Source organism: Lepisosteus oculatus, chromosome 22 (assembly GCF_040954835.1).
Source record: "Lepisosteus oculatus isolate fLepOcu1 chromosome 22, fLepOcu1.hap2, whole genome shotgun sequence".
In the NCBI taxonomy this organism is placed as follows: Eukaryota; Metazoa; Chordata; class Actinopteri; order Semionotiformes; family Lepisosteidae; genus Lepisosteus; species Lepisosteus oculatus.
In genome coordinates, this window is record NC_090717.1 from 2660715 (window position 1) to 3212046 (window position 551332).

Sequence of the window (551332 nt, forward strand, 5' to 3'; positions counted from 1 at the left end):
TCATGTATGCATTTGTACAATTTTAAACAAGAATGGTTAAGCACAGGAGTCAAACTAATAAAAGGCCATTATGCAGAAGACCGTTCCTGACATTTTAAGAGCTGCTACGAGTGGCAGAATCTCTTTTGGACAATGACCCAAACAGATATTTTTTTTACCCAGCTGCCACATACTGTAGAAATGCAATTGCGTGGTCTTTGAACTTTTCGACATCAAAAAAGCTAGTTGGGGCTGGCAGTGTTATTTTACATTCTATGAAACTCTGAGACAGAAGACTGCTCAGTGTTTGCTTTCCAACAGGTAAAGGTTTATTCCATGTGTTACTTGTTCCTTTGCAGCCTACGCATGCTGATGCAGCTACCAGCATGAAGTTCTTCCCCAAAGTCTGCCGTCTTTCCAAATTTCCCAAAGTAAAGGCATTGTTCTAATTCTGACCAAAATAATGAGTTTCAGGCTATTAGGGTAATTTTGCCTTTTGCTGGCACTGTCCATCAGGGGGTGAAGTGAAAGACTGAAATCAAAGCTATTCATTTGTCTAATTATCTATGTTTATCAATATTAATCTCTTTTGGCAAACTAATGAAAGATGGGCTGTGTATTCAATCTACCATTACCAGAGTGGCTGGACCTCATACAAAATAACATACATCACTCTAGCTTATCAGCAGAACTTCACAGCGGTACTTGTATGAGTGTGGTCTTCTTTAAAACTGTTTTATTTATTATGACAAAGTTTCAAAATATTCTTAAGTTCGGTTATATAGTAAAAAAAAAAGGAGTCAAGCCATGGTGACATTTATGAAGTAGCCTCCTGCTAAAAATAACTATTTACAGTTATATCTATTACAGATTCGGCTTGAATGGGTTCATTTTTCATAGTGTAACCATTCGCCAGCAGGATGGATTGTGCACAGGGCGCAGGGCTGAGGCTAATGAAATTCATCAGTGTGGAGCTAATTGTCTGAGACACGAGCATAGCACAGATCACAGCCAGGCTGGACTGAGCCCAGGTGGGACAGCAAAGGAATCAACTGAGAGCTGAGCAGCCCAAAGACAAACAGGGACCTCGGAGAAGGAGAAGTGGAGGGCAGGGGTGTGGGACTCAGCAGGCAGGGGGGTACACACTGCTTGAAAGCACACAGCAACACCTGGACTGACACCAAACCTGAAAGCATTAGGCACAACATGCAGCTTGCACCTTTAAATAGGTCTGTATAACACAACTAATCTCCAGAATCAAACACAGCCTGAGAGCCAACATCTCGACCTGCAGTTTTGTGATCGGAAGCTCTCCCGGACAGGTCTTTTGAATCACTCCATACAGCTGTGTATCATGACTTTTGGGACCGAGAGCTTACTTGTGGCTTTACTAATTACTCGGCATGTAGAGAATATGAATGTTTCAAATTATTTCACACATAAGCACAAACGCTGCATGTTTAAAATCTTTGTTTGCCTCATGTGAAAATATTACATTTAGGTTTGGACTTCGATCTGTTTTTTCCTACATTTAAGTAAAACAAAAGAAGTTGTGACTACTTTTAAGAAAACAAAAGCACTGCAGTTCAAACTTTGGGATTTTCCTTTGTGCTTTGTGTAATACAATTTTGCGCTGAATTAAAAGTTCCTTTATGGAGGCCATTAACAAATAAGAATTTAATTTGTTAATTATCAAATTGTTTGAGATTTCAACATTTCAACAAGGACAAATAATTACATGTACTACAGTTGCAGGGTATTTTAAATTTTACATCTACTGTATAAGTACAATATTCAAGAGCAGTGTTCTGCACTTTTTTTATTCATGTGTGCATTTATTTATGCTGTAAGTGGTTAATCATGATTCTTCTGAGATAATTATCACTTATGAAAGCGAATGTGCATAATAAACCTTTCTTGCTTTGTCGTCTAGTTTTTCGATGCCTCGTTAATTCCGGAAATATTTGACAAGAGTGATTTAAGACTGTTTTGACTGAAACTGCAGAAGCTCCTTTTTGCAATCAATCAAATAAAACTGAAAGCAGTTATTTTTCTAACTTGACAGGTAACTCAAAGGTACGAAAACAGCTATAAATATACCATTTTATACACCTACTAGACAACACGTACTTGCTCAGGTAACAAGACATAAACATGGTACTGTATGTATGTATATAAAGTGTATATGTATGGCTATGTATTTTATGGAAATCTACACTATTGAGTGAACTCATTTGGTTTTGTTATCCTTTGTATTTACAAGTATAATTTGAAGTTAAAACAAATTATTTAAGGCACAACTGTTCATTTATCACCATTAAGTGCAGTAAACTGAAACTAGAAGTAACGCCACAGAAAACTGTAGGTAGTAAGTGAAATGCAATCTGTAAAGCGAGTACAGATGCCTTGTCAAACTTAAAGGTATTACAGTTGTCAGAGTATTTCAAATGTGAGTGAACACACTGCCTCTTTTTCTTAATGAAGCGTAGGCTGTTATTGTGAATTGCAGCACGGAGTCTCCATACCTACATTGGCAAAGAGGAGCGACAGCCCACTCATAGGCCCTTAAAAACCGAAGACAAAACCTTTTGTAAAAGTGGGTCTGCTTGGTCTGCAACAGCCAAACCATTCTGGGTTAAGGGCCCCTTTCCTTTCTCCTGCTGCGTCTTGTTGCAGAGTTATTTTAATCAAGGTAGAGCTTCTTTGGTTGAAAGTGGTCTTTCTTGTCCTGCTGACTGGAGAGAATCATGTTTTGGGGTGCCCCTCACCTGCCTATCATCTTCGTGGCAGTGTGACTGAGCTGATTTGGGTACAATGGCCCAGGGTGTGGCAGTAATTGTTGGACCCACAAGAGGAATCCAGCCACAGCTCCAAGATGCTCAGATAAACTGAACAGAAACATTAAAGTAAGGAAAGCCTCCCAGTGGCTGTTAAAGATCTTGAAATGAATCTTTTGGTTAATGCTGCTCACATGATCAAATGTTCTGCCACAGTTTTGAGAACTCCATCTCAGAGGAGACAATGCTTCTGTGTAATATATGTGGTTTAGGGCTGGAATTCCTAATCCTTGTCCTTTTGGCTCCAGTGTCTGCTGCATTACATTACAACTTACTTCATTAGACCATGAATTGATTGGATAATTCACTTAATTAAATATCCATCATCATTTTTCATTTCCTTAGTGTTTGCCGGTTTTAAGCAATTTTTGAAAATGTAGCAGTTAACCTGAAATGTACAGCCATTTCAGAGCTGAGAACAATAAAACAGCTCTAAGTAATCTGACTGTAAGTTCATTAAAGGGCTCAATGATGAATTGGGCTGGATCAAATCTCAGCAGACACCAGGGACAGCAGGACCAGGAATCAGCAGCTTTGGTTTAGATGCGGTTTTATTATACAAGACCTTGAGCTCCTTCAAATGAACATGTAGGAACATTATGTTTTTAACCACATTATACTTCATGAACTGTACTTGACAGCACATAGTCAGTAACATGAGGCACAACTGTAAGAACTGAATAAAGCATAACTATTCCATTATCTTACACCTCCACCTTTCAGGACTTTTGGGCACATATACACTACAACATATGCAAAATGAGTAAATAATATACACAGAAGACATACTTGTAACTACCCCTCATGTGAGACAATGGACTAAACCAATATTTAAATAGATCTGGCCATTTAGATAAAAAGCCTTTCAAACCAGGGTATTATTTATAAAGACATTACAGGAGAGCCAACTGGTCTGTATCATTTTCCCCAAAGAAGTAGAAACACACCCATTTAACATACCATGCCATAATTAATTATTTTCCATCTAATAAGTTTCTATAATTTCCCCCTTTAAATGTGGACTTGCAGTGCAGTCTGTTCAGGAGTAATAATTGTCACTACAGTCCATTTGTATCAGCTGGTTGCACCTGTAAGTCATTTGTCAAGTGCCATCACACAGAGCTGGGGGATAATGGAATTCAGCTGGAGGGCCTACTATAGAACAGACAGTGATGCACACAAGTCATGCTTCATTTTTACCCCAGGGTCTATGTTATTAACACAGCTGCAAGGGACTGTCTCAAAAACACATCTGCAACACCAAGACATTGGTCCGATGCATAAAGGAAACACAGCACTCGGGTCTAATGGATGTAGTCACATATAATACACAAGGATATTAAAAAAATGAGGAAAATGTGAACACTATTTTAGATCAGCAGACAATGCAGCACATTATCTAAATGAAAGCTACAGAAAGTTAGTGTTGACATGCCCGAGCCTAAACACAATCTTCTTCAGGCAGTGTTGATGTGCAGTTTTGATTGTCCAATGGTCCACTACACTCATTCTGCACAATCGCAGTGAGCTAGAGGAGGCTGGGTTGTCTCCTGTTGATCAGACAGAGGTGAAAGTCCTGGACTGCCATGGTGACTCTCTGCCTTCCAGGACATAGATGCGCTTTCACAGAGTGTTTTGGTTTCTCTTGACCATTCTGCTGGTTGTTGAAGCAGAACCTTTCACTCTCTAGGCAACGTCTCTCACAGACAGACCTCCAATCATGCTCAAAGCAAGCATGTGATCTTCCTTACTCAAATGGGACATGTCTGTGCTTGCATGAATTAAAACCATGTCTTCTTGAATGGATGTTTATATATATATTCTTCATTAGCTCATTTTGCCAATTATAACTCAACTCACATACTGAGCATTTGGAGTTTTTACAAAATTGCATAACATCAACTAAATATTTTTCAGTCCAAGGATCATCATCATGCAAGCAATCAATAAAACCAGCTGTTCAGTGTTTAATATACTGTATGTGCCCCAAGAACTACTGATGTAAAGACTATTTTCATTGTGGATCAGTATATCAAGCAGATCCTGAAAAAAAGCAAAAGTATTGTTTGCAATCAATGTAACAAACACCAACATCCAATCTATCCATTCAGACAAAAGGGCAAAAGAGGGTAATCAAAGCTCTGAATAGAAAGACCTCTAACCTTTTCATTTTTACTATTATCCACTAAAAGGCTAGATTTCTGTTCAACTAGCAAAGTTCCAAGGTGCAAATTACAAACACTTAAAAATATTCCAGAAGACTTGGAACTGAGGTGGGTCTGAAATCAGCTTGCTGGAAGTGTAGTTTCTAATCACCAGGTTCGAATGACATTTTGTGCTTCTCAAGCAAAACACAAAACTTGAGATGATCCCTGAAGACAGGCACCAATAAGAATTCCCACAGCTACGTCACTGGAACATAATACCTTGCAGCTTCATGTGTATGAAATTAGGTACAATCCAGATGGCACTAATCCATTTAAGAAGTAAATCTATAAGTATATAAAATGTCCTAGCTGATACAGATATTTGGTGAAGATTTTTTTCTTCTAATATATCAATGCAAGTTTGCAGTTCTTCGTAAAGATGAAAGCATTAAATAAATGCTTAAAAAGATCAGATGATTTGATCAGGCTGCATTTTCTGGTGGACATACACTATTCACCATTAAATATAAAATAAAATGGACATATTCTGGTTTAAGGTCTGTTTAATTTACTGTCCTGTCAGATGCTGTGAGCAAAACTATCTGAAGAATTTTATATGGCAAACGATTCCTCAAACGACTGAATGCCTTTAAAGAAATAGAAGAAAGAGAAGCTTGAAAGTTTACACTGAACATAGCAGATGGATCTGAGCTTTTTGGGCTGAACAATAGACAAGAACACAGCCTGCTAGTCCCTTCATTGCTGGAGCCATTCCAGGAAAGCACCATTTCTGACGGCAGAACAGATTTTCAGTGAGGTAAACAGTCATCAGAGCACATAAAAGAGATTAAGTTTTGGGGGGAAAAAAATACAGTAGGTCCTATTAACTACCTATCTACCAAGAAGATCTGAACCCATTACAGGAACAAGTCAGAAGCTCATAGCCCTGTTTGTGCAACTCTCAAAAAGAAACTGAGATTTGAGCACTGTAATTACAGGTTCCATATAATCCCTTTTTACACAGTGTAATAATGCAACCTGCAATCACCTTAGTGATTAAGCTTTCAAACTGAAGGAATCTACTGGTGAAGTAACTCACAAGCAAAAAAAACCTACAGTGCCTGTTTGCAGCACAAAAAAAACATCCTAATGGCAGATGGCTGGCTGATGCCTTATACAATAGGAAGTTTGTATTACACTTTGAAATTCATATTGAATGTGCTTCTACCAATGAAAATGAGTGGGTTTCACTGGAAATAGTTCAGTAAACGACACTGTTACATGCTTAAGAATCAAAGCAAAATGTTTATTTCAGAAGTATAAGGGCTCAGGAAACCAATGCTATTTTTTGTTTTCATGACCTACATTTTAGTCACACTTGATCCCTCTCACCTCCACACAATATTTTATACCATGGAGATTCCTGCTGTTCCTTTTTGGGGTTAAAAAATGAAACTACCATAATTCAAAACCTCATGACTGAATAAGAACAGTATGTATATTGTATTCAGAGAACCTCAACATAAGGTTTGATATTCAACAACTTGAATTTTGAACCCATAGAAGCCCAGTAATGAGGTTTTGACTATGTACTCATACATGGTTAGCATTTAGCTCATGCTAAATGTTCACGAAACTGCTCACTAAGGATATAGTCCACAGGTTTCCATCTCACCTGAAGGATGGCACACGGGGAGGGTCAGTAATCAGGACAACACGCAATTTCAATGTGTCGTCAGTTCCTTCCTGGCAGCACCGGTCTTTTACCTTGACCCCTGGAAACATTTAGCATGCTTTTCTAGCAATAGAAAACCTGTGTTTTTGTTGCCAGTGGATGTCCAGGTTACTTAACTTGTTTGCATTCAGCTTCCAGCTCGGCAGATGTACGGAGGCCTGTTTACCTGTTTGATCGAATCCTCTCCAGTGTATTCTGCGTGGGCAAAATTAGTTTGCCCGGTAACTAAGACATCAGCACGGAGAGAAAGAGTAAACAAACAGGAATGTGGTTTCTCTGTTTATAGCCATCTTTTCAAATTCTTACTGTAGGTTTATGTTTTTGGAATGCAGCGCACCCGCCTGTTTAAACACCTGGAAAACCTTTGAAGGCCTGGCCTCTAGGGATTTCCTGCAAAGCAATTGGGTGCCAAAAAAAAACGCCTGACAGTATGTGGTTTGATCATGAACCCTCTTCTTTGCTTTCCTCGGATGACTGATTTTATACATGCCATCTGGATAATGACCGCATTTTGATATTATTCAGTATCTCAAAAAGCCTCTGGAGTGTTTTACATCTATATAACTTTACAATTACTTAATCACTCACTTTTTCCTATTATATCCAATAACCCTGTAACTCTTCCAAACATGTACTGTATCATTTCTTATCTTTTGCTATTTTTTCCAACACCATTGAGCTTCACTGTGCAACGCAAGCCTGTTAAGACTGGGGAAGGGGGTGAACGATTATGACAGTGGCCCTTACCGCGAAAAACCTTCAGTCTAATTTGAGTTAATCTCGCTTAGAGATGACACATCAACGAACAAATATCTTTCATAAAGTTATGTTCCATTCCATAACTTTTAGAGGGGAATCTGACTTAGAGGCTTTCAGTCATAATCCCACAGATGGTAGCTTTGCACCACTGCCTCAGCCAAGCACTGACACCAAATGTCTGAACCTGCGGTTCTTCCTGTGCAGAGCAGGATTACTAGTGCATGGTTGGTGTTTAAAAATGAGTTATAATTTTGCCATCAGATAGCGTTCTATAATGTTGTGTAACATGTACTGTGATCTGCCTTAGTTTTGTGCTGTTTGCAGGGACACAGTTCCGAGCTTCTGTGCATGCTATTGTTATTCTTGTTCTCCTTGGTAAACTTCCAGATTTTGCTGTAATGTAAAACCTACAGGTCCCAGTAACGTGTACCTCCGAACGTTCCACACAATGTGTTGTCAAAGCTGGAGGAATTTATTACTAATGTTGGTCAGCTGCAAAGTCTGTTCCTTCCAGCTTTGAAAGATGAAAAAAAAAATCATCAATTATCTCTACCAGACTGCCTTGATCTTTTCCCGTTTTCCAGTCAGCTTTATCTCCTGATCGTGTGTTTCCATAGCAACCACAGCCCAGCCACTACCGTCTTTGCGGCCGGAGTCTTGATTTTTTAAAGCTTGCACTTCAGAGTGAGGTCTTCCTGTGACCCATTCGACGGCAGCAAACAGAGTAAAGGGTTAGCAATGGCAGAACAAAGGGAAATAACAAAACATAATATCGCATCTCGTGCCTCTCATGCACTTTTCATGCTTCCATTCTTTTAAACTTCGGCGATACTTGCTGAGGGTACAGTTCCCTAAAGGAAAAGATGAAAAAAGTTTTTACACGACACTGTGAGGACACCAATCTGTACTCCGACAACTGGGGCCAAAGCAATGCGATTGCAAATTGAAACAATGAGGCTCTTACAACTGGATGTCGTATGACATAAACAAGCTTGGAATGTTTATCTGTGGTCCCAGCTTGATGATTACACAACTCTTTTTTGTTTTTGTTTTTCCCTCAGGGATTTACAGCAGCTTTTTGGATCAAAAGATGACAAGGAATAGGAAGAAAGCGTATCAGAGCTGGCAAATGGAGATGGTGACTCCGGTCCAGCTCTACTCAGCTTGACTCGTTCATTATCACACATGCTGTAGGAAAATACTCTTCGTTCTACGGCAGAGGGATTCAAATTGGGATTTCTGGGACCTGATTAATCTGACCCACATCCTCAAGGACATTGATAAAGTCAACACATTGGGCTTCTTCAGAATCAAGAGCAAAACATAAACCAGAGGACACAGCTACAGAGAAGTACATTTAAAACTGAGAACGGGAGGCCCTTCCTCACAAAGAGGGCTGTGGGGGCAAGGAACAAGCTACCCATCTAAGTTTTTGAAGCTGGTACTCCTGATTATTTAAAGAACCAACTGGATAAGATCCCGGGATCAGTTACTAGCAACCAAACAATCTCGATGAGTTGAATCTCCTTCTCTCCTTCGTAACTTTTCTAATGTTCTTGTACAGAATAGTTTAAGCTAGTAAGACTTCTGACTACACATACTATTCCCAAGTATTAAGTTAGGTGTCCATTTATAATTTACAGAACTGGAAACAAGAGTTACTACCCAATTCCCTGGTTTGTCCAATTCCATTTTCTTGAGATGGAATCTTTGTTCTACCACTGCCTGGCACGTTATGCACTGGCAGGGCTCCAGAAACATGAATCATGGGCAAGAGATGGATTTGATAGTGCAAAGAGGGATTCTTCTTATTAGCTTTGGCACAGGACCACAGGGCTCACTGAGGGTTAGACATATACCTTTCTGCCAAACAAGTCACCTTTAAAAGTGAAAAAAATAGCACTCATTGGAAATATAAACAAATGTTAGCAGGAAACAATCTAAACCAAAATGGTATTTTGCTCCAAAGCAGCCCACAAAATGGGATTTCACAATCTTTGGTCTAATTCTTCATTTCGAACACCTAAAGAGGCCTGGGTGATAAATTTTGAATCACTGTGCATTACAAAATGGACTACATGCTGTGTGACTGTAGATGCCAATGAAACATTATGTGACGGACGGCCAAGCCAACAAAACAAAACTGAAACCGGTATAATACCTGTAACTAGACTGAAAAACAGCAGCAAAAATAAAGCTGTTATTCTTTTGACAGTATTACAATGTTCAAGGTTACCTAAAAATCAGTACTAGAACAACAGAAAGGTTATACAGCTAAGTGTTTCTGATTTGAAGTTGAATTTTTAACTTTCATATCCTTATTTAAGGCCACGGTGCCCTGCTTGTGACCAGACTGCCACAGCTCCAGTTTTAGGGCTGTTAAGCCACCAAGTTAGTTAGGTTGCAGGTCTGTTTTCCCCCTGCAGGCTTTTCCACTAGAGTCAACCAACTGCAGTGAGCACACCTCACAGCTCTCAGCCAATCATCCCTCTCCCGGCTACTGCCTGTCACTTCGGAGGTACTACTGTTTGTCCCCATTAATCCATGTGAGTTTTTAATAGAGAATGGTCATAGAGAATTTTTTCCTATTTTAACAATTTTTTTTACCATTACAGTATTTTTCCACGGATTTCTAGGGGTTACATTACTTGACCATTTACTCTGTTATGATCGTGCTTTTGCTGCGCTTTTCTACTTTAATGCACAGTGTCTCAGCTTTTTAAAAGTAATTGAATAATGCAATTTATGGCTCCAAAATCAGATGTGGTATAGTTAAATTAAAAACATTTTCTTAGCAGTGGGACCAGATAATGGTTCTGTTAGCATTTTGAACAAACGTAGCATGCTATTTAAACAGGGGACTGGCCTCACTCCTAGGTTTAATGAAGCCAGGTGTGTAGTGTTAGTGTGGTCGGTATCACTCTTCGATGAATATATATATACACAGTTTGGCTGTGGAAATAGTCTATTTGAATAAATATCAGGACAGTGTGAATCAAGCTGTTACCATCTTCAAACAGAAGAACTCAGAAGCCATGTACTGAATCACAGCTTTTAAATTAAAGACTGTTTTGTGCCAAATTGTTTGTGCTAAGGATGGAAAATGCGTTGATTTTTTAAGAAACCATACATAGAGAGTAATGATCCCAATCCACAAGTAAGTTCAATCACATAAGAAGCCCAAACATAACAAGGGCGCATTCAGACTCAGAGCTCTGAGGAAAAGCTAAACCCTGCCCATCAAGTCAAAAATACTTTCATCTCAGCCCTTCAGTTTCGGCATAACTGCAAAACCTTCCTCGCAAGCACTCAAAACACACACAAAACAACTGGACGGCAGCTATTGGGAACTACTGGGTAAAAACACAGAGAGCAAAACTCCTCAAGGTATTTTGTGCGTTTGCAACCGGCAAACTGAGATACAGCCACTGAATAAGGCAAATAAACATGCTGCTCATTACAAGAAGCTCAAAGCCTGTGCAGGACCACTTATTTCTAAACAAGCTTCGCTTCTGTAAAGACGGAAAACAAAAACCCATTACTATTATTACTATGGTATAACTATTTGCTGTCTTGAACTTCTGAATCACAAAAAGGCTTTGCCTGGCAAATACGCTTTTATCTGAAACAACAGCACCTGCAATCCATCACTGTTGTCAGTTACCTAGCAGGGGTTTGGTAAATATTCCGGGGCTCAGATAAATTATAGCTCTGCGGCAGATAAGCTGTCACTCATTCCACAGGTGATTTAGAGCTTCCTCCCTCACACTGCTGGAATCAGAATGCCAGTAGTGTGAGACACAGACAGTAGGGAGAGCTAGAAAACACCTATGGATCCTGAAAAATACCAAACTTTGGACAGGCTGTGCGTGAGGCGGAGGAGGAGGTGAGGGCCGCAGGTCGGAGAAAGGTTACTTGAATAAGGCAGGAGGAGCAAGAGGGATCGCACTGGGAGGACTGGAAGCTGACCGACACCTCCATGCTTCATCCTGCGGTGAAACTGACTCGGAGAGCTCAGCGGGTCAGAGGGACAAGTGCAGGCTCCTGAGTTAACCTGTGTCCGGGTGTTTGATGCTAAGCAGAGAATAAAAATGCGTGACCCTCTTGGATTCTGATTCTTGACAGAACACCTGGTTATTTCCTTCACCAGCACTGCAAAGGGCACTTTGGCAACTCGCAACAGGAGGAAGAAAATAGGGCTTTAGAAGACTCATGCTGAAAATCGAGGCAATACAGTAAAACCAACGTATTATGTTAATTAGCCAAACTCACAAACTGATAACGCACACCTAGAATGATCATTTTAGAAATGGTTTCTAATAAATTCTCAACAATACCTGCATGGGGTCTATACTGATGTGAGGAGCTGTTCAAACCAAATTCAGTGTAAGGATTCTTACTTTGTGTCATTGTGAGTCTTGGTAAAATAGGCAAATGAAGAGCAGTGCCAAGACCGCAAATTGGCATTTAACTGAAGAGAGATGCCAACATTTGGAAACCTTACTTTGACCAGGGCAAACAAAGCAATTCCTCAATTGTTCTGCGTGTTCATAGTTTGTGAAGAGAAGTCAGCATCCTCTCCAAAATATGAAAAAAATGAGCAAGCTGTCTGCCTTTCACACACACACGAGCAATGGTCTGCTCTGTTTTGATTGGCAAAATGAATTACCCAAATGGGACTCTTTTGCACAATAATTATTCCTCAGCCTAAATATACATTTTTGTTTGTTTCCTTTTGGCTTTCAGTAAAGATCAACTTACATTTTCCTAACGTCACACAAAGCTGAACAATGATTTTATTTTCCTGTTAGGTACCCTCACTGCACATTTGCCAATGCAAAGACAATAGAATGACACAATTACACTGAATGGCATTCAGATGTGTTTTCTTAGCCTCCCACCATTTGGGAGAGCAACTACTATGCATGATACAATCTCAACAATAAAAGGATTGTTGTAATGTGATACACAGATACACATCAAACTGAAATGGTGTTTTTTTTTTTGTAGTTGAACAGTTTGCTCTCGCTTTTCCACAATACTGTACTCATTTTCACTGAAAATAATATCAAAACACCTTCCAACATTTAGGTTTGTCTCATGTGTCAGTTGTGTATAACAGCCAACACATAAATATTTCCTTTCTCTTTAAGTCCTCAGGAATGAAGTTATTCAAAAAATTGTTTAATTTGTGGGTACTTACAGCTATTAACAGAATTACAGGAAACACACAGATTCGTGCTAAGATTATCAGAAATAATTCTGGGAAACTGATGACCTGTCTGGTGATCAAAACTGACTAATAAGTTGCTACTTTTCATTTAAATGCAAAGAACAAAAAAAAAAAGGTATTTCGAATTAATATGAGCATCTCATTAATACATAAGCTATATTTCTTGTAGAATTCTCATTATAATGTAACTAATAATACACATTGTGCAAAGGTGTTACGACATTAGAAGTTACTACTATTTGTAGTAATTTAGCTGTACTAAAGGCTTAATTTCTTTTCTTTTATAATAGATATTGAGTGGAACACACCTCATTGCTTTCTGCCTTTTAAACATGTGCTTAAACATTGTTACAGTGTGCCATTGCTTTAAAGGGCTTCTGTAACCAGACATTACTCTTACATTACCAGTTGATTACTCTGGGCCAACACAAGAATATAAAAACTCAATGCCAATATGTTAAAATTCAGGGTAAAACATGAAAAAGAAATATGAAAACGTGAATTTGAAAACAATTAGGAAACAAAAAAAAGCGTAGTGTTTGATGCCTGTTCTTTAAAGAACTGGTGTTTGTAATGAAATTTTCCAATGCATTAGGTGCCCTTGCAATTGAAACAGCCAGGAAGCAGCTGCAAACATGTTCTGTATTTTTTACTTTCTCTGCGCCTTTCCTGACAGGGGCACATTACTGAAATAGCCAAAATCCTGTAAAAACAGACTTTTTCCTCACATTTCCTGCTTGATAAATAAATGTTAGTCTAACGGTTTCATTGAGCCGACTGACTTAGCCTACTTGTCAATGAAAGGACACTCAACTCAAACAACAGCTGGACAAAGACTCACCACATGCATTTCATACCCTCTAGAATCGGATATTGGATGTAGATTCAGTGAGAAACATTTTTTCCCTTCTTCATAATGAACATCTTTTGGGGGTAAAAAATCTTCACATAACTTCAGCCCTGCACGAAGTGGTAACGATTATTTATATTTGTGAGCCAACAATGCAAATCATTCAGATAAAACTGTTGTGAAAATGGTTTTCAGCTAGTGAGGCATCTAATCTTTTTTGACAATAACAGTCTGTTCAGAATCTGCTCTTGGAAGCCTCATATGTTCTGAAGGCTTGGTTTGGATGCTGTAAGCTTTTTTTTAATGCAGATCGTTACTCATTCACACTTGTACAAAACCATAGAAAATGTGGAAGCACAGTGTTACGTTGCATGCTAGCCTTCAAGCCTAACCATAGAAGCTGCTGCATCCAAAAAATCTTGCAGCTCAAGTAACATGACATCATTATGCTGTTTTATCTGAGACAAGGCCCATGTGCCTAGTAAATGCAACCATATAATTTAAACATCAAATAATGTGCATTTTCTGTCATGTCTCAGATCCTGTAATCTAACCAAAGTGTAGAAAACCATGGAGAACAGAAGGTTAGAAATGATGTAAACTCCAAGCCAAAGGGATCTTTAATTGTGTTCCATCTTCTGGACAAAAAGCACATATGGGAAAAACAATGAATCATTTCTGTGCTTTGTGTTAACTGTTGCTAGCTCAGGGAAAAGAAGAAAAGACACAGCTCTTAACGTCTAGGGTGCCCACCCTGGTTTTTGCAGTTCACATTTGAGCTCAGGTCTCGGACTACTTTCTGAGTAAACATCCTTATACAGTACATATATAAGGGGTTAACATAAAAACAAAAACCTAGAGCTATCCTCACAGCTGTAACAGTCACCCATCCAGCATTAATAAGAATAATGTACTCCTGTTTCAAAAGGAGAACACTTATCGGACTAAATTGTTGGCATTACGTCCCACCCAATTAGCAGATAAAATTATACATAACACCTCAAATTAAAGTAGTATATCACAACAATAAGGAAAAAAATAAAATTACTCAGCTCAAAAAATAGATGAGAATATCAAGTGCAAAGTCTCTATTAAAAAAGAAACATAATATAGTTTGAGGTACAACCTTAGGCATTTTAAATAAATTAATTGGTGTTAACCAACAACTATCAAACACAAGAAGATACAGCTTTATCGGCAGCTCAAAGCTACATCACCCTGCAACTCTCAAGTGACACCCAAATGAAGCTCAGCAGGTGTGAGCCTGGTCAGTACCTGGATGGGAGACTCCTGGGAAAGCTAATGTTGCTGCTAGAAGAGGTGTTAGTGGGACCAGTTGGGGGCCCTCACCCTGCAGCTTGTGTGAGCCCTAATATCCCAGCATAGTGACGGGGACACTATACTGTAAAAAAGGCGCCGTCTTTTGGATGAGACCTAAAACCTCAGTCCTGACTCTGTGGTCCTTAAAAATCCCAGGGCATTTCTTAAAAAAAAGGAATGTAACCCTGATGTTCAGGCTAGATTTCTCACTGGCCTTTACCATTCACAGCCTCCTAATAATCCCCATCTCTGAACTGGCTTCATCACTCTACTCTCCTCCCCACTGAGAGCTGGTGTGTGGGGAGCAGAGTGACACATCATCCAGGTGGGGCTACACACTGGTGGCGGTGAAGGGGACCCCCATTACCTTTAAAGCGCTATACAAGTGTAAGGAATTATTAATAATAATAATAATAATAATAATAATAATAATAATAATAATAACGAAAAACATTCTATTTTGGACTAAGAAGCCGACAGAGAGAAGTCACTCTCCATATCAACCACAATCCCCTATGGTTTTAATATGGTTGCTTCCCTCCATGTTTAACACTGCCCCAGAAATACCTGCTGTATCTATCCACCTGTCTCCTCAAGCCAATTAAACAGCTTAAATATAGAATGTACCAGGACACTGTAACTCTCTCGCCCATTAATAAACAAATAAAAGGCCTTTTCATTTAATTCACCAGATTAGACTCAAATTATTTTGACTATTCTCATTGACTTTGATAAATGATGTTTTTTTGTATAAACATGTACAGTAACTTCATATATCAGGATGCCTGTTACAGTATTGCAGCTATATTCTTCTTAAGATATCATATTTTTCTATAAGGGAGGTAACTTGCATAAATTCCTATTATTGTTTACACAAAAACTAACCGGATGATATATTTTCAATATAGTAAAACAGACAGTAATTAATAGTTCATACATGCACAAATTATAAAAAGTGCATAGTGTTTAATTGACTTTTAAACAAAGAACACAGAGGACTTTGTAGACTTTACTAAACATGATAATTAAAAGTGTTTTTGATACAAAGATAAATGCAAAATTCTGTCTGGGTGGTCTGTTGAATTTATTGTTGCTAAATTAAAAACCCTAAAGGGATTTTAAATATATAACCGTCAAGACAGCACTCATAGAGTGTGTTTTATTGTCATATTCCCAACACTCATTAAACAAATCTTTCAACTTAGAAAGTTGTGTTACTTTTAAAATGATAGTGCTTTAAAAGTAAGTTAACAGGAAGTTTTTGTTTAATTAAACCTTGGGATTATAATTACTGGCACTGCAATACACCTCTATTGAGTGCATGTTAAGAAAAAAAGAAGTTATGTATTTAGAATATACACTCCCATGTGAGGAGAGAAGAGTCCTGTGAAGGTACCATGTAAGCAGATATTTTGCTAAAGACTTTAGAGTGTCTGTATGAAGTTTTATGCTCACTAGGGACTGTACACAGGGGTAATCGATGGTGACAGTGACCCAAATATAGAGTCTGACATCATACACTACACTTTCACTGTATTCTTAGCGAGATGATTCATCAAAAACAGCAGAATTTCAAGTATTGTTACATTTAACGTGCTCAGATTCAAGCAAGAGAGTCTTGTATAAACAGTCATTTAATTTAAGACACCCATACTGTTATTGTTATGCTTGAATATGTGAAAGCGTTTGGAGAACACCATGCTTTGTAGACATCAAAAGAGCTTTTTTAAGGCAGAGTACACACAAAACTATGAATCATTTACTTAAAGGTTGCCCTTTAATCAAAGTTAAAGGATAATTCTAATTTATTTTTATATTAATTGTATGTATTACTATTCATGCTTTTAAGAAGTGATTAAAATAATGAACTGCAGTCTAAGTCTCTGTGCTTTTAAAGCAATATTTTCTGACATAATTAAAATTAAAATTCAGGCTGCTGTTTCTTCCACCTAGGATTTTAGTTTGATCTTAACCGCCACACAATGACATTTTAATGCCCTCTGTGTCGTGGAGTGTGTGACAGTAATTATATTGTTAGAAGTCAATTGACTAAAGTTTAAAAGTTTTAGTTTGACTAAAATACCTACAATGGCCATATAACAGCTATAAGACACACATGCAATATGAAATGCATTTGCCCAAGAAAAACGACAGCAGAATTACACAAGACAAGCAATGGAATAGAAAAATTGTTTCCTTTTATTATAAAGGTGTCATATATATGTTGTAAATTATACATACTGTATATATGCTATATTTATTGTGGTGCAGCTGTTGGCAAGACAAGATAACGTTTTCGACATGTAATCTGTCTTGACTTCATTACTTTCATATTGCCTGCACAGAAAGGAGCCAGAGGGCAGAACATTAATTCTTTGTTTGACGAGAAGCTTGGTAGAGAGCCAAGGATGAATTTCTCACACTTTGCGTGCTGATGCACACCTCTGGGCTGGGCTGGAAAAGATAAATTACAGGCTAGCTGCTACACCTTTTTAAGGTGTTATTTACAGCCTTACAAATCACAACCTATAGGGCACAAGTTGAAAAACAAATTGCTGTGCAATAACCACTTTGCTATTGTCACTCAGGCTTTTTTTTCTTCCTCTGGATGAAGAAAGTTTGGGTATTATTTGACACAACAGGCCCAGGACACCCAGCCTCCTAGTTCATACATTCAATCTACAATTCAAGGCTGGAAATGTATGTGAGCCCAGTACTACTCAATAGACATTTTCCAAACCTTTAAAGTAGCAATGTCACTACAGCTTGGATAGGGAGTTATTATCATACCTTTTCTGTGCTATAGGTATCCAGCCCCCATCATACCCTACTATGTCCTGAAACCCTGGGTTTAAAATTCCTGAAAAATATCCTGAAAATTGCAATTGTTCTGTCATATCTAACTGCATTGAAAGGCACAGCTGTGAAAAGCTGTGACTAGACTGTAATTTGAACTAGAAAGAAGCAAACAATTCACCACTTTCTTTCATTTACTCACCTGTGATCTGTTTTTGAATTTCTTTGTTGGGCAAATTTAACACATTTTGCCGTTTACTCAACTAACCGTAAGCAAAATGCTCACCTGTCTACTGGGCTTTAATATTGAATTTGTACAAATAACATTGGTTTTAATACACTGCTCTACAAATATAGTTCTTTTGTACAGTTCAGGTAAAGGTAGCACGCCATATCTGCTGCTGTAAAATAATACGTTTGCATTTTATAGCATTGTTCACCCCAAAGGACCCCACGGTGTTTCACATTTAAGAAGAGACACACTTCATCCCCCACCGAAGTGCAGCCAAATCTGTTTGAGGCACAGCACCAGGCTGCACCAGCACTGCACAGCAGATCACTTAGAGTTGGAAAGTAATGCAATTAATAATTGGAATTAATCATTGGGAAGCCAGATTTAGAAACCTTGTGTAGAATTTAGCCCACGACATGGGTTCATATCTGAACTCTTACAAAATGTTCCATGAAATCCATAAGATGTTTAGAATCTAATGTGAAGGATAGCACCTTCTACAGTACTGTGTTGCCTGTCACCATACTAAGAGATTAGCTGGGAAATTCTGTTTCTTGTAACAGAAATGAAGAGCAGTGCCACCTACTGGTCGACCAACACCTCTTATAGCAGCACCCAGATTTCCCTTGAGGATTCCGAGTGCCAACTTTGCTTAGCTTCTGAGATTTGAGTAGAAAAGGACACAGGTAATAATGCTGCAAAAACACTCTAGCATTCAATGGAAAAAAGCACACTTTATGTTAAACCTAAAATATAAAAAATATGAAAAATGAAAGCTGTTCTTTTTGCAAGTGACAAAATGTGAACAATTAAAATTGTATTTTAAAAGGCACAGAGGAAAACTCACACATCCAGGTTTTGAACATGAATGTGAAAAGCAATTTGACCTCAATTGATTCAACATTATGTTACAATGTTATGAACGAAAATAACCTTCCTTCAGATTTTTTTGTAAGGAGAGTAGATGAGGAGTGTCATGAAATGAACTTACCCCAAAGCTGAGAGAGGAAGACAGGGGCAGGCAGTGGAATGTGCGTGCAGACAGGTTTTTCAAGACGCTAAGGTTTTGCCTTTTTTTTTTTACTTCAAATGTGTCAAAGGGTTTTTTTCCACCTGACAAAAGTTAAACAGTGCCTTCTCAATAGAAAACTATTATGACAGTTTTCTATGAAATTGAACAACAACACAGGTTTCTCAGGTATATTGTCAAATAAGCAGCTGAATTCACAATCCACATCTATGCATTAAAACCTAAAGACCACTGGATTAAATTGGCCATTTTCATCTCTTGGTCTGTGTGCTATATTTTTATATACTCACTGACCTAAAACTTTAGGCACACCCTCCAGCCACAGTGATGTGTTGGGAATCCATAAGTATTAAGAAAGTCTGAAAAAGGGAGTGGCAGGTATTTCACAAGATCTTAAAACATCTGTAGCCCCATCACATCCCATTTCTACGGCAGTACCAATAGCTGTGTCAGCATGCAGAGGCTGCAAAGAAAAGGTAAAGGTTTATTCCATTGTGAAAGGAAAAGAGACACAATGTTTCGGCTGCAGAGCCTTCTTCAGGTGCCGCCTGAAGATGATGGAAGTCGGTCTCGCTCTCTTTAAATTATGACTTGGCTGCCACTGAGTCTACTCAAGTATCCAAAATATTTAAAGGCTCTGACAAAGTCAACTCAGAGGACTTCAGAATCAACGGTGGAACCCCCCAAAGGAACAGAACCTTTTTAGTCTTGAACAGAGAAGACTACGAGGGAACCTGATATAAGTGTTCAAAATCCTCAAAGTCAACCCAGAGGAATTCTTCCAAAATGGACAGTGAAACACAAACCAGAGCACACAAGTGGAAACTATGTGGAAGTACATTGAAAACTGAGACCAGGAGGCACTTCTGTACCCATATGGTTATGGGAATACGGAACAAGATTCCCAGACATGTTGTTGAAGCCGACACCCTGGCTTCTTCCAAGAAATGGCTGGATAAGATCCTGGGATCAATGAGCTACTAACTGCCGAACATGCTGTGTGGGCTGAATGGTCTCTTCTCATTTGTAACAGTTCTTATGTTCTTGTTGGTCTGGATGAGAGCTCCGGTGGCAGTTGCATGCACACAATGCAAGAAGCTGTCCGGTCAAAATAATTACAAAGCAGACCATGAAAAAATGCACTATTCATTATTCATCTTGTGGCACTACTGGTCCGACTGGCACAAGCTGTGGTGATCAAGACCAGAGAGTTTTGCTCTTTTTGGTCCAGCAGCTCCCCAGGGAACACAGCAGGCCAGCAGTCCGTGGACGAGGGCTGACACTCAGAAAGCCAGAGGATTCGTTCTGCTGCTGCCTGGGGAAATTTAATAAACACATCTAGCCTTCATGGGGAAACCGAGTCGGATTGGAGCCCTGTGCTCTGCTGGCTTGCTGGGGCTGGCCACGTCAGTAAAAAAAAGTCTGAAATTCGTCACCACAAAAAATGTTGGTAAGCCACCATATCCTATTTAATTACCAGAGGAAGGTAAAGATGTTTTTTTAGGTCCATTTAAATCTGTAACATGCTTGATAGCTGTAGTACCCTGGAACCCGATACTGTCTGACAGACAGACTGGCTGTAGCTGCTGCTGGACTCCCTACAATGGCTATGGAAAGGCTGTACTAAAGGCTGCGGATGTTGCCTCTCTTGGTGTGAGACAGTCTGCACTGCACAAAACATCCTCTATGTCTTGACCAGTTGTGGTCCACAGAATAAGAGTGTACAGAAAAATGATGACTATCCTTGGGAAAACAATTTCATGACGGCTGCTAATCATCATCTGCCACGATAGAGGCTTTCATATCTGTTACGACTTTCGGGGCTTGTTTGAGGTCAATTCTTTTATTTTATGAACTCCTAGATGTGGTTACACCAGTATGGTGTAGTGTTTCATAGAATGCAAACAATATCACTTATGAGGAAGGGATGTAATTTTTACAAGTTATCTGCTCACGTCACCTGGACTGTTTCCAAGGTATCTACATCTTCCTTGTAACACGGTGACTGGAATTGCAAGCAATATTCTTAATGAGGTCTCAAATAGTGCATTGTGCATTTTTAACCTAACATCCCTAATGGTATATATCTGAATATATTGCTAGCGCTTCTTGAAGCATAGTGTCTTCCAACTTCCATCTACAGTTTATGGTTTTTGTTTGCTGTGTATATCACTTTGAACTCATCAACACCTGCCTGTTGTTTTTTCAGTCTTGCATTTTGTCTAAAATTCCTAAGTAGCTTTTATAGATTTTATTAATCCCCCTTTTTTTGGTGTAATCTGTGAACGTGGCTAGTTTACTAAATATACCAAAATCTAATTCAGTGGATGTAATGCAATGTAAATACATGCAATGTAAATTAAGAAGAGCAGTGGTCCAGATACAGATACATGTTGCACTCCACCAATTTCCCTGATCATTCAGCTCATTGATATCTCCTCTCTGGTACTTTTATCATTTATCAGTCCAAAGACATACATTACCTTGAATGCCTACTGCCTGCAATTTTAGGATTAATCTTTAATGCAAAAGTTTATCAAAAGCCTCCAGAGTCAAAATGTATATAATATACTCTGTTTGTATCCATTACTTCTGTTGTTTGTTTTAAGAGCTCCATCTGGAGAATGTATTAGTATTTATGAGTACAGCAGGATTTTGGTGGAATAGCTAACATCTTGTCCTATGTTTTGCGAGTCAGATCCCCCTCGAAACCCATCAGATTAACATTTCTGACCCTCAGCACTTTCACAACATCTTCCTTCATGGCCTCACAGCTGCAGGAGCCAGTCCCAAACCCCTGTATTAACACTTCCTTGTTCCATTTCCAATTTTAATATCCCTCAGCCAGTCCATCTGGGGAGTGGTTGAACCACCTGCAGAAAGAATCAGGCAGGATTGCAAGAACAGGGGTTTATGTCGTGAGTGGTTTTTATTTCTCTGATTAACCAAAGGCAAGGTTTTCCAGCCAACACCACAGCTGACAGCCCTAAATTCTTAGAAGGTATTCAAGTCTTTTGTGTTTTAGACAAAAAAAAATACGGAACATTCTATACAAAGAAGATTGTATAAAGTTAAGACATACACAATCAAAATTGAGCTATTAACTCAAGTACTTTATCATTAATAAAAGAGGAATGTTTTATTGCTTTTGTCTTGTTTTTGTTAATTAATGTGGCAGCAACAGGCCCGTGCTGATGTTTGTTGGTATAAAGCTGATTTAGGCTTGACATGTAATCATGCATGTTCTGCAGCAAGAAAACTTTACATTTTACTCTGGCACTTTTCTGCATTCTTCTAATGGTTGCAGGGTTCACTGTTGGGTAACCCATCAGAGTTCCACTGTGCTATACACACAGTCCAGGCCATTGGCCAGATTTGTAATATTGGCCTGTACAGAAACAGTGGTAAATGGTAGCCTTGGCATGTGGTGTATAATGTTTAGTAATGAACGAAACCTCACATTCCTGGTGCTCTATCTCTGCCATCATTTTGACTTTCACGATGACAGTTGCTTAATAGAAGCAACACTGTTGTTACAGTGACTGCATGATTGGCAGACACAGAACATTAGAAATCTAGACCGGGGGAGCCCAGCTCTACTCCTCAAGAGTTCAGAAGGATTTTAAAATCTCCAGCTTCTTGAGAATAAGGAAATGCTTCAGCCTGTCCAATTAAGGAAATAATGAGTTCAGTTAGGTAATTAAGTGCTCAGGTGTAAGGAAAACCACAAACTTTCTTGCCCTCCAGGACTGGAAATCTGCCCCCCTGATCTAAAACCATATGCTCACAGGGGACTTAGTCCTAAAGAGCTCACATATAATCTTTACAGTGAGCTAATAGGAGAATACTTTCCATATCAGAGAAGTAAAATGACTCAGATATATAGGCACTGCAGTACTAATTTTAGAGGAACTCATCTGCAGAATTTGAACGTCAAATGAATTACATACTTTATAATGTGTTCATATAATTACACTGAAGCTGGGGGCAGGCTCTGGAGTTACATAAACACCATTTTACAAACTAAAACATTAATTTTAAAAGGGTAGACTCTTTAGCGTTTCAATAAGTAGAAAAGTACTTTTTTTGCTCAGAACCCTCCTCTTACTCAGTTTGTATATTTGGATAAATATTCAAAGTTCTTTACCTTATAATTAGGCACAGTTGTTAATGGGGTTTAGGAGAATTTTCGTGTCATGTCATACTGCAATTAGGGATTATTGTCTTGCATAAATTTGGAGGTGACTCCGTAGGGAGGAAGGGGAATAACAGAGGCTTTGAAAGGCAGCCAATGTGTGTCAGTCTTTTGGGTTGTGGTTAAAAACCAGAACAGCAGGACTTGTTCAGGCCAAATTAAAGCCACCATGGTCACGTTCTATATAAATGACTCCACGAAACATAGTTTTACAGAAATTACAGTTTGCACAACTGAAAGAGACGAATATAAAGGTAATAAATCCATTCTGTAGATGTAGAAAAATAACTACTCACACATTCATACATATAAATAGGAGCCTGTATATTCTCTAAGTATATATTATATATGTATGAAATATATATCCCACTCAGACACACTGGGAAGCTGGTTTCTCAGAGCAAACACACCAATACTGTATATACACAGAACACAGGCCAACCCTTCTTCCAGCAATTTAAGCTAACTGAACCATGAGCACGACAGCCTGATTTACAAGCAGTCCTTTTAATTGTGAAAACCTGAAAGATTCATTGGGAATTAGCAAGCCATCTTCTCAGTGATGGAGGAAAGATCTGCCACAGCCAGGCCATAAATCAGACAGCTCCCTCCAACACACACTCACACAGCAGGCCGCCATTCCCTGTCCCATTGATCTCAGATTTATCACAACCTGCTCTGACAGCTGGCACAACCCTGTTGCACAGTGAAACACTGCCATTTAGCAACAAGTATGTTACAGAGAAGCACCGCTGCACATAAATTAAAACAAGTTTCAGCTTCCATAAATATCAGGCCGAAAGAATACTGTACTCAGGAATACATCACATTCAACAGGAGCTCCTTATCAAAGATGAATATTCTGCGCCTTGCAAAGAAATTCTTTAAAATGCTTCTTATCAGCTTCTTGAAAATGTAAGTTACAAATTGTGCATAACAGCCCAGCAGTTCATGCCACTGAGTATTATGTACACCATCGCTGTGTAAATGTACTTATAAGATCTGGTAATAAATTTCCCAGCCAAAACAGCAACTGGTTTCCACAGTTTCATGCACGTAAGATCACAGCATGAAGTGAGATTATTGACAAGAACAATGTCTTTAATGAGGTCATTGCACCACGGGATTATGGGGATCAGGCGTTCGAGACCTTCTGTTGTGTCAGGAGCCAAGACTTTAGTCAATGACGAATTAGATGGCCAGCACTACATGGATGATAACTTTACAAAAGACAATAAATATATCCAACCTCTATATTTCTTAATTAAATTGTTTCTTGTGGAATTTACAGGTGCCAAAGTAGAATATATGTATCAGTTCACAAAACAGAAGCTAATTAAGTTTCTTGAGTAAATATGAAAGTAAGACCAACTCATCTGTTTCCTAGTTAATGCTGTAAATAGACCATATTTTAATAATACAATTTTATTTGTTAGTGCTCTTCAAGCAACATAAAGCTCAGTATAACAGCCCATTCAATACACAACAGAAACATCTGTTGAAAGTGAAAGAAAGTCAGTATAGCATATTGACCTAGTGAAACATACAGTAGAACAAACATAAATGTTAAGCCTTTGAGAGAGTTTTGCAAGTATAAACAGTTGTAGTCTCTAATAGATCTGGACAGTGAGTTCTACAGTGGAACCTGGACTTCAGCAGAGTAAGAAGGCTCTAATCAGCAGATATCGGGAGCTCGACTGTATACAGTACGTGCAGTAAGCCATCAAGACAAGCTTGAGTTATACCATTCAGTGCTTTATAAAATGAGCAAAGAATCTTAAAGTCCAGTGTAGAGGGAGCCACTGCAATTAGCAGAGTGCTTTTAGCCATCACACAAGAGTGTGAACATGTGAAGAGTCTATATTTTAAGCTATCCTATTAGACAACTGTTCTCAATACTACACGGCTTGCAATGCACCTGCTTTTACTGAGTCATAAATAGTAACTTTCGTAACTTCTAAAATAATTAACAAACTTCAGAACAAATCTAAAAGCTAATCGACGATGAATGATCGACGTGAAGAAAGTCTATAAAAATCTAAATGTACAAACGATAATGTTGCACACATCCGGAACAAGAGGTCACTCTTCAAATACCACAAACTGAGAAGACAAGTCCTTTTGTCTTTTATTAAATTCTGCATCTTGCCTACTAGATAGGTGTGTCTGTATGCATGCTCTCTCTCCGGTTCCTTCAGCTTCATTCTCACATGTCATTGATTTGAATAGTTCACAGGCTGCCGTGTTTGTTTTTCAGATGGGAGAGCCTCTTGCCCCAGCTGTGCAGATCTGAGCCGTCGTGCACACGTCGGATCCATTTCATAAAGGAGGGAAGGTCCGCCCAGTAATCTCCACATGCGCGGAGATCTGTGCAGCTGCCTGGCCCGCCGCTGTGTGCGCGGAATTCTTGTGTGCACAGCTGGCACAGGCAGCACACCTGCAGACTCTGTGGTCCCCCATCGCTATAGCCATCCTGAAGCTGAGGCCTTATTGAGGCTGGACCTGAGTGCTTTTCAAAGGGTTTTCATTTTCAAAATATTTATTTGAGCGCTGGAGTCCAGAGCGCTGTCTATTCATGGTCAGAGGGCCAGATTATCAGGACGTTTAAGATCCTGCACGCGTAGGCCTTGTTTATTTAATAGACTCATCAATCAAAAGGCGCCCCTCACCTCTCATCCTTTCATTCGCGCTTCTAAGAGGTACCTGGCTCACAGGTGGAGCAAACGCAGCAATAAAAACTTCCCCCGTCACGACATGCTCAAGAGGTGGGTTTCCCACACAAGCTTCCTTTTTCTTAACTCTTTCCCAAAGGATGCTACCTGTAAAGGGGCTCTTCGTGAAATCTGTTAGCTCAGATCTGGCAGCGTTATTAGAATATCACACTCAAGTCTAAAAAGGTGCCAAGAATCTTCAAATTAAAAGCTCTGAAAGATTTCAAAGGGCAGCAAAACATGTTAAAACTAAGACCCCGACAAGTACTGATTACGTGTTCAGCTTAGCCACCCTCAGGAGATAAAAAAACCTTGTGCTATTTTTACCAGTGTCTTCTATCCTCATACAGGAAACTATCAATGGGTTTGGAAGGAGAAGAGTCATTTGCACAGGCATGCAATCAGATTCTCAGCCCTTGTGAAGCGCGTTTGTTGTTTATAACAGTTTCCATTTCTTTCTGAGGCCCAGTGGGCAAATGTCATGATGCAGGAACGCAGGTACTGGCTTAGACAGACACCACTGTTCTGGCACTGATCTGAGTGTGACAAGTATTGTGACTTGATTGACTGGCTGCTGGGGGACCCAGGAGAAGCTCAGCAAATCTGAAAAGAGGACAAGACTGAAGAGTCATGGTTTGCAGACTGCTGTCACTGTATGCAAGTGTAGAAAAAGAAATAGTGTCAAATCTCTTTACATATTACAAGTTCACCACAAATCTCTTAAATCTCACCCCTTCTAAAATATTGTTTATTATTACACAGAATGGGTCCAGTAGTTATGGATTTATGAACACAAAAAGATCATAAACAGTTACAAAATGTTACGTGACAGTTTTAAGTGATCAAAAACTGCTCATGACCACTTGAATAAGAGTTCATGAATCAAATTATGACACAATCATGAATGGTGAAGAAAGCGTGATCACAAGACTGTGCTCACCAGAGAACCAAAACAGCACAAGATGCTCATTTTTAACTTCAGTAGTGCACAGAAATTTTTGTTTAATGCCCATGCATAGTGAACATGCAATACAGATCAGATGTTTGCTATTACTGCCAATGATCAGACCGTGTGAACAGCTGAACAGTGTTACTGATCTGTTCGAAAGCTGCATTTCAGGTCAGGTTTTATAGCGAACAGCTGATCAGTGTTACACGACAGCGCAGAGGCATTAAGCGCTGATTTTCATTTCTGCAAAAGCATAACTCTGAATTAACAAATTAATGTCTTTCAGTTTAGGAGAAGTTTTAAAATCCCACTCCCTCTCAGTGTCCTGCTGAACATGAAGTGACATTGTCCCCTAAATCATGAACCTTTAGAAAACTTCAAATACAAACATCACAGAGTGTATTGTTCTGTTTTTCAATTTGCCGTAAATAAAAATGCATAAGGATATTGTCAAGATTGTCCTGTGACCAACAAGCCTCTATGTTAAGTTAAAATGAAAAACACAAGTGCTCGTTAACCAAGAAAAATTCAGTTTCAAAGCAGTGAAACAAGATTTATAACCTAAAGCCCTCTTTTTCCATTTGCAGCGAATATATTTAGACTTCCATAAGTTCTTTCCATTTTGTCACTCTATCAGAGTTTCTTGAATAAAGTTTCCTTTAAAGTTTAAATAAATAATCTTTTCGGTCATTATAAACCATCTAAGTCATGTCGTCCAACCATGGGCTGCTACGCTTTGTGATTTCTGTATGAGAAATTAATTTTGTAATCAGCAAAAGCAGGGGAACGTTTATTATACAGCAGTCTGACTTTGTGAGCTTGAGCTGTTTTTATTTCGAAAAAAGAAATGGGTGGAATAAAAGGACTCCGGGTCACTGCAATCACACAGTGGTTCAGTCAGCAGCCCCTCTGTGAACACTGCAAAAGGCCAATGAGAAGATTGCTACCTTCTTGCACACACTCAGTTTTCACACTGTGTCTCTTGTCCTTTGTTCTAATGCTGGTATAGTGAAAAACAAAGGTCTTCAGCCTATTGTTGAATGTACTATAGCTACACGTGCGTTTCAAATCGTGACTCTGCTCATCGAAACATACACTCTACATTTGCATCTCACATCCCTTAAGGCCACAACAAAACCAATATTGCTACTGCAGAACAAACCCAAACAAACAAGACCTTTGCTACTGTGCATGTGGTTACATTTCTGAAAAGATGGTAAATTACATCAAAATCCGGAGAGCTAAAATGCATATTTAGTTCTCATTTTTTGTCATGCAGTGCAAACTCTGGCATCCACTAACTGCTCCCTAGAAACCAGTGCTTCAACAGCGTGAGACTGCCGTTTTGCTTGACATCAATTTGGAATTAAGTGACAAACACCTGAAAAAAATGAATGCTCACATCACTGTTCCTTAAAGTGAAGGGGTCGCCTCTCACAAATCGCCTTTTGCTTCTAAATACTACATATTCGTCACAGTCTTCATTTCCCAGCTGCACTGGGAAGGTCAGGGCTGGGCGAGTGGAGAACGAAGATAGAAGGCTGAAGCCACAGGAACTTTATTACAGGAGTTAGGCAGCAGTCCAAAAATGAAATGATCATGAATTATTTGTAAGATAATGAAAGTTATGAATTATTCATGGCTCTGAAGCCACACAGCCGGTCTGTGATCCTAAGGATAACACTACCTTTTTGGTTGGCTAAGCCGCTCAGCTTAGAACAAGAGACAGAGAAAGCAGATGGGGGTGGAGAGAGAGGGGTCTTATGTTTCTCTCGGTGTCCTGACTAAGATTAGTAGCTGGGCCAGGCTGAAGCCTAATTGCTCGGCTCAGATTTTGGGTGGGCTGAATTAAACTCTCCCAGAGGTCTCATTACAGGTAAAGGGCAGACAGGCCTGGAGCCACTGGCCATGCCTCTGCTCCCTCAGAGAGAATGTTTCCCCTTTAACAAGCAAGCACAATATTCCATTCTCAGGGCATTCCGCCTCAGCCTGTGTGTTCAGTGTACGCATTCCGGTACACAGGATTATTATTGCAGGGAATATATAGGGCCATTTATTTGACCAGATTTGAATGACATTGGTTCTGGTTGAGCGAGCGTCGCACAAACTCCCCAGCCAGGGGGCCAGTGAAAACAGAAGCAGTGAATAAATCAGCAGGAGAGGGGCTTCGTTTTGGCCAGATTGTTGTTCTTTCTTTAATGCAGTACCCGACTTTCACGGAGGGGCTTCTGGAAAAATAAATTGATTTCTAATCCTGATAAGCCCGTATATGCCTGAGGTGTCACTACATCCTGCATGGTTCAGGCTGGACAGTGACTGCAGGCTGCTACCCCCATGGTAGAGGTTATGTCCAAGCCTTGGTGTTCTCAAGGATCCTATAAGAATAATGCTACTCTGTAACACGTTCCAGTGAAGCCTTCATTCCACTAGGTTTTTCATCGAATTTAAGTCAAAGGTGCGCAAATTAAAGACTGAGGTCAAGTTTTTCCAAGGACAGAATGTCAACAAACTGAATCTGGAAACCGTTTCCTTAAAATGCTGGGACCAAAAGTCCATGGCTTAATTGGCACTTCATTAAAGAAGTAAGAAGAAGTAAAAATGCCAGTGTTTAGGTTAATAAACCATTCACAGCATTCTGTTCATCATCTGAGGGAGAACATCTTACGAGCCACGTTCATGGTTAACATCCAAACATGATTAGACCATCAAGTGCCATGATCCATGATAACAGCCTTAAGAATTGAGTGGCAGTGTATCAGACCTTCAGCAAATATATAGATTAATAATTTACTAATATTGAACAGTAACAGCAGATGTTACTCTGTTCTCAATTTTATAGTCTTGCAGTATGGATAAGGACATTTTGAATACACAATAATCATTTCCATTATATATTTATGAAAACATTTGTAATGAAAATGCTGGTGATATATAAACACAAGGCACATTTTATGGCAAAAAGAAAAAGGTTAAACATTCAACTCTGAGGTTTTAGGTGGTCAATAACTTGTTTTGAAATAACAGCATCACAGGTATATTATAAATAATTAATTAATTTTCAATACAAAGGATCTCAAAGTCAAAAACTCCATACACTGCGGCAGTGCAGTACCTACCTGGGTAACACACAGCTGTCATTATACACAGGCAGCTCCGCTGTACAACAGTTCAAATAGAGAAATTAGCAAATGCCTCACCGACTGAATGAAGAAGAAACCTTTCTTTAGGAAGTCCAGGTTGTACAAACCCAAAGTGAAATAAACCAGGACAGCAGTATTAACACAAACGTACTCTTATGAAGAGTGCTATGGGATTTGTAATGACCAGATAGTAGGGAACTCAGTTTGACATCTCATTTGAAGGACGTCACTTCCTAAACCACAGAGCCCCTAATCACCATATCAGGGTATTCCATCCCGCCATTTTTTAACTGCTTTGTCCACTTCAGGGTCACAGAGGAGTCTGTCCAGGCAAGCAACAGGCTCAAGGCAGGGTACCCCATGGATGGGACACCAATCCATCGCAGGGCACACACAGACACAAACACACACACACTCACGCCAGGGCCAATGTTCCCAGAAGCCAATTAGCCTACAAGTTTATCTTTGGACTGGGAGAGAAAACCAGTGCTATCAGGGAATTATTTTTTGGATATTCTGGTCCAGAGGGAAGAGCACCACCAGCTGGTCCACCAGCACCACTGACAGCGGCATCCTAGTTTTCCTGAAGCAGAGAAGAAATGCATTACCCAAACAGACCGGCCGAAAATGCAGCCATAGAGGGAAAACATCATTCAAAACGCACTCTGGCAGTTACCCAGACCCATTGGTGGCTGCAGCAGACAAACTGTGCTGTGACAGAACTGGTAGCCTGCTGTTCCCAGAGAGGACAGAGGGGGTTGGGAGGGGAAACTCACAGGGTAACTGATCCCTACGGAGAAGTGTCAGCATCCATAGGAGCTAGCCCTCGCCACCCCCAGGGAACTGGGAATGCGAACCCCGAACCCAGGCAGATGTCAGTCAGCAGCTGGGGTCCGAGGTGGGGACTGACATCTCCCTCACGCTGTTTTCCAGAGACAGGCCCTTCCTGTCAACAGCTTGTTTCTTGTTTCTCCACCAAGTCCAGAAACCGTCAGCTCGCTACGTTCCTCCCTCCTGGGAAAGCCCAGGTCTGCATCTGTAGGAGAAATCAAAGGTCCTGTACACAAGCTCCAGGGGGGTCTCCCAGCATTCCTAACACTCCTGCCTGCTCTGCAAGGACCTGGGGGTAGAGAGTTCTTGCCAAAATGTGCCTCTTAGGAAAGTTTGAAAAACAAAACGCTGTTTCCATTTCTTGCAAAAATAGTGAATGGGCCAAAAACAATAAAACTCCTTTTTGGAACAATTACTACAGGGCTTACTTTTTTATGACACTCTTGTCATAAAAATAACTTGAGGGCTACATCTCTCTGTTGGTATGCCACTGTCAAGGAGTAGTAGAGACACAGGTGGATTAGTGAAATGATCCAATTACGCAAATTATAATTAAGCTACTCACTAATAATGAACCAAAACTGAATTAGTTGCAAGATATTAAAGTTGTGTAGCTATTAAGCTAACAGAAATGGCAAAAACAATGCTGCTGTAAATAACACAGAAATTGTGACATATTTACACAAAGGGATATGTGCTTTATCTATGTTAATTGCTTGGTCCCGTCTGTCAACAGATAATATATCACAACAAGAAAAGATATAACCTCAAGGTCTAACTACATGGTAAAGCTCCTGGAAAGTAGGAAATATTCTGATGTTTCAGAAGAGGCCAGTCCTGTGCCTTTTTTTCCCCCATTCATACTCATTTGAAATGCATAAATTTTCAGAGATATTTGCCTATCCCACCCCCACCCCCCCTACACACACAGACACACAATCAAAACTAATGAAATTCTAATTAAAACTAAAAATTCTGTACAGGCTCTTTCTGTGCATAAACAAAAATCTTCAAAGGAATGGGAAGTCATGTCTGCAGTCAAAACAGTGAACGGTTACAGTTACAAGGCATTTTCTTTCTCCTGGTGGCGAGGGAGGGCTCAAGGCCGACTCTTCCAGCCCCAAACAAATGAGACAAGCACATCAGCATTGACGTTTACCCGAAAACAACACTATTCATAGCCAGCCCGCACTCCCCGCCCCTCGACTTCTCAAGCCATGCAGGCTGTAATTAGCGCACCTTGGCTCTGACAGCTGAGTGCATCTGCGGTGCTCTGCTACAGTCGTGTCTCTAAAAAGATGCGTATCCATTGGCAGGATCTCTAGAGGGGAAGAGGGCACGATACTACTGTTCTCTTTCCAGTGCACCTGGGCCAGGGAAAATGACAGAGAACCCCCAATAGACACGGGAACTCAGCACACAATATGCCTGCACTGTCCGTTCAACTCACCAGCTCACTGTTACTCACAGCATTTCATAGACATTTCACTGCCAGCAACTACTGCTGCACGCTGTATTGATGGGCATTTAAGAAATAAACTTTGATTGATTGATATAGATTTCTACTCACAAAGCCCTCTAAAGGGATGTAGTTCTGGTTAGCATTCCGGCATTTATGTACTTGACATGAATATATAATAGCTGAAAATCGGAAATGCAAACTCGATATTCTCATTAAGTTTCCTAATGATTAAACTGAAGAGAAATCTCCCGAAGCTCTGAATCCCAAGTTCTACGCAGACCACCTGAACAACAGGTAAGAAAGAAGAGTCTCTCTGTCACCTGGAAATGAGACTGAACGTGTTTCTTTTCTCTTTCCTTCCAGGCAGGCCAACAGGAGACAAAGAAGAAACCTGATTTGTGCACTTTAAGCAGCAACAACATTCTTCCCCACATCTTCGTGTTTGTCTTCTTCTCTCACTCAATCCCATTTTCTATGAGTTGCTGTCCTTGATGTTGGCTTAGGTGCACACGAATTAAAGGGTTTAAACAGAGATTTTAGATGGAGGCCCGGAGTCACATACCAGCAACCAGACCCTTGTTTGTTCGTTAAATCCCAATGTAAACTACTTGCCAGCTTCCCAGCAGACTTCAAGTGAATCTATGTGAGCCTGGTCAATGCAGTGTGGCTGCCTTCTAGCTCATCTGATTCACCTTGATGCATTCACACTGTAGGGGGTTATTGATGTCAAAAACCAGGGGAGAGGATAATCTCAAAAATCAATATTTTTCCAGCCTAAAGACGCTCTGGAAAACACATCTTAGCTGAACTTACCTAAAAAAAAACTAGAAAACTGCTAGCCAGCACAATGCAACAGAGTATGGGGCATTCCAAGTGGGACAAACATCCTTTCACAGGATCCAGCGTCATGACAGGTCCTTCACATCGACTTGCTCAGTTCCATTACCAGCTGGGCTTCTTATTGCTGCAGACCTTGGTCCACCCTGCCAATCATAAACTGGACTCCCATCCGTTAGGGTGCAAAAAAAACCCTGACAGACAGAAATCTGGTATTATGATTTGACATTTCAAATCGGTTAAAACTCAAGATTGATTCTAGGGTTGTTTATGATTGTCTCTACTTCAAACTAAACATTATTGCTTTTGTAAATTCCCCTAACACCCTCTAATGACAGAAAGGAGGAGGTTGTTGTTTTTTTAAGAAAAGGGGCTTGTCTGAGCTGGGCCCAGTGAACAGAGCCCTGTGAGAATCTAATTGTTGTTCCTTAAATAGGATGTGGTGGGTTAATGGCCAAGAGAAAAATGGTTTAAAATGGACTCATCTACTTCACACCATGGACATCCTTACCAAGCTTCATAGTTACACTTGGGACATGACTGAACAACTGGCACCACCTTGTTCTTTTGTGAATAAGTGGGAAACGCTGAGTGATTCTTTCTCATTACTCAATATCGTTTCACCTCTATACAAGTAGGTATATATTGAGGTAAATAAAGCAGTTTGTCTCAGTTTGTCCCCCACATGGGGAGAAGCTGGGCACAGGACAAATTGCCTTCTTGACAGGACCAGGACTGATGAATTCCATGGTCCAGGCTTTTTGGGTCTGGTCTCACTGTTGGCTGGCTTCTCTCCTGTCAGGCAACCACAAAAACCAGGCGGTCCAAAACTCATCAACAAAAGCAGAGATGTTGAAAAATATGTATGCTGCATGTTCGTCACTGAGTGTGCCGATGTCTGACTGAAGTGCCCTAGAAAAAAATACTTGTGGGCCATCACACTATGATCTGCCTCTCAAATAGTTTTACACCGTTCTGAAAGATAAAAAAAGCAAAAGTTCTACAAACTCCGTGTTCATGAGGAAGAGAGGAGAGGCCAGCTCCAACTGGAATTTCACTCATCCTGAACTTCTGCTGTCTAAGCACTACCTAATTTGCATCAGTAAACAGCCCAACTGGACTGATCAAAGTCGCATGGCAAGGAGGTGAGAGAGAGGAATTCCGCGTTGTGTAGGTGTGTCGGCACAGCTCTCAGTGTGTGTGTGCGCTTCCTTGAGATTGCCACCCAGGGAGATGTCAGGCAAATATTTTTAAGCAGTTAAAGAGGAAACGGGTGCAGAAAGTCATCACCAGCCAGGGCTCTGTATACCACCGATAATGATCCTATAATGATGGAGACACCTGATATCACATTAGAACATGGATTCCCTTGGATGTCACAGGCATGGCAAGACAAGGTAAACACAGCCTTGAACTGAAGAGCTCAGAGCAAACAGCTGAAAGTGTATTTGAGAGCATGTGTGTTTTATGTCTGCTTTATATACAAAGAGACAGAAGGTGTGGGGAGAGGACTCAGTTACAGCCTGCTTTAGTGCAAACAGGCATGAACAATCTCACAGCTAGGTCTCCGATGCCAATATGATCCCAGTCCACATGCTCAGAAATGAACCAAATGAAACAATATTTTTGAAAGCCAGCAGGGCTATAATGTATGTAAATAAATGTTTGGTCTTACCACTGCCACAGAGGCACTCCCATATTGTGACAGGATTTTCCATCCATTTTCTAAACATTTTATGCAATTCAGGGTACAGGGCAGCTGAAGCCTATCCAGGCCAGCAACGGGGCTCAAGATGGGGTACACCCTGGATTGGATGCCAGTCCATCGCAGAAGTGGAGATGATGATTTACTGAAAATCCATATTTTTGTTAGCCCATCCTCAGGCTCTTAAACATAAACAGAGCGGTAGCAATTTCAGATTTAGATTTTTTTTTTTTATTCGTCAGAGGTGGAACTTTTAAATACCTACACCTCACCCCTTCCCAGTCACTAACAATCAGTCCACCTTTTTTTCCTTCCCAAGACTTGCACCAAGCAGCAGCACAACTCATCCCAACGGCTCGGTCTTATTGCTGGAAGGAAATATTCCGTTGTTAGGAAAATGTGGAAGAATAACACTGTAGATGACTGACAGCGCCGTCAGGGATGGGCTGTGCTGATCAGTGTCCCCCTCCCCCTCTGGCTCCGGCTCCCACCAAGATCGGTGCGCTTACAAAGCTTCTCCACATAGAGGAGCTACAGCTTCTTCTAAACCCTACAGCCCGCGCTCTCGGCGCGCACACTGTCCGTCAGTCACCCGTGCCGAGGCGCTCGCTCCTGCTGGTCTGCTCGACTCTACCCCACTTGCAATGTTTAAGAACAGGGCGCTGTTTCCTACGACGTGTTTTTAAAACAAAAATCCCACCAAATCTGCATACAGAGCTTTTGCACACACAAAAAAAAAAACAATGAGAAGAAACACACCCTTTTCATTTAAAATAATGGCATATATGCATTTAATGAATTACTAATATTTTTAGACAAACGTCATTATTCTCTCGTGTCAATATCGTGGCTGTGTGTATTATTGTAATGATTTCATGGAAGTTACAGAGCTTTTAATGAAGTGAACTGTTCTGGCTTCCCAGACACCAGCTTCTCCCCCTTCCCCTTCCATTAAAAAAAACAATCGATTAATCTCAAACATCATAGCAAATACAAAGACTAGACATTTTAATGAGAACCTCCAAACCAGCATTCCGTCTTCTTCTGCTGCTGAGACTTAGTTTGGGGGATTACTCCGAGCTTCCGTGTCATAATTTCATCTGCCTCTTTTTTTTTTCCAAGAAAGTAATGAAAGTATTAACCGATTTATTTGACTTTTCAATGTTTTGTGTGTCACCCATGTTTCTCTTTCTTTGCTTCATACAAAGATCTGTACCGAAATGATCGCTAGAAAATGCCTAATTCAAGCACAAAAGCGTTCAATTGTCCCCCTTGTAAAGGCGTTTGTAATCGGACGTTTGCACCACTCTGCATCCCAGCACTGCGCTGTACTTGGCTTGGTATCGTTTTAGGTCTCAGTGTTTTCCTTTAGAATTTGTATTAGTTGTTAGTTGTATTAGTTGTTGTATTAGTTCTGTGCGACAATTATTATTATTAATAATAATACACATTACATATTACATGGTTTTCCTTGCTTCATTTTATTCGGCAAGTGAAAAGCAAGTTGTCTTCTAAATATATATTTTTAAATTGATTTAAATCTTCGTGCTTTTTATTTTTGTCACAGCTGATATCAAAGCGCATTTATATAATAAATCACGCCGTGGCCTTTCCTAGTAGCTCTGCCCAGAACTTTTACGACGCCAATTTGTTACTCGCGGTGCTCTCCTACTTTTTCATATTCTGTACAATTATGTTATGAATCTCTGACGGACAAAAAGGCAGCACTTCAGTCATAAAAGCAAATGATCTGGGAAAGATGTACTGCCTGTTGATACTTGCTACAGATAAATTATTAGTGTCTCTTTGTGCCAGATCTGACAAATATGACACATTGCCTTTAAAAACACAGTTAAGATAAATGAGCTGGAACATTTTTACCAAACTCTTTTTTTACTGAATACAATACATTTCAGTATATTTTAAGCCACGTGGGTGGTTATTAAAGCGTGTTTGATCACGGACAGTATCACAAATAAGGTATTTTTTTATCATCAATGTATTTTACCAAAACCAACTGCCTGGCTGTCGTTGTAAAATTAAACTTCTTGCGAGCAATGAAAGTGTAATATGAGCCTTCATCTAACACCGCATGTCGATAGTTTGAGAAAGATACCAGAGCAAACACAGCACTTCACATCAAAACACGTGGACGCGTTCAATTTTCAAAATAGACGTTCGGCGTTTAGCTTGATTCGATTGGGTGCTAGCTGTTTAATGGACAAAGATTCGTAATGAGCAGTTTTCTGAAAGAGCCTAGTGAATCAGAGGGTGTTCCATAGTGCGGTCAGGTGAGAAAGTTCCTCCTGTTTTCTGAGCAAAGTGCCCATTTCTAGAGGGTTTCTGGGAACGACCTGCCCAGCTCTGCTGTTGAAGCCGATTCCTTGGGATCGTGCAAATAACTGCATGAAATCCCGTGATCAATTAGGTAGTTACTACATCCAAGCAAGCAAGATGGGATATTTTCACCTTTCTTGTTCTGGTGCCCATAACATTCTTGTGGTCCTCATTTAGATTTTAAATGGCGGAACCAGGCGCTTCCCTGAGTGAACTCGCATGCATTTTTTGCATTACATTTGCATGACATTTTTCTTGTCGATGTCATGTCAGATGTTTTCTTCGGGATTTTCGGTTCTTGTTTCTTTATTAGATTATTCTTATTTTGATCTGAAACCCTTACTATTCCTTACTGTCAAGAACAGCAATAGACGACGCAAATTAATCATGCAAATCTGGAAATGACTGCCCGAATAACATTGATGCTCACTGTTTCTGGAGGAAAGTACTGTCTTTTCCACAGTTTTAGAACAGTATTATACGGGCATTTTGCACAGCTTGCCTAAGGGGAAAGTCTTCTTCACCCATTGAGGGTTTTAGCGTGCATATAAATATGTTATAACATGTTACAGATAAGAGGGTGGGAAACGAAACACAGACTTCAATATACTAATAAAGTATTGCTCAAAGCTTATAAATTAACCATGTTATTAGAGTCATTCATCTTTTTTAAATCACAATAATTTATATTGGTTGCTTAGGATACTGGTTTCAAAGTGTCACTGTTTGATTGCTTTGTTTTACAAAGAATCCTTTCCCTGCAACATGAAGAGCTGCACACATCATATATATATATAGATATCATCTCTTTTTAACCACACCTGCATTAGTGCCTATGTATAGAGCACACAACTTTCCATTATCTTACAAGACAGGTTTTAAGAGCAGTTGACAAGAGGACACAAGCACAGCAATCAGGCTTCAGAGAAGAGCTGTCAAGAGCAGATCAAATCTGCACCCACAGTGGCTGCCACTGCTGTTGACCGCCGAAGAAACTGAGACAGTGGAATAGTTTGAATATCTAAGTGTGACACTGATAGTCAGCTCTGATACAGGAGGAGCTCAACACTCCCATTAAGAAAACAAATACTGTACAGAGATTGCCCCAGAGCCAAAGGACACTACTCTTCACATACAGTGGGCACAGAGACATTGAACAATAGACACTTCACAGAGAGGCTGGTAAACCTTCTTTATATCTACATATTATTTCCTATTTCCTACTGTATGAGAGGTAGTAGTTGAATATAATTTTAATTGGAATACACCATTTTTTTCTCCTCGATTACAGATATGGGGAAGATAAAGTTTTATCCAACTTGGAAAAAAATCTGAGTGCATATTTCCTGTATGCATTTGTGTTTTTGTAGAACATAAAAAGTCACAAATGAGAAAAGGTAGTTAGGGCCAATCTAATAAAGTTTTAGTTTTACTTGGTTCATTTTGCATTTCTCCTTCAAACAATCTGTTAAACCCTCAGATATGGTGTCAGAAATGATTCACTTTGTAATAAAAAATGAGAAGTTTGGTGAAAACTATAGGGTATATAGGCATTAGAACTGCAAACATGTAATGATCAAATCCATGGCACAAACTGAAGAAAAGCTCGGGCTGCAGATCTGACACTTCCACTTAGTTTTTATTGTGAGACAATGAAATCAAGTAAACCTTTCCTGTGAGTAAATATAAATTAATTTCAAGTCTATAACAAGAAACTCATACTGCTTCTGTTTTTACCACCACAGTACCTGCCAATTTAGATTTAGATGGGCAATTTAGAGAGCTGTTAAGGTTTATATTAGATTCAATTTATTTTTATATAGCGCCTTTCAAAACAAGGTTGCCCCAGGGCACTTAAAGCTGTTTGACAATATTTCATGGCAATACAGAAAGAGAAAAAGGCAGAAGACAAGGAGGAGAGGAACCAAAAACTCCTCTGTAAGGAGAAAACAAACCTCCAGGGGTCCAAGGTCAACTGGCTGCCCAACCCCTTTGAGCATGCTAACATTAGACAATAAAAAGTACTTAATGTGGAGTATTAAGTCTTCCCTCATGTCCTTTTGTGTGCCAGTACTCCATGCATATCTCTGCAGACCAGCAAATCCTCCTAGAGTTTATAAAGTTATTTTTCTTAATGCGAGGAGAGTAAGATATTTCCATTAATGTACAATAATAATTAATTCATTTTCATTCCAAAGGACCCCAGAAAGCTTGACGTACAGTAGATGAGATGTCCCACACGTTCACTACTGAAGTATAGAACCCCCCTGGGTGACGTGCAGCAGACACTCTTTGCCAGCAAACCCCACTATACCACCGATTAGCAGGACATTAGAGAGACAAACTCCTTTGCCTGCCAGCTGAATGAAGGGGGATTTTTAGGGGGCCCAGGTCATGCAAGCCCATAGTGGAATTTAACCAGGACACTGGGGTTAACAAACTTACTCAAGTGCCATGAGATCTTAAATGACCAAGAAGTCAGGACCTCACTTGATCTGGGTAATGTATCATTTTTCTGTCCATTTAAAGCTTTGGGTAAAATGTTTTCTACATTCATGACTTTTTGCTAATGGATGCACAAGGAAGTGTTGGACATTAGTGAAACAATAATACTGTTTTTAGGAGGTAGTCAAAGGACCTGGGTTATGCACCGTAATAACCCTCTAATCCCCAGTCTTCAGCAGGGGAGGTTTGAATGTATCCCTGTGTCAGAGGTGAGAGAGTGTCAAATTTGCCCCAAGTGAACAGAAGTCAACATCACCTAAGCTACGCGTCATATAATCTACGCACTGGGCCGTCAGTCAGTTGAACTCCAGGGCTAAATGGCCATTTGTGACCATCCTGGACCAAAGCTTGTTTGCAGTACGAGACAGGAACGTTTATGGCAGTGTGCTAACCTGCCTCCAGTCAGCTAAATGGTCCCCCATTTTTCACTGCCACTAAGCTCTGAAGGAACACCACAAAACAATCACGGAAACAAAGCAAACAAACTGAAATAATCAAGGTATGGAAGCATTGTCACCATGTCACTGGATCCTGTATCACTTCATGGATAACCCCAGTCATCGACTGACAGACATCGTGAAATCTGATCTTTGACCTGAATCAAAGTGTAAGACAGTAAGAGCAACAGATCTTTTCATCAAAAGAGATATAAATCAGCTCGTGGTCCTGGAAGACTGTCCCCGGGCATGTCCGAATAACTTTTTAAATTTAAATAATTTTTTATTACCGAGAAAAACTTAAAAATGCGTGGTTTTGCTCTGCGGCATGTCAGTCAGTCTCTGGACTTCAGCCAGCTTCAGGGGGGGAAAGAGAGAATTCCACAGCCTCATATTGGTCCCATTCTGTGCATTGTTTCCAGTACCATGTGACTTCCTGATCCTCATCGGAATTGCAGGGAAGAGGAGAAGAGGAAAATGCAATATTTCCCTTCCTTTTGCAATCCATAGGCCAAAACAAAAAGCCATATTGTAGCTAATTTTCCTGTCTCTTCTACAAGACTGTTCCAATGGGACGGGTGGAGGTGACATTCCTCTGTATAGGATATCTGTGCCTCAGATCCCTCAAGATACTGTCTTGGAGCCGAGTGGGGCTCAACCAACCTACAAGTTATCAATTTCCTGCACTCAGCATGTGGACACTGAGTCTGCTGTCCCATTACAGAGTAAACTAAGGAACACTCTAGTATTGCATGTCTAGGGGATTGTGGAAGTCATCTAGTTACCTACACTGGAGAAGGCCAGTCCCCTAGAAAACCCCCTGGAATAAAGAAAGGAGAAACTTTCCACAGGAGGAGAAAAACATTAGAAAAAAGCATTTAAATACCTAGATAACTCTAAAAAAATCCAAATGCAGAGGATTTAAACTAAGGGTAGAGTGTAAAATGGTAATACTTTACTTGAGTAAAGCTAAAAAACACTACCATAAATGCCTCATAAACACTACCCAACAAAATGCATAAAAACCATATACTGTAGCACAATATAATTTAACATACTTCTCTCTACCTGTAGTGCTGCTCTGAAAGTATGTCTTATGAAGCCTCACAAACACTTAAAAGCCTGTAGTGTCATTTCCCCAGATTATTGTTATTGTTATATTGTGTTGTGTGGAGTTCATGAGCAACCTTCATGCTATGATGGGATTTGTTTTTTTCTTCATTCAAGGAAAGCTATGTATAAACCAGCACTTACTGTCACACCAAGAATACAATAAGAGGTTTTCCCCTTGGCACAAGTGTGCTGCCCAGCCACATGTGGCTTCAGGTTCATAAATCAGCAGGAATATTCAGAATGGGGAAAAACACACAAGCCGCAGTAGCTGTAAAAAGGGAGCTGGAGATGAGCAGTTTGTGTCAGTGGCTTCGGCCAGAAACAACATGAGGACTTCTCATTCTGAAACACATGCAGGGGGCAAGGGAGGGGGCTGGGGAGGGGCTCCTTCCACATTAAAGCCTTTCTGCGCTCATAGCCGCGCTCAAGAAGAACGAAAGTAGTGAAAGATTTATAGCAGGAGAAGGCCTCACCCTCCCATGTAATAGAGGGCTTCAGATGCATTAGAATACAAAGGCTGGAGGTCTGCTTCAATAGGGAAAAGCCTTAATTAATTTGGGAGATCGCTAGGCCCCAAGTCCACATCATCAGCTCTTTGTAGCTGGAATGTGAGCTATTTCCCAGCAGCCCAATGAGCAGGAGGAAGAGCCAAGGTGATGATGTCTGAGTAGCTTCTGCTCAGATAGGAAAAGGGATACTTTTCTAAAGCTAAAAGCTTCCCATTTTTACAAACAAAAGGGAGTAAGAACAGGATAGGTTTTTAAAAAAGGCCTGCTCTCAAGACTCTATGGCATTAGAGACTTCATAGATCGCATGAGGCCTCCTGAATTCACTTAATGAATCTTGTTTATTTGCACTCAGATTTAAGCAAGGTTAGGCACTCAATCTGAGGCACTCACCTGAGACCACCGATTATCATATGTTAAATGGCGAGGAGTCATACAAATGTCATAAGACCAGACGAATATATTCAGAAACCATACTTTAAGTTGCAATTTCCAGCACGTCTGCTGCATCCAGGAACACGCAGCTAAAATGATCACTGAGATGCATATTAGATGACCGGCAAAGAAAATGACAATGCTTAATTCACTCATTGAGGAAGTATATGCCACCTCAACATGATGGCAACTGAGGATTATTTTAAAAAATCCAACACAGTTGGAAAGAAAAAAGAAACTGGTTGGTTATTACCACACTCTTGTTCCAAGAGCCGTTCCCATTGATGATTTTTTCCCCAATCAAAAAGAGTTACACAACACACCATAGCACTCCTTTAAATGAGTAATGCTGTTTAACCACCACCTATTTCTCTGCTTATTAAAAGGCTTTGTTTTCAAAGTGGAGGGCATTCGTTAAGACCTTGCCTCGAAATCATCAAATACAAATTCAGAATTCGGTCTCCTAGCTATATAATGATTTGTGGAGTGAGGATCACACTTTAGAATCCTCTCACTGGGAAATACAGTGAGTAGATACATGCTAAACTGTCATTTTAATTTAAAAAACCTCTACAGGTTTCTATATTGCTGCAGTCGGATACTGATATTTTAAATACAGAAGTCCATGGTTGCACTGCAGAATGAAGTGCAGAATGATCCTCACTTTGATTCATGAATTGTTCAGCATAACAGAAATGTATGCATATATTGAGCACTCAGTCCATTTTCTTGGTCATTGGCTATTTAGTGGAAATTGTATCTGTTGCACAAGCAGATCATTTAATAATTCATCCAATAAGAACAATATGCATTCAATTGTTCAGCATTTTAGAACATGAAAAAGCTGATGATGAGAACAGAGCATCTGGAATGAACATTGTTCTAACTTGGCACACAGAATAGAATTCCAAGTTCAAACAACCTTTAAGTTATCAAGAACAGAAAAATTCTTTATTCATAGCATATTACTCAATGTTCAGCTTCACTGCCACTGTTATAAAATGTTGCATTTTTCAGCCACTCCCACCATATTAACTCACTTTGAAGACAAACAGTTCCAGTTGGATCATTTTCACCAAATGGAGCAATGTAAAATTAAATAAGGTATTCAAAAATAATAAACAACAAAAACAAAACAAAAACGGAGTTCTATTATTGAAAGTCATATCACTAGGCTTGATTTTAGCCAGCGCTCACGTGTTTTTAAAACCTACCCAGTCAGATCAGATCAGACTGCTGTTTTTCCAAACCTATCACCAAGAGGTGTGGAAACTGCATTGCCGTTCCACTGTTTATAACAGGAATTCACAACACGCTTCACAGTCACATCAACAGTGTCCTAAGGGCATGTTTCTCAATCCCCAGTCCACAGACCAGCAGCGGTCCCTGACCAGTGCTCCTTATAAACTTCACTAACATTTCCAACTGGACCTTATTCTTGCTATGGGCTGCTTTCCAGTCTAGGTAGTCCTTAGAGGTGAAGGACCTTAGATATCTGGTCCTGTGTACAAAAAGGTTGAAAGGACAATGCCTGAGGGGGTTATAGTATACAATACATAGTGCAATGACCTACATGAAGTGTACCTTATGGGGTATAAGACAATATAATCCACTACCTTCAGCAAGAACTGTACTTGATGCATTAGAGTCTTGCTGCTTCTCAAAGATCAGTGAAGGATTTCCCAAAGTGCATCTACTGCCAAACTAGGTTAATCTAGAATTCTATCAAATGAGCCAAAAAGCATCCCTTCATTTGATGTTTCTGGATATTTTTTCCTCGCCAGGCAAGGGCAGTTACCTTGTGCATGACCCGAGATGCTAATGGAATGAAAACAGGAGAACATAATTGTAGCCTCCAAAGTTTTCCCATTCCTCCATCCAGGAGGCTTCTGAGGAAGCTGCTTCTTCCTGGAAAGGTTGGGACAACATGGAGCTCACTGCAGAAGCACCGAGCACAACTATATACCCTTTATGGGACATTTCCCATATAACTTTCTTGAAACAGTTTCTTATGACAAGCCATTTCTATATCATTTTAAGTGATATGTTTTAAGTCCTCAATGTTTTTCAGTCATTATTAATTTTCCCTCAATTCGGAATTCAGCAGATGGTTGTAGACCTGTTTTGTAATTTACCCTTTTGGCCCTACAAACCCAGCATCACAAAGTAGAATCAAGCAAACACATGACCCCCTTCTAAAGAGGGTGGGAAGGATCGGATCACTGCTCTTTGAATCCTTCTGGAATTCTCAGCCAGCTTCCTGGACTTCACTCCAACTGCTTCAGTCTAACTTGGTTTAAATCTCTCTTCGGTTGCCAGAGAGCGGTTTTCTTTCTTAAAGCAATACCGTTTCTTAAAAACCCTTGTCAGTTTCTTGTCTCAAATGCTAACAGGCCCTGCTGGCAGGCTGTGGGCTAACTCTCAATGGTATTGTCACCCAATGCTTTATCCTTTAATCAGTACCAGGAATGTAGTTTGATAACTGACACTTTACATTTTAATGTGATTAATTTACAATATAAAACTCTATAACCCCCATATTACTGCTAAAATACATTTTTTTACATGCACTCATGCTTGTGTATATAATTATAGAGGTGCATGTTCTCTGAAGAGAGCAAATATGCTGACACATATTTTCTTTGGCATATAGCATGTATCAAATAGAACTATTATAGTTAAAATACAATTGGATAAATTATTATAGAACGTTTTATTAATAGACTACACAAGCAATTACTGTAAAATAAAATATTGTAATATAAAGACAGAGGATCCACAAATAATACATTTATAAACTAAAAAAAGTCAAATATGCTATTCGTGGTAGAAGACAACTGTCCTCAAATTTCCATTCCAAAGGTTTCCTCACAGAAGTTTACAAAAGTATGTACTCTATAGTGCATTAGATAATGGTATAAATGTTATTACATATTTTCTTGAGTGTTTAACATAGTTAAACAAAGTTTAACATACAATGAAAAGAAGAAGAAGAAGAAGAAGAAGAATTTCAAGTGATACGTTTTCTTATTTCGATTTTTTAGATCAGTTTTAAGATGAAATATTGAACACTGAATTCTAGCAAGAAAGATATTTTTTAAGAATACAAAACAAAAGGACAATGTCATCATATGCCTTTTTCTATCAGCCAAGACACACAATTTTAACGCTCGTTGGCTCCCTAGAACTGTTATTTTTCCAGCAAGAATGCACACGTACAGTACATCGTCTCTCTTTCAACGAAAACTGAGTGTCCACTCCGCCGCCGAGGATCAAAGATCATTGCTGTCCAGCGAGCCGCACAGGTTTTGAAAATGGGGGCCGTATAACCACAATAAAACAAAAATAAGTACAAATTCTACACTCTAACCTTCTTTTTTGTTGTCTTCGCTTTACATAAAAGTACAGGGCTGTGAACTGCGTGAATCTGGCAAGAGTTTTCTGTTGGATCAAATTAATAATGTGCACTGGCTTCTAGAATATTCTTATCTTTGGTGCACTGAAGGGCTCTAACAGACGTACTGTAGCAGTAAGTGGAGGAAGATAAAAGGAAAAGGCAAAAACGTACGACAGTAATGAAGAATTTGCAAACTAATGGAAATATCGTTTTTATTATTGTTTGGTAACACACACATGTAATAAAATGTCTGCATTTGCCGCCGCTGCCATTCTGATAAGGCATAATAATTGAACTTGATCAGACGTGGGAAGGTGTTCTGCAGTACACAGTACTGAGATATTATTATTTCTAAATTTTGTAGTAGTAACTTTATTAGGCTACATTTATCTTGGAATCCAGCGCGCATGTAGAACTGCGCTCCAGTGTACTGTGGCTTGGCTGAAAGTGTCTCATGCTTGTGCGTGATAAGTGAGACATGTTTTGTGTTTTGGACCGAAGTTCTTTTGGTGACACGTGTGGACTCAGATTTAATGCCAGAAAGCATTCTTTTGTGTTTTCCGCTACTATTGTGTTTTTGTGAACATGTCCAAACTGACAAAATGACCAACAATAAAATTTGAACATTACAGTATGACAGGAAAACTAGGTTTTTCAAGCCAAAAAGGAAGTGTGTTTACTCTAAAGTTCCCCAACTCCATCCTTTTTCATGTTTTCTGTTATTGTCAATGATTTCAATGGCTCCCTTGCAAACTAAACACGTAACGATATTGGATATTCTGAATAGTCTATTCAAACTTCACAGGTTCAGAAGTGCAAAATTAAATATATGTTTGTATTTGAAAACCAAACAACAGAGATTCGTATGCTGGCTTTTTCTCAAATAACACATTTTGAAAGGCTTAGCCCCGAGCTGAACTTGATTAATGAGAACTTTACAAAAATATGCATAGTGTATTCTAAATCGATTGATATCTTATCAGTTAAGTGCAAAACCGTATTGACCACTTCTCCCGATTGCTTAAATGCTTAAATTGTCGTTAATTTACACAGAATCAGAATTACCCAGGACTAAAACGGTAAATGTCCCATCATTGTCTTCAGAGTTTATTAGCTTTAGGATTAGCAACCCACAACTACAGTCATATTCCACTGCTGTATCCGTAATCGAATTTAGACTTTTAATTCGTAGACCTCTGCAAAACCGTTCAGACTGCGCCATTATTTTAAACCGAACCTGATAATTACTCCCTCCAGCTGTATCTTCAGAAAGAGCTTTTCAATACACCTGCTAAACTGTTATGTGTCACAAAGATTTAAAAGGGATGTGAGGTTTATCATGCTTGTTTAATTTTCTGATCGGTTATATCGGAAAAATGACTTTTTATTTAGTTATTATATTTTTACGGCGACTTGGGTTTCCAGATGGATAAAACACTAGGAATCTCTATTAGCCACGAAATACTAATGAAATTCATTGTGACGCGCTTTTGTCCTTACTGTTTAAAACCTACTGCTGTTAAATGTGGAGCTAGCCAGGAAATAGATCTAATCATGCGAAAATACGAAGCAGATCTGACTATTTTCTTCCACTAAAATTATTTACAAATTACACGTATTTTAGTGACATTCCGTTATACGGGAAATAATTCATACATACAGTAATAGGGTTAACAGGGACATTTATCAGCTGTTGAGTGTCTAGATTAGCTAGGAAACACTGAGAAAGTAAGTGTGGGTGAATGTTTCTTGCTTTTTAATTATTTAAGAAATATGGGCTCTGCAAATATTTATTGTACATTTTGATCAAATTTCCGCTTATGGACTATTGAAGAGATGCTTTTAAAACTGTTTTACTGCATGCAACTACGTAACTCCATCTATGTCAAAATATATCACTGTTATTAAATCGTTCTAAATCTAATTTAGAAATCTTACTCTCAAAAATTATATTTCACCGTGCCAATTTTTTCATCGTTTCGAACAAATTCAAATGAAATGTATAATTAACTACGATAATAAATATTGTCAATGTTGTTATTCGGCACTCATTATTGAGGATTCGTGTAAGAAATCGATGCATTATTGTCTAAATTTAGACAATTTGCCAGAATCTCCGGGAAAATACGGCAAAACATTCAGAAGAGCATCTCTCGGGCTGGTGCCGTTGCAAGGATATCAGAGGCTTTTGTAACTTCAGGATCATTTGAATTAACAGCGAATGAAAATCAAGAAATATCCATCCGCGTTGCACAGAATTCTTACATTTTGACAACTATCTTCAAAAGATTATCTAAAAAAAATGTTTTAGGGGGAGGGATACGGATGCTTTATTCAATTAACCTTGTTTTATATTATTACTCGTTTAAAAACACACAATAAAATAAATGTTTTAGTAAAAAAAAAATAATAAAGAATAAAATAATTCTAAAACTCGAACAAAGCACAGAAATAACATTTTAAATAGAGCATACTGCTTTATCCGGTATTACCGGGCATCTATTCTCGAGTCACTTTGCAGAATAATATTTTACAAACGTTTGTCCACCCCAATACGCAATAATTCAAGAACAAAATCTAAGTTTGTCGGTGTTAGGATTTTACAGTGCGGATATTGAGAATAGCGAGAGTGAGAAGGAACTGTATTGGAAAACACGCTGTTAAGACCATACATACATGTTAATATATTTATTAAAATTTGTATTCGAAAAATAATCATTCATTACTAAAAATAAACTACGTAAAGACTTTATATCATCAACAAAGGTAATTTATGATTAGTAAAAAATTACTTAATTAAATGGCCTTCAAAAAGAGTAGAAATGATGGCTTTCAATCAATAAAATTACATATAAAGAACCGTTCTTAACGAATTTGCGTCTTAAAAAAAGGCTTTATTGAAATCCGATAGTTGTCCATAGCAAAGATGAGTGATTTCCATTCATCAATTTTACATCACTGAAACCACAATTAAGAAGTTAACTAGGGTGATGCGAGGTACAATGTCCACAGGCTATAGAGTAAGATACGCATATTTCTGTTACCGTTAAATTAAATTCTATGGCTGTGATTTTGTTGTTATACTCAGCGTCTACACTGCTCTGTAACGTGAAAAGAAGAAGCTCTTGACATTTTCTACGTAGCCAAAGATACACTTAACACTTAATCCCCCAACCGTCTCACCGAGACACGTCACGCACGTTTTCGCAGGACACTCGGAATAATGATAGTGGGAGATTTAGCGATCAGAATGCTCACAGACACGAGATCTGCGCCGTGGATTTTCAAACGGGTGGGTAGCAGCAATGTTATTGCTGAAATGAGACTCCACGCTTCCTGTCTCCAGACAGCAATTACTGCTAGATAGATCGTGTCTGCAACTTTGCATTTTTTTTAAAGAAAAGTTGATAAAGGTCCCTCGTTTCTCCCCCAATTTACATGTTTTTTTCCCTTTGTTTCTTTTTTTGTATAAGCATAAAGTGACGTAAATCCTCGACGGACCATGATAATTCAAAATCTCATCACTACTTAAATACAGAACCGGGGAAAACGTCGAAACCGACCAAAACTGTGGAGTCACGTTATCCGTCCTCAGCGGACGCGGGACTCTAAACGCCATGGAAAAAAATAATATCTCAAATAAATAAGCGAATAAATAACAATATGTCTTTCCCTGACCCCCCGGGTATTCAGCTGCAAAATAACAAAGAGAACGAAATTAAAACCTTTTCATCTTTAAGTAGGATTTTTTAATATATAATATATTATAATATATATTATATATTATAAATTTCAAATTTAAATATAACTTTCAGAGGAAAATAATGGCTAATAACATAACTTCAGAATGCACGGTATGAACAAAATCGCAACGAAATAAATGTCTTTCATGGGGGGAAATGACAGCACGAGAACTATAAAGATATTTGTCTTTGTTAGAAGTTTGTTTGCTACCAGGTTAATTATATTTGTTTATGGCAAAAATCCCTTCTATAACAGCACGGTGTTTGTGAGCTCGGAACGACAGCTGGCGCGAAAGCAGGACACCTTGGACAGCCATTCACTGGCTGAGCTGTCAGCGGTCAACTGCTGACTTCCTCTTTGTCTTTTTCAAGCATTTGGGTAAATATTTATATAGTATAGAATTTAATATCGGCGGTACGCCGCCTGGGTCCCTCAATGCATTTTCAGTCACGCTATATGAAAGTTTAAATTATTGTTACAAGTCCCTTTGACAATGTATGATTTATTATCTGCTAATAGATTTCAGGTCTCAATTAACATTTGACCTATTTTTCCTTGAGATTTGGAAAAGCAAGGAACGATATCTGCGAGAATTCGTGCAACTAATAAAGTAAATGTAAACGGGGCGTAGTTATGGCCTGAGTTACTAATTCTAAACAAGGGGAAAAGAGGGGGTTAACATTTTCGCAATTTACACCAAATGACAATTGTCACGTCTACAAAGACGAGTTTGCGAGGGGTATCAATTTCAATCAAAGCTACAAAACACAATCTAATCACATTGCCCCCATGTATCAGGGTTTTAAGTGTGTACTTTGTGCCACATCTCTGTGTGAAGCTCTAAATATTGATAAGTGCCTTCTCATTCGGACCGTACGCAATTAAATACTAATACACAAAATACTGAAAAAAATAATTGCAATTGTTCTTATCCATCGGTCCACGACTTCCTCATAGGGGTTGGACCAATACAGGTTCACAGGAAACAATATGTACACGATACATAGTATAAATATTACAATTTCTGATTGAAAACTAAAACCGAAACGGTATAAACCGCTGGATTTCATGGATACAGCGATTTCTGGAAGCCTGGATACAATATATCATCACGAGACAATGTTCAGACACCAGTGTTTTTCATTACCAGAGTGGAAATAGCTTACACATGGCAAGATCAGGTATGAAGACACATTATACCTTAAGGTATTGAATGCTTATTGGAGGCTGGCAGGGGCTGAAGCAGCACAAGGTTGGTTAAACCGATGTCATACCATAAAACGTATGCTAATAGCCATACAGAGACACTGGCTCCTACTTCCAGCATAAAACATTTAGCCAGCAAAGGCAGTTCAAATGTTTGCGCTTGTGTTTGGGGTGGCGGAGAATTGGGATGGGCTGATGGGATGGGTGATAACGGTACGAGAGAGACCATACACACATGCCGTCGTGTTATATTAGTGGATACAAGCGCCGATGCGTCAGTATATCGACGTCTGTCCTACCCAGTCCCCCGCCGGATCATTTTCAGTCGATGTCTCTTAGCTCCGTTTCCGTCTGGCGGAGAAGACAGAACTCGCCTTTCTACCAGTGATTCGACTGATCTTCACAGGAACAGCACTTACATATTTTATGATGTTCATCACATTGTTACACCTAGAATAATATCACAATCCGATAACGACTTTAATTCTGTATTCATATGAATGGCATTTTAACCTGGACCCATCAGTGCGTAAATGCGCGCAAGTAGGAGACGTAACTACATGTACACAACTTTTATTAACAAACTATTATTGCGATTATAAAATGTAATAATAATAATAATAATAATAATAATAATAATAATAATAATGACAGCGTGACATAACCAGAGTGGTAGCAAACAATTTTTATTATTTTCTTAAGTATGGTTACTTCATAAATACCCAGACTTGTATTATGGGAAGTTATTGCGGAGGCTGCTGAAATACACGGTGGAAATGTGATCTTATTATCGAATGGTCACAACCACTGTTTCAATTTCAGTGAGGCAGTAGGTGTCTACTGAGACCATCATGATACGGAAAGAAAACAGGTTGTCTTTCAAGCGAAGGAGGATTCTTGCTTTAAATGAACTGAGCAGCTCTATGTAAAAGAAGCCCTTCAAAAGGAGTTGTAATGGGGAGGAAAAACGGACCAATTTCCTGCAAGACCACCAACTCTTTTTGGTAAAGATGGTGAAAGACGTAACAAAGAGCTCCAAAGGCTTTTTTGTCTTTTGTAAATCCAAACGTTCGAGAGAATGCAGGCTGTAGGTTACCAAGAAAGAAGGAGAAAGAGACTCACAGTCGTCTTTGAAACGGTTCCTTTCAGATTCTTTTGTTAAATTAATCAGCAAAGTAGAAGATTAAAAAAAACTAAAAACACAAATGCACCAGAAGTACAGGAAGTGTTATTTTCCTGTATTCGGTACTGTACTAGTTGCTTTCCACTTTCTTCACATTATTGATTTGTATTCTTAGGAATCTTATGTATATATTCATTTAAATGATTAACAGTACCCATTTTAAACCTTTTGAGCTTCTCCCCAATGCGTATTATAAAACAAATAACAAGGGTTTGGGTAAAAAAGGAACAACTACAAGTCGAGTTTTAAAATACGACTTTTCCCATTTCCAATAATTGGAACCCCACGACCTGAATTTTAACAGAGCAGCTTTCTGGTCCGTTAAAATATTTTTGCTGTGTCTCCTTTATGTTTGCAGGTAGTCTCAATGTAATTGTTGGTTTGACACTATTTGCAGTTTCATTAACATCGTTATTATTGCAGGCTACAAAGCTACGAATTCAAAAGAAGACAGCCAGTTGTGATACTTTCATTTTTTACGTTATCTTTGTTTAACCGATGTGACCCACAAGGAAACGTCTTTGTACACATTTTAAGTAAAACTGAACATAAAATCGTTACTAAGTTCCGTACAATGTCTGGACACACAGAGCAATTAAATTTATCTCGGACACACTGGAAAAAAACAGAATACAAAACTTCAAATGAATCCAGTCGGCATGAAGGGATCTTTGGTTGATCCCAGTGCCATTATTCAAATTATGCACAATTCAGCGTGGTACAGAGGGAGAACATTTTAATATGTCAATATTCATAATTAAACCTGGAGGCCGTGTAGTCTTCTTCACAAGAATCCTGATTCTGATTTGCAAATGTGACCGCTATTGGGCAATACTGGGCAATATCTGTGCAAACTTCAGTATTTCACGATCAGTAAGTGTCGATATCACTGTGGTTATGATGTTAAATACATAGAGACAGAAAACAAAATAAATTCGCATATACAGTATATATATCGATTCCAATATGGGATGGAGAGTAAGTTGATATCACGAAAGTTTCATATCATTGAATATACGGTTACAGAAAGTTTATTTCTAAATGAAATACATCGGTACATTTTTAACTATTTGCGGATACAAAATATCTGTCAAAACGTTTGAAATAATAATAAGGGACTCTACCCACACAAAGGATTTAGCTTTCAAAGGAATATTAACATTATTTTGGGTAAATTTCATATTCTAAAGAAAACTAACAATGATATAGACGGGGCAGACTATCAACTGCTTGTTAAACCCCGGGTTACACTGTGACTCCATTTTATATGGCTCACCCTACCCCAACCCACCATCATCACCACGCCCACCAAAAAAAGAGTCTCGGCCGATATCTTATGCTGTCGCTAGCCTTGGGGACATTGATAAGGGACAACTAGAGCTATCCAGTTCTCACCTAATTTCTTATTTCTTCTAATTTCTGTTTGACGTCTTCGTGCCGAGCTTGGGATCAATTGGCGTAAGATGTCCCGGAGTCTTGTATTATCTTAATATTGGAGTCCAGTGGGAAATTCAGGAGGTCATAAATCGCACTAGAGTAAGGTATCTTGAAATTGCAAGACTGCACGGCACACTATACTGTAGCTATATAGAGCACATTACGAAACGTCTGACTGAAAGAACACTTTGGGTACTGTAATGACGTGTGCCGCACCTGTTAGATAAAGTGCCTGTCTGTCGCAGAAAGCCACACTAATATGTCGCTCAGAAGATGCAAATGGCTAATGTGATCTCCTTAAAGTTATTGTTCAGGACAGCTGAAAATCACACCGCTCGCAAACAAAGTCAGTGGTATTCAGAAGTAACCTGTTGCTTTGTCGCATCATAATTCCTGTCTAAAATTAAATTGCATCACATACTCCAAACTGTGAACATAAATCACATATGCGTTCTGACGTAGTCTCTTCTGCCAAAGTAGATGCGCTTACTGTGCATCTGGGGACTTCAGCGTAAACTTAAAATCCAGTTTTAAATGTATTGATAACACGTTTAATTTTCTATTATTAATAACACAAAACGTAGCATATTAACACAGAAACCAACATCAGCTTACGGATTTCAGGTACAACCAAAGCCACAACATTTATGTATCCCGATATTACTAATTAATATATTATTTAACTAATCAACTAGCCGTCTCTTGAACTCGAAAGCAAAGTACAACTCGAAAAAAGGCAGGTTAAGTCGGGTTTAGGATCCTTGTGACATGTGTTGAGTTGAACAAAATTAAATAAATAAGATGGGTGCGTTATATATTTGTTCAACCACATCTTATTCTGCATGTTTGAGTTTTCAGCACGTTTGCAGCCTTTAAATATTTTGACTCAGTAAGGCCTGAAAGGCAGAGTATTAATCTTTCGAACCTAAAGACAGCAAGACGCTGAGTAAATAATATATATGAACCGTGCGGTGCTCTCTATCCATTTCAAAACGAAGATCTGTCAGGTGGTATTTAACAGGAAAAACGCAATTATGATCCTCAAACATACTTGTTTGATGTTTAACTAAAACGTGTCCCAAACTGTGAATAGATTTTTTAGTTTTCATTTAGTATATCAGATTTGTTTTTTTAAGACAAGAGTATTCAACTACATTCTTTACTCTGTCTACCATTATCGATCATGTCGTACTTGTTTTATTAGAAACTTCGTCATACATTGTAAATATTTTATTAGAAACCATCGCCACTGCCTGTTTACCGCCAGCATTATAGTAATTTGCTTAAAACCCCCACTTAAATAGCGCATTTTCTTTAGCATATATTTTCTTTATATTATTCTTTAAAATAAATTCTATATTTTAATAATACAAGTGAATTCAGTCCAACATAAACATCCATTCAAAATTAATAGCTTTGATCACGCGGCAATCAACTGTCAAATAACATGTTTATGTTAATAAGGATGAATTATGATTATTAAGCATTTTAACTCCTAACACTTTTTAATAGCAAATGCCTACATTTTCTCTCCTTAATTAAATCACATTACGTTTCTAGTTTTGTTGTCTTTGCGTTTGAATTTTATTGATATTTTCAAAGACCACGTTATAACTCACTTTAGTTAAGACGCGGTGGATACAAGGGATGCAACGATCCGATTGAGTATTTTATGATTTCCGAAGGTCAGAAAAAAGGGCAGCATTCGGCTCGTTGGCAGGGGAAAAGAAACGGTTTTACATTTAGAGGCATTACGGTACGGAGTCGGGCGGCGAGTACACCTGGCTCATCAGCGCGCGGCGCCAGCGGGAGTCAAAACAGGAAGCGCCGGCCGGGATGGTTGTCTGTCCCAGCGCCTTGCATTATATCAAGCTCTTTTAAACGCGTTCACCAACACCGATATATTTTAAAGCAGAGTTAATAAAACGACATTTCTTTTGATTTTCTACCTACAGTGTCATGGTATTGTTTTCAAGTAGAGCATAACGATTTTGGCAACGCAACTGAAATACTCGCTTGATATAGCCTGCATCGTTAAAATTGAGAATCTTTTTTTTTTCATAAGCTTGAGAAAAAAAAGACTTCGCATTGCTCTCCGGCCTTGTATGCGAAGCCTGTTCAAGCTAGACGCCCAGAGAAAAATGAGGAAGCAGACTATCCAGACTGGGTACCACGAATTCTGAGGGACGAGATGATTTTCACGTTGAGCAGCGCATTCCTTATGGTAAAAACTACTAAACCAAAAATATTAAATAAACAAACAAGCAAATAGACTAGTGACAGACAAATGCTAGCACTACGAAGACTATTGATTGATGTGGGAATATCACTTTGCTGAGTTAATCCGACTAGACCGATCATTCCAACTGCTTCATTCACTTTTCCGAGTCTTAGCTTCAAGAGACAATAATAATAAAACAATTCCTAGCTATAGAAAGGGGACCGTATAAATCGTATTTGTCTCACAGTTTTATATCAAGTGTAGTCTTTGTAAATGCGTTTAAACACTACCTCGCTCCACCACCTTTCCTACACTGCAGGTATATGGCCTGTTCTTGAGAAGAAGGGGATAGGATACTTATGTACAAAAGAAACAAATACCAAAAAGCACAAGACACTGTTTTTACAAGCCTAGGCCAACAAGAAAAGCCTGTATCTTACGCATATGGGCACTTTCAATCTTGGGAAGACGTTTCTGTGTACATTTGGAAAAACAACAGAGCTACTCCAACCTGTATTCCATGCGGAGACTTGTTAAGAGAAATGCTTCACCGAGTGTGTACAGAGCAAGCAAGTATCTGTTTGTATACTGCAGGGGATAGTGTTAAAATCAACACAATTTGGCTAAGGAACAACATTCCTGTTTGCGAGTCTCACTGAAGAAAACGAGGATTTGATTTACTTTTCAACTGGGTTTTGAGACAAAAAAATATATATATGCAAAAGCTAGACCGAAAAAATAAAGTATGCTTACAATCAGGAGAAAAAACTAGCAAGCACGTGAATGTGTTCTGTTTAGGACAGAGTGCAAGAAATTGAATATATTTCAGCGCCAAGCGTTCAGGGTGAACTTTTTTTTATAGTTGAATATGGTTAATTTAAACTCACACTGGCCTATATTACATTGGGAAGCCACAGACTAATGTCTGCCAAGGCCTTTCTGTGGCGATGGCTCGGCTCTGGCTCCGCACTGCGCACATCAGTCGACCTCTGAGCGCATTCCTAAACCGACTCTTCCCTTTTTATCAGCTCCTGATTTTTATCTGTTATCACCTTAGTATTTACAAAGGACTCTTCCGACATGGAAATGATGAAGTGTGTTGGTATCATGGGCAACATCACACAGGTTAGAAAAGACAAGGCGAAAATATAAGCCTGTACATGAGCGATTTTAATTTACCTTGGTTGAAAGGAAAAACAGAATTTGAAGATTTAAAGTAATAGTTACTGGCTAACACACCCCTTTCAAAAGGGGGTAAGTTTCGAAAAACTACATGGGCCATAAGGAAGCTTGACTGTTCATTCAAAATTATAATGTAACTGAAATGACTGTGAAAACTTATACCATTCCTATTTAAAATACAAAACAGTTGACTATACTACACAGGTCTAATACAGCACGTATCTAAACCTCGCGTTGTTAAATGTATCGTATAAAAAACACACTGAAAATTGGGGACATGCATATCGTCCATACACCCCTAAAAAGGTCTTATGCTGTCGAGAGGCTTGGTGTTGAACGTCCCTGCTTCTGTAGACATTCGATTGCTTTATAAGGTGGATAATCAAGGCTGTTCAGATGTTTTATACCTTCGTTTGCATCTACGCCTAATAATTGATTTTTATTGTTAAGCGATATCCCCAATGCAATCCTATCGTTTGTCTATCCAGCGTGCGAATACAAATAAACACTTAAAACAAATAGTTTTTTTAAGTAGAAAGTAAATCCGAATTATCACTAACTAGGTTATCTCATTAGCGGATATCCAACTGGCTGTGTGTGTTATCATAGCGCTTAAGTGTAAATTAGATTCTATCTAAACATCCAGGAGCTCCACAAAACATAACTTTTGTTACTATTAATTATTTATGAACCTTGATAATCCGATAAGTAGTCAGCATTTTAGAACGGCAATATTATATCTCGGAGACGTTCAAGAAAACTACACCTCCTGTCTTACGTGGGGACGCGTTTGCTATTTGTTGATTCTGCAACACACATTCTGACCTTAGTTTATCGATTATAAATCATCACCACTCAGATTTCAGCCTTGGGACAAACAAATAAATTGTGTTTATTTAAATAGATCAATTGCATGAAAGTTAAAAAATAAAGTCTAAAAATGAAACTCCTTTAGCCTTTCACAAAAAAAACTACCAACTCGTTTGCAAAAATAGAAAGGTGAACCAATTTTAAATAAGGTCAACACTTATTTCACATGTTATAATTTCCACTCGCAGGTCATGTGCAGGGGATAGAAACGCCATACTTCAGAACCTGGAATCACAAACAAAATAATACGATTTTTTTTTCGCATAATACATTCATTTAGACACGCTGGCGATAAGTGCTACAGGCCCTCACCGTGAATTTAGGTTGCCATCGATATTGATTAGCCATTAGGAGTCAAATTGTTTGTCTCTAATGATTTCATGCGTTTCCTTTGACTTGAAAGAGCAGACGTCGATGTGCGCCTTAAACGCAATTAATAATGATAAAAATTAAAGGAATATCCACTCATTTTTATTGTCTACCAACTCATCTAAGTTTACTTACCCGAGTTACTTTTTGTTGCTTCGAATTACACATTACGTCTATCCTGTTCTAAGAAATAAGGAGCAAAATTCAACACAGATCGATAACCTCTAATAACATGAACTACTCCTGTTTAATCGGTAACATAAAATATTAACCTTCCTTAAATTCGTCGAATGTATCCAGCCAGGCAGCATTTCAACTAAAAACTGAAAAGATAATACATAACGAATAATTAAAAAAAAACCGTTCACGGTACCACGGCAATAAATCTGATTTGCTGTTTTTACTGTATTAATGAAGCCGGACATCCTCAGTGACGTTCAGGGTTTTTTCGCAGTGAATTCAAATTTGGTGCTGTGATTGACAAGGTCCTATTCAAATAAAACATCCCGTGGAAAGCATGCACACTTTTTTTTCTAGCTCTGCACGGGAGGCGTGGAGCTCTCACATTTGACATACTCTCTGCAGTAGCTTCTCTCCTTAAGGCAGACTAGCAAACTCTTATGACATCATCCAGCCACTGAATGGGGGGAGTTCGCGTTTAAAGGAACAACTTTTGTGGATAAATCACTATTAAAAATACAGCGAGACGCATCTCAAGCCAGCGTTATGTTTCAGAATATCGATTTAGTAGACCAGATGAGCACTTTGTCGTGCTGACAAATACTTTTAAGCTTGTCCGCGGGAATAATTTGTTGTTTTGAAAACAGTTGAGTACACTGTAAAGCCCCAAAGGGCCGCTTCAGCGAAGTCTGTAGCGTTGTCTTCTTATCCTAGTTTTTAATGTACATTTATGTATCTTTCCTGTTCGGATATTTGTTGGTTGGGGATAGCGCTGTAAGTGGTCAGGGAGAGACTGCTTTTTTCGACTGAAGTTTTCGCCTATGGACGACTGCAGTCCTCTCTCTCCAAAGGCAAACGCTTTCAGTATTGCCTCTCTGATTTCAGCGGCAGAACAAGCAGGAAACACAGCATTTGAAGAGCTCGGCACTGGCCTGGACAAGCATTACCAGCATAGCAGCTATAGATCCCTTAAAATGCATTACAGTACTGTCACCAGGGAAATGGAAGGTATGATTAAGATCTTGACAGCAGACATTTGTTTACTGCAGAATAACTATGTTAGTTCTATAGTCATAGTACCTTTGTAGCATGCAACTGTGAAATACTATTGCTGAGATGTCTTGCAAGTAACTAGGCATTAATGAATTTTACTGGAGTCTGTGCACATTTTGAAGTTCTTCCAAAAGGTAACAGCATGCTGTTTTAAAGTGAAATCTAATCGAAAAATGCATTCTCAAATGCAGAGTAATTGGGGGAAGACGGGATAAAAGATAGATGAATGATGTACAGTATATATCTGTGGTGCTATGGTAAAATATGAGCATAGTGACTTCCAAAGGTTCAATAAATACTTCAATTATGGGGAACCTTTTTTTACCCTTTCTTAGTTTGTGCTGTGCTGTACGGGCTTCTGCTTTCGTTATCACAACGCTACAAATGCAGGTGATAATATAGGGGATACTATCCCATAGGAGTAACGATGCAAACTATCGAAATGAGGGGAGAAGGGGGCGGGGGTATAGGGGCACGGGGGCGTATTGTATGGACAGCAAAAATGTATAGATAATGTAAAATTAGGTAACTCGCGACAGACGCATTGTCAATTGCACTCCATTTAACCAGGCGCTGAGTTGTTAATACACGTTCGGAAACTGAATGGCGAATTCGATCACCTTCATACATTATAGGTGATCATTAGTTCATGTACAATAGGTGTTTATTTACCTTGTCAAAGGGCACTCCGTAGTGCCAGTAAGCAGTCCTATTGTCCGAGAGGGTCGTTGTGGGCGATGCCCTTTATCCGAGAGTAAATGGGTGCCGGAAAGCCCATTAAAAGGGGCGCACTTCTCTGTCAATCAACTTCGTCCCAAGGCGAGGAAAGGCACATTACCTGCAGTTCCTTATCTAAATAGAAATAAGAACCGGTTTTATCGTGAAGGGGAGGCCCTATGCAAAGATAAGAGGGAAGTCTGGATTGCGGTGTTGCACAGAGCAGTAGCGCAGCGTACAGACCGATTGGGACACTTCTCAGAAATCTGTTCAAGGGAGCGCCTGTGTGGGAAAGCTACGAAATTAAGAGCTCTCGCTCTTCTTCTTTAAATAATAAATCTCGACACAGATATAAGTATTCTTCTATTTAAAAAAAAACGGACTCTGCAAATTGTATTACTTGCCCTTCGGATGTAAGTTCAATGTTTCGTTGACAAAGAACTCTGCGCAGGCTAGGTGGTCTTGTAAATCTTCAAGCCAACAGATCATTTTGAGAGAAAAAAAACTGTAAACCGGAGGAGACACTACAGCGGAGATGAATGGAAAGACCTTTTAGACTTACGGAAAGGATATTTTTAAGTGATCGGTTTGGGTCTTTACAGTTTGTTTTAGAGCTGGTCGTTCTTTAAAACAAGAAACGAGCTTTCCTCCGTTCGTATTTTACCTAACAAGAGCGTACCTACAGAGACGGAAAAGTGAGACCGGGTTTTGGAATGATTTCAGCAATTTCCAGTCCGTGGCTGACCCAGCTCTCCCATTTTTGCGATGTTGCAGCATTCACAACCAGCAGCCTCAGCAGTCTTAATGCGCCCGGGAGTTACCACCTCTCGCCTTCCCCAGGGGACCCGTACAGCCAGCATGAACCCCACTACGAGCCCTGCTCGGCCGCCCAGCACAGCTACAACTACACGGGGTCGAATCCGGCCCAGGCCCAGCAGAACGACAGCGGAACTTCCAACTGCTCCTCGTCATCCTCAAACTCCACTCCGAACAGCAAGCCTCCGGTGAAGAAGAACCCCAAAGTGGCCAACATTAACGTGCAACTGGAGATGAAGGCTCTCTGGGATGAATTTAACCAACTTGGAACAGAGATGATCGTAACCAAAGCTGGAAGGCAAGTAAATTAATTCATATCTAATTTGATCATATCTGATAGTTTTACAGAGGTGGTGTAATTCGGATTACACTGTCATGCCTGTAGCACAGAACAAAATAAAGGTTTCTGTCTGTTGGGGATTATGAAAGACAAGCCTTGTCTTCATATTTTCTGGTCTTTTAAGGTCCGATCAATTCCTCGTAGATGAGAAAATAGAGTTAAAAAATATTACAAGGACAAAATAACTTTCTCCCTACTCAACAAAAACACACACATGCAAACCACTGCATTTTAATTGTCAGTGAATTTCTTAACATTATATTTATGACGGAGAATATTTCTAATTTCGAATACGTATTGCTTTTTACACGCCACTGGAAGGTAATGTTTCCCACATAATCACATTTAAAATAAAATAATTCAATGACTTCCTGAAAAAGCATTTTAAAATGCATTCCTGCTGGTCGTCACAGACTCCTATATATAAATATTTTGCTTAAATTTACCGAAGCTATATAAGACTGTGACATTATCTATTTCGTATTTTATATAGAATGGCTGATGCGTTTAATATGCATGTAGAATAGGGTTTACACATAAAAATGTTTAAACGATGAAACTGAAGGTGAAGAAAATTAGAAGGCAACAAATCCACTTTATTATTAAAGAGGTGCAAATCCGTTAATATTAACGTATAATCTATACGAGACTCTTAATATTATAAATAAAAAGATGTTATAATGCAAAACGTAAACCATTAAAGATACGAAGACTTACACTGATTATAATAAGGTTTGCTGAAAGTGTCGGTGTGTTATAGAACGTACCCTATATCGGCCAATTCCAGTCAAAACATTTTTCCTTAGTATAATCCAGACGAGCTTTGCATAAACATTTATTGCAGCGATGATACAATGGAGTTAAATAAAATTATAAGTGGCTGTAAGTACACACTTTTCATTAATAAACACATAAACACGGAGCTTTAATTACAAATATCATCTGCAAATGTATGTCTGGATTTCGCCCGAAATGCCTTTTAAGAAAAATGTCTTTATTGGAGAATTGTCTAAGGTGGGTTGCTATAATGTATGGTTCTACAGTGGTTTAAAATTGTTAACTAAGGTACTGTCTTCAGGTACTGCCTTGTAAATGGCAGTTAAATATTCTGCTTGAAACAACTATTAAACTCCACTATTCCGACAAGTTCAAGCGATATTACAGTTTATTGAGCTCCACCTGCACTTCGGTAATTTACAACACCACGATTATATGCAACGAGTGCAATTAATTTTATTAGAAAATGTTAAAAGACGCAAAAAAGAGAACAGAATTAACTTCAAGATTAGTTACGATCACTTTCTAGTGTTTTTTTTTCCAGATCAGCTACTGTTGGCCTAAAGCCTAAAACTTTTCAAACATATTCATCAAAATATTTATTGTGATTGTCTCTGTAAAGAGTAGGGACACATCCCATTTACGTAAAACACTACATATAATTTCTATCTATGTAAGTGCACGCTTTAGATATCATTGGGAATATATTTCAAGTTGAATCGTTTAAAACGCATAGGCCTACAAATAAAACATCAACTTGCTTTACTTTTAAAATATCTTTTAAGATTATTTCAGCCGTTTTCAAAACCCAGGTGAAGTGTTTAGTAAGGGATCCATATATATGTCTGTGTGTTTACACATATACCAGTAATTAATCTGTCTCCTTCTCATCCCAAAATAAAGGCTGTACGTGTAACACAGCCTACACATTTTTTATGATCCTTCTGTGGTCTTTTCATGTCATAAGACGTTATCCTTAGAAAATCCTTTAGACAAGAGAGGATGCAGCACGAGTCCCGCAGATTGTAAAAACAGATACAATTCTTCATGGCTTTGCTCGGGGTATGACCTGCTGTTCCGATTGCTAATTCCCTCAATTTCTCCAGCACAAGGGAGAGAGACCCACTTGTTCGCTGTTCCTGTTAAACGCGCTCTTGAGATTTAAATGCAAAAGTAAATAAATGTATTGATTACTCGATTGATTGGTGATCCACGTCTCTTTTCCACAGCGTGGGTCATTTCTAACTCCGTAACAAGGTCATATCATGAACAGTAAATGCACAGGCCTCTTTTTTTCTTTTCTTTCTGCTTGAGTGAAGACTTGCAAGCTATGGCCGAGACTAGGAAAATCTTGCGCACTTTATTTCCTCTCCAGTTTAAAATGTGAAATTACCCTTTTGGTTATGGAAGTGGAAGATGGGGACGCTTAGAATCCAAACCGATTCCTATACAAATAAAATATAATTAACACAAAAATCGTTTTTTTCCAAGTAATGCGAATTTCAACGTATTTGATGACTTCTCGGAAGTCAGTGGAGATCGTAAAAAGTAGTGCAGGATCGTGTAACCCTGTGAATTGAATTTACTATTTAAAATATTTGTGTAAACATGAGATGGACACCATTATAAAATTGTTGCTGTGTCCCGTCTGTTTTTTTTTAGGGCAGCGCAGCTAATACAATATTTGTATTCGTACAGTATGCATTTCAACATCTGGTGGTACGGACAGACTTTGGTAATTTTCCAAATACATTTACCCTTGCCTCAACGTTGGTGATTATTGTAAATTAAGTGGACCTAGACGTGTTACTCATAAACCATTTGAAACCCTTTAATTTGAAGAAAATACTTCAGTTCTCATTTTGAATTTCATAACTAGTTACAACTTAGTTCTTAAGATTCCCGGGGCTAATAAATAAACCTGACAAATGCTTTGGCATCATGACCTATAACGCTCAGAGAAGACGGTGTTCTGCGCGATTCTGTGCTAAAATCAACACCCACTGACAATTGCAGGTTTTGTTTCTTATCCCAAAGCGCTGGCTTGCCGCTTTAACTCCACCTCGCGTTAACAAGGACAGGCTAACTGCTATCGATTATCGGTTTCTAACGCACAGCGGTGTCGTTCCTCTTTAAACAATCGACAATACTGTTTATTAAGTCTTTATCAGGAGCTACATCCTTCATGCCCCGGTCATGAATTGTGAACAGCCCCAGCTCCTAAAATGTAGGCCCCACCATCTTTGCAGCCAATTATAAACCTTGGGTAAAAACTGTTCCCCCGATTCATGCAAAGTCTTCTGAAAGGCACACGGACTGCTTTAAATCGATACTTTTTCATTTCTTTGCGCCTATTTTGATCTGTAAAATTTCCATTTTATTTGAGAGAACCATACTTTCTACAACCTCCTACTAGATGTACATTATTGCTAGCTACAGAACTGTAGAATAGACAAAAGAGGTCGGTTTGAATTATTTTTTAATAAGAACTTTTTTAATAGAGTTATATATGTGTGTGTGTATTGGACGTGTGGAGTGGGCGTACGAATCCTGAAATATAGGCGTGCTGTGCATTTATCAGCGAGTGAGGCGTTTTTATTCCTTAAGATAAACATTCCCCACCTGACGCGTAAACACGCTGAACAAACACAGCCGGGAGATTCTGGCTGAATCTTCGGATTCTGGCTGCAATAAAGACTGAATACAGTGATTATGTGTCGCGAGTCTCAATGAGTTTAACTAGGTTACTAGTTCTCCTCCGTTCGTCTTCTCCATCTCCCTCTCTCTCGTCTGTTCACACTGTGCTCACTTCATCTGGCTCACAAAATGAATACTTTCTCGTGCAATGTTCACCTTTCCCAAAGAAAAGCGCACAGTGCTGTGTTTTAAACATATTCACTCATCGCCCTCCTCTCTGGAGCAGTGCAGGCCATCACAGAAGTAAGGGAACGCGTTCACTCGCCTTCACTGCCAAAAGATCTCCAGATTTAAGTTCGGGAATGAAATCGTATAAGCATCAAAGACACCAAAACGATTGGCAAGAAAAATACAAAATAAAAATCATTCAGGCAATGATTTGTCATTATAATTTACTGTCTGGAAATGCTCAGACAATTTTAAAATGAGGCTCGAGATTGTACATGCTATGTTATGCAATCTAAATTACTTCTATTTGCATGTTACGTTTTTATGTCCTTCTTAGGTTTGAGATGCTCATATATCGTACAGAGAAAAACGATTCTGACAGTGTCCGTTTTTATCATTGCTATAAATCCGTTATATCTGGATTTCAATAAATTATAATGTGTATCTAACCGTGCACAACTGAAGTAGCCTTAAAGAATTAAATACAAGTCTCTACTCCACGTATTTCCTTGTTCGGAAATGACTTGCCTTTCGGGTAACTTCTGACCTATTATTATCACCAGTATTAGCAGCAGAGGGCCCGAGATATAAAAATGTGACTGACAGCTGTCAGACTGGGACTCGGTGCCCCGTTAGCCTTGGCCAGTTGCTTCTCGCCGAGTTCCACCTGCCTCTCTCTCCGTCCCTCTTGGATGTCACTACGGAGCTCATTTGTCATTTGCGAGACACTGAAGAATACAGACTCCAGACTAAAGGCAATTTAACTGCTACTTTAGCCTCACCTAGCCACAGCTTTTGAACTGAATGGCGAGTAATGTTAATTGAGCACCAGCTTCAGGATCACTTTACCAGATGCAGTGGGGTTCACTTTCTACAACCGCAGCTGAACTTTTCTCAAAACGTACGAGCCATGAGAATCATTCAAACTCCAACATATCATTGGATTTGCAAAATAAATCAGGCGCACAGAATGTGTTTTTGCCTTTATCGAGACGGTGATTTAGCTGCTGTACACTAAAGTAAGCTTCCACGTGCACTTTGGAAACCACTGTATCAAAGTGTCTTTTCACCTTTTAAAGGGAAAATAGTTTAATGCAACTACTGAGTTAATGACCGCTAATTAATTACTTACTGCGAAAATTAAGTGATTTGCTGGCTGCCTGCTACAGTGTGCATAAAAGATAGCAAGATCTCGCGAAACACTTTTAGAAAAGCTTACCTTTTATAAGGACAAGGCTCCGTTTCTTCGGTGCGCAGTTCTGTAACGGTTTCAAGGGCGTGCATCTCCACGCCAAACCCCTCAGTGCGTTTAAGGCTGAGAAAAAGAAAAGCAAATCACTTTAGCCATTAAAGAAATTTTGCGAATATATAGTCGATAACTTCAGACTTTCGCATGAATTCCAATAGAAATAATAAAGTATATTTTATTTTTAGAAAATATAGCACTTTATGATTTCTTTAAAAAATAGATCTTTTTATTTTATATTATTTACGTATTAAGATATTGATTTTTGATGTGATAAAGGGAAGGCTATAAGACAATATGATTTTAGCATTTAACTGCCTAGTGCAACTTTAAAAACATACATTATCTAAAGGTCTGCTTTGTTTAGTGTTATCGTTTTAAGTAAATGGTTGTTAATACTTTACTGGATTGGAGCACAGAACAACATTAAATTACGTGTTGTGATACAGAATCTACCATGCTTTTAAACTGCGTGGTGTTGTTTACAATACCTTTATTATTTATATCCCACTTGAATCAATGAATTAACAGCGGAACTGTCAACTGAGCTCAATTAAAATGGAATTATGCAAATCCTGACAAATTATCACGACGAATTTGGTTTAATTATTTCTCCTAAATAATGTATATATCTTAAACCTGTAATATTGTAACAAGTCGTTCTGTGTATGCCTCCTCTCGTTTATCAGAGCAATGTGTTTAGTTATGATCTGGTAGTTCCATATTTCACTGTTGTGTGATTTCCTGAAAATGTTACTCACTATCAGTTAGTTTTACATCTAAATACAGTAAATAAAAAGTGGTTTATTGCTCCGCGTATCATTGAGTGACAAAGAAACGATGGACAATACCACACATGAAATATAATGAAATTGAGGACCTTATCACTTCACTTTTTATGGAGCAGCGATGATGATGGTACTAATAGTAATTATTATATATAATTAATATATGGCTTTTGGCAGATAGCACTGTAAAAACCAGCAAATAAAATTAATCAGTGTGTTTTTCTTTAATCTTTTAGGAGAATGTTTCCTACGTTTCAAGTTAAAATTTTTGGAATGGATCCTATGGGAGACTACATGCTCTTAATGGATTTCTTACCAGTAGACGATAAACGATACAGGTAAGCTAAGCTGAAAGCAAACACACGATAAATACGCAGAAGGACGAGCAAATACTCGCATGGAAAATTTGAAAGAGGGCTCTCCTTTTGTGATCAATTTAGCACTGCCCTTTCTGCACTTACAATGTAATTCTGCTGTACTACTGCAATCGCCATCATCACGGTCGTCTTCGTTTCCGTGTTGATTAAAAAGCTCGAAATAGGAAAATAAGTCGGGTATTTTGAAAGGCGTGCCAATAGACACATCTGAGAAAAACACGCAACAAAAATAAAGTTTGAACCAGTTTAAAAGCGTGCGCTTCCGTAACCAATGAAGTAGGTGTGCAGATGCTTTTCTTTTCTACAGCGTTACGCACAAGCTCATGGTGTTTTGTGTGTCTTTTTCTGTATTTTTCTAAGGTATGCCTTCCACAGCTCCTCTTGGCTGGTAGCGGGAAAGGCCGATCCAGCCACGCCGGGCAGAGTTCATTACCACCCCGACTCCCCCGCCAAAGGGGCCCAGTGGATGAAACAGATCGTGTCGTTCGACAAACTCAAACTGACTAACAATCTCCTGGACGACAATGGGCACGTAAGTGTCTTCTGACGTCTCTCCATAACCCACCGGAAATGACTCCCAGAGCACCTTGAGGTGGCGCTCGCGAGGAGACGACACCAGAGAAAGAGGAGCGATTGATCGGCTTACTATCGTGACCATACATCGCTAATCGTTCTGCTGACCAGTATCGAGCAGGGAATGCTGTCTGCGCGCAGCCCGATTACAGAGAATGTCCACCGATGCGTGTCGTAAACACCACGCCAAGACATCCCACATAGAAAACTGGCCTGCTTGCTGCCAGAAAAGGGATGTCTCTTGACCCACAGTTAGACCCCGCTACTGTATAAACGGTGCACGGGTATTGTGGACAACAGTGCATTGTCTTCAGTAAATGGGATGCAAATTCCCTTTGAACCAATTTTAATTGCTAGTGCATTTTGGGAATGGAGTGTTTAATAGTGTAAGCAAGGAACCTGTGGTTTCACAAATCAAAAAGAGATTCACTTGGAACTAGTGTTAAGATACCCATTATACAAGGCACAATTTAATAAGACACAAGGATACGACTAAGTCTGCGTGTCTAAGGGCCACCCTAGACCCCTCGAAAAACGGAATAAGTCAATATCGCATTTATTAACAGTTAAAAACTAGACGCCATGAACACTCCGTCAAACCAAAAATCAAAAACATCCTATAAAAGCTGTATAAAGAAACATGTTCTGTCTGTTTCATTCAATTTCATCCTACAAACTCCAGACCTTTCAGTAAGATGCACTGAATGGTGGGGAAGAAGAAATTGCTCACAGAAAAAAGACAGGCCTACGGAAACATGTAACTTTATTTTGATTGATGGGTTCAGGCGATAATTAAAAAGCTCTCTTTATCTATCTTCAGTGCGTTCACTTACTATTAAGTTATCCACTACTGGGCAAATACTAAGCTTTTTTTTTTATTTCCTTCTGCTTTAGATCATCTTGAACTCCATGCACAGATATCAGCCACGGTTCCATGTGGTCTACGTGGATCCGAGGAAAGACAGCGAAAAATATGCTGAAGAAAATTACAAGACATTTGTATTCGAGGAAACTCGGTTTACAGCCGTCACTGCTTATCAGAATCACAGGGTACGTACCGGGGCCTGTTACCAGCAGGAACCTCAACATTATAAAAAAAAAAGGTTTAGATGTATGGAGACCTGTCAAAAACGCTGGATAATCATTTGTACGACGAAATTATATAACTTGTCAGGTCTTAAAATTTAAACTCTTAAATATTCTATTCACAGACAAGATAGAAACCAGAAATCAACTGCACGTTTGTTTAAGTGCTAAATAAGTTAATTCTAACTTGAACAAGCCAAATTTACGAACGAAATATATTTTTGAAAGTTTAAACTGGCTGGGCGGCAGGTTTTGTTACGGCTACATTCTGTCGCTGAGTCATTTTCCGGATTTTGCTTTTGCACGGAATCTAGGCTTCACACGGACTTCAGATGAAATAGGAAAGACAATCAGACAAAGTCATTTCTCGGATTCTTCCTCGTCATAATAGCCATCCTTTTAAAAATCATCAAATAACAGCAGGGCATGATCGCACTATCGCTCAACGGAAACAATTAAAAGATGAGGAAATACCTGTTTTAAATTCTGACCAGTAGATCTGCACTCTCCCACTCACATTTCCTTTCAATCGTCTTCGGGACAAAAGCTTTTCTGGTGTTGTTTTTAACATAGGAAGAATAAAACTGAATTACGGGGGCTCATAATCATTATGGAGGGAGATTCTTTTGTTCCCTTTTTAAATAAAAATCAATTTTACTGCTGAGACATCCTATATGGTTGTACTGGAAAAAAACAGAACTTCTTTGTAGAGCTAAAGGCTTATTTTTTGCTATCAAACCACGCAGCAATATACCTTGAGCCTGCCCCCCACACATTTTTTTCTGTATCGATCTCTACGCCTTAACTTACAACCAAGACTTTTTATTTATTCCGAAAGCGGCGTGAGCATTCACATCAACACTATTGATGGCGCCAGACAGCAACCTGGGCACCTGAAATAACTTAAACCGCTCCTCTGCACTGAGGCTGCTCCGATTGCAACGCAATCAGATTGCTACTGTTTATACGGCCACACAGAGCAGCTTTCATAAAATTAAACTACAAAGTAACTGGGAGCCGACTATGTTTACTAGCGAACACTACTGTTATCAATAGAGTCCAGCGTTAAGCAAAAATAAAGAATGATCAAAATGTTAACAATTGTTTTCCAATATGAAACACGTTACTACACAATTAAGGTGTGTCTAAAAAAAGGGGCGAGACAATTATCTCACCAGGCTCCTTGAAAACAAGTTACAGGATTCGTCACCTTCCAGAGAATTAAATTGAAACAAAATTTAAAACCTTTAAATAAAAAACAAATGAATGTTTCCCCCTCAAACATAAAAATAATGTTAATTTAAACAGAAAGGGCGAGGTTCCACACACGTCTACGGGTTCTGATTAAAACGATAATAAGAAACATCGGCGGTCAATGATGCAGACTCCAGGAAAATTCACTTAACGGTACTTTTACACCATTTTTCCCTCACAGAAATAAATGTTCTAAGCAATTATCTATTGAGGTTCATGACTACAACAAAACCGACCCCGTGCAGCAATACTGCCTTGTAGCAAAGAGCGAGCATTTCGCAAGATCACCGAAAGGTTGAATTCAGTAAATGAAGCCGAATTCAACCGGTCCCAGAGGAGCGACTGCTGCACACCGTGGTTTCCCCCTGAGCGCTGGCATTTCGCTGACGGCCCTGCACAGCTGCCTTCAGTCTTCCACTTTCTGCCCTTTCTGCCGCTGCGTTCTATCACCCTGACCCCTCGGTCTCAAACTGTCACTGAGGGGCTTAAAGTTTGTTTTTTAACTCATTCCGGAAATTCACGACCACATAACTTTATCCTCGGATGTGCAGAAAAGCACAAAACGCTGTATCTCATCAATTACTGTAAACGGACAGAGACCCACGTCTTATATATAGTACTATCACGTACATATCTTTTATCTCTATTTCCAGAGAGGGAAATACTGATTAGTAAAAGAGGCTTCCTATAGTGAATGTATGCGATCACACAGAATTAAGAAGTTAAATAGCAAGTGTGCTTACGTTTTTTAAGGAAGTTGGGAAAATAAGACGAATTCAGTGGTACAACTGTAGGTAGTTTTACGATAAGCAAGACAAATTTAAATTAAAACAGTCCCGATGGACATTTTACAATTTGCGCCTTAGACTTAGGTCTGCAGTAGGTGAACGAAAGGAAAGGAAATGTTGTTAAACGAATGTTAGACGTGTCGCTCCTTCCTTTCTTTAGTTCGCTTTGTGCATTATTTAAGGTTATTATAAAATAATTATTTTCCCCTTAACATTGACTCTCTGCTTCCTTCCAGATCACGCAGCTGAAAATCGCCAGTAACCCCTTCGCGAAGGGCTTCAGAGACTGTGACCCCGAGGACTGGTGCGTGACCCGCGGAAATCATTCATTTCACACGAACAGCAGAAACTCCACTTTAAGAACAACATAATTCCACTTCAATATTTGAAATGAAACATTCTTTGTTTTCTAAACATACATTATTAAACACAAACACATCCTTATTTTCTGGCCTGTAGACTGTGTTCTGTGTTGTGCACAACACCTTAATTCGGAAAAAAAACAAACCATTTTCCCGAGGAGAAATATTGTGAAAAACACGCGTGAAGTAACATTGCAACAATTATCATGCTTAACCTCGCAGAAAACTAAGTGAATTGAAAAACACACAGGCTGAAAACAGAGTCTCCTTCACTTTAAATAACGTACACATTCAAGCGCCTAACCGTATTCTGCTTTAAGACGGGAGGATTTCTTTAAACAAAGACAGTTCCTTAACTATTGTGGAGACCGTTAAGGTTGAACTTAATTCGCGTGTTTGTTTCTCGGTTGGGCGTATACCTAGTTTGGCAATTCAGGTTCCTCTCTTTCTCGTTTCCCTACGCCAGGCCTAGAAACCACCGGCCGGGATCTCTCCCTATCATGAGCGCTTTCGCCAGGACGAGAAACCCCATGTCGTCTCCTCCTCAGCAGAACGGAACAGAGAAGGGTGAGTGGCTCCCGCGGAGCTTCGTCTAAAATAATACAAATTCTCACAGCTTTGGGATAAAACTACTTGCCCAAACGGGCCACTGCTCTTGTGTGCTCGCCTAAGTGATTGCGTAGCAACGGCCACGTTTCCTGCGCACGGGGATTCAGCCCTGAGGTCGGACAACACAAGATTGCACTTGTGACTTTCCCCGAAACGTGGGGAAAAAAATAGACCAGTAATCTCGAAATAAAATACCACAGTGTTGTTGTTTTTCTAAGAGCACCAGTGTCTGAAACGCAATGATATTGTAGTCGGTGCTCCGTCGAAAACCCTCGGGTGTGAAGCGAACTCTTTCAATTAGTCATGAATTCATTCAGGTCGGTGTTAGGGACGGTGTATCAGATATGTCCGTTTACTCTTGCTGTCCTTCAGTACGCAGTGGTGAGAATACCTGCATGGGTAACCAGGAACTCAACGCTTCGGCCTCCATATTTTATGCGGATGTTGTCCCTAAATGGACAGCTAATATAAAACTAAAAACTGAAAATAAAACTTAAAACGTAAAATAATGTAACGCTTACGGCCGACAGGCACTGTAAGAGCCGGCTTACCAGAGCGGTGATGTCGCCGCCCTTCTCTGTGATAGCAGGACTACAGCTAGTGGGCTGTGGAGAGATCTCTCTTTAGCTCACGGGGCTGGGTCCCTGCTGAGTAACGCGGGAGTCCCAGGTTCGAGCCCCCGACGGTGGGGGGCCGACCTAATGCGGCAAGGGCGCCCGCCTGAACCCCCGTTGCATTACAATATGTATTTTGAAATAATAACATATATTGTGTTTACTACAAATTTCATATTATGTATTCATATTTGGTCTATAGTCATTATACGTTTTCAGGTCTTTAGTTGTGATGAGTTAGGTATGCAGTTTCCACTATCAAGGTACACCTTTTCATACCAGCTTGAGAATAAAAGAGGCAGTAAACCCATCCTCCCGAGTCTCGATTCTGATTTCCTCTCTCCAAACGGCCTGATCTCAAGTCCCGTGTGTGTGTTTTGGTTCAGAGGCAGACGGTAGACGGGAGTACGACCGGGACCCCAGCGGCACCCCCATCCACGCTGACCCGGCCCACCAGCTCATGTCCCGCGTCCTGAGCCCGGCGCTGCCCGTGCCGGGGGGGCTGCACGCCGTGCCCCTGACCGCGGGCCGACCCAGCCCCCCCCACGAACTGCGGCTCGACGGGCACCCGCAGGCCCCCGACACCCTCCACCACCACCCCTACAAGTACCCCAGCACCTACGAACACTACCTGGGAGCCAAGACCAGGCCTTCTCCTTACCCACTGCCCAGCATCAGGGGACACGGCTACCACCATCACATGAACCCAGCCACCGCCAACATGTACTCTGCTGCCAGCGCGCCTGCCAACTACGACTACGGTCCCAGATAACCCCCTGGCAACGATGGTCTGGCAGGCAGGAACTTGGGGAGAAACGGCGAAATGCGCCGATCGCCTGCACGGTTTCTGCAAACGGCAGTGTTACGACACCTGGGAGTGACCCTCTTGCGAATGGAATCACCTGAAAAAAAAAAAACTCCGAAATTGTTCAAGGAAAGGTGGTTTAAGAAATAGTGTCGTGTGTCGTCTAGGGTGGCACAGGACACCAGCGGATCATGTGACAACCCCCTCCACCCCTGCCCCACAGAGGGCTACCCATAAGGCCTTTTGAACCCATATCCCACAAGCATTCTTCAGCAGCACATCTGCACTGCTGGGTGTGGTGCAGACAGTAAGTGAGGTAAAGCAGAGAACAAGAGGAGTCTAATAAAAAGGATGATAGATAGCCACAGACTGGAATTGATGCACTTTTTTTCGCTTTAAAAACAAGCCATATGTTATACTCTTGAGCCCATCAAGCCTTTTAGGCCGAGGAGAGATCCGCGAGTTCAGCTCTTTGAAGATAACGCGGTTGTCTTCACTGTTGGTGTTGGCGAGAAAAAACGACGGGGTTTTATTTTGACAGTTCAGAATAACACAGGCAGCACCCAGGGAACCTCCTCGCGTAGCACGGACCAGCAGCGTCTCTTTGAAAAGGCAGACGGGAGATTTGTGCTCTGTGACACGAAGATGCTAAAAATTTTTTTACTGTAAACCCATAAAAATCGTTATCGCTGTTCTCTTTTAAACAAAGCCCTTAGACTGTCCAGAAAGCACGGAAACACAAGGTCCCATTGGAGACATTGTTAAACCGTTTAACAATAGATTTAACCTCTTCTTATAGGGGTTAAAAAAGTATTACATGGAAAATAATGTGAGGAAAAGGAATTGTATCCAATCCAAAGCCTATGTCAAGACACATGAGATTCAGTGTTTTTTTTCACAGCTTAGTTTGAACGCCAAGGACCACACATTGCGGTGTTTTTGCATTGCATCCAGAATATTCCGAGTGACCACAACATTTGGCAAATCTTTGTTGTCCATGAACAGAGTAATGAGAGCAAAGACAAGTGGACTTGCATAATATATATATATGACAATGCACACATGGAATATATATATGTGTGTGTGTGTGCGCGTGCTTGTGTGCATTGTCATGTGATCTCACTGGAAAATGGAAAATTAAATTCCTTTTTACAGTGTACAGTATCATGCTAAATATATACCAGACCATATTCTATTCTCACAGTATACACACAGAATATACATTAATATAAACAGTGCCAAAGCATTGGTGTCGTTCTTGGAAATGAAGTCTGTATATTTATTGGTCAATGTTTTCCTATGAGGCAGAGTGATTTAAAAAAATCAAAACCATATTTTATGGATATCTGCAAACATGTAGATAATTGTAGATATGTGTAGATATATTTGTGTAGATAGTTCTTATTACTGTTTACATAAAATGAATTTGTTTGAACATGACTTTTATAAATGTTTTGAAAACATTACTGTCTTCTGTGATTAATTTAGATTTATGTCTTTTGCTATGAAGGTTGTAAAGACAAACATTAAACTCCTTTACAGTCTTATGCTTTATACATCGGCTAAGTCCACGACAGCAAGCCCAGTTAGGCAAATACGTTTTAAACTTCAATAATCCCTTTTCACCTCCCTAAAACCACATCTCTGCTAAAAATCCCTAAGTCCTGCTCGCACAACACACATAAAAACTGCATTCCTTTTCCCAGAGAGAAACACTTCTCATCAGAGGATTTCAGATTTAATGTAGAGATGTGTAAAGCGTGAAATTACTCACAGTGCTTACATTATGAGACTGATGTTATGTGCAGTTCAGACTGAGACGTACTGGGAAAGCTAAACCAACAGGTCCCTCTAGTTTAAAGTTCTCTTCCTCCTAGAGAAAAGATTCTCCGCATTCATTCACAAAGCAGAGCCGACTTTCCCTTGAACTTGCACAATGTCGTCATTCCGTGTAGAAGACTGGAATGCCGTCCTGTCAAAGACACTATATATATATATGCACTCACAAATCACCCTTACGATGATCAATCATATTTCGGATCGGAAATCCACTGTATTTTTTTTCTTACTGTTCGGGAGCAGCTGGTGTCGGAATCCTGCAGGGGAAGGGACAGAAGCTGGGTTCGACCTCTGGCTGGTAATGACTTTCTGAAAGGTTAAAGGTTAAACAATGTTTCCCGCAGTTAAGGTGACACCTAATTGATCACATAATTTCTGTATTGGGAGCAAAACACCTTGACATGCGCAGTACCCTGAACGCCACACGTTTTTAGAGAGGACAGACTTTGTTACACGTTTCTGTTTAGAGACCTTCAGTGTGGGTAACTCAAAATTACTACATGTAAAACGTGTTAGATGATAAATTCAACAAACTAACCAGCATACGCGACAAAAACTGTATTTCTTAAAAATGTCAATTAATATACGTGCTAGTGCATTTAAAAATGATGGTATGTTTCTGCGCTGCATCAGTTACTGTATGATGATAAATTAGTTCTTAGTTTTTATTAAATAAAATCCCATTCTAGAAAGGGAGATATGTTTTAAAAACTGGCGATATGCTCTTACACCAAAAAGAACTTATAAATCCGCAACAATTCTCTTTTATTAGGTTGTTGTCATGTAAAAAAGATTTTTGAGTAATATTTTTGAATGTGTTATTTCCCTTAAAATAGTCGTGGCCCAGATTTTTTTAAAAATAAAAAAACGGACCTTTCAAATACAAAAAACATTTTAATAATAATAAAATAATAACAATAATACAAGATTATTACAAACTAAGAGAAAACTTTTAGACCGACTGCGGCTATTAGACATTATTAGACATTATCTTGTAACGCATACAGCCATTGCGTCAGCTGAGCATATCCTAACTAAAACCTTGCAAACGGTACTATTAATGGGACTAAAAATAACGTTTCCATTAAAGAATGTAGGCTAGAGGAAAAAATGACTCGGGTTTCCAACGAAACCAAACCTTGGCCCCGTGTTTTGGTTCAATTCACATCCATTTATAGTTGGATAGTTGGCTCTCTGAGCTACACAAATTGTTAATAATAACGTTCGTAATTTCAAAATAGATAAGATTTTTTTACATTGCTGTTCCTGTCCCTTCTTAAATTGTTGATGTGAGTTTGTATAGTATATTTCTAAACAAACATTATGGCATTGTTATTGTTGTTAAAGGGTTGTATTTTGTTTGCTTAACAAACAAAAAAAAGTCAAACACAGAGACTCCTGGCGAGATTTGGGCAGTATTCTTGGTTACTCTTCAGGACTGGAAGGACCCGAGAAGCCTGTGGATTCAAACCCTATTAGTCCCACAAGATATTCACTCAGCTGTATAATCCGGTCTCCAGGGTCAGCCGTGTACATGAAAATTGTTTTATAATTGGCTCACCCTGTCCAGTAAGGGAATCAAAATTAGTCAAACCCACAACAGAATTCTGATCAGACCATTTCACGATCATTTGAACGCAAAATACTTGGACTGTACATTTTGGAATATGATATTCTGTATCTATTCAGCCTATTGAAAAGCCCCAGCGGGATAAATGAAACGTAATTTCGATTAACTGCCGTTCTCCTGGGTTCATATCGTCTTAAAATATTTTAGTTGGGTTTTTTTTAAGTTGACATATGCCCAAACTAACCGATTTAGTATCTCGGGGACGTGCTGTAACAAAAATAAAAATGTTTTGCACGCACACAAACCCCAGCAGTCCAGACCAGACAGTTAATGATAAATACTTGAGGATGAATCAGAAGGTCTTTTTTCTTTTTTTCTGTCGTCAGTGAAAACATTTCCTCTCTAATGGTGGGGGGGTTGTGATAACGATAATCTCCCGCATCGGGATCGTTCGGGGTTCCTGTGTTGCCCAGGCAGGAAAAGCGAGTCTGGAGGATTCTGCTCCCTTTGCGTGAGCCCACACCAGGCTGGACGGAATGAGCGCCCGGCGGCCAGGAAGACTAAGACATTGAGAGACCCGCGGCTCTTCCGCTGCCCCGAGCCAGCTGTGTTTATCCGCGCCGCGCTTCGCCTTGATGTCGGAGCCAGCGGTCGCCCAACCTGTGCCGCGGCTCATCACTGCCTGCGAGCGGGGGGCAGCAGGTGAGGACGCAGGGTCCACGGCCATCCTTAATTCGACGAGTGATTGTGGGTTTTCGGACAACAAAAAGGAAGAGTCTGTAATACAGCGGATTATTTTTAGGGATGGATGTAACCGAAGTACCACAAATGTATTCACGGATAGCCCTGTGCGTGAGAAGATTGTCCCAGAAACAATAACAGGTTTTCACCTATCAAGGGAGCGACTGGATGACAGACATGGGTTACACATAGAGAAAAAAAACCTCCATCTGGACCAACGCGTTCATTACACCGAGTTGGGTGTGAAATAACCTTAAATAAATAACAGTATTTATTTATATAAGTAATATAATACTAACGAATTACCTACAGAAATTTTGCGTGTTTATTTTATTTGATTTTTTTATTCTTATGCTTTAGGTATGATTATGTATTGTAGTTTCTCACAAAAAAAAGGAGCTGCGTAAATCATATTTGCATTCTGAGTTGCATTCTCATAAAACAGATGGAGCCGAAATTAAAAGATCGTAACAGTTTACCTGCTGCGGGGAGATGCTGTCATTTCCAAACATTAACTTTTTTTTTTATACGGAGGAGTATTGTTTTTAACAAAACAATCTGTTCTTACAAATAAAAGCACAGGAAAAGCGCCCACTATAGGGGAGACAGTGTAGAACACATGCAACGCTGACATACAGATTATTAATACAGTACATACTAATGTGCATGAACTTCGACTTTTATGCTTCGCTTTTTTGCATTTTAACAACTAAGGCGCATTCAAATCCAGGAAAAGTAATATACAAACAGCAGTAGAGCACTGTTTATGAAGGCCTTTACACAGAAACGTGTAGCTTATAATTTAAAGAAGATTTTAAAGCACATTGAAGAAAAAGACATTCAAAGTCTAATGGTCTCTTCCAAGATGACTTACAAAATCCCAAACGGCATACACCTGGGATCCGGCGTTTTGAAAAGATACACTCACCAATATACTGAAACCAGGTAGGGTACAAGCCCAAGGAATGCTCACGGAGGAGGGTTCGTGATTCCTGACCTGTTATTACTCAGTCAAAATCATTAGTTTCTCCACGTTTTAGGAATGTCAGAAATGCTGTGCTGACTGCGGAAAAACAAAACAGTAACATACAAAATGAGGACCTACAGTTTTAGATTGTTGAAAGAAATGGGGAGTGCTGTCAGAAAGCTGCACATGACAAATCAGCAGAGCCTAACAGCGCCTGGCCAGCAATCTCAAAGAAGTCCAATTTTTAATCGGCCTCCGGCAAAAAAAAAAATACTATTTATTTGAGATCCGACTTTCGTACTTAATGATTTTTTTTGCCCACTTAATGATTATTTGCTTTGCAGACACCCTTATCTAGAGCAACCTACAGTGTTTACAAAGCTTGACATTAAGTGCTGATACGAAGGGAAACAAGACACATGACTGCAATCTAGGCACAATCACATGAAATAAAATGACCTGAAAGGCCAGACTGTTTTCCGTATTCATTCTGTGATAATGCGGTGGGCAGTGGCATACCGAATGAATAAGACGTGGTGAATAACCTCCTCCCATGTGCCAACTTCATGTGCCCGAGATTTTCAGACCAATTTTAATCCAGACATTTTGTGATAATACTGTATTTATAGGAAACAATTATAGCTCAACCAACTCCTTTATCTAGAGTGGCTTTCAGTATCCACCTCTGTATCAGGGCATGTTTTCTATTGCGTGATCACATCATTTCTGGTTCACACCTGCACTTGACCAACACTTTACTGTCGTATTCGGTGTTTTTAATTTCTTTCATGTTTTATGCATTTGTCTTCTATATAACTCTGTCAGTCCGTTGTTGGAAGTGAAAATCTATTCTCAACAGACTTATCTGGTAAAGCAAAGGCTTATCATTACATAATTAAAAAAAATGTATGATTACCGTCTGTGCAAAAAAAGCCACTGAAGTGCACAGGTAACTCAATTAGACACAGAAATTGAATAAAGCCTTATAATCTACTGTAATAAGAAATGGCACACACACTTAATAGACGAGCAACATATAATGATTACATTTCAAAAAATGATTTCAGTGCAGAAATATTATTTCAGACTCGTGTTTGTAATTAATATGGATCTGAGGAGCTAAAGCCATTTTGCACTGTCATTCAGTTGGGAAGAAGTAGGTTCAAGGACGGCACCATCCAGGTACTCCCTCTACAACACAGAGGATGGGCTCTGACAGAACAGGGATACACATTACACATTATACGCAATAACAATGTTGAATACAGATAATGTACATTAGGCACATCACCGTGGATGCATGTGTATATTTTAATATCACGTACTGAGAAATCCAAGTGCTGATTTTAAGAAAAGAAACATGAGGATCACAACACTGCTGCTGGAGAGACCACTTGACACTTCACAGCACATTTGTGGCGACAGATCTACTGCAAGCGTTCAGTTCAGTTTACTTTTGAGCACATTCACTGTAACACTGTAAGGTGTTCAGTGCTTAAAATTCTGAAGCTTCAAATTTTGTTTACCCCACCACGTCTGGAAAAACCCGTGTTGTGGTTGTATTTTTCACATCTTGGCTTGCAGTCACAAACACTGCAGCTGCACACAGGGAGAGAAAGAGTGTAGACGGACTCCTCTGACCCACCTACCTGTGAGCCAATCATCTTGTGGGATCTTGTGGCAGCACTCCTATATCGGAGGTTCTGATTGGAGGAGAAGCTTGTCTCCCACTGGCAGCGCTTCATGCCTGCAAGTCCCCCTGTGGCCAGAGGGGTCACTGTGTCACAGAGAGCTAAGGGAGTCCTGGCCTAGCAGTGGTGGCGCCCAGACAATTACGCATTGCCGACGGGGAATCCTAGTCATGGCTAGAGTCTCGATCTCAGGTCTGAATGTTTTGATCACAGCGTTCAACCTGTACTCAGGCAAGTGCCTTCAACATCTGAGGCATTTAGGACGCCCTCATTTTTAGAGACTTTGGTACAGAACAGGCAAGGCAGACAATCGAAAATGGATATGCCTACGTTCTGAGTTCAGGAAAATGACACATTTGAAAACGTCTGAGCTCGTCCGACTATTTTAAAGCTCCAGGTATGAAACAGAAAGGGATTCTAAAAGGCACTACCAGTTATGAGCACGACTGTACTTGGCTCTGTCACCCTTCTGTATGAACTCCTGGCTGCCGCAACAGCAGAACACAAAGCTGGACTATTCTAGCAGGTTAACAGAACTATCAACAGGATGCATCTGAATCACAGAGAGGAATACTTCATTCTTCAAAAATGGAATCAAAACAAGTTCAATACAAATTCTTTACACAGCTGAATGGGGCTTAATGAAGGAGCAGAAACTCAAACCAATTTCCCAAAATCACCCAAGGGTGCAGACCAGTGTATACTGGATCAGCTGCTTAGTACCGTTTTCCACACAGCCTTTATTGCTGGTCTGTACTAAGTTTGAATTTGAAGAGAATTTGTACCTTTATTTTTTTAATGTCACCTTTACATCATATTTCCTACCTCCTAACGTTTCAGTTTTTTTTCTACGGGTCACTGGCTACTCAAGGCTGTTTCCCAATGGATCCGCTTCTCATGAAGTGAGAGAGTTGTGACTGGACCCTGCTGAATCAACCCGTCGCAGAACACAGCATGACAGGGCAGGTTTCCTCTAAGTCAGCAAAGGCAGCAACACAGAGCCGGCCCACAGCAGCTCACACTGGGCCACGAGGAGAAGCGTCTGCTTGCTGTTTCAGATGGGCCTTTCCTTTTATTGACTTCCCACATTATCTATTATTAAGTGATTTATGAGGTTTCCTCCCTGCTCCAGGTCTCAGGTCTATTCAGCAAACATCTGCAGCAATGGAGGCACTTTTGATTTATCAGAGAATAGACGGAAACTCCCCCCCGCGGCTTTTGTTATCTGTTCAAAGTGTGCAGAAGTAGGAAGCTATTATGTATTCTCAAGGTCATAACACAGATCATGGACAAACGTGGGGGTGTCTGGGGTTGTAGTACAAGGTTATGAAATTAACTTTTTCTCTTGTCTCTGATGCTGTGCATTTCCATTATTCTGCACAAGTACAGACCGAGCCTTTGATTAGTCCTCCTTCCTGGAGAATACAACGAGATACTTAAAGCCAGATTATCCCCGGAGACAGATATTTTATGAGGCAGAACGTCTCAGCGGTGTTTGAAGTTATGTCTGCATTTCTGTAAAATACAGAAGAATATAATCCCATTGCTGTTTGCAGCTGCAATCACTTATTAGTGCAGTAGCAACAGTATTCAACAAAAACATAGCTATAATACTTTTCAAGTAATAAATTTACACTTTGAAATCAGTGGCTGTGAAAGTCACAAGGGAATAGTTAAAAGCGGGTTTGTTTTTTCAGATAGATTCATGGAGACTACACACTTCACCTACAGACCATATGGAAAACCTGCAGTTTTTCCGATTTGCATTACGAAGGGATCTTAACCATACCCTGCCACATCCCGGGCTCTACAAGATTCCAAGAATTCTGCTTAGCAATGCCGCCACTCTGAGCAGCTTAATACAGGTTCCTAACTTCCTCCGCAGGTCAATCGTTTTAATTGCGTCTCAATATTAATTCTGAACTAGAATGAAATTTATGGCGAAATTCTATAAGGAAGGAGGTAATACAATTATCTTGGAAGGAAATATACATTTTTTTTAAAGGTACTGTGTTTTAACAAGTGTTTATAGAGCTTTCTCACACATGTACCATGCTTAATGTCCCCTGACTTCCCATGCCTTCTCACTGCCTGTATCATGCTGTACTGCACTGTGCCTGTTTCGAACTGGCACCGTGATGCATCAAACTGGACGGCAAACACTGCAAAATAAGCCATCCCATTCAGCAAGCAGTTCTGTGGATAGCTAGCTCGTACACACACAGCTCGCGACGGACTCTAACACAGCTTCCACAGATCTGCAAACGCCAGTTTGAAATGGACAGGTCCCAGCACAGAGGCAGGGAGAATGAAAGGGGTTAACAGGTACAGTACTTCTGCAGGGGAGACGAGATAACTGACGTGAAAGTACCTGCATAGGCGGTCTCGGAAAAGGAATGTGGCTTTTCCTGCCAAAACTCTGGCAGAGTATTAAGGCTGATGCAAAACAGCAGTATTGCATCCAGAAATAATAATAATAAAATAAAAATAAAATGAAGAGGCACTCAAGTAGGGTGAGCCAGAAGCAGACAGCTCATTGTAGACAGAAATCACCCAGCTAGGTAGGACTGAACACTGAGACCGAAATGTTTTAGGAAAATGGTACCTTCAGCCCAGCCTGAGCGTTCCATGAATGCTGCAACACCTTACAGTTTTGACCACTTACTGTTCTCCCCACACTGCAAAGTTAACACAGCTCCTTCTGCTGTTTCTCCTTCTGCTGCCTAATCCACTGATTCTAATTGTGCAATTAAAGGTGCATTCCGACCACTCAAATGTCATCGCCTTGAACACAGCTCCTTTGTGAGACAAACACATTCTCCATTTTAACACCTCATCCCCCGATGACAGATTCCGTCTCTCATTTTTTAAAAAACAGACACAATCCACCTTAGTATAAAGAGAAAGCCGTGTAGCGGGAAACAACGTCGCTGCGGTTTTGGACCTGAAAACGGGCGAGAGCCCACCCTTTGAGCACATCTGTAGGTAAACATGGATTACACCTCTGAGGTGCGAGGCAATAAGACGTATTTCTTGAGTTTAAGGCGCTGTATTCTGTAGCTACATATCTGTGGCACCGATAATTACCACACAAGATCAAAACCGCTGGCAGGTCCTGTTGGTGGATAAAGCAGAGCATTGTGTACCCTGTAATCTGAAAGGCTTTTTAAAACAAAAACCGACAAATGCCTTCCAATTATATGCTAAAATGCATTAAAAACACAAATGAGTACCGGAACCAACAGCTGTTTGTTGTGTCTCTGTGTATATATAATTTATAAGGCACCACGCCAAGCACCCATGATACGACATCTGTGGAGCTTGTTAGCTCTTTATCATGGCAAATGCTTATTGTATTGAGTGACCGTACACCTGTACACCTGCAGTCCTTTTAGGTCGCTGCTTCAAAAACACGAACCGATCAATGCGAGAAATGCAAACAGACGATAAATCAAGACTCTGTAGCATTCAGGCAGTAAGAGAAGGGAAGACAGATTGTACATGCCCCGAGTGGAACTTAACTGCAACAGTGGAGTTATCCCATGTACAGGTTTGAAAATGTCATAGGATCTTCAATGACTAAGTAGCCAGGACCCAGACTGGGTCATTTGCTGGGACTAAGTTAGCATTAACTGAATAAAACCCAAAATGACCTATATTTTTGTAGTGGAGGAAAAACATAAAACTATGCAATCGAGCCTTTAGTCTAGAAGCAATTTATTATGAAGCAAAACAGCACGTCATGGGAAGATCACACACATGCAGAGATGGTGAAGATAATGCTTCATTTAACACTGTGATGAGTGCGTGGCATGAAACGTCCACTCTGTGCTCAGCTTGCTGGAAGATCAGTCCAGTGTGTGGCAGGGAGATGACTCTGAACGAAGCTCACTTTTAGCTGGTTTGGGGGGGCTGTATGATAAACCCTTGTTGACCGTGAACTAGACGTTACACCCTTGGGAGTGGGCCAAAAAAAATCATCCATTCCAAAATTCAGAAATGTAAAGGAGTAAAAAGGATCTGGAAAGAATATTTCTTTCTGAAAGAACAGCAGTACACTGCGCCATAACGTTTGGCACCGTGCAAAGCTTTAAACATCAGGTTGGCTGAAGAAACTATAATCTATTTATGGCCAGCATGCGTAGGGCTGCTGCTGCAAGTGGTGTTAGTGGACCAGTAGGTGGTGCCAATTCCTCTGGAACAGAAATTTACTGATGGCCCAGTATGAGAACACTGCACTATAGGAGGTACTTCAGATGAGACAGAAAGACCTGAGTACATGTCCATTAAAGATACCAAAATATTGCTTGTAAGTATAGGGCTGTTCCCCAGCCAAATTGTACTTTTCCTTACCACAAAATGGTCTTCCTAAATTTCTGCTTTGACTCAGTTTGAGAAATAAATTCTTTCTTCTCCACCTTCTCTGCTGGTGTGGTGGAATTCCTCCTATATGTCAAGTGGTTTGGCATTCTTTGGGACAAAATGCCCTGCATACATGCAGTTAAGTATTCTTTTATGCTACAGGCAAAAAGCACTTTGCTTGATTCTCCTACCTGAACTTCAGAATTCATGGTCCACTGTTTGAAAAAGGCATGGAGCTCTGGTGGGTGTGGACCACTGTTCTCCTCTGCCGTTTTTTTCTTCCGATGGAAACAGAGCCGACGGTTCTAATCGATCTTGTAAAGAAACTTCTTGTCCTCGCTGTCGGTGCCTATATGAGCAGTGCTTGTTTGATGAGTGTGGTCTGGGTCAGGGGAGAGGCCAATGTTGAATAGAAAAAAAAACAAATCAGACAGTCATCCATTGCGACTTATAGTTTAAATTCAACTCAACTGAAGCACATCTCCATCAAGAGAAAGCAAACAAAATAAATAATTCTTTTTATTTGGCAGTATAATGGATTAAAACATCTTGAACTGTGCGTCAGCCCTTTCAATGAATTGTTACCAGAAATTAAACATGACCTTTACTCTTATTTATGTATAATAAGCTTTTGTTTAGATGTCCTATTTTATTTGCATACAGAGCTTGTACAGAGACATTAACCTTCCAACTTCGTGTTCAATCATGGACCAATACATAAGCAGACAGACGGGATTTCGGCAGATTTCTCTGTTCACTAGGCTTAAAATACTGCATTAAGTCACCATGTCCACTGCCTCTAATTTTAAACTGGAAGACTGTGGCTCACATCCAGGTGAGCCACTTCACTCGGATTGTTCCAGTAAAATAATACAGCCACAGCTGTATAAATGTAAGTTGCTCTGAATAAAAGCGTTAGATAAACAAATGTATAAAGTGCAGGTTAAATGTTCATGAACTGTAAGAAGGTAGAAAATACACTGCCTACAAAACCTGTCTTTTATATATAATTGCTTAGTCAACTGTCTTATGCAGAAGGCAAAATGTACTTCAATACAGGGGCCACAGAAGGCCCACCACATAAAGTGAAATCAATAACAGGATGAGAGCGCTGTGGAGCATTTATCGACAGGTTCATTTATCTGAGCACAGTGAGAAACAAAGATACAGATGTTGGAAAAGTGGTCCATGAGCGTTTTGCCAACTTGCGACACAACGGTGTTTCAGAATCCCACATCCCAGTCCAACAATGCCACACTGGCTCCTGTCCCAGTCCGCCTGTCCAGTCCACTTGCAGAGACCGGGGTGCTCTGCTGCACAGCTCTCAGTCAGTGTTAATTCGAGGTGTATATAGACCAAACACTGATGCGCCGGTCTTTTGACCCAGCGGCCATCAGCCTCTGGCTGGGCTCCCGGTGGTCTGAGAAGGAGACACAGTGCACGCTGTCCATGTGATACTGAAGAACAGCAAGCGGTTTGAGCTTTTTCCACCCGAACACCCGGATGCGGTGATCCCACCCCGCTGAAGCCAAGATCTTCCGGTCCTCCCGGATACAGAGCTGGGATATCCCAGGATTGACCACCTCTACCGAGTCTTGCAGCTGAGGAACCACAAGCACAAAAACCATCAGTGTAGAGCAACAGACTACATGCAGGAGTGACAGTGTGACAAGGCACAGTTCAGCATTTTGTGATAGGGAAAGCATTCTGGATTTTTTTAACATTTGCAAAGCGGGAAGTAAATATACAAGTTTTCCTTAAATTTATGCCGTTAAACTAAAACACTGAAATCAATGCAGCCACATACACAGACACAAACAAAAAACGATTTAACACACTGCATTCCTAAAAGTTTTCTAGATGTAAACACTTGTAGCTATTTGCTTCGTTATATCATCGGTAGAATGGGAAAACATTTAACTTTAAAGGATAAGGGTTAGTTTTATTGTTACACCTACAATTTAGCTGTCCCAATGACAGAGGCCAGCTCCAGTGTCCAGCTCTGCAGGCCAGAATACACCAGATTTTCTTTACATTTATCCAAAGCAAAAGACCTTTGCAAAGTTGCAAAGGCTTTGTGATGATCTGGTCCGACTGAGCTGGTCAGTTAGGCCGTTTAAAGCAAAGGTGAACAGAAGCTTGGCAGCGCTGTCATATGATTAACAACCGGAGCTGTTAGGAAAAGAAATAGCACTTTGGAAAAGTAATTGGTTTTAGAGTACAACAGGACTAAAATACTACTCAAGGTTAATGTTTATGTTGAGAATCCAGATTTGGTATAATTCTCTTCCACAGGACTGCACCAGGGCTACATGTCAAACAGTTAGCAGTTCGAAAAGGAGCAATTCAGAAGAGCCATATTACAGTGGAAGCCAGCATAAATACCTGATGTACACCATTAAACACTCAATCACCAGGTAGAAACCATTAAAATACTGGACTCTGTCAATAAATGTGAATAAACTACAGCACGTTTTAAAGGGTGTGCGTTCAAAAGATACCAGTTACCTGTGTTACAGAAGAAAATGAAACTTTTGTTTCCTTAAGCAATCCTGATGAATTACTTCTTGCGCTGAAAGATCCGGTCAGCACAAGAAGAGACGAATAAATACACAGAGGCAAAAAAACTTGTCTGCTACAAAATTACCGCTCCTTAAGCTTTTGCGGATTCAAGATTTCCCTGGAAGGGTTCCTCATCTGTAAATGTGGATGCAAAGACATGCTTTATTGTGAAAAATCGGCAGTAAGGTCACATGTGTGACCTACCTGCCTCTATCAATTTCTCAAAAAAGGAACCGAAGGATACAAAATAGAGGCTCCAGCACCTCTGTGTTTTTTTTGGTCCTTTCCTTCACATGCTGAAACAAAGCATGTGGATGGCCACTGTTTCAAGACCGAACCATAAAATTAACTCCATAGGATCTGTCTTCAAATGAAAAATAGCCCTTTAGCAGGGAAAGCTGTAAAGTATTTCTCCCCCATTTATTATCATTCCTGTAAAGAAAATCTGATACCTTCAGCGTTTTAAATTAATATCGGGGTGGGGGTGGGGGATGCTTTTGCGATCACACACCGCAGATTCTCAGTAAAAGAGAAGGGACACACAAAAACACATCAGGTCGCCCAACCTGAAAACACAGCTCTTGTGCTCTAAATGTGAAATGCTGCAGCTGGAGTGCATTCAATATCTAAGGAGGAATGCAGACAATTGAATGAAATGAGTCCTATTGTTCCAGCCAGATGACTGAAAGCAGCCGATTGCTTTGCAGCTCTGGAGCTGTGGGCAGGGCAATGTTGAGCAAGCCTAGGTGTGAGGGACTGGTGTACAGCTCACCTGCCCAACACTTTCACTAACGTGGTGCACACAAAACCGCAGGACCTGGGCGAAAAAGGCCAAATTATAAACTGACCACTTCAACTGTGCAATTACCTCAAGTACCCGGAATGCACCACAGAATAAAGCCATCTGGTTTCCATTATGGCCTGAATAACAATAGTTTGAATGTCTTCATTTATTTTGGAGCTTGTTTTTTTGTTTCCCTAGTTTGTGCCGGGGAACACATTTATTTATTTTATTAGCAGGTCAGTCCCGAGAATTAAGTGAAAAATGTTAGTGGCTGTTTATAAAGGAACTGTCAGTGCTTAACCTCGCTCTCTGTGAGCAACAGCTCTGCTGCTGGCGAGGGGTAAGCGATGAGAGTCTGAGAATGCCTTCAATCCTAAAACAAACAGCGCTGTTCCATTAACACTGTCCCCTCCTTCTACGATTGTTAAAACAATACAAAACGTCCAATCCAATCCTTGAGAAGGCAGCTAAATTCACTCTCCCTGCATTAGGTTAGTGTTATACTAATATTCAAATATGCAATCATTTTTAAATATGATTATTTTAATTATTGCACACATTGTTTTCTATCACAATCTCCCAGACACTATGATGATCAATGCTAATCCATCTTTTTTGTGGATGAATATTCATTTTTGTTCCAAAAAATGCAACATCTTTATCCTTGACAATAATGCAAAAACAGCCTCCACTGCTCCCTGAAATTCCCTTGGGTTGTGCCTAATAAAGTCCAATAAAAGTACACATGGTAGTTTTCTTGTCAAAGTCAAAAACATTCACAGAAAACACTCAACCTAATGAGAGCAGACGGAGCTCCAGGTTTTGACTCTACACCTCATGCTATCTAAACCCTCACCAATCACTAAACCCTACGCAAACCATCAGGAACTACAGTGACTCAACCAGAAGGAGCTTCTGCAGCTTTTTTCTGGATTTGCGACACTTTCGCACGAATCCCAATTTCACTGCTTCTATGGGAAGAAAGAAAGAGACAATCCGCTTGAAATGCTCATACAAAATCACACCTATCAGGGGATCATTCTTTCTCTCCCACGCCCCGACATTTTAATTTGGCAATGTTGATTTTCACCAGGTCTGGCTGAAGTCATGTGTCAGCCTTAGAGAGCCTGCTATGCAGGTGGAGGGGGGGTTAACTTTTGGATAGTTTGCATTCTGCAAGTCGAAATACTTCTGATTTCTCAGGGTCTCTAGTAATGTTGTGTTACACCTGTGAAAGCTGTCATCATCTTTCAAACATTGCTCAGAGGCATCCATGCCTGATTTACACTGCTAATCTTTTTTTTTTCCTTTTAGAAAGGGCTAGAGAGCAGAGAATCTGTCAGATCACAGTGCAGATCTCTCCGGCTCTCGACCAAGAGGACCCAAACTTAATCAACACACACATTGGGGTGGCTGTTCTACAGCCCAGCTTGCAGACAAGGGACAATGAACATGTGCCATGAATTCCACACCATGCCCAGACTGTGGTATTCCTCATCTGCCCTTGAAACAGCACGTCAGTAGCCATATTTTAGAGTACATTACATTTATGCCAGTCCGCAAGCTGAAAATCTAACTTTGTTTTGGCAGATTCATTTCCGACCTACCTCAAATTCAAGGGGAAACTTCCCTGATGTTCTCAATATGCCGTGGTAAATGAAAGATCTGTAAAGCGGACCTGAAGGCACTTAGGTAGTCGTAGACGGTAGTTTTTTTCATTCTTTATTACTCCTTCCCACTGTGCACTACTGTTCTCTTCGCTGCAGATGTGGTTTTTGCTTTGTTAACAGTCTCTAAGGTTTTGCTGTTTTTATTACCTCTCCTGAGTCATTCATCAACGGAGACAACAACTGTACTTGCCGAGCTATGGCTGTGCACAAAAATACTTTTGTAAGAAAAATTGAGCTGGCTGTCTGGCCTTCACACTGCAGTGCACCCTAGTTTAATTTAAAAGCCCCTGTTGGTTGCTCTTTTCAAATATTTTTTTAGGAGTTGTAGATTTGTTTTATAAGCACTCAATAAACTAAGACTAAGCTGGGTGTTTCAGAAAATTGGCACTCCGGCTTTATGGGATCACATTTGAAAACTAAATCAGATATCTTTTAAAGCTGTTCGTGGAAAAAAAATGAAAAACTCTAATGCAGATTGCACTCTGCTCTGAATCAAAATGGAAAAATGTTCTTAGTGGAAATAACACTAAAGCAATGTTAAGAGCAGAGTTCAGCTTCCAATATTTAGTACAGATTCTAAGCAAGGAATTTCCGATACAATGTGTTTTATGATACTAATTATAGTTTGGGATACTAGACAAATCTAACATCGGCCAGCACATTTACTTAGCCCAACCCTATGTGAAACTCCGAGGACCAGTGAGGGTATGAGTTGTTCAAACCTCTGAACTTCCCCGGAGTGACACGACGGACACAACCGACAGCTCAGTCTGAGCTGCCTGCATTGTAACCAGCGTGTGATTAATTAGCTTGGACTCTGCAGAAACTCCTCTTCGTGACTAAATATTTTTCCAGCATATCAGAGCGGCAGAGCACAGCTGGCGAAGTGGCATTCCAAGGGGTCACCCGGCCTGACCTGGAGTCTTTGCTGTCCATCAAGCGACCAGGATTTGATGACGGTCTCTGAAGAGCCCGAGACACCTCTTAACTTCCCCTGGTCAAAGTCAAGGCACATGACTGGCTGGGAGTAGGCAGCCAGGTGGCTCAGCTGCTTCCTCTGCGAGAGATCCCACAGGGCGATCGTCCCATCCTCATAGCCGACCAGTAGCTGGGGACTGCAGCCGGAGTCAGGCTTGAGAGAGAGAGAGAGCCAACACAGACGTGAGAGATGATGTTTTAATACAGGGCACATGCTAGGTGCATAGAGAATAAGTTATTTGCTTATCAGGGTCACGGCATGCCAGGGCCTTGTGCTGTGCTTTCAGAGCAATAAATCAGTGACTCCTACTTGCGGCAAATTACAGCGTCTGTCACTTTTCTCCTCATCTGTAACAATCAAACGGAGGCATGCATTTCCACTGGCTTCTCATGTAAATGAGAAACTCATAAAACGACACGTTTGCTCTCGAGATTTTTTTTCAATAAACCTTCACTGCTTTATTGGATGTTTTCACCAGACTGGGAAAAAAAGAAAACCATGAAATCGTTCTCTGTATAGCTGACAGTATTCTATCAGGTGCAGCTTTGATCTGTCGCCTTTGTTACAGCTATCTTTTTAAAAGGTGTGCAAATCGGTTTGTCAGGATAGTGAGTTGTACTCTGCATCTTTGTGTTTGTTCCCTTTTAGGTCCAATCTGCAGGTTTTATTTTGCGGGACGTTTTGCAACCAGTTTAAAAAAATGCAATTCAGTGCATCCCTTTAACTGAATGCAACTTAATTGAAATTCCTAACATTCATTATTTTTTCACAAATCGAGGAAGACGTGAAATTTCTAGGGATGGCCTGCCTATAAATCATATTATGGGATAAATATAAACTAACCAGGTTGCTGGCAGATGAAGAGTGCGTATTTTATTGCAGTGCTATAGGGGATGGCTGGTTGTTAAAATTTACAGTCAAAGAGGTGTATGTTGCTGTAAGCATTCACATGGCCTGACCCTCCGGGAAGCCATTTATCTCAGATGAAATGTGACAGGGGTGGTGTTCAGATCTGCTGAAACTGTTGTTTTAAAGTGTTACACCTAATATGAATGCAAAACAGTTTCAGGCTGAACAGTTTTTTGAGAGTCCGGTCCTGCAGCAAATCCGGATCGTACTTTTACTTTAATGATATCATCACTAACCTGCCCGCAACATGCAGGGCTACAAGGTCTGATCTATTTTCTTCTAATTCTTCTGTAAAATTTGACTTCTTAAGAAATTCCATAATTTTTTCACACTGTCCTCTCTCAATTGCTGTAACATCCAAATCACACAAAACTACAACGGAAAAATTCTTTCCATATGTGTAAGGGCTCTGAAACAAACTTTTGCTTCATTTACGCTAATTTTGTAAAATCTACATCCTCTTTCCCCTTAATGGTCTGAAGTCCCCCCCCCCCAGCATTAGAATAAATTATAGACAGACAGAATCCAGTACTCCTTATACATCACTTACCATTTTTAGAGAATAAAAAACAAATAAAACAACTGCAAATCAGTTCTCTGCCTCCCAGCTAGCTATTAAACATTACCGTCTGTTTCTCTGTGGCCTGCTAGCTGTAGCTAAGTGTAGGAGCCTCTTGATTGACGATGTCATAGGACAAAGGTTACGGAACCCCAGGCAGACACCTAATTCATTATATCCTCCGTTGGTCCTCTACAAGGAGGTGCTTGACTGGATTACATCTCACACTTGAGGAAAAGACTCATCTTGCACACCACTGGCAAGATCGAAGCACTGGAATCAGGCCAGAGCTCGAGATGAGGTCGCGCTACTGCAAGACAATAATCTTGAGTCTCTTCCGCCAGTCTCACAAACACACTGGAACTCTGCCTGATGACTCTGCAGACTAAGCTCCCTATTCATTTGGCTCTCTAGGCAACAGGTGAGGTTCAGATTGCAGGGAACGACCCTGCGGTTTTTACTATTTAAAATACCAATAATGGGTGTCTTTGTACATCATCAGTTTACATGTCCTTTCGATGATCCTGCAGCATGACTGTCCTTTAAATTATATCAAGGTCTTCTGCATTAAACCTGACCTGAAGGGCTACTATTTCACAGCTGGTTCAAAATGAGTGGAATCTGGTCTCAGCAACACACTGGTAAGCTTTACTGCACTCAAGACGTTGAGTGCTAATGTCTACATTACAAATAGAGGGTAAAGACTGTTTTTTTTTAATGAAATTTGCACTGGTTTCAAGGGGATCCACTAAGAATGTGTGGGAGTTATTTATTTCGTTTAAAAGTTTAATAAAAGGTGGATCGCACATAAGGAACAAATCAGAAGCATGAACATTGGCGTGATGATGTCATTGCGTGGTGATGAGCTGAGAGTGATTGATATCTGTATAGAAACGTTTCCTCCCAGCCAGCAGCCTGTGCTCATGTTAAAAGCCTCACACATCATACATCATGCACTCTCACAGCCTTAGTCTCTAGAAAACATATGGATGCAGTTTCCCAAATGCTCTGGCCCACCGTCTGGTCATATTAGCAGATAAAGAGGAAGCAGAAATGAATTGAAACTCATTTCCCATCAAGAGACTGCTTTAGATTTAAATTTATAAAAAACATGGCATTTCCAAAAAAAGCTGGGGTGGTTTTGGGGGGGGTGGTAAGCTTAAAGAAAATTGTTATTTAATATGGCATTTAATTTCCTTCAAAGACTAGTGGCTACTTCTTTAATGCAGCTAATAAATCTGAAAGATACTGCCAGAATAATGACAGAGAAGTCTTGTTCAAAGACTGAAGACAATAGGAGAATAAAACACAGTCTCTCTTTTATTCTAGGCTTAGAAGAAAGGACCACAGTGTCAGAAGGTAATAGGTACTTATTGCCTGAGGTATAGACAGACAATCATATAAATGCTATAATAAGACAACCTGGACTTCAGTTTAGGCCCATTGCATGCTGTTTCAGATTAACCCTTAAATATATAATCACTGCACTTTGCAGCAGTAAGCACCATGACAGGTAAAAAATGAAAGAATATGCTGATCTGAATCTGTTTTTCTGGAACAAAAGAAATTAAACTCTTTGGATAGGAAGGCTGAAACTTAGAATTGTACAGTGGGATAATTCATATTATTTTACTGGACTTCCTTTTAAAACACACAATGTTTTCAAACTTTCACTTCTGAAAGGGGTTCTGTAGGACAAAAGGCTGCTTTTTCTTGTCTCACACTTTGGAAGAGCCCTAAGAAGGACTGATTCTATGAGGCCAAATTATTAAAGTTTTATGACAAGACTGTAAGATCTTATCATAAGATACCATCACCACCCTGAAATTCTATTATTTTACCATTTACCTTTGGCACAAATGTTCTGAAGAATGGCAAATCAATAACAGTTTTGGATTTTTAAAGTGTCAGTGTTGTTATACTTCTGAAATATACTTGTAATAGATACTCTCTGCAATAAAACCAAGAATGACCAAATTCAGAAATGCAGATACTGTACACATTATTGCTGCCAGATTGTGTTTTGGTGATAAATCTACAGTTTCTGCCAGTCAAGCCCTGATTTATCTGCTTCTTGTAAAGGAATAAAATAATATATTCACACAATAATAATAATAATTACCCCCCTTTTGGTGGAAATGTATTGGAAGTGTTTACAAAACAGTACCCACCTCTCGGATTTAGACACCAGCTGTTAACTGATATATAACCGTGAAACTCGCTCCATAATTACAGTGCTGTGATTAACAATAGAAAAATGCCACATAAAAAGGTAGAAAAGAAAGTTTACACATAAATCACACAATTTGTGAATCATCCCTGGATTCATATTTGCTGACTGACAGGGCTATTATACCTGAAACAGTGTTTTCCTTGGGCAGAGCTGTGCCTTACCTGCCACAGCTTCAGACACATCGGCATGCCCAGTTTGGCTTCTGGCTTTAAGCTGCAGACTGGCATCTTACTGGGGAGTTCAATGATCCGCACCTGCAGTGAAAGATCCGTTTTAATCTACACACACTGCCTGAGCCTCCCTACTGTAGCTCAACAGCTGCCTGCAATGCCTCAGACTCAATGCACATCTGTACTAAGCTTTTTATGCATTTGCTGTGGGTTTTTTTTCTCACTACTACATATTTATTGTTCCCCACAACATATTTATTGTTATCATTTATTATGTTTGGAATACTGTGTTGTATTGTATTGTGTTGCCTGCTGCACTGTGTAAGTCCTGAGAGATCAGCGCACAGAAGAATTCCAATTTACATATACATATGGCAATACACTCTCTATTACTGTGCCATTTGAGATCCAACAGCATGAAACGAAAAGACCTGGTTAAAGCAAATATACAACGCAGGACCCCGAACAATACTTGAAACCTTATCCATCCGTTTTCAAACCGTTTCTTCTGCTTCAGGGTCGTGGGGGAGCTGGAATCTGTCCCAGCAAGAAACGAGTGCAAGGCCAGGTTGATGGAATGTTAAATTGTAAACCTATTGATCCCACAAATCCACAGCAGTATGTACACGGTACAATATTTGTTCTTTACAAACAGTTGCAATTACATGACTGCAACTTCCCTCTATGCTTTGTACGGTCAAATAACTGAACGGCTTGTGTGTGGATATTTTTGCCACCGATTGCTAGCAGTTGCACAACAAGCTGACTGACGTGGAGGCAAGACCATACTCTTTAGCAACCTCCTGGGCATGTGCAGTCGTGCCAGTTTCTGAACTAAGATGAATTTTTCTGATCTTCTATTTCCTTTTCGTCCTCTGCTGTCCTCCATCCGATTTCCTTTTGTTGAAGAAACCGTACATGTTGGGAGAAAAAAATAGATACTCGGCCAGCCTTTACGCTGCAACATTTGTAAATGCAGCACCAGCTGCTGAAGGGTGATTCCAAAGTAGAACAAAAAAAATCAGGCGGTTCTGTAGCTGTAAACGAGACTTTGCTGCACAGGTTCTGTAGCGGCTCAGATGTGAGATTTAAGTCTTCAGTTTAATTTCGGTGTATGTAGTCCAGCCCTGGTCTTTGTAAATATTTCACATTGTGTGAAGTCGCAGTACAGTAAACTGCAATCAAGAAAAAACACATGTAAATACTATAAAAAGTTATACCCCATCATTAAAAGAATGTTATGAACGCAGTAATTGCTAGATCTCAGCTGTTAAACCTCTCCAGCGTCACTGAAGCATCTGGGACGTATCTGGAATGTTAAAACCCATCTTGAGCCCCCTGCAGGGAGTCACTGTACACCACGACCAGCTGGACTCCGGACTCTGCTACCTGCTGCTAGTTTATTTTGTGGAATTACACTCATTCTCTGCTTAATTGAATAAAGAGCCTACTTGATAATTATCTCAACTTGATCATCATCTCATTCTCACTGAAAAATAAAATAATCCTGCTCGTAATCAAGTTATGACTTGATTATATTGCAGTGTGGCAAGATTCCTTCAGTCTTTCAACAGCCATAAAGACAAATAAAACACCATTAATTATTTTTTATAACAGTAATAACTACTCTTAATCTTGCATTAGTAAAGCCACAGGTATTCATCTATTGTCTGTAATTAATAGAGCTTAATGACTCCTGTTCTCCAACATACAGTTGACTTTTTACGACTCACATCCCAATACATGTAACCTAGTAAACACATCAGGAGCAATAGGGAATTATTCGTGGTGTTTACATCCCACACTTTCTGTACCTCACCTCCAAGGTTCATACGTCTAAAAACAACCTTCTAGGGCTGTAATTATAAAGATACATCTAATTTAAAACAGAATTCTACATCCTACTTAAAGAAGAATTAATATTTTATTAGTGCTACACATCTGTAATCCATGTTTACTTCAGGTTTCCCAACAAAGAGGGCATTAACAGACACTCTGCCTTAGGTGAAATCTGTTCCTGTGTGGCATACAACTACCCATAAATAAAACACCTACTCAATTAATTAATGTTTTAAAACATAAGAAATTCTGGCAACAATCTGCACTCAGTAAACACTCAACCTGCCCTTGACAGATGAGAAGTAAATTAATGGTGTCACTACTGCCTTAGGCCTTAATGATTCCCAGAAGAGAGCTGTCACCTTTTTATGTAAATATCTCAAGTTCATTACCTTCTACTCCTGACCTTGTGTACTTCACTGTCACTTGTGCACTCTTACTTGTGAAACATACAGAGCATTACTATTATTTTGTTATTATTGCTGCAGCTATGGATACGTCTATTACTGCTGTTGTAATACAGCTTAAATAGCAGAGAGGCAACCCAGTATTACTGAACAGCTGGACACTGGTAATCCACTGCAGTGATCAGGAGCTTGGTTAGCAATGTGAACTGGCCGTGACAGCTCTCTCGTGTGGAGTCCCGATGAACTAACAGAGGTGAACCCCGAAAATCTACACACTGAACCGACACTTGGCGTCATTTAACAGCACGAACCAGACAGACCCGAACCTCTGTCGGCATTCACTTCAAGAAATACTGTTTTGTTCAAATAAAAAGCGGTCATCCTGAAACCCTGGGATGCAGGGAAATGGTTGAATCCCGGGATAAAGCTTGGGGACGGCAGTCCAGGCAGGACCCTGTGCTGCCCTCACCTCGGCCAGCTCTTCTCCGGGAAGCGCCAGCAGCCAGTGTCCAGTCTCCCGGTCCAGCAGGGAGCCCTGGCAGAAGCCCACGTTCCCTGTCTCCAGGGAGTCTGCCATCACGCTCCTCCCCTCGCTCAGGTCCCAGGTACACAGGCGCATGTCACGGCCCTGGCTTTAAGAAACCCCTGTGAGTCCGGGCCTGCTGCGCCTCTCACAGCTGGGCTCCCTGCCCAGTTATAAAGACAAGACACTTTCCCTGCTGGCTAGCTGGAGGCTGAAATCAACGTGAATGTGTCCGAACAACAAACTGCATCCCACTTCTAAAACCAGCAATGAAATATAATGAAAATGAACTTTATTTCATGACATTTGAAAGTTATGTTCATTTACGGCCTGTCATCATAATAATGAAGTTGAATAATACACACATAAAAGTTTGAAAAGTTTGGTAATATATTACCAATGATTAGACCGCTTAGAAATACAGTTATTTAATGTCTATTCATGTAGCCTGTCTGTTGCAAAACATAAATACTGCAAATACTCTTCAAGGAAGAAATGATTGACTTGGTTTGTCTTTGTGATGCAGTATTAATATTTCTTACAGGTTGCCCTTTGTGAATGCTCTCTTTTGCAAGTCAAAACTACTATAAAATGCATTTTTCTAACTAGTCTACAATTAATCTAAAATACATTTATCTCTTATTGAGGGCTAATAAAGTATCAATGCACATTTATTACTGGACCTTATTATGCAATAATACTAAAATGTCTAACAACAGCACAATACCATCTGCCTAAATAATCATTCTCATGAGCATATAGTAATGCTGACAATTGCTCATTGAGCCCAGATCAGACAGTCATCACACACGGCACAGACCGGGTCTGAGAGACCTGCAGCTGTGCTCCTACCTTATCAGGGCATCTGCGGACCTCAGCGTGCTCAACCACAGGACAGAAGCCCCACCGTGGCCATCCAGAGTCCTCTCTGCACGGTGCGTAGTCAGGTTCCAGATGTGAATTGTCCCTTTGGCTGAGCTGCAAAGTGGTGGCTGTTATTTCGTTTCACAGAATGCACATCTTTAAGCATGCACAGTTTAAAACCTAGGAATGTGTGGCATCATAAAAATATATCAGTACACTGAAAATTGCAAGGTGGCAACAAGTAACATATTTCACAGTTATGGTACATCCTGGATGTCTGTATTGACTTTTAATGCCTATCACCTGATCTGGCACCAGTGTATTGGGAATTGCTCCAGAACTGCTGGAGAGGATCTCTTGATGTGTTTGTACAATACAGGGTTATCTGAACAAATAAGCAGCCTCCTCCTTAACACTAGATAACTAGAACACATTTGAAACTGGGACAGACCAATCAAGTTCACGAGACCAACATTTTACTTAAAAATACAAAGGAGAGGAAAGACACAGTGACAAAAGAGCCCTCGTTTTGGGTGAGAGTGCCCAGCGCTATCCATAATGTTCTGGGATTATCCACTTGGATTGCTCACCAACAGACCAAAACACAGCAGGAATCAAGCACGGAAGGGCCTCAGCGTACGTTTGGGGAATGGAGCTCTATTTTTCGTATTTGTGGAAATATTTCAAGTTTCCTTTTCAATCTGCCAGCCAGTTTGTCATTCTTGCTTAAATTTAGATGCATTCTTGCATAGGAACCAAAACCCGTTTCCTTTCAGTTTCAGTTTAGATTGGGAGCTTTCCTGAAGAGGCTTTTTTTAACGAGAATAGGTTTACCTACTGCGATAAAGATGTGTGTCTTCTCCCACGTATATTAGGGTTGACCAATGTCAGTAATTTGGTGGTGAAGGGTTACATAGTACGTTTTGGGCTTTCGAACTCACTTGTACTTTTGGGTCCAGAAATTTGATTTTGAGTTTGTATAGTACACTCTCGTCTATCAAGCTGTTTCACAGTCTTTTCTTAACCGACACACTGTTCACAAAAAAACTAAGAACCCATGTTACCTTCCTCAATGTCCCTATGTGTGATGACTCAGACTAGGGTGAGGACTGAGAAATACTCTATGACTGATTAACACCCAGGTTTTTAGAGGAGTATGTACAGTAATTAGGACAGTCGCGCCTCCCCGCTCTGACTCGGTGCACACGTACCCAGAGAAGAGCAGAGGGGTCACGGCGTCTCGACAGCTGAAGTGCAGGGTGTTGACTGGGGTGCCGGAGCCCCTCAGGACGAACAGAGGGTCCGGGGGCGGCACGGCCATCTCCCCCTGTGGGGAGAAACAGCAGATGAGCTGCCTGTCAGAAAAGACCGTTCTTGCCTTTCCTGGGAAATTAAAAAGTACTGTTAATCACCCATGGCAATGTAATACAAACAACATTTTTCTAACTTCTTCTTTTTTCAGAATAAAAGCAAAACCTGTTGAATCAGTTTTAACGCACTAGAAATACGCAGTGGAGGTACCTTATCAGTCCAATCTCCTGCTTAGTGTGCTGACAGGAGTGTTGTTCTGAGACTTTTGTAAAACCAGCAATTCTGAAAAAATGCCCTGTATCCTAGTGTCTTTAATTTCTTATAAAACAAATGTATTCTGAATAGTTCATGCTGGTATTCTGAATGTCACAAAGCCATAACTAAACAGTTTGGAGTTAATTTGGAGTGAAGGCTCCAATTGAGGTGATATAATTAGTAGAGAACTACAGGGATCTGATATAGGATCACTAGTCTTCCCAATTTCCCAATGATCTGGATTCTAGCAAAGTAATAAAATAGTGGAGTTTATAGATTATACCAAAATAGTAATGAGAAATATCTGTAGAAGATGCAAAGACTCAAACTGACTTAAATAGAATGCATAACTGGCCAGACACATAGTAGATGATATTTTATACAAATAAGAGGATGGAGACTTAGGTGTTCATGTTGACACTTCAGTTGCGTCTTCTAGATAACGAAGGGAAACAATAAAAAAGCAACATGTTAGGACTGAGTTCAAAACACATCTTTTAACTCGCTGCATATGAAAATTATACAATGCACTGGTAACGACCTTCTTTAGACTATTGTGTATGATTCTGTTCACCACATTGCAAAACCGAGAAGTAGTCAAGAGAAGAGCCAACCAGATGCATTCAAGGCTTAATCTCGTACAGTGAGAGGCAGGAACAGAGAAGACTCTGGCCTCAAACGCTCACAATCCACAAAGGCTCTGACAGAAACCCCATGGACTTCTTCAGAGTGAACAGTGAAAACACAGAGGATGCAAATGGAAACCTTGAAGAAGTGCGTTTTAAACTGATAACAGCAGAACAGGAGGCACATATTTACATAAAAGGTTGCTGGGGTCAATATATCCAGCCACAATGTTGAAGCTGACACCCCTGGCGCCTTTCAAGAACCTTGGATCAAATAGTTACTAAAAAACAAACAAGCCAGATGGGCAAAACGCCCCCCTCTTGTCTGCTGTCTGTTCTTGTTCTTTCTTTAATTTAGTGTCTATGTCCAGTTCTCCAATTTCTAATGACCATGTATCTCCCACTACACCTCTCTTTGTGTATCTTATATCCTCAGTTTGTAAAGGGCTATCCCAATAACTGTGTTCTTTTGGTTTTTTTACACCTACTGTAAAGCACTTTCGAGAGGCTACTTTCAAAGGCACGATATAAAATTAAGTGTATTATTCTTAGTAAAAACAAAACTACAATGGACTACAGGATCTGTTGCTGCTCAATGAAATTAAACTAAGTTTATAATAACAAAAAGGTATTTTCAAAAACACAGAGCTCGTGACTAAACATTACTAGCTCGCAATTAGATATCTTTGTCTAAATATATGAACTATAAATATAAATAAAGCCTATGGGCAAGAAGTGCAATTAAAAAAAAAATCAATGACACGTTGATTTTATCCTCATAGGATAGAAACTGTTACCCAATATATCATAAAGCATGTTATGAGACGGCTTAATTACTGTAAACATTACAAACAGACTCAAGATTTTTTTTTTTAGCAGCAGCACTTTTAAAAGAACAGCTCATAAGCTTTAATGTTTGCTGTAGGCAGGGCCTTAAACAAGAAAATAAACCGACCACAAAAGGTTGGTTAAGGCAACTGTGTGTCAATCTTCAATTAAAGCAGATAGATGCCTTGATCCAAATAACTCTGTTCTGATTTCCAGTGAGGGGTCTCCCACCCGAAGAATGTCATCAGAAGCAAAGGAAACTCTTCATCCTGAATTTTGATGGAAGATGGTGGGAACTCTCCACGCACTTCTCCCATAGTGTGATTTACCCACTTGGGCAGACCTGTTTGTTCACTTCACAGACCTGATTTCAATATATAATTATTATTTACCACATCTCCAAACACTGCAGGCTGATTCTGTGTTTAAAGAAAAGATCAGGCGAAGAATCCTCTTTGCTAGACCTATGTTTGCTCTGCGTCATGAAAATAAAAAATAAAAATCTAACAATTAGCTCAGGTCATATCCCCTCCTGTTTTAATGATCCTTCAAACTCCGCTTTTGGTCAGTTACCAAGAGGTTTCCTGCTAAGTGATTTACCCAGTAATTATGAGAGCCTCTGCTTTTTGTTTCTTTCCCACCATTCATTGATGTGATAAGCAGTCAGAGCTGAAACTGGATCCAAAGGCATTTTCAGAGAACTCATTTCATCAGGTTACTGGTTAAATTGTCCATGTTAATCTGTCATCCGAAGACAAGCTTCTGTCCAGCCTTCCTAATTAAGAAAGGACGTCACAGCACCCTTTAGAGAAGATTTTCCCAGTGAGGACAGTCACCCTCAGCTCTGTTCCCTGGTCCCTGGGGTGGGGAGTACACATCACTGCCACAGCGCAAGTACACAGACAGCCCCGCACTGTCCCAAACCTGAGCTAGTCATTACATGGTAATAATGAACTGTGAAAAATTAAACGAGGGGCCTCGTCAGCGGTTCAGCCAATAAAGGCTCTCTCTTCAGGCACAGGTTCGGCCCGGTGGAGGACCCTGGACTATGTCAGCTGACTGCAAACAGGATTCCCCAAGGGGTAGCACTCAACAGGCTCAGTGCCACCAGGATAACCGTTTCGGTGAGCTGGCCAAGAGTCTCAGGGCTCCCTGCAAAGAGTTTCCAGCAACATCCCCGGTGACTGAAGTGAAATTGTGATGTCAGTGAGGGGTGCAACTCTTTTTCAGTCAGGGCAGATAGGTAGGAGGCTCAGAGGAGTCCATCTGCACCTTTCATTAAATTTCAAATTGGGTGAGCATAGAACAAAAAGATAATAAATGATTGAATTGAATGACTGTTTCAGTAGCACAGTCATTGCATACATGCTGTGCATACACATGTACACAATATATACATGTTCTGCAGTTCAGGCTCATAAGCTGCAGCTAAAAACAATAGACAAGACTTGCAATCATGTTTGTGATATTGAGAAGGCAAAAGAATGAAAAGACAGGTAAGAGACATTTTTTCCGTGATTTCTTAATACATACGAGCAACGAAGTAAATCTTAAAAAAATAAAACATTCCTTTCCTATCCCCGAATCTGACAGAGAGCTCTGGCCGGGATAAAAGGTGGATTAACATGCCCGTGCTGCTTTAAAAGTCCTGCTAGCTCGCAGTGAGGAGCTGGTGACACATCTCAAACTGCAGGTTTACTCTCCAAATGTCAATCCAGGCCAGAGCTCAGAGACAAAGCTGGGGCCTGCACCGGCAGGGCTGAGCATTACACACTCCTACACACTGTCTGCGCCCAAGACGACACAAGACAGAACTTCTGAACGGGAGTCGGAAAAATTTCTATGGGTAATGTTTTCTACACAAACTGACTCGGCCCTACTGTTGCTGCCCGGAACCGAATTCATCAAGAGAAATGCACTTTAACCACATTCTCTACTGAAGAAGGACAGCAGAATATAGCTGTCAGTAGCTTTCTGTTTATTTGAATAATAAGGTATGCTAGACAACTGTAACTAATATAGGTCACGGAATTTTTAATTCGCATGCCTTTATTTAAAACAACTAAGATTAAGCTGTAAAATAAATACGTAAAGGAATCCTGTTAATATATTTTATGCCTTATTAGTTTTGAATCTCAGAATGCAAGTACGATGGTCTTTAAGCCCTGTGCTTATAGTCAATTCTGAGATCCAGTTATGCTAGAGAATTGTGTCTCAGCAAGTACTGAATAATGCAAAAGGAAAAACACCTAAGATATTACTACAAGTCTCTCCTCAAACTGACTGTGACTCAGTTCTGATTGCAAATTGTAAATTCAGGTCAACAAATCTTTTTGAGCATCACATCCAAATTATTTTCTTTCAAATATTTTACCAAACTCCTGATAGCAACAGGATACCACCAAACCAAAAGATGATCTCTTGCTGGTTCTACCCGTAGATATGATTAAATTTAGAACACTGCAACAAAATGATGGCCAAATAAAAGATCTACTGTCTTTTTCGTTGGCGAGTTAATCCTGACTGTTGTGCTTTAATACAGAATGCGATTTCTACTGCTTTTCAGACCTTCAGCACCCCTTCCTATAACTCACAGTGTTTCTTCAGCACTGTAAACTGCAAACCAGCTGCTCCCCTGCAAAAAAACAGGAATTACAGATATTGTCAACTTTAATACATATCTACCCAAACGTCCTTTTACAATAGATCTAGTCTCTCTGCCTCCAGTAGAAAATCCTGATAGACTCAGATGTAATGCAGGGTACGTCTTCAGCAGCTTGATGTTTAATAAAGGAAAAACAAAGTCCTTTTATATCTGACTCCTGCTCCAGAACAGCACAAGTCAAATGCAGGACAACGGGTCAGACTCTGCACCGTTAAACTGGACAGTGTCCTATTAATATTTAATAAAACATGCTAGGACACAAAAAAGAAAAAATGATTAACTTCAGGGCTTAAAAACCTTTACTGGAAGGTTTGATTCATATAACGGGAGTCAGAGTTTTAACCTTAAGCCCTCTGTCCCTGTGCTGTCCCTTCCTCTCTGTAACAAGGCAACAAAGATTGAAGGTTCTTCTCCCTGTGTAACAGATAAGACCGCAACAGTAATCTGACTCTAAGTCTTTGGATAAAGGCAGTTTGTCTCTTCTTGGCTCATCTGTCAACACCTCCTTGGTAATTAGGCCTAATTATGAGAGAGAGTTAGCTTCCCCTTCATGTTATTAAATAAGTCCAAGGAACTACAGCCAGGTGTCTTTCAACACGCAGAAGGGCTGGCGACCTTCAGATCAAACGAAGGCACTATCTGTGCCCCTGAGTTCCTTTCTTTTGGGGGTGGCGGTGGGGGGTTTGAGAGGTTGGGGAGACTGACTGGCAATTTTATTGTAGGGTTCAAAGATTGGGAATCTGCTGTCCGCATTCCTCTGCTGCATTTTTTTTTTTGGCCCTGTCCCTTCCTTTGGTGCGGGTGTCATGTGATAGGCAGATACCCACCTGATCGGGCTGCTTCCATATTTCTGTTCAAACTGGCCATTCATAAAAACACTAGGCCACTTATGAAACAAATACAAAAGGCCGTTATGGGAACTATATGCCTTGCTTGACAAATCCTATTATACTAAGTCAAGGTTGAAATAATATCTCCGACAGTTGCGATCCTATATGAAGAGAGCACATAGTGAAGTTTAGTTCCTGATGTTGTGGTTCTTTCTGGCCACTGGCATCTATCAAGCACTCTTCTGACAACCCACAGGAAATAGCTTTCCACACAGCCAATATAACACACTTATAAATAAGTACTATTAAAATACTATTGAAATCATTCAGGTTGTACAGTTTGCTATTCTTACACATATATTTCTCCCCATCCATTTTTTGCAAATTAATAGTTGTGATCTCTTGTGATGCAATTGACGATGTTAGCACGGAAAGCTCAGTCCAACCCTCCCTCCTTTTTCGTGTAATACACTAAATTTAAGAACCGCATAAGAAAAGAAGCCTATCGTTGTGAAGAGCCCTATTGATTCTTTTTTGCATATTTCAATTGGTAACCTCAATGAAAATATAAACTTTGGCTATGCAACATATTTAGAGAATGGCACTCTAGAAACCCAATAAATAGTGAAGTGGTAGAACAATTAAAATATACTTCGGAATGCTTCACAATGAAACTGAGCGAGCTACTATTTATTACTTGAAATAAAACAATAACCAAGCACGAATTATTTCTCATATTTGTATGCACTGCTGACATACAAGAGTACTTTTTTCGGCTTTTCACAAAGCTGTCCCAACGAAGCTTGAAATGCAGCCGAATTTGTGGCTCGGTTGTTAGTCATTTTCACCTTTAGTGAGCTTTTCTGCGGGGTCTGCCAGATCGAAAAGCTGAATTCTCTCAAAAGGAAACAAATGTGCTGAATGGGAACCCAAGTCTATTATAAAGTCCAGTTAAATAAACAAGGTAGGAAGTTCCTACGACGCACGCCCTTTATTGTGAAGAAGAAAATTCGGAATTTTTGCTGGAAAAACAACAGAATGAAAGATAGAGTGCAAAGCCAGACACAAGTGCCCCCACGCCCACTGTCACTCAGACCCTGAGCAGGGGAAGGTGCTGTATTGTTCCCCTCAGTGGCCTGAATGCTGTGCAGAGGAACACAAGATAAGGAGTGAATGGTGGCCTCGTTGGATTTGAAAAACCGATGGGACTTTGTTTCAGGGCCCTGATTTAGGAGGTTACTACTCCTTGTGGTCAACAGCTCTGTCATCCTTATCTGTTCACGTTATCATTAATTACCTTGAACAGGTGTTTCATACACCACTGCCTGTAAAGAGCTGTGCTAGGAGGCAGATGTACCTTTTTTTTTTTTCCTTTTCCAAGTAGTCTTTTCTTGGAAACGTGCTAAATCCCTAAGCTCCATAAAATATTGTTTTTCAGCAGAACTCACCTGCTAAGACATAATTTGTTTTGCTCACTTGGTCTCACCAGTGTTGACAGTCAACACTGCACTTGCTCAATCTATTGTGTCAACATGCACTTTGCAAAAACTCCTTACTTCTAGGGCTTTATGGTACACTAAGCTATACCTGCTCCCATTACCTTACATGACTTAGAATTTCTTATAGTAAAATAGTGAAGGGACTGTACATCCTCTGGGTTAACATTAATGACAATCTGGGGAACCAGCAGATCATGTGCCCAATCTCCTTAATCAATTTCTATGATTAAGAAACGGGATCTTTCATCTCATCCCTCCTTTTTGCTCTGTCAACACTAAGTCAGACAAGGACATGTACTAAGAACATTGTGGGGGCACAGGATATTAGAAAAGATGGTTAACCAAACTATCCCAGTGGCTATCCTACTTACTGTAGGATGTGGTAATCCATTTAGTTAAATGACATATTTTGATTGAATGTCGCATGTGAAAAGCTGACTGGAACTACTACACAATCGAAATAAAAGGCAGACACATTTCATATCACACGTGCTCATCGCCAACATAAGTAAAAAACTTTTTTTTTCCTTCTTAAATATTTTAAACTGTGCCTTTCGTGTCAAAACGGCGTTCATTTCACGATAGAAAGGCTTGCTGACGTAAAGGACGTGATGCTGGATTCAGGAAAACAGGTCGTATGTTCTTTAATCAGCACATCCAATACAATTATTCATGTTGTAGCGTTCTGCACTCTGGTCATGGAATTCCGGGTGTGTGAGCTGACCCTTCCCCTGGATCTGCTTCAAACATGCTCACTTTCGTTCTCTCTACCCCCTAAAAATGAGGGGAGACATATCTCTGTCCTCTTTCTCTAGCTCAGATGCTGTAAATTATCAAGGGCAAAGAGACCCCTGTGAACCCGTTCTACTACACTCACTTGAGGAATAAGGGTAGAGCGGAGTCTTACACTTTACCTGTATATATGTGTAAGTCAATTGTATAAACATCCGAATTCACTACGCACCTGATGAAAAGGCTTCTCAATACGGAGTCTCCCGGGTGACAACACAATGAGGTATGAAGACTCTGTAACAAAGAGGTCATTATTGAACACTCCGTGTAAAAACGCTTTTGAAAACATTAAAAAAACACGACATTGTTCTTAAATTTCAGCTTATTCACATCAGAGTGTCATCTTTTTCTAAAAGAGTTTGAAATTAAGTGTACATTACTTAAGAACTGGAGACAAGAATTTTAATGGCAAAGACTACATTAAAATAAATACTTAATTTTTCACGTGGATTCACATTGAATCCAATTGCTATCAGAGAAACGAAATGAAGCTGCAATTGAATTAAAACCTCATGTCTAAACTAGACTTGAGATTTTCTTTTCCGATAGTGCAAATCGTCATCTTTTTACATTAAAAACCAAATACTATCCGTAGTGCCTAAAGGGAGTCATGAATTTCTAAATTCGAATGTACATTTGGTAAGTATACTGTACATTCTGCTATTATAAAAAAAAACTGGAGAGAAGCTTCTATAATTCCTTTTAATTGCCACATTTCTGTAAGGTTAAGAAAAATCTGTATAAACTGCAACTTTTACTACGCTTACGTTTATAACTGCCTTTTCTTAAGCACGTGTATTACGCTATTTGAGAATCCTGCATAAAGGGTTTCTATCAAATAATGAAAACAGAAATGACGGCTTTCTCGATTTTAATGTAACAAACTCACTGCAAGACATACGTACAATAGTGTTTATTTCACTGGAAGTATAATAAAGAGAAACAGAAGATCGCGACAAACGAAGTCTACCAAACAATTTCACTACTGCGACTCATCCTGTGAACTGCAATCAAATAACATAACTTTGCTTTTTGAAAGTGCTTGAAAACGAGCTTAGCTGTTTTAACGCCAAGCTACTTCACTCTCATTTTCAGCATACACACCTAACTCATGAGTTCAGCAAAATATGCGACAGAGAAGCGGAAGGACCCAAACCAGAGCGTGGAGGCGACCTAATACATGCCTGATTGTCGAGGCGAAGGGAACCGTGCAGAAGAGCCGCGCGTGCTCGATGCGGCGAATTGCCACCTGTTGTCTATAGCCTTTTATTAAACGATACTTTCAAAATGTTTCCTGTCGCCCCCTTGCTTTTAGATTTAACATAATTCGGATACATTATGTTTCAATGACCACAGAATTAATAAAGTAACTGAATAGGGCAATTCAAATCTCTAATGCCTTTAGCGGGTGGATCAATCGGCAATCACATCTGTGAGAAACTGATTTCCTCACATTTTTTCAGGTGAATCCAATATATAAATATATGTTGCCTTTTAAAAATGCATAGACCTAAAAGGTCAACATTTGGCTATCTTAGATTTTTTTTGTATTCATGAAGTAGGCACAGCTGCTGGGCTGTAACCTAGACAGCAGTATTAATTGTACATTTTTGTCTTTGTGTTGTTTAATATTACAGTACAGTGGTCAGGGACACTGGGCTGTAGAAGGTACTGTCTTTCATGTGGGACATTAAGCAAAAGTCCTATTCTGTCTAAATTCTGACTGAAAAGGTCCAAACATTGTATTGGATGCAAGATAAAGTAGTAATTGAACTTAAACTGGCCCTTAAAGAATTTTTGCTAGAAAAGGCAGATATAAAATAGGATGGTAATTAAGAACATGGGGATCCAATACAGATATTTTTAAAACGGGTGTGACAGCAGCAAAAATTAACTTTACAGGAACAAGAATGGATTTCAGTGACACGTTTATAATAGCACCAAACGCAGAAAAGGCAGGTATGAGCAGGGGTTTGGGAAAAGGTAGTAGGTCTTAGAAAAACCCAAACTGTACAAAATGAAAATAAGTTAGACCTTCATAGGCATGTCTTCTCTTTACTGGGGGTCACCTGAGCAGGAAGGAGCAGTGGCTATACTTGTGGATTATAAACTAGTACTTCACATTATTATTATTGCTCTAGCTGTATATGCAAATACTTACTGTATACAAGAAGTCAAGTAGTTAATCACTGTGGGAAGAAGGTAGCAATAATTTTGCTGAACTTTCCTAAAATATTTAAACAAGGTGATTCACCCTTTAGACCTGATATCATGGAGAAAAGCTGGGGTATGCGAAAAGACAAATTCCTAATGCAAGAAATTGTATAGGGCTAATAAAGAATCATTATCATTATCATTATTATCATCTGTTTTTTGTCATGTGTTTATACGTTTACGTTGTGGTTGTTTTTAAAGAAACCCTTTGAAGAACCTCGTATCCGTGTTCATCACTCATTGAAAGGCAAATTACAAGCGTCCTGCTCGTCACAGCTCTGACGGGGAAGAGAGACAACACTAGCACAGTGAAAAAAATTAGTACAATGATTTTTCATTGCTGCTTCTGTTTTGGTTATCCTACTATGATTTCTGCATGAGTTCTTCTTTAAAAAGGCGTTAATTCTCTGGAGATTACCAATGAAAGCTGTTGACAGAATGCTTTTTGCTGCTTATTTGAATCAAAAGCATGCGTATTATCACAGACACAATTTAACCATCAGGTCTTTTGTATATTAATCACATTTATATGTTAAAATTCAAAAAACCTGATATGATGTAGAGAGTTTATAAATAGTGTATGTCTGTAGATACATAAAAAATGTAAAATTAAAAATGTAAAAGTATTGATTTGTGAATTTAGTTTATAATAATAATAACGACAAAAACGTGAGCTGTAATGTTCTTTAACCGACAGTTTTCAGAGGAATTATTAACCTAGCCTTGGGTATTCTGCAGCTGACAGGGTACTAATACATTCTTTTATGCTTTACTCTTAAATAGGATTAGATGGAGCATCCATTTAGTGTAGCAATGTTTGTTAAAGTTTTCTTCAACTACTCATTTCTTTGTAGAAACCCAAGGTACCACAAAGACACAAAGGTGATAAATGAGAGGAAGTCACTTGGTCTATTTTGCTCATTTGGTAGCTGGCAGCCTGTGATGAAAAAAAAACAAAACTTTTGTTTGTCCTAAAGAAGTCTAATTCAGGAAATGAATGCTAGGCAGGTATGAGCTATAAGAGCCTTTTATAGGTATTATACCATACAAACAAACTGCTCTTTATTTTTTATGCTTTTTCAGTCGTATTGGGGAAAAGAAATCCTTAGGCCTTTAATCCACAGAGCACACAGTGTTCCTTTCATTAATGCACTGGAAGAAACCTCTATTTGTCCATTCCTATCATGGCAAAGCAGGTTTCAAGCTCGGCTGGGTTTGAGTTATAAGATTAGGTGAAACCAGAGTGTTTTAAACCCCTTTTGATGCCCTGGATTAGACCAAAACCAGGACTAGCAGTGCCTTTCTCTGGGAAGCTAAATTAAACAGTAAGCAATATAGGCTGTGTGTCAACGCGCAGGTGTTTGGGAAAACACAAAGAGAAAAAAAATGAAATCCGTTGGGCTCTCAGAAAAGCAAAGCTGGGAAAATCTTGGGAGATGTGTATTAGCAGCCGAGTTCAGTAAAGCAGGTATTTTCCTTGCCAGCTTCAAAGGGGAGACTCTCCATTTCAGAATGTGAACAATAACATGAGTCGGTCTCACTGTTGTCCATACGTCGCACCCATTAATCTATATAAATTGAAAGGTGAATGTAACATTTTTCTATACATATTTATTTCTTGCTTGTTGGATACTGAAGCATGGGTAGTTTACTGGGTAGAGCACTTCTTTTGATGAGCTAGGATGCCTTGCAGCAGGGAAGAGTAACTGTTCATGTGCACTCATGCCTGTAGCATCTGGGAACAGTAAGAGGTGGGCACACCACGGTTTCCAATTAAGGCGTAGCAGGCTAACTAATTACAGAAAGTGCAGGTCGAATGATCATGACCCCCGCCAGGGATGCTGTTAAAAAGTAGCTGCTGGCACGGCCCACACCAGCCTGCATTATTAAAAACGGTGCAAAATTGTGAATTATTTGTGGAAAGCACGGCCTTCTCGGTTTACCCTGAGCGGGCAACAAAGGCTGCGAAGGTGACCGAGGGTGTTGCACTCTCCCTGGGAGTGAGACAGCCATTGTTCGCCGTGCCAGGAGGGGAAAGGAAATCCCTGGACTAAGCATGACCCTGAAAACCTTACCTTTTCCCTGCACAGGGCAGACGGCTTGCATTACACCAAGCACATCATGGAATTAGAACAGGTTTTACTTAAGGTACACCACGTGCTCCAGTCTGCATTTCATGAATTGCATTTCAGTCCGCAGAAGCTGGGAGAGCTCCTATTCCTGGGTTTAACATACAGGGCCAATGGATTTATGGAAGTATTTCTGATAAATCAACTAACGGAAATTCCCAAGCTATGGGCGTACTGTATAACAGATCAGAGAAATGAGAGTGAACTTCGGTATTTTGGTCAGTGCAGAGTTATGTTTTTATTTCTAGGAGAAAATATATATATATTTCCATGTTGTATAGTCATGCTTAAATACACTTTCTAGAAACCAATATTGAAAAATCTGATAAACGTTGGTAATTTTGTTTTGCGGAGTTATTTCAATCAACTCCTGAAACAAAAGGTGAAAAAGCCAGTCTTCTGTAAACCCATTGTTGTATCCTAGTCACACAAATCGCATTATTAGGGATACCGGAGGATTTTCCGAGACTTTTGGGCGATTCAAGGCTCATAATTCCTGCATGATTAAGACATGACTCTTGCAAGACAAAACCAGCTACAGTGCACCAAGATCCATCAAATGTACTTAGATAGACCAGAGGTCTTTGTCAATCTCATTGTTGGGTGTAACACTGGTGTGTTGAGGTGACTACATTAATTTAAACAAGACCAAAGTATAAGTCACCAAATGAGCTGAGGCTATTTAGCTCAGTATTCTTGCTTATAAAGTACATTCCTATATTAGTGTATATATAATTTGCCTAACATTCTATAAAGCAGTCTTTGTGGAACATCAAAACCCAGCAGCACAAGCCTGCTGTTCTACACTGTGTCAGCCAGCTCACTGCCTGTTACAGAGCACAATGTAGCCTGCTGGCACTCTCCATCTGGGTGTGTCAGGTGTGCGAGTGACCAGACAGCTCTGCCAGGCCAGCACAGCCTGGAAACAAGGGCCGCACGCTCACAGGCAAGAAACGTTTAGCCTCTGTAAATGTGAACTTGTATGAAGCTCAAACTAGTAGCAGCTGATTAACTACACCATCAGACAGGCACAAGCAAAGCACACTGAACCATCTGCCAGCTGCAGAGCCATCATTGGTCCGGGTTCAAAGCCGTAGTTGTGAAGAGGGGCTGGCCTCCTTCAGTTTTTCCTGCACATTCAGGCACAGTTAGTCAGGCTGCAAACTGCAGTCTTCTGGAACAGCACGAGAATGAGATTTCTTTAATACATTGTGCCAATCCCTGAGAGAGAAAACTACCAGAGCAAAGTAAGAGCTGACCTCAAAAAGAGTAAGAGACACATTCTTCTCTCTCGAATGTCTTTCTGGAGATTGTTCTCGAGTTTGGTGCACTCGATCTGTTTTCAGCCTTTTCCGAGTTGGGAAAAGCTGCTTTAATGGAATACAAGATCAACGCTCACCAGCCAGAAGGCTTGGATGAAAATCTGTCTTGTATCAGAGTGATCCCTCAAGGAACACCTGTTCTGTATGCAGGCTTTCAAAATCTCACCATGTCAAGGTCAGTGAGAAAGAAACATCTTCCCTCCCACATCACCAAACTGGCTTAATTAGAGGGTGTGGATGGTGCTGTATGCATACGAAGGTACATTTAATTGAAAGATGTCTTCGCCCAAAAGGTCAGGAGAGTATAAAACAAGCTACAAGTCAGTCGATATCCTGACTTTCCTCTGGAAAAGGCAATTCTCATTTGCAACTATTATCATGTTCTTATATAAGTCACGAGATTGGTGTATTGGACATTTAAACCTTTAAAAGTGTCCCTCTTTGTAGTGATGAGCCATAGAGTAACCAACCAATTGAGCACTACGTCCAAGCACCTCATGAGTCTTTAAGAGGTAACAAACACTGTGGATCAATGTCCTGAAAATGGTAACTGTTTAAAGAAATGTCCTAAAAGTGAATCGGGAAAACGTGTATTGAATCTCTACTAAGATTTGAAGGACAAGCACCTCGTCTCACAGGATTCACAAAGAGCTGGATATGTCAGCAGCAGATCCAGTTTGGTAAAGCAACTAATTTACCAACTAATTAGAGTCAAAGTGCTACTGACCATGTCAGAGGAAACCACAATTGCAAAGAGCCTGTTTCTCCTTAATAGTAGTTTAAAGTTGACAGGACCAATCTTTTTTTGCAGTGGTGAACAATGAGGCCTGCTACATTAAGTGATCCTTTGATCTGATACTCCTTGTGTTCTTACAGCAGAGAATTAAGCATCTCCTCCCTCATCCTAAAACATAATGCCAGGACATGCTGCAACAACCCTAGACTTCTTAGTCTAAAAGGGAGTGAGCTGTAATATCAACAATGACAATCTTTTGTTTAATTCCCTCTTTTTTTCCCTCTCCTGCGGGAGACAGCCTATTTATTAGCTTGCTAATACCTTATATAAACACGGAGAGACGCACGCATGTTTCAAAATGCCAAAGAAAGGGGGTTAAAAAATGCAAAACTTTAAACCCAGGCAGCTGTTTTTTTTTTATTGATTAAAAACAAACAACTCAAAGTGAAATGTAGGTGTGACTATAGAGCAGGATAGTCCCGGAGGGTCTGCAGGTTTTCATTCCTCTGCTGCTCTTCAAGACCTGACTCTCGGCTAAGCGGGACCAAGGCAAGATTTCCCAAAGCCTTCAGCTGCTGAGAACTCCAAGAGACCTTTAAGACTGGTGCTGCGTGCTTGTGATCCAGAGACTGCCGCAGTGCCTCCCAGCAGCCTGAGCCTCTCCGGCTCACAGTTTAGATGGGACGAGCTCAAAATCCGGCAGAAAGAAACATTACAGGACCACCGAAACCGCTTTCGGTGGGAGTGCATGCTCAGAAACCATCTAAAACGATTGCACCGCATTCTTTCAGCACACAGGATACCAAGCTACCCATCCCGAGACTTCTCAAAAGCACGCGTTTTTGCTCCAGCCCCCCTTCTCCCCCCCCACCACGTGCCTCATAGGGCTCGGGCGGGAATTTGCCTCGCTATTTCCGAGAACCCCTGAAGCGGAGGGACGCGGTGAGACTGGAGACGTCTCAGAGCCAGCGAGCACTGGCGGGCCGTGGGGAAGGGACGGTGGCGGAGCAGTCCAGCAGGAGACGGGACAGGGAGATGGGGCACAGCTCGGGGAAGGGCCAAACCGCAGAGATAAGAAGACCATTCCTGATCCAGGGAATGGGAAGACTGGATGGGAAGATCTGGATCAGACGCTGCCAATCTTATCACAGAGATGCAAACCTCCTTTCTGATTGATGATGTGAATGTTACAAGTTCTACTGGGCACTGTTGACTGGAATAGCCTAAAGCAGCTATTTTTCAATGCCCGAGAATTGCTATGGTAAAACACTAGTTCTGTTTACTATAATACCAGATTTTTTTATTAAAAAAAGGGACCGCAGACTCCATATACAATTATGCCCTTTAATTACACATTGCCTTCTCTCCCACTGTACTATCATTAGTTACAAATCAGAGAACAGGAACTGTTTCTGCAATACCACAATCTAATTGCTATCTGATATACTGCTTATTACATAGTCCTCATGCAACCACAAATCTCATCCACAACAATATAGCTCCCATTTGTTTCCCTGCCACCTTTTTACAGTGGTAGTGTTCATACAGTTTGCATTTAAGTCTTTCTTTTAAAATTATGGCATTTGTACTCCTAAATCAAACAGCATAATGCATATTTTTGCTCCACTGTAAAAATCACAGAAGGGTGAATGGTAGCAGTCCTACATTCATGCACAAGACAATTAAAATTGAATGTCTTTAGATCAGTTTATGTTTTAAGAATTTTACTGATCATTCATTTTAAGCACATCTGAAAATCAATTGTTCTCCGTGCATGTTCAGCCTGACCCCAATATGCAACATCAGAGGGTCATTAAATACAAACTAGTAAAAGAAATAAAATGCTTCAAGACAAAAGAGCATGCAGTGTTGTCAAAAAAGCGTGCTTGAGCCAGTGGTTTAATGTGACTGTTATACATCACAGTAATGCCTGGCTTTTTAAAACCAACTTGTGGTTTCTCCTCTGAAATTGGAGTGTTTAATATAGTCCAAGAATTCCTTTGTCCTGAAGACAAACTGAACATAATGAGAGCAAATGTTATTTTCCTATTTGCTTTCTCCCTATAAACAAACCACAAGCACACTGACATACTGAACTGTAAGCAAACTGCATCTCGTCTACAGAAAATGGCTCCTATCAAAGCAAGATCAGCTGCCACAAAGAGATGGAAAGAGAATGTTAAAGAAAAATAGGTCTGCTGTCAGTTTAGGGTTTTTCAAACTCAACTTCCATTTATATACTGGACGCCAATGGTGCAGGGTTATGCATGAGCAGGCAAAACAGGAAACTGAGCATAAATCACTACTACCGTCAACAGAGCTCCAGGCGATTTTCACATGCCATCAGTCAATTGTGCTAAAGAAGCCCATCAATATGGCAGTGTCTGCTCTAAGTGTCAGAAGAATATTGTCTATTGGTCCTGCCAGTCAATCTGCACACTAATGTTTGGCTGTAAAATGGTGAATAGTGTCAAGGAAGAAGATAAGCCAATGATTTATATCTATCTGTGTCAGACTGATAATACAGAGCTACAGGCAAGAAGAGACTAGCTCCATTTGGCAAGAACCTATGCTTAAAAAAAGATACAAGAAGACACAGCATCAAAAAATGAATGCCCGATTAAGTTAATCAGAGTTTCAACTACAGAGATGTTCTTCATTAATGCTCTCAGGAACATACAGCGGATTATTTCCTTCTTTAGTCTGACAGTAGATAATACACTGTGCAACTCAGATTATCTTGCAACACAGTCCTATTTGCTGGACATTTGCTCATGTTTGGCCTAGTAAGGTCTTAAATTATTTGCAGTAATTCAAATAAAATGTATATATTATTTGCAGTACATGGTTATTAACCTAATCTAAAAGACTGGCCCTTGTGTAAAAAAACTGAATAAGATGTTAATGGTATAAAAAACAAAAGGTTAAACTCTCCCAGAAACAACTGGGTAGTGATTGGACGTGGGCTGGCTCAATGAGTGAATCCCTCACTCTAACTGCTGGTCGAGATGAAAGGGTTTTTCACCTTTCCAGGCTAGGAGAAACAAAAACTAAACAGAATTTTGTGACAAAGTAGGAAAATGCTTCTAATTACAAAAGCAAGATCAACACATCCATGACATGCGCTGTCACACAGGCTGTGTGGGAGTGTTGCTTTTAAAAACACTTGGGAGGAAAAGCTTCCTATTTTTCCAAAGGGCCCCCTGGACAGTCTGATGGTCCTCAGGAGGCCAAGTGGAGTCCTCACAGCCCTGATTACATGATTGCAAGCAGGAGTCCCCAAGTATGGGTACGCGAATGGTTCAGCCACCCCCAAGGATAAGCAGGCTCAAGTCTGCTGTGGCTCACTGCATGACTGTGGCCCCTGTGATGTGCAGAGAACCTGTGAGCTTACAGTGATGTCAGTGAGCGCCACCTCACTACTCCATCTAACTCTTCTGTATGGCTCTGTGGCAGTCTTACTGTGGGAAACAGATGCTGTAATAAATAAGCAAGGATTTCAACAGAAAGTGCTCACCATCCTCATTCTCTTTGCCCTGGTACAGGAACCGCAGTGGTGAGAGGAACTTAACAACTGTCAATTCTAATTTAGCAGGCAGTTAAAAGGAATAAATGAGCTGGATTCCACATTGAGCTCTGGATAAAATAAAGAATGTGCCCTACTGTACCCCAACAATGGAGAGCAGATTTAAATATTAGCATAGCCAAGCTGTTAAGTGCCTTTTCTAGCATTTTTCTTCTAGTTATGACTTTACATCATTCTTCATTCTCCTTTATTTAAAAACAAAAGAAAGTCATTTAATGTCGGAGACAACATCTAATTAACAAATTGAAGCAACGAATATGAAATTCCTGTACAAACATGTTGACAAAGCTAATTACAGGGTGAAGATCTTAAATTGTTGTTGTTTTTTTACGCCTCTTCTGAAATAGACAGGCAGCTATAAACTAAACGAATTACTTGTCAATGTTGGTAATTGGGTTCAACCGCAATGAGGCAATCGGATATCTCATCATTGTAAAGGAGACTTCAAGTGACAGGATTGTGTTTTGCAGCTGGTGGTAGGGGGCAGCACATACATATTTGGGTTACCACAGTGGTTTATTATTATTAACCAGAGGCACAGGGGTCCCTAGAATCTCACTGCCCAGAACGGCATTGTCTAAAATCAACAGCACTCAGTCTCCCACTGTGAACGGAACTTGTACTTCTGCTTTTAATGTGTTAGAATTTGAGATGATGCCACCAGAATAATTGTGATGAATCATCACAGTATCTCCTGACAAAAAGAATCTGGGGACATCCCCATCACATTTTTTTTTATAAAGCAAATGACTTCTTCAACCCTTAATCAGAAAGTCAAGACTCCGTACAGGATACACATGCTGATCAGGATTCACAACTTGACCAGCACGTCTTTAGAAGGTGGGAGAAATCGGTTCACCAGGGGAACTCCACAGCTGCCCCAATCTACAATCAAACCCAGGACAATGGAGCTGTGAGGTAGGAGCACTAAGCACTGCATCATCATGTCACACATCACAACTTCTTTCACATCTAAAAGTGCAAAAAGGATCTTTCATCCTATCATCATTGCTGTAGAGCAGAGACTTGTAACAAAAAGGGGAGTCAATGGGAAATTCCCCCAAAGATGGAAGAACAAACCTGTGTGTGAGAGGTGGTGGCTTTCACTTTGTCCTCCGGTGTGTATCAGTGTCTCTCAGCTCTGCTGATGAGAGGAAAGCTCTTCAGTTCGCTCCATGTGTTCTGAGGCCCTGCTAAACACTGCCAAAGCATGAATCAATGCAATATATTTAACCAGAGCAAAAACGCAGAGTCGTGACAGCACTTCCATCCTGAATTTGCTGCTACAAAGAGGGAGACCTGACAACGTGAGCCTAGGATTCCTCCACCAACGGGCTGGGAAATGAGAAGGATGCTGTGGATTGAAGTCCGGAATAGAAAGGTCCAAAATGAAAGTGGAAGTAAAGAGGAAGCATTCAGCACTTGCAGATAACCTACAGACAAGCCTGGATTTTCCAGCACGCCAGTGCAAAACTATTTTAAATTACTCTTGAAGTTATGACAAGCAGTAATACTCACCGAAACCTTTCAAAGACATTATTATTCAATTCAAGATCGGGGCCTGCTTCATTCTAAGAAAAATCGGAATTGGCTCAAGTCACAGAGGGTGAATACTTCTTTCTGCAACTCCACAGGAGTCAAAATCAGCCCGGCTCATTTTAGCACCATCTCTTCCAAATTTAGATAAAACACAAAGCTTGATGACTCTTCACGTCAGCAGCACCTATTCTCACCCGTACTTTAAAAAATACTTTTGTATAGAAGCCTTTTAATCTTTTCAATAAGCTGTGCACAGATATCTACAGAAGGAGGATTGCACTGATTACCTATGGGGTAGCTTTGTCTCCCCCCCTCCTCTACTGCCTAAAAACAGAGCAGTGGAACCCCAGCAGCTTACAGAGTAGTTCTGTTTTGATAACAGGCTGGTTTACATTCAAGTTTGGGCAGAAATCGAAACCCCTTGTGTGTTTTTTTGTGCAGATCTCTGGACTCCTCCCTGCCCAGCCCCATTCAAATCCCAAGCCAGTCTTGCACACACAAACACATACTCGCAATCTGACAGCTGGTAGAAAGCTCATTGAGACAAATAAAGATACCATAATTACCCTGCATTCATTTCTGAAAGTTAATCCCTGACCATTTTAGCCTTTCTGTTTACAGCGTCATTTTGTAAACGTTTACACAGCGCAGAATCTTTTTTTTGGACACAAACTTGAAGCTGTTTAACCAAGGCATTTTTATCTTAATGCTTCCCATTGTGAGTTGAGTGACTGAGGCTACAATGCAGGGGTGAGTCTGAACAGAGAGTTAGCCTGTCAAACCTCAATAGACAGGATTAAGACACAAAATATTGCCGAAGTCAGTGACATGCTGACACGTCCTTCTAAATACACTTCATTACGGTTTTAATCATTTATACCTTTAAGCGAATCAATACTGCTGGACACAATGACAACCTGCTCTGGGAGATACATCCAATAATGCTGGGTAGGCTTCACTCGCCAGAAGCATTAATCCAGAACGTTTCTAGAGTTATAAAGTCTCTATCCTTAAGCAAACAAAAGCATGACATCTCCTGCCAGTGCAGCTTCTACTGCAGCCTGACAAGGCTGAGCTTTGGAGAGACCCATCAGCGCAAATGGACAAAGGTCACTGGACTTTGACCCTGACCCCTGCACATTTTCTTGGATTCTGCCGAGCCAGGCAGCTGATCTGCTAATGGAGCATCTGGTCTTAAAACAAAGATAACCAAGGCATGAACACAAAACACCTTGCCACGTTTCAGAGTGAACACAGCCCCACGACGGGCAGTTTTTATTTCATTTGGGAATATGTCTTTCTATACATCAAACATCAAAAACAGAATAAATCTGGAAAAGAACAAACATCGTGCCAGAATCAGACTGGTTTTCTGCTTCAGCTGTAATGAGGCTGAGTGCCAGTTGTCATCAGACCTCTCCTGCCCAGTTCGGGTTGTAGGACGAGTCATCATGGGCTGGCACCCTGTCCACAAACCCTGGCCCCCACAGCTCTCTCAGCCATGTCGCTGTAGGGCTGGGGTAGCCACTTCCTTATTTAAACAAGTGAAACTAAAGAGGGCTTTAAGGCAACACCACTGGTACGGGCAGAACAAAGGCATGTTACACTCTCTTCATAATATGTTACATTTTACACTACATTTTCAGTAGTCAGAAAAATAACACAAATCCATTGATCTGAAAAAAGTCAAAACAAATCGAAACTGCAGATTTAGACTTTGTTACAGAGTCAGCCTGGTTAAAGTGTCCCCAATACTGATAAACTGTCGAGATAAAGGCAGAGAAGGTATATAGTTAATGACCTCAGCCAATCATCTTCGGAATAAATTTTGACTCTCCATTACATTGCCTGCACCAGTGTTGTACCTGATTAAATCGAGGGTTTTAGGTCAGGTAACGAAGAATAACCAGACGTCTATCTCAATGCCTGCCCTATCCTTAAAGCCCACTGACTGAAGATTTCTTGGCCCCAGCCCTGCAGTGATCTCCCCCCCCGCCTAAAAAACGAGCTGTTAAACCAGTCCAGAAGGTCAGGGTGCTTCCATCATCACACCGCCCCTGAACAGAGCACACAGGAATCTCCGCACAGGCCACGGAGGGGAATCAATGTCTTACTCCAGACAAAGGTACAAATAAACGTGGTAGCAAGCTCTCCGAAGCTCTTGTCATCTTGCCTGTCAGGATAATTAATCGGCAGGCTCAGATTAGAGTTCGAACCAAAATAAACGTATTTGTCTGCTGCCCCCTCAGCCACATTTCCACTTCTAACTTTCTTCCAAATTTCTAAGCGTTATAGCTGTGGTGAAGGCTTACGCCAGGACGGTTTAAGGAGCTCTGGATGTGATTCAGTGCATCTTACGTTGAAACCTCAGACACAAAATGAAACCACACCACACCCGCTAGACACAGTTTATAACGTTGCGGCTGTGTTGTGTAACGTCTTTAAAGCAGAGTAAGACACCGCCTCAAAAAGCTTTCTACTGCACGTGATAGAACTCTCTTTCTCGAAATAAGACTATGATATACATGTATGTACCTGAGGCTCTATGAAGATGTAAATGGATGTTTCCCGCATATCTAGCGACTAAATGAAATATAAGGCTTGGAATAAATCCCTACATCAGGAATAAAAATACATTTGGAGTTTAAAATCACTCCAAAACGAGTGTTAAAATGTATTTATTCTCAACACGGGAGGAAGCAAAAAGCTAGGAGAGAGCTGACCACTTTCATACCTGTGTATTTAGACATACGGTGTGGAAATACAGACAGCTCCTTGCTCAACACACTTCGCCCAGCAACCCGGGTGAAAACAAGAGACAATGGCACCATCTGCTGGCAAGTTGACAGGCAACATTCCACATTGACCATTTAATTATTTTTCCAAATGCGTATATTGTATATGTGAGTGGTGGTTGGGACAGTGAATACCACTCAAAGATTACTACTGAAAAATAATCATGTCATTGTATTACTGAACATATGAGGTTTATGAAAATGAACAGGAAAATTAATAACTAAAATACTTTAATCTTTGAGAAACCAATGTGTAGATTGACAAGAGGCTAATTTAGCAGAGACGGCACCCTTTACTCCATTTTCAGTGACTGTCTCATACCATCTTGACACAAACACTGAGTATCACTTCCCAAGACAGGAAATACAGAAAAAAATTCCAAAATGTAAAGTGGATCTGTCTTACACTTTTACTAAGCCGTATTAACGCTGGGCTATTACACAATTTACAGGTTTAAAATCAGATTCCCTCGTTTTTTCTGGTGGTGCAATTCTCAGCACTGCTTCTTCTGTCTGCAGAGCTGCAGCTACTGCAGAGATCAAGTCACCTATGACACTGACTGTAGCTCTCCAGTCCCAGAGGGACTCTTTTCCACTAAATCCTAGCTTGTGATGACAAAGCGCATTACATTCATTGAGCTCTGACATTTCATGTTCTAAATTTTCTTGGCATTGGGGTTTGACCCAATTATCTACAATCATCTGTAATGTAAAAGAAAAACCCCTAGGCAAATGTGCAATAAATATCTTCATCTCTCCATTAACTGCACAGAAAAAAAAAAGAAGCAAACAGCAAGGAAAGCATCTACCACGCTTACTCTAACCTCCCCTCTCTTTCTTGCGAGAGGATTCTTGTGTGCTCTGTGGTTCAGGGGTGGTCTTACCCTCAACAACCTGTGACTGTGGCATCAAGCCCCGAGCGCTTGGTGATGTGCAGTTTGGTGATCTCCTCAGCGCAGGTGGGGTGGATGCCCACCGTTGCCATCAGATGAGAGTAGGTGGCACCACACCTGAGACACGGAGACAACAGTGCATCAGGAACTGAGCAAAGCCGAACAAACAGGTCAAGGAACACTACTGCCCACAAGTACACTCGTACATCCCAAAGAGCCACAATATATAACGTGGGTGGCACCCAAGAAAGACTGTAACCCTGCAACGACTGAAAGAGTCCTAGGCTTTTATTTCTTAGGCCTAGCAGACACTCTTGTCAGCTGTCACTTGCATGCAGTCAACACAAAAACCAGATAAAATAATGCAAAAGAAACACAAGAAATCACAGTCTTGCAAAACAGTAAAACAAAAAAAAGACATTAAATGTAGCCATTCTGATGTTTATTTTAGGCTTTTTACACAAAGTATTCTCACATGATGTCGGCTGCTTCTTTCTATGAAAGTGCTGTGGGAGTCTGGAATTAGCTACCCAGCCATGTTGTTGAAGCTGATACCCTGGCTTCTTTCAGGAAATCACCGGATGAGGTCCTTGAATCAAACAGTAACTGGAAACTAAGCAGGCGGGATGGTCTGAATGGCTTCCTTTCATTTGCCACCTTTCTTATGCCCTATGGCTATTCTATTACTTGTGTGTACCTATACTGTATATAATCTCTCAGCCATGCATTTTAGCAAACTTCTTAATCTTTTTAAAACATACTGTACTGCAGCACAAGGGTTGTTCAATGAGTAAGTACTTATGAGTAAGAGAGCTGTAGGAATGGAGGTGCGAGCTTACTGTATTCCCAGAGCAAAGCCCTGTGTGACCTCTCCAGCACTAGGTCCAGTGAAGTGAAGCCCCAATATTCTCTGGTCACCATCTTGCAAGCATACCACCTAAAAGGAGAGTTCAGAGAACAGAAAATAATATTGTGCAGAAATAGTTTGTTGCAGGTGTTTTTTGAAATGGTCAATTTCAAAGCTTACACGTGCTCTATAAAATCAGCATAATACTAGGGAAAACCATCACCTTGATGTAGCACTGACTGGAATCTCTCCCTGCCACTGTGAACTCCAAAGGTTTGTAAAAGGCATGGAATACCTACAAATGGAAACGCAACAAATTAAAAAGAGCCAATATTTCAAATGAACATTGTACTGCAAATACTAAATAAATGACAAATATATGCTAATGACATGTCATTGTCTTGTGTATTCTGCTGAATAAAATATCAGTGACGGGCATGCACTGTTCATTGAAGACTAGCTTTCTTACACTGTGGCATGGCTAAAGAGGAAATTAAAACAAAACTCTTTAGAAGTGTATTTGATTATAGCATTTCTCTGATCAGACTTTTCTCCCTTCAAAAATTCTTTAAGGAAGACCTCCATCGGAAACAGCGAGTGATCGGTAGCTCTCTGCTTTTAGCACTGGACAACGTCGCTGAAATTGAAATACCACATGCTGAAGTTGGAAAATGGCTAACTGCAGCATTGCCTGCCTTTGCTGATCCGTGAGGACGTGTTCACACGTGTCATCTGGACCTTCTGAGCCATTTAGGATACCTGCTGCTCTTAGCTGTCAGAAATCAGTTTCTGATACCGCTTTCCGATAAAAGAACTGCACGTCGTCACTTGCAACCCATTTCAATCAAACCTCCTGTTTAAGCGTCAATCAGCCGGTGAGTCACGGCCCGGCGCTAAATTGTTTTCAGTTTGTTTTCCACAGGTGTTGGAAGCTCCCGCACAAAAGCACCCTGTTGTCAGGAGAGCGAGGGGAGAGCAGCTGCCCATGCTGTCAGCCATTATAGACAGAGGATCACGCCAGTCGGCCGCAGAACAACATAAAACCATAAAACGGAAGTGTGTGCAATGATAGATCGATTTAAAATAGCACGCTAACCAGTCTCGGGATTAGTATTGCTCTTCTGCTAAGCTGAAAAGGAACAATCATAAATGGCAAAATGATAGCTTTCTGTAAACAGGGTTTGCCAATTAAAATGCTGGTGCCCCCCAAGTGGCTTCACTGGTACAGATGCTCGATCAGAGTGCAGATTAAGCTCTACAATCCAGTGTCCCCAGTTCAAGCCTGGGTCATGTCACTAGTTAACTGACCGGGATTCCTTAAACTGCCACGGACAACCAGCTCGCAAGGGGTACGGCTGGGATTAGCGGGCTAGATCTCTCTTCTCAACAACTTCCTCGGAACCGGCAGGACCACTGGGAAATCCAGGAGGAAAATGCCTCTCCTCCGATGTGGACTAACCCTCCGGGGTGACATTGTACAGCTTGTAGCAGGTCAAGGGATGACCAGCTCAGTGGTCAGGTGGGAGGGGCCTGTCTGCACCTCCTCATTCACACGTGGTCACGGTGGGGAGGTGGGATGTAAACATGCAACAGGCTGTTCCAAGCTGGGAGGGTGTATAACAAAAATAAAGGACTTCTACATTTAAAGAAAATGAAAATAACCTTGCACCAGAACAGCCGATTTTGAGTGAAGATCAACTTCAAAATGATGAAAATGAGAAAAAAAAAGGCGGAATATTTTGTTGGCTGTGCACCCGTCTCCTCTCAGTCTCCTGACAGCCTGCACAGATTTACCTCTATGTTATCTTCTCCATGACGTCTGACTGCCTCTTCCTCTGACAGTCCAACACAGCCGTATTCCAAAGGAGTGAACACAGTGGTAGGGACCTGGGAGACCAACAAAACCACAAAGTTGACTGTACAGCTTGTCCACTTAGCCATGGTCCCTGAATGACTGAATGAGTCCCGCTGGCTAATTCAGGTATTTTACAACCCCATATCAGCAATGAAAACTGCCAAAGAAACCGGACTTTAATCAAAAAACAGAATCCGTGCATCACATCTAAAAACACTGAAGTTACTGTATATTAAGCACAGCTAAAAAAAAATGTCAGGATAGTTAAGTAAATAGGAAAACTGCTAAGGTTCTTCTTATTTCCATGAAAAAATAATTGTGTTCGCTGAAGAATCTTGACGATTCGGTTGCATATTTTTCACCACGTTTTTTGATTTGTGGACGAACTCTTTTATGATAAGCTTCAAAGGCTCATACAAGGAGGGTCTGCAGGAAAAAAATCGGACAAGCTTGTGCTGGTGATGAAAAGCATCTAATAAAAAACAGCAAAGCCATCAGCCATCAGAAACTTGGGGGAAAAACTGACTCACATTGTCATAGTTCATCAGCTCGCTCGCCTTGTCAAAGAGCCTCCTGGCCAGCAGTTTCCCTGCCTTAATGGCTGTGGGGGTGAGTTCGGGCCGGTCCTGCAAACACAAGATACAGTTATATCGGGTGTTTAGTGCCTTACTGTTGCATCTCTAACAGGCACCAGGCACAGTATCCTGCTGTTATCATGCAATAAACATCTGCAAAACTTTGTTTTCCATGTGATATGAGGAAAACTCTCAGGATAATTGATTTCATGCAATCCAAAGGAGTAATGTTATAGGAAAGCAGTAAAAAAAAAAACTTTTTTCACGGTGAATAAAAAAAGTGTTTTCAGACAGCTGTTCTTTGTCAATATGAGTAAGCATCTATGTATACATAGTTTAATTTAAAGTCTGCTATTGGCTTGGTTAAAGAGAGGAATGTTAAAGTTTAAGGATATGGTTTCACAAAACTATAGATCAATTCAAGACAAAGGCTTGGTTCCAATTTCGTTTTATTTAAATACATTTTCTCTCTGGCTCTACTATAAAAATATCGCCTAGTAGCTATAATATACATTTAGATATGTATTGTTGATAAGATCTTCTACCCCACCACGTCCCGCCAAAAAACCTTCTATGTATGCACTATGTGATAAATAAGGAGAAACTGTCTACTACATCTACCACAACATAAGGAGTTCATGTTGCATTGCCAGTTTTGCTCTGGTGGGAAAACAAACACCGAAAAGCATTCTTTTCAGTGTTTGTTTTCCATGTCGCAAATGTGTTTTTTATTGAAAACGGCAAGGGAAAAAAACATTGGTAAAACATTCACGCCCCGTTTAAAAGTTCATCTTTAAAAAAAACGCAAATAACAAAATAATGGGTACCAGGTAGAGTAAATACTATGTCTATGCAGGTGAGCATGAACGAGTTTCTGCTTTTTTTCCCCAATGCAGATGTTGACGTTTTTCAATGGCAACCTTCAGTCTCCCTTAAATGAACTTGTAAAAGTTCTCTGATGCATGTGGTCCACAGCTTCATGAACTCCAACACAGATACACTCTGAAACAGTAACAGCCTTTTCATACATGTGTGAATATCAGTGGAAGAAAAAGCTGTGAGGAGTCAAAAGGCAGAACAGGGAACTTGATCTTCACTGAATGACTAAACACTTAAACATTTTTCAAACATTTTATTAGTTCTTCAAAAAAGGCAGATGTCATGGATGTGTCAATGTCCTGCAGACTGATACAATTCTTTGTCCTGTATGATGTACCAGAGCAGCTGTGACCTGGACAGACAGCCAATACCATAAAAAATATAAAAGGCTTTGTTTCTTGTCATATCAACCAGAAGATCACTAGATAAGAATTTGAAAAGTAGTGGAGTAATGGGCTGAAAATGAGTTTTACTGCTTGTCCCGTCCTCTTCAGTATCGTATTTTTGTGGCGGATCATTTGCAGTGTTGAGGTTAGCGACAACAGCTCAGGTGTGGGAAAACTAACTTCTGTTCATCATCCTTCTGGCAGTTCCAATCACAGACTGAATTCCAAGTCTTTCCATCTCCACAAAAAACACAGGCCAGACGTGTGGGAGAAAATGTTCTTCTCTGTTTTTTTTGCAAGTTCATTTTCTTTATTCGGACCTTTCAGAAAGCTAGCCTTGAAGGGACCAGAGGGCTTGGCTACACATCAAGGCAGATGATATTTAATCCCACATGCCTTTTTAGATTCCTAGTTTTCTGAATCACTGCCATTGTTATTTCCAGATAGGTGTTCCTATTGAGACAGATTTATGGCTACACAGAGAAATGTCACGGACAGCTACAGAGAAATACCCCAGAGAAAAGGGTAGGAACTGCGAGGTGAATTTTATATATTGCTCTCAAACCCTCCTTTCCTGCTTTATTAGATATGGAAACCTAATTAGTTCTTTTTTTTATCCCTCTGGAAATACTAAATGGTTTGGATCAATCAAGTGGTATGATTGCAAAGTTTGAAAATGCAGTGACTCCTGTAAGAATGGAAACACAAATCCACTGCACAAGTACTGCCGATACTCCACTTAAAACTGAGAACATTCCAATCTGTCCAGCTGTGATTTTTAACAACTATCAGTTTTTCGGCTGGTTTTCCAGGCTTGTCTTTACATTGCCCTTTACAGTACAAAAAATATTGTATTTCTAATTAGATCTTTTTTAATTCCTCTGGTACAACTTAATGATTTGGATCAACCAAGTGGTATGAGTGCAAAGTTTGAAATTACTATATATATACATGGGCAGTGGAGTCACTAAAAGCCCAAGAAGTACTAGAAAGGTGACATGGTGACAACTAGGTTCCACTATTCACTAGTTCATCTATGGAAGTTCATTTGCAAAGATCCTTAGAGTTCTGGTTCCTATCCCCAGCCCTGAAGCACCCATGTGGTTAATTCCAACCCTGAAGCATAATTTGATTATTTGATTCAACGTGATGCTTATTGAATTCTTTCAAATGGTTTTCTGCAACCCAGTGCTCAGTTCAGAAAACAATATTGGTTCTATGGACATTGTCTCCAAGAACTTTAAGAGGACTACTCTCAGTCTCTCGACTTGCCTATTAAGGTTATCCATGGCAGTCTCAATAACTCCTAGCAGTTATCGCCTGGAAGCAGCTGGGATGAGAACAGGCATTTCTTGCTCCTCAGGGGAGTAAAGAGCCCAGTCAGAAAGGAGTCATGTGTTGTGAACTGGTGCAGGGTTGCATTGATTTCTGAAACCAGATCAGAACTGGTTTTAAACCAGTTTTAAAGGCTTAATCAGTGCGCAGCACCTCTGTGAATGGGCTCAGACAGCTCTTAAGGGTTCGCTGGATACAACTGGGACAAAAAACCAGAAGACTGTGGGCTCCTTCAGAGCCAGGGATGAGACCGATGCTTCAGAAGACCTTAACCGAGACTCACCTCGCTGGCATCCCCAAGGGCGTAGATATGAGGCACGGATGTTGCATCGTTGGCAGATACAATAACTTTCCCAGATTCTCGGTTGACCACCACGCCGATTTTTTCCAGCCCGAGAGCTTTAGTTTCAGGAGCTCTTCCTGCAGGTAGAAAAGACACCCATCAGCAGTGTAAAAACATTTCATTTTCTATTCACATCTAGACACATCAAAGACCCAGGATGTGTCGCACACATGCCTTGAACTCTCCCTGCAAGATGCAATGACCAGAATCTCTAAGATCCCACTTGAATAAGTCATTGCACTAACTGAACAAAATGGAAAATGCATGCAGACTACAGCCATAACGTAAGTGCAGGAAAAGAAAAACATATCATATCAACGAGATCATCACAGATAACAGGTCTGCACAGTAGCTTCCCAAAGTTAGCATGCTCATCATTACAAACTGTTAAGCTACTAATTCCTCAGGGGTTTATTTATATCTATTTTTTTAACTGTACAACTGTTGAAAAATGTCCAGAAGTAGTTATAAACCTTATCTAAGAATTTTAAGCAAACAAACACACTGCATTTGGTCATAAAAAAACACAAAATAAAAAAAAAATCAGCCCATCTTTTAACACTGGTCCAATTATCGCAAACGTGTATGTGAATCATTTTGCCACACATCTGCCATCTGGCCCCTAGTGTCATGTCTGATCGCCTGTAAGAGTCTCTGTGTATACATTTTCATCTGCCTGGACCGCACTTCCTCTGGGACAGCTGACTGATGCTGTCGACACTCTCCGATCTCTCGCTCTGCCTCTCCCATCGTCTGCGGGAGACTCTTTCTTCTGGTTCCCTCAGTAACACAATAAACACTCCCTCACCCCCACCCCCCCTGCTCGCAGGGCCAGGCCGTGTGGATGCTGATGCTATCACGCAGCAAAAAAAAATAAACGCAGAGACCTTTTCCTGGCTGGGCCAAGAAACAACTTCCTCCTTCTCCTGAGCTGGGAGAGCTGGATTGTGCGAGACGAGCAGTTTGCACATGGAGACATTGAGCATTCCTGTAGATTGTGGGGATTTGTGGGGGTGGTCGTGGTGGTGGGGGAATTCAAACACCTCTTGCTTCCTGGAAAAGTTAGGCCAGTGACTGCTCGATACTGCAGACTACAGCATTTCTAATTGTCCTCTTTTTCTGTATTGAAACAGTCCAGACATCAGCCATCTGAGTTGTCCATTATGAGTTGCATTTCTAATTTCCTGTCATTTTAAATGACCGATTTCATCATGACATTTCAGGTTGATCTTTAACTTTTTCCCCCGCACTTGTTTCCCAGCTCTGATTCTTGATGGGAACTGTATTGGTACTGCAGTAACAAATACCTTCGCCTTGTGTGCCTGCAGTGAAAGGGACCCTTTGTTTAAAACCGTATTCTTGCACGAGAAAATTCCAGCAGCAAGATTCCTTCATTTTGTTTTCTACACTTCTGAAGTCCTTGGCTTTGCTGCACCCTGAAGCTCCCACGCACACTGCTTTCCACAGTTTTATATTAACGTATCGGAGACACATCTGGTTCTCCATTTTCAGCAAGAGCAACAGTAACGGCTCGCTGCTGCCTGTTCATTGTAAACACCACAACATTCACTTGTGATGAAAGCATCTGATGTGATGTTCAACCGCAGAATGAAAATAAGATTAAAAAAATCCAGCGTTTTGGAATTGTTACAGAAATTCCTTGAATCGTCCTTGAAGCGCAGTTCTATATATAGCAGTTTTCGGGGTCCTTTTTCTTCCCTTCTCTGTTTATCATGGCTTGGCGGTGACTAGAAATCTCTGTTGTGCGCAGCGAATGAATGACACTCAGTCACAGATAAGGGTGTTCATTTAGAATCCAGCACAGAAATTCCAAACACGCAGGACTGGCCGCCAGACCCCCACAATCAAGGAAGAACAAACGGCTGCCATGGCAGAAAACGCCAAGGGTAGAAAAAGTAATTAGCCACAACCACTGCGTTGGCAACACATTCAATGAGGTTAAATTATCATCCAGGTAAAAAAAAAACAAAAACAAAGGGATACTCTACATTTATTTACAAGGTACTGCCACTATATGATTCTATTAGTGATGACCTTATTAGTATAAGCTCCCGAATGTGTTTTTTTCCTAATTCTTTATTCCTCATTTCCCATATCACCAAACTCTCTCCAGTTGTCAAAGTGCATTAGTATGCAGCTCTCCTTGGGTGTCAGTTTTATACACAGAGTAGGCACTTACAGAGTATATAAAAATCAAGGGTTTAGGGATCACAACTCATAAATTACTGTCTGATGGTTTCCTGCCGCAGGAAAAGGGGCGAGAGAACAGCAATGGGGGGGCTTTTCTGAGCTGCTGTCAGATTGAGTATTCTATTACAATCTGAACACAAATACAATGTAGTGAAATCATCATTTCTACATCATCATCATCATCATCATACATCATCATTGCCACCAGCTGATATTCCTCACTGTGGGTCACCTAGTTGCCGCAGCTGTAAAAAAATGCTTCTCTTTCACTTTAACTACAGTTATATAGTTCTTCACGTCCAAAAAACGATGGTGTAAAAGGCTACAGGTGCTAGCAGTAGCAATTTCACCCTGCAACTCACAACTGGCAACCCACTGAAGCTCAGCAGGTGTGAGCCTGGTCAGTACCTGGATGGGAGACCTCCTGGGAAAGCTAAGGTTGCTGCTGGTAGAGGTGTTAGTGAGGCCAGCAACAAGCCACGTGTCCTTAGGTATTACAGGCAGCTCATCAACAAATGCACTGTTTTTTATAATCATCCAGAAGTGATAAATAAATCAACTATACATATTGCAAAAAGATTCACTTTTGAAAGTATGGTCTGATGATCGTTCAGCTGGTCAGACTGCGGAATGAAGGTGGAGGAAGAAGACAGCTGTGTGCGTGCTCACAGCTCAAGCAGGGAAGGGGGTCCTGCTTTCAATCCAACACCTTATCTAGAGGGATAGCAGGCAGGAAATCCTCAGTGCTGCTCCGTTTCCTAACCTATTATCCAGGACACCTGGTGTGGGTGTGTCCGCGGATTAAAAACAATGACTTACAACACCAATTTTGAATTCCTCTCTCTGACTGGATCTGAAGCTGAAGGGTGGGGCGTCTCAGCCAGCATCCGTGCCAGTAAGCTAGGGGCACGTGTGCCAGTACATGATTCCAGTGTGGCTACTGTTGTTCTAACGCAGACCGACGTCCCTTCTTGTGTTTAACCTCCATCTGCAAAAACTCACAATCCATCTGCACAGAATGTATCGATTGGCTTCTAGTGAAAACGACTCATCTAGTGAAACAACATCTGTAGGAGATGAGAACACTGAGTAACCTCTCACACAACTGTTAGAATTAACATGGGGTCTGTCAGGCCTCTGTAAGGCTGATCCAGTATACAATAAAGCAAATGGTACTTGTGCCTTTAACAGCACCTCAAGCATAAAACCTGACAAAGTGTTCTTGTAGAAGTCCTGCATAAGTATTTATTCCCATAGACATTTTCAGCTATTATCATGAGAGTGTAAGTTCAAACTCAATAGCAGATAGCATGCTTACCCTTAAACACTGGACCTCTCTGTGAAAACAAATAGAACAAGGCTAAGTGCAAGTGCTCATATAATGGCAAACTACTTCTGAAACTTCAATTGTAAGCCTTATTAAGAGTCAAGTACAGGAGACCGCCTAGAGCACAAGGAAACACTATTCCCTATTGGCAGGGTAGAGAACTGGGATGGTCAGTTATCTTTTTCCAGAAACAACCTGTCATTGTCTGGCCAACCCTGACGCAAATACAACACAACGGAGCTCCCAAACAGTTCCCACTGTCTATCCTCTGATGGAATCAGAAAGAAAAACGAGTCAATTCAAAACCTGGCAAAAGCCAATCACAGGTAATAAAAGTGGAGAAGCAAAAAAAAAAAGCACACAGACAAATGTGCGATTTCCGCAAAAGGGGCATCAACCAGGAAACCCAAACTGAAAGAACAAAAGAGGGAATTCAATGACCTCCTTCACAGGGACATCCTGATAAAGAAAGCCTGCAATCCACATGGCCGATATGAAACTTCCTGTGATATTTCCATAATACCACATTTATTACTTTGTTTTGCATTTGATAGTCTCACTCTGTGCTGACACTGCATGTCTTTCTTTCGCTAAGCAATTAAAAACCTCTGTATCGCACAAGACATAACAGAACAGTATGTCTGCCACTATTGGAAAGAACTGTGCCTCTTTCTCTATATTTATATGTGTGTCCACTAATTAAATAGAGAGAAATAACATCTGCTTTAATGGTTGCTGCTCAACAGGGAGTGGTTCTGAAAAATCATGCTACAGATGAGGAGGCTGTGTTCTCAGGCAGGTGTAATGGTCTGGAGATCTCAAACAATTGGACCTGCCGAAGAAGAATGTCAGAATTCACAAATACAAAGTTTGTGAGAGGGCAGGTGCTTTGCTTTAATGGGTCGTGGAACCTGGGAGCTTTTCTTGCAGAATCTGTGCAAGGCCGGCATGCTCACCTATAGCCCACAGCATGGTGTCAAAGGTGTCCCCATCTTCCCTGCCGGTGTCCAGATCCATCCATGTCACCCGGAGGCCTCCTGTCTGCAGCTTCTCCACTTTCTTGGGAACACACTTCCAGATGAACTTGGTACCATAGGACTCCATGTAATCAGTCACCAGGTGGGCCATTTGCTGCAAAAGCACCAAATCAGAATTACTGAACTATTTACAAAATTTGGGATTTGAAATGGCTTTCCTAGTATTCCAGTAGGACGACAACCCTTTGTTTTTAAAATGACAAATCCCTGACAAGTTGTTGTTTTTTTATACTTTTGGTTACTCATGTGAAAATTAAAAATGATCACTAAAAAGCATTTAAAGAACAGTTTCATTGTCTTTCCCAGATAAAAAAAAAAACAAAACAAAACAAGCCGAGCCAAGCCTGTACAGCACCTCTTCCTGTTATTGCCAAGTATGCTGTCAATCTCCCTGTGGTGACTCAGATGAGAAATCCATGTAGCTCTTTCCACTGCATCTACCCCACCACTTACAGCAGACGTCTGAGCGGGACACCTTTAATAAATCACCTGGAAACTAAGCCAGTGCTGCTGCTGCCAAATTACTGTCACTGGGGCTTCTTCATTCACAAATGTCATAGGGCTTTTAATAGCAACGAATTGTCATGTTTAAAATATGCAATAATTGTTTCAGAATGATACATGAAAATAAAAAAGAAAATCCCACACACAGCGAAGGGTTCTGGCTGCAGTGGTTAATCTCTTCCTTTTGTAATGAAAAGACTGCAGGCACGGCACCTAGTCATACTTCCAACTGCCCCAGGCAGGCAGCTACAAGCTCACTCCTGAGCTGTACTGTCTGTAGACACTGCCAACTCTGGGACAGGCAGCACAGCCATGCTTGAAACAAATTGGGGGAATTTAAATCCCTTTTGTTCAAACCAATTATGAGATTTTGTCAGGTCAATGTAGGTAAAAAAAATGTTTATGTTCAAACAGCCTCGTTGAGCATACTTAGCATGTCTCAGACAAGTGTATCTGACTAACATATATTTCTAATTAAGCATGTTTTCCTACTGGTTAATGCTTAACAATTGACAATTCACTTTGCTTTTCATGGTATTGCAGTAGACCTCACAGAGGTTGGAAATACCACCAACACCCCCAAAAAAATAGATACTTCAAGCACTTAGTTCTTTTTCATTCACATGCAGACATGTATTCTGATGACACTAAATGTGTTGAAGACTGTTTCTTAGACTGCTGTTGAAACACCCTGCCAGCAACGTCACCAGATAGCATGGACTCTTGTGTGGGCAACGTGTTCCTACTTTGCTCCTACTTGTTCCATCTTCTGAGCGCTCCACTCAAATAAGTCTCATAGTCCTGGCCATGTAAATTGCAAATGAATACTTTGTTCATTGGTGTGTGTGTGTGCGCTGTAAAGTACAACCATTAGTACTGCTGGACCTAGTGCATGCGAGGTCTCTCGGAGCTCAAGAATGCTCGTGACTCGCCAAGCTCCCTGCACAGACCTTCCACACAGCTGTTCTGGCTCTTCTACAGCTCTGAGCGCTCCAGACAGCCCCGTCTTACACAGCTGTGCAGGCCTGTCCAGTTCCCCACTCTTTGAATGGATAGTTTTAAAAGAAAGCATCAGATGACCAGCTTGTGGAAAAAATGTCATGCTGTAAGCTTTTCACAGTTTCAGAGGCAGTGTTTTTTTTTGTATCTGCACTTCAAGCTATGCCAAGTTTTAATGGGGTTTAGAATGGCTTTATTAAAACCACCCATCGGCCACCATGTACAGTCAACACCTGCTCTAAAAACCAGACCTGCAAATTACAGTGGCTTAATAAACATGCAGAATTCAAAATAATCAGATGATCTGATAAAGTGATGTTAATAAAAGTTCAGCCAAACCTGCTGGAAACCATACCTGGTCGAACCCTCGAAGGGGAATACTGCGCACCATAATGGAGGTGTCCAAGCCGATGCCTGTTAGAAAGCCAGCACACTCCAGGGCAACATCTTCAGGACAGCAAGTTCAGGAATACAAAGTCACACATGGATTACAAGCTTTACAGCTTGGACAAGGGACAAGGGACAACTAAAATGCATTCAAGAACTCTTGGATTAAGCACTTGCATTGCTCCAAGAAGCAGAAGATCATACCACATGCTACAATAAGACAATGCTGCAGAAACCGGGTTTACATCAATTCTTTTCTCAACATTATATATGCTGGGTGGTAAACATATCAATCGACACATGTGAACTCATAAAGTAGTTTACAAATACATCCGGTTCAACTGCATCCTTGAAACACAGTGGGGTGCCTGTGCAATTGATACGGTCTGTATGTTTTCACCAACAGCAAGTGCTGCTGCAGTCAGTGGCTGTCAGGCCTAATCAGCAGCCTGACAGGAGGAGAAGAATCTCTCCCCCACCCCCCTTCCTCAGGGAGATGATCCTTCCTGCTGGAAAATTCTCTAATGGTGGACTGACGGTTTGTCGGAAGGATACAGCTAGCACCAACGACTAACCTGAGAGAAAGGAGAAAGGTCAAAGGTCATGCAAAAATCTATAGAGGGAGGTGATGTTAAAATTGTAAATGCATGAGCAGGACCCGATTGGGCTTTCTGTGCACACATTTGGTCACCACATTACAACGATACAGTTTATAATAAATGCCTGTGCTCTACAATCAGTTCAGAGAAGAGCAAACTGGGTTACAAGCCAGGGTTCAAAGGGATGATCTCCACAGGGAGATGATCTTTCTTGCTGAAAACTCTCTAAACTCCCTGTCCTACATCGAACCTATTTAGCCTAGACCAGAGAAGACAAGATGTCCGCAGGCTTGACTTTGTCAGATCCTTTAAGGATATTTACTATTTGGATCAGGTCTCCTCATTAGGAACCAACACAATTAGGGTGAAACACAAACCAAAGGACACAGGTGAAAACTATCTGGAAGTGCATTTAAAACCAAGAACAGGATGTATGCAGGGTGGAACAAGCTATTCAGCCACAATGCTGAACCTAAAAGCATTGTTTATTTTAAGTAAAATCTGAACCAACAGTTGTTATTCCATGAACAACTCGGTAATCAAGTAAATTATTCCAATAGAAAAAAACAACAACAAATTAGTTTCATACCTCAAATAAAAAAAAATATTTTAGAAAAATGCACTAATTGTAAAACCATCCAAACATAAATCAAAACATTTTAAAAAATCAAATTTGCCAAAAACTATCCTTTAATACCCAACTCATGCACTAGCTCATGAAGTAACTCCTGGTTTATATTTTCACAAAACCACAGACCATCCGAAAAGGTCTACACCAGATCAGCCTGAAAAGGAAATGATTTGCACAGGGTTGGTTTAAACGTTGCAGTGTTCCACTCATTCACACAGTAGGAAGAGCAGAAAGCAGGCAGAGACTGTGTGGGGCCCTGGTGAATCACACCTTTAATCCACTGGTAAGATATAGTGCTGCAAGAATAGGTCATTGTAATGTCACTCTTGACCCCTACAGATACTAAACACTACATCCCTGTCTCAATGCATGCTCCACAGCACCATCTAATTCCAGCATTTACAATGATATAACTCTTCCTTCGGGAGGGAATGACACTGCTCTTCACATTTCAGTTCAACTTGACAGCCAAGTGCCTGGGAGTCATTCACTCATACAAAAGCTGGCACATTTCAGACAAGCATCCCCAACTTGCAACTGTCCACTTAACGTATAGCTGTACTTAACACACATTGTAGGATGGCTTATGGGATTAGGCAGGGAGCTTTGCCGCTATTCCAGAGTTTTATGGCAGAGACACATCCTATGTGATAGCTGGTTTATTTTTCCCCTGGGGACGTCGCAACGATTTGCTCTCATCTTCCATCTGCCATCTCTCTGGCCGAGTTGTAGGCAAAAGGTATGTGCAGGTGAGAATCTGTAATGAGGAAACAGTCCTTCTGAACTGATCCGCCTTTCCAACTTCTTTAGGTCAAAGACACCCCAGAAAACTAAATATGGAAAATTGGTAAAGTTCATTTATTTAAGGGAAAACTGGAAATGAAAAATTAAACTAACAGTGCATTTAACCGGAAAAAACACATCCAATAAAATATTGCATAAAAAAACTAGACTCTACAAGCACACCACAGTAACTGAGGACAGGGTACTTGGTAAGCATTTCTAAAAACTTTAAAGGTACTAACAAAGTCAACACATGGGACTATTTAAAAACCAACAATGAACAAATAACCTCAGAACACATTATTCAATATTATTGCTATTATTTATTTGTCCGATGCTTTTATCAGAAGCAACTGACATTTGTACCCAGTAAAACAGAAGGTATTTTACTGGAGCCATCTGAGCGAAGTACCTGGGTTCAATCGCACCACAGCCCTAACCACTGCTCCACCTTTATTTTCGCAGAGCATCGTGGGGGTGGAGCACAAGCCCTCCAGCCACGTTCTCGAAGCAGATTACCTGGGATCTTTCAAGAAACAGCTGGACGAGAGCTGTGGTTCAAAAAGCTGCTGGCAACCCAGTAAGAAACAAGGGTGTCTTGTCATTTGTAACCCTTCTTTTATTCTGCCAAGAATCAGCTTCTTAATTTTGTGGGACCCTTGGAACCACTATTTTTTTTTTGCCAGTGGGACATCTCTGAGCATCACTCCAGACTCGGCTAACCCAGGCTTTTATTTTGGGTGGTTTCACGTTCCGAACTGGGGAATGTGAACTGGGTTTAGTCATGAGGCAGGTTCTTTGCCTCCTCAATGAACTGCAGGGTTCAGACGCTGGTTGCCAGTGCTTGGCTGAGGGGCCAAAGATGTGAAGCTGCCACCTGGGGGAGTATGACTGAAGGTCTCCAACCCCCATGAAAGTTGCAGCACCCGTTAATTTTGGAGGCTAGACAAATTCCATAACTAGACACTTGTATCAAAAAGACACACGTGTATTTGGCACTCTGCGCTGCTTTGGTCATGAGCTCTATTAACCTTGGGCTGCTATCCGTTATCTCAGGGCCCTGTGATGATAGCACAGAAACAGCTCAGCTCCAGCTGCAGAGGAGTTACTCCAGAAAGGCAGCAGCGTGTCCTTCTGTGTCTGACCCTAATCCGTGCCTCTAGACCTTGGCATTAATGGCGCTTTCTACAGACGCTCACAGGCACAGGGTGAAGAAACACAGAAAAGCTACTGTAGCCCCCGCAGGCTTTATTTTAACTAAAACTCAGGAATGCGATGTGTAAACACTATACTCCCTTAATACACTGTTACAACTTGCACTCACAGCCAAGTGGACAAAAGCCGTGCTGGGAAGAGTAATTTTTTTGTTTGATTCCTTCAGCTGTTCCCTACAAGGCTTTGTGCAGGACTTAATGCAGATTTTTTTATTCACTGCTCATTACAACACTTCCAATAAACTGCCTCTAAGAGATCTGCACGCAATCTGCAGAGACCTATTACAATTTTTAATTGGCTTTGCAAAGATTAATACGTAGGTTGTACATTTACAAAGAGGATTTGTATACATCAAAATTATGTTTAAATTACATGTATCGTTTTAAAAATAAATACGCTTTTTTAATTCTAATTGCAAATGTCAGTTTCAGTGAAAGCAGAATTGTCTGCCCAGTAAACTCCTCAGTTAGTAAAGAGCAATTCTGATCATTGCTCCTTCCTCAGTGAAAGTATTAGCTCCAAGAGCATATTTTGCAAAATTTTTTGATTGACCAAGCTTGTAATTTCCATTTTTTAATCTAAAAATCACTCATGCAATAAAGAGGAACATGTTTAATGAAAACTGACCTCCTCAAAACTAGAAACTAATGTACAGCAATGAAACGTGTACATTTCCTACTTTAATTCTAAACTCTTTCAAAACACTGCCATACTAATAAATTCACTAGACAGTCAAGCTTGCACCCAGGATCCCAAACTGCAGGATCCAGTTGACAGATCTATTATTCTTCAACGATCTCACAAACCCCACATGAGGAAGATGCACACGTTTTCAGACTACACCATCATGTATAGGCTATCATCCCTAAGAGAAGACTGGGCTGTCGAACTGTCTTGACCGGTCTTGCATGAAATTACACAGGCTCAGGTGTGCAGAGTCGCGGGCCTGCCCCAGCGATTACAAATCATTCACTTCTGCCCTCAATAGTCATCAGACGCTGCAGGTGATATTACTAAGACTGCGTGGAAACAGGCTGTCAACTGCTCTCTCAGCTGCTATCTATCCAGTACCATCTGTGGGAATGACAACAACGCAAAAAAGAAAAGAAGGGAGAGGGCATGTCTCAAGATGCTGTACTTCACAGACAAGACTCCAAAACAAACTAGTTTGCATAAAAAAGTCTACAAACCTTATTCGCTTACGATTAGACCCTGTCATTCTGCCATACTCAAAGAAGTTGACATAATGTATTTTTTATCAACCTGCTTTTAAAAAGGAAAAGAAAACTACAGGAGATACACCAGCAGTATTATAAAAACAATTAAAATAGTTTTATCTCATCTCATCTCTTACGGAATGAGTGAACAATTTCATTGGAAAGAGAAGAAAAAGATTAATGGTGAATATATACTGCCACCATGTGGCAAAACATAATCACTACAACCATACACAGATCCCACTTCACACACACTGCTCCAAACAGAACCTCTCACTTGGACAAGACCGAAAACGCGAGAGAAAGTGGAACCTTAAGAATATAATTCAGGGTACACACACAGATGCACATAATCAGCGACATGGGAGGTGGTTTTACTCACGTTTTTCCAGGTGATTCTTTCAGCCAGAAAATGTCATCACTTGAAATTCCATGTTCTAATGCCCCTGGAACCTGACACAGAAAACAAATTAGCTGATGAGATCAGACAAGCGATTTATCTCCAGGCATGATTATTTTTTTTCCTCCCTGTGATTTTTCACACCTATTCAGTGCACCTTAAAAACTGCAATCGACATGTCATGAAGCCAAAAAAGAAAAACACAGAAAATATGTTTCAGAACTGGAATCACTCAGAAGGCATGTGATGTGGTATGCTTTACAAGCATAAACAGCTGAACAGATCTGCATCGAAGAACAGGACCCAGGCAGCTGATTAAGAGATAACACTTATCTCTCCATGCAGATGATCTGGTGCTTGACTTGCACAAAAGAAGATACCATTTTCACCATCATTAAAGAGGGAAAACCTCTTTGCAGCTGACCACGAACAATTAAATAGTTATGAAAGGCCAAAACAAGCACTGCCTCAGGAGGACTACAATATACCATTTCATAATAAGAGGTCTTATTTAAGACATGGTCCAAGTCTCTGCTGATCAGTCTTAATGAATTCTTGCCTACAGATTCTGTTCTTCCAATTCTGCTGAATGTAAATTATGTGGGGAGACTCACATTTGTTGGGTACCTTGGCCGTCCTCCTGTTGCAATCACGATATTCTCAGCTGTAAGGACAGTCTGCAGATACATGGAACAAGAAATAGCATTTAATTTCCCAGTGGGGAAAAAAACTATGCCTCAGTAATTCTCCTGAAGTGGATTAAAAACAGCTCCACGTATATAGTTTTAAAGAAACAAACTTATTTAATCTTTTACTTGTTGTACTTGTTTGATAAAAAGTACTTCACAGCTCAGTTGCTTTTAACAAGCAGACTCATTGATCCGTTTCATCTCACGAAGTCTACTTATCTGATAATTTCTTCTGTCTGTCATGTCATACATTAAATGAAGACAGTAACCTTAACTTGAGCTTTATAAAAACCCAATGAGTAAATCAAGAGAAGAACAACAAAATTGTTTCGGTCACCTTTTCAATTCAACATTTCATTAAACTCAGTATTTATTCTTCAGCTTACCTCCTTACCAGATGCAGAGACTCCTCTAATAGTGTGTTCATCTACAAAGCTTCCTTTCAGGTTCAAATACTTCACTTTTCTGTCAAGGACAGAAAGATAAGATGTAAGACTCTGACAGATTAAGTTGAGTGGCAACAAATCCTTACATAAAAACATAGGGAAGAGCCCAGAAGGCTCAAATCAGCACAAGCCTAAAACTAAACTAGATGTCCCACTGGCCTAAAAACTGAACTTTACCCTATTTATTAATTTAATAGCATAATTCCTTAGTGAATTCTTAAGATAAAAAAAGGTTTCTAAGCTATATATCCTAATAATGTAGTTATTTCATAACTACTTCCTGTAAATACTGCACACATGAACAGAGAGTGTACTCCTGTGATTAAGCACCTGTTTGGCCTGCAGCCATTCAGCCTGAGCAATTCTAGTAAACTGTGATAACCTGTTGGTGCAAAGAGGTTTGCAGTCCCTTAGAGGTAAGAACGATAAAGGATATCGTTATAACTTCACAGGAAGCAGCACAGCAGAAAGAGACATCTTCCTGAATGTGACAAGCATTTGCCAGCAGCTATATCACCCTGCAATTCACAGCTGGCAGCTCACTGAAGCTCAGCAGTGTGAATCTGGTCAGTACCTGGTTGAGAGACTCCAGGGAACAACTAAGGTTGCTGCTGGAAGAGGTGTTAGTGGGGCCGTAGGGGGCGCTCTCCCTGTGATCTCTTTGGGCCCTAATGCCCATCCTTCGGATGAGATGTAAAACCAAGATCCTGACTCTCTGTGGTCATTAAATCAAAAGGCGTAGGGGTGTTACCCTGGCGTCCTGGCAAAATTTTCCATTGGCCTTTGCCGATCATAGCCTCCTAATAATCCCCATCTCTGAACTGGCTTCATCATTCTGCTTTCCTCCCCACTGAGAGCTGGTGTGTGGGGAGCGTACTGGCGCACTATGGCGTCCGTCACATCATCTAGGTGGGGCTGGACACTAGTGGTTGAGCGGAGTCCCCATTAACCATAAAACATTCTGAGTGGAGTGTCCAGAAAAGCACTATACAAATTTAAGTAATTAATATTATTTGGATGCTGTGCAATCCTATACAGCATGTGCTTTGAATGAATGTAAACCTCAGATACCTTCAGATATGTACAAGGTAACAAAATGAGCCATATGGCTTTCTCTGGTTTGGAACCTCTTATGCTCTTATTTTAGAACATTTTCAGCATCATCGGCAGCAATGAAGCTTTCCGCATACTGTGTGTGCAGGGAGAACAAAACTTTTTTTTTTTAAACCCAGCTACTTTTTAGGAATAACTGATCACTCTGTTTTATCTGGAAAGAAATCTCATGTCACTTACTTGTCCTGCAGCTGGACACGGTGTCCCCAGTTCAGAGATCTCACATAGTTCTGTACAGCCTGTGCCATCGCCTGCCTGCACAATCCATGCAAAACATTTAACAGCTAAGAGCAGAGTCAGTGACTAGGCATACTTCAAATAAGATGTAGTAGTAGTAAAAGAACATATCCAATATTATACTTAAACAAGGATAGATAAGTAGGTTTTCAGTTACTTTTTAAAAATAATAAAACAATTCAGTAAAAAATTGTAATATTACAACATTAACAAATATTCTGTGGAAAAAATGCAATATACCATCAAAAATGCAATGCAATAAAAAGCAATAAACTGATTAACCATGCACTGCGGAGGTATTTCCGGGCCACCTCTGACCTGTCTTAGCGTGGAGACACTTACCAGTCATGTGCCACTGGACTCGGGATGCTCCAACCAAACTTCTGGGCATCTTTTACTGCAACACCCAGCAATGCAGACTGGTGCATTAGCTTCTTGGGAATGCATCCCACATTCACACAGGTCCCACCTAGGCCCCATTTGGTCCCTCAAACACAAAATTAATGCACGCATTAGAAAAAAGAAGCACTAAACGAACTTTTCCACCCAAAGTGTTTTTACAGTTTTTTTTGCCATCTGAACCCTCTAGATACGGTGAGGAGGTTGGGACACAGTACATAAGATAAAATTCTCTTACAATGTTTCAGGAGAAACATACACCACTGTCTGCTTCAGCCACCAAGGCGCTATTGTATTGTAATGCACAATTTCTGCCTTCAGAAAACATGATAAATTCACCAGGAAATAATAATCCTACCTTTAGGTGAAGGATTCACATAGTCCAGGACAGCAACATTCTTCCCCAGTTGGGCGGCTAAACGAAAACAATTAATTCAATTGAAACCCCAACTTGAAGGAGCTTCTAAAACAACACTTAAGACACAATTTGTTCAGAAATTGGCAACTAGGTTTATGAGCAAGTGGTCACACCAGTGTTAGTCCTCGACTAATTGGCCTGATTTCATAGATTCAATTAAGGCTTTGAGTGACTTGGCTCCCCAGAATGTAGAAAATATTTTATCAGTTTGCACCTCCTCACATTTCCCCTGTACCCCCCATGCGACCTTCACTTATCTGATTCAGTGTGGTCAGATAACCAGTCTACAGTCTGTGGGTGACTGGGCCTTGTGCTGCCGTACCCCAGATCTCTGAAATACCATCCCCCCAAACATCAAAGACTTCGCTCCCTTGGGTGCTTTTCAGTCTAGCCTAAACATCTTTTGTGACTGTTTCAGCTTCTACATCTGCTTTGTTTTCCTGGCTTTGTCACTGTCTTACGTCAGGTGCTTCTGAAGAACTGTAAAGAACTTGGTGGCTTTTAAAACACATGAAAACTGAGACCAAAACACTACAATTTAACTTTACACTCCTATCAGCTCCCACTAGTTTCGTCTAAGGGCTGATGAAATAAGACGCACCTTCTTTTGAACAGGCCAATCCTCCGGATCCACCACCAATAACAACCAGATCATAGTCATATTTTCCTATTAAAAAAAGAGACCAAAACTAGTATTTGTGATTTTTACCTTATTTGCTACAGCGAGGATAATTGATATATACTAACCGACAGGTTAATCTGATAGATACCGTTATTCAAACACAGATTTTACTATAAAATATGTTTATTTAATTTAAAAAGTATAAAATATTAAAAAATGATTAACGTAACAGGAAAGGCACGAAACAAAAACGAGGTCACGGTAGCGGACCTGAAGTACAGAAACACACATTTCAACAATTCGTGAAACATTAATGAGTTGTGACCTAATTAGATGTAAACTTCAGCTTATATTACTAGTTTTCCACATAGCAAACATGCAAAGCAGTTGTCTATCATAAACACTAACTTACGTGACAAATTCCTAACAAAACTGTACAAAATACACGTCCGTTTAAACCGGTGTCTCCACCTGCAGAGCGCGGCCATATTGTTTACAGAAAAAAAGGCCCCGCTAGACGGGTCCATCTGCGAGCTGTCTGCTAAGTTGCCTGATTATCTGTCTTTTTGTGTTTACGTTTTAGTTCTTTCTTACATTAGTATTTTGAAATTATATAACATGGTAATAATGTAATATAATGATTATTGAAAATGATTTATTGAAAATCGCACACATGAAAATGTCCTTCTAACGAGTCCCTTTATATCAGAGATGTTTCTGTTCTGCATTCAAAGTATTCAGAGTCATTTCAGTGCACATCCACCTTCTACAGATAGTGGAGTCAGGATTTGATGTACATCAATTCACATTTTCTACCACTTCATCCAATTCAGAATCGCAGGGGGGCTGGAGCCTATCCCGGCAAGCAACAGGCACACACCAGTCCATCACAGGGTAGACACACAGACCCAAACACGCACGGTCCAAACACATGTTGTAGGTTAATTATCTTCTGGGACAATTGGCCCAGGTGTGTGTGTGTGTGCATGTTTGAGTCTGTGGATCCACCCTGCATTGTGTTCTGTCCAGGGTGTAACCTGCTCTCCCGCGATCCTGAACTGAAAGTGTCAGTTAGAAAATTGGATGGATGGCCTGAGAACAGGTGGTATTAAGTTTGACTTCAGTCAACTCAGAAAAAGTATGGGTTTGTTCTGTGGTAAAGGAGGTAACCTGTGAAAATGTTAAGGGTCACTGCAGTGAAGAGGAAGGTTAAGTTGGACACAGAAGGGGAAAACTTCAAACCTCTGGTGGGACACTGCAGTTGTACCGTTGAATAAGCTACTTTACTCCCATTGCTCCAGTATAATACCCAGCTGTATAAATGGGTCCAAATGAAATTAACTTTGGATAAAGACATCAGCCAAAAATTACTAATTAAAGCCATTTTAGGTCACCAATGATTTTGTTATCTGGAAGTCTAGTTTTCTGCAAGTGCGTGTAGCTAATTGCTATGTGAAGGTACTGTACTTGTTGTACAACATGCAACAAGGTCCTTTGTTTCACAAAGACAAGTGTTTTCTGTCACTTGCCTAATCTGTGCTGAATATCAGACTAAAAAAAGTGTTAAGAGCATTGTAGTTTCACAACTGCAGGGTCCATCAGATTTAAAGTCTCTTTAAATCAACAGTATACCCCTACTGTGTGTAACAGTGTAGCCAATTCTGTCCATTAATATGAAGTGGATAAAGTAATGACAAAGATGAAAAAAACTGCAAATGTTGGTGACGCACAGTTTAGTGAATAGGTAACCACATCCAGCTTTTTATTGAAAGTTGCTAGAAAATGGGCTTCAGGAATAAAGCCAGACAGCTTGTTTCAAACACCCACTGCCCTGTGTGTAAAACGTGCCTCTCCTCCATTCTCTTCCTGTGATGGCCTTGTGTCCCTGTTTTACTGCCAAGGCTAAAGTAATCCATTGAGCTGGCTTCCTCAACACCTTTCGAGATGTTGCTTATATTGGCTCCCCTATAATCTCCTCGGCTCAAGACTCTGTTCCTCCAACCAAAAAAAGAATTTGTAACTCCAAAATAATCTAAGTCCAGATCTCCAGGGTGTCTAGAAAGGCAATAGTTTTTACACTCATTCTCTTCAGTAATTTTGACTGCGGTGGGGTTTATGCTGGCTGGGGATTTAGGAGGTGTATAGGAACTGGATTGGACAGGGTTTTTTCAAGACATTCGGTGTAATAAATGGAAAATATACTGATGACGAATGGAGCTATTAGAAGGCACCATCACAGAACCTTCACCCTTTTTGCCGTCATGTATTTTTCTTCTTGTTTTGCAACAGGTGGAACATAGCAAAATCTAAAATTGGGAAATCAATGGCTGTTTCTTTATCCCGCCAGGTCACCACAACTCATCACTAAACCCTGACCTTCAATGGCCAGGTTTGTGAAACAGGCATGCAATGTGCTATGTAGTGCAAAATAATAATAGACAAGGAAGAGGTGGTCAGGGAATTCTTTCCAGGCATGGTTTATTGGAAACACACCAAATTCATATACTACAAACCTCTTCGTTTTCCTTATTTTAACAAGCTGGATACTTGCCACAGGCTATTAGTGAAATTAACATAATACATTCTGTTACTGTGGCATTTCTGATCCTACGAAAGCATAACCAACTTATTCCTCTATGAAATCAAAGCATTTTAACATTTTATCAGGTTTTTTTTTTCAGGTTTATAATACAATGTAATACAAGGCAAAAACCCACCACCAGTCTAGACTACACTGATAACGCCGAGAGAGAGAGAGAAAAGAGTAATAGTATATAAAACACATTGTTAAGTTTCGGTTTTCTTTCAATAATCTACCATGAAAATTTTAAGGCACATGATAGTTACAAACACATTTGCTACTAAGTAGTACAGTAACGTTATTGAAAGGGTTTTGATCAGTGATATCTATACAGGTAGGCCTTGCTTAGTCTTCTTCCTGCTGTAGCTTATCTCACAGCAAGATTTGTATCAGTACAGGTTAAAATATATTTAGCAATAACCCCCTGGCCTTTTACATAGGTATATAAAATGAATACAGGCCCTTTGGTAGTGTATAGTAGCAGCCAGGGATAGACAGAGATGGAAATTTCATGAAAGCACACAGTATAAATACTTTAACATGGACTATTTTCTCTTTTTTTTTCTTCAAATTAACATTAGTATTGTTATCGTAGTAATATAAGCTTTTGTAAACATATTGTAAAAATACAAGCTTTAGAAAGTCACATCACATAGAAAATAATACTTCGATGCAGGTACATGCCAGCCTCCATAAAGACGCAGGAATCAGACAGTCCTGAATGTCTCTGCTCTGCTGCCGTCTTCTACAGCACTGATCCATCACAGCCCACACATGAGACTGCCCACTCGGATAAAAGGAGAATGACAACATTCCATTGCTGAAGAAAACAGATCTTTTCCCATTTGACTTGGACTTTAAAATAGCACAGATCTAGTGGAAACCATTGTCAAAGTCTCCGAATCGGAATAAAAGCCAGCATGTCTGTTACAAACGAATGTAAGGTTCGCTTTGAAATCGGCGATAACTGCCTCGCCTCTTTTCTGGTCAATTCCAAAGGCCTTAACAACTTGAGAACTGACAGTCAGAAGAACATTTGATATCTTACAATTTTTTTTTTCATGCTTGCTTTAAAGACTTAAAAAGATGCATTAGCAAACCAGAGCACATTTTAATTAACACAGACGTCAAACATTCTGGAGCAACTCGGCATTATGGCAGTGAGATGAGACGATTCAATAAAATTGACATCTCTAGTCTGTCTATCCCTGCTGCACACATCACGTCTTCTCAGCCATTAGAGTTTTGCTGGTTCCCCCCTCCCCACCCTGAACGATTTTGGCAATCAGGTTATCAATTCAAATGTTTTCTTCTTCTTTAAAAAGAAAACTGTCATTATTTTTACTTGTGGCAATACAAAATATAAATCCGTGATCAGCATGGTTCCATAGGCTAGTTACATACTGTTAGCTAAAGTGACTGATTATATCATACAAAAACATCCACTGTATGTGCTTCCCAAACATTCCGGTATGGATACACAGATCACAATGTATAAAGACCAATTAGAAGTCTGTCTGATGTCTTCTTTGTAATCTTAATGTACATCTATAAAACCAACAAAAAATATAAAATGCTTTAAAAGGTAAGTTCTGAATCTGAGAGCGGGAATTCGTTTCTCTCTCCCAAACTCACTTTTCTCGCCAGTCCCACTCCCCAGTAATGCTCACCACTCACACACAAAACGGACTTCTTTTTCCTTCTGAAGTTCTTATACAAAACCCAAAAGTGATTTCTTAAGAGATGTGCAATACCAGTGAACAACCAGGATTTTGACAATCCCCAATATGCCTTTTTTTTTTAATGCAGCAAGGTTACTGCAGATCTTCTCAGAAGTAATGGCCGAACAAGTTTCAGGAAACTTTTAATCATCTGTAATGTGTGATTCTTTTTTGTTTGCTCCATTTCATTGGGATGTGCAGAACTACACATGCCAAGTCTTCAGAAATAACGCTAAAACATCATGGTGGTCTCTCAGATTTGGACTTCCTGGTTCATTAGGTGTCAGTAGACCCTTCCTTGATTTTGCTCATGGCCAGAGCAGACCTCTTTGGGAATAAAAACCAAGCACGTTTACAAAGCTGGCACATGAAAACAGCAGAAGCATTTACCCAAAACATTTTCCACCACCCCTGCACACTTTCTAGTCCCCAAACTCAAACCACAAATAAATAAATCTTCCCCCTCGTTAATCCGTCAAAAACCAACACTCTGCTCCCCACCTCAGTCCTGAAAACGGTAATAAAAAAAACAGAAAGGGAAAAAAAAGAAAGCCTCAGGAAAAAGAAAACAGAAGTTGAACTCAAATTTAAAAATAGAAGCTATGTTTTTTACAGTTGCGAAACAAAAGTGCTAACAAACTGTGTGTTCCATTTGAGACTACACCAGGCTGCGTTAAAAAATAAGTTGGTTCAACGTGTTTGCTTTTATCGGCTGCCTGAAATGTCTTCCTCTGCCCAACACCACACTTTCATTGTCTTGCTTTGCTCCAGCCTCCTCCTGGATACCTGCTGAATCCATCCACTCAAGAGCTTGTTCCAGGGCCAAGGGTGCTATGTCCAGTGGGAATGTTGATATGAGTGGTAGTAGTTATCTTGTTTTAAATTTCTGTGAAAACTTGTCTGTTGGACGATAAAAGTTCGTTTTTTTAAAAGGTCTGCTGACACGTCAACAATAAAATGACCTCCAAGTCTAATGGCAGTGGTGAAACATGAGATCCTCTTCTAATTGAGATGTTTTTTTTTTATTTTAAGCCTGAAACAAAAAAAAAGGATATTTGTAACAGAGGACATCTCTTGTTACGAAAACTTAATCTGTCAGAACCACAATCTTTTCAAAGAACTGAGGCTCTTATATCACTGACAAGTCTTAAACTGATACACAGTAGTGTACCACTTTATTGAACACAAAAATTGTTGCTCTGCGACTGTTTAAAAAAAAACAGAGGCCAACATTTACTGTCATTGACAAAATTCATCTTTTCAATTCGGGACAATAGGACATGAAGACAAAACTTTCTGTAAAGGATCTTAAAACTGTTGCATGCTTTCATTAGAGTGACAAACAGCCACACATGAAAAACAGCTTTTTGAAATCTGTCAAAAAGTCCACTCACAGACACCAATCCCCACAGAATGAAAAAGCATATTGGGTGCTGATGGATTGTGTGAGAAAGGGCAATACTAAGGTCATGATAGCACACTGACATTAGCTCTCCTTTAACAAGTGAAGCCTTCTGCATTACTTACCCACTTTCCAGCATTACAAAAAAAACTAGGTTGCTTGATTACTTCTAAGATCTTGCTCAACTGCTGCCCTGGTAAAAGCATTCTATCTGATTACAGAGCTTTTGCAATGAGTCATGAAGATCTGACACTTAGATGCTGAAATCTGCAGTGACAATGGGATACAGCGTGACATGCAGGAGTGAAGGAAAAGCACAGAAATGGCTGACAAACGTTCAGTGCTGAACAATTTGGATGCACTTTGGCGATTGGCAGGCTTTCATCCTGGCCCAGCCTGTTGCTGGGCACAGCTGAAAGACCCAGAGCTTGTTTAAGGCAGCTCTGTTCCTCTTCTGCCCCTTGCGAATCAGGAGCTGGGAAGTGAACACTGTTTAACCCGAGCAGTTAGCTACAGCCACAGAAAATGTCCTGCTCTCCAAAAGCAATGCTGGCATGCATCACCAGGCATTGCTTATTGACTGTGACCTTAATTTGTTCATACTAAGCAGTGGTTCTCTTATTTTTGGTTTTTGCCTGCAGGGCTGGCACAATTGCAGATTTCCTTGCATTTTGTAAAGTGTCTGAAAATAGGACTCATCACACTTCGGGAAAATAAGCTGATGGGATCAGAATCAAAAGCCAAGTGTTTGAAAAAGTAAATTACAGTGCAGGAAATCATAGCAATGCAGGTGACTGATGGACAAAGATTCGGGGAAAAAAATAATTTGTAATAATGTAATGTAATGTAATAATTTGACATATTATTACAGAGGATTTGATCTTTAAAATTAGTATTTAATTTAAAAACCAACCCTGCATTAATGCACTTTATGCATGCAGGGTTCAAGTTGTGCTTTAATCAAAATTACATAGAGCAACTTCTATTCTCTATTGAAAACTCCACAAAAGACCTGGAATCAAGGTTAATGGCCACAGACTAACGTGGTTGTTTTCTTGAAGCTCACAGCTCTGGGTTAGTCAGCGTGTAAAGCACACAGTAAGAGCATAAATGAACAGGAGCTAGGGAAAAAAAAATAACCTCTTCTTCTCGGAAGACTGAGGAAAACCTACCATGCATGCAATTAGACCCACGAGTCAACAGGCTGAGGTTTAACGTCACAAGCATCCACCAGATTCACTGAGGGCCTGTTACTCCTGATAAAGTTTTTCCTATTTGTGTCATTCTGCAGCAACAGGGAAAGGGTTAACAGCAAAAACGTGGGTTAAAAGAACAAGGACAAAAAAACATTAAGAGAAGTGTAAGCCAGTGTTAGTCCACACATTTTAAAGCTGTAAAACAAAGAAAAACAGCATGCAAAAAAGGCAGTTCGAACTGAACATTTCCTTAAACACAACGCAATGTGTCTGGGATGCGGTCTCAGGTGCAAGCAGGCTTAGCATCTCACTGGCTCTTGTGCCACTGCCAGTGTGTTTCAGGGGGGCTGAAGGTACTCTACTGCCCTCTTCTGGTCAGACTGGCTGACCTGATTCCTTCTCCACCGCTGCCAGGTCAGTGGTGTACAGACATGAATATACAGTATATCTAGAGCTATGCTCAAAGGCTTTAAACTGGCATAGCACTACGGTATTTAGGCTTCTAAAATGAAGCTAATCGTGGCCTTAGGATGCAAGTTTTGCACCACTCTAGAAGCCTGAATGCAGTCTGGCTACTCCCATAAAACTGAGCAGTGAAATAATGGGGCAGCAAGTTTAGGATAAGAAGGAAGTACAGTGCAGTAGCCATTGCTTGGGCACATATTAACACAAAATGCCAGCCTGGCATGTCAGTACCTGTCCATAGTCTCTGGTGCTCTGCTATATTGGACATTGCCAGGCCACTTGTCAGTGGTGGAAAAGGGAGGAAAACTAGAGAAAATCAGGTCTGTCTTAGGACCTGTAATGCAGGATATATTGCTAGGGCTGCTGTGGACAGAGCTAAGAAAGGGTTTATTCTGATTTAGTAAAACACAAAGATTGTTAATGTTATATACCTTGCCTTAGCTATTACTCTAAATGAAGGCATCCATTTCCATGGCCTTTCATCTCAACTTAATTCAAACCCCATAATCTCAGGCACGCGTAATTTATTCATCACCGATAAAACACCTGAGATATCCTTCCCAGCTGGGACTGTACGTAATTAAGAACAGCATTTATATGCTAGGCTGTTAACAGCTGATATGCACGCAGGCCATCTTCAAAGACGAGAGGCCATTTATATTGGGAAGTTGAGAAGAAAAGGGGGGTGGGGGACTCCTAATCACTCAGTGATTAATGACTTTAAAACTGCAAAGCTTATACACAATTAACTTATGCTTTATATCTGCAGGAGGTAAATTGCTCTGCAATGCCAGGGTGTTGCAAGGGTCTGCAGACTGCAGGATTTAACTAGTTGAGGGTAGTCATTACTCCATCTACTTGTTTTCATCTTCATCAGTCTAGCTCGCCAGCAGCTCAGGCCCTCAAACCCATATGGGTGTGGACAGTGTAACCAGCTTTCTTGATCAGCAGGGCTGGCTCGAGCACATTATCGCTGGGAGACTGAAATCAACAGAAAATGGGCTTCGCGTTTTTTTGGAGAGCTTGAACAAAAGCAAGGGGAAAAGAAACCTTTCGATTTTCCGACCTCCGGGTAAATTTACTTCGTCTGTGAGTTATGTGTTTGTATCTGAAAATGCCCCAAGCTGGAACTCGGTGTGTTGAAGCATCCTCTTTGTGTGTTTGTTTAATGCTCCTGAAAATGTCGTTTTAACAACCTCAGGAATACACTGGGTCTCCCTGTGAGGCCTGTTTTGCTAGACACGAGGTCTTAAAGGGACGTCAGCCTCCAATGTAAAACCCTTAACTTAAACACACTGAGGGTTATAACATTCTTTATATTTCAAATGAAAACCAAGGGAAGAGTAATGTCATGTAACTCTAAAAAAAATGTTGAAAAAAATATTTTTCAATCCTCCAGCGAATTCTGCTGCCATTCTCCGATTGATAAAAGAGGATCCCTCAGCTGCATAATGGACGTTTTTAAGGAGATGAAAATGGCTCTCGCAGTCCGCCCTTCTGGTTACCTTTAAAGGTTCTCGTTCTGTCAAGTCACCCGAGCTGTCGCCTTTCCTGTACTTGCTTTCTTTATCCCGCTGATCGATAGTGGAATACCCATCTGGAGAGGAGGAAAAACAGCCCATAATAATAATACCAAGAGACCTGTGGCTGTACACGTGCCACTTCAAAAGAACATTTTCAATAAATGACTTATTGTGAGGGGGGGGGGGGGGGGGAGATATTATCTCAAAATAACATGATATGAATATTTAAAAATATTTAAAAAGCCTTAGCACTTCCAGAATCCCTTTCCCCAAAACCATTGGGTGTACGAATAAGGCTTAAGTATAACTGATGCTTCATAACTGCAGTTATGAAAGGATTTACAGAACAGAACCAAAATAAATGTTTCTCATCTTTCTACACATTTTTTCTCTATATAACTGAATATAGCAAAATCTTTAACTTGCCAGCTATAGTCTTATGGGATAAGGGTACCACATACTGTATTATACCACTTCCTGCTCTACAGCACCCCACTTTATTGAGGCTCCCCAAGCAGATGAGGCTGTGAGGGGTCCACTGGATGAACACTAAGTCTGCCTGCCCCCCCCCTCCCAGTCAGGTGGAATTCAGGCTAGAACAAACCGTCACCATTCAGAATGTCCTTCCCACGTCTCTGGGCTCAGGCTAATGAACCACATTCCAATTAGTGTCAGCTTTTCTGACAGCTCCCGTTGACTGAGGAATGAGATGGAGGACCCAGGGGAAATGCACAGAGGCCCACCGCAAAGGCACTCTGGACAAGACTCCGTTTCAACCTCAAGAAAAAATCCACACCAAAAAAGCAGAAAGCTGCTATGGCAGACAGCAGCAGCTGTTTGTACAGATCTTCATTTCCAACAGGTGTTATGTATCTTAAAGCTGCGCTTACAGATACCTCTGTGAAAGAACGAACTTATAACTAATTCCACCAGGGAATGCTATTTAAGAAGTCTGACTATTTGTATAAAATGACATTATCATAAAAATCTAGGCTTTCAACCCACAAAACATCGTTTTTAAGAGAGATGTCTTGCTGACAGCATCAATGGGGATTCCAAAAGAATATCGCACAGCGCTGTGTAATCATTTGCTTTCTCTTGTATGACAAATAACATCACTTTAAACAAGCAAAACAAAATCAAGAAGGAATTTGGGGAGCATTTATTTTCTGCTTAAGATCGCTTTGATACACAAGACTCATTCTTGAGTGCTGCATGGTTTTAAAACGGTTGAAATCTAAGCATTTGAGAACGATCTGGGAATTTATCACTCCTTAATTTAAACTGACAGTTTTCAAGTCATGCACATTTGGTCTTACCTGGCCCGAGTTCATCCATAGGTATCATATCACCAGTGGCAGATTTCTTGTTGCCTGTAAAGTATTTACACGCTGTTTTCAATTGACTGCCACACGCGACACTTGAGGTTTTGTTAGATGACCCATTTACCAGATTTGCCCTTTTTCACGCTTGAATCGATTTCTCATTCCATCATGCGCATCTTTATTTTGGTCTCAAAACGGAGTAACATAAAGGAGTCGCCCGACAGGAGCAGGGGGTCTTGATGCCCAGCGTCCCATCAGAGAGCACGAGAGGGAACGAGACCCCCCTCCCCCCCTCTGCTCTGCTGTCATTCTCAGGACCCCCTGTCAATAAGATGTTCGGCTAGTGGGCTGCTCCCCCTCTGTGAAGTCCGAGAGGATAACCCGAGTCCCTGACCCCAGCTTTCAGCGTCACAGGAAGACAGCTCTCTTATCACCACAGAGGCGTACATTTCACAGAGAAGGCAATAACGTGACAGTGGTGCCTGTTGGGATAATACCAGCTGAAGACAGACAACACAGCAGTAATATTTTTTGTGGTTAACTCTGACCAGAGAAACAGAATCTCTGATCTGGAAGAACCTGATTTGGCCACATATTGTTCCTTTAGAATCCACATTAAAAATGTGCGCTTGCCTTAGAGCACAGCTTTTCTAGAGTGATAAATTGGCTTAATTTCTTGGCATCAGATTTGTGCCAGCTCTATTCACCCTTTCCAGCCTGACCTACAAGAGGCTTTGCTTGCTGTCTGCAGTCTACAGTAGGTAGGTTACAAAAGAGCCCTGTTTCCTTTACTTCAAGACAGAAGAAGAAAAAGGCCTTGGCATGGCTACCTGTTTTTTTTTACAAACCTTGAAACAGTAGTTCAATAATTACACTCAACTGTTTCGCCATTCAAGGTCTTTCGGTGTCTCAGCTCCAGGGATGTGAACTACAGACACAGCTTGGGAGAACCTTGGCTCTGCGCTATGGAGGTCAGAGGGAGATAATGGAAGGCTGTACAGCAGCTCCCTCTGCGATTTCCTAGCCAGCTGGGCGCTGGCAGCCTGAATTCCGAACCTGGTACCGTCGATGGAGGAACTGGATGCTTGTTCCAGCGAGGGAGTTACTGACCTTGGTTCTTCTCCATGAGCGGGAGAGTGGTGTCATCGTATCCTGGTTTTCCGGTCTTGGATCCTTTGGGCAGAGCCGCAGCTGTTGGCTACAGGGAGATAGGAGACTTCAGACTCGCAGTAGCAGGTTAAACCCTTTCCCTATGGAAACCGCCAAGCACCCAGTGATTCCTTAGCTTTGTGAACCTCTCTGATGGACAGCACAAGAAGCGTGACTCCCTCATCTGTGTGTGTGTGTGGGAGCCGGCGTGCAATAGTCATCCAAGTGGGGATAAAATCCAAGATCATGCATCAGTATGTGGGGACAAAATCCAAGATCATGCATCAGTATGTGGGGACAAAATCCAAGATCATGCATCAGTATGTGGGGACAAAATCCAAGATCATGCATCAGTATGTGGGGACTCCCCCACTACGTACATTGTCTTTGTAAATAAAGCAGATCATATTGCGAGATGCTTCTTCAATGTGAGAGAAACATTTGTGGTTATTTTGTCACCCTGTTTGGAGTTTGTTGAACCACTGTATCAAACAGCAATATTTTCTGTTCCTTCCACCTGTCCACCTGAGTCCCAGACTGTATCTGGTTGCTCTTCTTAAAACTGATTCCAGAGCGGAAAGATCTTTTCTAGACCAAAATTGGACACAATATACTAGACGAGGCCACACGGAACAGTGAGTCTGTGTAAACAGTGTGCTGATCAGTACCTGGAAGTGAATTTTATTCCAGCCATCCTTGCTCAGCGTGTTCCTCAGCTCCTTGTAGCTCCATACGGTCTGGAGGACATGCGAAGCGGCTTTTGTCTCCCGTGGAGACTGACTGTTTTTTTTTAAAAGAAAACAAAATTAGTACTCCATGTAGACCCGAAGACCTGAGCAACAATCAACTTTTAACTGCAAATTAAAAATTCTTCCACCAGGAGCAGTTTTTAATCCTGTCTCTCAACTGTTTTCCTTCTGTTAATTGAATTTTTCTTTGGAAAACAGACAAAGTTCATTACTTTCTCGGGATTAAAAACAAACCAAGAAAAACCATGTCATAGATTCTGTCATGCAAACAATATTTTAATTATTTGAAAGAGCTGTACATATTTAAAACAGCATATTAAATGAAAGCGCAGAAGCAATTTGATTAAATCTTGGCTAACAGAGGAACTTCTGAACAAACTTAAGTATCTAAAGTCGACTTGCTTCAACAGTCCTTGATGTCACATACTTTAAGGTCTAGTCACATATTTAATTGAAATCATGTGCCATGAACTGAAAAAGAGAACAACACAAAAATTGGTTCCTTCACACTCGTCTTTCCAGGAGATTTATGTATCATAGGTGAAAATTATTTGCAAAAAAAAGCAGATTAATCTTTTATCTGATGCCATAGATCATGGTGTAGCAGCCTGAGCGTATGTCTAATATACAACTACAACATGCCTGTTAAGGTCTGATTATGTTCCACTAGGCTGATTATCTGTTATAGTTTTTTTGGGAGCTTTACCTTGTCCTGTTGATGGCGACCAGCTTCTCTATGGCCTGGGCCTGGATGAGAGAGCGGGCATTCTCTGAGCTGTCGGTCACAATCTCATGGATGGTGTTGAGAATGGCCACTACGGTGTCCTCCTCCAGGTTCTTTGCAGGTCTCTGCTGGCCGCTAGGCAAATTACTGACCAGGTCCCGCATCGCATAGCTCCCTGCATGCCAATACAGAGCAACACGGAACTGGACGTCAGCCAGGGCGCGGACAATTCGGAACCAGACTGGAGGACTCTGGGATTCCCGACTCATTCCGAACTGACTCTTGCAAAACCTCAAACCTTTTTCAGTCATGGCTAAATCTGTGATTCCATCTCTGATTTTCTGCAAGGTCAGTGTCCATGCCATTTCTCAAGGCCTGGACGCAGATCCAATGGTAATCATTCCTGGAATTACTTTTTGCCCCTCCCAAAGATGGGAGCTATGCCTTCCTGTGCTCGGGCTAAATGGGGCTAGGTTTGAAACAAGTGGCTTCAGGCGGCGGGGCCTTGCCGTACCGATCAGATCTTTGTTGCGCCGGTCAATGGACAGGTTTCGGAGAGCGATGGCCACAGCACGGACCACCTTGTCCGAGTCGGACCGTAATAACTCCACCAAGATGGGCAGCCCTTTCTCCTTCCGCACTGTGGCTCGGATGTACGTGGACCACTGCAGAGCCAGGACACAACAGCGGGGCAAAAGAACAGAAGAGTGAAAAAACCTCATACAGTGTTGAAGCCATATGCATTCTGATATAGAACAATTTATCCTTAAAAAGCCTGCTTTGTTCCACCATTTTAATTAAGAGCATTCATATTGGAACTCACCAAGGTAAAGAACGTAGCTTGTCTCAATTAAACACCATTAAAGGATTTTGATTGTTTGTTGGTTAGAAACATTTCACTTGCACATGAAAGCAAGCCCAGAACAGCAGGTGCCCCTGAGAATTCAACCACTGCAATGTGCACCATCCTCCACCGGGTGGCAGCAGCTGGTTTTCAAAAGAGTCCCCCTTCGGCACCCGGGGAAACAAAGGCATTTGCAAAATTCATAAATCCTCCTAAGGACCAAAGATACATTAGCTGCTTCACCCTGAATCAAAGGTTTGATGCATTACCAACCCAAATTTCACGTGTGAGCTTGAGAATTTAGATTAGTTTCAGCTTAGGAAGTGTAATTATGGTAACTGCCTCAGCAGCACAGCCCCCCTGTGGAAAAAGTCATTCTCATATTAGAAGGAAGGTTTTGGATTAAGGAATTGTCAACCATGTAAATTAACTGTATCCGGTACCAAATTCATCAGGCTTTCTTAACGCAGCACTGAAAACCTACACCACTTATCACGCTTGAAAACACAAATACACATTTAATATAAAAAACATTGAAAATTGCATTAGAAACATGTATTAAACATGTATTCGGAAGGATTCAGGGATCACAGGCTGCTTAATATTTCCAGGATGAAGAGCAGGTAGAAAATCAGGGTGATGGTGGATGCTGGCAAGTGTGGCCCAGACTATCAGCCAAGAGCAGCCCCCCGCCTCCCTCCTGAGCCCCACGGCTCCCCGCCACTCACAGTCCACTGGCCTGCGCTCAGATTCTGCAGGGCCCCGGCCGCAGCCTCCAGGGTGTTGTAGTTCTGGCTCTCCGTGAGCAGGGAGAGGTACAGCCTCACCACCTCGGGCTGGTACAGCAGCTCGGACCCTGAGGGGGGACAGAAGGCACGGTGAGCTCCGCTGACACTCAAGAGAGCCGAGCCCGCCTGCCACGTGTGGCCGGCCTGACCCGGGCAAGGACGTGCCAGAGCCATCACGTGCTACAGGGCCTTCAAGGGCGCAGCTGACGATAAGCCTGGGTACAGAAGTCCTGGCGGTTTTTATTGCACAGCGCATCAAGCCCAACAACTTGACATCTCCGCCTCCTCGGTGCAGCTTTTCAAGAGCCTTTCCAGCGAGAAAAAGGCCAAAGACCTCGGGGCTGTGGAGAACAAATTAGCCACGTGCCCTCGAGATCTGCAGTCCCTAACAGGACGAGGAAGCTGAGGTTTGCCGACAGGGCGACCAGTTATGGCCGATCAATCCCAGCCCTGTCGCTCAAACACACCCCACAAGCGCTGCAGAAACAAACAGCCCGATTCCAATAATGCCCCCAACACAAGAGCACAACACCACCATTCATTGTTAGATTAAGATCAAAACAACTGCAAGCGGTAATAAAGATTGAACAGCACCTTTCTGGCTCCCTGCTGTGCTCTCCTTTTTACAGCCACAGCCTACAGAGTTCTAAACAAACACAAGCTTTAAGGGAAAAAAAAAGTTTTTCCTGTTGAAATTAATTGATTTTTTTCCTTGCTGATCACTTTTTTGATAATGCTTTCGGTACACTGTGTATATGTTTAATTTAAAAAGAAACAAAATGCACTCGCTCAGTACAGTGAAAGTAATGAATTTTACACAACAGCCAATAATTTCCTTTTGTTTCCCAGGCAGCCATAATTGCTCTGTCAGCTTTTAACTGTACAGATGGGAGGTTGTATTGAATGGTGATTACACTCGGAGTGACCAGAAACAATACTTACCACCTTAACAGTTGTACTGGGCTAATGTAGAAATCAACCACACAACTTTTGGGAACACAGACAGCTCCTAATAGCAACATATTCATCTTCATGAATGAGAGCCAAAAGGCTTTCAACAGCAGAGGGACAGAGCAGTGGTCAAGTACATTTTTACTGAACCTCTGCGTCCACAACACGGTCCAGGAAACTGGCCTCCGGAGTACCAGGAGGAGTGTTACAATCTCAGAAGCTATATAAGGCTGGCCCTAATTAGTTCCTAACCTACACAGGACACCACCACAAAAAAAACAACGGGTTGTGGTGGACCAGTAGGTGGCGCTCTTTCTTCTGTACCAGAATTTCCGAGCAAGTGAGCTAGTGTCCCGTGCTAATTTGACTGTGTGATTACACTTCACATTGCCTACATTTTAATGCCACTGAAAGAAAAGCAAGAACAATTACAATATAGATGTTGATGAACCACAAAACAACTTGCTTCCCCTCCCCTACCCACCCCCAAAAAACAAACAGGGCTAAGATGTGCAGAAAAGCCAGCAGCCATATCACTCTGCAACTCACAGCTGGCAGCCCACTGAAGCTCAACAGGTGTGAGGCTGGTCAGTACCTGGATGGGAGACCTTCTGGGAAAAACTAAGGTTGCTGCTGGAAGAGGTGTTAGTGGGGCCAGCAGGGGGCGCTCACCCTGCGGTCTGTGTGGGTCCTAATGCCCCAGTATAGTGACGGGGACGCTATACTGTAAAAAGGCGCTGTCCTTCGGATGAGATGTACAACTGAGGTCCTGACTCTCTGTGGTCATTAAAAATCCCAGGGCGTTTCTCAAAAAGAGTAGGGGTGTAACCCTGGCATCTTGGCCAAATTTCCCATTGGCCTTTACCAATCATGACCTCCAAATAATCCCCATCTGTGAATTGACTTCATTACTCTGTTCTCCTCCCCACTGAGAGCTGATGTGTGGTGAGTGTTCTATGGCTGCCGTTGCATCATCCAGGTGGGGCTGCACATTGGTGGTGGTGAAGGAGAACCCATTACCTGTAAAGCACTTTGAGTGGAGTGTCCAGAAAAGCGCTATATAAGTGTAGGCAATTATTATTATTATTATTATGATTAAAAGATGGTCTAATGCAGGTATTGTGAAGAGTGGAGGCAGTTAATGTCCTGTGCTACCAGTGTGTCGCTTACGCATCATCACACTGGCTTGTGCAGCCGCATGGACAAGTAAAGCTGCATACTCAAGAATACATTCTCAGAGAACAACGCAGGTATTGCAGTCTGAGCCACAAAGTGCACAGCTCATACCTGGGAAACTGCCTGCTACCTACAGACATACAGAGCTGAGTGCTGCTGGCAGTGTTGTGCCTCAACATCGCCACCCCACCACACTCTCCTCAGGGAGATGAAATTCAAGGCCATGACCATCACCCTGCTCAGCAACCGGAGCTGAAAAACTGCCTCCTCTTCGCTGGAGGAAAAAGGGAACAGGAGTCATCTCTTTTTCAGGAGAAGTGTGCCTCTTCCCTTATTTCGTCCAGCAAAGTGTTGCATGTAAGCAGTTTTCGGTCCCATTTCCAGAAAGGCAGAAACCGAGCTTGGTGATTTTCACTTCTAAATCTGCAGCTCACACTAGTAATTTAGGAGCACAGGATGTGGGCAAGCCCTGGGCCTGCCTGTCTTGAGCTGCTCAACCTCCTCCCCCTCTCTGCTTCAGAACTAGGTGAGCTACAAACAATGCAGTAGCTGTTTTTTTATTCAAAAAAGGACATCTGTGTAATCATGTAAGTGGAGAACACCTAAAAAATCCTAAGATCTTAGGGATCACAGATGACTGGACAGCTATGAGTCAAATTCTGCTATAAAAAGCAGCAAACAAATAGGAATGTAAAACATTCCTGAAATGTACTTAGTCTCCAATAAGCCAAGAGGCAATGAGAGAGAGCACAGCAGTTAGAAAGTTACCATTCTATGCAGCAAGCAGAATCTTAATAATAACTCATGTGAAAATTAAACCATTCAAAATTGCATCAGCGCAACACTAGTACAAGGAGTTGAGCTTTCAGTAGAAATCCAGATTGTTTTATTAAAACCTAAAAGATGAATAAACACCCACATCCTCTTCTGTAATTCCTAAAGCAGAACTGCCTGCTGATTTGATTTTTGAAACAGCGTTTTGAAACCAAGGACTTGGAGAAGTCCACTACATTTTTTCCCCATGACTAGGATTAAAAACGAAGGAAAATCACTACACTCTACGGCAAAGATCTCTGAAGCATGCTGCGACCTTCATGTGCCTACCAAAGTATACAATGCAAAAGCTAAAACGTGTAGTGTAACTACAGGCTTGGTTTTAGGGGGTTTGAATCACTCGCAAAGTCTTCCTTACTGGCCATAAGCTATCACCTTCTGTGGAGAGTGGACATACACCCCACAAAACCCCAATAAAATAAGAGAGATAAGATCACTTTATTAGCCATATACAATTTCTTGTATTAGGAATTTGTCTTTTCGCATACCCCAGCTTGCTCTCCATGAGACACACAGGCACACAGACAAGGAGAGAGAAGCTTGGGGTAAAAGCGCAGGGTCAGCCATTTATACAGCGCCCCTGGAGCAGTTGGGGTTAAGGGCCTTGCTCAGGGGCCCAGTGTAGGATTCCTCTGCCGGCCGTGGAATTTGAACCTGCAATCTTCCAGCCACAGGCGCGGATCCTGAGCCTCAGAGCCACTGCACCGCCCTGTAAGATCACTTTATTGCCCGTATACAATTTCTTATATTAGGAATTTGTCTATTTGCACACCCCAACTTGCTCTCCATGAGACACACAGACAGGGAGAGAGGCCTGGGGTCAGAGCTTGTCAATATGAGGAAATACAATAACTTTTCAAGGCTAGAGCTAAATTTGAAATAAGGACTGCGAAGGAATCAGTATATTCAAGACGCGTTTAATGCTCATTTCACGAATTGTTTTTGCTTTATCAAAGCTGAGATCAAAAACCCACTCTCTCTCAAATATGGAACTTTTGTTATAAAAATGGGAATTGTTATATGAAAGATCTAAAAACACTGATGCACCCTGAATGCACAAACGCGCCACCTCTAACAGCTCTGTCAATGCATGTAATCCAGATTTCTCTCCGTGACTGGACCCTTTACTGTTCTAATGAGAGGTTCAATTTCAATGCTTCTGACTGGATGATTGCACAATAATGGCTGTAAATAAAATGCTGATAGAAATACATCACAGTCCTAAGGTTCATAAGGCAACAGGAGTTGGATGCCAATAAAATGTGGCTTCGAATGTTCTCATTGTCTTTTTGCATTTCAAGTGTGTGAAAAAGTGTTTTTTTTTCCAGTGCTAATATGGTTGAAACCTTGTGTTGCTAGGATACACACTGTAGACTCAACATTGGCTTTGGACAAGCCAGAACAGAAGGTCTGTTGTATCAACATTTACTCACTTAAAATAATGGCAGTATGGTTAGACATGGTTTTTGTAGCCATTTTTTTAAATGGAAGAAATAGACAAAGATGGATAATATTTGGGGCACAGGACAGAAAGGTCAAACACGTACAGTAGGGTTGGTTTCTTTAAATTGATCTTTCACATGTTTGGTAAATCACTCAGGATTTTGTTGGACGAAAGTGGTTTGCTCTGCTGATTTGAACAAAGTATTCAGATCAATAAATAAACACAGTCCTGATAGAAAAGTCTCGCCTTGTATGGCCTTTAAATGATGATTACAGTGGAAACCTGATGCACAGATGTTCATTTTCCTTTATTAAAAACTCAAGTCCTTCATTATGTATGTTTTCTTTTTTAAGCATAACTAAGTCATATCTTCAGGAACATCATTCTTATTGGTTACTGGATCTTATATAATGGAAACAAAACTTATTGAGTTAAAAAAGTGCATCAGTTGTGACGATGTGTGAATAAGGAATGAAGTGGCCAAAATAAACCAATATAGTCACTGACCTTTAAAGTTCTGGAGTCCTGGCTAAGTCAATACATCGGAGCTAAGATTCGTTTTATTAAGTCACACTTAAATGCCACAGCTAAGTGGCAATCCAGGTGAGATGTGAAAAGCTACGCATTTCTCCTCATTGAATAGTGCCTGCTATTTCCTCATTAAACAGCACTACTCTTGGGTAGGGTATTAAGTAAGCCTGGGGCAAAAATTAGACCCAGAATGTCCCAGAGTTCCTTCCACACTCTTATCAACACCAGCGCTAATTGCCCTCTGCTACAAGCCCTACCTTTGTCATAACATCTTACCTCCAATAACTGCCTTTTTGATAAGTGCTGATGAAATGTTAACACTTGAAATGGGATCAGATTAGGTGACAATTAATTCATTTTCCAGTAAGTGTTAAAAAGAGATGTCAAAGCTACCTAGGAGAATTACAAGGCCCATCAATTAATATTAAAACGTGGGGCGAAAAGGACTCATTATGATTAAATAATTGAAGAGAGGCTTAGATTGATCAGTAACACGATGATTAATTAATCAGGTCTTTAGTGTGTCCCTCACTTCTCCTATATCCAGGGCTGCACGGGCCTTTATTGTGTGAAGCTACAGGCTTCATCAATCATAATAAGCTAACCTGAATTCCTACCCACACTCACTGCCTGGCTAAGGTTTGCCATCTCACCCTGGGCCTCTATAAACAGCCCCACACTCAGTGACAGTGAAAGTGTTGCAAAGATCAAATGCACCTTCCTCTCTCCCCTATTGAAACAGATTTGAAATTAAAAAGCAAGGACTCTTCCCCAAGCTGACGTGAGGTAACGCTCTATTGCTTGGGGGAACACACAATCCTCATCTTTACTCCCCCCAAAGCACCTGCCTTTGAAGAGCAAGAGAAGAAAGGACTTGGCCTGTTACCACCACAGCTACTGGGCATTACAGTTAGGACTTCAGACACCTGCAGCAAAACCTTATTTGATTTCTGTCAACTCCGTCAGGTCTGCCGGTAGAGCCAAGCGCAACTCCCAAGCAGCAGTGCAAAGCCAGAATGCTCTGGCAATCCCCCGTACATGGACACAGGGAATGGTGGACCTGCCAAAAACACTTGAGCGTCTTTTAAAAACCGATTCTCCCCCTGTGCAAGGAGCAGCAGGCGGCTTCTCATCCCCAAAAGACTGACTCAAATCAGATTAGCTGGCGCTGACTGCTGAATTGCTAGTGACGGGAAAGGGGAGCAAGACACAGGGATAACTTCACACACTTAGGCCTGGATTCAATCTTTAACCCCGGTACCATCGTCAATCACCGATTCCAAACTTGGAAACTGATGGTAGGCTTCTGTCATTCAGGAGGAAGAATCGCTGGGAGCGGGAAACGGACAGTTTGCCCTTAACGACAGTGATGGGCAACTATGATGAAGCTTCGATTTGGACCCGGGCCCCAGATTCCTGTCCTCTTTGTCAGCCCTCGAGTCGAGCACATCCGTACCCCCTGAAGGTCTGGATGTGGGCTGATTTACTGTTTATGTAGGAAACCTGCTCATGAACTGTCTTTGAAGTCTCTGCGTGAATCCTGCTCGTCAAGGGAAAAGGACGGGCGAGCGTCGGGGGGGCCACCCCCCCAGGACTGCTTGTAACAGACAGCTGGCATGACGCGGGCACACAATCTGAGGTGGGCATCTATGGGGGGTGGGGGCTTTTGATCAACCAGGCACATAAAGAGCCCCCAGTAACAATTCCTAAGGGGAGGATGGACACAACAAGCTCAGTGCCTTCTTCCCCTCTCATCTGCGCCATTGTTGCTGGAGATCCATGCTGTCAGAGGGGCCAACCGGTTATATTAAAAGCTTTATGCAGCTGTCCGCAGAAGCTGCCCAGTTCCACGCAAGCGGGCCGGCTGAAGGAAAACTTGTTTACTTTCGGAAGACTGCTAATTAGTTCCTGCTGCGGCTTCCCAAGCTCCACGGCTTTTAGCTTGGCGGTGCCGGGCGAGGGCCTGTCACAGCTCCCCGCGAGAAGCCTCCGCCGTTTCCGTCTCGTCTCCAATCGCCGCCATTGTGCTGCTGTCAAACACTTCAAACACTCCCGAAACAAACAGAAATTCTGTGATTCTGGTTTTGTTGCTCTGGGCACGGCAATCCCCCCCTCCTCTCAGAACAACATCGCTGTCAGGTTGTCATGGTAAACCAGATGATCTGTGCCTTAAAAGCTTAACATATCACAACCGCAGTGTTTTTGCATTTCTTCTCCTCTGTTCTATTCATAGCAACATCTGATGCGCCCATGTAAGACAGAAGGCTCTGGGCTAGGAGATTACATGTGTTTATAAGAAGCGGCAGGCAGGTTGTACACCCGCTGATCGACTGTCCAGTCTTGTCGTTTTGCTCACCTTCCAATGTTTGTCATCTCTTTGAAGAGAGGTTTATCTCTGTTGAACAAGAAGATTCAAGAAGCCAGACCCCCCCCACCACCACACACACACGGAGCAAAGGTTCAGCACTGTGCTCTCTGACTCACTCTGCGTGCGTAACGGCATTACTGGATGTGACGGCATGAATAGGAGCCCACAGTAATGAAGAGAATAACTTGAATAAGCTCCCCACCTCAAGCCTTTTCCTTTTCCACTCATCCGGTCAGATGATCACAATTTAGGCAGATGGGTGAGGAAAAAAACCTATTACTCACAAATCTCCCAAGTAAACTGCAAGCAAAACCAAGCATTCACCTTTCCGGGAATTTGCACTGATCTGCTTGTCATATTGTCAAATAAAAACCGACGATGCTGCCATCAAGGCTCATACAGAAGAGACGCTTCGAGCCTGGAGAATAAATGTATGATCTTGGACTCAAATGTCATCCGTTGCCTTATAACATGATGTTAAGTTTTGCTTTATTTAAAAAAAAACACACACACACTGGTTTTTGGGTTACTTCAGTAGGTTATATAATAGTTAGAAACATGATGTTCTAGAGCTGAAGAAATCAGAATATAAAAAAAGCACTGAGATGAGGATAAAAAGTGATGGATTGATAAGGAAGGCTCTGCAGTTTTGCAGGAGAGGCAGTGAGGATCTGAGAGAGACGGAGAGACAAAGGGAGAAGTGTCTGCTCCCATCAGAACAGCCCAGCCCAGCTTGGGCGCTGCTGCCATGGCAACCCTATCCATCCACACCAAGCAAACTGTTTCATGAGGGAGCACATTTCGGCATGGCAGGCCTTTCAGCCTGGCAACAGACAGCAAAAGGAGAGAGGTCTCTCTCCGTGTCGTGTCTTCTTAATTTGCACAGTTCTGGCTTGACATGTTAAAGTGATGATCAGAGGTCTCAATCGTCAGGAGTCTGGCGTTCTTAATTGCACCGGCTCCTCTGCAGTGAGCCAACGTGAGTTCACTATTTCCGAAGCCCCTTGTCTTCTTCATGTATCGTAACGTGCAGATGTTGAAATACCTTTTTTTTGAAGATCTGGGAGGCGAATTTGCATTTCCTTCAGCGCAAGGCACACCGACGGCAGAAACGGTAAAACTTACACAGCCTGACAACGAAGATGAAAGAAACAAAAACCTTGATGTGCCGGCTACCGAAGACACTTAATTTCACTGGTCTGCAAAGATTTCTGCCCTGAAAGCACAGGGTTGTCGCAGGTGACATGAATGAACCTTACAAGGCCTGCTGGGTAAGCAGCGCAAGGCTAACTGGAGAGGACAAGCGCAGTTCAATACAAAACTCACTGCTTTTGCGCCTGACAAGACGCTGAAACGCGGAGACATTCGCGTTTGGAATTCCACGTTTTTTTTTTTTTGTCTGGGGGCACGCAGTGGTGGTGAAGTACAGATCCTGCTGCTGCTCTGTAGATGCGCCTTTGCCAGAAACGTTTTTTTTTCTTTTGAGGCAAAACAAAAGAAAACGCCATTTTACAGCAATCAAACGTTTGATTCGAATAAAACCGAAGATCAAATCCATTCATATCAGCATTTCTCCAGCTGATTCCATTTAGCTGCTCAGATTTTTACCGCTACAAGTTCTTAGCTAAAAGGAATGCGAGCAGGTGCTGCTCATGTTTGAAAATGCCAGTTCAGATTTCTTTTTACTTTAGCAGAATGCCCCCTGGCTCTCTCCTTGTATAGCCCAACCTTTCACTTCCCGGTACACCTCTCTGAACCGGCGCGGCCTCAACCCAACAGCAGGGAGGACCAGTCCAGAGAATGACAATTTGGAAAGTACTCTGGATCTTACCAATCAATTTCTAAAAGCATTTTCTTTCTCTTTAGAGTACAGTTATTAGAAACTCCGCCCCCATAATGACAGCCATTTCTACAACCAACTTTGTTACCAAGGTCACTGAAGGTGACTCAAGGCCTGTGACGAGTTGTGTAGAAACCGAGGAATTCCCAGAAACTCAAACCAGAGAGCCGGTTTCAGAGACAGCACTCATTTGTCTCACCTGCCACTGTTATGCATTTGTAGCTCTGGAATCACAGCCAAATACCAACATACGTCTTGAAAAATCAGAGGGCATCCAATTTGAAAACGATGTGATCTTCAAAAAAAAAAAAGCCTAGGATGATACCTGACCATCTGAAACTCTCTAGCAGATTTTTGCGTTGCTCTGGAAGAGCTCCAAGATGTTCAGAAAAGATTGCACATATCATTAAATTCAGTCATACAAGGGAGGATTTAGAAAATAACGCCATTTATCACAAACAAAAAAAACTTTACTGATTTACAGTACATATAAAATGAACTATACAGTAAATTGCCCAGATCCACTTTGTATGGAATTCTGATGTACAAATATTATATAAACTAGAATCCTTCCCTTATTTGTAGAGCAAACCTCTTGGGTTCAGTGTTCTAATGCACTGATAATAACAAACGATTCACCTAAAATCTTCCACAGCCCTAAAAATAATTCAAATCTAAAGAAGTGTTTATAGCTTAAAACAAGTATATTCAAAAAATAAAACTGTATAAATTGTATAATAAACAATGCAATGGCACAAACATTATAAAAGAGCATTCATATACCAGGCTGTAAGTTCCTTGCACGGATCTGCTTTTAATTGGATTAAAGCTTCGCCAAGAGAAATAAAAACAACCTCTTTCGGCTTCAAATTGAAAAAGAATGTTCCTACCGAGGAATAAAACTCATTTTATTTTTTTATTGGTAGTTTTAAAGCTGCCGTGTAATTATCTACTCAGCCCTATAATTTTCCTCCTTGCAGAAAGGATCCAGCAAAATCCGAGCAGAACGGCAGCCATGTTCCTTGTTATTTAACAATCAGACTCCAAACTTAACCCACGCAAAACATCTGACCGCCAGCAAAGGTAACCAAAGGCATGCCCGCTTTCAAACACAAGCTCTCTGCACCCACCCTCCCCAGCCCTTTATGCAGATGCAGTTCTTCAGAAAGAAAATTATGGTTTTAAAAAAAAAGGAGGAATTTCTGCGTTTAAATGTAAAAAAACAACTCCAAACCATTTTCTTGGTAAAGCTCACAATACTGTCCTTAAGAAAAATCCACTAATAACAAGGAACTGAGGTCACTTTAATAGAGACTGGGTCTGTTGCCATAACCTCTGCCATTAAAGAAAGCCTAACACTCTCGAGTTTTTATTATGAGCTAATGAAGATATAGCAATTGCATTGCACCATGAGAATATCATTCCAATGCAAAGAATTCAAAAACGGCAAACCCTGCTGCTTTGTTTTTCTAACATCGGGTATCTCCGAGAACTGGCCGTGAGCTAACGAAGATAACAGCTCATAAACAGGAAGCTACAATTGGCAGAAGCCCCAGCATGTTTTGGGACTTCAGCTGATAGAGTTGCCCAGCCTTCCTGTTGTAAAAGTGCTGCCGGAATGGGTGGCATCTTAGCAGCTGGCTTGGGTGGCGAGAGCTCAGTCTTGACGTGATTTTTCAGCGCTGGGCTGCTGCCAGCTATAGCGTGTCTGAGGGCCTTCAAGCTGAAAGCACTGGTCTGGGAGCCCTGTACTCCTGTGCCGTGTTCAATCACCAAGGCATGATGGCGGGACACAGCGCTTCTTGGCCTGGTTGCGTTACAAATGTGGGAAAGGAGTTTCAGTAATTATCTATGCTCGTAGATCTAATGGACGTGAAGGAAAGAGATGTCAATAACGGTTATCTTGTGGTTACTGCCCAGCCAGGCACAAAGAGAGGAGGCAGCACGACGGGTCTTTGTGTCTAGGACGAGACTATCTCCATGTTCCACTCATTCTGGGGCAGATTTCCTCCATTATCTCTTTCTCAACCTCGGATACTATCCCGTAACTTTCTACCGCTTTGCAGAGCACAGCCAAGACATCCTTAATCCCATCAGCAGGCAGCGTTTTCTAAGGGAACCAGGCAGCTCCGAGGAAAAAAAGAAGCCAGGCTCTGTGAATTGTAAAATCTCACACTGACCAGTAGTAGACAGTGCCATGAAAACTCTGGCTCGGACAATGACCGGAGCGCTGGGCAAAGGAAGCATGAATTCAGACAGTGAGGAGGAAACGTGAGACGAGACACGCAGGCTTCACACTGACTAGTCACTCCCACGACAGACTGGCGTGGAATAACCCAAAACTAACTGGGACAGTGGAGACATCGCATCAGCAAAGCCATCCATTATCTGGGTGTTACATTCTTGACCGATGAGACGAATCGACTCGCTTCACTGAGGCTTCTCACAGCCAGGCTCGAAGACGTGTTTTTTTGCCAGACCAGGGTAGGAACAAAGCCATTTCGTTCTAGCATGGATAATTCCGAAACTCCAAGCTACCCTCAGAAAATGCCTTTGAACTTAACAGGATTTTTTTTAAAGCATCTTAATAAAGAGATTCCAAATAGAATTGCACAAAAATATGTTCATGATATTTCAACCATGAAAGATACTCCGCATTTCAGTTCCATTAGGAATAAAATAAGTAATGAAAAACCCTAAAGAATGTGTTGTCTTGTCGAAGCCTAGTGAGCTAGAAAGGAGATGACTGACAAAACCGATGGACTAACAATAGCACAGACGCTGCGTACTCATATGAAAAGCCTGAATCCAGATACAGAAAATAGATACCGAATTTGAAAAAATCAACATAAAAGACGTTCCAGCTTTCATATGCTAAAATAGCCAGTTTATTCCCTACAAATGCAAAAATGAAGTATAAATTTCATCCAACCTACCATTTGCACATTAACAAAGCCACAATTTTTTATTTTATCCAATACTCACCTGCTCTCTCGTACTGGAGTTCATACTTAATTCCTGTCCTAACTGACGTATTGTGCATAATGCAGTAAACGGAGGAAACAAATCTCCCAACCCTGATATCGACTACTTCTTCTAAAGGTTCACTTTAAAAGGGCAACTCATACAAGAAAACTCAAAACCAAGGACTGCAATGCATTGTCACCACATCTGGATTGTTTCTGGGTGTCTAACACTTTTGCTGCAGGGGATATAAAAAGCCCCCCCATCATACAGCTGTCAGGTTGGGGTAAAGTAAATAAACAAGTTATGTAGCCGCTCAAGAACGTACCCTTGGGGTACGTATGAACCCACCAGCTCTTTACCTCTGGCCATTAAACAAGTGTTTGAAGCCATTCGGTTGGAGTTATCTGAAGCAACAGAGATGCAAAAGCTTACAGTACGCCTGAAAACACAAAGCAGAAGTGACAACTGGATTTATTATCCTCATGAATCACAGCTGTTTACCAGCCGTACTGAAAAACCCATTTCTTCTCTGATGCTGTGGTGCATTCAGCAGAGCCTGCGTCGCGATTTCAGGGGCGATAACTTGAAAACAGTATTGCAGGGAGACAGCAGCTGCTTCGATTCCAGGTAAATCCTTCTCTGTCCCTGCGTCGCTACAGGGAAGCAGGGGACAGACCCCCTACATTAGAAGGATATTTATTTTGGATTATATCAGATATGTTCAGTTCCAACTAGGCCCCCTTTATGAAAGCCACATCTGGCAAAGGAGGTTTTCCTGGGCAGTAAATACGGCAATACATTTATTTGTATTACAGCTCAACAGCACGGCATTTTACAACTGATTATTAGGAACCAACAGCTGGAAGCTGGACGTTCTTTCCAGGATCTCTGTGGTTTTTTTTCTGTTGAAGAAGGTCAAGCAGGATCGGCCAGCTGATATCACAGCTATGCATTCTTCCTGTGTGAACAGTCTTGTGCCTTAAGGTTCCGTCGAAGTATTCTGTGTCAAATACCAATATCTAGCGCAGAGACCAAGCCTTCAGCAAAAAGTGCTCATCGCCCTCGAATTTTAGGATGGCTTTTCTGTTAATGATTTGAAACCTTGTCCGTAACATGCCTCTCCAGTCTGATGGAGATCGGAATACTCCTCAGGACACCATCCCTGTGACGCTAAGGGAAAAGCAGCTTGCCAGGTTTCAGCATCCAACGAGGAGAATGGAACTGCAGGACAATGAGTTTCCAGAGCTGTCAAGTCAATAAAGTAAGAGCCAAGTCTGTAGTTACTGCCAGCTCAAGGCCGGGCTATGTCACCAGCCAGGTGACTTCAAGACCTCAAGTGCTAAGGGGCCGTTGGAGCTATGATGCCTGTTGAGTTGACCAGGGACCTTGTCTTTTTGCACAAGAGCGTGACTTGTCAGGTTCCTGCTAACTTGCTCCAGGGTCAGAAAGAAAAGCCCCCTTGTGGGGTAGCGCCGTGGGGCTTGGGGTGTGAAGAACTGGCACCGGCAAATGCTTGTTTCTTTGGGGGGAAAAAATAAGACATCGAATCAGGAGGAAAAAGATGCCCTTAATTTCAGACAAGTTCCCTTGGCAACCTGTTTTTTACTCGCATTAGGAAAGGAAAAAAAAAATCAACTTCAAGAAGGAAGAAGACAGCCAAGCTGGAGGCTGAACACTCAGGGTGGCTCCTCAGTCACTTACTGTGTGTGGTACAGTATATGGATCAATTAAGTTGGTACTCTCTCCTAAAAGCTCTTTTTATTTTTTTTATTCCAGGTGTACTAAGCCCTGTGATGGCTGTTAAGACTCCCAGAGGACTAATGTAAATTCTGTCGGAAAAAATAATAGCTTCCATTACAGCATCTTGAATCACAGTTGCCCATCGCAGGAGAGCAGACACAAGAACCGAACAAAGGACTGCATACTGCAGCAAAAGTTTGAAGGACCCTTTTTAACCAAATTGCCAAGACGAGCAAAAAATAAATAAATTGGGCTGCTGGACAGCGCTTTGTGGAAAAAGAGAAAAAAAAAGAATAAAGCAGAACGGAATTTTAGGTAGCAAAACCAATCAGACACTGTCATCAGGGGCCAAGAGAGCACAAACAGTAATGCTCACACCCTTGAAACCTGACAAGCACATCATCTCTATCTAGGCATTTGCTGCAATCACAATATTTACAATATTTACAGAACACTGAATGGCACATCCCTCTGTCACAAAATAACCTGCACTTCTTCTTTTTTTTAATGTGTTACTTTAATGTCTCCCCCTCTCCATTTCTCAAAAGCCTCTCCAATACGCATTTGCACAAAAACTGGAAGCATTTCTGTTCGGATAAAGAAGAGCCCAGACAACTAATCCCCGTGCCTTGTGCTGGGTCAGGGCCGTACAGTATCCATGCTGTAATACTCAAGGAACAGCAGACAAAGGGGGAATAATCCTCCGCTCTTGATCCCATTCTCTTCACAGAGATAGGATTTCTTATTTATCACATTGTGCCCACTGCACCGGTGTCCCGGATGTGTAATGTCACAGCCCGCCTTCGTCTTGCAAAAGATCGTGCAGGAAAACCACGTAAATCTTTCCAATCGCTCGCCTCAATTCCAGCACTTCCAGCACTCTTCTCTCCCCCTGCAGGAAAAGAAACCTGGGGCTTGGGCAAAGAAATCACACTTCAGTAACTGAATGACTCAGCCTCCCTTTCACAGCTCTGCGCTCTTTCAGAGCAATCCCTCCTCAGTACAGTCCAGCAGAAATGATTTTCGAGATGGGCAACCACTGGAACAGACTGGGGACGAGGCTCAAGTCCGCAGAGCTTCTAAACGTTTTTAATTTCTCTCTCAGATCGAAGGAGTTACTAAAAGTAAAGGAAACCCTAAGCAGCAGTCCCACTACACAGCATGTTAATAAAAGGACACGCTCACAATGAGCATGCCGGGGTGCACACTACCAGACAGACACCCTGCTGAGACCTGCTTTTAAAAAGTTTTGGAATTTCCACCATAAATCAATGATAAATTGAGTAATATGGAAAAGACATATTCCAGTACTGCAGGAAAAGAATTCAATTTCTTCTGCAGAACCTGCTCTGGACTGGAACCTCTCTGAAAACGGACTTGACCAACTAAAGAGTACTAAAATGGTTCTGACAGAGGTTGTACCCAGTGAAGAATATACAATGTAAGCCATTTTTGACATTTTAAAATACCTTTAGATTCAGATTTTCTGAAAATAAAATCTTAAGATATACAATTAGTAAAATTACTAGTGCCAGGTACAGTACAGAGCAACAAAGTAGATGTTAATTCCACACTGAAACGTAGAAAGATCAAAATCACGTTTTGTCTGTGGAACCTGAGGAAGGCTGAACAGCTGAAATATACATTTTTTTCTTTCTTTACTTTACAGAATGGAATTAAGATCTTGTTTTTTATGTGTTTTTTTATTTCTTAGTTTTCACCTGTTCCTAATTATACATTGAGAGTAATTGTTAAAGCTGTGGTGCCTGAAATTCTTGTTTCTGTGGTATTCAAAGTACAGGTCGTCCAATGTCCTTCTATAACAGAATTTCAAATACCATTCCCTCTGAGAATGATTCACCAGCTTCCTGAGATGAATTAAACACGTTTATTTTAACTCAGATCAAATCATATACTGAATGATAAAATCTTCAGCATCAGGTGTCCAGAGATACTTTTAAATGTCAGGTTGCAGAAGAGCAACATTTTAATTTAAACAACTTTTTCCTAAAGTATTTGGGCATAGTAGGTAGCTACTGTACCACTAGTGCTACTAGTCTTCCTTCTGCTATTTTCATATTGTTTCTCGTAATCTTTCACAAGAATCACTTAACTTTTTAGATCTGTTTAGCTCCTGATACTGTATCTTAAAGTTTGAAACTGACTTAGTTCCCTTACCCACTGCAAACAATTATAACCTAATAAGAATCCACTTCTGCTTGTTAATGTTGCTAATTACAGAGAAACTACTGATGTTGATTCTCACCATTAGACACTGATGGGTTGCAATACATTTTCATGTGGTTCTCGTAAAAGAGTGCTCCCAAAACTTGCATTCTGCTTCTGAAGTGCACATAAATATTTTTCTGGGCCTGCTTAATAATTGATTTGCATTATTTTATTCTAGTTTAGTATCCAGTAATGAACAAGACTCAAGAGTGCTTTAATATTCTAGTGCATGAGCCACAGTGCATGTCATTGATGAAAATTAAGTACAAAGACAATGATATCTAGATATTATATTTATATACTTACTGGAATAAACCATTGTGTGATGAGGGAAGGGCAGTCAGTGGCTGACAGTCTACTCGCCCATACTGGCGACGCTGGCTTGTAAAACATTTCTCCTGACACACCCTCGTACTCTACCACTCTCAACTACAGTTATTAAACCTCCTTAACCCCTTAAACACCAAGACTCATTTTCCAAAGGTTTTGCATTGCATTTCATCCTGGCCTGTCAGTCTTTTCTGTCTATTTTATAGTTTAACCCACAGCTGTCGGATTTTTGTATCCCGTTCTTTGGAGTCACATGAAAAGCAGGCGAATATGGACGGATTTGCTCAAAACAGCGATGGGATCTGACCCTTCAAGATCTAGCACTCCTTCATACGTGTACACAGCTGGAGAAGCGCGACATGATCTGAACCGATTTGTCCCTCAGACATCAACCCCAGCACCAGAACTTGCTTATTTTAAATCGTCACTGCAGACCCTGCCCTGGATTCTCACGGGTTAAACGATCAGCCCCTGAAGAGGAGGCAGCACTGACAAATCACTGCCAATTCCAGTCTCAGTGACCCATTTACATACAATTACAGCACGCAGCTCTGGAGCACTGTTCTGTAGCCACGTTCTCGGCTTTGATAAACAAGTGAATAATGCGAATAATGCTAAATAATTACAGACCTCATCTTATTATTACGGACCGAGGACGATTTGGGGAGAAAAACAAACTTCATTGATTTTTCTCTACAAGTACAGTCTTACTTAACAGCAAATGTCATGTTCACACTGAGCTCGAATGACAGCAGGCTGCAATTGTTTGTTTGTTTTTTTAAATCCCAGACAAGAGAATAATTAGATTGCACACAGTGGCCCCAACAGCTTTTCAATATTACCAAATGTATTCAGTTAGGCCGGGAATATTTGGATATAATGATCAGAGCAGATACGTGATGTCGAGAAGTGGAGTAAGCTTCTGTTCAGTGGGCTACAGGTTCTCAAAGTCATCTAAAACCTTCCTTACTGGCAAAACACCTTGCATAAATGAAACACCACTAATCGCCATGCAAGATGCAGAATAACGCTCGAGAACTTGAGAGTTTAAAAAAACATTCTTCCTCATGCCCACTTGCAAAACACAATAGCTTTTGCCCGCTCGTACTTATATTTTAACATGTGACTTCCAGAGTTATCTCATTCCCAACAGCAACACAGAAAAAAATATTTTTTGCTTCTTCTGCACTGTTTTAAGATAAGATAAGATCACTTTATTACACAATTTCTTACATTAGTTATTCGTCTTTTTGCATACCCCAGCTTGCTCTCCATGAGACACCAGACAGGGAGAGGAGCTGGGTGTCAGAGCGCAGGGTCAGCCATTATACAGCTCCCCTGCAGCAGTTGGGGTTAAGGGCCTTGCTGAGGAGCCCAATGGAGTAGGATTCCTCTGCCGGCCGCGGGATTTGAACTGGCACAGGCCGGTTCCAGCCACAGAGCCACCGCTCCACCCCAAATAAAATAAATGTCAAATAAATAAGTTTTTTAAAAATGAGAGGTATCTGAACCCTTGGCGAATAAGCATTCATTCGCCAGCCTCTCGCTCTATACAGTGAGATACTGTTTGGTCTGCTACAGATAAACCAAACTTTTCAACAGCAACGACATTTAAATGATTCCCCACAGGAACAAAGTTGAGCCTAAAAGTTCCATAAGCCTAGTCTCAACAGAAACACATTTAGACGCTACCTTTTGTTGGCTCGGTGCGCTTGGGCAAGTCCAGTGTGTCATAGTTTTTGTCGTTCTCTCCATTCTTCCTCCCTAGATAAACACAGAAAGCGAGAGAGCAATCGTAAATGTCACAGCCAGGGGTGGTGGCGATGGTGGTCATGAGGAGGTGGGTGGGGGTGGGGAATGCCAGTGGCACGAACAGAATAATAAAGACATGCTGCATAATGGGGAGAAAAATCAAGAATACTCTATGACAACCTGCAAAGCTGCCTGACTAACGCACAAGCCCACCAGAAAAAAAAGCCCTATTCACTTCAGGAAACGTCTACTGCCAGAACCTCTGTGACAGAAAGCCATAGTTAACGATTCTGAGACTGGAAAAGAAAACTGTGCACGATGATGAATTTCAAACCTCGTCATTCTTCTAACAGCTACCTGTTGTGTCCCACGATCAATCATCCACTTAACTACTGTAGCAGTTTCCCATTCACAGATGAACAGATCTTCAAGAGTATGCTTCTTAAATGAACACTGAGTCCGTCAAAGCTTAACATCAGAACTAGGAAAATGCAACACCAGCCTTAGTGCTAATTGACAGACGTTATCCTGCGATATGACTTGAAAATACTTTTCTGAAGTTGAAAGCGAGCTCAGTCTCCTCAAAGGAGATGAGACTACAGCAAAGTTTAAAACTCTCTTTGCCAAGAAATTCTCCCTTCTGCACCAGAGCAAAGGTACTCTAACAGGCTGTTCCCACTGGGTATCATTCGTTTGCTCAGGAACTATATTGCTGGGAGAACTCTGACAACTTTCGGAATAGAGAAAGAACCGGGGGAAAAAAAACACCACCCCCCTTGACTTTTTCGTCTGAGAAAGGAGGACAGAAACCATTAATAATAAAACAAAGTGTGACTGAAGTGAAGCAGGAGGAAAAAAAAAACTCACCTTGATTAAACCACTCCTCTACAGTAAGCGAAGCAGCAGCAATGCATAGAAACACAAGCAGGGGAGAAGAGAAAAGTAATGATAAAAGGTGTGTGCAGTATTAGAGATGACAGGATTAAACATGTGACCAGTTCTGAACTCAAAACGGGGGAGGCGGAGGGAAAAAGAGAAAGAAAAGTACACCGACTGCAAACAAAAAAAGAAAACAGCCAGGAAAAAAAAGGAAAAAAGTTAAACAAACAACAAACCATGGACATCCTTATGGTATAATGCTCACACAGAAATTTCATTCTCCATCTCACTCAGTGAGATTGCCTCTCATCAAGAGCATGGAGCTGTGTCCCTGTGGTGCCAGCGACAGAGTACCAACAGGACAGGTTGTCAGAAAGTGTCTGCACAATCCAGGCTGCCTACAACCTGGGGCTTTAACCTCTGCCTTATCATGTGTCTGTCATGGAGTATTGCAAACCAAAGGCCCCCCCCATCTTTCTTCCACAGTCTAGGCTACCCATCAGTAAACACCTGTGCTAAATCTGCTCTGTGCAGGAGCCCAAAACCAGCGCCAGTTTTACTAAGGACAGTTGAGGAGGAAGAAAGGTATTCACTGGGTTTCCAGAACCATGCATGGGCATGACTGCACACAAATCCCAGAAATCTAGATTATACGGCAAGAGGCTTTGGCGACTTTCTTTTTACAAGTATGCATCAAGGGGCTTGGATCTAGTTCTTGCAAAACCTTTAAAAGCCGATTGTGATAATACTGCACATTAATCAGTGGGTTCATCTAGTTCCAGCAGGAGGTTGCTACTTTCTCCCTCTCATCCCTTCAGCTAAGCAGAGGCATTGAGCCTTAAATGCAGAGCATTTAATTAGACTGACCTCCTGGCAACTAACGGGCAACATCAGTGCTCCTGTCCTGCAGAGTGAGCCACCCCACAGGTCAAGATTGCAAGGACATGAAATGTGTTTTCCATGCATTCTAGCAGAGTCCTAACTGACACACTGAGCTGCACATGAGAACACCCTGGGTGTCATTCGGATCCAATTCTTAACGAACAAAACAAAAATCCTCCCAATCTCACCAACACAATCAAGACTGTCATTCATCCACAGCACAAGCCCATAAAGATTTACAAAAACACCGAAAAAAATCCAATGATGTTGGTAGAAACCAGAACAGAAACAACACAAGTGTAAAAACGGGAAAGGAACAAAAGGCTTCTTAGGCAGAATGTCCTAGAATTTATGAATGTAAAACATTAATAAAAGCTCAACATGCAGTGCCCATGCAGCATTATTCTAGGGATGATCCTCCAGTTCCAAGGCTTGTTGACAGGTAATACTTTCAAAAAGTAACTCCCCACTAAGGTCATTAAATGATGATGATGAAGCCATCTGGGAATCTGGGAAATTTCAGCTAGTAGAAACAGCACAGCCACTGGAGCCCGACAGTACCACCCTGTGACCGACCTTTGGCTTTTTTGCCCCCGAAGCAGCCAGCGTCGTCCTTCTTCTTCCTCTGGGGACCCCCAGATCCTGGCGCCTGATTGGCTGTCGGCTCCAGGAACTTCTCCGCCCCCGGCACTTCCTTGTGCACGTGGTAGGACAGATTCCGCATGATGCACACACAGTTCTCCACCGACTGCAGGAGGGAAGCACAGACACGAGGCGCGTATTACAGCTGAGGCGCTGGCTGACCGATAGGACCATGTGATCATCCCCGTTTTATCTGAGCGGCCCACAGCCGTACCCACCGCGCGACAAATCGAGTGAACAGCTGCTGTCCAAGTGGGGCGGTTCACATGCTTGAGCGCGCCAGACGCAAAGTTGGGCGATGATGAGAATGGCTGAATCACTGGGGTTTCCCCACCTCATGAATCAGCCCGAAAGTGGAGATCCCTGTATATCCTCATTATGCATATGACAACATATGTTCCCTTCTACCTAAACCCAGACTGAAATAAGTCTTAGGAGATCAAATTGAATTTGAAAAGCAAAGAACAGAAAGAAAACGAAGCAGCGCCAAGTACGATAAAAGTGCAATTTCCCTATCGCCCAAGTAGAAGGAAGTGGGTACCTTATTGTCCATGTCCTTCTTGCCCACAGCAGACTGCAGTGCGTGGAGCAACGCGTCCACCAGGCCCTCGCACTCCCTCAGCCTCCTGCGTGCCTCTGCTCCATCCGAGCTCACGTTCCTGCAACGCATAGCACCCAACTCACGCATCCTGTAATTCCACAGGCAGTCGAAACCTTCACTGGTCTCGGGGCACCAGCGACGACACAGTCGGCTGGGACACACCCCTGTTGTGCTACAAAGACGGCTCAGCTGCTGCGGTTCTAATAATGTCTCGTTTGTGGACAGGCACTGCCGAAACGAACCTGTGACGCCGTTTAAGAAAGCGCAAAAAAAAGCGTCTATTTTGACCGAACCTGGAGATAGTCATACCGTACCAAAAAACGGTGAGAAAAAAGGACATGCAAAAACGAAGCCATCTGTCGCATCCTTTCCCTCTGTGAAGTTTATTTCACGCTCATCACACCGATTAACTGCTGAATGAGTTCATCCGAGAGGGCCAGAAAAACCTCCGCCCTCTGCAAAGGCTGGAGGACAGGTACGGGATGCAGCGTTCTCCATGCTCAGCGGCAGAAAGGTGGAGGATAAATCAAGTCAGCTTTCCATTCTGTTGTCCACGGGCGGCTTCCCATTAATCGCAGGTACAGTCTAGTCATTATACCACTTTGCACTAATTAAAACAAATCAATTCAAGAGAAACGCAGACACTGAGCCATCTGGGCTGCTATTTCTTCCTTGAAAATCTCCACATTCATCTTACGTAAGTATCATTAGTGTATAACCAGTATCAGAAGTTAATGCAGTTCTAATGGAATTTTTAATAAGTGTCTGAACAAATAGACCAGGGTTGGGTCTTTTCTTTTTCTTGATGCGAGTTTCACATTGCAGACCATACCCATCTGTTGGATAGCCTTTTCCATCACATGAGATTGTTGGTCCTGTTTATTACTTTTTATTGTACTAATGCTACAGCAACGAGCACTACAACAGCCCCTCTGTAGGTCCAGTGCAATTACACTAAAGTTTCTTTTAACAAAGCAATGCATTAAAATATAGGGCACTTTGTTAGCACTTGAAAACACCAATCACATTATGCTGAGAACAATCAATAAGCCTTCATCAGTTTCCTGTGGTTCTGTGTTCTCTCTGGACAAACGTTTAATGACAGGATGACAGCAGATTTTGTTGAGTGTCTATTAACCTCTGCATACAAAATACAAACCATATATAGTGAGGAGCAATCTTATGACCTCTTGTAGCTGTTTGAGTGCAACTGTCTTGGTACAGCAGTAGATTCTATACTCTATTCAGATTCTCTCGGACTTCTCCCAGTTTACTAATCTCAAAATTAACTATACCACCCTAGCATAATAGGCTTTCATTCAACGGATATAACTCCATTAACTTCAGCTGTACCATACTGCTAAAAAGGAGAAATTCTCCTTTTAAGTACTGGGAAACTACATAATCTGCAGATGCTTTTCTCATTTAAGACACAGCGACATGCCTGTCTGGCATACACTCTGTTCTAAAGATCTGTCATTTCAGAACACAGCAGAAGGGCAACAGAAACGAAACTCATCCTGAAACTAGGTTCACACCTTCCCCCTTCTCTCAATGACCGACTTACTTTCGTGTGATCTTCTCTATTCTCATGCAGCTTTCGACTTCACACCTCTCTTCACCCCTCTCCACTTCGCACCACCTGAGTGGTCTCAGCGGGTGTTAGCGGGTGAACAGTCCAGCGCTCAGTGAATTCTGCTTCGCGATGGCGGGGAGAGGCGAGGAAAGCAAGAGGAACTAAACTATTTCAACCTGAAATAAAAAACACCTCAGGTTCATGTTTCAATCTACTCCATCCAGGCCTCCTCTCCATCGTTTTGAAGTCCCCCTATCCTGGCACGTTCAGTATGGACGACCAGACATCTTTTTCTTCCAAAACAGGTGTCATCTCTTCCTGCTGGATTCCCAAGTGTCCCCAGGACAGTTGAGAGACGTGCCCTGGCTTGGCTTCGAGGCCTCTGTCCAGTGGAACGGGTCTAGCCGAGCTCCAGCTGATGCCTCCTGGAGCCACCTGAACCACCTCGATCGGCTCCCCCCCCGATCTGGCGACGTAGTGTTTTTCCCAGGCTCTCTGCCTCGTCTCCACCGCCTGCATCCTTAGGCAAGGATCGGGACTCATCCGAGAACAAGCCTTCCCACTTGGCCCACTGCAGGCTGGCACGGCGCCCGCAGCTCTTCTGATGGCACAGCGCTCCTCGTGCTGACGGTGCCCGCACCTGCCTTCGCTCACGAACAAGACCCCGAGCTGCTCGGACTGGTCAAGCGTGTCCTTTACCCAGACAGGGCTCTCCTGGTAAGAACCGGAGCACATGTGCTTCTCTGGCACATCGCCTCTAGCCGCAAAACCACACTGAGGAGGTAAGAACGACGCCAAGTGATACCATCTCCACGCCTGGGCAGAGCCTCAATATCCTGTTCAGGAAAGACCCCTGGCAGAGTCCAACTCCGGCCTTGCATTAATGCGTCTCAAGCCAGACGACTCAATGAAAACCCTGCAACCAACAGCAGGAAAATCAAACGTGGCAACTCTCGGTGCTCTGCTTACAGGAAGAGGAGCTCTGAAACACTGCAATCAAGATGCCACACGACACAGCGGTAACCGACTGCTGCAAGAGTTTTTACATGAAAAGGGCAATTCGTTAACGGTAAAGTGGAAGTTTTAACCTTCAGCGTCTCACTTTGTAAAAACATCCCTTCATATTCCTGTCTTTTACTGACGGACACGATTAACTGCTGGGTTAAGCAGAAAGATGCGATTTTTTCTGCTACTCTTGTTATTGCCGCCTCAACGTCTTAATTTTACAGGTGCTCGCTGCCTGTTCATGCGTGCAGCATGCCGATTCCTATAGCAACACCCAACAACACCGGCCTGCCACTCCATTCTTACCACATCCGATAACGAAGAGCTGCGCTCTTGTGTTGTACCTGCCAATAATGGGGGACTAACTGAGCTCCACAGAGACCCTACGCCTAGAGAGATCACTGCAGGCTGTTTACTGGGGTCACTGTTCTCCTTCTCTCATCTCTTGCAGGATGACCTTCCCACTTCCCTGCTGTTTACAGGCACATGACTTAAGGGGTGTCAGAGAAGGTCACCATACATGCTTTCTTGCATATGCGGTAACTGAACAATACCACGCAAATATTAACAGACAAGGGTTCAAATAAAGATGCACACCTGATTCCAGAATTTGACTGGCGGCAGCACCTCTGTGAATTGCGCAGAGCGCATCAATTATTCAGCACAGGGTGCCACTTCATAGAACAAATGTATTATATACTGTACTGGTGAAGAGGCAAATTGTCCCAACTCTTCAAACCATCTATTCTCTTAATATTGAAGGAGGGGGAAAAAAAGCAATAAAAAAGCAATAAGACAAGTGAACTCAGGTCTGTTTATCACCGATATGGCACTGCTGCTAGGCAGCCTACTAGGCAACAGATGTCACTGGTTACTGTTTCCATAGTGATAGAACCGGCAGTAGGCTCCGAGGCACAGACTGAAGCAACAGAGCCAACGCACACCTCTGGGTATCAGATAACTGGAGAGCAGCTCTGTCTGACCCTGTGGAAGGGTTGTGGTTCATGTGGGACAGCTGGAGAAGGGGACACAGATTACACAAGGCTCATGTGTACCGTGTCTGTAATCTACTTTTGCCTCAATCAGTCCCATCTCAGTCCAACAACTCCCTCTGCTTACTCTCCATTCAACGTATGGCTTTTAATCAGTAACATCACCCTTTCAAATACATTCTATAGCAAATAATTACCGCAAGCTAAAGAGATCTCAAGTAATGTATACTGCCCTAGAGCTCATCATACCAGTATTGATTATTCTAAACTTAACTCATGTATTTTACTTCAGTTAACCTCAGGCTACTAACACTGACCATGTGTGCTGTTTAAGGAAGGCACCTCTTTTCAGGTTATTCAAACAGACTCGGATGTCTGTGGAAAAAGGGGCAACAATTTTAATCTGGAATGCGTTAAAAAAGGCAAAAAAATAAGCAAAGTGACGAGTTCTCTAAGCACTGTGCTGGAGCTCGGCCAATAGACTGCAGTTCTTGGGCTGCAGAAGATTAAAAACAGTAAGGCGGTTGTACAGGAAGCTGCACAGAGCTGTTGCTGGAATAACATGCACATCCCTCAGTGCTGCTTCTGCAGAGCCATACAGTATATTGTGCCTGGGCCTTAATTGAAACCAGGGCGGCTGGAAGGAAGACAGCCGTTAGCTTAGAGCATGTCAGACAACAGCGTTACAAAGACAGGAAAACCTGTTAATGTTCACAATTAACTAAAACCAAACGCCAGAACTCCAGACTAGATGTAAATAGTTTAATATAAATACCATGCGAAATTACGACACCATTTGTTAAGGCTCCTTGCAACTTCCTATTTTGTAGTGTGACCTGGCTATGGTCACAACTTCAATCTGGCCATCCAGAGCTACTTTTCGCCACTGGGAGGTCAACGTTCTAGTCTCAAAATAAAACCTACAAGCACATCCAACTACCTCTCTCCTAAAGTAATCAGACTGTCACTCATCAAATAGTACAGAGTCACAAGTGAGGCCAGAGAGTGAATAGGCTTTAATTTCCTGTGTCCCATCTGCAGGGCATGCTACCAGGGTACAGAAAAGCCTTTATTTTTTCTCCTAAAGTACTAATTCAAGGTCACACAACGCACCGTGGTGAAAACAGAGAATGTGGGTGCCTCAGGTATCGCTGTCAGATTGTTCAGTGTCAAAGGGCATTTCGTATTTCTGTTCAATGGAAGGTGGAGCTCACAAACGCATGAGGAAAACCCGCAAGTGCCTAATCTCTTCAGGGCAACATCAAACGCCACCTACCCCACCCCTACACATCCGCCAAAAATAAAGAGAAATAAACCCACTCAGAAGAGCGATTACACTGCCAAAATGAGACAGGGTTATAAATGCTCCTGCTGTTTAGTGCCAATCAGAACAACAAAAATGAGCGGATCAGCTTAACATCTTACAACAGCCAAAGTTTAGAACCACAGCTGAGGACAGAGAGGTGTGCTTCTGCAGGCAACCAGGGCGTGATCTGTCCGTAGTGAGGTTTTAAAAAAAATGTATATAATTTTATATAAACTGAAAAAACTCTTTGCGATTCCCCTCCCAGCACTCTAAAGACGAGACTTGAGGTAGCGGGGCCGCCCTGAGAAGAAATTACAACATCTGGCTCTGGTTCAAAAAGAAAAACTTATCTCCAATGGGACCGCAAATAATATCTCCAAAAAGGTTTTACTGAGGCACTTTTCATTACTTTGGATGTTCATACAACCGCCCTGGGGAATGGTTAGAGCAATCTGGAGGCAGAGCAGCAGCGTGGCGGAAATGAACTAACCCCTGCAGCCCGAGATCACCTTCACCCAAACAAGCAGTGAAGAAATTCCCGCCTCTGATTCACTGCACTGTTAGTGCTGACGGGAAGGATTATTGAAGAATGTTTCTGAGCCCACCCATCTTGAACCTGCTCTCAAGTAACCAGAAAGCCTCAATGTAAACAGAAGACAGGCAGGTCTTTCACTAGGTTCTTTCTTTCTTAATCCTTCTTTTAAATTGAGGCCGTCTGTCTCAACACTTCAGCACGAGCCTCATCCTGGCGTTTTTTTGGTGCATCTATTTATGTTCTCCCACCTCCATCTTCCTCCCCTTCGTAACTGCTTTCAGCTGCAGAGAATGTGTTGAATCTCACTGCGAACAACGTTATTAAATTACATTCAATATATTAAAGACACCTTCCGCTCCTTAGATTTCACCCAAAAAATCTTACAAGCGAGTGAACCTCAGTGTTAGTGTGTCAGTGTTAGAGAGACAAGAGTACAGGATCTTCCCCGATAGAAGAAGATGTAGTTTATTGTGACTCACAATATCCGGCACCAAGCAGGATCTCTTTTGAAGTAGACTCATCCCTGCTCCGCCCACCATTCCCCCACCAACGCCCCAGACCTCGATGTGCTGAAGAACCGGACCGGCGCGCAGACCGTTCTACCTCAGACAGCCCGATGTGTTCTTGAACACCGTGGTCCACTCGGCGTCGCGGGGCTTGGAGTCTTCGTTGGGCTCCTGCTCCCAGCCTGAGTGAGGGATGATCACCTCGTTGGTCAGCGTCTGGAGGCCGTGATTAATGATGACCATCTTCAGGGGCTCGTAGGAGGACAGGTTCCACAACGTGCCTGCAGTGGGGGTGGGAGAGCAGAGAGCTGATGTCTAACGCTTCACAGGCAGCGTGGCGGCTTTCCCGCCTCTTCCACTGCCCAGGGACACACAACGTAAATCCCAAAAGTTGTGAAAGCATGTTCATTTCCGTATGTCCCCAAATAGTCAACCGGCAGCCATTATCACCCTGCTACTCACAGCTGGCAGCCCAATGAAGCTCAGCAGGTGTGAGCCTGGCCAGTACCTGGATGGGAGACCTCCTGGGAAAAGCTAAGGTTGCTGCTGGAAGAGGTATTAGTATGGCTCACCCTGCAGTCTGTGTGGGTCCTAATGCCCCAGTATAGTGACGGGGAAACTATACTGTAAAAAGGCGCAGTCCTTTGGATAAGATGTAAAACTGAGGTCCTGATTACCAATCAAGGCCTCATAATAATCCCCATCTCTGAACTGGCTTCATCACTCTGCTCTCCTCCCCACTGAGAGCTGGTGTTTGGGGAGAGTACTGGTGCAGTATAGCTGCTGTTATCCAGGTGGGGCTGCACATTGGTGGTGGTGGAGGGGAGTCCCCATTACCTGTAAAGCACTTTGAGTGGAGTGTCCAGAAAAGCGCTACATAAGTGTAGGAAATATTATTATTAAATATGGAAAGTCTGACATGGGAAATGGACAAAGCTCTTTTAATGAAATGTGAAGAAAGGCATTTGTCCTTGTTTTTCAAAATGAAAAAAAATCTGATCCTATAAACGGATATATATTTATACTGTATACGGAGAGAAAGAAACCTTACCCACTACATGAGAAGGATTATTGCTTATTAAGGCCCAAGAGTTCTTTATCCTTTTGGCAGACAGAATGAGCTTTACGAAAATACAAGGGGCAACAGCAATAAAGAAAGAATCAGGAAAGCTTTTTTTCATCATTACAAATGAATGCACTGGATCAAGATCTTTGATTTCTGAAAAACAGGGTTTTACTGCACAAACTGAAAGCACAAAAGCATACAAACAGAGTGAAATAAATTGAAAGATGTTATGTTTCACCAGAAGAGTAGAGACAGTACAACTGTCTGGATTGAATAATGAGATACACCAGAAGCAGAGAATCTTGTTCTCTTTATCACAACAGAAAGCATGAATTGTTACGCTTTTCTGTTTAACTGCGATATTCAACACAGTGGCCATAACTACAGTTCTCAGTCCTATTCTGGCAAATTTTCTATTAGCTTTGCATTAACTTAATTGAAATCACTTACTGCAAAAATTAAGATTTTAAAACAGCTATGCGGAAGGTCAAAATGATCACACATCTTAGGTCAAACACTTAGTGAGCAAAGATTACTTAAAAAGGAACACATACTGTAGTATCTAAGGCCAGACGTCTGCCTACAGAGTACAAAGATGCACATCTAGTGGAGTGAAAGGGATTTAAGGAAGAAGTACGCATGGATGCACAGTATGCTGGAGGGACTGCAGGTCGATTACCTCTCAGTTCAGTGTGATTAAGAATGCCCCATTTGTTTGAATAACAACCAGCAGCAACATGGAGTAAGATTTAATTATACACAGTTACGAGAACAATATAGTGAATGGGGTTTCTATATCTATATATTCAGAGAAATTACATAGGATTGCAATTATCAAGCTTGATTAAACCATTAGCAAGAAAGCTATTCAGAAACAATGTTTCCCTGATCTCATCTAATTGCAAAATGAGGTAACAATGATACCGTATCAGTGTCACAGAAATGATCCCCTTGCATGTTCTTATTTGTAACAGTGTCGTTTTAGATTTAATTAATTTAATCTTCCTTGTACTGCAGAAATCCATGCCCATGTATTCTAACCTGTAATCACAGGCTTTCGCAGTTGGAACTACTGAACAACTCTGATTACAAGATCTGGGCGATTGACTTGTGCCCTCTTCGGTCTTGCTAATTTTCTGAGGGGGTTAATCAAGCTGGTCTTGGCCCAGGAAGAGGCATAGCTGAGCAAAACTCAGAGTGAGTTCTACCGGTCTCGGGTAAAGAAGAAGAAAAAAAAGTCAAACTTTTGGAACCCTAATCACCAGCACTGTTCCAATACTGGATGAGCTTCCAGCTGTGTTGCTTATTTTAAATCTTGTTTGGGATGACATCACTAACCACAGCATGAGGAGACTCAGCTCAGGAAGAGGAGAATGTTGAACGGAAATCTCTTCACTGAGAAGTCTGCCCCATGCAACAAGCTCTAGGAAACCACAAGAAAATCTCTCATTTGTCAATTTCAGGTGATTAAAAATCTTTTTAAGATATGCACCAGAGATGATAACAGGCAGCACAAAACGATGACAGATCTTCCTAACACTTGAAGTCACTTATGCCACAACGCCGCTAAAAATAAAAATCTTTAACAACTGCAGAAATCCACTTTTACAGACTATGATGCATAAAGAAAGTGTTTTAAATGTCTCTTTTATTGTTTTTTAAGTTATTCCTTCTACTTCCTCTCTGATAGCCACCTAATCGATTATGAAGCAAAGAAAAAAGAGCAGTCAGGAAGGCTCTGTGATGAACACAATTGAGTTTGCCTTTCCTCATTGCAACCTGAAACCCTGCTTAATTCAATTTGCTTTCAGCTGCAGATGTGCTTCTGTAACAGCCCATTCACTCACTGTGGGCCATTATTGCTCATCCTTTCCCGTGATCATCCATCAGCCTAAGCAGATTTAGCATTAAGAACGTTAAGTCACTGAACATCAAGGAAGAAAAACTGCAAAGAAGCCAAGAGGAACAGAAACGTTCTGCTGTGTAAGTGCAACTGGACACTTGTCAAATCAGGCAAAAGGTGTCCAGCAAAAAGCCTATCATGTTTGTTGGTGGTGTTCCATCTTCTCTCACACACATTTGCACAAATCACACAGATCGGTGTGGCTGGAAAGCTACAAAAGCAGAGCGAACTACAGAGGAGGCACAGATAGCAAACCCACTGGGCATGTCCACAGGTGCACAGGGACAAAAGCACGACCGGAGATCCAGTATTTGGAGACATTGCCTGCAAAAAGCATAGCGAGTCCAGTGTTAACTGGATTGGCTGGCAACTGAAGCCCGCTACTGCCAAACTCTCTTGTTCAGTGCAGCCCTAGGAAAGCGGCACAGGTGCCCTTTAACTTAGATGCAGCTCTCTCTGATCTATTCACAAGCCTCACGATAGTCCAACGATAAAATAATCTGCCCACCCCTTCCATCCCTCGACTAGCAGCTTCCCAGATTCACTCTAACGCTCCTATGCGTTAATATTTGTACATTATACTGGAGCTTATACTTATGTAAAACAGAAAAGAGTTAGGGGGGTGTAGGTGGTGTAATCCACCGACATTAAATAATGCAGTATGGGGCTATCTATGCTGAATGATTTACAGAGCAACAGCTCTTTCATCTTCAGATTCAGAATGCTAACCTTGTCACTTCTCTTCTTCAGCTGCAGCAGTACAGGATCTTATGCATTCCAAGCGGGTAGAGAACTTCTTGCAGCTCCACGGGAGATCAGAACACAAAGAACTCAAGCCCCTGTTTTAACAGAACACCGAAAATGGTTTCTGCCTCCTCGGGGAGGACATGCCGCAGTTTGGCGTTAACACCGAAAACACAGGTAGGCGGACTGCCGAGGGTAATCAGTCCAACAAACCACCTGAGTAAAACTTCACTGAGCCGCAGGGATTTAAGGAAACGCTGATCGCTCTGCTTCTTCACTTTAGCCTGCAAACTTTTCCTTCCTTCCCCATCAAACGCGATGCTTCCTGTTTTGCAGAGAAATTTAATGTGCTGTGGTTTGGACAGAATAAAGCCTTCAAAGAAAACATATGGCTATTTGAAAATAGCCCACTTTTTTTTAAACATGCAATTATTTTAATTGTAGAAAATCTAGCTCAAATCGGGTCGGTTTGACAGGCTGTGCTGCTGTTCGGAAGGGTTGCTTTTATGGGACTTTTGCACTTAAACCAAATGTCTCGTGCTGGTTTTGGAGAAGGAGAGGCCTATTCCTTGCCCAGCTCATGGAAGGAAGCTATTTTTAGCGACTGACTGAGAGCAGGTTTGCGCTGCAGAGGCAGTAATGTGTACTGCAGCACCCCCACAGCAGCATTACAGAGAATCTCAAGTTTCACGGACACTGCTCTCCAGCACTACAGAGCGCTCGGTTTAGTGCTCATGTCAAAAGTGCTCATGAGTGTAAGTGCACTACGCTGTCACTCAGATTTCTTTTATCCATCTCGCGACTTAGTGGAAACTGCACTTGTGAATGTACACGAGCCAGCATACAAGCAGGCGAGGAACGATGACAGCACAAAAACGCAACTCTCTGCCAAGTACAACTATTCCTCAACTCTCCTGATTAAAGGTTTTTGTCCTACGACAGGCTGCTCATTTTCTCCGATACGTACAGAGTGGTGTCAATGACGGCTTGTAATGGTCAGCGAATTGCTACGCGAAAAGTAGCTGATTCACTTAAGCTTCTCTGCGGCGTGCTGTCAAAGCAAAACAAACATCCTTTCCAACAAATGCATGTCAGTCTAACAAACCCATGGTGCTCTGCGGAGGTGAGCGGAACAAAAAAGTACAAGAGGCCATGCTTTTCACCTGAACTGAGACTAATTAGTTTCTGTTTAAATGCACTGCTCCAAGAACATGCTGTGCATCTCCGCTGGAGTACTTTATCATCAATATTGTAAAACTGCCTTTCGTGTCCGGTTATTTCCCACATTTCTTTAAAAAAATACATTTTTAATATATCTCTAGATTTTTTAAGTATACTATGAAATATTTATGGCTCTCATCTCATGCCTGTTACTCTTGACAAGCCTCTGATAAGCTTCACTACAGCCCATAATCTATTCACAGCATTCCCTCCTGCAGTATTCAACTGTCCATCTGAATTAACGTGCACGCCTCTAACGCAAAAAACGGGAGAAGAACACCAAAGCAACAGCAGACGTTCTTGCTCTGCTGTCAGAAAGCGTGTCTAGCTGACTCCAGCTTGGCAGGTGCTTAAAACACGAACATGAGGGGAGAGCCACGATGTCTTCTGGCCAATATATGAAAGGCCGAGCAGATTCGGCAAACTTTCTAGAAATACAGGTGGGATGGGAGGGAAACTCGGCGAGTTCCCGCAGCAGATCGCCGGTTTCCTGCAGCGGAGGAAGAGAGGATACAAAGGCAGGGCGTTACCTGTGATCAGCTCGCGGACCTCCATGTCGTTGGTCTTCCTCAGCAGGCGGATGAGGGCGGGGATGCCGTCGCTGTTCTTGATGGCCACCTTGTTGTCGTTGTCCTTGCCGTAGGAGATGTTGCGCAGGGCGCCGCAGGCCTTGCGGTGGACCTCGGGCTTGGGGTGGTCCAGCAGCCCCACCAGGATGGGGATGCCCTTCAACTGGCGCACGTCCTTCTTGATCTTGTCGTTCTCGTAGCACAGGTGCTGCAGGTAGGCGGCGGCGTTGGACTTGACCGGGTCGATGGGGTGGCCCAGCATGGCGATGACCTCGGGCAGATCCGGGTCCCTCCAGCGCGGGTCCTTGCGGATGCTGTCGATGGAGGGTGAGCGGCGGCCCATGTGGTCCAGGCTGGCCATGCTGCCCCTCTCCGGCTGGGCGAGGGGCGCCGTGTACACACTGTGGACGTAGGGGTGCCGCTCGTCGATCAGCTCCGCCTCGATGGGGTCCTCGTAGCCGCCCCTGTGGAGAGGAAACGGGCAGACGGGGCGTACCCCCTCATCAGCAGCCCGCGCCAGCGCGTCGCCGAGGGAAACCACCTCTGCCGCGGAGAGAAACGCTACCTTCGGCCTCGAGGGAGGGTTTTTAAAAAAAATTAACACAGAACAAGAGGCGCTGCAACGCCACAGACAGGCTGTGTAGCTGCAAGCGACTGGGAGCTAAAAATAAGGCACATTTTTCTCAACTTTGCCAGGCAGGAAAAGTTAACTTACAGCAAAAAGCTGAATCTCGCACCCGTTTCGGAAAAAAAGGCTGTGTTACAGCGCCTGCTCTTCCCAGCTTAGAGAAGTGAAGCTGCAGTTCACCTCTCCTGAGCTGCAGCACTATATCCATGCATATTTATGGCCCTTTCCCAGGACTGAACAGATTCCCGAGCCCTTTTCTATTTGCATTGCTCTTTCCTTTGCAGAGCCAATCCCACAGGCAGGCTACAGTACCTGCAGGCTCTCTCCTATCCACCTTCTCTCTGTGATCAACAGTGAGCAGCACAGGCAAGGCGAACCAATCCATCTTTATAAAGCACGGTGGCAAAATGTAATACATTCTGCATTACTGGGTTGCCAGCTCGCATACTGATAAGAGTTGCTCCTAGCTAAGAGATCATTAGGATTTGAAGTAGATCTACACATAAGGCAAGGTTATTTTTATTCAAGATGGCCTTTTTTCTTAACCTCTGCAAGCTGCACTGTATTTTTCAACTTCAACTCTCCGAAAGAGTGAATCCCAATGGATGTGTCATTAAGTAAAAAAGAAAAGCTGCCTATAGTAATATCACTGCCTGCCTTACTCGGCCTTCTTCCCAGTCTCTTGTTCTACACACCACAAATAGACTGAACAATTCATATATAAATACTATGTCCCTGTTATTTAAAACTTTGTTTCCATTTCTTCTTTTCTTTCACAGATTTTTGCTCGGGTTAAATACTGTAGCAAGCTACGCAACTATTGCAGAAAAAAAAAAGAACTTCTAAAAACGGCACCAGGAAGATTTATTTTTACTGGACCATGATTTGAAGCCACGTGAACCACAAGCAAAAAGCAATTCTTCCCTTTCTCACAATTAGCAATTAGGATTTTTTTTTAGAGGAGTGGTTTATTCTAGAGTTAGTTGATTTAACAGGTTTTTTTTTTAAATGTGAGCAACAGTCCCATTTTTTAAGGTAGAACTAGCTGTATTTTAACAAGGTGAGCTGGAGCTATGACTCGGTAATGTTCATTGTGAACTCAAACTGAAAGGTATTCTGCTAGTTCACTACGAGGAGTGCAGGGAATCGAGAGTTATCAATGTCTGCCTGAGGCTGTTGATGGAAATCCATCCAACTGGCTCAAATAAACCCACAGCCCACAATCTGTCTAGCTGATCACTGCGTCTTCTGACACAGCCCCTATGTCATCAGCTGTTTGCGTCCCCGAGAAACTAATTGAATCAATTTTAACCAAACAACGAAAACGGAACACTGCGGAACTCAAGGGTGGGCTCAGATCACAACAGGCAATAGGCAGGATATCAAACGAATTGAAGGGATTGGAAAAACATGACTCACCCCTGACAGCACTATGACGGTGCCAGTGATCAAAAGGGCTGTGATTTTCAAAGGACCTTACCTTCAAAAACCAACAACAAAGCCACCATTCGCCAATGACAGGGCTTACATTCCAGATAGACTGGACTGATTCGGCAGCCTACGAAAGGAAACTGCTACACAAACCGAAGGCTGTTGGCTATATGGTACTGTATTCTTGACACACACATTTCCCAAGCCAGGTCCAACCAGTAGAAAATTACAGACCAACACTGACAGTCGGCCTGAACAGCTCCCTCACTTTCACCCTGTATTCTTAAAGCGCTACTTGAAACCACATTCATGAGCTGTGGGACTTCATAATTGGACTTTGGGATGCAGGACGCATTCAGCCTAGGCTGTAGGCCATATGAAGTGCACTTTATTGGATTTCTCTCAGCTTTCTTTCTCGAGATCTGGCAGAAAAGGACAGAGGAGCTAGGAGTGGCTACAAGGAGCAGTGGATCTCCAGACAGCACAGATCCTAACCTGGTCACTGCACAAAGCTGTCCTGCAGTGAGCCTTTCTCAAAAAAGCAAAACTTTGCTGGGCTTCAAAAGACTATATCGCTTTGTTTTCTGAGGTCTAGACTTATCTTCTTCTTACGGCTAATTAAAACTCCACCTGAGTGGGGACTGTGAAATGTAGGTTTCATTGGAAATAATCCGTGAGCCGAAGGCAAATGAGAGATGTGAGCTGGGGACTCCATTGATTTAAAAGAAAAGACAGAAAACGGTGGACGATGGAGAATTTTCTACTAAATCTGGTGACTGAGAAAGTGAAGTGAGTGGAAAACGCTTATCAGCTCCAAAGAAGGGGCAAAGTTTGGTCACCCATCACTCTCCATCATTGACGATACCTTATTTTCCTCATTACAGAATTTCTGTATCTCTTCACAATAAGTGATGGTTAATGATTAATACGTGCAGAATGAGGGAAGTCATATGAAAAGGTCACTAACACATTGCGACTTAAAAGTTCATTTTGCATTAACACCATAGGCATTTCTGTAATTAGATTAAAAATACGGACCCATGGTGAGCTGTGAAGCAATGAAAGCAATGTACAGTTAATAAAATATCATATCATCTTTCAGATGTAACCATTTCTGTGCAAACACTTTCAGGCTCACTGACTGGAATGTCAAGATTTGCATTTAAATTGATAAAGATTTAAAATGCAGCACATGAAGGACTGTCTGCATTCATTTTTATTCATGGGCTATCAGCTCCTATGCCATCTCTCCTAGCATCCGAGAGGGAATGCCTTCTCACCTGTGACCTTTCTCCAGTGTGTCCAGTTTTAATTTTAGCATCCCAGTAAATGAGCTCAAACATTTTTCTGCTGGATGAGGACAGACGTAGGTAGTGGACTTTAATCAGACTTTTTGTCCTTTGCACCATGTCATCGGATAGTTTTATTATACATCAGTGATGTGATGTTTTCCTAGCAGTAATGATTTTGGGGTTCATCTCAGACTTCTAAGTGATCCTCTGTGTAGAATCATGTCACAAAAAAAGTGAAGAAGTCAGACTTTTTTATCATAAATGATTCGCTTTTTGGGACGGTTAGAAGCAGTGATGTTTCACAGAAGTTGTTCCAATGAAAACCTGACCCTGCATGACTTTAAACCTCACCATAATGTCCCACCACTGCCAGGTAACACTATAGCTGTATAACCAATGAGTCTGAGGTTCTGCAATTGTAAAGCTAACTAACTTTAGCATTAAACATGATCCCCTGATCCTTCTCTTACACACTCATTAATGGATTTTATGTTGAGAAAATCAGCAGATTAACAGGTCCAAAGCAGAGAACACCTATAAGAACCCCTAAAGGTGTTCTCAAAAACTATTTAGCACTACTATATTTTGAAGAGGGCAGTAGAGCATCGATGATGAGTCTCTGGACTCATAACTAGTACAGCAGGTGGCGAGTTCGAGTCCGCCCTGCAGATACGTCAGTCGTACTTTGGATGAGGTGCTTTTCCCAAGATGCTCCAGTCCAACCAGCTGTATAAATGGGGACCAGCATGGTGGGGGTTCTGCAATGGACTGGTTTGTTGCCATGAAAACCAGGATAATCTCTGGCCCCCATACACAACTGTGGCACTGGCTTTCATTGAAAAATAATGTGAATAAGCAACACTAGATCAAATTATGCTCTGCATAACACCCCTTTAGCCCTGCGGAGACAGCAGCCTGGAAAGTGCATCATATAGTACAGGGCGCCTGATCTGGAGACACTATCAGCTCTGCTCGGGGTCGAACACACAGAGGCCAACATAAGCAAAGGCCCTTGGTGTCCAAGGGCAGTTTGGCAGGTCTTTGGTGTAACCTGGTATCGGGATGAATCTTGCAGAGATACAGGGTCCCCAGAAGGAAACCACCAGCTACAGAGTGGCTAGAAACCTCATGCTGTCTGCACCAGTTTAAACCCAGTACTTAATTATATTAATGACACCCTGCAAACAGGGAATTCAAAAAACAAAGAAAGATGCATGCCATACAAGGCATGCATGTTCAGTGACAACACCAAAAGGTTCTGTCAAGCATCTTAATTTCTTTTTTCTACTTAATTGAAGGGTTTACAGCTGACTCGATGATAGGCTGTAATTAAAATGATTTAATTCCTGCATCAATTACGGCAGTTTATGTCAATGCCTGTCATTAAAGGAGTGCATGTGAAGGCTGGAGACTGCTTCTGCCTGCTCCTGAGGTTTGTCATTCAGCATGCCAGGTCAGTTCCAGGAAAACACTGACAGACAAGATGAAGTCACACAAGGGAGGGCAGTACACTGTGTATTTTAAACCATCGACAGAAAATGTAGGGAAATGAGGATACTTGCCTCGGATTTAAGAAGTCTGTTGCACTGATCTAACTGCTGATTAAAGGAAAACAACTTAATTCTACATTTCCTGCCCCCAAACAACTGCTAAAAACAGCATGTCAACCATGCAGTCTTTGAACTGGAGAGGAATGCGAAAGATTTGATTAAGAGGACACCGAAATTGTTCCAAATACTGTACAGTTAGGGGATGATCTGATAACAGTCAATTACAACTTTGTAGCTCCTTTGAAACTCGACAAGATACAAACATGAAAGCTGCTGTCTCAGACAACCTATTCACATTGACATTCCACTCAAGTTTGAAAGCTTCTCAGCTCTCTTTTTGGCTTAGTACCAACATTTCTTCCACTTAAAAAAAAAGAAAAATAAGAATCTTTAATAAATCCATCTGTCACATTAGACAGGTCAGGATGAAAAGTTGTTTTTTTTTTTACCCTTACTTCCACCAAACAGTTTCGTCTGCTTCAGTTCCTTAGCCAACTGCCTTTTCTTGGGGGCGCAAGAATGGAAACTGCAGTAGTGTCACTCAAATCGAAACAAAAGAGAAACTCCATACTGCCAACATCTAACAGGTTTTTTTTTTTAAACGGATTTAAATAATACGCAGGGTACGTCACACCAAATGAGATAAGCAATGATTGAGCTTGGCCACAGTTCATTCAGAAGGAGCCTTTCAAGAAATATAGCCAGTATAGCCAGGAAAGTGTCTGGCCACAGAAATGAGGCTTTCAAAAAAAGTTAGCAAATCAACTCGCTGTATTACAATCCTCTCCATATAAAGCAATTCTCCTTAATCATTAGTCAAATGGACAATTAACATTTATCCTTAACATAGAGCTGTATAGTTCAATTTGCTTTCTCTACCATGTTTTAACTATTACGTGTTCATATCACACCAAATTATCCACTGCCTTTCTAATTTTCTTGACCATCAAGTCATAGGGGTGTAACCACGGCATCCTGGACAAATGTCCCCCTGGCCTTTACCCATCATGGCCTCCTAATAATCCCCAACTCTGAACTGGCTTCATTACTCTGCTCTCCTCCCCACTGAGAGCCTGTGTGTGGGGAGCGTTCTGGGACACTATGGCTGCCGAAACATCATCCAGGTGGGGCTGCACACTGGTGGCGGTGGAGGGGATCCCCATTACCTGTATAGAGCTTTGAGTGGAGTGTCCAGAAAAGTGCTACGTAAGTATAAGGACTCATTATTATTGTTGTTATTATTATTATCAAACCTCCTGAACTCACGTGGTTGACATTGCGTTCTGGTGGAAGACGCAGGCCAGTTACTTGGCCCAGCCTTTCCTATCTTTCAGAGAGAAATGGCATCCTTACCGGACTCTGGTCGGGTCCCTGACCGGCTCTCTTCCAGGCCTCCCCCTGTCGGCTCCTCCGAGAGTCCGCCGCCCGGCCGTGGAGTAGTCCGGCTCCAGCTCGTAGGCCTCCTCTTCTTCGGGCCCCAGGCTGCGCCGGTCGTCCTCCAGGCCGTAGGGCTCGGGCTGGAAGCGCTCGGGCTGGGAGCGGTTCAGCTCCGCGTTGTTGCTCCCAATGGAAACCTGGGGCTGAGCCATGTGGCCGTAGTCGTCCTTCCTGATGGGGAGCGTGTAGCTGTTCTCCGGCCGGTAGTTATTGGGGGGCATGTAGGCGTAGCGCGGGCGGTAGTTGACCCCTCTGGAGAGGCTGCCGTAGTTGTCCGACATGTCTGTGTAGCCATCGTGGATACCGTAGTGGCGGTACTGCCCCTCGGGGGTGTCGGTGTAGGAGTCGTTGTAGTTATTGTAGGAGCGGGTGAGGGTGGAGGTGGCCTGGGGGGTGATGTACCGATCGCCGTTCTTCATGTACCTGCGGTCAATGGAGTCCGTGTAGCTGCCCAGCGGAGAGGAGCCGTCCGCTACGGGCAGGCCGTCTGGACCCATGGGGACCTGGCGCACCGTCCGGGTGGTCACGGTTTTCACCATTTTAGTCACCTGAAAAGCGGCAGCAGGGCAGCTTTGTCAGTGTGCGTTCATTACAAGCCTAATGCAACTCTGCGTGCGGGAGCACAACGGGGCGCGGTGCGACGTGCAAGCATTTCCGAGCCCAGGACAGGCCGCTCAGTGCAACACAAGCCAAGCCAACCACAATCAAACGCCAAACGGTCCAACACTCATGACACACGCCGATCCTTAACACACATTTGGAGCTTTCGGTGGTTTTCATCTTCACAGACACTTAGATTGATGGATGAAATGCAAAAAACATCTACACCTATTTTAGGTGCCCCTGTATTTAGGCATTTGCTGGTATATGAGGTACAGATCTGTACGCTTGGAACACCACAGCTGGTCCAGTCTGCACCACAGGGATAAGATTAATTCATCATGACCTATGAAGTCTATTCCTATTGTGCTAAAAGGGCCAGATGTCAAAATTTTGGACAACCAGTCTTCTCCTTTAAGATCCGTAGGCAACAAAACAGCTGAACTATTGGAAATTCTGCTTGAACGCCATTTGATCAGATTCAGCCCTCCACTGGGCTTGCAGTGAAATGAGCTCATTTTGCAAAACAAAGCTGTTAGGAGAAGAACCATGGTAATCAACTTAAATGATCCAGGGAATTGTTCTCATAGCCTGAAGAGACAGATCAATGAGCAATTACTGAAGTCAACCGCAAGAGAAATAGTTAACCACAGAAGCCAGACAATGCCTTTATAACCCTTAGGGAAAAGCTTCTTGCTGGAATATTTGTGTTTTAACACAAATATTGTTAGAATTTCAACGTGCACGTTGGAATGGTGGAGAAAAAAGCAAACTCAAAACCTGTTTTTTTTTCTTCTGGCCATGGTGAAATGATCTCTCTCAGACCTGGCTGACTGGGAGTCAGTGCTCTTAATGGAAAAATCAATGCTTTTAAAAGTAACTGGAGCCTGTCAGACAATCTGAGCTCTGTCTTCATAAGTTCCTGAGAGATAAAGAATCAGATTGGCTATCCAGATATTCCTGCACAATAATTTATTCTTTCACCTGTGTCTTTACATTCCCCATAAAAATTAATGAGGTTTGTAAAAATTAATTATAAATCAAAATGCTCCCCATCTGGCTCTCTCCTCTCAGAAACATTGTCAGTCTGCCACAATGTACTGTACGTCAAACTGCAGTTGATCAGTGAAACAGGGTGCAGTGTACCAATTACATATCTTGTTTTGTAGAATGCAGCTGTTAAAAAATACTCCCCAAGTTATCTGATGTGACTGGGTTATTCTCCTTTCCAAACCAGACAATAAATTAATTGTCTGCTAGTAAATGCTATTAAGTAATTCATCTGCCAACTGATAACTTAATAAAGGAGCACTGAAATTGTTATCCTTAGTATTTTATACTATACCTCATATCATTGATAGCAGTTTCTGGTTTGAACATGCACAATTAGTTCTTTATATCACAATAATGCTGAGGCCAGATGTAAGGTATCTACAGTAATTACTAAATCATATTAAGGTGCTGTATTCCCAAATCACACCAGTGAACCAAGAGATTTTTAGGTTACACCAACTTTAATCAAAAAGTTTAGCTCAGAGGTTAGAATTTACCAAGCATTTCATCCTCTGTGTTAATAGTGGATTAAGTTAAAACAGGCAGAAATGCTTTCTCTTGCATTATAGCTGGACTGTCTTTAAAAACATTAGAGGAAAATATTTCGAAGCATTTTTTCTATTTTCTACATATTAATTTCACATTCAATACATGATATGAAACAAATATTGATAGCTATATATTCCAGGAAATCACACCTTGACCTGCTCCAAGACCGATCATTGCAAAAGTTCTCTTTTCTGATCTGAAAACCCTGAATGGATGCCAGAATTATGCTTCTTAAAAGGCGACTGAGCTAAAAATTAATACCAACCTTTTTACATAATAAGCTGGAAACACTTCTCAGAACTAAAATAAGTCATTGGTTGTATTTTAATAGGATGAAATTGCATCCCCTCAATTCTGCAATCAATTAGCAGATGTGCTTGATCTGATAAAAAAAAGTATTTTGATTTTTGTATGTAGCAATCCAGTAAACATGTTAATACTGTACCATATTATAATTGAGGAACAGATGATTCCTTAACAGTTTTGTACAGTATATTTCAAGAATTACTGTCATAAAAACTGATCCCAACTCTATTGTTTGAATTTGCTTAATCACCCAAAACAAACCAGAAACTTTGCAAATGCGGAATTAAAACTGCCCTTTTCTTTCAGGACATTTCTAAGTATTCTGCAGTAATCGTTTTCAACTAGGGACCTCAAAAATAAAGAAGTATGAAAAAATAAAACTGGCTCACACTGGCAACAAAAAGATCTCAGTACAGCCTCATCTTACTGGAATTAAAAAGAATGAACTGCGCAGAAAACCTTTCCCTAACAGAGTGTCTCCATTCTGGGGAAGGAGGCGCTGTACTTGTTGAGGTTGGGACTGATTCCTGGACTGATTCCTGCTATAATGAAAGGTGGTCACACTCGGAAAGCAAACAGAATTGTTGTGCACCCAAGTGCAAGACTGCTTAACAGGCGTCATGGTCAGACCATACACCATTGTGAGTATTTCATGATGTCTTCAGCGGTTTGTGAGAACCAACACAGAGCAGGCAAGTTAGGTGTAGTTACTGTTAGGCAAAGCGAAACCAGGAGCACTGTGTGTTTACAGGATCTATCTCCAGGGTAGGAGTAGAGGGCTTAGGCTCCACTATCTTCTCGGTCACCGTCATGGGGTGGTATGTGCGACGCGTGATGGTTTTAACAACCTTCGTCACCTACAGGAGGGGATGGAGGATTTCAAGCAATGTGAACACCAGATAATCACAAATGGACTTTAACACAAACACAAATGACTAGAGATGGGCCTGTAGGCATAAATAATGCTTCCGTTTGGATTACTCCTCTATTGTTTTTTTTTCTCTTCTACAATTTAATCTGTTGGTTACAATAAAATTCAAAGGCAGAAACCGTTTTGAGAAACGTGAAGGCCACATGGTTGGAAAAGAGGCTGACTTGAATTTCATTTCTGTAGCATACTGAACCTAGTTACTTCTTGTGCTCATTTTATCCAGGTTGTTGCTGGTCAGGCCAATCTCTTAACTAAAGCATTGCACAACAAGGTCTTATTTTTCAAACAACAAAAGCAACATGTGTCTCATTTTGGCAATCAGACACCACATCATTTCAATTATGACCACCACTGAGCTGAAATGTGTTTAGCTCACTATTAGCTTTTCCTGTTGTCAACTGCAAGATGCAGAGACATGTAGACAGCATATGGTATTGTTCACAGAGCATACAGAAGTACTATATACACGTATAGACATGGAAATATTAGGATAATTATTATTTGCACTTCTTAAAAAAATGAAATTGTTTAATAGATAACATGTTTAGAGATGTTCAATTAAAACAAGTGAGCAATTCCTTAAATCTTTAGTGTTCTTTTCACACTTACATAATCTGTTGGACATTTTCATTTGCTTTAGTGTACCATGCACAGGAAAAATCCAAGAGTAAAACTTTTTTTTTTTTAATCAATCAGTTAAGATGCATCAGCTGAATTTAGAGGCCGTCAGTTTGTGTGTGTGTGGGGCGGGGGGTAGATTCAGTGTGAACTGTGGGGTATGACCTCAGCACAGGATTCAAGCAAAATTTGTAGCCTTCCAAAATGGAATCCACCCAATTTAGAGAAATGCCGTCATGTCAGACATTGTGCTTTCTGTTGTAAAATGAAAGCAGCTTTTAAAAAAAGATTCTTCTGCTAGTACACCATATTACACTACAATATATACAGTATATAACAATCTTCCACAGTTCTTCATCTGATGCAGTTTAGTTCAAGCAGTGTGTCACAAGGCCAGACCAGTGGGTTCCAGTACAAGAAGAGTCTCTGCACTGGGAGTTTAGGCTGCAATGCTTTAAACAAAAGATTGTGGGTGCATGTTTCAAGCGATGAGCTTGTGACGTGAATGAGATTTGCTTAATTTAGTAAACTTTTGACTTACCTTCACATTAGTTGATAAATCCTTATCAAGACAAAATAAAAAATACAGAGAAGTACATTTAGACAACAAAAAAGAGCTTTTTAAAACAGGTAACTGAGAAACAATGGGAAGCAATTTTAGGACCGTATCCAGTTGTGGTGCCATGAGTATTGTCGTTGTTTCAACTTTTAATGGTCTTTGATGGTCTTAATGGTTTCCTTCCATGACAAGAATAAAACAGGGTAGGAAACCAGTTACTCAAAATGAATTACCATCAAAAAGTGAAAGTAATACAAATCCAAACATTATGAGATTTGTGACTTTTGTAAATCACAGAATAAATAAAACTCCCCTATGAGGGGGGACCAGGACAAACACCCCATGGAGAAGAAAATGCTGATAATTATTCTGAAATGAGGGACAAAGCTGCAGAATTAGTTTCTTAATGCTGTGATATTTCAAAAAACAAAGAAAGAAAATTTCACAGAAGCACGAACAGGCCTGAGGTGAGGGTGTACTTGTCTTGAAGGCAGTGAAATATATACTGGTTACAGAGAGACCGATACACATGGCAAAATCAAAATGTGTGCAGTTTCTCTAACCAGTCTTTTAAGCCCAGCCTGTTATCTATGGGATTAGAAGTCTAAGGACGTCTTCCATCGCCCGTGTATGAAAAGGTGCTCTTGTTGTTTCTCTTCGTTAAAGAAGGGTGAGATAAGATGGTGCCAGTTTGGTCCCGGGCACTCAAGATGATGTGTTCTGCTGAGTAACTTTCCACAGCTCTGTCAGAGCACCCAGCAGGTCTTCCAGGGGTATGAGGGCCGGCTCCTGTCAGGGTTTGTCCCCTTACCTACCCCCCCCCCCCCCCCCACACTCCCCCATTTACCTTCGTCTCAGTCCGGCGAGTGGTTCCATCTTCTGAGGTTACCACGGAGACGTGCGAGGTGGGCGTTCCAGGGTCCTCCTCGATCGTCACCGTCTCTTCCACCAGCTCCTGAGGCTCCTGCATCATGGCTAGTGATGTCTGGTTACTGGGGCTCTGCTCCTGCAGGCCAGAGGGCACAGAGAGACAGGGGGGTCACAGGAGGAGAAAGCAGGAAGGACTGGGGTGGGTGGGGTAGAGTCCTCATGTTTTTTTTAAATAAAAGCCTCGGTTCTGTTGGCCACTCTGATTTCTTTTCACACAAAAGCAGGAAAACTAAAGTGCAGAAATGTACAGCACTGCCTGACCCTATTTCAAGGGAACACAACAAGCAGTGAACAACGTCCACAGTGTCTCTATACTGCACAGCTACCAAAGGACTATTACTGTCAAATCAATAACACACTTAGCACATATCTAAGTAACCAGGGCCCATTATTTTGGAATGTTGCAAAACTAAAAGGTCTGCTTAACTCAATTCAGCATTCTCTGCTACCTTTTCTTGTCCATAAATTCAACTCAGACTTTCATTTCAGATATTGAGGGAAATCGTCTTAATCACAGCCTGCTAAACCACAGCATAGAACTGTTGTTTTTTTTAACAAACATGGCTGGTTTCAAAGCTCATTTTAGTTTGTCAATAACCACAGGTTATTTGTAAAAAGGAATAAATATTTAAACCTCAATTCCTCCCCGTGGTGGTAAAGTGAATCATTAAATTCAAAGCAACCATGTAGCACTAAACATTAAGACTGAAGCTAGTGAGAAGGATTACAGATCACACAGCGGAGCCTCTCCTGTAAACTCAAACCTTCATGTAAGACTCGGCTTGCTCTTGTCAGAAGTCAAAAGTTTCACAGTCCTTAAAGTCTGATGCCAAAAACCATCAAGGAACAACAAGCAGCCAAATTCGGCAGCGATAGCTGTAATACAGCAACTGCACTCCTCTAATTGCAAAATTACTGACAGAAAGGAAGACACTAGAAACAACTGTCAATAACAACTAAAATTATATTTTAGCCTACAGTATGATTATAGCCTCACGGTGTCCATTAAGAAAAGTTACGCGCTATGCTGTCATTGTAAGCAAAGGAACAGAGGTTTACCGGGGCTCTTTATCATTTCCTTTGAAAATACTAACAAGGTATAAACCCTCATTAGTACTAATGAAGCTGTCATCTTCATCACTCAGACTTTCATATCACACCAGAGCTACAGGCACCTTCTATCTCTTCAACCCTTTGAAATGATCAGATGACTGTACAGTACGTCCAAACAACCTGAAGAGACTCTGACCACAGCTGGAAACAATACCAGTGTTGTGATGACCAAAGACATTTCAATTTCAATTTCAATTAATCACCGGATACAATACTTGGTGCATAATTAATTTATATGGGCAAACTCTCTCCTGTACATAAAATCTTGGCATTTCTTTCATCAGAGTAATACTGAAGAAAATATGCAATATCTAGAGGCATATTTGCTAAATTTTTAAACTTGGGATATAGCTTGGCACCACCTACTAAATACACATGATTTTTTACAACTAGGCACAAAAGACATAAATGTAAGGTTCATTTATAAGACATCTTTTTCCCCATCCATCTAAGGTAGACAGCCATGGTAAATACTCAAGTTCAGCAAACCTGGCCCTTGCTATTTACAGTAATTGAAGTTCACACCTTAACATGTCGTTAGCGCCTAAGTGGGGTGAAAATTGTAATTGTGACCTTTTCTTTCCCTCTGAAATGATTTTCCGTACAGACACGCTTGGGTACTGCTATTCGTACCAGCTCTGTCGGTTTGAATATGTCACCACTACTGCCTGCTTCATTAAGCACTTCAGGCTGCTGCCAAGCCAAAAAATGTGAAGGCTTAGCTTGGCCAGAGAAATGATGCTTAAGTGAGCCACTTCAAAAAAAGCCACTGTTCCTTCAAAAAGAAATAAACAGGAAGCAAAAAGAGTAGAACTTGCTGCCTCGAAAAAATAAATTAAAAATGCAGAAAGGAGTTAACATAAATCTTTCATCTCAGGTATGGGAAGAAATTAATTGCCTGGCTGTGACCTTTAAGAGCCGGCTAAGAAATCTCTGAGAAAATAGCTCCATAGACCAGACAGGGTGCATTAAAAATACATCCCATATTTAATCTCAGCAACGTCACCTCGCCATTTCCTGCAACCAGTCCTTTTCGGAGAGTGACACCTCACTAAGCTGAGGCCAGACAACATTTGAATTGACAGGCACAGGAAACTGACACCAGTAAGGAAAATGGACACAACTCTGAGACATCTCACAGGGGGGACGGAACAGAAGAGTCTGAGCAAAGAATCTGGACTTAATATACTGTAGTTAAAAAAACTGGACTCTTGTTCACCTGTAAGAACTGCCCAACCTTGACACAAAGACTTTCCTCTGGAGAATGCTGGAACAGGGGGTTATGAAACTACTTGTATGCCTCCCTTTCAAACAAACATTATTACCACAGAAAGCACTTATTTAATGTACAGTATTTGGCCAAACAAAGTCCTATTCTGTAAAAGAAACTTTTCAAATACATTTCTGTAAGCGGGGCAAGATTTTGAAAGCTTGCATACAGAAATGGCAGCGCTTTCTGTGATATGATGAGTCTTCTTATGTTGTTGTTTGAATTGCCCACTGCGGTGAGACTTTGGTTGAAAATCTTTGAATATTCTGTCCAGGGATTTAAGGATTCAGCACTGTTTGCTCAGGGTGCCGCTTCGTCAGTTGCTGCTGATGAAAGTCCGCCCCCCCTTTTCTTGCCTTGTGAAAAGGAAAGATGAGAACAGAAGTAAAGAGTATGTTTGGGAACTTGTAAAGAAATTCAGGAATCTTTGCTCCTCGTCTTTCTTGGATTCGGGGGGTTCAGAAACAGATCTCAACTGCAGGAAATTAGATGGTCTGTCGATGGCTTTTAGCATTTCACCTTTAATATATCCGACACCTCCACCTGACTGCTGGCTGTGCCAAAGAAATGAGGTTCACAAGTCCTTACCAGTCTTCACAGTGCATTGCTAACACTGCAATGTGAAAACTGTCAGCAGAAAACTATTATTTAGTTATTCTTCTCTATTTTTGATTTGAGCGCTCCTGAATTGCCTTAACCCTCATTGCCACTGCAATTTCGAAATGCTTGATTTGAATAGCTGCTGCTGTAAAGGCTGGGGCACAATATAAGCGAGTGCCCTACATGACCCTGATTTTCCACCTGCTAGGAAGAATGAGTGGAAATATTAATATTCTTCAGCAGCACCAACAAGAGGCTTATTTAACTGTTCCCCTCTGGGGATCTCCTGGAGTCTGGACAGTTAAATGTGAGATGTTCAGACAAACCAGCTTATGTAGTTTAGCACAGCTAAAGGCTCTTTTGGTCAATAATTGTTCCTTTCACAAAGACTTAGATAACTGCACTTGGTCCATTAAACACTCACTAAAACTCCAAAAAACAAACCTACCGCCAGTTATAAACAGCAAACCTGTTACAATGTGGACACAGAAAAGCTTTAATTTTAACAATTTATTTGCCTTGATTCTTTTATCCCAAGAGACTTTTATTTGCAGCCAATGACACAGCTGGGTATTTTATTGGAACAAGCCAGGCTCAGAGCCTTGCTCCAGCCTTGTCTCATCTGGGGTTTGAACCCACAACCGCCCAGTTAAAACTGCAGAACCCTGACTGCTGCTTCAGAATGCTGTGGGAAGCAAACAGCCACCCTTGTGCAGCAGGACTGTAATCTGCAGCTGGTCAGGTGGTGAAAGGTTTAACTGAACGCAGCCCTTACATACAATCCCAAAGCAGGGCAGTATGAGTCTATTTAAACTTGGGCTTCTCATGAATTCATCAGTCTTTAACTGATTGTGCCATCTTGGGAGAACCTAACCGCCATCAGATTATTCACACATCACAGGACCTGGGAGGCAGCACTTTTCCCATCAGCATGGCGTCACAAATTGGAGCCATTAATCATTAGTTCTGATTCCACCTACTGGGTGCCTAAGGAATGTAAAGATGCAGAGCTACAAGTGGGAGACGAGACACCCCAGCACAGAACCCCAGCACAGATGCAAACAGGGGACAGGGAACGACACACAGGTGTCAGTCATTGCTGCGTGGGGGTCTTTAAGCTTCAAAGAATTGCGACTAACAGAGCCGCATCCCAGGGATAAACAAACCGATGACGCACTTATTCAAACCAAATGGATGAAACTGTGCAATGATTGGTCCCTCAGAGGCTGAAACGAAAAAAAAAACTGCAGTTAAAACAGGAACAACTGCAGTGCCTAGCAATAATTAAAGACCTCATCATTCCAGGGAACAAGTCACTCATCAAATTATACAGTCATTCAAATCCTGAGAGGCTTCAATGGAGGATGGCACTGTGGAATTAGAATTGTAATCATGTTTAAACTTACTGAAATAAAAATCATCACCCCAGAGATGAAATCCCCCGTCTCACATACTCCCATAAAGTCTAAAACACAATATGGTGTGTAGTACATCTTATTCTACTACCAGATGTTCTAGCGAGAAAAAAGGAGACATAATAGTGCCTCTCGGAGCCTTTAAATTGAATAGCTTTTTGAAGAAACTAAAACTACAATTCAAATCTGAGGAACAAAACTTTTAACAAACCCTACGAAACAGCAAAACAATCTTCAGAAAAGATAGACCCTTCCTTTTTCGTGTTGGGAAAAATTGCAATTATTTTCAACAGTCGGCAATGGTTATTGTTTGTTTAATACTTCATTCAGATGTAGGGTATTTGTCAGTTGAGACAACTTCACACCACACCGCAGTAGGATCACGTGGAGTGAGTGATGACTTGGGCCTGAGATTCATAAGGCTGGAATTGAAAACAGCTGCTGAATCCAGAGAATAAACAATGGATTTGAGCAACAACAATGAAACCAGTTCAAATAACTGATCCACACAAAATGTTCCAAACATTAAGCCATGGACTGCTGATTATACAGCCCTACTGACTGCACTGCAATAACAGCTTCCCTCAACACTTACTGTAGATTACCCTTACTCCAGTGTACAGTTTCACACGTACATATTTAATGTACAGGACGCAGCTAGATTGAAACTTTAAAACAAGGCCATGTTTACTATGCTACTGTGCATCATATCCTTAAACCCTAACCTTGGTATCAGCATTTTGTAGTGTCATGCAGGGAGGGTAACAGGATTTAGTTCAGACTGAGCCAGCAATCACTACAGGTCTCTGCACCTCAATGAGGGAATTAATCCCCGTTCGTGCAGCCTTTTTTCCAGAACTCCCACTCCACACATTTCTGGTTAGACCAGCTTTGGAACCCATACGCATGACACATTCGAGTCACAAGTCCCAGATTGCAGTTAATGCTAGACAAGCGGTTCTGAATAGTTTTTTGTTCTGTGGGCCTAACGGATGCTTATTTAGAAGAGCAGAGCAGGGGAATGACGGAGACAACCGAGAACAACACACAGGCGTTCAATTCACACCCTTCCCAGCACAAAACTGCAGTAAGTCCAGTAACGGTTCCAAGGTTCAGGGCCCTGACAAAGACTGCACTACAGTCAGGTGCGCACCTGGTGCCAACTGACTGGAAAGATGAATGGAACCTTAGGCCTCTCTCCCACCTCTTCTTCCAAAACTGAGGTAAACAACGCTGAGAGAATGAAGGCAGTTCCAGGTGACGGGCCACCTTCCATTATTGGCCCTAGGAGACCCAGAGCCTGTTAAACAGTATATTAAAAAGACAGACCTACTAATGGGAGAGGTGCACTGCAGAGTTTAACGAACCCCAACCTCCCCCCTCAGCTTTGGAGCTGCTTAAGCCTTCTTGATCTCTCCTCTCTCCATGCAAACTGACCTCATCTCAGAAGGACGGATTTTGTTGAGCTTACCAGCACGGCTTTTCCCCCTTTTGATTGTGCAGAGCGAAAACCCTGACTCACACAAAAACAGAAACGGCAGTTCAGAGAGCCATCCTGAGCGCCAAAATCCAGCCCTCTCCACAACTGAGGGACGCCGCAAAAACTAAAAAAAAAACAGCACGGTTTAAAGACAGCTTTGAACTGAGAAAGAAAATACTGGTGCTACACGACCTTCCTCGGAATTAAAACAGTCCTAACTTCAAGTCTGTGATGGAGTGTATTTGTGCCACTACACCTAACGCGTCATTTAGTACGAAGAGCGGCAACTTAATTTTCTGAAGCCAAGCACTTAAATTGTTTTGTTAAGCAGTGACAATTTGAACAGGATGACATTTAGACTCTGGCTTCCCGCTGCAGTCAGGTCTGAAGTGCATGGTACAGTTCTGTAGGTGCTAGCCCACTTACTCTCCCAAAACCTTCACGGTTGTGAATAAAAATAGAAATTGCGCCAAACTGCGGAGCTTTTTTTAAAATTAAATACAGAAGCGAGCAGATGTTCCACAAATCATAAGGTTTATCTGTCTGGCATACATGAGTGCAGATCTCAGTTTTCTTTATCCAAAAATTTCTGGAAAGTGTGGATGGAAACCGTTTTCCCCAACAAGAGTTCTGGCACAATAATTAAATGAGCTGAGCCGATTCGGATTTAAACATGGTCATTTAGTTTCTGATAAAAATAAATGGACACGATCTTCTAGTGACGTGGTAAACAAAGCAAAACCCACCACAAAATTATTGTTTCATTTTCATAACCCCTTGCATTAGAGTACAACTTCTATAAAAGGAAAAATGAAATGAATGTAAAACAGTGTTGCTTTAAAATCCTGCAGCTTTTGAGCTGCACTGATTAGACTGACAGAAGCTCCTGAGTATATACTGTATAATGACAGCCGAACAAGACTTTAATATCAAAACCTATTTAATATAAAAAAAGATTTCCATTGCATTTTGTAAGACTTAAATTCCTCAGATCAAGCTGGGTCAAGAGAAATCAAGTTATTTTGGTTGGTTCAAGAGACGTTGGGTCAAGAGAAATAAAAAAAAGTGAACTCCCTGCGGAGGGGAGAAACAGGAGGAAAAAGGAATTCACTGCCGGTTGGAGATTAGCCACTGCCGAGACACATGAAACAACTCCCTTTCGATTCTATGTTTTTCGGGGACCTTCAAAAAGATTTTGTTTCAGCCCCAGGGAGAAGGAAGTTCAAGTCCAAATCGCACACTGTGGTGCTGCCAGCGGCGCAGTCTGGAAGGATACCCTGCGATGGTTTTGTCAGGTTCTTGTGAGCTCTGTGTAAGGACTCTGCCAGTTCCAGAGGGGTTGAGCAACATGCACTAAACTTCCAGAGACCTCTGTTAGTACATTACTGCAAACAACAACAGTTAAGCCTTCTCTAAAGCCTAGGGATTTCTGATTTCATGAAACTGCCACTTTCGGGAATCTCTGCAGCAATGCCATTCATTTGATCACAAGGAAGTGGATCAGACGTGCCCTTTTTTCCAGACTAAACATCAAATGCCATAACCCTTTCAAATCATATACAGGACTGCAAAAAAAGACAAGGTGCTTCAATAACACACTTTACAGATAGTGTATGAAAGTCATCACATCTAATTAAACTCCAGTGTGATTTCAAGGCTGAGCACATGAAAGTAAGCAAAAAAAAATATACAATGCATGCTTTCTCTAGCTTTTCTCACAGATAAACTTGGACTTTCTGTTACAGAAACCAAAGTAGATTTACAACTAACTTTCAACTCTAAAAAGACATACTGCCTACTGGAAAGATTCTTGCTCAATGACCAGCTACTGCAAGGACTGAACTATCCATCAAGACCTTAGGGTTAAACCTCAGCCAGATTTGTTTTAGGCTTTCTTTGGGGGAAACAAGTGCTTCTGTACATTTCAAGAATGCAACTCTTGTCAATACACAGGGGGACAGCAGACTTCTCAGTTTATTAAACCGCCTGGCGTGACACTGAGCCCCTTATTCAGACTGCTTGACTGCTGCAAAAGTATTTGCATTGCAATGTGTGCTATTTGGACACAAGACATTAGAGGTTACTGGGGCTGAGACTCACAGAGAGGGTCCTCCCATATCAAAGCATCAAGAATGTTGTTAGTGCCTCATAAAAACGGAAAGGCATCACCTTTAGCTTGACCACCATCAATAAAACCGCAGAAACATATAAAATCCGTGCGCCCCATGGTGAGAGTGAATGCAGGGCTTTGTGGTTTGTGGAGCAAGAAACTTCAACTGCAACCGACAACTATTTACTGTTTTACGGCATTCAATCTCATGTGCTATTGAACACTTAAACACCCGCCATGAGAATTCTGGGACATGAAGCCCATGAGCATCAACAGGAAAGCCCAGAGGAACTCAGCAAGGCTGCTTAAATTACTATAGACTTCTCTCCCTGTCTGGAGGAAAGGCATATTTGTCATTAAACCGTGACCCTGAGCATTCAGATTTCACCCTATGAAGCATGAAGTAATCGATCGTGACAATGCTTACTGAAGATAGTAATAGTAATTTACAACCTGAAGATTCTAGACGTTTCTGCAAAAAAAAGTTTAAACAATGCAGTGTAAACACAAGGCTTTGTCTGGAAAAGCCTGTGAGAATCTGTGAAGAGGCTGTTTCACTGCTCAGGTCCCTTCTTAACCAGAAGACGACTACAATTTTTTATTCATCTTTCTCTTCCAGAGAACTAAACCGACCTGTTTCTATTATTGCTAAATGAATACAGAGTTAAACTGACTAATGTATCAATCTGGATTCCAGGCAGCAGTGGCTGACTAGGAAGAAGAAACAACTCTGCATTTTAGTGGGAATTAATATTTGATTAATCTGGAATTACTGCCAAATTGATATTAAGAATTTTAATAATAGATTATTCACACACAAAAAAGCACACTAGACTAATCATTGTATGCTTTGTAAGCATTTTTTAATTAACACTAATACTTATTTACTATGGATGGGAACAAATTAAAAGAGGGACAGGGAACAAATTAAAACCACCAGACAGATACAAAACTAAAAACTTTCTTGAAAAAAAGATTAAATCTACATTATCTCTGCATCCTTAAAAAAAAAACAGTCCTTTCGTCTCTTTTTCAAGAACAAGATTACATTGGACTTCAAGTGACGTGTACAATACAGTCACGTTACTAATATTGAACCTTATCTCCAACAAAGAGCCATGTACATGGCAACACAGATAAGCACCCTGATCCCTATAATGTATTCCGGGCTGCAGGCAAGTCCTGCGTCTCACACGCTGTTCATATTTGCACCTCCCTTGTTCTCCTGCTCTATAGGTGGCACATGTGTGTACATGTGTGTGGGGGTAAATGAAATATGACCAATCACCAAGGGATGTCTGACTCCTTGCAGAGCAGCCTGTTGCTGCTTCTCCAGTTTTTCAAACCTTGCTGTGCAACCTAAAAAGCAACAAAGCCGAGCTCACAGTTACGGAGAAACATGGCTCTAGACAGAAAGAGCAATCCCAGCTAAAATGGACAACTGGCTGCATCCCTTTACAAGAGAACAGCTTAATGTAAGAGCTGTCCAGCAGCCCCCATTTGGACATCAGTCTTCATTAGCACTACAGAGACAAGGACACAGCACTGCCTCTGTGAGGCATAAACAGAGGAAACACATCTGACATCAAAACCAGGCACAGGAGAATGTCCAGGTTCAAAGGCACAGACCGCTGTTCTCTCTACATCCAGAAAAGCACAGTGGGGACATTTTCTTTCCACCTTTATTTTCTACCATCAACCTATTACAGCTTTTAATCCACACAATATCTCTTTGCAACTCAACCCACACTGACCTTAGACTCCCACCTTATTCCACAGCAGTCTTGTTGTACCAGGGGGCGGTTCCCACCACAAGAACATCTGGCACTGCTGACTGCTGCTTTAATCCTCAGCTGAGCCACACAAACTCGCTTTCTGACAGTGGGCGCTACAGCTCCTTAAAAAGATATGGAACTCCTGCTACCCCTCCACACGGCCTTGAAGCTACTGAAGAGCTGAAAGAATAATTGAAGCATACAGAGATACCTAGCACAGGGAAAGAAACTGCTTATGTGTAAGCTTCTGATCAATAAATCTTTTTATCTGGGCTGGCTGAAGTAAATTCATTTAATCATTTCCTCTTTCTCTCAGTGTTTAAATTGCTGGCCTTCTCTCTTCCTGACTGACCAATCTACATTGTCTACATGTATGCTGGGGGACCTAGAGTTTTCATGATCGTGTAATATGCAGCTAATTCCCTATTCTCGTCACGCACAGGAAGGGCATATGTGATGGAAATGCATATACATCTGGATGTATCAACTCCTAAATGATTAAGAAAGCAAAGCAACAGTTTATTCAAGAGAACGAGACAGCTACAGTACTTCCACTACCCTTTCCTTAAAATAGAATATCATGTAAGAGGAGTACAGTGCTGCCAGTTGGTACACTAATTCACTGGCATGAAACAGCAATCAGCTGCAGTGAGTTCTGAAACAGTCCGAAATAGATCCCCTGCCAGGATATCACACAGAAAGGCCGCTCAGATGGGAAGGGAAAGGTTCCCAATTAGCAGCACTAATCAAATCTGTGCACTAATCACAGTTCCTCCCAGACGGTGACGGCCTCCTTCACTCACAGGAACGGAAATGTGCAACTTCTCCGGCAAACACTGAGTAACAAGGTACACCGATGAGATAAACAAGCAAGGCTGGAGTTCTGGCGGACAGAAATCAAATCCAGACAGGTCTAGGGGAAAACTGTGAGGCACGGCAGCAGAAAGACAAGTCCCACAAGATATCTTTAGTCTTTAAAGAGTCCGAAGGGTTGTTTAAAAAAAATGAAAATTAAGTACAAAATAAAACAATACAGCAGTGCTGTCTATCATGCTTTCTGTGCTGGTTTTCTTCATTAATCAGTAAGACTTGGAACAAAAATAACTTTCTGGACTACTGCAGATAATGAAGAAAAACAGTTTTCAAACTTTCACTTGAAGTTTGGGTGTGTGTACGCACAAACTTTTTTCACTTTGTGCCAGAAATTACAAAAATATATCCTAGCTGCCCAAATTTTCAAGTAATTTCCCAGTTATGGGACACTGCAGGAGTTCAAAAATGCAAAAAATGGAATAATGAAGATGGGGGACAAAATTACTGTACCAGCTGCTGCCAAAAATGTACTCCAGTATGACCGCACTTACGTCTAATGGGATGAAAAGCTAGCTAGTGAGTGCTCAGTACCTGAAGCAATACAGTACATAAATACAAACCACACAACAACACAGTTGACTCAATCAAAAACACAACAGGGATTTGAAAATAAACCATTCTAATGTTCAGGCCTGTAAGCCCATTAAGACAAAACAAAGAGGGATTCAGTTAAAAAGTCACTCAACAGATACCTTGGCGACGTTCAAGAGAAGGGTCTGTGAGCAAGAGGTTCAATACCCAGGATACTGCAGTATTCCACCATCTCACTAAGCCTCACCCCGAGTAACCTCCTGAAGCCTTCAGCTGCTACTGTAGAGCACAGGCTAGCGGTCAGTGACTCAGTGACTCAGTGACCACTGATCCCCACCCGTCTGAGAGGTGCTGCTGTTAAAAGACTGATTCTATTTGTGGAATCTGTGATGCACACCTAAATGGTTTTACACCTATGAATCTGGTAAAGGAGTGTGCAAAGGCATCCTTGTTGTATCCCGAAGGAGCTGTTCCTCAAGTTTCTTGTGTAGTCCAGCACAAAGCCCTCTATGAAGGGACAGTCAGGGAACCTTTCTCCTGTAGCTCACAGGCGAAAAACTTTCTCCCTTCTCACAACCTTCACATCCCAACGCCACTGAACAACAGGCTACTGCATGTGGATAATGTGTTGCTGCGTAGTTTTCAACACAGCAATTCCCCATTTTTAGTTGCCATTTAAATAAAAGCATTTCTCTTAAAAGCTTCAGGAATCCTTCAGTCCTGTGAGACCTCTTAAGCTTTTAGTGCAATTACACAAAGCATCTGTTTGCCTCAGGCCCAAGCCTGGAAAACCTACACACTTCTTAACAATCTCCAATCCAACACAGCTCTGCTACCTTTCTAGACACAAAAGAGCTGCTGATGTTTGGATCTGAAATGCTGCATGTTGAATTAATTTTACCAACTGGTAGTTGGTTCCTAACTGCCTCTTGCTATAGTACATTAAGCATTGACACACAGTATAAGATGTTGTTCAACCAAAACAATTTAATCAAAACTATGAGAGTAACTTTGATGAAGAATCTGGAAGCTAACACTTACATCTGCAATGACAGAAAGACTGAAGAATCCACTACCTAAGTCTAGCATTGTACTCATGTAGCAGGAAAATGGAAAAACCGTAGTACAGCAATAGCACAAAATAAGAGTGTTTGCCTTGGAAAAAAATCCCTCCCCACAAAGTTAATTGTACATTCTATAAAACTGCATTTTGTTTCCAAATGTCAAGGTTAACATTTCAGTCTCTACAGACATTCATCAGACATCTCGCAATACATTGGCTCCTTTGTTGAATTTTCATGTCCTGGTTAATATTTTATATCAGACGCCTATTGTGGACTGTAGTTCTAGGACCTCTGAATAAACTGTTCATTGGAGGAGGGGGATGAGCACCGATTCTGTACCAGAGATGATCAGGGCTGGGCCCGAGGGAACTGGCGGGGTAAATTATTTATTCTTTGGTAAAAAAAGACAACCAACAATCAATGAATGTATGGAGGAAACGACACAAAAAGAAACACATTAAAAAAAATTCAAACCGCTGGAATGTCCTAAATACTCATTTCCATTCAGTGAAATGACCCATTCCAGAACACTTATCCTTGAACTGTTGAACACAATCCTATCCAAATCCCTCAGACTGCATTCCTTCTGGCGGAGAAGAGGACTAACCTAGAAACCGCTGACTTTGACCCTGAACTGGTTGTTTACTCATTGCTGGAACTTTCTCGACCGTATAATCTAAGGACAACGGAGAATCCAAACCCTCCCACAATACGAGGGCTGGGAGAGAGCCAGCTGAGCAACAGTGAGCAGGGAAAAAAAATGTGCTGCTTTTTTAAGGAAAAAATAGTAAAAATCAGTCAGACATACTGTACCGTGTGATTTTGTAAGACGGTAGGGGGAAAAAAAATTGAACAATGCCGTTTCGGTTACAAGAAATAGACTATCCCACAAAGTTTCCAGGTTTGAAATGGACAGCTGGCCACAAAAGATCTTAGAACATTCCTTAAAACAATTATTGGAATAAAGACAATCCCAATCCTAACTGATGTTACTTTATAAAGCTACAGATTATAATGTTACATGTCCAAAAGATGAAGCAATTTCTTGCCCTGTTTCACAAAGAAAGCCTGAGTAGCTGCATACAAATGACTTCGGACAACACAATGGAAGGCTGATTTTAATGCGCGTTTAAGTGAAGTCTCGTCAAAGAGTCACACGATGCGTTGCTAGCAGATAAGCCATAAAAAAAAGCAGAAGATTGACAAGTACAAGGAGGAACGGTCAGGCAAATTTCAGCCTCTGATCTTCAGAAACGAAGTTTTCTACCGGCAGTGGCTCAACTGTCATCCACGTGTGCTGCAGACACAGGAGTCACAGCGGAAACAAGATCCTAAAATCAGGTCTTACTCACCACCAGTCCAAGACACCGTCTCAGTCAAACTGCTGAATTTTTTTGCTTAAACTTGCTTTCCATGTTTACGGGGCAATTGCCTTACACTGCAGCTACAAATTCCAGATCATTAGATGAGCTCGGAAAACATGCCCGCATTTGTTTTTAACAAGGCCAACAATTCCTACCATCTTGTCGAGATTAATGAACACCCAAGTGAAATTCCTGTCCCATATGGTGCCAAGGTGCTCCCCCTTTTCAATCGGTGAGGCACGTGTGCCGACATCTGAGCAGTTTTTCAGCACCTGTACTGGATAACATCAAGCTCCGAGCCTTCCAAAGTGAGGACCACCCCTCTCAAAGGTGACCCCCAGTGTAATAACCTGAGAGTTTTGCATCACTTCAGCCTTTCCAGATTTACTGCACAAGCTTAAACGCCTTTCAGAAAGGAAGCCTTTCCATGCAGTTGTGCATCAATTTCTCCACCGCGAGTTCCCAGAGGCCCCCAGAAGGGTAGCACAACCCAACAAATCATTTTCCTCATTTCTCATCCTTTGCCAAGCCTTGTTTTTCTTGTCCCCCCTCTTCCACAATACTTTCACACACCCAAGATTTTTACGCTTGGAAAGCCAGCTCATACCAAAAGAATGCCCTTGAAGTACACAATTTCTTAGCGTGAGGAAGTAGCCCAACCCCTGCAATTCGATAACTGTCCTCTTGCACCCTTTTAATTGTCAAAGTGGTGGGTGGTTCTCCCCTTCGTAAGAACGTTGATCCAGCCGCTGAAATTTGAAATTTATGTCCGCGTTTTTGCCTTGGGTCACCTGCATTTGAGGCAGAGGTTTCTGAGGGAAATCGGTACGGCAAGGCCAACAGAGTTCGGCAGCTGTTCTGTCGCTCTTTCACACAAACAAACAACTGAAGTCTGATGTCAGGATTGCTATCACAGGCATACAGTAGACAAATTCATCTTGGTAAGTGTTTTAAATGCTAACCTGCCACATGTAATCTCTTGCTTGGTGTCATGACAAGGCACGTCTTGCTTGACAGTGCTGTGGAAACCAGCGTGCTCTACAGTCAAGAGCCTACAAAGTTCTGAGGATCAAAATTCAGCTTGAAGTTCAAGGCTATCAAACATAAAACACTTCTCTTTTATTGCACCTTCCCCTGCCTCCTGTAAAGCTGCTTAAAGATACAGTACAATTCCACATCAGTGATATCGGTTTAATTTCAGCCGTGATTAGCCAACCTACTGGGACAAAAGTTGTATAAAATGAAAGGAGACTGAGTAAACAACCCTGATACACCATTGACAAAGACTGACAATGAAATTAATATTCCTGAAGTGGTTAAAATGGCTCTTCATTGGAGTGTAATTTGTCAAACTTACCCTTCATTAGTTCATTTCTGGTCTAATATTATTCAGATTTATGTTTTCTTCTTGAATGATGCAGTATTTTTCCAGTCTGTTCCTTTAATTACAGTTTCTCATTCAGTGCAGTAGGAATGGAAAAAAAAAATCTAACAATATTATGGTCACTTATTTTAGTATCTGTGAAGAGAGAGTACCACAAGTGGGTTCTTGAATATTTATTAGCCAGTGCTTATAATACTTACAAAACAAATGAATCATCAGTTTCTTACTAAATAAATCATTCAGTTTTAATACTTTAGTAAACAGTATTTTCCTGTCTGCTCTGTTGTACTGAATAGCACCTCGTGGCTCTTTTGAACTCTGGAAATTTCAGGGATAAAAAAATAACATTGTAAGCAGATGGGAAGTAAAAAACATGAAGCACTTGGTCTCTGAAATTCAACAACAAAACTGGAAACTACTTTTCCCGATTTCTGGGGAAGACAACTTAGGGTTACATTGAAAACTTGGGGGCATTGGGGTTGCTTTTGAACCTTTCTCAATATACAGTGATTTATCTTACAGATACAGACATTTTATATTAAGATTAAATCATTTCTTCGATTCATGGTGCAATATTTCAGGCCTTTGTTAGGAAACACCAAACCCTCTAGAGCATCCCTAAGAGCTCTCTTGTTAACTTTGTTTTTACACTTAGCAATCAGTCGTTGATACCAGGTCAATTTAATCTGCTGCAGTCCCCCAAACTATACACTATGGGCTACTGTGCTCCTCCCTGTATGCTCCGTCCATTGTGGAACAGCTACTCAGACAAGCAGCTTCAACAGAAGCCTTTCTCTAAAAGCAAGCCTATCAACTTCCACTACTATAAACTAATTTCCTTTTTCTTTCTTAGTCATTTTTAAGTTCCTTGACTTCTGCTTTAGCCTTTAAGCGGGGAACATGGAAAGGTGCAATATAAATGAAATGTATTATTATTACCATGTTTGCCATAACAGGTTCTGCAAGTAAACCCAGGTTTACTTCTTAGATAATGGAATGATGGTGCATGTAGGTAAGATATGTCGTGGATGAGGAGGGCATGCTTCCAATTGCTTTTAGATTTTTAAAGATAGGCCTAATGATAATTCGAACTTTAATGTTTTCCAACACTTATCTGACGAAACAATCAGCAATATTGTGGTTTAATATAGTGAGATCCACACTACTGCTGCCACTGGGTTTAAACCAGGGTTCCTTCTGATTAACAAGGTACCTTAGGTTTCATTTAATTTTTAAATGTACTGCATAGGGGTTATGTGAATGTCTTTCAAGAGATCTTTCAGAAGCAGGAAAATACAGGATGACGACCATTTATTTTCTAATGTCATGCACAGCCAGGCCCCATCAAATTTCCTTAGAAATGACCAAAACTACAAATTGTATGCAAATAAGACCGAGAACTTACTGTAGCCACACAGTATCTTCGGAATCATTCTGAAAGCATCCCAAATTTAACGATCCATGGTCACAACGTATTTCAGATGGCTTCAATGCAACCCCTTCGAAAAATACTAGCTGACCCACTTTAAGCACTTATAGGCCACAAGCTACAGCACAGTATATGGTTTTTATTTTACTGCAGCACTGCTGTAGAAAGATCTGAGGCTGCCCCTCCACACACTCAGCTGCTGGCTCATTAAAACAAACGGCAGCTTAAAATACAAGGAGCGCACCTCCCTGATAAAGTCACTTACAAACCTCTGGCTGGAACACAAGATGGGAAAAAATCTCATTGTGAATTTACAACACTTGCTGCAGAGAGACAGAATATTGCAGTGACAAACAATCAAGAGCTAAACTGAGCACTCTCCATTTAATTAGGGAGTGAGATCATAACAAAATTGGAATTGGCTCGTTTTTTTTTTTATTCTCGGCGCATCTTGAGGCGAGTGATAAGATACAGTACGAAAGAATGCATGAGTTGCTTACAGATTTAATCAGAAAGAGTGCTTGCCTTTGCAAAAATACATCTCTGAACAGCTTTGCTGTCACAAAGACACAAAGATAGAAAACATACGGATAAACTAAATTACTACATCAAAACTTACAGAAATAGTTTCCCACAGCAGGGTTTAAGCTCTGGTTCTGACGTTTGGAAAGCCTCATGGAGTTATAGCCCTACATGACAAAATGCTTCCCTCTGTGCTGGCACTGTTTGACAGACTGGCTGGCTCAGAACTAGTGCAAGGACTGCAGAGACTGAACAGCATCTTCAGCTTCTTTCTCAAAGGGCTACACTGATCTGTGAGACAGGGGAATAAGGGCATGACTTCTCTTTTGGGAGCATTCGCTTGAATTCTGCACTGTGCTGTAAACACACTTTGAAGACCAGAGAGCTTTCTTCCTCCAGTCAAGTGCAGCACCACCTTTAATGTAATACCCCCTGATCTTAGAATCTTCGGATCTACATTTTTACACCCATGATAGAGTGTTTTTATTCACCTGTTGTCAAAGGACCTGGCATGAGAAAATGGTTTTAAATAAAGGCTTGATTTAGTCACTCTTCTTAACTCTCAAGGCAGGCTGTTGTGCGTGCAGAACATGTATATGCATGAATTCAATTACCTTGAGATAAGCAACTCATTCAAATGTAATTCAGCTCAAAAGCAATTTTTCATGGGGCCAATCGACAGAGTCAAAAGGATAAAACAACATTCATGGGGAGAACCAAAGACAGCTGCGTGTTCTAGCTGGACAACCAATGAATAGATCAATCAAACAATATAACTAGTCAATAAAAAGTTGTGGCTTGGCAGAGCTCTCTCATTTTAATTTTCCTAAGCAGCCTTTGCTGCAGCATGGTAGTAGCTCTCACTGTCTCCTTCTGCAACTCATTCTGTTTTCATGAGAATGAATTGCAGAGGGATGTTTTTGAGATTTCAAAGTCTAAAACATTCCCAAAACATAGTTCTCATCACAATCAGACCATCAGTGGATCTGCATTTCTCATTCCCCTCTAAAGTGTATGGGGTTCTACATTAAACTACAGGCTCTGATCTAAGGGACTAGGCACTGTTCTTCATCTTTCTGGCACAGACTGTCAGAAAGGCAGGAGAGCCTTTTCACCATAAGGCCTAATGTTAACAAAACGAAACGGCCAGGAACTGTTCAACAGGAAGAAAAAGTGCGTGTGCACGCCCGTCGTGGAAGTTACAAAGACCTGAGGGCTTTTCTGGTTTGGGAAGAGGAATTGGTGTCATAAATCCGGGTGTCAATTCATAAGCAAAGAGCCTGGATTGCAATGGGACAGCAAGTGAAAATAATTCAGCACATACTGGGATAAATAGAAGGATATCTAACTGGCACTGCAGTGGGGAGATGCAGCCTTAGTGACTTGTTCTCAGGAAAAGTATTAATGCAGACTAAACTCATTCAGCTCGTCCTCGTACAGTAAGTGACCTGCCCTGCAACAGTACTTTCATGTGAGCCCCTGGGACTTTCATTAGCATAAAGAGCAAGAGGACTGTTGGAGAAGCTTAAATGACTCCCCCCCCCCCAACCCCATTACATTTGATGGTACCGAAACCATTTAACACAAAACCTGTGTCCTACAGAATAAGGGCAAATGCCTCTAATGGAGAATAAACGTCCTTCGGCACCAATCAAGGAGACGGCTTGGCTTCATTCAACTGAAAATAGAAGGAAGTGACTGACTAAGGTAAGTGACTGGGAAAAAGTCACGTTGGGGTTGAGAACGAGAAAGGGTGCAAAGAGAAGAGCAAATAAGCAAGCGGTTTCCTGGAAAACCTTTTAAAATGGGAACGCAGAGACTCCCTGGTTTCCCCAGACGACAGAGCGTGCTGGCAACTGTACAGCAAAGACAAAAAAAAAAGACCGCATCAGGCATCCTCCTTTCAGGTGACAAACTTAAACCTCGCGGCTCAAAGACAACGCGAGTCGGAAAAGGGTCGCTGCATCCATAAAGCTAACACGTGGAGAGGGGGAAAGAGCCAACAATATTTTTCTACAAGAAGTGCCATTTTCTAACTCACTCGAATGCTCTGCTTTTTCCTAGCCTCCTTCCCTCCGCTCAGTTGACTGCCCAGAACAAAACGCAGCTCTGTAGTTGTGGGCAACTCTCCCCCTCCTCCACCAGCCAGCATCACCACCCAATTCTCAAGCCATCAACACGACTCCTAATCCTCAGACAGGTCCTGAAAGGAGGTCCCGACCCGTCGAGCGGAAACATGACCTCTCGAGAAACGGGGCGATTACACTGGCTCACATCTGAACACAAATCCTCCCCAGCCCGTCCTGACCCTCGAATCCAAACTGCCACGGAAGCAGCGCATGGAGGCCAAGGACGTTGCTTTTCAATCAAACACTGCCTCCGACACCGGGGTCTGAAGGGAGGCGGAGGCCGACACTGTCACCCTGTTTTTTCAGGATACAGGAACTCCTTTTTAAACGACAACTACATAATGTGCTTAAAAGCCCTTCGAATTTCCCAGGCTTCGCCTCGTAAAGACTTGTGCCTCAGTGCTATCTGCCAAGTGCCAGCACCCCGTTTTCAGACTGCAGTCGCCCACGATGCTTCCCGACATCCTCAATACATGGCGGCAGGTGAACTGTGCTGGGCTCTAGCTGGGCTCTAGCTGGGCTGGCTGGCTTGCAGAATGGGCTGAACTCTTGCGCGGCTTTTTTTTATTAACATCAATTAAACAACAAAATGATTTAAAAAAAAACAGCTTTTAATTGAACGTCATAACCTATTCCTGTCCGATTTGTTCTAAAATTTGACACGGCTCTGACAGCGGACCACAGGAACACATTCCCCCTTCTGCTTCACTACTCCAGTGGGCTGAAACAACTAACATTCCATGAGAACACAGAAGATGAGTAACAGGGCTTAACAATACGAGATAACGGTACAGGACAGCTGCTCTGGAATCTGAATGGTTCCATTGTTTGAACAACAGGACCCTTTGTGGACCACGTAAGGTCTCCAACTTTTTCTTTTTTTGCATCTCCAAGGCGCTTTTTCTAACTTGGCTAACCTTTTCCCACTCTTGATCTTTTTTTTTTTTCTCCTCCAGCAGATAAAACAGCGTTCGAGTACAGTAGACGGTAACGGTTGAAGACCCAGCTTCCGATGTCACTCAGCTTGCCAAGTGCGGCCTTCAGTTACAGAGGTTTTGGGCACGTTTGCTCTGGAAACCAGCCATGAATAATGAGGCCTATTGTCTGCCAGAGGCTGAGGGATTTCCTACCCCGGCACAAACCCCCGGACTTCAGCAACGTGTCCGAGATGTTTTGTTTTCGGTTTAGCGTTCAGAAATAACTTGATGCGGGGAAAAAAAAAAAAAGGATGTCTAGGTATAAACATGCATTGCATATTTCCAATACCGGACTGCTTGGACAGTCAAAAACGTAAAAAAAAGTTAACAGCAGTCAATAAACAGTTTTATATTCTCTCTGCGCTAGTAGCTAATCGCTTGTAAATAGTTCGCTTAGGCTTCATTCTAACCTTTTAAAGAGCTGGACAGCAACGTTAAATCATTAGACTGAAAAGCTAGTCTGAGACAGATGGAGAAATTCTGTAAGCACATAACCCGCCCCCCTCCTCCATGCCACCTTGCTCCATCAGCCCTTTAAAAAGCCCAGGAAAGACAGAAACCCAACTCGAGAAAGCTGACCCGACAATTGTCAGAATCATCCAAGGCCCAAACCACCTCCTACCCACGGCTCTGCACACAAGGACTGACTCAGACTGCAGTGCTTTGTGGAGCAAATCTCAGTGCCACCCTTCCCCAGTAGGCCTCCTAATGGCCCCCCAGCTGTGAATAAGAGGCTGTGGGGGTGGGGGTCTATAGGAACCTACACAATTGTTACAAAGCCCCTGTGCTTTTCTATACCAAGCAGGGCTCTGTGTCAATGATAGCAGGACTAGAGTGAAGAAAACAAGGACAGTTTGGGCTGGATGGGGGAGGGACTGTGTCCCCTTTACTGTCAATAGGTCCTGGACTCCCAATTCCGGCTTGCAACACCATACAAATGCACTTAGAAAAAGACCAGTGGATCGTGATGCTGTTTTTCACTGGGATGCCTCAGTACAGACAGACAGCAGATGATTTTTAGCTGAATTTAGGAAGGACTCTATCTGACCCTCCCCCCTCCTAACCACCTTCTCGCACAAATCTGCTAGAAAAAAAAAAGAACCTCAGTGGCTCAGTCATGCTACCACAGCAAAAGTTATGGTTTCCATGGTATCACAGAGGCAGTCGGAGGGGATAACGAGACCAGCACAGGCCGAACCCTCCCGGGGAGCAGAAGAGGAGTGACTCCACGCTAGAGAAGCTCCCCTCCCCTGAAATGGCGAAGCGTTCTCGCGCGCACAACTTCTGTTACAGATAAAGCACCAAAAAAAAAAGCAGACCACACATCAATACGACTTTCCTTTTTCCCCCCGTGCTGCACTGAGAAAGTAAGGAGAGAGGCTTGTTTCACTGCAGAGGGAATTACAAAAAAAAAGGCCATAGAGCAGTCCGTCGACTCCATCTGCTGTATTTCAGCAAAGGAGGGTCATTAATCATGGGAGAGGAGAGCTCACCACTCTGCCACGCTTGGCACTGAGGTTACCATCGTGGTCTGAGAATGAGTGTGATGTGTGTCGTTAGCGTCTCTCCTTGGAAGACGGCCACAGCTCTGTCGCACCCTCAGAATGTTTTAGAGGCAGCAGCACTCCCAAGAAACATGGCACTATTTCATTTGTGGATTTTCTACGGTGGGGGGGCAAAGAATGAAAAACAGTTACTTGCATGGGGTAAGCAGGCAGGAAAGCTGAAAACCGGCCCGAGTGCAGCCTAATATTCCCGAGCCCTCATCTGTCAGCCAGCTGGACGTCCCACACTAACTGACCGCCCCCCAGGACCTCCCTCACCTCTCCGTCAATGGTGGAGCAGCTCGACTGGAGTTGTCTGTTCGCAAACCAGCAGGGAGAGGAGCTGCAGTGTGTTTACAATTGGACCTACTTCTCAGATATCTGGCCATCTAAAGTATGCCTTTGTTGTTGTGGCCTTTCGGCAGAAAGAAGAAAGTTCTTCTGATCCCCGTGACAGAACAGAGACAAGGGAGAGAGGTGGGAAAAGAGGAGTGCTTAACGTGAGGAAAAAATAAACACTCCTTAACAGGCCAGCTTTTCTAGAAGCACTGGAGAATCTCAGTGGCACGGAGCTGTTGGGATAAAATTACAGCATATCTGCTTTTAATGCGTGAAGGAGAAAGCAGCTCAATCTTTGGGCTTTATCTTGCTGATTTATTGAGCTGCTGAGAATCATAGCCGTGCTTTTAATCCTACACCCACATTAGCATCTAAATTCTTTTTCCCCCCCTTTACACATTCCCAACACACTCAATGTGTCGATTGATCCTTTTCTTGGAAGGGACACTCAGACCTGCCGAACGTGGATGGAAAAAAAAACAACAACAAACAAACCACTTGAAACCTCAGAAAACAGCGATAATACAAGAGCACCCTGTTAATAAGAGCTGCGCCGTTCGATTTACAGTACTGTGGCCTCCTGATGAACATAAAAAAAGGTCTTAAAACTATCCAGCAAAACATTTTATTTCTAAGAGTTTGCATATGCAAAAGAGGCTTAGCCACTAGAGAAGCAGTTAAACTTGATATGTAGCTGTACCCCCCCCAAGTCATTCACTGGAAAGGTCGGTGCTCGAAGCTAAGAATTCAAACTCCTTCATCTCTAGCAGGTTTGTTGCCTGCCATGCTGTCCCAGTGCCAAAGGAGTTATGGGAATTTTTTTTGAAGAGCTGCTTAGTTTCCCAGGAACAGCCTGGCCATCATGCGAAGACTCTGTGGTATGCGTGCTTTCCTGTCCAGAAGAGCACACCCTGAATACTTGAGTGGGACTGGCATCGCCTCCATTTAGGAAAAGAAGGGTTAGGCCCAATCGTCAGATCAGGGACGATGCACACCAGCTGCTGCTGTGAGCCCACCCTGACTCCAGCTCCCATTTCAGGTCTTGGCGCTCACTTGCTCCTATGGGGGGAGGTGGGATTGTTGGGGATGGGGGGGGGGGCACACCCATCTGTCAAAGGTCATTCAGCAAAGGACAGGCGGGAGAGCAGGATTGGCAGGGTGGGACCATCAGAGCCACCGTTTACAGCGGGACAGCTGGACACACAGTGCTTCTGCCGGCCAGCGGGCATCCGCAAGCGCCAAGCCCAGAGCCCACCAGCCGCCAGACGGGAGGATTTAATTGGCGTTATCACTTCCCCGTAAGATGTTAGTGCATGGCATACGTCTTTACACTTCGCATGCACGTTCCCAGCACTTAATAAATAATTCTGTTCCTACGAAGCATGAAGCACAAATAAGAAATCAATTTTTCTTCTTCGGAATAAACAGGCAAAATGATACAACGTTTTTTCTTTGCTAGAAAGAAACGTTTTGAACAATGTGAATAGCAGATTCCAAGCAGGCGGTTGATCTGAATGCTGCAGGACACACAAGGCTGAAATGAGATCATTCGTGGATTTTGAAGTGGTATTAAAGACCTACAGCAGTAAAAGGATACCCAAATATTATTTTGTTTTGCCATGTTCTTCCAAAGGGAAGAAAGGAGCTGCTAGACCTAACATACAGAATAAACACACAGCACCAAAAGAAAACGTTACCTGGCTGAGACATAGATTCTGTCTCCTAATTCTCTGTCACAGGAGACTCCTTACAGTGGCATACTTTAAAACAGTAGCCAAGAAATGTTTGGCCCAAAATACATATCCATACGCTTAATAAGTTTATCTCAGCCTTGATAAAAAATAGACGACTGGCAAACACTTGTTTATAATACTCAGTGTATTCAAGATTATACTGCAAGCAGCACAGGCACACCAGAGACAAAAGTTTATGCAGAAGCGCTTGAGAACTCTGTAACACTCGAATGCAAAATTCACAATTTCCTCCCCCCATGACACACACTTGTTTTGCATTTGTTTTGTACAGCTGCAGTAAGCCATTTTGAGCAGCACCAAAACGTGATACATACTGTAGATTCCACCCGTTCATTTGCAGGAACATTCAAAAATAAATCTGTCCACATTCAATCCGGTGATGGTTTAAGTCATTCGGACTCTTCTGTAATTAAGGAGGCCATATTGTCATTTAATTCCTACATTAAAAATTAAATTTAGCAGAGCCCAAGTGCCACACCCAACAAGCCATGTTTCTGGGCTTGGGCAGGGATAACCACCTCTGTGTTCTGTTAAGCCTTTCATTTTCATTGTAGGCAATTCCAAGACAGCAGTCAATGCAAAACAGCGTTTCTTAAAAGTCCCAGATTTCAAAGCTAAAATGTGACATCCAGAGAGATTGTTTGGACCAATATACTGTAAATAATAAGCTTTTCATAAGATAAATTCTGAACAAGATCATAAACGTTTGCGAATGAGAAGTGGCCATTTGTCTCATTTTTGCCTGTTTGGTAGTAGTAAGTAGTTAATTGATCTCAGCATCTCATCCAGCTGTTTCTTGAAAGAAACCAGGGACTCCATTTCAACGCAGCTGGGTGGCTTAATTAGAACAATCTTGCAACAGAAGTTAAAATGTAAAGTCTTCCACTTTCCACTGCACGATAAATTCTTTATCGAAGTGGAAGCTCTCACTCTTTGGGGGGGCGGTAGCCAGCCACTGACTGAACCCTTCAGTCTCCCCGTTAAAACTGGTAAAACAGGTGCCATTGCGTCTGAAACGCACAACGAGTGCACAAACATACACGCGCCCTGCTGCCCCAGAAGAGGACTCTTCTTCAAGGAGGCCATGGGGTTCTGGAATCCAGGCAAAGAATTCCTGGAATCTTTATCGATAAGGTCAGCACTTCTGCACACAGAGTACCACTAGAATCCATTTTGGGAAGTAAAATAGAAGTGTCACTTTGGGCTTTATATATATATATGGTAGGGAGGGATAATACAGCCACAACTTTTCTCACTATAAACCTGGAATATCTGACCAAAAAACAAAATCTGTAAACTTACGAAAGATCTGCCAGTGAGTAAGGAGCATCTGTCTGCTGAAAGCAAGTTTAAGGATTATCAGACCCCCGAAGCCAAAAATCCAGCCAGCTGCTAGAATGCTTTTGAAATTCAGGGAACGCTCTAATATTTTCAAGCTGCAACTCCCCCGTCAACCTTCCCCATCGAAAAAGATCCAGGGGGTCATTCAGAGTTGACTGCCCCCCCCACCCCCAAATATTTCCCCTTTTGAGGTGGAATGCTGCCAAGCTCCGAGAAGAACATCACATATTTCCAGCTGACAGTTTTAGACGTCTAAGCTACTGCAGTCTGGTGGGGCAGCACGAATGCCGAGAGCCATCCGCCAGCACAGTGGACACCCTTCAGTAGCTTTAAAGCAGACCAAGAACCCACCAAACAAAAAGGTTTAAACGGTGCTTGCAAACAACCGGTGAGCTTACAAGCTCGTTTGGAAAACCTTTAACAGAAGCAATAAATCTTGTGGGCTTGTAAAGAAAACTTCCACAACCAGCATACTGAAGCATTATGCAGTTGTTCCCCTACTTCATTAGGAGTGCTTAAAGACACTCTCCTTATTTTATGCTTAATAAATATTATACATGTATGATATTTATTAATTTAATATTTAAGACCATGTCACTATAAATGCACAGTTTGGGCACACTCATGAAAGCACACGCAGATTTTTGTGTCTTTCACACACTTTTTTGGGTTTGCAAGTATCCTGGAGTTCCAACACCAGCCCTGACCCTTGTGATGATGGCCATCTGGACTGACTTACAGTACGGCGGTGCGTGGCCAGTTTGATCTCCGGCGGATCTTAAACAGTACCAGATAAAGGTGGGTGGCAGGTCAAATGAAAATGGAAAAAAATACAGGTCTCAGCTGGCACAGAGGTCTCTGAAACGAGATCCGCTGCCCATTAAACCCAGTCTAGAGACAGAAAGCCAGGGTGGCTATAACGCACAGAAAAACTTTTGTATACAACTGACAACAGCTGGCTAAAATAATCTACTCCCCTGCATGTCACTCAGGACTCCCTGTCCACCTTGACCAGCGGATCAAACTACTCCGAGACAAAAGCATCAGAACAAGCAAGAGGAAAAACACAGAACAATATAGACAAGTTTATACAGCACTTACCTGTTTGACTTCGGCAGGCATTGATGAAGTCTTTAATTACCCTCCGTGGAAAAAGACAAATGCAATTTCTCCTTTTCAGCAGAAAGTTTCCTCCTCCCCCCCCCCCACCACCAACTCAAACAGACGACTGCAGTGGGCTCAGAGAAAGGCAAGCATCCTTTCCCTCTCCACATTCACACACGCATGGCAAACCCCCCCCTCCTCCTCCTCGAAACAGCCTTGCTCCTTTCCTCCTCAGCCCGTGAGGTGCTGCAGAAACAGGGACGAAAATTTAAAAGACCAGCTTCTTCCCTCCTGCTCCACCAATCCTTTCTTCCGCAAAAGTCCAGCTTCAGCTCGGGTCCCTCCCCCCCCCGCAAAAAAGAAAAAAACCCTCGTCAAACACAGCCAGACAAACAAGAAGGTGATGCCGAGCGATGAGTGGGGGGAATAAGTGAGGAAGCCCTCTGAGCAGGCTGCCAGTGTCCTGCTCTCTCCCAGCCTACTCCACACACTGCTCGCCTGTCCTCCGTTCCACAGCCAGCATCTATGCAAACGAGGTCCCCTCTGGGGGTGGGATCTGACAGACAGAGGCAGCTGGAGCTCGCAGAAAGCATGCACTGGCCACACCCCGCACGGGCAAGCGCTCGCTCTCCGAAGGACGGCGCAGAGTTGTGCTGAAGTTTGCGGGGTGCCCTGCTTGTCTTAAGCCTGCTTTCCAAGCCAGAGTTGCTAAAGCTCTCGGCTTCTGTGTCAGAACAGTTAAGAGTGTTAATCTAATCAGGGCCTTTCCACTTTCCTGTCCACAGCTTCTTTTTTTAATCTACCCACTAGCTTCCTAGATACCACAGAAATTTGATTAAAAAACAACACAATAGGCTACAGAAGCATGTGTGCGTGCGTGCGTGCGTGCCCTTTAATTTCCGATATGCGCGAGACAAATCTGAAGAGAAAAGCAGCCACAGTGTCCTACCTTTACATTTTATTTAAAAAATGCTGCATATCAAAGTACTTTCACCCTGCCTTTCCATCCATTCTGACTGTGAGCACTTACACGCTTCGAGTCATTCCTAAACTTTATTCTGGATGTGACCAAAACCCTGTTCTGCAAAAATACACTGATAAGAAACACATTGAAGTTAATTAACCACAGTCATTGCTGTCAAGATCTTATTGAAGAACAGATGGCATGAAGGTTAATGTTCTGAACCACTCCAGCATACTACAGGCATTGTTTCAGGCACCTTGAACACAGCAGCGATCTGTTAAAACGACATTTTACAGCCTTTCTCCATGATTTAGAAAGAGAACCGATCAGCCCCCAGAACTGCTGCATTTCATTTTAGGAAGGTTTCCTTTTATTGTTGTTTTAGTAAATCTGGTATGTAAAAGCCAGACTACATTCATAAAGTCACACCATAGATTATTTCTGCTTACAATAGCAGCATTTCAGGCTCCTGCTGGAAGTGAGGGCAGAAAGAATATCTAATGAATTTATTATTAATCTTTTTTCTTTTGGCAAAAGTGGATGCTCAGCAAAGGAAAAATTAAAAAGGCAGCTTCAAAAGCCTTTCTGCAGATATGAACATGTAATAAACCCAAAACAGAAATTAATTTGAGGCATCAACAGAAAGAAAATTAAATTTTGCAATGTGGCTGCTTCACAAATGCGGTCGTTTCCAAAGTGCACATTAGTACTGAAAATTTTCGAATGATTTTCACATTAGTCCTCCCTCACAAAAAAAGAACAAAGTTTGCAAACAAGAGGAAGCCATTCAACCCATTTGGTTCCTAGTACCAAGATACTGAAAAACAAGGAACATTGAAAATCTCAAAACTCCAACTTCCTACAGCCTGTTAGAGCAAAGCTGTACACAAGACCCCAGACACAGACCCCTCACCCAGAAAACAGTGGGGTATTATTAGCACATAAACCACTGTACCTCATTACATAGGCACTGTATTTGTTCAGGGCTAGACAGATCAGACATCTCAGTCAAAACGCTCTACATACAGTACTATAAAGAAATTAAAAACAATAACGCCTTTTGATTATTCCATTACTGCGACATATTGCTGTCATCATTTAAAATTCCCAGTAAATGCAGCCTTTCCATGTTCAGTGTTATAATACCACAGACATTCTCACCTTGAAAAGAGGGGTAACTCGTTTGCTAAGGCCTGGTGCAAAGCAGGCAGCTGCCTGTTTCACATTAAGAGCACCTACAGTGTTGCTAATGCACTTAAGCTGCTGTCAACCCAAACAGTCTCTACTGAGCTGGCAGCTACCATATATGGTGAAGACTTCATTCCACTACTTCTAGTACGAACATGTGAGTTTATCCTCAATCTTTAATTTGTTCCGAGTAGGAGGCCTACCATATATTGGATGTTACACTGCCATTCCCCACCTGACAGAACAAATGCAACCAAAATACACTACTAGATTACTGTAAATGACCTATCAAAAGTAACTGATTTGAGGAAATGTTATACAGTACACATTCACACAGACACACAAAGCTTTAATGTATATTTCAAGAAAACAGAAATGCAATGTCAATGTTATCAGTCTTACAGCGTTTTAAAATCAATACTTGTACACAGGAAAAATCAACTGCTATTTCAGGGGAAAACTATCAAGATTCATACAGAAGATTTGTACCTAAATGTGATCATTTCCAGGGATTAAGACTAAAAACATTCTTAGTGCTGTAGTGAGCTGGGGACCTAAATGATTAATTAGCATAACTCACAATTTACTGAGTGGTAGCTGACTGAAGGGAAACTCGTGTCTCTAAAGCAAACTTTAAAATTGCAGAGTCATAAAAATAATCTTGAATCCAAAAGCTACTTCTTAATGAACCCATAATTCTATTGTATAAAAAAGACTGTTGAGTGTGAATTAAAACAATATGCCTAAATAGAATTTTAATTGTAAATAAAATTCTAATGTATTTATAGAGACATTAATCTGTACATAATGAAACAAAGCCAGCCAATGTGAGAAAATCCCTACTGACATTAGAAAAATTACCGCACAGTACATTTTCCATTTAGTACTTAACCTATGGTCAACATCTAACCTTGTTCACTCAGAGTATGAATGTATAGAGGCTCTTTGAAGCACAACCATGTTAAACACATAAATAGTATTCTTGTCATACACAAAAAGCACAAGATGTCTACTCTTGGCAGGGTGGCATAATGAGAACATTATACTGTAGCTCATAAGAACATTCACAAACCAGAGAAGGCCATCTAGCCAGTTGGGTCATTAGTAGTTGATTGATTTAAAAGGGCAAATTGGGAACTTCAAATATTTTTTTTACGGGTAATATATTTCAGGAACCTTCCACACAATTAATGATCAGGACAGGGATGGGATTAAAACGGAGAGTGAAATGGTAATACAAAAAGAGGAATCTGAATTATTGATTGTCATGGATTACATTAGATTGCCTTTAGCCCTCAGGTGGATGGATATTCTACTCTACATCCGTATCGTCCGTACTGACAGCACTCCTGTAAAACCGAGAGACTGAATTTCCACATTGCCTTCCAGCTTTTCTAGTTACAGGACTGTGATTCTACATAGCGCCTTTGTTGCTACTGGTATGCATTTCACCAGGAGACAAATAGCTGCAATGCTTCACTCGACTTTTAAAAGGCCACTTGTTTGAATCCTGCACTAGGTTCACAAACGAATTGTAAAACAAATCCCACTGCTGAGTTCATGTGTTGACGTTTACAACATGCATTTTTTCCCCTCCAGAAATCAAGCTCTAGTAATGTATGGATTTGAAGGTCTGTGCCTCGCTGCACAATATTAATAGCCCTCTTTATAAGGTCTGTCCTTTACTAGGTTTCCGAGGAACACGCCTATCTGCAACCCCAGGGTGTAAATTCCAACACTCCTGTGCTACCCTGAGCACAAACACAAGCACTAATCCCTGCCACAGTCAGACCGTGATTAATGAGACACCAGCACTGTGTCCTTGCTATTCCTTACCTCTGGGTTCAAGGCAGGGCACAGAACTCCACATCTTAATGCTATTTCTGTTCTTTTTTTTAAAAAGCTAAATAACTTTAAGCCTCTACTGAACGTATCGGTGCTCTCTGCCATTCCATCGGCTAATGCAGTTTTCATTTTGCTGGGTTCTGCCAGCTAGATATTGACACTTCACACCTCACTCTTCAGAAGCATCACCTTGAGCTTCAGATTACTGCCATGACAATTCCAAGGCACGGATTCACGGATCGTTATGAGAAGCGCGTCTTTCATCATCCTATTACCTTTCACATCAAGCTGAACCTTGCCACCTTCGGTGTGCAAAAGTCAATGTTTTTGAGGGAGAGGGGAATACTTGCTTGCTGGGACTAAAGAAGAAGTTAGAGGCTCAGACGCAAGAAGAATATGAATGGGAATTATTTGTTTCCCTAAATGATGAATCTCGATGGCCCCCCAATGTAATTACAGATTTATGAGAAGTGAGAAATCTCGCAGTGGCAGGGAAAGGAAGACGGGGGAACTGTGTTCCATTGTTAAACAGGTGATTTATGATGTTTTTGAAAGTCACTGGCCCACCCTGCCCCAAACCCCTCCCCGTCTCACAAAGCAAGCCAGTCTGGGATATCTCCGCAGCCTAGTTAATAGTCCATCTTTGTTTTCATTGTGCCCCAACAGGGCAAAGATGAGAGAGCACCAGTGCCACTGCAACTACCCCCTCTGTGTCTTGTCGCTCCGCCAAGGGAGATCGAGAGACGTTATGGAAAAATCTCGGAATTTCCTAAATGTTTTCCAAAAGGTCACGCCGGTCAAGAGACCCGACACCACCGGCTTAAACTCCAGGAAGTACTGATGCCACAAAAAAAGTCAAACGCAACTTATCATTACAACACATCGACCCTTATGTGATGAAGCATCCCAACTTAAAACGCTTACAATCTTTTTAATGATTCAGCCGTTTTGTTTGAGGATCTACAGTCCTGGGTGGATTAAAGCTGCTGTTTGAACTTCAAGTTGAAACGGAAAAGATCCCTATAATTTCAGGCAGCCTGCCCAGCAAACATGTTCCTGAGGCCCTTTTGTACAACGCTAAGCACTTGACTTTTTGAACCTTCACAGACCTTAGTACGGAATTACGCATTCAAAGCAGGTAAATTCTCCCTTTAGACATATCAGAAATGCTCAGGCATTTTATTACAGTCATCTGACATCCACCGGATAAGTATTTTGCTAATGGATGTGAGCCAGACGATGTTAACAGTAAGAAAAAGATGGAATTTCTATGCTTGAACGTTTCCAGAGATGACACTGAAACAAAACACAGAACAAGAAAGCCAAGCCAAAATAGCCAAAAAATCTTTAGAACACTTGGGGTCAGATTCAGCTGGATCAATTCTGTAGCAGCACGTGGTTGAACAGATACCACGTTTCACGTCTTAGGTGTCCTATAAGCGACACTGTCCCTACTTTAAAAAATAAAGTGGGAGAGATTTTATGCAGATACAAATCAAACTGTCAAGTCAAATGTTCAGAGAGAAAGCTATATATCTTATGATCCTTCAAAAAGGATAACCAAAACGGTCTTTTTAAACATCAGCCACTCAGGCAACCACGCACTGCCAAAAAAGGAGAATAAGTTAAAATAGATTCATCTATTAGTTTTGTGTTCTTTGTACAACTATTACAAATTACATGGAAAAAAATGCACGAGCAAACAGGCCCCCTGGTTACATACAGACCAATGCTATTCTAATCATCTAAGTTATGCAAATAGAGAGAATTTATACCCAAAAAAAAAGGTTCCAACAACAGCTGAGTAAACCTTCATGAAGAGTTTGCTACCTACGAGAGGTCTTTAAATCATCAGGAGAACAATGTGGAATGTGCCAGGGCCTGAGCCATCTGAAACCACACCCTTCTGAAAGCCAAACAAAAACAAGTTTAAAGTTTTTCTAGCAACTATCAAAACACTGTGAATAGACCAGAGGTCTAATCATCTCTCCAAAATCCACCCCAAATATTTGATCTTTGTTCTACCAAGTCAAATGCAAAATTCTCAAGAGCCTCTTACTAACAATGTACTCTAACCGATATGTAATATAATGTTTTCAGCATTAATACAACAACTTGAGTGTGTTTTACTCTATCCAAAGTGTCCACTTTCAGGGCTGCAGTACGTGAAAGGTCTCTGGACGCAGAAGAGTGTTCACAAGTCCTCACCACAACATTTCCACAGCACAGCACGTATTATGGAGTTGATGAATTATTCATACACTGTCTCACTATTTTCCTACATGCTCCTCTGGGCCTGAATTTGCACCACCTTTCCAGCATTTGAGATGGAGGAAACAAAACGCCAACCATTTACTTACCTGGAAATATAAACAAAAAAAAAAGTTACGTGCTGTGGTCAAATCCGATTTAAATCCCAGTCCCTCCCTGTGTGAGACTGGGATTGAAGTGTGGGCGGTACAGGTAAAGATTATGAAAAACACAGTAAAGAGACATTAAGAGTCAAAAATCCCTGGTCTCAGGTCAAAGGAAGGTTGACACAGGCTGAAATGAAAACCACAAGATAAGCCACCGCACATGAAAGCGCACTTAAGAAACATATGGCTGCAGGACAGAGCTCAATCACTCACCCACAGAGGGAGTGATGAAGCATGGCACAGGATAGACATTTCTTCTGCAACGTTGTCTTGCATCATGCTATGAGCAGCAGAGAGATGGAGAATAAGGGACCAACTCATGCATTCCAGTACCACTGCGGGACATTGCAAACGCCTCCCTTTTACCAGTTCTGCATGAGGCGGCTGCAGAAGAGTAAAGGCTAAAGAGAAGCCATTTTTTCTGCCGTTAATTGCCGATCGACGGCACGGGACCAGGGCACTACGGAAAAGTATGGCAGGCTGCTGCCTCACTCTCCCAGAGCCACACAGCTGGCATCAGGAGCCACACTTGACTGCCCCACGCCTTGCAGCAAGGAGCAATTACAAAACAACACTCGTCCCGGAGCAAACGAACTCGCTTTCTGTCTTGTAAAAGCTGCTCCAATTTAATCATGCAAGGTTTGTACGCACGAGATAGAAACAAGGCAGAAGCTGACAAATTGGCTCCGATGACTGCTCAAGTACTGGAACAGACATGGGATGGATTGTTCAGGTGAGATGGCGCATTTTGTCGACGCGTTTGGTGTTTTAACTGCAATGGAACACAACCAGCAATGGAGCCTTGTGCTTTGACTGACGGCTGATGAATGTCACAATGAGGGAACATGCTCTTTGTCCAAGCCAGACAGCAGGCGCTGCTTTTTAAATGCTTAACGAGCAAGGCAGGCAGAAGGGAGGGGGAAAAAAAAGAAATGCAATATGGAATTTCCTTGCAACCATTAAGTAATGAGGAGGAGGCAAGGGCCTTTTTAAGAACTGCTTCTAATATTTTTTAAATAGACTGGTTTGGCATACTAGTCCCACTTGACCCCGAGTATCAATGATAAAGGAAGCTGCTCCTGGTTTAACATTTCCTTTTTCGAAGAGTTCCAAGAGCTCTGGAAATAACTCAAAATACTTCGTGTGGAGAAATATCACAGGGGCTTCTCTGCTTTCAGCTTTCAGAAGCTCATCGGCTGAAGCCCATTTGGCAATGGTGCGATGAGGAACTCTGTGGCAGGACAATAAATGAACAGGCAGTTGTAATGGTGGAGTGCCACTCCAAATGCTTTGCCCGGGCTGTGAATCGTCTGTCCATGCTGCTTGCTTAAGACAAGGTGAAGGGATGAGCGATGAGGCGAAGACGTCAAGGCACGATGCTCGCGGAGCGGGGCGAGAGCGAGCGGGTGGACACGACGCTGGCATGATCTGTCCCCCAGGGCGCGCGGGGGGGGCGGCGCCCCGGGTCGCCGTGGAAACAGCCCTGCCGGGGTCGTGACGGCGCCAAAGCAGACAGGCTGCCAGGGCTGCGGGCAGCGGGGCGGGAGACACCGGCTCTCCTTTTACCTGCATCACCAGCTGCTGCCAGGCCAGAGGCTGGCTGCTGCCCACGGCACAGACGCCCAGCCGCTCGGGGGGCAAGTTGGCGCGCTCCAGCTGCAGGGAGACATTGCGGCGCTCCTCCTCGAGAGCGCGGGTCAGCCTCTCGAAACGGGCCTCCTGCTCTTTCACCGAGGCCAAAATGCTAGCGGCCGACCTCGCGTCGTAGTCGTCCATGTCTGTGCCCGAGAGACGAACGCCTGTCGACTGACCGCCAGAGTGAAAATGTAAAATAAACGAGCGAATAGATTAAAAAAAAAAAGAAAACAGGCATTCAGGTTCTGAGCCCACTGAGATTTTCGACATGACAGAGGAAACACGACACCTCATTGAGGGGTCCTTTAATTGCACTTCAGGGTTGCTCACCAGATTAGTCACACAATTAAATCCTGCACATTTCGCTGAAATATTCCACACTGGAGTGCTATGCTTACTAAGCAGAATTCCCAGCAGTCGAGAAAGCTGTCCTGGCCTCACTGTGTAGCTCTCTGACGTTATGGCTGTGCAAAATGCAACTTTTCTAACCACACAAAATCAATATGCATTACAGAGAATTACCCAAGCAAATAAGGTAGGGACCTTTATACACAGTAATATCTGCTGTGTTAGGTACCCACAATCAATAAAGGTCCAATATAATAGACAGCTGGAACTTCACTCAGTGAATCACATAGTTTATTTCAGGTTTTATAGTAAGAAAACAGCACTGGAAATAGAAAACATACGTCAATAAACTACCAAAAAATTACTTTCCATGCATAGAGGATGCATGGATCATGATACTGTATGTAGGCGTGTGACCTTCATCAGTGTATTACATACACGGTGTTAAACATCCTAATTTTCATGATAGATGCTTGAGGGATCTCCGAGGGAGTTATGATCATCAGGCAAAACGAGATAATCAGCCATTAATTATACAAAAGGTGGGGGGTGTATACACACCTAGTGGATTCGTGCAGAGAAAGGAGTTACAGCAGAGACATCCCTCCTCTCCCTGCAGGCAGAAAGCAGAGGAGGACAGCAGGGTGGCTAGGAAGGATAGAGAGCTGAAAGAGAGGAAGAGGAGAGACATTAGCGAGGGAGGGGCTGGAAAAGCGGCAAGACAGAAATGGGCATGGCGTTTGACAAAAGACAGAAGCAAGGCTTCCAAATTTGACCGCAACGAACAGAGGTTACAGGACCCCTCCCTCCCATTTATCAGTAGGCTAACGGTCTTTCTGGAAGACAGAGACAAACTTGGCAGTCCTGCGATACAGAGAGCACTGTCCCGGATAACATACTGTATGGGAACAATGCCTTCCAGCGTGCTTATGGAGAAATGTTAGAAAATGGTAGCTCCATTTCAGCTCTGCTGCAGTTACATGAAGGTTTTCCAGTATGAATCACAGGTCTGTAAGAAGAGCCCCCCTGTGAATAAACAGTGTGGCAGGTAATAGCCTTTTTCTTTCTTGCTACAGGAAGTGATGGGAGAAATTCTCTTTGAAGATCAGATCACATGCAGATCTGCTTTGATGTTTCTTGCCATTAATAATTGATCTTCAAATATTTCTTTTTCTGTCACTTACTTTGTGATCTTGAATGACACTGCCCACATAACACACAGAGAAGTGTCCAAGAGCTGGGCTATCCCTCTTTTCCAAAAGCTCTGGTAGTGGTACAGTGACATACCGGTACAAATATCAATACATTTTGCAGTATATGCCGAATAAAATCAATCCCATTTTGGCCAAGTTACATGAACACGTTAAACTTTTTCATTACACTTAAGTTTGAGCCAAGTTCTATCTTCATTATATGCACCATTAATACAATTTTATGCGCAATTCTTACAAGAAGCAAAGAATAGCTCATCATATTTGTGCCAGTTTCAAAAACCCAAGGGTATACAATTGGATACCAGTGAAAAAGACAGAATGATTGGAATAATTCCCATTCCCTCAAGAATGCAGCGAGCAGACATGGCTCTAGCTGTGTGAATTCTACCTCTTCACCTCTGAGAGCGTCTCTTCACTATGAAAAAGCTCTGTGAAGCCGAGGTGCAGCTCTCTGCGTTCCAAACTTGAGAATAAAAAAAAACAACAGATTTCTGGTAACTCCCTTTGCAGTTATCATTATGAGTAATTTGCTGGCATGTTCCTAAAATAGAAGCAACTCTATTCTAGGGTAGATTTGAAGAATTCCTTGTCCTCAAGTATGCCTCATTAAAGACGGCATTTAGCAGCTGTTTCCTAATGGCTCGGGACGAGGGCACGCCCCCTGTAACGTCCTGATCAAGGCTGTATTCAGAGTACGGAATGCACACAAGATCAAGAGGCCAAACAGTAATCCTTACAGTAGTACAGTACATTTGCTAAGGATTTCAAACAGCCCCGGAAACCAGGGAAAATAAAAAACATCTTTAAAGTATAAACAACCATCCTTGATACATCAAAGTACATTGTACAATGATTTGTATCTCTTTGTATCTGTTGCAATTTAGAGAAGCAGAGTGCATTACTGATACTATAGGCATAATACAGAAAAAAATCACAGAACTGACATCACAGCCTTAAGGCAAAAAATACTTGGTACTGCAAGCCGTTGAATATGTTTTCTACAGTTCGACTTGTGAAGGCCATATGTAAAAATTTAAGTGAAAAGAGGAAGTGCGATGCAATTATTTACTGGTTTGAAGTTAAGTTTTCCCACAAGGAATGACAGACAGCATTCCTGTCTTTCCTTTAACACTCAGAACAAGGGTATGGCTGTGGTGGTGAGCAAGGAGGATTGAAACTGAACATGCAATTCATCAACTGCCTTGATTTTCCTGTTCATGTCCCTCAGCTGCTGTTTGTCAGCTATAGGATGACTTGTATAAACAGAACACTGGGCGCTATGGGATGCCCGAACACTGGCCTACATGATCCTTAAGGAATCTGATGAAATGGAGCTCAAAAACGACATAACATGCATTTAGAAGAAAAGCAAACTTTTTTGTTCTTCCATTACGATACTCATTACAGTACAATGGGGCTCCAGGTCCAAGTGGCTTGTAGCTATTAATGACAGTTCTTCTGTGGAAAATTTTGTGGATTTGGGTTTGTCCGAAAGTCTAAATTATATTAAAAATATCACTTCAGTACAGGCAGCCAGAATTAAAAATAACCAGGACATTGCAAGGCAAGACCTATACAAGGATGGTAATTTCTTTTAATAACAGATCACTTTCTTAAAATGTATCAATGGTCTATTTAGCAGATTTGGGGATTTCTGCCTTTATCATTCGATTATACGAAAAAGTATCTCCTTCGGATTTTATTTTCTTGAGAGAAATGACCGCAGCTCTTTGTCACTTCATTGTTGGCTGGTTCCATGATGTAAATCAGAACATTGAACAGTTCTCTCCGAAGGAGCACAAATACAAGCTAACAGGCTCTGACTTAGGACCAAATCTGAGGTGTGTTTGGAAGTCCAATATTAGCGATACTCCTGCTGCAAATTGGCTCTTGACAAAACACACTGGAGGCTTCTTTAAAAAAGCTCTCTGCTCAGATCTAAATCAGCAAAGTACTGTATGGTGGGAAAAAAAATTTGCTTAACATTTAGGTGAGAAGAGAGGACGATAGGACTTCCCTTTGCTGATGAACTCAAAATAAGATTAATTAATTTCCCATTTCCCTACTCTGCAGTGGTGACTTAATTCCTTGTCTGAATTAGTTTCACCTGAAAACCCAAAAATCATAAGTCTTATGTGCAGACTAAACCTTGTGCAATTCCTATGATCCTTATATTTTATTCTGATGGATCAACAGCAGTTCCAATTTACAGCTGTGCTAGATGACTCATGTTAGATCCTGCATTTTCAGCCCTGCACAGATTTCCAGCTCACTTAAATAACCTTCCCGGAGAATTCTTCTGTCTCCAATGCCAAATATCCCCAACATTTCAGCATAATCAGACTGATTCAGGCACATGAATGACAAAAAAACACCACATTTCAGACACAAACCCTTTCCGATTGCATTGTAATACATGTTGGAGAAAGTCGCTCCATGCTTTTAACAAAGAAAAAAAAAGACTTCAATGGGAGATAACCGAGATTATAGAGCAAACAATTATAAACTACATTTCCAAGAGATCACAGTCAGGTACCACAGAGAACAGACAAGTGGTTATTGTGATGTTGGAGCTGCACAGAGCAGGCTGTCACTTTTAATAACTGTAGAAAACTGGGGGGTAGCAGCAATGGAGGAGGGGGGCTGGTGAAATGCGTTTTCTTATTTTTTCCGTTTTTGAGAAATTTCAAATTAATAAAAAAAATAGTTCACAGAAAATACCAAGGAGGGTGTACAAGACATCAAAGTCTCAAAACTCTTAACAAAAGCTGTCCGACCATCTTAGCAGAATCGTGAAACAGATTAATACCCTGGGCCCACTTTGAAAATGTCTCTTGTTTCATTATATTAGACCATCGCTGTGGAGTCTGTCTTCTTCCAATTTCAAATTAAAGGGATATTTTTTTATGCCTCGTTCCCAGAAGATATTTTCTGATTTCTTATTTTCTTTCTTCCTTGATGTATCTTTCAATGTTAGAAACACACCACGACAGCATTCTAGGCCTGAGAGTGCTACAGTACTTCAGGGACATCGGTGAGCTCCGGCAATATGGCACAGAGACAAAGAGCTCCAGAACCCTTCTGATCCCAGAATCAGGATCAGCTTTCAGATCCGTTACACTCCTCCAGTGCACAATCCTTTGTGAGGATTCTTATACTGGTCGAGGAAATAAATATTCCGCTAACGTTGATCACTCATGTAGGCGAAGCATGTTTGACGTTTATACTTTGTTAAAGCACTGTCTAGAATATAAGGAAGGCATCACTTTAAATGCAAACATCCCGATACAAAATGTACTTTTTATCATTCAAATGCCCCATGCAGAGGAATTCCAGGGGTGAACGTGTCTGAAATGCATGTAGCAACACCGAGGTACTGTCCATTAACAGCCTTTCTCAGCTTGTTGTTAATAAAATGACAAAATCTCATGTGCTCACGATTCCAAGTGGAAATCCTCAAGAAATACAAATTGTTGCCGTGGGCAAAATGCCCGGCTCATGCACTGCTAAGGAGTGGAGATAAATAAAGAACTGAGATGTGTAAAAATAACCAAATGTGTGTGGCTTCATTATTCAAGGGACTCGAGCCCCTCTCTTCTGGCAGAAATATGCTTTTGTAAAAGTGTCATGCACTGGAAGGCACATTTGTAAAAATAAAATTGCTCTTTACCAGAAATTCAGACTAGAACACATGCAGCTAGAGTCACCTGAAGAAAGTTCCAGTTCCTCTCACTTTCTTTAATTTCATACTTTAGGGGGGAAAAAAGGTGGATCCCGAAATGACAATGTTGTTCTGTGAACTGTTAAAATAACGTGTAAAGTTCCCTAAGGAAATGGACTTGTTATTCAGACATCTTTATTGTTTTTACTGCAGTGGCATGCTCAATAGAAATGAACGTACTTAGCCTCACATGTGCACAGGAACTGCTGTGGATGCCTTACCTTCAGTGGTGATTATTGGTGGAATCTGAAGCAGGCAGGTAGGTTTCCTTTTAAAGCTGACAGGCTTCAGCACTGCGCCGGGGGTGACCTGTTCGACACAGCAGCTGCATAATCAAGACAAGAGACAAAAAAGAATGGTAACGCACAAAACTGAAATATGTGCGGCAATACACTTCCAGCTATGGCTCTCTCTCAGGCAAAACTATCACTGGAAAACAAACAAACTTCAGCAGCCTGTTTGGACAATCTTATTCATCTTTCGGGACTTCCACTTGACAGGCCAGCAGCGAAAGAGCCAAGAACAGCACAAGGAGAGCTCTGTGCTGTAGGGGTCAAGAGTAGCTGACCAATGGACAGGCGAGGCTTCACCATCACAGTCAAAGCCACCGACATGAACTTTAGCCTGTGAACATAGCTAAATGCCCTCAGTCACCCATCCCAGCCGAGAGTACACGGATCATGAAGATGACGAACGAGAGAAGGCTAAGTGGCCCATCTCACTTATGACAGTTTGAAGCTAACTGATCCATGGATCTCATCCAGACGTTTCCTTAAAGAAGCTTCTGTCTAAACCGATACCGGGAGAAGTTCACTCCCCAGCTTCCCACATGTAAACTGATCGTGAGACACCGATGCAAGAAAAGAGCAACAGTATATACAGGAGGGTTAGCTAGCCCATGTTATCAAGACTTGGTCAAAAGTGAGTTTTGAACAGTTTATTAAGCACATTGGTCCCATTGAATGGCCAACAGTGGCCCCTGACAGTTAAGAAGTTTAGACAGCATTTTAAACTGATCTCATTTCAAAAGGTCCCTCCACTACTTCACTAAACAAATCACCTACCCCACTGATCAAAATGAAATGAGATCAAGTGTTTTGAAACGAAGGATTTAAGGTTGACCTACAAGACCTGCTGGATTGGGGGCTCTCCAGGATCAGGGCTTGTCACTGCTGGTATGCAGTCGTACCTCAAACATTTTGGCACAGTTCAAAACAGTCTGCATTGAACGTCATCCGCAAAACTGAAACAAGCTTCTATGGTTCTAAGAGGAATGCATTACTTAGTGTTTCATGCAGTCTTGTCTATTATCTCCAGTGGCATCAATGGTCATTGTGGCGTTAGCGTATTGTGCACTCTGTCATAAAACCTAACATTCAAACTTACAGATGACAGAGCGGAAATATATTGTTTTGCAAGGAGTACTCGGCTCTTTCACTTCAAGGTCACGGTGGGCTTTCAGCACTGTGGATTTCCGTGAACAACATCAAAGGTGAGCTTAGCCCGGGAGCATTAGTTATCAGTCCTGCCTCACTGTACAGTAGCAAGGGCTTCAAACACGGCATACAGATTAACCAACGCACAATTCAGAAGCGCACAAGATCTCAACGTCAACGCATATTTTACATTTCAGACTGTGAAAGGGGCTTTAAGACTAGAGAACATTCTGGAATTAAAAGCACTGAAGGCAGTATTGGTGGAATCCAGATATGAAAAATGACTTTAAAAGGACACCGTGTTTGTTGGTCTTTCAATGCTATCTGCTTTGCTGCTGCTCCTGCAGTGATTAAATGCGATATCTCCACTCCTAGCAGACTGCATACTACAAAATAGGTTAAAATAGAGAACTGAAACAATGAGATACAATTTATAATGAATGTAATAAAATCACCTCAAAGGACTCCTCTCTCAAAATGTCTGTCTTATTTGGACTTATTCCTCCACTGTCACCCAAACCGTAGCCCAATACAAATACAAACAATGCAGACGTTACTCTTTTCCTCTGCCAATTTCAACATCCCTCAGTGATACATGAACTGCACGAAAGTTTGGGGCAAGGTGCTGATCAGAGACTCAAAAGCAAAATCTTAATTAGGAGCTTAAAAGGGGCTGTGGACTCCTTCTCTTTCAAACCTGACACAGAGGTGTTGATGCCTTGTGCCCAGTGAACTCTACTGAGCAGCTGGGAAAGTATTGGGACCTGGCTGGTGGAACGATTATAGCACACAGGCAAAAAGTTGTGTAGGCTCAGCCTGTGACAGTGTAGCATGCACCACTTCTCTCATTATTTATGCTGAACTGCTTGCGAGATTTTAAACGATGCTGAAAGGAGGTGATTTAGCACTGCATCGGGCACAATTTGCTTTGATTGAGCCTATTGGATAGAAACCCATGGCATTACTGAAGGCCTGATGGGTGTTTTCACACACCTCTTAATGCAAATTCACACACTAGTGAATATGATTGGCAGTGTGCATGCTCATCCATTACCTGACTCAGAAATATGCAAATCTCTAACTTTACAAATGCATTCATATTGCAAGGAGCAGGAAGCTAGAGCTGGGAGACAAGGAAGAACAGCTCAGCTCAACTGATCTTGAGGCCGTTGAGGAGTTATCAAGAGTAATTACAGCCTGTCACTACCAACCCTAGTTACACAGGTCTTTGGGGAGCCTTGCGCCTGTTTTTCATTAACAGGGCTTTCCCTGACAAAAGTCACCTTCACAAATCATCTGTACTTCACTCAGCAATCTGGCTGATAAGGTCTTCATACTATCCAGTGAAGGCACACGAGAGAGAGGCCCTAACAAGGCAGCAGGTCACGAAAATACAGCAGCCACTGATTTTCCTTCTCTTACATGTTTTTTTGTAAGGAGTGGTGATAAGAACTAAAAGAATCATGTCAAACTACATTACAAACTTCAAATAAAGGTGATCCTTAACCTGTTCTTGTAAATACTGGTGGTGCCTCAGAAATACAATGAAGGATCCATCTAGTGCCTAGGTAATGTATTCACAGTTCTTCTCTCACTGAAATCAAACCCCAGGCACACAGCACTGAAAGTGCCTTCCTGCAGCACCATGACTTCTGTACAACGGAGCTCCTGATTGAGTGTGCCCTGCTGCAGTCACAGACTGTCATCATTAAACTTCACAAGCCTACCGCGTCAACTGGAGCTCACTTTAGGGCTGCCCCCAAGCACGAAGCCCACTTCCAACCCTCACAGCGACGCCCCCATGTAACTCCCCAAAAGGCCCCTTCGAGCTCCGACATGCAAGGTAAAGGCGTAGTGTGAAGGACACCGGAGCTTGCAAAAAGAAAAAAAAAATTCTCTTTAAGCAGCACAGGAGTAAGGGACGCATGCAGATCATGGATGGCAGGAACAGCCAGATGTACGTCGGGCTCTTGCAGCGGGTTCCCTTAGGAAGCTGAGAGAGAAGCACCTCCATGGACACAGGGCAGAAGATCAGTGGATAAGAGCTGTATCACAATGATGACTTCATTTATTGCTCAGGCGTCAATAAATACACTGCTGGTTATGCCAACCATCCCCTCTACTGCATTCCAGTTCAGGCCTGCTGATAACCATTAGCACCAAGTGGAATCCAGCCCTATTTTCATCTCTTCCTTTAAACTAAATTGGCATTTTATTTTCCTATGCAGGATTTTCCAAAGACATCCAAACCCAACCCCCAGACAGACAGGTCCATGTACAGTGCTACAGCCCGAACAGTACAACGCTTTTCATCTGCCATTTCCACTAGATGAAAGCTAGAAGTTCATTTTGTCGTCCTTAAAAAATTACAAGGTCCTTCTTATAACTTATGTTAATTCACTACCGTTCAAAAGGTACGGTGATTGTCTCTTGAGAAAGTTGAAGAAAAATTTGCTCAATGTGTAAAGGTCACCTATACAATGACTTTGATGGGGTTTCTTTCAAAATCGACATCGACTCCAGAATTAAGCTCTAATGATATCCTGCATTCTAGGACCGAATTTACAGAAGTCCAGAGAATGCCGTTAAGTTGAAGAATCTGTGGAGGAACAAGAAGACAGCCTGTCTCTATAGTTACACAGGAGCAGGGGCGTGGAGAATGGCAGATGAAAGATGAAAGCAATCAGAAATAATAATTGTGCATTGATGGGCAACCGTCATTGTCACGAATCTCAGGAAACCTTAAATCATTTACAGACTGGTGAAAACAGCTCGATGTTACAATACACAGAATAGGCCCGATTTGCCAGTGTTGCCTTTGAATTTTGTCTTTGTATTGTCATGCTTTTGCAAACCTGAACATCACTCAACATCTTCTTCGCCGTAACCTTTACTTTCACAAAAGTTCCTACAAAACCAAAACAGAACATTGACAAATCACATTGATTATTCCTTTTCATGCATGTTCTGGCGTGCAGTAGTTTTTAAAGCAGAATTCAACAAGAACATGAAGTTTTTATTTGGAAGAATACTTGTTGGTTGACTAGATTGTTCTCTGTTGAAAATTCAACAATTAAGCAAAGTAACTTTTTGAAACTCAGAAAAAACTGGTGTCTTTTTTGACAAAACCAAAACTTACACGGTCAAGCTGTTGTGGAATATAGGTTTAAATAATTGAGGCCCGGAGAAATTGTTAGGTGACAAGTAGACTAAATCACCTCTTCAGTGATGCAATGCCCACCTCTCAGAAAGCTTCATCCTTGACTTCAAATTTAAATTACAAAGGACATTTCTGTCTGAATTCCGCTTCAGATACCTCATTGTGTCCTGGCAGATGACACACATTAACATCTCACTAATGCACAGGAAATATTTAAATTTGACAATACAGCAACTGAGAAAAGACTGACAGTGCATTTAACAATACCAAGAAGTCTTAAGTTGCATTGTTGTTCATTGCAGTGAAGGAAAACAGTAAGCAGACTTTGTACTTAATATTCAAGATTTTATCATTTACTTTATTCTTATTCAGAAAAATCACTCAGAGGATGAAATGAAAAGGCCTTGGACAAAAAACTGCTGCAAAAAAGCTTCATATGATTTGTGTAAGGCACAGAAATACACAGGTGTACCTCAAGGATCCATTTAGGGGAAGGGAGGTGAAAATAAGATTACATTATACGCTGCAGCATGTTGGGATGGTTACTGTGACTAAAATCAGCAGAAGAATGGAAGTTCTGACTTGTGTTAAATTGAAATGGCAAACTTGCATATAAAAGGAAACTTTGCTGCATCCACAAGGGAGGATATTGTTAAGCACAGCGCAAGTAAAGTATTTTCAGCCATTAATTGAAATACATTCAGAGAACTAGTGACACCTCTTCACACAAATGGTTGTATTAGTCAAGAACAAACTTCCCAGCCAGGTTGTTGAAGACGATACCCTGGCTTCCTTCAAGAAACAGCTGAAAGAGATCCTCAGATTTATTAGTTACTCATGACTAATGAAGGGCCAAATATCCTTTCTTATTTTACCAACCTTAAATTCTTAAATATGCAAAGCACATTTCATATCTAAAATTAAAAAATGAGAGAAAGAAAGCAGAACGAGATCTTCATGTGCACAACTAAGGGGTAGGATAATGCTTTATGTTCACCAGCTGTGAAACACCTATACTGCTTGCTTGCTCCAGAGCATACAAAAAAGGAAGGAATACCAATCCTCCAGCTACTTCAAGCAACTTGGGTCTGTCCACTGTTGAGTACTTTGCAATACAAAATACACTTTGCTCCAGGTAGGTAGGTAAGGTCCCCTTTTTAGGCCATAAAGGCCCATGGGGGAATGGGCGGCAAGGACATCTGACACTGGAGGTGGAGGTGATATGGTCAGCATCACGCTCCCGATGGCCTATTACCCCCGCAAGGTACTCATTTGGAAAGCACGCTGAATTGAACTGGTTAAGCACAGCGCAAGTAAGTCTGGGAGGAATTAGAGCAAGCTCCATCGCTTGCCCCTACCTGGGATTGAACCCGGGACCTTCCGGTGAGAAGCTAGACACCCTTGTCATCTGAGCAACCACGGCTCCACACTTGGCTCCAAGACATAAAAAATCCGAACTGTAATTACCTACTGCAAATGATTTCCATAAGAATGATCACCAACAAGAGGACTTTGGCCTACTCTTGCTTCTTTCAGGAAAAGCTCGGATGAGATCCTGTGATCAATTAACAGTAACTAAAGGGGCTAGGGTGGCCAACAGGCCTCTCGTTTGCAAACTTTCCTGTGCTCCCAGGAATGACTCAGTTGCTGTTTCGGCAGCATGGCGCAGTATGTAGTGTAACATTTCAGACCAGCACTGCAGCACTGCTGATCTCGAGAGAGATGGGATAAGCACACTGATCGCTGTATTTTTTTTATCCAAGCTCGTTACAGAAGTATTTTTAGAGCACAATGCATATGCAATCACAGGCACATTTTCAGCCTACTGTAGCTGTGCAGTGTTATCTAGTTCACATTACTCCCAACTAATGGAATTCTGATCTCTTTGATCTCCCTGTACAGATAAAGGAATAGCCTCAAAATGGAAGTGTGTTTCATAAGATTTTAGTAGGTGCACTGAAACTCTAGGTTTCAATTAAAGAGGCCGTACTGGAAAGGACGTCCTCATTTTTGCTTGCTGGTGCAGATTTCTCTGGGGTATAAATCGGAATCAATTAATAGTTGACTGGCCATATAGAAGCCAGGCAATGAAAGAGCATGAACTACAGCAAGTATTAAAAAAGGATGGGGCTGTGCATTTTATATCAGCAAACAGTCTTAAATCACCACTGAATCCAATGAATAAAAATACATTTCCAGCTAAAGTTAGTTCCAAAATTATTTAAACAGATTTTCTACATCTACAATCTCAAGGCAGGAATCTGCTTATAAAGTATTTACAAATGCTGCTCCTGCAAGATCAGTGCTACTTTCTACTCTGTAATCTCTGCTGCCAGATTCTGAGCAAGAGAGAGATAGGTGATGGCTGGCTTTTGTAGTATCTCCAGAGAGCCAGGTGTAAGGTGGGTTGGAAAGAGATCACATTCGTTAAAACTGAATATTCTTCAAGGCATTTTGATTCTCTGCGGAAAGTGGAAACTATTCCTCTTTCCTCTGACTCATGGCTCAAAAGTGCAGCAGCAGTGTGACGTTCTGCTTCACAGACAACTACCGTGTTAAAAGATACCAGCCAAAGCTAAAGGAGAGAGTTTCCAGCTACAATTTATAGCAACTGTCAGGTCCACTTAAATTAGACCAAGGGCCACGACACTAAGAGAGCCGTTTGGCACAGTATCCTCAATGTCGACTTTGAAAGATTAAAACCGCAAGCTTTCTCGCCACTAATCAAGATACTAAAAGGGCTACAGAGAAGCAAAATATCACAAAACAGGTGCCAAAGAAAACGTCAGAAAACACCCTGAAAGAAGGTCTAATTGCCGAAGACATTAATTGGCTTTCCATCTGAATTTCAGGCATGTGTGTAGGATGGCCATATGTGTTGCAAGTCAAAGTCATTTGTTTTCAGTGCAGCCCAGCTAATTCAATCCAGACTTGTACACCTATAAACGGACAGAATAAAATCAGAATGAAAGCATGCATGTTGAAGTGATAGGGACTTCATGTCATGAGTGGCTGGCCCATCCCATATTGTCTTTCAAAGCAGAATAGTAGAGCAACATACAGGAGGAGCCATCACCTGCTCCTTTCATAACACCTGGAGAGCAGATGTGCACATCTGTAATCTGGGTTTCATTTCTGAAAATGAACTGGAGGCCAGAGGAGAAAGCTAGGAGAGCACAAAGCAAGTACTGACGCACATCTTTCAGACTGGAAGGCCAGCGAGCACTTCTGATGATACCAACGAGACCAGGGTGGTTGTTATCAGCAGAACCGACAGTGCTGGCAGAAAAGCCCGTCACAGGGTCTTAATGAGCATTGTGGAACCTCACTTACGCCGATGGGCTTTCACAAAAGAAAAAACTACTGAGCCACATCTGCAGTAGAAGAAAGCAGAAGCTCTGTTTGCTGTGCCCTTGACTCAACAGCGTGCTCGACATGACAGAGATCTGAAGCCAGTCTGTTAAGGGCAGTCAAATATCCCCTTCTAAAAGGAATCTGTGACAAGCACTCTTCTCTCTGGAGAACCTGTCTCCCTTGATAATTATTAGTTTTTAATCGTTTTAGAGCTTTGAGAATTTCCTTATGGGATTGGCAGAATTTTTCATCAACATATAAGACGTGTGATGTAAAGTGAGTGACAGGCGTAATAAAACTAAGGGTTCACTCGTTAATAGCTCAGCACTGAGATTAAATAAAGCACATTATCTATTATGAGTTTTGAAATACTTCAGAGGAAGAAGGGTGTTGACCCACAGAATACAACTAGTCTAAAATACTGCTACTACGGCATTTCATCATCATCATGGCCACCTACAGTATTTGCCATACAAAGACCACCTTTTAAAAACAACTTTGCAGGTCTTCAGTTTTCACAGTCCTTCTCCTTCCCTACATAGCTGCCCCGTCAACTGCTATTTAAGGGTTAATGACATTTCAAAGCAATGGATTGCTGTGATCAAGAGACTGGCTGGCTATCAGTTTACAGGTCATTGACTGGCTACTCCCAGACAATCAGCTGTGTCCAGCACCGACAGAAGAAAGCTGCAGGAGCAGCACTGTATGCCCAACAGGTGTAGGTGTGCACTGTGGTCCCTGACGGTCTTAATAAGCACAAACCACTATGGGCCTATTTTAAGCACTTTAATCCATTCAATATCACAATGCACTGTAATCCTGCAACATTTATTACGAGCAAAGAATGTTGGCACTTAGTGCAGTGACTAGACACAAATCATTACTGTCCTTTTTCCATTTTAAGACCCAAAATATGGATATTTGCATAACGGAATAAAATAAAAAATGAAACAACCTGTAGATCACGTGCTTAACTTCTCAAAGTGCCACAGCCTCAGTGTTTTTTTTTCCACAGGACCACTCTGCACTGTTGAAGAAAACTCAGATTAATACTGTCACTTAAGAAATGTTGGCTAATTCAGGAAACCTACATGTCCGTGGAGCAGGGTTTGGGTGAGGTGGGTTCTTGACATTAAAGTAATGAAAATGTAAAGAATGTTCTAGTGCAGCTGTAATTTGTCCTGGAAATGAACTAATCATGTGACTATGAGTGGTGTTATCACGTAGTGAAGATTTTCACTGCAGGATTCCAATCCCTCCCCTTGCTGAAACATTTTACAGAGTTTATATTTTCTGCAAACACGACACCCCATTTAAGAGCCACTTTTGTAGATCAATACCATTTTTAAAAATTGTTTAAACGCCAACATCACAAAAACATCTCAATCAGAATCCACTAAGACACCTGCATTGATTGTATAACTGTATTCAATTACTCTCTGGAACATCCAATCAAAGGTCAATGCAATCATTTCTGAGCTACTGCACAGCAACACCATAATTTCTAACGCTGCTGTTACTGCTAGTTCTGCAAGTTCAATGTTCACACCATGCTGAGTTTCTGCTCCTGTGTCTTTACAAGTGGTTTCATTACCTTTATATACAGTTCAGCACACCAGCGTTACCGAGAAAAGCCAAATGAAGTCGGTCTGACTTTCAAACCCTTGCTGCAAATTAAATTTTCTTTTCTCCTGCTCCCTTTCCAAAGAGGTTAAATGTTTTAAGGATTGAGACCGGGTCAGCCTACAACAGCTCAATTATCACAGCTCTCCAAGCACAGAAGCACAGTGTTTGACTGGAACTTATGAGTCGGATGGCTTCAGTTTGACTTATTTTGTGGTGTAAATATGCAAACAAAAATTCACCTGCCAAGGAGTTAATCTCTTACAGTATTTATTAAGCTTTGCATATTGGATCCCCTTCTAATTCATCAAATGAAGCAATCCAGAGCAAGAGTCTGGAATATCAACAGCCGTCAGGAGAGGAAATAGAGGATGATAACTACTTCCTTTTGCATTTTGTCAAAATAACAGGCACAGCCAGGGTACCTTACTTCTGCAGCCCAGTCTACGACAGAGCTAAAGAAACATCACTGGCTTGATGACGGAGCTCCGCCGAGTACAGACCCCTTGAGCCAAGACACGGCACCTCCCACATCCGGCCTGACTACCGCAGAGAGCCAGACCTGAGCAGGCGGTCTTCCCCGGGGGCAGCTCCCGAGATGAAGTATCGATCGGGGACGTGGATGCAGCTGGCAGAACGTGTCCGGTCCTACTCAGGCCACGGCAAACCCTAAGCCCATCTGGTGAGTGCCGGGGATTAAAAAAAAAACTGTAGTCATATGGCAAACACCACCCAAAACATCTCTGAAAGTCACACCTGCCCCTCTTCCCCTTCACCGGGAGGTAGTGCGCGATGACTTTCCAACACTGTCAAAGGTGCATAGAAACCTCCATACCCCCGCGGTGTCTCAGATCCCAGGGGCTAGCATGACAAGGAAGATAAGAAGCCCAGCCGTGACGCACATCATCAGTGACTCTCCCAGGCTCGATTCCTACAGTCTAATTATTCTGCACAGAAAAGCAGGGCTAGTATTGATTGTATACGATGCCATTCTGCGGTACCTGACGGAGCACAGAAATAAACCTCCTGTAACCTTGTTAAAAAGAACGAGCTACATGATCGAAAAAGATATTAAACCTCTGAAAGATTTCAGGTATTATGCTTTTTATTACTGCTTGAAATGGTGCCGCTCTGTGCCGCCGTGACAGATGCATGCTGTGAAACAATACGATGCTTATTCACCAGTAAATATCCCCACTGCAGCGAAAAGTCAGGGAAAGATCATGTCGAGACTCGGCACCATTTCCCATAACGCTGCAGGCGTGCTATCCTACTTGCAGCAAACACATCTCAGCAGCAGATTAGATTAGCAAATGCCATTTCTAAGCATTCTATAAATGGAGTATTTGAATCAAGCAATGGCAATGGTATTAAGGTAAATAACCTTTATATGAGCGTGTTGGGGGAAAGGGGCTCAAGCTTCTTTAGTGAACCTCTTGAGAACTTCCAATGCAGAGGACCTCAGTACAACCCCCAACACAACTAGCTCAGAACCACTGTGTCCAGCTGTAATGGAAATAGTCAATCTGAAGACAGTTTTCCTTATTAGCTGCAGGACCACTCCTGGACTCCAATGCACTCAAAAATCCCATCCAGAAGCAGAGCAGAGCAGAAACCGGTTAATGGAAAAAGTATCGATCCGCTCTGTAACCCAAAAGATCGAGGCCCACAGCGCTGGCATTTCTGAACTCAATTCCAGCTCTTTAGCCAGGCTATCACTTCAAGATTAAGAACAAAAGAAAATGCATGACAGTGTTCCTCTCAACCAGTCAATCTCCTTCGCTTCTGGGAGCTTTAGGGAACTCCAGGTAAGTCAGATCCATTATGGATATGTTATGGGTCTCCATTATACAGCTGGGAATTCTACAGGGATGATTTGAGTGAAGTGTCTTCCTCTAGGGTACAACAACCTTGGATTGGTACACATGAACTTCCACATTTGGAGAAAAGACCCCATAATCGTGATGATGCATGTTCGAACTGCACAGCAGACACCTGTGGAGAAGAGTGTAGGCTACCTTCTTAAAGGAGTTCCATGTTTCAATAGAAGGGTTCAGCTCAGGATCAGACACCAGAATGGAAAGTCTAAGACCTTCTGAGCAGATGGTCTGTCTTATACTGCAGCTCAGTGCCATGTACCAGCTTCATAGAAAGAGGAGGCCTCTCAAGGTCACTGAAGATCAGAGACCGTGGAAGAGTAGAGGTGTCAACATCAGGGCTTTGGCTAAATCTTCTTCTGGGCTTGTACAATCTACACCTTCCCCACACCCCCCCTTAATTCAAGAGGTGAAGCAGTTTCTCATTCGTCCCCCCAGTCAGCTGGGCAGAGGAGGCTGCAAGTGCTTTGGAATCCTTAAAAATAAAAACTTTAATATGCAACAGATTATTTTCCAGTGTCACAGTACCAATTCAGGACTCAACAGCACAGAATGAGCAGAGAAATGAAAGGGTATCTGCAGTCCCAATTTCTCAGACAGGTTATTAACTCTCGGCAACAAAATAAATTCATGGACGTTGCAGAAAAATGTTACAAATTTCAAATTAAGCACAAAATCATGAACTTTGTGAAAGTACTGGAAGTCACCATCTTGTCACAAACTGGGATTCGTGTTCCCGCGAATTGTGACATTGAGCGGCCCTTCCTGGTCACTAGTCACCGTCATGACTAATGTACTGTGATGTACAAGCAAATAAGTACAGGTTGTATAGCAAACATTCCACCGCAAAAATGTTCCAACATTAACTCTGCAGGCAGATCACAAGTAATTGGCAGCAATTACATCTTGAAATGGGAAATTTTGTTGCCTCGTTCTGAATTACTGAACACAGGCGCTGCGCATACCTGGAAATGTAGTCTATTTTGTGATGTCATTTGGAATTTTTAAAAGTTGCTGTGCACATTTTACTTTTATTGTGGTTCAAAATGAGCTCATCACTGCCGATTCTTTCTAACCCCAAAATATAAAATAAAATAAATATATTCAAATTATATTGCGGTTCCCCTTCAGGAAGTAAAGTGCATGTACATTCAATACATTAACATCTCATTCCTGTTTAAAACCTTCACTTATTACATAGTAAAAAACTACTGAAAGCTTAAAAGCTGGAAGTGAACAATGCAAACATATTACAACCAAGCCCTTCAGCAATCTTCTTTTGCTTTTTAAATTTCACATAAAAAAGGTAATTCACTTTAGTCTAAACTGCTAGAGCAAAATACAGTCTCAACAAAATTAAAGATACATGCAATAAATATTCCCATCATAACAAGCTTTATAAAAGGCCTCCTTACTGAATAACATGTAAAACACTCACCCTTGGGCATCTCCAAAGAAAGTGAAGATTCAGACTGAGAAATATCAGATTACACACGACAGTTCTGTTAGGAAGCACCGCTGAAGTGGAGCTACCTGCTGTCAATTCAATGTTTCCATTTTCCAGAGAGTGAAAATGCCTCAAAGTGTTTACAGCATGTGCAACCAGGGCCTCCTGCGCAAAAATCAATATCTGATGCCCGACGCCAAGTAATGCAAAACGACTCCCGAAGCAGCCAAATCAAGTGAGAAAGACAGTTTTATCGACGCGCTAGAAATACAGCGTTTCACAGGCTGGCCCAACACAATGACGCCTGCAAACACAACAATTGGATGGTAGGAGGACGATCACAGCTGTGGGAAGTGTGCACAAAACTGGGGGTGCAGAACACTTCAGCTTCCGCTCATAAAAGGGCAATCAGGGGTCCCCGCATTTGGTCTTGGGGGCACTGGTCCTGGTGCACCAGCACCTGAAGTGCTGGATGAAGGTAGCAGATTGGTCCCTTTAGCCAAGGATGAGCTGATTCAAGTCATTCTAAGCCCAGCCTGACTGAAAACCTCTACAAACCACAGGAAACTCCACAGGAAAAGAAATAATCATAAACAAATCCACCACCGGGAACACATCCACTACAACCTTCCTAGCCTGGTCTTGGTGACCTCAATGTCTGCACTCTCTTCTTCCAGCCGGACTGCCAGCTGCTAAATTAAACCCTTAATTGCACTAATAATGCAGCTACTTAGACCTCTTCAATTATTCTCGGCTTCTAAAGGAGCTGCAGCTCTCGGGTGACTTCTAAATATTTCTAGGCAAGTTCAAAATCTTGAAAGAAATCATAAAAGTATAATGACTTCCTTATATTTAGGGTTTTATTACATTCAAATCTGAAGTGGAGGAAAGGAAAGCTGACACATGGGTCACAAGGACGTGGCTGTGCATTGGAAGATGATATCTGGGAAGAAGGGGCAGGTAAGTACAATATGAGCTTTCTCTACATCTGCCAAAATACAGCAAAGCCATTCAAATTTATTGCAACATGGAATGCAATGAAGGCTTCAGCATTTCTCATTTTTATTAACACACAGCACAGACCCCCTGTTCCATCTATCCTGTATATACACACTGCAGCACAATTTCATTGTTCCCTGCCAAGTTCTTTTTATGGCTACGTTTTCTCCATATTTGGCTTAATGCAGCTGAAAACGAACTTCCAAGTCTGCTGACGGAACACACAGACCTGATTTAGAAGGACTGCTAATTTTACATTAGCGATGTTGGATTAAGGGGAAAATTCCTGACATAGAATAGAGGGGCCTGGCTTTGTCTCTTATTGCTCTAACAGTCCAAAACTGGCCAGTTAGGGATATTCACCAGAAAACGCCAGCTTTCTTTCTCTCATACCTCACTTCCCTTTACATACAGCAGTCTTACAACTGCAAGACATCCTGCTCATATTCTTCAACAGAAAAGACATGACACATTTCCTCATTTCTCATGCACCAATTTATTTAGTACCGTTTAAAAGAAAAATGGCTGAAAAGTTGACGTCCCGCTCTGATGCCAAATAATTGCAAAAAAAACCCCACTCCTGGATTAAGGGAGGTGGTGGGTCAGCCTGATCCCGAATCCTACGCAATCGTTTGAAAGGAAACCCATTGAAAGTCACAGCCCAACTGCCTCTCCTTATCTCTCAAGTCTCTCAGTGATTCCAATTAACATTCCTTTCCCGTTTAGAACAGTATCTCAGAATAGAGGAGGGGAAAAAAGCCTTCCATTCCTCTCTCTCACACACACACACACCCACACTGATCAGAACCCTCGGTGTTACACAGACCAACGATAACTACCTTTTACAAAGGCAAAAAATGTGTCTGCTTTCTTCGGAACACAATTAACGTAGGAAGTAAAAACCAGGTTGTTGTCAATATAAAAACATGATCATTATTTAGCCTTCAGTTTGCACTCCTGGAATTTGAAAGCGGCCCCCTTGTTCCACTGATCCCCCCTCCATCGCTCTTTAGGCTGCAGAGCATCTGAGTGGGGCCCTGCTGAGGACGGGGCAAGTCTGTAGCCCCCTTGAGTGGACCCCTGCCCAAGACCAGCAGCAGAGCCGGCGATTCCCATAACCTGAGGGCACAGCAGAGGACACAGCGGCAACTGCGGCAGACGGTGCGATCCCGGAGTCACCGGGAACACCAGCACTGATTAAGCAAAGGGCACCGCTGGGTACGGGCTTCACGCGGGGCATCGGGTGGCAGAGGGAGCCAAGTGGAGTGTCGGTAAACACCAGGGAAGTAGCAGTTTTCCCACAGCAATAAACCCTGGGGTGCCGGACCGAGATTGTTTAGTGGTGAAAAGTCCCTTTCAAATCCAGGGACAAAAGGGACAGATTTAAAGAGGTTATTTTAATGGAGCCTAACACTTCACCTCAGGGAAAAAAAGGCAGTTCTTCCAATTCATAAAAAAAAGATGTAAATTTCAAATTGGCAGCTGATGAAATGCCACTGGATTAAAAAAAGGGTGCGCTGTCACTCAGCTCTTAACACCTGCAGCAACACTTTTTTGGGGAAACAAAACCACAAAGCTGCTTAAGCTGCTTCTGATAAGGCTGCAGTACCCAAATCCGGCGATGCTCTCAAAGACCATCAGGGATATGGCATCACACAGCCCACTGAGATGAACACACAAGATTCTTGCCAAAAGGCATGTATTAATAAAATATCAGAGTAACAATGGTGGTAACTACCAACTTCTACTGAAGATTAATAGTATTTTCAAAAAATATAATTCTGATTGTTGCCTGAACCACTCTCCTAACTCTACGGTTGTCTGCAGAAGGTACGTTGATCCATCTCTAAGAATTTAGAAGTGTAGTAAACAGCTTATTATCCATTAATAAAGTAATTCCTAAACTAAAGTATGAAAAACACAGGGGCTAAACTCATTTCCCTTGGGACCCTAAATGAAGCTTATTCACTGAACAGGTCAGACTTTGATTCCAATGTGTTTCAATAACGCATCTCAGACCCAATGCTATCCGTGCAAGGCGGACTCCGTAGCTAAACACGGGACTCCTGAATGTGATTCCAAGAACAAAGAGTTTGAGGTGTTGCCTGAAGAGAAGCAGGGCACTTTAGATTGTGCTACACTTAAAAAAAAAACATCTGAAGGCCCCACTTATAAGGTTTAATGCAATTACACAGACTCCTCTTTCAAAGGAATTAAGGGTCCTATTTACTAAAATCAATACTCTTCTAGGCAGACTAAAGTAGCGGCTTATAGCTTGGGGGAGGGAAAAAATAGCGACACGGGCAGAACTGAAAATCAGATTCCGCTGAAAGCGCCTGCACCACGCAAGGCCGGCGTGCTCGGAGCAGAAACTCCACCACGCATTCAGAAAATGCAGCAAACGACGCCAGACAGCAACGTTATTCAGATCAGCCCCGGGCACCCCCGAGAGAGAACATGTCTTCCCTATATGGCTTCATGCCAGAAGATTAATTTCCACTTTCAAACTATTAAACTGGCTTTTCATATTTTGACTCCCAAGACGGTGCACCAGTGATTAATTAACACACACTTCATCTTAAACAGAAGAGGTTTTAGGGTGACCTTGTTTTGAATTAACACTGGGGGATAGCGGTCCATTTTGCTGCCTGTTTAGCCTGGGTTTCCTTTCCCTCTTGGTGGAAATTTGCAGGAGGAAGGAAAACCAAGCCAGAATCATTTCCTACACATCTGCCAGGTTTAATGAGATGAAGGTGACTGGGCATTGTTAAAACAAAAGAAACTGCAAGACCCCTGATTGGAAAGTAAATCCATGTTTCGTGATCGTGAAGGGTTTTTCATGCTCAGGCCCATGAACAGCAGGTAGGCTGGCGAGGGCCATACAATCTCCGAGTGCTCAATGACCTCCCCAAGGACACAGCTGGGGGCCCTTGAAAATGCTTCACATCCACACCTCCCAGGGAAGCAGAAAGTGATTGAGGGAGACAGGGCAGATAGGAAACAAGCAGAGGTGATTACAAAAACCCAGCCCCCCCCCCCACAAACATGAGCCCCCCTCTCACGGTCTACCCTTATGCCAGGATTGAAAGCAAATATTTATGAAAGCATTTCCATTCCATCTTAAGAACAGATCTCCAGCCAAGAGCTGTTAACCTTCTGTCCCAGCCCACTCATTCTTCGAACTACTAACACCCAGTGAAGCAGCCACTGGAGATCGGTTTTGCACTGCGTGGCTGCTTCTGCTGAATGGATCTGCGAAGCATGCATGGCTCTAGCTCAGCCTGAGGAATGCGTTCAGGCTGGAAACAAACAGTTCTGGTCTAGGTCTTTTGCAATCGGAAAATGCAGAAAGTCCAAGTGATGTGTTCACAAAAACCAAAGAGGTCACATGGTTGACTCCAGAACAGTCAGCTGACCAGATGAGGACAGATTTGATCACCTCTGTCAATTTGCTGGTAATTTTGGTATTTGGTATATCCAAAAGCAATCCAATTTGCAAGAAAACACGGTGTTTGAAAGGCACAGTACAATGCAAATGGCAGAAGTGAAAAAGCATTTACTAATAAGAAATCCATGCATTTTTGTTTTAAAGTGTGGCTATCACAAAGTGCTGTACATACTGTACAGTATATTGAATAATATGACAATAGCCGACTGTAAGAATTAATGTAGCATAACCGATAAATTAAATAAGAGTTTGAGAGAATACTACAATCCTGCAGACAAAGATTAAAAAAACATGAAAGCTCTCACCAGGGCAGAGCACTGCATTGCTATGAGAGCTTGTCAACCTCAGAGCAAAGAGCAACTGCATTACTTATTCCAGCTTTTGTTTTTACAAATGGAAGTTTGCAGAATGGCTGCAATTCATATTTGTCATTCCAACAGAATAACATGTTTCTTCTGACAATTAAGTCTTTGAGCGGGGTTACAAATTGTTTCCGTCACAACAGGCAGATGTGCAGATCTGTGCCTTTTAACCAATGGCTGCAAGCAAGTTCTAAAAGTCACCTTAATGCAACATTTTGTTGTTTGGTAGTTCTGTAACATGCAGTATGAGAGCAATTGGTTTCATGTCAAGAAGAGTTACTTTAATCAATGCCCTTGCAACACACAGCTTTTAGTCTCCAAACCCCAGTGAGTAAGTGCTGCTCAAAGAGTTTTTCCAGGGTTTCAGCAAGGGAATTGCTTCATGCAAATTAAAAGTCTTCATCTCAAAAGAGTCTAACAAGGCTAACATTTCCATGTGATGTGAAAGTAATGTGCCTTTAAATCATTTTGCAGCCCTGGTCAAATACCAGCATCCTACCACCGAATACAACACAGGCCATTACTCCCCTTCGCAAATGATACACATTTACAACTACTGTGATGTAAAGCCCAAATCGCATGGCGCACAGTTACAGCACCAAAGTATTCTGCAAACACAAAGAATGCTTTCAAAGGTATAGAAAAAAAATCAAGTTGTCTTCCTCTGGGTGCCCCTGCAAGTTCTTTAACCGATTTCAGGCCAGTATACTGTAACAAATGAGGCCGTTTATCTGCAAAAAGTTAATTGCACATTTACACAAATTAAGCTCAGATCTCAAAATAAATAAGCCTCAGTAACACCTCCTTTGAGCTCGTTTTCAGGGAAGGGACAAGATAAATTGGTGGGCTACTTCCCCGCTGGTAGCAAAAGTTCAACTGCCACACATCCTAATGCAACTGGACACAGTGGCTAGGAAAAGGAGGAAAAGGATTTGTACACAATCTGCGACTTTGCAAGCAACAGATCAGTTCACAGAGATACTAGAGGCAGGAGAGGCCACAGAAAACGAGCCCCCCACCCTAGAGAAATCAAGTAATGCAATATTAATGCTTCCATCGATGCAAAAAGTGATCAAAGGCTATTAGGTTCAACCCAGATTATAACGCAAGTCAGGTATTGTTAATTGATACAAATGATTGTTCAAATTTCATTTGTTTAGAACACACATTGATTTTTGGGATATGACCAGACAGAGCTCTCTCTCTCGCCGTTTCTGTTGCGTGCACTGCCTCAGTAAATTTAATTACGTCTGCTGTAGTCAGAGCAACATTTCTCTCTGAGGCAAAGCACTATGACAGACCATGTTTATTTTTTATCTGTAGGCTTGGACTTCAGGGCCCATTATCACTGCGAAATATACAATATAGTGGAACAGATATTTTGCACATTAAAACTACTACCCCCACTACCAAATAGCAGAGCTGAAAACTGAAATTGTAAGCAAAACCTTAGCAACGGTGAAAGACTGCTGTACCTTTGGATGAAGGAGAAGACCCATAAAAATCTCAGGCCACTTTAGCATCTATCCAGTCCACTTTCCTTGCTGAGCCTGAAAGACAACAGAAAAAAAAGAAAACCACTTTAAAACATCCCTCTTTTCAAAGAAAGCAATCGAAGACCAATAAAATACCAGATTGATCGGAAACAAAAATAAAGCCTTCAAAGAACAGAGAAGCAGATGAGTTCGTTTTAACAGGGGCTAGAAGATGACACAGACTGAAATGATTTCTATATGAAGTGCTTTAAGACAAATTAAGTTGCAAAACCCCGACACTGAAATTATACACACATCAATCTCAGTTTTCTCTTTGTTTGTAGTTTTTCATTAAAACACAGAGGAGACTTAATTACCAGAGATTATAGCTCAATGTGTGGCAGTAATGAGCTTGCTGCAGTTCATAATCTATGATAATTCTTGGTGTGTACAGAACATATTGCAATTCAATGTCAAAGTAACAAAATGTGACCGTTACATTCTTCACTTGACTTAAACAGGATTGTGCCGTTTTTCTAAACTTTATGCAAAGTGCTACTTGATGTAACATGAAATTGCACTGAGAACAACTGTAACAAACATTAAGAGGCACAGTATGGTTGTTTAACTTTTAACCTTTAAACTAAGTTACTTTTTTTTTTTACTTTACAGCCATGAACACACTCAGAAAAGGATTAAACAACTTACTTTAAAATGTCAACATCAAGTAATGGGGCCTATATAGTACAAAAATAATTGGTAAGGGGGCTCGAAAGGTTTGTTAATAATCCAGACCTACTGTAGGCAGAATAGCCCCATTTCAGAACATATAATAGTGTCAATATTCCAAAGCATTTGAATAATGCCTTACAATAGCTGGAGGCTGTAGAACAAGAGAAGATACTTGACAGGGAGTGCATTACTGGGATATGCCCCGCTGTGGGATATAAAAGCTTAACCCAGTTTCAGGTGAAGTGCGTTCTGAGGGAAGAGTTTCCACTGCACTGCGCAGAGCGCCAGGGCTCCGCTCCCTGGAGGAGCAGGGACACCGCTCTGCCCGACAGCCAAGACAGTCCGGCCACCTTGGTTCTGGTTCCGGCCAGGAGAGGAGCCTGGAATTCCACTTTCTCTCAACCCAGCAGTGGGCAGCCCTCACAACTTCCACGCCCCTGTCATGTGGGGTCCATTACTGCGATCGGACACACAATTCCAGCCTGCCGGACACCCGGACTGGGATCAGCCTCTGGACTCATGACCATGACCAGTAATGGCGTCCTGTGGTCGCACTGCTGCTCTCACAGGGTGATATTTATCAGACGCTGCCTGTATACAGTTCACTCCACGCCTGCATGTCCATATTCCCCATCTCAAGGTCATCATCTTCCCAGCGAGCAGTTTCTCAATATTCCTACTTATTGCAGCTGTTGGGAAAGAAACTCTGCACGTCTCCAAGCCATCTCAGCTTCAGGGCTTATTAAATAAAGAAAGCTAGATATTCTGTAAGAGTGGTCAGCACCAGGCTAATGTGCAAAGCAAGGATGAGTGCAAAATTGCAGCATTTCTTTCTTCATAAAGATAAAATATACGATATGCCTTAGGAATAAGAGTCTTAAGTCAAAGTGCATATGCAAGACAAAACCTGAAAACTGGACATACAGTATGCTGCATTTCTAAATGGAAAACTGCACATTTTGCCACCACACTCATCTGACAACGAAAGGGTTAACAGCCTCTGTGTCATGTTTTCTTTTGTCCTGGGGCTCTTTCGTTTTTCAGAGTTCCTGATCTGATTTTCCAAGCAAACTGGAGCGGAACTCCAAGCCCGACGCCGCATCAAAAGGCAAAGACCTTTAAAGGGGCTTCTATAGACAAGCCAGTTCAATACAGAGAAATGCCAGCCTGCTCTGCGCTCTTGAAACCTGGTTACAGCGGGTGCCGTCTCCAGCCGATGCCGATGAGTTGGGGCTTCTCTCATCTGAAACCGCTGGCTGGCCAAAGGAATGAACTGGCTGTAGGGAGAATGAAGATGTGTTGCACAGAGCACAGATCTCCCCTTGTCTCACACTGTCCCATTCTGTTTACGTACAGTACTGCTCCCTCTCTAACCAAAATTCTGGTCAGGCTTAAACCTTAGAACAATAACCAAAGGGGAAATCATTCTGAAGCAACCCAAAACCGAAATAATCTGGTTTTAAAAGGACATGCGCACTGTCATACATTCTTCCTTCACACGTGGTTGTGCAAACACAGCAACACTACCACGCCTAGTGTCTTTGGAAGGGTAACAATTAACTGTTAACGAGGGTCAATGCCAGGGAAGAACAGTGTAAAGCAGAGATCCACATGGATGTAGGTCAGTCAGGGGTCACCTTCCTTTCACAAAATGTTGGGAACACCGGCAATGAACTATGGTTCTATCCCAACTTGGGAGTGCCAAATTCACAGCCCATTCTTGTGAAAAGACATTTCTAAATTTAAAAAAAAGTACACACTGTAGCAGTCATTTCCTCTCCTGAATGTAAAGCACTTTGGGATCCATCAAAAAAGCACTCTTATAATTAGTGTTAGCGGGAAAAAAAGACAAACTGGGCAAAGCTGGCCTATACTGCACGTGGAGGATAACAAATGAGCTAGAAAATTCAAAAAACAATATTTGAAAGACGCAGTACTCTCTTGTAGTGTTGCGGGGTTCTGAGTACTGTAGGGCAAATCTGATTTCGGGCCTACTGTGGTACTCAGATCCACAATTTCAGCCAGAACAATAGAAGAGAAACAGAATGAACAGTTTCCATTCCCTAAGTAACACAGAGTGCTACACAGTGTGCAAAAACGCTGATTCTCCTCTTTAACAGTTTATAGCTTTAAAAGTAATCTAACTAAAACATCATAACCAGAAAAAAGGTTTTTTACACTGTTTTTCATTCAGCCACTGCCTGTTAAATCTTCACACGGACCAAATTACTACATTTTAGATGATATCATATGCAGCAGATCATTGAACACTGCAGTTACTTTCCCACCAAATATATTTTTGATGAGAAATGCAGTATTGAAATAAATGTAGCATGATAACGCAGGGCAAAGCTGTTAAGATCCAACATCTGACTGCTTTTCAGACCCAAGAAGTGTCGTATTTTTAAAAATAAAGGTGAGAGAAAAACAACATGAGCTGCAGACAGTCTTCACAGATGACAGCGCTTTCATTCCATTAAGAACAACAGTTAAAATACACCCACAGCCCACATGAGAGAGAGTGTTCTTCACTGCACTTAAGCCAGACAAACATCAGGCTTCCCTGAACATAAGAGAGTGCAGCTGATGGGACCAAGGATACAAATCAGTTCAGGAGCAATTGGTTCCAGTTCACAAAGACTGTCCTGAAATCCTTAATTAGGAAGCTCCAAGACAGAGACTAGCCACTGTCACTACAGCATTAGACCAGACTACCACTCTCAGTCATCTCAAGCATGAACCTGGACACTCTTCATACAGGAACATCAACATACGGCAGGCTGGCTCCTGACCTACAAATAAAATAGCTGTTTCTAATTACAAGCAGACAAAAGGACAGACGTGGAGACTGAAGCATGTAACTATTACTGGACAGTGATGAAAAAACACTTTATATGACTGAATAACTGTACAATTCTGTGGCGGCAACTGCTGCAGTACCTGGGTTACTGAATTAGGGACAGATTAGTGGAAAACCAGCTGGACAGAAGGTTCAGACAAAAGCACACACTGGGATTCCTGCCACACCTACCTGTGTGAATGCAGACACCCTCCTTGCACACCTTAAATGTCTCCCACACAAATCACTTTGGTCCATTTAGCTTGGAGCATGCTGTTAGCTACCATTACATGAGAATGACAAATTGCACGTAATAGAGCAGACAGCATTTCGCTGCCACAAAAATGTGCTCATGCTTTGCTCACGTTAGCACGGCATACCAAGCCAGACCCTTAAGCGATATAAATCACACATCGAGTGAGACCGTTGGGAAACATTTAAGAAACATTCACAAGAAGAACGATGCCCTAATCTGTGAACCACCCAGAGAATCCAGGCAGGACTGAAACATCAGGCTACGACACCAGATCCAAGATTGATGGGGAGGTCACCAGGAAGAGAGCAGATTCTGGAGAACTCTGCTGCCATGCTCCCTGATTATGGCTGAAATCAACCAAAGATGAAGAAGGCTGCCCCCCCACCCAATTACATTAAGCAGCCTAGCCCTGTTGTTGAAGGCGATACCCTGGCTTCTTCCAGGAAATGGCTGGATGAGATCCTTGGATCAATTAACTACTAATGACTACTAACGACTCATGAGCTTGTTGGGCAAAAAGGCCTCCTCTCACCTCCCATGTTTTCATGGCACAGTGATTTCCTGAAGAAGCCAGTTGTTCTTTGGGGTGCGTCTTTAATCGAAAGGTGGTCTAGGAGCGATGCACACCAGTGTCACGGTAACAAACAGTCCACATCAGATCAGCTCCGAAACTGAAGCGGTGCCCATTTCCGGTTCAATTCCATTGCATTTTCTGCAGGGACAGCAGAAAGCAAGGTCACCAAAATGAACGAAACATTCATCAAAACGAATATCTCGTGGTCTGTTCTTGACAAGCAGCTATCCATCGCCTTTGTCACTCGCTTTTACCAAGCAAAGAATAATTAAGAACATTGCAAACCAGAGGAAACTTTAACTGGGAAAAACCTGCCGATTGTATTCTGGTACACTGCACAGCCACATGGGTTCACTCGATTCTTAAACAAAAAGCCCACAGGCCTCTGTCAACAAAACTAGCGAAATCTGACAGACCAAATTTTCAGGAGTCTTTCATATGGTTTCAGAAAAAAAACATTATATTCTAAAAGAAAAGAGGAAAAATCCCAAAGCCTGTTTGTTATGAATCCAGGGAAAGCAGCCTAGATAAATGAACAGGTTCTTCTGTTATCAGATGGAATTAACCGAAAAGGTGGGTTGCGCGATTCTCCAGGGGGAACTCCAATTCAATAAAAAATATTACAAAAGCCGGTCACAAACTGCTGTCACAGCCATTGCAAGCTAACAAAGGAGGTGCGACTTGAATTTTTTTGTCTTAAAGGGAGCAGGCTCTGTGTTGTGAGAGCCAGACGCGATGACACCGCAGACACCATCCTCAGTAGTGCTGACCTTTAATACACTGCATTGATTCAGACCAATGGCGACAAATTGCTGTGTATTTTAATGGCCCCATTCCAAAGGAGGCAAACAGGGAATATGTTATTATTCAGTCACTAAACAGGACTGGTGACAGACAATACGACCTTTACCTAATTCCGTAAATGGGGTGAAAAGATGCATGCAATTTAATTGGAGTGGCATTTAAAGACATCCCCTTGCACAAGCTGATAGTTTGGCCATTTCCTCCAGCAAAAGCCGAGACAACTTAGGCATTCAAATTTAATTTACTATATACTTGAAGCCTCTTCATTCCAACTCTATCAATTCTTCCGTATATGAATCGGATATGAATCTTGACTGCTTGTCGAGTCTTGGTTGGGTAACACTGTGGAAACAGCAGTTTCCACAAAAAGAAGATACATTAAAAGTAAAAAAAAGATTCCATTTATTAGTTTGTGCAGAGAAAAAGGAACCCACAAATACCACCAATCAATCCGTTTCAGTTTGTTAGCAGGCAGAACATTTGTTTTTTAAATGTCTGTTTCAAGATGCTGCTGCAAAAAATGGCCAAAACCGAAAGGGAAAAATCAAAAATCTGTTTCATTTACCAGACAAAAAGCCTGGACCCAGATTGACAATAGCGAAACAGACTGTTCTAGTAGGTAGCGCTCTCCAAACTTTTTCAGTGTGCAGGACATTTTAAACGCCTTATGTTTTTCACAGCACACCAAATCAATTTAGAATGATCAGCACCAGTAATGCAAGACATAACATTCAGCTTGAACCGAAACAGACAACAAATTAAATAAGAAATATTTCGGCTACAGTGGGGGCAGGAGAGGGGTGGCGGGCACAATTCCTGTCTTACATGTTGAGAGGGTCTGGTTTTCTTTCCACCTCAGCCCTTAATTATTTAATGGAACTCATTATTTCCTTAATTGGACAGGCTGAAGAAGGCTGCTGAACCCACAAGGACCAGAGTTGGGCTCCCCTGATCGGGAGTCAAGGAAAGATCGGCGAACCTTCAGTGGAGATTCAGCTCACACACTCCCATCTGGACAGGCTTTGTGTTTTTTATTTTCCACTGAATTTCAGATTCGAAGACAGGACACACGATGAGGCAGAGGTTGGGTCTTCGTTGCGAAATAATTCACAAAGATAAGCGCGATCCCTCTGCTCTTGTAGGCAGCCAGTTTCAAAACTGACGGCTCGCGTATGAACAAGTGAGTGGGAGGCTTGCATTTTTCTCCCAGGAAGACTTTGCTCAGAGCTCCGCGCTCTCTTGTAATTTGACGCTGCGGTGAAAATGAAATATGACATCGTAGAAAACACCCCTCCCGGGCCTACCGACGTTTAACCAGGTGTCATGTCTGCTATAACTCCCATACACAAAAAAAGGAAATAATTTAACAGGCAGATCGGGCTGTAAGTCAATGATGGTGAAATCACCAGACCTTCCAGGTCAGTTGTGTTCAGTATTGTGGCACAACCAGCTCCTTAACCATTTCCCTGATTTATAATTGATGCAATTTATATAATTATGCAACTAGCTGTACTAATCACCTTTGCTGGAATATATTTCAAGGTCTTCTAACCACTTCTGTAAACGATGTACCAGCTAAATACACCATAGAACAAGTGTGTGAATTTCAATTCACGCAGTTATAAATGTACTCTATAAAAGGCTTTTCTTTCTCCCCACATAAATGTGGTAATGAGTCCTGCATATTCCCGTTCCAATCCGACCAGGAGATTTGGAATTTCAGCAGAACCGTCTCTTCCCCTCCCCCAACTCTCCACAGACTCAACACCCCTCTGACATCTATTTAAACTATAATCCACAGTCTACAGCAAAAGACAAGCACAGCGAAATACACAACAAGGCTACATTATAGCACCGATGTGAACCGTGAACTACAGTCACAAGGAAATACACATTACTATCAAAACAATGGAACAGAGATTTGGCAGAAGGAATATCCTACAACCATATGGGATTCTGCTGGAGCATATTTTACAAAGCAGACTCTGGCTCTTCACATGTCCTGTCTTTTAATTTCAAATTCAGCGGAATTAAAATAAAAGTTCCGTCCAAATTGAAGAAGACAGGCTGAACACCTCCAATGGGAAAGCGTGCCGATCTTTCCCGGACTTCAGACCAGGGAAGACATGGCTGTCCAGCAGGTTTTATACATCTTCTCAAGAGCAAGAAAAGGCGCTGGCTACTCCAAGTAAGCAAAATAGTTCAATCAGGTAATTAAGGGCTCAGGTGCAAAGAAACCCAGAAATCTTCTGTCCTCCAGGAGTAGAGTTTTGCAATCCCGGTGTAGAGATTTTTGAAACAAGACAGGACAGCTACAGAAGCCACAGTAAGTATCAAGCGAGGGTTTGCAAAGATGAAACTCTGGTTTAGTTCCAGTTGGTCAGAAACTATGGGTTGATTTCTCAAAACTATGGGTGAAAAACATACATGCTTTTATTAAGAAACCAATCACAGTGTGCCCAAGCAGCACAATAAGTTATTAAACATGAATTTCACCTTTTTTTAAAAGATCTCATCGAATATTACAGCTCCACAGGTGACTTTAGTTAGCATACGAATTACATTTTTAATTTGAAACAAACTGCAAAGCTGCAGCACTTTCCCACAGCGCACTCAAACCAGCAAAACTAGTTTGGGGAAGAGTCTGGAACACAACTACCTTTAAATCCTATTGCATGTAAAAAAAAAACACTGCATCCGACAACAAAGGCTTCAAACTGTGGCAACATCATTATACTAAATGCAACCAACATCCGTTTGTCTTGGCATCTAGTGCTGTGAAGATGAATGGCCTGAAACCAACTGGTACAAGGCAAACACATGGCCATTCTTGAACAGACAGACTATTAAAATGCAATTGCTCATCTTGTACACAAAACGTGTATTAAGCTTCCAACACAATCGGGGAGTTACGATTGTCTTCGAGAACCTCCTAGGAAAGCAACAGAAACAGTCTTTATAAAGACAGACCCTACAATATGGAAAAAAACAACAACTCTGAAGTATTTGAATTACCTGTTCTAATAAGTGGACAACACTGTGGTGGACCTAGCAATAACACCGTGTCCATCCGATGAGGGAAAACAGGCTGAAGTCCACCTTCAGAAAAGTCTGATATTTTATGTATTGTAGTTGATAAGGTGGAGAAAGGTAAATGGGATGAGGGGGTTATGTAAATTGTGACGAAATCACCCTAGGAGCTTTTCTGCAAATATAATTGCTACAGTGCCGGAAATAAAGCATTTTCCATGAAAGGCCACACTCCTTCTTTGGAATATGTTTTCCTGTAACCACAGACTTCATACTACAGGCTTTATTATTTAGATTCAAGTACATGAAATGCAGAAATCCACAGGTCTTAATCATTTTTATATGTAATGTATCAAGAGTATCACCTGTCCATGTCGGGCACATACTGTATTCAAAGGCATTGTGCCTCAAGTACAGGACATACTGTACAGTACATAACTGGCAGCTCTATGCGCCAACCTGTTGGGAGTCCCCCGTTATCGACACACAATTCAGTATTACAAGGAAAGACATTCCAAGTGCGTTTAAACAAATACGACTCTTGGGTTTAGGAAAACCCTGCAATGTTTAGAGAATATGGATGGAATGGAATCTGAATGGAATAAATATCAAGCAGGGAATTAAGCACAGTGGAAAGGAAACCCCCTAATTCCTTGCTGAATGGATGTCAGTGGCAGTGGGGCTGCTGGGATTGGACAGCCGTGTTAATGTGCTATTGTTCCTGTTTATTGTGCGCAGCAACGCGCCAACAGTAAGGCCTGCTGTGACTGCACAGTGAGTGATCTCAAGCCAAACACATCTCAAATACAGCGCCTAGCCCTCTTCCAAGGATACTGCTCACACAGCCCAACAGCTTTAAATAAACACAAACCCCAGAACACACACACACGACGGTGACAAACATCTTTTCAGAAACGATCTGGGTTTTCAGCACAGACTGCATATTTGGCAGCGAGCACCTTATTGATCCAAGGATCTCGCCCTGCTGTTTTCTTGCAGACTTCCAGGGAACCTGCTTCTACAATACTGCTTGTTGCACACAGATCTTTTTAAAACGTCCTGTTTTCAGGCTAATTTTATCTCATGTCTGGGCCCTTGCTGATCTTTCAGTATCCCTCTGGGTTGACTTTTTTTTTTACAATATCCTTCCACTCTGAATACCTGTATCACAATAACAAGTCAGGAAAAGCGACAAAAACACAGATGGACCTGTTCCAACAAGCATCTTAAACATCAGTGCAATAAGATTGACCACTGCTGCAGTTTTGAGTTGCAATGGATCTTTCTTTTCAAAGCTAAATCAGTCTATGGGATCTGACCAAATACTAAATGTAAATTTAACAGGTACTACCCCATTTTATGAATCCTTTATTTAAACCTCATGGGTCAATGGAGAATTAATTATGTACTCTAGGAGAAACCTAGAGAGTGCCTATTTATACAGCTGTGTATTTCACTGCAACAATTCAGGTAAAGCATCACACCCAAGAGTACAACTGCAGTGCCTCACCTGGGATTTGAGCTCACAACCAAGATCAAAAATAAGCCTAAACTTCACAAAATAAGCATAACAGGACATTATGAGCTCTGCAAAACCCTACAGGGCTTGCAGTGAAACCAGGTATGTTTTATACTGGCCCCACACACAATTAACACCTCTGTGATTTTCCTGCATTCTTCTAATTTCATTTAGTGCCTTGATGGCATTTAGACGGTAGGGAGCTTAGAAGAAAAAACTGCCCTCTATAGGTAGAACAAAGTTTTCCAAAAAAGAAAAAAAATACATCACTGCAGGTGTTTCACATTAATTAGGGAGCTAAAGTTGCTCATCTTGCAAAAGCTGTCCTCCAGTGCACGTTCATCTCATTACTCTCCTGTCTTACAGCACTTCTGTATTAGCGTTTCTTTTTAAATTAACTGTTGATTTTCTGTTCTGTTTGGCAAGGTCTGGTTTAAGTGATTATCTTGCCAGCCAATCAAAAATCAAATACTTCCTTTGTGTCGGGATGTCAGATCCTCTGGTGATGGAAACCCCAGGGGAAACTACAGTCGGACATAGTCAATACTACCAGTGCGGTAGGACTAATAGCAGTGTTTGCCTTTGAGATCTTGGGGACACCTCTGAGCCGTCTGTCCACAGACATATAGACGTATAAACCTATTTAAAAAAAAAACGCAAACACAAATTCCTTTTCTAATAGATTTGTAGAGCAGCTGAATAAATTGCTCTCCCCCTGCTCCCTGCTTTAATGAGACTTGAAGGCTGTAGAGTTCGTATTGCTTTATCTCTCAGACAGGCTCCCTGTAGAGTGCTTTTTCTAATCAGGGGCTGTGTTCCTGCTTCTCCGAAACACAGAACGCAGCTCCCTGAATGTCTGTGAGGGAAGATGCCTTAGCCTGTCACCAGCGTCAGCATCTCAAACCGGAGTGCCAACTTATGTACCAGCGTTTTCCCAGGTTTGCCTGAAGCACAAATACAAGAGGGTCCAGTTCTTAAAAGGCAAAGCAACATAAGATTAGACCACTAGAAAGTACTAAGCAGCTGACTGAATTGCAAAAAACTGCTCAAGAAACAGATCATTCGGCACAGAATTACAAGCACATTTGCACGAATGAGGGGATGTTTCTATTATACACAACTAAGCAATTAAAATACAAACTCCATATGTGCATTACGCCGTATTGCCACTCAGATACAGGCTTCAAAGACGGAGAAAGCAAAGCAACCAAATTTAATTAGTCCAAACCTTCCTGTACATTTGCTTGCGCGTTTGAGATCTCTACCCCCGACTGCCGATATGGTATTTCTCAGTTATGTAACAGGAGATCTGTATCTCCAACACGCAAGGTTTTCGGCCACAGCACCATGAGAAGCCTCAGACGTTTGGACAATGTGATTCAGGGAAAACCAGGCCAGAACAAAAAGCCATCAAGACTTGATCAAAAAGGGTATGGCATCCCTTGTCTTTTTAAACTGACTTCCTAAAATATTTCGGATATAAATTATATTGGCAAACATAACAAAGGGGAGCAATTAGTGATCTGACAAGATTACAAATTGCATAAAGGAAAAAAAATATTTCAACAACTCAGCATCGTGGGCTGATTTAGAATGCCTTAGTTCCTTGAATCAAACTCCCAACATAACTCATTCTGAATTCCTTGCTTGCAGAGGGGTGAAACTGGATCTAGATTTACAGCCTTGTCCTGTTTGTTCCCTTCTCAAATCCCTGCCAAGACCTTTCCAAAAATAACTCAAAAGTATAATCTGCCTTCTGTTTGTACTTCCATTTTTTTTTTTTTTATGGATCACAACAAAAAGATAATTTCGCTCTGGAAGAGCAAACCTTTCCATATAATTGAAGGATAACAGCAATTACTGCTGCTTTGAAATGTCACCGACTACTCCACAGTTATGCTGCTCCGACCGCAGTCTCAGGAATCACATTCAGTTCAACGCAGTCTTAAGCTTTTATTTCTACTCAACGTCGGGGACATTACATTGCGGCTGCAGCTGTATGGAACTCATTTCGCAATTTCAGAAGCTCCAATAACTTTCTCACCTAAGTGAGAACTCTCGGAGACATGCAGGCTCACATGCTCTGGAGTGCAGCTGTTAAAAAGAGATTTGCTCTGTACTTCACCCTCTGCTGTAAAATAGAGTAAAATCAAATTTCTATAAAACACATAGTAACATTACAGTAGTTAAATTGCTTATAAAAGAGAAAAACGTTTCTGACACTTTATTTTTCCTTAATAAACAGAAGAGTTACAGACTTTATGACTGATTAGGAACCATTCATAACAGCAAAATGTTCAAACGCGAAAATAAATTTGGACACAACTGCAACCACAGCAAACTGGCCATGTGCTTCAGTTCAGTTAAACTTGAAAAAGACAATGTATGACTTACCTCACCTCAGACCATTAAGTGTGAATGAGGAAAGGAAAGTGTTAAACGTTTCAACATTAGAGATGGAAAAAACTGATAATGCAGGGGACAGCTTCGCATAACTCTGAAGGGAATCTATGTAGATGGACACTTCTATTAGCCACTGGAACTCAAAAGCTAAACACTGAATCTCCTTTTTCTTCTGCCTTTCAGAACTGTTACGAGCAGAGAAAAGGAGATCAATAACTGTCTCGAGCCATAGTTCTTTCAACAAGCGAATACAGGTTGCTCACAGTTGTGTGAAGCCAGTGAAAAACACTACTTTGTGCATAAGAGACTACTCCTCAGAAGTGTCTCTGCTGCTTGTAGCAGCGGTCAGAGCCATGAGCACCAGACTTAAGGAAAGACACACTTCCAAAGATTTGTTTCAAGCCCACCTAGTACATCTGTGGGGCACCACAGCCATCAGACTAGGGAGGTACAGTAATAAGATAGATAGATACTTTATTGATCCCGTGAGGGAAATTGCAGTGCAACAGCAGCTTAACACACACAACACAGCCACAGTGTAACGAATAAACAGCAGAGTTGATGGCAAAAGAAAAAACGTTCAAGAAACAGATTGCACAGCACAAGGTCTGTGGAGCACCATAGCCAGTATTTGAAACAATGGCTCCAAAAACGTTAATCTTGACGTCTTTTATAAACAGGAGGAAATCGGATGATCACTAGAGTCCTCGGTAGATTTCAATTAAGAGAGAAGCACACGAGACAGCAGAAACATCTTGGAACAGAAACCCAACACTGTCAAGCTGCCTTTCTCCACCCTCATGCCCATTAGCTGTAGTAACCTGTAGACCACCCCACTGGCCCTGGAATCCTGTCTGAAGTTGTGCAGGAGTAGTTTTTATTTGCCCCTTACACTAGGGCAACAATGTGGAGCAGTAAGTCAGGGTCCTGCACTGGTTGAATTCCCAGGTGTGACACTGCTGTTGTACTCTTGAGCAAGGTACAAGCTCCAGTAAAATACTTAGTTTACTTAGTTCCAGTTAAATACTATATAATTGGATGCAAATGAAAGTTGCTGCCAAATATATAAATGTAACCGCACATCCAGCGAGGACTCAGCTCCGATTTCAACAGCCACCCCACTAACCTATTAATGAACAGTGGTTATGAAGAAAGTAATAAAATTTACACAATACCCAGGTTCTCACCTTCCTTTGCTACCCGAAAATAACTGTGGGCTGACTTGAAGTCCTGGGTTGTATGACAGACAGAGAACAAAACTGTAAAACAAATCATTGTTATTTTGCCTATAAATACACTCTGGCCATTTCCAAATTCAATATTATTGCACTGAAAATCACATCCAAAGGTTAGGCTATGAAAAAAAAAACTGTTCAGCTAGAACAAAAAAGGGGGCAGTTCGTCAGTGCAAAAACCTTTCTGGAAAATATTCTGCCATTTCCTGGCCTCCAGCGCAAGTCTCAATTTCATGGGATAAGCAAATACATTCTTGCAACTGAAATTCCTTGCATTTTGGCTCTTTTGCTAATGAAAATAAAGACAAATGTGCTTGACTAGGAAAACATGTAACCTAAACCCCCTGACCTGCCTCCTCAAATCCGGCCTCTCTGAACACTGACACGCCAAAGTAATTAGTGACCCATCTTAGCTCTGCTTCTCCTTAAGCAGGGACGGTGTCCCTGCAGCTCTGAACCATTGCACAGGCCCGATCTCCAACACCCCACCGTGCAGGACACTTGCCCAAGAAAGGCACTGTAACAAGTAGCACCTGCACACGTGAGAGACCATCGGTATCTTTATCTCTGCATCGGGACAAACAGCTTTCATTTGACTTTTCGGCCTTCATTGGATGAAGGCTGTAACACCTTCACCATCGGTTCTGATGAAAAGACAAAGATACCGGAGGCTTTCAAGGGTGGGGCTGACTTTTTTCCACTTTTTCAGCTTCTGGGCGCCAGTGATAACCTTTCAAGAGGTCACCATTTGCTCACAGAAACCAAAGAAGCACCAGATACCGAGTTCGGAGATTCACAAAGAACCACGCTAGAGGATCCCCATATAACGTGGTCAAGACTGAGAGTTTCAATAAACTGGGAGGCCTCTAAAATATTTATTTATCCCCCCAGGGTTATTTTTCTTGAGCCTGTCAAGGGCATGTGCTGACCCTGTCTAACCAGCTCGCCTGTGATTGAATGAATGACGCAAACCTTCACTCGTCTGCACACTTTAATGGCCAGAGTAAATGACTTAGGAGGCCGGGGACACACCCTCTCGCTGCACTGCTGAGGAGTGACACCAGACAACACAAAACCCCAAGAAGGAGCAGGAGACCAGAACCATTTCGCTCATGGGTGGCCTCAGACCACCCCTTTCACACTCATTATAGGAGGAGTACAGGAAACGTTCACTGCAGGACACTAACTTTTACCAGAATACTCTGACAGAGAGATGGGTAAGGAGTGCTTCTCATTTTTATTTGTTGAAATACAAAACATGTTCCAAAAACGACCATAAGGGAATCGGACAAATCTCAGTCTTATATTTGTCTCTTGCAGCCGTGTTCTTGCATATTCATATTTCCTAAGTGTTCTCCCACCTTTTCTCGAGACAGATCCTCCAAGATTAAACCTGAACAGGCGGTCCCGTGCTTTTCAGACAGTGAGGAAGATTAATTTGGAAGAGAACGCACTGTTATGCGATGCAGGAAAGCGTTACCATGCAGGTGAGGTAAAGGAAAGCAAACCTTCAGCTAAGAGGGTCTTGGACAGAATCAACCAAAAAAACAAGAGAGAATAACCCAAACCAATTTTTGATGCACATACCAAGACAAACACCACCTAGCCAGAACTCAGAAACTAAGAAAGGTCTACAATAGGAAGAGGTCCTTGAAGAAAAGCTAGGCTCCTGCTGCTGGTGGACCAGTAGGTGGCACTCCTTCGTCTGGTCCAGACTGTCCAAATCTATGCCACAATATGGTGACAAGGACTGTGCAGTAGATGAGATACTGCACTGTGCTGTACATTGAATGAGAAGTTAAACTGAGCTCCTGATTACTTGGCCATTCATTTCCTCACGGCACTGCTTGAAGGAGCTGGGGTGTTAAGCCTGGAGTTCTGGTTGAAATCCACTCTGGGCTTGCGCAATTTCCTAAATTCCCTACTTAATTTCATTGCAAAAGAAACTTCAAAATTTTACCATTCCTGGTCATCAGCCCCAAAAGACACCAATAAACCATGTTATACCCATTAAAGCATGCAAGTGTATTTATACCATTGAGGCAGCAGAGTCCCACGTCTGAGAATGCATGAACACATACAAGGCTGCCCGTCTTCAGCATTTCACACAGAGCTGATCAGGCCCATGTGAATAATTGTGCACAAACACCATGAAAACGCAGCCCTTCGCTCTGCCAATAATTAACTTGATACAGGCTCCCCTGCACCTGTTTATTTGGCCAGAGTCAGAGTTTGCTTGCCAACAGTGGCTGTTCTGAGATGGCACTGCTCATTGTGTGTTTTCAGGGGGTAAAAGGGGGGAGGAGGTCTGGTTCAGCAGAACCAGAGTAAGAATTAAATTGGGACAGAGAGCAGGGAAAAGCCAACAAATTAAAACCAGTTAAGCTTTGGTTTAAAACTGGTTACAATGTATTGCATTGAATTATACAAGGCCTGGACTTGTGTCATTGACTGGTAATGGAATATCAATTTTTTTACTGGAAATGTGAAGTACTTGGCTAAAGTTTAGGTGATTTTTCTAAATGGATTTTCAGATTTTACAGGTTTTAGGTGGCTAAGAGGGAAAAGCCTTGAAAAACAGATCATTCAGAAAAACAAGTTGAAACGATCCTCATGAACAGGTCCAACATGGAAGTTGTTTCCAGGGAGAAAAAAAAGTGTCACAAAACAACGTTCCCTGTTGCGTTCACAGGCTCATCACCCCGTCCAGAAGATTTAATCGTTAACTTATTGGACATCTTGAGCGCCGGCTGAGAGAATCCGCTCATTAGCACAACACTGCTTGACTCTGCATCCATGGCAACGAATCAGGACTCATGAAATGGTGAAAAAGTAGTGTCTGCTCTTTGCCAGGAATGGAGCTCACTGGATAAATTTCACAGCCCACAGATGTCCGAATGATCTGGGCACAGAACGAAAAGCTCAGCACACAATAATAGACGGAAACCATGTCGAGCAGAGGGTCTATAAATCATTAGTCTCATTTGATTACAGAATCAAGTGGACTGCAGAAAAATGGACTATATATCAGCGATGTTACAGGCTATAAGAATCAAGATCAACCAGCATGCCACATACTGATTTGTGGCTTTTTGCTTAGAGATAAATGGTGCATTACTGTAGACAGGCAGTACAGGGAATAATAGAGGATGCAGACAAAATATAAATCATATACTGTATATACTACTGGATAATGGATACTTCCGTCCACAATATGAAAGAATACAATCAGATACTAGATCCGCACACCCCAAAAACCCAAAGAAAGCCATAAACAAAAAAAAATGGCAAAACTAAGCCCACTGAAATGCATACCCTGAAGCTATGTTTTTACATTTGGGTTAAAATAGTGAGCTTTGCACACAAGCGCTCTCAGTATCCACAGTGCAGGTGTCTCATGCACAGCAGAAGAACAGGACTTATCCATGGGTCCCAAGCTTCCTGGTTGTTCGCTCCATTCTACCGCTTTGGGGAAAAAAGAGACAAGGCAGAGCACACCGAGTCCCTGTCCTTGGCACCATGGAGTTTCGATTCCCACTCCGGGCACAAGACACGGAAGATCCAGCTGCCAGGGAAGGTCATGCACCAAGGCCACTGCTCGATTTCCACAAAGCAAGGCTTCAACAATGATCTGGTACAACCTCCAGCTGCTCACTGAACTAGATTGCAGCTTCACGTCAGCCCTGATGCGTGTCATGTCCTACAAAGAGCAGACACCAGTGCCTGACCTCAATACTTTTTAATCCACAGCACCGCAAGGCATGGGGAGCCGGCTGGACGATCGCAAACCCTAATTCTGGCTATAAAGGCTGCCGATGGAGCAACGATGCTTGTGAAAGGGAGAACACAATCGAAAAGTGAAGATGAGGGGGTCAAATGCATTTCAGCACACAGACAGCAGCATTGGCCCAAACAAATGTGCTGCAGTACAATGTCCCAAGACAGAGGGGAAATACAAGCATGGAGGTTAGAGAGGGAGATGGCTATGGATTAGTGTTTGAAGCAGGGCGCCTTGAAGCTTCTGCATCCAATGAACATGCTTCTTTACTTCACCACTTATTAAAATTAGCCCCTTTTTTGCAGATGTCCAAGTTGTGAATTGTGCCATCTCGAGTAGCAATTTAATTTTCCATCGTATGATGTCAGGCATGAAATATTTCATGTCACGCCTTCAGCATGTTGATGTACTTGCAGTCGGCAAAGTAAAGCTAGTTGCCAGGCTGAAATCCTAATGGAAGCCCATAGCGCTTGTAACTTCCTGACCTGGAGTCCTTGTTTCAATCCGACCAGCGTGTCAGCAACTCAATGGAGACTGAAAGTTTACAAAAAAACAAATTGCTTGGTTTTATACAGTGAGCACATGTTAAATCGGACCTACAGTAAAAAAAAGTGGTGAAGCACCTTACCTAAAGTCATAAAATCATAAACTAGACCTACACCACAGTGTCCCAATCCATTGCTTTCAGACACTGAATATTCAGTTGATTGTATTCCACATATGTTGTATTTTAAGAGCATTTGGGCAGCCTCCATCACAGTATAATTAGCGCAGTTTAGGAACAGGATTAATTGCACACAGCCCTACAGCTCAGAGGCAGGAGACACTTGGAAGAAAATTGCTGGCGTTGCTGCAAAATATTCTCCTCAGCACCAGTAGAGAAGGAATGCCATTGTGTTCCACTACTAATTGTGTGTTCAGTGCTGAAACAGGCTGGAGGGCCCGAGAGAGAGGACATCAAGGAGGGACAGTGGTAATATGGAAAATCAAGTTTCACAGTCTCCCTCATCACCCTAAACCCCTCAAGCTTTGGCTAAAACTGTTCTAACAAGGAGAAACAAGTAAACTCAGCAGCAGACAATAACTGTATGGCACCTCTTTGCAAAAGCAGTGATGCAGATATCCAATATATATTCGCTCACACGCCCCTGTATGTTTGCAGACTCCCCATTGGCCTGCAAAGAGTCTGGGGAAATTAGCGACACCATAGGAATTCAAATGAAATTAAGCAAAAATCAAAATTACATGCTAGGTTTCAGCACTGGATGTTTAAGCTGGAGCTCAATTTCAGAGGGTTTGCGTATTCTCTGGAGGGTTCCAGTCCCTTAAGAAGGAAGAATTCAGGAGATCCTTTAGTAAAACGGACAAGATAAAGTAATTAGCAGAGATGCCACAGTTCTCCCTGCTGGTGAGCCTCCCATGACAAACTATTTCTTGCCCGTCTACGTCCAGAATACAAGTAACCTTCAAAGGCAGGAACGAGCAGCTAAAAAAATGGTTTGGGGGGAGAAAAGTAATTAAAATTAAAAATATAGGCTGACTGTTAATTTAACGCCACGCTTGCCAGGGGGAAAAAAAATCTGTTTATGGTGAGTAGGCTTTAATAAGTCATGGTTGCTGGAAGACAATTCATCATCTGGACTTTAAAGTCACTTAGCAGGTCAGTGAAGGGATGTCAAGACTCGCCAACGCACGTTTTACTCTCGAGCCAGGGGGATCGTTTCAAACGGATTTTCCGAAGACAGAACAGTAAAAGCCGAACTAAGCAAGTTCCAAACAGGTTTAGAAAAGGATGCCTAATCTCACAGAAGAGACTCGTTGCTCCTGGAGTGTTTTGTTGCTCATTGAAGGCAGGAGTTAATTGTTTTGGCTCACAGACCGACTTGGAAAGATGCTAAAACAGACCGTCTTGATTGAACCACGGCACAGACTTGATTATTAGAGAGTCTGGGATGGGTGCAGCTATGCGTACGTAATTCTCATTGACTCCCGCGAGCGCTGTGTTATTGTAAAATTCGACGTGCACTTCCCCGTTGCGAACGCGTCAAAACAGCCTGTCAAAACCCATTTAAGAGGTTTAAAAGTTTTCAGACAAGAAAGACCTCATTCATCTTGCTCATCGCCCGCTGAATCAAAAATACAGGCTTGAACAACAGTCCGGCAAATATGTGATGTACAATTACGACAGTTTTAACACGAGAAAATTCAATAAAATGTCAACTAATCATAAAAGGACCAGGGAGATATTATTTCATAAACAGACAAATTCAAATTTAACATTTGCATTTACGACCAATTTCAACTAGTTCTCTTTTTTATTAATAATTCAGATAATCCAGACACTTGAATAGCTGATGTCTGATACCAGACCAAAGCTTCACTGCTTCATAACCCTTAAATCAATATTGAGGTCTACACTAAGTGTTATAATAATACTCATGTATGTCTTTAATTTACACCTCACTTTACTCATTTACTGCATATACTGTAGCACTTCTCATCCTGAAGAACATAAGAGACCCACTTCACCCAAATATTGAAATATTGGCAGAACCCACCGAGATGACACACGACAGCCAGTCTGTACCAGTAGAGCCTTTGCACCTCAAGTCTCAATGGCTACTGCAAGAAGCACTCAATTTCAAAATAAACAACGGGGGGGAATTAAAAAAACAGCCCTGCTTTTAATCATGCATAAGCATTCAACATATTGCACTGTCCTGTGGATGTAAAACGGACAATCTTTGCAAATCTGCACATTCAACCAGCCCAGACTATATGAAGGAGCTTGATTTTATTGTGCTTCCTAGTCGCTTGTTTTGAATGTCAACTAAATGTTGTTTTAACTGCTTTTTATGGTTATGCCTCTCATAAAAAGAAAAAAAATGCTTTGGGAGAAAGAAAACACAAAACAACATATATCTGGGCAGGGCAATTTAATTAAGGAGTGTAACAGATGGAGCCAAGCTTAGCACATCCTAATAGGCACTAATGGATTTTTGTCCTCAGTGTAATAAAGATTGGAGCTGCTCAGCAGTCATGGCTACTGGAGACAGAGATTAACGGTGGAACTAAAGAAAACCGAAAGTCCCTCAAGGTCAAGGGTGACATTAACAGGCTCCCAAAACCCCGAACATTCACCGACCACGCCGAGCTCTGTGCACATTGTGTCCACAGGACACTGTCTCCAGCATATACAGGGTGTACAGCATGTCTCTGTTCAGCCACTGCTCTGGAAATCAGGAATTAACACCACAAGATGGCTAGCAAGAAGGGAGGAAAGCAATTTGAAATTTTCCATGTACACAATACCAAGCTTCTAGGAAGCCGGTGAAATGGTACACCTGTTTTGAAAAGATTGACTCCTCCCAGAGATTCAATTTTTTAAACGCATTGCTCGACTTTAACTGGAACGCCCAGGGTCAAAAATCCTCCAAGCCATCCGCAAACACAAACTAGGGAGAAAGAATATACTGTCAGTCCACTGACAACATTTCATCAAACTCAGCTCCTCATACACTCCCCTGTTACCCAACTCTTTCCACACTTCTGCAACTAAAACTCAACATGTTGCCGAACAACGTCACAGACGGGATTAATGTGGAAGCTCAAAGCTTAGAGAAGAAAATGTTTCATTATCGGCGAGAAAACTATCCCTCTGCTATTACAGACAGCAGCTTTGTTCATCATATTCCATCCTCTCTGAGCATTAGGACAGGCATCTAAACAAACCCCAGAATCCTACTGAACTGGAATGGTTAATGAGAGAGGAGGTGGAACTTAAGCAAATTCAAACCAATGAAAAAAAGACAACTGCAGATGCACGCAACACACATATAACCATAGTTAAGTCATGGCTGTGCCTAATCATTCATTCTACCTTCTTAACGTTTCCAAGGTTACGCAAGTACAATCGTAGATGCTTTTTTCCCCATCTCTACTCAATTATGATGATGAGCCAATAAAAATACCAACTGCCCGCATAAACGGTTATTCAGAGGAAAATAGCTGCCTAATTGCCTTGGTTTTTTTACCTAAAAAGAGCTTTCATTTACACAACATGTCCATCAAGCTGCAGCCTGGTTTACAAATGAAATCTCTGGATGAAAGAATGATTAAGGATCTTGCCAAACAGGACAGACGTGAGAATTCCTCTCAAGTAAAAATATGCATGCACACACCACACCTGAAACGCCACAAAACAAAATCAATCTGTATAGAGAGCAGGCTAATAAAGGGGAAAAAGTTTAGTTTAAAAAAATAAATCCACATTTACTTGCAAAACAGAACAGTCAGTGCTCAGCAGCCCATTTTCAATGAGGCAAGCATGTAAACATACCTCTTACTAGACACATTTAAGTGAAGGGATAGCATTGATCAGCAAACGGTTCATCAACTACGCGATCGGAAACACCCATGGTATCATTTAAAGGGCTGTGTTGCTATAAATTTAAAATGTGCCACAGTGCAAACTGAGCAATGAGAAAGCACTTCAGTTTATTGCAGTTTAATTCATTTCCCAATAAATCTTGTCAAACATTGTAAGATATCAATGTTTTTCAGCAGAACTATTTCCCCGACACTGTAAATCTGATTTTTAAGACTCTATAGCCTCCCCTCCCGACAGTAACACACTCATTTTTACAATGTAGGAATAATGACTTGCTTTCAATTAGAATGCATGCCAACCAGCAAAGGAAAATGAATTAATATTCAGAGAGCATTCCCTTACCCTAGTATACAAGAGAACATGTTCATTCTGCATCTAAGCACCCAAAGCATCACTTGGGACTTGCGTACATTATAAAAGCATACAAAGTGTTATGCTTACTGGGAGAAAAAAAAAGTGATCTCAAGGGTTAGGGGACTGCAATAACATCTCCTTAATTAAAAGGTCCCTGTGCATAATTCCCAGTCGTTCAAGGTCATTTGTGAAAATCTGACTGCATGCCTCTTCACTCGCGAGCACTATCGAGTCTCATCAATAGTCCACACAACAGAAGCATAGCTGCACAAATGCGTCCAAATTTCCCTTAAGAATGGTACAGTATATGATTTAACAGAATTGAGAGGTAACAGGTAGATCATGGATATAGCTACAGCGCAGAATACAGCTAAAGAGATTTTGTTGGTGATTATTAATACAAAGATGGAAACACCATGCAATGCATACTGCACCAGAAGATCAGAGAAAACTCTGCACTTGACAGCTGAAGTTAAAGGCTTGATGACTCGTGTGCATGCACACTTACGCACTGCCATTGTTATGAAGGAGTTAAATTCCCCCAGACATCAGTACCTTAATGGTTTTTAGATTTAGCCTCATCTTAAATGCATTACAAAGATGACGAACTAAAACAAGTGTTTATTTCATCCTTTAAGGAGATACAGTAAGTCAGTTGTGAACAATTTCTCATTTTCAATGTCAACCTGAAGACCCATTTAAACAGCAGGGCATTTGCTAAAACAATGAACAAAGTACCTTGGTTCAAGAACACAGCAGCACCACCCCTCCCCTTGGATTCGAACCCACAACTCTCTGTATAAACCAGCAGAAAAGGCCAAGAAAGGATCCGCTTAAAACATTATCACAGCACGAAAGATGACTTATTGACAACGATACCACACCACTGAACAAAACACAGAAATAAACTAAAGGCAGGCACTTCCAAAATATCCCTCCGGACTTCCACAACAAATAATCTTGGTGCATAGGAGCAGATGTACAACACAATATAAGAAAACAGCAGAATGATGCAGGTTTATGGTCACCAATAAAATCTGCTCAGGAAACCTATTGTGAGCTGGTGACCAAATTAAAATCCCACTGTCTCACAGTCTGACACAAGGTATTTACTGGAGTGTTCTGAGCAGCGAAAGTACAAACCTTTCAACTCCCCCCATCACAGGAAATCCATTAGCATGCCTAAAAACAGTTCCTACCCCTTAGCACCAGGCCTCCACCATAATTGCCTCAAAAATCAAAGCATAGCTAAGAAGCATGTGCGGTTTAGCAGCGTCACATTCCTCAGGAGAAAACAGATCATCTTTTAAAACTCCTTCCATCCCGCTCTCCGGCTTCCCCAGCTGTTCGGAACTGAACAGCTTTAATGGGGGCTGGAGATAACAAGGTCCCCCAGCAGATTAGGGGAGAGGGAAGAGGGCCTGCTCAGACTGTTCCCCAACTTCACTAAGATAAAAACCCCACAGGTTTAGAACAAGAAGATTTTTAAATCATTACTACGTGACCTCAGACAAGCCTGAAAGTGGGCCCTTCTGTGGACACGGCAGCTCTGGGTGACCGGTCAATAGCTCGGCAGCTACCAGCGTTGCACTGACGCAGCTCAGCAATCACAACTGTGCAGGACAGAACTGCAACACCAGCGCCACCACTGGACACTGGCGAACATAGCAGCCGCTGCAGCCACCCAGACAGTAATAATTCCTTCCACTTATATAGCGCTGTTCTGGACAGCGCTTTACAGGTAATGGGGATCCCCTCCACCACCACCAGTGTGCAGCCTCTCCTGGATGATGTGACTGCAGCCAGAGTGCGCCAGAACACTCACCACACCAGCTCTTCAGTGGGCTGCCAGAGGTGAGATGCAGAGTGATTTGGCTGCTGGCAGATGCCCACTTTTGTTAATGGGCACTAAAACAATAAACCAGGCTTGTGGGTCAATAGGCGGAAAGCAAGAAAAAAACTAGCAACCATTCACTGCCCTGCGACAGCTCTTAAAGAAGGATTTTCGGTGAAGTTCCCAGGAAATGCCTTAATTAGCTTTACATCCCCGAGTCTCTTCCTCTGCAAAAGCACAGAAAAGGGTTTTCTTCCATCACCCTCTATGTGTTGCAGGGCCAGCGGAGGTAATTGAGGTCAGACCAATTGTCGTTGAGGGTAATTATTTTCCAGTCCGCTCTGCGAGTATTAAAAAGCATGTGGAAATGTTACTAATTGCATCCTGAAGGGAAGGGAAGGGGGGGTGGGGGGTGGGTGAAGAAACGCAGACCGTCCCCCTGTCAGCTCTCTAACACTGTCCAGCCTCAAGCCACACAGCACCTCCTCAGGCAGGGGTGAGCCATACAACTCCAAAATACCAAAACCCTGTCACTGGACAATTTAATGTCATAGAGGTTCCTTGGGATTAGTATCACCACAATAGACTCATTGCATCTTCAACAGAAACACATACACTGCACACATTACGTATATAAATATAGAAATGTTATGCTTTAATGTGCATAATGTATATTCATTGTGTATAATTCATGAAGCACATTAAAGCCTTAATACAGCATCCAGTGGCACTACAGCAGCCCCCCGACACTGAGAAAACACATGCCTGAAACAGTGCTTAATGTCTTTCAAAAATTACTTTAGGATTTGATGGGAAGAAGAGCCAAATTCTCTTTTAAAAAAACTTAATGCATACAATGCAAGTTTTATCAAAGATTCGGTCTTAAAAGCACAGAAACGTAACATGAAAAAAATCATTAAAACCCAAATGCACTACAAAGAGGGTTTAGACTATACAAATATGCAATAGTCTGCATTAATGAAATAATGGACCGATCTTATACAAGATCAGCAGAGACAGCAATCTCTTAACTAACTGAATGAACGAGGAAGTTCAACTCGGGTGATGGAGGGGGGGTTCTCTATCATTCCTAAAAAGAAAGCCAACATTGGCATACAAACACAGGATGTTTAAAGAATAAGGTAAACATTTTAACTTCCTCTCGAAAACAGGAGAGTGGAACTCCAAGGTTTTCACTTAACGTCAACATTAACCTATTGTGTCTGACCTGATTCCAAAACATAATCTCTTCAAAGCCATCGAATCTCCGACAACATTTAAAGGGAAAGGATCACAACAGAACAAGCCACTGGGAGGAGCAGGTGAAGATTTCTAATCAAATACATCATTCGAACTCCAAAGAAACTGAATCCTCCCCCAAAACCTTATAGCTAACCACAGCTGGTGGTGCACATAGATCTGCAATTCACATGGCGTTTTCGTTTTCCTGAAAAAAAAATAATAACATGGAATCCAAAAATGGCATCAGCTATACAAGGACATTCCCCAGCAGCTGAAAGGATTACCGAGCGCTCAGGGTTCACTAATCTGCAAATGTGAATACGATCTCGGCGATGGCAGGAGCTGACCGGAGGGACATGGTTTCAGAGAGCTCACGTTGGGGGGGGGGCTGTGCTCTGGCCCAGCGCGGAGCAGCCAGCTCAGACATTCCTCAGCTCGCTCACAACCCGGAGGCAGGCTGTGTGGGAGGGAATGCCAGGAGTCGGCACACGAGGGAATACATCGCTGCAACAGTTAGCTTCCGTGACAGCGCCGCACACCGATCTCCGAGAGGCCGACTGCATTATTCATCGGCATGTCAGGGGTCGGTGTAATAAAAGCTCCAGGAGGCCTGATAACGAATGCTATTTTTCTGGAGGGGTGGAGGGTTGGAGAAGGGGAGGGAGAATGCTCTCTCTCTCGCGAAGGAAAGCACAGGGGTAGCTAAAACTCAAATCGAACCTAGGCATTTTTTGGAAGGTTTTGACAGCTGCCAATGACTGGCTGGTTTTCCTGTCGAAACTTCAAGACGGAAACCTGGAGCTGCAGGCCGATCTGACGCACCCACATTAACATCGGGGCGAGATGGGAGCATCACTTCTGAAGGAATTAAAACGTGCTCAGAAGCACAGTAGTGTCACTGCCTGTTCTGAATAACGTTCATAAGGCCGAAACAGAACGAACGCTCTGCTGTGAACATGTTATGGATCTAAGAAAAGCACAACCGCTTCTACTCACAGGACGATTGTCTAACAGTATGAGGGGACTTTGCAGGGTTGCCATCTTAGCCAATGTGCAGATAATTACAGAAATAAACCTGGACAAATGAGGGGAGTGTGATCCAAGGTAGAGTAATGACAGAGCTAATGACAGTCATGAACGAGGGGGTAGATTCCTGCAGTCAGGTGGATAAGCAGGTGCATATCTATTAAATACCCCAGACTCCTGGGCCCTTTCACACACAACTCCAGCCCCCTCTGTCTACAATGAGATCAATCCTTTCCTCTCTCGACTAGCAAGAGCTGCACAACATCAGCACAATCCCAGCAGGAAGTCCAAGACGGTTTCTACACCCACACAGCTACCACCTCACCACGCAGGCATTTTTATCTTGGAAGAGACTCGTGGCAGGCGAAGAGGAAAGAATTTACCAATTAACATTTGTGCAAAAGATCAATATCATTTTCCCCTGCCACTCTCATCAGCATCATGCCGTTCACAGATGACTGTACAGTAGTTCTCATTCTCCCACAAAGAGTAGCAACACAAGGCTTAAACACTGCAGCCCGGAGTTGCATATAGGGCTTGTTTCCTTTAGCTTATATTTTCAAGTAACATCTCCCTTCAAACTGTAATTAGGAGCAAAACACGTAACTGAGTCTTGGCACAAAATCCCAAATGGAGTTTCAAGGACGTGGATATTTACAGCTGAAGTACACTTCCAGCAAGTCGCTTGGACATCACTGCAAAAATATACTTGTGAAGAGACAATATCGCAAGACCAGTCAAGGAGAACCAGTCTTGTTTCAATATTATCTAATTTTTGCATGATTTATAATCAGGCAGCATTGGCTCACAGTCATTTTAAATAAGTGTACTGTGATGGAAGAAATACCAAAAAGGAGAAGCTGTAAACCTAGAACTTCATCACAGTTTTCCTTGCTTAGATTTTGTAGCATTTTTGCATACTGGTCTTTGCCCTGAAGAAATCTCTATATCACTGTTCCTCCGAAGCCTGAACAAATCACAGTCCTTCAGCATTTTTCAGTATCTTAATGCACTCAAGAGTGAAGACATGGAAACAGTGCTAATTTAGTGATCAACAAAATGAAGAACTGATTAAATTAAGTCAGTAAGAGGGCAGGAGGAACACAAAGAGATAGACCCCAAGCCTGCTCAGCATCCAGGTGGCTCTCAACAGCCACGGTGGGGTGAAGGCGTAGGTGCACTCTGGCAAGCTGTCAAAAGGGAAACAGCACCAGATCTGATGCCTGATCTAGTAGCACAATACATCATCTCTGGCTCGAAACGAACACAGGAAGTCTTCTCTTAACCTCCGCAACCCAGGCTCAGGTGGTACTGTTGGCAGCAGCACAGAAGAAAAGCTCATTTGACCTTCCAAACTGGTATTCAAGCATTCTGGCTATTTTTACAACCATTCTCAAAAGGATCCCTTCAACTTCACCTTTAACTTTGGAAACCTGGTGAAAGTTAAAAGTAAGCTCTCCCGACTGGTTTTTACATCTTTAATCAGACTGTCACACATGAAACACTGAGCAATGAAAAATGTTCAGCTCAGGAGTGAGCAGTTTTGTTTTCATCAAGGAAAAAGCAAGCTGGGATTTTGCTGGATGATTCTAATAATATGGCTATCAATAAAACTCAATAACAAACTCAATGAAACTCTAGAGGCTACATAGAGGCTCTATCAACTATAGCATTAAATGCAATATTTTGCAGTGAGTCTGTAGAGCATCTTAAAGCAAATATAGCACTTTTAAAACTATCAATCAGACCCTAATTGAACAATTTCAGTAATATTGAGTATTGAGAGGCATGTTAACTTTGATTTTGTTTGCACAAAGTAAGCAGTCTCAATGTCAAGAAGGACTCATCATAAAATGCAATAAGTGAATTGATTTTGTATGCTTTATTAATAGGAGCTGTATACCCCACAAGTAGTCACTATATATGTTTAAATATGTTTTATTGTCATCTGTATTTTCCTTTGTACCATTGAAATGATTTAGATGATGACCATATATTGTGTACGTCAGCCTGGATATCCACCCCATTATGGCCAGGTCTGTCCTGTGTTTACTGTTGTATTTTTGCTGGTTAAGTGCAATATTTTAAAAAAAGAATAAAAAAATCAAAACGGAAGAACTGTGAATTTACAAATTGCATGCATTCCACGATATAATGAATTACAAAGATAAGCAGCAGTCAGTTATGTAAGCATGTCATTATGGTTTTGTATTCAATTATAATCTCTTATCATCATTATATGCCGTTCTCTTATTCATTTCTGAATCTTTTTTTAAAGGCTACTTTATACAGCAACAAACGAGCTTGAAAGAACTGTAACTGAACCCCTTCATTGTAAGCGTGCCATTGTGTGTGCACAATGCCTAGTGTGCAGAACACAGAATAGAACTGTTAATTAAGACATTCCACTAGAAACAGAATCTGACTTGGTGTTGTGCCCTTCCGCAGTGCAAATCCAGAGCACAGCACTGCTGCAGCACTGTGTTCTGCTGTGCTGCATAGCTTTGCAGTTGGGGAAATCAATCTGATCGCCACGCCACAGCCTCTAGGAACAGACCGACACAGCTTCCTGCTCCTTACTCAGACACAACGATTACGAGGAGCAATAAGATGCCTTTTGGTGGAAAGACTAGAACACAGATTAAAAACAATGTTGAAAGACAAATAAAGGTTGATTACTATTCAAAAAGAAGTATTAGATTTGAAAAAAGCAGGATGTAATCACCTGGGTGATGCAACGGCAGCCAAAGTGTACCAGTATGCTCACCACACACCTGCTATCAATGGGGAGGAGAACAGTGTGATGAAGCCAGTTCAGAGATGGGGATTATTAGGAGGCCATTATTTGTAAAGTCTAGGGGGAAATTTGGGTAACACCCCTACTCTTTTCGAGAAACGCCCTGGGATTTTTTATGAACTCAGACAGTCAGGACCTCAGTTTAGCTTCACATCTGAAGGACAGCGCCTTTTTATAGTATTGTAACACTTACCGCCGACAAGCACTGTGTAAGAGCCGGCGTACCAGAGCAGGTGACGTCACCGCCCTTCCCTGTGATAGCAGGACCACAGCTACTGGGCTGCGGAGAGATCTCTCTTTAGCTCACGGGGCTAGGTCGCTGCAGAGAGACGCGGAAGTCCCGGGTTCGAGCCTCCAGTCGGGATGGGGCCGACCAGATGCGGCAAGGGCGCCCGCCTGAGCCCCCGTTGCGTTACAGTATAATGTCCCCATCACTATACTGAGGCATTAGGACCCACACAGACCGCAGACCACAGAGCAGCCCCTACTGGTCCCATTAACACCTCTTTCAGCAGCAGCCCATCCAGGTACTGACCAGGCTCACACCTGCTGAGCTTCAGTGGGTGGCCAACTGTGAGTTGCAGGGTGATATAGCTGCTGGTTATCAAAATGTTGCCATATTAATTTAACAAGAGTTTAAAACATGTCATTAAAGATTTAGCCAAAACACCTTTCCTACAGTGGGACTGGAAAATGACACACTTTGTGTTACTAGATAACCACTTGGACTGTGTCCCTAGCCTAAGCCTCTAAGCCACAGTGTAAACCCCCCATTGCTGTCCATTTTAATCCACACCAGCTCGAATAACCCACCCACATCCAAAGCTACACAGGAGGTCTCACAAGGACTCCGACAACAGCTGCTGGAAAACCCTGTATCCCAGCTCCTTGAAATCCGCTCAGTACGGCACAGGAAACCCAAGGCCCAAGACAAAGCCAAGCACTGATGAAACCCTGGCACACCATGTCCAACATTCATGCTCTGACAGGGCACCTCTTAGATTTCTGGCATCATGTTTTGAAGTAGGAAGGGAAACCGTTTTGATTTGTCACCTGATAGCTTCTTTACAGACAGCTCCTCACTTGACCCCAGCAGAATCCAGTGTTGGAGACCGAGTCGTCTCCCCTAACAGCAGAACAGCAAGAGGCACAGCCATGCCGAGTCACAGGCTTTACTGATTCGTAGGCTACACCTTAGGTTCACTCACAAGATGGGCGAGGCACTTGGACTTCAATTAAAGTGTTCTAAATTTTCAAAGAGAGCTAGTTTCAGTTGCACTCTCCCACCACAGGTCATGTAAACATATATCTTTCACAGGTAGGAGTGTGTAGTCATTAAGCCACCCTGCTGAAACATGAAATCTCATTAAGACGTTAAAGACTAGAGACTTTTACCACACACCAGACAGGCCAGGAGGCCCACACCGCAGGCCCAAGACCAGCGGCCTAGCAGGTAAATTAAACCAGAGGACATGGACATTTCAAACAGCCCCTCAATTCCACTTGAACCTGGAGTAATGACCTCTATCCTTTTCCCAAACATTTCTGTTGCGTTTTCTTGGGCTACTGAGACAAATACCAGTTCCCCCTAGCAACAGGGAACCATCAGTATTGCCCCCCCACCCCACCAAGGAAACCAGGCTGAGGTTATGTCACTTTCCAAACATCAATTTCAAGCAAGACAACGGGATGAAGCTCCGACACAGCTGCGTGCCACAATATACTCAACAGACTCGTAACTGTCTCTGGATAGCTTCATGATTTACATAGCTATAAAAGGTTTATTATCCTGAAACATACCTGGACTCTGTCTTTCCTCTCCAATAACAATCATCATATGGCCCACCAGTATTGCTGAAAGAACAGCAAGAGACCGAAGTAAACACCATTAATTGGTGGTTGGCATCCTTTACATTTTTATTGGCTTTTTTTAAGGAACCAATATTAACACATGGGAGAATACACCCTATGTACAGTCTTACATAACTACCCTGAGACTTAAGTAAAGCCCAGCCTTGAAGATTTAAGGTCATGCTGTGCACCGTGTTAACTGAAACCAATTACTTTTCAGGCGATGACAAGTGGTGAGAAAAAGCCATCTTTATAATAATTAGAAATTTAGAAAGAAAGCAGGTCTGGTTTATCATGAGTCATCTCTTAATTAACCGGAAGACCTGTAGTGTTGCCAACAGAGATCAAATCTCGAAACGTAGCAGGAACATTAAGAATAGATCTATATCATCCAATATGATCGTGAAGGTCTTTTCCAAACTTCTCACTATGACACAGTTTTTTAATAGCTTTGCAGCATTTATTAAGCATCAAGGTGTCCGGAACGGTACAGGAAAAAATAAATCCTAAGTGTGAGCCAGAATTTAAACTCATAAGATTTAGGATGATCAGCAATTCAGAAACCAGAGCCACCACTGCAATAAAACAGGCCTGGGTCTATTGCAATGATTTCTGGCGAAGATACCCACAGTCTTGTTTTCTCACATGTCACATGTCGAAGTCCCATTTGTCAGCAAGGTGCAGACGAAGCTTGCAGTTAAAAAGTCAGATTCAGGATAAGATGAGGACAAACATCACGAAAGCTCATTAGTTAGCAGATCTTCCATTTAAATGATACTTCAATCCCACGGGTGCTTCCAACTCCAGATTTACACCACTGGAATCCTTCCAGTATCACATATATTCATGACAAGAAAACTGAGTGACCTGAGTGACTGACAGAAAGCCATATTGAAAGATAACGACAGTAAATAGTGAGATCGCAGACTGCATCCTTCACCGGGACAGGAAGTCAGCCAACAAGCAGCGATTAGAATGAGCAGGAGACCTTCTGCAGATGCGACGACACCAGTGCACTGGGGTTAAAGATAATCAAACAAGGGAAAAGCAAAAAAGGGGAAAGCACAGCACCTTGGTTTCCCCAGCTAGAATAGAAAAACCAAACCAAAACATCATTGCTGAAATCGGCCATCACATTGGTCTTTCACTGCTGGAGAAGAGCACCAGTGGTCTTTTGCTCTGTGCTTCTGGATCACAGCTCCTGCTGCTCCAGTCCAGCTGAATCTGGGTAGCCTACACAGTACTGTTCACACGCAGACACTGTCGCAGCGATGACAATTAAGCAATTCTTTTCCAAGGACATTATCAATCCAGTGCAGGGTTCACAAGAAGTAAGACACACAGAGAAACCTTGAAGACAGGGTTGAATTGTCTGGGCTTTGTTCTGACAGTAGTGTGCAGTTTCCAATGAAATATTTCTTAGCTAACTGAAGACAATAGCAGCAAAATCGTTCACAGCAGACAATGCATTCAACATTAAAGCGAACTGTTGAACAATCTATAAGTTACTATAACTAAATTCCCTGACTTTTGAAAAACAAAAAAATCAATACACTATAAACAAAGCTTACAGATGTGTTGGTTTCTCTTGGTGAGTAGGGTATTTCTCTCCCAGCCTAAAATTAAGACGCAAAACTACAAAAAAAAACTAAAGCAAGGCAATGAGTAAGTGGACACAGAACTGAGGTCCAGAACACACATTACTGAGGAGAGATCCAATATGGACAGCACTGAAAACATCTGTACATAGAAATCATTTACAAACCCTGAAAAACAGCCTGAAAATTATGGATCCTAGCCTCATCAGCTTCTCCTAATCCTGGAAAAACAAGAACACTTGATGATCTTTCCATTGACAGCATGAAGGTTCATGGCAGTAAGTTCAGGAATGGTTACAGAAGTCATGAAAAACTGAATTGACCCATTAGTCCTTGAGCTGTTCAGAAGCCCCAAAATAAAGATATACGATACCCACTTTTTAGTCATTGTCCCTCAGAACAGGGGTGAAGGTAAAACTTGTGAAAGGCCCATTTTGCCCGCTCATGGAAAAATAGAAATGCAGGGCTTGGATTTTGCTTATACAACATCTTTCATACTCCCTCCAAAAATGATTAGCCATAAGTCAATACAGGCAAAATGCCACCAATTTGTGTCACTCCTACAAATGTTTTTTCCCCCTTGCTGTTCAGAAATTAGATTCTCCAGAAACCTGTCTAAAACTTGCCTTAGCACCAATGTCATCTGATGTCAGGCTGCAGAAAGCCATGGGAAAACAGTATCATACGCTGGCATTTGAGGTCAACAGAGTTATTACATTGAGAGTGTCTGAAAAATAAACTGCAAAATCCTGTCAAAAAATAAACCCTGTAAAGCAGGGATAAAACCCAATTAAATAAATCCCCAACATATCCAGATTTGAAGCTCATCAGATTGGATGGTTTGGTAGTTTGGAATCGACAATCGTCTGCGAAGCACCCACTGGATCTAAAGTAGTCCGTCTTAGACGTGTGTCTTTCACATCTCAGCTCGAACCCAGGAACCCCACGATCGCAGAGGACGGTGAGGAGGTGCAGCTCAGTTCCACCAACATCCCCACCTTCAAGCCCCGTGTCTATACTGCAGACTGTACCGCACAATCAATGCTGACCAGACGAGAGGCTACTGGACGTCCCTTATGGTCAACACCCCACGTCTGCAAGGACCCAGGTGGCTACAACACGGCAATGAGACGCTGTCTGACTAATCCCACTCTCAGCCAACGCAGGGAATCCCAGTCTCAGTCAGTTAGTGATGTGGCCCAGGAACGAACCCCTGAGCCTGGAACTCAACCTCAGCTTATGGGACCTGTTTACTGGTTGAACCACTCCACAGCCCCCACAAGGGGAACTTTACCTTCATCATTTCTTTTTTTTTTTATTTGAGCACACAGTTATAGTATTTCCAAAAATCCTATTTAAATTCCACAAGACGAGTGAGGACAGGTATTGAGCTGTAGAGCCCAGTGGATTGTTAAATTCTGTTTAGAGGTATTCTCTTCAGTGAAAATCCTCTTTTGCACAGTAATAAGCACGTTGTAAGTCCTTCCCTTCCGGTCAAACCTCTCAAAGGAGCAGTAACTAGCCAGTTTATTCAACAGCCCCACTCAGACTCGGCTGCATCGGGCTTCTGGAGAAACACAAATAAATATATTGAGTCCCACCAGACTAATTTCCTGACTGCTTGGAAGTGCGGAGTAAAATCCTTTGGTGGTTTACAATCCCGGGCAATTTCTATATTTAACCTCAGGCAGAGAGATACTATAAAGCTAAATAATGCTGTTGTAGCTCTGTTTTTTCTAGGCTGGGGAAAGAATTATTTCCTCTTGAGGAAAGGTGATTTACATCAGGTGCTGCAAAATATGCCAGATTTAAATGCAGGAGATATCCCTCGCAGTATTTCAGCGGTTCGCCAACTGACACTGCAGCGGATGTCTGTTGTGGAGTCCCTTCACACATGGCTGCATGACTGCATCACTTCCTCCAGGAAGAGGCAAAGGTAATCCCGTTTTGCGCAGACAAAAACAGATTTCATACAGTCGCCGGTACAATGCACACTAACTTTCAGCGGTACGACACAAATTCACGTTTCATCTTTAAGCCACTAAGGAAAATTAGATAATTAAACTACAGCCAGCAGCCATATCACCCTGCAACTCACAACTGGCAACCCACTGCAGCTCAGCAGGTGTGAGCCTGGTCAGTACCTGGATGGGAGACCTCCTGGGAAAAACTAAGGTTGCTGCTGGAAGAGGTGTTAGTGGGGCCAGCAGGGGGCGCTCACCCTGCGGTCCATGTGGGTCTTTATGCCCCAGTATAGTGACGGGGACACTATACTGTAATCAGGCGCCGTCCTTCGGATGAGACGTAAAACCGAGGTCCTGACTCTCTGTGGTCATTAAAAATCCCAGGGTGTTTCTCGAAAAGAGTAGGGGTGTAACCCCGGCGTCCTGGCCAGATTTCCCATTGGCCCTTACCAATCATGGCCTCCTAATAATCCCCCTCTATGAATTGGCTTCATTACTCTGCTCTCCTCCCCACTAATAGCTGATGTGTGGGGAGCGTTCTGGCGCACTATGGCTGCCATCGCATCATCCAGGTGGGGCTGCACATTGGTGGTGCTGGAGGGGATCCCCATTACCTGTAAAGCGCTTTGAGTGGAGTGTCCAGAAAAGCGCTATATAAGTGTAAGCAATTAATAATTAATTATTATTATTAAACTACGTTTTCCCCAAGTAAACAAACAACACACCCAAAGTTAACAATTCAGAAAGAAAATGATTTATAATTTCAGCCTTAATCTATAACCAAGAAGAAGCAGCAGCAGCATTATTAGAAAACACACGCCTGTCCAATTTTGAATTTTCAAGCCCATGAGGACATTTTTAAGAACCTCGTTTGCTTGACTGATATAAAATTCCAGTCGTATTGTTCCACACTAAGCCTCCTTTACTGCAAGGTATTTCACACATAGGCCGCTCCTTAGGGAATCCCGAAGCCTCTAACCGCCCTCTGGGCAGGTGACAGGGTCTGACAAGCAATGTAAACATCCATCCATCGCCAGCAAGCCTCTTAACCTGGGAACGGTCTCAGACAAGTTGGAATCTGTCCCAGGAAACATAACCGGGATAACTGTCCATCACTGGGCTATGGAGAAAGAAACCATGACCAATCCAACCCAACCAGAGGGGTGGAGGAACCTGAAAAAATCATGCAAACTCCACACAGAAGGATGTCAAAGGGTGGAATTAAACCCAGGACACTAGAGCACCACCTGTCATGTTGCAGTGCTCCCAGACACTGGACTGAAGCCTGTTTATTATAATGGATTAACACCACATGCACATTAAACCACCTGAAGGGTATTTAAACAAAGCAAAATGGACCAAATATCAACAGTAACAGACTTTAAATGGCAACACTTTGCTTACAATATCTATTTTCCCAGGCTCTTCCCAGACCTTTCACTCATAGTGTCCCAGTCTGTACACTGATCTCAGACCATCCTAAAAAATACAATTCTCTAAGGGACACACACAAAATGAATATCAGTCCATATACAAGTTTTCCTTCATGCATTAGAATAATCCAAGTTTCCAAAGCAACATACAAGGGTTATACTGTATGTACAGTATCAGGATACACATATACTATATGTCCACGCAGAGTTGTTCTTTACCTGTCTTGTAATTATGATCAAAGAAGAAAGTTAGCCGAATTGTGCTATTCTTGAAGGTGAGAGACAACAGTGAAGCTTAACTGTTTTGGATGTTGCCCTGTTCAGCTCTACAAAGACACAGCCAGCATGAAATATTCAGCAAGACGGACTTCACATCCACATACTTTTGGAATTAAATACTTCAGTTTCAAGGTCAGTGAAACTGCCCTTGCACACAGAAATGAAGGGCGGGAATAAAGACTTCTACAATCTGTTCCACAGAAGAGGAAATGTATTACCCCTTTAATACATTTTTAATACAAGAGTCCCTTTAAAGGGAAATGCTAAACACACTGCAACTCCAGATACACTGGACCCAGTTCTCATGCCTCCAAGAGGTCAGAGCTAGACTTGCCTGAGGAGAGGTCATCTTGCAATCGATCTAAGTATATATACAGTATTTCATTATATATACTATATTTATTAATTGTTATTAACAAATCATAATGATAAATATAATAATTGTTATAATAATAATAAAAATAATAATTGTTATTAGGGAAAGCAAATCATTTTTAAAATGTTCTAGTCTTGCTCACAATTTGTAAAAGACATCTGTGGAGCTGGTTTAGACACTGTTTGCAACATTAAGCAATTACCAAGCCAACAGTGAAAGTTTAAAATGAAAGGTCTTGGTACTGCCAGTGAGCACTTTAATATGAGAAATCATGCAGAAAAAGCAGCGTAACATAGTAAAATAATGAAGAACACAGAAGAATGTATAAGCCTACAGTGCATTGTGAACAACAAGGAAAGCTTAATTTGCTAAACGTAATTAAAAAAATAGAACCCATGTGCTCATTGCACAACACTTGTAAAAAAAATGTTACGACATAAAATTTAACCAGCTACAGCACAAATACAATCCATAAAACAGGATCAAAGGGGTTGACGGCTGAACTTCTAGAGTGTTATCCAAATTTCTTTTTGGAAAAAGATTTTGCTTAGAAAAACACAGAGGGTAGGTGAACCGACTCATGCATCTCCTTACAAGAGGTGACCTGACGGAGTTGAGGAAGCTGCATTTAAAATGTGCAGCACGCAAGGGTTTAGTTATCTCTGTACTAGTCCCGGACAAAAACTAAATGTGTGGTGGCAAAGGGATACAATCCTTACACAATTACTCATTAGTGCATATTAGCATTTTAAATCATATAGCAGTGGAAGGAAGAAAAAACATCCCAGCTATTGGTTTATAATACTGCTGAGGCTGAATGGCTCTGTGTTAAATGCATTTCTTCAGTTGCTGTACAGCTCTAAAGGAACACTCCCAAAGCCCAAAGGACACTACAGCCAGTGGTCAGCTACACAACCACTGCTTCACAGCAACACCCAATACAAAGGGTTTCCTCCATAATATCTCCTCCCAGGTAGCATTATTCATTATGTACATGCAGAAAAATCATGCAGGGTTTTTCTGGGCACCTTCACTACTTACACTATGGCTGAGAAAAAACACTTTTTGACAGCAGTGCACCCAACAGTTACAGAAACGCGTTTTCTTTGCTCCTTAACTCAAAACAAAAAACCCTCTACTTTCAAATCGCATCACGCCTGCCTCGTCTCACAGCTGATGGGAGTGACGTCTGTAATTCACCTCGTAAAGATTTATTGAGATCAACTTTACACATCTGCGGTGTGCTTTTAACTCTGGCACACACCCGAGAGCCAATTTTTTTTTAAAAGAGCCTTTTTGTAGACACAGAAGACTGTGATGCCAAACAAAGCCATACATGTGAGATGATGATACATTTCTTTAAAAAATAAACTACAAGAAAATATTGGGAAATAAAAAAAGCAACCAAGCAACGTTTGGCATGTGTTAGTTATCCCAATAATGAGGGTAAAGAAGTCAATGAATCATCCCATTACCTTTAATATCTTATAAAACACACCTATGTCACATATCATGTGCAAGAACATATTCCTTTTATCTGAGGTCTTATGACACCTGCCTTGCGCACGTGCAACACCAAGCCAGACCTGAGGATTTCAACAATAATTAAGCCCTAATCTCTTCTTTTATATTAAACACTGCCTGTCAATCCTCCTACCTTACTTTCCTGTGCTATATTGTAAAAGGCCCACAGGACGCTCCAAGGTTAATGAATAAATTTCGTGCTGGGGCATTACAGTTAGGAGATTATACCTTTCGAGTCAGATTCTGAAATCACCTCTTATCTGATGCTGCTCTTAGTCTCCACATTTCTGGATACAATAAAGAGAGAAGCTGCGGCGGCATTAATTCTGCGTTATTTAACCTCGCGAGATCCGTATCACAATGTCTGCCGATAATCCTTGGGCGATCTGACTGAGGCACGGCCACCTGCATGCTTTCCAACGTGTGTTCAGCCAGCCTTTTGAGTCCATCACACAGACTCCAGTTTTTTCATCCACTCTGCTGCTACTGTAGCTCAAGCCCGACAGTCAAAGCACCAAGAATGAAATGAGGATGAGGAAGGAAAGGGGAAAATTCAGGCATGAGCCCGGAAGTTTTATTGGTACACAGTACCAGGTCTCTCCGGCAACTAACTCAAAATTGACAAATAATAATAATAATAAAAATAATAACTGCTTACACTTATATAGCGCTTTTCTGGACACTCCACTCAAAGTGCTTTACAGGTAATGGGAATCCGCTCCACCACCACCAGTGTGCAGCACTGGTAAAGGCCAATGGGAAATTTGGCCAGGATGCTGGGGTAACACCCCTACTCTTTTCGAGAAAAGCCCTGGGATATCTAATGACCACAGATCACGTGACATGGACACACACAAGTCAACTGCACATTTAGAGACATCGATTAGCCTGATCTGCACGTCTTCAGAACAAAAGCAGAAGTCGAAGCACCCAGGGAGCACTGATGTGGGGGGGGGGGGGACATGCAAACTCCACACGGAACATTCCATGATCCAGAATTTAACCCAGGAACCCTAGAGCAGCGCAGGTTACTATGCCACCCATTTCCAAAACAATCGCACCAAAATATATTTCATTGCACATGAGATGAGAGCCACACACATGCCCTTAAAGAAAAACAGCATTTCTTCAGCAAGCGTTACCAACTATAGCTGCTGAATAAGAGCCCCAGCAGTTCTAAGCCACTGTTGGCGTGTCAGCGTTTCGTGGATACACCACTGCTGAAAACTAAAGAGCAACGCCTCAATTAATCTTGCAAATAAAGAGGTTTGGATTTTGATTTTATCACTACCAAAAACACAAATACCTTTCTCAACAAGCTGACATGCTAAAATAAAAACGCCAAATGTTACATAAGGCACAACCTCAGACTGAAATAAATACCTCAGTATTCTCGGACGTGTAAAACCGTCTTGCCTTTGGCTCACTAATACACCAAGATCCCTCATAAGGTCGCTGGATAGTATTACTGATAATGACTCCAAGTGCAAGACAGAAGGAGCTGTATATAAAGCAATAAAGTATTCCTTATTTTAAAAGTCTTGTTTTCTACGCTTTTAAAATTTAGATTTGTGAAGTGGTGGGTACCATCATACCGTTCATCCACACGTGGGCGGAGCAGAATTCAGCGTTTGACCGTGTCACTGGATTCAATAGCTATTTTTATTCATTCATGCTATATGGTTATCTATATTGACCTTCTAGAGTATCTATTTTTTCACCCACCAGTCATGTCATCTGAATTCAACACCCTGCCTGCCGTCAGAGCAAGCGATGAGCCTGCAATTAGCTCCTCTTTCGAAATTTAGAGTGGGACTATTAAGTGAAGGATTTTTAACTTCAAATCCAGGTTCCATCACATCGTGCATTAACGACATTTTATTAAAATCTCTCAAATAAAATCTGGGATAGGGGGAAAAAAGGCGTTTCAGCATTTTGGCTGCTTGCGAAATACTGTAAAAAGAGATTTCGATTTCGTAGAACATCCACACTCGCATCTGAGCACGACTGAAGTCGAACTTCAGACAAAGCCCTTTAACAGTTCAGCCACATCTAGTCAAGTGATATTAAAGGACAAAATACATTTCGTTCCAAAATCGTAACGAGGGACCCAAATCATACGGGTTCAATTATGTTCTGTAAATGACAAAACGTTACATTTACGCGTTTTAAAACCCGCTGTTCTAACGGTTTATTGCATCAAATCTGGAAGGTTCTTAAGTGGCTCAGATCCTCCTGTTCAGTTACTTTGAGAAAACTTACTTTTTTGTCCCCTGATAACTTCTAAAAAAACTTATTTTCAGGACATTCCAGTACCAGCGTCCCACCCTCAGATTCCCAATTGTTGCACCAAATGCATTTCAGGTCGCTACAGAGAAACGAGAACCAGTGAGATTGAAGCAGAAAGTAAATTTGCTGCAAAACACAACCGGACGGACCCCCTGTGAATAATTATTATGAGTGCAATTCCCTAAAGCCCCAGACCCCCTGGGGTTCAAGCAAAGCGTGCAACCGCAAGCACAGATAACGAGGGCCGCTCAGGTATCTTCATAACCACTCAAGAAGGGCTTTTGGAAAGAGAAAATAAATGCCATTTGCCTCTTCCAGAAAACATTTCACGGGAAACGAATGGGCAAGATTCTAGGGTTCAGCTCACGACGTTTACAGCAGCTGTTTTAGTGCACAGTTTCGTTTTTACCAAGCAGGTGGTTTTACTAGTAACAATGTTAACATTCCACTGTTGTGTTTACCTTATGCATGAGTGCGTTTCCAAAACTAAACTACTGCTCAGCGAAAGCAAAAGAAGTCGCTATGAGACCTGCTGCAGCGGCATGTTTCATACACTGTATCCATCACCACCTACAAAACAAACATATTATTTCCCCCAAAGTGGGCAACAGATCGGTCCCCGCATCCCTTGGCCGAAACCTTCCAAATAAACACGACAATCGGAAAGCATTTCGACTGTCAACATAACAAGAAAAGGTGGTTGTTTATTTTTTACTCTGCATGTTTCGGTCTCGAATTCCCCGCATTCTTAATACGAACATTCCCCCCATATCATCACCGTACAAAGAGGCGATTGCATTTTTAAAATTTGGGGATATTCCTACCTCCTCTCTCGGTTCGGAGTTTTCCAAGCACGTAGACGGCGGGGTGTATTCGAATCGGATCAGTAGATGGATCCCTTTTTGTTGGCAGGCTCACTTCGCCCCAAAACACGGTGTTTTTTTTATATAAAAATAACACCTCACACACGATAACCGAGCGCACTGCTCGGCATTCACCACTTGGATCGGGAAAAGACTCCTTGGAGCAAATAGCCCACCGGAGCTAATCTGGAAATGCGCAAACGGGTGCACTTCGCTCAACTTCTAAAGCAAAAAAAAAGAAAACTAACAATCCCGTTCGAAAAACAATGGCTCACTAAAATTGGCTCACTATCCGACACTTTAAGAGTGTCGGATATGTCATAAATCCAGTGGAAATTAAATCTAAAGCCTTGCTCCTGAATAAACACGTTTTTTTCGATGCAGTTTAAGCGACTGCCTTCAAAAATAAAATAAAAAATCACGCGGGTCCTTTACAGGTAGTTTTTTTGTCTTTGATAATGTCTGCAAGCTTTAATAATTACATTGATTGCAGGCGTGCCGACATCTAATGCAAAATCAAAGGTCCTCTTCCTTCGGCTTTTATTTATTTTTGCGATAGTAACAGATAGAGATTGATCTCTAATCAGGTGTCTTTCTGCCTCCTCCCCCTCCTCCGTCAGCTGCTTAAAAAATATCCCCAAAAGGTAAGTGGTCCTAGTGAATCCTAACACGCTGATTGTAGCCTTCCAATAGAAAAGATTGATGGGGTTGCAAGAAGAATAACAGTCAGGACCGTGTAATTCCCTTTCTCTCCCCCCCGTCCACTACAACACCCCCATATAAAAACACTAAACTGACAGACCAGCACACACACCCCCCCCCTGCGCAGTCCGCGACACAGCCAGCAAACCAAAACTACATGAAGAGCAGAGCCCGCCCCTTACCCCCGCCTGCCTTCGAGGAACAAGACCCTGATATCGCCCTCTATTGGCTGATCTGTGCTGTCACTCCGACGCGCTCGGCCGCTTCTCGCGTTGTCATTGGCGGCAGCTGCTGTCACTTTCCCGACACGTCGCTGTTGTCGAAGCTCCGCACCTGCTGCTGCAGAAACTAAAAGATGTTTGAGGGAAATAAAAGGGCTTCGGAAATCCGTCTAATCAAAATGGGTTTTTGAAACATGATTATAACGTATCATCATTTTCCTGCGTGTGATAAAAAGGCTTGCACTGATCTTATTTTTAATACATGTTTTGTAGTCTCTCATTATCATTGATCCTGGATTGAAGCAGGATTATTATTTTAAACTATTCGGGTACTGTCAAAAATCCAGTTTTGTTTCAGAACTCAGAAACAGTCCTTGCAATTTGGATATCATTCACTTGTTTTGAGGAAAATTATGGGTCAGATGTCTCTATTTGTATTTGATTCAGCGGAAAATACTTTATTTGTATGGCCGATTGTTTAAAGCGTTGTCAGATCACATTTAGATATTTAGGCACCATGCGCCATCTCCGCTCTGAAATTAAGCAACGGATTTCAAAAGGTGGTACATGAAATAAAGATTCAGGTGGGTAGCTGCGTCAGCATGCGTAGGCTGCAAAGGAACAAGTAATAGGTTTATTCCATGCTGAAAAAAAGAAGAAAGAGAACACAACGTTTCGGCCGTGGAGCCTTCTTCAGGTGTGAGCAAAAAATAAAGATTGTTATTAGCGGCTTCTCAATTAATCATTGATCAGCAAAAAAAACCGAGGGGCGGGACAAACAGAGTGAGGTCATAACCCCTCCATACGCAGCCAATCAGAGCGCGCGTTGCTGCTGTGTCCTCCCAAAACAAAACGGTAACTTGTGGGATTTAACTTCTTGTGTTGATCATTGCCAGCAATCGGATCTGTGAGTAACAAAATACGGGTTGAAAGCGAATTATTTAATGAGCAAGAAAATAAATCCTGACTGTGAGCAAAAACAAAAAAAAGGCAGGAAGTTAAAACTGCATTCTGCGGTGACCCTCCAGGGAGGTGGTGGTTTCGTTATCTGTTTAACAATTAAGGGAAATAGAAATAAAAAAAAACATGATCTACTGTACAGTAGCTCCAGATATGTTTACCTCCCTGGAACTACCTGAAGCAGACTATTGCCAATAGTGCAAGGCGACGGAGAAGCTATGAAGGATTGACTTTTGCTTTTGTGTTGAAGACAGACAATTCTATTTTCATCTTAACAGTGTCAAAAATTGTTCTGAAAAAAAAAATAGGACGAGGTAATAAACCATAATAGTGTTTGCTACCTTGTCTGTGAAGCAGTTAGAAAAAGTCGGCTGTTTTCCAAGCGCTTGAAACTGGTACAGAGTACTGCGATATAATACGACTGTGAGCGTGGTTTTAAACTTGCGAGGCGTGACTGATGCTTATCCCCTATGGTTAATAATGCATATCCCCTGTCAAAACGGTAGGGAAAGGTAGTTTCGCCATTAGCTAGATGAAAACAGATATCACATAAATTTCAATACAGAAGCTTAAAGACGTTATTTGCAAAGAGTTTATGATTTCTGATGATGATCCAGTATGATCAATTCTGTGTACCTAGTACGCTACATCTCGGGCACAAGTCAGAAGAAACAGGTGTGCGACGTGTTTTAGATGGGTAAGTTAGAAATACGTAACTCAATTATTTAAAGCGCAGTGCAGTTATAGCGAATCTGTTAGCATATATGCCAGTTAGCACACTGTGATTATATGCCGTTTTAATTGCAGTAATTCAGAACATAGTAGTAAGATAATTGTCAAGTGTAGGCGTCGCTTTTCAAAACCAAATAGTGTGATTTATGAGAAACCCCATAAAAACCGTGCTTGCGAGGTCAGTCATAACCGTGCGTATCACTCACTTGACGGAATCTACAGTATGCTGTACATGCAAGGCCATATGTTCGCAGGAGGCTGGTTTTCCTCCCTATATAATATTCTCACAAAGTTTTTCCAACACATGAGGGGTTATAATCTTCAATTCCTCATCACGGGTAGCCTGCTGTCAGCTAGTTACATAACACACCAGTTCCCACTTTGTTACTCGGTTATTTCGAGTTACCTCACCTGCTAAAGCGTACAAGTAGAATATAACTTGAAATCTGCAACTGTTTGGAGGAAGTGAAAATAATCGAAATGGCTTGATTAATTAAGCCAGTCGATCTGACTGTTTTTTTATTTATGGACGAATAGACTCTATTCTGAAGAGAGCAGGGGAAAGGGCAGAGTTTTGTAATTCCTGCATTCTTTGTATGTTCTTCAGATTTTTGTTTTCAAATATGCTGTTTTATAACTAGACTAAATGTCAGATTCCTTATGTGACCAATAGAATTGCACACACTAACAAAGTACACTCAGTGAAAAGGAAAGCACTCATTGTGAAATGTTTGTCATCATCTGCAGGGGGAGTGAGTGAAGAATTATCTGACAAAAAGTGATATATGTAGAATCCAATGTTTTGGCATGCTGTGCTTGTAAATTATTATTAAAATAAGAAGAAATTGGCTGAAATGCTGGAAATTGTTATTTGCTCATAACTGAAAAGCTATGTGACCTAATGTCTTTGTTTAAAGCCCTCCAGGCAGCCCTGTATCTGTTCTATCTGTGGAATACATTGTGGATTTCATTGGCTCATCACTCAGTCAAGAATTTGTTTAAGATCTAACCTTGACAGGGAACATATCTGTATATTTGCATTGTACTTCAAATGAAAGGCAATCAGACCTGTTGAATGCAATCTGACTCTCCTTATTTAGAATTTTAGGATCTGAAAAGTACCTAATCCGTTCATAAGAAAGACTCAACAGGTTTTGATTTTCTTCTTTAAATTTCCCAAAAAAAGGTCATTTTACTCTGGTGCATTGCCAGAAAGAGGTTAACTTGAGTCGTCGAACTCTTTGTAGTTATCCATCAGATTTAAAAAAAACACAGATTCTTTTTTCTCCCTGCTGTCTTCCTTTATTTTTCGTATAAATTGAGTCTTTTTCCTAATGAAATGGTCTGAAAGTACCGTTGGTTCAAACTGCTGACCACAGAGAGCAAGAGATTACAGAATTGTCTATTATGCAATGCATTCTACATTCTAGAAGCCTATTGTCGATGAGATGGAACACAGCTGCCACAAATGGCTTGGTTCTTTTTAATAGGAAATGTAGAATTTGAAGTGCAAAGCCTTTTATTTGGTCTTTTACAGCGCTGAATCTGTAGTGACCCATATAATGTGGCTTTCATCTCGGGGTGAAATGCTCTTTAAAGTAAAACAAAAACTAAGACAAGTTGGATCTGCTTTTACATCTTCTTTCAAATCTACTGCTTAACACTTTTTAGCAGTTCATTTTATTTCTGTTGATCTGGATTTACTCCTATTTGGTAAATTCCCTGTTTTTGACTTGTTGCGTCTCAGGCTTTTTAAAAAAAAATACCACTGTACATAATTGCGCATGACTAAATATCCATCTGTTTTTTTTTTCCCCAAGAACCAAATCATTTGTCCTTGTTTTGACCTCCAGTGTTGGCTTCTGATGCAAAGCATAGGGGTTTATAATCTTAAGCCTTTCTTGACGTTGGTTGATGACCGGGATTTTGGAAAGCCTTGCAAAGGTAGCTGTGATGCCGCATCCAGCACTTTTGTTGAACTGAAAGTCGCAAAAAAAATCAGGAGCTCAAGATGAAAGAAGAGGGGTCCCAAGTGCATTTAATTGCTTCTTTTTATCACCGAAAAAAGTAGCTTGCATCAGTGTGTGCATCCAGTTTTAATTCTGATTTGGTTCGCACTATATTTAAGGTCACTTCTGAGGAGCGCAGTGAAGGCACCCCTCCTGGTGCAGCTTGAGCACGTGTGCCCCTGGGTGATCAGACATAGCGCTACAGAAGCCCTCCCATCACCTTTGTCACAGGGCTGTCTAACACAGCCGGCAGTTCAATCTGTCACCGGAATCTCTTTCCCCTGTGTAATAAGCTTGTCTGACATTGCCCTCTCTGTCCTGAAGCAGACACAGAACATCCGATTCAGCCTCCATTGCTCCCAGCCCCGCTTAATTCTGGGGCGCGGATAAAACTCCTAATTGACACAGTGGTTGGGTCCGTTTCAGCTTTTAAGAGCTTGTAGGCTCTTGTACAGTGCGTGCTGCTGGAGCAGGAAGGTAATGTGGTTAATTTCATTTAAATTGCCTGTGACGGCCTCTGTGCATTTGCTCAAAATAAGGTAGTAGGCTTGAAATGTTCGGTGCCTGAGTTTCTCACTGGCTTATATAAGAGCTTCCAGCTCAGAAACGCCGGAATGGATCAAGCAGGAAACCTGGGGGTGTCATCTGAGTCCCCTGTCCTGCTGTGCTTCAGCAGGGCATCCACAGGGCTCTGTTTAATTCACTTTCACTCACTTTGGGGATTTTGCAAGGCTAGAGGTTTTGATCTATTGCAGTCAACTCCAGCAGCGCCAGCCAGATGACTGTGATGAGTCTTTTCAGTGTTCTTTAAGCAGCTTTAAGATTGTTATTCTGCCTGTGTATGGAGAAGGCCAAAGGCGCTTTACTGTATGTTAAAAGAACTGCACATCCTTCATTTCAATCTAAATTTTGCATGGTTCTTTTTGTTCTTGTTTTAATAATACTTATTTTATTAAATACAATAGTTTATGTTCTGAGTCCCTTAGTCATGGCCTTTGTGAGTAGAGTAACAGAAGCATGCAAGAAGTTCTCTTTTTTTTATTACAGGGGCTCGGTTTGAAAAAGACAGTCTGATTTTCTTTTGACATAATCTTTTTATATCAGCTGCAGTGAAATGTGCAATTTTATTCCTACTTCAACCAGGTAACCTGGGGCTAATTCTTCTTTACTTGACATTGGTAGTTGATTTAAAACTAAAACTGGGCAAGCCAGTGCATTGACAGAGCCTGTCGGCTGTAATATTAATAGACAAACCTCAAAGGGCAAATGTACATTTCTGACGAAATGGGAAAGTGAAAGCACAGAAGGAAAATAACGTATGTAGAATTCCCATCATTTGGGTATTTCAGCTCTTTGGCAAAATGCTGAACTTGGATTCGCTGGAGTTATTAATCTCCGCACTTTAAGATACAACCTAACAGCCTCTCAGTCTTATTGGGTTTAATATCCTTGCAGTGTTTGTCTGCTGTTGTTGCCTGTGATTTATTTATAATGTTTTCCGAAAACCTGTTGCACTGGTGGTTAAAATAAAAAGTTTAGGTGCACAAACGTGTCATTTCAGTCATTTTCGGGAGACAGTTTTCATTTTTCTCCCCTCTTAAATGGAAGCAGTGGAATGATTTAACATGATCTTCTATCTTCCTTTTTCTTCAGCTGCAATTCAGATGATTTGCCACAACCCAGATTGTGAGCAGTATTTTATGTCGGTATCAAATAATGCATATGAAAATTAAAGTCATATATATTTCTTTGACTGTGGCATCTCAGGATAATTTTAATTTTCCATGTTATTTAATTTAAAATTAAAATTTTAAACTCCTAAGAGTTAAGTGGGTAATCAATCAGCCGAAGTTTAACAGCAGCATATGAAATCACTCTGGCCTTGATGGTTAGCACGAAATGCAGAGTTAAATTTTACCGCATATCTATCCTAGAAAATATATTGGTTTAATTTGGTCAGTGCCAGTGGGTTTAGGGAGTTGCAGCTGTTCCAAATTTATTGTTTCCGACAAACCACAGCAATCCATATGGGTCAGTTGTAACTCTTCCATGTAAAATCTGATATGCTGCAGTGGGTTTTGTCAACAAGGGATGCTATGTGAGGAACAACAGAGTAGCAGCAAGACACTGACTGACCTGTGGTGGCCTGCCAGAATTTAATATTGGCCCCCGATCGTCTCACTGAGCAGGGAACTGTAGCCTGGCCAGGGTGGCAGGAGCCCTGGGGTCATAACTTTTCTCTCTCTTTCTCAGGCCCCTTCAACATGAACCTGCTGTGACCTCGGTTAATTAAGTAAGACGTGCTGAAGCAGTGCTTCCCACCCTGAGGCCCACATGTGTATCATCTTCTTCAAGTTCGATCCTCGCCCTGCCTCCAAGACTGCGTACAGGTGACAATGTCCTCTTTGGGGAAAAAAAAACAAAACGTTTGCATCCACTGTGATCCTACGGAGGGGGCAGGGAGACATTTGTAATGTGTTATTGTGTGTATAGTGGAAGTTGGATCTTGGTGGTTTTAATGTAATGTGTTTCTGGAGGTTTGGCTTTGCTTGCTTGGAGTGTTTGGATCTCCCGAGAGAAGATCCAGTCCTATATCCTGGACGCTAGTCTGAAGTAAACATGGCACAGTGGCATGGTAGTTGGTGCTGTTGCCTTACCGCTCCAGCGTGCTGGGTTCAATTCGGGCTTTCAGAGCTTGTCTCTGCACCGGGTACACGTTTTCAACACGTGGACTTTATGATGTCCAACACTTTTGGAGGGCACTCTATGTTCGAATGATTTGTAAAAAAAGACACTAAATTGTCTAGCATGCGTGGATGTTTAAGGGTCATGCCTAAAGTGTCCCAGCTTTTGATCTGCTGCTAGAACTGTAACACAGAGCTGTATTTGTGTACCGCAATTTCTAAAATCTAAAGTAACTGATTTGACCTTTTTTTTACAATATTCCCTACATATCAGTTATATAAAAAAAACCTGAACTTAATACCATGGACTGGTAATTATTGAAGTACACTGCATAAATATGAAACCGTGGTCAGTAAGCATCAAGTATCAAGCAAATCAGATGCACAAAGATCAGTTTCATGTGAGATCTATTGAAGAACCAAAAGGCCTTAGAAATGTCAGAAAAGAGCTGAAGCTGCCCTGTTCTCTGCTCTCAGTGGTCACATTCATGGTGTCTGTGTAAATAAGCCTTCATACATTCTCTAGATCACAAGGTTAAAGAGTCTCCTTTTGTTAACCTTTCCTTTTCAGTCAAAGCTAATCTTTTCCCAAGAGGAATCTTGCAGGTCAGAGGTAGAAAAGTCAATGCCTCTGACTATGCATTTTACAGACATGCATTTAATAATCCCATGCTCTGTGCTTCTAAGAGGTATGGTTTAGTATTTATTATTCATTAGTATAATTAGAGCACTGCTGAGGTATGAGTTCAAAGTTGAATTATTTTCTGTCACTCTCATTTGACCTTATAACTCATCATTTCTAGGTTGTTGCAATAACTTGTATTGTAGTCAAAAGATCTGATTAAAAGGTGACTTGTTGATGGTGTGATTGTGTTTCTGTTAGCAAATGACTTCTCTAACCTGAAAAAAAAAAGATTTTTCAGGTTTCAGAAATTCAGTCTCAATTCCAAACAGGTATATATTTGCATATTAAGTTAAGCTGACAGCATTGATAACACTGGAATGGTTAAAGTACAGAAGATTTACTGCAGCTCTAGTGTCAAATGAAAATGAGCACTGTATGTTCCTTTCTGAGAAGAACATTTTTCAGCAATTCAGGTTACATAATCTGTGCCGAGATCCACAGTGAGGAATGGCAGGATAGAGCATATTTTTCATACTACCACTGTTCTGGGAAAGGCTCTGAGCTCTAGTAATCAGATCTCTCTGGTGCTTTAATCAGTGGCCTAGCAGATAATGATGCACATGTGAAGAATCATTAGCCGTTTTTGTTTCTAGGAATCAATTGACTTTGTTAGCAGTGCACACCATTGGAAATTGCTTTGTATCCATTAGTCTGTGATGCTTTTGTGTTTGCCCTCTCTAGGTCATTGTTATGTATGGTTTTTTTTAACCGATCACTTTCTTAAGATGAATGGGAGCTCCACTACAGGGCAGCTACAATGAATAGCAAGAGATATAAAGAGGGAGTCAGTGATTATTCCTTGAAGAACTGGTAGCGTACACTCGTACCCTTCCGATTCTGAATTCCTGTCAGCATAGGGAATTGTAGGGGCATCACCCACTGACTTCGGAACACAGCTTGCACCATAAGCAGTTCAGTTATCTTGCTTCAAAGATGAACTTTCATCTGTAGGTTATTCTTTCATTGGAGTTACATTTTAAAAAAAGCTCTATGAAATCTGTGCAATATGCACTGAATATCTGCCTGGCATTGAATTTGGAAGTACAGGCCTTTAGGCCTACATAATTTGCCTGCACCAGGCTTGTTAACACAACCCTTATTGGGAATAAGCAGTGAATGGTTTTACATATGCTATCTGGAATTAGAAACATTTATTCAGCTCTTATTAAATTTTTGACAGTGACATCAGTTGCTTTATTATTACTGACTGACTGTAATTCGTGACAGATGTCTTGAGGGGAGTAAGGGTGACACTGACTTAAATTGTTACTTTTATTGTTTTCTTATTATTCCCAGAAACGTGCTGAGGTCACTCCTTTCATCAACTGCAGATTTAAATCTGCTCATTACAAATAGTCAGCATTTCTGACCACTGGAAAGAAAAAAGAATGTTGTTCCCCTTGACTGGAACTGTGCACGAGTGCATAGCAGACTGGACTGTACTTTGTGCATTAACCCTCTCTTGTGTTATTTTTGATGTTATTTCCTCGCGTTTTGGAATCCCTGATTCTGTATCTCCCAGTTTCTGCTGCTACAGCCCATGCAGCACACTGGGGGAGTGAGGAGCTGTGTGCTTCCACCTGGCAGAACTATTTATGGTCTTGCCAGTCCTGGTCCTGGAATCCCACACACCTGTCAGTTTCTGTTGAAGCCCAGCTCTCAGTTGTACCATTGAACCCTTAATTGACCTGACAGGATTCATTTGAACTGTTTGATTGTTTTTGGCTCTTAAACATGTTGGAGGTTGCCTTTTAGCTATTGGATCTCCCCCGTAAAAGTGTCATTCCAAAACTTCCGAGCCCAGAGGGGGGCGGGGGACCACTTGCACATGTTCCAAGGAAGCGCCGTTAAGTTAGTGGCTGGAATGACAATCGGCAGGTGTGTCAGCCTCCAGGATCAGGATTGGGAGCAGCTCCACAAAACGGAGACTCGATCCAGGCAGGTTTCAGAAGTTGCTGTTGCACCAAAATCCAAGGACGCCTGGTCCAACTAAAGCACAGCCAACCTTCTGTGGACCTGAGATTCCCAATCTCAGTCAGTTAGGGACCTTGGCCAGTCTTGTACCAGCAGCATTTGGGTCCTAGGGCCCTACCTGTTCTCCAGGAAAGTGCTTTTACCAGATGAGCTACCTGGGAGTCCCATCACAAGAGTGGTAAAGCCCCTGTACCAGAGGCAGAATCCTGGTTGTGACCTATGACCTGTATTTTGGACATGCCTTTCTCAAACGAGCCTCGTGCTCTCCGGAGGGCCTCGCCATTGGTAATAAATGCTAGAGTTAGCGATGCAGATCCTGTATCTCTGCACTATTCCCTAGAGCGGGATAAGCGTAATGAAACATTTTCTGCAACATCAGCACAGTCACAAAATGAAGTTTAAACCAAGATCTGGGAAGGATGGCAGCAACGGAAGAAGGAAAAAAAAATATCACGGACTGTTGCTGAGCATTGATGTTAAGTCACCAAGTCACGCACCATTGAAATACTAAATAAGCGACAGTTGTGCAACGCTAGTGAAAGTCTCAGGACATTAGCATCAAACACAGCATTAGTAGCATCAGCAATAATGGCTCATCAGCCTGCATGTGCAGCTTTCTGTATAGAAAAATTTGTTTGACATAAATGTATTTTTCAGTTGAATTTGTTTTCTTGCAAGTTTTTGAATTCATAGTATGGAAAGGCCTTTTGACTGTGTGGCTCGACAGTGTCATCTGTCCATTTGTCGTTGTTAACGGTGTCAGGCAAGCACCCTCAGTTTTATAGAAAGGCAGGAGGGAGAATGGAAGGGTTTCACACATGTAGTGGCGAAGAAAATTCTCCGTCCGACCTACAGACAAACGAAAGCCAGGAATCGGAGATCTGTGCTGGCGGAGCCAACTGTATTTCTGGGGCACGCGAGACCTGCTGGCGAGGGCAAGTGAAGTGCAGGGATTAATCGCGTAATTTGCTGTGCTAAAGCCACTGGCAGCTTGGATCAATTTTAAGTGATCGGCCTGTTCATTATCATAATGAGGAAGTATAATTACAGCGTTCGCTCCCCAGCTGGGGAAACGTACCGTCTAATAGGCTGCTTGCGAGAGCTGCCGCATCCCCTGGCAAGGAGAGCAGGCTTTGTGAAAGGCTGGCTGGGAATTTCATTCTCAGCAGCGGAGAGAGGGGATGCTCTCACACCTTGAGAAAGGCCCCACTTCCCTGTGTTACTAAGAACGTCTCCTGTGCCTCAGGGGGGTTTTGTTTTGTCTCTGCAGGAAAGGGCCTCTTCTTTTGCATTTTCTTGTCGTCTGCATTGCAGATGCGCGGTACATTTGGAAGGAGCACCCTGTGAGAAATTCTCATTGGATTGTATTTTCATTTTTTGGTCGTTTTTTTTTTTTTTGGTGAAGCTCCACTGCACTGCCTCAGGTGGTCCGGCATCGGCAGGACACTGATGGAGCTCTCCGTGGATGATTGATTGTGTGTTGTGCTCATGACAGCGGCGCATGACCTATCCCTCAGCAAGCTCTGCAGCGCTCCGCCACCTCTTCCTTCTTATTAGGCATGAAACAAGGCATACAAATTAGCACAGGGAGGGAAAAAAAAAATGATCTGTTGGCGCTGTGCTTCTTTGAAGTATGAAAGCAAAAGTTTTTTTTTCTCTTCCCTGTAAAAAATTGTTCGGATAGTGTGAATAAACAAGCATCAAAAATGATTACATTGGTGCATCTAATATCTAATACAGGGTCGCGGGGAAGCTGGAGCCTATCTTGGCAAGCAGTGGGCGCAAGGCAGGGTACACCCTGGATGGGACGCCAGTCCATCACAGGGCAGATGCACAGACACACACTAAAAGCCAGTATTCCCAGAAGCCAGTTAACCTAACAGTGTGTTTTGGGGTTGTGGAAGTAAACCGGAGCACCTAGAGGAAGACCACGTGAACACAGGGAGAACATACAAACTCCACACAGATAGCACCCCAGGTCTGACATTGAACCCTGGGCAGCACAATGCTAACTGTTTAAACATACTGTATATGCTCAGGAAAAAATTACATAGCAAAATTAACATATCTTGATCATCCAAAAATATTGCTTTTTCATAAAATTATTAGGAAAAAGAATAATTCCTTATGTAGTTGTTACACTGACCTTTTGTTGAATGCACAAAATGCATTGATTAGCATTTGCCATCAACAAGAGATTCCACCATGGGAAGAAATGTCAACTATATACAGTATCATCCATTGTGTGTTCAAATCACCCCTTTCTCTAAGGCAGTGATATAGTAATCTATACTATCTGAGATTACTGGCTTTATGATGCCTGAAACAGTTATGAGTATCCAAAATCCGTATACTTTTTTTTGCTAATAGCCTACATGAATATAAGAACAATATTCCTTTGATTCTCACTATTGATTGTCAAAGGTAACCTGTTTCTCAACTAAAGCTGCTGTTATTATTATTGGTTTCTCCTTCATGAGCACTGCAGGAGACATAAAACATCCTTTCTGTTTTTCTTTGTTTTTCCATCTTTTAGGCTGATTTTGGCCGCCAACAGAGATGAACTTTACAACAGGCCATCCAAGATTGCACATTTTTGGGGAATCAACAACGAGGTGCTCAGCGGTAAGGACAGAGCTGAACTGCACAATTACATGAGATGTGAAGGAACATGCACAGCATAATTTTGCAGCTGAGTGTCTGAATCTGTGCTTTTGCGTGACAACTATTTGCACGCATCTGCTTAACCAGGCGCTGGTTTCTGCATGAGCTAACCTTTTGTATTAGTTTTTGTGAAAAGATGTTTTACTTTTTTTATTAGAACCTTTCATAAGCACTTTGGAAAAAGAAGGCATGTTGGGATTCTTGAATATTATAACCTTGCCTCAAGTACTGTCTGTGGCTTTTTGAAATATCATCTTCCATTGCAGAGCTGACACTGTGATAAAGAGGAGACAAGGTTGTTATAGGCAGAGGAATTAGGAGCAGAGTGTCTCCTGCTGTACATTAAAGGCATTGCTGTTTAATGTCTTCTCGGTACATTTGTCTCCATTGTCGACTCTGCCATCCTTCAGAATATGATAAGGGCGCAGGACTGAATAGAAGTGATATTTTTATCGTGCTTTTCATTATGTTGTCTGAATTAAGTCATGCAATTTAATCATGGGTTTGATCTAAGTATCACCCCGACATCTAGTAATAGCATCAGATATATGGCAGTTCCACTGGAGTATGTGAAAGCCTTCACAAACTTCTGGAGGAATTAATTTCAGCAGCTAGCAAGGTGAATATTTGTGACTGACAAAAGAGGCTGTGAATACATTTTTAAAGATCTGACAGAAAGCCACCTTTAAATGTCTTAATCTACACTGGACAGGTGGAAGATTCATTTAAATGTTTAGATCCCTTTATTTTCTTTGCATTGCTGTACAGTAGTCAAGTATTTTCTGTATTATGTACCCATTCAAAAGATAAGCTCCTGCCCCAGTGGTGAGAAGTGTGATGTGGAAGTTAATGGGGTCTTTGTATTCTCTGGTCTCCCTCGGTCACAGCCGGATGCCGAATGTATGCATAGCAAATAATTGACATGTGTGGCTCAAGTGGAAACAACACAGCAAACCTTTTCATATTAGGATTCTTTATTTTTGTGAATATCGAGTTTTTATCCCTTTGAATGCATAACGTATTTTTTTAATTAGTAATAGCAGTTTAATAGGATTATTTTAAAATCCTATTTAAAAACAGTACAATTTGGTCTCTGCATTATCCCTAATTTATTTAATACGTGCCTCAAAATGGCTAGCCTATTAAGTTGTATTACAGTAGGCGTATCATTCCAATTTTTCCTTATAAATATTTGTATACACGTACACATTTACTTTTTTTTGTTGCTGTTTTTATGTCCCTGCCCCCAGTCAGTTTCTCTCCCTTGCCATGAAATTGGTTATACTGTTTATGAGCTGCTGAGACCCTTGTATAGACGAGTGAGCTGCACTTTCCTTCAGAATGTGCCCTGCTGGAGCTATCCAATTTCGGATCGCACGGCTAATCCTTCAGCACCCTCAGCAGCGTGGGCATCGTTTGGAGGAGAGCTGCAGCTCTCGCTGGCAACACTGCAAGCTTACAGGTGCCCACCAAGTACCAGGGGTGGGCTGCTGTGTGGGTTGCTGTTCCAGCTATGGTGTTGCTGCTGCTTGAGGAATCTGGTTACGGGTGGGGAGTGGCAAAGCTCGGATTTGAACCAGTGATATCCGGACTGTAGTGTGCCCTCTGCGCCCTGAGTGAACCCTTTATTGTTTGGGGGTCCCCATGTTCATTTGGTAACGGAGTGGTGTTGGTGACGCTCTTCCATCTGGGCCAGAATTTCCTCGCCAAGGCCCCAGCATGGTGACTGAGGAACAGGCTGCAGTAGGTGCCATCCTGCTGATGAGACATGAACAAAGATAGTTGATCATTACAGATCCCATGGCATTGTTCAAAAGAGTAGGGATGTTAACCCCAGCTTTCTGGCTGCACAGTCTAACCTCCCTAAAGTCAATTGGTCAAAAAGTTTAGCACTGCCTACAGTATATTGTGATGGATACCGCTCTTCAGTTGTGGATGAAGTGGGTCCTCTCCTATACTGTATGTGAAGTGATCTGGAATGCTTTAGGATGATAAGCACTACACTATATACAATCAATTAAATAGTATCTTGGTGTTTCCTCTATTCATTTAATTACTTTACAGAGCTTTTTTTTACCTAATTAAAAAGTGAGTCACATAAAGTTGGGGGAGTATAATGAAATGCTAAAATGCTCTTGTTTAGGGTCTTTTTCTTCTGGTTTGGGATTGTATTTTGTAGAAGGTCAGACCAAACTTGTATGGGGAGCACACATCAGAAATGCTGTTTTTTTGGAATAAACATACAGTATTCTGTGCCCTTTAAAAGTAGTACTGTTTATATGGAAATAATTGGAAGTGAGTTTTGATGTTTTTCTTCTGATGAATCATTTTAGTGTAGGCTTTTTTGTTTAACTTGCAGTTTTACTGTCAAGTTTTCCAACTGAGCCAAACTCCTTTTATGGCTGTTTTCTTTATAGGTATTTCATTATTGGTCCTCAATTATTATAGCTTAATTATTTAGGCATTCTATGTTTAGGACACTTTGCTATTATATTGAAATTAGCTTCAGAAAATTACAACTGGGGGGAAAAAAAACAATCTTCCAGGTTTTTTTTTAGTAAATATTAAACAGTTCTTCATTATCAGATCATTGGTGAGCTCTGAAGTCAATGATGTGTAATTGACTGATTGCCTCTCTCAGGTTCTCTATCAGACCGAACAAGAAAATCGATTAATGCTTTTTTTGTCCTTCAGAAGGAAAATGGGGACTCTCAGCTGTTCTTCATCAGTCTTTTTTTTTTTGTTTAAAGAGAGTTTGAAGCTCTGGGAAGAGGCTTTTCATTGATGGATAAGTGTATTGGCAGTGGCAGGAATAAATTACTGCTGCTCTCGTTGTGGTCCAAGGGGATTCATGTAGATCCTGATTTTTAGTGATGGAGTCAGCTATTGTAGAACTGTTTGGGCTCATAGTTCACTTGCCTGTCCACATCAAGAGTAAGAAAGTGTACTCATGTTCACTTTATTTTCCCAGAATACCTTTCATGCTTCACCTGCTATCCTTCCGAGATCTATGTCTTAGAACAGACAGATGAGACGAGACTTTTAAGTTTCTTTTTGTATACCAGGAGTTGGTATTGTTTTTGAATCAAGCTTTGTGCTCGTAGTTATGGGTGTGTAGTATAACTTTCCATATTGTAATGGGGTACACAGCCTTCTTTAGCATCTAAATTCATTGCTTTCTTGTGCTGGCCCTACCTTTGCTGATGCCAAATCTGTTTTTCTATTTTTCCCGACTTCATATATGAAGATTCAGAAAGTCCCAGGTGTTTCAGAATGTCCCATATTATTACTTGACCAATATGTGAGTCAGTGCACTGCAGCTCTGCACCATTCTAGAGAATATTTTAAGCATTTCTCCCATTACACAGGGTTGTTATACGCTACCAGACAGCCTGAGCAAACCAACAGGCCCTGCAAATTTGCTCTGACCTTAGTACTGTCTGTAAAAATGCAGAGCCCAATAATTGAAGGTGAAAGTTTGACCACACTCAGCAATTTGTGCATTTCGCTGCCAGCTTTGTGTGTGCTTTTCTCATGGTGAGGTTTAGTACTACAAAGTGTGAGCCCATTAATGCTAACAAAGATGCAGGAGAGGCTGGATTTACAGGGATTCATTTCAATCACTCTTCTTCTTCAAAGCTTCTACTGCCTTTGCCCAAGGGTGAGTACAGGGCCCCTTTAACAGCAGTCTCTCCAATGTTGTCTCAGTGTTTAGAAATATTTTTTGAGCGATTGTTGATCATGCATAAAATCAAATAATGAGACTTCCGTTGTTTATGTGTATAGTTATCATATTGCATCCTTTGTTCACAGTCAACACATTACTTTTATGAGAACATGGTTCCTATTTTTGTATCTGAAAATGTGTTTTATCTGAAAATGTCAACATCAGATGTTTTTGTTTAGCAACTCATGATATTTTGTATATGAGGTCATGAGAGGAATCAATCTGATCTATGCCTGGAAAAAGTGGTAAGATGGGGTTTGAATAAAAGGGAAGCACAATAGTGTTTGTCACCTAACTCACTGCAGTGTTCCATTATCATTAGGTGCTGCTTTCAGAATAACATGCTGACATACAAATTGCATTTTGCATTGGAACCATTAGTTAAACTGTATATATTGCATAATTAATATAAGGAAGTGTGCTTTATGAATAATTTTGCTGGCATCATCACCATATTAAATCGCACATCTCAAATATATAAAGACTTAGAACTGTGATTTGTGTTTGTATCAACCACTGATGAAGTTGATTTAAGAAATAAGTGAGATTGTAATACTGATACCTACAAAAAATACTTCTGTCATTTCTTTGGAGAAAACTACAGTATGACCTGCATCCTCTGCTGTCTGCTAAGTTGTGTTCTGACCTTTTCAAGTATTTTTAGAAACAGTACAAAATAGTTGTTTGAGACTGCTGGCTCAGTCATCCTTTGAGAGCTGAGAATCACCTTGGCTTTTTCAAAGCTTTGTAAAACTTTTGTTTTTACCCAAGGGGAAAAAAAACGGAATCTCACCAGAAGGGTGTCATCTTAAAGGGTTGAAACAACACTTTTTTAATGAACAACTTTCTCTTACATTACATAACCTTTTTCCATGCCAATTTTATATAAAATGAAATACTGCATAATTAAACCACATAGTTAAATGTGTTGGTGTACCAGCCCCATGCCTAGGTTCATGAGACTACAGTATGCAGTGGGGGTTTCTCCTATTTTGTTCAAGTTGATATTAAATAAACGCCCATTGCTTTCGCTTCTGGATTGTACGCTAACACTAGCCATACAGATGTCCAAGTCAGTGACAAATGGTTCCCTTCTTGTGTATGGAGAGGATATCAAACTAAAATCTCTTTTCTTAAAAGAGATTAAAAAGCACAAAACATTGAACAACGTTTGGTGTACTGTATGTACATGTGCATGTTTTTCTTTTTAACTGTGCTCAGCAAGTCCCCTATATTTTAGGGGTCACTAGAACATTTTGCTCAAGGTTCACGGCCTGTTTCTGTGACAGGGCTAGACTTGGAAGAAGGGAAGGAAGGAGGGTCATGGCTTGGGATCACGAAGAGGGGCAAGTTTGCAGCGCTGACCAATTACATGGAGGCCAAACAGAACCCTGATGCCCAGGGCAGAGGTGAGGCTCTGGTCAGAGTGTCTAGGCAGCACAAAGAAGCTGTTTGTAATCTGCACTCCCTCTTTATTTGTTCCTGTTTGCTCAAGACCAAGAAGATGCAGCCTTATTCCTTTCTCAGCTCAAGCAGCCCAGTCCTGGGATTAGCTGCCTTCTCTATATCATCTCAAGTACAGCCATGTCTTTCCTTAAGTGTGATCCTTCAAGTAGCTGTTATGCATGCGCATCTTAATATTTGGTTTGCTCCTCCACATCGTTGAGATGTCATTCTGTGTCTCCCTGCAATGCTGAACTGCTCCCAAAGGTCTCTGCTCCCCCTGCTTGCTTCATACAGCCCCCAGTTTGAACTCGTGAGTTGCTGATTTTATAGCTTTCCACAGTAAGCCTGTGAGAATCTGGCACCGGTACACAGCAAAATGTATTTTTCTCTTTCTCTGACAGTTCTCGGCAGAGCAACTTTTCTTCCCATTGCATTAACCTGAAAAATGAATAAGCACATGTCTGTGTTTGCAGCCCCCAATGGGTCTGAGAGTCAACATCTAGTTCAGTCTGATAGCAGATGCTTAATCTTCTCTCCACTCATTCTTCAGCTGCGCCTCACAGATGTGCTATACCCTGAAGCAGGGTGTCTTTATTGGAGTTGTGGGATGCTGTGTGTTTGGGTTTTATTTTTTAAAGGTCTCTGATTCAGCCGTTTCCTCTCCAGGCCTTGAAGTACTGTGAATTAATATCCAAACGCTAAGCAGCTCAGGACCCTATTGATGACGGACAGCTAGAAGCCAAAGTGGTGAAGAAAAAAGTTAAACAAGTGATTGAAGTTTTAGTGCAAGCGAAAGGATGTCAATTACCCAAGACTGATCACAGCCTTTAAACCTTTTACCAGATAATGCTTTCCCCTCATGGCTTTAATGCTTTAGTAGGCTGATTATATAGCAGCATTGATCAGGAGACATGCAGGACTGAATAATCTGTGTAGAGGGAGAGGAGGCAGAGAAAAAGTCTTTGTATGATGTGGCTGTTACTCTTGTTTTGCCTGTGTTAAGGTCAATTCTAACTAGCTGCATTTGGATGAAAACTCTCCATGGTAATTAAATGAATGACCAAATTCCTGACCTTATTTGTTGTTAAGAACCTTACTGGTTCTTAATTTTGTAGATATCAGAGTTTATGATGTTAGGTACTTCTGAGTCCACAAGCTCTCATTACTGTACTTTCTACACTTTTTGTTAATTTCAGGTGAGATGAGTTTTGTAATTGGTGCAACATTGCCCAGAAATAGGAGAGCTGAGATCACATGTCGGATTCATGAAATTAACAACAAAGTACCTGTGTCGCATTACATTGTTTGCTTGTTTTTGCAGGGTTTTTGGTATCAAACTTCTTGACAGAGAATGTGGACAGCTATTCCTATCTGAAGAAAGTATCTTCTGAAGGGCATCTGTACAATGGCTTTAATTTGATCGCTGGGGAGTTCAAGTGAGTAATCAACTAAGCAGAAAACGAATGGCAAGTTTTTGATTAAAGCGAGGTGACAGCAGGAGCAAGGCAGGCATCAGAAGTCCCTGAAGAGAGGATTTGTTGTCGACATTAAGAGACAGACCACATTAGAAATTACGTATTGTACAGAGCGGTGGCTCTGTGGCTAAGGATCTGCGCCTGTGGCTGGAAGGTTGCCAGTTCGTATCCCGCGGCCAGCAGAGGAATCCCACTCCATTGGGCCCCTGAGCAAGGCCCTTAACCCCAACTGCTCCAGGGGTGCCGTATAAATGGCTGACCCTGCGCTCTGACCCCAAGCTTCTCTCTTCTCACATGTGTGTCTCATGGAGAGACAAGCTGATGTATGCAAAAAGACAAATTCCTAATGCAAGAAATTGTATATGGCTAATAAATTGATCTTATCTTACCTGTGCTTTCCTGCATAGGGTTTTCAGAACTGAAAAGTACGTGCATTTCAGTTCAGTAGGTCCACCGAGTGGTTGTGCAAGAACTTGTTATGCAGCTGCATCCTCCTTTCTTTCTGTTTCCCCTCCCTATTTAAACAAGAAGGCATGTCTTTGGACATTGCAGTCAAAGCTGGTCCCTTTCCCAGAACTGAAAGGAGAGGTCCTAAGATGTACGTATAGCCTTGTTTCATGTTTAATGATTCGTATCAAGTTGTGCTTCCAAAATATTATTTATGAAATCATCAGGTAAAAAACGTTACAATTTGAAATTATGACGAATGTTGAAAAAGCTTCAGTATCATTATTAATGACTTAATGCTTTTTAGTGAAAAAACTTGGAAGACCTTCAACAGGGTTTCACAATAAATCCTTCCTGGTGATGTCGGTTTAGGGGAGTATAGCATATTACAGACAAGTTTTTAAACATGTAATTTGCTTGCTTTCCCTCCATAACCAAACACACTTGACGTTCTCTCTATTGTGAACCACTTTGATTTGAAGTAAATGGTCTAGGCTGGTCTCTGCAGGCTCCAGTGTCTTAGTGGAAAGCTGTTTAGAAATTCAAATGATCTTGTTAAAGTAAGATGTCGTGGTTGTAGCGTGATAAACAGTCAAAGAAGCAAATGGCAAATTCCGCTGAGGCATTGGCTGAGAAAAGCAATTTCTTTTTCACCCTCGGTAATGATGTATGCCACAGCCGAGCCATCATCTGGAGCTGAAATCATTCAATTTCTCATTGTCTGCTGGGTGCTCTCTGTCTGATGAACTGGGGAGGAGATGTATGGATCCTGACAGATAGGTGCTGTGTTCAGTGTAATGGAAGAGAGAAAAATGGCAACTGTCATTACAATTTATTTGTTTACCTCTTTAATAAACAGCCTCATTATAGAGCTATTAGTTTTCCCCCTGCAACTGAAACAAAAATGATATCTGTGCAGACAGCGCAAAAGTTTTTTATTGCAGATGGCTGTTTTGGGAGGAGGGAGAGGATCAATAGTTATATCTTGCAGCAAGTGCTGAATTTACACATCTTTGAACCGCAAATTACATCTCAAGATCTTTTATCTATAGCCAAGGAACAATAAATGAAGGTCTGATGTAATGACGCCACATGCAGGCTGCAGTATATTTGGTAATTATTATTCATGGATAAGGACTTTTTAATACCAGTTTACTCACACTGTATTAAAGTTCTCTTCATGTATAAAGGGTTATAAGTGGTTTATATGTGAAGTTGACATCCCTATACTGTTATTTCATTCCTCTTTTTTATACCAACAAAACTGAATGCCCATTAAATGTATTTTCTCTATCTCCTTCTAAAAGATGGGACTGTAAGCTGCCATCAAAACCACATCACCACATGTCCTGTTCAGATGCTGCAATTTCAGCGTGTCTCCTCTTATGTTTATAGTTTGTTTTTTTCCGCCTGCAAGTAATACTCTGCACTTATCTACATTCAGTGTCATCTGCCAGATGTTGGCCCAATCTTGAGGTTTTTTTTCTAAATCATTTTGAATTTCCTTTGTGGCTTCTGCACTGTTTGCTGTTCCTCCTATTTTAGTATCATCTGAAAGCTTGACTTGTTTACTAACTCTAGAAGAATACAGAGAGATACAGATCCCTGTGGTGCTCACTCCAGTCTGAACATTCACCCCTTATTGTACGCTTCTGTACTTTAACCAAGTCTCGGCACAAAGAAAATGCCTTGGAATGCCTAATGCCTGAAATTTGAGAATATTCTATGAGAAACTTTATCAAAAGCATTCTGAAAGTTTAAATATACCATGTCACATGCTCTGTTTAATCTATTAATGTTGTTGTTTATCAAAAAAGCAAAACCTACCTTTTCCAGATCCATGTTGACTATTCTCTGGATTCCTGTTGCTATACAGATAATCATATAAACTGTTATAATGAGAGGAGGTCATTCAGTTAATCTAGCAACTTGTTAGTAACTAATTGATCCAGGACCTGATGTTATTTCTGGTGCTTGTTCATAAAACTCTTAACAACATAAGCCAAACATACCTCTTCTAAATCCAAGTTGTGTATTCCTTAGTCTCTGATTTTCATAAAGTGATCCTCAAAGTTACCGCTAATTGTTTCCATAGCCTTACAAGTAGTAGAAATCAGACTTATTGGTTTATAATTGTATATCTCATAGATGGGACCTAGCAATTCTCCAGTTCATGGGTGCTACCCTTGTCTTGAGTGACTGTTATACTGTAAGTCTTACATCGATGGCTTTTGAATAACATCTCCTATTTCCTTGAGTATAATTAGTAGGATTCTATTGGGCGCTGGGGAACTGTTAGTGAGCATTTCTAGTACCAGAAACAAACACTTCTGCCTCTTCAATGCTAATGCTATTTAGTAAAAAACGTTCTCCATTACTGCCTGGGGCATGTTGTTGACTTCTTCCATAGTGAACACCTGCGTAAAATACTGATTCATTACATGAGCCATTTCCCTTTCATAATCTAAAGTTTCCCAAGATCCACTAGTACAGTTGTAATTATCTTTTCCGTAGCCTTGCATATAACAGAAGTTAAACATATGTGTCTGTAATTACTTGGTTCAGTTTTCTTGTCCCATTTTATGGCTGGGTGCTACATTAGCAATGTGCTCGAGTCAGTGGATATTAACCTCATCTGGAGTGAATGTTAAAAAAATGCAATGTATGAACTTAAACGGTATCTTATGTTAAAATTGTAAACAAGTATTTTTAAGTGCACAGTAACATTGCATAGCTCCTCATTTCTATGGCATCAGTAAACCCTGATTACTGCCAGGAATCTGTTGTCTTGAGAAACTCCATGCCTTGTTCTTTGTTTATAGTTTGAAGAGTATGTAAGAGTGTGGAGGAGAATGAACTTATAAGTATAAAAGTTGTGAAGTGCTGTATGTAAAATGTATGTTTTATTATTCAGTGAGTTTCTCATTGAAGTGCAGTACAAAATACCCTGCATGTTATTATATAATTTTCACTGCTCTGTGTTTCTGTCTCCTGTGTGATTGCCAAATTCATTTCAGCCCGACTTGCTGTTGTTTTGATATTCTTATCACCATTTCCTGAATATAAAAACTGCTTTAAAAAGAAAAACCTCCAGCAATGTGTTCCACCCCACAGGCAGGAACATTACACAATGAGCGTGCGATCAAAGACCAGGAACATTCTGTAATAGTTTGAAAGTGCATCAGTTCAGTGTACAGACAGCATATTAAGCAGTGAAAGTTGGTGACAGGGTCAGATCAAGTGGAGTTTTTGTGGCTTGCCAAATAATAATCACATGAACATTAAAGTCCACAAAATGAAGTATAAATAGTGCATCATACCTGATTTGAGCCACACGTACAGCAGTAGAGACCATGGAAAGTCTTCTGTAGTATTTCTCCTGTGATTAAAAGGGAAAGGCTCAGGACATGCTGGGAACAAATGATGGAAACAAGTGTTACATTAAACTTAGGCCTATTGAAATGCTAAAAGTGAAGAAGCTGTAGCTGCTCTTCACAGTGCATCGCAACATGCCCTGTAGATTAAAACCTGTCCTTGTCAATTTAAATGCAAGTCCCCACTGCTTTAATAAGATAAAAATGTCAAGGGGAATGTGTTGGAGGTTGATTTGCTTTAAAAACTGGTTCTAGATTGTGCTCAATAAAGGTCTAAATAATTTAAACACTCCTTTCAAAGTCTTAAATAAACAATCTATAGTTTGTTCATGGGCTGAAGCTGTCAAATCAGTGGGTGATTTTTAACTTATCTTTTGATCGATATGCTAACTGTTATTTCTGCACAGGAGTCTGACCTGCCTGTTCAGTTCTTTTGCTTAAGGATGTTTACTTTAGATAAGGATTTTTCAGCTGTAGCTGTAGCAATATTCTTTACTCCATTGTATATTTGGGCTAATTGCTTTACCACTGCATTAAAAACCTTCAAGCCTGGACAGGCATATGTGCTCATAATTAATCGTTGCTTAGGAAGAAGAAGTAATCACTAGGAAGAGAAGTTGAGCCTATATGTCAACCTAATTTATTTTTCCAGGCTCTGCATCCGAAGTTCTTTATAGAAGTTAAGGAACACAACTTCATGACTGTGTTAGTGCTCAGTGGTTTTTAAAAACCGACGCCCTGTGTTAAACCACACAGCCCCCCAAAAAATGGGTTTACCTCGGTGAACCCAGAGACTGAAAGTGACACTGAATAATTCTGCTGCTAAACATGCAAGGTCTCATTCAGCTAGGAACACCATGAAACGAATGCCAGGAGCTACAGTTTTCAGCTCCATGTGTAATTACTCTGTGGTGCTGCACTAGCTGTAATTCATTATTTAGTGGCTTTCTTGATCTCCCGTTTTAAGTGAAAGTAATGGGGACGTCAGTGAAGTGAAGTACACAGAAAAAGATACAATCTTCTGTTTATCTGGGCAAATAAGTGGAAATGGTTTGAAAAAGTGACCTGGGAGGAAAAGTAAAAGTAAGCTTATATCTGGATGGAAAGTTTTTGTGATGGTTTGTTTCTCTTTATTTCTGGGCACCGAGGGTATGCCATTCATCAATCCAAATTAGTGATTCCACATTAAATACTTTGAAGTGATGATTGTTAAGAACAATATTTATTATGTTCTGATGTGCCCTGAGCTTCAGAGACTGGATGCCTTTTAACAGTGCCCACACATTGCACACAATTAGGTATTCCTCAGATGCATAAGATGTTCCTGGCTTGGGCAGTGAAAGAGCATAGCTTCAAGGGGTTGCATTTAGAGAATTCTGTACATCTTAAATACTAGACTCGAGCAGATTTTTGAAAGTACTCATCACCTCAGTAACCATCTTAAATCTCTGTCGTCTTGTTTGGTACAGGGCCAAAGAAGACACAGTTTGTTACTATGGAAACAAAGGAAACCCTGCGCCCATCTTTCTCAAACCAGGTGTGTTTCTGCTGGGATCTTTGACATCTTTCTGCCCCAACACACATTTTCTGTGTGCTTGCATATACATTTGTGTGTCTGTACAGTCTGTTTTCAAGGCCTTTAACCTGATGTAAAGAAAAAAGCAGAACCACGCAGCATTGATGGTGCCTGGATTCAGCACAAGTATTGTTTTCCTTTCATCAATAAAACCTCATTAAATTATCAAGTATAAATGAACACTTAAATCCCAACGATGATTTAATATTGTGTGTATTTTGTCATATGTAATGAAACTTTCAAATCTCCCCATTCACAACTGCATGCACTCCATATTTCTCTCTCCATAGGCAACACTGTTATCAGCCAGGCCTGAGCTCATCGCATTTGTTTACCTTTTCATAGATTTTCATCAATGAAACCAGAAGCCTCTTCAGTTTCAGATGGCCTGGTTTCTGTCAAGAGTAGCTTGGTTTGTGGAGAGAAGCCAAGTACTTTCTAGCAGGGCATTTGTCACCCGTATCATCTTCACTATAGCACCCTAGAGTTAAAAATAACTTTGCCTGAAGTGAAATTTACAACACAATTTGAAATCATATTGGTTACAATAAAAATGAAACGTCCTGGGGGTTAAATGATTAAGAGTAACACTGTAAAAGGAGGCTACCTAATCAAATTCCTTTGCTAGTGCTTGAAAAGGGAGAGATGCTTTGTTGAAATTATTGCAGGAAGCTGGAATAGTGGAACTGGGACAATCTACTGTCACAGATTGTTTTTGGGGACTGCTAATCCCATTTGGAGTGTGAACTGCGATTAGTGAAGCGTGATTGTGTTGTAATGCCTCCTGTAGGTATTTATGGGCTCAGTAACTCCCTCTTGGAAACACCGTGGAAGAAGCTGCAATATGGGAAGAGGATTTTCAGCAGCGTGATCGATCAGAACCTGCCCCCTGAGCGCATGGTACAAGAGCTTCTGCACATCCTGAACAACGAAGAGTCGTGAGTCTGCCAACAGAGACGGCAAAGTTTGTGTTTGTAAGACCATTAGAGCAACCGTGGGGAAGGAGCTCAAAAGTCCAAGACTTCATGATGATGGACACAGAGCGTGAAACTGGGGAACCTTCCATTCAGTGCGTGCACGTGTGTAATTGTGAAAATGACAAATTCGCCTTCTCATCAGTAAATTCTCTCTTTTACTGTTCTGCTCCTACCCCTTTCCCCACTGGAGTCTGATTCAGTCCCATTAAGAAAGACTCAGTGTTGCTAAATCATTCTGTTTTGCAGACAACTGCCAGACCCAACTCTTAAGAGCCAGGTGGAAGGATATCGCCTCTCAACACTTCCTGCTCTGTCAGCAGTATGTGTTCGATCTCCAAATTATGGCACAAGGTCAGGTGGGACGTCTGAGTAAATGTTTTATCTTTGTCTAGATTCTCAGGAGTGTTAATAGCGTAATACGTCTCTTTAAGTATTAAACAGACTCTTTAAGTGCTTTGTTTTTCGATACATTGTTGTTCCACCTAATCCAGTTTACATCAATGTGTATTCTGTCATCCTGCGAAATTGGAAAAATTAAGATCAGATCTGCACAGCCATGCAGGTTAAAATGCACAGTGCGTGGATGTTTTTTTTGACTGGTTTTCCTTTCCTCTGTTTTGCAGGACTAACACCGTGATCCTCATTGACTCAAATGGGAATGTCACTTTTACAGAGCGCACCATGCTCAACTCGGACATCAGCCAGTGGAAAACAAGTTCTTTCAATTTTAAACTCCTTGACTGAGGGAGGATGGGAGGCTGCATGTTGAGTTTAGGCTGTGGAGGAGATAATCTGTGCCTTTCTGAGCTACAGCGCAGGCCACAGGCTTGGGAAAACATGCTAAATCTTTTTTAAACGGCATCCTACTCAATCCACTCATTAAAAATTAATATCTGTACATGGAAGATGTTTATTTTTTCTTTATAAGACTTTAATGTTAAGATGCTGTAGTGCAGGAAAGAGGTTTCACTACCCTGAGTGTTGTCCTTTTTCACAGCTGGTTTTGGTGTAAACTGGAGGTTGCTCAGTTAAGCCAAGATATGAGTGAAAGCTGGAATGAGCAGCATCCGTAAACTATCAAGAGTAATACAGGAAGTGGTCCCAATGTGCACTTCCTGTCTTTCACATTGGGCTTCAGGTTAGGCTGAAAGCAGGTGCATAATTAATTTCCTCAACATATAAACCTTTATTCCAGGTTACCTCTCAGGAAGATTTATTATTTAGGGCCCCGCAAGTGTTAGTAAGCCAAATATGAATGGAAAATGATAAAGGTAATTATTTATATTGTGAACTAATTAGGAATTGTGCTCTACAATGCAGTATGTTTGGGTTCATTGAGGAGTGACTTTTTTCATTTAAATAACAAAGCTAATTGCTTTATGGCATTCGAACTGCCAGCTGCCTCCTGCTCCCCATTCTTCAGCTCTTCAGGACCCAGAGTGGTTTGTGTACAAATTCTTATCTTGAGGCAAGTTTGTTCTAATTCAAGACTTACTTGGAGTGGCACTGATTACTTTTTTGTTGCAAAAGCGGAGTTCTAACAGTGTATTTTGAGGACTGAAGAACAAGAGGCCAGAACCCATAAAGCAATACAGTTACAGCAAAGTTCTGTAGCCGCCTGTGTGACTTACTAGTGTCTCCATGCTCAGGTTTCGGAAGTAAGGCCTGTGGAGACCTAAATATACTTGTGTAACTTCATTACAACTGAAGTGCTTTCTTTTCTCTGTGAATCACAATGCATGTAGTATGTGACTAGAACATACTGTACATGAATCCGTTTGTGTTGTTAACGTGTACACCACGAGTTAGCACTTCTCTGTTTGGAAGTATCCTCTGGAACACACTGATGATGCTTGTCTTTCAGGTCCCTTTTCCTTCATAATATCATTCTGGACACCTGATGTAAGGCTACACAAGCCGACAGGACCTGCCCAAATATCCTAGATAAAATTGGATGCAGAATTAGACAATTCCTCACGAATCTATGGCCCTACTGTATTTCAACTTGCTTTTCATTAGAAAATGAGAAAGCAGCTATTTGCCCAGGTATCCCTGCAGAGCATCTCGCAACATCAGGGCAGGATCTGTCTTCTGCACTTAAAGAAGCAAGGGATAATAGCAATTCTGTGTTCCACCATTGTCCCTTGTGTTTCTGGAGTGTCTTTTTACCACTGTGATATCGTAAAAACAAAACGCCCCCGGTGCTGCATGGTTCCAGGTGGTGTTTTTTTGTTTGTCATGCACATGCTGAGGAAGCATGGGTCAGAAACAGGGTGGCGAGGCATCAAGGAGGCCCTTGCCTGGACCAGACCTGGACCAGACCTGGACCAGACCTGGACCAGACCTGGACCAGACCTGGACCCGCTCTCCACCTTAGTTTTGTGAATCCAAATCCCTGGGATCCCCTCCCAAAGCCTTCATGTTTTACATCGGTCTGATTCTGCCCAGCAGTCCTCTCATAGGCTCAGAAATTGTCATCTTCATTTATGTCAACCACTTAACAAAGTGGCCATATTAAATGTTTCACGCTCATTGTTCAACCTTGCACAGCAGCAAGGATTATTATTTTCAGGTGTCATACAGTAGGGGAGAGACTAATTAATCATCATCATTGTTCAGTTTCCAAGTTTTTTTTTTTCACTCCCTGAAGCTGAAGGTTACTGTCCTCTCCTTAGTAGTTTAGTTGGTTAGTTTTGTTCAGAGGGGGAGTTCAAAGTTCCTTCCTCCCCTTTGTGTCCAGGAGGCCATGTATTGTGACAGACCCTGATGATTTATGTAGCTACAGCCGACATGTGCAAGATGTCCCATTCAGGACCTTTCCCTCCATTTCTTGGTTTTTAACTAGATGTTTTCCCAATGCTGTTATCTGTGCATTGAGAATGTAGTTGTAGGCTTTCGTTTAATAGTGCATGGGGAAAAAAGACATGTATTAACCAGTATGGCTTAACTTTGAATGTTTCACCCACTAACCTCAAAATTAATGTTTTTTTAATATGCATTACATCTTTAAATTAATGGCTGCACCCTGAAATCGCATTAGCAATAATTGCTACTCTGCAGTCCTTGGTAAAATCATACCCTGAGCGCTGTTATTATAGAGAGGGCTGAAGGGCAGGGTTATTGATGTCCAGACCCAAGTAAAACTGCACTGCAATCCATGCCATTAAAAGAAGCACAAAACGTCAGTCTTTATGCGTTTTGAATAGTGTGTAATTCTGATTCAGAGCCAGGATGCTCTGGTCATCATGGAATTTCCTTGCTGGCTTTTAATACCACAATCGTAAAGTGCTATAAATACAAGCATCTGTGCTGGGTTTGTAGTGTCTGCACTCATTGTAAAAGCTGAGGAGACAGTTGTCTGTCCTTGTTCTATAAAGATGTTTGGTTTTCTTTGCTGATGTAAGCTCTGCGTAATTACCTTGTGCACTTACATAGCGTGTGTCCTCCTTTGGGAAACAGTGATATTCTAGGCAGAGGTTTTAGCTCTGTTGTGAAAGTGCTGCTCTAGACTCTTTTAAAGTTATAGTTCATTAATTATGAACCCTGACCATGGCTATATTCCATCATCCCAAAAGGCAGAGGTGAATATTTTTTTTGTTTGCTTCCAGTCTACTGTTCATTAGTGCACTGAAACCAAAAACTAATGGAATAGTCTTTTTGATTTAACTCTTGTGTCTGTCACCCACAGTCACCTCATGTGTCCTGATAGACTCCTTGCGTGAGTTTGAGACAGGGCGGTGATGCTGCAAGTAAAATTGTGAAAGTACAGTGGTGTAAACTCACAAGTCAGTAGATATGAGAGTGCTGGGTTATCAATTGCCCTAGCTGAATTTAGAGCAAGGGTAAAATACTCCAATTAAGCAACTTGAATTACTTCAATTAACTAATTGAGCTAGTATGTGGGCCTCCAGGTCTAGAATTGGGACCCTTGCAGTAAACAAAATCAAAATGTGAGCTTCTGGACGTTGCTTTGCTCAGTTCTTCCAAGTCCACTCCAAATATTTACCATTTTTGTTCTTTTATCTTGCCTTTCGGTACAGAACATTCTCAGGGCACTTTACATTCATCCAATAATAAAAGTACAATAAACAGAATATTCTGTAAAACCAGATATAATTGAGAGAGAAAAAAAAGAAATGAACTGATAATTAAAGGCTATCAAGAAATAATATAAACCTATAAATCGGTAGCAATGTCATGATAGTGGATAGAATATGATGTCCAGATGACTGAAACCTGTGGGATGATTGTGTATTCCTAATAAGTTGCATCAATAGTCTTTTGCAAATGTTATACATATATACAATATATTGTATATTCTGTTTGTTTAAGCCATAAGTCACCTGGAATGAAGAGATCTACACAATTCTGTATTATCACAGTAGTAGATAATGTTGGCAACTGAAAAAGACTTCAGCGCTGTGAAAAGGCTTGAATATAACCACCAAGGCCACAGTGTGTTCGTGCTGTATAAGTAATATAACATTTCTGTGCAGAATTTGATACTGAAAGAATGTATTCAGATTATAAGGGACAAATATCAATAGTGCCATTGTCTGACTGCAGTACTTCCCCTGGTATTATTGTCTTTTTAATGTGCTTGATATATGGTGATTAATATTAAAAATATTGAATAATATTTTTAATAAAGTAATGAATATTAGACATCTCACTGGCTTCTCATATGTGCTGAAGAATGCATATGCAGAATAATTTTATTTCCTTTGGAGATTTTCTCTGTTCTTAATGAGTGCCAGGGACTTTGAGAAATCTGAGTAACTGCGATGTAGCTTCTCTGTAACGTGTAGAAAGAACATGTTATAACCTTGAAACTTCATACTCGTGATGTCTGGTGCATTGGCACTGCGCTTTACTGTACTGCCCTCTTGTGTTGGTATTTATTAATACTTCACTGAATTTTATCGAATGTAAAAACAGGCTTCCTGTTATTTTACAACAAAGGGGTGTCATTTCCCCAGAAAGTGTTTTGTTATAACATGGATCACCCAGTCTATGTGTTTTTAAACAACTGCTTATAGCATCGCTCCTCTCTTTCTGACACCCTAAGGTGTACATAAAAATCTCCTTAGCTAAAATTGACATTTGTCCTTTTATAATAAATGAGTAAGTTTAAACACAGCAATGCCATCGGTGTGAAAATTCAAAGTACTCCAATATACTTGTAGTGACGAAGAACTTTGAAGTCCTTTTTTTAAAGACCTGTGTGTCGAGGCTGGTCGCTGTGGGTGGTGTGAAGCAGGCAGCACCAGTGATCTGGAGGATAGTATTGCTGCCTCGTGGCTGTTGCCTCCTGGATTCAGATCCTTCTGTGGGGAGTTTGCCTGTGCTCCCTGTGGCAACAACAGAGAGCTCCTACCCCCCCCCAGTCCAAACTCTGCTGTCTAGGTTCATTGGTACCTGAAGAAGTGTCCACTGTTGACACCCTAGTGTTATATTGCAACCGTTGATCGTTTTTACCATTTCAAGTACAGGTTTGACACGTTTGCTACGAAGACGTCTGTAGCAATTATCTTAGTGGTTAATTTTTTTGTACAGAATAAATTGCGGTATGCTAGTGTCTTTTTTTTAATGCAAGATTTAGCCTATTACTTGAGAAATAAACACATGGGACCACATCGTGTTTAACTATTTTGGTGTATCTAAATCACAATTTGTGTAACTTTGGTAACTTGCATTTGTATTCATAAATCTCCACAATTTAAAGATGTAGTAGTTGGGATGCACCATATACATATTTATTCCAACTGGAAAGCACAATGATAATAAAGGATGCGATATTATACACTGATATGTCTTGTTTTTCTTATGAAGCAAAGCACTCACTTTTATGAATAAGGTGAGTTCGGCTGTGCCCTTTGTAAACACACTGGTAAGAGTTGCTGACCTAACCGCATAACTTAGTTGTTCCATCACTGTATTTTTATTAGTGCACAATTTAATGTAACGGTAAAACGAAGCAGAGTCTACGTAAAACAATACATTTTGTTTACACCTCCAAAGGTCATTATTATATTTTATAAATCGTAAAACAGATGGCAAAACCTAGATCAGAAATAACTCAAACCCAGACCAGATGCTACTACTATATCCCTTTTATACCAAGTGCCCATCACCAACTTAATGGAATACCCACCCCAGTCGTCTTATTGGGGGTTCAGCAAATATCTAATTATTTCAGGTGGGTAGCTGCGTCAGCATGCGTAGCTCCACGGCCGAACCGTTGTGTTCTCTTTCTTCTTTTTTTCAGCATGGAATAAACCTATTACTTGTTCCTTTGCTATCTAATTATTTGATTGGCCCTTTTCTTTATGCAGAGTCGCGTACGCCTCATTCTCACCTCCGATTGGCTAGTCTCTGCAGGCCTTTGCGACCATTGGTCACTGCGCCATCAATCGGCGACGAGCCGGTAAGGGGGGAGGAGCTTCAGCAGCCACTGGTGTTCTTTCAAAGATGGCGGCGGTGGTGAGCAAGATGGAAGATAATTTTCTTGACAATTTAAACTAATTTCAAGCGTGTAAAACAAAATTTATTACTTACAAGGTAAGTAATTGGACGCTGTGGGGAGACTAAAATGATTATCGATTTATTTCGGTTTTTAAAATACCGGAAGAGTTACTGTGGGGGGGGGAGTCTTTTTTTGTGTAGTGGAGCACCAAAAAAAAAATTAAATGAACGAGCTTCATATATGTTTCAAAATTCAGGGTGATTAAGTTAACTCAGGATGTGATAGACATTTAGAATTTATTTTTTAATGTAGAAAATTGTGCCTTTGTTGTAATAAGATATTTCCGAAAACCCACACCTAGCAGTATTTGTTTAACCTAAATAAAACAATAAAAAATAATAAAACCTAATAGATTTCCACCCGACACGGAGTTTTATTATTTTTCATCGTATGAATGTGAAGGCTTAAAAAAACTGTTTTCTACGGGCAAGAAGACACCCAAAAAACCATCTGTTCTGTAAGTGTAAGGATATTACAGTTACATTTGCAAAGCGTGACACTGATAGGCGTTACAGGCCCCATTCAGTTGGCTCAGTTACGTATGGAGATATATGCACTTCTTTTGGTGACATTTTAGCATATAGTTTCTAAGCATAATCTGTATCAAGCACAATCGGCAGAAGAAATCCCGATATTATCAAATAAATCGCGTTCGGCAGCGACTGTTACTGCTGTATGAATGAGAACGTGTCTTTGTATCCTTTTAATTTACGAGAAATTTAAATGTCTCCTTTTAAATCGCGTTATTCTGTTTTCATGTAGATAAGTTCGGAAACGGACCAGACGCCGAATTCTGGTCCGTGGGGTCGTACGGTACTATCAAAAGAGATCGGAAGTAGATTGATCATCTTTAAAATGTTGAAATGAGATTATTGGGGTGTCGTTAATCAGACTTCAGTCCCTTTCTAGCTAGTTGTTCAGTGTGAATAAAGGATGAAAAGGGTGTTATAAACTACAAGAAGGACTGTTTCTCCCAGTGTGTAGGTTGTGCAAATAGTACTTTAAAAGTCATTAGTCCAGCAATTTAATTTTTTAACACAATTTGAGTTCTTATACGTACATTTTTAAAAAGTAGTTTTTGGACACCTCTTGAAATACAAATTGGAAGGTTACTTCCGATATTACTTGCTCAAATATCGGTTACAATAAATAACAACTCAGTTATTGTATAAAAACATAGACTAGATAATATCTTTCATTATTTTCCACGTGGGTGCTCAGTGCAATAAAATAGATATCTATAGTGAATATAAAACATGAAAATACAAGTTAAAGATAATATGCAGTGACCGTATAGGCAAAAGGTAGGGGTCAATAGAAGCAGATAACAGCTGCCCTACAAATCATACAAATCATGGTTGACCTTATTTGGTAAACAGCCTTTAAGTGCCTTAAAATATTTAATCTTTTTTCTTTATTAGTTATGAAAAACTATAATTGAACTATCTAGCTGATGCCTTTCAAATATGAGGCAGTCTTCAAATATTCTGTTTAAGATGGAGGATATCATAGAGAAATACCCGAATGCTAAAAACACTGTCAAAATAAGAAGACACCTGCCCGCTGAGCTCTTTTTCTTTTGTTTTTCCTCCCTAGTTGGGACTTTCCGCTGAAGACTTGACCATGGAAGACGAACAGTGCCTAGCTATGGGCAACATTTAAGCTGAGTGCATTGTGATTTCCAATAATTGAGACAGTGATTCTAAAAAGCTGTCTACATTAATGAAAAGAACAATGTAGTCAGCTTAACATAATCAACAATTACATGACCAAAAGAGAGTGTGTTTTAGAGTAACGAGGAATGTTTCTCCACACGTCTTTAAGTAGTCGAAAACCTCCATTAAAGGGGAAAGAAATAATCATTTTTTAATAATTCAGTTGTATACATTTCCTCCTTCTCTGTATTTTTAGAATAGCATTATTCATTGTTGAAATGGAGACTGATGAAATTCTGCCGCCCCTCCCACAAGGGCCACCTGATGCTTTGAGCTTGGACAGCCTTAATAGTCCCCCACCGTTGCCGCCAAGCACACAGCCTCCACCACCTCCCCTGCAAACGTCCAGTGACGCAGAGGAAATGGACGTTAGCTCAGGTGGTGATGGACAGACAGACGCCCCAGCAGGGGACACTGAAACGACTGGCGCAGAACAGCTCCTCGCGAAGGGATCTGCTTCCTTCACCAGCCGTCTCGCAGACGAGCCAGATTCGAGCCCCCTGAACCCGAGAACCGCTCGGCACGCGCCGCCCGTCACCAAGTTCTTGCCCGACTTGAAGCTACTGAAAGACGTCAAGATTAGCGTGAGCTTTACAGAGAGCAGCAGGAGCAAAGACAGGAAGGTATTGTACACTGGGAAGGGTCAGGAGGTGCAGGCGGACACCCAGCTTAGCAGTGATGGCGTAAACGGCGAGCTGCATGATGCCGATCTGGGGTTAGCTGATGGGCAGGGTCAGGGTGATGCCACTGTAGATGCAGGGAGGAAGGGTGAGGACGTGGAGGCTGACTTGGAGAAGAAAGTAGAATTTGCGGTTCTGGATGAACTCGAGGATTTCACTGAGAATTTTATGGAGACTGGAGACGGAGACCAAGGAGGTTTCCAGTCTGAGGTGATTGTTCAGCAGGAGCAAGCAGATGAGGAAACCCTGAATTATTCCTATGAGGTAAGTTGGCATTTTTTTAATGGTTCGGCTTGCTGCTGTGGAACACATGGTCCTTCCACTACATTGTACACCGTGACCTTATGTAGTTTTCACATGCCTTCATCAGTTGTGGATCACTTTGTTACGTTTTTTTATATGTATAGTTTATCAAATCTTTTTTAAATTGGATATTTTTTTATTAGAGGTTAAAAATAATATTTTTTCTCCAAGATGTGGCTGGTTGTTTTAGACTGTATCGCATCTGGTGGGATCTGTATCCAGATCTTTGCTGCAGTCTTGACCAGCTCCAGACTTGACATTGCAGCATGGCATTGTCGCAGGTGATTGCATGGCTCCTGTTGTGCAAAGTGCCTCTCTGGTACCAATAGCAAAGGTTGGCATAAAGGGGCTGTGCCTGTGGCTGGAAGATTGACAGGCTAGGAGCAGCTTTCTCTTTCTCTGACCGTGTTTTCCAGGAGGATTTTGATAATGATGTGGATGCGTTGCTGGAGGAGGGCCTGCCTGTGCCAAAAAAGAAGATGAGGCTGACTGAGGACAAGTATGGCGGAGACAGTGACCATCAGTCGGATGGAGAGACCAGCGTCCAGCCCATGATGACCAAAATTAAAACTGTGCTAAAGAGTGAGCTTTCATTCTTTTCCTTTTTTTTTGCTGACACACTTGTTTTGGTCTTTGTCTTTTTTACTCCTGTTACTGTTTTTTTTCACTTGAAGAGCAGTATTTAACGGCTTATGTTATTACATAGTGTGGAACCATTGAGAACATTTTTCTGTTCCTCAAATGGAATTAATTCAGTTTGTGTTCATTTAAGTCCATAGTTGTTCAGTGTGAAGCTTTGGGCAGTCCTCTGATTTGTTGATTTAAGCTGTTTTGTGAGTGTGCCGTATGGAATTCTGATGACGGCTCTTGCTCGCCCTTGTTGTCTAGTGCTCACCCTTGTGACCAGTGTTTGACTTGCAGTAACCGAAGGCCTGTTTATGTGCTTGTAGGTCGAGGTCGTCCACCTACAGAGCCACTGCCTGATGGATGGATCATGACATTCCATAACTCTGGCATTCCAGTCTACCTTCACAGGGAAACCAGAGTAGTTACCTGGTCAAGACCTTACTTCTTAGGAACAGGGAGCATTAGGGTATGAGACTTCTTATGTGTCCAGTGGTTTTTTATGGCTTCGATCTGTGTGCGTGAAGGGCTAAGGTAATCCTGAGTTGTGCACTTTAGCAGTCTTAAAGCGTTTAGAAGAAATGTTGGCCCAAGGAAAGCAGATGAAAAGCCAGGGTTGTGCAGTATAAAAAGACAACAACTCCGAGAAGCTGCCACTGAGGTGTATTAGTGTAATTCTAGACGTATCATTGGCATACTGAAGAAAGCCGCTTCACACACTGTGTTTATAGCGCAGATGATGGCAGATTACAGTGCTCTGAACTGTGGCTTTTTTTCATATAAAGATATCCATAAAGTATTTATGTGCCATGAGAACCGAAACCTGGCTAAGTTTTGGCTCACCTGTCCCCTGAACCTGTCACAGAAACACGATGCTCCGACCAGCAGCATTCCCTGCCTGCACTACAAAAAAATGAAGGAGCAAGAGGAAAGGGAACAAAACGGAGAGGTGACGCCGAACCCCGGGAACTCCCCGGTGAAAACTGGGGAGGGGGTCCCCGACGCGGAGCGGGTGGACGAGCCGGACTCCACAGCCCCGGAGGAGTCGGCCGCCGGCGCCTCAGGGGTCCCGGGGGAAGAGGCAGTTCCTGCTGGAGGGGTCTCGGAGGACAAGGATCCCCATACCATTGACACCGCACAGGGAGCCCTGGGACAGGTCAAGGCAAAGGTGGAGGTGTGCAAAGACGAATCCATAGGTAAGGGGGCAGGAGACAGGAAGGGTTGGTAATATGTCTCTTTTTCATGTACGGGAAGTGCCTGCAGGGGTAGGTGTTTTTTTTTTTTACAGTTTTCTTTCAGTGCAACCATGCTTGCTTTTTATCAGTAATGCATCTATCCAGAAAGCTGCTTCTACCTTGTAAGGGTTGTGGCAAGCTGGAGCAAGGTGGGACTGCACCCTGGACACACAAACGTATGAACACAGGGCCAATTGTTTAGAGACAGCGGGTAGCCTAGCCAGCATGTCTTGGGAAGATGAGAGAAACAGCCCCGTGTGAACTTGGAAATGAACTGTGTGTATATATGAATAACATTCTCATCTGAAGTTCCTGCTGCATCCTTTTTTTTCAGACATGGGGGAATAGTGTTTTCCTGGGCAGTACACATTTCGGTAGCTTTCACACTGTTGTGCTGTGTTGGCACATGAGCTGTAAAGGAACAAGGAGAAATTAATTCCAGCTGAAATCTATTTATTTTTCCTTCTCATTGGGGAATTGCTCTCTACTTCACTGAATAGATTTCACTTGAATGTAATATTTAGGTGTTTTTTGGATTTATTTTTAAGATGAAAGTGGGTGTGTCAATTAAACTGCAAGTCATAAGGAGGATTTTTTATTTGTGTTATTGGTTTACTCGTTATAATTAAGACTTAGTGATAATTAATCATTAATGGCATATGAATGGTGCCTAGGACATGGTAAGATTTCTACATGTCTCCCTTTGTAAACTGTTAAGTAGATTGAGCTGAAGTAAAGCAGATTGTGTAAGAACAGCCCATCCTAATGTCCATGCAGAGATAAGAAGAATGATTTTATTTCTGTTTTCATTTGGTGGCAGACATTGAGGAGTTTCGGAGTTACTTGGAAAAGTGTTTTGATTTTGAGCAAGTCACTGTGAAGAAGTTTCGGACCTGGGCAGAGAGGAGGCAGTTCAACAGAGAGATGAAGAGGAAGCAGGCTGAGGCAGAAAGGCCCATCCTGCCGGCTAATCAGAAGCTCATCACTTTGTCTGTACAAGACGCCCCTACAAAGAAAGGTACACGAAGATTTCAGCCGCAGCTCTTTCCTTACAAAAGGACTAAAGGGCTTGATTGGAATGTTAGATTTCTGTATTTCTTGCTCTTTTTAAGCACTTTCTTCTTTTCTGTTCAGAGTTTGTCATAAATCCAAACGGGAAATCGGAGGTGTGCATTCTACATGAGTACATGCAGCGGGTCCTCAAGGTTCGACCAGTTTATAATTTTTTTGAATGTGGTGAGTAGTATTTTAGTATTTCTTTGCTATAATCACATTTTTTAATCTGCATGTATCAAATCCAGCTGTCCAGCTTCAGTAACCACTCCTTAGGGGGTTGCAACCTGATCCAGCATCCTGGTTGGATTTCATTCATTCACTTTCATTCATACACACACATGCAAGGTCCATTTAGAGACACTGTTCAACCTGAACGGTACGTCTCTGGATGGTGGGATACCAGGATCCTCCTGCTGAAAATCCGTGCGGGCAAGGGTAGAAAATCTCAAACACAACACAGAACACGCCCAATTCAGATTTCAGCCCAAGACCTGTGGGGCAGTAAAGCTAACTGCCGGGTCTCCATGCCTTCTTATCTCTTACAAATCAAAAAATACATGGACTTCCAACCTGATAGTATCTCCCTTAATATATAGTCTGCAGAAAATAACACGGAACCAGATTGTGTGGGTGCCCTGGAGGGGTAAAGCATTTTTTTCTTTTGTTCAAGGATGTAAGAGTTTGAAAGCTGTTTCTGTTTCCAGAAAACCCAAGTGAGCCCTTTGGAGCCTCAGTCATTATAGATGGAGTAACATATGGCACAGGAACTGCAAGCAGTAAGAAACTTGCCAAGAATAAAGCTGGTAATTGCTTTTACATATATTTTTTTTAAAAAGTCTAATGGCAGCTTTTGCATATTTATTGTGTAGCTTGCAAATTGTTCCCATTTGGAGTACAATTTACAAACACAGGGAAAAGTACCACACACTCTTATGCTTTTTTAATAAGAAGCCATGAAAGCACCATTGTTTCACCTCCTATTTGGTGCAATTAAAGTGGTCTACCATTTTATAAAACACAATTACAAGTGCAGTTTAAAATTAAAAATACAAGATCCTATTCATGTAACGCTTGGCAAAAATTTAAAATTGTGCATGGTTTTTCCCAGCTCGAGCAACACTGGAAATCCTTATTCCTGATTTTGTGAAACAGACATCTGACGAAAAGCCCAAAGATAGCGATGAATTGGAGGTGAGTCTCAATTTGAAAAGAAAGGTCTCGCTGGTATTTCCAGTGACAACATACAGTATTAATCTGCCTAGCTGTGTTGCCAAAGCCAGTTTCCTAGAGATCTGTGGATCAATAACCTACTGGGAACCAACCAAGAAAACAAGCAGATTGCCTCTTGTTTATAATCTTGTTTAGGCAAGGCATGTATGTAGTTGTACTTAATAGCCATTTTATCATTTTTTTTCAAACTCAATTTGCAGTATCTATATCTATGCTTGGTATTACTCTGAAAGCCTTACAATATAACTGGGACCTTCAGATCTCTTGCTAAAAGATGTGGCTGTTTTGCAATTATAATGTTTTCTTCTGTTTTGTGTTATTTGCCTCCTAGTATTTTAACCATATCAGTATTGAAGACTCGCGGGTATATGAATTGACCAATAAAGCAGGATTGCTGTCACCATATCAGATTCTTCATGAGTGCCTTAAGAGGTAAGGGACTTTTTTAGAGAATTAATTTAAGACGGGCACAGATTCCAACAAGTTATTTAAGTCGCTTTTGCAATGGCTATCGGGGATTTTGAAGTCACACGAAGCAATGGAATAAGGGACAACAAAAATATGCGCACGTACATTAATGCACACATAATGGTTTTGAAACAACTTCCTGCCCTTTCTCCAAACATTCATCTCAACTTCACTTCACAACTCACAGGGAGGGACATATATGCAGAACAAGAAAAGCGTTACTGAATGGCAAGGACCTGCTGTAGTCTGCGAGACAAAATCGTGCAGAAATGATCACTATCGGCAGATAATCGAAACTCGAGTGTCGAGAAGGGAAGGTGTTCTTCAGTGAAGAGACACTGGGGGAGTCTAATAAAAGAGGCGGGATGTATATTACAAATGTCTTTGAGACTGTATTTTTGGAGATTTCTAATGGCAGACACATGGTCATTGCAGTTCTTTGATAGGACAATCTACCACTACACTGCAAGTATAAAATGTATTTTTTTTCTTTTTAGAAACCATGGAATGGGTGACACCAGCATAAAATTTGAGGTGATTCCTGGTAAAAACCAGAAGAGCGAATATGTGATGACTTGTGGGAAACACACTGTACGAGGATGGTGTAAGTACAGAGCTTTAAAGCCTGTCAGTTGTATTCATAAGACTTACATGATACATTCATTTACCTCCTGTTTATTTAAATAGAAAAGGTTGACTTTCTCAGCATTACAAACTAAAAGTACAAAACAATAAAGTGTCTTTTAGTAATGCTTAGATTACATCCTGAAAGATTTGTGTGATTTTCTCTTAAGGAAAATAGGTTTTGGTTTAGCACAATGGTTGAAATTGTATAAATATAGCAGTTTGTCTATAATATATTTACTGTAAGCAGGGTAATGTTTTAACAATCTGCATTCCAGAATCTTTTGTTTTAGAGCATTGGTAATGCAGTATGTAGTCTGATTGACCTTTTAAAGGGACCTGTTTATGATCCCACACACTGTGATTTCTTTTCATTAAAAGGATGTGTACTGCCTCATTGTTACACGTGTTCAGTAATCATAGCTTATTTTGTCAAATGAAACGTGTTTCAAACAACATGTTAAATGGAGTCCTGTTTAAGCCTGCCACAACAATGTTAAGATTATAAATTGGAGAATAGGATCTAGTGAAAACTTAAGAGGTTATGCACGTCTTAATTTTTTGGGTTGTAGGTAAAAATAAGCGAGTGGGGAAGCAGCTTGCCTCACAGAAAATCTTGCAGCTTCTTCATCCACACGTCAGAAACTGGGGGTCACTTCTCCGCATGTATGGGAGGGAGAGCAATAAGATGGTGAAAAAGGTACGTTTTTGTGAAACCCGAGATGTGAAAATCCCAAAAAGAAGGCTACAGAGGTTCAGAATTCAATGATTATGGATGCTTGTTTCTGTTCTTTCATTACAGCAGACACTAAAACAAGCCAGGGATGATAGGAAGGTAGCAGGTCTAGATGTCATTTCTATGATCATTCCCCCTATGTTCACACACAGATTTCTTACCTACAGTAGGCATAGGGTGTTTGCAAGTGCTTATCCAGACACTCAAAGCGCTGTGCAGGAGCACACTCATAGTACATGTAACAGAAGTTGTAAGAGAAAATAAAACAACAAACTGCCCCAGTAAAAAAACATACTAAGTTAGTATGTAACATAAAGATTCATACTAAGTTATACATTAAAGAGAGAGAGATTTAATAATGTTGGCAGTCTTGGGGTCTCTTGTGAACGTGGCCAGTGAGTTGCACGGTTCACAACTGAATTCACCAAATTCTTTCCAAAGGTTGTGATGTGTTGACTACTTGTAGGTGGTTGAGGAGCTATCTGGTCCTGTAAGCATGCCTTCCGTCGGTGGTCAGAAAGAGCTGTCTGAAATGTTTGTAGAAGAACTAATCTTAAGGTGTGGCCACGCTTATGGCTGCCCAGCTTCCGTACATCCACACCAGTACTCTGCTAGCCAATGATGAAGACGTGTGTAAATGGGCAGCCATATTGTCAAGATGACAGCTGGCAATGTACATCAACGCTGTCATTCTTATATAGCCTTTTCTAGTTCTTGAGGGAGGCTATATCATTGAAATCCCTTGATTTCTGGGTTTAAGTAAACCATGAATGGTCAAGGGGAGCGTATTCTTGTTGAAACTGATTCCTGTGCTTAATTACTTCAGTGAAAAGGAAGAGTAAGACGGGAGAGCTCAGTTTGCAAGACATAGAGCTGCCAGTAACTGGGCTAGGACGAAGTAAATGTGTAGAATCCTGAGTAATACCTTGAATGGTTTTATGTGTCCATGATGGTGTTGTTTTGCACCCTCGTTGATCTGTCTCAATTGTTTTGGCAGGAAAACTCAGACAAGAGTGTGATAGAACTTCAGCAGTATGCCAAAAAGAACAAGCCAAACCTTCATATCCTGAACAAACTGCAGGAAGAGATGAAGAAACTGGCAAAAGAGAGGGTGAGCTTTCCAGTCAGGGTGACACCCATAAAAAGACTGATTTGTAGCTAATTTGCATGGTTTTGGTTATCACCCCTGTTCCTGGAGCACCCAAACTCTAGCAGTTCTTATAGGTAACCAATTTCTAAAAGACTTTGAATAATTGAGTTATAATCAGTCAAGCAGCTGACTTGCTAAACTAGGAAATTTATAGCTCTTTAGGCACTATGCTCTTGAGTATTCATTAGTCTTCAGGAGAGCTCTTAATTTAAACAGTATTTGCTGTATTACTTTCCAATCTTCAGAAACAGGTAAGCTATAATATGAACTAAATTGGGGCTGGGCTGTTTAGTTAATTGAATATTTAAATGAATTAAGTTGCTTGAAGACTTTTCAATGTTTTGTTTCTGCTGCTCAAAACTTGATGATCTTAAAGTACATATGAAATGCAGCTGTTAAAGGGTAATCTCCAACGTGTTTAGGAACTGAATATAATTGTAGAGTTCAGATTGTGGGCAGGGCACTAGAATGCAACTACATACCAGAGCTTAGCTGTAGAAAAAAAATCAACAGGTGTGTGGAAGCTTTGGGTTGGGACTGGAAACTGTTTATCTGTAGTAATCAGGAAGCACTCGTGAAACTTGGGTTTGTGGCACACACTATTACGTTTTTGTAGCATGTGGTTCTCATTCACAAAACAAGTGTTTAATTTAAATCTTTATATTGCAGGAAGAAACCAGGAAGAAGCCAAAAATGACCATAATGGAATCAGCCCAGCCTGGCAGTGAGCCCTTGTGTACTGTTGATGTGTAGTAAACTGTAACCAACCAACCAATCAAAATGGCACTGACCAATGGTATCCATCATTACCATCGGAGCACATGTCCACACCCACCTGCTTGGATTATACATTATGCAGAGTGAAATGGCAATAGAACTTAAATTTAAGGATACCTCTGTAACTGAAGTACTGTTAAAGTGATTGAAATATTTTATTTTGGCACATTTTACATTTAATGGAAATTATAACAGGATAAGCTTGCTAGTGGAAGTACAGGTATAGTTTGAACTGCATTCATCTCTACTCATATTTTACCTAAAGCACTTTTTTCTCTCTCTCATCTGATGAACCACATACAGTTACTGTTTACCTGTAATTCAATACAAATTACTGGTACCTGTACCTCAGTGGGGTTGTAAAGTTTTGAATTCACAGAAATATGCAGTTATTTGAACTGTGGAGGGAAAGGAATTGATTCTTGGCTGGAATTGTTTACTGTCATATGACAAAAGCTCTTTTGCAAATGTGCTGACCAGTTTGGGAAAACCTACATTTCTTAACACAGTGGTTACTAGTGGTTTCTTTTAATGTGAACCTTGACAAGATTGTATTTATAATTACCAGTGAGTTCCTTTCAGCTGAAAGCCAATACACCAAATTGATTACTTTTACTTAAGAAAAACTGTTTAACAATTTCAGAAACTGACTCAAGTCTTTTCACTGGGAATCTACATTTACTTTTTTGATCACAATTGTAGCTCAGTACTGGATGTAGCTACAGCTGTAGCTGGATGTAGCTACAGCTGTAGCTGGATGTAGCTCTGTGTTTGTGGCAGAAATTGGACAACAACTCTATAACTGCTTCATAGGGAAGTGCCTATGCCCATTGCAAAGCAGTTTAACTCCATTTCAGGTTTGATGAGCTGCAAGCGTCTGTAAACCAGCACAAAGAGCTTAGTATTTAAAGAAGTCTACGTAGTGTAGATCAAAATGCTATGCATTCTTTGCATTTTAAGGAAATCTACATAGGGCAGATCAAAATGCTACATGGTAGAAGTCTTTTTTATTAATGTTTTTTGTATGTTTTAGGTGATGTGTAATCCGTAGAGCACACCTTAAGGCTGTGGGTAAAGACTGAATTTGTCTAGTGTAACTTTTAACTGGATAAATGTAACACTTAAGCTAGGTAAAGAGCTGTTTCTAACCTAGCAACACATAGAAAAGCTGCTGAAGTTTTTCCCTGAGGACCAGAACCCCAGGTGCAGAGTTTAAAGGTGGATGTTTAACTACACGTGAAAGCCACGCAGTGTGACTTAAATGAAAGTCAGCTGCAGTATTCATTTGCCCATTAAACTAACAGTATGACCCCTATTAAAGACAAAAGATTGTTCATATTCAAAAGCAGAATTTTATGAGCAAGACTAAGCCTCATTATGTGGAAAGAGATCATTTTAAGTGTGCTACTGTGCAAATTTCGTTTACAGAAAATGTAACCGGGGCAAGGGAAGGAGGAAAGGGAATCCCCTTTAGCATGCTGAAAATCCATACTAACAATCTTAAAACTTTTAAGGACAGACATGTGAATAATAGCTTTGTATATGTTAGAAAAAGAAAGTATTTTTATTGCCTTTTGTTTGGAAATGCAGGATGAAACATATCAAAAGGTCAGTTTTAATGGCTGGTCTACCAAGCTAACGTCATGCTTTCCAACTGTCAGCGCTGCGGAGGACACAAGCACAAGGGCTTGAGGTACTGTAGTTTGGCTTGTGTAACAACAATGTGCACAAGGCTCTGGTTTATTATTTGTTATTTTTAGTTTTTTTTTGCATTGGAAGTGAACACCTAATTGAGATAAAATGTGCATGTTGAAAGCTTTCGTAGTTGCTACAAAGTAACTTGAGATGTTCAGTGTTTGCTTAATAAAGGTAAGCCTCCAGTGGTAGCTAGGAATTCAGATTTAAATAGTGGGAAATTGTAACTCTGGATTAATTTCTTTTTACACTAAATCGAAATGGTAATGGTATGTATTGCCTTAGCATACTTTTTTCGCTAAAGGGCTTGTGTTGCAAATGCAAAGGAACATGCTGGAAAACAGTCCCTTTAACGTTTTGGGAAACACTAAGCTCTTTTACTTGAGTCTGTTATTTAGTGAGAATAAGCTACAGTATTTGCTGTGGAGTGAAAGATGACGTGTCGGTGATATTGAAATTCTGGTAAAACATTGCCTTTAGCATGTGCTGATTTTAATTGTCTTAATGGGTTGTGTGTCTGTATACAGTAAATGTCTGTTTGCCATCTACTTAATTCATCGCACTTGTCAATCAAGGAAAATGAAGGTACTCTCCTTTACCTCGAACAAAAACTTTCATTTCATTTAATACAAAATTCCATTAAGTAGTAAAATAGCTAATGAAGCAGTGTGAACCAAAGCTTAAATAATACTGTCTTATGCATTTTTATAGACTAGATTGCTGCATCAAATATACAGGAGGAAAAAAAAAATGCAATAACTGCTGGAACAAAAGTCATTTCAACTACTGTACACTGTCATTGTGTGAATTATTTCAGTGTACGTATGCTTTTTTTCTTAATGCTTACTGCATTAATATTTTTTGTTCAAAAGGCATTTTCACTGTTGCACATGAGCACAAAGCTGCTGTAATAAGGATTAGAATGATGCTTTAAGAATGTGCTTTTCGTATAACTGCCCAGAAAGAGTACTGACATTGAGTCTGTCTTGCAGAAGTGTCTTTAGTGTGTGCTGAAAACATGCTTTTTTTACATGTTACCGTTTGACTTGTAACAGTGTGGAATTCTTTGCTAGAGGTAACGCTGCCTAGAAAATGAAGTATGTCCTGTAATGTGACTTACGTGTGTGGACTTTTTCAGTGAAATTCGTTTATGCAAATAAAACTTTTGTCTTACCACAGCAGGTGCAATTAAAGCCCCGTTTATATTAATCTATTTTCAGTTCAGTACATTTTCCCTGATGTTTATAAACAAGAGGAAGCAAAAATGTGAGCTTCACACAAGTTTTATGCCCCCTACAATGGGGTCTAAAACATTCATTGATGCTTGATCTCTGCTCCTTGGTAAAAGCAGAATTTATGTAAAAATGCATGCATATATGACAGTACATACCTAAGTTTTGAAATACAATACACAAGTTTAGGTGTCGCCAGTAATCAGTGGGTTTCATTTCTTAATGCATTAAATACTTGCAAACTGAAAAATGCCTTGCTTGGTATTTATTAACTGTTGCCACTAATAAATAATACATATTCCACATTTTACTAACAAGGCATGTGTTTGTCATTTACTTGTACTCAAAAAGCTGTTTCAGTAATAAATTACTCAGACATGGGTTATAGGTTACACTTGAAATAAAGTATTACCTTGCAGTTAAATACACAACCAGCAAACAAAAACAGGAAATGCCTGAATTGTGTTCAATTGCTTCATTTATGAAAATAAAGAAAAAAGGTAAAAAAAATAGTACTTTTAAAATACATTTAAATCAGCCAGGAATGGGTTTTCTAATGCTGACCTCGGAGAACCCTGTTCAAGGAAGATTTATAGGTCATTCATTTCTAAAGAATAAGACAGTTGCAAATTTTTGAGCAAGTCAGTGATTTAAAGGAGCTGTGGTTCTTGAGGACTGAAGGGGATAGGGATTTAGTTCTCGATCATCTTTGCATGATAACGAAACCCGGAAGAGCTGGGTTTGCTATGTAAAGACAGCACAAATTCATTTACAAAAAAAAACAGGAAAATTAAAAGAATACACATTTGCCATTTCAAAATTCTCCAAAAGATGGCCAAGATTAGACGTTGGCAGCACCTTCCTTGTAAGGCAACAGTAAGGAAAGTTTTGGCCAGTTAGCTGAAGGTTCAGACTGGGGCTCCTCTTGTCTGCTCAAGCCACTGTTGGAACTGTAGTCCACCCTCTCAAACAGTATAAGCAGCTCACAGTGCATAGTCTGAGGGAACAAGTCCAGTGCCATAGCTCTGATGGGCCGGAAGGGAGATCCTTTCACACGGTTTGAAGGGGATCGGCAAAGACTGGAAGAAACAGAAGGCAGTTGCATTAAAATCCCACAAACTTCTGTTTTCCCCATTCTCTCTTTCTGTAGTTTAAGGGTGTAGCACAGAACTCGGCAAAGTTGTTCCACCTTTAGGACACAGGAAGACTAAGCATTGATGTCCGAGGTAGCTTGTCCTATTATAAAAATTGTAAGACCTGAGCATGTATGTTCTAGGCAGGAGTATACTGCAGACCTTTAATTTTTCATTTTCATTAGAAAAATGACAGATGAGAAGAACCAATTATCCAATTCAGCCCTGCAACACAGCTCTTCACCATAATAAGGGAAAGGAGCAGCTGTGTGGAGTAGTGTTCAGAGTTCAGCTGCATGGTGTGACACTGCTATTGTACACTTCAGTAGCCGGCTTGTCTTGTACTGCTCCAGTAAATTCTGTACTGTATACACGTGAATTCTTCAGGTCGCTGTGACTTGTGCTTCATGCTCAAGCGACATCCTAAATGTTACAAAACGGGCATACTGAAAATGTTTAATTAATTAACCCAACTCAGGAATACCCAGACTGTTTTGTTTTCAGATAAAGTGGCAAGTGAGATGTGAATTTGACTTACTCAGTGAAGTTGCTCATTGCTGCCTTGGCATTGCAGGCCACATAGATCAGTCTTTTCAGATGTTCTGCTTTTCTGATTGCCAGAATGACCTTGGAATCTGGAATGGATGGATAGTGTAAGATATTTAAAAGATATTTCACATTACATGCAACATAATTACTGGCTAAATTCTGAATCCTTCAGAAACATACATCAGAATAATTCAGCAGATCACATCACAATAGTATTCGGCGTACAGAATGTAATCTGCAAGAAAACGAAGAACCAGATCACTAGAGGAAACAACGCTCCCTATCTTTCCAAGTCAAACGAGACAGATCTTGCAATAGTTAATTCTGTGAATCTTAGACTGATAAGATGTAGAATCTGTCTCATCTCATGGTATTCTAGTCACGTTATTTTAAACGTCTGAATTAAACATAAATGATTTCAAGATCAGTAAAACACTCACGAAGTCCTGCTCGCGGAGGGTCCACAATTGCAGACAGATTTTGTGAGCTGACAGAATTGAGTATAGAGGGGAATATGTCTTCTGCCTTTCCACAGTGAAACTCTATATTGCTCAAACCTGCAACAAAACATTTATACTCAGTTTCAGGAACCCTCAGGGCAGTTGAAGCTTTGCTGTGTTTCACAGAGATACTAGTATATCAAGGCTCTCAGAGGCTGGAACAACACAGGACTCTCTAGTGCGGAAGAGGTCAGATAAACATTGAAGGGATTTAAATAATTTTTAACATCTCCATATCACCAATGCACGTAAAATGATGGAAACATTTCTCAACCAAGACTGACATTTTCAGGAATCAGGTTAATTAAAGCCGTTCCGAGTGCTTTGTAAAAACTCCATTTGTATTTCCATTCTTGTATTAATATCCAGCATATTCCTTTTTAAGTGCTTTTTGGAACTCAGTTTTTAAAGATAAAAAACGTATCAGAAGCCCTCAGAAGGCATATTGGAGTATGCAAGATGTGTCTGCCCAAGTGGCATCACTCCCAGGCCACTGCAAAGTAGTGCAACGCCAGCACCCCTCTCCTCTATAAATGGTCATACGAGTTCAAACGGAAAACTTATCAAAGAGTCGCATAAGCATGCATTAATATTAAGAGTACATTATTAGGAAAGGAAAAGTAAAATACTACAGAGGGGGTGTGACATTTGCTTTTGTTTCAATTTTACAGGTTGAATAAAGCTGCTAAAATTAAAAAAAAAATGTGGGACTGGTTAGAAAACAACACAGGTTAATATTTTAAGTAGTGTCTCATTTGTTCCAACGTCATCCCTTACCATTGATCTGTGCATTGACCTTGGCATCCTCTACCGCTTCCTGACACAGCTCAATTCCAATCACCTTCTTCACACTCTTTTTAAAAGGCAAGGAAAAAAAGAGAGAAGTACTCGCAGGACATCTGACATCCGTCCTCCCCAGAAAATTCTCATTTTTAAACAAAAGAAACCAGTTCTCGTAAAACCAATGACGTTTATTTTGCATTATGCACGAACAGAAGGATTACATGTCTTATGTTTCTAATCCAGAGGTGAAATGCTCACTGTGCAGTGCTCGCACTGTGATGCTTCTCGATCAATGCAAACAGAAGTAACAGCCGGCCTCGAGCACCCATCCAATAATCTATAATGCAATCCATTGATCTGGGCACGCTCCTCTCAGAGAGTACCCTGCTCTTACCTTGGCAAGGCAGATCCCGATGGTGCCGGTTCCACAGCACACATCCAGCACTGTGCTGTCCTGATCCAGCTGTGCCCAGTCAGCCACGGCCGAATACAGCACCTCTGCTGCCAGGGTGTTCACCTGTGGATGGAAGGGTGGACAGACTGCAAGTCAGGAACCAAAGTGTGCATATAGTTAGACACACACCTTGCGTCCTGCAGAGAACTGTGTCATTGTGTCATCTGGGCAGGTGAAATTTAATTAACACCCTCATTCAATACACTTTCTGCCAAATCTCACCTCTCTGCTGCTGTGTATGTGTGGACAGAAAAGCCAGGGGTATAATTCAATAGCTTTCCAGCCCTGGTCCTAAGCAACCACAATCTATTCTGCCTTTTGCTCTAGCCCAGTTCTTAATCACAGGCTCATTGTAACTCATCAAACTTTTTTGAGAAAATATTATCGACAAAAAGGCTTGAATCTCCTCATTCAAAAGTGATGTTTTCTCAAATACAGGAACAACTAAACCAAACATCTAAGTAAGGAAGAATCAATTGCAGGCATTAGTTAGCACAAGTGATTCAGAGATAGAACACTGTTTTAAGGTTACCCTCAAGCTTTCACCTACTGAGCCCCAAATCAGTAAAATACACTGACTTGCTCAAGCTTGGGCCTTCCTTCCAGATCACAATGCTTAACTACACCACAGTGAAGTTATCCAGCCCTGCTGAACAATGAGAGTCTAGCTGTTCTTGTTCTGTCAACCAAACCCTGTACCCTTACATCATTAGCAATGTTCAAGATGAGCTGAATTTCTGTTCTTATGCTTAGTGCTTTGTATGCAAACCTCCCATGATAACTTCTGCATCCTGCACACTGCACGGCATGGTGTCAGTGTATCTTGAAGCCTACCTGGAAGAAAGAGTGAGGTGAAATCTGGAACCTGAGACCCAGTAGCTCTTCATGTATCCACTTCTCTCCAGCTATGTGTTCCAAGGGCAAATCTTCAAGGTTTGGAGACTTTCTAAAGACAGAAAAAAAAAGAGGACAAAATTCCAATCCTCAATATCCGAGAGAGTGGTTCCTGTAAACAAAACACGCCAGCAGCACCACTCTCACCTCTGTCCCTCTCTCACGAAGTACAGAGAGCTCACCCCACTCTCTTTACCATCTCCCTCCATGAAATACTGTTCCAGGGAGTTCTTCAGGTCACCCAGTTCTGCATCTTGTAGTTTCTGCAACAGGAAGAAGGAAACCCCAGTTTTGACAGTGAGGTGGACAATGTATAAAACTCTCCATTCTTTTCTTTTGCTTTCAAATGGTAAAATCTTGAAATGACTCCCTAGCCACTTTGTTGAAGCTGGTTTTGGGGGATTGTTTTTAAAGAACAGCTTTGAAAAAACTTTGAACAATTCAGCTACAAGCAACAAAACAAGCAAGAAGAAAAAGATACTGGTACACCAGCAGATTCATACCACAAAGTAATTTAAAGAATTAAAGTGAACCACAGTCTTATTTTAAATTTATAGAAAGCATAATATAAACCCAGAGATCAGGAGTCATTAAAGTTCTTATGTATAACAAAAGAAACCTGACATAATATAAATATTATAGGAACATTATGTCATTCTCCACACTCTAATCCAGATAATTATATTCAGTGCCTTCTCCAATATCATTTGCTGCAGAAACTGTTTAACAGGATTTCAATGGGTACATTTGTGTTTTCCATCTGTCCAACCTGCTGGAAACTTGGCTACTGAGAAACAGATTCCATACTTGGCACTTATCAGGTACACAGCCTGAGTCCAGCTCAACATGTACCCACATATTAATTTTGTGCCAAGTCCTGACAAGAGTGGAATAAATGCTGAGAAAACAAAATGTAATTTATTGTTGACAAGTTTAAGCAAGAATCCAACATTTCTGAAAATCCTATTATTCAGACCTCTGATTTTTTTTTGCACATTGCAGAAATACTTCAACACACACAAAGACAACAATTATGAACACTGAAAAGACAGTTAAGCATTTTATTATACAGTTCAGTCCCACTGTTCCCTTTTTCTGATGCGATTTGTTAATGTCTGATAATTAAGCCATTCCTCTCCCACCTCCGACGGTCTTTTAGTATTTTCTTCGGGGGACATTCTAATGCCACAATTATCTAACGTCACAGCTGTCTTGCTGAAAAATGTGTCCACGAATGTATCTTAGCTTCTGAACTAAAGCAATGCGTTGTGATACTAATTTGGAACCATGAGTTCATTCCATCTTTCTGAGCAGGGTGCAAATTTGTTGTTTGCTGCAGGAAAATCTGATTATTGTGAAAACATCATGCTGAACAAGTCACTTGCCCAGCAGCAGGTGACTGAAATCGGGATATCGATATCAGATAAATGTATTTGTAGTACAGAATGTATCGTTTTTGCTGCTAGGACTCCCCCCCATATGAGCTTGATTTAAAAGGGGCTCAGCCCAGCTGCTTCCCAAATCAGAACTGAGCAGCTTCGGGTTTCCTTACCTGGGGGTGAAAATACACCAATGCCATGATCTGACCCGTCCTGCTGGTCCGCACCGTCAGCTGTTTCCAGTGACCCTCGTACGTTTCAGGGCTGTACACAGGAAAGGGGCTAGTCCTGGGGGACAACAAGACGTGGACAACCGGTGACCGCGAAGTGAAAACAAAAACAAGGAAACCCTTCGCGAAAATGCAATTGCCTGCGGAGGACAGCCGAGATTTATTTCTGCGGCGTCTGTGGTGAACGGACACGCATCCCATCGATACGACCGAGATGAGGTCGTCGTGCAGGAAGACCCACGGATGGAGTTAATGGAGAGACCAAAAAAATGAGGGGGAAATGTAAAAACTGTTAAGGACGAGAGAGGGGCTCTCACCTGATGTAATTCTGGAAACACTTTACCACCTGCTTGGCTGCTGGGGGGACATGCACAGTGTCCGAAGGCTCCACGACGGCACAGGAGCCCCCCTTGTACTTGCCCAGCCGGAACCCCACCGTCTTATCCTGCCCGTTCGCTCCCACTCCAATGAGAAACTCACACTTGTTGCGATATTCCGTCTGCCGGAAGGAATTTTTAAAAAAAAACATGACTCCTTTAAAATTCCACTGCGTTAACAAAGCCACCAAGAAGCCCCGCCCATCCACCGACGGAATATGGTGCTTTTTTTCCCCATCCGGAGATCTCCAGTTGATTAAACACATTCCCGCAAAACTCCAACACTGTAAGAGCTCGAAAATGTGGGAGGAACCCGTGCTGAAGAGGTTCCCCTCAGTCTTCTTTGAGTTTGTGTAAGGTTTCTTGTTATTTTTACTGGGAAAACTAACATACTGGATAATGGTTCCCTGTACCATTAAATAATCTTGAAAGTTGCGCTGTTACACTGAAATCCAAGAGCAGCTATCCAGATACATTATAAAAATAAGTTAATTACAATTTCTTTTGCTTTATCTGACTGAAAACAAAACAATCTAACCTGGTAACCTAGAACTATATGTACAGTTTATCATTCATGAGGCATACAATGCCCTTCAAGTTTATTAATATCTCAGGTGAAATATGATTAAAAACATCATATAGCAGAGTGAGTTATGAATTGGGTAATATGCTTCCCTTACAGATAATAATGCTATAACGTTAGGATAATTGCATGGAAACAAAGCAAATAATTCAATGAATTCCAGAAAACAAGAAGGTCAAAACAGTCTAAAAGTATTCCTTTAAATTAAATTCAACACCAATTCAAAACAAATCTACAGTAACATTCTGCTCTTTGGAAACCTTTGGAACTATATTGAGGCCTCTGAACATTTCCCCATTAACCTGGGTTATGAAATAATGAAACACATTGGTTAAGGTCAGAGAGAAAACACTCCAGCCCACCATCTTTAATGTTTTGGGGCTGTCCAGGAGACCTTTTTAAGATAAGAAAAACCGTGAACTGCAATACATACCAGGACATTTTGGCCAGACAATTGTTTCTTTTTGCCAAGAAGCTCATGCTTAACAAAAAATGTACATTCTAGAATGACAATGATCCAAAGCACACATCCAGATTGAAAAGCAAATGGCTAAATGTAGACAAAATGTTCTTGAATGTATTACTATGTATTGTGCTGCTGGAATTCTGGACATTCTAAACCCTAAGAAAGTACAGCAAGTGAAGTTCTAGGGCTTCATCCATATAGTGTGCAGTCTGCTTGTAATCAATCACTGCAAGTGGATTCTGTAGTGACTATACACTCCTACCTAGACCTTCAAACTAAAAACAATTATGTGTCAATCTGGGTGAGGGATCATGAGTACCGGCCTCCAAGATCATGACCTACCTTTGAAGGCCTGGGTTTGGCTGCAATATCTTGCCAGGTTAGAAACTGCTATTTGGTAACACCCAAGATAGTGAGCCACAGTGCACCGAGCTAGTTCAGCTTCTATCAGATCAATGGCATGAAGGCATTATTCTCTTGAAGACAAAGCAAGTTGCTTCCCTGTGTTTTTCTTTCTCTTCCCCCCCCCCCACCAGGACCGACGGGTCAACAGGTTATTTCATCTTTAATCACCTCATCACCTTTGCCGAATCAGCTCTCTGTAATGAGGCGATTCGGTCATGATTGAAATGACGAAAACATTTAATACTGAACATTCAGATCATCTATTTTACCAAAAACATGCACACAAAAGAGTGATAAGTTTCTTTTTACTCTCAGTACAGCAAACCAGTGAAAAGACCATCTGGTCTTTTCGCCAGAAAGAAAGCGTGCATCTGGAGCTTACTTAATCACCCAGCCAAGCTCACAGCTGCCAGGCAGGCTGCCTCTTCCACAGCCAGATGATAACACTGAAGCCAGGTCTGGACCACATAGCTAACATGACAGGCTGACGCAGTAAGAGACATGAATTTGAGGTTGCCAGGCAGCCCAATCTGTACAAAATGATGACCTTATCAGAGTGACTCAACAGTAAGGCTGTGGTTGCCACGAGCAGCAAGAACGTAGGCAATCTGTGAGTGATCAGGAACAATAAACAGCATGCACCACTGTACCTGGACTGGAGATGGTCTAATGGCCTCCAGCGGACAACACATTTTATTGTACTTCTGCTTCTGAACAAATAGCCAAGGCAGCATGGCTTTGTTATTATTGCCGATTTCTCTAAAGAGAATCAAGAAAGAAAAAGATCAGTGGTCATTGATTCAAATAAGAATAGTTTTGTTTGATTGAAAAGGAGTTTTCCATGCTCCCAATAGCAATACATTAGCAGCAACACAAATGATTGTATGAACACTTCCACACATGGCTATCTGCAAACAAATTAAGCTGCTTTCTCAACCATAAAACATGCATCACCGAAAACAGGTTATCTCAGAAGCTCAGATTTCACAGCATTCCACTGCTAGGTAGCTCTCCGGACAATATAAGACACGAGAGACTTAGTTTTTAAATTTTAAGATGCAGACAGGAGTCTCAAAATCACTTTCTGGAGGGCTTACTGCCTTCTGGATTACATACCACTCTCAGTCATGCAGTTGGATTAATTAACGGTGTAATATTAATACTTCCATTAGTATGGAAGGAGAATATTCCAAGCATGGGTGCAGTTATAGAGGTGGGCCTGAATGCTGTGAGCAAGCAAAGGCATAACACCTTAAAAATAAACCTATTTATGCGTAATTAAAAAACAAGATTAAATCAATTAGTCAGCATGGAATAAAAACAAAAAGATATCGAACCGTCCTGTAAATGACTGTAAAGGTCCCTGCTTTTAGTGGCATGCAATCATCCCATTGGATCACAAATAAAGTACTAAGTTACCAACTTTGCCAGTCTTTGCAGGATTCCTTCACTTTCCTGCTCTTTCCTCTTTAGCTGCTCTTCATAAGGGACATTCCAGAGTGGCGTCACCACATCTGCAATCTGCTTACTGAGTGGCTCCTCCTCCTCTGTCCCTTCCTCTCCCCTGTGGCGCTTTGCAGGAACCTGCCCTCCCTCGGGCTCCTCCAGCTGCAGCTGCTGCCTCTTCTTCAGGATGGGGTCTGCCTTGGGCTTGGCCAGCCGCACGCTCAGAACCCGGCCCTTCCACAGCAGCCCATGGACAGCCTTCATGGCCTTGTCCCGCTCCTCCTGGCTCTTGAAGGTGACGAAGGCAAAGTTCTGTCGCCCCAAGAGCTTGATCTTGTGCGGCGTCAGGCCGTGCTTGGCCAGAAACTTCTTCAGGTCGTTGAAGCCAATGAACCTGGGCAGGTGCTGGATCTCCACCTTGTAGATCTCCGAGGTGAAGAGCTCGTCTTTGATGTAGCGGTAGACGCTGGAGGTGCCCTCCTCTTCCTCGCCTTCGGGCTGGGGCTCTTTCGCAGAATCGCTGTCTTCCCCGTGCGCCTCTCTTTCTAAGGATGCGTCTTTGAACTCACCCCGATCCCCTTCCGTCGCTCCCGCCACCACACTTTCTGCTGCATCCGTCATGTCTCCAGACCCTGGAGAGCAAACACAAGAAGAGAAATCATTGCTCAAGGTACATTTCCTTTTGTAAAACCAAACGATTATCCAATACCTCCTTGTGACATAATCTGTTAAACTGAACAAGGCTAATGGCTTGCATCTGTAGAGCACTTTTCACCCCCAATGGATCTCAGAGTGCTTCACCTATAGGAGAGCACCCAGTTCATCCATCACCTCTCGTTGATGTGTGGCAGCGGCTGTGGGCCATCAGCCCCACTGTAGGGCAGATCAGGTGGAGAAGCAAGACACTGCTTCAGCAATCGAGTCAAGGGTGAAATGTTAGGGAGGCCAGATCGTGCACAGACAGAGTGGAATTTAGCCAGGACACTGGGGGTACACCCATGGTCTGAGAACAAAACTTTCCTATGTTCTCTCAGTACACAAAAATACACACATATTACTGTGATGTGTTATTTTTGTGTCATGTACTACATATCACTTGTGATTCTTTAGCTTTCACTGTGTTTGTTTCCATCTTAACATGGAAGTTAATAGGGAATGTCTTACATTACTCTGCCTTTCAGGATTTTAAATACAGAACACAGGAGGACGTGAAAATTTGTCACCTGCTTCAATACTCGCAGTTCACGTGGTTAACCATAACACTAAATACATTTTAGTCCACAAGTTGCAAAATACGTAACTATGTTTCTATATTTTACAGCAAGAAAAATAACTAAGTAATTCCACTTTACTCACTTAAGATTTTTTGTTACATTTCTTTTTTTTTTGGTGCTGTCTGGTTCGCAGTTCTTTGCAAAATTAACTTCATTTATGGCATTGCTTATAGACCATAATTTCATTTTGCTGTCTTCATATACGTATTAAATCTTATTTAACCCCAGCGATTTAGGATAAAACGTGATGAAGCAAGACGGCTTACCTTATCGCTCGCTATTAAAGTAAAAAAGTTTAAACCCTACACTGTCGCATTTACTCAATTCAGCTGCACACGTGAGCAACCATGTTAGCACGGAAAAATAGTGCCGCGTTACAAACGCTAAGCATGGCGGGAGATTAATTTTAAACCTTTATATATTTAATTAGAAAAATAATTTTCATTTTCTATCGAAATGGTTTATTACACAAGTATATAACTAAAGAATACGGAATAAACATGTTTAAACTAGCATTTGTAGTGTAAAGGAAGTGACGTACAAGGTCGGAGGCCCCTGAAAAATAAAAATAATATTAAATGAATTAAAAACAAAAAAACGTTTATTAGATATATATAACCTACAAGAGATGCGGTTCTTGACATTTTCAGTTTTTATTTTAAAATTTTAGGGCCAAATGGCAAGACGTGAAAAATAGAAACAAATGAAAGCTAATTTATAAAACGATTTGCGTGGTGAAATAATAACACTGACTGCGGGCTTTTTAATTTTAGGTTTTTATGTCTAAAATTGAAAGGAGGGGAAAAGGGGGGGGAAAGTCGGGGTGTAATTTAGCGGCGACGGGAGGAGGCTGCTGGGAGTGAGGTAAATGCCGGAGGAGGAACTTTTCAGGGCGCGAAAGGAGCAGCAGGAAGAGAGAGGGATCGACAGACACGGGCGGTTTTTAAATTAAACATCGGCCACCCGTTCCGTAATCCGCAATCATCTTGTACAACATGGCAGATACCAAGGTAAGGATCGGGCGTCAGGGCGTCTTATCGTTTGCTGATTTCGAGAAAACCGGTATTGGAAGATCAAGAGGCCGGTTTTAGGGGATATTATTGCGTTTTATCTCTCTTTTCGGGCTATCATGGGGGAAATTTTTAAAAGCCGACCGGGGTGTGGAGGGTTTGATGTCGTTCTCCTGGCCAGCAGGTTAGAGGTTTTTTTTGGGGGGGGGTGTCAAACAGCTAAGTTTCTGCATCAAAGTGCCCCGTGTCTTAAGTTTTTTTTTTTTTGCTGTTGCTGCATTTGGAAAGCTGTGTTTAAAAAAAGTTTAAAACACGTCCACCTGCGTCGTCCTTCACTGCCAGGTTAAGCTTTTAGCTGAGCCCAGGTTATTCCGCTTGTATCGTCGGGTTAATTTTTATTTTTGAGAGTCCTTTTACGTTTTTGAAATCAGTTCCCGTGTGATGCATTTTGTCTCCTGGGGTTTTTCAGCCTTTCCAGTGCGGCTATCGCGGTGCACGCAGACTGCTGGCGTTCACAACGTGACCCTCACATTGTCTGCAAGTTGCAGTGTCCCAGCGCATCATCGCACTCACAAATGGCGTGTTTCGGCATTTTTTTTTACTTAATGTTTATTTTGTCATTTGAGTCTTTCCATAAAACGTATGAGCCGATAACAGCAGGTAGAAAAAATGCCCCGGTGCAATTCTAGAAGTTATAAGGGCTGAATAACTGCTGCGTTTTATTTTCGTAACGGCATCAGATCTAGATATCCTATTGATTAAAAATTGACCTGAGTTTTTCAAGGGGGTTTTCATTTCGCCATGTTTCACTGAAGAACAATGATTGCATTTCTTATTATCTAGACGTTTAAGCTAAATCGTGTGCAACAGACCGCCCAGCACAATGCCGATGTTAAAAGCCGGCACAGTTGTGGTCGAAAGGGATTCTGCTGGATGTCAAAGAAAAGGCCTTGTATTTACATTTATGGTTTTAAAACAATCCATGCAATGGGTTTCTTCGTAAGGGAAAGGCTTGACTTTTAGAGTGCACGTCTGCATGTTCTAATTCAGATCTACCGACGGCTCATCCAGTTGTACATTTTTTTTGGACTTTAATTCCCTATGATGATGTGCTTTGAATATAGCTGATAAGTCAGTTCAGCCAAGGAAACGCAAGATGGGGGGTGGGGGGGTGGGAGTGTGAAGACCATTTGGACACACCACAACCTTTTTGAGTTAAAAAAAAAGAATCTGTCTGGATTGTATTGTCTATATTGTTGCATGTGCATGCAAGTGCAGCCGATTGAGGCCTATAGGCAAAGAATCTTCTCATGCAAAATTTGAACCTCCTTACTCAGCATTAGTGGCATTATGTCCAGTTGCCACAGCAGTTTCACTCCAAAGAGAACCTCGCTCCAAAGCAGGATCTTCTAAATCCCCCCTATTCACTTCATAGTGCTGGTGCGTAGTTGCACACTGTGCTAGTTCACATGCTAGATCTGTAATGAACGTCCCCCCGCTCTCTAATGTACACCACCCCTGATGAATCCTCGACATTTTCCCAGATTTTTAACTTATTTCCCCTCGTTTCCTGTGCTTTTACATTCTTGTGTCATGGTGGGGTGTGTTTCTCCTCTTAACTGTGCAATGAAGCTTGTGATGAGAATTAAACGTCTCGTTTTGAGTTTTAAGCTTTGGTTACAATACATCCACACCGAGAAATGAACTCAAGAGGACTTGCCTTTCTGGTTTCTGTGTGTCAACGAGTCTTCTTGTCTTTCTCAGGATACACAGGAAGACCATGAGACCACTGCAGAGAATGCAGATGAGTCTACCCACGACCCTCATTTTGAGCCCATCGTGTCGCTGCCTGAGCAGGAGGTGAAAACATTGGAGGAGGATGAGGAGGAACTCTTTAAGATGTAAGAAAGCACCTGTTTAGGCCGAAGCCATCCTGCGGGCCTCTTCATTGACGTGTGTCTCAAAGATATGTTTCTCTGAGTGCTTGAAAGTGTCGCCCTTTGCAATTTTAAGGAGGCTGCAAAGGATTTGGACAATCCTTTGAAAGTCTAACATTTAAAGACGAGCAAATTTTCATTGCCTGCCTCCATCAACCGTCCAAATTGTTCAAGATTTTGCCGCGGTGCTTAGTTTATAGTTCGGCAGGTTTGTAAAGAAAATGCAAAGAATGGTTTTAACACCACAGAGACATTGCGTGGTTATTACGATGGAATCTACTTGCAGGCCGCAGAATGTCCACTCGGTCTGTGGTGTAGTTTTTATCGCCCTGAGGTTGAGCAGGCTGCTCTCACAGCGCGTGTTTCCCGTCTTTAGGCGAGCAAAGCTGTACCGGTTCGCTTCGGAGAACGACCCCCCGGAGTGGAAGGAGAGGGGCACCGGGGATGTTAAGCTCCTGAGGCACAAAGAGAAAGGAACCATCCGTCTGCTGATGAGGAGAGACAGGACTCTCAAAATCTGTGCAAACCACAACAGTAGGTGTTTTGCCTTTTCTTGTGCTGTGGCTCTTTGTGTCCGTTGAAGACGTGCTTAAAAGATAGATACTTTATTAAAATAGAATATCTGCTTTATTTAAAGTACTTTATTTCCCCTACTGCGGAAATTTCTTGGGCTTCTCCCACACAATACAAAACTTACAAGCGAAACATCACATGAAATCACAAGAACGGTATGTGATGGATGAATAAACGGGTAATGGGGGAACTACATTTACGTCATTGTTATATTTTAGATTTAGGCCTCAATCTAGTAGTAAAACTGCCATTGTTTGTAGCATTGCCTGAAAGCTGGCGAGTTGTGAATTGCATGTTAACAAGTGTTGGTCTTCTTTCAGTCGCTCCTTTGATGGAACTCAGGCCAAACGCCGGAAGTGACCGGGCTTGGGTTTGGAACACACATGCGGACTTCGCCGATGAAGAACCCAAACCTGAGCTCTTGGCCATCCGATTCCTCAATGCAGAGAGTGAGTGTTCGTGTAGGGCACCTGGGTGGGGAAAAATAAACAGTGCCGCTTTACTCTAGTTTGACTTTTTAAAGAATAGGAGATAAACAAGAGCTGAGTAGCCTCTTGTTTGTTGGGTAGTAAGTGGTTAATTGTTCCAAGAGTCTCCTACAATTCTTTCTTGAAAGAAGCCAGGCTATGGGTTGCAACTATATAGTTGAGTAGCTTGTTTTATACTCCCACAACCCTATGTGTAAAGAAATGCCCCCTGTTCTCAGTTGTAAATTAATTTCCATGTAGTTTCCACTCAAGGTTTGTTTCCAAAGAACATTAGAGAAAAGAAAAAATAAGGACAGAATTCAGGTGTTGCATTGCACCATACAGTGGTGCCAGCTTTTAAACTGCAGATATATTAGGCCACCACATTGATAGAAATAGCCATTTTTAACAGTCTTTGCCACAAAGCTGAGAAATGTTGTATTTAAGGAATTTCTGTTTTTTAGATGCGCAAAAGTTTAAAGCAAAGTTTGATGAATGCAAGGAAGAAGTGATACGAAGTCAAGAGATTTCAGGTACACATGATTTCCTTATCTATATCTGTTGTGTAAAACTAAGCCTTTGCAGACTCACTCTGTCCCAGGCTGCTCTATCCTGCCTGGTGCTTTTTCAGTCTGCTAGATTAAAATTCAAAATATCACAAATACAAGCCTTTTCTAAGGCAAGTGTCTGTGTATTTTGAAACACTTAATCAGCCATATCTTCTTTTCTGAATCTTATGATTTAAAAAATCCATATCCACATTGAAGTCTGCTGTGGCTTATTTATTTATTAGTATAGTATTTATTATTCTATCATATTGTATTTATTATAGTCTTTTTATTTAATAGTATATAAATACTGAGACTTGGGAGCAAATTTTTAAGCATTAGGCTGGAAAAACACGTTCTCAAACTATACCTGGTTATGTTAATAATTTATCATCATTATGCCTTGATCACTTCCAACTTCCCTAAAATCGGACGATAACTAATTTTCTCTTTGCAAACTGCATTGATTATAGTTCCTTCTTCTTTGTTGCCTTTACGCACACTTGCTAATGTGAAACGTCTGGATGTCCAGCTCATATTATGTAAAGACTTGTCACTTCTAGTGGGCTGTTTTTGTTACCCCATCGCCTCTAAAACGGGTGTCCAGCCCTGATCCTAGAGAGCCCCAGTTGAGCAGGTTTTGTAGGTCAGCAGCTTCTAAAGACCTGGAGTTATTTCATTGCGATCAGTTCAAATGGAGGATTGTTAAAGTAATCTGGAGGTGATCTGGGAACAACCTCTCAAGCACCTTCAGTGTTTGAGGACTGAATCAATTGACTTCCTAAGTTATAACGAACTCATTAGACTGACTTGACGGGGGCTCTGCGGGACCAGGTTTGGAGTCCCTGCTTTCGAAGGTGCTGAGATTAAGTGTGCCTGCTACATAATGTGATTTTTTTTATACTTCTATCTGAATTCAATTCTGGATTGAATACGGTGCAGAGAACTCCTGCGGGGGGGGGTATTTGTGGTATAACATTTAGAAGATGGGCGATGTCTTTGGCTCTGCCGACGCGGGGGGAGAGGTAAATGCAGCTTTTGTGCATTTTCAAGCAGGCAACGATGACAGCACTAACAAAGTGGCAGAGAAGTTGGAGGAGCTGTCCGTGAAGGATGTGGTGACCAAGGACTCGGCGGGGCAGAACGACGAAGAGCAGCCTAAGAAGAAAGAGGAGGAGGAGCCTGAGAAAAAGGCAGAAGAGAAGCAGTAAAAATCTGGCTCTTGGCTTTCCTCTAGTCCTTTGGTTTTCATTGTTTTTTTTTTGTTTTTTTTATGACAGACTTTATAAACAAACTGAATTTGGATGCTTCACGAGGTCTTTTTTTTTTTCCTTCTAAGGTTCTTGCCCTCTGAGATCATAAGAGACGCTTCAGAATATTCATTTCCCAGCCATCAAAATGTTCTGTGCTGATTTTTTTCCATAGTGGAAATGAGTTGTCGATATTATGGTCACCTGTAACTCGAAGTAACTTAACATGACATTGTACTGTGAAATGAGGCTTGTGAAAATGGTAATTCCCACATTGGGTAGCACATTTTTGTTTTGTTCTTTTTTTAAGTAAAGGTTTCAGAATTGGAGTAAAAGACAAATGTTTGTGCAGGTTACTTTCAGACTGATGTTTGACATTTCTGAGATGAACAGGAAATTAAGGAGCATTTGTAAAGCGACATTTTCCTCTCAGCTTGTAGAAAACATAAGGAAGTATGTCATATATAACAAAAGTATCTAATTTAGCAGCCCAAAGTTTTTTTTTTCCACATTGTTAATCTTATTGACACAATTGTGGAAATGTAAAAATAGCATAAAGGATTTAAACTTCTTGGACCTAAGGCTGTCTCTGATCTAGATCCAAGTGACAGTTTTCTCTTATGTGGTAATACTAAGGCTTTCATTTTTATATGCAAATTAAAAAGATCTACTCCAATTCTCAATATATAAAAAGGCTAGATATTGCCAAGAGGAAAAGCCTTGTGCTTAGATAAGGAAGATCCTGTAATACCTGCACCTAAGTTCTCTAATGCAAATCCTTACTTCCTTTGTGATTTTAAAAGTGCCAGTGCATCTGTAAGTATATTTCAAGTGCTACTAATGCTTTTTATATACTTTCACAATAAATTGCTCGGTTACATAAGTATACTTGATAGACCCTGCCCTGCTCAGTGCAGACTGGCTGCTTGTAACCTTGTGGCCCATTACATTGGGAAGCAGACCTTCATTTCCAGTTGCACTGGAAATGTCTTATTTTAAGGATCATGACGTTGCATGTTTCTATTTTTAAGATACTTTGGCAAAGGGGATGAGCGATCAGGTGCACTTCTTGATGCTGAAGTAGCATTAGACAGTGGGCAAGATCCTTCCTTAAAGTTCTGCAGTGTGGGGGAGATTGATTCAGAAAAGGAGGGTTAAGTGAGGAGAATTTATACAAAGGCAGAACCGTGACTGCTTTAATGGACTCAAGCATTAAAGAGTTGCTGCTTACCTTCCTCAAAATACTGCATTTGCATTACAGTATGACCCATCCCAACCAGTCCATCTGACGCACACAAGGTGCAGATCAGCTGGTTAAGGAAACTTTATTGCTTGACTGAACACTTCCCAGCATTCCCCTATGTAGTTAGCACTTTTGTTTTTGGACAGTGTGGACATGGCACATAATAAATCTTCAATTGAAGCTCAATGAAGGATTTGAGGATTGAATGATCTCAGTTTTTTTATATAGTGGTACCATGTTACACATGATGTAAAAAGGTTGTGAACAAATCAAATTAAAGTATAATGCTGTCTACTTTGTCATCTGTTCAAACATGTATGCATATCTCATCTAGTACTGTAGTTCTCAGTTGTTTTCTGTAGGTTTTTCTACTCCCAGCATCGCGAGTGGGTCATAATCAGAGTTGTCAGCGTTGTTGCCCTCGTCGGTTTATGGCTACCCCTCGCAAGGCCTGCTTCAAACAGTCCTCTGCATCCAAACCAGAGAGCTCTACAGTCAAAGGTGTCATCATACCCTGGACAGGAAACGGGTTTCCTTAGCAGTCTGGAAAGATTTGCTGTAGAGCGAGTTGTTTTTCTCAAGTAAAGTTGAAACCATAAGCATTTTAACAACTGGAGCAAGATCTGAATGTAGAAGGAGAGGCAAAGTCATCGAGGCCTAGTCGTCATAACCTTGAATCGTAGTCCATAAGAGCCATCTTTCTGGTTTATAGAAAAACTTTGCTGCTCTGTTTTTTAACTTTTTCTCAGCCTTCATACATTTTACATTTGTATATTTAAACCAGTAATAATTTTAAGGCAAAAGAAACAATGGTGGTGTTGGTTCCTATATCATCACATAGTATCCCTTGAGAGGAAACGGGCAACCAAGACATTTTACAACCACAGAGTGGAATTGTCCCTAGTGGGTTGCTTCTGCACGATATCTTCTTTGTGCTTTGTTTTGTGTGTAATATGTATGCTGTTTCAATGAGAGCTATGCACATAAACTATTTTTGGACTGATAATATGATAATATTATGCTAATGTCACCCCTTGGCTTGTTCTGCGAAAAGGTGGTTAAAAATAGTACGAGATGTTTAATCCTCTTCAAAAGTAACCAAACTGCTATTTTAATGCAGATATAGTTTCCCAATATTCAAGTACAGTCTCGCCTAAGTAAATCTTATACTGGAGTGGAATTAGAATTAAAACAGGCTTTATGCAGCAGAAGATATTTATTTCCATGCTGTACGTGCAAAGAAACGTTATGTATGAATTAACTGGTCTTGAGTGGAGAAAAGCTGTATGTTGACAGTTTACACCTTGCTTTAAGACCTGTCCTTTGGTGTGTTGGGTAGTTTTACTGACCTCTTTCCCTTGTGTGTGTGTTACATGTGCACTGTTGTATAGCGCTTATAAATGTATAATTTAGGGGATCAAGAGAGTAAGTTGACACAACAGGAAACTACACTGACCAATAGTTTTTGATACCTAGTTTGAAATTAGGGGAGTATGAGGGTGATTAGATTTTTGTTTCATTGGCTCTGATTTAGGAATTTGCCTGTGTGGTATTGCTTTGCTGCTGGCATTTGTGGCGACATAAAGTGTCATGTACTTTGTAAATTCAGTTTTCTTCATGTGTGATCCAAATGGAAAAAGTCGCAGGTGCTTTGAGCTTGTAGTTCTAACAATGTCCACAAGGTGGAGCTCCATACAAACGGCATTTACCGCAGTGGCATTAGCAACAGCTCCCCAGTTTAACCCTAGTGCTTTAACTACTTTTAAAGGATTTTAAAGAAATACTTAAGTTTCTCCATTTTTATTTTCCCCAGTGTTCTTAGATGTGTTTTTCCTTTGTGATGTCAATTTTTACAGGTGCGTAAATAGGCTGGTCTCTTCATACGAGGGCGAATTATTTTTTTCCCCATGCGTTTCTGAAAAAATGCCTAAGATGTAGCCATTGCTTTGCAGTGTTCCAACAGGAAGTGAAACGGGCATACTGGAATGGAAAGTTTGGAGACTTTGTTTGGCACCGGATTTAAATTCTTTGGTGATTTGTCTCCAGTTGATTCATAAACTTACATGTGGTCTCTGGAATCTTCTCCACTTCCTATGTCTAAGACCTTGGCCTGAACTGGGCTTTCCAGACTGCAGGGAAGAGAGAAGTCGTGAACCTGAAACGGGCGTTTTTTGGAAAATGGTTTAGCGAAACCATTTCCAGTTGCCATTTTACAATTTAAAGTTCTAAAACTAATAAGTGATGACCTGTCCTGCCTTTGCTCTTTGGAGCATTAGAGCAGTATATTGTAGTTAAGACTTTAGCTGAAGTGTTTCTTAATGGTGAGAATAAGTGAAATATTGTACGTTTAAAGCACGTGCAGGTGATCCAGCTATACAATAATAACTCCTTACACTTACATTGTGCTTTATTGGACACTACCAGTGTGCAGCCCCACCTGGATGATGTGACGGCAGCCAAAGTGCACCAGTACACTCCCCACACATCAGCTATTTTGTGGGGAAGAGAACAGAGTGATGAAGCCAGTTCAGAGGTGGGGATTATTAGGAGGCCATGGTAGGTAAGGGCCAATGGGAAATTTGGCCAGGACACTGGGGTAACACCCCTACTCTTTTCGAGGAACGAGCTGGGATTTTTAATGAACACAGTCAAGTTTTACATCTCATCTGAAGGATGCTGCCTTTTTACAGTATAGTGTCATCGTCACTAATGGGGGACCCACGCAGACTGCAGAGTGGGCGCGCCCTACTGGTCCCACTGACACCTCTTCCAGCACCAACCTTCGTTTTCCCCAGGAGGTCTCCCATCCAGGTACGGACCAGGCTCACACCTGCTGAGCTCCAGTGGGCTGCTAGCTGTGAGTTGAGGGTGTTGCACAGGTAGCTGTAAAACACTCACACTGTGCAACCTGTAGTGTTGATGTAATTTTTTTTTAAACTGGTCACAAGAACGGAACTGATATGTTTGTGGTACACTGATACTTTTTTCTTCCTCTCCATGGATCTTTTCTCTGTTTTTGATAAATTATTTTCAGACGCATCACCCTCTGTGCTTTCTGAACCGTGGGCTGTGGAAACGTCAGGTGTGCTGTAGAATCGGACGGTAAAATGTTTAAAAAGTCGGGAGCTTCGTCAGTTTATCTGGGCAGTGTTAACTGTGCACTGAGATGAGCAACCTCAGATTTAGAAATAGCGTTGCAGTTTCTGTAGAAAAATCTTTCTAGAGTGGTAACTTACATTTTTACTGGTTTGAGAGCCTGTAGTTTGCTCAGTGCATTTTAATAATTAAGTGACAATTCCCATAACTAAATATAATGCTTCTCCTACCAAAGGATTTCAAAGCTCTTACTATTCTGTTTGGGTCCCACTACATCCACCACTGTACAGCTCACACCTGGGTGGTGTTTGCCTGCCATTATACACCAGCAGAACTGGAGTCTGACCCCATATCACCTCAGTGTTGAGAAATTCCTTTTCCAACTAAATTAAAGGAGAGGCATTGTGTGCAGTTTGGTAGCTTGTGCAATCCCAGAGTGGAAATCAGACCGCAGCCCGCAGTTACGCTGTTTATGCCATTGAGTTAAGTGTGTTGCGCAGCAGGAAGATTGGAAATAAGGTTTCCACACATTTGACTTTCAGATTTCTTTATGATATTTAGGACAAGATGGTAGAAAGCTGAACGTCAAAGCCTTTTGCCTCCCAGAGTTAAACTTCTATAAAGAAGAAAATACATACAGAGTACATAAAGACAAAGATAAGTCAAAACAGATCTAAAAAATAAAATGTTATAAGGATGAAAAGGTCTTTAATAAAAACTTAAGTGCTTATATACAGGTGAAAATAGATTTATATATTTTGTCTACTGTTAACCAGCTAATGCAGTCTATGTGCTCACACTAATCTCCCCACTCCACAGTGTGTGACACAACTACGAGTCCGATTCATAGATGGCTTTCATTAACCTTCAGTAGCTTCTTGTGCTCTGTATACCATTATATATTTCTTGTAAGTTCATCTTTTACATGTTCCAGTTTTACTACCTGTATATTTACTGCAGAGGCCTACATATTGCAAAAAGATAATACATTCTGAGTGTCATTTAATGAAACTGTTGAAATCTTAAAGATGTAATGACATAATTGAATCTGATTTATTCGCGAGTGCTCAATGGTATAAACAAAATCCTATTACCTCTTACTTTTGAACTCAAGCAAGCAGGTAGCTAACGTTTCTGCGACAATTTTCCTAAATTTCAGATGAACTATATATATTTGTCTTGGGTTAATATACTCCACCTGTTTACATTTTTCATATAATTCTGGCTTTACATTAGGTTTTTAAAAACTTAAAAATAATTTTGTAATTCAAGGGAAGTATGTGTCTCATTTGCTTCCTGACCCCTCAGGCGGTGATCATTTTATTAATATTCCTAACTTGATGAGCTCCCAGCATTAAGGAACAAGTAATAGGTTTATTCCATGCTAAAAAAAAAAGAAGAAAGAAACCACAATGTTTCGGCCGTGGAGCCTTCTTCAGGTGGAAACGTTGTGTTTTCTTTCTTCTTTTTTTCAGCATGGAATAAACCTATTACTTGTTCCTTTGCAGCCTACGCATGCTGATGCAGCTCCCCACCTGAACTATCCCAGCATTAACAGCATTCTTATCCTAGGACAGGAACAAAGTTCTGATCCTAAATTACTAATTTGGCTCACACTTTTATCCCAAACAGTGTATGTTTGCACCTATTTATACAGCTGGATTTTCTTTTTTTACTGGACCAATTCAGTTGAAGCATCTCAAAGGTACAACAGCACTGTCTCTCCTGAGATTTGATCCCTGACCACTGTACCACGCTGCTGAAACACCATAAGTTATACATAGTAAATCACTCAGCTGCTCGGTAGTATTCAGAAAACGATCACACTACACAGGTTCATAACTGAATCAAAACTGAATGGCTGTGACTATATCCGAGCTCCCCCATTTCCCCTCCAGCTGAATCTTTCTTTCCGAACTGAACTGAGCCTTTTCAGGATTTGGCTTTGCAGGTTGAGAAATTAATCAAATGAGTCCACGTGGAATTCAAGACCCACAGGGAGAAGGGTGTGTGGGCCATTTCCTTTAGACGTTAAGAGACTGGCAGGAGTGGCTGTGTTTTTTTTTAACTGCTTTTTATAACCAACTTAGCAGCTTACAGTGGGTGACTCTGGCTTCGTGCAGTGTATCTCTTTCCACGACCCCCGATTTGGCACAATCAAAACCTGGTGGAGAGATGGGAGGAGTGAAGGAGTGCAGGATGTGCGGTCAGGAGTGGTGGAGGAGATGGGAGAGAATTGGCACAGTCTCAGGAGATAAGAGGCTTCCTTTCAGCCCTTTATTCTAGAGATTCCAGTAAGAAGGGCTGGAAAAAGCACAGCCAAGAGGAAAATTGCAGTTGTTTGTGGTTTGGTTCTGACACTACAGCCTGAACACGTTTCTAGATCTTGGTTAACAAAACTTACAGTCCGTAACCCACCTCTTTAAGGGTGATTGGCTGAGGAAAAATGCAGAAGATTTCTTCAACACTGTACATTTCAAATCCCTCCAAAATCATTCTCTCGCTCGAGTACAATGTGCTCATTCCAAAGAGCATGCTACTGCTGTTAGTTTTTTTTTAATCCCATTTTGGAGGAACGGATATCGTTAATGTTCTATAATACAGCCATCACAGACGCATTTCTGTGTCCTTTAATTATTGAAAAGTCAAAGTTGACATTCGGCATCTGATCAATAGTACAGCATTTAGGGGACTTCTCAAAATCGTTTTGTCACTTGACAGAAATGGTTTTTAGCACCTTTGTGTACTTTACACATGTAAAATGTATGGTGTCAAGTAATGAGATGGTTTCAGATGGTATAACAAGTTATGACGACAAAATAAATAGGGGAGGATTAAAATCGTAAGATCTAAAAAAAAAAACCCACTAAGACTGTAGTTATACCACATCGATGAGGATCAGACATACAACAGACTTGCACTTAAAAATGCTCAAGCCCTCATTCAAATTAATTAAAGGCAGGTGTTTCATGTGAGGTACTCCTAATCTGTGCTGGAGGCAGATGTGTTGCTGTTTGTTCTCATTAATGTCAGTCATCAGAGCAGTAAAGTGTAGCCAAGTGTGAACACATTGTAAAAATTTAGAGTATGCTTTACCACTGTTTGGTAAATAAGAGAATGTGGCACTGGAGCCTCAGACCCGTAATTCTGCTGCTTCAAGTTCCTGGGAGCTGTTCAAAATAAAAACAACACAAACCGGGAATCATTCTAACTAAAGACCAGTAGGTGTGGCAGTGGCCAGCAGGCAGTCATGATCCTGTCTCAGTCCCAAAATTTACAAACCCCTCCCACAGAAGAAAAGGTTATTTCCCAGCCCATCCATGTAAGAGAACCTTTTCTTCTCCCACATCGATTATGCCTTCTCAGAAGAAGAATGAAATGCAAAAACACAAGAGGTGCTGTCACAGAACCAGAGGAAGGGGTAAAAATGTTGCGATTCAGCTTTCCCTGCTGGCTGAATAACAGCCACACTCCTAATTCCTAGAAACTGGCGGAGACTATTCACTAGCATGCAAATTCTTTATGGACACAAAAAAAGCGCGGAGGCATGTGGTCATCGTTTCTTTTAGCCCATTACTAAATTTTCTGCAGATTTTGAGGGATGTAACTTCATTTTGGACCAATCGACTGAGCAGCAGTTTTTAAAAAAAATCAGGAGACTGAAAATTCAAGGCTATCTTTAATCAATGGCTTAAAAAAACGTACCTTCATGTCAAACTAAAATGTTTAATGAAATGCAAATTTGTTTTTTGTCCATTATTTCCTTCCTCTAGGTAGGGCATTCCTAAAGATAACAAATGCACTGTACCAGACAGGTGGCATTAACATTGTCCTGCCTTAAAAACAAGAACTCAAATCCTTTATTGAACATTACATCTGTTAGAGAGACAAAGGAAACTGCACAATCATAAGCATATACATTTAAGCACTGAGACAGCAGCAGCGCAGCCTGACAATTTGATTTCTTTTTCTTCTTCATGGCCTAGAAAAAAGAAATCTTTCCTTTTGCACCAGGTTAGCTTAGCTACCTTGGTGCTAATCTCTCAAAAGTGATTTTGTCACACTTTCCATTTATCTCTTTCCATATCCAAAAGAGTCTGGATTTGTTTTTTTTGCATTTGCATTAGAAAATTATATAAAGTTCACCCAAGACCTAAAAAAAAATCATTTCTAGTTGTAAAAATGATAAAAAAAACAACCAAAGTAATGTGAAAACCAACTGAAATGCTGGATATAAGAAAGAAACAAAATAACGGTGACTTTATACACTAGAATTTGTTTACAAATAACTATCTGATAGGCATTAAATATAGTTCCTCACTCCTGTATGGCTGCCCAAGAGAATTCCACCTGCACACTGAAATGTATGGCAACACACAACACAGGCTACTGCTACAGAGCTCCTGCCTCTCTCCGTTCTCAGGAGAAACAATAACACATCAAACAAAGCACTGGGACGCAGTCAGAAACACAACACCCTCACACATGCGAAAGAAAATCAGCACTACTTGTTCTGTTTCTTAAATTCAACCTCGCAAGACGTTCCATGTATGTTTTGGTTAATGAAGGTTCAAGAACTGCGTTACATTTTATCAAACTGCTAACATCCACTTGGCTCCTCTGAAAATCAAAATGTAATGAAAAATAACGTAACGAACCTTAGAACGAATACCAAAAGGAAGGATCTTTTAAACCTCTCCATGTGAGCCAAACACAGAAAACTGAAATGTGTCATTCTTACCAATACAGAATATTTCACATAATATTAGCAAGACTCCAATATTAGCAAAAGAGGGATTTTGTTGACCTGCGACAAATGATTGGCCCTTATTTGGGTTTTCGGTGGAGAAGAGTACACGTGATGGTGGAATGAAGACAAAAACTTGAAACGGAGTGTGGATGGCTTTCAAAGCCATAACAAAATGTCGTCTTAAAAAAATGGTATCAACCTGACTGGTCCCTCTCCCAGTGGATTACACACAAGACTGGACAAACAAACTGCAACAATGGCTCATCTTTTGTTTCACTTTGAACTTATTTTTTGAAGTCCTCCTGTGCGAGGAAGAAAAAAAAACGTCCTCTCCCGGACCATCGCTCACGGGCAGGACACTGTGGGACTGCTGTGTCCACAGTGGCAAAGAAGGAACCGTCTGATTGGCTGGACAGTCATTCCCTGGGGAATAAGCCTGTGGACGATTGGTCGAGGCCCCCTTCTCAACACGCAAGCTCCAGCGGTTCCCGCGGCAGTGCCTCCGGCCTGGCTGGCGCGACGCCCGCTCACACCGAGATCTCGTACGTCGTCCCGCCCACACCTGACACTTTTTTAACACTCGTGTGGCGGCCTGGGCTCACCGGGGTACTCTGGGAACCGGACGGGGTCCCCAGGCGGCAGTCGGCCCTGGTCAGGCCTTTGGGCTGCCCGTTTATTTTACTGTGGGCCTGTTTCACGTGGCCATCGTCCCTGGAGAGGGGAAAGAGAAGAGGAGGGATTTTACATGGCTGGGGAAAAAAAATGATTCCACCTCACTTGTTCGTGCACGTTGGCGCCAGCTCCTCACATGCACACTGTGTATTTATAGCATCCTGAAGGGGAGGTGTGGGCGTACGTGCACACATGCTGTCGTGCGTTAGCACACTCGAAGACATCTCATCCGCCATGCACATGCAGTTGGGCCTATTTCAGCTTCACTTAAACAGCACAGGCAAGATCCGGTTTTTTAACAGCATCAGCCTTGTCAAAGCAAAATGGAAACCAAGACAGATTATTCCCAAAAAAGCATAACGAGCATTAAGGACCAGTGTAAACATGCAATACAAAAAAAAAAAACACCCCAGATTAATCCTGTTAGCACTTTAAAAAATACATAGAAGAGGTCAGTCAACTTATAAAAGAAAAGAAGACGACTTCACTTCTTCTTTGGATGATTGTTTTAGATTCTTTACCATTTAAAGTTCTGTTTCTTGTCTTCACACACATCACAAGAGCATGCTGATGGAAATTAAGAGCCGAAGCAGTTGTGAATTCCACCCCCTCACTTAGTTCCACAGACACAGCAAAGCATGGAGATTGGACTCATGCTCAGGGGTAGAGGGTGTGAGAGTGCTGTTTTTAGACTTCTCCTGTATTACTTTCTCTATCATGGCAGGTTGATGGGCTAAATTATCTTCAAATGAAACAGGCTAACTACGTGCAGAAAGCCCCCTTAGCCTCGGTCATTCCTGAATTAGAAGTGACCAATCAAACTGGAAGTGTTAGGGCGCAAGTCCACAGGCAGAAGGTAAAAACATGCAAAAAAAAAAGAGCAAAACTTTTATTGGTTCTAAAATTTAAAAATACACACATCACCTTTAACTACAGAACATTTAATGATAACCCAGCATATTTTAGCACTGTATTCCTTATTTAACTGCACAAGTTAAAATAAATAAAAGATTTTCCATTTTCCCATTTTGTCAGATCTCTTCAAGACCAGCTAGCTCCCTCATGCACAAACAGCATTAACCACGAGCACGTCTCCTGGGGAGCTACTGTAAGCGCAGGGGCTCAGAGCGCCTGAACCGGGTAACAGGGCCGCCCAGAGCAGACTTGGGAGCTGCCTTCTCTTTAATAGGTCAAAAAAGACGTTTGATCTTTAATCCTTGAAGGGAATTTGCGTTACCCCTGTACAAGGTGAGCAAAAAAGCACCTGCTCTGTCTGATGGAGGAAGTTACGCCCGGTGATGCTCAAATCTCTCGTCATGCACTTAGGACTCGTACCTTGGGCCTCCCAGAGGTGGTGAGTCCGTCATTTCCAAGGCGTTGATGAAGGAGAGGGGCTTTTGGTGGCTGTAAGAGGGGGAGCGGGGCAGCACCAAAGGGGAGTGGGGCACCTGGTGCGCAGGGGACCTGTACGGCGCCTCGCTGGGCCTGCCCTGCACGTTGTTGTTCGCCAGGTCCGCGTGCAGAGAGGTGGTGGAAGTCCTGGGGGCGCGGGAGAGGGCGGCGCTGCCGAGCGAGGTGGCCGAGGAGCGCAGGAGGGGGTTCCGGGCGCCGAAGGCCGAAACGCTGCCCATCAGGTCGTCGCGGGAGCCGAAGGGGCCGGCCGGCGGGTGGCCGCGCGGGTCATCGGGGAAGCAGGCGCCCGGCTGCAGGCTGTACCCGCTGGGTGCGTCGTAGACGCCCGAGTCCGCGGCCTGGGCCTGGGCCTGCGCCTGGGCGTGCAAGTGCAGGAGCTTCTCTCTCTCCTCCAGCTCCTTGCGCTCCTGGATGGACGCCATGATGGTCTTGGAGAGGTTGTCATAGCGCACGGGGGAGGGCTCTCGGGGGTGAGGCGAGCGCCTGCCGCCGCCGCCGCCCCCCAGGATGGGGCTGTAGGTGGGCGGGAGCTGGCGCTGCAGTTCGGATCCCCGCACGTGGCACATTTTGGCGGACAGGTAGGGCGAGTGGTACCCCCCCGGAGCCACCCCAGGGTGGGCGAGGCACTCGCTGGCCGCGGGCGAGAGCGCGGGGTTGAGCAGGCTGTCGTAGGACAGGCTGCCGTTCCGGCTGGACAGCGCCCCGCCGGGAGAGAAGATGCTCTTGTAGGGGGTGGAGGTGGCCCCTTCCGACCTCAGGGGGTGCAGGGCAGCCTTGTCGCCCCCGCGGCGGTGGGCGTGCTTGAGGCTGAGCGAGCGCGAGCTGGCGGCGAAGGAGTCCAGCTGCAGGGGCGAGGACTGGAACGTCCTGTGCAGGGAGGGGTTCCTGTACTCCGGCAGGTCCAGGTTGGGCTCCGAGCGGTAGTCGTGACCCCTCCCACTCTCCTCCACAATGGCCGCAGCCTCGCGGTCGTCTTGCATCACGATCTGCCAGGAGAAAGGAGAAACGCAAACAACAAAATTCGCACAGATCCTTCCGTTTGCAGTGCCCCCTGACCTGATCCAAGACCCCCCCACAGCCCTCTGGCCCAGGAACTCGCTTCACTGACACTGTGGACACAGGAACGTGAGGACAACTGTCTCAGACAGCTATGATCACCATCAATGAAACCATTCAAGTCAATTGATTTTTATATAGCGCCTTTCACAACAAGGTTGTCCCAGGGCGCTTAACAATGCAAGTGACCCTACATGGTGTGAATACAGAACAGAAAAGACCAGAAGACAACGGAGGAGAGGAACCAAAAACTCCTCTGCAAGGAGAACAAAAACCTCTAGGGGTCCAAGGTCAACTGGCTGCCCAAGCCCTTTGGGGTGGAATATATATATCAATAATAACATATCAAATTATTATATATATTATATTATATATCAAAGTCATATGAGCTCCTCACTAAGTGACACTGAGGAAGAACGCCTAACCTGAGGACCACATGAAATACAGTTAAACCTCCGCGTTCGTGAGGGTCTGGTACCGTGAAGTCTCTGTGGATGGCGAGTTTGCGAATGTGGGATTTCAGACCTTATGGGGAAAATAGGGTATCGAGCTCATTAAACAACATCATAGCTCATGAAACAAGCCTTGAACTATTCACAATTTCAGAAATGGTGTCGGTTTTTTATTGTATGGTAGTATTTTTCATGAAAATGAAACCTGGACATTTAACAAAAAACAATGTTTTCCCCCTATAATTCAAGTTACTGCATGCGCAAACAAATAAATGAGATCGCCAGTGTGATATCATAGTGTACCCTGTATTAGAGTTTGTTATTTTTCCATCATTTGTAGAGCACGTTTTTTTAACTTACATCTCGTTTTTATTACAATTATATACACAGTGCTACTGTACTGTCATAAACTTTATTACTGCACAGTAATAACAGACAGAGTAAATTAAGTGACCTCGCTCTCCTGCACTGGTGGTTTGTCCATTTCTCTTTTTTTTAATTTACTATGTAATCCTTTTCCACGAGGCACGTGAGAACTGACACTGTGATAACACAGGGGACAGTAGAGGGGTTTTCTGTTATTTAATGTGTCTTTTTATTTCGCGGTACAACCCCGAGGTCTCATATAGGCTTTACTCTGATAACAGCTCTACACACAACGCACATCTTCCGTTTCCCTGCTGGAACCTGAATAAGTGAAGCATTACCCATGGTGCACGGCTACATAAACAGGTTCACTCTTTGTTCACCAAGCTGTTCTTTGACTACGGAGGCCGACGAAGACACTCCTACTGCTCAGCCTGGGAACAGGCAAATTTGGTCTGCGAATGCAGAAAAAGTGGTTGCAAAACATTTAGCTCAAATAGCCGAAAATATCGAGGTTTTACTGTATATCATCTGTGTTTACAAGGCAGTTTTTTTTTCCATTATCTGAGGCACAGGGCGATGCACTGCACGCAGGGGTGTATAGGATCTGAACTTCAGGAATCTGCTCACTGGGGGAAGCCCTGCAGTCGTTTCTGATGGAGACTGACCTTCTCTCCCGTGGGGTGGTAGTGCACTTTGGGCATGGTGCTGAAGGAAGGCCTGTACTTGTACATGGCTGGGGTGGAGGGGTTCAGTGGCTGTGTGGACAGGGTGCTCTCTGGAAGAAAAGGGAGACAACAGGCCAGTTTGTGCGGGCGGCAGAGACACTCGGTTTTCCATAAGCTCCTGGCGAGAGAATCTTGTCAGGCATCAGCCTGCCTGACCCCAAACATGCTCACATCCTGTTCGGACTTCCATCTCAGGAAGCTGCCATCTTGGCTGGTAGCCTGGAGGTGGGCGGGAAGATCTTGGTGCCAGGAGAGAGAAAAAAGGGCCCACTCTGCCAGTCGGGGTTTTGAGAACTCAGAATACCCAAACCACAGATCTGGCTTTCGTTCGGCTGCTTTCTAACGCGCTCTGTGGGCCCGAACGTCACCGAGGCTCTGTCACAAAGGAAACTTGACGTGTTTAAAATAACACCACCACTGTACAACTCCAAATTGCCTGCCAAATGAGAAAGTGTACAGTTTCACGATTAAGCAAAGTTGTTCTTGACCTGTAGCAAAAAAAAAACAGATGTGTCTGGCTGGGAAATTGCCTCACATTTCACCCCTCTTAATTGAACACGCGTGGCTCATCGGTATCTAGTCAATCTTTAAACTAATTTGACTAATTTGACTAATTTGACAGGGCTCTCTAGGACCAGGGATGGTAACCACTGGTCTAGGAGATCTGCATTACAAAGAGGTGGGAAATCATGTATATGATAATAAGGGACATTGCCGAAAATCTATAGTGATGTCATGTGGGGAAAATGAGACTAGACTGTGAACAATTTTCCCAAACAATTAATCAATTTCCTAAAAAAAGAATCCCTTTTTCAACTTAGGAAAGAAGGAAAGAAAGGACACCTTAGATGATGGCTGTACAGTATAAACCCACGCGGTTCCCGTTATTTTAATTATTTTAGTAGTTAAGGCTTTAACCATTTTGACCACTAGGAGGAGACAAAAGCGCAATCAGCCTATTGCGAGGGAAGAAATCAAGTCGTTCTTCCCAGCAGTCAGTATAGAAGATTGCTCTCCGTGATGTGTTAATCATCACTGCTACCACATCAGGAAAACACAGAAAATAGCACAGATTAGATTCTTATATATCTGTGGTGCAAAATCAAGTGAGAGAAAAAAATAATAAAAGGAAACTCTCTCCAGAACTGAACAGTTGATCCATTTTGGCCCTGAAAATGCAGGTCAGCAATTAGCAACAATCCCAATTAACCTGATTGAAATCAACTGCTCCACAGGACAAGAAATACGGCCCCTCACCCTTGACCTGATCCCATCTTCAGTCACCCCTTGCTGTGCCTGTGCAGGTTTGTACAGCTCTGTGTTTAACAAGACTAGCATGGTTCAAAGTGCACTGGAAGGACATATCAGATTAAATAATAAACAGCTTTTTTTTCTCTCAAAAGAACGGAAAGCCAGTCAGAGTTCTCTTGGAGAGCGAAACGGCCTTGTGTGGTGTCTGAAGAGGGTGTGCATGGGGGGGGGAGGTTGAAGACGTTTTTGTCCTGACAATGCTTGCCAGAGCTCCGCTCAGAGCTCGCTACTGGAAGACAAAACTGCCATCTGCAGTATTTCATTCTATAATTATCTCCCCAAGAGTGTCCTCCACGAAGTCTTACTATAGCAATCACCCACCCCTTTGAGATAAAACCAAATTAAATAGGATCATTCAGGCATCAAACAGAAGCCTTTGTGACAATTCCTAAAATCCTTAATGCCTTACGTTAGCTGTTCCACTAAGGCATTTTGTTATATTTTACAATGAGGACTGGCATCAAGTTCCTTTTTAAAGGCAATAATATGTCTACATGATATAAAATATACTGATCACTTAAAGGAACTAGATTTCTGTTTTAGAACGTGTAGTTCACACTACCCTGGAAAAAAGGACAAACTCACAACCGCCCAGCACACAAGAAAAGCTCCTTTTTCCCTAGTCAGAATCTGCCCTCCACACACAAAAAATGAAAAAAATCTCCCACAAAAGACTCAGTTTTCTGCTCAAAAGCCTTATTCCTTTTATACAGCTCAAGATCTTCCTGTGCAAAAATAACTGTTAGAAAAATTCACTAGGATTCCTCTTAAAAATGACCAACTCTTCCCTTTCCAAACATTTCTAGGAATTTGCTGTACATTACAACAGCACCCTGTGTTTATGACCCTGCGCTACCTGGATATTGTATCGCCTAGATTGCTAGAATGCAGCCGAACCTCAGGTTTCTGGCTGATGAGCACGTTACCACAGTGTGTGTGGGCTGGAGGGGCGATGGGGGGACAGAACAAACCTTCACTGGACGTCAGCTGGCTCTTCAGCTCCGTGTACTTGCTGGGGTCCGCCTTGGGGGGCAGCGGGGGCTGGCTGTCCATCTGCAGGTCCTCCAGCGCATCCAGGCTCGATTTAGACTGGCAGGGAGGGACGGCGAGAGAGACAGGGGTACAGGGGAGCACGTGAGACGACAAACCTTTGTGTTGCATTGACTTGCCAGTTCGCTTGTTATTTTTAGCGGCAGCAGCCACTAAAAATAAACCAGCTTGATAAAAACAATAAAGCAGCTTGTCAGTGATGTCTCTAGCGATTCGGAGGTTCATCTATGCTGCTGATTTGGCCCTGCAGCATTATAGTCCACAAACCTACCACACTTCAGACATGGAACTGCACAAATTGGAAACAACAGCGCAGGTTCCAGGTCAGTGAATGTCTTATCAGAAAAGGAATGAGAAAACAAGAATCTGTTAGTCCAATCAGATCCGCTCACCATAATCAATAAAGAGCAATAGTGCTTGCTTAAAAGCCTTTACAGTACTAGCAGTGGAGACTGTGGAGCAAAAGAGCAAAACTGGAAATTTAAACGCAAGACAGAAACCAGTACTTCCTTAGGCTTCACACATTGCAGTGTTTAACCCGGCAGCAATGGACAGATCATCTGAGTGGAACCCAGCCCATGTCTTGCCTCAGCCAGTCAGCCTGAGGGGAGCGTGATCAAAGCACTGCAGCTCCCAAACCAGCTGACCTCATTCATCCCAGCAGCTTCAATGGGCAATAAAAGCCCACCCTTGCACTTCTATTCACTTGGATTGAAAACAGATGCTTACTTTGGTTCTGTGGATGTTGGCGTGAATCCCGTTGTCGCTGATTTTCACCGTGATCTGCCGGTCCGTGAGGCTGGGGTGGAGGAACGGAGGCTTGATGCATACCTGCGGTTTTTCCCTGGGGTCCGCTATATACCTGCAAGACGGCGAAGTCACAGTAAGTCAGCGGTCTGGGTGAAGTGTACATCAACGCTGCCTCACTGGGACGCGAGCCTGCTACCTTTCGATTTCCCATTGGAAATTTGTCGTCTAAAGCGGGTCATTTTTGCAGGACATCCTTAACCTCTGACCTCTGTAACCTCCGACCCTCTGCACAGCTTGTCACAGCAGCTGGCTGAAGACAGCTGTGGTGGTGCAGTTGGCTCAGACGCAGGGGGGCAGGTGACATGAGCACACGACGAGGCTGTCCCGTCTCCAAACCTGGACAACCTGCCAGAGAAGCTGCGCGCACACACCTCACCCACAGAGGGCCCAGGCCCCAGCTGTGAAAGGACCACGCAGCCACGATTTGATTTCAGGAGAAACACGGCGCTCTTGTGACATTAAATATTTAAGACGCAGTTTTCTTTTTTTTGGGGGGTTCTAAGAAAAGCTCTTTGACATGCAAATGTGCCGTTTCTTTTGAAGAACGTCCCAGGGAGGCAGATGGCAGCACAAATCAAATCGTCTCGCGGAACAATGTTTTGGAAGAAAGAAAAACGCAAAGCACAGTAATTGCAAAGCAATAGCAGTGACTCACACTCTTAGGAACAATACTACAGCCCACAGAAAAAAAAAATCTGAAAAGGAAAAACGGGATTTTAGTTTCCGACTCTAAAAAGGCAAACTAATTGCCCCCTTCAGAATACCCAGAACTTGTGTGCATTGTCACAAGTTTCCTTTCAGTCATTTTGTTTTGTTACGGTGCTATTTTAGAAGCAAACTGTCCGAACTGTTCCATAACACTCGTACCCTGTGGGACAAAGCCTCTCTCGCCATCTCTGAAGCAAACCAGAAATTTTAGGAGCTGTTTTCATGGTGTCTATGCACAGTTAATGGAAAGAAATTGAAAATCACTGACGACTGAAGGTGAACCTGTAAGTGCTGGGGCCTAGCACCATACCTTGGGGCGAGTGGACTGCACAGGACGTGCTCCACGTTTCCACGGCAACCTCGGGTGAACGGGTTGACCCCCCCGCGGAACTTTCCGGTCACCTACAGCACAGGAAGCAACATTATTATTTATTTAGCTGACTTTTGGATCCAGAACAGCTTAGACTGGCACCCTTTTATACAACTGGGTATTACACCAGAACGGTCCGAGTAAAACACTTTTCTCAAGTGAACATCAGCAGCGCCTCATGGGGATTTGAGCCTACTACCTAATACCTAAGGAAAATTGATTTAACAGTTCACAGAAACAGATTGTACCCGTGTTACAAAAAGGTAAGCCAGTACAGGGTGTGAATCGACAACTCTTCTTCAGAATCCACTTCGACCGTTAAAAAAGGATTCGGAGTAGAAAAGCTTGGAAAATTGAACATTCCAAGCCCAGTTATGAATGGCTGGATTTCACTGGGCAGAGGAAAGAGGTCTCTGTACACAGAAAGTTGACCTCGTTTTCCTTCATTGTTTTACTAGTTCTCAGACTACTTCAAAACATGCCGCAATTGCGATATGTCCCTCTTTAGTACATTTACGATAGCGATGGTCTTAAAATGGTATAAATGATGGGCCAAAAAGACCTATCCTCAGTATATCCCTCCTTTCAACACGAACTTATTACCCCTTCATCGTCTGCCTGATGTGCTTCACCCTGTCTTAGGCATTCTGCCCTGTTGCTGGAGCCTTACTGCTGTGTTACAGAAGCCTGCCCTGCTGTCAGAATTACACTCCTATAATCTCTGCATCCAAGCATTTTATATTGTCTCTCCACACTGTCCTCTTCAGCCAGGTGGAGAGTTCTCTGTTCACGGCTTCTTCTGGTTCAATCGCGTCACTCCCCTTCAGTCAGAATCTCACCTGCTCGTTTGTCGTCCGGCCCCTGGCAACCAGAACCATATGGAAGGTGGTGAGTCCGATGACTGGAATAAAGAACAGGCCGGCCACACACATCACCACCAGGCTGCACGGCTGAGTCAAGGAGCGTTAGTCTGAGAGCAGGTCATTCACCAAGAGCCGCAGAAGGAATGGGACGAGTAACACCTTTGTGTATCTTAGAGTAAATGTCAGCATTTCGGCACCTTGCAGTTGCAGTAGGTAAGATAAGATAAGAGATCACTTTATTGGCCATATACAACGTCTTGTATAAGGATTTTGTCCTTTTGCAGACCCCAACTTGCTCTCCATGAGACACACAAACAGGGAGAGAGGCTTGGGTTCAGGGGCCCAACGGAGTAGGATTCCTCTGCCGGCCACGGGATACGAACCGGCAACCTCCCAGCCACAGGCACAGATCCTTAGCCTCAGAGCCTCCGGCCCGCCCATAGTAGGGCAGTAGGGAGAAACACATTATTAAGGGGAAGGCATTTAAACTGGAGAACAGATGGCACTTCTTTACACAAAAGGGTAACTAGGCATGTTGTTGAAACTGATATGATTTCAAGAAATGGCTGGAGGAGATCCTCAGCAACCTAGTGAGCTAGATATGGCAAAAAATATCTCCTGTCGTTGACAAACTCTTATGTTCTTAAAATAAAAGGACTGCTGATACCAACTAACACACTTCCATACCTTCACTGAAATGCACGCTATAGCTGAACTTAAAGGCATGTCCCAAATTCTCAAAAAGCTGAACAACTGACCACCACACTCTGTCCACCTGGATATTGAGAAACCCCCCCCCAAAAAACAAATGAAACATGTCTGCCGCGTACTAAAACAAAAGAAAGACCACATCCAAATGTGACTCCCATTTCTCCAATTCCTAAAACGACTAACTGTACAAACTGAAGACATTCACATTGGCAGGCTGTTTGAAGCTGGTTGCTCAGGAAGAGAGACAATCAGTCTAACACAGGAGCCCCTCTGTGCAACTTGCTTTGATAAATCATCATCCTCAGGTGCAAGAGCAGGTTTGGGGATGGGACAAGCTACAGCTGAGCCCCTGGCTGTCCAGCAGGTTCGCCTAGCCCATTGGGAAGGAGCTGCCCTGCTGGGTTGGGCAACGACACTGGATACGTGACCGTGGTGTGCAAGGCGCCCAGCCTCTCCAGGTGGTGCAGCACGAAGAGCAGGCCGAAGGAGAAGACGCCAACCATGTGTGTGCTGAGCGACAGCAGGAACAGGAAGAAGTAACGGTAGTTCCTGCGGCCGATGCAGTTGTTCACCCAGGGACAGTGATGGTCAAAGTCCTGCAGGGAGAAAACAAAAGCTGCCTGAGCCCCTGGTAAGTCTACACACTAAATGTCAGCCATGTTTAAATACAGGGGCACTACTTCTGCAAAGGCAAATAACCAGTCTGGTTTGTATGGGTTTACTGTCTCTCTTTACATCATGTACTAAACTAACAGCACTGCATTTTCTTCTGCCATTTAGCCAGGTGTGAAGTTTACCGATACAAAATTAGAAACACTTTTTCTATAGTCTGTACAGAACCCTGTCAACATCTGCTAATTCTCTATGTGATCAGGCCCAGGTTTATTCATCTTCACTTTACATGGAGTATGGTGGTGAGCTTATTACTTCACACTGCGAGACTTGACTTATTTATATGCATATTTAACATTGCTTCATCAAAAAGGTAAATTCCATGATTATGTGTTCATGTACGATCAGAGCCTGGATTTCTGATGTGACTCAGCTCTCAGGATTCCAAACAGAAGTGCATTGAAATTCTGAATTCCTGCTGTGTCAGTCTCTATCTGGAAGAACTCAGACAGTAAACATTTCAATACAGACATCAGGGCTCAAAACGGACGAGATTATGCAGAGCTTACATTTGAAACTGATTAGGAGCCTGTTAGTTCCAAGAGAACTCTTGTCCCTGGTTCATATTTCAATTTCCTGCTCTTCAGAAGTAAATGTATAAATAAGCAACTGTAGTCAAAATGAAATACCTACAGTACAAATGGAGCAAGGTTTTTATTCTATACTCATGGTTTGCCACAGGGTTGTTTTCCATTATCTGTAAAGGAAAATCATCCTGTCACTCTTAAACTCATCTGAAAACTCAGAAAAGCTGAGAGTTGAGTCTTCTCCACCTGTCTCTCATATTGCTTGCAGTGCTGAGGCATACTGATTGTTTTTAAAAATCAATGCAGCATTTTTAACAGCCTGGTGGGTTTTGATCTGGAAGGAGCAGGCCAAATCTGATCCCGTCATTCAGAGAAAGTAGTTAATAGAGAACATCCAGCGGAAGAGTTTGTATTGAACAATGAGAGTTGGATCCTCAGACACGAGTGGCATTTACACTAATGACAAAGATGCACAAATTCAATTTTAGAGGGCAGCAAAGCCCCATTATGGACTTATCTGGATCAGTTTAATATTTCACCAGTTCTTCTGGGTGCTGGAGACCCAAAAACATCTGATCATTTGCAGCCCTCGAGGAATGGGGTTGTGCATCACACTGGTCCTATTCACAACAGCGCACAAGAGACGGATCTTCACTCAGGGGGCCATGGGGTTCTTGAAGAAGCCATGTGGCTCGAACCACAAAGCTTGATGGATTTCTCAGATCATTAGCCTTTTTGCAATGCTTTTTTTGTTCTAAAAGGAAAGGATGTTTGTTTTTGCATTCTAAGAAGACAAACACGAATGAATGGGGTCTTGATTTAACCCCACCGCCAGTGCGTACATCAGTGACTTCTTATGTTCCACTTCTTTGTTTTTACAGGGAAAAGAAAGAATATAACGTGGTACCATACACAATAATGAACAAAAGTGAACTATCATCAAAGAGTATACGAACAGTGTAAATCCAACAATAACATAAAAGCAGAAATAAAGGAGTAGGAAGATTTTGAAGACATAATGCAGAGGAAGAAAGAGAAAAGAAAGGATAAAAAGGTAGTGAAAGAACAGAAGAGGGAAGTCACAGTCTTTAAGGTCTTTTATATGTCTGGGTTGAGCTGCAAGCTCTTCAGGACGTCTGAAAAGGGCTGCCAAGCCCCCACGTCGCCCCTGCGCCCGCGCCACGGTGCCCAGGAGCCCTCTCACCTCCACACAGTTGTCACAGACGCTGCAGTGGGAGCAGCGCGGGGGCCGGTAGAAGTGGCAGGTGGCACACCACTTCATCCGGACCTGAATTCCCTTGATCTCCACGTTCTTGTAGAGCGGGGCCCGGAAATCGTCGTCCTTGTCCTCGTCCTCGTCGGCTGCAGGAAAGTGGGGAATTCACAGAGCTTGGGTGCACTGGACAGGCGGTCTACACGTAGCTGCTGTTATCACACAAGTTTAGGAATACATGTCATCCCTGGACAGTTGATCAGACTAGCTGGTCTACTGTGCCAATCAAATAAATTTCCTTTCCACCCCAAAACTAAGATGAATAACACAGTATTAAGTACCTCTCCAGATCTGAGGGTTTAAAAAAGCCTTTTTTTGAACAAACACAATAGTCTCAAAGACAAATTACAGGGGGGGAAACCAGAATGATTAATCTTGTTTTATAGCTATTTAGTATGAGAGTTTACAGCTGTGTAATTCCAATAATCTCTATAAAACTTCCTCTTCATCCCAAATAGATTAAATATTTCATCCCAAATCCAGGTCACAGTGACAGGAAAAGCTGATCCAATAATCCTCGTTTTTGCACTCAGGACCGTCTGCTCCCAGGAACAGTTAGAGAGAGGCCACTGGTCTCTTAAAGACACTTTCAGCGCTCAGATACGAACTATTAGCACTGAATCTTGGCAGGTCTGCATGTGACCTCCAGTTTACTAATGTGGACTAATAGGTACCAATGTGTCACAATGCCTGAGACTACTTTGGTATTACTGTATGTTGTTAAATCTTCTGATGGAGATCCACATCCTTGTGAGCCAGCACAGAGAAGGAACTCAAACACATGAACTTGCTCCCTTCTGAGAGCACAACACAGTGGCATCAATTAAAAAGGACAGCCAGGTCAAACGTTTGTGCTGACGTTGCTGTCTTACTGATGAGGTGAGGTGTGGCTGGAGTTTGGTGCCAATCAGCCTCCGGGGAAAAGCCAGAGAAAAAGACCCTGCTCAGCATGCTGGTGGAAGAGCTAAACAAAAACACTACTCGCAGGTTCAAAGGTCAATCAGTGCTGCTCAAATTTCCCCCACTGGCGCCTTCAGAGGTCTCGCAGCAATCTTCTTTCAGTATGTGGTCCTTCCTCCTGGGATTCAGGCACGCCATTGGTTGCAGAACCTAAAGTTAATTTTATCCTGCTATGAAAAGCAGGCCTAAATCTAGGCAAATACCTCAGATGGTTCTACAGAGCAAAAATAAAACCTGTTATACTGAGAGCATGTCAAGTATAGAGATCTTGCTGAATTCTGGTGTGTGATATGAACACAATTCTTAATTTTAAGGGATATCATAACTAGAGAAGCTCCTCCTAACAAGATCTCAATCCTGTTAGATCACTGAGTCGCCTCATCTCTCTGAGCTAGGGCAATGGTACAGTAGCTGGTCCTCGTTCACCTTCTCCGAGACTGGCCGCGTTTCCATGACGACCAGGTAGGAGCGGAGAGGCTGAAAGCTTTTGTAATATCCTTGGTGAGAAAAAAAACAGACGTGCATTATCAAAAAGAGAGGCAGCCGCCGGAGCCAGCTGCTTGTATCTTTGTGAGGCCACTGGGTTGTTTTTTTTTATGCCAAAGCTAAACTTTCATCCGCACAGGAAAATAAGAACGCCTGGGTCTGCGAACGGCCATTTGCACATCTCGGGGGTTTCCGGAAGGAAAACAAAACCTCCTTTATTCCAGATCGTTAAAATGAGAAAAAGAAACTGTAACTGACTTGCTAATTAAGAGATGAAAAGGCCAGGACATTGACAGGGAAGTTGTGCTGTTGACAGAAAAAGAAAGGTTAAAGATGGAGAGAGAACACACTGACCTCGAGGGAACACTCCTGGGTCCATGAAGGTTGCCATGCTGAAATTGGCCAATACAAACAAAAATACAACCCCATTGTACAGGGGGACAGCTGGGGAGATCGCCTGTGTCAGCCAGGGGCACCTGGGGGAGAAGCACACAGAAGAGGAGGAGCTGTAGCTCTGTCAGGGACCTCTGGGATAAAGCACGTCTCGTCTGCATTTCTGTGTGTGCGCGCACATCTGAAATACAGGAGGCCTGGCGCAGCCCTCCGGAGCGCCCCACCCCAGCCTCCCCCGAACGCCACAACTTTTCATTCTCGGCGGAAACAAAAAAAAAATGCAAAGGGAAGTGAAATTCAACGCTTGCCCTCTCTCACTAGGCACTAGGTACATCCGGTGCCCAGAAAAAAAAAAAAACATGCTCTTGATAATGTTGTTTGGTGTTGAAGAACAGAACGGCACAGCACACTATCTTGAGCTTTAAAAAACACCAGCAATGGAGCAGGAAGGTTCCCTGCGTTGCTGTAAAGCGGGCTGCTTGCCCACAAAAGCCGCAGGCCACCTTGCAAGCACAGCGAAGGAGCTCTTTCGGCCTTTTTAATCCCGACAGCTACACTGCGAAAAACATGAAACAGAGGCTAAACGCAGCATAAAGCTGGCAACTTGAAAAAGTAGGACTTTACACAGCTCAGAAGATCAAAAGACATGGTCCACAGATTTAGAACTTATCCTTTAAACAAGCTCTCAAACAAGAATTTAAACCACGGCTAAAAAAAAAAAAAAATAGGTTTGGTTGGTTAGTCACAGACTTTGAGGAGACAAATGCGGATACTCAGGGGGTATACTTTGATTTCATCTGGAGGCCTGATGTACTGTATGGTTAAGGAAGGTGTGGCAAGCTGTATTGCCCACCCCAGAGATGGAGAAGAGAGTAATTACGCCAACCAGTCTGGTTTTCCAATCCAGGCATCGGCTAGCCACATGTCAGAGTAGGACTGAGGGAACTGGTAGCCAGGAAAGCTTCAGGTGTCTTTAACAAGGTTTGCTCAAAATGTGAACGTCTTGGTTTCAAAAAAGATTTAATTACACCGTCACAACGCCTGTATGAGACGAGAATTGTTTAAGATCCAAAAGTTTTAGATCACGCTTCAGACTTCAAACACCTCTGACACGCACCCCCGAAAAGAACGGAGCTTCTCTCTCGTGATGGACAGCGACTTCACAGAAGGGGTTAGATTCATCGTGGATTTTTTAATGAGCCCTCATTTCCTGAAAAGTGCCATCATCAAACTGCCACGATCTAGCCGTGTAGTTTACTACATTTTGTGCTTTTGGCAAAACACAAGGTTTGCCATGGTGCACACCTCATTTTAATAGCCTCTACCCTATTAAGTCACAAATTCTAAAATGTGCGGAGCCTTTAATTGTTAGTTTGCTAAAGTGTGACAAGCTGTGAAAGATATCACCTGAGAAGCCTTTTTTCTGCTTTCTGCTCAGCGGAGCTTCAACAAGTTCATGTTTCGCTTCTGTTTCTATAATACCTTGAAAAGAAAAGGCCTGGGTGACACCTAGGTGACTCTGGTCATGAGAATTGCATTTGAAACAGCCTGCCTTGTGCACAGCTCCTTCCTGCTGGACAGCTCCTTCACCAGTGGAAATCCAGGGACTTCAGCAAACAGGACTCTGAATGATAGCTGCCTTCCAGACAGCCAAGGATCTACATAGGAGTCTTGTCAGATTTGCTTCCTGTTTGCTCCTGAGCTCACTTACAACTCCCCTCCCAAAACATGTTTAATAATTCATACTGGATGGCAGAAGACCGAGCTGATGCAGGTTAACGAGCAGATCAGTGGCAAACACGAGCTTTAACTTTGCCCTGAAGGTCTGCCATGCGTGTCCACTGTAATAAAGGTCAGAGCCAAGCAGCCACAACGGCAGGGCACTATCGATGATGAAAACAAGGCATTGCACTCACCTAATGCTGTGTGTCGCAATAGTGCTAGGCACAAATTACACAAGACAGCAAGGCCTTTCTGGAGAAAGGTTAGAACATGTCACAAGGCTCACAGTCAATCCTGCTGCCCTTTCACACAATGTCCCAGTAAACCCACACCTCTCTGAATGACATTCTTCTGGGGACTCGTGAATGCCAGAGGGTCAGAGGTGTGGGTCTGTAGGGAATCATTGAGCACACAGTGCTCAGAGCACCGTAGGTGTACTGTCCACTTTCCAAGAAATCTGGGTACTGTTGAGTCACGAATTAAACAGAAATGATGGCACAGACGTTACTCAAGCACTCAGAATTACTCAAATGGGCTCGTTGGCAGGGGAAAGTCTTATATTCATTGCACCTTTATTTATTGAGTCCTGGCACACATTCCCTGGAGGAGCCAAGTCTGCAAATGTACTCAAATAATTGAAGCCCAATGGTTAAAGTTGGCGTGTGATATACTGGAGCTGTACCACTTGAGGTAACAATGTGGAGTAGACTCTGTACTGCTCTGGACTGGAGGACTACGAGTTCAATTCCAGAGTGGGGTGCTGCTGTTGTACCCTTGAGCTCAAGACTGCTCCAGTAAATGCCTCGTTGTGTAAATGGGGCTCCAGGCTGTCAGTATAAATCAGAGTTTGGTCTCAATGGACTCATCTGGGTTTTATAAAGGATTAAATTAAAAATAAGAATCCTGCTCACACCAGGATGCTCGTCTGCTTTGCACTAAGCAGGTGCGAATCAGCTCCCAGGAGATTCTGCATCAACATCTTGTGTCAAATTTCTTTTGCGAGGTATATATATCAGATGCTAAAAATTGCTTCTTAGTGCAAACGGGGAAAAAAATAAATGCAGTGCACATCTCTTTGAATAATTAGTCACTTCACTGAAATGTAATTTAAAGAGTAGGAGAGATCCAGGTAGGAGAGCTCCTTCTGGTGAAGGCTTCATTTGGTAGTTAAATGATGATTAGCCTTTTACAAAAAGAATAGCAAGACTAAGGGCTTTAGGCTCATTCATCATGTAGAATACAACCAAGCAGAAAAGCACTTAACATGTCCAGTAACTTCAGGAATAGGGCAGCCCTAAGTTTTCAGGCAAAAATACCTTTTCTGGTATAAGGCACAGTCTTTAACAACTGAAATCAGAAACTGTGGAAGTGCAAACTTAAAAACCACCTCAGGTTCTAAATTAAAATTTAGAACAGGAGGCACCTCTTCAAGCAAAGGACTGTGGGAGTGTAGAAGAAGCTAGCCCAGCTATGTGGAAGCCCATACCCTGGCTTCTTTCAAGAAATGTCTGAATGAAATTCTGGGATCAATGAGCTACTACTAAACAGGTTAGATTGGGCCTACTGGTCTCCCTCTTGTTTGTAATCTTATTCAAGAAACATTTTACAATGGGTATGGCTGCTCACTGAAGTGCATTTGACAATGCTCCTCTGGGAATGCGTAAAGTATTTTGAATTGAATCATGCTCAGCTCCTAAAACTACAGAGGTACAGTGGACAGGAATGCGCTGAGATGTCAGAGATGCCAAACAGCTGCCTGTACTGACCAATAGTAGAGAAGGACAGGTCGAGACAGTAATATAAGCAGGTTTTTTTTTCCCTCTAACCTACAAGCACTGCTGACTTTGGATACCGTATATAAGCAAATACCACAGAGATACAGTTTCCAGCACTGTAGTCACTTCCAAGATGACTTGTGCTGCTATTATCTTTTTGATCTTCAATTCAAGCTTTTCCTGCTCACAGGAGCAACAGAGGCCTTTCCCAAGGGCCTTTCCGAAAACGACACAGATATACACAAAATAAGTCTAGCGCTTGCTCAAAGAACAAGATTTTCATGGAGTCAAGTTTGTTTCAATCACATTGTCACTCTAGCCTTGGGAATAACACATCGATACATCCTGTACTGACTGTTTTTCAGAGCTAATTGGCCCCCGAACCAGATCACCTTAATAGCATTAGTAGCAATTGTGTGATGGAGCACTAAATTACATGTGTTTTGGGAACACCAACTGGGCCACAAGAGTGTCATATCGAGATCAGGTACCTTCAGACAGCCCCACAGACATTTTTGAAAATAGTACTTAAGATGGTTACTCCGTTTACAAAAAAAATGTCATTTGCCTCCTGCTTTAACCTGTTATTTCCCTTTGTTGCTCCCTAAACCACAAACTTGTACTTCCCAATTTTTCCACATCAGGGCTTCCCATCCCGAGGATGAAGACTCCTTCATGCTGGCTGTTTATTCACAGTTCACTCTTTGTCGGCCTCAACCACATGTGGCCAGCTGCAGATGTAGCTCCTGTATTTCTACATGAGAAAAGTACCCAGAACATGGTTTTCACTGCCTTGCAGTGATTTCAAGCCATAAAACAGGAGGCAAACTTGTGGTTCTACTGGTGTCTGCTGCACGAACTCCAGAGCAGCACACATAATGGCGAGCAAGCCCCTCTGAGTTACCTGTGACCCTAAAAACCTCCTTTATGCTTTATGGTACCACTGCTGCTCAGCTTGGCAGCAAGAGGGGAGTGCACATTGTCTTAATGTGTGTATGCATTGACATTTTTAATAGGTGTACTGACCCTCTTTTTCTCAAGTCGCCTCCCAAAAAATAATCTTGTAAAGGCAGCCCAGTCCTAGCTAAGAGCTATATTGGAAGATGAGGGCCAAGCAATGACTTTCACTGAAGTATATTCCACAAATGCTCTCTAGATACAGCTGTATTTGCCTCATCATCATCTGTGTTCCACATTTACAGGCACTCCAGGACCCATTTAGTTTCTGAACCTTCACCATAGTTCCTTGTGTGCAACAAATCCAGGGGTGATCTTGGCCGAAGACGCCCAGACAGACTGACCCGGTCTCAAAAACCAGTATTATTATTAGTCAGTGAAGAATTAAACTGCTATAATCGGAGATTACCATAAAAGCGATTAAAATTACTCATCCCTCAAAACTCTGGGGAATCTGTCTTCATCTCTTCTCAGACCTTGGGTGCAGAAGAAACTAGTAGGAAAGGACTCCTGGGTTATGTGAAACTAATTAGCTTGCATTGTGTAAGGGACTCCTGCTGCTAATTTTGTTGCTTTTTCCCCTGAATAAATAAGGTTTAATATGATTTATCTGACATCTGAAATTCCTAGCGTCCATATGCAAGCAATGATTCACATCAGCAAATTTACTTTATCCAAAATGTACAATTTCAGGGGAGACGTTTCAAGTAAAAATAATTTTGCCTAGGTTCTCTGTCACAACTCACAAATTTGCCTTTGGGAGAGACTGCTTTCTGAAGCACTTCATTTTTCAACAGCCAAAGACTAAACAGTGCACAGGAACACTTAAGAACATATACAGAAAAAACTGCAAAGTCTTTTGAGAAAACAATCTTGCTCTTGGTCACACCATGTAACCTAAAATGTTTTTTCCGACATTGATAATACAATGGCCGCTTTTACAGTTAAATCGTAGTTAAGATCCAGGAGGTTCGTTTCTGGATTTAATCTGAATATTCCACTAAGAGCAAGTCCTGCATTACACGAAGATACCAAAAAACATTTAATTTGACAAAATTTGAAACAATAATTCAAAACATACAGTAGTACTGTCAACTTAATAACAAACAACCACAGAAAATATTTGTTCCTTTTCTGCTGAAATCCAAATTCTATAACCAGGCCTTTTCAGAACAAAAGTGTAGTTACTTAAAGAAACACCAGAAAATCTTTTAAATGATACTGAGGTATCAAGTTGAATATTTAAAGGAAAGTTGCTCTCTGCTCTTAAAATACAAGTAAATAGATGTGATCTGAAATAAAAGAGAAGGAAAAAGGTCTAAATTATGTCTGATGTTTACAACTGAGGAAGCTTAAAGAAAGATTAATTAAAATAAAAATGTGATATTTTATTAATTAAACGGAACTCCCTATGTCAAATCATTGGTCATAGGGCAAGACGAGCTCATCTTTTTATCGTGATTTACTTATTAGAAATTCAACACCATGAAAAGATGGTCGCATCCGGACAACAGCTGGATAATTTGACAGGAGAGAAACTGGTTCCCAGCGCTGTCGCACAACAGAAGAAAGACAACAGGTCCTCAGCTTCTTCTTTCGGACCTCCTTCAGCTGGCCATCAGACCCATGAATTCGCGAGAGCGCTGTGTGAGACACAGCAGGGCTGCCTGTACGAGACTATGGCTCCCCGTGGGCTCAGAGCTGGACAGCATCACTTCCCTGATTGTGGCCAGTTGCATCTTGCCAAAAAGCTGGGCCTCCCAGCTCAAGAGAATCCCAAAGCTGTAAATTGGAGATGTACCTTTGGTAAAAAAACTCATGACAAAACATGTTCCATTATACATATAGCTTTAATCAAGATCAACAACACCAGCTAACAGTTAACAGCAATGCCTCAGACTCAATGCACGTCTGCACTATGCAGTTTTTGCATGGTCTACCAGGACTTTTTTTTTTCCCCACTACTACATATTTTTTATTCTCCACAACATATTTATTGTTCTGCTGTTATTATTTATTATGTTTGTGACGTACTGTCTACCTTGTGTGGTGTTGTCTGTTGTACAGTGTTGTCTGCTACTGTGTACATGTCCTGAGAGATCAGCGCGAATTCCAATGTACATCTGCATATGGCCATAAACTCATCTACTCTACCAAGGAGAACCAGAAATTCTATTGAATAGGATGAGCAGAGGAATGGGCACATATGAGTGTTGGAGGGGTAGAGTTCACAGTCTGTATCACCGCCCCTTTTATATAAAGTCGGAGAACACACTTAAAGTTTTACTCATCACATCGCCCTAATTTAGTAAAGCAATGATTAACTGAATCTCTCCACCAGAATGTTACAAGCAGCCTGTAGGAGACTGAAGCCCTGCAGTACCTGACTGCTCTGGCTCAATCCAGTGACGGTAAGCTGCTGCAGTCTACAGCCAAGGAGGGCTGGCTGGGGCTGCTTAAGCTAGTTATTTCAGACGAAAGAAAATAACACTGGTCTGGCCGTAAGACATTTGCAATAGAGATTAAATCTGCATATGATACCTTAGAAATTAACAACTTTGGGGAAAAAGAGCAATCAAAACTAACAGGCTTGAAGTGCACCTAAAGACTTTTTTTCCCCCAAATTCCCATAATAAGGCATTAAACGTCTCGACACCTTTTGATTCTAATTTCCATGCCTTGTATATTGGCAAATTTCAACACAAATTAAGGTTCGGGATCGTCTAGCATTTTGATGTTTTGCTGCCTCTAAAATTAGCCCAGTAATTACAGTTCACCAAACAGATGACATTTCATTGTACATATCTGAAAGGCATAATCTAAAAAGAATGAGCAGGAACAAAACCCAAGATAAGTCTGACATTTGCAATTGAGGAAGATAAATTAGAACCAACGGTATCCTGCCTGATCTTTTAGTAATGAAACGTGAGCAATACTAGCAATATTTGATAATTCTCTACATCATAACACATCTTATGAGTCAGGACACACTTCCAGTGCAGCTCATATTTAATGAGCAGTATTCATGTAGTGTCCTCAGTCAGTGTTTATCCATCAGCAGCACAATATTTACAGATACCACATTTCATGTTGAGCCCACAGGCACAATTCAACGCTCTCTTAAATTTACATCCATGGATGAAACTTTTTTCCCCCAGACACTCCCACACAATTCCTTTCTGCATGCTCCAGTTGTCGTAAGCCAGATTCCTATCATTCAGTCTGCATTTAAAGCTGATAGGGGCCAATAAATGTCCAAGAGGAGCCCTGAAAGAAACTTTGTGTTACGCGATTCTGAAAACCACGTGCTTCTGGATGAGAACGACTGTTAAGAGTGTGTGTTTGTAATATTTCAAACTTTGCCATATTTTCAATATTAATTTAACACTCCAGACACATGCAGATGAGCTTCGAAGACTGCCCACTCCAAGCTCCCAATTCCTGTAAATCCCTAATCCACCACAGACAGCTCTGTGTGGCAAAAGCCATGCATCTCTGAAAAGAAATGGAAAACATCCCCGAGTTTTTTTCATTCGCTAATCTCGTCAAGCTGTCCCGACATTGTGAACTTGGTGGCTGTGTCCCTCTGCCTCATCCCAAGGCCCCAGATGGGGAAACGACTGGGCCATGGAGTTTGCTAACCAGTCACTACTCAGTGAGTTCAGAGCCCTGATTATCATGAGCAATGCCACAGTGGGTTGGAGATAAGCTCCCCCAGAGAATCATTCCAAAACACAAGGTTTGGAATGTTAGTGAAGAATTTTTAACACCCCCTTCCAAGGCAGTCACAGAACATCGAACACACGCTCTGCATCTTGAAGCTGGTCGATTCTTTTAGACAGCATGCATTAAGGCTTGCAGAATCCTCAAACGGCTCTCTTAGGGGCCACCTTCACTAGAATGATGCTGCTTCCCTGAGCCCTTTACTGCCATACTGCATTTACTTCTGAGACTTCAGCCTTGATTTGGCATTCAGCGCATGCATTGGAGCAAAGTATCAGTGGATAGGCTTTCTGCATAAGCAGCTGGGAAGGTAATAGGAGACTGAAGGCCATCTACAGTATAGATTCTTTAGGAAGCCATTTTTTAAGATGTCAAAAGAGGGCTGGTCATGCCCTGACTCTGGAACCCTGGAGTCAGCCCGGGTTCCTGACGTCGGACGCAGAGGAGCTGGAGAACGTGGTCGAAAAGGCCTCAAGAAGCCTTCGCCCAGAGCTCAGATTCTACAGCTGCTCCCACATTTTCCGATTTGGACTGAACAGACAGTGCGGAAAAAATAACTAACGGCTACAAATAAGTAGACGTTATTCTAAGTAGCTGACTTCTCTGACCTTTCTGTTGCAACATTAACCTTAAGGCAAACTGTCTTAAAAGTCTTAACTGAATAAGGACTGAATAAGGTCCCACATCTGGGTCTACAGAGCTAACTCATAACCTGTAACACTGAATTCACCCAACTAGTGGAGCCCAACCCATGAGCAGCCCAAATCCTAACAGACATCAAACACTGACTCTATTCCTAGTCAAAACCAGAGAATACCAAATGCTAATGCTAAGAAATCCATCCCCATCTCTAAATTCCACTCTGCCTCCAGAATTCCCACACTGGTGCAGTCCGGTCCCACATCTTGAGTTCCTCTGCAGCTGACCCACTCAAAAAACAAGAAAATTACAGTCCTTAGGGCTGGGAGAAATGACTGAGAATGAAGGTGCAGATGCAGACTTTAACTAGAGGAGCACCTGCAGATATGCTAACCACATCCAAGGGTTTCATACAGTATATTCTTCCCAGAGGTGCACATCTGGCAGGTTTAGGAATGAGAAGGTGTGTCTCCGACTGGGACACTCGCAGCACAATGCCGATCAGAATCACATGTTTCTGTTTCCAACTGGCTTCTACAGGGAGTGCGAGTTAAGACCTCCTATAAACAAGAAGAAGGAACGTGGGGGCATATCTCAGTTGTAAAGAAGCCTCTAATGCTCTGAGTTTTAAAAGCACTCTTTTAATTTCCATTTGCATTCCTTTGCAAACACTACAAAAACTGATCTTTCCATGTATTAAAACCTTTTAAAATACTACAGCAATTAACAACTTCACTAGTATTCCTGTTGTGATTACACCTAGATGAACCAGCTGCAAACCACAGATGCATATTAAAATGTTTATATATATACAGAAAAGGCCAATTCAGTGCTTGACTTCTGTCACTCTTAATTTTATGTTAAGCAAAGTCTGTTTCATTGGAATATTAAAACATTCTCTTTACACTTTAGTAACTAACACCCATAACTTCACTTTTCTGTGGAGGATAAAATAGGTAGAGATAGGCTAGGGGCTTGTTTATTTTTTCTCAGCATAGCGCGTCAACTCTGATAAATCAATGGAGCAAAATCCAACTGACATCTACAGTATGCGAGGAAGATGCTACCTGTGTGAAGGTTACAGAGAGTTTTAAAAAGGTTTTTCAAACACAGCAACAACACAGAGCAAGGGCAAACGACAGCTTTCAGTGTGCCACACTACATGGAATTTATTTTTTAAGCCCAATTCCTATCTTGATGTCCGAACAGAGGAACGTTATAAATGGACTGTGCTATTTGCATTTCTCTGGTTGTTCAAAGCAATGTGTGGAGTTTAAGGTATGTGCCCATCTCCTCTCCAATGGCAACTGCCTGCCCAGCCCAAAGCACATTCCAACAGGGCCTTTATTTTAAGACAAGACTGTGCTATTTTCATGCCTGGTGAGCTGTACATTGTAGAAAAAGACCACATATGCCAATACAATTTGGTACAGGGTTATACCCCAGTAACTGTAGCACTGTAATACACAGGAGATGATGCACATTAAATTGCTAAGAGTAGAGGCTAGAGACCTGCGATCTTTCGGTTTTTAATGAAATAGCTGCTGTAAAACAGTGGAATCTTGACCATTTCCAAACCCTGCTTACATACACAACAAAAACATATACAGGGCAAGAGAGTACTATCGACCGGAGAACAACATGCAACATAGGTTTCCTATATAACCCAGAAAACAGAACACAGGGTACAGGGCTGAAACTGTAGAAGTACCTCAAGACCCAGTATTATTAATAACAAAACAGTTGCTGGGGTTAAGACTTTAGCTTGCCTTGCTGTAATGCAGCAGGCTTGGGAAGCACTTCCAGAGTTATTGTCTACACTTGACCTACACTAACACAGCTCAACTTTAAAAGCACCCCAGTGAGAGCTGATGTGCACTCCGACTCACTAAACTACACATTTTTGCTTCCTATACAACAGGCCTTGATTGTTAGGCTTTATGTTCCAGAAGCACCTGTAAGTAGTCCTGTGTTTCTATGCATAGGGGAGGAATCAGACTTTCCCACCCCCCAACTCGCTCATTAGAGAATAGAAGGAAATTTGGATTATACAGCAACACTGCTACGCTACAGAATAGATTCTCCCAGAGGCTTCAATTATACTTTTGGTTTGGTATAATAGCACAAGAAAAGTCTGGAAAGAGCAGCTATCATTTAGTTTAATACCATTTTACAGTAGAGATTACAGAACTTTACTTTAAACAAAATATTAGATCTATCTAAACAAACCGTGATGGTATCTACTGAAACAGTGATGAATGCAATGTCTTTGATCATTTCAATATTTTACACCACTTTACAATCACACAAATACATTTTGTAGGATTTAGAGCATATTTAACCACGGGACAAGATTACACCTACAGAAATTTGGGATTCTCTGCTTCATTTCTCTGTTTATATTTGTCTATTCAGATTATACATTTTGAAATTGCCTCCTGAAGACGCACATACTTCACTTATGTTTCATTTTATTTCATTATAACCATTTACTCAAACTTATCACAGAATTTTCTTTTCTGATTCCCTTTGGCACCCCAGACCTCAGGAGCTCCAAACAGCTGTCTCTCCTCCCTTATCAACCCGGTGCTAAATTAAAGGATCTTCCTTAAGCAGCTCTGCTTGATCCCGCCCGCATTAAACACCATGATTATGCTCTAAAAAGAACGTAATCCACCAGCCACACAGAAATGAGTGAAAAGGCATTTACTCCACAGTTTGGGATAAATATTTCTTATGCATTCATAAACAAATGACCTCTTAAAATAGAGCCTTTTCTCCTCTTTCACATCAAATGTCGTTACATCTACCTGAGCAAATCCATTATAATTCCATATTCCATTTAACTGCACACCACTGTGAAGCAGCTCGGTGTCTGATAATTGTGTATCACAGTTAATTACATGGATCTGTTGTTCAAATGAGGTTTGCAATTGATTTGGTTGGAAGTGCAGGTCCAGTGCTCTCCTGCAAGCAAGCCGAATCCCTTTCTTATCTCAAGACTGAGGTCAATACCAATCCCAACGGTACTGTGCCAGAGAACAGCAGGAATGTACCGACATAACTGAAATGAAAGATTTGCACACCACCTCACTGTTAATTTCTTTCCTTTTTTGTTATTTTTTTTAAGCTGGTAAAATGCAGAGGAGTGTGCAGAGGTTCCAAGTTCAGGATTCACAAACAAAAAGCTTTTCTTCCGAATGAGTCCTGCGTTTTAAGCCGAGGAAGGAAAACCCGCTGGTAACAATCCACACAACACTCAACTCCCCACCCCTCAGTTTCTCTTTATCTTCCAAATATTTCTGAGCCAAAGTAAATAAAGAATCTTTAACAGTCTCTGGCAGACGGCCATTCTTTCTAATATGTCACATCACCCACGTTCATTAAACACGGTTTCTAAGGTGACCTGCTGGCCTCCTCACTTGGCCTCCCGGACTCCACTGCACGATTTAGTGAAGATGACCCCACAGCTATAATTACAGCAACAGGAGAACAGGACCAGTTTTTCGCACACCATACCCACACATCATTAGGAATTCCCTTTAATTTATGTTAGATAATCACCTTGCGTTGTTCCAAAAAAGACACGGACTGCCTAAAATGCTCAAAACCATCCAAACACCGGACAGTAAAAAGTTGGTATGAAATGTGAATTTGGACTCTCAGTACCCCCAGAATTCTCTGCAGTCCTGTGCCTTCAAGGATCATAACCTCCGCTTACTCGGGAGACCCCAGCTGTTTTATGAACACCAGCAAGGTTGTGATGTTTGCAAACTGACGGGTGTGGTGCTTTTGAGCACTGCTTACCATGGGTGGAAATGTGACCAGATCATCCTGTTGGCTTCCTGAATTGTGGTTAGAAAACCTTAAACAGGCACCCACAGGCGACATCCTGATACAAAAACAAAAAACTGCCCACTGAGCTCTAAGGCAAAACCCCCAATAGTTAAAATTAATCAGAAGAAACCTTTCTTCCCCCTTCAGGTACATTGCATCTAGTCACCCATATTAACTGCAGAGCACAAGTGTTTAATGCAGTGGTGAACCGCTGTTCAGCTGAATTCTGCTTTCCAATACAACAGGAGAGATCGCCACTATTGCAGATGAATTATATTCCATGAAGGACACGACTGGAGAGGATTAGGTTTAAAGATGAAACAGCACCTGGGTGATGTCAGTTTCCCTGCCCATCCAAAAAGTGATTGTCTAATGGAAACCTGACCTGAAGAGTCGCTTGCTGAAAGCCTGGCTTGTCAGGCATCATTAATTCATCCAGATGTTGTAGTGGTTTTCTGTGATTCCAATGGCTAAGTATCCCATCACACTTAGATCCCGAATTTCATTAGACTCTCCATCACACATCAGTCATTAATCACAATTTCTTCATGTTTTTCCATGTTCCTTTCCTGTCATGAACCTTACAGGAATGTCAAAGCACCCGAAGCGATCTATAATTTTTTGGGGTAAATGCGACATAATTTTACAATGAAATGAATAGTACAATACCTTGGTCATCAGAAACATAGTGCAAAGCTGAGCTTTACGTACGTGAACTGGAGAATAAGGAACACGAGACCTGGAGGGGAAAGGACAAATCCCTCACACCGCAGCTGAGAATGTCCTAACCCTACCAATGAAGAAACCCAAACAGACAGGCTATTTTCTGTACAGAGGTCAACAAAAAAACAGGTGGACTTAAAATATGTCTTCCTAATCAGAAAACAGCTCATGAAACAAGAAAAAAGTGCTATCACAAAGCCATCAGATGTTTTCTTCTTTACTCAAGTAGCTTATCTTGTTTTTTTATTTTGAATTGCGCCATGCACAATGATCTTCCATCACTGAGAGAGATAATCATTTATATTAAACAGTGCTGAGAACGCAAGTCTTGGATATCAATTATAACTAATGCTACACATACATATTCATACTCTTCAAAAGCCACAAAGCAGCATTTAATCCTTTTTGGTTTATTAGGCTCTTCAAACCTCTCACAGCACAACCTTTTAAAAGTGTTAAATTGATCCAATTAAACTAGTAAACTGCTTAATTAAGATGGTAAAAGCTCAGTCAGGTAGTAAAAGAAAAACCCAAGAGGATCCAGACTAGACTAGAGGACTGAATTTGTGTGTACCATGGAAAGCTCTTTATTTGGCAAATGAGTTTTGTTAAGAACACACTCTGGGGTTTCAAAGCAATTGAAAAATAACTGACAGATACCTGTAACAGCAAAACCCTCCTCTCGGAGGCAGTGCCTGACACCAGTCAGCACCCAGTGACCCAGTCCTTATCCTGTGCTACAGCATAAATATGCACAAGGTCTGGACAAGACGTCTGAACAAATAAACTGCGGAATACACTGGGAGATAGTCCAGAAGACTGACTCCCTCATTTGATCATTATTTATACTGGAACTCCAAAGCAATTTGATATGCAGTCTACAATCAATATGTCTTAAACACAATGGAGATGTTTCAGTTGACTTGGCTGTTTCTGCCTCTTCTGCACGACGACCTGCCCCCTGCAATGTGCTTTAGCAAGTGCTCCACACTGATTTACAACACTGACCAATGACACTATAATTTGGCATTTGTAGACAGCAGCTATGCAACTCAAAACTAACAACCCACTGAAGCTCAGCAGGTGTGAGCCTGGCCAGTACCTGGATGGGAGACCTCCTGGGAAAAACTAAGGTTGCTGCTGGAAGAGATGTTAGTGGGCCCAGTAGGGAGTGTTCACCCTGTGGTCTGTGTGGGTCCCAATGCCCCAGTATGGTGATGGGGACACCATACTGTAAAAAGGCACCACCCTTTGGGTAAAAGGGGAAAAACCAAGGTCATTAAAAAAAGCCCTCCCGTTCTCGAAAAGAGTGCAGGTGTTACCCTGTCATCCTGGCCTTTGCCGATCATGGCCTCCTAATAATCCCCATCTCTGAACTGGCTCCCTTACTCTGCTCTCTTCCCCACTGAGAGCTGGTGTGTGGTGAGTGTTCTGGTGTACTCTGGCTGCCAACACATCATTCAGGTGGGGCTGCACACTGGTGGCGGTAGTGGGATTCCCCATTACCTGTAAAGCATCTTGAGTGGGGTGTCCAGAAAAGTGCTATATAAATATTAGGAATTATTATTATTATTCTGACAAAGGTTGCCTGCAGCGTTTGACTGTTTCACCGTACTCATTCAGATCTCAGGACACAGGACACAACATCTAAAGTGTCTGGCTTCTCCTAGACAAGATGCAGGGGAAGCCTGGAAGATTTCTTTCACACTCCCTGACAAACACATCCTGCCTGGAAACCCTGCAGAATGCCGAGACAGCTGTTTTCTAACCCGATGAAGCAATACACAATGTACAGTTTATACCCTTCAATGAAGTTTTCAGCACAGTTCCCGTTAGAGAGCTCAACAGAGTCCCCCTCTTCCTCCCCCCAGACAGACAAAAAAAAATGAGCTGAGGGTCTTCATGCTGGCTCTCTGCTTCACCCTTCACACTGGCACAGAGGACCACTCACATGGGAATTCGGAGACGAGCACTCGTCTGACCTCCAGGGAGGGGACAGGGGACCTCTCGCCTGCTGCCTCGAACCCAGCCAGCCCCACCACTGTTCACCCAACCGAGCATGACGCAGCCCAGCTTCAAGACTCATGCGGTACCGAACTATGTCTCCTTTCGGTTGAGCGCTTCTATGCGGTTTTAATACTACAAACAGCTGCTATTTAAGAAAGAACAAAAAGCTTACAATCCAAAGGAGGTCCTTCGGCCCATATAGTCCGTCTGCCATTTAGGGACTAATTGATCAGAGGCTCTCGTCTAGCTGCTTCCTGGAAGATGCCAGGATATTGGCTTCAACAAAATGGCAGGTAGCTTGTCCCATACTTTCACAACAATTTGGGTAAAGAAGTGCCTCCTATTCTCCATTTTAAATGGTCTTCCATGTAGTTTCCACTTTAGGTTAGCGTTACGAAGCAGTTAAGTAATAATAATCGCTTATACTTATATAGCGCTTTTCTGGACACTCCACACAAAGCACTTTACAGGTAATGGGGACTCCCCTCCACCACCACCAATGTGCAGCCCCACCTGGATGATGCGATGGCAGCCAGAGTGCACCAGTACTCTCCCCACACACCAGCTCTCAGTAGGGAGGAGAGCAGAGTGATGAAACCGATTCATAGACGGGGATTATTAGGAGGCCATGATTGGTAAGGGGCAGGGGGAATTTTGGCAAGAATACTGGGGTAACATCCCTACTCTTATTGAGAAATGCCATGGGATTTATAATGACCATAGAGAGTCAGGACATTGGTTTTACGTCTCATCCGAAAGACGGCGCCTTTTTACAGAATAGTGGCCCCGTCACTATATTGGGGCATTAGGACCCACCCAGACTGCAGTGTGAGCACCCCCTACTGGCTCTTCCAGCAGCAACCTTAGTTTTTCCCAGGAGGTCTCCCATTTAGGTACTGACCAGGCTCACACCTGCTGAGCTTCAGTGGGTTGTTAGTTGTGAGTTGCAGGGCGATATGGCTGCTGGCTCACTTTACAGACTGCAAGCCCTCCCTGGTGCTCTTCACAAATTGGTAAAGCAATGTTCTGATCAACATGGAAAAATCTTCCTCTAACCTACTAACACAGATCTAAACTTTGTCAAGTTTTTCCCCTCTAACTCTTACTTTGCATTCTGAGGAGAGAATGGAACTGCAATGGAGATATCATTGGAAGGAAATACATTTTAACAGAGCTGTTAAACTCCTGCAACTGCGAGTTACTCTTACTAGTAGAACTCTTAAATAGGAAGCTCATAGTCATCCAATGTGTAACAGCCTGGATTTATCTGCACGCAAGTATTTCTTTTAAAGTATTGCATAAATAAAGAAACTTAAAACCAATGTCATAGGGTTTATTTTGACTATAATGCAGAGGAAAAGCTCTTAGTGACATCATTGCAACTGCGATAACATGTTGCATTGAATTAGTAAGTCGACTACCCGCTGTTAATGTAAATACAGCCCCATTGTATCAGAACCCAGAGATTCACATAGAACATTTCTTTTTATCTTCCCAAGTCCTAACTAGCAGGGGGTAGGGTTGCTCATTTAGCCCTAATGGGGTGGACCGTGTATTGTATTGGTTCAGGACTGACAAGCATTCGAGAGAGGCTAACAAAAATAAACACCAATTGTTTCTCATCTTGCAGCGGCATTTGATTCATAATGGTGTAACAGACCGAAAAAAATAAGGTTTGTTAGTGTTGGAAAAGCCCAGCTATAAATACAGTTGCTGACCCTGTTCTGGGCTGTTACCAGCACTGATGATTAGATTATTATTGTTGGAAAGAAATCTCCAAATGCTGTCCGATCCACAAGAGGAATGTCGTGTAGGCAGACAGAACTATGGGCACCGTCTGAGATAAGGTTTCTATTTCTGAACTTTTATGGACATTGCTGTGTCAGTGCAATTGGGTTCAACTTATTTCACTCGCACTAATCACTAAAGACCACATAACGATAGGGAAATAAACATTACATAGGCCGCAGAGGGGAACATTTCAATGCTGCACAAATGTCAAGAATGTCAGCTCTCAAGTAAGGAAAAAGAACATGCCTGAAAATATAGTTTCTCAAAGCGTACTTAATTAACATGTTCTTAAACACCATCCCCTGAATGAACAGAGGGTCATATCTTGTTGCCTCGCTCTGACATTCAGAACTCAAAAAAATAATGTAGCCATGTAGCTTTGGGAGTAAAAAAAACAACAGGCACCATTTCCTGTCACACCTCTAAATGCCAGGTGGGTGTGGGCCTGCTCCAGGACGTGTTTGTGTTCCAGACAGTGAAAACCTGTGGGTTATCGCAGGACACCCCACAAGATAGCTAGCATGCTGTCTGAGTCCTGTATAAATGAGTCTGAGCACTGCTTTAAATGTTCCATCCAATCTCCATGAACATACTGCAGACGCAAATCACTGCAGAACATGAGTTTAATATTCACTCTGGAAGGACAGACAAGTCGGAATAGAAGCAAGGAATTGGTACTACTCTATCAATAAAAGTATCCCGTAGCCTTTCACTTCTTTTTTTTTTTTTTTGCCCTTTGCCACCAAATGTTAAGGCAAAGCATCTTATTTTAGGTCGCCCGATAATTTTTGTATGAAGAATTTGAACCAGCAGAAAACAAATTGTGGCATACTAGCCAAAAAATGTGCATTGAAATGTTATTTTGAATTTGAATACACCGAGATTTATGAATGTGCTCTGGCAGGCAGGCATGTGCTTTTGCCCACAGCCAGGTTTCACAAAAAGACTCTACTGTGCTGGAGTGTGTGTCACACAGCCCCACATCCCACAAGACTATCTTATTGGCCAGCAGTGCCAGCAGCACTTGAGAATGTGATAGTTCTCTCTGTCCTACACCACACTGTTCACAGAGTTCAATGGCATTCAAAATACAAGGCAACCCGCATAAATGTTGAAACAAAAATCAAATATGTAAGAATATAAGTAAGATTACAAATGGTTATTTGCTAGTAGCTTTGCAATCTAAGAAGCCTTGAAAGTAGTTATAGAACGGCTGGGTATTTTATTCCACAGTCCGACAACACATCAGTTAAAGATGTCCCCTCCTCCTGGGCTCAGTTCTTAATACACTTCCCCATGCTTCACACTCCTCTGGTTCGTGTTTCACAGTTATTTACTCCATCAAGATTCTCAATACATGAGTCAAGTTACCCCACAGTTACAACCATCCCCCCTGTGAAATAACTATATGCTGTCAGGCTTACCCTGGCCACAAAGCTGCAAGAAAAGCTAACGTTTGCCATGGCAGCTGGCCACTCACCTGCCACTCAGTTAGCACGGAGACGTGTGCCGACAGGAAATCTGCATCACCTGCAAGCATTTCCACGCCCACATCAGGTGGTGCAGAAGATTTAAGAGCTGCTCTAACACTGCTCAGGGAGCTGGTATAGAGTCAAGCTCTGTGTAGGTCTCGAGGTCTCTCATTTCCTAGTTCCCCGCTTTAAGCTTGCTATGGATCTTCAACCTTTGTTCTGTTATTCCCAGGCTACAAACCCTGGTTTTCTCCTCAAGCCTGCATATCCCTGTACTTCTGCTTGTCTACCTGCTGCCTGACTGCAAACCAGGCTACGTTTACGGGCTACGCCCCTGGACTGTGTTTGTTTCCCCAGACTACCATAGCACCATGCTGCCTGCGTGCTGAGCTTACTCAGCTCTCCTGTCAGTGCGCGGCCCGCAGCTCGTCTCGGTCTCGGTCCCCGAGTGTGCGCAGCGCAGCACAGCACAGCACAGCCCCCCCACCACCGACTGCCTGCTGCTGCAAAGCTTCCCTACTACCTGCACTGTGTGCAGCCTCCCGGGTCCCATCAGCTGTTTCGCCCAGCGAATGCGTTCAGCTTAGGGCTCCTATATCCGCTGCTTGTTCCACCGATATTACACGTGTTATGTACAGTAGCTTAAGGAGGATGCAGGACGCAAAAATTGTGTTTGCCTCACTCTGTTGTGTGAAGGCCTAGATGGCATGTTTGCTGGTATTATCTGGAACGCACCTCCGAAAGAGAAAGAGAACAAAGTCTCCTCTGGCACGTCTGCATCCAAACGTCCGGAGGTTCAGAATACAACATACCCATCAAGACTTTCGGGGCCGGCATCTGCGTGGAATGGAAGGGCAGTTAGGTCATGCCTTCCTCCCCTCCCGGTCAGGAGCATCGCAGCCACAGAGCTGGAGCGCCTACACATTGACAGTGCAGACGTGCTCTTAATGATCATTCCATTTCTGGCTTAATTAAACTGATGCAGCAGCTTCTCCCAGCTCTTTATGTGCTGGTGCATTATAGACACATGACATTGCAGGAGAAAAATACAGTAATCCCTGTTCTAGATATATGGAGCGAAAGAGTTTATATTCTAATTTGTTGTAGAGTCTGTATTCTATTTCACTGTGTCTTCATGACAGCTACAGGTACAGGTTTTATACAGTCTTGAAAAACGAAAGACATGATCCATTGGCCCTTGATGCGGTCCCAAAATATGGCAACCCTGTGGTTAAACGCAGTTCATTAATTGTGTTTTTAAGAGGGTGGGTTACAAGATAAACTTCAAAATAGCACATGAAATGTCACCTCTTGCGAACCACAATGACTTTGATATCTGAAGTCATGATCAGTTATGTATTTCATAAACAAAAATGGGTTAAGAACCTCCCCTAGGCTAGACTAGCCAACTTTTAATGCATACTAGCATTAAAACAACCTTTCTAAATGTGCATTACTGTGGCCTGGCCATTTATCATCTCTCATGAAAGTGCATTTGGGTATTCTGTAAATGAAACACATTATCCTTAACAGTGCCGAAGTACGCAAAAGGAATTCAGATCAACCAGGAGAGGCTTATATTCCAAACCACATCATACACACTTCCTTGGAGAGGGAGTGGTAAATTCACAAGGTTATATTGAATTTATATACTTTGAGAAGCACTTTCCACACACAAGAAAAATCAATTTAACTATAATTAGTAACCATCACAAATGTCTTTCAGTGACTATGAAACAAAATCAGTGAACCACCAATTTGGCCAAAGTGTTAGCAAAGTCTTTCGTCATCCACTAATAACTCAGAGAACACCCTGGACATGGCTCAGACCTGTGAAAACCCTTGCTTTAATCTCTTCTCATTCATTATTCAATGCCACAATTTAATGTTTAAATGTACTACAGACATGCAGTTAATGTTATGCATTTGCAACTCTGAAAGTGAATTGGATAACAAGATTATGGACATTTTTTGACAGAATGAAATTGGTGTCTCTTTTGATCAATACTGATTTTCCATAACATCCACATACACAGAAGGAAATGAACACAGCAGGTTTTCAGATAAGACTGCAATGTAGACAGGATTACAAGGTTGTATCTATCTTATAGCACTAACAGTACAACCCTGTTATCAACTGCAGCTTCAAATACTAACAAGATCCTGCCAAACCAGTGACCACTAATTCAACAAAGGTTTTCATCAAGTACAAAATTAAATCAAGTGCTGTATCAGTTGCAGAACCTTGGTGTGGTGAAGTGGCCATGAACATTTTCCAAAGGCAGTGAACGTTTCGTTGTTTTATTTTTGTCTGCTCAAGGAATTCAGTTTCCAAACAAGATACTGTACTACTCAACCCCACCCCCATAGCTGAAAACAAAACACCTAGTACTTTTTTTTCCCTCCAATGCATAATCAAAGACCAAACCACTTTCAAGGAATGTACAAGCAGGAAGTCTGAAAATGGGTTAAAAATACACAAATTGTTTTCCAGGAATACAGCGATATTAAAATTTGGGTTCAACATTGCATTTGTATGTCACAAAGTACGTTTTTGTGCTCCAACGATGTAAAATATTTGAAAATATCCAAACGCAATTTAGCATCCTTATCAAAGATGGTACGATATAGTACAATACAATGAGATCTGATGGCAGAACTGTTAAATCAAACAATTTAAGAGGAAAATGAATGAGTTATTTGATAAACCATGCCTTGGGTGGCTGCTGTCACTGAACTGAAACTTATCACATGGTTGTGCAGAATTCACCTTTTTTTTCCCCAGGACATCCAAGCTGACCAGCTGACATGAAGTGCTGGAGAACTCTGCTGAAGACCTTCCTTAGTGTCTTGGCAATAAGCTTACGGCTTCTGTGGAAGGGAGGTTGTAGTATATGCCAGTAAACAGAGATTCCATCCTAGGAAGTCAGACATAATAGTCCACATTACAAATGCTAAACTATCCATTGGAAGCATTAGTCAGCAACAATTACAGAGCCGATGGCATTTCACAGAGCCCAGACATACAATAGACATTTGCCCCTGGGTGAATTTTCACAATGTTTCTTTGATTTCCAAAAGTGAGCAATTATTTGAAACATATTTAAAAGCTGCTGTCAGCTCTCGAAACTGACACACTGGCATGAACTACACATACGAGATGAGAAAGGCTGAGCTCGACGAAGGTGCTGACTTTTATTAAAACGACTTTGGTGTTTATGTTGACATCTTTTACAATTTCTAGACAATGAAGGGAAGCAATAAAATGGTAAACGTACTGATGGTAAGGTACTGATGTACTGCTAAAAAGCAGACAATTTAAATTCAAGGAATTGTACAACGTTTAACATCCATGATAGAGACCTCTTTTAGAATACTATAAACTATTTTACTATACTATACACTATTCGGTCATGAATGGAGAATACTATGAGGGGATGTGAATATTCAAAATCCTCAAGGACACTGAAAGTCAACCCAGTGGACTTCTTCAGAACCAACTGTGCAACATGATTCAGAGGACACAAGTGCGTTTAAAACATGACTCCTTGGCTCCCAGGAAAGGCTGGATGAAAATGTTGAATCAATTAGTTCAATAAATGGTTCTGTACACAGACTTTTTTTTCTGTGTACAGAACCATTTAATTTGCAGAACATCCTGTTTGGATTCTCTCCTGAAGATGAGATGCCCTAATCTGATCTTACTTGGTCTTACAGTTTACTTTTAATCAGACTGTTGTTTTGCTCCACAAACCTATGTTACATATGTGTGTAATTTGGACCTGCAGAATTGTACACGTAGAACTGAATTCCATGAACATGTACATGCCACCTGGGTTGGAAGACAGCAAAAGGGTTAAACAATCTTGCTGAGATGAAGCATTCTCTGGTTAGTGGAGCAAATATTTTAACCAACTTTACATTTGGGTAGGAATGAACAAACACAGAACCAATGTGCCGTGTCCTGTATAATGAGGTTGTTTATTGAGTATGTGACCAAATGAAAGGTTTGATTATGGTTTTAAACAATAGCACCAAACAGACCAGAGTGCTTCAACACAGCTGCTTCAGGCTAATGGATGCAGGCCCCACTGTCAGAACACATCACTGCTGCCACAATGGAGGCTGAGGATTTTATTAGAGATATCCAGGTTAGTTCTCCAAACATTCCCACAGGACAGGGTCAGACATGCTGATTAAAGCCTTTTCAAATGGAAATTACTTGATTTTTTCCCTTCACAGTTTGCTCTGGACCCCTGATGCATTCACCAACACAGCTTCTACCAGCGATCTGTCCCACTGTCAGACAAACGTAATTGGTAACTTACGTATTAATGTGCCCATACAGGAATCTCATTGCATTTCAGGATTTGCCACCTCCTTGCAGATGGCACTTTAGATGATGCTTCTTTTCTTCTCATAAAACAACGGAGAAGAGGGTGATTCTGCCTTGAGAATACATGACAAACCCTGCCTGTCTGTAACACCAGCTAACACTCAACACCCAGACAGGCACAAACCAGCACATGCAAAAATATAAAGTTGAAATGTAGGTATAATTCGATTAAAGAAATGAAGGTAATATTCTGAACAGTGATGTCTTTGCAGTTATCTGCAAGAGTGATTGGACCAATGGAGTCGTAGCTGGAAGGTTGAGGGTTCAAATACTGAGTGGGACATTGCTGTGGAACCCTTGAACAAGGTACTGTATGTCACTCAGATCGCTCCATCCCAGCTATATCACTGAGCGGAAACATATGGCATTTTGGACCATAGGATCAACCAAATATTGTTTTCATTTTTTTTTACACAGAAACCTTCATAAACAGGGTCAACTAGCACATTATCATCATCATCACCAACTCGATTCTGGCACCTGATTAGTATCTTGGTCTAATGAATTTCCTACCCTTTGATTTTAGTCTGGAATCTGCAGAGAGGAGATTCCAAATATTCAGAAAGAAGGATCTAGCACGTACTTTCACTACAGTGGAGTGATTCTACACAGCCACCGGCCATGTAGGGCACAAAAAATACAATCGAGCTAAATCACCGCATTCCTGGATTTGTAAGCCCCCCAAACCCATCATCATTAGGAGTGGGAGCACAGGTGAATCAGAGGACACCGAGAAAAGAAAACAAACTGGACTCAGATTCCTCATTAAACATTGTCTTATCTAGTGACAGCACCAGAAGAAGATAGTGACTTCCAAACCATCAAACCAGAGAGACAAATTGCAAACAGAAAAGTATAAGTGGACTTTCAGTTGAAGCCAGTAAAACCCAACACAACTCAAAGCCACGAACAGGACCAAAACCAGCTCTGCCTACTGACATTCTCTAAAAGGCGGGTGTGAATGGGCCCTATTCACTTCCAAAACCTCCGCAGCCTGGCCCAGCCTTGCTTTGGCTGGTAAAATGGGGAATGTTAGGAGGCTGCCAGCAGGTACGAACCAGACAACACGCTGAGTCCCACTCAGGCCCTTAATTAACAATTCAAGTGTCAAACAGCTTGCGTGTTTCTCAGTGCACTGGGAAACCACTGATCTGTTCTCTGCAGGCATTAAGAATTCTTATTACATCAGTATTCACAATTAAAGATACTTAAAATGTAGGTAACTTAAGCAGTGGCTGAAGACTGTTTGCTGAACTAAGCTATTGTGGCTTTGAGAAACATTACAAAGAGCCCTGCAGCAGCATATACAGTATAACTGAGCATTTGTCTTTGTGGAAACTGCAAGACAGGCTGCCGTTAAGTCCCAGAGCAAGTCCACACCCCTCATCAATCTGGGCAATAGATCCCAGCCAGCTCTCCCTGATGGGGGAAAAACACTGAAGCAGGAGCGTTTCACCTGCCCCAGTATAATCTTTAGCGTAATGTAAAATAGCGGAGCTCGTACTGTAGCATTCATGAGAAATAGAATTCTCCCATTAAAAAAAAATCAGGCTTCATTCAACTAAAAACAACAAAACTGAAAAATAAAGTTCTAATCCCAAAAAAACTTGGATACTTCCTATGTACTCCATATTACTTTAATGGCATGCAATTCACTGATTAAATATCAGTCTTTTGCCTAAAACCTCATGAATCTCCACATACTCTGATGGGTATATCTATAGTGAATTAGGGATTTTTTCATTAATATATTAGCTTTTGACTCCATTAGTATCTTTATTGTATCTTCTATTAGCCAAGTGTGTGTTTCTTGGTTCACTATATCACATTGAGTAATTTAGACAGAGGCAAAAGCCACGTTACAAAGAGAAAGCTGAGCCTTCAAAACATATTTCAATTCAGCATTTCAGTTATCATGATTTATGGTTGAACTCCAATAGCTACTTAAATGTATCTACTGTGATGTTAAGGACAGATGTCTGTATATAATTTTCAAACAGTGTTAACCCTTGACCATAGGGCTAGTGGTATATTAAGAGTTATACATTGTGTTAAAAGATCAAACTAAAAAAGGGTGATAAAACTAAATAGTATTCTTGCTTTAATTAAGCTAATACTGAATTATACAGACAAGCACTTCTCGTGATCAGACAATCTGGATGACAAATTTGAACTGATTCCAGTCAATAACTGCTTAGCAGAGAACCGCAGGAACAGCAACAGGCCTGTGTAAAGACAGGTGATTTTATCCTTTACATTACACATGCAGATCCAGTCACAGAACAGATTGCCCTGCAGTATGTCTGCATTCATTTCACACTTGAGAGGGCTCGGCCATATCTTCTGAAAGCCCAATAGACATTTAAAAAACATTCAAAATTTCAGAATCCCCCTCAGAATGAAACACATTAGAACAGGAAATGACCTTATGTTTTGTTAAGATCAAATTATAACTAACTTCCAAACTGCATTTTTGCATTTTCCTAACAAAACCTTTCATGCCAATTACACATCCTAATAATACACGTAAATGAGCTACCAGAAGTGCCGTTTTCAAAACGGATATCAGTCCAAAGGAACTGTGAATTGTTTTTTTTTCCAAAATCAAGCCTAAAGTGTCTTGGTTTTGTACACCAGTGGCTTCTCAGTGTTAGCCCTCCCATTAACATAAAATACCACAGTATGATTCAGATCTTCACAGAGGACATCACTCTTACCAAGACGCCAGCTCTTGAAAGATAAGCAAATACAGCATCTAAGTTGCTAGAAGATTCATGCTTTTATGAATAAAATGCAGCTACTAATATTCCTGAGTCAAGTTTCACAGTGCACACTGTTAGGCATGTTCGTTTTGTTTTTTCTTGTTTGAATAAAAGATGCCCGATTGAAAAGACAGAAAGTTGGCTGTATTACACTTTGGAATCTACAATTCTGGAGGCAAGTCACGCAAAGCAAATCGTACTAAAAAATCTATTTCTCAGCCCTTTTTGTTTCAAAGCACAGTGACGGCAGTTAAACACTAAGTTCTTAAGAGAATCCAAGCCTTCCAGGTCAAACAATGCAAAACCCATCCGAACACTCTTTTATTTCTGTTCACCCACTGACAACATTTAGAAAGTTGACTTAAGGGTCTCCAAATCCCTCACAGCATCATCAGACCACTGCCCTGCCCTGCCTTGCCACTGAAGCTCATAAGGCCTCAGGATATTGATCACTGCTGCTCATGCCTGACTCCACCTCTTGTATGATCTCCAATTGCACACACATGCGTTTACCTTGTCTACCATTGTACATCTCAAAAAGTCACATTATGCTATGATATCGTTCCACATATGCAGGCCGTGAATCCAAGAAAGATGCTGCAATACACACATCTTTAGCTGAGTTCTACAATTCGCTCATTTGACTCTTCTCAAAACAGCTCTAAAGACAACCTTAAATATCCTCCAAACCTTCAATGACCCTCTTCATCCCCAGTGTTTTTTTTTTAAGAACTGAAGAAACTGATTAAACATTTAACTAGTCTTACACATCACAGAAAATTCATTTTTTTCCTATTTTCCTCCTGTATTGCTCGGGTTGTACCACCCTAGGTATGGATAGCTTCTGATATCAAACCTTCAAATTAAAGAACATTGAATAAACATTATGTGTGATAAGTGACAATAGTCCAGCTCCATTGTGACACCTACTGAGTGGGGCATGTTAGCGCGAGGAGGAAGGGATCCACTTGGAACAGCCAATCAGGAAGCCCAGAAACTGGAGGGTGACACCAGCTGTGCTTTGCAGTTCAGTCAGCTGTTTGCCATGGAATTCAGAAGCTGCTCGGTCTCCAAGCAACCAAACTATTTATAGAGCCCATTTAAATGTCATCTTCAATTTCATCCTCACTGGTCTTGTCATCTCTTGAACTGCAAAGATCACAGAGCCAGGCTCCAGACAAGAAGGACTTCTTTCCTTTCTCCCTCTCAGCGCCTCTGAAAATCTGAACAATTATGATAGTATGAGGAATCCAAGAATCTCTTGTACTAACACCTTCTTTAAAGAATATACCGGTGTTGTTAATGACGAGGCGGGGGGGGGAGGTGTTTCTTTGATCTAATGTTTAAGGCAACTCCATAACTGCGATTCACCTGTCGTGGAACCTGACTTTTTCAACCTGAAGTAGAGCCACAACCGGCGCAGGATTTTCAAGGATAATGACTAGGTTCAAGACAGCTCAACTAACATAATATGCAGGTTTGTCGTGTACCGACTTGTCTTTTGCTGAATAAAACATAATACGAAAAGGAATTTTATTGCAGTATTGGCAATACTACTCATTTTATTAATTAGAGAAGGGCTACTTTATTTTCTCAGTAAAGTGTGCTGTTTAGACGATTGTGGAAACTAAGCTTGATCTGGTCTTTGATATCTTATAAGGCTCCATAGCTGAGCCCGATAGTAAGAGGAGGAAGGGAGAGTTCTGTGCAAACTCTCACAGAGGAGAACACAGTACTTCCTGCTACTCACAGAGGCGTACCTACAACTGCAGAGAAACTAGACAATCCCAGTGGGATGGTAAAGACCAGGTTTAGCTCAACATGGCCGCCGCCTTCTTCTTGTGTCTTTGTCATAAAACCTGGATGATTTCCAAACCCCAGCGATGGCTCTTCCTGTCGCTACAGTAAGGTCCACTGCACTTGACCACATTCGCATTATTCAAGTTGCCCCATTTGAGCATGTGAGCCTTTGAAATGCCCATTGAGCGTCAGCAGGAGGTGCAGGGTCTGCCTTGCTGCCTACAGCTCAATATTGTGACATTCTGCACGGCTGGAGTGAAGTTCAAATTAGCAGCCTCCACTCCTTATCTGCTATTCTAGTAGCTGCTGGGGGGGCTAGAAAATGGGGCAGCTGTTTAGCAGCCTAGTCAGCAGAAAAATCTGTGAAACACAATTGCCACGCTCAGTGACATTTCCAACACTGCATTGGGGGGAGTTCTCACAGGGGGGGGGTTTGATTGACTTGATGAAAAATAACTCTCCTGAGATTTAAAAAAAAAAAAGATTTTGAAAGCCATTACCCTGATAGAGCCAGTCCTGTTATAGGTTAAGCTGGCAAGGAGTGCTCTTCTATTTAAAAGGCTGTTAAAAAAAACCTAAATATTCAGTTCTGTTTTAACCAGCTGCAACAGAAATGATTCAGGCTTCCGTTTTCAGGCTGATACTCTGCGTGAATTGATAAGATGCCTTAGAATTTACTATTTAGCTTATCAGGAGTTCTCAAAAGTGTATTTTGTTATTATCATCACTGGAAAATTCAGCTTATCTGACCCTAAAGAAGGCAAATGGGAGCAACCTTTGCTTGATACTTATTAAAAAAAGAATTTTGCCGGTTGAAGCCAACAAAACTTTTCAGCTAAAACAGTATTTTTATGGTGTGAACAAGTTAGATATATGTGACAGATTTGATGCGATTTCTCCTTTGGAGGAGACTGTCCTGGGACTACAGAATAGCTTACATTCTGCGGGCCTTTTTACTGGAAACAAAGCAATACAGTAATGAATTTTACATGGGAAAGATGTGCGAGTGCCTTACTTTTTTCCCGTCCCACAGACTGTAAAAGCTTTGTGAGGTCAGCTAAGGCTATGGTTTGGTAACAGATGCTGCATTTGTTACAAAAAAAAATGCTTATTCCTCTCACTGTTTAACCATGGCACACACAGCACATTTCACAAATACAGCTGAAAACTCATTGGTGATTCTGATACAGAGATGGGCCTTGACAAGTTCTTTCCGAATTCTGCTGCAAACACAGGTCAATTTCCTCAGGTCTTCTTTTGTTTTATTTCAGGGTTTCATTCTGTTCATAGAAAAGTGACCTGTTTAAAAAAAAAACCATCTGTTCAAAACATTTGAGTTGCTCGGACCTTTTCTCTTTCTCTCTCACACACAAATACTGCCCTAAGAACCATAATTGGGTGCCTATTGTTTATATGCAAATGTGCTTTTAACAGATTGCTTGGACCATGTTCAGCATTTTGTGCTCCAGTATTTTAGCCTTTGAATGAAATCCAGTAAAGCACTCTTTCATACATTAAAACAAAATGATCAGTTAACTTCCCCATTTCCGAAACCTCAATTTTCATGTGAGACTCTCCCTTCTAAACTACTTTTTAGAAAATGCTCTCAGGAAACGGTGTGGAAATTTTAAAATCTTTGAAATTTACAAAATTATTTTCCTTTTTACAGTGTACACCAGATCTAACAGATCAAATCAGACCTAACTGACTGGATTTTTTTTTGTTAAGGCTTCCTAACCTGGTTATAGGCAGACCAAAGTGGAATTTCTTTTGAAATGGAACTCAAGCTTGCCTCCAGTTTTCCCTTCTCTCTCTCACCCACATAAAACATAGGTGGTCTGCATTTTTGACCTCTGACATTTGTGTTGACCTAAAATACTTTTTAAGCAAGAAAATAAGCTGTGCTTTTACCACAGTACAGCAGGGATCCTTCTCCGAGTCCTCCTCAAGTATTATTATTTCCGAAGCACGTGTCATAGTCCCTTGTTATTCATTATTCAATTAGTATTTTGCAGTATCTGTCTTAAAAGTAAAGTCTCTAGGACCTGCTAAACTGCTTTAAAGCTGTGACTAGGAACAACCTTTTTATCTGGAACTTTTTTTGTTTTTTTTTTAATCAATTTCGGGACATATTCAGACTAGCAAAATGCCTCGTCCAACTGCTGTATGTTGTTTCCCATGTTATAAAAAAACCTAGATACTGAAACTCAGACTGGCACAGTGCAAATGAGCTACACTTATCAAAAATTCATGTCCTCTGCTGATCGAGCTCATCTTTCATAATGGGAAGAAAGAAAATCTACCCATATTCAAGACCAACAGTTTATCGACTTTAAAAAAAAAATGTCCCCCCTTTCCAATCAAAGTCAGATTGCACTTGCAGCCTCAGTGTGGTTAACACAGATGCAGGATTAAGACCGAATAGTGCCCCCAAATGAATAAATACGTAAAAGGGGAGAAGGTAAGACTTCAGTGCAGATGCATTTAAAAGAAGAAACATTCAGACAATTCCAAAGTAACTGAGCCTGTCAAGAAATAAATCTCAGCTCACCAGCCTGCAGGGTGATGCGTCGCGAAAAACAATCACAGACTTGGACCAGCAATCACTGGCATTTCAGGATGCCAACATGGCACTGAGAGATGGACGGGGTGGTAAGGATGGGCAGAGGCCTGATTCAGTTTCCACTGACTAGTTTTTGAACCGTTTTTTTCCATCTCACAGAATGCTGACACTTCATTTCTGTCTGCTGATGAGCCTTCGACCAGTCTTGTCTACCGTAAATCAGGATGCGAGTCCCACCTGCGCCAGATAAGCGCCAGGGAGATCTCACATCAATTGTCAAACACACAAAAGTGGCACTTCCAGCCTGGAAATATGGGATAATCAGCAGAACAACTGTAAAGCAATGATGTGCACAGTGCGGATATCTCCAGAGACTATTGCGGTCTGTTTCGAATTGAAAAATTCTGACAATAAAAAGCAAAGAAAATTCGCAAAGGAACCTTGGCAGGCTTCTACGAAAGGAAAAAATCTAGTAGATTACAGTAGGTGGCAGCTCTTTACATAGCGGATACACTGGCTTCTTTCAAGAAATGACTGAATGAGATTCTGGGACTAATTACCGAACAGGCTACTTGAGCCACATAGCCACATCTCATTTGTAACCTCTCTTTCTTCTTAAATGCAGTTTGCTCGGAAACTATACCTTGCCTGTACTCATTTTGAGCCGGAGGACTTGTACAATGATGGGCAGGAAGGAAAATAAATTACCTCTCCAAGACACAGAGCTCCAGCATAAGGTGTCATGACCCATGACTCACATCCTCCCAGCAAGTCCTGGAAAAATCTTTAGCACTTGTGGAATTGTTTTTATCATATTCCTTCCCTATTATTCCACACATTGCCTCCTTGCTTACAGCTATCACCTATAAGAGATTTGAACACCCAAGACCCATTACGGAACCGAAGAGACTGAAGAATCCGTTTCCCTTTAATCCTTCAAAAAGTTATTAGCTAAACTTTTTTTTAAATGTGACGATAACTAGACTGCAAGATATAAACCCTGTCAGTGTGTTTTCAGAAAGATGAGTACACACAGTCTTTGCCCAGGTACAGACTATAGATAGACTGATTACAGAAGTCATGACCTAGGATATATATACTATTTCCACCTCCTGTACTAACACCCTGTGGAGAATTGGCCATCAGAGTACATCAAGAGTGTTCTTGCTTGTGCCAGCAGGAACCTCAAATGTCATGGAAATACAAACATACACACATATCTAAAAAAATGAAAATAACTTCTATTAATTCCAATGCCAGCAAGAAGATGAAGAATTCCTTCTGCAGAAAAGACCCTTGTACATCCCACTGCTCTGGATGACTCTAACAAGTAAAAACTGATTAACTGGGCCAAGATGGACCACATCATTTAGAGGTCTCCTGAGTGCGGAATGGTGCCCATCAAGAGATAATACAAGATTTCCTAACAGACGTCTACATCCCCTAATGTTACAAGGACTGACACTTGTTACCTGCAAATTCCATTTGGAGATAATTGAACAGGAACTGCAGCCCCAATTTCGCAGACCAGTTATTAAAACTCGCTAACAAAATACATTCGTTGATGGTATTAAAAAAATGTACAAATTTAGAATTAAGCACAAAATCGTGAACTTTGTGAAAGTACCGTGTGGCCGCCATGTTGTCACAAACCCCTGGTCACGCGAATTAACAACATGACGTGGCCCATCCTGCTCACTAGTCACTGCAATGACTAATGCGATGCGATTTATGAGCAAATAAGTACAGGTTGTACAGCAGACATTTCATTGCAGAAATGTTCCAACGTGATCTGCAGGCAGAGTTAACAAGCAGTATTTGTCAGCAAAACAAAAAGTCGAGAGCAATATTTCTATTGGATTACAAAAGATGTGTTCACATTTACAATGTAATAAGGCAAATTCATGCCACTGGAAGTTCTGTTACCCCATTCTGAATCGCACAATATGGCGCTGCACATCCCTGGAAATTTAATTGATTTTGTGATATAAATCGGAGTTTTTACATTTTACTGTATAGATTTTACTTTCATCGAGGTTTGAAATAGAATCAGCAATGATGAGTACTTCTAGGCACCAAAATATAGAAATCACATTGCAGTTCCCCTTATGAGCCTAATAGCAGAGATACCTAATAGCATATCATAACATTTCCTAATATTGCATCTAGGCCAACATTGGCCTTTATCGCATCTAGGCCAATATGAAATTCAAAAGGTGTTAAAGTCAGAAAAACAGGAGATATTCCATGTTAGAGGCAGAACTTACTGGAACCATGGGCAGCAAGTGTCTGACAAGAGATGAACTTAAAGAGCTGTTTCTCTCTGCCCATCTGTCAGAGGTGATGACGGGTTCAACAAAGCACAGCTAGCTCCTCACACCCGTTCCCTTGCGCTGTTAGTGTAGATGTCTGTCACTAGTCCTGCAGGATTTCCCACTTCCCAGCACAGAGACGTCAGCATGTTAGAATACTCACACATGCCAACAGGCATGGAGACCGTTCAATTCACTCAGCAGAGGCAGCAGATTGGCATTACAGTGTGATGTGTCAGGCACCACTGCTATAACTGAACACAGTGCGATCAGCACCGCTGTTACACAATGAATGCACAAAACAGGAATCTCAAAGAGTCTAACAACAGAGCTTGTGCGGACGTAATGCTCATACACTTCATGACGCAACTTCCCTTTAGCAAAACGTTATGAACAGAAAACGGAAAATGTGCCTGACAATAAATATGCAGTTTTCTCATCATGGTAATCCCTGCTTCGGTGGAATCGGTTACAAACTCTGGGAATGAGCTCCTGGAAAACAGAAATTGTACGTTCAAATGGCAGTAAAAGTACTGAAATGAACATTAAAAGAAATGACCCATGTTTGTCATAGTGCATGCTGTTTAAGCCACGTGAATAATTTACAACACCTCTTTCTACAGTGATCCAGCAATAACAGCACAAGCAGCAACATGGGCAATATCCTCTCTTTCATGAAAAGATGAAAAATACAAGCTTTTTTAAATAATGCACAAAGAAGTAACGTGCATCTCATGTGATATGCAACAAGAAAGCTGATCCATTGGACTTTTCAGGCTGCCTTTAAACCTGTTCAAAATCCCCCCTCCCTGATAAGTCTTGGATACCTGCCACTTTTTCCAGGAAAAATATCCTTATCTACAGTGTGCCTCAGACATGGATGGATTTCCCTGTGATTTAATGATCCAGAATGGCCATGCATCCCAGCTACTCAAGAGATCAGCCTTGGAGGGCAATACACGAACACACTGCCGTGCAGGATAAAGGGAATGGTATTGCCACTGCATATTGCGGAGTTTCTGGCATTCACAAACACTGCAATAGAAAATGTCAGCAGCTCAGAGGCTGAGGACTGGGGGAAAAGATCTGAAGACTCGAGATGGGCATTACAAGTTGTTACAAGAGGGCCCCCCTTGGCTCACAGAGCAGATTAACATAACAGGTTTTGTACCAGCCTATACAAAGAGCCCTTCTCTCTCTCTCTCCCTCCTCGGGCTAAGCCTCAGTGTGGCTCCAACATGAACTGAAAAGGGAGGGCCCGACTATGACAGAAATCCCATTTTGGACGAACTGTCCCTGCCACTTCAAGCAGCTGGAGTGCAGGTGCAGGGAGTCGGATGGAATGTTTTGGTTGAGACATCAAAACCAGCGGAGTCTGTATTTTAAAAATAATTGTGTTATTTTTACTCTGGAGGGAGTGGACAGAACATTTCTCTTACAGCCCTGCAATGGAACAAATCATAAAACTGTACAGCTCAGGGAGGTCTGGTCTATTTGAAGATGACTTGGCAAACACTGCTGGGACTGTTTAGCGTTACGTCTTTTGCGGGTACCGGCAGATTTGTCTAAAATACTACTCATAATTAATGGGATCTACTTTCCAGTCCTCGCTTTTCCCATGGTAGGGCTATAGTATGGAGTAGGGGTTTGAGTTCTGGGCTTCTGACTAGAGCTTTGTGGGTTCATATCTTGAGCTGGTGTTGTACCCTTGCATAAACTTCTTCACCTCCAACAAAATGAAGAAACAAATAAAATCTAATATCAGTGAATACGTTTTGGAGGTTGAAACTAGGCACTTCACTTGCATAACCATTACCAAAACCTTTTTATTCAAAATTAAACTTGACCACAAGTTAAGCACATGTTGGTGCAGTGGTTAGCACTACTGCCTCTCAGTGTTGGGGCCCTGGATTCTAATCCAAATGTGGGGTGCTATCTATGTGGGCTTCATTATGCTCTCCCCGTGTTAGCTCTGGTTTCCTTCCACAGTTCAAAGACATGCTGGCTTCTGGCAAAAGCTTTGGCCCTGATGTGTGTTAGTTGAAAGTTGAAAATTGATGGATGGATGGAAACATGACCTTTTGCATTAAATACATATCCAGTAGTGATGTGCCATGTGGACAGATGTTGAAAGTTCTCATAAAGACAGACATAATGTCGGCAGACCAAGATGTAGGTTGATCTCCATTCTTAACTACGCACGTCTAACATGCTGCTTACATTTCTTCCATTCAGCGTCCAGGAATAAAAGATCTGGAACTGTGTATATTAAAGTATCTCGGCTGTGAAGATGCATTACATTAATTTCAGTGATTAAATCCATTACTATGCATGGATTCTAGATTAGCACTTGTCTCCGGATAGCCACTCATTTCACTTACATTTCTTCGTAGTCCGATCCCAAAGGCGAGGAGAAACGAAACAATTAAGCAATAAATTCACTGGCATGGCTTGGGACCAACTGTAAACTGCGACAACGGATTTCACGAAACACTACAACAGCGGTGAAGCAGGAAAGAGATTTGGAAGATATGTTGCCAGTCAGCCAAATTTCACAACCTGTCATAGATAATGGAAGTAAACAGCAGATGTAGAAAACATGGTGTTACAATAAAGCAGAAGGGAACATCCCCTCTGCTATCCTGCCAAAACCTCTTCGGGCCAGAGTCTTCAGTTCTGCTGAGTCAGCTGGCTGGTTCTTCCTCTTAGTGGGTGAATTTAGAGTATGCAATACCTACACAGGGGAAATTGCTAATGTGCCTCAGAGGGCCCATGATGAGTTAAGAGTCCAGATTGTAAAGTACATAAAAGGCCTCTGTATTAATGAGTCACAAGCCCTGGATATAGTACTATCTGCACCTCCTTCTCTAAAAAAAATATATATATATAGAAAGTTCTACTTACTTGTGTTTATGGTTACCCTCCCATTCACTACAAGTAGAAATAAGATCAATTATACTCGGGTTATACAATCTGAAATTATCATAAGACTTTCTGCTTTATATTTAAGAGTCTACAGAAGCCCTTGTGGCATTTAGTGTTTGCTCCTGTACTTCTTTTGAGATCAGAAGAAAGAAACATGTAAAACGCCCTCTGCAGTCTGTATAACCAAATCCCCAAAACGCCTATGTGCTGCGAAAGAATTCTGCACCAAACGTAAAAGACATTTTATATCATATAACTCAGCACATTTCAAAGTGCATCTCCCTTTATTACATGCTGGTAAGGCTTTTATTTCTTTGATAATTAATATGTACTAGCCTGTAATGTTAGATTTAACATGCCAGGGATTGAATAATTTATTTTCTCTGCTCGGCACTCATTTTCTTCTATGATAGGGGGAGAGTGAAAATGCCATCCCACAGTTCTACAACTAAAACATTTTACAGAGCGTGCTCTCCATCGTCAGCGCCTTTACAAAATGCCATACCACATCTTTGCAGAATGTTCCAAGGCAACCACAGGGGGTAACAACTATTAAAGTGAAAGGCCTTGAATTAAAATTATCATGCCAAGGCCTCAAAGCATTTCATTCTAAATTATCGCAACGGTTTGAGCAGATCATTTGTGAATCCAAGAAAAAAAAACATTAAGAAATTAGCTGTTGAAGTGCTGGCACAGTTGTGATCGACTCTTAAGCAAGCAGGCTGCAGAATGAGGAGGGACACTGCTCTGGAAGTGGTTATGAGATAAGGCCTAGTAAAAAGCCAGCTCAGAAAACAGAGAACCTTATCTTGAGCGCACAGGTTACTGTATACTTCAAAAACATGCCAAGCATCTATGCATTGCACAGCTTAAGCTTTATTCAAATTACTCATCACTTACAGTTCACCAAAGCTGGGAATTTCATAAGGAAACTCAAACTTTGGTAACCACAGGTAGTAAGAACTTCATAAGAATGTTTAAAATGAGAGGAGGATATTTGGCCCATTATGACAGCATTTGGCCCTATATGACAGCAGCTCATTAATCCTAAAATATTATCCAGCCCTTTCTTCAAAGAACCCAGAGTATCATCTTCGACAGCACGACTGGATGGCTTGTTCCAGACCCCCACAGCTCTTAGCATAAAGAAATGCATTCTGCTCTCAGTCTTTTCTTCATCCAGAAAAATCATGTCTGGATTAAGCTGAAATTCCTTTTTTATGACCAGGCCCAGATACAGTCAACTGGTTTCTTTTCCTACTCAAATGGTGTAATGTACCGATAGAATAATTTGTTTATGATAACTGCAGATCAACTGGAATCATTTCATACACCTCACTTTTTAAAACAGAAATTTTCCCACATTGGAGCATAATGCAGGAATAATACGGTGTGAACAAACTACAAGAAACAGAAGCTACTGCACTCCCTGGCAATTATGAGGGAATTGGAAACACTGAAGCATGGCTTACAGACACATACACCATTAGTGGAACACCGTTTCACAGTGACTGAAAAGGTAGAAGATGTGACGAAGCATTAAAAAGAGCTTTCAAGCACAGGAAGGTAACCAAGGCTCTCAGAATCAATATGGGCTGGACTTTAAAAAAAACATTAAAAGGCTGTGAGCATAATTCAAGTTTTCTTGGGAACAGGCAGTGACAAAGTGTGCACACACCCAAGCTATAGCTACTAAACTACACTGAAGCACATTTAAAATCAGGAAGCATGTTTTTACACAAAGGGTTGTGGGAGACTGGAAGAAAAGCCATGGTAATGAACCAGACACACTGGCTTCTTTCTGGAATCCAATAGCTATTAGGAACCAAAAAAGGCAGATATTCTCTATGCCCCCCTTTTTCTCAAGCCCTTCTTTAACACAGATAACCTAGACGGTTAGGATTTGATGGTAAAAGTCATTTTTGCAGACATAGAGATAAAATAATATACTCTTACGCCCTTCTTGCTTCCCAGTTTGCTAGAATGATTCCCCAAATAGCATCACACAAGAACAAGAAACACAAATTAAATCAGAATAAAAACAGCCGTTCAATGAGAAGGAAGAGACACACTCATACAAAGAACCGACAGAAAGGGTGTCCTGTACAATAAGACGCACAGTCAAGAAGAAAACGGAGCTTGCGCCATACTCAATGATCCAGTTGATAAGCAAGTATTGCTAATTGGCACTAATCATCAGGGTGCTGCTTCTACCTGTGCTATCCAGTTCTACGGATGTCTTAATATAAAGACACATTTTCTTCCCCAGAGTGATGTGCCATCCCAAATGAATGGGAACAGCTCTCATAATGACATTCCTTTCAATTTATTAGAACACCAAGAGCAAAATGTATATAACCAAATCCCTAATAATTACTCTCTTCTCAGATTACACCAATTTTTAATGATCACAATGGCACAGTGTAATTTAGCACCGTTAGATTATCATTATTTACAGGTGACTGATCATCAGAAAGGCCTCTCTCTTTAAAGACAAGGTAGCCCTGGAATAGCACACAATGGCACATTTTCACAGCTCAGGTGTTCCGCTCCTACTCTGGGAAGGAGCAGTGAGCAAACCAAAGTCTTATGGCACGTGTCAGTGCACTGACACCGCGTCTGCCAGTAGTTTTAGAAAACAAACATTACAAACACGACCAGAAAGAGAAAAGGAACTGTGACAAAACCAATGCAATGCATATAACGTAGGATGCATGCAAATAAGAATTTTGGCGTTTGAAAACATGACACGTGCTGCAGAACATCTCCACCACCATGAGCGTGCACCGAATAGTGCATTACTTGTAAGGTGAGGAGAAACAGTGTGCAGTGTCGGGCACATCAGTGCTATATTTAGACCCGTCAGGTCTGACAGGAAGCTGCAATCTCACAGCCATTTGTTCCTCCTCAACACCTGCACTCATGCACTTCAGGATAAATTCTAACTTAACAGTCATGCACAACACTCTTGACATCTTTTTTGCATTGACACATTTTTTCCCTCCCGACACAATGCCCAAGCATGAAGGAGAACGCTGGCGTGCTGCTTTCATAGTCTGTTGTCGTGGGATTTGGGGGCCAGCCCCCTGAAGTCCCAGCGCTGCCAGCGGGACCGGAATCAGTCTCAGTCAGTGGCAGACGGCGTTTCGAAAAACGCCAAGCACACATGGCAGCATGACTGCCTGCTCGCGTGACAGGATGAGTTGGTGGTCCTCTGGGAGCGAGGATATCACAGGAATGCCACAGATGAACACCCTGGACTACAGCACTGGCTGACAGGAGGGAGGTGGGTGTGGGTGTGGGTGTGTGTGGAGGGGGTGGGAAGGCAGTTCCACTGTGTGACTCACTATTCCAAGACAGAGTGAATTGGAATAAAACGATCAAAATCTCTGCTGTCACAACCTGTTACATCCGAGTGTATCAAGTCTCACAGCTTCTCTGTAAAGGTAACATGTAGAAGAACTGGGCTGTGGAATCCAGTGAATCATCCGTCCAACCAATAGAAAACAAAATGTGAAATATATATATGTACTGTATATTATGCAACAATTTTTCAAATTAAAATCTTAAAATATTTATTCAGAAGAAGAAGAAAAAAGTAAATTTAGCCGCACAAGCAAATCAGTACAAATGTTTTCTTTACTCACTGCTCTCTAAACAAGGTACTGCGGGTTGGGAACAGATTGTTCACATGGAGATAATAAAATACTATGTAATTACGCATGAAAGCTTTTTCCTTCCCTACCACACTTCATGATCTTGGATAAAGTGTGTGGATAAAGAAAGTGTTAACCACAATTGACTCCAGGTTTGCATGCAGAATGGGAATAAGACATTTTTGCAACATTTTCAAACAATATCTTGAAGCCTGTGCAATGATCAGATTAGTACATTGATTTTGGAGGCTAAGAGCCACTGGCAATGAGAGCCAAGCTAAATCCCTTTATCTGCAATCCACCCGGAGTGCAGGCATTGTTCTGATCTCAAGTGTCCATGACTGCACATCTAACTGGGGCTTATCTATGCTGTCAGGAGCACTGCCTTCTCCAAAGACTCCACTGGCCTCTAATGAGAACATGTTTTGACATTTCAGCGTTGCCTGACGGTGTTAAGATTAAGCCATTTTTCTTAACATGGGGCCATTTCTTGTCTTCTGCGTTACAAAGAAAACGTGCAATAAAAAGACAGTGAAAATGTCCTGATGGTGCTTTTGGGAATCACTCTGCAGGTTCACCAACGTTGTAAATGATTTATTTTTTTTATAAATGCATTAACAAGAGCGTTATCTCACAACCTTATAGCAGGTTCACAATAGCTGGTCAGAAGGCATTTTCAGCGCTCTGACAGAAAAAAAAAAACTTAATCCTTCAGATTTGCAGCGTCACACAATTTTCATGCCTCATTTCCTGTATGTAGGTTATTAATCTATACTGTAATAAAATTTGAAAAATATTGTTCCGCTGCTTTTCCTTTTGTCAGAATTAGCAAAGAAAGGCTTCATCATTCAAACCATAATTCATTTGTTCACCCAGCCTGCGACGAGATCAGGGCCTTGCCTGCCAAAGGAAGACGTGATGGCATTGTGCTTGAGAGACAGCAGCACCTTCACTGTGTCAGGGTCTCTGATCCTGGTATTTAGATCAATGGATCAGACAGGCCGCCACAAGCACTCTGGGTGCCTGGGCACTTGAGACGTTAATCCGCTGGGATGAGCTGCTACTGTTGAGGTCAAACGCTCCTCCGAGCCTGGGATCAGCAGCTGCTACAGCTCCTTTTGGAGGATTTCTTGCGCTTGCAGGAGACTCGGCAGCTGCTCCTCCTCGGAATGTCCCGATGACACCTGTCCAGACCTCTGCTTCTCACCACCTTCTGCGATTTTGTCTCGCGTTTCTTTCATTGGAGAAGAACTGTAGATCTCTGGCCAGGCCTTCTCCGGGTGGTTTTGTCCTGTCTGAAGGTCCAATATCCTTGATAAATGTCAGCTTTTCTTTTATTTTCACCCACTGTGCACAATCCCCTGTGCATCCATCCACCCATCCACTTTTCTAACTGCTTTATCCCATGAAGGGGTGTGAGAGAGCCATAGCCAATCCCAGCAGGCAATAGGCACAAGGCAGGTCACACCCTGGATGGGACGCCAGTTCATAGCAAAGACAGCAGTAGTTAAATTGAATTATGCATAACATGTTGCAAGCCATAATCTTATGAAGTATTACATTTGTATGACTTGGGATTGCAATTTGTAACGCAGTACAGTGCAGCTTTCCATACAGCATGTTAGAAGGTCTCAGGCCTATATCACGACTTGTACTAAAATCAGAGACCCTCTCTGATCACACTTTCCCTGGAGTGAAAAACCACAATTATGTTTAATCACAATTGAAATTTTAAAGTGCAAGCCTTTAGGAACCCATCTTCTACCTCTACCTATTCGTTTTAGACCAGATCAGAATAACCAAATATAGAAAAAGTAGTCCCTAGCCCATTTAGATCACTGGATTCAAGTTTGCTTTTGGTGTCTTACTGTGCACTTTACTACAAACATCCATTTTGTTTAATTCATCCAATACCAGGTTGGGGACTACTGGAGCAGACAATAGGTGTAAAGGTGAATGGACAAGACACCAGTCCACTGGAAGTCACACCCACAGGACCAGGGAAGAGAATGTATACAGTAGGTGTCATTTAACCAAATGGCACAGTTTTCTTTACATAGTGCAGGAAAACAAGAGTCTTCACCTTTAATCTGTTTCACTTGATAGCCAGTCACAGCACCTCCTGTCTACCTGCTCTGCCATTAGAAACAGAGAAGCTCAAAATTGCTTTGAAATATCTGCTCCCATCACGCCATGTCAGTGCCTTCAGACACGTCACATGCACCCTCCCTAATGGGATACTTTGCTTTAGGGAAGAAAACATGTTGTGACAAAATGGCCAAACACAATCAACAGGCCCACTACAAAAAGGTAGATGATCATATTAAAAGATATAAGACATTTTAATCAACTTCAATTTACACAATTACTTGGAACTTTAAAACCAAGGTTCGGAGACTGCTGTTAAAGATCTTGCTCCTAGCGAGTGAAGGGTCTAACCTCTCATTTTCGACATCAATTTTTGTTTCTCAACAGACAAACTTTTATTTTTACAACCAAATATAAAAGAAGAAGGGGGAAAATAAAAGGCTTTTTGTTTCCTTATATCGTCTTACAATTTAGCATCAGGATTTGATTTCGAGCAGGATCTTGAGGGTTACACTTCCACACCAGGCAGGGAAGGGACAGGGAGAATGAACCCCATCTATGGAGAAGCCAGTTCCAGGGTCAACGCAGAAGAAGCAGGATTCTTTCTTGACAGTCTGCCATCACCTCCATCCACCCTCATTTTATCTCCTTCTCATCTGAGCAGGACAATCTTTACAGGCACTATACCTTACTGTAATCCAGCCCAGACCAGGACACAACTTCAGAGCAGGCAGGACCTCAAATCCTGTCTCCAATTGCGGCCGTAAAAAGACAAATCTGGCTTTGGCTGGATTTTACCAAATCCGTCTTCATTTGTTTCCCCTCCTCAAAATGTGCCAGCCAAGCCTTTCCGTCAGAACATTCCACAACTCACTGCCACCTTCTCCCTGTGGAGCCCCTGGCATCCCAGACTGGATTCAGATACGGAGTGCTCTCCATTCTGCACTGAAACAATGATGCCTATTCTGAAGAGAAAAAGAATGTGTAAAATGAGTTCTTTGACTAAAAGTACAGTTACATAAATGCATTCCACTGATGTTATATCAGGACTTGCTTTGATGACTCTGTGTTAGAAGGTGTCCTCCACAGATTGCAGTTAACACTTTCCTCTCTAATAGACTTGCTGATCTTTCAGCCACATTACAACATACCCCGACTATGATCATGCTCATAATTACGATAATGTTAATCTCATACTCTTATTAAAGCTTAAGCTTAAATGAAACTGCTTTACAGCTTCATACACTGAGCACCCATTACAGGAATCCCAAGGCATTTTCACCCTCACTGCAGGAATCTTTGGCGGTCTCCCACTGGTATTGGTTCATTCCATGCTGAAAGGTGAATAAAACGCTATGTTTCGGCAGTGGAGTCTCCTAGGAACCTTCACACTCGAAGATGGTCCCACAACTGAAACGCATTTTATTTTTCTTTACGTTTCGGCATGAAACGAACCTTCACCTGTTCCTTTGAAGCCTACGCAGCTCCCTACTCCAAGAGCTCCCACTGGTATTACCTAATATCGACGTCTTGGGTAATAAACCGCTTAAAGGTCAGTTCTAATTAAAGCACCAACAGCTACACAATCTATTAAGGGTTTACATTTATCAGAAAGAAAAACAGAATCCTGGAAACCCCAGGAAATACAGAAGGATTGAAGGAACACTTTGGTAAACCAGGCATTATAAGTGGGTGGTGACGGACATGATGAGGCTGTTAAAAAAAAGAATGCAAAAAGAAATAAGCTAATTCCTGCATCCTGCAGAGGAAAAACCGTGTGGTGAACAGTCAAATTTGACAAGCCCAAATGGAAAGATTTGCATATTTTATGGTAATTTCCCTTCAGCTCTGCAGCCACAGGCAACATCTGGCAGTGCTCTTGTACCGGGCAGTGAGGCTGAAGGGCTGGGTTCCACTAGGTCAGTTTGCTCCGCGTTCCTGAGGCAGGTTCAGGAGTTGCAAAACAGGGAGAAGAGGACGCCAAGTTAGCCTGGCTCCCATCTCTCTCACGCGGCCCTAACTTCCATCCTCTGAAGACTGAAATCAAAGAGAATTTCACTTGTGCCCACTTCTACAGCCAGGTATTTCACTAGAACAGTTTGTCGTTGGTTACATGTCCCGAATCCTCACCACAGCTCCACACAGCTGCCCTGTGGCACAGAGGGGCATCACAGCCCTGATCTGGCTGAGCTCTAGCAGGGAAACACAGACCAAGTACACAATCTTATCCCCTTCCCTTAGGGCAGTGTGGTAAGAGGACTTTTAAACAGAATGGGCGTCAAGGACAGAACCAGTTCCTTCACTGCAGTGTGGTCACATTTGGGACAGCAGACAAGGAAACTCAGGATCAGATAAGTACAGGGAAATTCTCCCCTGGTTCCAGCCGGTAAGGTTTTAGCAATGTAATTCCAGGACAAACTTAGCAAGCAAATAAGCAGGTATAAAGTGTAGCATTGTTTCCTTAACTGAGTGCACTGAGATAGCATGCAATGTTCTCTGTAAACCTAGGTTTACATCTACAGGGACATAGAAAAAGTCCACTACCCTAAAATTCCTCCATTGCAGAGCACGTGGGAGCCTAAATAAACAGTGTGTGCTTGTCACTATCTATGTCAATAAGTTACTAATTACCAAACAAACTAGATGGGATGCCAGATCTCCTCATGGTAACCTTTTTTACATTCTCACATACTGCATTCATAGCTTACAAACAGGCTACTTCTTGTATTATTGTAGGTAATATACAGTAATGTAGGTAAAGATTTTATCTTATTGGGTAAGGAAAGGGTGCCATTTGCTTTTTAGGGCTTTTTTAGAAAGAAAAAGGCACTTGATGTATAGGAAGGGGGCCGTCTTAAAATTTAGTCAGATCACTCTGGTCTGTCTTGGTTTTTCCCCCAAAGGAGCCCGTTAACAATTATTTTTCATTATTTATTTTTAAGGCCTCGCAAATTGTTAGAAGTAAAAATGTCAAGTAAATGAGGCTCAAAGGTACCCTTCTTGACTCACATAAGACGAAAAAATGAATGTAAATTCCTCAAAAGGTGCCCATACAGCATAACTGACACTCTCCTAAGAGCCATTACAAATGACCACATGGACAGGCGCCTACCAGCTGCCTGGCTGCTATGAGGCAGCTGCTCTGCTGATTGGACCTGCTGATTCCTGCTGGCCAGGTTGTGCCGTCAGGATTTTTGAAATTTTCCACCAAATCGCAAGGCAATAGAGAGCGGGTTCCTGGGACTCCAGCCCGAGCCGAGGTGAGAGGCCAGGGGCAGGAGGAGCCGCTGTATCCTGAACTCGCGCTGCAGTAAAGCCTTGATGTGTGAAAACAAAAAAAATTATGTCGTCCCCTTTAGGCACACAGAAATGAAGTGTTTATCATACTATATTTACATTTATAAAATACACATTGTGATATTACAATATACATTTATTAAATGAGTGGTTAACACAATACATTTCAAAACTATTATAAATATGCACACATTTTGTCATATATTTGGGGACAGAGAAAAAGAGGGCTTCATTAATCCTACATTTTATATGTATATATTTACATATATATATTAGGAGGGGTCATTAGCCATCTTTACTTCAAATAACTATAAAAAGACTTCAGGAAAAGCTTCTTTTTTTTCTTTCACAACCCAGTGACCACTGTTTAAAAATCTGCATCCCACTATACTTACCAAACAGAAGCATAAAGTAAACAGTCTTTAAATTACTGAAAGATTATTCATTCTTTATTGCCTCCATCACACTTTAAGAGGCTGTTCTGGGTGTACATAGTAGAAATGGGAGTTCTGTCTGCTTTATAGCTGCCATTTAACTGAATGTGCACTTTGCAAAAATTTGCTAATTAACCTTACAGCCAAGAGCAAGTGGGCCTCTTGAGGAAGCAGGTGAAGAAGACTTTGCTATCCTTTCAAGCCATTAACAGTTAATTGTATTAATTGCAGACATCCTCCATTTCTGACTTATGTTGTCCACCAGGTAATGAAAGCAGTGGTGCTCTGTGCTTTAAGAGAAATAATCAGAAACCCTTCAGCATCTGAGAACACTTCAGAGAGGCAGAGTATAAGGAATCAGTTCACAAAATGCCCGCCTTCAGATGGGTCATTTAAAGTGCCACAGAGCAAAATTACTCTAGATAAATAGGCTCTTAAGAAGTCTCGCCTTGCCTCTGATAAAATTAATTAGAAAACATATTTAGATAAAGTACACAGGGATGTTAAAAGCAGCAATTCAGAAGGGGTAAGACAGCAAGTCAGCAGTTAATTCTTGCCACTGTGAGATAACATTAATTTATAATGTAACGATTCAAATACTGTTTAAGTATTAAGTGAGTTTCCTGCACTATTTATGAGATTAGACAAGGCTTTTTTTCTAAATCAGTAAAGCACAACCATTTGTTTCTAATCATTGTTCACGCTCTTTCTAATAAATTCTAATAAAGTTAAATCCAGTTGATCATTTGCACTTAAAGAAAGTGTGCAAACCTACACCTAACAGAGTAGGAGTTTGTGAACGTCAGTGACCATGCCATTGCAATACTGGATCTTTGTAACTGAAATTCACCATTCCCTAATGGTTTTTTGTAAAGTACATTCCCAAAAGCCCACTAATAAAACATTTGCAGTTATGAGCAGTTTCATGGCTATTAATGGTTTTATTTCCTTTTTAAATGGGAGGCTTGTTCATAATACATTCATTATAATATGAAGTTATTGTCACAGTTTTCTTTATTAAAACAATTCAAGCAAAACTGTGATTAGCTAATGCCCAGGTCATGACATAAGCATGACCTAAAAAAAATCCCTGAATTCAGCTTGAACGTTAGTGAACTTTTCTCACCAGACTCCCCCTCCTCCCAGTATACTCTCAACTGTATTACAAGAGTCATACAGCCACAGCCCTAATTACACAGGGAACATCTAAAAATCCAAGTGCTTAAAAAAAAAAACAGACTGGTATCTGCTATTAAAATACTAAATTTCTAACGCGAGCAGGCGTCTCCTGAGGATTACCCAATCCCTTAGTTTCTTTTTTTGGAAATTTCCTCTGTCATTTTAAAACAAGTAGAAAGGCAGATGGATTTTGATTATACAGTACAGTAATCTAACGGCACGGGTTCTGCAGAAATACGAAGGGAAGTGATTGTGGCAAATTGTGATTTCTTTTTTATTCCCAAATTGCCAATTATTTTCACTTCGGCCCACCCGATTTCGGAGTGGTTTCTAACCAGCTTGGGGGTAGACCAACCCCTCAAACCCGAAAGCCGAGTCTGTAGAGCCCCCTGAGCCCCTGGCCGCCCCGAGGAGCGCCCATCTAATCGTGCGCAACGGCTTGGCGGATGCTTGGGTCACATGACCCAGGCTCGAACCCCTGACTTCTGGATCGTGGAGCTGGGCCAGGAGGTCCCACATAACGAAAGATCCGCAATGCCAATGACTCATGCCAATAATAAAAAAATAATAATTTAAAGAAGCAAATTGGAAACCAGTGCCTTTAGAGTACAACGTATTATAATTAGAACAACCTACTTATTTGAAACAATTCACAGTGAATGAAAAAGTCAGGAATACAGGTTCTGTTATCATTAAGGTTGGCTCAGGGCTGTCCTATCTTTTCACTTAACTCAGAAACTAAAAAGCCGGTCTACAAACTATATATGATGTAAGTTTATATTATATCTTCTGTTCTTCTCGTCTGTCTCGTCAGATTTCTTTTCAAGTAGCAAAGCAAGTGAATTTTAAATGTATAACTCTATCACAATACAGTGACAATGACAGTATAATATTAAAGATACTTTGTTCACCCTTAACAAAAAATAAAACAAGAAAGAAACTCTGAACTCCAAATGTTCTGTATTTTATCTATAGTTTATGTCAATTTGTTCTTGCTACAACACATTAATTAAGTCTCCACTCTGTGGGATTGCTAGCACTCAAATGACTTTCTGTTTTGCCTACAAAAAGGAAAGATCTGTCATTCCACGTACACTCAAATGTTATTATCAGAGAAGTTGGTTTAGAGTTGTGAAAAGTGTGAGAATGCAATTCAAAAGACACATTTTTTGGAGAACAAAATATAAAGCCTAGAATATTTTAACACAGCATTTTAATTTCACCCTTCAGTGCAGCTATAAATACTGCATTAGCTATGCATGTTTTCACAGCAGAATACTCCACTCATGTGTAATTAAAATTATTTACTGCAGTTAACAGATTGATTCCAAATTGACTGAAGTATGGAAAAATGGATTAAGCCAGCCAATCAAAATTTTTACAGCTTTGTATAGGAAATCCAGTTTCCTCCACTGACTACCACCTTCATGAACTCCAGCGCCCTGAACTTTTAAAGCCATGCTACAATTCTCTCTTCAGCTCAGCTTTTTATATCGATGTCAACTGTCACTAGTGCAGAGTAGAGAAGGGAAACTTTCTAGCATTCTTTTTTCTTTGCTCTGCAATTTGCAGTGAAATCCCCTTTATCGTTTCACTTTTGCCTTTGCCAAATTCATTCGAAGACAAGTGCTTCTTCTACAGCTGCCACCCATGCCCACTGCACAGCTGACCAACATTACATAAACAAACTGGTGATTTCAATTAGTGTAAGTGTTCTGAATCAGGCGGTGTCGGTGGTGGGTGTGGAGTCTGCACATCTAGAAGGCCCTGCACAGAGAGATCATGTGTGGGACAAGAAGAATAGCTCATCTGATAAGCTTTGGAATATTTTCCTAAAACCTTGACACTGATACACCACGCCATTATTCTCTGTGGCAAACAGACAAATACATTTGCCAGGCAAAGGTTTATAGTAGGTCATGCACCGCATAGCTGCAGTCTTCCTTCTTCAGCCTACAGTATTGCATAATAAACATTCACCTAATTCCAAGTTAAAAGCCCCAAACAACATAATATGAACGACGCATCTCCATCCCTGCTCCTGAAGGGATCCAATCCAGCAAGTTTCATACGTAGCCATTAAAGCATTAATTTTACAATTCTTGAACAAATTACATTATTACTGGGCGATTCTTTAATTTAGAATTTATTTGAACCAGAAATCTAACCCTTAAAGACCAGAGTTACCTAAAATCAGCCCATTAAACCAATGACTTACAAGTGATTGCAGTCTTTAAATACCAATTTAAAGACCAATCAGACTTACTGGACTGGGGCTATCCAGGACCAGGGTTGGAGATGCCTGAACTAACACAACCTGAATGTTGCATGTTTCCTGGGATGACCTATGCATACAATCACTTACTTCTGACACTTAAGAATGTCTTATTAACATTATGTCCTTACAGCCGCCAATTACATGCAGCACTCTTTCCCAGCTCTGGGACTGTTGTTCATTAATTGCCTTTCCACATGTAATCCCAGGAACCCCAAGCCCATCAGACAGCCTGACAGCAGGCTGGCGTTTCTTTTGACATGAAACAGGCTGGACTAAACCAGGCTGTCGCTGCCTCTCGGGGAGCGAAAAAACGCATTTACTGGAGAGTCCTTGGATCTCTAGCTTCAAAGAGACACACTCCTGTACTTGGGCCGAGCTGCACTTCACAAACACGCGAGATGAGATGAGGTTGTACTTTTGATGTGGGCGGCTCCGTTTTGTTCGTTTCAAAAGCCTTGACTTTTTGGCGACCTTCAAAGATGTCGCCGCGGCCGAAGGGAAAACTCCCCTCCCTCCATCCTTTCGGCACACTCGTAGCTAGCCAGGACACACGGGCTGCGCTTCCCGGCCCTTGACACTATCAAAAGCCGGAGTGGGATAAGTTCAAGTTTTCCGTGTCATTTTATTCCCATTTATAGCCCCTCTGCCAAGAAAAAAAGGGTGGGGAAGGAGAGGCCTGAAGCTCTTTCATAAATCAGTGCCACATGTTCTTGGAAGGCTTTTCCAGCTCCAGTGCAACATGGATGCACTTAATGATCCATTCATTTCCAGCTTTTTCACCCACGAGGTCTTGGCCCGTGAATACAGATGGCCCTATTTATCCTTGTGTTGTAATCATAAGACACACTTATTTTAGGGAAATGTACTACTCGACTCTGTATTCTTGAGTATTTCCCAGCTTCTAATTACAGGTTCCTCCTACATTGTTTAGGTTGAATAAATAAAGCAAATGGATGTTCTTTCAAGATTCCTTATTTTGGCCATCCGTCCTCCCCTCCTTCCATTTTTCTGCCCATTGAGTCTCCAGTTCAACATTTTAGGTGTTTTCCCATGAGCCAAAGATAACTGATCAGTGATGGCCACAATTCAGCTTTCTGCAATATCCTACTAATATAGTGCCAAGCTGAGTTCCTCTCCTACGTCATGTACACACACCCCACACCCCAGCCAGAGTAGACACCACAACGACTGCTGCCAGGTTCAGAAGGCTTTGTTGTGTCTATCGGGATAGTTTTGATGTGTTTTTTTGACTTCTCTTATCATGCGAGAGAACATCTGCTTTGTAAACTAGCTGATTAGCTGCTCTCTGAGGGAACCAAGTCCACAATGTAGCCAAAAACGTTACAACACAATTTCCACTTCTGCTCATAATCAATGCTAACTTACAGAACCTGGAATGTCTTCTGTTTGAGGACGCTGGATCCATTTTAGGATGAACACCCTCATAAATACATGTTTCCATTTTGCGCCACTTATTTCAATGATTTTCCGTACAGGGTTTCATACAGCTGCTCATCAGCTGGAAATTATAATGCACTTTGCCCGTTTTAACGTTATTTTTTTAAATGAAAGAAAACTTCCTTCCGAAAAGCACATATGCAGTCATTCACCAGCTTTTACCTAACCTAGCAACCAGGCAAAGACACAAAGCAACTATGGAAAAGAGTAGGTGGTCTTACAGTGTTCTTCATACATCGATAAGTGTACTTTGCTCATTCATTTTGTTTTTCTCTGAATCCCACTAACTTCCCCTAGTGAAAGTGGCCTGGGATCCTGCACGCTGCTCGTCACTTTGTGGGTTAGGAGTTGTGAGAAACTGGCAGAAATAGTGCCAGTAATCAAATATTGATTAAATGACAGAAAGACATTTAATGTACAACTTACTGTACAGCATGCATGATAATTGATAATAGTCCATACATTGTGCAGTATGACAAATTAATCCTCCAGCTCAAAAGCACTAACAGTAAGCAATCCTGTGAGTCTCCAGTGACATTTCTTTACGATTGCTTTGATAGCAGCTCACGTACACCCATTCTGTAATCATCATGCAGGATAAAAAATATATATATAGTGCAGATTTAAAATGTAATGAGGTTTGACTTTTTACAAAGGGATCTATGAGTCACTCTCTGTGCTTTATGGCTTCTTCTCTAATACATGCTGCATGCCATATTGATAACATTTCTCCTCCATGTCTTAAAGTGAAGAAACAATGAAAACACACAGCTTTTTAGCATTATTTCATTCATGCTTCATACAAGGCCAGAGCCAGAGTTGGAGCTGTAACCATCATGGGCATCAGAAGAATAACTAAAATAGTCTTTTCTAGCAAAGTGATCATGCTGTTCTTGTAATGCATCCCGGAGATACAGCATTGTGTAACTGCTGCAGCCATACATAACCACAAAACACATCCAGACTCAGACCCTCCCTGCAAAGATTACTACATAGATTGATAAAAAAGTAGCAGACGACCGCAAGATTCTTATCTGTGTAAATAACTGAAGTCACCTTTTGATCTGCTATATGCAACTGTTACTTGTTTTTGACGTCCACCAGTGTCTTCTTCATTGTCTGAACTTCATTTGTCTGGTGATCAAATAGAAAACTGGTACATTGTTTGACTTGTCTTTCTGCTGATTGGCTGCCTAGTAGCACACTTGAGTCAGAACGTATAGATAATGGCTCCAGCGTTGGACCAGTTTGGGCATTAGTGCTAACTAATGAGGCATGAAGCCCTGATCCTCTAATCTTGCAAACTTCACACAGGACCACAGGCAACAGTGCCAGGAGTGATGTCACATCCTTTGACTCGACAAATGCAAGATTTCACCCCCCCAAAATCAAAGAAAAGCAGGCTCTAGATAAGTCAGGAAAGCAGCAATCCACCAATTCATTCCATAAGAACTCTCTAGTAAAAATCTAGAAGTTAATGCATTGGAGCTTAATAGCAATGCCTTGCAATAAAATTGATTCTATGATTCCCCATTTCTGGTCACTTGTTTTACAAATGTTCACAAGTGGCCCTGAGCATTTGAAATTAATTAAAGCAAAAATGAATTGTTGCAAATGTGAGCAACTCATAAAGGTTAAGCTCCCAGATTTGACATTTGTTTCTGGTCTAGCAATTAATGTTATCTTATATTTAATAACATTAAACTAATCTTCTCTTCCATTTGGACCAGAATGATCAGTCTTGCCCAAACTCACTCCTACAAATAATGAGCAATATGCAACTGGGACTTAATTAATCTCTTAAATGCATTACGGTAGCAAACTGGTTGAGTTTAATGTGGAAACCACACACAAAAACTAATATCCTGAGAGTAAACCAGAAATGTATGCATCAGGAAATTAATATAAACACAGGTAATATAAACCTTTACCCCAGAGAGGATTAAAATGTCAATTAATTTATTTAACTGACAATTCTGGCACCGATTTCCTTAAAATGAATCGGAACTTTAGCAAGGAAGGAATTGACTGTTTTTATTAAAATTGAAAGAGTGTAACAGAAGGAATAATGGACTTGTGTGTTTTTGTATATGTAAGTTTTTCCCCTAATGTAAAGGTTTTCATTCTGCCATAGGAACATCTGGGTTAACAGTTAATAATAGAGCCTCTCAAACACAGTGCTCTTTTGAGTCTAATATTTCTCATTTACATTGCAGGGGAAAAACATTATATCCTACAATCCATCTGCAATCTGGGGGCTTTTCACTTCACAGTTATAAAGGATTACAACTTTCCCTTTAAACTTCCATTAAAAAAAAATAGATCAACCATCAGAAGAAAAACCCTACTGCCTTTCAAAATACAACCTGAAAACCGGCTGTGTTTTTGAAAGGAAAGCTTGACCAAAGTAATTTAGGTAGTAGGGTGACTATACAGCAGCTCAGGAATGCCACAAACAAGACTCCCACTTAAAAATGGATACACACAGAAAGCGGATTCATCAACATTGCTCTTCCTAAATCCAGCAGATGACCTAGCATTTCTCCTTAAACGTGGCACACTGTCTATCCTGTACTGCAGCAGATGGAGAACAATATTACAATAGAATACATAAACTCGTTCAAATTGGAATTTGTCCCACAGAAAGAACCACTGGCCACTGGAAGTGAGATGACAGTGTCAATGAACACCGTATGGTGCTTAAGAAAGCTTTGCATGAGTGACAACACACCATGTGTATTTTGCAAGAAAATCTATTCATCTTCCAGCCAAAGTATTCCCTACAGGGAACCAGCTTGTCTGAAAGCATGAGATCCAAATATATTTTTATCTTATATCTGCAGCAGCACATATACAAATTATTGGAAAGGTTTAGACCATTATTCTGGTGTTCAAACTGTACCTTTTTTAACACTAGATCTTTCTGCCCACGAAAATATAAAGGTATGCAAAATAAATCCTCTTCAACTGTTTTAAATTGAGCACCAGAGTATACATCTGTGATCTATTTTTCAGATTCTGAATCTGTTAAATCAATAATCAAAACCTTGTAAACTTCATTGAATTCAATGAAAATGTTTTAAATGAAATTACACGGAAACTGACAGCATCCACATCTGTCTCAATAAGCAATAATGTTTACCTTGTTACAAGGAAACAGTGAGGAAACGCAGTAAGAATATTAATTGCAAAATACTGTATAAAAGGCACTTCCAGGCAATAAACATAACATTTGGAAATTAATAGTGCTGAGAATGTTAATGTACATTTGATTAAACTGTTAAAGAACACTCCAGAGACTACAGGATTTCTATAACAGAACAGAAAGGGTACAACAGCACTCATGAGATGATATATTTAAGTGCTTTATTGGGGGGTGTGCTGGGCAGATGCTTTTCAAATAAAATAGGCTCAGAAGTGTGAAATGTAATACCACTTATCAGACAACTCCAGACAAACACACTCAGAAACCACAACGCTGAGTAATTAGCATGATCTATTCTTTACCTTATGGTTTATTACTTAAGACTTATTTTGTTTTGCTGCCTGTCTTTTATCTGTGACATATATTGTCAGAGATAAACAGAAACTCCTCTCTAGCCTTTTCGAAAGCATTCCATGTATTTGTAAAAGGCTATATTACCCGATACTGTGTTCCTTTCTGTCTACTATAGAGGAGAAATACATAATGAAATTAAAAAAACACCCAAAAAGATAAAGAAGAGTGGGTGAGAAACTCACTCCTTCACCTCTGAAGATATCTTCAAAACTATTATGTTTCTCATTTTGGGGAAAGGAAATGTCTCCTGGCACCTTAAGCTACTAGCAGCATCTATCCATTATAATTTATCACCATAACAACCGCTACGTGCATTTCAAGTCTAAATGATCCATTCCAGAGCTCGTCATCTTTCAGAAATCAGACCCAGTTCTCTCTCTCCCTCAGCCAGGGCACTTGGCCGGACTGCAGTTGGTACTTTTCCCAAGAGATTCTCATGGGAATCCCAGCATGCTGTGCAGAACAAGCCAAGAGATTTTTACACACAGCAGCAGTTGGGTTCAGTTCAGGCAGCCTTGCACACCCGATCCCAGGAGCTGGCAGTGCAGTGCACCAGGACCGCGCACAGACTCAAATCCAGCTCTTCCTACAGACATATGTTCAAATTAAAGAATTAGGTGATCATGGGATTTCAATCACATGTATTGATGTCCTGCATATTACAGAGCATTCTATAGCAGTGAGGCGGAAAACGTCATGCAATGTCAACCCACAGGCAATATTGCTTCACATACAGTACTTTTGTTAATAAAGACAAAAAAAGATGAGCTAGTTCTGACCTTTAAGTATACAAACTCAGGGGACTCCACCACCCCATCTAAAAACTAGTCAAAGAATTCTGTAAAGACAATCCAACTCTGCTATGAAACATGAATGCAGTATGTAAAAGCACAATCCACCATCCCTTACCTGAAAGTCACTCACTCTTAGCAAGAGTCATGGCACCCAGTGTCTATCATGAAAGTTCAGGGTCCCTGCTGAGAACAAATCTTGAATGGGAAGCCTGTTTTTTCCAGGGTGCACACACAAACAATACACCAACTGGAGCACACAGAGAATACCCACACAGGCATAGAAAGAACATGCAGACTCCACACAGAAGGCTCCCCAACCCAAAATCAAACCCAGGACCGAAAGCTGTGAGGCGGCAGTGTTAAACAGCCATGCCATGACAGTGTACCACTGCCGCTGAAATTATGCAGTGCAACTTTAGTTACTCCATTAGAAAATGAATTTGGTTCCCAGCCCTCACCAAGCATGGATGTAGAATTAAACTGCAAGGAGAAAATCCTAATCTCCCTCATCTTCCATCTGTCGCAAGAATCTGCCTCCATCTGCAGCTCGCTCCTGTCCCCATTTGGAGAGAGCAAAGGTCTTCACATGAAAAGGCCACACAAAGATTTCAAGGAAGCAAAAAGCTAAAAATAACAGCTGGTCCTTAACTGTATTACCTACCTAGTCAACTCACAAAAGGGTATTTATTAAAGAACAGTATAAACATGCCAGTCAAAGGCCAATGAAAATTTTAGATGGACACATCTTCTTTACCGAACTTCATTTACAAAAAGACACTTGAATTTTATACTGAATCCACAGTAAGCAAATCTTTCACATGACTCAAAAAATGCAGGATCTCCAGTAAGTTTTTAATACTAAATTAACAAAAACCACAAAGGAATGTTCGGCTATTCAGGACAGATTGTTACAAAAGTACAACCCCTACAGTAGCTACAGTAAGACATTATTTAATAATAAATGCATTGGACATGTATTGTAAAAATGTAAAACAGGCAATACCTATTCCTAAGGCCCAGTGACTTGACTTACAGCGTAATCTCAATAGTTGTTATCTACAATAAGGTTGACTGTAGTGTTTACTCCATTGTAGGTCAGCCCACTTGCCATTTTTGTGTTCAGGTACAGCAGAAGGCACTTCAGGAGTAATCATCATCCTCCAGACTCATTGATATACACATGAAATCTTTTCCTGTTTAATGAATGAAAGTAAGCAGCACTATAAACAGGTAAGGCTGCCCACCACCATAGCAACAAGAGTCTTTCATTTCCATCCCACGCACCATCAGCTACACACTTTCAATCAAAATAATTGTTCTCTCTATTGCATGGACAGATTAGGATTAGAGCTCTATCCGGTAATGTTCATCTGAAAAAACGCTTTTCCCCCCCAAATGCTGTCTGTGGGAATAAACTTCAAAAACAGATGCAGACAGGTCTTGGCTTAAAATAAAGTAAAACCATCTAAACTCCTCAAACACCAGCGCACTTTTGTCCAACAAGCAGAGCCCTGTGTCCATATACAACATCTTAAGTGACAGTCACAAACTCTCCATGGTGTGCACCAAGCAGACAAGAGTCTCACACATTGTTACAGTTGCTCGAGGGCAATGATTCCCACATATATTTCTAGTCTGAAGTCTTATGCTTTACAATGAGCAACCAGTTACATTCCAAGGATTAAGGGAATGTCCAACTGGACATTGATCTGGCACTGACAAAGTCAACCCAGTGCATTTCTTCTGAATCAATAGTGCAACACAAACCAGAGGACACCAAGTGGTAACTGCTAGGATATGCATTTAAAAACTGAGAATAGGAGCCATTTCTTTACCCAAAGGGTAGTGGGAGTATGGAACAGGTTAGCCAGCCATGGTGTTGACACCATTACCCAAGATTCTTTTAAAAAATGGCTCGATCAATTAACCCCTAAAATGCAAATGACCCCAACGGGCCAGATAATAATAATAATAATAATAATAATAATAATAATAATAATAATAATAATAATAATAATAATTCAGATGACCTTCTCACATTCGTAACCTTTTAAGTATCTTAAATTGCACAACTTTGGATCTCGGGATGACTTCCCTTTGGGCTGCCTAGAAAAGAACAGGCCAAACTGGAAGACATCTTCAAGTCACATGGAGGCTATGCAACTGGCAGTTAGCTCCAGGTTTTGATCTAATCAAAGCCCCAGACGCACTAAGAGACAAAGCTGTTCTTATACTGTTAATTTCAGCTTACTTCAAACCATCCTTTGTGGACAAGACGAGACACGGGCATCCTGTTTAGTTTCTGTTACTTAAGTATTTCCCTGAGCAATCTATATTTAGCTATAAGCTTGACACCCCTTATCGAATATGTTCTAAATACTCCAAAGATCTCCTTATGGCTAATTTTGAGAAAAACATCTAAAGGCCTGGTTGCATGCTAACCCATTAATGCACCCACTCATGGAGCAAGCTTCTATAGCAGTGAGATACAGTGAGAACAGGCTATCAGAAAATCTATCTGGATACACTGCACATTAATGTGCTGAACCTAACAACAGTGCAGTCTAGTGTTCTCATTGGTGGAGAAAGCACGATTATTTTCTCCCTATTTATGGCTTGTGCCATCTTTAAAAAAAAAACTTGACTTACAATCCCTGTACTGGTTACACAACAAATTTACAACATGAGAAAACATTTGTTGAGAGCCAAGAATTTAACATACAAATGAGTGCATTGTTTAAAACATGCAAAATTATAAAATATTTACAATGCTTGCACTGGGGAGTACATCAAACAGCATGAAGACTCCCACACTTGGCAAGCAAGGCGATGATATTTTTGCTTTAAACAAGAATCAAGGAGGCCCTTAACCCTGGAGCAAAGAAACGTCTCATAAAATACCCGTTGATCCAAACAAGCCTGTTTAGCCAAAATATCCAGTGCTGGACATATAAGCTAAGTAAGAATTTGTAAATTTGTAACATTCAGCAAGGAAACTGTCCAGGGCTGTACTGAACAACTGCCTGGACTAAGGGAAAAAGAGAAAATATCATTGTACTATATTGTTAGCCGCAATTTCATGTGAAGACAATGCAGTTACAGTGGAACACTAATCTGATTATGTCGAGGAACTTAAGTTCATTGCTACTTAGAATATGACTTCTAAATGCTGTTGGATAATTTCCTACTACTATATCCAAGAGTGTCTTTGCTACATACAAGACCCCACTTCAGTTTAGTGATGTGATCAAAGATACTGCTTAATGCTGGCACTCCTCAATTTTAGGATAAAATTCAATAATTCCGACCTGTAACTTCTATTGGAAATTGAATACACTAGTATCTTCATTTTAGGTGTTTTTTTTGGTCCAAATATCTCAGATAAGCCATTTAACAAACATCAGCCTCTTCAATGAAAGGTTGCAGATTTTTAAAACCACAGTATTCAAAGGATACTGTGTAAGATTTCATAATTTTAATTCTGGTGCAAATTGAAATTTCAAAAGGAACATTGTATTAAGGCATTTTAGTATTTTAAAACTGGAAGACTTATCTCTAAGCCATTATAAAAAACATGAGTATTCTGCATTTAGATGCTGAGCAGCTGCCTCATGTTTCTTAATTATTCAATCCCACAATGCTGCACAACTCTCTGTTTATGCTTTCTACCCTATACCAACATTATAAGACAAAACAAAACAGCTGACCTTTTAGTAATGTTCCTTTCAGTAAACCCATCTAGTTCTAGGAACAGTTACAACTTAAAACATAAGCACGGGCAGTAAATGTTTTTACTGTGGAGCATTAAAATTCTCTGGTTGTCTCTGATTTTCCTTAACCCCACCTGTCAGGAAGATATGCTGAACATGCACAAATCTCAAAGAACTGCATTGCATTAAAAACCAGCTTTAAGTACTGTTTGTATCTGACATGATATCCTAAACACAAAACATATTCTGTATTTGTTCAAACCTATAATAACAGTTATAAAGGAGAGGAGGCCATTAGACCTATCTAAATCAGTTTGGAGTTAGCAGCTAAGGGTTCCAGCTTTTTCTGATGGACTCCAGGGTATCAGCTTCAACAACATGGCTGGGTAGCTTGTTCCCTGCTCCCACAACCCTTTGCGTGAAGACGTCCTACCTCTTCTCAGTTTTAAATGCATATCCACTTGATTTCCAATTCCACTTGTGTCCCTGGAAGATTTTGAACACTTGCATTAGGTCCCCTTGCAAATCTTTTCTGTTCAAGGCTAAAAGGGTTTATTCGGCCTGTTAGTGTAGGATGTTCTCCTAAGCCCCAGAATATATCCGTTTGTTCTTCTCTGGACTGATTCCAGAGCAGCAATATCTGTTCAGTCAAGTATTGTGATATATACACACATATTAGAGTTGCTTCCAATTTGCAGACAGGCCAGTGAGAGGTGAAGTCATTGTTCTTACTGTAATTGCATTTCTTTTTCTTTTCATTGTCATTAGATCTTGTGGATAAAATTCATCCCCACAACTCAAAAAATGCTCTCCATCTACGGACGACCCCCCCAGACACACCCCATGCTGTAGAGGCTCAGAAAAGGAGTAACAAAATGGCCTGATTTGCAGATAAAAAAGACTTTCCAGGTTTGAGTTCACTTCAATTTGTTCATCTGTCCAATAGAAACAAGTCGAGGAAAACACAACACCCTTTGAAAATTATTTCTTCTCACTTTATCTGGATCATAATTTCTGATCAGCATCTCACAATGATTAAAAAGCAGCCACACAAGGCGTTCCATTGCAGTGACTTCTTTCAAACTATACACCTGAAAGTTACAGTTATCTGACCCATCAGTTGTAAAAGTTAGACAATGTATTAAAATAGCGCCTTTCCTCTCAAATGATCCCACAGCACTTTTTATAAAGGATGGGATCCACTTTAACTATAGCTGAATATCACACAGCAGCCATTCTAGACCAGCAGATTGGGCGGAGGAGTGAGAAACTGCTTCACCACATTAACCTAACTGAATTAAGGAGAGCTAGAGGGAGGCCAGATTGTGCAGGCCCAGAGCAGACATTAATCAGGCTATCAGATATCGGGGCAGCTGTGCCCATGGCTGGAAGGTTGCTGGTTCAAATCCCGTGGCCAGCAGAGGAATCCTACTCCGTTGGGCCCCGGAGCAAAGCCTTTAACCCCACTTGCTCCAGGGGCACCGTATAAATGGCTGACCCTGCGCTCTGACCCCAAGCTTCTCTCTTCCTGTCTGTGCGTCTCATGGAGAACAAGCTGGGGTACGCGAAAAGACAAATTCCTAATGCAAGAAATTGTATATGGCTAATAAAGTGATCTTATCTTATCTCGGTGTTAACACCCCAACACTTTCCAATAGTGTCATGGGATTGCTAATGACCAGAGCAGTCAAGACCTCACTTTCAACATCTCATCCAAAGGAAAGCAGCTGCACAGCACAGTGTCCCTTATTGTCATACTGGGGCACTGGTTTGGAAATTCTGGCCCAGAGGAAAGAGTGCCACCTACTGGTCCACCAGCATCACTTACAGCAGCAACCTGGTTGTCCTTGGAGGTCTCTCATCCCAATACTGACACTGCCAGCGTTGCAGAGCCTCCGACACCTGGCTAGTGCAGGCGACAAGACAAGAACTCACCGCCACATGTGATGTAGGAAGCATCACAGAGATCAACCAATCTCATTACAAGAGCACAGACGGATGTGGTGAGATTCTTACAAGAGCTTAAAAACTCAGAAGAAAATATCATGTTTTCACATAGTTAAGCAGGCAAAATGCAACTGAATATTTGATCTATAGCTTTGCACAAAGATGGATACCCATAAATGTAACGTATAAATGTTTTCTATATCAGTAAAACGCAACTGACATTCCCAGCGCTCTCACTGTTGCCTTGTCAGTTGACATGAGTCCATCACAAGGCACACACACCTAGGGACAGTTTCCCCCAGACGCCAATTAACTTCTCAGTATGATTCTGGACTGTGGGAGGAAACCCACGTGAACATGAGAAGACCATACAGACACCACCCCAGGTCCGGAATTGAACCCTGGGACCCCAGCACTGAGAGGTTGCAATGTTAACCACTGCACCACATATAAAATCTATTACACCAAAAATACATATGATTGTAAAAATCCGGACACATCCCCAACAACCGGATCAACAGCAGCATCGTTAACAACTTCCCGGTCTCTTGATAACCGGTGTGCCTCAATCCTTCAAAGAAGACCAATTAACTAGCATTAGTGGGCACTTGTCCTAATCCAAATGAATCGGGAGCCGAGAAAATAGTCGCCCGGAATATCCTGACCAGTCGCTGCCCCGGCAACATTAAACAGCTCCTGGTTCACAGCAGAAATCCGGCAGATCCTAGATGCCGTGGTGCCCAGCACATGCAAATGAAACTAATTTCCAGGCAACGAAAAGTCTTGCAACGGCTATGGCATCTCTAGACTCTCTTCTTGTTCTGCTGAGTAGCTCACAATAATCCATTACGTTTCACGATTAAAAAAATGCATTGTGTGAAACCGACCTTTTTTTTTACTAATTTACTGCTACTATCGAAGAGGACCTTGGGAAGTCGCGGCCTAGAGCAGCTCCGTGATCAGTATTTTTCTTTTCATAAAATCTGTGGTTTCATCCGTGTACCACAATTGGTGCTATGCTATTTCTGTTAACGAGCTCCAAGTGGAACTAGCTACAAAGTTTCGCAAGTTAGCGTTAACTCGATTCAGACGAGCTGTCCATATCATCAAACACCTTAGTTATTGCCTCAATCTAGTAAGTTTACAAACAAAAATGCAAAATAAACAACTTATAAAACGTTTTTTAGAGAAACAATTGCGCCGTCCACGGGAGAAAATCAGTTCTCTCCAGCTAGCCCAAGGCGTGATACACTTATGACACTCCAGGAATAATTTAAGAAATACAAGTAACACAAGTGTGCCAGAATCACTAAGGCCTGGCTTGATCTCGAGAAAAATAACCCCTCATTCATCCAGTGCAACTACCGGCTCGCTGCGATAATGCTCACTGTAAACAGCAAAGCAGAACCGGCGAGGGCTTCTCATTCAAAGCTCCCCATCACTTTAACGAGCTTGCGAAGACACGCACGGATCTGCGGAAACCTTCTCAAAACTTACGTGAAAACGAAGAATAAAGTAGTGGAGCCCACGAGAAGAGTAGCTGCAGTAGACACCGGGATGTATTTGGTGGGTTTAAATCTCTTTGCAGTGCTGTTGGGCATTCTGTAGTTTCCACATTCCTTAATTATTTATTCCAATCGGAGACGCAAATACGGAGATCCAATGCGATGTCTGCAGACGGGGCTATTTAGGCAAACCCGTCTCCCCCCCCCCTTCCTGCTGCTAATGTAAAATACACACTCAGATCCAAAGATAGACAGAAATACGGCTCCCCACACCAGCACAAGCCTGAAAATCCCTCCCTTGTGATCCAGCCCACCGCTGAGGTCAGAACACCGCTGTAAGGTGGAGCTTTCACGTAGAAAAGGGCGTCTGAGACCACGGCCACAGATCTTCACATTAGCATACATAATATATGCCGCTGCCTTGCGAGAGCTGTATCCGTCTTTGTGAAGATTTCGTGGCGGTGCCCGGCTTTGCATCGGAAAGTGCATGACATTTAAATCGAGCAGACTCACGTGGTGCCGCGTTACACGCTCAACGCTGTGCGTCTGCATCAGCCTTCTCCTGCTGATGGTATTATTAAAAGTGTGTGTGTGTGTGCTTTTAAAGCCCCGTCGGAGATCAGTTTTCAAGTATAAACCTTGGTCTTGAGACTATTTAAGTATAAAATGACAAGTGTCTTACGGTTATATCATTGTTTCCTCTCACTTGGCATGACTTACCGCGTTGTGCTGTGCTTCCTAGCACTCCATGCCCATATTTAAACATTGTACATCTAAGAAAAAAAACTTTCACCTGTCATTTTTAAGAGTTGACATATCGTTAGAAATATTCCCGATATTCTATAAGCTCACGGTGTCGCTCTTTGTAACCGCGAGGAAAAATCACCCTTCTTTATTTATTATCAAAGCTGAATGAGCATATTTGATAGATTGTGTCAAACACGTAGCAAACCGCACTAAAGATATATGAAGATGTTCGAGCTCATACAGTACGTTCCCTCGGTCCATTGTATGCCTCATGCGCCCCCTAGCGTTCAAAATGAAAATAACAATAGTAATTGAATTCGCGGAAAGTCTAAAAGCTACTGCTGAGCAACATATTTGAACTAAAGATGAATGTTTTATTTAGTTATAGAAGAGTTAAAAGTCACAGTAAAGTAACACGTAAGAAACACCCACTGACCTGATACAGCGGAGTCCTGTCCAATAAACAAGCAGCATTACAAAATGATGTCATACACAACCAAAAACATTAAAATAAGTCTTTTTTGAATATGAGGTGTGTAGGTTAAGCATTTAAGCGAAAATAAACACGTTTCGACGATTACCAAAGACAATGTTTTGTCCTAGTGCAGTGATAATTCCTGATGGTCCCGCAGACTGTTAGGTCTTATAGGCAACCAACTGGTCAATTCTTGGAAAACAGTGGTAATACAGATTAGTATTAATACAATTAGGTGAACCTTTTAATGACCTGATTGTAATAAGAGTCCAGGGTGGAAAGGAAACCAGGGGCCAAAAGATATGTGTACATAGATGCTGTTACAGATACGTGGAGGGAGAGAGGCGTGTGGCATTTGATCATATAGTCTGAGAGATATGTGCATTCTTAAACTGTCCAGTGGAAAGAAAATAGACGAGGATTTGGAAAATGGCTAAACTCGTGAATCCAAGGGTATACACACTGGTGACTTGTGTAAGACTGATTGTGTAGTTCTAATACCTGGTGTCAGCCTCTCTCGTGTCTTGAGTAGTAACTGAATAGAAGGAAAATTGTGGCAGGTTCACGTTATAGTGAAGAGTTTAACAGAAAATGTGGCTCTTCTGTCTCGGTTATTCTATGTCTAAATCGCATCCTTAAAAACCTATGACAGGTTTTTCACCACAATCTGACTGCAGAATAAAACATCTTTTGTATAGAAAATACCTAGACTGTTACGAATTCTCAGTATCAAAACCATCTTTCATTCTTTTAACGCCACCCATTTCGCGTTTCGTATTTCTGTATGTTTGTCCGAAGCGGGCACATGTATTGCAACCCGGTTTTCTATTTCCTAAGACGTTGTGCGAGTTCATGTCTTGGTTTCGATTATTCTGAGGATTAGGGTGTAGGTTTGTTACCGGGCTTTCCTCCTCTCACTTATTTCATCACCTGTTTGCGCTCAGTGGACCCGAGCCGGTTTATCCTCAGCTAGTCAGTCTGTTCCTTTGTTGCTACAGTGCATCAGGTTTCGATCTCGACAGCAGTCTGGCGTCTTCGCCATTTGTTTTTAGACCTGCGGCCGGGTTGTGTCGGACAGCATGTCGTTTAGGAGGGCTGTCAGGCTGGTGTGCGGGCTCGCTGGCGGGTCAGCGGTGCTGGTAGCGGTGGCAGCGGCGGCGGATGCCCGGGGGACTTTCGGGGACGCGGGATCCCGGGAGAGCCCCAGAAAGTGGACGAGCTTGGCAGTGCTTCAAGCTGCTCAGACCTGGACGTCAGGGAACCAACACACCGTGCCGCCGAGTGGAAACGCCTGGGACCATAACTGGGATAAGTGCGTCCTTTCTTTTTTTAAAGCGCCGAGTTACCATTGCCGGCTCACGTTTAGTCGAATTGAGGGGTTATAACGTTTGAAAGGCTTCTGCAGACATGATGTAAATTATGGCCAAGCTCTAAGAAGTCTCACCGTCTTTAACTAGAGTTTAATGAAGACAGAAAGAAGTATAAAAACAAAGTTAAAACATGGAACTTCTTATTGTTTAAACAAACGTTTGACTGCGGTGCGCAAGTTGAAAGTACTTCCTACATTTGAAACACTAGCGGTATTGAAACCGAAAGAAGCACATCATTAAAATCACAATTTCTTATTAACCACATACACATCACATGAGGACAAATTCACATTTACAACGGTAACCTGCCGAGAGCGTCCGTTTACTGGAGCAATCTTGAGTGAGCTACTTTGCTCTAGGATACAACATCACCTTCATCCTGGACTTGAACCCGTGTTGCTCCGGTCGGGAGTCCAGGGCCCTAATCAAAACTGCATGGTGACACCCTAAAATCTAATGAGTACCAGCGACTGGAATCGATCCCACATGGGGCATACATCCACTGGGACTTATACCCAAGCCCAAGGCCTTCCAGCTCCTTGGTCTAATCTTTTTTTAATCTTTAATCGTGGATGTCTCTAGCTAGGAAAAATATAGAAAAATCACGTTACATAGAAAACGGAGAAAGCAATGGAAAATACTTCTAAAAGAGCCATGTGTGGCAGTGGAATTATCCACAGAATCTTGTTTTTTTTCTCTGCTGATCTGGAGTTTAAATGCCAGATTGAAGGCCAGAAGCGGAGTTTGTTCAGACTCAGTGGTCAGCTTTGCTGCCTGGCAGTGCCCTGGGGGTTCAGTCCTGGACCTGGGGCACTATCTGTGTGGAGTTTGTATGTTAATAATAATAATAATAATAATAATAATAATAATAATTGCTTACACCTATATAGCGCTTTTTCTGGACACTCCACTCAAAGCGCTTTACAGGTAATGGGGACTCCCCTCCACCACCACCAATGTGCAGCATCCACCTGGATGATGCGACGGCAGCCATAGTGCGCCAGAACGCTCACCACACACCAGCTCTCAGTGGGGAGGAGAGCAGAGTAATGAAGCCAATTCACATGTTCTCCCACAGTCCAGAAACATGCTGGTTAATTGGCTCCAGGGACGTCCGGCCCTAGGTCTGTCTGTGTCTGTGTGTGCCTTCTGATGGACTGGCGTCCCATCCAGGGAGTATCTCGCCCTGTGCCTGTTGCATGCTGGGATAGGCTCTGCCCCCCCGCAGTCCTGAGCTGGAGGAAGCGCTGAGAACATGGGTGGAGTGAGTGTCTTCCAAGCGACTGCTGTGTAATTCCTGCTGCTAAAATGGGTGTTTTCTTTTGTGTGTCCGCTACCAGGCGTGAGCCCCTCTCCCTCGTGAACACGAGGAAGAAAGAGGAGAAGCAAGGCAGCAGCGGGGACCTGTCCGCAGAGCTGGACAGCAACAAGCCCAAGGCCACGCGCCACATCCTGCTGATCCGCCACTCGCAGTACAACCTGAACGGCAGCGGGGACAAGGAGAGGACTCTGACGGCTCTGGGTACGCTGACTGGCGGCTTTCTCTCTCCCAGCTGAGCTCCGAGCGGCTGGTGGGCGTGATCCGGCCACCCCGGGCCGAACTGCTTTTCCGATTGCGGGTCACATGGGAGCCGGAGCCTGTCCCAGCAAGCAGTGGGCCAAGGCAGGGCACACCCTGGGCAGGACGCCATCTGTCACAGGGCAGCCTCGGACACAGACACGCACACAGAGCCAATATTCCCAGAAGCCGATTAACGTACCGGTGTGTTTTCGGACAGTGGGAGGAAACCCACACTAACACAGAAAATACCTACAAACTCCATGCTGTGAGCACTCCAGGTCTGGAATGGAACCAGGGGCCCCAGCACTATGAGGTAGCAAGGCTGGCCCCAGCACCACCATACCACCCCATACTGGTGTGTTGTGGTCCGGGGGAATAGCGCCACCTACTGGCATACCTACACCTCCTATAACCACAACCTGGTTTTCCTTGGATGTTCAAAATGTCGAGACTGACGTGCCTCACCCTTGCTGGGACTTGATGAGACATGTCTTGAAAAAGAAGCTTTGTTACATTACATTATTACACTACATTTGTTATGCTTAAGCCCGGCATGCCTTTTGCAAGACTAAAAACAAAAGCAATAGAATTTTGAGAGTTCAAATGTGTGCAGTTTAATCCTCTAATTTACAACTATGAACACTAGTTTCTGCTGATGAATTTGGCTTTCCAGAATTGGGGGTATAAGTCCTTGTAACAGAGTGAACTGCATGGTAATAAAGGGAGAATATACAGTATGTTTTTTACCATCCTGTATTCTAATCGGACTGTGCAGGTAGACAGCAGGCAGAATTGACTGGGCAGCGTTTGGCCGAACTGGGTCTGAAGTACGACGTCCTCATCCACTCTACCATGATGCGAGCCACAGAGACCGCTCAGATTATCAGCAAGTACCTCCCAGGTCTGCACACCTCTCACACTGGTATCCACTGAAAAGTACCTGTGACGTTGTCCTGAAGTCGCTCTATATACCCTTTTCTCTTATATGAATAATGAATACATTTTATAAACATATAAACATAAGGCAAACCTCACATTAACCCCAATCCGGTGCGGTGGCTCTGTGGTTAAGGATCTGTGCCTGTGGCTAGAAGGTTGTCGGTTTGTATCCCATGGCCAGCAGAGGAATCCCACTCCGTTGGGCCCCTGAGCAAGGCCCTGAACCCCAGCTGCTCCCAGGTGCGCTGTATAAATGACTGACCCTGCACTGTGACACCCCAGCTGCTCTCCTTGTCTGTGTGTCTCATGGAGAGCAAGCTGGGGTATGCGAAAAGACAGATTTCTTATACAAGAAAATGTATATGGCTAATAAAGTCATCTTATCTCTCTTATCTTATTCCAATCTAAACCCTAACGCAATCCCTACCCCAGCCCTAGGCTTAATCTAATTCCAAGGAAACTCCTTACCTTTTTTCAACCTTATCTGTGCCTATTCCTCCTGCAAAGCAAATCTCATCCCCAACACAGGTGAATTTCAATGCTGCAACCTAGTAATGGCTTGTCTACCTTGTTCAGGGGTTGAGAAGGTCAGCTGTGATCTGCTTCGGGAAGGGGCTCCTATCGAGCCAGTGCCTCCAGTCGGTCACTGGAAGCCTGAAGCTGTGGTAAGCACCCCCCCAATTAACTAATTCCTTACGTTTCTATAGCTCTTTTCCGGAGACTCCACTCAAAGCACTTTAGAGATAATGGGCTTCACCACCACCAGTGTGTAGCCCCCACCTGGATGACACGACAGCAGGCAAAGTGCTCCAGTACGCTCATCTACACCAGCTATCAGCAGGCAGGAGAGCACAGTAATGAAGCTAATTCATAGATGGACATTATTAGGGAGGCCATGATCGGTAAAGGCCAGGGGGAAATGTGGCCTGGACACAATTCTGCTGCTCTGGTTGCTGAGGAAAGAGATGTCAAGCTCCTTTTCAGTGCACAGTCATCATTCGTTGCTTGCTTGTGCCAACAGCTAGACAGCTACTGAGTTTTACTTCAAGTCTGTCTCAGAGTGCAGTTGGACCGTATCGTGCAATCTTTTCTTTAGGAATGGTCCGCTTTTATATCAGGTATTTAAAATGTTACATATAATGTTTAAAATGTACTGTATAAGGTCATCACACTACAAAAATCTTCATGTTTATTCCCCAGTAGTGTTATTAGGATTCACAGCAGGTATTTAGTCTCCACAGCTTGTCCACTGAAAGCTGTTGAACTTTTCAGAATTTCATACATTTACCAGAATCTACAGTAAATGGTCCACTTTAATCAACATAAGCTCTAACTTGATAACAGCAGCTATCAAACTCGAACATCACAGGGTCTCTCATCTGACCCCGTTCTGAATTTTGCAGAAAATGCGGTTCACTTGTTTGATTTCTGACTCGCCTCTTTAACCTGCTCCACTGATCTTAGCAGTATCACGAAGACGGAGCCCGGATAGAGGCAGCCTTTCGACGGTACATCCATCGCGCCGACGCCAAGCAGAAGGAGGATAGCTACGAGATCATCGTGTGCCACGCCAACGTCATCCGGTACTTTGTGTGTAGGTGCGTAACTGCTTCCGAGCTCAGAGACAGCCGAGGCCAAACTAGGGCAAAGATGAAAGGGTGTTAAAATGTTTCTTAGAAGCTGAGCAGCTGTCGCTGATTTAAAGTGGGTCATTTGTGGGTCTATATCCTTTTTTTTGAACTAATATTTTCAATTTCATGTTTCTACCAAAGATTCAAATTATTCTTTGGTAGCATTTTGAATATGTTAGAATTGCTCTTTCTTAGTCTCTGGTTTGAAATTCTTCAAGGATCCAATCCCCTTTGGAACTAGTTTCTTAAGGACACTTAACCAAGCACATCATTTTACTTTCCATTTCTATTTGACTTATTTTTCAGGGGAAGTCTGTAAGAAAGTGTGCATATTGTTATTAGCCATGTCATTGAGACATGAGGATTATTACAGAGACTATAAAAGAGGTATTTGTCACAGCATCACCTCCTACTTTACTTAGCTGTAGCAGAATCACTGAAGAGCACCTCTCCATCAGAGGTGCTGTTTTTTTTTTACATAGGGATGCTATAGAATTACTTTCCTTACTGCTAGGACACCCCTCTGTCGTTATTTTTTTTTTTTAAATCCAACAGATATTCACCTTGATTAAATGAAGGCCCAGCCCTAAGTCATGGCATAGGCCTGGCTTCGCGGCCCCTCTCCTTTCAGCGCGTGTCGCGGTCCGTTCTCAGCTGCAGACGCCCCGGCGTGCCGCTGTCCTAACGAGTTGTGTATTCCAGGGCTCTGCAGTTCCCCCCCGAGGGCTGGCTGAGGATGGGACTGAACAACGGTAGCATCACCTGGCTCACCATCCGGCCGAGCGGCAGAGTGGCCCTGCGGACGCTGGGGGACTCGGGGTTCATGCCTCCAGACAAACTAACTCGCTCCTGACACCAACAGCCCCCCCCAGAACATCAAACCTCGCCAGCTCTCTTCTGCGTCCATTCAGCGTTCGACCGAATAGGAAGCTTTAGCGCCTGAGCGTAGTGTCTTCTCTACTGTCAATTCTCCCACAGTGTCTTGGAAGATTTTGTGTAAATCTGCACAATTTTTTTTTTGGATGATCCCTGTAGTGTATTTTGACATCTACAAAAAAGGACAACCGTCTGATACTATTTGTCTATTAACTCCGTTTTCTACAATATGATACGATGGACAGTACGCTTGCATACCTTGATCACGAGAGGCCATTGTATACAAGCGGGACAGAGCAAGCGGCTGCAAGGGATGGAGAACTGCTCTCTCTAAGATGGGTATCAGTACTATAATAGAAGAAAAAATCTTTTGAGGTATATTTTGAAAAGAAGACAACCCAGAGCTATTAAAATTCACATCGCCTAACCCTTTTATATCTTCCAGAATGAGCACAAAGTAAAATAGAAACTGCCTGGAGAGGTGTTTGCTGCAGTATGTTGGATGTTAGCACCCTTTTTTCTGGAATGTTTTAGCACAATAAAATTTGATGCATTTCCTCCCTTGCTTTATTAATGTTATGTTTCTGAAAAAGGGTACTAAAGCTGAAATCCATCAGGAGTTATTTAGTTCTCTACTGGTAACTACTCTCTACAATACCATCTCATAAAGACAAAGTGGCACAAGGTTTTGTGTTGCATGAGTGCAATTAAATCCATAAAAGGGGGAATCTGTAATGAGAGAACAGGCCATATCAAAATGAAACAGCATAAATTTATTTTATGAAAAAAAGTTGTGCAGTATTGGTGGATAAACTGCAAGGAAACAACAATGTGCACTTTTATTTTTTTTCAGTAGTACACCAAATACCTTCCTCTGACATATACAGTAATAAAATAGGACTAGAAACACATGCACTGGGAAAGCCAGGACAAAAGAAAAGAAGTCTGAACATTTTTACAGCAACTCCCAACGTACCACACAGTTGGCACTACTAAGCTTTAATAAAGTAAGGCTGGCATTACATCCTATATACTAACCTGTAAACTTTTTACAATCGTATTTAGGAGGTATTCACACACTGCATATACCAATGCTACTGTTGTAATGTGTAATTTTCAAGTTGGGCTACCTTTTTCCTCTTCAAGCAAAACACACAAGTGAACTCAGTGCCACATTCTCACACTGTTATAAGACAAGTTTCATAAAAGGCACTAAAAAGCTTAAAGAAAAGATGTGCAGCTTGAAACATATTATTGTTTAATATTAAAAAGAAACGTGAATGGATTACACAATTCCCTCACATTCGCGAAAGTCTGATCCAACAGGTAGAAATGAACCGTCCTCTATTACGTAAGTTTTGTTGCTTTTTTCTGGCTGTGACCATCTTTCAATATCATACACACTGCTGCAGATTTGGCCACACTGACCTTCTGAACACGGTAATGCTCAGGGGGAACCCATCCATCCATTTTTGGGCCACTCCAGAATTCCTGGTTTCAAGGGAGCCAGAGCCTATCCCAGCAAGCAACAGGCACAAGGCAGGATGCACCCTGGATGGGATGCCAGTCCATTATAGGCTACAAACACACACAGCAGGACCAATTTTCCCAGAAGCCAAAGTATGTCTTTGGACTGCAGGAGGAAACCGGACCACCTGGAGCAAACCCACATGAACACAGAGAGACCACACAAACTGGAATTGAACCCATGGCCCACGCCCTGCAACACAGCAAGGCTAACCACTGTGCGCATCCCTATTAAGATATAATCCTACCAATTCAGGGCACACCCTAAATGCAATACAATAAAAGTCTCGGGGCAAAAAACCTGACCTTTCTGTCTCACTCTTCCTCTTCTATGTATAATGTTTTATTTCAGAAGGCTCCACTGGACATTATATTGGTACAGTGGTCACCAAAATAATAGCAGTTTAAATTCATTTTGCAAACTGGTGGTGAGAGTACCATTGAAGTTCATGCAGGAACTTCATTTTGTAATTTGTTAACAATATAATGCATTAGAAAGACCCAACAAATCTGGATCAGGAGTGGTTTGCATAAGAGGCTACATTGTGCCTTAGCTGACGACCTGTTATTGTTGCAACTTGTGAGGTGCAAATGGGAAGCAGCTTTGGTTGTCTGTCAAATCTGCTACGTTGAAATTATTTTAGTTTACACAGGGACAGCAGAGCATCAGATATCAATTGCATGCGAATTGCAAAAGAGACGAATTTTGTAGTCCATGGCTAGCCAGGTTTTAAACAGGACGTTACAGATCACAACAGCAAAGAAAAACAAACAGCAGTCAGTTGGCCATTCTGGTATGTGCAAGAAACCCATTTTCATAGCTTTCAGAAAAACTCATATGGCTAGAACCATAACTATAATTAAAACGTTTGGAGTTAATTAGCCAGCGGAAGCGTTTTGTTTAACAAATGACTTACTACAACCCGTTTCAGGGATACAAATGATCAGAGCAACCTTTCAGGTGCTACCTTAAAAAAACCTTGGGTTTCTGATTAAAATCTGCCAAGTGTGAATTCAATGAATGTACCCATTCATAAGAAGATCTTGAATAGATTTTGAACACACAGGTCAGGTCTGCAGTTGGTATCACACATGTAATAGCTTGTCATTTACCTGCCTAGAATGAAGCTGCTAGACTCCAAACATGAAACGCGAAACCCCTTACAATCACGATAAGCTTCCTCTACATGAGTCTAAAGACACCTCATCTGAAATCTATAGTGTTCCACATGATCACATGACTGGGAAAACGATTTCCATTTTGGAACATCACAACTCAAGCACAGAATGATTTGGAAAATTTTCTAACACTAAAAATGTAGGTCAAACGTCATGTGATCGTTACATAATCTCTCACTGCAATTCCCCCCTCCAATACAAATGATACAAAAGAGAATTACTGTATTCTTCTTACAATCAACTACAAAATCACATCTCACAGAGCAGTCTAATCGTACCCAGGGAGGGCTGGCACTCGTAACTGAGAATCCCCCTAATGCATCCAAAGGGTCCAGACGTATTTGTACTTTTCACACACACATTGACACAAAGTGTCATGTCTACCACTAGACAGCTTAAAAAAAATAGTAATTCATAGCACTAACCATGGCCAAATGCACCTCCCTTTATGGATAAACAAGGCAATTATCATTTTCTAAGTATAATACATCCTGTTTAGATTTCTAAAAAAAATGAATAAAAAAAGTGAAACAGAGAATGTAAATAAGTCATGTGTTATTTTGCAAGTCCAGGCTTAACATCAGTAATCACAATACCGTTATCCTGGTCAGGCTACGTAGATTGCCTTCTAATGTAATCCACAACCCAAAAGAAACAGGTTTCCATCAGAGCCATTGAACATCACCCAACTGGCCTGCCATCTGAAAGCAGATCAACTGTAATAAGGCCATATTATCATAGTCATCAGTATTGAGGCCGTCTAGGACTAAACCATTATTTTTAAACGCAACGTCCACATGATCAGTCTCCACTTAAAATATGTCAGTTTCTCCTGTTTCGGATGGATTGACTGCTCATTGAGATGACCAGGCTCTGCAGAAAGCATACCCGCTTAAATGGTTTCAAACCACAGGAGGGCATTCAACCCAACAAGCTGATTTAGTCGTTAGTAGTTAACTGATCCAAGGATCCCATCCAGCTGTTTTTAGAAAGAAGATGGAGCATGGGCTTCAACAACATGGCTGGGTAGCTTGTTGCACACTCCTATAACCCTTTGGGGAAAAAAGGAGTGCCTCCTATTCTCAGTTTAAAATGCTTTTCCACATTATTTCCACTTGTGTCCACTGGTTCAGATTCACTGCTCAACTACTGTGTAGTTTACATTTCCCGTCTATCCAACTGAACCTTTCCAGTCTCAGGATGCTCCGCTTTTATCTCGGCATGCTCTTTGAACACGACGGTTTCTATGATCAGGTAAAACAAATCAGTGCTACTCCCAGACTTCTCTTTTTTTCCTATGGCTCAAAAACTATTCCTAACTCCCTTGACAGGTGAATTGAAGCGATTGCATTTTATTTCTCATTAGGCCCTTGACCAAACAAAATACAGCCAAGTAACAACAACAAAAATCTCCAAATGTGTACAGAGAATGAAAGCAACAGTATAGATGGAAGAATTCTGTACTGGCGTTACACAGGTTTTGTCAAGATGAACTTTAAACCTACATTTGTAAAACGAGCAATGGACAAACACCATGGGTAAATGAAAAGGCTTGGGTCATGTGAACTTTGGTTACATTTCACAGACCACTTGGCCACGATAAGATTCCGGGAGGAAGCTGGTCCCTTACTCAAGAAAAATAAGGCAATTCCTGAAATCAATCAAGTTGGACAACAAACCGGAGCCGAGTCGAACAGTGCAATTTTCTAAGCAGAAAAGAGTTTTGTGCTACTGAAATGGCAATAATAATATAGAAAGTCTGATAGACAATAATTCAATGAATGGATTTCTCGAAACCTTTTTTTTTTACTTACGTGACCTGCTCCCACACATTCTGCAAGGTGATCTTTAATTACAATATAGAGATGGCAGCTGTTACTATTTTCCTTTAAAACTGACATAAATCTCTATCGCCAACTATAATACAACAGGCTTTATTATTATTTCAATCAAAGCCCACACCCATACATACTTTGCAAAGTAAACCTGCTTTACATCTGAAACTTACATCACCACCCAATGTGCTGAGCATCATGAACCAAACGTGTAGAAAAAAAATCAAATCCTCCAGACAGTTGTGCATATTTTTTGTAAACTAGATGAGTTGTGGTGTAGCTGGATAAACAGCGTGGGGCTGTTCGGTTTTTTATTAATCTGTGTTTCTCGGGCGCTGGACGGGCGGGGAGGAATAGACGGGAGGCTCGTTGATGTGCCAGAGGCGCAGACGCTGGATGCAGCTGGCGTGCGCGGGACTGTAGCGTCCAGGGCTGGTGACGTCGGGGGCGATCCCGGGCCGGGCCGGGCTGAACCTGCCTGGAGTGGAGAGCAGGGTGCAGCTGGGGGAAGCTGGGGTGTACGTCTGAATCCTGGGGCGTCCCCTGGATGTAACTGGGCTTGGCCAGCTGCAGCACAAAGGGCGGGAAAGACAGCATGTGTATAACGAGACACACAGTATATATACACATATAGGTGATTGAAAATAACCTCTGGTAATATTTCCTGCACAGATCACTACAAGTATTTTGCATAACCCGGCTGAGCTAGTCACCCATTCGTGTGTTTTGAAGCTAGATCAAGGGATCCCCACCCTGGTCCTGGAGAGCTACAGTCTTGCAATTGTCGTTTACGTCAATCCAGGTGACTTCATTAAGGTCACCTTTAAGTTATTAAACTGAAAAGACTTGGAAAATATGATAGCTTTTGAGCAGCGTAGCAAACTATGCATTCAGTAAAGTCAGGAATGTCTTTGAGAACTATGAGATGCTGGTATTCCTCTTTCGAATGTTTACTAAGCTATATAAAGCAACAAATCGCTCGTTTGAGAGGTTATACCAAAAGTAGTCCAAATGTAAAAACTGATGATTTAAGGGTGACCTTGAGAACCATGGCTGACCCCTGCAACTCAAGAGGTGAAAATAAAATAAAGGTGCACATTTCTTTTTAGGTTCAAGGCAGGATGCACCTATGTCAGGTAGTGTTGGTCATTTTAAGGTAGGAACAAGCTTAATCCATGCCGCAGTAGTCATGCGATTCATTCACATGTGCAGGCGTTGTGAAAGAAAATGCTTTTACAGGGATGGACCTTTCTACCAACCTTTGCATTTCAGAGGAAGAATGTGTGTTGATTGTGTTCTTCCACTTGTGAATGCTGGGATACTTCTGCGGGTCGATCTCAATGTCTCCTATTGCAAGCAGAACATCTCTGTCCAGTTTTGTTGGGGATTCACTGTAAGACACCAAATGCTCCCTGATCAGATGATGTTGAAAAGCAGGCTAGACCTTTTACCTTTAAGAATGTACATTAAAAAGCAGATATTTTTTTTGCGATTTTGCAACATTCATTCATTCTTATCCCAACTTCTCGATCCTGATTTGCTCCCCTGGAAAAAAAAAAGAGTCATCCTGTTTTTCCAGCAAGGACGACATTTAACAGGAACAGAGGTGTTAACTTTAGATAAGACCCGCATATAATTATTATTATTTTATTTATATAATTATTACTGTATTATAACACACATGGTGCACTGATTTTCTAATATTGCATTAACTTACCCTTCGACGAAAGGGCCTTTTTTAACATTGGATGGAATACTGAATATAAAGTCTTCTTGAGAGTTCTCTATCGATTTATAAGAGGAGCTGCTCGAGCCCGAGCTGTTTAGATCTCTGCCCCCGTGGTCCCAGGACTTGGATCGGGCACAGCGACCTCGTGCGGAGGCTCCTGCGCTCAATGTCCCTTGGCTCGGGGGCTCCAGGCTCTCGTCTGCCGTGACCCACTCGTCGGAGCTCGAGCTGGACTTGTCGTCCGCCTCCCCGTCCGCCTCGCTGCCCTCCCAGGCCTTCCAGAAGCCGCCGTCCCTCGTCTCGACGCCTCCCTTCCCGAACGCCGGCTCCTCCCTGGCGGAGGAAGGGGGGCGGCTCGGCCCCGGGCCGGGCTCGGGGGGCGCCCCGGAGTCCCCGCCCTCCCGGGGCCGCGGCGGCCCGGCCCCCCTGCCCCTCTCCGGCCGCCGCGGCTCGTTCTCGGCGCCGTCCCGCAGGCTCATCCGCTCAAACTCCACCAGCAGGTTGGAGACGGGGGACAGGAGGCCGCCCGAGGTGCCGGGCGGCGGCCTCTCCCCGTTCTGGGCTTGGTCGCCGCTCACGGAAGAGCAGAAGCCATTCTTGCCCGCCGCGGCGAGCCCCTTCCCCTGACGCTGCCGGTCCTCCTCGGCCGCGGTTTCGATGAGGTCGGCGCCGAGCTTCATGGGCAGGATGCGGCACTCCAGGCCCCCCACTGCTCCTTTCAGGCCGTCCATGGCGCTCACCGCCGAGATGCTCGTCAAGGCCGCGTTCTGCCGGTTCTTCATCTCCTCTAAGCTTATGTCGTCGTCCTCGTCAAGGAAGGCGCCGACTGAGATGGAGTTGCAAAACTTCTTGGGCTTGCCTGTCAAACACGCACAGACAGAGAGGAAGCATTTCAGAGACGGCAGCTGGCGTTTCCGAGTCCACGCCTCGCAAGGAGCCCTCCTCTGCGACAGCCTTTACAAGGTCGGCTAAGCAGCACAATCAGAAAATCGAAACGCTCAAAAAGCCAAAACTTCAGTCCGTCTGTGGTTGAACTAAAAGAGCCTGAGCATCAAAAGAAATGTATCACTTGCAACTGTTATCAGGAAGAAAATATTTACTGTACCAGATGCTGATCAGACATACAGTAACACAGGTATATATTAATTATGCTTGTTAGCATTTGCCATCAGCAGAGGGTCTACTGTGTGTGTGGTTACCACTAAAAGTAAGAAAACCTGGGGATCTGTGACACAAGCTTTGCACCAGGTGGCAGGATGGGGCTTTGTCCCACTTCAACTGAAGCTACACATGCTCCCAGCCCATCCCAGAAAAGTTCAATGAGACTCAAGCTGGCTGAGAAGGATATACTTGGCATAAGGGTCACAATCTCATCCAGCAAGAAAGCCATTGTTACTTGAAAGGCATGAGGATGTGGTTCTAACTAGTCTAAACCTTCAAAAAAAAATTCACACTTGGACCTCTCCGTTGAAGGTTGTATACAACAGTAAGTGTAGAGTTCTCCATGCCTGTACCCACTAACATGCATCAGTAACACTGAACCGGTCAAACCCCCATCACCTGTGCCCAATCTACCCTCTCACTAATGAGGTGATTTAGTGCTCACGCAACACACATAGTGTATCACAACCAGCGTATCACAGTCACTAGTGAATGATCACGTAATCAAAATGAAGCCTAAACCATTTGATCAATATTCAAAATCTGTATTTTTGTTTTCTCTAAAAAAACAAGTGCATGGAGTGTTACGTTCCTTTTTTGATGCTCCGTATAATATCACAAACAACAATTTTATGGATGTTGCTCTGCGCCATTGGCATAAACAAAGCCAGTGTGGAGAGAAAAGAAGGAAAAGAAAAATTAAGCTTATACTCTGGCATCTCCACACCAGGATGCTCTTGCATTTCAGATTTATAACTGACAAAAGCACTGTCATTTTTCATTCAACATCCAAACCGGGGCCAAAACCACGAGCCATGATATTGAAGCCAGTTCCCCGAGATGGTTCAGGAAACAACAGGATGAGACCTTTGTCAATGTTACAAACACGGAAAGAGCAAGATAGGCATACTCTCCACTCACCTGTAACCTCTTATCTTATAATATGTTTAAGATTTAGCTTATAAAAAAAAAAGATGGGAAAATCGAATAAAGAAAAACTATATTTTGCATATTACCTGGAGATGGCGTTTTAAATCTGTTGCTGGTTTCATTTTCTCCAGCTGCTTCCTGGACCCTGTCACTTAAATCTTTCTTGCTTAAATGCTCCTCCAGCTTTCGAAGCCCTTCTGCAGAAGAAAGATCAACGAAGCAGCCGAGGAACTCCCAATGTTCAGCCCAGGGATGGCCCATTTCACGAGCCAGATCCCTGCAAGTGAAAAATCACAGGCAACAAATGAATGACCGATACAGCCTCTTTCAATCTCTATGGGCCAATGATTGAAGCCTAGAGGGTATTTGCAGCCCCAATTTCTCAGACCGGTTATTAAATCTCCGTAACAAAATGAGCCTCGTGAAAGTACAGCATAGTTGCCATATTGTCGCATAACGTCCAGCCACAGGCGAGAGTAAGTTTGTGCGAATTGTGACGTGAAGCGGCCCTTCCTGCTCACTAGTCACTGGAATGACTGATGTACTGTGATGTAGAGCAAATAAGTACCAGTTGTGCATCAGGTGTTTCAGAATTGTTTCAACATGATCTGCATGCAGAGTTAGCAAGTAGTATTTGTCTGCAAAACTATTTCTATTGGATTAAAAGAGAGGTATTCATAAGTCTGCTTGTTTACAGTGTAATGGGGCCTGTTCACCTCACCACAAGTTTGCTTGCCTGGTTCTGAACAGCAGAAGATGACGCTGTGCATACATTGAAATTGAGTCTATTTTGTGGTGTAAATTGGAGGTTTTATACGTTACTCTGTTCATTTTGCTTCATCGTGGCTGGAAATGCACTACTAAATGCTGATTCTTCCCAACCCCGAAATATAAAAACAGCATTGCAGTTGTCCTCTAAGTCTTACCTGGAAGACAAGAACCCTTCGTGCATTTCAACTGCTCCCACAAGGACAACTGCCACAAGTGTCAAAGTCGACACTCAACGTAACGAACCCCCTTCCTGGAGTTTGGGGGACGTGCAATCTTAAAAGAGATGGCTCAGCAAGGCTCCTCACCTCCCAACTCTCTCAGCCCCCCGATCCGGATCGGATTTCAGGATGTGGTGGAAGTGCCCTGCCCTTTCACGAGGGGGGGTCTTCCACACCTTGCGGAACTCCTCGGCCTGAAAGAGGGGCACCCGGGGATTAATCCCGAAACAGCTCAATAATAATAATTGCTTACACTTGTATAGCGCTTTTCTGGACGCTCCACTCAAAGCGCTTTACAGGTAATGGGGATCCCCTCCACCAGCACCAGTGTGTAGCCCCACCTGGATGATGCGACGGCAGCCATAGTGCGCCAGAACGCTCACCACACATCAGCTATCAGTGGGGAGGAGAGCAGAGTAATGAAACCAATTCATAGATGGGGATTATTAGGAGGCCATGATTGGTTAGGGCCAATGGGAAATTTGGCCAGGACGCTGGGGTTACACCCCTGCTCTTTTCGAGAAACGCCCTGGGATTTTTAATGACCACAGAGAGTCGGGACCTCGGTTTTACATCTCATCCGAAGGACGGCACCTGTTTACAGTGTAGTGTCCCCATTGCTATACTGGGGCATTAGGACCCACATGGACCGCAGGGTGAGCGCCCCCACTAACACCTCTTCCAGCAGCAACCTTAGTTTTTCCCAGGAGTCTCCCATCCAGGTACTGACCAGGCTCACACCTGCTTGGCTTCAGTGGGTTGCCAGTTGAGAGTTGCAGGGTGATATGGCTGCTGGCATATCACAGCCAGTTTCATGTTTATTACGGACAGAACAGACCTGCTGTACCAATCCCCTGTGTTAAGCTGATTTAGCACTTGAGCGAAAGATATATTTAAAAAAATGTGTGTGTGTGGGGGGGGTATAACTGGGGAGAAAAAAGCATCGCAGATTGAAAAACAAACAATGCAGCTCTTACCTTGGATGGGCTGAGAGGACCAGCAAAAGCCCTCACTGCCATCACCGGATCCCTGGGACTTCGCGTGAGGTCTGAGACAAACGAATGGTGAACTGTATCCGACGGCTCGGGCGACCAGGGTGCACCGATCACGGGCTGAGAAGAGTTATCTGTGGCCCTCAACAAGGGTATATAACAGCGATCTACAACCGGGAGCCAGACAAGAGATTCCAGTAAGGAGGACTGCATTTCTTCCAAGTAGTGCCTAGCTTTCAAAATACAAGTTCACTTACAGTACGTTTCATTAACGCCTACCGCGCAAAAGATAGGCACATATCCATTTAAAATAGATTTTAACTCCACATTCAAAGAAAATCCTTTTCAATATCATGAAACTCTCCATCTTAGAAATTCAGTGCCAATTTTTAGGTCAAGACGGAAAGCTTATTTTCATAATAGTATTATTTGGACATTTTTTTATTATAACTGATGTGTATTTTTTGTTTTTATAATATATTGCTTCCCTAAGAGTACTGTTATGTCTCCGTATTCTTAACTTTTAAGAATAGATTTAGCGAGAAAAATGGTACACAGGTAAGTTTAATGGTTATTATACATTAATTAAATACATCCTGAAATTGTATTTAAGTGTTAATTTAAAAATACACAATGAAGTGGTTTCATGCAAACATAAAAGGACAGTCATATAAAAAATGGAGAGTCCAATGTTCATAAAGAAAATGTCTTAATATACCTTCTAAATAGTCTTTTATCTTCTGTTTCACTTCTTGGGTTTTGTTTTTCCTTTCGCAAATCAGCTGTGAGTAAAAATAAAAAAATGACTGCAGCCGAGAATAACAAGGGTCTAATTGTAACTGACCTGTTAAAGCAGATTAAGGAATCCTAGAGCACGGGTTTAATCAATAAAAAACTTGCAGCCAAGATCACTTCGGCCAATCTTTTACTGTAACTTAAACCTAAACAACTCAGGCTCTGAATGACTGCTTTGGCAGACAGAAAACCCTCACTTACATCAACAGGCTTCTGGTCAAACTTGTTTTTGCAATTTTTATCAGTGTAAGGATGAGAACAAAGGACATTCACCACCTCTGGGCATCCAAACTTGCAAGCAAAATGAAGAGGGGTTTCAAAGCCCTAGGAGGAAAAAATAAGATGTAAATTAGTTGATATTTGGTTTATTTTTTATTTTTTTTACGATTACATGGAACAAAAACATCATTCATAGTCCTAGCTCCAATTTCCACTCCTTATTAAGTCAAAAATCTCTTCTTTCAAGCAAACACTGACCACTGAAAGGATTTTCCCTCATTATGTGGTTCAGTACCTAAAAGCTGGTCTGCACAACAGAACACAAGAGTCTCGGAAGAAAGCAGCCAGCATCAGCTCAAGCATTCACATTCAAAAACATAAAAGTAAAAAATAAACATATGTCATTAATTCAGCTGAAAGTAGGGCATGCTTGACAAACAAACCCTGAATAAACAAGCCAAGTGACATGTTTCTAAGTGTACTCAGTTCTTATAACCTATAATAAGGTTATAAGACCTTTTTCTCGAAAAGAGTAGGGGTGTAACCCCAGTGTCCTGGCCAAATTTCCCATTGGCCCTTACCAATCATGGCCTCCTAATAATCCCCATCTATGAACTGGCTACATTACTCTGCTCTCCTCCCCACTGATGTGTGGTGAGCGTTCTGGCGCACTATGGCTGCTGTCGCATCATCCAGGTGGGGCTGCACATTGGTGGTGGTGGAGGGGAGTCCCCATTACTTGTAAAGCGCTTTGAGTGGAGTGTCCAGAAAAGCGCTATATAGGTGTAAGCAATTATTATTATTATTATTATTATTATAAACCAACCTAAATACTTTTAACACATTCCCTCTTTAGAAGTGTAAAGTATGAGGAAACAATGGGAAGCAGGCTCTTCTAGGTAATTCATTACAATGGCATCTACAAAAGCAACAGCTCAGCTACTCACTGCTTTATCAGGGGTGTTCAGGTACAAATCCACAATGTAGCAAATGCGTTTCTGCAGCATGGCTTCTTGGTCATCAGGGTACATGAGACGCATAAACTCAGGGTTCTCCAGTGTGTCCAGGAGAAGCTGAGCAATACTGGGCTGGTTCTCTTTGGCAGCAACATGCATGACATTGTAACGGCATCCTTCCTGAAAAGCGGAAGGAGAACTTCAGAGTTTTGCAGGGCAAAGACCAGACAGGAGCCATTCACACTGTGGTCCAGAGTTGCGTTGCTGCCCGGGTGGTGTACAGCAGAACTTTGTGCACCCAAATCCCCACTACACAGGAGATCGGGACTGTGAAATGTACTGAATCTCAAAAGCTGCCACCAGGGCTTCAAAGAATTTTTGACATCCGGGCAACAGATGCAAACTGAAGACTTGAAACAGCACAAAGTGTCTTGATAAAGCGAAGCCTTAAGTGGTAGGTGACAACACTCTCCATTTCCTCACACTTGAAGAAGGCTCCACGGCCAAAATGTTGTGTTTTCTTCCTTCATTTTTCAGCATGGAATAAACCTATTTCCTTAACACTCTCCACATGTTCATTTGGTATGCATTGCAAATAATGGGTTACCTGTGGACTACTTGTCTGTAACAAAAAGCCAGCACCCCTTGAAAAAACAGTGAGTCAAGTGAATGCAAGACCCCCTGCATTTACAAGGCAGGCATTCAAGTTTAGAGTTCTACTGCTGATTCTTCTTCTACACTGCACTATTAAGTTTTAGCGCCTATTCATTGTTTAATGGGTTGAGCGCGTTTTATATAGACTATGACAAGACAATAAAAGTATCCTCAACTGACTGTAAGTTGCAATCACATCACTTTGAGCCAGCCTGCACTGTGCAGTCGCCTCACCTGCACCACTGTTGGGTTGTCCCCAGAACCGATCAAATAGCGCGGATTGCTCCAGACAAGCTCTGTGAAGGTGGCCTCATCCCCTTTCTCCACCGCCTTCCTCAGCTTGGCTGTAAGGTCCTGTGTTCGTGGGCTCTTATAGCTGTTTGCTCGCTCTCTGTTTATAGTTTCCACCTCTAGGGAAGAAGCAACATCTGCCAGGAAAAGAAAAACAGTCGGAATTCTGCTGTCTTTCATGCCCCATGTCCTCAAGCTTCAGATGCATCAGGGTTCCCAGGTTACAAAACCAGATCTGAACTCCAATTGTTTTCGATCTCATTATTGAAAGCTTTTGCAATTTCGAACAAATTCTTAAATTGGGTTGATAAACCACAATGGAAACAAAAATCAAACTCTGGTACATAAGACATGAAGCAGAGCAGCTTAAAAGACTACAACAGCTATGGAAAGTGAACATCTTCACTTTCAAAATCAATAGGACATAACACCTGCATGAATGTTAGACAATCGATCCTGCAGCAGGACAAGTGTTCAGAGTCTTCCACCCACCTTTACTGAACACCATGCCCGGTTTCCCTGGAGACACACAAAGCAAGGACTTGCTGGGTGATGGCAGGTAATCGCAGATCCCTTTGGCAAATTTCTCAGCATCTTCTCGGTTGGCGAAAGCTTTAAATCGGGCTCCTTTCATCATTTTCACTGCCTGCAGAGCTTCCTTCTTATCTGCATAGACATTGACCCTGTCTGTGGGAGAAAACACTTTATTAGGAAAACCCAAAAGGGCTAAACAAGCACCAATCAGTTCAGACAGCATCCTCATAACTCAGGTCACAAGAATTCATGTACATGTACATTTAGAGAATTCAGAGCAACAGGGGCAAAAGGTGTACGTCAAACCCATTGCCAAAATGTTTACGTGTGCACTAAACTATGAATAAAAACGCACTTGAGCTCAGAAAATACACTGAAAACACAAGTTAAGATCAATAAAATGCAGCTGAATTCAGTATGATAAGCAATAAAAAAAAGGGATACAATGTAACTAACAAAACACCACAACACTCCCATTTCAACAGAGAGCCTCTTGCAGAACAAAAAGTTTCTGTCACCAGTCTCACTGAAAAACAAACTTAAAAAGAAGGAAGACTGCCAATGCCACCCTGATCCACGTACAGGAACCACCGGGAAATATTTCTTAGGTTGGAGGTCTCACAGTAGTGAGGGTCAACGCACCATTTCTGACAGTGACATCCTCCCACACAGGACACACCCCATAGTAGAGAGGTGGAGACGCCTGGGGTGCTTTTGAAGGGGTCTGTAACCTGTCTCCGTCCACACTGCTACTCTGCCGAAACCCCGTGTTGTCGGACAGAGCTTCTTCCTCTGGGGGGTTCAGTCCGACGCCATAGCCGAAGTCCCCCTCCTCGCCAGCAGCCCGCCGTTTGTCCGTGGCGGAGTCTGTGGGCGTGTCCCCAGGGGCAGAGTGTCCCCCTGTGCCTCCGGAAGACCCCCAGGCAGCGTCCGAAGCCCCGCTACTCTCGCCCCCTCCTCCCTTGCTCTCCAGCAGGGTACGGGCTAACTTCTTCTCGAACAGGGCCCTGGTGGTGGCAGTGATGGGCCCGCACTTCAGCCCGGTGCTGATGATCCTCTCCCGCAGCTTGTCGTCGCTCAGTTCCTTCAGCCTGCTCAGAATCGCTTCCATGCTTTAACTACCTGCAAAAGAACGCAAGCCAGGATCAACCCGAGTCACACGGCACTGGCAACGACAGAAATAAATACTCCTCAAAAACATCCAAGTTCAATTTTGCAGGACATATACAGACCAGTCAGCAGCAGCTGCATTTTCCACTAGTTATAAAGGTGTGACGTTTCTGCACCGATTTATATAAAAGACTATCAGTAGTTTTTCTGTGAAGGGTAATATTCTGGAGTAAAAACATGCAAGTGACTTAATTTATTTTCTTACTAGATGACCAGCCAGGTTCAAGTAACCCTGGATATTTAAAGGATTTAAATTAATTAATCAACTTCAAATTTTCCATTACTGAATTGTATAGGGTATTAGATTTGGTATTAAAAAAACGATTTTGCCATGCCCGTGTTAAAAATGAGCAAATTAACGAGTAGACATGATTTGCAATATCACACAGGACACCAAAAAGTCCACAATATGCAGTAATTTGTATCATTTATGATTAGCAATACTGATCAGTGACGTACTGTATTTTATAGTCCAAAGTAGTCTACAACTGTTCATCACAAAGCTATTTAAATTGGATGAAATTGAATAGTGCAATTTTGGCACAAAATACAAACCAATCAAAGAATCTTCCTTGACTGTTCATATTGTTACAAATGGAGGGTTATGAAACTGGTGAAAATCAGGAATTGACCGAGCGGTTTAGTCAATCAGTGAAATAATTATTCATAACCCCCAACTTGTACGTGATTTCTAACCATATTCCAGAGCAGCTAGTATAATTGGAGGCACGTGAATTCTTTATTCTCTGGCACAGCTTTATTGAGAGGAGTAATAATCCAGGCAGACTTGGTTAAAACAAATATTTATTACAATAAACTACACAAGACACAAAATATACACACAAAGTTACATTATATACAGTATTTACAAACAAGGCGTTTCAGTGGCCTAACATTCTGGTCTCCCAGAAAACCCCAGACCGCTACTAAGCACTAAACTCTTAATGCCTACAGAGGCCACACAAGAGATGAGCTGCCCTCTAACTAAATACACAGCAACCTGCAGTGAAATCTCTCCCTCTGCACCCCGGATGCCACAAAATAAATGGGAGCCTATATCCCTATCCATAAAATGCACCCTAAGCAGGAAAGACGTTTCTAACGGAGGTATCTTTTTCCCAGGAAACCCAAATTCCCTGAAACACAGAATAGCAGGCTCTCTCTAACAGGGTTCGAATAATCAGCTCCAGTCAGGTTTGGTTAGGATGATCATGAAGTAGGGGCTCAAGCTTCAAGTCCCAACTCCTCCAGACTCCTCTCTCTTCTCCCTGCTCTCCTCGTTTCTTCCTTCTCCCTCTCCTCCTGTCTCTCTGCTCTTCATGTCACCTTATATAGTCTGTTTCTGTCCTGCTCCTTGCCAATCATTAATCCACAACTCTGTACTCCTATACTAAGCTAACTTTAACACTGTTTCTGCTCACCGGACCCCCCCTGACCTCAGCAAACATCCTAAACGCTTACTCTTCCCAGTGTCACAAACTTTATCTAAAATCTAAGAGACACTTCTCTGTCACCCAAAGCTGTAACAATATAAAAAGCTACCATAAAAAAAACTCACATATCAACACACAGACAAAAAGAATGCATATGAAAAAATAGTAAATGAAGACAAATGCTTTAGAGTTTAGTACACATTGTTACAAATAGGGGGTTGGAAAAATAAAGAATTACCTAAACAGGTCAAAAAGAGAGATAATTCTTCTAAATAAAACAAAACGTAGACCGCGATCCTTCTAAATAAAACAAAATGTAGATCTACAGATAGAACACCATGAATCCGGATACTACTGAATTAATGGGATACTGTCCCTAGTCTAAAAATGCATTCATAAACCAGGAGAGACCTTTTTTTAACCTAGGGATTCTTTATACAGGATATGAGAGTTTCCTAAAAATAACAGAACGGCATGCTCTCTTAACAAGGTTCAAATACTTCACTCAAATCTGGCCCTTAATGCTGATCAGAAAAATAATCACCTCTGGTGACTCCCTTTTCTCTCCTCTGTATTCCTCTTCTGCTTGCTGTCCCCTTCTCTACCTGTCTTTTTATCCAGTTTTCCTGGGCTGTTTATGACTCTAAATGTTTACCTACCAAAAACATCTGAAGGGCCAAACTGAATTTTCTTTTGCACCAAACCTGTCTTGATATGTGCATCTTTAAGTTTAAGCTGTGTGATGGTGTGCATAAACTGACTGTAGTGTTAATCTACTTTGTGTGTCGGAAGCCACAGTAACCAAGAGGTAAACTAGAGGCCTTTCATCAGTGTGTTTCGGATCCCCTGAAACTCAGCAAACATCTCAGTTCCCTTCATGCTTTGAAACACTCTAGAAAACTGCAAATGTTAGCACTAGCCAGGTATTTGACCATTACCTCTAAATCCTGAGACACCTCAGACAGGCACTGCCAGAGCTGTAACAATAGCAAAAAGTCACCAAGTGATGAGTTCCTGATTTCCATTCTCTTTGCCTTGAACTTGCCTGGAATTCAACTTAGTTTTCAGGGAAAATTAAATTCATTAGCAATGCAAGATTTCTGGACCACAATTTAAAAGAGTACAATATGTACTTCAGGACTGTGCATTTTAAAGTTTTAGAATCCAGTCCATCTCCCAGTTTTTATGTTTAAAATAAATTTTAAAACAAGCCCGTGCCTTGGCACAGACCAGCAGTATAACATCTTTCTACTAGAAAAGCACCTTGAACAAAACATTCACAAGCTGCTGTAACAAATCAATGCGGAACTACATTTCATCAAGTTCACAGAATGCCAAACATCTACATCCCCACAGAAAATCACAAGGCGTTCATTTCAGTCAGTGGTCAATTAAATCAATTGCCGGTAGTGTTTTTGCAAAGACAATATTTTTAAGGAGATCTTAAGGTTTTATATCTATGTAAGTGTGAATGAGAAGAACCCTTGTATATACATACTTTCTCCTAAATCATTGATAACACACAACCCCGACACTGCTCAGGAATGACATTTGCTCATTGATCAGCGTTCTCAACACATGGTGTAGATTAACACTACTGTCCAGCCATTACACACCCGAAAGATGCCCGAAACAAGACAGGTTCGTCGCAAACGAAAGTCCAGTTTGTCCCTTCAAGTGCATTCAAGAACGCGAAGCTGCCACACTTGTTCCAACTACGGCATTTATTGCAAAACGCGATCTAGGATTATACAGCGTATTTAACAAGGAGAGAGAAAGCAAACCTTATCGGGAATCGGACAGTTGTCTTGACGCCTGACAGTCCACCTCCCCGCTGCACACTTACCATCCATTATTCAACAACACAATAACCGAATCCTTTCTCTTATTGAGAGATCAAATGCAGGATCAGACGATCGGGAGAAGGCAGTCTGGACGCCTCTCATTGTTTACATGGCACTCGGCGCATGCTCAGTGGCAAAGGGAGGGCACTTTTCTGCAGCTGCGTTCTTAGTTTCTCCACAAAGCAGCAGGGAGAGCTATAAATGATTCGGGCTACTAGGGATTTAGGACGCGGCATAACTTTAACAGCTAGCGCAAATACACACACACACAAAGATGGCTTGAAATAGAGTAAATCCGACAAATCTATATAAACATCTCTCCCGCAGTTTCTTTTTTTTACCAAATCAGTAAGTAGCTCTCCTTTATGTAACGGCAATTACCATGAGGCCAAAAAATGGTCCCATGAAAACTAGTCATCCAGGCTTGGGTGGGGTTAAGGTTAAATTTTGGACTAGCTCCTCAGGATATGCAGTCGTTTTAACAGCTGCTAGACCACCGTAAGCGAATTTGATTTCCGGTACCACCAACACCGCGGTTTACAGTGAAGCCCAATAAACCAAGACATTAGCACACCTGCCACGACCTGGTATTAATTTCAGCAGCCTCATCGCGGCTTTTAAAACGCAAGGCCCGCGATCACGAATCAGTAAAGGGCGTGCGATACTAAAAGGGGGTCAAGATTTTGAAGATGGAGGTGGAAAAAGCAGAGGAGCGGGGCGAAAAATGAAAATTAGGAAGAAAACATTACATATTCTGTTCATCAGTCCTCAGAGGACGTACTGACTCGTCACTGATTTCATACACACTGGAATGTCACAAGCCCGTGGGCCGACAGACGAAATTAGTTAAATCTGTTTCGGGGAAATAAGCGGAGAACAGACTTACTGTACTGCTGGTTATCTTCAGCAAGCATTGCTTCGACAGATCTCAAATGTTGTCTAACAGTAACAGTTTTTGTGTAACGGTCTAAGAAAAAACACTGTACTCGTGTAGCCGGCAGATACAAAGCCTGCCTGTGGTGTATGCTTTCTGTAGTAATGAAGTGGTGTAATATTCTTGAAATTGAAAGAAAAAACGGATGCCAACTTACCGCTGTGGTGTTACATATATTATCTACACTGTCCACTCAAATTAAAAAACATCGTTTCCCAATAAAACTGCACGGTGATCGACCAGCTCAAAAGAGAAATCAGCTCCTCAACGTGCGAATATATTTTCACATTTAAGTATTCAAATGACACAGACTGATGTAACTTGTACACATTTTATGAATTATTTATTAATAAAACACCTAAATTGTCAACTTGCTACACGATCCCCCCCCCTCATCTCAAGTCTACAACCGCGACGCTTTCAAAATGCATAGAGAAAGGACCCAGGGCGACCTTGCAGCGCCTGAACAAAAAAATCTCTGCATTGCCTGTGAACTAACTTACTGCCTGAATAAAATAGTTTTTATAGTACCATAATGTTGTGTCCTTCGTGCTTGTTTTTTTTCCTCCCCATTATCATTAAGTATTAATGTCAATGAGACATATCAGGTGATTGTTAATTCCTATAGAGCTTTTTATCCCAAAGGATCCTTCTCATATAGAAAGGGAACCATCAACCACTGAAATGAAACACCCCCTTGTGTGACATGTGGCAGCTGTTATAGCTCAGTATCCCTACTACACACCTGAAAAGGTGCAACTCCAGTTGAATTAAGTCTAAAGTTTTGTTAGGCCAGGCTATGCAGTGGGTCTGTGGGTAAGGATCTGTGCCTGTGGGTCTAAGATTGCAGGTTCATTGCCCTGAGCAAGGCCCTTAACCTCAACTGTTCCAGGGGTGCTGTATAAATGGCTGATCCTGCGCTCTGACCTGAAGCTTCTCTCCCTGTCTGTGTGTCTCATGGAGAGCAAGTTGAGGTATGTGAAAAGACAAATTCCTAATACAAGAAATTGTATATGGCTAATAATGTGATCTCATCTTAAACTCAAAGTAGAATTCAGCCAGTAAATTGCAGGTAACTCCCCTTACTCTTTCAAACAGTAGCACAAGATTTTTTTAATGACCATGTAGTCAAGAGCTCACTTTAACATCTCACCACAGATCGGCACTTCCTACAGAAAAGTGTCCTATATTATTCTAGAGGCAAATTTCTGTGCAGTTTGAAAGAGTGGCACCTATTGGTCAACCATATACAGAAGCAACTCGGCTTTCCTTGCAGGTCTCCCATCCCAGTTCAGAATAGGTCCAGCCTTGTTTAGCTTTCATGATTAAAATTATGTACTGAGCAGTCCTATTCACATTTTTTCTTAGCATATGTGGACAAATATCTATATAAAATATATCTATATAGAGATATTTCATATATATATACACAGAGAAAAACTTTGATTCTAAAATGAATTTGAAGTCATTGTAGGAATTGTAGACACCTGCCAGGTTGTTGCATATGACTTGCTTATTGTAGATGAAGTGCTGTCACAATACCTTATGTATATTTTCCCTTATTCATATCCCCCCATGTCCATAACAGGTGATGAATTTTGAATCTTTTTAGGACTAGGAAATTAAGACAATGTCAACATCAATGTTTAAAAAGGACAATCATGAAAAACATTACCAAAAAATAGTTTATTGCACAGAACTTCCAAGAATTAATCTGCAGTTATTTTAACATGCTCTCCATTTGTGTTAACCTGCCACTGACTTCCTCAAGCTCAGGAAAGCTTATGCAAACGCAGGTAACTTAACAACAAAAAAAGCCAACAATGAACTCTTTTCGTAGAAATATTGGGATTACAATATTTTTATGAACTATGTACATGATAACCATACTACTGTATTAACAGCAGAACCCCTTAACAGTTTGCAGCATCCTGTTCTGAAATCAAGACAATAGGTGTCAGTTTCCCATTTGCTGTCTCTTTGGGCAAAAGAAGACTTCAGTTTTTCTTTTCTCCTCTTGGTCCTTTGGATTCTTGCGAAACCAAGAAACATTAGGAGGTTTCATACTTGTACAGTTTCGGACTGAAAAACACCAGGGACTAGTGTGCACATGTGACAAAAGCTACTCTGGACGCCCCTGCTGGGCACATACAGTGCCACTCTCCGGGCAGAGGATAACCCCACTGTGCCCAAAGACTGCTCCCCTGCCGTGGCAGTGTCTACATTTCAAAGGGGCATGACGTCACCCCTGGAACACACCGAGTACACGAGCCCAGTTACATACACTTGGTTCAAAATTCCCCACTGAGTAAACAAACAACAGGAAGCATACTTTTAAGATATAGGATATTTGTCTGAATATAAATAGCAGCAAGCTAGAAAGAAATTCTCCCTTTCGGTTTTCAGTTTGTTAAAAAAAACATGTCAGAAAATTGCATTAGCCTGTTTGCTATTTGCTATATAGGTGTCATGGTTTTACAAGGATTCTTGATTTTTTTTTGTCTTTAAACAAAGTCTTAAAAAAGCTTTTACAGGTGTGTTATTGGCTAAATACACTTTATCGGGTCACAAGAATTTCAAGGAAGCAGTTTCACAATGTGCAGTTGTACTCCTTTTAGCTGAATGTATAAAACAGTAAAAAGACCACTGTTCTTTTTTCCAAAGCAGTTTTGGCATTATTTAGACACAGTGTTTTGTTGAACCTCAAAGATTCATTAAACCATCACAGGTTTCGACAGAGATAAGAGGTACAGAGGTTACATACTCAGTTTCATGTTAAAGTACATGTAGATCCTCAAGGACACAGGCAAGGAAAGACTCAAAAGTGTAGCTACAATGAAAGATCAGAGACAAAACCTTTTGATCAGAAAACCACCTGTAAGAAATAATTCTAAGAACAATCTTTACAAAGTGAAACTCACCGATAAAGCAGTTTCATTCATTTAAAACCTGTATTTATGGTACATTACTTTATGCGAGAAGAAGGATTATAACAATCTCATGTCTTTGTGGGGTATATTTATCATAAGATGACATGTCCCAGAGGGAACAAATGTTTCATAAAAAGATCCTGATATTTAAATGATTTCATTTTATCCAGTGGTTGTAAGACAGAGGTGGCTCTCAAAGAGTTACAGTATATTCTCTATTTCTGCACTCTTGATACATTAAAAGAATCTCAACCTGTTGTTTTTTTTTATAAAAGCAGTGGTTTGAATTTCAAAGTTATGTTTACTGAGTTTATCTTACGGTACAGCGTTTCAAACAGTCTTCCTCAGGCATCAGTCCTGTATTGAATTTGAACATTACCTGTAAAGGGATATGGAATATTGTGCCAAAATATAAGTTAGCACTCAATTAAAAAAAAAAATCCCTTTGGAATTCAAACCATTGTATGGGTGCAGTCTTCTTTTCGATGTTTGTTGCCGCTTTGCCCCTGACTAACAGCTATTCTTTTAAATAAGAATAAGAAAAATGCCTTTAAGCACTGTCCTGCTCTTGGTGTTATTCCACATTCACAGGACTGTAAATTTGGCATGTTGACTAACATTAAGCAGTACAGTCTCCGGACATAAGTTTTGCTCAGGCAAAAACAAAGTTTTAGAAAAAATCAGCACCCACAGTTTTTGAAACCACAGTGTAAGTGTTTTCGATGTTGATTTGATATGAGCGCAGCAGGTTTATATTCAAGGCCAACAAGAACACTTCAATGTCTGTATAAGAACGTCAACCTGTCAGGTCACTGAATACCTCCCCATCTCATTCGTGTCCTTCAAAGTACATAACATACCTTATTAAATTCACTGGAAGTTTTAAATAAAACAGAAAACAAAGTAGTAGTAAAGCAAAGAATGTACTGTGCATCATACTCTTAAACTTTGCTGTAACATTGGATATTCAACTAACAAGACTACCCAGGAAACCCTTTTTCTAAGAAATGAACACTAATTAAGGCTGTATGAAACAATATATGAACAACATGAGAAATAACAAACCTTTGATAATCATTCTTTTAAATAAAGACCCGGAAAAACAACAAACAATTAAATGCAATAAATTAAGGAGTACCTCTGACTTAAAGTATATCAACATTTTTAGCATAAAGATTTCTCTCTCTTTAGGTCAGTTATGCCATCTACTGCATAACATGTGCAACTTCAGCCAATATCTTTCATATAAATTAGGTAGCAATTTATGCTGCCAAACAGCAAGCTATTCCCTAAGATCTAAACTGATGGCTAGCTAAATCTAACTTTTTTTACAAGAATAAATTCATTCGAAAAGCTAATTACTCAACTTGATGTGTTTATGGAGATTTCCCTAGCTTTTATGGCACTGCCATAGTCATTGATAATACCATTCTGGGCAAAACATAGACCTTAAATACATCAACCTATATAAAAGAAAATATACACATATAAAATCAGTGTACAGCTGAATAGCAGCATACTAAAAAGCTGATGCTCTGGACAATTTAAGATGGTAAAACTATATTTGGTCTGGGTTTATATTTATGCAATAAACTGTCTACAGCAATCAGTAATACAGTCCTGTAAATGAGCTCTGAAAGGCTGGCCGTAAGTTGCGAAAGAAACGAGGAAAGAAAATTCCCTGAACTACCAGAGCCTTGTCTTCCGATATTGGAGTTTCAAAGCTCAACTCCTTTCCTGGAGTGAAACTGGAAACACATGGATAGCGATATCTTGGATTCAAGAAGCTGACAACGTGAACAACCGAGACGTGAAGCTGAATGAGGGCAGACTGTGGACAACCCCTCTCATCCATGAGGCACATCAGATAGGAAGAACAGTATGACTAAGCCACAAGAAGGGGCCTCTCTGTGCAAAAAGTGTTCCTAATTGTACGTTTCGTCTTAAGCCTTTACAATTCTTGAATCATCCAACCAAAATATTCTGAACTAAATCCTGAACAGAAAAATTCAAAGAAGTACAAAATAAGAAGAAATGACAGGGGTTTGAGGGGTTCTAGTTTCGATTTAACATCGGAACACTTTTTGGCCATTTTGTCTAATTATTCACTTCGGTTTGCTGAACGAAATCGGAAAATGCTGCCCCTCCACATGGAGCGTACGACTGGGGAACCGTTCGTTTCTCAGAAATGGTCATTTAAAAAAAAAACAACAACAACATTCGAACACCCACATAAACCAGCGAGGGCCAGAGGTGACGACATGGCGGGTGGGTGAACCTCTTTCCCTGCGCGCCGTTACGACTGCTGCCTGGCCTCGCCCCCGGCTGCCGCGCGGCCCAGCTCGGAGGGGGGCTGGGGCGGAGCCGAGCTGTCCGTTCGCTCGGCGGCGGCCGGGGGGCTGCCGTCCGGCTCCGACAGGCCCACGAGCTGTCCTTCCAATTTCGTCCACGACGTCATGGACTCGTGAACTGTAACAGTGTGTTCCTCCATCTGTTTCTGCAGGCTGTCCATCTCCTGCCTTTGGCAAATGGGAAAAAAAACAAACATTTATATATACAGTACATGATCAGACAACAAAACCTATTTCTTCCCATGCTCAATTCATTGGCTTATAGTTTTTATTATTGGTATTATTGTAGTAATTATTATTATCCAGTGCTTTTAAAAGTGGCTTCTTAAAGTGCTTTACAGAATCACACAAAAATATTAAGAGTAGAGTAGAGCAGGAAAGCCAAGGGGCACACAGAAACAGTTAAATAAAAGCACTTTAAGCCTCTCAATATGCACAAGCCTGCTGCCTACATATCCAGATGAATTAATCTTGTTTCAGCTTTAGGTGACTTAGAAGCCAGAATTTCATCTCTGAACCATCCCCCTCACTGCAGCAGGAGCACAGGCAGGACACGGAGTCTGTCTTGTCTCCAGACGTCATCTGCCTCCCTACCATTTCTCCCACATGCATTTTCGGCACGATTCGACAGCACCAATTTGAACTCATCTGGGAGTTCACACTACAGGGCCAACACGAGCCTGATTTGGGCCAGAGCAGCATCACTCCAGGAGCTGGTGAGGAAAACTGGGCCTGCTTTGCTTTGGTGTTGGCCAGCTCAAAGCCACCTGTGGTGATTTGACTTCCACACCAATTTTTATAAGCATGTAGTGATTTTTCAAGGTCATGACAAGGCTGTTGGCTTTAAATCTGAAATACTTTCTTTTTCAACTGGCAACCCACTGAAGATCAGCAGGTCCTTGGCCAGCACCTGAGTAGGAGACCTCTCAGGTACTGTTATATACACTTGGTTCCTGGGATCCAAACCTTCTGGGAAAGCTAAGGTTGCTGCTAGGAGAGGTGTTAGTGGGGCCAGTAGGGGGTGCTCACCCTGCAGTCTGTATGGCTCTTAATGCCCCAGTATAGTGATGAGAACACTACACTGAAAAAAAGCGCTGTTCTTTGGATGAGACATAAACCAAACAAGTGTCCCGGCCAGATTTCCCCCTGGCCTTTACCAGTTATGGCCTCCTAATAATCCCCATCTCTGAACTGTCTTCATTACTTTGCTCTCCTCCCCACTGAGAGCTGGTGTGTGGGGAGCATACTGGTGCACTATGGCTGCTGTCCCATCATCCTGGTGGGGCTGCACACTGGTGGTGGAGGGGAGTCCCCATTTCCTGTAAAGCACTTTGAGTGGAGTGTCCAGAACAGCGCTATATAAGTGCAGGGAAGTATTACGGTATAGAGATTTTCAATATGAAGGATAGAACAAAAATGATTAGAGCACCTGTGTGCAGGGTAATTTCTCGATACCGCCTGACAGAGGAGTGCATGGTCTTACTTGAGCTGTTGCAGGCAGGTGTGCAGATTGTTCAAGGGCTCCTTGCTCACTGCAGGCGAGGGCTTCAGCAGCTCATCCAGCAGGGAGGCCGGCACAGGACAGTCTGGGATCTTCACTGGAGTCAGGGGGTTTGACGCGTTTGTCTCGCCCTTGAGCTCCATACGCTGGAGAAGACGCACGAGCACATGCTTAAAAGACTAAGCAAACTGCACTAAGCAAATAAATGCAGTAGAAAAGGTAGTATTTTATATATCTGGAGTGCAAAAAAAAGGCCTGCTTAAAAGTCTTTTTTCAAAGTAACATTATTGAAAGTTATTCTATAGCCAACAGGTTCTTTTCAGGTGTCCATCTCCCAGAGAGACTGCTGGTCGCTCACCTTCCTCTGGCGGCTCTGTTTCAGCTCCAGTTTGAGCTGCTGGTTCTGCTGCAGCAGAGTCTTCATGCTGTGCCTCAGCTCAACCACCTTGGACTGAAGCATGAACTTGTCCTTTCTGCTGCCCGTCAGCTCTTCCTGCACCACCTCCAACTCTGCCCTGATGCCCTGAAATTCAACTCGGGCTTAATTTCCCCATTTCGCCATAGTCCCAGACAAAACCCAGAAAAAACCCCTCTGCTGTAACCCTATGCTCTTCAAAAGTCTACACATTTTCCCATCCGTTATTCTTCTGCCTGATATTTTTCTATAAAATTCCTCAGATTATGAATCATTTAACTTTCAAAAGAACATAAAAAAAGACAAGAGTCTACCATCTCACACGTGCCGACCGCGGCAACATTGGACAATATATATATTTTTTAAAGTAAAGAAGAGAATATCAGTTAAACCTTCATGTATGAACAATATAAAGCTTTAAACAACACACTATAAGCTTTAAACTAATTTAATGCTGTATAATATGAAGCCCACTTAAGCATACATTGATTAGTTTGTTTTATTGGTTTTCAGGGTAGGATATATTATTTGGTGGGTTTTCAGTTTGTATACCAATATACAGATATGCCCCTGGAAATATAAACTGATCTCAGATCTCACCCAAGACAGTCATAACAACATCAGGGTTGTGAGCCGTTCTAGGGCTGTGCTCACCTGAAGAGCTGCCTGCAGGCTTTCCATCTCCCTGTGGCTGCACTGCTCTGTCATCTCCAGCTGCTGTTTCTGAGCCTCGATCTCCCTTTGCTTCTGTTCCACCTCCCACTTCAGATCTTCCACCTGCGGGGAAAACAAACCCACCCATCACACATCCACGAAGCAGCTTCTAGACTCACACTTTTGCAGAGCACTCCTCTGGTATTCATCACTAAGGATGAATACCAGAGGAGCCTTATCACAGCTGTCTCGTGTTTCTCTATAGTCACTCTACAGTTCCTTTGTAGACGGGGCAGCTGCTAAAGGTGTTATCAGTCTCATACCTCCTGGTTGGTTAGAGGCTGCTTGTTAAGCTGTTCCTCCAGCTGTTTCTGTAGAAGCTGGAGCTGAGAGCGAGCCTCTGCCAGCTCTTGCTGGAACTGCGACACCTCCTGGGAATGTGCCTCATCCCTAGCCCTGTTGGGGGGGGGGGAAAGACAGTTCAACACAAGCTCAACCTGAAAAACACAAGCCCTCCTTCTACCCTGAGGCCCTCCTTCTACCCCGATGAACATGATTGACCAGAGCTGCCCACTAACTGCGCTGTGCAAAACAAAACGCACCGGTAAAGTAAAGTTACAGGACTTGAAATACTGACGCATTCGTTTTTCTATACATACTGCATAAGACTCCTCGCCTGCATTTCTACATGGCCACAAAGGCCGTTGTATTTTAAACTGAAAACATGGGGACATGAAAGAAAAAGAGATTTCAAGTTTGGAGTAGTGGATTGAGCTTACTGGAGTTTCTGTGCCTCAGTCTGCAGTGCCGTAAGAAACTGCTCTTTCGCCTGGAGATCCTTTTTGACCTCGCTGAGCTCCAGCATGGCTGCTCTGTAGTGCCGGCGGTTGTGAGCTGCTTCTGCTTTGGCTGCTGCCACCTGTCAGATACGTTCAACATACGTTAGTGCTGCTGGAAGCCTAGCATTATTATAACCAGAGCCCATAAATAACACTTCCTATACTGTACTGCCCACTCATCCCTGCTCCTCCAAAAGCTAAGGCATTTACACATTCATTTGTACAACAGATAAATCATACCCTCATGGACACTTTGTTTACAGAAGGCTGGCTCCATAACAAAGAACTGATTGCTCCTACATATGCTGATATTCCTGCCAAAAAGTCGTTTCATGAGGTAAGAGAGAAAGAGATTTTTCTCTAAATACAAAACAGGGTTTAGAAGGTTCACTAAGATTTTAATCACAACAAGGCACTTTTGCGCTGTGATATAGACCATATGCTAAGGCAGCACCGTGTTCTCAAGTCAACATTGGATTTACTACTAAAAGATGTCTCTCTCCTCGGATGCAAGAACTGGGCGTGTGAAACCATGTCACCCACCCAACACGTGTCCTTACCTGCTCCTTGAGAGACCTGACCGTATTTTTTTCTTTCTCTAAAGCGGACTGCAGCGTCTGCACCAGCTGCTTCATCTGTTGGTCTTCCTCCTCTTTCCGCTTTAACACGGCTTGAACCTGAGAAGAAAGGCACATGGCGTGAGACTTCCCAAACTGGTGTCGGCCCAAGGCTCAATACTGTCCTGGAGCACACCTGTACCACATCCTGAACCACAGGCTGAGTTGTTTCACTTTTACTATTGCCTGGTGTTTTTAAACTTTCCTTCAAGCTCTTGAAAAGCTGAGTGAGATTTAACATTGGAATGGATCCTGTGCTAGGGAGTGGCTGTGAGGATGGCCCACATTCAGATGTGCTAGCTGGAAGCTGGCCCAGCAGGTCCTTGGACCTGGATTTAAGCAGAAGGAAAACGACTGCCTCACTGTGGGACTTGTCTGCTATGGTGTCAATCCAAACCTTCAGTTCATCATCAATTAATCACCAACTAAGAGCTGTTTAGCCAGAAACAAGGGAGTTAGTTGTTAATAAGATAGATCGGAAAAGATTATATAAAGTTCTGTGTAGCCTTTTTAAAGGATTTGAATACAGGCTGTAAAGATGGCCTTACAAACTTCTAATTTGGAAACTTCTTTGGTGAATGAAGACCTCAACATTTAACCCAGACAAAAAAGGCAGTTCAGTTGACCAGGGGATGTGGGTTCATGTTGATTGAATACAGCTGTGGCTCATTATGAGATTTTGGAGCCAGGAGAAACTATGGATCTGTGGTGAGAAGACTGACCTGCAGGTTAAGCTGAACCAGATCCGCCTCTCTCTTGGCCAGGGCTGTCTCCAGAATGTTGGCGTGCTCCCGCAGTGCATTATGGGATTGTCCCAGCCCGGCCAGCTTCCCTCGCTCGTGCTCCAGGTCCAGCGATAACTTCTTGTTGACCTCCTCCAGCCGTCGGATCCTCTTCCTAAACCCTCGGGATTCCTGCAGCTACCAGGTTACAAAAGAAAGAAAACATCACATTTTTTACATAAAAATCTACACTGATCTACGCCTGGAAAAGCTGAATGCTCATATTTAGGACGTAACAGACTGTGCTATTATCACTTTATCAATAAGTCAGACTGGAATGGCAACACATTTTTGTCTTACCACGCACTTCTTAGACGTATCTGCACATAGGAAATGTTTTCTGTAATAAATGTTCTGCCCTTAATAATATTTCATTTGATATAATAGGTGTGATACTATTGAAAGTTTACATGTCTATCACTGCTCTTCATCACATGCTCCCCACACTTAAGGAGTTTTGATATAGCCTTTCCTACCTCATCCTCCAACTCCAGCACTTTCTCCCGATACTCCTCCAGTTCTTGGCTGGTAAGGGAGATGACTTCCTGCAGCTCCTTCTCAAGCATGGCCTTGCTGTGGCTCACGGTCTGAAGCTCAGTCTGCAGCGCCTCTATTCTCTCCTGAAACAGACGTCGAGAGGCCTCCTCATCACCCCACAAACAGCTCAACGCCCAAGGCGGAGAACAGCAGCTCAAAATTCTCCTTCTCCTTTAAACCCGATGTTTGTACAGTGAACTCATATCCACCTAAACGAGTTCAAGTGGGTAGCTGGGTCAGGACAAGCAGGCTGCAAAAGAACAAGTCAAGGTTTATTCCGTGCTGAAAACAGAAGGAAGGAAACAACGTTTAGGCTGTGGAGCTTTCTTCGGGACTAGAAGGAAGATTTGCTTTATCATTTTCATATATTTATACATATATACTTAATCACTTGAAGAAGGCTCCACAGCCAAAACGTTGTTTCCTTTCAGCATGGAATAAACCTATTACTTGTTCCTTTCCATGTAAACTTGTTTCTTTTGCAGTTTTGGTACATATTAAATAAAACGTAGGGAAATCCTAAAAGGATATTGTGTAGGGTAACTCTAACCCCCAAACAGTAAGGGTTTACCAGCAAGGCCTGGTTGTTTCCTCCATCAGTGATCTGGCCTTTGAGCTTGTTCAGCTCTGCCTCTGCGCTCTCTTTGGCTGTCAGGGCTTCCTGCAGTCTTCGGCTCAGGATGCCCACAGCGTTCTCGTACGCCTTATGCTTGGCCTTCATTTCCTTCTGAGCGCTAGTCAGGTCAGTCCCCAGCCTCTTCATTTTGACCTTCTGCTCTGTGATTGCCCTGTAGGAAAGGATTTCAGAAATAACCCTAGTTCCCCGGGTACAGTTTTAAATAAACATTAGGGAGGAAGCCCACGTTGGGGAAACTTAGGCGGAATATATTTGCCAAAAGAGAATTTTAAATGTGCAGTCGTGCTGCATGAACCGTCAATATCAAAGCCTTTAAAAAGGCCAAGTGTAATATTTCTCCCCTTAATTCTTACATGTGTTTTTCCTTTGTAATTTATAATTTACCCCCAAACCAAGGATATATAAAAACGACACGACTTATTCCAATAAACAGAATGGTCTTTATGACAACTGTGTAACTAATATCCCTGCTGCTTATAAATCAGATAAATGGGAACAGACTGGCTCAGCATATTTGCCTCAATAATCGGCATGAAGACTCACTTTTTGGCTTCGTCTTGCATTTGCTCCACTTGCTTTCGCAGTCCTTCATTCTCCTGTGTCACAGCGGCCAGCTGACTGTGGTCAAACTGCAGGGACTGGAAATAAAATATCTGTTAAAACAGCCCCACGCGTGCACAGCTGGTCAGTTATCGCCGATGCCGGCTTCAGGCAAAGCTCTCAGCCAGGGCGGAGCTCGTTACCTGAATCTGGGTCTCCAGCTGGTCTCTCTCGCTCTGCACCGCCTGTAGATGAGCCTCCAGACTGCTCATCTGCTGCTGGACCCGAGACACCTCCTTCTGCAGCCTGGCCTGCTCCAGCTCTGCCGCCTTCCTCTCCCCCTGGGAGCTCAGGAGCTCCTGCTTCAGCCCCCTCACCTCCGACAACAGCTTCTTTTTCGTGGCCTTCAACTCGCTGATCAGCTGGTCCTTGGAGCTGGTATCCCGGCGGTAAGCTTCTACCATGACCTGTGGGACAATGCAGAAACACAAGATGACACACCTTGCACCCAATCTGCCTTCACGTCAAAGTCCAAGTGCACACTAACTACTGAATTTCAGTAGCATATCTTATTATTTTGAACTGCAAACCTATTTTCATGCCTCAACTGTTGGCTGTTGCACTGCATCAAATTGTAACTGTGTTCAGCTAGGAAGTCACTGGTTTTAGGCTCCATTTCATTCACAACAAAAGGTCTTTATTTTCTCGTTACATACCGAAACAACTTACCTTCTGTTGAAGAAACTGCTCCTTCAGTTTCTGAGACTGCTTCTTCAATGTGCTGCTCTCCTGTTGTAGGGTTTCAATCTTTCAAAGAACAAAACACAGTATTAATACATTTTAAAGTACAAGATAAATTGATCAATCAAGCAGGAAATGAATGAATTCTAACCAAGAATTCTTAACACTTGCAGAGCTTGGCATTGGAGGATGGAATGATGAAATTGAATTATTATTTTACACTTATTACTCAAAAGGATATGGGGCAAGCAAAGGGATGAGGCTTTCAGTGGCTGACGTGTCCATATTCATACACACAGCTTCAGATAAAGACTAAGAAAGCATGGATGCTAACAGTGCCATACATGTGACCTGCCAGGCTGCAACCTGAGCACAGAGGGTTTCTGACTGACCTGCGTGGCTTTGACTTTGACCTCCTGCCTGAGCTGCTCCAGGATTTCGGAGGACGCCTCGGTACCCTCCCCCAGCCTCTGCACCCCCTCATCCAGGGCCTCCTTGTCCGCCCGGGCGGCCTGCAGCGCCACCTCCAGGACGATCTTCTCATTCTGCAAGTACCGTATGGCATCTTCCTTGGCAGTGGAGTCAGTCTGCAGCTCGTTCAGCTGGGCCTCCAGCTCCTGGTAGCGGGCCTCCAGCTGGTTCAGGGCCTGCCCCTTGGTGTGCAGGGCCTCCTGGGTGGCGGTCAGCTGCTTCATCAGCTCGAGGTGCTCCTGCTGCAAGGCCTCCAGCTGCGCATCTTTCTGGGACAGAGTCAGCTTCACCTGCACACACGTGCAACCCAATCAGAACACACCGCTACTCCACTGGCACATGCAAAACACTGAAAGCAAGGAACCAAAAAGGATTTTAAGATCCTATTGCAAGCTGAATGCACTGCTCTGTAGCTCTCAAGCAAAAGCAGACTCACGGAGAATGTTCAACTTTAGCGTTTTTCCAAACTACCATTCTATAAAATGGAAAATTATGATGATATCATTTTGGTATTTCACAAAGTCCAAATCCATAATCCATCTGGTCTGCATTTTTGGTCATAGACTGCACTTCAACCAACTGATGAGCACTAGTGAGGTTCAGTATGTCAAGGCATGTTGTTCCACGTGTGCCACTAAAACAATTCAGAAATCCTCTGAAATGGGGGCTGCATGCCAATCCAAAGAATAGGGGCCCCTTTAATAAAATAATGAACTTTATTTTATATAGTGCCTTTAAGGGTGGCTTCTCGAAGCGCTTTACAGGACACCAACAACAATTTAAAAAGAAATACACAAGATATGCACGATGAGAGTACACAATGAGAGGAGGCAGTAGATGGGGTACTGAATACAGTAGGAGCAGAGGGGATAAAGAAGAAGGTTTTGAGACTGGATTAGAAGGAGTTTAGCGAAGGTGACTCGCTGATATCCTTGGGGAGAGAGTTCCAGAGCTTTGGGGCGCAGCAAGAGTGTCACCCTGTCAAGACAGGCTTGGGGGACAGATAGGAGACTAGAGTTAGAAGACCGAAGGCTGAGAGGTGGGGAGTAGGATGCTAGTAGCTCAGACAGGTACTGAGGTGCCAAGCCATGCAGAGCCTTATAAGGGAGCATGAGGATTTTGCGATTCATATCAATTTGTGAACTGGCTTGTGTCCGAGCAGGAAGACTGGCAGCTGCCCCATACCTGCTGCAAGTCCCTCTCCAGGGTGCTGGCAGAGTTGGCCAGTTTCTGGAGGTGCTCCCGTTCCTCTTCAAACTCCTCCAGTTTGTGCTGAAGGTCCTCTTCCACCATGGACTTGGCGTCCTGGATCTGGCGAAAGGCTGCCTCCTGGTCCAGCATGTCCACCTGAACACACAGCGCCACGAGAGGTCACACATGACAGACGGGGAATCTCCCACATCCTGTGTCCCTCTCGCAGACACAGCTCTAGACAGATGAAACATTTGCCACAACACTTTCTTATTTCAGACCTTAGCCTTTTTTTTTTTTAAGGAAGAGCCTGTATTTTTTCACTGAGATTTTAAATCTCTCCAATAAAAGTATGTGCAGCTGAAAAACTGCTCTCGATTGACAGATTTTAGTTCAGATGCTGCTGTCGAAACAGCAGAAAGTATATGGGCTTTGTTAAGGGCACAGTTACACCAAATGAACAGGACATGCAGTTAGAAATCTAAATCAACCTCAATGTTCTGAAGCTGCACGGCGATGCGCTCTTTCTCCTTGATGGACCGGTGCTGAGTTTCTGTGAGCTGCTGGGACAGTGTCACATTCTCCAGCTTCAGGTGTTCCAGCACTCCTATCTGAGTCATCTGTCCGGCCTGCAAAACACCAAGAGCACTGCATGAATGTATCCAAACGGTCTGGATAAAATATGTTTCCTAACACTATTAAATACACATCACATTGCACTAGTCTTGGTACCCTATCTTCCACACCCTGAAGAAACTCCTACTTGCCAATGACATTTATTAAATGACCCCTGCTGTGCTGAATAGAATTGCTAGAGGAAGGAGTCGCCAAGAAGCAGCACCTGCACATATATATATGTGCCAAACGTGGTCCCTACCTGCATGTTGGCCATCTCACTCTGCAGTCGAACCCGTGCCTCCTGGGCTATGGCCAGCTGCTGTTGGTACCACTGGCGCACCGCCTGCAGTGAGGCGATCTCCGCCTGGGAGGTCTTGAGCCGCGTCTGCAGCGCGCTGCGCTCCAGCTGCACCTGCTGGAGTTGGGCCTGCAGGGCGCCCATCTGCTGCCGCAGCTCCTGGACTGCAGGGAGCAAACACCCATCATTCCACCACCGAACAGAACGGGAAACGCCCTTTTTATCTCCAGGCATGCTGAACGCTTGTATTTGTCTACGGCAAGAAAACATCAACGCTTCCTCTCCCATCACTTCCAAGTGTTACATCTCTGTTTTGCATCTGGCTGGAAGGATGTTCTCATGGCATGGGAAAGAAAGGCTTAATGAGGCTTTCTGAGTTGCTCACGCCATTCATCTCAATCTGCTTTGAATAGTGAAGACCCTAACAGTTAAGTGCAACGATACTCAGGGATCCTCACCAGAATTATCCCTGGAGACCAGTGTCTGCTGCACGTCCTCCACTTTTCCCATGAGCCTCTGGTACTGCTCCTCTGCCACCTGCAAGTCATTGCTCAGCGATACCAGGCTCGCATTCTTGCTCTCCAGGTTGCCTTGCAGCTCCACCATGGCACGTTCCAGCTCAGAGCAGTTCTGCCTCAGAGTCCCAACTTCCGAGCTGAGGGAGCTCTGTTTCTCTTGGCTGGCCTGGGTCAGCTCGATCTGAGCCTCCAGCTGGGTGCTGACCGAGGCCAGCTGGGCCTGAAGTTCTGTCTTTTCTTTCAGCGCCTGCCGGAGAAGCGGGTTGGTTAACTTGGGTTTCCCAGCGGGACTCCTAATATACGGTAAAGTGACGTCAGATGAGCACTAACCTGATTAGCTTCTGAAGACAGGGACTCCAACTGCCCTTCCAGCCTCATCTTCTCCTTCAAGACCTGAAGCACTTCATCATGACTTCCCATGACCGAGCTTCCCAAAGAGACGCTTCCACACAAGAGCAGAAATAAGTGCAAAGACGTGAACAAATCAGGCCTGCATTTCTCAACTTTGACAAAGCCATTCAAACACACTGAAACCTCCACAAAGAAAAAACAACCAGACACCCTAAAATCTAGCACCAGCACCCGTTTGAATGACCAAATCCCACTACCAACATCACACGGATTTGGAAAAAGAAAGAAAAGGGGAAAAGAATCTTCTTTCCACAGAAAGAAAATCCAGCATTGAAAAACGAACTGCCTGTAATTCAATTCTCTAGTGCAGAACGTCCTTTTAATTAGTGAACGTGTACTCAAGCGAACAAAAGTGCTCCGACTTGCAAACGACGTACAACACAAATGAACACCGGCGAAGCAGTTTCTCAAAGAATACCTGCTGGAGAAACTGTCACGGCGGCTGCGCGCTTCTCCGTTCAGCTCCTGCTCCTGCGCCGCCAGCTGCTGCTGCTCGTCCGCGGCCGACTGCAGCACTTCCTGCAGAGACGGGTACCGCCCCACAGCCTCCAGCGGGACCTCCCTGCCGTCCACGGTGTAGGGCGCCTTCTGGGCGCTCACCACGGCCGACAGCAGGCCGTAGGTCCCCGAGGCGGACGCGCTGCTGTAGGAGCTGCTGTCGCTGTCGTTGCCGTCCTGTTTCAACCCCGACTCGCTACCGTCTGCCTCCCAGGCGCCGTCCCCGGTTTGGGAGGAGGCCTCCAGCTTCTCCTCCGTCTCCGAGGCCAGGCTGATCTCGGACACGATGGAGGACGAGCTCCAGTTGGACCTCAGGGACCCCACGGAGGCCTCCCCGGAGGACAGCATGGAGCTCCCGCCAGCAGCGCCGCCGGCCTCCGCCGTTCGGTAATCTGCCAAGGAGTGGATCTTGCTGGAGCGGGAGGATCTAGCGGGTTTCTTCTCCTTTGCCGGCAGGGGGATCCCCAGGCTGCCCAGCTTGGGCCCCCGGGGAACGCTGGTGCGCAGGAAGGAGTACTCCTTGGTCATCGAGACGGTGCTGGCTCTGGGCAGCATGTCAGGGTGCAGCATCAGCTCTGGGTCTAGTGTGCTGGAGAGGCGGCTTTTAGGGGTCGAGTGATGAGACTGAAAGGAAACAACAGGACAGGATGTTTGTGCTGCTCTAATAATAATAATTAATAATAATTGCTTACACTTACATAGCACTTTTCTGGACACATTACAGGCAATGGGGAATCCCACTACCGCCACCAGTGTGCAGCCCCACCGGGATGTGTCGGCAGCCAGAGTGTGCCAGTACTCTCCCCACACACCAGCTCTCAGTGGGGAGGAGAACAGAGTAATTAAGCCAATTAATAGATGGGGATTATTAGGAGGCCATGATTGGTAAGGGCCAATGGGAAATTTGGCCAGGACGCCGGGGTTACACCCCTACTCTTTTTGGGAGACACCCTGGTTAATGAACACACAGAGTCAGGACCTCGGTTTTACGTCTCATCTGAAGGATGGCTCACAGGGGGAGCACCCCCTTCTGGTCCCACTAACACCTCTTCCAACAGCAACCTTTGCTTTCCCAGGAGGTCTCCCATCCAGGTACTGACCAGGCTCACACCTGCTGAGCTCCAGTGGGCTGCCAGCTGTGAGTTGCAGGGGGATATGGCTGCTGGTCTCTAAAATGTATCTGTCATTCAAAACTGTTCTAACATGATGGCTCTTTGATGGACAGAACCCTTGCATGTTATTAACACAAAAGCAGGGTGTTTGTTAGTGGCTTTCAGTTAAATGGGAACACAACAAATGCAATCCTTAACTGAGTGATAAGCGTTGGGCACCCTTTGCAGCATTGTCTGTAGCAATCTGACATGTCCTGGAGACGCTCACCCTCTCCTGCTTCCTCTGGACCCTGTATTGTTTCAGCTGCTCCTCCAGGCGCCGGCGGGCTGCGAGTCGAATCTGCTCCTCATTCTCCAGCTCCAAGGATGGCTCCACAGAGCCTGAAGGCAGAGAACAGGCTAACAAAAGCGTAGAAACACTCTGGAAGAAGGGGACTTCGGTTATATTCACAGAAACTGTGGTTTACCTAACTCGCAGGCAATTCTGAGAACGATTGGAGGCCGTTTGAGCCACATGAGTTATTTAATTAATCTCAACTTAAAATACCCCCATGTGAAACAGGCTGGATAGACTATTCCATACACAAATCTTGATACTGTAGATCATGTTTTTCATCATTACATTTTAGCTGATAAAGACTGTGATGTGTACTTCCCTCGACCTCCAGCTTCAGGGTTTTCCAACCATTTTTAAATCGAGATCATGAAACAGTACGATAGTTTAACAAACCACAGCTTGTGTGAAAATACCAAAGCACCAGCCCTGAGATAAACACCTCTCCAGGGAGAGAGTGCTGCCATGCATTCAGGAACTGGTAAGGAAATAAAAGTATTGCAACAAGACGCGTCTAACCCTTCATGTAGGAATTAAAGTTTTCATGCATGGAACGCAGACAGGTTGCACAAAAGTCATTAGCACTGTGTTTAGATTGCAAAACATGCAATTAAGACATTTCACAGTACCCAGAGAAGGAAATTTAAAACAGAAATGCTCTTTACATGAAGCTGTTTCAGTGTGGTCGAAATAATGTAAGCCAAAATAAAAATGTCAGCTAAACAGCTTCTGCTAATTCAGAAACAGATCTTCCTGAAGAATCCAACTACACTGCTTAACAAAAGCTAATAAAAAGCTGAAAGTCTGTAGAGTGGATATTTTATTGTATACATATTATACATAATAAACTTTATGTAAAAAAACGTATTTTGTATGCATTATATGATATGTATATTTTATATATTATTTTATTATGTGTTTTTGTACATAATAAAATAATATAAATTGCCAATATTTTAATATGAAATGCCAAATAAAGAATGGTTTGTCTCCATCTGGTAATTCATGAAAACCATTCAAGAAAGAAAGGAAATTAGCACATTGACTGGATCTTCCGATTATGCTGCAGGGTAATTTGCAGAAAGGAACAGGGAATCACACCGAAGATGCAGGAACACAATTACGCCACAAACTGCATTTTAGAGAACCAAAAGCAGGGCTCCATTTAACTAGTTTTGCGCTAGGGAAACTGTGAGTACAAGCGGGGGGGTTAAAAAGGTTTTGATCAGCCTTTGAAGTGAAAGAGCCAAGGGAATTCAAATGGAAAAAAAAAAGGTGACACTCCCTTGCCGAGTTGCTTACATAATTCAGTTTCTTGCATAGGTAGACTTAGTTTGAGTGACTGCAAAGCTTCGCTCTTATGAACAGTGCCCTCAGAATTAGCTCCCTGAGACTTCGCTAGGTTGTGATGGAAAGCAGCCACACCTGAGGAGGGCTCTTCCCTCTGTGGGCTGGCCGAGGGACTAGTGTCCTGGTGAGGGGGCAAGGGGCCATTGGAGCAGTTCTCCCCTGCAGCGCCCAAACCCACTGACACATTGTCTCCGTTCGGCACCGCGCCAGGCTTCACAACAGGACCTGCACATTCAGCCATGAAAAGAAGAGAAAGACATCAGCAACAGGTGGAGAGACCGCCTTACCCTGCAAAGCAGGTAGGGTAAAACACACACAGCCAGTGCCTCCACTCACACACTGCTCCTGACTGACAGCTTTCCTGTGTAACAGGTCTAACAGCAGGAGAACCTGAGCCATTTGCTGCTCACTTAAGTGTGGAAAACCAAATCTGACACGCCGATAACAACTCACTTCACTTGTTTTTTTTAGTCGGCATGTCATTTTCCACCTCCAGCAAACACTCCTTTTATACGGCAATAAAGAACGACTTAAGCCTTCTTGAAGCACACATCTTCTTTGATTTTTCTTTTACAATTGAAAGCACGGGTGACAGAATGGAAGAAAAACGAGGCTCGGCTCATCCGCTGCCAGACACACGGCGGCCCGCCAGCTCGGCGATGACACATCATTAGAGAAAGGGATCCTGTCATGGAGCACGCCAAGGCAGCTGGCTCTGTGACACGGCCACTGGGCACCAGCGAAGGAATATCACATACAGACAGGCCTCAGAAAAAGCAGGCTCGTTCATGCGTCAGTCTGCTAACTCAGACTTTCCAGTTTCAGGCGGGTTTATTAGACAGGGAGAAGCTATCCTAAAAGAAAAGGTTTGGAGTCAAGTCTTGCTGTTTTTTTTCAGATCACACCAGTTAGAGGGATTTTAACCAGCCACACAAGCTGGTTTTTAAGCACAAATGATGTAGAACAAGGGTTAGTAACACTATCTAAAATGATCAATCCACACAAACAAACACACCAATATTTTGGATGTGACCTTAACTTCCAAATCAAGTGTTAAAATAAGATAAAAGTTTGCATTGCTACAAAACCCACATTTTAATCCCTGGGCCCGAAAATACCTGCACAATCTACAGAAACAGTGGGAATTTATGACACTGCTCTAGGCTTGATGCCTGAACAGTAAACAACTACCTGAAGGCACAACAGAATTCCTGATGTTTTAAAAATCTTTGACACCGGAGCAAGCAATGAGTGAAACACTCTTGCGAAGGAACAGGCTTATTCCAGGGCTTTGATGCAGCACTGTAAGATTGTGATTTTGTCTGCAGTGTCTTGTGTTGTCATCGCAACGCTCTTTTGTTCCAAGCAAAGCACAAAAAAAAATGCTGGAGTGCTTGGAGAAGAGGTTCAGGGCCTCCTTTGTTTGCAAAGAAAAACAATTGAATCACTCACAACAGGCTCCCGGTTTAAAGGATATGCCAGCAACATGAATCTTATCTTGTGGTGAAAGAAAAGCACTGTTTGCTTTGGCCTACACACTTGTTAGGTAAAACAAACAATGCTTTCCTACATGCTGCAGCCCTGTGGCTCTGTGGCTGTTTTAAATTTGTATTTGGAAATCTGGGAATGCCCTGCTATTCGTTTGCTGAACAAACATGATTGTGCATTCCATTTTGTTAAAGACTGGATCGTGAATCCTCAAATCACAGACGTCTCTCAGCCGTGGCAGCAGCATGGAGAAGAGACAAGTCTCAGAACGCTGGACCAGAGGGTTGCGTGTTCAAATCCCCTGCACTATGCTGCTGTACCCTGAGTAAACATCTTGCTGTATGAAGGGATATACGGCAGGTTCTCAAAATCTGCTTAAATAAAGGATTAAACAATTAACTACAGAATTCAAATAAAAAAAATAATAAACGGATCTGCCATTTTCCCCAAGGTAGACACGTATGGGCCTCATTTTCCACTGAGGTTAAGTTGACAGTCTTTTACATTACTAAGAAATGGGAATTTTGCCCACATTAACAGCACAGCCTAGACACCTTATTCAGGACACCTCAAATTGGCGGAGCGGTGGCTCTGTGGCTAAGGATCTGCGCCTGTGACTGGAAGGTTGCCGGTTCAAATCCCGCGGCTGGCAGAGGAATCCTACTCCGTTGGGCCCCTGAGCAAGGCCCTTAACCCCAACTGCTCCAGGGGCGCCGTACAATGGCAGACCCTGTGCTCTGACCCCAAGCTTCTCTCCCTGTCTGTGTCTCCATGGAGAAAAAGCTGGGGTATGCGAAAAGATGAATTCCTAATGCAAGAAATTGTATAGGGCTAATAAAGAAACATTACTATTACATTAACATTATTATTATTAAATTATCTTCCGATCTACCGCCTCGCTTACCATTAACTCCATCCCTTGTGCCGGGTGGCTTTTCCAAGGTTCCTTGCTGCAGGAGCTCTGTAGAATTCCCCACAGGATAAGTGCCACCTGCTTTGGTATCTGGAAGGGATTCTTGCTGGTGAGATTCTATTTCCATGATGATGGGAATTGCTTGATCTCTGCTTTAGTTTGTTGTTTTTTTTGTAAGTTTCAGATCACTTTGGAAAGTCCATTGGAATTTGAAGACTTGCAAGGGTATAACACCTTCATATCACTTCATAACACTCAGTTTGAGGACTATCCTCTGCAGGAAGACTTGACTTTTAATGAATTGCCCCTCCAGCCATTACCCGGTTACCATACTCCCTGGAACACAAAAAAAGAAAAGCCTTTTATCTCCACAACGTACGCTCAATGTAGTGTGTACCCAATTCAAAACATCTGTCACATCAGTGCTCTCATGCTCAGCTAAACAGCATCATGTAATCAATTACAGATTTACATAATCAAAGAGGTGATGCTGATAAATTCCAGACTCGTGGGCAATACGTAGTAAACAATTAACTTAAAAGGGACAATTAGCAATGATTGTTTCTGGTTCAAAGGTGTTTGTTTGCTGCATGTTAAGGACCGGTCACACTGGAGCTTTTGTCACACTCAGCACAATTTGCATTCATTTGCAAACCAGTGTGAATGACAAAGTTCGACTACCAGACAAACAGACCCAAATTGAAACTGCAGAACTGAAGACACAGTCTCAGTCTGCTTGGCAAACTGGACCAGCTCCAGGTCACTTTATAAACTCAAATGTGAACGGAACCAGGGACAAGGCATGTGTGAAAACAGAAAATTATTCAGGGGTTCTCATTATATGATTAAAATCCCCAGCACTGCAGAAAATGCACTACACAACAACCTCCGAGAGATCTAAATGGACAAGAGAGGATGTATTTTTAATAATATAGTCAGAGAGCAAAATTCAGACAGAGCTCCTAGAAGAGCAATACAAGAACAGTTTATTTAAAAGAGAAAAGACTGGTGATAAATAATTTAAAAGGTGTCTAATGTAATGAACAACAAAGGAACCGACTTCACTTCAATTCTGCAATGTGAACAAAAGCAAACGAAGTCTCCTACAAACAAGGAAGTGAACCAAGAAAAACAGCTCCACTCCAAACTCAGTACGGCTGATCAACGTTGTGAACACCTAACATGTCTCAAACTAGACGAACCGAGCCGCGTTATTAGGAATAAAATAGGACCGACCCTTTTTGGTGGCCTACCCGGGATCTTCTGTTATTAAGTATATTTTACCAGAACAGTGGTAAAAAAATAAAAACACCAAATATAACAATACAGTATTGGGCACGTTTATCGAAAACCACCATACTGTAATACTGCGTGTACAGCATTAGACAAAGCCCTTTGAATATTGGTCAATTCTTTCTTTTCCAGCTGGCGACGGTGAGGTTTCGTGCAGGAAAAGGGATGCGATACCTCTCGTTACCTGGACTTTCAAAGCGTCTTTTAAAGTTCTCCTTCATCCTGCCAAAACCTCCCAAGGGGTAACGACACCATCGCTTTTACCAACTATCATTGTAGCATTACAACAGGTTTTTTTATTATTCTAAAATAAAAACATCGCCTAGAAAGAAGGACATATACTGTTTCAGACCTTAAACTCGCGCACAGACGGATTTAAACGTGAGAAGCATAAAAATGAAACATCCAAGGATATTTTCACTGTCTCCCACGGTATTCACTCAAGAGTTTACAACTGCATACTAGCTACAGCATGTATGATCACTGTGCTTCTCAGCTAGTATTCTACCAATTTACAAGATAACAAGATAATTGAGATACAATTGCACCTATATAAAGAGCGAAATTAATATATACAGACATCGTCGACCTAAGCTTTATCCGATGTCCCTTCCCAGATCATAAGCGAGGTGTGTCCTAATCGATTTGTGTGCTAACATAAACGCAAATTAAAGAAAGTACGACACCCAGTGAAAGCACCAAGAGAAAAAAAAACTAATAATCGGAAAGAAATAAATTATCTTACTATAATGTCTTCCAGCAGTTCGCAACATAAACAAAATAGCGATCTCGCACTGTAGTAACAAGAGATATTTCATTATCTTACTGTATATGTAGGATTTACTGTACATCATGCTCAGGACCACAATTTGATTACATTACTGGAGATTTTCTCTAAACACTCCAATCGTCCAAACTTTTCACTAAACTGTTTCACAATAGGCAAACTGCACAGGTTATAAATTTATGTTATGAACCAACCTTTCAAAGGAACTCTCCTTCTGACTCCCTATACGTGGCTCTTCGAGTCCATCTGTATTTCTTTCCGACTGGCAACAAGCAACCAAAAAAGGGGGTGACTTTAACTAAGTATTTCGTTATTTCACACTGCAATAAAATATTGGATCTAAACGTCACTACAATTCATGCATTTGTCATTATTATAATTTATTACTTAACACATTTGTTGCGTTTAAGGACAATTGATAAATGTAAAGATTACATCATTCCTAAATCCCAAAAAAACCCGACTTCTAAAGTGAGGCGGACCTTCCGTAAAAGTGTGGGCGTGCCGAGCTGTAACCTAACCTTAACTAGGTGACACAACCACATTAAAAAATATTTTGGCAGCATCTATGATTGTTGAAAGGCGAAGAAGCCATATTGCATTATTTACGGATATTGTCAGGTGTAACATTTTTAATGCGGATGCATGACATGAACTTTATGTGTCTTAATATATTGTGTTTTGGGGGCTTGCAAAGGTTCAAAGTATTCTCGTACAGGGGTTTGCAGACTAAAAAACACGGAAAGCATTGATTGAAGAAATTATACCAATAAGCATAGATCCTCCAAATGTGTTTTAGGGTGATCAAATCTACATTCAATACTGTTTTCTATTGTACCTGCTCAAGTGGATGGTGCTATATGACGTATGTTGCTGCACACCGCGAACGATTATTACAAGAAAAAGCAGTTATTACAATCAATTTTAAAACAGTAGCAGAATTGTGCTTTCTGCTAGACGTCTTTTCAATGTCTTTCCTTTGATTTAGCTTGTTTTTAACATGAAAACTCCATTATCTCAATTATTGCCAACACTTTAATTTAACTAGCTCCCCGCACACCCGCTGTCAGTGAGGAGCAGAACAGAGTGTTGAAGCCTGTTCAGATATGGGGTTTATTAGGAGGCCATGATTGGTAAAGGCCAGGCCACTCTGACTAACCCATACTCTTTTTGAGAAATGCCCTGGGACTTTTAAGGACCACAGAGAGTCAGGAACTCGGTTTTACATCTTATCCAAAGGATGGTGCCTACAGTACGGAGAATACTGGGGCATTAGGACCCACACTGACCACAAGGTGAGCACCCCCTGCTGGCCCCACTAACACCTCTTCTAGCAGCAGCCTTAGCTTTCCCAGGAGGTCTCTCACCTAGGCACTGGCCAGGCTCACACCTGCTGAGCTTCAGTACATTGGCAGTTGTGAGTTGCAGGGTGATATAGCTGCTGAACTTCTAAATAATTGCTTACAGACAAGTGTCTGCTGAAGTCTCCCCCACAGTTTCTATTGCCAATGCTGTATGGGTGCACAAATCAAGAGATCAACTCAAAACACCCCAACCTTTTATGTTTTCAAAACTAAATAAAAATGCATTAAAAGCTGTACCATGGGCCTGAAAAGGTCAGTGCCCACTACTTTTGGAATCTGTTTGAAAAGCTGAAGGTAGCAAGGAAAAGCAAGACCTTAAATAGTGGCGTGCCTGACTTCCATTGACATAACTTCCTGCCACTCAAATGTTTTTCATCCCTTCATTTTCTTACCGATTCTTCCAATTCGGGAAGAGTCAGAGCCTATCCCAGCAATCAACAGGGACAGGGCAGGGTCCATCCTGAATGGGATACAGGTCAATCACACAGCAGGCACCTAAGGGTGATTTTTCAAGAAGCTAAATAATCTACTAGTATGATCTTGAATGGTGAGAGGAAACCCACACACACAAGGAGAGGACTTATAAACTCCACACAGAGAGCACCCCAGGTTTAAGAATTGAACCCAGGACCACAGTACTCCATCAACCGGTTCCCTGTCATTCTCAAACGGTGTGGTTTCTTGTGTCAGTGGGATTTCAGACTGTCTAAATAACAGCTTCAGTTCCAGGACACTGTACAATTGAGACAGGCGTCACCGCTTCAACATGATTAAGTGTGACCCTTGTGATTTTACACCGGCTCCAACACTTCTCTTAGCATTCGTCGACATGTACAGCCACTGATATACATGTTCAATTCTAAAACTTGCTATAAAATTATTTTAATCCCAACCAAGATACTTTCATTTTTTAAAATGAGTTATAGTACTTTAATTACCTTATTGCATATGGTTAACCGTTAGGAATGTTCACAATTTCATTCAGACTTGATGTCGTTGCCTGCTAAATTCGCAATAAGCTGTTTAAGGTCAGCAAACAATGTGATTAGTGGTTTACTGGACATTTTGTCCCGTACTGCAAAGTTGAGCTACCAGTAAATAACATTGCTAATTCATTTTATTTTAATCCTATTAACGACCTGCTACAGATTATTTTTTTACTATTTTAGTCTTGTACAACACTTGGCACATTACTTTTGCTTCCGCTTAAATTTAAATGTATTTTCTGCGCACAGTATACCGAAATAACTTAAATACAGAGTGAGTTCAGATAGACTTTCGATAATAAAAGACGGTTTCTTCTAACAGGTGTCCAGTCCAGGGTGTAAGGTCTAAAAAATGTTTAAACCTTGGTGTGGTATGGCAACCTGGCTACATTATTTAATAGTTCTAGAAAAAAAATAATCTCTTAAAGAGCAAATCTGCTTAAAATACTTGGGAGTTATGTTCCAATTAATTTTAATTTGGTCTCTCATTTTTTCAAGACGTGTTCCGTGAGTTGTGCTCAGGGTGATTGAAGGCGATCCTTTAATCCTCAGCTCCAATGACAAATAAACTAAGATGAATTAATTATTTAAGAAATCACTAAATCCCAGTTCCCAGTTTCGCAATATTCTTCCGACTAATGAAGGGAGTGAAGCACTTCGCCGCTCGGGAAAGGGAGAAATTCCACTTATTTCCAGTAGATGGCGATGTTTACAGCACTTCACCAATAGCGAGTATAATTGAGGACATTTTTAAGCGATTTCCTTTGATAATACTGACCAGCAATCGATTTTTGGTCATATAATAATTTAACGTGATCAGTTCTCTTTACATGATTGTATTAGCTCTAAACTATTAACGATAACAATAAAGCTAAAACAAGTGAAGTTTTTTAGTCTTGAACACAGAAGCCTTTCGAGGGGAGCTAACTACAAGCATCCACAATTCCCAAAGGCACTGTCAAAGTGAACCCAGTGGATTGTTTTACCAAATGAACAGTGAAATACAAACCAGTGGATGTACATGGAAACCACACAAAAGTGTATTTGACACAGAGAACAGAAGGCATTTCTTTACGCAACGGGTTGTGGGAGTGTGCTACTTAGCCATGTTGTTGAAGTTGATAACAATGGTTTCCTTGAAGAAAAAGCAGGAGGAGATCTTGAATCAATTATCGACTGCCAAATGGGATGGGTCGAAAGGCCTCTTCTTGTGTGTGGCTGCTCCTATGATCTTGTCACGCACAGCCCTTCCTATAGCCGTGCTGTGTGTTCTTATAGCTGTGCTGTCTGTTGCACTTTCCCACTGTGTTTGACACTGCATCTGAGTCACTGTCACTGCAGCAAAATCTCCAACAGGATCAAAGCCGACTCATCTACTGGGAGCCGAACAGAATCCCAATCAAGGTGAAAGGTTAAGTAATTACTTTTTGACAGTTGATCCCAATGGCTTCTCAACTAGGGGGGTCCTCATGTCTGCCCTTAAATCCCTTCTCCCTGGAACGGGATTAACATCAAGATGAGCACAGAGAGTTTTTCTGAACAGAACCGTCTAGACCAATTCAGCTATAGTTGTCAACCATTAATGCAAAGAATGACAAAAAGCAAGACACTTTGAGGCTTTGCACTACAATAGGACTCTTTTCCTACAACAAGGATTACATAAATATATGTGCCGTCGCCTGTCCTGGACCCATCTGAAACTGCTGGGGAAATTGAAAAGTATGTCAGTTAACGGTCTGTCGTTCTTATCTGTGCCACACACTAGTATCATGTAGAAATATTTTTTGTATACACCAAGTTTTAACAGCTATATCGTGCATGTTGTAGATGCTGTTTCAGCCAGTGGACAGCCTGGTCTGGCATTGCTGTTGGTATGTACATTAGATGTCACATCTAGGTTACTAGGGGGTGGCTACAGCAGATGTGTTTTGAAAGTATTAAATGCCTCTAGGAAACGGTGTGTAGGCACAGATTACTTATAGAAACTGGTACCCAGAACTACTTTTCTCCAGAGGTCCATCAATGCCCATAGCTATTGAGTTCGCTTGAGATTGGAAGGCGCTCTGTCAGATCTAGGGACAGCTCTAGTCTTCTGGCACTCTGGGCATGTCTGACAATGTGTCTGACATCACTGTGTAGTACTGACCAATAAAAGTGTGAGCTAACTCACAAATATACCAAAGAACAAGTAAAGGTTTATTCCATGCTGAAGCCAAAACGTGTCTCTTTTTCTTTTCAGTCTGGAATAAACCTTTACTTGTTCCTTTGCAGCCTAGGCAGGCTGACACAGCTCCCTACTCGAACGTCTTTAACTCTCAAATATGTTTTCCTGGCCATCTTGGTGCCCTGCCATTAATGGCTTGGTACATGACTGCGTACAAATAGGCGCTTGACGGTTTCCCCCGTCATTCGTAAAACATGCTTTTCCACAGCATAGTTGTTCCCTCCTTCTTTTAAGGAGGTTCTCTTAAATAGTGGAATAAGAGACAAATCATCCCTCTGTAATTTACTGAGGTCACTACCCACCGCCCTCTGCTCGGGCCACACGCATCCACATTAGAGGAGATCCCCGCTGTTTTTTAGAGGCGCCGCTTTCGGTGCGATGTTCTGCCCGGGTCCTCCCACATACGTCGGGCAGTTTGTAAACCTGGTATTTACTCTAGTCCTCGCCATCTACTGGGGTTGAAACTTGGACATCGAACACATCCTGCAGACGCAGTATTTTTGTAACAAGTCATTTAAACAGTAACTCTCTGCCCCCAAAACCATGTCATCCGGCAAATTTAAGACCACCATGTACGTCAAGTTGTTGTTTTGTTTGTGTTAGGACAGGCAATTACGTCCTCTCTTGGCGAAACTGAAATGCGATTTTAACGTAACTTAAGTGAATGTGCACAGTGATTAAGTTTGCGTGTCGTATATAAGGAATTCGCACCCACCAGCGTACATTTCTGTGACATTGTCAAGTTTCTGCACTACAAAATCGATGGTTTTGAACGGTAGACCCACTACAGTCTGATCACCATTACTTCGTCCAAAAGATCTCTGAAGACGCGGATAGATAAAACGACAATCCAATCTTTTTACGACAATGCAATTAAAAACAATTCTTTTATCTCGTTGGACTGATGATTCATTCACTCCCCGGAGGGAGGGGAGTGTTTAAAGACTGTCTTACCTCTCCGTCGGGGAATCGAACCCTGGTCTCCCGCGACACAGCGGGGGATACTCAATTTGTATTTAAAAGAAAGCTCTGTATGTTTCGTTTGATTTGCATTCATCATTCTTGGGGGGGCTTTATCTGCGATATAATGACTTAACCAAACACCACACAAACTGCACAACTACAAAGAGTTAAACGAATGAAAGAGTATTTAAAGCGTGAATAACGTCAAAAAAAGTTATTTTATTTAGTGCTCACCGCTCGGGAAAAGATGCATAGATACTAGGAAAGCAATTTCAGAACTAACCCCTGGGTCAGGAATATATTTCAGTTACAGAGCTTTAGTTTTCAAAAACGTCCTGCCTCACAGTTAGCTCCGCATTGCGCTACAGCACTCCTAACTCCGCGTCCTGTTTTTTTTTTTTCCCAGTACTTTTAATTGGGCTTCCTAAGCCCGAGAACGCGCCTCCTCCTCCCCTGTGGTGCGTGCGGGTCCCCGAACTCTGTGGGCGCGCCCCCGGACGATCCAGGTGAATGGAGAGCTCGAGCAAGCAGGGGAGAGTCTGAGAGCAGGATAGTCGGACCTTCGCGTAATACCGGGCAGGGAGACAACATGGAGAAAAATAAGCGAAACACCCATAAGTGGGCACCGGTCATAATGACAGCTTCTCTTCTATGGGTTTCGGGAGCTGGAGGACATAAAGTAAGTAATGAAAGCCTGATGTTAACTTTTAATCATTTCAATTTTGCTGTTGTTAATGGGGAGCAATGTCTACAGAAAGTCTTTCAACCGGAGCTAATCCAGAAAACTGGCGTCCGAACTTGAACAGTCAATGACAACATTCTCAAGAGTGTTCTAATGTATAGACATGTTCGTGTCTGCCAGGTTGGAAAAAATAACTTTTTTTCACACATGATGTTCATAGGCAATGCAATTCTCATTTTGATTTTTTAACTCGAATTCTTTTTTTTTGTCCGACGTCCTACACGACTTGTCGCTATTGCGTAGCACGGGGGAATGCGTTGTGAGTCCAGAGACTGTGCCAAATGTGTTTTGCATTTTCTGAAATTTAAGTCGCGTTTGTTGTAGAAATTCTGTGCGTTATCGGAGCCCAGTCCCGTGAGGCAGACTTCTCCAGCTGATAAGTAAATGTTTTGATATTCGCTATCCCAGAAAAGTGGTCATGTGCAACCGCTTTTCTTTCTTTAAAAGCTTTTTCCCCCCTCCTTTTTGAAAAGGCTTGGGGGGTTAAGATAACGAGCAAAAACTGTTTACTGTAAATAGCAGTTAGTGTGCTCAATGACAAGGCTGCGCTACAGGACTTCAAACGAAAGCTCTAATGAGATATTCACACCTAGACACTGTGGAGCACAAAGTCTTATTAAAACTCAGTGGGGATCTGGTAAGTTGACAGTAAAGCCAGGACAATTAGTTCCAAAAGGCTTCAGAGGCTGCGTTGCATCTGAGAAGAGTCGTACCGTCTGTGATCGCGTTGCTTTTTTGGTAGACTCGTAATGTTTGGCTGGGGATTCTTTCTCCGCCTCACTTTTCTGTTTACTCCACTAGTCCCCCGGGAAAAGACTCAGCAGATGTTCAATAACAGTTGAGGGCCAGCTGTTCGTGCTGCGCAGTGTGCCCACCGTTATCTCCAATTGGAGTGATCGTAGCCGAAGAAGCGCACAGTGCATCACATACTGTACGGAGGAAATTTGGGATGATTAGTATAATGCACAGTTATTTTTGTTTGCTTGTTATTACAGCAATGCATATACTGAATATTACACCGAGATGACTCATACACGTTTCTGGCCTCTGTGAAGCTATATTATTATTATTTAAATCCGAAATCCTTTCCTTGGGTGTTTTGTGAACAGCTGGGCTGTATCGCAGTGTATCCTTGTTTTCCAGCTCTCCTGTGATTTCGGTCTGGTATGTGGGCCATTCAAATTAGAAACACATTGAGCAGCTCCAGCTCACCACTCTTCCCAACCAGTACGAATTCAGACTCCTCTCATAAGAACATGAGGAAGGTTACAAGCTTTCAAGAAGACAATTTAACCTGTATTAGCCTGTTTGGATTCTTAGAAGCTAATTGCTCTAAGGATCTCTCAGGAAAGAATAGGACTGAATAACCTGTTCCAAACCCCCACACTCCTTTGTGTAAAGAAGCATATATTCTTATAATAAGTCGGTAGTGTGACTTTGGTGACATACTTTATGTACAGGGGGTACCTTAGCCAATGTGGCAGTCATGGATTCAAATTTTCAGATCAGGTATATATAAATATAACCATAGACAGAAATCTTTGGTATATAATACAATACACCCAAAATGTTGATGGCACAATACAAACGATTAAGGGCACTTCAGGTGACTTTCATTCTTAGCAAATTAGAGGTGTGTCCATCAGTTTTGACAGTTAAGACATCAGGAGACAAACTAGGCTCCACCAATTAAGCCAATTAAGTGGCAGTAGTAAAACTATCATTGACGTATTACAGGAAAACACACTTTTAACACGTTAAAATAACCTTTTGTAATATTGGTTTATAATCGTCTTTGGCAGACATTCTCACGTCTTCTAGAAACATAGTTTTCCCTGAACTGCCTTGGTTAAAGGGCTCAGTTGCTTGACTTGAAGGGGATGTAGTTTACATATTGATCACACATTACCTTGGTGAATATGTTTAAATTGTCGTGCTTTCTTTCCATGAAAGAGCTCAACTGTCTTTGTATTTAATGCAGCAACTCATTGTCTCAAATGCCCTGGCACTGATTCCAGGTTTCCTTCTGCATGCTGACTAAGACATAGCAGGTTGCTGCTTTGCAGAGAGAGGTCCCGAGCGAGATTGAGCAGTCTGTCTCCTGACAGGTCATATACTTAATTTTGCTGTCCATTTAGCCAAGAGAGTCACCCACAGTTCATTGCTTCAATGTAAATAGACAGGATCATGGACCCTCCTGCCTTTTGATGTCCCCCCTCCCTACCTTTAAAGACCTCTTTGCATGAAGAATGAAGGCACTTGGCATGCTTTACCATCTGGGCACACTTTACACTGCTGGTCCAAAAAGTTAACTCAGCCTTCAGCTGGGAAACATGAGAAAAAAGGGCAAGACGTTATTGCCAATGGAATGGTCAGCTACAATTTGGGAATATTCAGTCTTCAGGAGCTCTTGGGTTTGAGTTTTGCCTTTGCTTTGTCACTTCGGAAAGGAGCTAAATGTGTTTATTATTACGTCCGAAACTTGACTTTAAGATTGATAGCACAGGATCCATGGGAAGAACAATGCTTCATTTCCATACGCCTATGGTATGATAAGTGTATCGTTAATTAACAGTGAGGGTGGGCGTTAACAGATCTCAGTCCAGCCAGTGCCATTAAAACTGAGGCTCTTTTGACCCCAGGTTATGTATGTTCAGTTTCAATGCGAAGAGAACGTTTCTGCTCTGGTAATGAGATAATGGGTGATTTGCAGCTTCTCTATCCCTATAGAACCAAGTGACTTCTCCTGCTACAGAACAAAAACAGCATTAAATAAATACTTTTGAAAAGTACACATACTATATAATATATATATACATACATACTGTACAGTATACAGACTGTTATGTGTTGGCCATTTTTAAACAGTGTGAGAATGAATGTTAATTGCCCCCTGCTTCTTTGCGTGATGTACTAACAGTCTCCATTGTGAAGTGTCCTGAATATTCTCTCTTTTCGCGCAATGTTAGTAATTAGGGCATCCCATTGCTGTAGAAAAAAGGGGGCTTCGGTAGTTTGATAAATGTCCAGCAAACCCTCTTGTTTATTGAGCTGCAAAAGACACAATTTTAACTTTACTTTACCAGCTATCTTTGCAATGATCTGCTTGAGGAGACAGGCTAAATTATGTATTTGTTTTGTATGTAGGTACGTTTTGGGAAGGACTAAGCTGAGTGTGAATGAAACATCCATCTGGTTTTCGCTTTTAAATTCAAAAGTTATCATCTTTCAAAAGGAAATGTAGTATAAGGCAGAGTCCAGTGAGTAGATGCCATTTTCACAGTAAAGCCTAACTGAGTTGAAAGCTTCTGCTCTTTGTAGTGAAGATGCTGAGTACTGCCACTAAGGGTTTTAATGTCATTGTGATTCAGAAGGGTCGATTGTGTTGGATGTATTTAGACGACATTCCAGATCTGGAAAAGATTATTGTGCTGAGAACTAACACCTGGATTAAAATGCCTGCCCACTCCTGTATTCCATTACTGTGCTCAATTATCTTAAAAGAAACAAGGCATAAACAGTGAAAGCAAAGCTAATTAGAATGCATTACTAATTTGTAACCCCCCACAGCCACCATAAACAAAGAAAATAGCTGTGGCATTGGAGGAATGTGAGTGTTCATGTGACGGCCACATTTAGTCTGTCGTAGCCCCCCAAAAACCAATAATATCATTCCTTTAAATTCATTCTGTTGGTTGCATTCAAAATATTTCAGTGGCTGTTGAAGTATGCTAATTAGAAAACCCGGAGAAAATTCAAAGCCGACTTTTCAGAACTTATCCAGATTACAGAGTATTAAAAGTCATGAAGCCGGTTTAAACCTAGAGAGTTCTTGAGCCTACAGGCACCTTAACAAACTAGTGCAACACAACACACACACACATACACACATTTGAGTTATCAGATAGCCTAGCAGCACCACTGACAGGCATACTAGAAAATAATCATACTGACATCACATGCAGCATAAAGAAGTAGAAAATAAAATGCGTTTCCTTAATTCATCTAGATAAGAAAAACATTTTTTGTTTACGTTGATGTGCTACAGAATGCACTGAGTGCAAAATGCAGTTTGCAGGAAAATCATTATTTAATACCATTAATAATGAATTAATTAATAGTAGCTGTTTTGCTACCATCACAAACCAAGTCAGTCGCAAAGTATTGTTCGTATGTTGCCATAATACAGTACTTCCATCTCTGTCAAAATAGGAAGTTATTATTTAGGCAAATTTTAAAATGTCTCTCATTGCACAATTACCGAGATGGATGTTTTTGAATAAGCAAGAAATGTATTGGCGTCGGGACAAATTAAAAGAGTCCTGAACTCCGTTATTTAGCTGTGAGATGGAGGGGGCAGGTGGGAGCCCTCGTGTGAATGGTTGCCGTATGTTTTGGGAAGCAGATGTCCTGGACGATGAAAAAGGTCCCTCTAATGAAAGATGGCACAGCGCCCATGGTTTGTAAACCCACCCCCAGTACACCCATGGTCATGGCATAGAGGGAGACACATGGGGAGGCTGACATCATGAGGAAGGTATGCAGTAAGTAGGGGGTTCATGTATCAGGGCCCTGGGCAGCTGTGGAAGAAAGGTTCTAGAGCCCTCGGGATCTGAAAGCAAACCAGTTCCCTGGCTGGATACGAGCTAGGCGAAGCTCTCAGAAGCAGTCGTGTGTGGATTCACCGGGGGATCTGTGGACTCAAGCGAAGTGTGCACAGGAAGGGGCGAGTTGGAGTTTGGGTAGGTGGGGCTGAATAACTCGACGGTCCTTCCCGGCGCTGGCTGTGGCCCGGGCGGGTCCGCGCGGAACCGAGCTCGTGCTGGTTCCTCCCGCAACTGGTAACCAACACTCGCGAGGACGAGCCGCCGCCGCCCCCCTTCTCTGGGGCCCACAGAGGCTGTTTCTGACAAAGCCAGGGGCGTTCGTGCATGTGAGAGGCAGAGCGCTGGGCTGCAGGATCGCTTGAGCTGTCTTGTCAGTCCGGGCAGTGGCATCCTACAACGTGCGGCTCAGAAACATGCCATGTGATGGGAGCAGTAAGAGGAGAACAGTACATGCAGTACTTTGTGGGGAAGACTATCTCGTTTCATGGATTTCAGTTTCCAATAATCCCTGTTCAGACAAAGATTGTCATTCTTATTTTTTCCTTCAATAATAATGCCTAGACGGAGTTAATTTTGTCGGTGGATGTGCTTTGTTTAGAGGGGGAGGTTGTTTTCGCACTGAAGATGCCTCCCATTTAGTTTTCCATTCTGCGCTACTCACTCACATGCTGAAAAAAAATCTATCAGGGAAAGTATCATGTAATAATAATCCCCAGAATTGCTTCACATCTTTCATACCATAAAATAATGCCAAATTTGAAAAATAGCCATGTCAAAGTACAAGCTTAATTAAGAGAAAGAAAATTCCTGTGGTTGCTATGAAGCGATTAACCTTTATTAGCAATCCAATACAGTTTAGTGACATATCCAGTTAAAGTTTTAAGACCGAACAAGTCTATTGCATTATGAACAGACTTGTCTGACCTCAGAACCTGTACCCAAATCATACTTTCTGGAACTAACAGCTGCCAGTAAATCCCCTGTCTTAAAGTTAAATCCACTGTAGAGCTGGGCTGAATCCTACTCATGCTCACTCATTGACGTCAGTCTTAGACGGCAGTTATTACAACCACTGTTGAAAAGCACAATACAAATGCAAATGCCATCAATTTTTCTTCTGGTTCTTCTTCTTCTTATCTCTTACCTTAAATAATGGGTTTCAGACTGCGCATCCCAAACTTGAAAGTACCTCTCCCATGCTGCCACAAGGCTGAGATAAATGGATAGGTGAACTCTGTAGGCTTTTTCTATACGCACTTCTGTATTCATTTCAGAACACACAACACATGAAATCTGAAATAGATGTCTATACTTCATTGACCAAAAAAAAACCCAAGGGTAAATAAAATCATACTTAACAATAGTAGAAAATAAATCCGTCTCTGAAGGATGTAGGCAACGGTGCTGGACAACAGAAAGGTCTGTTTGAAGCCTATAGTTAGACCGTGAGTCCTAAAGCTAACTGGGAGCTAGGCCATTTAGTTCTTTAAGGACTTTAAGATTTACTCTGTATCTCTCAGGTAGCCAATACAATTAATGAAGCACAGGACTGACGCACTAAGGATGAGGAGTTTTAGTGTGCAAACTGCAGAAATCCCAGCATACTGAACCCTATTTAATATCTAAATACCTCAGTAAGTAAGTTATGACAGCGGTATATTCTGTCTATGTATCAGTTCTTTGGCATGATAGCAAGGACATTGATTGGGGATTGGGCACTATTATATAGATGGCAAAATGATAAACTGGTGATCTTTCTTATCAACACAGGATCACAAATAGCACCAAGAGATGAATTATTTTTCTTTTCAACAATAAGTTCAATTACTTTCCATAGCAGTTGTTGAGAGCCATTAAGCACGTCCTCAGTCTTATCATAGTTTAACACAGGTAAAGAAAATTGCATCCTAATCTTAATCTTGATATGTGTTAAGTGCAGATCTGCATGAATGTTGAATAGTAGAAGACCTTGCAGAGAATCCTATGGACATCTTAAGTAAATCGGACACAAACAGGAGTCAAATCAACAAAAAACAGTACCAACAATCCCTGGACAATCCAGTGGAATGTCTTTATTGTCAGTATCAAAAGCTCCTCTTAAGTCCAGAAGGAGGACAATATAACAACTTCAGAAAGTATGCAAAAAAGAGGAGACCATTCCACCAGTTTTGGTAGCTAGTGGCTAAATAATAAACTAATCTTGTTTCTTGAATGGAACCAGAGTAGTGACTTTAACAACACGAATGGGTAAACTGTTCCAGAGTCCAGAAGTGTTTAACAACCAAGTCAAGCCAGTTGGCTGAACAGGAAAGTGTGTTTCCGCAAAGTTTCAAACTGGGGACCATTTGTGTGAGAAGCAACACGTGATAAACACTACATCAAGGACACCTGTGGAATATTAGAGACCTACAGGCAGTAAGCATCAGCGAGTCATTAACTGTCTTAACAAAGGTTCAATGCTGTGTCTTTGTCTAAATCCGAAAGTTCAAACAGCCTATTTACATGATCTACTACTTATGTAAGGAATTGCCAATGAGTAATTCTGAAAGATCTCCCGTACCCACTGTATTGGCAAAAGAGCCAGTAGATCCTGTTTCACTCAAGGATATCAGTCTTGTTTTGTATGGTAAAACTGTAAGGAAATGGCACTGCAGAGTATTTTTATCATGAGAAAAACCTTAATTTTTAATTAATGCCTTATTAGTTTAGGTCCATGTTTGCAGAGGATCTGGGATGCTTGGCATTATAAGAATGTTGTCTTCCAATTACATGGTGGCATTCTGAAACCTATTCATGTTTATTCTACCATGCAGAACACAGATGAACAGATGCCCTACTCTGGTGGTACAATTATAATTGTGGTACTGTGTTTCTGTGGCACAGATATTAACCATAAAATGTATGAAATATCAGAATGTCTTTGCATTGGCCATGTACATAATCTTTGACTTGCATGTCAAAAAAATGTGTGAACTACAACTTCATAACGAAGAGTGAAATTTCAAGCAGTGTTCCAGGAGTACATTCTCTCCAATACTTGCTCTGAGAACTTGCCAGTCTGTCAGTGTACTAAGCTTAAGTTCCCTTGGTGAAGTTATTCACACCCTTCTGTAATGTGCTGTGTAACATTTTAGAAACAAAATCAGATTATGCATTGTTTTTGCCTAGAACGGTATCCGACCTCTGGAAAGGCCAGTATTAGAAGCCTCCTGTTTTCGTGAATGAAAGTGCTGTAGAGTCTATGGGATTCCTACTATTCTTACTATCACATTCCCAAGCTTACTGAATGAGTCTCAGATCAGTGAATCTCCCCCCTTTGTAGTAAATAACAAGAGCTGCTCTGAGATTATACACTTGCTGGTGGTTGTGATCGTTCCAGGTTTGGGAGGGACCAAAGTCTGAAGGACAACTTGGATCAGGAATGTTTGAGCTGTGCTTTCACAAGGCAACACCAAGAAATTCACTGGATGTAATTCAATTAGTGGCGATTAATAACATCTTGTAGGGAATAGCAGTCCACTCACTTCTTTCTTTTCATGTGGTATTCCTCCTGCACAACAACAAGATCTTCTTATTCTGAAACGCCAACAGCCATATCACCCTGCGACTCACAACTGGCAGCCCACTGACGCTAAGCAGAAGTGAGCCAGGTCAGTACCCAGATGGGAAATGTCCGGTGAAAAACTAAGGTTGCTGCTGGAAGAGCTGTTAGTGGGGCCAAAAGGGGGCACTCTCCCTATGGTCTGTGTGAGTTCTAATGTCCCAGTATAGTGATGGGACTGTAAACAGGTGCCATCCTTTGGATGAGATGTAAAATCAAAGTCCTTACTCTCTGTGGTCATTAAAAATCCCAGGGTGCCTCTCAAAAAGAGCAGGAGTGTTACCCCAGTGTCCTGGCCAAATTTCCCAGTGGGCTTTACCAATCATGGCCTCCTAATAACCCTCATCTCTGAACTGGCTTCATCATTCTGTTCTCTTGCCCACTGATCTGGTCTGTGGTTAATTAATTAATTGATTAATTGCTTACACTTATATAGTGCTTTTCTGGACACTCCACTCAAAGCGGGGACTCCCCTCCACCACCACCAATGTGCAGCCCCACCTGGATGATGCGACGGCAGCCATAGTGCGCCAGAACGCTCACCACACATCAGCTATCAGTGGGGAGGAGAGCAGAGTGATGAAGCCAATTCATAGAGGGGGATTATTAGGAGGCCATGATTGGTAAGGGCCAATGGGAAATTTGGCCAGGACGCCTCGGTTACACCCCTGCTCTTTTCGAGAAACGCCCTGGGATTTTTAATGACCACAGAGAGTCAGGACCTCGGTTTTACGTCTCATCCGAAGGACGTCGCCTGTTTACAGTATAGTGTCCCCTTCACTATACTGGGGCATTAGGATCCACACAGACCACAGGGTGAGCGCCCCCTGCTGGCCTCACTAACACCTCTTCCAGCAGCAACCTTAGTTTTTCCCAGGACGTCTCCCATCTAGGTACTGACCAGGCTCACACCTGCTTAGCTTCAGTGGGTTGCCAGTTGTGAGTTGCAGGGTGATATGGCTGCTGTGGTGTACTGGTGGGGCTGCACACTGGTGGAGAGGAGTCCCCATTACCTGTAAAGCACTTTGAGTGGAATGTCCAGAAAGGCACTATATAAGTGCAAGGAATTGTTATTAATTATTATTATTGTTATAGGTTGTGGTTGCTTTAGCCACTCCATGGATGAGACTGTCCAATTGCAGAAGTGTGTAGTACAGTAAGAGATTGCAGGGACTGTAGTGTAAGTCAGCCTCACGGTCTCTGTATGAATTAGTACACATCTTTTAAATCCATTCAAACAAGGTGCTCACCCTCCTTATCCACCCTTTCCAAATCGAGCAATGTCTCTTTTAGATTATATAACCTTATCTAAAAGTTCATCTTTCAAGATGAACACAATATTTCTTTGAAACATAATAATAATAATTTCCTTCATGGATCACCAAGAAGGTCAGCTAGATGTGACTGGGGATAATAGTTTAAACTATTGTTTAAACTTGTTTCGCTACAGGCTTATAGGCACTGTAGAGCATATGAAAACCCTTAAGGACTTTGGACATCTGTTGGCAAGAATACTTCTTTTCAGCTCAGAGCTGTTAAATTTCTCGGGAAAAGAACTCTCTTCCCTCTCCTGATGCAGCTGATGAAATAACTTTGTTAACAGAGACCCATTCAGGTCAAGGGAACTGGAGAGGTGTGAGTGTGGGGGTTGGTTCTTCTATCAGAGAGATGTGAGAGTGCTGGTACATCTCTGCCCCTCATAACATCCCTGTTCACAGAGAGCAGCTTTGAAGTGGGGGTCTGATATGTAGCAATGCAAATGCAGCAAAGCAAACATTCACCAGCCTCCAGCTGTGTCTGTGTAATGTGAACATTTGAAGAATGGGTGTAGCAGCATAGGTTTGGAGCTTTAGATCTTCATACTGATAGTGAGCCTTGCACATGAATGAATTTCAGTGAACTAGTGGTAGAGCACAATAATCAGGACTGTCATGTGGGATGTGACAGGCTGTTGTTGTACCCTTAAGTAAGGTATTCAACTAAGGTTGCTCCAGAAAATGCCTTGCTGTCTCAATGGATACCCTCTGTCCTATCAATTGTAAATGAGAATTTGTTCTCAAATGAATTGTGAAATACTGAAGTTTTATTATTATTTAAAATAATCTAAGCACTTCTGGAAGCAAAAACAGCTCACCACCAATACCCCTTGTGACCTCAGCACCTTGTGGCTGTTTTGAGACATAGTGAGATTCTATCCATTCTTTTCATTAAGTGGCTCACTGTTTTAAAATCATGCCCATGAAACAGTGGAAATTGACTACTTTTCAAACAGCATGACAGACATTCTACATACTGTCTGCATCAGGCCCTTCTTCAGCGCCAACATCCTATATACAGGTGTCTCTGGGTCCTTCAGCATTTCTTCAGTGTTCTGTTATCACTGTTCTGAAGGCTATCTACTGTATTTAGAGACAGTCAGGCTCTGTACCTGTTGAGTTTTAACAACCCTGAACTTTTTCTCATGACTTGCAGCTGTTTGTAGATACGGTATACAGGAAAGGGTCCTAATAAATGCAGGACTCTCTAGAATGGCTGAGTTTAAAAAGCAGTGCAGAGGACATCTGAAATCAATTTACTCACAGAAGTCTCCCCGGCTCCTCACACCTGGAAAGAATTAAAAGGCAGCATGGCTGAAGAAATACCTCCCCTGGGTTGTGCAAGCAAGCAGTGTGCATCTTTGATATCCCGACAGAAATAGAGGGTGAAGAGTTCAGCCCAGCACATATTTTCCTACAGAAAAGCAGTTTGTTTTCAGGACAGTACAAGTTTTTTTAAATATCTGCCTTGATAAATATTAGCTGTATTTCAGATGAGCATTTTTTTCTTCTTGTTTAATCACATGAAAGAACTTTGGACTCTTTTTAAGGATTGATTGAAGAAGAAGATGTCAGAATAATTACATAAACAAATTCACCAGAACCTCTTTCTTGTACCTAAATAGTTCTATTCATGTGGTATGTAGTCTAGGTATTTTGTCTGTTGTCTTTGTTTTACTATGTTAAAAACTGGTCTGGTTGGGTTGTTATTAAGCAAGTTCAATAAAGTTAGATAACTAATCAGAGTTAAAACTAATGCAGTTGCTTTGGTCAAATTTTAGATTAAGTAACATATATGAAAGATAAATAGATTTTCTATTAATCAATAAATTGCTACAAACTGAGGTTCTGTAGAGAGTTATGAAGGCATTTTTAGGGTTTGAATCATAATTTGTGTTGGTGTGATCATTAGTCTGTATGTATAGATACTTTATCAACATTATAGAACCTTTTGTGATGAATTGATATTTGATAGGATATGTCTTGAATTCATATTTATGAATCTTAATCCAAAGCCTTACTGCTGCATCTAATGCAAGTGGAAATTATCCTCATTAAGTGATCAAGTCAAGAAATTGTAAATAAATCTTGGGTCTGCTTGCTATTGAAAGAGAGGGAATGTGTTTCTCTAATCAGGTCTTGGTATTTTGCAGCCATAGCAAACATTTTGAATGATATCTCCTCTTCTAAAAAACATGTAAACCCAAGTGGAAGCAGCACAGCTACATTTGTTCTGTCACATCACAGGCTGTATCTGTCTGTCTATCTGTCTGTCTAGCTGTCTATCTGTCTGTTTTTTCAAAACACCAATTGGCGTATCAGTGACAGAAGAGCTTGGTTTTCTGAACCCTGCAGAGAATTCCACACAGGACTTTCAGGAATCGGGCTTGGCAGGATTTCGCTTTGTAGATACAGTTTTTGCCATGAAAGGTACATCATATGTGGTGTTGAGTCTTTTTAGAACTTCTTTATTTTTTTACAGTCTCGCATCAGTGTGTCAGTGCAAACTTGATTTCAGAATCAGTAGCTGTTGGGACCTACAGTGATAAGAACAAACTTGTTAGCGTTGTCATCCTTAAGCATATACCAAAAAACAGAATATTTCAAATTCTCTTTGAAACGTAGTGCTCTATACCTCATGATTTCCTTGCTCTTTAGGAAGTGGACATGTGATAAATAGTTGCTGGTATGGTTTCCTGGTTATGTTCCTGCAGATTCCAGTGCCACTGTAACAGAAAAAATGTGCTGTACTTTTATTCAATTAAATAGTCAAACATTTTCTAATTAAAAGCTTTCTGTGTTGCAAACCCCTTAAGGGAAAACTTACCATCCTGGCCACCATCATTGAGCTTATATTAAGACTTGTTTTTGTACTGTTGTCCGATGAAGATGCATTTGTAACTGATGACTCTACACCCAGCAATCCTGATTTCTGTTCGGGGGTGTCCTAACGACTTTGATTTAAGGTTAAAATAAAAAAAGAAAGGTAGTGCTTTAAAAAAATCTGGTTTGTTTTCAAATGGAGAGGAGAATTCTGTCTCTGTTTAAAGAACCATTAAAGATTCAAATACAATAAAAAATGTCTAAATTACATTTTTTGGTCTATGCTTGTAAAATGAAGGGTCAGAAATTCAGTGACCCATGAAATGTCTGCCATCTGCCCAGGGCGGTTCTTCATGGCAGAACATTTTTTCTAAATCCCTTGGGGGCTGTATTTCAGCATGTATATGTGACAGCAGGAACTGATTACAATTCAACCTCTGTTTTTGTCATATTACTTGAAAGACCTGTAATATCATACTCCAAGAAACCCTCTTGGCCAACTTTATTTTGTTTTTGGAAGCCCTGTCAATATGTTCTGAAGATTAAAGCCAGAGAATGGCTTTCAGTTTATGGTCCTGCCTGCAAATAAAAAAAAGGGGAAAACAGAAATGTTAGATGGCGCCGTCCTTCGGATGAGACGTGAAAACGAGGTCCTGACTCTCTGTGGTCATTAAAAATCCCAGGGCGTTTCTCGAAAAGAGTAGGGGTGTGATGTGTCATGATGTGTGGGTTGACTCACACCCGCGGGCAGGTTCAGGTTGACCCGCGGGTCGGGCAGACTCACATAAAAAAAAGATTTTAGATCGGTTCGGGAGGGTGTGGGTCAAAAACAAAAACGACCTGCTGATCCTTACTAGTCATTAATCCCCATCTATAAATTGGCTTCATCACTCTGTTCTCCTCCCCACCAATAGCTGGTGTGTGGTGAGCGTTCTGGCGCACTATGGCTGCCGTTGCATCATCCAGGTGGGGCTGCACACTGGTGTAGGAGGGGATCCCCATTACCTGTAAAACACTTTGAGTGGAGTGTCCAGAAAAGCGCTATATAAGTATAAAGAATTAATTAACTTATGTCTAATGTTGTTCTGCATTTAATTGCATATATACTTTGTACAAACAAGACTATAACATCTTAACTGCTACACTATGCTTCTTGAATACTGAATGGATTTTAGTTCCATAAATATAATGAAATGATTTTTCCCTCAAACAGAGTCATTAGATAAAGAAAATGTATACAGCTAAAGTCAGTTTCTCTCACATGCTGTTCCCCAGCCATAGCTTTGAGGCCCCAATAGGAACAGAGTTTGGATGACGGGGTGGCAAGACAGATATTCCTGCTTCCTCACAGCTCCATGGTACTGGGTTTGACTCTGGTCTTGGACATTTGTGTGTGTGGGGGGGTTTTCACATTCTTCCCTTGTTCAAGTGGATTTTCTACAGGTGCTGAGTCCCTTGCCTTAGGCATCCTAATAAAGGGTGGATGGGGCAGAGATTCCGAACACAAAAGAATTGTTTAAAATAGCACTGCAAAGGGGTTTTGTATAGTTGTGTGATTTGGGCAATCTTTCCAGTCGTTTGTTTTGTGCCTGCAGGTGTATTTTGATTGTGGAGCTGTAGTGGATGTTGTTGACGAGCAAGGCCTAGTCCTGTCTCCGGGGTTTCCTTACAACTACTCCTCAGGGACACACTGCGTGTGGCAGTTCTTTGTGCCTGTCGGTTACAGACTGACAATGGAGGTGTTTGACTTTGATGTGTTTGAGAGCCCTGGAAGTACAGGTGAATTTCGGCCAACTTCTGAAGCGATAGAGGAGGAGAACGCCAATGACGAGACTACACCATCCCTCAGAGGAATGGTGGTGACCCCGAACGGACTGCCCAGACAGACACAGGTGTCTGCCACGAAGACCTCCTGGGGTTCCTCCGAACGACTTCCCCCGCTGCCCTCCAAAACCGAAGAAGTCAGACAGGTTGTCGTGCAAGAGGAGTCCACCAAAATGGAGATGGCCAAAGTTTCCAACTCGGCCAAACGGTCGACAGACTTGCATCCGGGGGTGAAACCGCAGTCGCGGCAGGCTGGAACTCGAGCGGAAAACTCTGTATCTCCGGACACCTACAGGGGCGATGCCAACCCTGACGAAAGCCTCTTCCCAAGGCGGCCAGCCTATGAGGAGAACGCCACATCTGTGCCTGAGACGAGCACGGGCGCCGCTGAAACCGGCGCGGAGACCCGCCCCTCCTCAGCAGAAGCCTGCCCCCACGACGTGCTCTACATCTCTGACCTCACCACCTTTTCCTCCCGCTTCTGTGGCTCCAACAAGCCCACCGGCCGCAGGCTGGCTTTCGGGTCCTCGCGGGAGATGGTGGAGGTGATCATGGAGCTGATCACCACGACGCACTGGGGCCGCGGCTTCGTCCTGCTGTTCCAGTACCGCAACGAGACGGACGAAGCCGACGGCCACTTCCGGAAGCCGACGGCCAGCAGGACGGACGCGCTTCTCGCTGCCACGAGTGGGGCCGCCTTCTTCCTCGTCATCCTCACTGGCGCGCTATGCATCATCTTCAGGTAAGTCCAGTGTCTCCCTTACAGCAGCATTCGCCGATGTGATCCAGTCTTAACTCAGATCCTCCGAGCCACAGTCTTACAATCAGACAGTATTACTACAGTTCAGGTGGGGAGCTGCGTCAGCATGCGTAGGCTGCAAAGGAACAAGTAATAGGTTTATTCCATGCTGAGAAAAAGTTTTGGCCGTGCGGCCTTCTTCAGGTGTGTGTTATTACTACAGTTATTTTATCATTTTTTTTCCATTTTTGTGAACAGAACTTTTCTTTCATTTTTGCAGTTCTTTCTAAGCAATGCTATTGAAGATTCGGTACATCCCAGACTATCATGGATGTTGCAACCATTAAACGAAAGAATGGGGATTTGTTTTTGCATTTTTACCCCTTAATAAAACAAACTGGCACGCATGTGCTTGGGTTTTGATTTCTAATGAACAAAGGACTTGTAAATGAATGAGTGATGCTGATCACTCCTCCAGTCTTCCTTTGCCCACTGTAAAGTTCCTATTGACTCAGCTGGAGCTCCTGCCCTGTACAGTGTCAAACACGGTATCAAATCACCCACCTTAACAGACCTCCCATTTCCAAATGATAGCAGGCATGACTGAGGCACAGGCAACACCTGGTATCGATTCTATTTAAAAAAAAATGAAAAGGATATTTTTCTCTTCTGTGCAGACCACAAGAAAATGGAAAGGAAACAAAAAAAGGGATTCCCAATTTTAATCCACTCTCCTGAGACAGGGATGGGGTTGTAATTGTTTAATAGAAACAAGAATAATATTTCAAAGGAAGACATCATTTCTTTTCTGTTCCCTTCCTGCTCTTTGTTTGTGAGAACCATGCACACGGCAGGTGAGCTGATGATGTCAGGTTCCCTACAAGAGCGAGCCTGTGAACCACAGGCTGGGATTCTCTGCTTGGTTCCTGTTCCGGTTCTTTCATATGAACATAAGAAAGGAAATGAAAGGAGGTCATTCACCCCACCTGACCTTTTTGGTTATTAGAAAGTAATGAAACACAGGTTCTCATCCAGCTGCTTCTTGGAAGTAGTGTGGGCACCAGCTTTGACAGTGTGACTGGGTAGCTTGGTCTATATTCCCACAACTCTTTGGAAGGAGTGCTTCCTGTTGTCGGTTTTCAACTTGCAAAGTACTACTGTAGTTCTGCCAGAAACGTCTCTGTCTGAAGATAGTTATTCCATCATATGAGCCTCCTGCGGAAATTAGGTTAAAATTAACCCAGAAACGGGATTATTTGAACACTCGTGCTATTTGTATTGAACAATAAAATGACTTGCTTTAGCTTTCCAGCATAGGACAGACAAGACCACACACTACCTCTTAGTGGGTTTGTCTCGTTGGTATCAAGTTTAAGAATGAAAGCCTTACATTTTTCTTAATTAAAGATTGACAAAGAAACAGTAGTGCTGTTTCTAGAATCAAGAGGATTAAATTAAATCCAGTGAAGTTATGTTCAGGCTTTACAGTGTATAAATAAGAACCTCATTTAGAATATTGTGCTCAGTTTCAGTTACCATACCACCAAAAGGATACCATAACAGCCTTAGAAACGGTTCAAAGAAAAGCAACTAGAACAATTCCTGATCTCAGGATTATATACAAACAGGTTAAAGAAACAAAATCCCTTCAGAGATTTGATCTAATTATTCTAAATTCTATGGGGTGTAGCCAGGATAGGCGCAGGGGACTAGTTCAGACTCGGCAGCGAAACAAGGACATGGGGTCACTACTGCAAACGAAAAAGGGAATTCATGATGGTGGGAAAATAGGAAACGCATCTCTACGCAACCTGTCGTGGGTACCTGAAAACAGACTTCCAAGCCAAGCAGTTGAACCGAAATCTGGGTGGACATTTTAGATTCTGCAACTGAACTACTAAACAATCAGGAGGGGCCAAATGCCCCCCCTCTTCATTTGCAGCCATTCTTGAGTTCTTCTGAGGGGTGCAGTATTGGGAAATGGCCTGGGTTTCGATGGAAGGGGATTTTTGTGCTCTTCCGAGGGGGTACTGGTCTAGTTCCCAGTGTGAGTCCTGCCCCTGGTCTGAACCCTGCCGACATAAAAATGAACCGAATCAACAAACAAAGGAAGAGCCCACGGCCTGAAAGAACATTTTATGAATTGATCTCATTAGGAATAAAATGTATCGCATGCAGTCGCACAAAATGTAGAAAGCACACCACGCTTAAAAAAAAACCAGCATGAAAAAAGCTGCAGGTTGCAAGAGCACCTCTTTGTCGCAGAAGGCCTCGTCGTATTTGGCAGCAGTGAGGCCGCCTGGGCTCTGTCCATGTCCTTTGTTTTTCCACAGTCAAGCTTTGTGTGCCCTTTGCAGAAAGAAAGCAAAAAGATTTTTCTTAGTGTGAAAGGAAAGAATAATTCTAATTAGTTTTGGCGGTGACTTTAGAGCACGGATACTACTGGGAAGGGTTCTCGCCTTTTTTGAAAAAAAAAAAAACATTCCTGGGACTCATTTGAAAGGAAGACAAACTGGGTATGTGTGGCCTTGTTTCTTATTCATAAAACAACCACATCAAGGCAAAATGGGAACGAAGAGGTGTGCTGGGATACACAACTAAAAAATGCAAAACAAAGCCCTGTCATTTAACGAGGCTTAGCGCTGCTTTCTGTAGCGATTTCCTTAGGAAATTCAAGGATTTTTTATTTGGATAAAAGATGAAAGCATCCAGCTATGTTTTATGTTCCACTCGGTAGACATGCCTAGTGAAAGTAGTTTGCAATTAGGGTAGGATGACAGGTTACCAGAGGGAGAATCAATCTTGAATTTCTGTGGTCTGCCACAGCAGGGCGAAAAGTGTCATTTAAAAATAAAATGTGTGTAACCTCAGGTCAGCATGCCCGGTTTAACATACTTCAGTGCAAGTAGTTTGTCACAGGAGTATGATGGTTAAATCTTCCTAAACGTCAGAGATAACTGACATATTAAAAAATCGTCATGTGAAAAAGGTTTCCGAAACAGTTTTAAGACACCGCATGATGAGTTATATTTGGGTAAAAGTATAGTCTTTTTTCCTCCTTTATTTCATTACAGTTAGCCTATGGCAGTGAATTGGACCATTGACAACAACAATACTCTTGTCGTGAAACCATTTACTTTGCTAGAATCTAGTATTGAAAACAAATTCTAGTATTGAAAACAAATTCTACTCCTCCTTGTGCAGTAATGAGTAGTATTCCATGGTAAATACCGTTTCCAAATAAATAATTCTCTATCCTGTTTTCACACTAACCATGCCTGAATCTCCTGATACCATAGAAAATGGGTGTTAACCCTACAGAGGTGAATTTCATTATCAAATGCTGTTTCACAAAACACCTTTTTTAGACCCAAAGAACAGCTTGCACAAACTGCGGAGTTTGGATTATCTCAGCATGTTGAATGCTTAAGGAAAAGGCCTACAAATCAAAAACATATTATCAAGCTGCCTCGGCCTTTTGTTTTGCAGACCAAAAATATGTCTGAAAGGAGCCAACGCCTGTTCATCCAACAGCCCAGAGGTAAAGAAAATATTCAGTCTAAATAACAACTTTTTTACATTCCTCTGTAGATTTTGCAATTCCAGGGATCAAGTAACATACCCCAATGTCTCCAGCCCTTGTAAAATAAAATACCCTGGAATCTGCTTGACTGATTAATCTCACAGATTTGCAACTTGAAACACTCCGTCAAACGTATTTTGTAGAACACCCACAAAAAAAGGGAAAAAGGTCTGACTGCTTCAGCTAAAACATCTGTTTTCTGCTAATCGGCATGAACCACATGTGGAGACATTCGTTAGCAATTTCTGCATTGCATAAATTGTATGATAATATTGGAAGAAATGGAGTGCTAGGACATATTTCTGCTGTTACAGATGTGTCGCACACCAGTGTCTCCTCAACTGCTCCTCTGCTGCTTTATTTACAAACATTTTGGTCACAAATTACGTTACACTTTAGGAGATAAAGCCCATTGAGCAGTTCTGTAGTGTACACCAGTGGGTTCCCAATCCTGGTTCAAAAACATCTGGGTTTGTGTCCCATCTGTGCACTCAGTTTAATAACTGAACCCTTAATAGACCTGATAAAAGTTTAATTTGAACTCTTTGATTGTTTACAGTTCCGAAGCATGTAGGAAGCTGCCTTTTTACTAATTCTGTTTTTAAGTAACTTTTAATCTCCAACCCCTGAAAAGAAAAAAAAAACTTGAAAAGGTTCTTACCAAGCCAAGTTGGTTCAGTTAAAAAGTAAAACCAGCAGGAGGGTGAGTGAACCCCAGACACAGAGTACAGACTGAAAACCCCTGGTGTATACAGTCCTGCATTGACATTTAACATGTATTAACATCAAGTACTTGTGACAGATTTCATTTTTCGATTTATGATTTCCATAGGCATTGCTATACAGCTACCACATGCAGTATGGAATAAAGAAAGAATGGGAGAAAGAGCAATATCAAGAAAAAACATCAATCATCAGGAGTCTTCTAAAATGCGATTATAAGGTTATAAAATGAACCTGTGTTTGTAGTTGCAGGTGGGGGTTCAGCACTCCGGTGGGGATCTGAGTGAGCTCCAGTTAGTCAGTCAGCCCTGTATGGATGTCATCGCTGATGGAGACAACAGCAACCAGTCTCCCAGTCCCACACACACAGGTCAGCCACCCGGCCCCAGTCCTACACCTTTGCAAAGGTGACATCGCAACATGTAAAATGTAACACCAACTTACACTGACAGTGGACCACTTCCTGTTCGTTAAACATACAGAGTAGATGGAAAAAGAAGGTTAAGGCCAGCACATGTATTCAACAATTTCTCCTGGGGGAGGAGGGGGTAATTCCACTGTGTATGTTGACTAAGAGAAATGGACAGAAAGTTGAATATGCATGTCAGTGTTGGCCTTTTCCTGTGCTTGTGGTGCTGTTGTTGGCAGTGGGTCTTCTCTTTTTAAGAATGGATGAGAGTGTTATTTGTGTGCATGAAAAAATGTGTGTGCAGGACAGGGGTGTTAGAAGGTGGGGTGGTCAATGGAAAAATGGGTTTGCTTTTGAACAATTTCAGAGGAGTCCAAAGTCTCTCTTGTGCGAGCTGTTACAGGTGCCAGGAACAGCTTTGTACAAGTGGATAAATTTAAAGATCAAGGCATCTGGCCCAGTTACAATAACATGCTGACAGGGAATTTAATACTTTTTTTAGACTTGTTTGGGTTATGAACAATTAACTGTTTTATTGCAGTTCATACTCTAAGGAGATTCTATGCTACTGTAAAAATGAGTGGTGGTGATCTCATTTGCAGTTGTAGCCCTTTTCTGTCTCAGATGTGTCAAAATAGGAGTCACATGCTCAAGTGAGGTCAGCAAGTGTATCACCCTGCAACTCACCACTGGCAGCCCACTGACACTAAGCAGGTCTGAGGCTGGTCAGTACCTGGATAGGAGACCCCCTGGGAAAAAATAAGTTTGGTGCTGGAAGAGGTGTTAGTGGGGCCAGCAGGGGGCGCTCACCCTGCGATCCATGTGGGTCCTAATGCCCCAGCATAGTGACGGGGACACTATACTGTAAAAGAAGGCACCATCGTAAGATGAGATATTCAGGTCCTGAATCTCCGAGGTCATTAAAACTCCCAGAGCATTTTTCAAAAAGAGGAGTGTTACCTAAATTTCCCCCTGGCCGTTACCAATCAAGCCTCCTAATAACCCCCATTGTGAACTGGCTCCATCACTCTGCTCTCCTCCCCACTGAGAGCTGGTGTGTGGGGAGTGCACTGGTGCACTTGGGGTGCTGTTACATCATGCAGGTGGGGCTGCACACTGGTGGTGGTGGAGGGGATCCCCATTACCTGTAAAGTGCTTTGAGTGCAGAAAGCACTATATAAGTATAAGCGATTATTGTTACTACCACATTAAGGACCAGGATTTTATATCTATAGGAATGTGTAAGTATTGTGATTTTTTATATAATGAAGGTACTTAAGAAATTTATTTGTGAAGAACTTGTGTTTAAGGTTTGTCAAGCAGTGGTGGGGCAGATACTTCCCACAATGCCGAGCTGGAGCTATCCTCGAATGGACTTATTGAACTGGAACTGGGGGCCGACGAAGTGTTTGTCATAGCGTCTGGACCTGCTCCGACTGCTCTTCATTTCTCTCCTGTCATGGTGAGGATTACCACCGAAACTCACTGTGCGGGCCTTGGGTTTAATGAAGGCATGTCCCACCTTCTTCCCAGCTCTCTTGTCTTTCGTTTTGGCCGGGGTGTTACATCAGACACCCTTAATACGAACTTTCTAACTTGAAATGCGTGGTTTTTAACGGCATGCAGTCTGTGTCTACCCTGTGCTTGTACAGTCACAGGAGAAAGTCAGTCTGGGTAATGAATGCATTATTTCCACATCAGCCTCTGTGCACCTGAGCCTCTCCTGTTAAGTGCTATTCAAATTGGACCAAGCCTGAACTCTCAGGTGGTCGATTATTTCAAGGTCTCTCAACTTCTTTACAAAGAGGAACTAATTATTTATAAGTCTTTTTTTTTTTTTGCTGTGGGAATAGAAGGACTTTTTTACATCTCTGAGTTTTTACCAGCAGAGGGGTTGCCATTGTGCATGAGCCTTTGTGGTGGGGAAAAACGTCTCTACAACCCCTTCCTAATGCTTGTCTAGACAAAGTGAACTGTAAGCGATTCTTTGTAAGGATTATCTGGCTCTTTCTGATGAGAATCCCTCCGAGTAACAGCTGACTAATGAGCTGGGATACATGCCTGAACTCTACAGCTGACGTACTTCACATCTGACTAGTAATTAAAATCAATGGGCCATTTCAATGAGTGCCAGTGTGTTACTGGGATGATTTGACAGCTATGGGTTTGTCGCAGTTTTTGCCAACAAGTGAATAAAAGCCAGTCCAAAAGACTCTCCCAAGAGCACGATCTGGCATACCTGAGCCAGTTTAATTATAGCCCAGTAAGTGTGGTACATTCTGAGTGCTTCCCTTCAATAAAATCAGACCACCTTGTTATATTGGTGCATGTACTTATATTGGTAGTCAACAGTACCCCTAACTATAATAGTAACTATACCTGAATGCATCAGAAGTTAGTTTCATGTTTTATTCCTGAGACCAAAATAATGTTTGATTTGATAAACCAATAACTGTGAAGTTATTTGTTTATCAAATGCTCATTGCTTATTTTTTCAATTACAAATTAGCTCTGATTGTGGTAGATGTCACAATGTGCTTTATCAATAAGGGCTGAGGAACTCTTAACTGGTCTATGGCAGCTGAAAAAATAACCCCAAGATATGCTAAATAATAATCTGTTGTGAGAGCCTGGCTCAGAGGAGAAACTTAAAAACAGATTTTCTGAAACTGAAAGAAACAAACACAGGGACCATCTGACTTTCCCATGGAAAGAATTTCTTACTTATGTTTGCTGCTGGTTGCAAGTGATGGATCTCAGAGGCTCAAATGATTTATTAAAAAAGCAAACGGTTGCAATAAACTATTTATTGTGATCTTCAAAGCAAACAAAAGCATATGTACCCTTTACTGCCTCTGAATTTTCTGCTTTTAAAAGCCTTTCAATTTGATTATTTCTTGTAATCTCTTTATGCACAAATTAAGGATGTGACTTTTTCTTTATCATTCCATCATCCTTGCTGATTAACCAAGCTGGATCAAAAGAGACATAATTTTACAAATAGGCCCCTGTATTCTCAATGGTTTGATCACACAGTATCCCAGTCAAAGACAGCACAAGGGCCCATGCACGGAAACGACAGTGAAGTAAGGCTTTTATTGTTTCAGAATTTCAGATTTTTTAATATTCCTTGAAAAAGAAACCATGGTTCACAGCTCACAATAATCTTCCCTTGATGTTTCCTTTTTAAAATGAAAGACTACATTCAGAGAAACAATGTGTCAATGACTGCACTGTCTTAATGATTAAAAATGGAGATTTGTTACCGTAGCCTTGTGATCGGAGGTGGGTCTGGTAAAAAAAAAAGAGGAGGGGGGCTCAGATCCCCATTAAAAAAAAAAACTTCCATATATATATATGAATACACAAAAGATTGCATTAGCTTGCAAAACCCCTTACAAACTCGACACCCACCAGAAAGCCAGAATTAATTCCAGAAAGCAAAAATATTTCCTTCCTCCTGACAAAGGAAAAGTACCACAGGGGGTCCCCCACTAAATGTGAACAATTAGAAGGGGCACCCCCTGTCCTAGAGATGGATCCTATATTTCTTTCAAGTAGGGGTGTAACCCCGGTGTCCTGGCCAAATTTCCAATTGACCCTTACCAATCATGGCCTCCTAATAATCCCCATCTATGAACTGGCTCCATCACTCTGCTCTCCTCCCCTCTGAGAGCTGGTGTGTGTTGAGCGTTCTGGCGCACTATGGCTGCCGTCGCATCATCCAGGTGGGGCTGCACACTGGTGGTGGTGGAGGGGATCCCCATGACCTGTAAAGCGCTTTGAGTGGGGTGTCCAGAAAAGCGCTATATAAGTGTAAGCAATTATTATTATTATTATTATTAAGTCTCATCTCAACCTCCGCCAGTCTGCTCAGAGGAGAGCACCTCCTGCCCTGGCGACGAAGCTGGTCTGAACCCCTCCCGCGTTAACGCCCTGTCCTCCTCTCCCGCCGGGGCAGCAGCAGGAGAAGGCCCTGCGCAGAAGCGAGACCAGCCCGGGGCCGGTGTGCGCGGCCCAGCCCGCGGAGGCGGCCAGCTCGCCGGGGAAGGAGAGCAGCTCCGCCGCCGCCGCCGCCGCCAGGCCTCGCGCCTGGAGTGTCCGCGCCTTCCACGACCTCCTGCCCCCCCTGCCCCAGCTGCACAGGAAGTGGTGCAGCTGGAACTCGACCAGCCCCTTCACCAAGCTGCTGGACGGCGGGAGTGCGGGCCGGGCTCCGGTAAGCAGTCTTGCAAAGAACCCCCGTTCGCCCCAGTCTTCTAAACCTGATCACAAACCGATCTGTTGGTCTGCTGAGAAAGTTCTCTTCAGATGCTGAAAATGAGCCCTGGATGATCCAGCCCTGCTCTTGGAGAGCCCTGATTGCGCAGGATCTAAAGGATAGTGATCACTCTCGGTATCCTTCAGCTCTCAAGCAACAGTGTGTGAATTGAAAGATTCCTTGCCTAATTCATCAATAATGCAGATGCAGATGTGACCTACAAGACTGACTGGATTGGTGTTCTCCAAGACCAGGGTTGTAGATTCTCCTTTGCAGCCTCACATTCTACCCCCCATTTTAAACATTTTAAGATCTTCCCCACCCTTTGTGTTGTTTTGGTAAAAATGAATTTCGTTGAGAACATAACAGTTACAAATTAGAGGAAGTTATTTGGCCCATCTAGCCTGTGTGGTAGTTAGTAGCTAATTGATGCAAGGATCTCAGCCAGCTGTTTCTTGATTTAAGACAGGGTATCGGCTTCAACACGGCTGGATAGCTTAGTCTCAATCCAACAACCCTGGGGTAAAGAAATACCTCCTGTTCAAATTTTGTTTACTAGTCCCAGTCATATTCTTTTTTTAAAGCTATTAAAATTATTTCTTGGAAGCAGAAGCCCAGTGATGCTTTAATGTGAAGTGATTTCGTTCCACACTGTTTTTCCTGCACTCTTGTTCTTCCCCCGGCAGTAAGGAGTCTCGAACGTACCACAAGTGATGTAGGATATGAAACCCAATCTAATCTAGCAAGCATGGAGCAAAGACACCAACAACGGGAACTTCACAATTGGCTGAATTCCTAAATCAAAAGAGCTGATGCAAAAAAACCCCCACAAACTTAGCTGTGAAAGGAATAGGTTTGTATGCGTTTCTTCCAGGCGGCTGCCACCTCAGAGACGGAGTGCCACAGGGGGAGAGAAGGGAAGGTGCTGTCCGAAGCCCATCTGGAGAACAGGGCGGGGAGGAACCTCTCAGACTCGTCGGTAAGCAGCGCCTCCTGCCCCCTGAGCCAGCCCCTGCAGAAGCAGCGCCGTCTCAGCTCCACCAGCACCCTCCGCAGGGCTCGATTTGCGTCCCCGTGCTTCGGGCTCCTCGCCGGCCCCTCGGAGAGCTCCAGGGGCCCTGCTGGCCCCTTGATCCCCTACGCGCAACCCCAGAATTCCCTCACAGAGATGGCCAGTGGCTCCTCGGGGCCTCCACTTCAAGCAGACGCCCAGGCTAAGCTCAGGGATTTCCCTAGCGAAGAGGACCACACCAGCGTGCCCGTGTTCGCCATCTCTGAAGAGGAAGACCGCCAGCCCCTTGTCCTTACTGAGTCTTCCCCTCTGAATGAGGAAGACCAGGATCCTTACAGTAACACGGCACGGGACCACAGGAGCCCCCCCACACCGTGCAATCAGGATCCAGTCAGTGGTTCTTCTTGCCAGAGAAAGGTGCCCGACTGGTACCCCTGGGGGAACCACTCGCCTGTGGCCAGCTGTGGGTCTCTCACTCCCTCCGAGATGCAGGCAATGGAAGCAGGTGAAGCAGACGTGCACTGTACATTCAGTACAGCCATTCAAATGCCACCCTGTTCCTTCAGCCAGCCAGCCAGCGCCACCCTAAGAGGGATGCCAAGTGAGCAGATATGACAGTCGGAGGGTTCCGCTTTTGAGGATGGGAGTTAAAACAGGGAGCGGACTATTGGACTTGATCTCCTCTTAACTCAAGGATCGTGCCTTTTTTTAACCTCAAGGATGGGCCATGCAACCAGATCTGAAATGATTCCACTCAACAGTGTCTTACTGAAAGTGTGTGAGTGATTCAGGAACAATACATCCCTGTCATAGCCTTGACAAACCTGCTAGCACAAATACAATAATGACAGTTTGCCATAGAGCAGAAAGTATACTAGGATTCAAATACTAGCATTTTTTTTTTGTTGAAATGCAACAACAATGAACTATGCTGGCATAAAACCCTGAGGTGAGTGAAAAATGTCTAGATGCAACATTTTCAGACAGCACACTTTACATAGGTGCCACATAAGGGCACATGAAGTGTCAAGCTTGACCTATTCAGTGCAGGAGTGCTTATGCAAAGGGACATGCAGCGTTTGCTCAGGGTAAGTGAGGCTGTACGGAATCAGGGCTTTGTACTCCTTGAGTTGTTGAAGTCTGTAACATTGTAAAAAGTTAAACATGACACTTTTTCAAACTTTTGTTTTATCCCATTGGTTGGGTATGATCACTAAATAACTAAAGAATAGAGGCTGGGAATCAATGATCTTGGAAAAGTAAGTTCCCAGGCATTTGTGGCTTCTTTATAGACAGCACACTGCAATGCACAAAGTGAGGAGAAAGTGAGAATTGGTTGACATTTAGCTGTAAACACCATCAAAAAGCAGTCATGCATGCATAAATGTTGATTTTATGTGGACAACTTTCTCATAAGGCTGAGTTGCATGATATGCAAGGTTTAAAAAGATTTTTTGAAAGTTCAGATTGATTTATAGAACATCAAAGATGCAGTTCTTTTATGCAGAAGAGCAACTGGATTACAAAAGGGAAAGTATTGTAAAATAATGCTTACGAAAATGTCCCGAGATACTATGCAAATAGTTAAAGGCTTTCTAGATTTATACATAAATGTACACTAGAAGAGAGCTACTACTGCAACCATGAGGACCATGTTGCAATTGCAGAAAGGATATGATTCCACCATCCATACTTGAAAATAATTGAGGAAAGAAGTTCTTTAACATGCAAAATAAATTTTGAGAAATTAACATTTTCTTGGTTGGGATTTTTCTTTGTGATAGAAATAAATTGTGTTGACATGATTGTTTCATTAGACAGCCATTAAAATAACACTTAGTTGAGATTCTAGATGAAAGGGCTTTGGGATTTGCTGTAGGTTTAGAGGTTAACTTCTAATATGCAGGATTTGAACTGTTCAAAACCAGGACAAGCATTTATCAGCTGTGAATAACCAGGTGGGTATATTTTTAGAATGTTATTTAATATTCAAGAAAGGAAAACTTCAAAAGCTCTTTTGCAGTGTTTTATTAGTGCAGTTAACAGTTTCCTTAATTACAAAGTCAGTCTAACAATGCATTACCTAAGCAGTGATGGTACAGGCAAGATTCTAGAAGCTCTTAAAGGCATTAAGTATTTTAGATCCTACATCAATATTCCTGCTTAATCCTTGAGTAAATCAAAATATGAACAAAAATGCAAAGACTTTCTACACCTGTTGTAAGCTTTGATGAGGTAGAATTGACTGGTCTTTTGTGATGCCAAGTGTAGTTTAATCCATGCTTACTCTTCCACATGAGAGAATATTTGCCTTAGAATACAATGTTTCCTTCTGAGGCAACATCAATCTGCCACAAAACCTCCTTAACTCCTGTTCCAGATCAGCAGCTCCAATGTTTCTTAGCTTAACGTACCTCACCCTTCTATTCAAGACTATGAAAATTAAGTAAGCTAAAACTGACCTGCCTGCATGAGAGGCGTGAGGGCAGGCTTGATCTGCTAAGGAATGCCACATTGTTAACCCATAGTGAGAGGCACCAGCACTGGAGAATTAAACACAAAAAACAACCTGGAGTACAGGCAGTGCTGACATCTGCTACCATGCCTATGGCACAAATACTCTTACAGCACCTTATAAGACTGAATTTTACTTATATACCACCTTTAAAAAGTTGGTGGTTGATGATTACATAAACAGCAGAGTCAGTGATGGGACAGTTCATTTACAATTTACCCGAAATCCTACAAAAAGGGGATAAGGCATGAACGCAAGCTTGTAACAATATTACAACACTATTTTTTTTTGCATAATAAGAAAATGTACAGTACAGTTGTTTTTATACTTAAATTTGCCTTTTATCTCACTCATCTACTGCAATATCTGTACATCTATTGCCAGGCTAGATAAAGTTTGGCGATTTAAACTTTGGACAAATGACCTGTCCAACCACATTATTCACAACATGTCCCGGTTGGAATAAACTGGACATTCTAAAATGGCAATTACTTGTTCTCTAATCCATTGTACTGGAGCCCCAGGTAGACATATGGGAGAAAGAACAGTGCTTTGGAATACTAGATTGTGAACAGACTTTGAAGAATGTTGCTTGTAAAAGAAAAAAAAAAAAGGCCAATTTGAAAGACTGGAATTATTCACGTGCCGATTTTTTAACACTGCTTCAAAAAACTTAACATCACTAAAAAGGTCCCTACATGAAATTAATCCTAATGAAGTCTCTATTACTACAATATAAAAAACTGTACAATGCAACACCAGCATAACAGAATGTTATAAGGCCATCTTTTTAAAGTGATTCGTTCCCCATTTTTTCAGCCATTACCACGATGGTGTTTAATCTTCATTTTTTTTCTTCCTCAGTGGACAGTTTTAAACTGTACAACTCTGTAACCCATGTGTGGTGGGGCAGTGTCCAGGTAAGGAATTGATATGTTACCGTTCACATTTTCAGCAATTCTGCCCTTTTCCATAGATGCATTTACCATTTCAAGTCCTGATGTCAGTCTCGGCCATGACAGTTACAAATCTCATCCGGGTGTTTCAGGCCTCCAGAACTTCAGCGGATCTGGCAATTACAGATTTTTTTCCCCCCCAAGTGAAAAACGTAGGTATACAGTTCTATGGTAACTGAACCCTTCCAACTGAACAATGTGTGAATTTTGAGATTTTATTGCCATCAGACAATGTTTCAGGTTCTGTTATTCGAATAACTTCAAACGTCACTGAATCCGACATACGCCGAGTGTGAAGAAACAAGCAAAGCAACTTAACGCCTAAAAAGACTGAAAATCTTGCAGCTACATAGAAAAAGGTTTGTCTGAAGGCTACACATGGTTTCAAAAAGGATTGCAGTGACTTCAAAATATTGTGCATAACCTTTCATTGCTTACCAACTTTAGCAGCACAACACAGTATTCACCAATCTGCAGCCTTCATTTATCTCCCTTGTTTTCCTGTCTTGCAATCACCAACCATGAGACTGTCAGCCCGAGAGCACCAAGATACCATCACCACCACGGCTTCCATGATTTTGAAACCGCACCCAATAAAGTAACAATTACTAGACAGTAGGCCATTCCACCCACCTTTACCATTTTTCCGAAGCAGCTGAGTTTACAAACGCCGAGCTCTGCTTGAATAATCCCTATTAAGCAAAAAGTGCTAAAAAAGTGCCATAGAATACTGAGGGGAGAAAAACTTTTCAAAATCTTTCCAAAAATTATGAGAAGTTACATAAATAAGCATTGCTCTGAAAGTCTCTTAAATGTATGAATTAAGAGAGAAATTAAAACACATTGTATCACCTGACGCTTAAGTGCGAAAAACGAAAAAACAGTAATAATGCATGTCATGAAGATTAAAGAATGAATTATGAGGCAGTTGATGCGCAAATAGAAATAAGTGAGTTCTAAATAAAGGGCATAAGAAGAAAATACTGCTTGTATTATATAATGAGGTCATCTATAAAAATAGATAGGTAAGAGAATGGCACTCTTTTCCACTAACTGTTTCTAATTAACCTACTAATTGTGCTACTCAGGTATCACAATTTTGCTCTCTATAGATGGGAAATTGCCTTTTACCACCTGAACTAACAAATGGATCTCTTTGTACTATTTAGTCAACTCACATTTGATTATCCTAAGCAAAGCATACATTAGTCTGTGAGGCATCTGATGAACCTACAAATCTTTAGCTACCTATTCACATGCCTTACGCCGACCAGCATAAAAAACACAAAACGATCACATAACTTCTCTATATTACTTGCTAACATCATACATTGATGAAACTGCGTCCCCTTGAAACACGCAGAACACAAAGTAACTCCTTTTACAAATAAATATGGATTCCATGTCCTTTCCCACAAGCAGCAAAGCACACTGAAGCAGGCAAGCCTGAAGTAATTAATAACCTAGCACATTCAATGAAAACTTCTTGTAAATAAGGATGAATAAGAAAGCTCAGACGATAATACATGTAAGCCTTTACGTTATAGAACAAGAAGAACTTTATGCATGAAGAGAAATCCCTAAAACAAGACGAATTAAGAACTTAATGATTAATAAGGTATTGGATAAATGTGCTCTTAACGTTAAAAAAAAACAGCTATGGAGTACAAATACACAGCAATCTGTCACTACTGTATGCTAAGAAAACCTCTCAACTATAACCTCACTTGATCAAGAAAGGCTAACAAAATCTAGCATCTAACACTGGTGTACTGTATATACAAATGATTTTTTTGTCAAGATTATAAACCCAGTGACAAGCCAGTACTTTTGCTAAGCACTGTAAAAAGGTAAATTCAAATCTGAACGGCTCTCATGTAGGGAACTTATCTGAAAGTGTTCAAATGCACTAATACTACAATGCATTGTATTAATGCCCTCTTTCCACATGTCTGACACACACTGGTGGTCAGGCTCAACATTTGTCATTAGTCTGAGAAAATGGTCTTTTTATGCCCTGCCACATGTTTTTCCTTAACACTCACTGTATGAAGACAGGTAGGTCCAGTATTAGGTCACTTGATATTGTTTGCTACACAGAACAAGTCAGAACAAGATATGGACCACTTAAAAGCAAATAAACATTAGCTGCTTTAGAACAATGCTGTGCTACACAGCAAAGTAAACTGCATGGTCGTTCACTTTAATATAAGGGTACAACTGGAAAAAATTCAGACTTGAGCATCATGAGTCAGTCCACGAAGACGATCCCATTAACATGTCAAGAGCAATGTTTTCACAGATCTTCAGTTCTTAAAACGGGTCTGCTCACAAATGTGGTTGAATTTCCTAAAAGGATAAAATGAAATTAATTATTATCATTAATTTTGGAGCCATAATGTCCTGCGAATAATCTATAAGCCATGGTAAAGCCATGAATCAGAAAATTCAATAGATTGTTACAGCACTTGTATTTTTTCCCCATAAAAAAAGGACTGGTGAAAAACCATCTTATAGTCCTCCAATCAAAATCAACCTCAGACCAAGCAGAAGCTCCCTCTGCTGTTTCACATGAATATTCCCTGATCGCATGTCAGAAACAGAGCACTGAAATCAAAAAGCTGAACCTGCCAAGTGCAATGTTAATACTTGTCTGACTGACACTGTGGTGAGTATTCAACGTCTAAGTAGATCTATGTTCACTATGTCATAGATTTTAATTTAAAAAAAATCTTTAAAGAAATTACATTGCATGGTGTGCTTTGACTTGGGTGCGACAGTTGCGTCCCCAGTAGCAGTCTGGCCGGGAAGTCACAGCAGCTGTAAAGAGAGATCACCCCAATCAGATGAACTGCATACGCTGTCTCTTCATGCACATACACAGGTCAACAATGCCCAGCTCTGGTCTAAGACTGCCTAAATCTTAGGGCGGGGCGGTGGCTCTGTGGCTAAGGATCTGTGCCTGTGGCTGGAAGGTTGCCGGTTTGTATCCCTCGGCCAGCAGAGGAATCCCACTCAATTGGGCCCCTGAGCATGGTCCTTAACCCCAACTGGGCGCTGTATAAATGGCTGACCCTGCACTTTGACCCCCAGCTTCTCTCCCTGTCTGTGTGTCTCATGGAGAGCAAGCTGGGGTCTGCGAAAAGACAAATTCCTAATGCAAGAAATTGCATATGGCCAATAAAGTGATCTTATCTTAAATGCACAGATTTTACAGATAGGGTCTAAAAACTTGCAAGAGTTCACCACTTAGCCACGACACCTCTTAAAACAAAGCAATTAAAGAGACCCTGCTCCTTTGTTAAATGACCACAATACTCACTGAAACAGGTTACAACATGTTACAAGTGTGACCCATAACACCTGCTGGATTGTAGCTCTCCAGGACAAGGTTTGCTCACCCCCTGATACAGAGACTGAAACCAGGTTCTTCCTAGACTGTTGATGAGTTTACATGGAAGGTCGCTAGGGGACAACTGCCAGCTTTCCAACCATTAAAAAATGCCAAGTGTTTAACAAACTTCATTTTGCCTACCTGGCAGCTCTGCAGCAGGGATGTTCTGTCGGTACTGATATGTTAGCTCTTTAAAGGCACGCAGCCCACAGCAGTAGCACAGCACAGCATTAGCTGTGATTCGGTAGTCTGCAAAAAGAAGATAATGGGAGTTCTCCATCTTCAATGTGTTCACGATCAGTAATGATTTCCGATACAAACCATTAATATGCAACGAGGCAAAAGTGGATATATACAAAAATGAGGGTCAACAAAAAAAATGGTAGCCAGTACCAAACCACAGAATTGACCCAGTAATAGAGAACAAGACATGCAACAAGTCACATGGTACAACGTTACTAAGGTTCAAACAGCATCCAAGTCCAAAAGTGTGGTCTAGAACCAACGGTCTATTGCGACATGGGATTTGCCAGGAAAAGGCACTTAACAAGGCCACCAGTGCCCTCCAGTGGAACACTGATGTATTCAATCCCACAACAATCTGTGATGTCTCGTAATAAATATGTAATAATTAGGCTACAGTACTACCATCTTGTACCTTGTTCTTGTCAGAGTTTGGAGGCTACATAAGGCTGGGCCTACTCAGTACTGGAATGGGAGACATCCAAGGAAAAACAGCATGCCACTGTAAGAACTATTTCATCCCTAGGATGATCGAGTACACAATGCTGCAGGAAGGACTGTCCTTTGGATGAGATATTAAACGTAACTCGTCACTACTTGGCCAAAAAAATTCATGGCACAGTTGGAAAGAGTAGGAGTGTTAAACCAGAGAGCAATGGAGTTTCTGTGCAATCTGGTGTCTCTAAGTTACTTATTAATTCCACAGGTGAAGCAATTTCTGACTTCTCCAGCTGACCTGCTGTATAGGTCTAGTGGAGCTATAGGTACATTTCAGAGGTGAATGAAGTGGACCCTCTTCTAGATAAAACAATCCACTACATACAAATATCAAATATATATATAACTGTATATAATTATGCCAATGTATGAATGGCTTCACAAATCCCTTTATTACAATGAAAGTAATATAGCTGTTGCATGCATAAGCATTTTCATTTGAATTGTTACAACAAAAATAATTTAAAAATTAAAATAGAAATGTAACTAATCTTATAAAAATTACCACAAACGCTTCAGAATGCAGCCACTTAATGCATACAGATTGGATACAAAACAAATTTACACCATGAGGTTTGTACAGCTAAGATAATATGACAATTCTTCTTTCCAAGCAGTTGGTATCTGACATTTTAACTCACCTGATAAATAAAACGTCCCTTGCTGCAGAGCTAGAAGACTTTCTTGGAGCATCTCTTTCCATGAGATTCCTCTGGAAGCCAGGTAATTCTACATCAAAATAAAACTGCACTTTAGATTTGTGAAGAAATGTCTTTGTCGGTTAAAGTCAAAACTGAAATCTCTCACATGCATTGTACAACAACATTTGTCACACATAAAATACAAACATTACAGTCTCCTCCAGGCAACATAAAAAAAGAAAGTTGAAACAGAAGGTTACCTTGAGGATATCTGACTCATAGTTATTGCTGTTCAGAACTCCATCTAAACATTTGTCAGTTAGGTTGAGGTCTAGGAAAAGAGAAGCATAGTAAGTTAACTTCATGTTTCAATTTTATACCTAAAATCTGCAAATGACAATTACCTAAACAGCACCACAAGGCAAAATGCTAGAAAGAAACACAAAAGAAGCCTGTATAATATAGGGAGCATATTTGTTCAAATGCATGTAACAAAATAAATATGAAAAAAATGAAGATCCTTGACTGAAACTGTAGAATTAGCAGAGGTGTTTACCACTAAAGCGTGCCAGGCACCCCAGGCAGCCCACTCGACTGCACCCCCAGTACATGTGGCAGAACGGCCGCTGGCACACCGTACCTGAAGAACAGAGGGAGTGATCACCTGGACATTCGCATGAACATTATGCATTATGGGAAAAACAGTGAGCAAATCTCTTGTTTGGGGCTGCATAAGCGCCCAGTACTCACACTGTTGCAGAGAGAGCTGCTGGTTATTGTATTCAGCTCTACGGTCTGGCATGGGCTGCAGGCAGCAGGTGCAGATCACATGGCTCCCTTGCGGGGAACAGACGTACTCCTGGATCGCTGAAATGGAGACAATATTCATATTCTTAGATATTTCTGCAAGATGCACCCAATCATATCAGAGTTCAGAGACTAAGCACTGACAATCTGGCCTATATTCATTCTGATATTCAAAAACATATGCCTATTCACCATGCATGTCAATGTCCAAATAATACATCATGGAGAATCAGATTGATTATCCACTAGGAATGGAGGTGCAGTGATGTTAAAGAGAAAATAAGGAATTTTTAGAACTGAACACAAATGTGGTCTATACCTGTAGGAATATTAGTGGATGTGGAGGGAACTTCCCCTGATGCCTTGGCACCCCCTTCTTCATGGGCCTGGCCAGAGACCACAGGGACCAGGAGTGGGTCTTTCCTGTAGCCTGGGCACTGCCTGCACACAATGAAGGGCTGACTGAAGGGAAGCATTGGAGAAATTAAATTAGGAGCTGGTACCATCAAGATGATTGCAGCATTCTCTTAAGTTGCTTTCAAGAAAAATACGGTCATCTTGGCAAAACCTGCTCAGCTGGTTAGTAACATTTAAACAGCCAAAGCCTGAGATAACATATCACCATATCACTCTGCAACTCACAACTGGCAACCCACTGAAGCTAAGCAGGTGTGAGGCTGATGTGTGAACCTCCTGCTGTTGGAAGAGGCGTGAGTGGGGCCAGCAGGGGGCGCTCACCCTGCGGTCCATGTGGGTCCTAATGCCCCAGTATAGTGATGGGGAAACTATACTGTAAACAGGCGCTGTCCTTTGGATGAGACGTAAAACCGAGGTCCTGACTCACTGTGGTCATTAAAAATCCCAGGGCGTTTCTCAAAAAGAGTAGGGGTGTAACCCTGGCCGAAATTCCCAATGGGCTTTACCAATCGTGGCCTCCTAATAATCCCAATCTATGAATTGGCTACATTACTCTGCTCTCCTCCCCACTGAGAGCTGGTGTGTGGGGAGTGTTCTGGCACACTATGGCTGCCGTCCCATCATCCAGGTGGATGCTGCACATTGGTGGTGGTGGTGGAGGAGAGTCCCCATTACCTGTAAAGCACTTTGAGTGGAGTGTCCAGAAAAGCGCTATATAAGTGTAAGCAATTATTAATTATAATCCAAAAACAGCACAATAGAAAAGGAAGAGGTGAAGCAAGCCCTCGTCTAAATTCCTATAATGGGCCCCAGAAAAGAAACAGAAACCTGCAGACATGCTCACCTAATATCGGAAGACTCACTGTCGACATCAGAGAGCTCAAAGAGATAATCCGAACTGCCCTCTTCATCTGAAAATGAGCGCTCGATTTTGGGCTGCAGCATATCCTGAGTGATTTTATTCCGCTTGTCCATGCTCTTCAAGTCTTCCTCACTTCGACACTTCTCTGCGAGGGAACAGAAAGGTCTGTCAACAGGGACCAGACAAGTTTCCACTATTACAGATCTCTCTAGAAAAAAAAAAAAAGACCCGCTCCGACTTCAAATAAAGCAGCAAAGGACTCAGACAAGACGGATGTAGGAACTGCACTGGATTGAGCTACAAAGGGCGTTCGTGCCCTCGCTGTAACCCAACCCCAGCCCGGTGCGCAGACTGTCCTGTGGGGTGTACCTGGGTGCTGCAGCAGGTAAGCCTCCACCAGGTTGTTCAGGATGTGGTTTTTTCGGATGCGCTCCACGGGACAGCGGCAGGTTGGGCACAGAGACGAGCGCTCCATCCAGCCAGAGTAGCAGGCAGCACAGAAAGTATGCATGCATGGCTGTAGGCTGGAGAACAAAAACAAAGCTTTAGAGACTCCTGAAAGTTAGAAAGAACAGATCAACAAGACTGAGTCACACTGGCTAACGTCAGGTTTCATGTATTATCCATTATCCATACCACACTACCTCGTCTACAGAATGTTAACCACCTCCATAATAAATGAAACCTGTTCTCCGATACTTTATATGCTCCACAGACATTAAGAATCTCTGAAAAGAAAGATGAAAAGGTACTGCACTATTGTTTTAGCTTTAATACCTAGAATAACTCCCATCTATAAAAGATATGCGCTACCCTTATAAAACGCCACCGTTACATCCTTTTGAACCGTAGTATCGACAGTATTCCACTGGTGTAGTGTTTAATGCACCATGTCGTGACTCAGTGCTGTGGTCTTACCTCACGCAGTCATGCAGCAAATCCTGGCATATGATACAAGTGAGAGACTCCTCCATCTTGTCAGTTTTTGGCTCCCCGGTCTTGCCCTTCTCCATTAAAGGATTCACAGTCACCTTTGGAGAGCTTTCAGCTTTGCTGAATCCAGGACCAGGTAAGCTAAAGTGGTCATCATTGTCTATATATATATAAAAAAAAAAAAGATTTAGAAAGGTGATCATTCATTTTAATGCCTGAATATATTGATGAAGTAACACAGATTGGAAAGAACGTGAACCTGCCTGTTTTTCTCCTTTTTCTCTCTGGTCCAGTCTCTTCATCCTCCTTCAGATCGGAGCTGACGGCAGGCCCTGTGCTGTCTGCTTCAGTATTAGGATAAGCCTCGGACCTTAAACCCTCTGCTGCCCTGGGGTCTTCCACTGGATCGCCCTGAGGTTCTTGGGGAGAAGAACACGAGTCAGCAGGAGGAACATGTCCTGAACCTCAAAAGCAGTGAATCTACTGCTGGATCAGAATCTCCTTGCTGCAGTCACGGAACAAGGCATTTACAGACTTTATTTTAGAAGTCATTGTATGTACATAAGTCTATGCAAGTACAGTGCCTTTTAAGTATTTTTTTTTACATTTTTACATTTGAGAGAGCACAAGCTCAGTAACAATAGCTCTAGATCTTCATAGTTCATAGTTCCCAATGCCGTCAAAGGGTGCAGATATCAGTTTTACCTGAACATGAAGGCTGTAGGGTGGCCAAGTCTGTGGCACAAGCACCTGAGACATAGAGGTTAGATGTAGAGGTGGAAGGTTGAGGTTCGTCCTGAGGGGGATCCTGCATGACTTGAGGTGGCGTATGGGTGGGAGAGACAGACAAATCGTCTGTACTGGCACCCACACCTGAGCTTTTTAAGCTTCCGCAATACAGTACATCTGTGAGTCAAATCAAAGACATGTCATTGTACATTAAATTTTGTTCTCAACAAACAAATAAGGCAATAAGCGGCCTTCATTCCTAATTACCTTAACTTTGTTTTTGTTTTTTTTACTTCTCAGTGGCAAAGTGAAAATAATACACCATCTCTAATATTATTAGCCTGTGTAATACGCCAACCTCATGTTAGCTTCTTCGTGAACACAACACAGACAACTGCAACATCATTATGTAATAGTGAGGACAAGCAAAGGAGCAGTTTCAGAACACTGTCTTTACATCAAGTAATGTATTGTACTCACCAGTGATGTCAGCAGTGACGCCTTCCAGACATGGCCGGTCAACAGGCAAAGACTGATAAACATAGGCAACGTCTGAAAAAAAGAGTTGCAAAGGCACAGTTTTATTTCTTCTGTAGTAAAATGATAAATTAATAATATTTGTGTATGTTGACCATGATGAGAGTATACCTAGTTCACACTAAGATTTTCTTTGGTAATATTTATTTCATTCGGATTAAAAAGGTTACATGGTGAATCCACTGCTTGTGGTCTTAAAATCTAAGAGGCTCCGGTACAAAAAAAAAACTGTACAATATCCTTGATCCCAAACAAAATATGAATCACAAATGATATGAATGAACTTTCAATATATAAAAAGTCAAATTACACACAACCTTATACTGCAAAAGTGTCACTAAACATGTCAGAGTTATTTTCAAGTGAACTATCTTGTAGCAGAATTATTACTGCAGCTTTGAACGCATTTTTTTTATAAAGAGTGTACAGTCAAGTTCTGAAATATAAGGACAAATAAATAAATCTCATTTGAATGGAACCGCAGATAATGTACTTACTATGCTCTGGCTCAGTTTTCCTGTACACAAAATAGATCACATCTCCATTCTGTAGAGGGCACATCTGTCTTTTCACCACTTTGGACATATTTATCACCGTTCCATTGGTGCTGTTGGAAATTAAACAAACCAAGACATCACAACCTAAATAAACTTCCAGCTGACACTCTCGGCTTACAACAAACGAAGGGTACTAAAAAGAAAAACCTTTGCTTGCCAGACCGTTTAATTCAATTGTGTCATTTGAATTTCTTCCCATTTTTTAGTCTAGGAAATCTGAAAACAGAGTAATAAACCCTACGCATTGGTATTCCTAATTTAGCATGTACTTCCCCACTGACTCAATTCATTGTAATTTGCTACTCTATGCTCCATCAAAACGAAACCCCATGCAGGGTGTAAATCAAAACTGAAGCAAATATTTGGACACTTTTTAATTTTAAAAAAAGAGATCATGTGATTTATTTTAAAAAGTAAATTACAATTGTCTGGATAACAAATGTTATGCATAATGGAGTGAAATATGGAAGAAATCTAGCCCAAAAACTACCTTCGAGGCTCACTGCTTCGCATTCCCAAAGGAGCTACAAAGAAGGCTTTAAAAATACAGGAAAACAGCATTATACTGCATTAGACTTTTTTTTGCTGTTATTCCTGATTACTGTGTCATTAAAACAATATCTGCAGTTTACCTAGGGACTATTAAGCAGGGCCTACACTTCTCCAGATGTGTTAAATTAGTGCGAGTTCACAATAATCCACTAGCATTAACTAGTGCTTAAGTGTCATGTTTTTGCACAGATGTTGAAAATGCAATGTGAATTGTATTCCTTGAGGTTAATTAGCTATGAATATTAAATTATACACATTGCACAAAGGAAATATCACCTGCGTTGTGCAGATTTCCCCTTTGTCTCTATTTAGAAGCAGTTAATGCAAGAGCAGACAATGAATTATCATCATGTTCTCTTTGAGGCATTTTTAGGAAGAGAACAGACAGCCTAAAGGCCTGTATCTTGACTATTCAGCAGTTTGTAGAACACTGGCCTCTTTGATTACCCGGTGGTGCCAGCAGCTTTATTATCCAAAAGCTAGTTAGTTGACGATTACAATTAAATTTGTTGGCATGGCTCCACGATATCCGCCATCATTTTTTACTGCTGGCAAAAACAATTAATGAGCACAATCAAAACCTTATTTTTAAGGTGTTTACCTGAACTAAAGAAACAGGATGCTAGAAAGAAATTCACTTCTAACTGGTTTTCTTGGTACAGGGGCATATATCCATGGTGCCAAAGCAATTGAAAATGTCTAAGACAAAATCAAAAGCACAGGATCTGGTCTCTTAGCAGGAATTATTAAATCTGAAAAGCTTCAACCGGACTTGAAGCAGGACATCTCTGTCAGGACAGCAGATGAAGTACGAGAGCAACTTCAGAATCAGTGTCGGTGCAGACAGGGTTTTCACCAAAGTAGTCTGCAGTGTGGGAGTGTACAGGCTGTTTGCATGCTCTGTTAAAGTCACCCAGAGTTAATTGGTTCTCTTGAGCTTTCAGGGGACGCTTATCACAATGGGAGAGAATAATCACCTCACTTTAATTTTCTCTCAGAGACACTTGATAAGACCCCTCTCTGAAAACACAGATCTCCAAAAGGCGCAACACAGCGTCGGCTTAAGTGGATAACATCTTCGCTCAAGACAACTTGTTTGTAAACAAGGTTTACTAATTTTCTTTTCGAGAACCATTTGTATTGATCGCCTATCTGAAAACATGCCCTTTTAAATCTTTTGCTTTTCACCTACTGTACATTTATCAGTAACTCCGAAAGTAACAGACCCTGTGGTGAAAAGATCAGAACCCTGAAGATTAATAAAAAGGATAACATTTTCTGGCATGTCCTTAGAAGATGAGCCCTGCTTCTCTGCTGTATGGAGCATCGCAATGCAGTTCGACTAAAGGGCAGGAGGACATGGAAAATAAGATTTTTCCAAGGTGTGCTTTGGATAAACAAAGGAAACAATCTAACATACCTCATGTCCTCCAGCCACACCTCCCCTGAGCTTTCATCCTGAACAATTTTGCAGTGTTCACCTGAGACCAGTTTGTTTGCAGGAAAAGAGAGATCGCAGCCTGTAAAACAAAGAGAACTGCTGATGAATTACCACTGTGGAAAAAAGAATTAAGGCAATTCATTAAAACCTCTACAGGGACAGACTGATTTATTCATACTCCAGCTGGGGACAAAGATGAAGTTGTTTTCTGTTCACCTGCTTAAGAATCTTAAAATCAATTTATTCCTAGGCTGTAAAAAAATAAAGCAGAAGAACTCCCAAGCCTCATGAGTCCAGCAACACATTCCCCAAATCAATACACTTCGTGAGACAAAACTACAAAAAGGCACTGATAAACACCAGACATTAAACAGCTGCATCTAAATTAACACACTGTTCAATTAAAATTAGATTAGCGGGTATTAGCTGTAATTTAAAATAACTATGTTAGACATGCAGTGCTGCCTCATTTCATTTTAAATACTAAATTATCCTTCAGCAAGGGCAACCACTACACAACCTTTAGATATTTTTTTTATTTTATAGCACTTTATTAAGCAGTGTGCTATTTTTTGTACATCTAAAGCATGCACCATGTATCATTAGAAATGAAGAATAAAATATTTAATTGGATTTATTTCTTCATAAACACATCTACATTGAACAAGGAGAAGTCGAACAAAAAGAAAAAAACAGTTAAGTGCAATTAAAATAATAAAAAGTAACATCACAGATACACATTAGGATAAATGAAAGAGTAAGAACTAGCTAGAGTAACTGCAGCATAAAGTTCTAAATCTTTATACTTAGTTAAAATGTGCACTTGTCTGTTTGATGCAAACAGATTTTCTTTCCCCCAAAACTCATGAGCAACATGGCCTTAAGAAAACAGCACAAACCTCACGTTTTCCAAGTTTGGACAGAGCTCATAATTACAAATTCACAGGACTACATAATGACGTGCAGACTAACAGGAAACGGGGATAGCGACCGCCACAGTGTCACTACTGTTTAATTTCACAATTAGACCTTGTCTCTTCGGGTTAATAGGAGAAACTATAAAATCTGTACCAATTTTCCTTTTACGATTCAGGGAGTACTGCATCTTAATTAACCCTTAAGGAGCTCCGAATTGAAATCCAGACTCGTGAAAATCCTAGATAATAGGGCGGATTGAGACAGAAACTCGGAGACAGAACCTTTGTTGCTTTCTCTCCGTCCTTGAACAAAACAATAAACAAAAAAAACTACTTAATATTCTGTGCACATGTCCTGTATGGACCTCTTTGTTAATAATAGAGGGTGTCTAAAGTGTACGGAGCTGAAGACGGCATTGTAGTGCGTGGGCTGTACTGGGGGCCAAAGAACAGAAACTGTTCATGCTGAAATTCTCTTTTGTAATTATGTTATCTGATTAAAAAAAACTGCTGTATTCATTTCACTCAAATATCAGACAATCGTCTGGTATATCCACGTATGTCTCGAAAACATTTTTTAAATTATCTATTCACTGTCCAGGGCTCCCTACATGAATTTCACCCAGACACAAAGTTTAAGAGTAAGTGCTCTGCCCTCGCTGACCCAGGTAAAAAAAAAAAAGTTTACCTGCACTGTAACAAAAAAAAAACGACCCTTCTAAATTGTATGGGATAAGGAAAAGAAACTAAACGCATAACCAAAAGCATACCGTTTTTATTAAGTTCCCATTAACTTACAAAAACGAATCACTTAAGAATGTGTCTGGATTAATATAACTCAAGTGCGTCATTTAATGTCAGAACCCTCCCGTCAAATTTTAAAAGTAAACGGACGAAAAAAAAAAGTTTATAACCTTGCATTCCTGTACATTACATCGAAACCGGCACGGAATGCGAGACAGCGACGAGCAGCAAGCCGACCAGAATCAATCCTTTCGATCAGGCGAATGAAACCGATTCCTTTCTTCTAACAAAAAAATAATAGTTCTTCTGCAGGAACATGAAAGTCGTTTGGAAAATCTGGGCTCACGCCACTCGAGATAGAAGAGCTGCACCCGTCTTCGACAACACGAGGTCGGAGGGGGGTGGAATAAGACGACACCTTGCAGCTCAAACCGAGAACCAAGGCCCAGCTGCTGGCAATCGTTGAGGGGTTAGAAAATAAAACGGGGAACTCACCCTTTTTCCTCCCCACCGTGCATTCTTTGTTGACGAGCAGTATTTCCGATTCGGAACCCGCGTCGACTTTAACTAACTTTCCCCACGGCTGACCTCTTCCACGATTCTGCATTGCACGTCTGACGGGGGAGCAGACACCAGCTAGACGAGACGCCAATTCTTTCACCTTCACTCCGCTCCGGGCAGCCCTGAAATCCGCCGAGACCTCCGCAGCCGACACAGCCCGATCCCCGGCACAAAGCCCTGTTACAGATCTACCATCAGCCGAAAACTATGCCCTGGGCGAGGCTAAACGTTAGAAACTAAACTTTACACCCATCATCTGACGAGGCTGAGGTCGCGTCGCTCCTGCCGTCTCAACTCCCGATGAATTAACACGCCGCACTTTCCCACTCAAACACGCACGCCAACACGGCTAAAACCAGCACACGCATGCCTTTCTCGTCCGATCATAGCAAACAGAAACAATACCCTCGCGGTTTTCCCCCCTTTTTTTTCCAGGCCGTTTTCCAATTACTTTGTCGCCGTCTGCGAGAAGTCCCAAAAATAGACCTTAAATCTTTTGAACTTGGATGCCCAACGGCCTTTCCACCAGACAACCGAAACGAGACCGAAAGCAAAACACGACGCGTCTCGGCATCATCGCTCTCTCACGCATACATTCTTTACAAAAAAAATTTAAAAGCCCCTTTCTTTTTTTCCCGTTTTTTTTTCACTGCTTCAGGAAATATTCGCGTACTTCCTGGCAACCGAAGGTATTTACAGACATCAGCTGATCGGGGAGGGGCGGGGTTTGTGGAGTGGGGGAATGAAGCCGGAAAGGGATAAGACATGTCTTGTAAGGGCATGCACCACGTGACGGGGGAATTTCACTGGGTAGGGACTGGGCTGGGAAGAAAGAGATAATTAATGGAGTATCCCGGATGTTACATGTTTTAAAAAAAAAGAATCCAGACAAATTAGAAGTATAAAACGCTTGCGTTGTAGATCCTGTGCAATTATTAGAAGACTGCAGCGAATTAGATAGCTCGTACACACTGCGGCGTCTTCTAATTGCCTGTAAATAAAACACCAGATAAACATGTTTTTTGTTAAACGGAATTACTGAAATAATGTGAAAAATAATGCGGAATTGCTACAATAATGTGAAGACCAGTATAACTAAGTCTGAAAAGTATCAGACGTTGTTTAACTATTTATTATTAGTAATGATAGTAATAGTGTTCTGTCTTTGTCGTGGTCGAGGATGGGATTTGAATTTGAGTCCATATGTTCCCGTTAACAGACAGTAATGCTGTCCTTGCCCCAGGGGCACCCGAAACTGTAAATGTCAGGTCAGCAAATGCCACACTCCCTGTGGGCATACATGTCCAACACAACAGCATGTAATACAACCGTACTGTATAAAACAAACGCAACAAGCAGAAAAGTTTGAAAAAAAAGCACAAGCCCAAAAAGTAATTATCTAAAAAAATGATGTTAAATGGCAAATCGTGAGGAAATGAAACTCATTCCAGACCGAGCCTTCACAATCCAATCTTCAATCTGATCAATAACAGCGATGAAGCCTCATGTCAAGTGAAGCACAAGCAATTCAATTGTTTTATGTCTTGACGGAAGAAAGCTCTCACCAGTCAAAGAATCTTTAATTCCTGTGCTTTGGTGCTCTTGAGTGTATGGGGTGGGGGATTTGAATTCTCATGGTGTATCTGCATTGTCCACCTTTTTTATAACCACTTTATCCAGTTCACCTATAGGTACAGGATACACCCAGGAAGGGGCGCTAGTCCATCACAGGGCACACACGGACACATTATGCCAATTTTCCCAGAAGCCAATTAACAATTCCAGTATGTCTTTGGTCCATGAGAGGAAACCGGAGCATATTCAAAATAATCAATCAATCAAACAGAGACCTCAAAGCCTCGTGTCACCATGCACGCAGCCTGAGCAGTGATTATTGCCTTGTAGTCTGATGTCAGTGGTTCTCAGTAGCTGAGTCTGGTCCACAAGCAGGGATGGGGGATATCTAAGGAAAACTAGGTTGCTGCTATTAACTGGTGTTGGTGGACAAGTAGGTAGCGACCTTGCCTCTGGCCTAGAATTTCCAAATGGCCGCTCTAGGAAGGTTCCAAGAGGCCGTTCTGCTCCAGCAGAGCTGTGTAACCCAAGGCCCTGCCTGATTATTTGGCCAATAAAGATGCCAGGGTGCTGTGTGTGAGTGTAAAGGTGTAAGTCCTGCTGTACCAGCTCACCCTCACTTTATGGCTTCCCCAAACTGGCATGTCTTCAATTCTCCCACGGGTTAATTGGTGAAGTAAACACACCTCCCCCTGAATTGCTACTGGGAAAGCTGGCATATAATGACGTCTTTATCTTCATGGGGGATGAAAGGTGCTATACAAATGCAATTAACTGATGATCAAGCGTTGCATTTTTTTCTTTCTTGGTACATCAGGAGGCGAGACTTGCACAGGATTCCAGCGCTGACCAGCTGGGAAACACAGTGGATCTGCTCACTCGCCTGAACTGAGATGTTTGAAGATTGAGCTCTCTCGGGACAATACTGTCCATAGTAATATGCAGTTTATGCACCGTTGGATTCCTGTGTAGATCCGCTGTAAAGCATTTAGATAAATACCCTTGTTGTAAATGGGTTTCCTCATCATATCTTAGAGAGCTTTAATAGACTCTACCAACAACCCTTGCTGATCTACAAATAAATTGCTGTTTTACAAACGTTTGTTTGCAGATTTTTTCCAAACCCTTCCACAAATGGCTAATGCCAGGATCAGTGTTTTGAAAGAGGGTCTTGATAAGCCTGTAGTGCATTCCACCAGAGAGAGAGAGAAGCAGAGTGGTCACTCACACTGCACCCAGAGCCCAGGTAGTGGAGACACACAAGCAAAGCCCTCGCCTGCCAAGGGAACCTCTTTCTGTGCTGACAGGAGCAATTCTCGTCAGCCAGCTTGGAGTCAGCTCATCCCACCGGCTTTCAGACTGGATGGAGGGTCCCGGAGGGGGGTGGAGGTCACTGCTGCTGGCTGTGTCTGGGCCAGATAAGAGAGTGACAGGCTGTTTAATCTCTTTCGCCTGTCTGCTTGCACTTGCCAGCCCATCCACTGGGAGGGTTTGATGTCATCACTTCAAATGACTGAAGGACACAGGCCAGGTGGGAGAAGGAGCTCTGAACCAATGCAAAACTACTACTAATAATAATTGCTTACACTTATATAGTACTTTTCCGGACACTCCACTCAACGCACTTTACAGATAATGGGGATCCCCTCTACCTCCAACAATCTGCAGCACCCACCTGGATGGTGTGATGGCAGCCAGAGTGTGCTAGTACTCTCACCACACACCAGCTCTCAGTGGGGAGGAGAGCAGAGATGGGGGTTATTAGGAGGCCGTGATTGGGAAGGGCCAATGGGAAATTTGGCCAGGACGCTGGGGTTACACCCCTAGTGTTTTTGAGAAGCGCCCTGGGATTTT

General features: G+C 41.9%; 14 protein-coding genes, 1 long non-coding RNA gene and 1 other non-coding gene across 46 annotated transcripts; 7 read left to right on the forward strand and 9 right to left on the reverse strand.

Moving 5' to 3' along the window:
* Window positions 1–29865: 29865 nt before the first annotated feature.
* Window positions 29866–69053, reverse strand: LOC107079697 (uncharacterized). Its single transcript, XR_011182997.1, has 3 exons — window positions 68983–69053; window positions 65658–65753; window positions 29866–30949 (listed from the first exon to the last, which is right to left on the reverse strand). It is a non-coding gene; the product is annotated as an uncharacterized lncRNA (long non-coding RNA).
* tbx1 (T-box transcription factor 1) lies at window positions 58239–74390 on the forward strand. The gene is made up of 8 exons (XM_069182219.1): window positions 58239–58878; window positions 60415–60754; window positions 66709–66810; window positions 67210–67381; window positions 68317–68472; window positions 70787–70854; window positions 71379–71479; window positions 72522–74390. Exons 1-8 carry the CDS (start codon window positions 58692–58694, stop codon window positions 72905–72907), a joined length of 1512 nt encoding a protein of 503 aa, XP_069038320.1. The 5' UTR covers window positions 58239–58691; the 3' UTR covers window positions 72908–74390.
* Window positions 74391–84611: 10221 nt separating this feature from the next.
* Window positions 84612–117547, reverse strand: gnb1l (guanine nucleotide binding protein (G protein), beta polypeptide 1-like). 3 transcript variants are annotated; one of them, XM_069182210.1, is made up of 8 exons: window positions 117483–117547; window positions 106588–106649; window positions 98821–98936; window positions 97598–97723; window positions 96692–96854; window positions 93968–94060; window positions 90043–90258; window positions 84612–85711 (listed from the first exon to the last, which is right to left on the reverse strand). In XM_069182210.1, exons 3-8 carry the CDS (start codon window positions 98928–98930, stop codon window positions 85445–85447), a joined length of 975 nt encoding a protein of 324 aa, XP_069038311.1. In that variant the 5' UTR covers window positions 98931–98936; window positions 106588–106649; window positions 117483–117547; the 3' UTR covers window positions 84612–85444. The 3 variants fall into 3 exon arrangements, with proteins under 3 accessions (XP_069038311.1, XP_069038310.1, XP_069038309.1); XM_069182209.1 differs by lacking the exon at window positions 117483–117547 and adding an exon at window positions 107520–107648; XM_069182208.1 differs by lacking the exon at window positions 117483–117547 and adding an exon at window positions 107321–107512.
* A 1634-nt stretch (window positions 117548–119181) lies between these two features.
* On the reverse strand, window positions 119182–143576 carry txnrd2.2 (thioredoxin reductase 2, tandem duplicate 2). The gene is made up of 17 exons (XM_069182127.1): window positions 143496–143576; window positions 143063–143128; window positions 142402–142458; window positions 141987–142131; window positions 141588–141662; window positions 140235–140313; window positions 139774–139836; window positions 139142–139212; window positions 134870–134889; window positions 134283–134374; window positions 132344–132518; window positions 127790–127926; window positions 124862–124957; window positions 124271–124363; window positions 122700–122771; window positions 122469–122566; window positions 119182–121746 (listed from the first exon to the last, which is right to left on the reverse strand). The coding sequence occupies exons 1-17, from the start codon at window positions 143569–143571 to the stop codon at window positions 121623–121625; spliced, it is 1539 nt and encodes a 512-aa protein (XP_069038228.1). The 5' UTR covers window positions 143572–143576; the 3' UTR covers window positions 119182–121622.
* A 1960-nt stretch (window positions 143577–145536) lies between these two features.
* arvcfb (ARVCF delta catenin family member b) lies at window positions 145537–302440 on the reverse strand. Of its 14 annotated transcripts, XM_069182169.1 has the most exons (25): window positions 301606–302440; window positions 265014–265193; window positions 260655–260729; window positions 241695–241798; window positions 237100–237203; window positions 236122–236361; window positions 201941–202099; window positions 201076–201096; window positions 199735–199842; window positions 196394–197025; window positions 190101–190603; window positions 184734–184917; window positions 178657–178774; window positions 178050–178221; window positions 176580–176597; window positions 175653–175724; window positions 157491–157618; window positions 156433–156583; window positions 155901–156093; window positions 155114–155225; window positions 154407–154494; window positions 153291–153344; window positions 151954–152045; window positions 149960–150072; window positions 145537–148418 (listed from the first exon to the last, which is right to left on the reverse strand). In XM_069182169.1, the coding sequence occupies exons 6-24, from the start codon at window positions 236329–236331 to the stop codon at window positions 149971–149973; spliced, it is 3117 nt and encodes a 1038-aa protein (XP_069038270.1). In that variant the 5' UTR covers window positions 236332–236361; window positions 237100–237203; window positions 241695–241798; window positions 260655–260729; window positions 265014–265193; window positions 301606–302440; the 3' UTR covers window positions 145537–148418; window positions 149960–149970. The 14 variants fall into 14 exon arrangements, with proteins under 14 accessions (XP_069038270.1, XP_069038269.1, XP_069038273.1 ...); XM_069182168.1 differs by lacking the exon at window positions 265014–265193; XM_069182172.1 differs by lacking the exons at window positions 201076–201096; window positions 265014–265193.
* A 906-nt stretch (window positions 302441–303346) lies between these two features.
* On the forward strand, window positions 303347–328202 carry tango2 (transport and golgi organization 2 homolog (Drosophila)). Of its 3 annotated transcripts, none has more exons than XM_015365922.2 (9): window positions 303347–303422; window positions 308522–308658; window positions 314148–314236; window positions 319292–319411; window positions 320770–320884; window positions 326214–326281; window positions 327111–327258; window positions 327544–327648; window positions 327921–328202. In XM_015365922.2, the coding sequence occupies exons 2-9, from the start codon at window positions 308603–308605 to the stop codon at window positions 328039–328041; spliced, it is 822 nt and encodes a 273-aa protein (XP_015221408.1). In that variant the 5' UTR covers window positions 303347–303422; window positions 308522–308602; the 3' UTR covers window positions 328042–328202. The 3 variants fall into 3 exon arrangements, with proteins under 3 accessions (XP_015221408.1, XP_006640218.1, XP_015221410.1); XM_006640155.3 differs by having other exon boundaries at window positions 303389–303474; XM_015365924.2 differs by lacking the exon at window positions 303347–303422 and adding an exon at window positions 304138–304224.
* Window positions 328203–333736: 5534 nt separating this feature from the next.
* Window positions 333737–347294, forward strand: dgcr8 (DGCR8 microprocessor complex subunit). Its single transcript, XM_006640120.3, has 14 exons — window positions 333737–333858; window positions 335420–336482; window positions 336938–337103; window positions 337472–337614; window positions 338011–338341; window positions 339201–339398; window positions 339515–339616; window positions 340141–340239; window positions 340545–340627; window positions 340998–341098; window positions 341632–341738; window positions 342331–342458; window positions 343492–343605; window positions 344314–347294. Exons 2-14 carry the CDS (start codon window positions 335757–335759, stop codon window positions 344395–344397), a joined length of 2382 nt encoding a protein of 793 aa, XP_006640183.1. The 5' UTR covers window positions 333737–333858; window positions 335420–335756; the 3' UTR covers window positions 344398–347294.
* A 157-nt stretch (window positions 347295–347451) lies between these two features.
* trmt2a (tRNA methyltransferase 2 homolog A) lies at window positions 347452–358228 on the reverse strand. Of its 2 annotated transcripts, none has more exons than XM_006640156.3 (12): window positions 358088–358228; window positions 356525–357179; window positions 355752–355860; window positions 353588–353769; window positions 353214–353328; window positions 351809–351924; window positions 351602–351713; window positions 350708–350830; window positions 350308–350383; window positions 349471–349587; window positions 349020–349116; window positions 347452–348427 (listed from the first exon to the last, which is right to left on the reverse strand). In XM_006640156.3, exons 2-12 carry the CDS (start codon window positions 357166–357168, stop codon window positions 348190–348192), a joined length of 1929 nt encoding a protein of 642 aa, XP_006640219.2. In that variant the 5' UTR covers window positions 357169–357179; window positions 358088–358228; the 3' UTR covers window positions 347452–348189. The 2 variants fall into 2 exon arrangements, with proteins under 2 accessions (XP_006640219.2, XP_015221373.2); XM_015365887.2 differs by lacking the exon at window positions 358088–358228 and adding an exon at window positions 357904–358056.
* Window positions 358229–358667: 439 nt separating this feature from the next.
* Window positions 358668–365143, forward strand: ranbp1 (RAN binding protein 1). Of its 2 annotated transcripts, none has more exons than XM_015365888.2 (6): window positions 358668–358831; window positions 360596–360732; window positions 361145–361302; window positions 361662–361790; window positions 362273–362341; window positions 363410–365143. In XM_015365888.2, exons 1-6 carry the CDS (start codon window positions 358817–358819, stop codon window positions 363565–363567), a joined length of 666 nt encoding a protein of 221 aa, XP_015221374.1. In that variant the 5' UTR covers window positions 358668–358816; the 3' UTR covers window positions 363568–365143. The 2 variants fall into 2 exon arrangements, with proteins under 2 accessions (XP_015221374.1, XP_015221375.1); XM_015365889.2 differs by having other exon boundaries at window positions 363413–365143.
* On the forward strand, window positions 362390–362517 carry LOC138224530 (small nucleolar RNA SNORA77). The gene has a single exon (XR_011183016.1). It is a non-coding gene; the product is annotated as a small nucleolar RNA SNORA77 (small nucleolar RNA).
* A 6462-nt stretch (window positions 365144–371605) lies between the features above and the next one.
* Window positions 371606–449370, reverse strand: zdhhc8b (zinc finger DHHC-type palmitoyltransferase 8b). Its single transcript, XM_015365931.2, has 11 exons — window positions 448818–449370; window positions 387478–387599; window positions 385609–385766; window positions 383629–383801; window positions 382471–382573; window positions 381572–381663; window positions 380473–380605; window positions 379665–379782; window positions 377323–377432; window positions 374703–375766; window positions 371606–373406 (listed from the first exon to the last, which is right to left on the reverse strand). Exons 1-11 carry the CDS (start codon window positions 448919–448921, stop codon window positions 373223–373225), a joined length of 2361 nt encoding a protein of 786 aa, XP_015221417.1. The 5' UTR covers window positions 448922–449370; the 3' UTR covers window positions 371606–373222.
* Window positions 449371–450840: 1470 nt separating this feature from the next.
* Window positions 450841–456982, forward strand: pgam5 (PGAM family member 5, serine/threonine protein phosphatase, mitochondrial). Of its 2 annotated transcripts, none has more exons than XM_006640123.3 (6): window positions 450841–451359; window positions 452758–452939; window positions 453754–453879; window positions 454494–454582; window positions 455382–455515; window positions 456251–456982. In XM_006640123.3, the coding sequence occupies exons 1-6, from the start codon at window positions 451127–451129 to the stop codon at window positions 456399–456401; spliced, it is 915 nt and encodes a 304-aa protein (XP_006640186.2). In that variant the 5' UTR covers window positions 450841–451126; the 3' UTR covers window positions 456402–456982. The 2 variants fall into 2 exon arrangements, with proteins under 2 accessions (XP_006640186.2, XP_006640187.2); XM_006640124.3 differs by having other exon boundaries at window positions 455385–455515.
* A 194-nt stretch (window positions 456983–457176) lies between these two features.
* Window positions 457177–476015, reverse strand: ankle2 (ankyrin repeat and LEM domain containing 2). 4 transcript variants are annotated; one of them, XM_006640157.3, is made up of 13 exons: window positions 475754–476015; window positions 470858–471337; window positions 470174–470368; window positions 469625–469818; window positions 468728–468916; window positions 467763–467885; window positions 467485–467548; window positions 466752–466933; window positions 465862–465968; window positions 464872–465062; window positions 462683–463553; window positions 462225–462356; window positions 457177–461532 (listed from the first exon to the last, which is right to left on the reverse strand). In XM_006640157.3, the coding sequence occupies exons 2-13, from the start codon at window positions 471324–471326 to the stop codon at window positions 461280–461282; spliced, it is 2970 nt and encodes a 989-aa protein (XP_006640220.2). In that variant the 5' UTR covers window positions 471327–471337; window positions 475754–476015; the 3' UTR covers window positions 457177–461279. The 4 variants fall into 4 exon arrangements, with proteins under 4 accessions (XP_006640220.2, XP_015221421.2, XP_015221419.2 ...); XM_015365935.2 differs by lacking the exon at window positions 475754–476015 and adding an exon at window positions 475549–475710; XM_015365933.2 differs by lacking the exon at window positions 475754–476015 and adding an exon at window positions 474665–474912.
* A 1252-nt stretch (window positions 476016–477267) lies between these two features.
* On the reverse strand, window positions 477268–499724 carry golga3 (golgin A3). Of its 4 annotated transcripts, none has more exons than XM_015365929.2 (24): window positions 499617–499724; window positions 497334–497678; window positions 495017–495166; window positions 493526–493638; window positions 492066–492769; window positions 491567–491678; window positions 491177–491483; window positions 490680–490882; window positions 490294–490431; window positions 489797–489958; window positions 488533–488901; window positions 488129–488206; window positions 487603–487866; window positions 487403–487497; window positions 486794–487010; window positions 486162–486305; window positions 485626–485823; window positions 484847–484963; window positions 484227–484366; window positions 483771–483903; window positions 483448–483570; window positions 482737–482901; window positions 482361–482524; window positions 477268–481045 (listed from the first exon to the last, which is right to left on the reverse strand). In XM_015365929.2, the coding sequence occupies exons 2-24, from the start codon at window positions 497467–497469 to the stop codon at window positions 480823–480825; spliced, it is 4455 nt and encodes a 1484-aa protein (XP_015221415.2). In that variant the 5' UTR covers window positions 497470–497678; window positions 499617–499724; the 3' UTR covers window positions 477268–480822. The 4 variants fall into 4 exon arrangements, with proteins under 4 accessions (XP_015221415.2, XP_006640221.3, XP_015221413.2 ...); XM_006640158.3 differs by having other exon boundaries at window positions 494894–495166; XM_015365927.2 differs by lacking the exon at window positions 499617–499724 and adding an exon at window positions 499462–499587 and having other exon boundaries at window positions 494894–495166.
* Window positions 499725–505441: 5717 nt separating this feature from the next.
* Window positions 505442–532350, forward strand: LOC107079698 (uncharacterized). 4 transcript variants are annotated; one of them, XM_069181962.1, is made up of 7 exons: window positions 505442–505638; window positions 519644–520614; window positions 524101–524152; window positions 525164–525287; window positions 526637–526788; window positions 529288–529545; window positions 530274–530544. In XM_069181962.1, the coding sequence occupies exons 1-7, from the start codon at window positions 505549–505551 to the stop codon at window positions 530274–530276; spliced, it is 1650 nt and encodes a 549-aa protein (XP_069038063.1). In that variant the 5' UTR covers window positions 505442–505548; the 3' UTR covers window positions 530277–530544. The 4 variants fall into 4 exon arrangements, with proteins under 4 accessions (XP_069038063.1, XP_015221320.1, XP_069038061.1 ...); XM_015365834.2 differs by having other exon boundaries at window positions 505443–505638; window positions 530462–532350; XM_069181960.1 differs by having other exon boundaries at window positions 505443–505638; window positions 529291–529545; window positions 530462–532350.
* A 262-nt stretch (window positions 532351–532612) lies between these two features.
* chfr (checkpoint with forkhead and ring finger domains, E3 ubiquitin protein ligase) lies at window positions 532613–548615 on the reverse strand. 2 transcript variants are annotated; one of them, XM_015365925.2, is made up of 17 exons: window positions 547838–548615; window positions 545661–545760; window positions 543629–543738; window positions 543075–543146; window positions 542571–542771; window positions 542129–542284; window positions 541851–542025; window positions 541302–541456; window positions 540915–541077; window positions 539973–540115; window positions 539597–539713; window positions 539403–539486; window positions 539107–539177; window positions 538847–538934; window positions 537606–537713; window positions 536818–536890; window positions 532613–536419 (listed from the first exon to the last, which is right to left on the reverse strand). In XM_015365925.2, exons 1-17 carry the CDS (start codon window positions 547947–547949, stop codon window positions 536377–536379), a joined length of 1971 nt encoding a protein of 656 aa, XP_015221411.1. In that variant the 5' UTR covers window positions 547950–548615; the 3' UTR covers window positions 532613–536376. The 2 variants fall into 2 exon arrangements, with proteins under 2 accessions (XP_015221411.1, XP_015221412.1); XM_015365926.2 differs by lacking the exon at window positions 547838–548615 and adding an exon at window positions 547513–547791.
* Window positions 548616–551332: the final 2717 nt, after the last annotated feature.

What these genes read in the sequence shown, in the direction of transcription:
- txnrd2.2 (XM_069182127.1), bottom strand. Translation starts at nt 143,571, where the DNA reads ATGGCCGCGCTCTGCAGGTGGAGACACCGGTTTAAACGGACGTGTATT. An exon ending in TTTTGTTAGGAATTTGTCAC is followed by an intron (nt 143,129 to 143,495) that starts GTAAGTTAGTGT and finishes TTTTTTTAATAG; the next exon opens with GAAAATATGACTATGATCTG. An exon ending in TCTCTGCATCTGGTAAGGAG is followed by an intron (nt 139,837 to 140,234) that starts GTAAGCTGAAGA and finishes ATGTATCTGCAG; the next exon opens with ACTGTCCTTACAGCTGAGAA.
- LOC107079698 (XM_015365834.2), top strand. Translation starts at nt 505,549, where the DNA reads ATGGAGAAAAATAAGCGAAACACCCATAAGTGGGCACCGGTCATAATG. An exon ending in GCGCTATGCATCATCTTCAG is followed by an intron (nt 520,615 to 524,100) that starts GTAAGTCCAGTG and finishes TTTGTTTTGCAG; the next exon opens with ACCAAAAATATGTCTGAAAG. An exon ending in TTCATTTCTCTCCTGTCATG is followed by an intron (nt 526,789 to 529,287) that starts GTGAGGATTACC and finishes CCGCCGGGGCAG; the next exon opens with CAGCAGGAGAAGGCCCTGCG.
- gnb1l (XM_069182210.1), bottom strand. Translation starts at nt 98,930, where the DNA reads ATGGCCGTGCCGCCCCCGGACCCTCTGTTCGTCCTGAGGGGCTCCGGC. An exon ending in ACCCCTCTGCTCTTCTCTGG is followed by an intron (nt 97,724 to 98,820) that starts GTACGTGTGCAC and finishes ACCACTTTGCAG; the next exon opens with CTCAGCCAAAGGGACAATTC. An exon ending in ATGGACAGCAAAGACTCCAG is followed by an intron (nt 85,712 to 90,042) that starts GTCAGGCCGGGT and finishes GTGGTTCCTCAG; the next exon opens with CTGCAAGACTCGGTAGAGGT.
- ranbp1 (XM_015365888.2), top strand. An exon ending in AATCTGTGCAAACCACAACA is followed by an intron (nt 361,303 to 361,661) that starts GTAGGTGTTTTG and finishes GTCTTCTTTCAG; the next exon opens with TCGCTCCTTTGATGGAACTC. An exon ending in CCGATTCCTCAATGCAGAGA is followed by an intron (nt 361,791 to 362,272) that starts GTGAGTGTTCGT and finishes TCTGTTTTTTAG; the next exon opens with ATGCGCAAAAGTTTAAAGCA.
- tango2 (XM_015365922.2), top strand. Translation starts at nt 308,603, where the DNA reads ATGTGTATCATCTTCTTCAAGTTCGATCCTCGCCCTGCCTCCAAGACT. An exon ending in TTGATCGCTGGGGAGTTCAA is followed by an intron (nt 320,885 to 326,213) that starts GTGAGTAATCAA and finishes TGTTTGGTACAG; the next exon opens with GGCCAAAGAAGACACAGTTT. An exon ending in ATCCTGAACAACGAAGAGTC is followed by an intron (nt 327,259 to 327,543) that starts GTGAGTCTGCCA and finishes TCTGTTTTGCAG; the next exon opens with ACAACTGCCAGACCCAACTC.
- arvcfb (XM_069182168.1), bottom strand. Translation starts at nt 236,331, where the DNA reads ATGGACGACTACGACGCGAGGTCGGCCGCTAGCATTTTGGCCTCGGTG. An exon ending in ATTTATCAACTAATGTGAAG is followed by an intron (nt 199,843 to 201,075) that starts GTAAGTCAAAAG and finishes CCCCTCCTGTAG; the next exon opens with GTGACGAAGGTTGTTAAAAC. An exon ending in AGAAGGACATGGACAATAAG is followed by an intron (nt 178,222 to 178,656) that starts GTACCCACTTCC and finishes TCCCTCCTGCAG; the next exon opens with TCGGTGGAGAACTGTGTGTG.
- chfr (XM_015365925.2), bottom strand. Translation starts at nt 547,949, where the DNA reads ATGCAGAATCGTGGAAGAGGTCAGCCGTGGGGAAAGTTAGTTAAAGTC. An exon ending in TTACCTGCTGCAGCACCCAG is followed by an intron (nt 541,078 to 541,301) that starts GTACACCCCACA and finishes GTTCCCTCGCAG; the next exon opens with AGAAGTGTCGAAGTGAGGAA. An exon ending in GTCAAAGCACACCATGCAAT is followed by an intron (nt 536,420 to 536,817) that starts GTAATTTCTTTA and finishes TTATCCTTTTAG; the next exon opens with GAAATTCAACCACATTTGTG.
- golga3 (XM_006640158.3), bottom strand. Translation starts at nt 497,469, where the DNA reads ATGGAAATAGAATCTCACCAGCAAGAATCCCTTCCAGATACCAAAGCA. An exon ending in TATGCAAGAAACTGAATTAT is followed by an intron (nt 493,639 to 494,893) that starts GTAAGCAACTCG and finishes CTCTGCCTTCAG; the next exon opens with GCTCTGTGGAGCCATCCTTG. An exon ending in CGTGACAGTTTCTCCAGCAG is followed by an intron (nt 491,679 to 492,065) that starts GTATTCTTTGAG and finishes CTTGTGTGGAAG; the next exon opens with CGTCTCTTTGGGAAGCTCGG.
- zdhhc8b (XM_015365931.2), bottom strand. Translation starts at nt 448,921, where the DNA reads ATGCCCAACAGCACTGCAAAGAGATTTAAACCCACCAAATACATCCCG. An exon ending in CCCAGGAGTGTTCCCTCGAG is followed by an intron (nt 385,767 to 387,477) that starts GTCAGTGTGTTC and finishes ACTTTCCTGCAG; the next exon opens with CCGACGAGGACGAGGACAAG. An exon ending in CCAGCTGACGTCCAGTGAAG is followed by an intron (nt 377,433 to 379,664) that starts GTTTGTTCTGTC and finishes CTTTTCTTCCAG; the next exon opens with AGAGCACCCTGTCCACACAG.
- trmt2a (XM_006640156.3), bottom strand. Translation starts at nt 357,168, where the DNA reads ATGACGGATGCAGCAGAAAGTGTGGTGGCGGGAGCGACGGAAGGGGAT. An exon ending in TGTTTCCAGAATTACATCAG is followed by an intron (nt 353,329 to 353,587) that starts GTGAGAGCCCCT and finishes GTTGTCCCCCAG; the next exon opens with GACTAGCCCCTTTCCTGTGT. An exon ending in GGTCAATGCACAGATCAATG is followed by an intron (nt 349,588 to 350,307) that starts GTAAGGGATGAC and finishes GTTTTGTTGCAG; the next exon opens with GTTTGAGCAATATAGAGTTT.
- pgam5 (XM_006640123.3), top strand. Translation starts at nt 451,127, where the DNA reads ATGTCGTTTAGGAGGGCTGTCAGGCTGGTGTGCGGGCTCGCTGGCGGG. An exon ending in TGGGACCATAACTGGGATAA is followed by an intron (nt 451,360 to 452,757) that starts GTGCGTCCTTTC and finishes GTCCGCTACCAG; the next exon opens with GCGTGAGCCCCTCTCCCTCG. An exon ending in ATCCGGTACTTTGTGTGTAG is followed by an intron (nt 455,516 to 456,250) that starts GTGCGTAACTGC and finishes TGTGTATTCCAG; the next exon opens with GGCTCTGCAGTTCCCCCCCG.
- dgcr8 (XM_006640120.3), top strand. Translation starts at nt 335,757, where the DNA reads ATGGAGACTGATGAAATTCTGCCGCCCCTCCCACAAGGGCCACCTGAT. An exon ending in CCCTGAATTATTCCTATGAG is followed by an intron (nt 336,483 to 336,937) that starts GTAAGTTGGCAT and finishes CGTGTTTTCCAG; the next exon opens with GAGGATTTTGATAATGATGT. An exon ending in ACTTGCCAAGAATAAAGCTG is followed by an intron (nt 340,240 to 340,544) that starts GTAATTGCTTTT and finishes GGTTTTTCCCAG; the next exon opens with CTCGAGCAACACTGGAAATC.
- tbx1 (XM_069182219.1), top strand. Translation starts at nt 58,692, where the DNA reads ATGGACGACTGCAGTCCTCTCTCTCCAAAGGCAAACGCTTTCAGTATT. An exon ending in TCCTGGACGACAATGGGCAC is followed by an intron (nt 67,382 to 68,316) that starts GTAAGTGTCTTC and finishes CTTCTGCTTTAG; the next exon opens with ATCATCTTGAACTCCATGCA. An exon ending in GACTGTGACCCCGAGGACTG is followed by an intron (nt 70,855 to 71,378) that starts GTGCGTGACCCG and finishes TCCCTACGCCAG; the next exon opens with GCCTAGAAACCACCGGCCGG.
- ankle2 (XM_006640157.3), bottom strand. Translation starts at nt 471,326, where the DNA reads ATGGAAGCGATTCTGAGCAGGCTGAAGGAACTGAGCGACGACAAGCTG. An exon ending in TGAACACCCCTGATAAAGCA is followed by an intron (nt 467,886 to 468,727) that starts GTGAGTAGCTGA and finishes TTTTCCTCCTAG; the next exon opens with GGCTTTGAAACCCCTCTTCA. An exon ending in AAAGGCCCTTTCGTCGAAGG is followed by an intron (nt 462,357 to 462,682) that starts GTAAGTTAATGC and finishes GGTGTCTTACAG; the next exon opens with TGAATCCCCAACAAAACTGG.